This window comes from Mobula birostris, chromosome 3 (assembly GCF_030028105.1).
Source record: "Mobula birostris isolate sMobBir1 chromosome 3, sMobBir1.hap1, whole genome shotgun sequence".
NCBI classification, from domain to species: Eukaryota; Metazoa; Chordata; class Chondrichthyes; order Myliobatiformes; family Myliobatidae; genus Mobula; species Mobula birostris.
Window position 1 is genome coordinate 140878280 of NC_092372.1, and position 576716 is coordinate 141454995.

Here is a 576716-nt window from a genome sequence, read left to right on the forward strand (position 1 = left end):
TATTGTAGAATATCTAGGTGGACTTTTGCAAACTTGAGATGTGCAATGATGTTTTTTTGGAGAGCAGTGGTTTCCTCTATGGTGTCTCTCCATGAACACCATTCTTGTTCAGTGTTTTTCTCACGTTGGACACAGGAACAGAGACAAGTTCTGGAGATTCCTGCAGATCTTTAGCTATTATCCTTGTTTTTTTTTCATCTCCTTCAGCATTGCGCTTTGTGCTTTTGTTGTGATCTTTGCAGGATGTCAACTCCTATGCAGAGTAGCAACAGTACGGAGTTTTCTCCATTCGTAGACAATTTCTCTTACTGTGGACTGTTGTACGCTAAGGTCTTTAGAATTGCTTTTGTACCATTTTCCAGCTTCATGCATCTCTACAATTCTTCTTGTAAGGTCTTCTGAAAGTTGTCTTGATCAAGGCATTGTGCACATAAAGAGATCTTCCTTGAGAAGAACAGGCTCTGTCGGTAACCTGACTTTGTGTGTCTTTTTATAGGGCAGGGCACCTCTACAATCCACACCTCTAATCTCATCTCATTGACTGGTACACATGACTCCAAATAGCTTTTGTAGAAGGCATTACCCCAGAGGTTCACATACTTTTCCAACAAATACATGTAATATTAGATAATTTTTCTCAATAAATAAATGAACAAGTATAATGTTTTTGTGTTGCTTATTTAAATGGGTTCTCTTTATCTAGTTTTAGGACTTACATGAAGAAGTGATCACATTTTAGATCATATTTATGCAGAAATAGAGAAAATTCTACAGGGTTCACAAACTTCCTAGCACAACTGGACCTTAAATATGACCCTCAAGGTATTATACACCGCTATAAAGATACCCCTTAGCCTCTTTTGCTCTAGCTAAAAGCCTTAGCCTATTCAGTTTCCCCTTATAGCTCAAGCACTTTCATCCCATGGTACTATAGTATTGTTAATGTCCATGTAGAGCTGACGTCTACCACCCTGACATTGTCAATTGTCTTGGTTATCTCTTCAAAAACTAAATAAAATTCATGAGATACACTTTCCCATGCACAAAACCCAAATCTGTCCTTGCCTTTCTAAATGCAGGTAGATCCGATCTCTCAGAATCCCTTCCAGTAATTTCCCACCACTGGTATTATAGTCACCAGCCTGAAATCTGCTGGCTTTTCCTTGCAATCCTTCATTAACCATCCCTTGTCAACCAAAGTTTCCTAATCCAGCCAACTTTGTCTTTCACTCCAACAGGAACATGCTGGCCCTGAACTCTATCTTGTTATTAAAAGCCTCCCATTTTCTAATCATCCCTTTACATGCAAACATGTCAATCTATTTTTGCAAGCTCCTTTATTAATAGTGTAAACTACAAAAGTTTTGATCTATCAACCCTAGGTCAAAATTGGACTCTCGTTTGCCTGTCCCTGGCACAAAACGTCCAATTTATTTGATTACACCACATGCCTTAGGGATGCCTGAAATACAGGCAAATGATATTTTGGCTTCCTTGTGAGTCATTTTGAAGATGTGTTAGGTCCCTTGTATTTACTAATTGCAGACATATGCCTAATCTTTCTTATTTAAGTAATCCTGATTCCTACAGTGACCTAGTCAGCGGCCTTTAAATTGATTGCTCCATGGTCCAAGCAAACAGGTAACACTTTTCTTTATAACTCAGTACAGAAAACAATTATAGCAGCTGTATTCAGAAATCCAGCCACAATCCAGGAAACCCCCTTCACTTGACTGGAGGATAACGTTACAATCAAATTTACATGGGCTCAGCAGGGGCACTGTTGGAGTAGCTCAAGGTAAGAGTCCTTAATTGTAAAGGTAAAAGTATTTCCTGCCATTTTCCTCAGGGAAAATGGGGAGGTTGTTAGGTAAGTGAACTTCTCCTGGGTCCCCAAAATCCTCTGAATCATCTGTTCCAAATTTAGAAAAGTGAAGCAGTCACTTGCAATGGCTTTTGCAATTAATAAAAAACAAACATATTTTTGATTTTTTATTGGAAGTGTTTGTGGCCTTAAGCAAATAATTTCATGTTAAAGTTCAAAAGAAAGAACTTAATATGAATGATGCTTGTTACAAATAATAATAAAGTGTGGATTCTTTTTCATGAACTAAAAAGGTTTGCCCATATAGAGTCATCTAGTCATAGAACATTACAGCACAGAAACAGGCCTTTTGGCCCATCTAGTCCATGCTGAAATATTAATCTGCCTAATCCTATCAACCTGCACCTGGACAATAGCCCTCCATATACCAATTCAAATTTCTTTTAAATATTGAAATCAAACTGCATCTACTACCTTCGCACATTCTGCATTCTCATCACCCTCTGGGTGAAGAAGAGTTCTGCTGTTTAGCACAGTAAGAAAACACTGATCAGATGCAGTCTCATGAGGATGCATTGAGAGAGAAATTCAGATAAACCAGGAAAATATTGTTATTTAAAACCTGCTTAACTACTAAACTTTCGACAAAATCAGATGTCTTCTCTTAAATAATTATTTTAATTAAAATTTTATTAAGGTGCTGGAAGTATTCTTTATACTAAAACATTTAAAATGGATCATTTTGGGGCAGTTTAAGTGAAATGAAGGAAAATTAAATTTAGTTCAGGCATTATATCATAAAAGCTTTGGTACCAATAGCACTGGAGTGCAATTCACAGCTGGAAACATGTTATTGTATAACGTTTCCCGGAACAGCAATGCGCGTTTTCTTTTTCTTACTAAGCTGTTCTTCAAAATAGAAGATCAATTGCCTATATTCTGGTTCTGTAAGTTGTGAAAGAATTATAAGGCTTATGTCTTATTTTTCCCACAGATGGGATGGCACCTATACAGGAATCCTGTGTGCTCTTGGCTTTCAGAATCATCCCGAATGTCACTCTCCACTTCAGCTTTTTTGGGCTAGAGATGTCCAAGATGATGCTACATTTTTCATGGATATTTTGAGCACATCCTGGAAAATTTTCCTCTATCCTGCTGATAATTTCTTCCCATGACAGACCTCAAAACTGGCGCTGTTTATTTCAGCAACATATACCAATGCCAAGTATGTGGTCAGCTAATATTTTGGTACAAGGGTAAATTGCCTTTGCTTTGACACCTCAGATGAATGTATCAACTGGGTCTAATGCTAGAATCAAGCTGGGTAAGATTCTTAAAGAAGTTGGCCTCATTTCAATTCCATCTTTGATTTTATGCTGGTGTTAAGTTAAGTGGCCATTTTAGTTATAGGTGGAAAACTGGGTGGTGTGGTAAATAACTTCTGGTTATCTTTCAAATAAAAAGTAAATCAGGTTGCTTATATTATACCAGTTACCAGCCCAGCAGTGGCATTAGTTTGGATAACTTCAAAAGGCATCTTACATAGCCAGATAATCCTAGAATTAGGGAATTGTTATAACACAAAAGTGAATCACTTCATCCATCAAGGCTGTGCCAGATCCAAGTAGTTCAATCCTGTCAGCCCTGGTTCTCTGGTCTGTCTGCTCAACCTTGTAAATCATTGAACAATGATAAAGTCAGACTAAATATATTCTTTCTCTGTTGTAAATCTCTATGACATTCAGAGCACTTTTAGATTTAAACACATTTTTTTCTGAATGTTCTGTTACTAGAAGTCCAGTTACTAGGTACTAAGTTTTAAAAGCGATAACCAGAATACCTGTAGATGAGGGCAGGGTGGTAGACATTGCTTAACAATGCCTTTAACAAGCTCCTGCAAAATAGACTTGTCTAGAAGGTTAGATCACAATAGATTCAGGGAGATATTGTCAGTACATTTGGATCTGGCCCAAGTGCGAAGAGAGAGACACTGAAGCAGATCGATCATTCACAGACTTTAATGTGAACAGTTTTTGAGGGGAAAGAAAATAATGAAAGCTAGGCAAAACAAGGCTGTTAACTAAAACCCTCAAATGGAAAACTAGATGCCAACACTGTGAGTGAAAGGAATATCTAAATACAAACCACAAAACAAATACCGCTAGTCTTCAGCATCAGTTGACTCGACAGTCCACTTTCTCAGGCAAGGCCGAATGCAAGCAGACACTGTAATATTTCTGTACTTTGCTCAAGTCTCAAGTGCCACAACGAAAAGAAGGGAGTTAAGTACTCCCATAATATAATAATAATGAGCTGACACATACGTATTCATGAGCAGAATTGCCAAAACTGCCGTGGAGTCGAGTCCGTGGTTGTGACAGGGACCCCTTGCCTTGGCACTGCTCCTGAGGCGCCACCAACCTGTACCCACTGGAAGTCCAGGATGAGCGGCAATGAAGAGGGCAGCCTTGGAGAATCAACCCACAACAACCAAAATGGCAGGTTTCCATCAGATAGGGGAAGACCAGTGATGAAATCTACCAAGAGGTGGGACCAGGGCCGGTGGGGCACAGGTAGCGGATATACCAGATCTGCAGGACACTGGCTTGACATCTTGTTCTGAGCACAGGTGGGACAGATAGATATGAGGTCTTGAACATCCTGGGACATAGATAGCCAACAAAATTGTCTCTTAATAAACTCCTGAGTCTGTTGAAATCCCGGATGTCCAGCCAGATTGGAAGAGTGATCCAATTCCAAAACTCTGGAATGCACCGCATCAGGAACAAACAGGCGGTTGGGAGGTCCCCTATCTAGGTCTAGATCCAACTGTTGGGCAGCCTTCACCTCTACCTCTATTCCCCAGATCACAGGAGCAGCAATACATGAGCAAGGAAGAATGGGCTCTGGACTGGGATTGTCCTCAGATCCGTTGATCTGCCAAAGTGAGAGCATCTGCCTTGGTATTCATGCTGCCAGGACGATAGGTGCGGATGAAATTATACGTGTGAAGAAGAGAGCACAGTGGGTTTGATGGGCCTGAACACCTCCTTCTACAACTGGATCCTAGACTTCCTGACTGGGAGACCTCAGTCAGTCCGGATTGGAAGTAGCATCTCCAACACCTTCACACTGCGCACGGGTGCCCCCCAGGGCTGTGTGCTCAGTCCACTGCTGTTCACTCTGCTGACCCACGACTGTGCTGCAACACACAGCTCGAACCACATCAACAGGTTCGCCGATGACACGACCGTGGTGGGTCTCATCAGCAAGAACGATGCAGAGCCAACAATCTGTCTCTGAATGTGAACAAAACAAAAGCGATGGTTGTTAACTTCAGGAGAACATGGAACGAACACTCTCCACTGAACATCAACGACTCCTCCATAGAGATCGTTAAGAGCACCAAATTTCTTGGTGCTCACCTGGCGGAGAATCTCACCTGGTCTCTCAACACCAGCTCCATAGCAAAGAAAAGCCCAGCGGCATTTCTACTTTCTGCGAAGGCTGAGAAAAGTCTATCTCCCACCCCCCATCTTCACATTCTACAGAGGCTGTATTGAGAGCATTCTGAGCAGCTGCATCACTGCCCAGTTCAGAAATTGCACCATCTCGGATCGCAAGACCCTGCAGCAGATAGTGAGGTCAGCTGAGAAGATCATCAGGGTCTCTCTTCCTGCCGTTACAGACACTTACATCACACGCTGCATCCGTAAAGCAAACAGCATTATGAAGGACCCCACGCACCCCTCATACAAACTCTTCTCCCTCCTGCCATCTGGCAAAAGGCACCGAAGCATTCAGGCTCTCATGATTAGACTATGTTTCTTCCCCCAAGCCATCAGACTCCTCGGTACCCAGAGCCTGGACTGATACCAACCTACTGCCCTTTGCTGTGCATATTGCCTTGTTTATTATTTATTGTAATGTCTACACTGCTTTGTGCACTTTATGCAGTCCTGGGTAGGTCTGTAGTCTAGTGTCGTTTTGTGTTGTTTTACGTGGTTCAGTGTAGTTTTTGTATTGTTCATGTAGCACTATGGTCCGGAAAAACGTTATCTCGTTTTTACTGTGTACTGTACCAGCAGTTATGGTCGAAATGACAATAAAAAGTGACTTGACTTGACTTGACTGTTGCAGCAGAGGGGCAGTGGTGAAATGTCACTTTAAATCCAAAAATGCTTGTTTGGCGTCGTCTGTCCAGAGGTCCTCCTGGTAAGCACATTTATGGGAGCCGCGGTAGAGCCAAAATTCAGAATGAAGCAGCAAGAAAAATTTGCAAACCTCATGGAGCGCTGTACCTGCTTGACTGTAGATGGTTTGTGCAACTCTGTAACTGCCTGTACTTCACTCAGGTCCATTTGAACACCGGATGGGTTATGTATATAGCCCAAAAACTACACCAGTCTTTATGGAACTCACATTTCTCAAGCTTGGTGTACAGGTTATCTTCGAGGAACCATCTGAAAACCCGACGGACATGCTGGATGTGTTCCTTGTGAGAGTGGGGATAGTTAAGGATGTGGTCTAAATACGCAAAAAAAAAACTAGTTCAACATCTCCCTGACCACATCATTAACTCAGGCCTGGAAAACAGCGGCAGTGTTGGCAAGACCAAAAGGCATCACAAGGTACTACTAGTGGCCATCAGAGGTGTTGAAAGCTGTCTTCCACTCATCCCCTTCGCTTATGTGAACCAGATTGTAAGCATTGCGCAGATCAGTTTTGGAAAGTATGGTTGCTCCCTGGAGATGCTTGAATGCAGATGACAGCAGGGGAAGAGGGTTGTGATTCTTCACAGTGATGTTGCTCAGAGGCTGATAATTGATGCAGGGATGGAGCTTGCCATCTCTCTTACTCACAAAAAGAAGCCTGCTCCTGTTAACGAGGTTGACAGATGATTAAACCCCATGGCCAAAGCTTCTTTAATGTATTCATCCAAAGCCAGCATTTCAAGATGAGAGAAGGAACAGAGCTGGTCCCAGGGAGGACTAGTGCCAGGTAAAAGGTCTATGACGCAGTTGTATGACCAGTGCAGAGCCAGGGTGGTGGCCTTCCTTTTATTGAAGACCAAGAAGGTCCGTATAATCAGCCAGAATCCCAGACAGGTCCACATCTTTCGCTGACACAGGAGGGGATACATGGAACAGAGCTTAAGCTGGAGCCAGACAGGTAGACCTACATGCTGGTCCCCACTCTTGGGGTGCTTTAAGAGACCAATCGATCCATGGGTTATGTCGGGATAACAAGGGGAGAGAAAGCACCAGCGGTAGTTCAGGCAAATCAACCAGATAGAAGGAGAGTTCTTCACTATGATAGCCTTTGAGCACAAGTTGGAAGGGTTCGGTGGAAAGGTGGATCTGGCTGATGCCCAGAGGTCAACCGTCCAGGGCCTTGAAGTTAATTTTTTTCTCTCAATTACTGAGTCGGAGCTCCCCATCTTTGAGCTGGAGAGATGTCCATGAGATTCCTGGTTGCACAGAGTCGATAAATGCTTTAAGTTCATGGGTCCAAGATCCCCATGACAGGGAAGCTGCGAGCATTACAAAATTAGGGGAAGCTGACTGCAGGGAGAACCGACCCATTAGGGCTCCCCTTCCTGCTGATGGGTATCCTCTTCTACCAAATGCTTGGAAATGGCGCCCCGAAATGTCCTGGATCGCTGCAATAGAGGCCAGAACCTGTTCCCCTGTGCCACTCTCATTCCTCCTGAGAAAGGCACGTGTGTCCCACTCGTATAGGCTCCTCCGTGAACTGGATGCTGAATGATGAGGGAGGGATCGAGAAAGGATGGTGATGAGGGAGGGATTGAGAAAGGATTAAGGCACGTATGAAGTTTGAGACATTCTTTCCCTGTGCCACTCAGTTACCTGCTTGTCAACATGAATAGTCAGGTTAATCAGATCATCCAGTCTATCTTGCTCGTCAGGGACAGCGATCTCGTGCTGGATCCCAGCGTTCAGTACACCCTGGAATGCACTGATGAGAGATCTCTCATTCCAACCTGTCTCTACTGCAAGCTTGTAAAATTTGACTGCATAAGCCCTCACTGTCCCTTGGCCTTTGTGTAGGTCCAGGAGTTGGTGGGCAACCTCCTGACCCTGTAATGGAGGGTCAAAAATCCTCCTTAACTCTGCAACAAAATGCCGGAGTGACTGGGCTGTGGGGTATCCTTGCTCCCATGAGGCATTGGATAGGCTGAGTGGAGGTCAATCTAGAAGATTGACCATGTATCACAGTTTTCACGCTTCAGCACCAAATGACCAGGCTGGACTTGGAATGTCATCTCGCATTGGGGTAATGAAATATCTGCAGCCACCGGGATCACCAGAGTATCTGCCTGGTGGTGGAATACTCGTTTTTTGTTCTGACTCGGGAGTCTGTGATGGTCTGAAAGTGTGAGTCAGTTCTGGACCAGGCATGGGAGTGGCAGCAGTAGTGGCAGAGGTTGCCGGAGCAGCAGAAAAGGAGGGCCTGCGAGATATTGGGAGTGAGACTGAGGAGGCCAGGCTGCTGAATTGCATTGGCAAGAATGCAAATTGCTGTCAGCTGACACTGGCTGTCTGCAATGAGTTTGTAGGTGGCAGCCACCAGAGCAGAATTCGCAGACACCTGACTCGTTTTTCTGCGGTGAACAGCTGAACAGTGGCAGTGAGTGATGATACCGGTTCCTTTAGATGAGACTGGGCTTGCCGACACAAGATTGTCTGCCTCATTGCTTCAGTAACTTCATCCAGAACAGACTCAATTGCCTGTATCTTGTCCTCTACCTGACCAATGAATCACTGGGCCAAAGTTAGCTGCACTCTCTCTGCTGGGTCCATTTCTGAATGGTCAAGACTTATTCTCAGTATGTTTAGATATGGCCCAAGTTCAGAGAAAGAGACAGTGAAGTGAGTATTTTAAGGGAAAAGAAAAGCAAACAATAAACACTAGGTCAATTAGGGCCATGAAGTAAAATTCTCAAATGGAAAACTAGATGCTAACGCCGCAGCTGAAAGGAATATCGAAATATAAAACAAATACCGCCAGTCGACTCGATGATCCACTTTCTCAGGCAATGCAAATACAAGCAGGATGCGTAAAATTGCTGCGCTTTGCTAAAGTCTTGACGAGGGCTATAACGAAAAGAAGGGAGTTAAATACTGCCATAGTGAAATAGTAATTAGCTGACACATGCATATTCACCAGCGCAGTTGCCATATCTGCTGTGCAGCCAAGTCCATGGCTGTGACAGATATAGCTAATAGGATTCATAATTGGCTTGATGGTAAAAACTAAAGGGTGATGGCATTGGTTGTTTTTTTTTGCCTGGAGACCCATGACTAGAAATGCGCCACAGGGATTGGTATAGGGATATTTGTCGTTCATTTTTTTTTATAGAAACAGCTTGGCTGTGTTACAGCGAGCAGTAACAAACAGTGCCTATTGGTCAGCAGACAGCCAATCACAGGCTGACTTTCACTGAATGGTCATTGCTCCAATCAATTGCTTGAATGTAAACCAATTAGATTGTTATGCTTTGGGATGTACAGTTGAGTTTTGTAGTTGCATTGTTTGACTGAATAAAGGAGTATTTTGAGTTCTGGTTTTGTCATATATCCTGGCTTGAGACTATCAGTAGTTGTAGGTGAGCGAACACAACAAATTGGTAACAAGGTGCTGTATTGTATTGACATGACAATTTCACCATAAGGATTATGCGCAACTCGACAACAGCAGCACGCTCAATTTGAGGAGGCACACTGAAGTTAATTGAAATTTCAACCAGCAGGTCATGTGAGTCCAACAAAGTTAGTTGTCAAACACTGAAAAGAACTCATGTAGGTCAGTTGTTGTGTCCATTACTGATTTACAATTCGATGCCACTTCAGGGGTTTCAAATAAACCATGGTTTAAATGTTACAAAAATATATTTCCAGTTAGGTTTGCCTGTAAAGACGACCTCTGGAAGATATGCACTTTGCTCCAAAAATTGGGTACTGTTGCACATGAGCATTATTTCAACTTCATTCTGCCTAAGAACCCACGTGACCCTATTGTTTGATTAAACTGTCCGACAGCTAATAGGCATTTTTGGAGAGCAGTTATCTCTCCTCAATGTTCACTACCATTGCCTAAACGTCACTAAACAGGACATTAATGACTTCATCACATATACAGGTGTCGTCAATTGTGAATGTGAGAAATTCAAGCTGGATAACGTGACTGAATCACTGTTCAAATGTTTTATTTGCATTTTATTTATGTTTTATTGAAGTTTTATTTACGGACTTCAAGTGGCTGGTGATACAGACGTTCATGAACGGCATCTGACCATACTGGAACATGACCCTGATATCCCTTTACAAGCTATCACTCAAGAAAGTCAGCTTTTGATTAACCTGAAACATGACTCCAACCTGGTCAAACAGTACATGTCAATGCATTTTCCAATGGCCCAGACATCGTCATCACTCAGCAGATCTCCAAGCAGCCAATCAGAGATTGTTGGAACTGTGGTGCTTGGCATTACACAAGAAACTACCAATAAAAGAAACAAATTTGTGGCAAATGCCAATGCCGTGGTCACAAAAAAGGGCTTTTGTCATCCTTCACTGGCCTCTAGGCCAGTGAAGCAGAAAGACAAGAAGTTTCAAATGCCATCAACATCTACAAGGTATTTAATGCTCATGTTCAAAGTTGATTTGTTCCCCCCCCCCAGGGAAAGGTATATCAATGTGTTTATCAGCAATCAGTAGGTCAAGCTACAACTCGATATAGTGTCAGACATCACCATTGTCTCCAAACGCACATGGGTCCCCACCAGTCAAATCAACTCATCATTCTGCCTACAGTGCATCAAGTGGAACACTCCCTCTGATTGGCGAACTGCACTGCATGGTGAAGCTGAATGGTAATCAAGTCAACAGAGTGTGTTACTAAGCAGATCAGCCAGATCTGAATGTCCTTGGCATAGACTAGATAGACAAGCTTGATCTCTGGAGCATCTCTCTGTGTCCCAAATGTCTGGTAGCATACACAGCCTTACAGATCATGGAGCAAGAGCTAGATTGATTGCAACAGCTGGTGTGATCAAAGCTGTCAACTAGTACTCATTACCATTACTGACGGATCTCTTTGCAGAATTGAATTTTGGTTGCTACTTTGCAAAGTTGGACTTGGCTGAAACCTACCTCCAAGTAGAAGTGGCAGAAAATCAGGAGGAGCTTCTCACCATTACAGCACATGAAGAGTTGTTTTCCTTCCCCTGTCTGCCTTTCAGGGTAAAGGCAGCTCCTTCAATTTTTCAGCAGTCTATGGACACCGTGCTGAGTGGTATTGATGGTTTTACCGCTTACCTCCATGATATCATTGTGATGGACATGGATCAGACAGAGCTCTACCAACACCTGGACTACATTTTAAACAAACTATGAGACTTTAGATTGCAACATCAGGCAGAAAAATGCAGCCTCCTGATGTCTTCAATCAAGAATCTGTGATTCATCACAGATGAGCATGGTCATCACCCAGATCTTGAAAATATCACTGCTATTTTGAAGATGCCTACACCGTCAGATGTCAGTACTTCACAATCATTTTGGGGCATGATCAACCATTATTCAGCATTTCTCCTAGCAATGAACTGGCTGACAGAACCCCCGAATGCCCTGCTCAATAAGAGTAGATGTGGAAATGGTCCAAAAAATGTCATTTGATCAGGTGAAGAATGTGCTGTCATCTGATCTTTTCTTGACACATTTCAATCCAGAATTGTCAATCATCATCATAATGGATGCATCCAACTATGAGGTAGGAACTACCATATCCCATATCTTCCCTAATAGTTCCAAGAAAGCTGTTATGCATGCAGCCAGACTGACTGCAGCAGAAAGGAACTATGGACAAATCGAGAAGGAAGCCTTGGGAATCATCTTTGCAGTGAAGAAATTCCACAGATGTTTTAAGGCAGTTGCTATACTCTCCTTACTGATCACAAGCCACTATTGTCCATCTTCAGATCTAAGAAAGGTGGGCAATAATGTTATTAGTCTATGATTTTGAAATCAAGTACACATCAACCCAGGAAGCTGATCATACAGGTGCCCTCTCCAGACTTATGAATCAGCAGGTTACTGAAAATATAGATGCAGTCGTTGCAGCAATTTCAATGAATTCTGAGGTCCACCCGGTTATATCAGATACTTCTGAACTCTTTCTGGTCATGGTTGACAATATCAAAGCAGAAACAAATGCAGATTCTCTCCTTTAGCGTATTTCCAGATACCTCACTGATGGATGGCCAGTCAAGGTTGAGGAAGATGACGCACCCTTCCGCCAACATCTTACATCACTCTCAACTGTGGACTCCTGCCTAATGTTTGGAGACAGAATAGTGATTTCACAAATACTTCAACCAAAAGTACTGAAACAATTCCACTGCGATCACTTGGGCATCAAACCAGGTTAGAACATACTGCATATAGTCAATGGTAGGGCTCTGCAGAGTGTAGTACGTTAGCTAACTGGAGCTGGAGGTGGATAAGTTTCTGATCATTCAGGAGAATGAGGAGGTGATAGATAAGAGCTACAGGTAGATAGTCACATCTAAAGTGCAGAGTCAGGAGAAGGAAAGGGAATAGGCAGATAGTGCAGAGTACTCCTATGGCAATTCTCCTCAAGAACAAGTATACTGTTTTGGATACTGATGGTGGAGAACCTTCCAGGGTATAACTGCAACAACCAGGTCTCTGGCACTAAGTCTGGTTCTGTGACTTAGGAGGGAAGGAGTGAGAAGAGGAAGCAGTAGTGAGAGGGGATTCATTGGTTTGGGGAACAGACAGGAGTTCTGTGGGCAAGATTCCTGGGCGGTGTTGCCTCCCAGGTGCCAGGATCAGGGACATCTTGGATTAAGTCCATAGCATTCTAAAATGGGGGTTGGGGAGTAATCAGCCAAAGGTTTGTGGTCTATGTCCGTACCAATGACATAGACAGGAACAGCGACAAAGTCCTGCAAAGTGAGTTCAAGAAGGTAGATGCTAAGTTAAAGGACAAAACCTCCAGCGTGATGATGTCAGGATTGCTTCCTGCACCATGTGCTAGGAAGATAATACAATTCAGCACAAGGCTGAGGAGCTGCTGCTGGAATGAGCTCTTCAAGTTTTTGGATAATTGGGCTCACGTTAAGGGAAGTGGGTCCTTTACAAACAGGATGGTTTGCACCTGAACTGGAGGGAAACCAATATACTTGTTGGAAAGTTTGCTAGTGCAGCTCCAGGGGTTTTAAACTAGAGTTGCAGGGGGATGGGAAACAGAGTGCCATGGTAACTAGTGGAGTCGTTATGAGGAAAGTAGATATCAAGCCTACGTAAGAAGATAGGAACCAAAGGATTGAGCTTGATGGAAATACCGTTGAGTTGTGTCTATTTCAATACAAGTAGATCAGCACATGGAATTATGATATTGTAGTCGTCAGTGAGATTTATTGTTTTAGGCATAATTGTTTTAGGGGAACAGCATTAAATGGGGATGTGTGAAGTTCCTCATCAAGGAAAATATCGGGGAAGTACAGACAGGACAGAATGGGGGACCCATCTACTGAGGCCATATGGTGTCACTGATAACTATGTTAATGGGATTACATTTTAGAAGTAACAGGGGAGCCAGTGTAGGGAATGGAAGAAGAAGGGAGGAGAAGAGGGAATATAAATTACTGGAAGAGAGAGGAATTGCTGTTCATGCCATCAGGTTGAAGGTTACCCATAAGGAATATGAGGGTTGCTCTTCCAACCTGAGAGTGGTTTCATCGTGGCAGCAGGGGAGGCCATGGACCGACAAGTTGGAATGGGAATGGAGATTGGGAATGAAATGGTTGGCCACCAGGGGATCCTACTTGTTGAGGATGGAGTGAAGGCACTTACCAAAGTAGTGCCCCAGCCTACATTGAGACTTATCAATGTAGAGGAGGCCATATCATGAACTCCTGATCCAGTAGACAAATCCCAATGGATTTGCAGGTGAAGTGTTACTTTACCCAGAAGGATGGTTTGGAGCTCTCAGTGGAGATGAGGGAAGAGGTGAATGGGCAGATGTAGCTTTTCTTCCACTTGCAGGGATAAGTGCCAGGAGGGAGATTAGTCGAGAGGGATGAATGGACAGGGGAATCCCAGAGAAAGTGATACTGCTTGATGCAGAGGCCCATGGGGCGGTAGGTAAGAACAAGAGGAACTCTATCCATGTTAAGGTGGTGGAAGGATGGGGTGAGGGTGATAACTTCACCTGCAAATCTGTTGGTGTCATCTACTGTATCTGGTGCTCCCAATGTGACCACCTCTTCCATTCCACATACTGGCTCTCCTCTTTCCTTTTCTTCTTACCTGCCTATCATCTCCCCATGGTGCCCCGTCTCCTTCTCTATTTCCCATTGTCCACTGTCCTCCCCTATCAGATTCCATCATCTTCAACCCTTTTCCATCTATCGCCTCCCAGCTTCATCGCCCCCTCCCCAACCCACCTGGTTTCACCTATCATGTTCCAGCTTGTAGTCCATTCCCTCCCCCACCTTTTTCTGGATTCTTCTCTCTTCCTTTCCAGGCCTGATGAAGGGTTTTGGCCTGAAATATTGACTGTTTATTCCTATCTGTAGTTGCTGCTGACCTGCTGGACTCCTCCAGCATTTAATGCATGTTACTCTGGGACTTCCATCTTCTGTAGAATCTCTTGTGTTTGTGTGATTCTGGATCTGCTATTAAGGAACAAAACAGGCCAGGTGACAGGAGTATGAGAAAGGGAACAGTTTGGATCTACTGTTCATAATCACATTAGTTTCAAGATAATTATGGAGAAGAATAGGTCTCACCTTAGGTTGAGATTCTTAATCGTAGGAAGGCCACTTGTAAGGACATCAGAAAGGATCTGGCAGGTGTGGATTGGGTTAGATTGTGTTCTGGCAAAAGGGTGCTTGCTATGTGAGAGATATTCAAAAGTGAGATTTTGAGAGTACAGATTTTGTATGTTCCCATTTGAAATAAAGGCAAGGCTAACAGCTTTAGAGAGCTTTGGTTTTCAAGGGATATTGAGGCCCTGTCTAGGAACAATAAGAAGGTATATGGCAAGTACACAGCAAGGAACTAATGAGGCTCTTGAGAATAAGAAATACAAGAGAACATTTAAGAGGGACATCAGGAGGGCTAAAAAGACATGAGGTTTCTATGGCAGACAAGGTGAAAGAGAATAACAAGGGCTTCTACAGACATATTTGGAGCAAAAATATAGTATGGGACACAAAACTGGTCCATTGGAGATCAGTATGGTTATCTCTACATGGAGCCGAAAGAGATGGAAGATATTTTAAATGGATTTTTTGCATCTGAATTTACTCAGGTGATGGACACAGATTCTATAGAACTGAGGCAAAGCAGCAGTGAGGTCATGGACTTTATTCCGATTAGAGAAGAAGAGGAGTTTTCTATCTTGAAGAAAATTAGAGCTGTTAGCTCCATGGACTAACAGAGTGTCCCCCAGACCTTGTGGGAGGCTAGTGCAGAAACTTTAGGGGCTCTAGCAAAGGTATGTGAAACGTCCTTAAACACGGGTGAGATGCCTGAGCATTGGAAGATAGGTAATGTTGCTCCATTCTTCAAGAAAGACTCTAAAAATAAGAAGGGAAATTATAGGACAGTGAACATGATATCAGCAATGGGTAAATTATTGGAAGGTATTCTAAGCCTTCATACCAATACCATGGCTTTATGCATGGTAGGTCATTCTATCCAACCTCATATGGTTTTTAGAAGCTGTGGGTATTGGGAGGGGTTGTGAGGTGCATAAAGTCATGAGGGGCATAGATACAGCATATGTTCACAGTTTTCTATTCCAGAGAAGAAGAAGGAAAAGCTAGAGGCTTAGGGTTAGTTAAGAGGGGAAAGATTTAAAAGGGACCAAAGAGGTAACTTTGCCAAGCAGAGGGTGGCATGTACATGGAACAAGCTGCCAGAAAAATTGTTAAGGTAGCTGCAATAACAGCATTCAAAATACATTTTAATAGGTACATGAATAGGAAAGGTTTAGAGGGATCTGGGCCAAATGTGAGGAAATGTATCTAGTTTTGATGAGCACCATTGTCTGAGTGGACATTCAAAGCTCAAAGTAAATTTTATTATCAAAGTGCATGTATGTCACCATATTACACTATATCTCCATTATCTGAGATTTATTGTGGGCATACTCAATAACTCTATAATAACCATAACAGTATCAATGAAAGACTGCCCAACGAGAGTGTTCAACCAGATGCAGAAGACAACAAACTGTGTGAATCCAAAAGAACAAATGATAATAATATATAAACAGGCAATAAACATCAAGAACATGAGATGAAGAGTCTTTAAAGTGAGTCTATTTGTTGTGGAAACATTTCAAGGGATATTGAGTGAAGTTACCCACTTTGGTTCAAATGCCTGATGGTTGAAGGTTAGAAACTGTTCCTGAGCTTGGTGGTGTGAGTGTTGGGCCAAAGGGCCTCTTTCCATAATATATTACACTGTGACTCTGTAACTCTATGACTTTACTGATTTGATTCCAAACCTTTAAAATTTTGGAGTACCACCATATCCCACAAAAATTCTCACTGTGGAGCACGGGAATAGAGGAATAAAAATACAAAGTGAGTGCAATTATAAGATCTATTGGCTTTTATTTATGGCTTATAGTTACAAAGAACAACAGGAAGAGGCCCAAAAAAGAAAATATTCTGAAATGCAAAACTGTAAAACAAATTGACATCTGTCCAACAACTAAATATTACAATAATTATTCAAATCAGGTTTCTCACTTTATATCATTAACATAGTTTTTGAGCAATTATTGATCTGTTACTGGAAGTGTAGACAAACAATAAAACCACAAACTGAAGTCGTGTTCATGTGCGAATGCAAAGAAACCTATGCTGTGCAACAATCAATGATCTCAAGATATAAGCGAGCTTCAATCTCCAGAGCTTCCTTCAGCGAACTTATTATAGTTGTATGCTTTAAACTTAGAATTTTTTTCTTTAAAAATGAATTGTCTCCTTGGATTAAGTTATGATTCACTTTCATTTTTGTTTCTCGGCACTGTTGTTACACACATCCAAAGACCTTGCTCATTATACAGTTAATTGAGCTATGGGCCATTTTGCAAGACCTCTATTCATGGGTCTGCATTTTTCTGGAAGAAAATTAATGCGTAATGAGAAAGTACTATCTGCCACCAGATCAAACATTTTGTCAGCCTTCAATTCTATTCTTAATCTTCAAACATCCACTTTGAAATACAGACACAGCTTTTGTTTCACAAATCTGTAGAATTAATATTACAAAATTCACAACAATGAATTTAAAACCTGAAGCATACTTATTCTGCCCACACTCGAGATTTTCCCTGTTTTCTTAAACTAGGCAGATAGGTAAACTTCAGTCCAGGCATAGGTGTAGTTTGAAGGCAATTTTATTATTCACCAACGCATTACAGTATGCAAAGAGCTGATGTAAAATGACAGTACTTCTTGGAAAGGTATATTTAAATATTGATTGAAATTCCTTCAACTTCTGACACTGGTTTTAACTATCAGCGACTAAATGAAATGTACATATAATATAAAATGGCCTAGCTGATGATGAAAGCTAATTGCTTAACAATACAATAATAAGTAATCAACAACAGCTATGAACTTACAAGTAAGCAGTGAGATCTAGCAACTAAAGATAAAATAACAAACCACATCAGTTAGGACATAACACTCCCTGTCTGGTATCTGTAAAAGATGCCGCCAACTGAACTCATGGCTTTCACAAAAATAAAAATAAAAATAAAACATATTAGAGTCAATGGTCCTGCTCGATTAAATAACACAGTCAAATACTAAAGAATAATGAGACCATCTACTGGATTCAAAATACAAAGATAAAATTCTGTCCTTAGACAGGGATCACTGCCCAAACTTCAAAATAAGCTAATTAGATCAAATGAACATACAACAGAGAATCTGAAACAAATCTAGAATCTATATAAACTTAATATAATTCTCTTCATTTTTACAGATTTGTAACCAGTTCATGTCATTTTCCGACAGTCTATTTTCTGAATTATACTGCTTGCTTTCCTCCTAAGTAATGTCAGGATGTTTCTTGAGCTTGCATGTAAGTGAAGGAAAGCAACTGCTTGCTTGCTCACAGTTGTTAGGGAGGCGTTGTCAGGGGCTACGGAAGGGTGGCTGTTTGAGCTGTCTTAGTGGAACCTGTTATCCATCACCCTCAGGAAAGTAAGGTCATCCACTGAAGGAGCTGGCTTGTAGTCATCCTTTGTACAGACAAAGACAGATTCATCCATGCTTCACACATAAAAGTTGCTGGTGAACGCAGCAGGCCAGGCAGCATCTATAGGAAGAGGTACAGTCGACGTTTCAGGCTGAGACCCTTCGTCAGGACTAACTGAAAGAAGAGCTAGCAAGAAATTTGAAAGTGGGAGGGGGAGGGGGAGATCCAAAATGATAGGAGAAGACAGGAGGGGGAGGGATGGAGCCAAGAGCTGGACAGTTCATTGGCAAAAGGGATATGAGAGGATCATGGGACAGGAGGCCTAGGGAGAAAGAAAAGGGGGAGGGGGGAAGCCCAGAGGATGGGCAAGGGGTATAGTGAGAGGCACAGAGGGAGAAAAAGGAGAGAGAGAAAAAGAATGTGTGTATATAAATAAATAACGGATGGGGTATGGGGGGAGGTGGGGCATTAGCGGAAGTTTGAGAAGTCAATGTTCATGCCATCAGGTTTGAGGCTACCCAGACGGACTATAAGGTGTTGTTCCTCCAACCTGAGTGTGGCTTCATCTTGACAGTAAGGAGGCCGTAGACAGACATATCAGAATGGGAATGGGACGTGGAATTTAAATATGTGGCCACTGGGAGATCCTGCTTTCTCTGGCGGACAGAGCGTAGGTGTTCAGCGAAATGGTCTCCCAGTCTGTGTCGGGTCTCGCCAATGTATGGAAGGCCACATCGGGAGCACTGGACGCAGTATATCACCCCAGCCGACTCACAGGTGAAGTGTCACCTCACCTGGAAGGACTGTTTGGGGCCCTGAATGGTGGTGAGGGAGGAAGTGTAAGGGCATGTGTAGCACTTGTTCTGCTTACAAGGATAAGTGCCTGGACGGAGATCGGTGGGGAGGGATGGGGGGGGAGGGAATAAATGGACAAGGGAGTCGCGTAGGGAGCGATCCCTGCGGAAAGCAGAGGGGAGGAGGGAAAGATGTGCTTAGTGGTGGGATCCCGTTGGAGGTGGCGCAAGTTATGGAGAATAATATGTTGGACCCAGAGGCTGGTGGGGTGGTAGCTGAGGACAAGGGGAACCCTATTCCTAGTGGGGTGGCGGGAGGATGGAGTGGGAGCAGATGTGCATGAAATGGGACCCATGCTTAATGTGTTGCTTGTCAGACCACTTTATTGCAAGGTCAAGGTGGGAGAGACAGGAGGTTGGCAGGACTGGCCGAAGCTCTCCTTGATGTGCTTGCTGCTAAGGCAGGAGGTCATATAATGGGAGATTCTCTAGAATGCTAGTTCTGATGCTAAGGGTTTATGTGCACTCCCTTGGCAACATCTCCTACTATGTCCCACCCAAGTGCTAACCTCTGCACAAAGGGAGCATTTGGAGGCCCATGATGTTGCATGAGTATGATGTCCCTTCCCAGCAGCAGCAGGTTCTCAGCCTTTGGGTCGAGTGACGGCATCTTGCTGGCTAGGGACTTGAAGTGAGCGTGCTAAGTCGCTGCTTCTGGATTGGGAATCTCCTTCCCCTTGTCCAGAAATTTGTCATAGTCAATGAGCGTGGAGAGGGCTAAACAAGTCTGTCCGTCAACAGGTTTGACAATAATGCCTCTTGCTCATTGCAGAACCATCTGTGATGTACCTGCACCTGTTTTAAGTGTGTAAGAGGAGGTGCCATCGGTTATGTTAAAGAAGGTGAAAAGCGATGATCTGGCTAAAGACTTGTTGCTCTGATCATCCAAGACATGGAAAATGGAAAATGGAGACACCTCTTTCTCCCTTATTGGGGAGAGAGAGAATCTGTGGTATGTCGAATGCTGGATGAAACGCAAAGCCTTTGGGGTAACTGCAAGTCTGTGTCTTTGTTATTGCTTTGCTCACGCTGAGTGCTCGGTGGCAGTGCCAATGCTTGTTTTTTGCCAATGCAGGGAAGGGGAGATTGTTTCTCGCTGCCACTTACATGTGGGAGGGAGGGGAGCTGGGTGGGGGGGAAATTTGGGGATTTTATGTTTATCTGTCATTCATTCTTTGGGGCACTTCTCTGTTTTCGTGGATGTTTGTGAAGAAAAAGCATTTCAGGATGTATATTGCATACATTTCTCTGACATTAAATTCGACCTTTGAAACTTTGAACCTCGTCCTCTTCTCATGGTGGCCTCTTCAGTAAACATTGGTGAGGCAGATCTTTGAATATTATTTACTGGTGAAGCTTTCCCCACAGAGTTTAGTACCGGAAGTGGTGGCAACTAAAGAGGAAGAGGATTCACCTTCCTCCTCGCCATGTTGGAATGATATACTTGTGTTGCTCTTCACAAACCAGGAAGGTAGGCCAACATGAAGAGCTGCAATGTGTTTGTCACTGTCACATTCAGAGCACTGGGTGACAGCATTACAGTCCCTCGCCCAGTGGCCGGTTGAAGAACAGCTACAGAAACATATGGAGCGCTCTTTAGGGAAGGTCTTTTACTCCTCGAGCGATTTCTCCCTGAAGCCGCTACACTTCCAGACAGAGTGTGGTTTCTGATGTAGGGGGCATTGTTTGTCAACATCTTCTGACATTTTAGAATCAACCTTTTGGACCGCATTGTCCACCTCAGTTTTGCATGCCATGACGGGTCCTCTAACTGGTTTCACTCATTTAAGTGGTGCCGAGCTACAGGTGGTCACAATATAGGAAATTCAACATGCGCACCTTCCAAGAATGAGGGGATTGTGGGGAAAAAGGTGACGGCCCTCATATATTGGACAGAGACATTGAAAGTAAGATGAAAGAAAAACTCGTCTTTGTTGTTTAAGTGTTAACAGTGGTAGCAAAGGATGGCTTCCAATTATAAGATCCTGCCAGTATTGATGACAGCAAGGCTTATGAAAGCTGGAAACATGAAATTGGAATATGGACTTGTACAACAGAGCATGAAAAGAACAAGCTGGCCCTTGTAGTTGTACTGTCGCTTTTGGAAAGAGCGAAAGAGATCGCAAAGGGAATTTTGGTGGAAGGCTTGAACAAAGATGACAGTATGAATATAGTTACAAATACACTTGAATCTGTTTTTTTTGAAGGAAGAAAAGGATCAGATTTTTTTGAGCCATATTCAGACTTCACCAAAATTTACAGAGACAGTTCTACAAATGTGGCTGATTATACTGTTGTTTTTAAAAAGTGCAGTCACGTGTAAATACAAAATAGAACTTTCTGACACTGTATTAGCTTTTAAATTGTTGGATACTGCATATCTAAACATAAAGGACAGACAGCTATAGTTAACTGCATGTACAGTACTTACATTTGCATTGATGAAATCAGCACTGAGGAGGATTTTTAGAGAAAAGGCTGCAAAGACAATAGTCACAATTTGAGGCAGGACTCGGCATACTTCACTGAGCAGAAACGACAGTATAGCAAGCGTAGATCCCAGGGTGACCTGACAAGGGTATTGTTACCCGGCACAAATCCAGTAAGCAATTATGATAGGAGATCAAAATGTGCAGCACGTCAAAGCATTTGCCACTGGGCAAGAAGCTGCCTGCGCAGAACTGAACAGGTTAGGCTAACTGAAGAAAATACCAAATCGTAGTCATAGTCATACTTTATTGATCCCGGGGGAAATTGGTTTTCGTTACAGTTGCACCATAAATAATTAAATAGTAATAAAACTATAAATAATTGAATAGTAATATGTAAATTATGCCAGGAAATAAGTCCAGGACCTTATTACAACTACACCAACTACATCAGAAGATGTGTTGGAAGAACGTCATATCACATTGTTTGCGAAGGAATCACTTACTAATGCAAGATTTGTGCCAGGTGGTGGTTCCCTTGTCTGGTCACTCTGGGATATACATTTGAGGAGAACATACACAGAGATAGCGGCGGAATTGAATCCAAATCACTTGCACTGTAATAGTGTAACATAAACTGCATTGCTACTGTGCTGCTCACATTCCTGCATGTATGCTCCTTCACCAGAATCACTTTTGCTGATTAAGAGTATCAGAGAATTGGTATTCAAGATCTCATCATTCTTAACAAAAAAACAAAAATATATATATTAACTCATACTCTTCACTTACTTTCTGTGATTGGAAACTGTACAATCTAAAGAAATACAAAAATAATCAAATAGAGGAGTTAACTAATATTGCTTTGAATTTTAGCTCAATTTCTTCATTCAAGCCAAGGAATTTAGGTTTAGAAGAGAAATTTGAATCAAAACAAACAAAACGTAATTTGGTTCTGTGCTACTCTATCTCAATTGGAAATATACTCTTACTAAAGTCATTATGAAGGTATTTGGACAACAACTTACATAAGATACATTTTCAACAATGTAAGGACTTAAAATAACTCCCTCTCCATTCCACCCCAAGATCTAAAATGTAAAACATATAGGAGGTACATAGAGATAAATGTGTAACTTCTTTGGTCAAAAGCTATGTCTGCAGTTAATAACTCTAAATCAATTGTAGGTTGAGGCAAAAATATTTAATTGCTTCCTCTATGTTCATTTGGCTATTTCACATTAAGATAGTCGTTAAACACTGACTGAGATACAATGAAGAAATTGCTGCTGAAGTAGGCAAGCTATGTGGAGAAATAAATGAAGTAATTTCAAATGTAGACGCAGAAGCATGTGGAATTGTGGGTCACTGTTGTGGCCAAACTAGATCTATCTGTTATTGTCAAATCTGACCTTAAGTCCAATAACAGATAACTACAATTTGCCAGACTCCATTTGATTTCTACTACCAAATCCAAGCTAATTCCAGCTGTCAGGTATGAATAATATTTTCATTCTTTATTCTTGTTCATCTACAGTTCAATGTATGAGAAATGTGAGGATACTGAGACAAAATGACTGGTAATTTTCTGTAGCTGTCACCAGTAGATTTGTATCCTATGAAACTGACAGAAATAGAACATCTAACATTTTTGATCAGTAGTGCCTGCATTTATGTGGAAACTATTTCCTCCTTGTGGGCTTGCTTTGAGGTAACTTATAAAGATTTGTTGCCAGTACTCCTTATAGTTTATGACAATGTGAACTACTGGTGAATCAATAGGGTGAAGATTTAATAATCCACATCTAAGCATTACTGTTACAACTATATTGAACTGAAATCAAAAGGACACCATTTTAACCTTAGGCAGGAATGATATAAAGTAATCTATCAGCCCAACCACGAGGGGTGATTGATAAGTTCATGGCCTAAGGTAGAAGGAGTCAATTTTAGAAAACCTAGCACATTTATTTTTCAACATAGTCCCCTCCTACATTTACACACTTAGTCCAGTGGTTATGGAGCATACGGATCCCTTCTTTGTAGAAGTTGGCGTCTTGGACCTCCAGAATGTGGTCCACAGCAGGGGTGGTTGATAGGTTCGTGGTCTAAGGTAGAAGGAGATGAGTTATACAGCACTCGTCACATGCACATGTAGTTCATCTCTTTGAGTGATTATGCAGAAAGATTGAAGTTAATAACTCATCTCCTTCTACCTTAGGCCACAAACTTATTAATCACCCCTGCTGTGGCCCACTCCCTGGAGGTCCAAGATGCTGACTTCTACAAAGAAGGGATCCATATGCACCACGACCGCTGAACTAAGTCTGTAAATGAAGGAGGGGACTATGTAGAAAAATAAATGTGCTAGGTTTTCTAAAATTGACTCCTTCTACCTTAGGCCACAAACTTATCAATCACCCCTCGTAGTCCAAGAGCAGGAAGGTTAGTCAAATTCTAGCAGATATTCTGACCAAAACACCGCAGAAATCAGAAGGAAGTAAATGCAAAACCATTATGTTTGTACAGATGGACAGAAACACAAGAAGTGTAAGGAATTCTTTTTTAAAATGGTACTATTCAAGCACACACTACATAGAGGTTGAACGATATCATATAGATACAAAGTAGAAGCTTTTGCAGAAGCAACGACTTCTAATAGATGACTGGAACTTAATTAGTTCATGGTATACTCTTACATCCAAACAGTCCTGGGGGGAAATCTTACTCATGAAGGGGAATGCAAAATGAGAGATATCTCTGTGGGTGACAGAAGTGGACTACATTTTCTTCTGATTTCTACTATACGGCATTATTTCAAATTCACCCCAAATGAGTTTTAGTCCTGATTCATTTAACTGTGCTGTATTGAATATAAAATGATAAATGGTTTTGTCAATTTACTTGCCTCATGGTATTACATCAGGGGCAAAACGTGGTAACAGAAGTGATACTGTAGCACAAGTAACAGCAGTGAGCTCAGATGATCCTTCTGGGGAGAGTTAGCAGCCTACAGTTTCTATTAGAAATATTATTCTTCAGCCCCTGAGATTAGAAGCATCCACTCAAAGTCAGGCAGCATTGTTGACAACACTGTATCACTCCCCAGTGAGCTTGAAGAAATCTATGCACATTTTGAAAAGAAAGGCAAGGAAATTACACCATCCACCCAGACTGCCTGCAGTGTACCTGTACGGACAGTCACCATTATTGAGATCAAATCAGACTTCCGGAGAGTGAATGTGTGGAAAATGGTTCTGAAGCACTCCAAGAGTCTCATTATGGCACACATCATCACTGCACTCCTCAACAATCCTGACCCACTGTGATTTGGTATATCTGAAACAGATCCATGGTGGATGCCATCTCCCAGACTCTGCTCATGGAGCATCTGAATAACAAAGACACCTTTGTCAGACTCCTATTTATTAACTCCTGCACAGCCTTCAATATTATAATTCCAAACAAATTTCTCTTCAAGCTCCTAGATCTAGGACTCAGCACATCTCTTTGAAACTGGAGCTTTGACTTCCTAACCAACAGACAGCATAAGCAGGCATAAGTACCAACACCACCAAAATCACATTAATGTCCTGCAGGGTAATGTCCATAAGACCATAAGACATAAGAGAATAATTAGGCCATATTGCCCATCAAGTCTGCTCCATCATTCAATCATGGCTGATTCTTTACTCCCCTCCTTGGCTCCACTCCCCGGCCTTCCCCCTCGTAACCTTTGATGCTGTGTCCAATCAAGAACCTATCAAGCTCTGTCTTAAATACCCCAATGACCTGGCCTCCACAGCTGCCTGTGGTAACAAATTCCACAAATTCACCACCCTCTGGCTAAAGAAATTTCTCTGCATCTCTATCCTGAGGCTGTGCCCTCTTGTTCCAGACTCAGCCATCATGGGAAACATCTTTTCCAAATGTCATCAGCCCTCTACTATGCACTAACAGCTATGTGGCCAGACTTTGCTCTCACTCCTTTGACATGCTCACAGATGACAGCATGTAGAGGCATAGATTTCAAATAATGACGAGGCAGAGCACAGGAAGAAGAGAGCCTAGTAGCGTAATGACAGGACAACAACCTTTCTCTCAAACAAAAAGCTAATTACTGACCACAGGAGGAAGAAGTTTGAGGTTCGTGAACCAGTCCTCATTAGAGGAACAGAAATGGAGAGAGTCAGTGTTTTAAATTGGCATCAATATATTAGAGAAACTTTTGCAGGACCAGCATGTAAATGCCATCACAAAGAAAGCATGACACCACCTCTACCTTCTTCGAAGTTTGCATAGATTTGGGATGTCACTAAAACTTTGAACAACTTCTATAGATGCACAGTGGAGAGTATCCTAACAGGTTCTATTATGACCTGATATGGAAACACAAATGCTCAAGATTGGGGAAAAAAAAAAGCTACAGAAAGTGGTGGATTTAGCCCAGTCCATCTCAGGTAAAGTCCTTCCCACCACTGAGTACACTTACATGGAGCGCTGCCACAAGAAAGCAGCATCCATCATCAAAGGCCCTCAACATCTAGACCATGCTCTCTTCTCACTACTATCACTGGGCAGGAGATACAGAAGCCTCAGGTTCTGAATCCACCAAATTTAGGAAGAGTTATTACCCTACAGCTATCAGGTTCCTGAACTGGTGTGGATAACTTCATTCTCTACTACTCTGAACTGACTCTGTGACACACGGACTCATTTTTAAGGACCTTTATAACTCATGTTCTCAGTATTATTTTTAATTGTAGAATTTGTCTTCTTTTGCATATTGGTGTTCGTCAGTCTCTGTCTGGTCTTGTACAATATTTCATAAAATTCTATTGAAGCGTATTTCCTTTTTCCCTGTAAATGCATGAAAGAAAATGAATCTCAAGGCAGTACACGGTAATAGACACTTACAGTGATAATAAAATTTACTTTGAACTTTGAACTTTAAACTCAATGACAGCAAAACAAAAGAGCTAGTTATTTACTAACTTTGGGAAGCAGGAGGATCATATGCCCCTGTATGTATCAGTGGTACACATCAGCACCTGACTATGGATATTCAACATGTCTCTGTTGAACCCTACTAGTTTATACAGATGCACTTTTAAAAGCATCCTTTAAAATGCATCACAACTTGGTACGGTAACTGCCCTGCCCAAGACTGCAGGAAGTTAAGGTTCATGCATTGTAGATACACCTCTGGCCCACACGACAATCAGCCTCTCCTCTATGGGACTTGTCTACATTTCATACTGTCTTAGAAATACAGCCAGCCTAATCATAGAGTCCTCTCAGACTGGACATTCTCTCTTTTCCCCCTTCCATCGAGCAGAAGATACAAAAGCCTGAAAGTACACATCACCAAGCCCAAGGACCAATCTGTCTCACTCATATAAGACAATTAGACAGACCTCTTGTACATTAAAGATATATCTTTGACTTCAAAATCTACCTTGTCATGGCCCTTGCAACTTATTGCTTACCTGCACTGCACTTTCGCTGTACATGTTACTGTAACATATATCCCGCATTCTGTATTTGCATTTTCCTCATTCTGTCTCTATCTACTTACATAGATATGTGCTCGACTCACTGAGCTTTTCGAATAGATTGTTAATTGCGGAATCTACTTATGTTTTGAAATGGTCTGTATGGATGGCTTGCAAAACTAGGTTTTTCATTCTACCTTGATATATATATGACAGTATTAAACCAATTCCAACTCCAATTACATTCATTAGGGCAAATTCACCTTCTGTGCAGAGAAATTAGTAAAGCCCATTTTTATGGACAATTTATTTCCAGACTCTAAGATTTTTGTTACAATCCCATTTTGGACTCTGAGTTCATAGTGCCATAATTTTGGAGCAATTTTAGAAATTATAAAAATTTTCCAAGTTTTCTAAGTTCAAAAACTTCTAGAATCAATATGGGTCTTCCTATCAGCCAGGAAACTAGTTGTCAGAGGAATGTATACAATATACATTCTGAAATGTTTTCTTCATAATCATCCACAAAAACATGAATGACAGTTAAATATTAGAACCCCACAGCACCCCCAGCTCCCCCCTCCCATGCATAAGCAGCAGCAAAGCAATGATGCCCCCTCCCCCATCAGCAAAACAGGCATCAGCACCCAGCACCGAGCACCCAAGAGTGCAGCAAAGCAACAGCAAAGGCATAGACCAGCAATACCCAAAGACAACTTGTTCACCCAGTATTCAACATACCACAGGCTGTATGTCTCTGTCTGTCTGTCTGTCTCTCTCTCTCTCTCTCTCTCTCTCTCTCTCTCTCTATCAATGCTACTGAAGTCTTGGGTCTTGGGTCTTGGGCAAATTTTAATTGATGCAGGTTGTGGACTGGGCTCTGTAGTTCATGTTACAATGTGCTTCTGGTTTCTGATTTTTCGTTTTTTTTGTGCTGTTTTGTGTGAGTTTGTTCAGAGCGAACTAGCAATGCATCATGTAGTCAACAAACAACGGCACAGCACCAGACTGATTCCGAACAGAGCTGAAACTGAGCACTCCAAGACTACAGAACTGAGCTGAAACGGAACATTCCTAGACTGTTTTGTTGACTTTGATATTTGATGTTTTATATTCTGTATTTCTCGGCCTTTTTTTTGCAGTTTGCACAATTTGTTCTTTTTTTTGCATGTTGGGAGTGTAAATGTTTTTCTTTGAATGGTGTCCATGGTTTTCTTTGTTTCATGGCTGTCCGTGGGAAGAAATATCTTAGGGTTGTATACATAATTTGATAATAAATGTACTTTGAATCTTGAATATTTGAATCTTTGAACATATATACCTCGTTCTGAGTAAGTAAAGTTACAAGATTAGTCTTTGTGAGGTATGTGTATGAACAACTATTTTAGGAATTGTGTATATCATGCAGATATAGTTACATGACATAATGAAATTGATGCTATGCCTTTCACCATGTTCTTGACTGCCTTAGAATCCTTTTATTATATTTGAGTAATATGATAACAAGAGGGACGTACTGATGGTAAGCATATGTTCCAATTATTCACATGATTTGTTGCAGTGACTACTGCTGATTTTTTTTTTCATGGCTTTTCTTTAAATGGCCTTTTGCCTATTACAATTTCTTCACTGTAGTCAAAAGTTTAGGTCCAAGGTTTCTCCTAATTACATTAAGGTTGACCTGAGGTAGTTAGCCCAAATAACCACAATAATTTATTCATTACGTATTCCTCTATAGTTGGTAGAGAAATGCTCCACTCTGCAGTCTTCCAGGAAATGAATATTCACTGAGATAGCTTTTGACATATTGATGATGCTTAACTGGCTACTGTGGATTTATAATTCATTTTACATCTGCTCTAATTGATCTTTCCATTGACTTTGTTGTAAAATAGCATGCCAGTTTGTTTTTACTCATGTTATAGCATCACAGAGAAAAGATTTTACCCCAGTGTGAGAAGTTTGAAAGAATTCCAGAATCTCACATCAGCAAGGTGGTTCAACATCTTTTAATCTATTTTCTTCAACTTGAATTTATTATTATATTATGAAAAGATATGTTGGGATGACACTAAATTACTTAAAAGCACTTTACAGTGAGTATAGGCATCGTTAGTCTCATGAGACCATGGATTTGCGCCTTGGAAGGTTTCCAGGGCGCAGGCCTGGGCAAGGTTGTATGGAAAACCGGCAGTTGCCGATGCTGCAAGTCTCCCCTCGCCACGCCACCGATGTTGTCCAAGGGAAGGGCATTAGGACCCATACAGCTTGGCACCGATGTCGTCGCAGAGCAATGTGTGGTTAAGTGCCTTGCTCAAGGACACACACGCTGCCTCAGCCAAGGCTCGAACTAGCGACCTTCAATTCACTAGACGAATGCCTTAACCATTTGGCCACGCTCCAGTGAGAGTGAATAATAGTATATTATTAAGTGATTTACATGATAGAGGAGACGAGGTCCTCTGTTGGTTGGGGGTCGACCGTGGATTTTGCGTCCCATCTGTCTACGTTGTTGGTGCAGGGCCATAGGTTGATATGCAAGCCAGGGCAGTAGGATAGCAGAGTAAGCTGATCCCTATGTAGCAGGCTCCCCCTCCCCACGCAGCTGATGAATTCAAAGGAACAGCAGGGACGGATACTAGTTGGCATCAGTGGTGTGGCAAGAGTTCCCAGTTGGCAATGAGCTCAATATACAGCTGCCTCATGGGACTCCAGCTTCAGATTTTTCCTCAGGGTTTACTCTCAAAACCTTCCCCATAAGTGGATGTAGCTGCAAAGCAGCAGAAGTTTGAGATCACAGTTTTCCTTCTCCTAGATGAGTTGCCAACCACATCTGACAAGCCCCATTTGCCTGGAGTGACTGGTTTTAAAGGTGCCAGTAACCCACCTTTGCTGCTACTCCTGTCACAGTAGTTCCACCAGATTTAGCTGCTAAGCCACATGTGAAGGCTAGGAGCTGGGCTTGGTGATCAGAGACTATTTGAGAGGCACACCATTGGAAGCATTTAATAGGTACTGGGAGTGGGTTGTTATGGGGTGCAGTGTGTGGTAGTGGAATTTGCTTAAGGAGAACCTCAAGCACACAAAATAATGAAATGTTCAAATTATAATATATGTTAAAGCACCAGGTATACAGCAAGCTTCTCATAATGAGCAGTGCAGGAGGTATCCTACCAAATACATGAAATTAAAACTCTTAAGACACACAGCAATATGAATGGAGTAGTACATTGTCAGATACTGCATATTGGGGAAACAAAAGAACCAATAGGTTGAATAGTTAATATGTTGATGAGATGCACCAAAATGTGACCCATCACTATTTATTCTACATTGTGAACACCAGAGTTACATCAGTGTGTCCGTACCAACCAAACCCAAAATGCACAATGATATTATGACATGAAAACTAGGGGTTTACTTCAAAAACTATCTGTTGACATTCTCCAAAGTGTCTCCCAGACTTCTACAATTACCTAGTCTGGAAACAGGCAGAATTGATGAAATTTCTTGGGAAATAGAGAACAAAACACTAATTCCCAGAAACAAAAGATTTGGAATTAGATCAAAAGATGAAATTCAAATATTCCATAGCAGTAAGCCATCCTGCCTCAAACATATCCCGTCCAGGTTTAACTATATGGGACAAGTGCATCCAGTCAAATTAAAGAGAACTGGCAGAGAAACTATACAATTCTTTTGTATCTGTCTTCACAGAAGAAGACATAAAATCTATCCGTTATATTAGAGAATCAATAGCTATCAACAGAGGGCATTAAATTTTAGTTCAGAAATACTACTAGCAAAGTTGGTGAGCTTGAAGACTGATAAATTATAAGAGTCTAAAGATCTGTATCCCAGAGTTGTAAAAGGTGGAATTGGAACAGGAATCAGTTTGTTATTCATACTGAAATATGGTAAAATCTATTGTTTTCAAGTCATCCAACTGATCATTTCAGACATTAGTGCATCAAGGTGTAAAAAGATAAATGAAACAGTATTACAGTGAGAGAAACTGCAGTGCATATGGACAAAATGGGGGCAGCATGGTGGCATAGTGGTTAGCACAATGCTTTACAATACCAGCAACGCGGGTTCAAATCCCAACACTCCTTATAAGGAGTTTGTATGTTCTCCCTGTGACGATGTGGATTTCCTCCGTTTGCTCTGGTTTCCTCCCACAGTCCAAAGACGTACTAGTTGGTAGGTTAATTGGTCATTATAAATTGTCCTGTGATGAGGTGAGGGTTAAATCAGGGGTTGATCAAAGTACTGGAAGGGCCTACTCCACACTGTATCTCAATTAAATAGGAGCCTAATTCTGCTACTATGTCTTATGGTCTTATGGACTAAAATCAAAAATAGTTAAAATGCAGTACAGGTAGATAAATAATGTGCAAGGGACTTGATAAGGTAAACTGGAAGAACAAAAGTTCATCTTTTAGTGTACGAGAAGTCCATTATGGAGATAGTAGATACTCCTCATTGTGCTGCAGAAAGATAGTTAGGTATTAGTTCTTCCTCGAAAGGCATTGACAGTACTTTTTTTTCTCACCATGGTATATACCTCCTGATTAAAGTGACTCGAGTATCAGTACTTAGAGGTTTCTCACTCACAACATGTACTGCTTACCCCTCTTCGGCTTTGTGGGTCTGAAAAACAGAAATAACCTGAAGTAAGAAAATCAGTTCAGTTATCAGTAGGCTATAAGATAACCTAAGTAATCAGAAAATAGTCAGGTGATCACCCCACGTCATTGTGACACACACAAAAAGTGCTGGTGAACGCAGCAGGCCAGGCAGCATTTATAGGAAGAGGTACAGTCGACGTTTCGGGCCGAGACCCTTCATCAGGACTAACTGAAAGAAGAGCTAGTAAGAGATTTGAAAGTGGGGGAGATCCAAAGTGATAGGAGAAGACAGGAGGGGGAGAGATGGAGCCAAGAGCTGGAAAGTTGATTGGCAAAAGGGATACCAGGAGAGAAGGGAGAGGATCATGGGACGGGAAGCCTAGGGAGAAAGAAGGGGGGAGAGCCCAGAGGATGGACAATGAGTTATAGTGAGAGGGAGAAAAAAGAGAGGGAAAAGGGGGGGGGGGGGGATAAATAAATAAATAAAGGATGGGGTACGAAGGGGAGATGGGGCATTAACGGAAGTTAGAGAAGTCACTATTCATGCTATCAGGTTGGAGGCTACCCAGACAGAATATAAGGTTTTGTTCCTCCAACCTGAGTGTGGCTTCATCTTGACAGTAGAGGAGGCCGTGGATAGACATATCAGAATGGGAAGGGGACGTGGAATTAAAATGTGCGGCCACTGGGAGATCCTGCTTTCTCTGGTTATTCCTTGCCCATCCTCTGGGCTTCCCCCCCATCCCCCTTTCTTTCCCCCTAGGCCTCCCGTCCCATGATCCTCTCCCTTCTCCAGCCTGGTATCCCTTTTATCAATCAACTTTCCAGGTCTTAGCTCCATCCCTCTGCCTATCATTTCAGATCTCTGCCTCCCCCTCCCCCTCCCACTTTCAAATTTCTTACTATCTCTTCTTTCAGTCAGTCCTGATAAAGGGTCTTGGCCCGAAATGTCAACCGTACCTCTGCCTATAGATGCTGCCTGGCCTGCTGCGTTCACCAGCATTTTTTGGTTTGTGGTGCTTGAATTTCCACCATCTGCAGATTTCCTCGTGCCACGTCGTTGTGAACTTCCTTTACCTCTTTCTGGCCCTCGATAGTGAGAACTATGAAACGTTGATTCAGCAGTCATGCAAGCACTTGAAGCATAATGCTCAGAGAATGGTTCCAGAATTTAAATTCTGGCTGGAGGATGTATCAGAAATGGCCGTGAGGGTCAGATTGTACTGGAGACTGGATTCCAACCCTGGCTAGATGAAGAATCTCATGACTTGCCACACTTCAAGAAAGAACGTGTTAATAGGCTTATTCCTTTAAATATGATCATTAAAGCATTATGAGCAAAAAATGATCTTGTGTACTCTTTAAGCAGAACGATCTGGCTATTGGTGAAAGCATTCTGCTTAACTAGATAATGATAGCTTTTCCTGCTGCATATTTACAACACTTTCTGCTTTAATTCAGATTTTGTCTATCAGCAGATATTTTGATTTTCATTTTTTTAGAGATATAAATTGTCAATTTTAGAGTTAAAAGGAATAATTAAAATATAATAACATAAATAAAGATAAATGAAATATTTAAGAGCAGTGGTTTTGCTGCTCACACTTCTGTTGGGCCAAATGGAGAATTAGGATTCCCTGTAAGTATTAAAACAAGCTACTTCTAACCATCTGGCTTCAATCCACGGTCAGTTTTCACCCATCTTGTTGACTTGCAATTGGTTTGCGTGGTACCTCTCTGAATCAATCAGCTCATGGTTATTGTAGCATCACTTACACCAGGGGAAAAAAAAAATCATTAATTAAGAGAAACTAAGTGAGATGATAATCAGTGAAACAAGTTCGAGTTGATATTTCTAACATCTTTTGCAGCTTTGCCTCTGAGATGAATGTTTAGTTCCTGGAAGTAATCCAAGGAAATTCACAACTGTTCTTCGTAAAACTTAGTTTAAATTCAATAAGATGGTTTACCAATGTAGGGGAGTGTGGCTTTATTTTTTTCATTTCATCACGTCCTACAGACTAAATTAAGTGTGTCTGGTCATAACTATTGTTTCCAGTTCTGTGCATAGTCTTAAACTTTGTGTGGAAAGAGAGAGAACTACTGTTGTGGCCAATAACATTAAACAATGTGTAGCTATAATTTTCAGTATTATAATAATATAAAGATCAGTTAAAACTCTGGGACAAAGAAATCATCCCAAATCCCATGAACTACTTATTGAATTTTTTTAAATTATTATAATCCCTAAGGAAAATGACTGAAGTCTACAATAGCAAATCATTTCATTTGGCTTAAACACAAAGAGACATCTTCCTCTATAAATCACCTTGGATTTTTGCCAGGAATTAAAAATTGATCTCACTAGCTTGAGTCTAAATCATCCTCTCTGTGATCAAAAGTACCTCAAATCCAATGTTCCAAGCACTCTCTGCTCCACTATTGGATTTATGTCTGCTATCATTAAAATTCACAAGGAAGTGTTGATCTTTGATGCACAAAGTTTGATTTTATTCATGGAGCAAAATAAACATTTATCTAAGTAGACTATTAGCAGTATGTAGCATAAGTTGATACTTAAGCAATGGTGGATTTCATACCAGGGCTGTGAGTAAAATTGAATGAGGGATGCCCTTATATTAACTGTGCTGTTTGATTTCTGTAATCACAGTGAATCTGGCATGTTCATTTTGCCTAAAGAAAGATAACATTTCAGTTACACTTAAAGGAAAAATCCACAAATTTAAATTGAAGGTGCTCAAAATCAGGTCAAAAAATGCAAGTTTTTGGTGTCATGGTATCAACAATTGTAAAAAATATTCCAGGTCTGATTCAGATCGTAATTTTTGTTATTATCGGATGTGTCTGACTGCTTTGTCAATCACAGCACTGCTCGTGCACACACTACGACTCTCAATTTTCTACTATATATCTGTTGCTGTTTTATCTCCTGGTTTTGGTTTCTGTAAATAATTTCTCTAGAGAGACTGTACTGATCATACCCAACAACACACATTTATCTCATTTTATCCAAGAACATTTTTCTTTAACTTATGCAATAGGAGGGAAAGAAAAACAAGAATTGAAGTTAATGCTAAATATCTCCCTGTCAGTAGGAAATCAAATGATAAATGGAGGTCCTATTTCTGAATGTACTGTAATAAATTCCATATTCACCACCTTTACCACTCAAAATTCAACTTGTGTCATGAAACATAATAAAAAAAGTAATATTTTCATTTAGCTATACTTTTGCTGCATACCTTTATTTGACTGAAAAGGTTTTAGCTACCTGGTGTATATGAAATGGTTTTTCAGAAGACTCATGTTGCCATCATTACAATCCCCCATATTTTATTAACTTACCATGGAACAAGTTTAACTCAGCATCTAAGTGACCCCTTGTGATTCTTTAAATATTTAATTGAACTAATGAATAAATGATATTCATATTGGGCATGCATCCTTCACCCAACCTAGCAATAGATGAGAAATATTTCTATTTTAGTTATAGCTCAATTCAATAATTCTAAATTTTTAATATAAAACAATTATTCATAGGCATAGAAATTCAGTACTGAGGCAAATTATTCACCTGTACTTTACATTATTAACTGAACCCATTTGGAAGATGGTGCAGAATTATTAAAATCATCTGTATGCTTTCCATCTAAATAAATGTAAATGAATTAAGTAAATAATTTTGGTCTATAATGATGACTGTGCAAAAGGATACAAATTAATCACATTTAATTATCACATATAAACCTGACATTTAATGTAAATAAAGTAGACACTTAATATGTAATTGATGACTGACATAATGTATTTTATATTTAGAAAATGTGGTATCTTGCATCTTTAAAGGAAATTATACATAATCTAAAATCAGTATGTGTTAAATAGCTTAGATAAACACATTCCAATTTGGCTTATTGTGAAGTATCAATTACCCTCCTGAACCCTTTTCATCTCATGCCATGTGAGATAAAGTTCAAAGTTCAAAGTACATTTATTATCAAAACATGTATACATTACGCAATCTTGATATTTGTCTTCTTACAGGCTGCCACAAAACAAGGAAACCAATAAGAAGCTGCAAAAAAAAGAGCAATGAACACATAATGTGCAGACAGAGACAGAGAAAAAAAAAAGAAACAAATTGTGCAAGCAATAAAAGAATCAAATAGTATTTAGAACAAAAGTGAGTTTATAGACGTGAAGCCTGGAGCAGGCCACAGCCTCAGCCTCAGTTCAATGCTTAGCGGAATAAATGTTGCGGAAGTGAACAGAACCATCCCGACCCTTACCTCTGGTCCTGACACCCTGCCTTTTCAATCCATCTGGCCCGGGGTTCAAATCGTCTAAACCTCAAGTTATTCCTCGCTCTAGGACCTGGGCCTCGTCACTGTGAAGCACTTTGGGCCTGGACCCCATCACCACGTTTTAGCCTGTCCCTGACCTCTCCAAATCAGCTTGGCACATAGATTGATCATATCTCTCTCTCAGTTAAGGTGATCAGGCCTCAAATCTGCCTTTCCTCCATTCCAACTTTGCTCTGCTCCTCTCGCCTCTACTTTGTCTCGAATATGCCCCAACCTCACCCCGCCTTCGCCTTGCCTCGCACCTGCACCCGCACGTGACCCAGCCTCACCTTGGCTTGCCTCTGCATCATTTGCAATGAACATTTAGCTTAGTTTTTCACAGAAAAAGTTATTAATAAATTATTCAGTTGTATTCCTTGTTTTGGTAACCGCCAGTATGTTGTTGCCCACTTTCAGCAGCACCATCTTAGACCGGATATAGTGTATAATGTAGTGTATAAGAATAAATGAATTGGAATTGTTTAGGCTCCTGAGAGGATATGATGCTTAAAGATTCTAGAATAGGGAGGCAAACCCTTAAGACGAGGGGCCGGTCACATAGGCTGAGATGAGGAGCAAGTTGTTCGATCAGGGTGCTGTAATTCTTTGTACTTACTTACTCTGGAGGTTCACAAATGTATTATCATTTACTATATTGAGGATTTAGGTCATTACATGAGATGACTTGGCAGGATAGTAGATTTTCAGCTATCAACCATAATCTTACTGATTATAGGGTGGAGTACTCCTACCCTATTTCTTTAACTTTTATACACTTTTGCACCATGAAAGAAGGTGAACAATATGCATCATGCTTAAGGAATCTCAGTTTGTGACCTTGTTAGTTAATTGTTTAGTTTATTACTATCGACTTTCCCAAGCTAAGCATTCAAATTCTTCTTTTGTTGATCCAGGAATCCTCCAGAAAAGAAAAGAAACCACAATCGATGAATAAAATTTCAATTTAGACAGAAAGCTGTGATGGCCTTGTAATATAAAATTTTTTCTGGCAGAACATGTTTCTAGAAATAAGAATGGTAAAATAACAATAAAATAACTCATGATAAAGGAGAAAACAAATCAAAAGCATGTAGCAATTGCAAGGATTATAAATAAAAGCTTTATTACAGACACAATAGAATTTTCATTCCTTTCATAGAATTATGGAATTGTACAGCACAGAAACATGGATCCTTTAGTCCCAGCCCATTCATGGCTAACCTGGCTAATCCTATTTGCCTTCATTAGGTCTGTATCCCTCAATCTTTTCCTAAGTACCTGTCCGGCAAGCTTTGGGTTTGCACCCAAAGGCTCCTCTGTAAGAGCTTAGGAGGACTAATGGCGCCTAACGGAAACTCTTTTGCTTGCATCTTCGGACACAGCTCTATTTCCATCTCTATTTTACCCTTTCAAGGTTCTTTTGAAGACTGTAACCTGGAGTTGCACACTGACTACTGTTCTTTGTGGGAATGGGATCCGCTCTCGGGGTTTCATGAATGACCATTATTTGGCATGCCAAAGGCTCAGCCTAAGCTTTGCTCGCCTTCAAGGACTGAGATTTTGTGGCTCTGGAGACAGGGGATCGGAGGTCGGTGTCCAGGCAGGAGATCCGTGTGTTGTGGGAGATGGAAGATCTAAGGCAGTGTGCTGGGCACAGAGCTCAGAAAAAGTGACGCAACGGACTTTTAACATTGTAAACCTGCGAGTTGTTTGTTATGTCTCCCCTCTCACCGTGAAATGGAGTCACGTCTTTCTCCCTTATTAGGGAGAGAGAGGGCCTGTGGTATGTCAAATACTGGATGAACTAGAGATCTTTGGAGTACTGCAAGTCTGTGTCTTTGCTGTTGCCTTGCTCAGACTTGAGTGCTCACTAGCGGGTGCTGATGCTTTTTTTTGCCGGTAGGGGAGGGGGGATCGTTGCTTGCTGCCACTTACGCGTGGGAGGGAGGGGAGCTTGGGGGGGGGACATTAAGGTTCTAACATTTAGCTGTCATTCATTATTTGAGGGCACTTCTCTGTTTTCATGGATGGTTGCGAAGAAAAAGCATTTCAGGGTGTATATTGTATACATTTCTCTGACATTAAATGTACCTTTGAAATCTTTAAAATATAAAAGATCCTTAGATCCCTGCCACTTACTGTATGTCAGGGGTACCCAAAATGGTCTCCATGGACCCCTTACTAAATGGTATTGGTCAAAGGCCAAAAGGTTGGGAACCTCTGCTCTACACGTTCAACAGAATTCGACTTCTGAAGGTGCATCTCCTCACACTTGTCTGGATTAAATTTTATCTGCTTGCAGTCTGTCCAATTTTCTAACAAAATTATTGTTCCATGAATGAATTGCTTTACAAAACAGATCCACCATTTTGCACTAAGCAGAGGCATAGATGAGTGTATTTCCTCTGTTAATTGGAAACTACTCTGAATGCCATTCTTCCAGAAGAGGCCAATATACAGGTTAGGAATAACCTGAGCAAACAAAAAATTAACACTATCATCATTCCCTTCATCGAGTTGAGTTTAACCTTGAAGGAGAGTGTTTCTTGCACACTTTACTGCAGGATTAATCAGTTTTCTTTAGTAAATCAATAGAAGAAGACACAATAAATAGGCTGATCACCTTCTCTGTATTGATGATGAGGAGGGTGATAACTGGTGGTTTGTACAGACAAGAAAGCCAAAATTAAAAGCTAATAATCTACTTAATTTAGTTTCTCATGTTTAAAAAATCAAAGTGTCAGTTCACATTACTTTGATTTTCAAAATCACCCTCACAAAAGTAACATGGTCTTTTTATATAGGAATTAAGTGGAGTTAAATGGAATAGGGACAGGAGTCGGCTGCATGGAGACTCCTCTGCCAGTCAATAAAATCATTGGAATGTCTTATTTTGGCCTCCACTTTACTTTTCTGTCTGTTCCCATAACGTTGGAGTGCCTTGTAATCCACAAAAGTGTCATGGTCCTGACCATTAATTCCCCATTTTCTCCTAATTCAGGTTCCAGGTTCAGGTTCCAGCTATGCTCATGCCCTCATCTGCATCCTAACCCTATCTCCGTGTCAGCATCCTGCGTTTGGGTTTGCCCTGTTCCTTGTAACAGAACGATCTGGTCACCATGGATCCAGCAAACACAAACACCCTTCAACAAGCCCTCGCCAGTCAGGGTTCCCTTCTGGGACAGCACGACCAACTCCTCTGGGACGTCATGGAGAACCTCCGTTCCCTATCTGCTCACGTCACGTGGATTGGTAACCAAATGGACTATGTCTCCACTCATTTCACTCAACCCACTCCTGGAACATAGCCTAGCCAGCCCAGACAGCCTGTGGCGGCAACCCCCCCCCCACCTGTCACCAACACCCCCACCCAGAGAGCCTCACGTCTCTGAGCCGGAGCACTAGGCTGGAGTTTTGGGAAGTGCTGGGCCTTCCTCCTTCAGTTCTCCCTGGTGTTTGAACAGCAGTCGTCAACTTACTCCACAGATAAGTCAATGATTGCTTATATCGTGGGGTTACTGCGGGGAAGTGCATTAGCGTGGGTCACAGCAGTTTAGGACAACCAACCGGATATCTGCTCTTCTTTCATCACTTTTATTACAGAAATTAGAAAGATCTTTGACCACTCCATCTGTGGTAAAGAAGCTGCCAAGCATCGACTCACTCTCTGCCAGGGCTCCCGCAGTGTTGCCGAATATTCTGTGGAGTTCCGGACATTAGCAGCCGACTCGAGGTGGAACGATGAGTCACTGCAGGGGATTTCTCACAATGGACTCAGCGACCTGGTGAAGGATGAGCTGGCGGCAAGAGATGACACCGACAGCCTGGATTCCCTGACCTCCCTAGTCACCAGGTTGGAGAATCGCCTCCGAGAACGCCATAGAGAAAGAACTGGTCGTCCACCACCTTGGCCACTTCTCGGCACTCATTACCACCTCCCACCAGAACAAGCCTCTCTCCTCCTTCTGCACCCTGAGTAGCTCCCAGCCCGGCTGTTTCCACCGCCCCAGGAGAGGAACCCATGCAGCTGGGACGGAACCGACTTTCTCCCACAGGACGACTCCGGAGAATGAGAGCGGTTGAGTGTCGATATTGCAGCCAGAACGGTCACTTCTTTGCCACCTGCCCCCTTTGGCCACAAAGGGAGGTCTCACCAGTGGCGGGGGGGACCCTGGTGAGCCAGACAACCTTCCCTTCCGTCCCCTGACCCTAGATGCAGCTTCAAGCCACTTTGTGTTACAACCAACAGTCCGTGCCTCTGTTAGCACTAGTGGACTCCGACACAGAGGGAAACTTTTTGGATGAAAATTTAGCCTTCCAAGCCGGAATTCCTCATGAGCCATTGTGTACCGCCCGGACGCTCAGGCACTGGACGGTAGACTCCTGGCCCGAGTCACACACTGCACGGAACCTCTGCCTCTCCTTATGTCCGGAAACCATTGGGAACAGGTACGATTCAATCTAATTTCCTCCTCTCAAGCCCCTATAGTTCTTGGCCACCTCTGGTTAAGCTGTCATAACTCCCACATCGACTGGCCACCGGGCAGATAGTCAGCTGGAGTTTGTTCTGCCATTCCTCTTGTCTGTAATCAGCCCTTTCCAAAGTGGAGATCACCACAACCTTGTCCACCTCTGAGCCTTCTGACTTGTCCAAGGTTCCTGTAGAGTATCACGATCTGGGAGAAGTGTTTAGCAAGCAACTAAACATCACCCCCACATTGCCCTCACGATTGCGCAGTTGACCTTCTCCCCGGAGCCTCAATACCCACCAGTCGGCTGTACAACCTGTCCTGACCAGAAAGAGAACCAATGGAGACGTATGTGAATGACTCCCTCACGGCTGGCATTATCCGACCCGCGTCTTCCCCTGTAGGCACAGGGTTCTTCTTTGTGGGGAGAAAAGATGGCTCACTGCGCCCCTACATTGACTACCTTGACCTGAACAATATCACCATAAAGAATAGGTATCCCCTGTCCCTTATCACTCTGCTTTCGAGCCCCTTCACGGAGCCACAATTTTCTCTAAGTTGGACCTGCGGAGTGCCTATCACCTGGTCAGAATAAGGGAGGGAGATGAATGGAAAACAGCTTGTAACACCCTCCTCGGTCATTTCGAACATCTGGTCATGCCATTCAGTCTCACCAATGCCCCCGCTGCCTTCCAAGCCCTGGTAAGCGACGTCCTTAGAGACTTTATTAACCGTTTTGTTTTCGTTTATTTGGACAACATCCTAATCTTCTCCCATAATCTTCAGGAACACACCCACCATGTCCGTCAGATCCTTCAGAGGCTTTTGGAGAACAAGTTATTTGTTAAGGCAGAGAAGGGCAAGTTCCATGCCCGTTCTGTCAGTTTCCTGGGGTACATCATTGAGAGCGGGCAGGTGGGGGCGGATCCCGAAAAGATCCGGGCGGTGGAAGAATGGGCAAAACCCACGATGCTCAAACAACTCCAGCGATTTCTGGGGTTCGCAAACTTCTACCGTTGCTTCATCAGGGACTACAGCCGGATGGCAGCGCCCCTTACTCAGCTCACCTCTCCTGCGACCTCTCTCAACTGGAACCCCAAAGCGTTTCACCTCCACTCCCATCCTGGTCCAACCTGACCCCTCTCGCCAATTCATTGTGGAAGTCGATGCCTCCGACTCTGGGGTGGGAGCGGTCCTCTCTCAACACTCCATCCAAGACCAAAAGCTCCATCCCTGCGCCTTCTTCTCTCACCGTCTATCCTCCGCCAAACGGAACTACAACGTTGGGAACCGGGAATTGCTGGCTGTCAAACTCACCTTGGAGGAGTGGAGGCACTGGCTGGAGGGAGCAGAACATCCATTCATCGTCTGGACGGACCATAAGAACCTAGCATACATCCAAGCAGCTAAATGCCTTAACTCCCGCCAAGCCCGTTGTATGTTTTGGCCGTTTCAAATTCACCCTCACCTATCATCCTGGTTCCAAGAATGGGAAGCCAGATGCTCTCTCTCGTCAATACGTCTCCGAGGGCCCTTCCAACCCTGATACCATCCTTCCACCACCCTGTGTTGTGGCTGCCCTCACCTGGGAGATTGAATCCATAGTCAAAGAGGCCCAACGGACTCAACCTGACCCAGGCAATGGACCCCCCCCCCCCATTTGCCTCTTCGTGCCTGACTCTGTCCGGTCTCAGGTTCTCCACTGGGGGCATACTTCCTATTTCGCCTGCAATCCTGGAATCAATCGAACTCTGTCCCCTCTGAAGCGACATTTCTGGTGGCCCACTACGCATACTGACTCTTGCTCCTTTGTCTCTGCCTGTACTGTGTGTGCCCATGGAATAGCCTCCTATCGGCCACCTGCTGGGCTGCTTCATCCCCTACCTGTCCCTGGCCGCCACTGGTCACACATTGCTCTGGATTTCATCACTGGACTGCCTCCTTCACTTGGTAACGCTGCTGTACTCACTGTGGTGGACCGTTTCTCCAAAGCGTGCACTTCATAGCCCTTCCCAAACTCTCTACAGCCTGTGAAGCAGCTGAACCCCTTGTCCAACATGTCTTCTGCTTTCATGGAATTGCCTCTGACATTGTTTCTGACCAGGGACCCTAATTCATTTCTCAAGTCAGGAAATCCTTCTGTCAAGCCCTCAGAGCTTCAGTTTCCATGCACAGACTAACGGTCAAATGGAGCGAGCAAATCAGGATTTGGAAGAAGCACTGCGCTGCATATCCACCAACAACCCGTCATCCTGGAGCACCCACCTCACTTGGGTGCAGTATGCCCACAACTCCCCGGTCAGCACTGCCACCAGAATGTCTCCCTTCAAGTGCTCCCTCGGCTATCAACCCCCTCTGTTTCTTGCCCATGAAGACGACATCTCTGTGCCTTCAGTTCAGGCCCATCTCCGCCCGTGCCGCAAGGTCTGGAAGGATGCACGCTCGTCCATGTTCCGTTCCGCTGACCGCAACCAGAGGATCGCGATCGCCACCGAATTCCAGCGCCCAGCTATCAGCCTGGTCAGAAGATTTGGCTCTCTTCAAGAGACATCCCCTTAAGAATGAATCCAAGAAACTCGCACCTCGTTACATCGGACCATTTGAAATCGAGAGCCTCTTCAACCCCTTGGTGGTCAAACTCAAACTACCCAGATCGATGCACATTCATCCCACATTCCACGTCTCCCAACTCAAACCTGTGTCTGTCAGCCCTTTGTACCCTCCTGCTGAACCTCTTCCACTCGCCCGGGTTATTGACGACTACCCAGCTTATACCGTCCGGCGAATGCTGGATGTGCGCTGCCAAGGCAGGGGTCTCCAGTACCTGGTCAATTGGGAGGGATACGGTCCTGAGGAGTGCACCCAGATTCACCGCTCCTTCATCTTGGACCTTTCCCTCATCCGAGATTTCCATTGCGACAATCCGGACAAGCCTGGTGGTTTGCCTGGAGGCTCCCATTGGGGGGGGGGGGGGGGGGGGTACTGTCACAGTCCCGACCATTAATACCCCATTTTCTCCTAATTCCCTTTGATTGTGTCATTGTCCTGACCGTTAATTCCCCATTTTCTCCTACTTTCCTCTGATGGCGACACACTTGGTTCTCATCAAGTCCTGCAGCATAAAAACCCTGGCTTTTCACCCTCTCGTCGCCAGATCATTGTTTAGCCGGTGTGGTAATTAACGTTCCTGGCCGGTAAGGATTGTGTATTCTATTTTTACTTCATTACCGAGGATTACCTATGTAACTCTGTCTCTCCGTGTCAAGATAAGTATTCTAAGTTTTACTCCAGCCCCGGGGTTTACCTGTGTAACTCCGTCTCTCCGTGTCAAGAAAAGTATTGTCTACCACTTGCCTTTCTACGCTTCGTGTCAAGATAAGGGTTGCCTGCCACCTGCCTTTCTGTTTGCCATTCAACTCCAGCAATGCTTCGTGTCAGGTTCCAGCTATGCTCGTGCCCTCGTCTGCATCTTAACCCTATCTCCGTGCCAGCGTCCTTGCAACAAAAATTGTCTGTCTCAGGTATGAATATGCTCATGACTTTGTCTTCACAGCTCTCTCTAGTGGGAATTCCAAAGATTCCCTTGGCTCTGAGACAAGAAATTAATTTTCACCCATAATGGGCACACCTTTATTCTGAAATGGAACACCCTACTTCTATATTCTCCCACATAGAGAAACCTCTTCTCACATGCACTGCCACAGAATCTGAAACAAAAGCAGAAAATGATGGAAAATCTCAGTCAGTCGTGCTTTGTAGCTTTTGTGGAAAGGAAACAGTTAATATTTCAGGCCTGGGAATCTTCATCAGAACAGAGAAAGAGAAAAGTAACCCAGTCTAGGTAGCAAAGAAGATAGGGGAGGGTAATAAGTGGAACAAAGGGAATTTCTCAGATATGGTGAAATAATGCATCAGCAGAGCTCCCTGGTCTGTGGATTGTGTTGTTGTAAAGTCTATGTAATGTTGTATCGTCTGTTCTACTGGGACATGCCCAGCAGGTCAGGCTGTACAAATGAAAGCAAGTAAGAGGGAAAGGGATAAAAGGGATAAAAACGGCCAGTACTGATGCAAGCAGAAAGAAAAAGTGAGAAATCTAAAACTGGAGAATTCAATATTGAGTCCTGTAGGCTGAAATGTGCCCAGATGAAATATACGATGTTGCTCCTCATCTTAAATAGACAAACTCCTTATTCTGAAATGAAGCACTCTATGTCCTGATTCTCCCACTTGGGAATCCAACTGAGTTGAAGCATCAAACAACTGGAAGCTTAATGTTATTCCTGCAGATACTCCACATAGCAATCATCTAATCTGTCTTTGATTTCTCCAGTTTAGAGGAGGCCATGTTGTGAATACCAAATACTCAACGCTATATTGTAAGAAGTGCAAGTAAATCACTGCCTTACCTGGAAAGATGGCAGAAGGATTCTTCATTGCTGATTTTGTAACAATTTGGTTTTACCAGTCAGGGTTGTTAACCCTGAGCTGAACCCCCGAACCTGGAGGACTGGTAGACCACTTTTAGTTTCCTTTTTACCCTTCGACCTTTTTGCCATGGGTGACCCTGCCAAGAGCCAAAGCATAAATCCCTGACTCCAGCCAACATAGCTCTCTGGGTCACTGAGGCAGGCAAACCTCCAAACAATACGACAATGGTGTGGTCCCCTTGGAGGACCAGGGAGCCAAGAAGGAAGAATAATCCCTTCAGAATGCTGAAAGGGAAGGGGAGTATGTGTCTGGTGGCAAGATCTTGTTGGAGTAGGTTAAAATTGTGAAAGATACTTTGTTCACTATAGGCGCTGGGGGTGGGGGGAAGGTAATAACCAAGTGTACTCTGTTTTCACCCTATCCAAAGGGGAAAGGGTGAAAGGAGAGATGTGGGAAGTAAATGAGATGTGAAATATTATCTTCAGAATCTTATATGTCTTGATAAGGTTGCCTTATGTTCTTCAAAACCCTCATATTGAAATCTATTCAATATTTTGCCATAAGGCAAGTCTTTCATACCAGCATTAAACTGGTGGAACTTCTCTGCAAGTAATTCCCTTATTTAACAGGGAGAATAAAATTGTATGCAGTGCCACCACAACTTGAACTGTTGTGCCACATTTACAATGCACCTCCTTTTCAATGATGACCAACATTCTTTCGTCTCATTAAATACTTCCTGGAACAGCTTGATTCCTTCATCCATGATCTGGCTCCATTTACACAACTTCCTGCTTTTCTTGTTCTCTTCCCAATGTAGATAACTACATATCTGTACATTATTTTCCATCTGCCCTTCTTTTGCCCACTTATTTTTTCTACCTAGATAATTTTACAGATTCTTCGCCCCTCCAGACACTTTGCTTTCTTACCTATAGTTGTATGGCCATGTTAAATTAAAAAGAAAACCAGCATTTTTCTTCAAACTATGTGTGCTCCATTGAGGTTACTTTGTAAGCCCCCTAGAATGACCAGTGTGAAAATATCCCATAATCGTATCAGGTTAGATAACATTTCTGGTGTGCAAAATACTTATCAAGTTAGTCTTTGCAGCTATGGTCACAACTATAACTGGATGAAAGGCATTTGGTCACCTGCTGAATTTCTTACAAGGATGAAAAAAGTGCGTAAAATTATCTCAGCCAAATTATCACAGAGAATAAATGTACAAAAGCAATTCATTGAGAGAACTAAGCATCCCCCAAGGCACCCACAACAGAGATCACTAACTAATTGTCCATTGGGACCGAGGAGATGTCTATCTATTTCATGAGCTAAGTAGAATGAATTGGGTAACTTCAATTCTTCAGTTATCCCAGATGAACAGGACACTGGGCAGCCTGGAAGACAGTTCAAATTTCAAGATTTGTATGTGTATATCTTATAGTGACATGGCAGGCAAACTTGAATGCACTCCCATACTTTTCCCAACTCCAAGTACTTCTCTCAGAACATAAGGCCTGTGTTCCTATACTTTGCCTTTCAGTATGATCACTGCCGTTCTTTTATCTCAGTGCCACCCACTTTTCTGTATTAATATCATAATCCTTGTTTCCGTTATTATCCAGTAATCCCTTGATTTTAGTCCCGAACACACCAAGCGATTAATCCTCCCATTAATGCTGCTGCCTCACAGCTAGGGAGAGCCAGGTTTGATCTTAATGTCAGATGCTGTCTGTGTGGCATTTACATTTTCTCTCCATGTGGACTTCTTGTGTGTGCTTCAGTTTCCTCCCATATCTCAACGACATGCTCGGTGGTTAATTAGCTGCTCTATCTTGACCTTTGATGGAGGGTAAATGGTAAAAAGGGTCAAAGAGGAGTCGATGGGAATTGAAGAGAAAATAAATTTCAAGGACACAAGAATGTGGAGAGAGAGAATGGGATTAATGAAAATCAGAATCAGGTTTATTATCTGTCTCGTATGACATGAAATTTATTGTTTCACAGCTCAATGCAGTGTAAAGACATAACTTTACTATAGGTTACAAAATAAATATATCAGTGCAAACAAAAGCAACAGGGTAGTTTTTGTGTGTACGTGGGCCATTCAAAATCTGAAGCCAGGGGAAAAAACTATGTCTGAATCCTTGAGTTGGCTCTTCAAATACTGTATCTCCTCGCCAATGATAGTAACAAGAACACAGCATGTCCCAGATGGTAAGGATGAGTCCTTAATGTCTCTTGGATAGGCACATGAATTTGCAGAGGAGAGGGATGAAACCAATGTGTAGGGAAGAAGGATTGGATGAAATAAGATTTATTGCCATAATTAGTTCGGCAGGGCCAGAGGGCCCACTCTATGCTATATTGTTCTATGTTCTATGTTCCACATTTAAACTCAATAAATAATAAATCTATTCAGTTTAATCTTTCCGCACAGGATAGCATCACACTTGGGAATCAAGTTTAAAGTTCAACGTAAGTTTATTATCGAAGTATGTATGTGTCACCATATACCATCTTGAGATTCATTTTCCTACAGGCATTTACAGGAAAATAAAGGAATAATATAGAACTTATGAAAAACTATAAATAAGACTGACAAACAACCAATGGGCAAAAGAAGACAAATCTTGCAAATTAAAAAAGAGTAAATAAATTGTTGCGTCAAACAGGTGAACCCAAACGCAGAACACTGACACGGAGATAGAGTAATCTGAAGAGTGTTTATTAACAGGGAAAACAGGGGAGTGAGGACTAGGCTGAGGAAAGCAGAGGACAGAGAGCGAGACTTGACCGGGAGTTGAACCCAGATCGCGGCAGTAAGAGTGCAGTGTTTAAGCACTGAGCCAGCGGACAGTGTAGGCCGACGGTGGGACGAGGCAGAACAGGGATGCAGACAAGGATGTGGGCGTGGCTCGAGGAGAACGGCAGGCAGGAAGATGAATGGGAAGGCAAGCGGCATGCAATGCTCCTGTTAACACGGAGAGACAAAGTTAACACAGGCAAACAACAGCGTGGAAACAAAGCTTAGAATACGCAATTCTAAGTGGCCTAGAATGTGAACTGCCACATTGGCTGAAGCAATAATCTGGCAATGAGTGGATGGAAAGCCAGGGTATTTATGCTGCAGGTTAGATGGGATTCAGGTGCGCCACAATCAGGGGAGCAAGAGAAACACGGGGAAAAGGGAATTAGGAGAACATGAGGAATAAATGGGAGGGACGGCCAGGACTGTGACACTCCAAGGTTGAGTAGATTGATTGGGCTACGCCCATTGTTCCAATGATCAAGAAAGGGAAGACTGGAGCTGTTCTCATATGTGGGAAGTTCAAAGTGAGCATCAATCCTGTGCTGCATACTGTGCAGTATCTCCTGCCATGAATAGAAAACATTTTTGTATCTTCAGCAGGTGGGGAGAGGTTTTCAAAGATTGACTTGTTACAAGCCTATCTGCAAGTGGAGATTCAGGAATCAAGCAGGAAGTTCCTCATAATCAACACTCACAAGGCATTGTTCCAGTACAATTGTCTTGTCTTTTGCATTGCATCAGCTCCAACAATTTGGCAAAGAGCAATAGACCAAGTGCTCCAAGATATCCCAGGACATCATTGTGACTGGCAAAAATGTTGAAGAACACCTCCAGAACCTTGGTAAAGTGCTTACAAGGCTGAGTGAGTATGGTTTCTGTGCAAGGAGAGACAAATGTGAGTTTATCAAGAAAGACATCTCATACTGTGGATATTTTATTGATAACAATGGCTTACATAAATCACAGCAGAAGACGGAAGCAATCCTGCAAGCACTCAGGGTGTCACAACTCAGCTCATACTTGGGCCTAGTAACCTACACCACAGGTTTCTCCCAAATCTTCCTACAGTACTGTATCAATTGATTGCACTGTTGCAGACAGGAGCAAAGCGAGAATAATCTGAAATATGTGAAAGAACGTTTAAGGTAAAAAAGAGACTAATAACATCCAATGAACTGCTCAGCCATTATGACCCATCTCTTCCCATCAGAATGGAATGCAATGCATCCCCTTATGGCACTCATGCCGTTTTGTCCCACACTATGAAAGATGGATCTAAACATCCAACTGCATTTGCTTCAAGATCACCAACAACGCAGGACACAACTATGCACAGATCGACTGAGAGGCCTTTAGTCTAGTATGGGGAATAAAGAAGTTCCACCACTACCTTATGGACAGAAGTTTACTCTAGTGACAAAGTACCAGCCCCTTGTGTGCATTTTCAATCCCAGGAAGGGAATCACAGTGATGACTGCTACCCAGTTGCAACATTTGGCACTTTTCCTGGGAGCCCACTCTTATGACAGACAGTTCAAGGCTACCAAATAGTACAGCAATGCTGATGGCTTATCACATCTTCATCTGTTGACAACTGAAGAAAATTCTTCATTCTGTGGCTCAGCCGAGTTGTTCCACATAGCATTGGTGGACCAGCTGGTGGTAACAAATTCTAGAGTACAAAGGGAAACAAGGAATGACCTAACGTTGTCAAAAATCTATGATATCGCCATGCAAAGATGGCCAGCTCATGGTAGCCCTAAGTTCCAGAGTTTTCAGTGAGATTACACCAACTATTGGTGTGTTAAAGAACATTGATGTGTGGATCTCGTGTTGTGGTCCTCTCTAAGCTGCTTACCAGTGTGTTAGAGAATCTGCATGAGGGACACCTGGGTAGAGTCAAAATGAGGAGTCTCATCCGGAGCTTCGTGGAGTGGCTGGGAATTGATGGACAGTTTGAAGACTTTACCAAAAGCTGTTTAGGATGCCACAATGCTCAAAATGCACACCCACCGGTACCTTTACACCCATGGGAGTGGTGTTGTCACCATGGCAAAGAGTAGATAATGTCTTTGCTGGCCACTCATGAACTCCATGTTTCTAATTGCTGTGGATGCTCATTCGAAGTGGCCTGAGGTTATACCAATGAAGGCAACCACATCAGAAAAGACTGTTTCCACTGAGGACTATCTTCAGAAATGGCTTACCTGACCAAATTGTGAGTGACAACAGACCACAATACATGTCAGAGGAGTTCAATGTACTCATGAAGAAAAGTGACATCAAAGATTTCAAGTCAGCTCCTCACCACCAGCAATGAATGGGTTAGCTGAAATGTTTGTCCAAACCTTCAAAAAGTCCATTAAAGCTATTGACAAAGATAACATTTCTCTTCAGCACAAGATGGACAACTTCATTTTTGTGTATTGGAAATCTGTTTATGCAATGACAAATCAAACACTTGTATTGCTGTTCATGAGCAGGAATCTGAGATCTCGCATAGACCTCCTGAAACCAGATCTATGGAAGGAACTGCAGAATAAGTAGTTCAGTCAGTTGCCAGGTAAGTAAGCAAGGAGCTTTGCTCGTGAACAGGAAGTCCTAGCAGATGATTACTGAGAAGACAAGTAGTCACCTGATAGGATAGCTTCTAGAACTGATGTACACAGTCGACGTTGGATATCACACATGGAGATGTCATATGGATCAGATACTGGATGCTCAGCCAAAGAACATACCTGGGTCATCCAAGCCCAACAAAATGGACACATTGCGTCCATGGGACTTACCTGTCAGTGATGATCATGTCACTAACAGCAACATGACACCAGAGACCGAGAACCGACACCTGTCAAACCTGATGCCACTCCACAGATCCAGAAAGAAACAGAGCACCTTCCAAAGACAGGATCTTTAGTATAGTGAAGTTAGTTATGAACTGTTATTTTTTTAAAAATCAAGCAAACCTTGTTATTGTGAAAGCATGTTTATTTGAACAAGGCTTGCTAAAGGGAAACTGAATGTTTTGTTACGTATACAGTTTTATATCACATTAATCTAAAGGGGGTGGAAGTGTGCTATATGGATCTATTTCTTGTAGTGCAATGACTCCCCTTAGTACTAATTATCGACTGATAACTTACGCATACGCATTGATTTGTTGTTCTCTCTGCAACGTGCACATACAAGTTAACTTTACTTCTGAATGTGGGCCTTTATTTATTTGATATGTAATTGTACAGATACAACACATAGTAGTCTGAAAGGCCTGTTCCTCTGTTGTATGACTTTATGATTTATGATTAGTATACTAATGATCTGATTTCTTAATTGTGGTATGTTGACAAATATTGCCCAGGATTCCCAAGACACCACCCACTTCTGACGAGGTATCCCGAACAGTTGATTATTTCTCTTCCTGCTGATGCTCCGTGACCTGCAAAGTGTTCCCAATATTTTCTGTTATGTATCAGATTTCCAGCATCTGTTGTTTGTTTTATTTTCATAACGTCTCTTTTTTTTAAACTTTGTGCTATGAGACATTTTATACGAGAGATCAGAATCGACTCAGTTTAATGAACCATCTAAAAGTCATCATATCAGACAATGTAGCATTTCTTAGTACTGCACCAAGATATCAGTCTTGGTTTTCTGCTCACACTGGTTGTTTCCACTCAATTGGCTGTGTGCTCAGGGCACTCCCAGTATGATGTGCACTGCACATTGATGACACAGCCAGAATAGGCAGCTGAAGTTGATAGACCAAGTTACCTTATTCAGACACATCATAAAATGAGCAGCCTCTAAAGAAAAATATCTCTAAATTGGCTAAGAAAGGCATCTTGCTTTTTTCAGTACTCACAATTTGTTCAAAGCAATTTTAACTGAGTCAGACACTTCCTGCTGTTTTTCATCAAAGCTATGTGTGGAATTGAGTGAAAGGATGGATCTGGAAAATAGGGTGAGAATTCCTCCACCTGTCCTATTTGTATTATTGGGTTGAATCTGTCTTCTTTAGACATAGGCCAAGTTTTCCAAATAAAATTTATAAAGTAATGAATAAATTAGTAGTAATGTTATGCAAGCTTCAATAGCAGTCTGAAGTGTTGATAAAACCATTATTCACCTTTATTTACCAACTTCTTCTATTAATAATATTCTGCTATGCCTGACTGAAGAAGAATCTGCCTTTGCTCTCAGTATTAATCACTCCTGGAGCTGAACTAATTTCAAAAAGAGGATTAGTAATTTAATTGGAATTCAAAAAAAACCATAATATAAAATTAATTGAAAATAGTTACTTGGTCTGGCATGGTCTGCAAATCCTTAAACAAACTTTTTTAAATTTGACTTTATTCTCTAATCGATCCTTTAAGGCATTCAAATTTACCATTCAATTTTCAATCCCTGGTACAGAAAATCATGGAATATAATGGTTATTATACATTATAATAGTTCAGATAATTCTTAGAAAACTGTTTGAAACTAAGTATTAGCTCCCATAGATTACAGTAATTTGAGAAGTACCTGATAGCTATTGGGACAAACCAAATTTCTGATCGAAACTATTGATGGAAATTATACAGTATATTATGATTATTAGATATGAGCAAACATACAAGTTATTGACATTGATTAAAGCACCTTAGGGTATTCGGAGATATACTTTCAACAATTCTATAATTTAATATGAATATAAAGCCTGGGGAGCCAAAAGATAAATTTGCATATTTGTGTAAATTTAGTGACAAACTAATTATTTTGTGCAAAATAGTTATGGAGCTATTTTTTCCCCAAAAGTGGACTTTTAGTTTATCTAGCTGACTTTTTTGCTTAGCTGTAAGCTAATATTTGTTTTCTATTGGTACAACAACACACTTGATAATCTAACTAACTTGAAGATCTTGGCAAAAAACACATTCTTTTAATTCTGAATTCAATTTCCTTGAGAAGCTACTGAAGAAAGGAAACTAAATGTTCCATTGTAATGGCCTGTGCCTAATTTATTGGAAAATGAAAACTGCATTCAAAACAGCACAGGCTTTTCTCAAATGCATCATTCTTGCACAAGGCAGATGCCAGCAGTTACACTCCCGGTGAAAGAAAGCCATCTTTAACAAAAAGCTTTTGACGAAACTTTTGCTGTTTGTTCAATGGTTTTAGCTTGAGACAGAAACATTAAATTTATGTCAAATTATACCCTTTCAAACAAACGATAGCAAGGACTGGTAGCTGGACCATTGCACTGCAAGAGTGTAACCTCAATTATATAAGTAACAGGATACCATGAATTGTAATTTACTGACAGTATCTAATTAACAACCATATATTATTTCAGCTCTGACTGAAAGATTGCAGTATTTCAAGTTTTCCCACAAGAAATTTGTAACGTAATTTAGGTATCTGTAGCATTACCTGTGCAAGATTGTGGAATAAAATGTGGCAAAACAAATTATAGCATTCTCAACACTTTTGGAAAGAATGTAATGTTTTCCACCAGTGAAATTCTGTTACAAATTTCATTATCAATAAATTTCACAGCAATACCTAAAATACATTAATAGATAATTCCCTTTAGCTTGTTTAAACAAAAGCAAAATACGTATCAAAAACAAGTTCCTATTAGAAATAAATTTCAGGTACAATGTCTGATATTAAAATTTTAACAAGTATATTGTCAGACATTAAATATGTCTACTTAATCATGAAATCTGTCTAATGATGAGTGTAAAATGTGGTCCAGATGTCCAGTGGAATGTATTCAAATTATAAATCTGCTGTGGCAGATGGGGCCAACAATTGCAACTCTTCAGCAGAAACGCATGATCATTAAGTTAACCTTATTGTTCTATTTAAATATTCCAACTAATGAGTAAGACCATAAGCCACAGGAGCAGAATTAGACCATACGACCCATCAAGTCTGCTCTGCCATTCCACCGTGGATGACTTATTATTCGCCTCAACACTATTCTCCTGACTTCTCCCCATAACTTTTGACTCCCTGATAAATTAAGTACATATCAACCTCCACCTTAAACATACCCAATGATTTAGCATGCACAGACATAGATGGCAATAAATTCCACAGATTCACCACTCTCTGGCTAAAGAAATTTTTCCTTATCTCTGTTTGAAATAGGCATCTCTCAATTCTGAGGTTGTGTCCTCTTGCACTAGACTCCCCACAATGTGAAGCATCCTCTCCACATTCACTTTATAATGACCTTTTAATATTCGATAGCCTTCAATCAGATCCTCCCTCATACTTCTAAACTCCAGCAAGAACAGGCCTAGGGCTATCAAATGCTCCTCATATGTTATCTATTTCATTCCTGGGATCATTCTTCAGATCCTCCCCTGGACCTTCTGTCACAATGGGGGCATGGGGAAACGGACCCAAATGCAAGACACAAACACCGAAGTACTGAGAACAGGACTTGACCAGAGTAGGGACATGACAGGATACAGACAAGGACCAGGGACAAGAATGCAGACTTGGCCTAGGACATGGACAAGAAACAGGGAAACTGGACAAGGAACAATGAACTAGGAGCCTGGGCTTGGGCTCTGAGCCAAAGACTGGACAAGGACCCAGAACCTGGGTCTTGCCTCGGGCTCGGGCCACAGAACCAGGCAAGGACATGATGTAACTACAGGACTGGACGTGGCTGGGTCTTGGCAATAGGCTGGGGTCCTGAGGCTTGAGCTTGGAGACAGGCTGGGGTTTTGGAATGCGGAGGCTGATAACTTGGAGGCTGGAGCTCGGAGACAGACTGGGAACTGTACATCAACATAGAGCCGGGACTTATCCTTCGAAAAGCTGGGACTCATCTTTAACACAATACTAACATGAGACAGGACAGTACATAGACATAGACAAGCCGGGACTGAACTTCTTCTCCACACCAAGGTGGGACAGGACCATCCGTCGGGTAACGGCGGAACGTCCAGACTTACCCAACAGAGGCAAAGACAAGACAGGTCCTGCTGCAGGGCAACATCAGAATGGCCTAACTTACCCCACGGAGGTGAGGACAAGACAAGACAGATCCCCCCACAGGGCAACGGCAGAATAGCCTGACTTACCCCACAGAGGCAAGGACAAGACAAGACCGATCCCCCTGCAGGGCAATGGCAGAACAGCCTGACTTACTCCACGGAGGCAAGGACAAGAAGAGACAAACACCAAAGAAGGACAGACTGTTTCATTTCTGCATCAGGGTTGCTTCAAGTCGCAGTTCGGCCAGCAACCTCAGCTGGCTACAGAAACAGCCAGATCCCTACCTAGCTTGGAGTGGCTGGCAACCACTCATCTGGCCCAGGAAGCAGCCGAATCCATACCACAATGACAGCTCCAACTACCGACAGCAAGGCTCCATGAAGCGATGGTTCTCCAACGTGGCCCAAAGATGACAAGTGGCCACCCCAGCCTTCCACCAGCAGGTTGCTCCCACGAATCTTGAAAGACAAACCAGCAGCTCACATTCAACCCCCTGGCTACTTATATTCTAAGCCCCAAGATGGGAATCAGGTGCCTATGATTAACTCAACCAAAACAAGGGTCAGCTGGAAGACCCAGGTCCTGAGTCCATGTACCGGACTGTGAACCAGAATGCGGACTTCACGGAATGGACCATGACACCTTCTCCAATCCCAGCACATCTTTTCTTAGATAAGGGTCCCAAAACACCTCACAATACTCCTTGTGTAGTCTGACCAATGCCTTATAAAACCTCACTATTATGTCCTTACTTTTGTATTCTAGTCCTCTCAACATAAATGCTAACATTGCATTTGCCTTCATTACCACCACCTCAACCTGCAAGTTAACCTTCAGGGAATTCTGCACAAGGACTCCCAAATCCCTCTCCACGTCTGTTTATTTTTAAAATTTTCTTTCCATTTATAAAATAGACTATACCTTTATTCCTTCAGTCAAAGTATATGATCATGCATTTCCTGGCATTATATTCTATCTGTCAATTCTTTGCCCATTCCCCCAATCTTTCTGTCTGTCTGCTTCCTCAACACTACCAGGCCTGTCTCCACCTGTCTTCATATTGCCTACAAAATAAGCCACAAAGTCATTAATTTCTTCATCTGAATCATTGACATACAACGTGAAAGTAATCAATCCCAACTTGGACTCCTGTGGCACACCACTATTCACTGGCAGCCAAATAGAAAAGGCTTCCTTTGCTCCCAGAATTTGCCTCCTGCCAGTCAGCCAATCTTCTATTCATGCAAGTACCTTCCCTGAAATACCATGGGCTCTTATCCTGTTAAGCAGACTCACGTGTGACTCCGTATGAAAGGCCTTCTGAAAATCCGGATAAACAGTATCCACTGATTCTTCTTTGTCTATCTTGACTGTTATTTCCTCAAAGAGTTCCAACAGTTTTGTCAGGCAAGAGTTCCCCTTTAGAAAACCATGCTGACTTGGGATGTATTTTCCTGTGTCTTCCAAATTTCCTGTAAACACCAGCCATTGCTGTTCAGCCATCATCCCTGCTAATGTCTCCTTCCAATCAACTTAGTCCAACTTCTCTCTCAAGCCTCTGAAGTTCCCTTTGTCATAGTCATAGTCATACTTTATTAATCCCGGGGGAAATTGGTTTTCATTACAGTTGCTCCATAAATAATAAAAGTAATATAGTATGTAAATTACCCCAGTAAATTATGAAATAAGTCCAGGACCAGCCTATTGGCTGAGGATGTCTGACCTTCCAAGGGAGGAGTTGTAAAGTTTGATGGCCACAGGCAGGAATAACTTCCTATGACGCTCTGTGTTGCATCTCGGTGGATCTCTTTGCTCGACTGTAATACTAATATATTCAATTTTATCTTCCCCTTCTCAATCTGCAGGGTGAATTCTATCATATTATGATCACTCTCTCCTAAGGGTTCCTTTACCTTAAGCTTCCTAATTAAATCTGGGTTATTATATAACACCCAATCTGTAACTACCATTACTCTAGTGGGCTCCACCACAAGTTGCTCTCAGTAGCTATCATGTAGACATTCTAAAAATTCCCTCTCTTTGGATCCAGCACTAACCTAATTTTACCTATTTACCTGCATATTGAAACCCGCATGATTATGTCCCTTTTACATACCTTTGCTAACTTCTGTTGTAATTGGTGGCCCACATCCTCACTACTCTTTGGAGGCCTGTATACACTGCTGATAAAAAGTATTCACCCCTTTGGATTTTTAAAGATTTTATTATTTTACAACAATGAGTCACAGTGGATTTAATCTGGCATTTTTTTTTTTGACACTGATCATTGAAAAAGACTTTCCTGTCAAGGTGAAAACAGATCTCTGGAAAGTGATCTAAATTATTTACAAATATAAAGCATAAAATAATTGATTGCATAAATATTCACTCCCTCCAGGTCAATCGTTAGCAGATGCACCTTGAGTCTTGAGACTGTGAGGATAAGTATCTATAACCTTTGCATATCTGGACACTGTAATTTTTCCTCATTCTTCTTTACAAAACCGCTCAAGCTCTGTCAGTTTGCATGGGGATCATGAGTGAACAGCCCTTTTCATGTCCAGCCACAATTCTCAATTGAATTGAGGTCTGGACTCTGACTTGGCCACTCAAGAACATTAACTTTGTTGATTTTAAGTCATTCTGTGTAGCTTTGGTTTTATGCTTGGAATCATTGTCTTGCTGGAAAACAAATCTTCTCCCAAGTCACAGTTCTTTTGCAGACTGCATCAGGTTTTCCTTCAGGATTTCCCTGTGTTTTGCTGCATTCATTTTACCCTCTACCTGGTGGGTACAGGACCTGGTTAAGAACCTGGTGGCATGGTGTGAAGACAATAACCTATCCCTCAATGTCAGCAAGACAAAGGAATTGGTTGTTCACTTCAAAAGGAGTAGCGGATTGCACGACCTAATTTACATCGGTGGTGCACAAGTGGAACAGGTCAAAAGCTTTAAGTTCTTCAGGGTCAATATCACAAATGACCTGACTTGGTCCAACCAAGCAGAGTTCACTGCCAAGAAGGCCCACCAGCACCTTTAATTCCTGAGAAAACTAAAGAAATTTGGCCTGTCCCCTAAAACCCTCACTAATTTTTATAGGTGCACCGTAGAAAGCATTCTTCTAGGGTGCATCACAACCTGGTATGGAAGTTGTCCTGTCCAAGACCGAAAGAAGCTGCAGAAAATCGTGAACACGGCGCAGCACATCACCCAAACCAATCTACCGTCCTTGGACTCACTTTACACGGCACGCTGTCGGAGCAGTGCTGCCAGGATAATCAAGGACACGACCCACACAGCCAACACACTTTTCTTCCCTCTTCCCTCCAGGGGAAGGCTCAGGAGCTTGAAGACTCATACGGCCAGATTTGGGAACAGCTTCTTTCCAACTGTGATAAGACTGCTGAACAGATCCTGACCCAGATCTGGGCCGTACCCTCCAAATATCCGGATCTGCCTCTCGGTTTTTTTTGCATTACCTTACTTTCCATTTTTCTATTTTCTATTTATGATTTATAATTTAAATTTTTATATTTACTAATTATTACTATTGTTAATATTTTTAATATTTAATATTTGTAATCCAGGGAGCAGGAAACGCAGAATCAAATATCGCTGTGATGATTGTACGTTCTAGTATCAATTATTTGGCAACAATAAAGTATAAAGCATAAAGTACAGTACCTTCACAAGTCTTCCAGAGCCTGCTGCAGTGAAGCATCTCCACAGCATGATGCTGCCACCACTATGATTCACAGTAGGGTTGGTTGAGTTTTTGATCACGTGCAGTGTTTGGCTTACACCAAACATAGCATTTAGTCTGATGGCCAAAAGCTCAATTTTGGTTTCATCAGACCATAGAACCTTCTTCCAACTGACTTCAGAGAATCTCACATGCCTTCTGGCAAACTCTAGCTGAGATTTCATGAGTTTTTTTTTCAATGGTGGCTTTCTCTTTGCCACTCTCCCTTAAAGCTGCAACTGGTGAAGCACCCGGGCAAGAGTTGTTGTATGTGCAGACTCTGCCATCTCAGCCACTGAAGCTTGTAACTCTTCCAGAGTTGCCATAGGTCTCTTGGTGGCCACCCTCACCAGTCCCTTTCTTGTGCGGTCACCCAGTTTTTGAGGACGGCCTGCTCCAGGCAGATTTATAGCTGTGCCATTTTCTTTCAATTTCTTGAAGATTGAGTTAGCTGTACTCCAAAGGATATTCAGTGACTTCGAAATTTTCTCGTATTTATCTCCTGAGTGATGCTTTTCAACAACCTTTTTGAGTTGTTTGGAGTGTTCTTTTATCTTCATGGTGTAGTTTCTGGCAGGACACTGACTCACCAGCAGTTGGACCTTCCAGATACAGGTGTATTTTTACTACAATCAATTGAAACACCTTGACTGCACACATGTCTCCAAAAACAGATCTCCATTTAAATAATTATGTGACTTCTGAAACCAATTGTCTGCACCAGTGATGATTTGGTGTGTTATATTAAAGAGGGGTGAATACCTATGCAATCAATCATTTAGTGTTTTATATTTGTCATTAATTTAGATCACTATGTAGAGGTCTGTTTTCATTTTGACATGGAAGTCTTTTTCTGTTGATCAGTGTCAAAAAGGCCAAATTAAATCCACTGTGATTCAATGTTGTAAACAATGAAACATGAAAATTCTATGCGGTTGTATACTTTTTATAGGCACTGTATATCTCCCATCAGGGTCTTTTGTCACCCTTGGTGTTTTTTTAACTCTACTCACAAGGATTCTACATCTTCTGATCATATGCCACCTCTTTCCAAAGATTTAATTTCAGTTTTTACAAATAGAGCCACCCCACCCCCTCTTCTACCTGCAATACCATGTGTAGCCATAGATGATAAACTCCCAACTATGATCTTCTTTCAGTCATGATTCAAGAGTTCCCACAGCTTCATACCTGCCAATCTCTAACTACGTCTCAAGATCAGTTACTTTATTCCGTATACTGCATTCAAATACAGCAACTTCCTTACCGTATTCATCATCCTTTTAGATTTTCACCCCCTCTTACACTTTAGGATAGTACAGTAGCATAGTGGTTCGCACCAAGCTTTACAGTACCAGCGACCTGGGTTCAATCCGTGCCGTTATCTGTAAGGAGTACTGTACATTCTGCCTGTGACCACATGGGTTTCCTCCAGGTGCTCTGGTTTCCTCCCACACTCCATTGTAAATTGTCCCATCATTAGGCTAGGGTTAAATTTCTGTTTGGGAGCAACTCAATAGCAGAATTTGCACTGTATCTCAATCAATCAATTAAAAAATAAACAGCTGGACAGATAGATCCATAAACAAATAAATTGTCCCGCTAACTGCAATTTTGTCTGATCATCTGCCTGTCCTTTCTCACAGCCTCATGACACACTGCATCCAGTGGTACACCAACCGTCCCATCCTCAGCCCTGTCACTCTGGGTCCCATCCCCCTGCCACATTCGTTTCAACCCTCTCCAACAACTCTCGCAAACTTGCCCATGACGATATTGGCCCCCTCGAGTTCAGGTGTAACCTATAGGATTTTTACAGGTCATACCTTCCCCCCGAAGAAATCCCAATGATCCAGAAACCTGAAACTCTGCCCCCTGCACCAATTCCTCAGCCTCACTTTCATCTGCCAAACCATCCTATTATTACCCTTGCTGGCACATGGCACACGGCACAGGCAGTAAATCAGTGATAACTACACTAGAGGTCCTGCTTAACAGCTTTCTGCCTAGCTCCCTATTATCTCTCTTCATGACCTCCTCTCTTTTCCTACCTATCTCATTGGTACCAATATGTACCACGGCTTCAGGCTGTTTACCCTCCCCTTTAGGATGGCATGAACCTGATCTGAGACATCCTGGACCCTGGCACCTGGGAGGCAACATACAATCCGGGTGTCTCTTTCATGCTCACAGGATCTGCTTTCTGCTCCTTTAATTATGGAATCCCCTATTGCCACTGCACTCCCCCTTCCCCCCTCCCCCCCACTTCCCTTCTGTAGAGACCTGATTTGCTATGGCTTACCCCTGCTAGGTTATCCTCCCCAACAGATAGATAATAAGTATCCAAAGCGGTACAATTATTATTAAGGGCCACATCCACAGGGGTTCTCTGCACTGGCTGCTTATTCCCTTCCCCCTCCTGACAGTCACCCAGGTACCTGCCTCCTGCAACTTAGGGATGACCCAGCTCCCTGCAGCTCCTATCTATCACCTCCTCATTTTCCCATATGAGCTGAAGGTCATCCAGCTGTAGCTCCAGTTCCTTAACACAGTCTTGAGGGAGCTGCAGCCTGATGCACTTTGTGCAGATGTAGTCATCAGGGAGACTGGAGGTCTCCCAAATTTACAACATCTCATACAAGGAACATATCACTACCTCTGGACCCATTCTCAGTGGACGTGCTATGTACTAACTGAAAAATAAAGTTTATTAGAAACATTCTTACTTATTTAGATCCTCTGCCTGTGCTTGCCCAAGCCTGTTCTCACATAAGCCTGTTGAGCCAAAGCAAGACGACTCTAACACTGGCTCACTCACATAATGGCTGCTCTGCTTACACCTCCTTTCTCTTTATCGGGCCCACACTGATTGCAGCCTGCCAAAGGAAGCTGAAGACTCCTGAGCTCTTCTTGAACTTTGTGCTGCATCACCAACCAATGACCTCTCACACTGATTTCAGCCCACTGTGTAGTTTACGGTACAGGTTATGAATTTTTCAAAGTTGTAATTGCAGTATGGAGTTTCCAAAGTTCAAAGTTCGAAGTAAACTTACTATCAAAGTACATGTATGTCAGCACATATGTGCCACTCTGAGATTTGTTTTTTTGCGGGCATACTCAGTAAATCCAAGAAACATAACAGAATCAATTTCCTAGTGTCAGAAGGATCTTCTGTTATTTAGTTTGCAACAAAACAGCAAAAGGACCACTCTAACCAAGAGTTCATTAACGGATAAAAAAGACCTAAAGATTGATTTTATTATCTTTATTTGTCACATGCACATCAAAACATTGTAACTTACAGTAAAATGCATCATTGTATGGTACTGGAAGTAAAATGCCCACAACTTACTATCCTTAACCTGTATGACTTTTGAACGTGGGAGGGAACTGGGGAACCCAGAAAAAAATCCATATGGTCATGGGAAGAATGTACTAACTACTTACAGACAAGGGCAAGAAATGAACGGCAATCACTGAACACTGGCACTGTGAGGTGTTATGCTAATCGCTATACTACAGTGCTGCACATATAATGATAATAGTAATGATGTGGGAACAAACTGAAACTCAGGATTTATAAATTAGTAATTAATCAGTAGTTAAAGCCCCAAGGAAGGAGTTAATAAATGAACTAATTTATATAACTAACATCTTCGAAAAAATTTTAAATAAAGCACTAAGCAAACTTAAAATTACCAGCACAGAAAGGGAGATAATGTACTGAAGTTTCAAGCGGTCGATACTCCCTGGGTGGGAAGCATAATCAACTCACTTAGACTGAGTTGTGAACCTCAGAAATTGAGTTGATGGAGCTATTTCATATACAGCATTAAGAAAGGAGTTGATATTTTTTACAGAGATAACTTCTGATATGCGCGAGAAGACAGGAACTAAAAGTTAGGAGTATTCTGAATAGATTCTCTTAAAAGGCTCATCTGAAGAAAATAATGACCATCAAACACATGAGAAAGGTGATTAACAGAGCAGATAGTATGCCAGCCCTTACCATAGATTTGAAATTAGGAGTAAGAAATTCTAATTGTATAGAGCTGATATATTTTAGATGTTCTTATATTAGAGTAGATGGATCATTGAGTATGACATTGATGTGGTGGAATTCAGGGTTTTACTGTGCTATCATTGATTTACATTTCCAGCAGTTCATGGCACAAAATTAATGTGCTTTGAATGTAATAATAATACGAGTTCTCAGTCCCTTCTATGAGATGTGAAATTCAAGTCATACCTGGGCCATAATGCATCTAGAGATACTTGTTTTGAAATGCTCTTCATTCTTTCATCAATTGTTTTATTGTGTCCCATCAAGCTCAATTCAAATCAACTTTAAAATAATTAACCACAGATCAAAAGAGTTCATTCATCCCAAGGCATTAATGTCTTTCTGAATGACGAGATATTGTTAATGACATCTCTTTTGTTTGCTTTCTGAAAGAAATCCCTTCAGGGTGGTGGTGACTATTGGTAGTTTGGGTTGAGGTGTTCGATGTTGCAGTTTTCGGCAAGCTTGGCAATTACAGTAGATTACAGATGTTTCATCACCGGTCAAGGTGACATCCTCGGTGCACATTTGGTGGTGTTTCTCTCTAGGTGTGTTCGCACTTATATGGGCTCCTGTTCACTTACCTCGTTACTGACTGGCTATCCCTTCAGTGGACCTTTCAATTCTACTGGCTCATGTTTCTTTGGCTGTTAGGGGCTCATATAGGGCATCTACTTTGATATGTTTGTTTACGTATTTATCAGAAGAGAACCATGCTTCCAAAAATTCTCATCCCTGCTTCATGTTTGCCTGCGCCAGAAAATCGGTGGTGTCCCAGTTGGTGGTGTCCTTCTCGATGTCCTGTCTAATTGCCTCTAATAGATTGGCTGTCCTTTAGTTGCTTATAGAATCTCAACCCAGAATTGTTTGTATTTAAAAATAAATAACTTCTAAGGCAAATTTGGCTTAGAAATGCTTAAAACTCACTGCAGAGGCACAGCATGGCCATAGGGATTGTAAGGGATGTCCAGGATAAATTGCATCAGTATTTCAGTCCTAAGGTAGGATTTTGTGATGATCAATTGCTTTCAGGAATACAATACTTCTGCATTCCTGAAAAAGGAACAAAATATATATTAATAATCTGCTCACGCAGACGTTTTCATTGTATTTCTTCCTACAATTGCAAAGTGATAGAGGTAGAAAACAATTCAGCTCTGCTGCATGGAACAGCAGATATAGTATAAATATTTCAAGGTTATGGCTTTACGATGGAGCTATTTTACTTTCCTGAACAGTCAGGAAAATATGGGGTGGCTATAAAATCACAAAAGGGAAACAATAATCAACAATAGCTGTAAATTTACTACTTTAGTTATGGAAACTATTTATTTAATTTAACATTTTAATACAAAAACTGAATTACAGCAAGAAGTACTGCAATTCAGTTTTTTTTATAATATATTGCATTGTACTGCTGTCACAAAAACAAGTTTCATGACACATGCTGGTGATATTAAACATGATTCTGATGAAAATAGAAAATGCTAGGAACACTCACCAGGCGTCTATGGAAAAGGGAATAATGAATATCTCAGGTCCCAGACCATCATGAAACATTAACTGTTCCTGCTTCCACAGAAGCTGCCCGACATGCTGACTATTTTCAGCATTTTCTGTAGTTATTATTGTAATCAATGACTGGTGGTGAAATTAAGATGAACTGTGACTCTTTGCAATTGCATTATAGGGGACTGGATGAGTGCTTGAAAGAGGAAAATAAATAGAAGATTGTAAGGAGAAAGTGGGGAATGGGATTAGCTGGATTGCTCATTTATACATTAAATCATCACCCTCTGTGCTTCTATGATTTTAATAATTTAGACAATAGAGAATTGATAACCTGTTTTATACCTCCCCTGATTTTCATTTCCAATGAAGTGAGTGAAAGGACAATTGGGTGAAATATACCATGGGTTTCCATGTTGATATTTGCCAGTTTACACTATTGCCCATTATTTATTTATTCAGTGCAAAAAGGCCCTCCGATCGTAATGTAGGGCTGAGTTTGTCCCAGAATTCTGCACAGTTATACCAGTAGCTATGAGGATTGATCTGGTATGTAAGGATCATTTCTTGGGCCTGGGCTTTTGCACCCTGGGACTCATAACCAAGCAGCTGTTAAAGGACTGCTGTTTCTGAATCAGAAACAGAATCAGGTTTATTAGCATTGACCTACATCATGATATTTGTTGCTTTGCAGCAGCAGTATAGTGTGAGACATAGAAATGACTATAAATTACAACAATAAATAAATGGTGTAAAAGATGAATAATGAGGTGATGTTCATGAATTCATGGACTGTTTGGAAATGTGAAGGGTGAAGGGAAGAAATTGTTCTTAAAGCATTAGGTGTAGGTGATCTGCTCCTCTACCTCCTCTCTGATGATAGTCACATGAAGAGGACCTGTCCCAGATGGTAAAGGTCTTTATTAATAGATGTCTCCTTCATGAGGGACCGTGACGGCGGGGATGGTTGTGTTTGTGATGGATCTGGCTGAGTGTACAAAGCACTGCAGCCTCTTGTGTACCTGTGCATTAGAGGCCCCAGAACAGGCTGTGATGCATCCTGTCACTTCATTCAGATATGGTCCGAGTGCAGAAAGAGAGTGAGACACTGAAGAGGGTTGATATTTAACAGATTTTAATGTGAACAGAGTTCAGAAGGAAAGGAACACAATAAACGCTAGGCCAAACAGGGCTGTAAGCTAGAACTCTCAAATGGAAAACAAAGCCAACACAGCAGCTGAAAGGAATAACTGAATATAAAATGAATACTGTTAGTCTTCAGCGTCAGTTGACTCAACAGTCCAATTTCCCAGGCAAGACCGAGTGCAAGCAGGCAGTGTAACATTGCTATGCTTTGCTCAAGTCTCGACAACAGCTATGTCGAAAACAATGGAGATAAATACAGTCACTGTGAAATAATAATTAGCTGACATGTGCATATTCACAAGTGCAATTGCCGAATCTGCTGAGCTGCCGAATGTGTGGTTGTGACACAACCAATCAGAACGTTCCTCAAGCTTATAATGAAGCTCTACTTCATTATGATTTTGAAGGGGTTTGGTATATCACCAAAGAGATTTTCAAGAGTCTTTGGTGACATGCCAAACCTCCTCAAACTCCTAATGAAGTAGAACTGTTGGTGTGCCTTCGTCATGATTGCATCAATATGATGGGCCCAAGATAGATTGCCTGAGATGGCGGGGACACCAGAAACTTGAAGGTGCTCACCTTTTCCATGGCTGAACCCTGTTTAAGGACTGGTGTACCATATGTTCTCACCACTTCCCATTCCTGAAGTCCACATCAGTTCTTATGTCTTGATGACACAGCTTGACACCTCTCAGCTTATTTCTGTATGCCTCTCTTCACCATTTGAGATTCTGCCAACAACAATGGTATCATTAGCAAACTTAGGGATGGTATTTGAGATGTTCCTAGCCTTCTCATCTGTAGAAGTTGATAAACTTCATGGTATTGTGTGCATTTATTTTCCTTAGCACACAATTGGAATACCTATTGAAGAAATGTGGCTTTTGCCAACTACCAGCGGGATCAGTGGAGAAGTACAGTATACTCAAGGATAGTCAACATGGCTTTGTGAAGGGAAGGTCATGCCTCACGAGCCTAATTGAGTTTTTTGAAGAAGTAACAAAAGAAATTGATGAGGGTAGGGCGGTAGATGTGGTCTACATGGATTTTAGCAAGGCATTTGACAGGTCCCTCACGAGAGACTCATCCAGAAAGTCATGAGGCATGGAATCAGTGGAACCTTGGCTGTTGGATAAAAAATTGGCTTACAGGAAGAAAGCAGAGGGTAGTAGTGGAAGGGAAGTATTCTGCCTGGAGGTCAGTGACTAGAGGAGTGTCGCTAGGATCTGTCCTAGGAACCCTGCTCTTTGTGATTTTTATAAATGACCTGGATGAAGAGGCGGAAGGATGGGTGAGTAAGTTTGCAGATGTCACGAAGATTGGAGGAGTTGTGGATGGAGCTGTAGGTTGTCGAAGGTTACAAGAGGATATAGACAGGATGCAGAGTTGGGCAGAAAAGTGGCAGATGGAGTTCAATCCAGATAAGTATGAGGTGATGCATTTTAGAAGGACAAACCAGAAGGCTGAGTACAGGATTAATGGTCGGTTACTTAAGAGTGTGGATGAACAGAGGGACCTTCGTGTTCAAATCCATATATCCCTCAAGGTCGCTGCACAGGTAAATAGGATAGTTAAGAAGGCCTAGGCTTCATTAATAGGGGTATTGAGTTCAAGAGTAGAGAGGTCATGTTGCAACCCTACAAATCTCTAGTGAGACCACACTTAGAGTATTGTGTTCAGTTCTGATCACCTCATTATAGGAAGGATGTGGAAGCTATAGAGGGGGTGCAGAGGAGATTTACCAGGATGTTGCCTGGATTGGAAAACAAGTCTTATGAGGCAAGGTTAGCAGAGCTGGGACTTTTCCCTTTGGAGTGTAGAAGGATGAGAGGGGAATTGATAGAGATCTACAAGATTATGAGAGGCATAGGTAGGGTGGCTAGGCAGTACCTGTTTCCCAGGGCATGAATAGGGAACACCAGAGGGCACATAAGGGAAGTTTAAGGGAGACATCAGGGGTAAGTTTTTTACACAGAGGGTTGTGGGTGCCTGGATTGACTTGCCAGGGATGGTGGTGGAGGCTAAAACATTAGGGGTATTTAAAAGCCTCTTAGACAGGCACATGGATAAAAGAAAAATAGAGGGTTACAGGGTAGTGTGGGTTTAGTACGTTTTTTTTAAAGGAATACGTATATGGGTCGGCACAACATCGAGGGCTGAAGGGCCTGTACTGTGCTGTAGTACTCCAGTGTCTAGTGTCTAGTGTCTAATGTCTAGTGATAGTAGTTTATTTCATCAGCAATGTGCACTTTTCACACAATCTAACAATTCATAGAGTATATTTTGAAGCCCTGTTCTGAAATTCAGTTCAGTGGCTTCAAATCGTGTTATCCATACGGCCCAGACTTTCCTATCATGCCCTCCACTGTTCCCAGATCACTAGAAGTTCTGTCAGTACTTCTGAGTCCTGAAATTAAACCCCAGTTGGTCCTGATCTCAGATTATCTTTAATGTTCTGACTCTAAGACTGTCAAATTCCCTGGTCCTCCCAGGTCAAAACATCTTTCTGATCTGAAAAAACCTATTCTAATGTTTCTCTCCAGTTTTCCCAAAACCTTATATTTACTCTCACTGCTTCTAAACCACGATATCCTCACATAATTCAAAACCACTAGACAATACTAAGGTGTTATCCTAGCTGGAACTGCATCTAATACACTCACTTTCCAGCTCACCAATAATGAACAGATATCTTGAGTAATAAACTGCAGGTTAATATCTTGTGTTTTTAAAATGGCTAATGCATCTACAGCTATAACTAAGTTAGAGCAATATGTCAAATATATTGCTGCATAATCCAGAATATATTTAAGAATATCTAATACTCCTAACGAGGTAATTTTAAAAACCATGTTAAACATTTCAGATTGCAGAAGGCTTTCTTAAAGATAATTGATGACCATTTACGATTAACCACTCTTAAGAAATGTTTCTTCAAATAAAAATAGAATAGCAACTGTACCCAGTGATTAGTGGGGTCATATAAATGAAAGGGCTTCCAAAATTCAGCCAGTGTGTTGAATAAAATGAATTCACCTTAGTCAACCCTAGTTGGAAACATTCTTAGTTGCCTTGGATTAAGCAAAGTCAATTTAGCCAGAACTCCTACTCATTCTGAAAATATCTATCTGTGAATTTCAAACTAAGTCAAGAAAAGGTTTTGAAGTGGTGCCCCCTCAGAAAAATATTAGCTTCAAACAGTGGCATGAAGATTTCTGAGCTGAATGGAGGTTATTGTGTAATTTAATGATTAATCATACCAGCAGAGTGTGCCATTATAAGTGATAATTAATTTTGTGTATTTTATAGAGTCATGCAGTTATATAACATGGAAACAAGCCCTTCTGTCTATCATGCTCATACTGGCCAATGCACTTATTTATAATAGTCTGGATATGTACATTTTATATGCCTTCCACCTTCGCAGCCTGAGACGCATCCTGGACATCATGTGGACTGACCGAGTCACCAACAATGAGGTCCTGGCCTGCGTCCAGATACCCAGCCTCTTCACCCTGCTCCAACAACGCCGTCTCTGCTGGCTGGGCCACGTACACTGCATGTCAGACGGGAGGACCCTGAAAGACCTGCTGTACAGGGAACTGGCCTCCTGCAAGAGAGCACAAGGGTGGCCCCATCTTCGTTTCAAAGGTGTTTGTAAGAGAGACATGAAGTCACTGAAAATGAACGTCGAGAGGTGGGAGGACATCGCAAGCGATCGCTCTCACTGGAGGCTGGAACTACGCAGAGGTCTAAAAAGAGGAGAAGAGAAGCTGAGGCTTGCTGCTGAAGAAAAGCGCACTCGTCGGAAAAACAGCACCAAGACAACACTGGAGGACAGTGCCTTCAAGTGCAATCACTGCAGCTGAGACTGTCACTCCTGTGTGGGACTCTAAAGCCACAACAGATGCTGCTCTAACACAGACTGAAGCAAGACTTTCCAGGCGCCACCACATTGCTTTCTATATCTAGGCAATTCAAGCGCTTAGCCAAATGTTTTTTAATTGTTATGGAATTACTATTTGTGTTATATAACCATCCACTACTTATTACATTTTATTGAAGAGATTATTGTGTCTTTATCAAGAAAAATTGCTGTATTTTTGGTCATGTGTTTGTTGTAGTTCACCAAAAGTCCAATTAGACTCTGTAGACAACTTGCTTTAGGGCATTGGTGAGATGGGTTGTTCAGGACTAAGTGGAGTAAAATAAAATTTTCTCTGAGTTCTTGAGTGTGCAGAAATATTTTGTGTTGGATAATGGAATGGCAATGCAGTAAAAGAACAACACTACTTATATGCTGGAAACAGATGAATCCATAATTTACATGTACAAATAAGATATTTTGAAATAGTTGATGCTTAAAAGAAGATAATGAAAGTCAATAACCATGAAGAAAGTAAGTATCAAAACCAAGGGGGCATTTGTTTAAAGTGAGGAGTTTAAAAAAGGATCTGAGAGGTTAGTCTTTTTACACAGATAGTGGTTGATATCTTTGGAATGAACTGCAGGATTTCTGAAGAAGGGTCTTGGCCCATAATGTCCACTTTTACTCCTGAATCTGATGAAGGTTCTCAGCCCGAAATATCAATTGTTTACTCTTTTCCATAGATGCTGCCAGGCCTGCTGAGTTCCTCCAGCATTTTGTGTGTGTTGCTTGGACTTCCCACATCTGCAGATTTTCTCTCGTATGTGATTGGACTCCTACACTGAGAAGTTTCTTCCAGGGATGCATACCCTGAAGACATTTAAAATTTTTCTTTTGATGGGTGTTTAATGAAACCCTCTCTCTCTGCTCCCCCCCTGTGATATCTGCTGCCCTCCGACTCTTCAACCATATGCTCTCCCAGACCCGTTACTTTAGCCACATGGCTTCCAGGTCCATTTTCAAGCTTCTCGATTCAGACACTCTGTGGATGCCAGGTACTCACATTCAATTGACTGCTTCTCCTACCACATTCTCTGCACCATACCTTCCGCCATGAAGAGGTACCTGGGTTTCCTATCCTAGTCACTTCCACAACTCTTGGATTCTCTCACCGTTGTGTTCAATGGACCTGTCCGATACTTAATCCTCCGCAGGATCTATGCTTTCAATCACCAGTTCTTCAACTTTCTCACATCTTACAAGGATCAGAAGATCGCCCGTGTATGCACCACAGAGCCTGTCATCTCCAATGTCATAGGCACGGATGTCTCCAGAACCACAATCCCTAATGCTAACCTCAACAGTCCGAATGATCCCTAGCAGATTCAGAATCTGGACTGCACCACCAACAATGCAGGTTGCAATGATCTCGGACAGCTTCAAAGTGCCTATGGTGCAACATCCAACTCCAACTCCAGCCTTGATCGACAGCACCAGCAGGCCGGGACTTTACGCACTGCTGCCGGAACCCCCGTCTCCCCTTCACCCGCCACCACTCTGTGGTCCCATGTCTCTCAGGTCTCACCACCAGCCTATGACATTGGAAACTCCTCTCACCCCACTTTCCCTGAAAATCCCAAGAACCCCCCCCCCCAGATACCACCGACCCCTCCCCCCCTTTGATTCTAGCTGTTATCCATGCTGAGTCTTCACTATCCCTTCTGACCTTCCTCCCTCTGAGGCAGAATGTTCTGTTCTCAGTAAGGGTTTCCCCTTTGTACCCTACACCCACACATCCGTGAGTTCCGTGTTCTCCATGATGCTGAGCTCCTCTTCCGCTGCCTCCGTCTCTGTACCTACTTCTTTGGCAAGGACTCTCCATTCCACACCGATGACACCTTCTTGAGTCTTCAACCCTCCTCATCTTCCTGGATGCCCAGCTCTGAGTCCTGATGAAGAATCTTGGCATGAAACATTGACTGTACTCTTTTCCATAGATGCTGCCTGACCTTGTTGATTTCCTCCAGCATCTTGTGTTTTGTTGCTTGGCAGTTCCTGATGTTCCTCTGTTACAGTAATCTCATTCTGAGGGCTAAAATTTTATTTTCTAGGGACTGCACATTCACCAACAGCTTAATCAGGAGTGGGGTCTTAAGGCCTCTGAGTTTTGATTGTACCTGCAGCCAACTGAGCCTTCCACACTTCTGTTTTTTTTAAAGGGGAACTGCACTTCTGACCCGAGTCTGCTGTCCAAGGTCTGCTGTTTGATTTTGATTATTGATAGATTCTTTAAACATCTTAAAACAATTTTGCTTAATGAAGTACCCATGGCTGTGACTGTGTTTTCAGCTGTAGTAGTCCTAATTGAGATCCCTAAGGTTGTTATAGCCGGGAGGTGTCAATGGACACATGCTGCAACTACCTACAGTGTCTATAAAAAGTAATCAACCCCCTTGGAAGTTTTCATGTTTTATTGTTTGACAACATTGAATCACGATGGATTTAATTTGGCTTTTTCGACACTGATCGATAGAAAAAGGCTCTTTCGTGTCAAAGTGAAAACAAATCACGACAATGTGATCTAAATGAATTACAAATATAAAACATAAAATAATTGATTGCATAATTACTCACCTCCTTCATGTCAGTATTTAGTAGATGCACCTTTGGCAATGAATACAGCCTTGAGCCTGTCTGGATAAGTCTCTATCTGCTTTGCACATCTGGACGCGACAATTTTTCTCCAGTCTTCTTCACAGAACTGTCAGATTGTATGGGGATCATGAGTGATCATCTCTTTTCAAGTCCAGCCACAAATTCTTAACTGGATTGAGGTCTGGAATCTGACTTGGCCACACCAGTACATTAACTTTGTTATTTATATGCCATTCCTGTGTAGTTCTGGCTTTATGCTTGGGGTCACTGTCTTGCTGAAAAACAAATCTTCTCCCAAGTCGCAGTTCCTTGCAGACTGCATCAAGTTTTCCTCCGGGATTTTCCTGTATTTTGCTGCATTCATTTTACTCTCTACCTTCACAATTCTTCCAGGGCCTGATGCAATGAAACGTCCCCACAGCATGATGCAGCAACCACCATGCTTCACAGTAGGGATGGTGTGTTTTTGATGATGTGTGGTGTTTGATTTATGCCAAACAGTGTTTAGTCTGATGGTCAAAAAGCTCAATTTTTGTTTCATCAGACTATAGAACTTTCTTTCAGCTGACTTCAGAGTCTCCCACATGCCCTTTGGCAAACTCTAGCCAAAATTTCATGTGATTTTTTTTTCAACAGTGGTTCTCTTTGCCACTCTCCCATAAAGCTGCGACTGGTGAAATGTCTTGGACCACAGTTGCTGTATGCACAGTCTCTCCCATCGCAGCCACTGATCTTGTAACTCCTCCAGTGTTGTCATTGGTCTCTTGGTGGCCTCGCTCTCTAGTCTCCTTTTTGCACGGTCACTCAGTTTTTAAGGACGGCCTGCTCTAGGCAGTTTTACAGCTGTGCCATATTCTTTCCATTTCTGGATCATTGACTTAACTGTATCCAAGGGATATTCAGTGACTTAGAAATGTTCTTGTATCCTTCTCCTGACTTGTACTTTTCTATAACCTTTTCATGGAGTTGCTTGGAGTGTTCTTTTGTCTTCATGGTGTAGTTTTTGCCAGGATACTGACTCACTGACAGATGGACCTTCCAGACATAGGTGTAGTTTTACTATTATCATTTGAAACACCTTGACTGCACACGGGTCTCAGAAACAGATTTCCTTTTAACTAGTTATGTGACTTGTAAAACCAATTGGCTGCACAAGTGACGATTTGGTGTGTCATATTAAAGGGTGATGAATACTTATGCCATACATTTTGTGTTTTATATTTGTAATTAATTTAGATCACTTTTCAGTGATCCGTTTTCAATTTGACGCAAAGGAGCCTTTTTCTGTTGATCAGTGTCAAAGAAAACCAAATTAAATCCACTATGATTGTAAAACAATAAAGCATGAAAAGTACCAAGGGGGTGAATACCTTTTATAGGCACTGTATTAAATGCTCCCAATGGTGTGTGCCTCAGATAGCCTCTGACAACCAAGTCCCAACTCTCGATCTTCGTGTGTGCCAAGCTACCAAGCCTGGCATAACCTTTTCCACTGACAGGAGAAGCTGCATATGCAGGTTAATGGAGCATTAAAACCAGTCGCTTTAGGCAGATGGGGTTTGTCAACCGTGGTTGGCAGCTGATCAAGGAGAAGGAAAATTCTGATCACAGACCTCCGCTGCCTTGCGGCTATACCCACTCTTGGGGAAGGCTTCAGTAGTAAATCCTGAGGGAAAAATTCGGAGCTGAAGTCCCTCAGGCAGTCTTATGTTGAGCTCAATTCTGACTGGCAATTCCTGCAATGCTGCTGGTCCCAAATTGTATTGGTTTCTGCTGTTCCTTTGGGTTCATCAGATGCATGGAGATGGGGAGCTTGCTACATGGGTGTAAGGGGTTTCTTCTTTTGGGTTACTGCATAGGCTAATTAAAATGGCTTCTTTGTTGTATTAACTGCTGAGAAAGTTCTCTCACTAGCAGCTTGTTTGGGTTATATTATTGATAAGAGAGAGAACGAACCAATTGGGATAGATGTTACTCTTTCTTGTGTGTCTGTAAGCTATTGTGATGCATGGGTTTTTGGGCAGAAGGTGCGATGGGGAGAGAGAGAGTGGGCGTGATGCTGTGAACTGGCCGACTGGATGGACCCTGAGCCAGAGTCCGAGGTCCAGGGCCTTCGGTGAGGGGAGGAGACAAAGACAGACTCATGTGGAGAGTCCAGTCGACCACCGAGGTTAGTCCCAGGCGGCGGGTAGAGGTGGTCAGACGGATCGAATAGTGAAAAGAGGACCATTACTAGAACTCCAACTGTTGTGCGTGAAGAGGTTGAACTTTGGTAAGTTTGGTGCCTTTTACTTTCCTTTTATATTTTATCTATTAATTACATAGTTCCAGAAATATCTATAAGTTGTAATCATTTAATCATATATGGTGTATTGTCTGTTATTTTGTGGGGTGGAGTACAATCACACAGCATCCACACAAACTTATTTACCCAGTTTGGTGGGGCCGAGGGCTGCTTCCCCTAGACGACAGCAAGTTGAGCGAGCCTGAGGCTTACCGAGGCGGGGAGGAGGGGTGCTACATGGGCAACAGCCTGCTCTCTATATTGTACTGCCCTGGCTTGCATATCTAGACAGCAAGGATGCAACATTGATGGTCGACCCCGACCAGCAGAGGCCTTACAATCCTAAACGGGAATATATGATGATTCCCAAAAGAGCTGCATGCAGAATTGCCATTTATCAGCACCATTTTGCAAGAGGACTGCAAAATGATTCTAAATTATTACCCTTCCCACTCTTCAATTAACTTCATGTGCAGACATGTCAGTTTCCTATACAATGCAATCTCTTGGCCGACAGTTCATAGTATCAGTTAGTGGACAATAGTAGTATTATCAGTACACAGTTTTCTATCTCCAGTTCATCCTTTTCAAGTCAATAGAACTCAATTTCACAGAAAGGATATATGGTGCTGTTACAATATAGCATGTATCATAATACCATTAAAGATGAATTCTAGGCAATTATACAATAAATAAACATTCAATGAGAAGAAGTTTCTAATCCATTTTGGACTTAAAAGTAACACAAGAAAACTATTTTACTTCACTCAATTACTCTCAACTGAATTATTTAAACAGATTCATCTGTGCCAGTTTTTTTTCAGTTGATGCAGCTGTGGTGAGAAAAATGGTGTCAATCCAGGAAATTCGTGATCACACCTAACAATCTGGAATATCTAATAAAAATTCATCAACTGAATAATTGCACCAGCATGAAAAACTAAAGTTGTAAGGGGGGAGAATCAAGGTAGAGGAATATTTCTCATTTAACGAAAGGCATTTGATACAATATGAAGGCTTTGAAAAGAGAGAATTTTCTGCTGAGCAGGATTCAGAGTAGAAGGAACTACAAATGTAGGTTGAGCAAAATCTGAAGGAAATTTCTTCCCAGATAGTAGCTAGATGGGTTCTTCATGACAGCAGATTGTTGGGACAGAGACCAAAAGCAGGAAAGTACAAGGTACTTGATGGCGGGGGCGGGGGTGGTGGAGGCAAAGCAGTTGGATTGTTCTGCAATGTAAGCTTTGTTTCAATTATTGTGGAGATTAACACATTACTTATAGCCCTGTGAGACAGAATGCACCCACAGTCCTCTAACCCAGCAAGAATTTAACACCTTTAAGAGAAATAAGATCGGGTGAGAAAATGATGTTGTTATTGACTGCATAGCCAGGACTGTAATTGAGCACAATTTAAGGTAATGTTTAATTAAGCTAAGCATAGTTACCCACTTCTAAGTTAATGACATGTAAGATTCTCTGTAGCAGTTGAAATAAAAAGGGATGAAAGCAGATATGTTTGAAAGCAACTATACAATAATTAAGCATATTAAACGGTCAATTTACATATTGAAATGCTACAATAGTAATGCTGGACCTTTGTTTATTGCTTCTTGTAGATGAGTATTGTTTAATGAATCATACTGTTCATCAACTATTTATTGTGAATGACAAGAGACCACAAGAGGAATGCAAGATGCCTTCCTTTTCCCTGAGGTCATGCTGGGGTTTTACAAAGGTCAGATGAAATGACTGCTTGTCGGTCATGGCGCCTTGCTCAGACTGATCAGATGGCTGCTGCTTTGCTCAATGCAAGGATTCGCTAATAAAGCGTGAAATTAGCCGGCAAACTACTGAGAGGTTAAGGATACCTACAAAGAAGGATAAAGGAAGTGGTACTGACAGAAATAAAAGGTATCTGTTGGTAGTCTTGGAAACACACTGTTGCATCAGCCATTAATGCTAGCTCCTGCTGACAGGATTATGCTGTAAAAAAAAGTCAAGAATTTCTTCCAAATGCTAGCTCATTAGTAGCTTCCAACTTCATTTACCCACAATCACTATTAGTTATATTCAGTTTTATTATTGTAGAGATAATGCTGAAACCGAGCTTGCTCTTACTCGCGTTTGCACTAAGGTTAAACTGAGGAGAAACAGAACTCTGCTCATAGCCCGAGAGAAGAAGACCACTGCTGATTAGTTAACAATTTTAATAGGGATGCTCCAGTTTTCCAATGTTAAAAATGAATGTCGAATTCTCTTTAACTTCATGAAGCTTACATTTATGAGGTCGTCCTTGTTCTAGAACATACCTGCATATAACTGAGCTTGGTACTGGTTATCAAGCAAATGCTGAACTCCATTAATGAGGAAGTGGCAGAAAATAATCTTCTGATTTTCTGCAAGTGAAATTTGACAAATAGAAAATGTAGAAACCGTAATCAGTAGGATAGATAATACTTAAGAAAGAAATCAGGAGGGCTAAAAGAAGACATGAAGTTGCTTTGGCAGTCAAGGTGAAAGATAATCCAAAGAGCTTCTACAGGTATATTAAGAGCAAAAGGATAGTAAGGGATAAAATTTGACCTCTTGAATATCAGAGTGGTCGGCTATGTATGGAACCAAAAGAAATGGAGGAGATCTTAAATGAGTTTTTTTGCATCCGTATTTACTAAGGGAACTGGCATGGTGTCAATGGAAATAAGGCAAACAAGTAGTGAGGTCATGGAACCTATACAGATTGAGGAAGAGGTGGTGCTTGCTATCTTGAGGGAAGTCCGAGTAGATAAATCCCCAGGACCTGACAGGGTATTCCCTTGGATCTTGAAGGAGACTAATGTTGAAATTGCAGGGGCCCTGGCAGATATTTTAGTCCTTCCAGGTGAGGCAACACTTCACTTCCAAATCTGTTGGGGTCATCTATTGCATCCAGTGCTCCCGGTGCGGCCTCTCTACATTGGTGAAACCCAACGCAGATTGGGGGACCGCTTCGTCGAGCACCTCCGCTCCGTCCGCCACAACAGACAGGATCTCCTGGTAGCCACCCACTTCAACTCTGTTTCCCATTCCCATTCAGATATGTCCATATATAGCCTCCTGTACTGCCATGATGAGGTTAAACCCAGGTTGGAGGAGCAACACCTCATATACCATCTAGGTAGTCTCCAACCCCTTGGTATGAACATAGAATTCTCCAACTTCCGGTAATTCCCTCCCCCCCCCCTTCCTCTATCCCTATTTCACATCACCTCCCTCATAGTTCTGCCTCCTTCTACTACTGCACATTGTTCTCCTGCCAATCACCTCCCTGCTTCCCCTCCCCCACCCCTTTGTCTTTCAAATTACTGTTTTTTTCAACTACCAGCATTCTTCAAACCCTCCCCAAAGTTCTTCCTTCAGTCCTGATGAAGGGTTTCGGCCCGAAACGTCGACTAATCTTTTCAACTGATGCTGACTGACCTGCTGAGTTCCTCCAGAGCATTGTGAGTGTTCCGTATTTAAAATGTTGGTATCTATAGGTGAGATGCCGGAGGAATGGAGGATAGCTCATGTTGTTCCGTTATTTAAAAAAGGCTCTAAAAGTAATCCTGGAAATTATAGACGACTGGAGAGTCAGTGACAGCCCGGAGAGACGGCAACCAGGGCAGAACGGGCTGGCAACCCAATCTGCATTCTCTGAAAGGAGGACCCCCACAAAAGCTACAAAGAATCTAAGGAAAAGATACCCCCAGGGGTGCCCGAGAGGGGGGGAGGATGAGCACCCCAGTCGGATGGACACAAAAACATCAGACCCAGGCAATGAACAAACGACGAAGAGGAAGCAGTGTGCATGTGGCAAAATCTGCAAGAACGATCGCGGCTTGAAAATCCACCAAACGAGGATGAAGCGTTTGGCGGGAGCAGAGCAGCATAACGCGCAGGTGTCCAACCTGGTGAGACGAAGGAGGGGCCAGGCCCGGAGTCATCCCATGGTGCCCGGAAACTCCAAGTGTTGCAAACTAGTCCCTCAAACATGAAGTCTAACAGGAGGCCGATCAAATGGCCTGCAGCTAACATGACTTCACTGTGGAAGCAGTTTGATGAAGATGTTCCCGTTCTTTAGTTAAAGCATTCAGTATTTTGGGCATCGAGGGAGAGAGGAAGAGGAGAGCCATCCGCAGTACCACCGATGCGGCAGAGAGAGGGCCTCAAGATTGCCGTGGCTCAAAAGAGGGCAGCCATGGAGTCATAAGTAGCTAGCCATCTGGACACAGGCTGGGGACTGATCAGCCCCGGCTGGGTCACCTGGAGGTGGTTGTATGATGTTGAAAGACCCGAAACACCCGATGATTCCAGGAACATCACTGAAGATGTGTCCAGAAGCATCAATAGATGTATGTACGCAGCACGGCTGGGAAGTTTGACATTGGTAGTAGGTAAATTATTGGAAGGAGTACTAAGAGATAGGATCCACAAGTATTTGGATAGACAGGGACTTATTAGGGAAAGTCAACATGGCTTTGTGCATGGTAGGTCATGGTTAACCAATCTATTAGAGTTTTTCGAGGAGGTTACCAGGAAAGTGGATGAAGGGAAGGTGGTGGATGTTGTCTACATGGACTTCAGTAAGGCCTTTGACAAGGTCCCGCATGGGATGTTAGTTAGGAAGATTCAGTCACTAGGTATACATGGAGAGGTAGTAAATTGGATTAGACATTGGCTCAATGGAAGAAGCCAGAGAGTGGTAGTGGAAGATTGCTTCTCTGAGAGGAGGCCTGTGACTAGTGGTGTGCCACAGGGATCAGTGTTGGGTCCATTGTTATTTGTCATCTATATCAATGATCTGGATGATAGTGTGGTAAATTGGATCAGCAAATTTGCTGATGATACAAAGATTGGAGGTGTAGTGGACAGTGAGGAAGGTTTTCAAAGCTTGCAGAGGGATTTGGACCAGCTGGAAAAATGGGCTGAAAAATGGCAGATAGAGTTTAATACAGACAAGTATGAGGTATTGCACTTTGGAAGGACAAACCAAGGTAGAACATACAAGGTAAATGGTAGAACACTGAGGAGTGCAGTGGAACAGAGGGATCTGGGAATACAGATACAAAATTGCCTAAAAGTGGGATCACAGGTAGATAGGGTCGTAAAAAGAGCTTTTGGTACATTGGCCTTTATAGATCAAAGTATTGAGTATAAGAGTTGGAATGTTATGGTGAGGTTGTATAAGGCATTGGTGAGGCCGAATTTGGAGTATTTGGTACAGTTTTGGTCACCAAATTACAGGAAGGATATTAATAAGGTTGAAAGAGTGCAGAGAAGGTTTACAAAGATGTTGCTGGGACTTGAGAAATTGTGTTACAGAGAAAGGTTGAATAGGTTAGTACTTTATTCCCTGGAGTGTAGAAGAATGAGGGGGGATTTGATAGAGCTATATAAAATTATGATGGGTACAGATAGAGTAAATGCAAGCAGTTTTTTTTCCACTGAGGCAAGGGAAGGAGAATAAAACAGAGGACATGGGTTAAGGATGAAGGGGGAAAAGTTTAAAGGGAACATGGGTGGGGGCTCCTTCACACAGAGAGTGATGGGAGTGTGGAATGAACTGCCAGATGAAGTACTAAATGCGGGCTCACTTTTAACATTTAAGAAAAACTTGGACAGGTACCTGGATTGGAGGTGTATGGAGGGATATGGTCCAGGTACAGGTCAGTGGGACTAGGCAGAAAAATGGTTCTGCACAGCCAAGAAGGGTCAAAAGGCCTGTTTCTGTGCTGTAATGTTCGATGGTTCTTTGGTTCTAAAGCAGAAGCAGTATGCCATTTTCAAAATACATTTAATATGGTAACACATGAAACATTATTTTATGAGATATGAGCCCAGAGGCCTGGGAATAATATGGTAGCTTGGATAGGTGATTGATAAGCAGCAGAAAGCACAGCATCGGAATAAATGGGTAATTTACAGCCAGACAAGCTATTTTCTTTTTCTTATTTATTCATTAGATATCGGAATCCCTGACAAGAAAAACATACAATTCCTATCCATGGAGAAGATAGTGTTGAGCTGCTTTTTTTGAATCTCTGCCTTCCTTGAGCTAAGTATGCACAGAGGGCTATTAGGTAGAAGGCTTCAGGATTTTGACTCAGAGATGAAGGAACAATGACATATATTTACGTCAAACTGTATATGATGCTAATTTTTTTACATAACAGAGAAGATAAATTAAAGAAGTACCTTTGATGATGTGGCATACATAGACTTCTAAAGGTTGTTTGATGAGATGCTACATAACAGGCTTATCGCCAGGATTGGACAGGGAATGAAATGAGCTGTTGCAGTATGGATAGAATAAAAACAGGAGACACAGTATTAATGAAAAGTTGGTGGAAGTGTACAGTAAATTTTCCCAATATTACATTCCCCAAGGTTCCCTCGGGGCTATTGCATTTCTTAATATATATTAATGACTTGAACTTGGGTGTGCAGGGCATAATTTACAAATTTATAGATGGCACAAAACTTCGAGGCATGGTGAACTATTAGGATGATGATAACAGACTTTTAAGACATAAAGATAGATTGGTGAAATGGTGGATAGTTAGTGGATGAAATTTAATGCTGAGATAAGGAATGTTATATTTCTAATGACAGCACAATTTTAAAGTGGTGTAAGAACTAAAATCTGTGAGTATGTGTGCAAAGCTCATTGAAAGTGACAGGGCAGGTTGACAAATGATTTTTAAAAAATGAAAAAAATGAAGCCTTGAAAAAAAAGTATGGAGTGCAAGAACTAGGAAATCATGATGAACCTTTATAACACACTGGCCAAGCCACAGCTAGACTATGGTGCCCTGTAGAATGTGACACACTTTTAGAAACTAATTCCAGGAAGGTAGGTACTTCGACTGCGGCATTCAAGAGTGTGGATACACATGTGCAAGGAAAGATATCAGAATCAGAATCAGGTTTATTATTACTGGCTGTGTTGTGAAATTTGTTAACTTAGCAGCAGCAGCAAAAAAAACAGAAATAATATATATTAAAAAAGTGAGGTAGTGTTCAAGGGTTCAATGCCTATTTAGGAATCGAATGGCAGAAGGGAATATGTAGGGCTGTTGGGAAGGGGTGAGGGAGAAGAATTGTCAGATCACTCTAACACAGGTTTAGGACAGACTTGAGACTTAGTGGACTTAATGGCCTCTTTCAACACTGTGATTTTATAACAGAATCTGGAGTTCGGGGTCCCTTTATGGGAGTGAGCCCAGAGTCTGAGGCCTGCAGTTTTTGCTCTTCATTAATCCGATGGCTGGAGTCTCAGATCTGAGAGTCCACTAAGGAAGAAGGCCCAATGTCTGTAAGATTGCGAGTCCATTGGAGGATGAACGTCAGAGGTGGCCTGTTCTGGGGTTGTAAGACTGTGTGTGTGTGTGGGAAGGAAGAACAGCATTTGTTTTGGTGCTGTTGCTTGAGTTATTCTGTGAAGCCCAGTGTTCAACGCCTGGGGTTTGTGGGGGCAAGGGAGGAAAGGGGCTGGCTTTTGCTGTTGTAGTTTTGTTGCCTGTTGTGTTCTACATTGTTCTGTTGAACATTTTGGACATGCTATGCTGGCGCTGGAATATGGGCGACACTTGTGGGCTTCCCCCGGCACTTTCTTAAGTATTGAGTGTTAATGCAAACGATGCATTTCACTGCATGTTTTGAAGTATATTTGATAAGGAAATGGACCTGAATCTGAACCTGGCTAGAAGTTCTTACGCATTTGAACAGTTGCATAATGAAAGAAATTCATGAGGAAACGAACCAGGATTTTGAAGGTCAGATACTGGCATCAAAGTGAGGAAGACATTATTTTACTGGTGCTGTCAGGACATCATCAGTTCAGAAACATAAACTATTTCAAAGATATGCCTCATGTAATATTTGGATCCAGTCATCCTGACGCAATAAACTGTCATATAAACCTTGGCGGTGTTCACGCTTCAATACATGAACTGTAGCTGTAGCTATTCTGTGATTATTCACTCCATGCCTCTCCAATACCATCTGTTTGAGGGAAGCAAGTGAGGACATTTTGTACCTTTATAAAAGCTGCAAAAGAAAATTCAGAAGTCCGTAAAATGTATGTCTGCCTCTCCCATACTCCCATCACCTGTACATTTTGGGAACATATCTATATAGTATACTATATATCTATATAGTATTGTTGTAATTATTTAGGTTAGAACATTGCAGAATACTTTTTCCTATCATGTTAGGTAGTTTTTAGTCATATACAGTAACTCTTAATAACAATGAGTGCTGGCTTTTACTTAAGGCAGTGAATCTCAGTGGAACACCGTGAAGCTGCCATTCAAAGTGGAGAGAAGGAGGAGGTTCAGAGAAGAATTATAATCATCCTTACCAATTATTGCTGCAACAGCTTCAGCATTGTATACTTTAAGTAAGAGTCCTCGGTCAGCATTAATTTCCTATCAAGGATTTCTAGGTACTTTCACGCTGGCAACAGCTTCAAAGGTGCACTAGTAGAGGCACATAGGAATGAGATAGATCAGCTGGTTAAGTGATGTCGCAACAACAATCTTGCACTTGTAAGGGGTTTCTTCTTTTATGTTACTGCGTAGGCTAATCAAAATGTCCTCTTTGTTATGTTATAATTAAAATGGCTTCTCTGTAATGTTAACTGCTGAGACAGTGGTTCTTTTCCTAGCAGCTTGTTTGGGTTATATTATTGATAAGGGGAAGAATGAACCAATGGGTGTCCATGTTATTCTTCTTGTGGGTAATATTCTGTCTCATACGGCTGGGAACCGTGTGGTTTGGTGGGGTTTTCAGGAGGAGACCTGGAGAAGAAGGATGTGCTGGAAGTGCTCTGGTCAACCACCGTGGATGGTCCCGAGTGGCGAGTCGAGGGGGTCGGAGGGGATCGCAGGGTGAAGAGAAGACCCCGTTATTTGAGCTCCAACTTGTGTGCATGAAGAAGTTGAACTTTGATAAGTCTGGCGCCTTTTTCTTTCTCTTTTATATTGTATCTCTATTAATCTCATAGTCTCAGTAAGATTTATAAAGTGTAATCTATAAAGTGTACATTGTGTGCTGTCTGATAATTGATGTGTGAGGTTGTACCAGGTGGCATTACACAGCAATGACACAACTGTGAGACACGGTTTAGCGGGTGGACAGGGTTTCCCCTAGATAAACACGAGCCGATAGAGCTGAGTGCTACACACTCAATGTCAGTAAAACCCAGGAACTCATTGTGGACTTCAGGGAGGAGAAGTTGAGAAATCAGCACTGGAAAAGGTGAGCAGTTTTTTGGATGTCAACACCTTTGAAGATTTATCCTGGGCCTAACATATTGATGCAATTACAAAGAAGACATAACAGTGCCTATATTTCATTAGGAGTTTGAGGAGATTTGATATGTCATCAAAGACTTGCAAATTTCTGCAGATATACTGTGGAGAGCATTCTAACTTGTTCTTTCACTGTCTGGTATGGAGGGGGCCATCGCTCAGGATTGGGACATGCGACAGAAAGATGTAAACTCAGACGACTCCATCTTTGGCACTAGCCTCCCCAGCACTAAGAAAACCTTCGAAGGGCAATGCCTCAAGAGCAGCATCCATCATTAAAGACCTCCATCACTCAGGACATCCCCTCTGCTCATTGTTACCATCAAGGAGGAGGTACAAGAGCTTGAAGACACACAATCAACATTTCAGGAACAGCTTCTTCTCCTCCACTATCAGATTTCTGAACAGACAATGAATCCACGTACACTACCTCAATATTTTTTTCTCTCTGTTTTTGCTCTCTTTATGCACTATTTATTTAAATATATATATATATATATATTTCTTGAGGTAATTTATAATTTTTTATTATGTTTTGCAAATTAATGCTGCTGCAAAACAACAAATTTCATGACATATGCCAGTAATATTGATACTGATTCTGATTATAGCTGTCATTCAGTCCATAGATCCATACTGTCAGTGACTGATCCTAAAGCAGAAAATATTCATGGTATCAGACAAACAATGCATTTCACTGTACACTTTGATATACACATGATAAATAAACTTGAATCCTGAACCTCAGTAAGAGAAGAAACTGGCTTGATAGCCAATCACAGGTATTTATCATGAAGTGTGTGTGTGGGGCTTGCCTCTTCCAAGTCAACCTGTGGTTTCAGAGACAGAAGATCACTTGTCATAAACATGTTAAGAAAACAGAGAAGGAATTCATAACTGACTGCATAAACAATGGGGTAGAATTGCAATACAATGCCTCCAATTCAATATCAGTCCTCATCACAATTTGTTTCTTTCTTTCATTTCAGTTTGATTTTTTGAACTTCGCTTCCAATAACAACTTTCTAATTGGCTAAAATCAGAGCTGAAGTAAGGAGGATTTTTAAAAGGTTTTTAATAGCCTGTAACACATTGGCTTAAAGACTGATGAAAGAAGATTTAGCAATTCATCTTAAATAAGCAATCCAATAACAACTTAAGATCTTTACTCATTGATTAACATTTTCATAACTCTCCCTGATATTTCCCTTTTTAGTGAGCACCTGGTTAAATCTCTTGTTTCTGTGATTGATTGAGGCTATCACTTGACATTCAACATGCTTGCTAAAGGTAAGTAATTGTTGCACGTAATGATTATTGCTTTGGATCTGGTAATGAAAGCCCGCTTCACCAAAATAGGTATATGCACAGTCATAAATATTTTATTGATATGGATATTCAAAAGGTTAAATTTTAAAATCTCTAGATGACAATACATTGTTCAAAACCTGTTCAGCTTTATAATACACAAAGCAATCCAAATAAGTGATGCCTGGTCTTAAGCTGTGAATGATAATACAGTACGTGTATATTCCTCTTAAAATGCTCCCAGTGAGCATTTTGTGAAATGATTGATTATTTATTCCATGCCATCTTTACAAATATAGATATAGGATGTGAGAGACTGGCTGAGCTTTTTCTCTCTATATGTGGAGTTACATCTAATTTGCAATGGATTTGCATATTACCTTCAATTTTTATTTTCAGACTGGTTCATGAATATGATCACAAATGGCTGCTAAATAAAATTTAACGATCTTTGCAACACACACAAATGCTAGAGGAACGCAGCAGGCCAGGTGGCATCTATGGAGAAGAGTCAACAGTCAAAGTTATGGGCTGCAACCCTTCATCAGGACTTAGCAGGTCGGGACAGGAAGAGGAATTTCTTTAGCCAGAGAATGTGGAATTCTTTCTCACAGGCAGCTGTGAAGGCCAAATCTTTATGTATATTTAAGGCAGAGGTTGATAGATTCGTCACTGGTCAGAGCATGAAGGTGTATGGGGAGAAGGCAGGAGACTGGGGCTGAAAGGAAAATTGGATCAGCCAGGATGAAATGGGTCAAATGGCCTAACTCTGCTCCTAAATCTTATGGTCTTATAGTTTTATGGACCTCACAATTTTTAATAGGCTAATAATAGCTTATAATTAAATGGAGCCCAGATGAAGGGTCTCAACTCAAAACGTTAACTGTCCATTTCCCTCCACAGATGCCGTCTTTCTGCTGAGTTCCTTCAGCAATTTTTTTTTGTTTTACATTTGAATGCTATCTAATATATCTGAACCCACCAAGGCACTTTCAGAAGCAAAAAAAAAGATTATCAAGCATATTCAAATATCAGCACCTATTACAGGAGATGAGTTAGTGTTAGAGAATGTTAAGAAGAAGGCGAAAGAAAAACACAAAGAAATTCAAGGAGGAATTTGCAGCGTAGGTCTTTGCTGCTGAAAATATGGCGCCAGTAGAGGAGTCATTAAAAATTGGAGTACTCTAGAATCAATTCAATAGATGCAGAGATTTTATGGGATTGTAAGGCTGGGGAGATTATAAAGAATGTAAACTATTAGCATTGCTTAATTAGGAATCAATATATGTGAACAAGCAGAATTTATTTATTGATTGAGATACAGCATGGAGGAGGCCCTTCTGGCCTTTCAAGCCTTTCCGCCCAGCAACATCCGATTTAGCATTAGCCTAATCAATTTACAATGACCAGTTAACTAACTAACCGGTACATTTTTGGACTGTGAGAGGAAATTGAAGCACCCAGAGAACACCCACGGAGACACGGGGAGAACATACAAACTCCTTACAGGCAGCGGTGGGAATGGCAAATGGTGGACAGGATTAGGGGAAAAATAGGATACGGACATCATAATTTTCAGTTATCATGTTTATAGAAAGTCATGTAGGATTGCCAAGATTAAAGATACCAAAAAGTAGGCATGAATGAGGATTTTTAGCATTTTCAACTTATTCCTAGACAGTTCCTGAGGGCTGAGGTTCACCTATTTACAGTCAGTGTTGTGAATTTTGATGAGACCAATGAGGCTCACATGGGACCTGCAGATTCTAGGGAGAAAGTGCTTGAGCAGGCAGGTGGTGGCGGTGCAGCAGTTAGCTCTGCTGCCTCACAGATCCCTCCAACAGCCCAGGTTCAATCCTGACCTATATGGAGTTCGCATGTCCTCCCTATGATTGCATGGATTTCTGTGGGATGCTCTAGATTCCTCTTATGTCCCAAAGGTTTGGCTACTGTGAATTACCTCTAACATAGGAAAGATGATGCATAAATGAGATCGAATATTGAAAGGGCTCCAAGGAAATAAGAAGGAAGGAAATGTAACTGTTGTTCTAGAAGCTGGAGTAGCCCTGGTGGCTGAATACCCTTCAGCTCTGTTATAATAATTAATTAAATATAGGAGGTAGTGTTCTCTTTCTATCTGTTATTCTGGATTTCCGAGTACTCCCAACCTAATGTTCTCAGTGTTATCTGGAATGTTCTTTGGAACTTGTAGTGGTCATGGGTCAGGGATTCCAGAGGTTCCCATGGGTCAATGATATTGTTACAGATTTTCAAGGAGGTTCTGACAACACTTTTGAACCATTCATTCTGAGAATTTCTTGACAGAACTTGGACTAAGTGCATGTTTCAAAACTCTGGTAGTCAGAATCTCTATGCTGAGATGTTGTCCTGGAAGAAGGTACTAGGTTTAGTTCATTGATCTTGCCAAGAGATTGGGAAGGTGTTGTAGATACACCATTAGAGGTATCTCTCTGATTCCTTGAGATGCCCTACTATAGGTAGTCCCTCTCTCAGGAGCATTTAGGAGGGCAGGGATTACTGCTGTCATAGTTTTGTGCAAGGTTTGAGGCTTTGATACTCACCATTTCCTTAGATTGCCCAGGACTCTGACGGTGCATGGGAGGTTATTATGAACTTCGTTATCAATATCTGCCTTTATCTTGGGTTGGCTCCTGAGATGTGGGTGGAGCTCCATGTTTTTCAGAGTTTCACCTGGATTTACAATGTCAGAGATTAGGGGGCTTTGTATTGCAGCAGTGAAGTGTAAGCCTCTCTCAATTGATGATGCTGAGGGGATCAGTTGGTGCTATTTTATAAACCTTTTAGGAATTAACGGTGTGATACAAATTATGTCTATTATGGTGATAGATGAAGGAAATCTGCAGTAGGTGCAGTTCTGCAGTGAAAACCCAAAAAAGCTGAGTAGAAATAAATGCGTACTCATTTGGGCATCTACCCAATTGCCCAGCAATCATTTAAATAGAAAGAAAATCATACATGCTCCATGAAAGATGAATCCAGTACTTTATCTGATAGTCTTCATTTTAATATGTCCAGGTGATTTGGGTGAATCACAGTAATGAGATTTGTGCAGAAGAGTATCCTTCTACACTCCTGAAATTGCGAGCCAGTGAGATGAATGGATTGAGGTTTATATAAATTATACTTTGCAGCATTATAACTACATACTGTATTTAATGGTACCAATTGAGATGAATTTCTCTCAATAATTGTGCCCTTGTATCTTTTTCAGTTCTGTTAAGTTACTGGATCTTGATTACTTCGCTAAGGAATTGAGTGCAGGTTTGAGCTTTCTAAATTAAGTGATATCAGACCAGTCTAAATGGCTATAGTCTGATCACATTTTCTTGATTATGTATAAATGGTGACATTTGTCAATAATGAATTTAATTATATGAGCCTATACACGATAGTGTCTTTGATAAATTAACAGGTAAACAGAAAACATGATGATGACATTCAGACACTTGCCAAAAGGCCAGATGATCACCTTAAAAGCATAGAAACATTGAAATCTGCAGCATATTACAGGCCCTTCAGTCCACAATGAGTGGTAATTGATTAGTCTGTCAGAAAATAATGAGAAAGCTACATCACCCACTAATCCAAAGCTAAGATACATTAATTTTCTTCATGTGTAAATACCTTTCTCCCCTATCATTCCTTCACTTGTGCGCATTTCCCGAGTAGCTTGTTTCATAGGATACATTAATCGATTTCCCCCAGGCAAGATCATTCACTTTGACTTACTCCTCCAGGAATGCATTTTTAGTTTTCATCTTTAATTTGGTCTCTTGAAGGTTAGATAATACCATATTAAGCCGCAGCTACTTGACTCAGCTAAATATCTGCTCCTTCACAACACAGCTAAATATTAAATGCACCTACATTTGTCCTCAGTATGTTGAAGACTCTAAACTAAAGCAAGTTTCATTTATTAGAAAGGATAATAATTATATAGATTCTTTCTACATCACACAACTTGCCTCATCAAAAGTTCATCCCTGAGGCAGCCTCTCCTTGTAACATACATGTAACCAGTGGATTCTTAATACCCAAAGTCCACTGAAGAACATAGAATCATATGCACAAACTACGAGATGTTCAAACAAAGTATATGGTATATTCAAGGTCTCTTCAGAGACTGTCTTTAGAACCGTCCATTGAATATTTTGCAGCAAAAAAATGCAACTGGTCATGTGATAAAATCTTTAAAGGTATGAGAGCCTTAAAGCAACAGTTACTGTTCACAATCAGGCCACACTCTTACAAAATAATAGATAACCTTCATCTGTAGCTCCAACCAAGAATGGATTCTGAACTATTAAGGAAATAGAAATTAAATATCTTTTTTATTTTGGTATCACAATAGTAAATGCATGAACTTCTCCTAGCAAAATTCTGTGTAATAACAAAATGTATTATTTCTTTAAAGCAAGGGGATTGAAACTGCTAAATCTGTCTCTAATTATTATGTCTGCGAAGGTGGCATTTATACCAACGAAATTCTACAGTGAACTTGAGTCATAAATTTCTATCTTTCAGACTTTTTCTCCTTATAGTATTTTCTCTTTTGCTTCATTTTTCTGGATTAATACTTACAGAGGAATTCCATCAATATACACTCCCAGGGAGAAGTCTGCTTGTCTATCAAAACATGCAATAATAAAAGCTTCACAATGGAAGTGAAAAACTGTAATCTATGATGGTTTAATTTCAATTGCTTCGTAAATGTGTTCTCATTTAAAAACAAAGACAGCCCAAGAGAAGCTGAGCTATATAGAAAAGAAATGGCTAGTTCCCAGTCTAGATTGATTAAATTCAATGTTCAAAGCTCAAAGTAAATATATGGCACCATATATTACCCTGAGATTTATTTTCTTGCAGGCATTCACAGTAGAACAAAGAAATACAAAAGAATAACTGAAAAACCAAGACTAACAAGCAAGCATCCAATGTGCAAAAGTCAAACTGCGCAGATAGAAAATAAAACAAATAATAATAAATAAATAGTATTGAGAACATCAGTTGTATTGTCCTTGAAAGTGAGTCCATAGGTTGTGTTCAGTGATCATTCAGTGTCGTGGTAAGTGAAGTTATCCACATAGCAGGGAGAAGAGAACATGACAAGGATGGTGGGGTTCTTGATGATGGATGCAGTATTGTTGTGGTCAATGGAGGTGACGAGGGTTTTTTTCTGCGCTGGACTGGGCTGTATCCAACACATTTCTATAGGCTTAACGATTCTTGGGCAGTAGTGTTTCCAAATGAAGCCATGATACAGTCAGTTAGGATATTCTCCACTGTGCATCTATAGAAGTTTTTCAAAGCTTTAGATGACATGCCGAATCTGCATAAATTTCAAAGAAAGTAGAGGCACTGTCATGTCTTCTTTGTAATGCACTTATGTGCTGGTCCCAGGACAAGTCTTCTGAAATGATAACATCTAGGAATTTAAAGTTATTAACTCTCCCCCTTTAATTAGCACTGGTTCATCGACCCCAGTTTTCTTCTTCCTGTGGTCAATAATCAGCTCCTTGCTTCTGCTGATGTTGAGTGAGAGATTGTTCTTATGGCATGACTCATCAAGATTTTTAATCTTCTTCTTGTATGCTGATTCATCACTGCCTTTGATTTGGCCAACAACAATGACATCGTCAGCAAACAAATATGATGTTGGATTTGTACTTAACCTCACAGTCATAAGTATAAAATGAATAGAGAAGGGGGCTAAGCACGACAGCCTTTTGGTGCACTGGTTCTGATGGTGATTATGGAGGAGATGCTGTTGCCAATCCGTACTGACTGAGATCTGCAAGTGAGGAAATCGAGGATCCAGTTGCACAAGGAGGTATCAAGGCCCATGTCTTGGAGCTTATTGATTAGTCTTGAGGGATTGATTGTGTTGAATGCTGAGCTGTAGTCAAAGAGCATCATGATGTATGCATCTTCACTGTCCACATGTTCCAGCACTGAGTGGAGAGCCAAAGAAGTGGCATCTGCTGTTGACCTGTTGTGATGGTAGACAATTTGGAGCAGGCAAGAGTTGATATGCTTCATGACAACCTCTGAAAGCACTTCATCACAGTGGATGCAAGTGCTGCAGGATGATAGTCATTGAGGTAGGCTGCCATGTTCTTCTTGGGCATCAATATGATTGAAGTCTGCCTGAAGCAGGTGGGTACCTGAGACTGCTGAAGTGAAAGGTTAAAGATGTCAGTAAAAACTCCAGCCAATTGACTAGTTCAGGTATTCAGTACCTGGCCAAGTACACTGTCTGGGCCAGATGCTTTCCCGTGCGTTCACCCTCCTGAAGGATGTTCTCATGTTGGCCTCAGAAACAGAAAACTCAGACTGGGAATTATATCTTAGTCCAATAATTGTCAGTCCAAATTAATTGAGCTTGCTCTCCTTAGTATTGCCAGTCAAAATCCTGGCTTTGGATGAGCTGCTTTAAAAGTGACTATCTGGTGTAGATAATCTTCAAAATCCTTGCTATTGAAGCTGCCTAGAAACTCAAACTCACTTGAAGAATTGAGAGAATGGCTCTCCCAAGGAGAATTGTCAATCTTGGATTCTTTGTGAGCAAATCACCGTCCTGAATTGCAATAGCCTCTCTAATTGTGATTCTGCCTCCCAATCACCTTGACCCACTGCAGATCACCTACCGCTGAAACAGGTCCTCGGGAGATGCCATCTCCCTGGCCCTACACTCATCACTGGAGCATCTGGACAGGAAGGACATCTACATTTGACTATTGTTTATTGACCACAGCTCCACCTTCAATGACAGAATTCCAAGCAAATTGATCTCCACATTCCTAGATCTGGGATTCAACAACTCCCCTTGCCACTGGATCCTTAACTTCCTGACCAACAGATGGCAATTAGCAAGGATAGGCAGCAATATCTCTGCCATAATTATCCTTACAGTGGTGCTCCTCCACAAGGCTGCATCCTCACTACACCCCTCCCACACTAATTTACTCTCTAAACACTCACATTGCATGGCCAGATTCTGCTCTGTCTCCATCTACTAGTTTGCAGATGATACCACCGTAGTGGGCCAAATCACAAATAACTATGTGACAGAATATTGGAAGGAAATAGAGGCCTAGTGTCATAGTGTCATGACAACAACCTTTCGCTCAGTGTCAGCAAGACAAAAGAGCAGGTCATCGACTTCAGGAAGTGGGGCGTGCACAAATCTCTCTTAACATAAATGGTGCTAAGATCACAAGGTATACTATTTTCAACCTTGAGATTTGTCTCCTTACAGGCAACCACAAAACAACGAAAACATTGGGGAAAAAAATCGTCAAAACACCCAATGTGGAGAGAAAAAGAACAAATGGTGAAAATAATAAAAGTAAGCAAATAACATTCAGAACTGAAGTTCACGAAAATGAGTCCACAGCCACAAAGTCAGTCATCGCTGCAGCCAGTTCAGGAGCCCATTTGTTGTAGGCCACATCCTCAATGCAGCACAGACGCAAGTAAAACTCGTGAGGCAGTGAGCTGAACCAGCCCATCCTTTGCCAACAGCGCCAACTCCCTGACCTTTTCAATCTGGCCTGGTGCTTAAATCACCAAAACCTCGGGTGGTTCCTTGCTCTCGGGCCTAGATTCTGATTTGGCTCAGCAGTTAAATTTATCAAACCTTGGGTCCTTTCTCACTCTTGAGCCCAGGCCCCGCTGCCTCGATTCTGCATCACCTCCGCTGCCTCAATTCTTCATCACCTCCACTGCCCTCAGGTCGGTTCTGCACATTGAATCGCCTCCAAGTCTGCTCTAACAGTGGCTAAATATTGGCTCATTCCACAGTCGCATGCTCGAGCCCTGCCGTCTTGATTGGACCTGTACATGCCACACCGCAAACACCTGCACCTTCGAGACTTCAGTTCACACCGCAAAAATGCCAGGCAGTTCCACAGCTCAACTCCAAAAGGGAAGTTACAGGCTGTTGATTGCAGTGATAGTATCTGACAAAAAGCATGTTTCCTTTGAACCTCACTATTTTTTACTAATGCACCAAAGAAAACATCCAAACCAGATATATCACAGCTAGTGATGTCAAGTGCTCTGCCATCCAGAAACTGCTGAGCATTGGGGACATAGCTGAGCACATCACAGAAACCAGCTTCACTACATGCACTCTGTCTCCACGAGCTACTTTACTGATCCAGCTAGAAGAGGACCCACACTGCCTGGACACTCTCTCTTCCCTCCCCACCCTCCCCGCATTGGAGGGAAGATACAAAATCCTGAAAGTACGTGCCACCAGGCTCATGGACAGCATCTATCCTACTGTTGTAAGACTATTGAACAGTCCCGTTATACAATAAGATTGATTATTAACCTCACAATCTAACTCATAGAGACAAATGATTCTGCAGATGCTGAAAATACAGAGTAACACATACAGTATACTGGAGGAACTCAGCAGGCCAGGCAGCATTTGTGGATAAGAATAATCAGTCAATGTTTTGGATAGAGTCCCTTCATTCTGATGTGAGGTCTCAGCCTGAAACATCGACTATTTATTTCTTTCCATAGGTGCTGCCAGACCTGTTGAGTTCTTCCAGAATTTTGTGCGTGTCAATCTACCTCATTATAGCCTTGCATTATATTGACTGCCCAAACTGCATTTTCTGTGTAAGTGAAACACTTTATCCTGCATTCTGTTATTGTATTCCTTTGTACTGCCTCAATACGCTGTTGTAATTAAACGATCCCTGTGGATGGCATGGAGAATATTGTTTCTCATTGTACGTCAGTTGATGTGACAATAATGAATGGATTTACCAATTGCAAAAGTCTATTATATACTTCCTGCTTTAGTAAGGATGACCTCCATGAATTTTGCTTCCCATTGCAGCCTCAGAACAATATTTTGCTAGACCTGAATCCAGCCAAGGTAAAATTGGGAGAACCACCATTCAAAACTTGCTTCGCCACCAATTATAATTTCTATTAAGTCACACTCTAACTTAAAAATTCAAGTAATTTTTATGTTACTACAGGGACTATGAATTAATTTTAAACCACAATTTATCCAAAGACAAGTAGAAGCTTTTAGAGGTTATTTCTGAACAATTTTCCATTTTTAACTTAGATTTCTGAGTTTGGAGTCACTGAGTAAATGTTGTTGTATTGTTACTTACCGCCAAGAATAAGATATCAGGATAGTGGAGTTTCTCATGATGATTCTCCCACTTGTTGTGAAGAAAATCAATTGAAACCTACCATAAATTTCAAGCCTCACATGCAACCACAGACAGTTCTGTGCATTGTTTGATTGGTCGAAACACCAGTGCTTCCCAAAGTTCAGATATCAGATAGAGTCAGTGACAACATTACATTGTATATTTCTTAATGATGTTTGGATAAATTTTCCTATAGACACAATTCCAATGGTGCCTGGGAAAAGGAAGAGAGAAAACGCTTTTTTATTTGCACTCCAAGCACACAGTAAGTTGTCACTTAAAGTATCAGCAACTTAAGTCAATCAGCTCTTCAACATATTATAAAGTAATAACTTGTTTGTTTCAGTAAACAATTTTTTCTCATTCTTTGTGGACAATGAGTGTCAATATGAGGAACTTGAGGAATTTTACAGAAACCAAAGAAGATCATATTTAAGACACTGTGTCCTGATGAAGGAATTGCAAACTCTAGTACAAACGTATTTATTTTGCTTTGTCACCACTGGTACTGGATCATGCTAATTAATATTTCCTGAATGTTAATGCAGTGACACCACTATGGAAACATCAGTTACTCAATGACTTTTAGGCAAATCGAGCTACCCTCTGAAGCAACAACCAAGATGCTGGATGAACTCATCTGAATCATTGTGTATTTGTAGGATCTGAGAATATCTGCTCAAACAGTAAACTCATAGTTGCTTCAGTCTTCTCTTGTATTTTTCTTTACTTTCTATGGACTCATATGTTAGGGTGTATTCTGGATTAGGGTGTTTAGCAAACAGTAATTTCACCAGCAACCAGTCTACAGATTTGAATGTGGATGCAGATTGGATGTAAAACACAGCTCAGAACGATTAGACCTCAGAGTCTGCATATGCATGAATGTGGCCTAGAATCAGTGGAGATAAACATTCATTTTGGGTGTCTAGAGTATGGGTGCAAAGAAGGAGGTGTGTGAAAACTATACGTAATTCAAAGGAAGCATTGTAGATACATTGCAACTTTAGAATTATCCTGCTGTTACCTTTGATCTTTAGCATAGAAAAATGTCATGCAATATTGGGTCAGGAGGCATTTCCTTACAAGAGTGTCTCAAATAGCTGCGCTTTGTGCTGAATAAACTTCTATATCCATCAGCTTCAGTGTCATTCTGGTGACTTTGTTCATGATACAACATAATTGTTTTGGACCTCATCTTTTCACTGATACGATTTGAACAAAATAAACAGCTTGTAGAGTAAACAGAAACAGAAAGGATTGGAACTGCTCAGCAGGTTGGGCAGCATCTATGAAATGAGAAACATATTAACGTTTCAGATAGATGACTCCTCTTCAGAACTAGAGCTCATAGAATAGTTATGTATAAGAAAGTCCTTTCGGCCCAGCTCATCCAGATTGACCAGATGTTTGTCCACGCTAATCCCATTTACATGCATTAGGGCCATATCCAACTTGGGTTCAACAGACCGCTTGCTTAATGTTAATGGTCCTTGGCATTAAAAAGGTCAGGATCCTCTGCACTATATGAGGAGTGATTGATAAATTTGTGGCCAAAGGCAGAAGGAGTCAATTTTAGAAAACTTAGCACATTTATTTTTCAACATAGTCCCCTCCTACACACTTAGTCCGGAGGTCATGGAGCATATGGATTCCTTGTTTGTAGAAGTTGGCGTCTTGGACCTCCAGAAAATAGGCCACAGCAAGGGTGATTGATAAGTTTGTGGCCTACGGTAGAAGGAGATGAGTTATACAGCTCTCGCTACATGCACATGCAGTTCAACCCTTGAGTGATTATGCAGAAAGTTTGAAGTTAATAACACATCTCCTTTTACCTTAGGCCATGAACTTATCAACCACCCTTACTGTGGACTACTTTCTGGAGGTCCAAGATGCCTACTTCTACAAAGAAGGGATCTGTATGCTCCACAACCTCTAGACTAAATGTGTAAATGTAGGAGGGGACTATGTTGAAAAATAAATGTGCTAGGTTTTCTAAAATTGATTCCTTCTACCTTGGGCCACAAACTTATCAATAACCCCTCATATCTTTCACACCCAAGTACCTATCCAACCATCTTCTAAATATTTTAAACAAAATCAAAAACATGGTTTAAATTACAGATAAAGGACAATGTCACATGCACCTGGATATTGAAATTTTAGAGAAATATGTCACTTTTAAAACTCCACACATATTCCAAAAATTTACAATTGCTAAGTATATTTATGAATTTTTGGGTTGAAAACCAATAAGTTTTAAGTTATTCTAGAAAACAAGATAGCAACTTAGAATTATTCATAATATATTTATACCAGTTATCTTTCATGTACAAAATGCATGGGAGAACCATCAATGAAATATTTATATTGCAGCGGTGTGCTACACACAGCGCTAGAATAACCACACAGAGTCGGTGAGTTAGAGTTGCGATGAAAGAGGTTTATTCAAACTTCGCAGCCTGCTTTAAAGCCTTCCCGTTCCCACCCTCCCTGGGCGGGATTGCTGTGGGGAATGCATATTCCCAGACCCTTTCCGCACGCGGGATTTTCCCCCTGCTGGTGAAGATGGCCTGGTGCCCTTTTTGGGGCTGGCCCTCTGCCTGCACGCGCTGTTGTGAGCCGGTTGTGGGTGCCAGAAAGTGGGTCGCCACATAAACCCCCCCCAGAACCGGCGATACCTCCCCCAATGTCCACAGTCTGGATCGGCCTCTGTTTGGGAGGTCTGCCCCTGCGCCGCGGTGCCTGAGCCTGGACCGGCTGCGCCAAGTCCACATGGGCCGGTTTGAGTCGGTCCACCGTGAAAACCTACTCTCTCCCCCCAATGTCCAGCACGAACGTGGACCCGTTGTTCCTGATCACCTTAAACAGCCCCTCGTAGGGCCGCTGTAGCAGTGCCCGGTGTCCGCCCCGTCGTACAAAAAGAAACTTACAGTTCTGCAGGTCTTTGGGTACGCAGGTCGGACTCTGTCCGTGCTGTGAAGTGGGTATGGGAGCCAGGTTACCGAGCCTCTTCCGTGGTCTGTCCAGGACTGCTGTGGGTTCTTCCTCTTGCCCCCTTGGGGCTGGTATGAACTCTCCTGGGATGACCAGGGGTGCGCCGTACACCAACTCGGCCGACGAGGTGTGCAGATCCTCTTTGGGCGCCGTGCAGATTCCGAGCAGGACCCAGGGAAGCTCGTCCACCCAGTTAGGCTCCTCCAGGCGGGCCATGAGAGCCGATTTCAGGTGACGGTGGAAGCACTCCACTAGTCCGTTCGACTGTGGGTGGTAGGCAGTTGTGTGGTGTAGCTGAGATCCTAAAAGGTTGGCCATACCTGACCACAGACTGGAGGTGAACTGGGCGCCCCTGTCGGAGGTAATGTGGGCTGGTACCCCGAAGCGGGCTACCCAGGTTGCGATCAGCGCTCGGGCGCAGGATTCGGAGGTGGTGTCGGTGAGCGGGACTGCCTCTGGCCATCTGGTGAACCAGTCTATCATAGTTAGGAGGTACCACGCTCCTCATGACACTGGCAGGGGCCCCACGATATCCACATGGATGTGGTCGAACCTCCGCTGGGTGGGCTCGAACCACTGCGGCGGAGCCTTGTATGCCGCTGCACCTTGGCCGTTTGGCACCGCATGCACGTTTTGGCCCATTCATTGACCTATTTACACAGTCCATGCCACACGAGCCTGTTGGCGATCAGCCGGACGGTTGTCCTGATCGAAGGGTGCGCTAAGTTGTGAATGGACTCGAAAACCCGCCGGCGCCAGGCTGCTGGGACGACGGGGCGGGGTTGGCCGGTAGCTACGTCACATAGTAGGGTCCTCTCACCTGGGCCTACGCGGAAGTCTTGGAGCTGCAAACCGGAGACTGCAGTCCTATAACTGGGGATCTCAGCGTCTGCCTGCTGTGCCTCTGCCAGCGCTGCATAGTCCATCCCCTGGGACAGGGCCTGTATGGTCGGTCTGGAAAGTGCGTCCGCCGCGACGTTGTCCTTTCCAGAGACATGCCGGATGTCGGTCGTGTACTCAGAGATGTAGGACAGATGTCGCTGCTGGCGGGACGACCAGGGGTCAGACACCTTCATGAACACAAAGGTAAGCGGTTTGTGGTCTGTGAACGCGGTGAAGGGCCTACCTTCTAAGAAGTACCTGAAATGCCGGATTGCCAGGTATAGTGCCAATAGCTCCCGGTCGAAAGCACTGTATTTGAGTTCGGGTGGTCGTAGGTGTTTGCTGAAGAACACCAGGGGTTGCCAACGACCCTTGATGAGTTGTTCCAGCACTCCACCAACTGCTGTGTTGGATGCGTCCACCGTGAGGGCAGTAGGAACGTCCGTTCTGGGGTGCACTAGCATCATGGCGTTTGCCAAGGCTTCTTTCGTTTTAACGAAAGCGGTTGCGGCCTCTTCGTCCCAGGTAATGTCCTTGCCCTTACCCGACATTAGAGTGAACAGGGGTCGCATGGTTCGGGCTGCTGAGGGGAGGAAATGGTGGTAGAAATTCACCATGCCCACGAATTCCTGCAGGCCTTTGATTGTGTTGGGTCAGGGGAAGTTGCGGACCGCGTCTACCTTGGCGGGCAGCAGGGTTGCCCCGTCTTTAGTAATCCTGTGGCCCAGGAAGTCGATGGTGTTGAGTCCGAACTGGCATTTGGCTGGGTTGATTGTAAGGCCGAATTCGCTCAGGCGGGAGTAGAGCTGGCGGAGGTGGGACAGATGCTCCTGCCGACTACTGCTGGCTATGAGGATGTCGTCCAAATAGATGAATGCAAAGTCCAGGTCCCGTCCCACCGCGTCCATTAGCTGCTGGAAAGTCTGTGCGGCATCCTTTAGACCAAACAGCATTCGGAGGAATTCGAAAAGTCCGAACGGGGTGATAAGTGCTGTTTAGGGGATGTCGTCCGGATGTACTGGGATTTGATGGTATCCCCGGACGAGGTCTACCTTGGAAAAGATCCTTGCGCCGTGTAGGTTTGCTGCGAAGTCTTGAATGTGTGGCACAGGGTAGCGGTCTGGCATTGTAGCCTCGTTCAGTCTGCGGTAGTCACTGCATGGTCTCCAGCCCCCTGTTGCCTTGGGCACCATGTGAAGGGGGGAGGCCCATGGGCTGTCGGACCATCGTAAGATCCCCAATTCCTCCATCTTCTTGAACTCCTCCTTCGCCAGTCGGAGCTTGTCCGGGGGAAGCCTTCGAGCACGGGCGTGGAGGGGTGGTCCCTGGGTCGGGATCTGGTGCTGTACTCCGTGTCTGGGCATGGCTGCCGTGAACTGCGGTGTCAGTACTGATGGGAAATCCGCCAGGACCCTGGTGAATTCGTCGTCAGACGGTGTGATGGAGTCCAGGTGTGGGGCTGGCAACTGGGCTTCACCCAGGGAGAACGTTTGAAAAGTCTTGGCGTGGACTAATCGCTTCCCTTGCAGGTCGACCAGCAGACTGTGGGCTCGCAGAAAATCCGCCCCCAGGAGTGGTTGGGCCACGGCGGCCAGTGTGAAGTCCCATGTGAACCGGCTGGAGCTGAACTGTAGCCGCACCGTGCGGGTGCCGTAGGTTCGTATTGTGCTGCCATTTGCGGCCCTCAGGGTGGGTCCCGGTTCTCTGTTGCGGGTGTCGTAACTCGTTGAAGGTAAGGCGCTGATCTCCGCTCCAGTGTCGACCAAAATGCGGCGTCCCGACTGCTTGTCCCAGACGTACAGCGGCGGCTGGCCCTGGCGTTTCCCGGGAATTTGCAGGGTGGTCTGCAGCGGCGGGTCTCTGTGCCCCACCGCTGGTGGTAGAAACACCATTGTTCGTTGGGCTCCTCACTCCCGTCACCGGGTTTTGTAGGCTCTGCTGCCGGGCCTGGTCTGGTCTGTCGTTGGGCACGCGGCTTGGTGATCTGTGCGACGGATGCCCCTCTCTCTTTCCTGGCATTCCAGAACACATCTGCTCGGGCCGCCACCTCCCGGGGGTTGCTGAAATCTGCGTCGGACAGCAGCAGGCATATGTCCTCGGGCAGTTGTCTAGGAACACCTGTTCAAACATGAGGCAGGGTTTGTGTCCTTCAGCCAGGGCCAGCATCTCGTTCATTAATACTGACGGCGGCCTGTCTCCCAAACTATCCAGGTGCATTAAGCGGCGTGCTCGTTCGCGCCGTGGGAGTCCAAAAGTCCTTATGAGCAGGGCTTTGAATGCTGTGTATTTGTTGTTCTCCGGGGGCGACTGTATAAACTCCTCAACTTGTGCAGCAGTCTCTTGGTCGAGTGAGCTCAGCACGTAGTAGTAGCGAGTGGACTCCGAGTTTATCTGCCGAATGTGGAATTGTGCTTCTGCTTGTTCGAACCATAATTGGGGTCACAGCATCCAGAAGCTTGGCAGTTTTAACGAAACTACGTGAACAGATGCAGCGTCGGTCATCTCTGGTCCAAATATCGTTCGGGCCGTCGGGGTCACCAATTGTAGCGGTGTGCTACACACAGCGCTAGAATAACCACAGGGAGTCGGTGAGTTAGAGTTGCGATGAAAGAGATTTATTCAGACTTCGCGGCCTGCTTTAAAGGCTTCCCGTTCCCGCCCTCCCTGGGCGGGATTGCTGTGGGGAATGCATATTCCCAGACCCTTTCCGCACGCGGGATTTTCCCCCTGCTGGTGAAGGTGGCCTGGCGCCCTTTTTGGGGCCGGCCCTCTGCCTGCACGCGCTGTTGTGAGCCGGTTCGTGGGTGCCAGAAAGTGGGTCGCCACAATATATTGTTTTTGGCATTCTTTTGTCCATTCATTACTTCAAGTTGCTGTATCTAATAAGTGAAAATGAAAGGAGTTCTTGAACATAACTGAAGCTAGCTATTCATTCGCAGAACTAAACTTGGTCAGATAGTTCTTGATTGACTGTTCAGGAGAAGATATACTGCAAATCTACAATGTCACTTTCGCAATTGGGTGGTTTTGTGTTCCGGCTGCCATAGGCTAAAACTGAATGAGAGAAACAGACTGATAATACGTTGTTAATCTGCCTGCTGGAGAGGACAGACAAGAAATGTTTATCCATGATGAATGACAATCCTTGGAATGTTTGATCTTGAAAGGCCAAAATGAACTGGTTTCTGATTGTTCTAAAGGCAGCTGTTCACAACATTGCTAATCACCCCATGCTATTAGTGTAGGATGATTTATGTGATACTGTTGGTAATATGAATGTCCTATTTTCATGTTGTGATTCATGTATTGTTCTAGGTAACTTTCCAATATTCAATTGGATTTTAAACAGAGTTCAACGTGATAAAACTTTTCTGTTCTGAAGTCAAAGTGCATAGGAATCCTACTGTTGAATACTTACATTTCCGGCCGAAAGTAAGTGACCAAGATACCCTGTGGCAGTATACACATGGCCGACTGCATTAGGTAAACTGCCAGTCATATTTGATTACATTTAGAAAGTGCACAAAATGCATATTGTAGCATCATTTAAACATTTAAACTTGAATGTCATTCTCATGATACAGCTAATAAGCAATCAGTTACATTGTTTGCATGCATGTATATATTTGGCATCATGAGCTGTCAGCACCAATGTCCTGTGCTCCTTGCACCAGGCAGATGGAGCGGAACACTTGAATGAAATTGAATTTCTAGACTGGTTTATTTACTGGTTTAAAGATCCTTCTCTGGAATATAAAACAGGAAAATGCTGGTCAAGCAGAACTTGTTGAGAAAGAAACAGAATTAATGCTTTGGAAAGGCAATTATTCATCTGGATAAAGTTAAAACGGTAGGTGAATGGGGTAGGAAGAGGGAGGGGCAAACAGCGGGTTGGAAGGCAAACAAAAGTAACTAACCAAAGGGCAAAAAGGGATTTTTCTCTACATCTGTGTTTTGTTTCTTTTAATTGTCAGTCAATTGCATATGGGATAGGTACCATGGCTACCACAACAGACCATGTAAGAAGAACAAAACAATAACAAGTTGGTCTGAGGATGAAAGAAAGGCACAAAAAGGACAAAAAAAGGGAAACTTTGGTCTTCTTTGGCTGCTAAAATTGCTCCAGTCTGAGTATATGATCTCTCTGCTAGTGACTAAATTCAGCAGCTGTAGATTTGAGATTTTGATAGGGGCATATTTGGTCTTATTTTATCTGGTAATTACTTTTAAAGACAACTTGATAAAATATCTGTGGCAAACTAAGACATTTCTCAAATAAAACTTTTGTATCAGTGCATGGTACTTGTTCCATTGTCTCCTTTGCCCACCCAAATGCAGACCATAACTATGTTGAAAAATCAGATTCTATCTCATCTAGCACTCAATCTGACCAGCCAGTAGATTTCCAACCACAGTCGAATCAGGGGTTCAAGACAAAAGGTTGTATATTGAAAGCTCTACCTACTTGTTATAAATACATTATGCTTTAAACAGCTATTTGAATGTAATACCTACGTTGTTCATATTCCAAGAAAAAGCTGAATAATTTCAGTTTAGATTTTTGATATATTAAATCTATTTTGATTACTTTCACCACCTGAAAAATAAAATTGCTTGGTGGACTTTATGCTCAGTAATTCTCCTTGGAATTAAAGCTTTGAGACAAATCCTAGTGAACTATAAATGGCCTGATCTCTTACCAGTTAACAATGTAAGAAGTTGTTCATTGCTGGCTCTAATCTGCTAGCTGCAAGATAGTGCCGGCTAGCTTGATTCATCAAAGACAATGGGCGATAAAGCAATGGCAAGATGAACTCAAAGGTCAAGCTTCTTGCATAATTGAGAATCTCAAATACAAATTGTTACTGACACTTGAAATACATTTTTGAGCAGTTAAACTTAATTTAGTGCAAAATATGCAAAGTGTTGCATGATTGTTAAATGCCTTATTTGTCCAGTTGAAAATGCTTAGAAGCTAAAAGAGCTCTCAAAATATTCATTGGAATATGATATATTGTAGGATTTCGGTCCAAATAAGCCATTTTTATCCACTTTACCCTTCTCTCTTCTTTCCCCATTCTAACTCCAACTCCAAAACCTGATGGCATGAAAATCAATTTCTTGAACTTCTAGTAATACCGCCCCCCCACCCACCTTCACCATTCCCCATCCCCTTTTCCCTCTCTCACTTTGTCTCCTTGCCTGCTCATCGCCTCCCTCTGGTTATTCTCCCTCCTTTTCTTTCTTCCATGGCCTTCTGTCCTCTCTTATTAAATTCCTCCTTCTCCAGCCCCATATCTCCTTCACCAATCAACTTCCCAGCTCTTTACTTCACCCCTCCCTCCCCAGCTTCACCTATTACTTTGTGTTTCCCCTCCCCTCCCCTCCCCCACCATTTAAATCGACTCCTCATCTTTTTTTCTCCAGTCCTGCTGAAGGGTCTCAGCTGAGACATCACCTGTACTCTTTTCCTTAGATGCTGCCTGGCCTGCTGAGTTCCTCCAGCACTTTTTGTGTGTTGTTTGGATTTCCAGCATCTGCAGATTTTCTCTTGTTTGGTCCTGTATTCTGGTACTATCACCCAATCACACTATACAATTCAATCCAGTCACACTGTTATCCAGAATACAGTTAATGAAGGACAGATACAGATATTGGAAAGGTTTTAGGGGTTAGAGAACAGAGTCTTGAGATACGCAGTTTCTGACTTACTCTTGTAACTCTTTGTGTGACTAGGCCAGTGAACTTTCTAGTCAACAATGATCCCGTGGAGTTTGAAGGTAGGGAACTGGTAATGGTTTTGAAGGCCAAAAGGAAGTGGTTGGATTCTATCTTGTTGGAAGTAGACTTTACTGGCATAGTATGACACACATCACATGCCATTTAATGGGTGCTGCCTGAATGCTGTGCATTTCTTGCTGAATACTTCCATCAAGCCATTAAGTATAAAAGTTGTCAAATCATATCACAGCTCAATAAAACTTCGTTTCAGTCTCGTTTGGAGTTCTGTGTGCAGTTCTAGTCACCATGCTATATATATATATATATATATGATGCAGAGGCTTTGGAGGTAGTGCAGAAGAGGTTCACTAGGGTGTTACCTACATTGAAGTATATTAAATATGAGAAGAAGCTGAACAAACTTAAATTGTTTATTCTGGAGCATTGGTTCCAAGTTGGTGAGCTGACAGAAGCGTACAAAATTATGAGAGGCAAAGATAAGGTAGATAGTCATTTTCCCAGGAGGGAGATGTCAAATACTAGAGAGTAGATTTAACATGAGAGAAGAAATGTTAAGGTGATTCTTAAGGCAAGTCTCTTTTTTACACAGAGTGATACATGTCTGGAACCTGCAGTTTGAAAAGGTAGTAGCAGCAGATCTGTGAGCAATATTTAAGAGGTTTTCAGACAGTCATATGAACAGGCAGAGAATCAAAGAGACATCAGCATGAACAGGCAGACAGGATTGGGATAGTGGTGGGTCAAGTGGCTTATTCCTGTCCTATATTCTTCTCTATTATAACATATAAAATCATATATCAATATTTTATTTTAAATCTAATCTAATTATAAAAGGGAATAATCAACCTAAGTACATTCTAACAACCCGGAGATAAACCTTTGAACAGTCCATTACCATGAAATGATAATATTAAGTGGTTAATCTAATCATACTTTGACAACTGTAGGAGTTTTTTTTCCATTGGTAATTCAAATCAAATCAAATGACCTTATTAATTTGGTCATTTAAAGCTGCTCTGGAGGAAGGAAATATTATAGAATTTCATTAATGGCTTCAAATAGAGGTGCCTAGAGCGCACAGCAAAGGTCGGTTACAGAAACTGATAATTAAATATAATCAGGGTTGATGGCTTTTATTAATCATTCATAATGTATTTTCCTAATGTTATCTTAACTGCTGTATCCAGATTGATACTTTCTTCATATCAGTAATTGTTTCAACCAGACAGCTATTTATACAAGATTTCAAGAATGGTATCACTCACTAATCCCATTGTTGTAATAGACTTGGTCTATTTTTGATTGATTATGAATAGGGCAATTGATTTCCTATTGTCAGACACTGAAAATTCCCACACTTGCTGTGTAGCTCATTCCCTGTGACGTACTCTAATGTTGTATAAGTGTCCCATTGCAATCTGAATGTTTTTTTTGTGCAAATCTAAGTTAAAACTAAATACTTTAACAAATCATTAACCGATGAGACGGATTAGGGTTTTTTTTGTTTGAACTGCATCTTTGTTTTAAGTTAGAACAAAATGCTTTTGGAAGAAAGGTAAAACTTAACTTTCATCATTGCAATGGATATGCATACTTAAATGTTATCCATATTTCTCTTCTTTCGGACAGGTGCCTTGCATGGAATGTAGTTGTGTGATTAAAAAAAGCAAGTTTAAAAGATTGCTATTATGCCTTAAGGGGAAAATAGCCAGTACAAAATACTTTCACAACAGAATCATTTGGAATTGTGATTGCTTAAATCTGTTTCCTAAGCTCAGAGCGTAATGAATAATGCTGTAGGAACTGCAGAAAAAGGTTATATTTGTGTTTGGTTTGCAGGACTGTAGCAAATCTATGGGATCATTAACTGAACAGAAATATTCTATACTTCAAATAGGCAACCAATGAAAGTGAGAAGAAATTTTCACCAGAACAAATGTTATCATGGTAATGTATTTGAGTTTTAGTTGCAGTTGTCTCTAATCTTATTCCCATTATGGGGCACTGTTGAGGCAGCAGCACATTCAAAATCAAACAAAATTCATTACCCAGAAATGGGCATTGTCTTATCATACATCACAAAACCCATGACGGTCAAAGCAAGTTTTCTCAAGTCCCAATGGGAGAAGAGTGATGCCTTACTCAATGGTATAGGAAGTGACAAGGACCACTGAAGATGGTATCAATTTTTCTAAGGCCCCGATTACAAATAAGTAACAAGTCCACCATGTCTTCCTTTTTGAAAACATGAATGGCTTATATCTGCAGGGAAGTTGCCAGATTTAGGTCACATTCTTAAGGTTGTCTAGCTGCCTGAGTATAGCACAACCCACCACAAGATATTTATTATAGTTCAAGACTTTCATTTTCTTTTGTAACGTCAAGCATTTCCATTCAACTTATTAGCTTCTACAACTCTAGTTAACCACGGACACAACAATATTACCAGAAACTCCTCATTTCTCAGTGGACTACATCTCCATTACTATAATTTATCATCATATATTAACTACCAAATTTACAAGCCAATCTGCCTTTGCAACTGAAGTAACCGCCCCTTCAATTTAGAGATCTAATTGAGGGCAGAGCGTAACATTCCTGAACTTGATCAACAGAGCAGGTTGTCTAAGGAATGTTAGATGGAGTTTAATTTAGATAAATGTGAGATGTTACACAAAAAGGAGAAAATCTGCAGATACTGGAGATCTGGCCTTGATGAAGGGTCTCAGCCTGAAACATCGACTGTTTACTCTTTTCCATGGAGGCTGCCTGGCCTGCTGAGTTTCTCCAGCATTCCGTGTGAAATGTGAGAAGTTGCATTTTAGTAAGATAAACCAGAACATGACTTGCACAGTAAGTGGTAGGACCTGAGAGTGCTGCAGAACAGAAAGACGTGAAGAGAAGGAATATAGTGATGTTTCAATTCAAAAAGTTCTATTCAAAATATTCAAAGGAACATCGAAACAAGCTTGATGCATTTTGGAAACAAGTCCTATGGAGTGATGAAGTTAAAATGGAACTTTCTGGCCGCAATGAGCAAAGGTATGTTTGGAGAAAAGAGGGTTCAGAATTTCATGAAAAGAACCCCTCTCCAACTGTTAAGCACGGGGGTGGATCGATCATGCTTTGGGCTTGTGTTGCAGCCAGTGGCACGGGGAACATTTACTGATAGAGGGAAGAATGAATTCAATAAAATACCAGCAAATTCTGGAAGCAAACATCACACCATCTGTAAAAAAGCCGAAGATGAAAAGAGAATGGCTTCGACAACAGGATAATGAACCTAAGCACACCTCAAAATCCACAATGGATTACCTCAAGTGGTGCAAGCTGAAGGTTTTGCCATGGCCCTCACGGTCCCCTGACCTAAACACCATCTAGAGTCTGTGGATAGACCGCAAAAGAGCAGTGCATGCCAGATGACCCAAGAATCTCACAGAACTAGCAGCCTTTTGCAAGGAAGAATGGGCGAAAATCCCCCAAACAAGAATTGAAAGACTCTTAGCTGGCTACAAAAAGTGTTTGCAGGCTGCGATACTTGCCAAAGGGGGTGTTACTAAGTACCACCATGCAGGGTGCCCAAACTTTTGCTTTGGGCCCTTTTCCTTTTCCGTTATTTTGAAACTGTAAAAGATGGAAATAAAAAAAGTTTTCTTGCTTAAAATATTAAAGAAATGCGTCATCTTTAACTTTATGCCTTTTGGAAATCAGTTCATATTTCACTCGCTTAGCTATTCACAGTAACAGAAATTTTGACCGGGGTGCCCAAACTTTTGCATACCACTGTAGGTTTAAAGTGGGAGGGGAAAGTTTTTAAAGGCAACTTTTTCCACATACAGAACAAGGTAGTGTTTATATGGAACAAACTATGAGAAGAAATGAAATGGTAGAAGAAAGTACAATAAGTACATGATAGGAAAGGTTTGGAAGGCCAAGTGCTGGCAAGCTCAGTGAGGTACTGTTGACATGGATGAGCTGGGTCAAAGGCCTGTTTTCTGTGTAGTATAGCTCTAGAGTTCTATGTCTATTCAGTATGACAGTGGGAAATGTCGTATGGTCATTTTTTTGATAGAGTTTGATAGAAATTCCTTTGTTATAAAATTACCAATTAACATTGCTTCATTACACATGATTACATCTATGTTGGGGTCAGAAAGGTATTGTTCTCTGAAGTAGTGTCTCATATACATCTTCAAGATTATTGGATTATCTTTGCTGCAAATACCCTGAATTTTCACCTCTTCAATGGCTTTTCCACTGATACCCATTTCAAACATACCTTTCCTGGAGGGTGGTGTGGGGACAGAGTTTGCTAAAAGACTGCTGTTCATGCCAGGGCTTTTTCAGCCTTGTTAATCCTATCCTCACCCAAATGATTCTATAGCCTGATCACCTGGGCCAATTACTTTACTCACTAAAACATGATGGTTGTTATTAGTGTTAAACATCATTGCAAGCCCCCTCTGACCTCTCATCATTATCTTACCCCCTACACCTCCACTTTATGCATTCTGACTACCTTTACGAAATGTGAAATACCATGGAGTATTCAGTACTCAGTCTTGGTCATTTTGTTACCACATCCCAGTAACGGCTACAGTTCAAACTCAAAATACATGCCATCTGATTACAAAAGCTTTGTGCATTCAAAAAGCCCTTGATTTTGACTTTTAACCATTTTCTGTACATGGTTCTGAACACTTCATTGTTTCCCTGTTTCAAACCTTTGGATCTGGCTTTACCCTGCTTCATTCAGCGTAACAGTTGCTTCACACAGGGCAGAACATGGAATTGCTGTATCTTGAGATGAACCACAGTATTGCAAATAGGTACGGAAAAGAGGAAGATTGCAATAATCTCAAAATCTAAGACTTACTATCACAACTGTGAATGGTGCAACTTGTGTATGTTGGATATAAAACACAGAAGTAGATCAGCGAAAATATTGAGTTTTTGCTCATTGATGAATCTCAACCTGGTCAATAAAACAATCACTTAGATTTAATGTGGCTAACAAATTTCACAAATGCATTTAGAGCCACTTCTTTATCAGAAATTAGTGCTCTAATGTTGGGGATGAAGCAGTATTTCTTAAACTTGGGAATCATCAAATGCCATCAGTAATAGTTGTCTGTTTATATGACTTATAGACTGATCAGCCATAATTCAAAGAAAAACTATAATTATTTCAATGACAACCAACCAGTATCCCATCATATGTGTACTTGGTTGAGAAAATATAAAAGGAATAATCCCTGCTGGTGATGTACCAGACCCAATTGGATGCACTTTCAAATATCTGAAAGAACATTACTCCTTATTTAATTTTTCATGGTTGATAGCTGTGCTCTGCCAGGCTATTACGGTGCAATTTGTTTTGTGTATGTGATTTGCTTTTTCCTTGTTTTATATCCTACTACACTGGTTTCAATCTTGCATTTCTTCCTAAATTTTTTGTACCAAAAACAGAAAAAATGCTGCAAAGATTCTGCAAAACTTGCGGCATTTGTGGACGGGGAAAGGATGTTCAAGTGCATGTGAATAACATTTTATCAAATCTGAGAAAAGTTATGGGTTGCAAAGAAAAGAGGAAAAACAGAGGGGAACACCTATGATAGGGTGCAGACCTGAGCAGTCCAAATGAATGACAGAAGGCTTGGTGGTGCTGGCGAAGAAGTGGTGGTAGAAATGAATTTCGTGTAAGTATAAATAGGAGTTTGAATTAAATTTATTATCAATGTACGTATATGTCACCATATATAACCGAGTTTCATTTTCTCCTGAGTATACTCTATCTCTATAAAATATTAACCATAACAGAATCAATCAAAGACTGCCCGACTTGGATAGTCAAGCAGGTTGCAGAAGACAACAAACTGTGCAAATACAGAAAGAAAGAAATAGTATTAATAAATAAATAAAGACTAAATATCGAGGATAAAATGAAGAGTCCTTAGAAGTGAGTCCATTGGTTGTGGAAACATTTCAATGATGAGGTAAGCGAATTTGAATGAAGTTATCCTCTTTGGTTCAAGTCCTGATGGTTGAGGGGTAATAACTGTTCCTGAACTTGTGATGTGAATGCTAAGGCTCCTGTGCCTTCTTCCTGAAGGCAGCAGCAAGAAGAGAGCATGCCTTGGGTGGTGGGAGTCCCCGATGATAGATGCTCCTTTCCTGCTACAGTATTTCATGTAGATGTGATCAATGGTGGGGGTTACTTTACCTGTGATGGACTGGGCTGTATCCACTACTTTTTGTAGGATTTTCCGTTCAAAGGCATTGGTGTTTCCATACCAGGCTATGATGTAGTGGAGAATATGCTCTCCACTACACATCTATAGAAGTTTGTCAAAGTTTTAGATGTCATGCTGATTCTCTGTAAACATCTAAGGAGGTAGAGGTGCTACCATGCTTTCTTCATAATTGCACTTAGGTGCTGAGCCCAGGACTGGTCGTACAAACTAACAACAGAGGAATTTAAAGTTGATGACCCTCTCCACCACTGATCCTCTGATGAGGACTGGCTCATCGACCATTGGTTTCCTTTTCCTTAAGTCAATAATCAGCTTCTTGGTCTTGCTGATATTGAGTAAGTGGTTGTTGTTATGGTACCATTCAGCCAGATTTTCAATCTCCATCCTCTATGGTGATTCATCACCACTTTTGATTTGGCCTATGACAGTGGTGTCATCGGCAAATTTGAATATGGCGTTGCAGCTGTATGAAGTGAGTACAGCAGGGTTCTAAGCACATGCATTCTGGTCCACCTGTGCTGATGGAAATTGTGGAGGAGATGTTGTTGCCAATCCAAATTGACTGGGGTCTGCAAGTGAAGAAATCAAGGATCCAATCGCACAAGCAGGTGTTGAGGCTAAGGTCTTGGAGCTTATTGATTAGTTTTGAGGGTGTGATGGTAGTGAATGTTGAACTGTAGTCTTCCTGACGTATGCACCTTTGCTGTCCAAATCTTCCAGGATTGAGAGAGGTGCCAATGATGCAGCATCTGCTGTGGACCTATTACTCCAGTAGGCAAATTGAAGTCGATCAAAGTCACTCCTCACACAGGAGTTGATATGTTTCATCACCAACCTCTCAAAGCACTTCATCAATCTGGATGTAAGTGCTATGGGCCAATAGTCATTAAGGCAGGTCACCATGCACTTCTTATGCATTAGCATAATTGAAGCCTGCTTGAAGCAGTTGGGAACCTCAGACTGCCAAAGCAAGAGGTTAAAGATCTTCGTGAACACTCCAGCCAGTTGATCAGCATGTTTTTAAGCACTTGGCCAGGTAGCCTATCTGGCCGAATGTTTTTCGTGGGTTCACCCTCCTGAAGGCTGCTCACACGTTGGCGTCAGAGACTGAAATCATAGAAAGATCAGTGGCTGTGGGAGTTCATGATGGTTCCTCCATGCTCCAAGCGAGCAAAGAAGGCATTGAGCTCATCTGGAGGCGAAGCCCTGCTGTTGCCTATGTTGCTTGACTTAACTTTGTAAGAAGTGATAATATTCAAGTCCTACCTCAACTGTTAAGCATCCTTCATTAATTGTAGTTTAGCTCAGAATTGCCACTTTGCCTGTGAGATGGCTTTCTGGAGATTGTACCTGGACCTCTTGTAGCTTTCTTGGTCACCAGCCTCTGATCTGCCTCTAAGTGCACTCTGAAAAACCAATAAAGGAAGAATAAAATAACATTCCAAATGAGAAAGAGAAGATTAAAATAACTTAGTATCTGAAATTCAATATTCAGTCCTGAAAGCTAATATGTGTAAAGTAGGAGATGAGTTATGGTTATTCAAACTTGTGTTGAGCTTCATTGGAACATTGTATGAGGAAAAAGATGGCATTTAATAATTTCCTAAAAATTTAGAAAACGCTGCTGCTGCAAATTGCTTTTGATTGCATCTTTCCTTACATGCACTTATGCAAAGAACAATAAACTCATCTCTGACTTCTGACTTTGAATCTTCCACTTTCTACAAGTTTCAGTCCATCTAGAACTCTGATGTCTATATCCAATCCTGTACCATTTTCTTTTTACTGAACACCCATGGTAGCTGATCAGCATTAACAATCCGTCTGTATATGCCATAAAATAGAAATTCTTTGTGTTCAAATTTTTAATAGATTTTAGACCACAAGACCATAAGATATTGGAGCAAAGTTAGGCCATTCAGCCCTTCAAGTCTGCTCTGCTACTTCATCATGGCAGATCCATTTCTCTCTCAACCCCATTCTCCTGCCTTCTCCCCATAAGCTTTCCTGCCCTGCCTTATCAAAAATCTATCCGATACCATTTTAAATACAGTTAATGACCTGGCCTCTACAGCTGCCCGTGGCAGCAAATTCCACAGATTCACCACCCTCTGTCTAAAGAAATTCCTCCTCATCTCCATTCTAAATAGATGTCCCTCTATTCTGTGGTTGTGCATTCTAGTCCTAGGCTCTGTCACTATAGGAAACATCCTCTCCATGTCCACTCTACCTCAGCCTTGTAACTTCTGACAGGTTTCAATGAGATCCCTTTCATTCTTCTGAATTCCAGCGAGTACAGGCCCAGAGCCATCAAACACTCCACGTATGATAAGCCTTTCAATCCAACAATCATTTTTGTGAACCTCCTTTGAACCTCCTCCAATATTAGCACATCTTTTCTCAGAAAAGAGGCCCAAAACTGCTAACAAATACTTCAAGTGATATTTATATAGTCTTAGCATTACAACCTTGCCTTTATATTCTAGTCCCCTTGAAATGAATGCTAACATTGCACTTGTCTTCCTCACCATCGGCTCTACCTGCAAGTTAACCTTCAGGGAATCCTGCATGAGGATTCCCATATCCTCAGATTTTTGAATTTTCTCCCCATTTAGAAAATAGTCTATGCTTTTATTCCTTCTTCCAAAGTGCAGGGCCGCACACTTTCTGACACTGTATTCCATCTGCCACTTCTCCTAATCTGTCAAAATCCTTCTGCAGCCTTCCTACTTCCTCAACACTAGCTGCCCCTCCACCTATCTTTGTATTGTCTGCAAACTTTACAGATCTTCTGCTTCTGTCATCGTCGTGGCTATCCCTCGAGGTCGAGGATGATGGTCCTCGTTCTGTTGATCTACTTATGGGCTTTCAAGTGGCTTATGAATCCAATCTTGGCTTTGAAAGTTCTAGCTTCTGTAACCAACAACTCTCTGTAGTTTTCCAACTCTAACTTTTTGGGCATCTTATCTCTGCCCTGAGCCTTCAACTTTGCAGACTTAAGGTCAGATTCTCCTTTCTAACCCATGTCCCCATTCACCACTCTTTTAATATTCACTTTAAAACTTGCCTGATTTAAAAATTTTAATTATAGTTAATATCTCATTTCTAATGAGATGTTGTTCATACTTGCAATCTATATTGGGGTTTTTCAAACAAAATAAAGGCATTCATTGAAAAAATATATTCTCCCCCCAATGGCCTGAAAATTTAATGACCAGTTATATCAGAAGTCTGTGTGTGTGTGTGTGTGTGTGTGTGTGTGTGTGTGTGAGAGTGTGAGAGTGTGAGAGTGTGAGTGAGAGAGAGAGAGAGAGAGAGAGAGAGAGAGAGAGAGAGAGAGAGAGAGAGAGAGAGAGAGAGAGAGAGAGACTTAAAGGAAGCATGCAGATAAAAATTTAGAGGTGTTAAGCATAGCTGTGAGTGGATTTAGAAGCTACTGGACTGACTGTAGGAAGTCATGACGTATTCCTACGTGAATTTTACTTATAACAATTAAATGACTGAGGTTTAGTGATGGAAAATGTTAAAGGTATACTAGAAAAGGGATCACCAAATGCTTTTATCGGGAGATAGGAATTTTCAGAAACTTCGGGGGAGAAAATGGAAATGAAGTTTGAGACAATTTGTGAGGATAAGGTTGCAAACTATTATAGGGATGCTACTTGCACACAGGACTGATAAATATAATATGGTGATAATCTTGAATTGTAGGTTTAAAGTGGTGTGCTTTGGGAGTGAGTAAATCAAGTGAAGATTGAGAGAGACAGGAATGCTGCAGAAATGCGGCAGAATTGTTGAAGTGGGTTACAGTGAATGGGGGTAGGGAAGACAGGATAGAAGGAGAAAGCACAGCAGCTGATAGCTTTGTTTTTTAAAGAGAAACGATACTGTGATATTTTCACGTTTAACGGAAAGATGACATTCAAAACAAGGTTCCAAACTTGTGGTGTACTATTATTTTGAACAACGTGCCTTAAAATAAGTCCCACTTTTAAAACTCAGTTTGGAGGTCTTGCTCATGGTAACTTTGGTCACTGAGGGGCAAGGTTGTAAAACACTTTCATTTGGAATGCATTAGCTACTGGCGACTGAGAACGGAGCAATTGTTGCTCTCAGCCGGCTGGCTACTATTGCTGTCAGCGGATGCTATGAGAACGTCCGATATTCGTCCAATGTATCGCTGTTATGGTCCAAGCTGCGGCGCTATGCTCTTCATCAGAAAACAATTTTCTGCATTAAAAAAAAGTAATATAATGTTTAAAAGGGATTGATATTATATCTGATGATCATCTACTACAAAAAAATCCTAACCAAGACAACCAGTTTAAACAGTAACAGCTAAATCCCGAAACTAAAAGGAATCGGAAAACAAATATTTTCAAAGACTTTTGTGCAGCAAATCTTAAATGAAATGTTTGTAAAGAAGGACGACGAAAAAAAAGTGCCTGCATCGACGACCCGAACTCCATGCGCGCGCCCAACCCGCCAGGCTCGCGTCTCTACTCCGCGAACGCGCCCACTCCAACGCGAGCCCAATCGAGCGCGCGCACTGCTCCCTTCTAGCTCACCAGCGCAGAGCCCCGAGGCAAGGTGGCGCGCGTCCCTCCTCTGCCCTTTAACTCCTCCCCCGCCCCCTCTCTCTCCAGCTGCTCTGATCGCCCGCGTTTGAGGGATTTTGTAACTACTGCAACACAAGCAGAGCGGAGCGCTGGAGCTGGCTTGTGGTGCTGCCACCCGTAGACTCTGCATTAAGCAGGGGCAATAAGCTTGGCGCCTTTTCACCTACCTTGCAAAAATCACTTTGAGTGCCAGTTGTCGCGAAGTAAATCAAAAAAAACAATCAATTAATGACAATGGTAATAAAAATATTCCAGGCATGCTGCATTTGCTGGACTTTGCTGCTGTCCATTCACAATGTTTGCTGTCAATTGGGTAAGTGGTTTTTGAGAGATTTTAAAGTATAAAAACAGTACTTAACTACCATAGTAGTACTATTAAAACTGGCTGCAATTTGTTCTCCATTGGATTTTTCAAGTGACTATAAAACATTTGTCTTTTATATTTTATAAGTTTATTAGATTACGATTATCGTATGTTTTTGCTAACTAGGAAATCGTATTTCGTAAAGTCTCGGCAATGTCTTTGAGCTTGGAATATTAACAAGCAGCCAAGTCGCGTTGTATCCAATGCAAACGAATCAATTTTCGAATTTGTTGTTGTTTTAACTGAAACACTTACATGCGTTGTTTTCATTTGCCTAAATGTTTTATGTCTGATTGATTAACCACTTACTGATCTTGATAACAAGTTTTAATATTAGCTGCATATACACCAAGCGTAACATACTAAGCTGAAGTCATTGCATGTGAATGTAACCTTTTAGAGAATTGTTCGAAAACATACAGATTATCTTTTAAATCTTTATTTTCTTTACGTAGTATACCTCCTATAAGCATTTTTTTTTCTTCTTCTGTGATTTATTCTGTGCTTTTTGTGGTCTTACCGAGTTAGATTTTTTAAAAATAATACCACTCAAAAGTACCATAATGCTCACTTTGTTGCCAAGTACTGTTATCTTTAGAATTTAAAGTATATTTCGCATGCCAATTGCGTGATATCCTATCAATATTTTTTTTGTGTTGAATTGTTAATATTGACTTAATGCATATTTTATTTATTCCCACGGACTAAGAAGAATTGATAGTGCATGAAAAGTGATGTGTTTTATTGACTGCAATATTTTACTTGACATGTTGCACAGTTTTTATTTGTGTTTAAGTATTTACAACAGTGATGTACAGAGTAGAGATTTATTGCTGCAAGAATTTGCTACATTTTCTATATGAACAATTTTCTTCCCAGATGTTGAATCATTATTAAAATCTTTAGAGCAATTGATAAATGTTAACTTCTGGTGTGTAAATTCAACAAGCCTTGATTGAGCCAATGGCATCTCTTGAGTTTTGAGAATGAAGGTTTTATTGGGCATTTATCATCACCCTACCTAATTGATGTGTGAGACTCCAGAACTAAATACAAAATTCATAATGACTTTGCTGGACTGTTTTTCAATTATAATTACTTTGAAACCTGACTTGTATTTATAGCATTGCTTTCCCTTGATGACAGGGTCAAAGAACACTAAAAATGGGTAATCAAAAAAAAACTGCTTTAAATATCAAATGAAAGGAAGCAATGCTTATTGTGTAATACCTGTAAAATGAAAGCAGTAATGAAAACTAAAACACATTTGCTGTGTTTCATTTATGTTGATGACACAGCACATACAACTGTAGTTTCAGATATCAACACATTGGGCTGTCTTTGTTTGCCTAAAGGCATTGTTTATGCCAACCTCCTTTGAGCACAGAAAAGTGTTTCCTGTGGTCCCCTGCCACTATAGCTAAGTGGGGGTGGATGGGGGTGTGTTCACCAGGCCTGCATCTACACTGTTACCCTCAAGTATTTTGTGCTTTTTAAAAAAAATTAATTGATTTGCATCATGACTAGCATTACAATTTTTTAAATTGCTTTTAATCTGTGGTGAAGGGTTTCAAAATATGTGATAAGGTAGCCAGATAGCAAAATAGGTATAAATCTGCAACGTATACTCGGGTTTACCAACCCTCTGCAGTGTATCAATAAATGCTTTTGTGCTATAGAAAAATTAAAGTTATAATTTTCAGTAGTACAAAATAAATCAATAACTTCCAAAAACTATTTTATTGTTGAATCATTAAAGAATGCCAAAGTCTATGTGCTGTTAGCTAATAGGAGACACAAGGTTTTTGACTGACAGTATTTTTCAATTTGATTATCAGCAAAATGTTTTATATTAAACGATTAACTAAATCAAAGTTAGTTTTCAGCTATTTAATTGTGGTAAATTTTGTTTATTTACATGGGTCATTTAGTGGATCCAATTAAGTAAATTGCACTGAATATTAATGGAAATATTTATTTGCTTGCATTAATTTGGCATGTTTTTATGTTCTGTGCTTTTGCAATTAACTTCACAAAACTCATTTTTCTATTTTGTATGGTAGTTTCCATGTGTTACCACAACTGTTTCCGCCCCCCCCATTCTGTTCCTTACCTCTTACCTATGAGATTGGTGTCAATACATCAGTGCATAATGATTTTAAAAAAGATTCACATGAATCGCCATGATGCATCTTTTCCCCCCTTCATAAAGCAATGTAACTGTTACATGGTTACATAAATCTGGGGTATGTTTAAAAAAAAGTTATGCAAATACAAAATGATACTGATGTCATTCAGTAATATTAGATGGAAAGGGCAAGCCTTTTGAAACAGAGGTGGTGTTAGAATTGTTATCACTGAATGTAGTGCCGGATATAATCTTTTCAAATGCCATTTCTGTGTACCTATGAAATTGAACTTTTTTCCATCTTATCAATAAGAGCAATGTATAATATTATTGTTAATTAACTCATTAATCTGACTAGAACTGAATTATTCTGTGTTCAAACAGCATTTTTTTAAAAGCAGGATGTAGGTATAAACCGTTTAAATATTAATTTATTTGTGTGGGGAGAGAGGTGGGTAGTCAGTTCTAGCCAAATTAAAGTAATCATCTGGTTATTGCTCAAATGGTCAAAGCTTTATTTAAAGAAAAAACTCTTCTTGGAAGATATTGGTTGCTCTTCAGGGCAAATGGAAGTTCTCCTTCATGGTGAAAAGCTGCCACTTATAGGCTTCACAGCAATTTGCCAGTTTCTGTGTCAGAAGATTTCCTGCAAGGAGGAGAAATATTGATGTCTCAGTCCGAAGTGAATGAGAATTGCAGCACTTGAGCCACGGGGAAACTTTATTTAAGAAGCCATTTATCAGTAATGTGGAAATGTTGTATGGAATAACATATAACAAAATAGCAAGAACGTTATCGGTCATTGTTAACTTTCCTATGTAGAATTACTGTTGTGTCAAGTAAAAGCAAGTACTGGTGCTAATCAAATAGCAAATAACTTGTTATTACTCTCGCTGCAAGAAGTGTTTTTTAAAAGTAAGGTTTAGATTATGAGAGCTTGTATATTAATTATTCTCAGTGGAGTATATATTAATTTTAATGAACAAGAGGATATTGGATTTTCTTCAGTCTTGGGTAATGTTGGTAAGGTTCTCTTTATTGCCCAATTCTAGCAAGCTCAATATATTTTTTGCTAACCTTTGTCAGAATTTAATTTTCCCTTAGCTCCCTAATTCTGTTAAACCCAGTCCTAATCACTGTTTTACTTGACTCAGTTGTAGCCATTTTTTTTCTTCCCCAAAATAGCATCTTTGTTTTTCTCATCAACCTGTGCTTTCCTTTACATCACAGTTCCTACTTGCCTTTCCAGGCTGCCTCATGGCCATTTGCATTGCATGCTGTGGATAAAAGGTGAATGAAAGGGTGAATGAAGCTAAGTTTTTTATGCAGAGAGTGGTGAGTGCGTGGAATGGGCTGCCGGTGACGGTGGTGGAGGTGGATACAATAGGGTCTTTTAAGAGACTCCTGGACAGGTATATGGAGCAGGGCTCTGGGTACCCTCGGTAATATCTAAGGTAAGGACACATTCAGTACAGCTTTGTGGGCCAAAGGGCCTGTATTGGGCTGTAGGTTTTCTATGTTCTATGTTTCTATGTTGGAGTATGCTTGAAGACAGTTTGGTTTGGAATAAACTTTGTCAAGATGATATGAGAGTATACCATCTATAAAAACAATATTTGAAAGAATGCATAAAATTGTGTAGGAATTATGGTCACACATTAAAAATGATTGAGCTGTGTTGATTCTGTAGAACTGTCCCACTTCAGCGAAAGCTTTTCTCAAAGAAGGGTAGAAAACTGGAAAATGCAGCTTTCAATTGTAGCTATCAGCCAGTAACTAAATGGATGAACGCTGAGTGTTTGAAGCCTTCTAAGTCAAAAAGTCAATGAAGAAATGTGGTTTTCTAAAAAGGAGAAACATTAATCTTGATGGAGCTTTAATGATTAGCAATATTGGAAGAGGATCTGTCTTGGTTTACAGAAGTCCCTGACTGAGCATGCAAAGAGAAATTTATCATTTTATTAATTTTGTAGTTTGCATCGGCATATTGAATTTCACAAGCTCTCTCAAAAGGCCGCAAATCTAAACACACCCTCTATATTATTTATATTATTCATAATACATTCATTGTTACATGAAAATTCATGTATTATTACAGTTCAATGTAAGATGCAAAGGCACATCAAACTGAATTTTTATATTTTTTACTGCGTATTTGTGCTTGTAAATTGATGAAAAATGTTCTCAATAGTTTAAATTGCAGAATAGAAGATCACTAATCTGATGATATGTGGTTGGAAAATAAATCAACTTCATAAAGTAACTTGTCAATCAATATTTATGAATTTTAACAAAGTCAAAAGGAATTGCAAGAGTTTCTTAGAATCATACAGCACTAAAAATAGTGTTCTTGGCCCACTGAATCTGTGCTAACCATCACACATCCATATACACTATTATGATACCCCTTATTGGTTTTTCACCTGGAACCTACCAGCCTTCTCCTTCCCACCCTCCCCCCCTCCTTCTTTATAGGGCCTCTGCCCCTTCCCTCTACAGTCCTGATGAAGAGTTCCAGCCCAAAACGTCGACCGATCTTTTCCACGGATGCTACCTGACCTGCTGAGTTCCTCCAGCGTGTTGTGAGTGTTGCTTTGACCCCAGCATCTGCAGATTAAATTGTGTTTACACTATTATGTTAACTCTACCCTGATCCTTGTATTTGTCCCACATGCCCCAAATTCTACTACTTATCTACAAACTAGGGGCAATTTACAGTGGCTAGTTGTCAACCCACATGGCTTGATAATGTGGATGGAAAGCACATGCAAACTCTACACTGACAGCATTGAAGATTGGGGTTGAACTTGGTTTGCAGGAGCTATAAGCCAACAACTTTTGCCACTTGAAAAATACATACAAATAACATGTATTAAAAAGTTATTGAACTACAGTCTAAATTTATCCCTATTCTTAATCTCAAACAACTTGGTCTGGATCTCTTTTGGTTAAGAACTCCATAATTAGCAATTAATCGACAAAAAGAATGTTATCATTCATTTTTAACTTTTCCATGTAGAATTGCTCATTTCAAGTAACAGGATGTACTGGTGCAAATTAAATTCATTCTCACAGCATTGTCAAAACTTTGCATTTGTAGGCTGTTGGTAGTATATATGGGAGCTGGTAGACCATGATTAAAGCTTTAGAGATCTCCAATGGCTAATTGGAACATGTCACTATGCTGTTTTATATATCAGTGAGATAGCTGTAAAATCATTTATGGGACTACAGACACAGGACAGATAAAAGACGAGATGAGCAAGACAAATAATAAGAATTAAACCAGACGAGTTTGTCTAATCATGTGGGCTTGCTATGCAAAGTTTGTTTTCTGTAGCTGTTACACAGATTATACTTGTGAAATTCCTCCAGTAGATTTATGTGTGCAAACAGTAATAAGAGGATGTTATCATAAGAATTGAATATTCCCCCCCCCCCAGCAACTAAAAATCAAAACTAGAAATTTAAAACCTAGAACATAAATTGGTGCAGCATTGAAACAGGCTGCTTGGCCCACAATGTTGTGCCAAATGAATTAAACTAATAACACCTAATTCCTTCTGCCTATTTGTGTTCCATAAACCTCCATTCTCTGCATATTAATGTCTCTATCCAAGAGTCTTTTAAAATCTCTCTATTGTTTCTGACTCCACCCACACTCCTGGAAGTGAATTACAGACACCCACCATGCTCTGTGCAGGGAAAGAAGCAACCTGCAATGCACATCTCTTTTGAGCTTTCTTTGTACAGCTCCATTTATGCCGGAGTACACCAATACCAGACCATTTTCTTGATGCAGAATCTGACATTTTATAACCCAGACCAAGACTACCATTTCTGTACCCGTCAAAAAAAAGCTACATATCCTAATCTCACCCTCTTGCACTTTGTCTGTAAGTGTGCATATCTTATCTCTTCAGCTATATATCAGGGTGTTGTTAATGCTTTGAAGACTTCTGTTTCTACCATCCTTTTTGGACTATGAGTTCTTATGGGGGGATGGGGGAGGAATGTAACATCCCCACTGACCTGTGAGAATAATCCTGGACCAATGGCTACTTAAAGTAGAAAACTCTAACATTTGATTTGGGATGGCTCTGAGAACCTCAACTTCAAGTTCATTTATTGGGAGCACAAAGAAGCCTTGTGAAGTGCTGATAAACAATGTCACAAAGTATACAGAACATAGAACATAAACACAAGGAAATCTGCAGATGCTGAAATTTCAAGCAACACATGTAAAAGTTGCTGGTGAACGCAGCAGGCCAGGCAGCATCTCTAGTACGTTTCGGGCCGAGACCCTTCGTCAGGACTAACTGAAAGAAGAGCTAGTAAGCACATAGAACATCATCAGATTAGGCTCTTTGGCTCACTATGTCTACAGTGACCATGCTGCCAGTCTAAACTAAGCCTTTCTACTTGCATCTGATCAATATAGTTCTATTCCATGCCTGTTCATGTGTCTGTCTAAATGCCCCTTAGTCGTTGCTATTGTATGAGGTTTCTACCACCCCTTTCTGGCAGCAGGTTCCAGGAATTTACCAGTTTGTGCTTATTTTTTAAAAAAACAGAAAAAATGTGCCTCACATATCTTGTTGAAACTCCCCCCCCTTCACTTTGCTATGCCCTCTAGCCGTTTTCGCATTTCCATCCTGGGAAATGTAGTGTCGACTATCCACCTTATCAATGCCTCCTCATTGTTTGATATACTTAAGTCAGATTTCTCCCCAGCCTCTGACCCTCCAGAGAAAACAATCCGAGTTTACTAACCTCCTCTTGCAGCTACGTACTCAAAATGCTGGAGGAGCTCAGCAGGTCAGGAAGCAGCATGTATGGACATGAATAAACAGCCGAGGCCCTTCCTTTCCAATCCTGAAGAAGGGTCTTCGCCTGAATTGTTGACTGTTTATGCATTTCCATAGATGCTGCCTGACCTGCTGATTTCCTCCAGCATTTTACGTGTGTTACTTTGGACTTCCAGCATCTGCAGAATTTCTTGTGTTTATGATTTGCTCCTCTTGTAGCTGGTGCACTCCAGTCCAGGCAATATCCTATTGAAACTCTTCTGCGCCCTCTCTAATGCCTCCATGTCCTTTCTGTTGTGAGGTGCCTAGAACTGCACACAATATTCTAAATGTGGCCCAATCAAAATTTTTATAGAGTTGCAGTGTATTTTCCCAACTTTGACACTCGCTGTCCTGATCAAAGGCATGCTTGCTGTCACCCACCCTATTTACCCCTCTGTCAATTTGTCTTGCCACTTCAAGGACCTATGGATTTTGCATCCCAAAATCCCTCTATGAATCAAGATTTCAAAAGTTTCTACTATTTATTGTCTCTCATGCCACCCAAACATCCCACCTGCTCAGTTTGACAAGCAACTCTAGCCCTGGGAAAGCCTATGTCTTTTTAATCATCATGTAATCCTCTGTTCCTCCATATTTACCAATGTTTTGCTATTTATGTTATATTCACTTACTGTAATACACCTTGGCAAATACATATCCTTGCTCTTTTCTAGATGTAAATTCTATTTGCGAATATTTACAGCCCTACTAAGTAGCCCATCTATATCTTTTTCTGGTCTCAAGCTTTTATGCTTGCTGTCAATCAATATTATCATATGCTAAGTTCTTTATCATTTACTCCCTACATTTACATCTAAAGAAACTTCATTCTGTGGAATCTTGCTGATAATAGCATTCCAAAAATAGAACAAACATAACTCTCTGCATCCTGCAACTGAACCAATTGGATCAAATTGTTCTCTCTTTGAATCCATGGGGTTTTGCTCTTTTGAACTAGTTTGTCATGTGGGACTTTGTTAAGAAAATTTGCTAAGATCCATGCATTAGAATATACTGCTCCCATCAATCTACTTTTTTAAAAAAAATGTAACCAAGTTTGTCTAGCGTGAGCTTTTTTAAAATAAACTCATGCTGACTTCCCTGAACAACGTGTGTAATTGGCATGTGACATAAGCAATTAAAACAGAAACAGGCATGCATGCCTGTTTTGCAATTCAATAAGATTATGACCCATACATTGCCCAAGTCCCACTTACCTGTGCATCTTAACCACCTTAATTCCTTGAATATCTGAAAATATACAAAGCATCACACAGGGAAACTCAACACTGTTTTGTGAACTTTTGCCATTGGGAAAAGCCTGACCTTGATGGGACTTGGATGATACACAACACTCGTACCACTGTTGAGTTTACTTGCTGATGCTTCTCCACCAGCTCATCTTGTATCAAAGGCCTCTGCCAACAAATATAACAAGAATAGCATGTGTTTGGAGAAAAAAAACCATCACCACCACCTTGAGGTTCCATATCTACATTTGGAAGTATATTGCTATTCTTTCAATGTCGTTATGTCTAAGTCCTGGAAATTTTGTCAGTGGCACTGAGGAATACTTTCACCAGAAGAATTGCAACAGTTCAAGGCTATGCCTCCCCACCAGATATGCTCAGTGGCCACTCTATTAATTACTTCCTGTATCTAATAAAGAGGCCACTGTATGTACGTTGGTGGTCTTCTGTTGCTGTAGCCCATCTACTTCAGGTACGACATGTCATGCAGTCAGAGAGGCTGTTCTGCCCACCACTGTTGTAACACATGATTATTTGAGTTACTGACACCTTCCTGTCAGCTTGAACCAGACTGGCCATTCTCCTTTGACCTCTCTCATTAACAAGGTGTTTTTTTTTTTGTCACTTGCCAGATGATTTTTGGGGGGTTTTTTTGCACCATTCTCTATAAACTTTAGGGGTTGTTGTGCATGAAAATCCCATGAGATCAGCAGTTTCTGAGATGTTCAAACCACTTTGTCTGGCACAAACAATCATTCCACAGTCAAAGTCACTTGGTTCTCATTTTGATCTTTGGTCTGAATAACAACTGATCTTCTTGCCCATGACTGCATGCCTTTATACCTTGAATTGCTGCCACATGATTGGGTGATCAGGGATTTACTTTAATGAGCAGGTGTACCTAATAAAGTGGCCAATGAGTGTATGCTTAATCGGGAAGGCGCGTGGGTAATAAATGGTGCAGTGATTATATGCATCCTGAGAAACTAATGTTCAAAATTCTAAAAAAAAGTGGTAGAGCAATACCTAGCTGTACATCTATTTGCTTGACATTACTACTGTAAAACTTGCTCACTGTTAATTTTCATGAACAGGAAGATCAGGATTATTACTTCAGTGGTTGGTAAGTTGATGGAGAAGATCCTGAGAGGTAGGATTTATGAACATTTGGAGAGGCATAATATGATTAGGAATAGTCAGCATGGCTTTATCAAAGGCAAGTCGTGCCTTACGAGCCTGATTAAATTTTTTGAGGATGTGACTAAACACATCGATGAATGTAGAGCAGTAGATGTAGTGTGTATGGCTTTCAGCAAGGCATTTGATAAGGTACCCCATGGAAAGCTTATTGAGAAAGTAAGGAGACATGGGGCAGAAGGCAAAGAGTGGTTGTAGACGGGTCATATTCTGCATGGAGATTGGTGACCAGTGCTGTGCCTCAGGGATCCATTTTGGGACCTCTGCTCTTCATGATTTTTATAAATGCCCTGGATGAGGAAGTGGAGGGATGGGTTAGTAAACTTGCTGATGAGACAAAGGTTGGGGGTGTTGTGGATAGTGTGGAAGGCTGTCAGAGGTTACAGTGGGACATCGATAGGATGCAAAACTGGGCTGAGAAGTGGCAGATGGAGATCAACCCAGATAAGTGTGAGGTGGTTCATTTTGGTAGGTGAAATATGATGGCAGAATATAGTATTAATGGTAAGACTCTTGGCAGTGTGGAGGATCAGAGAGATCTTGGGGTTCGTATCCATAGGACACTCAAAGCTGCTGCGCAGGATGACTGGTTAAGAAGGCATACGGTGCATTCGCCTGCATCAATCATGGGATTGAGTTCAAGAGCTGAGAGGTAATGTTACAGCTGTATAGAATCCTGGTCAGACCCCGCTTGGAGTACTGTGCTCAGTTCTGGTTACCTCACTACAGGAAGAATGTGAAAACTATAGAAAGGGTGCAGAGGAGATTTACAAGGATGTTGCCTGGATTGGGGAGCATGCCTTATGAGAATAGGTTGAGTGAACTTGGCCTTTTCTCCTTGGATCGACATAGGATGAGAGGTGACCTGATAGAGGTGTATAAGATGATGAGAGGCATTGATCGTGTGGATAGTCAGAGGCTTTTTCCCAGGGCTGCAATGGCTAACACGAGAGGGCATAGTTTTAAGGTGCTTGGAAGTAGGTACAGGGGGGATATCAAGCATAGGTTTTTTATGCAGAGAGTGGTGAGTGCGTGGAATGGGCTGCCGGTGACTGTGGTGGAGGCGGATTATAATAAGGTCTTTTAAGAGGCTCCTGGACAGGTACATGGAGCATAGAAAAATAGAGGGCTATGTGCAACCCTTGGTAATTTCTAAAAGTAAGTACATGTTCAGCACAGCATTGTGGGCTGAAGGGCCTGTATTGTGCTGTAGGTTTTCTATGTTTCTATAGTCTTTCAGATGAATGAACATGTCTTTTTATAGCATTATGATGTACCAAAGCACTCCAGAGCCATTTTCACTCCTCCTTTGGCAATGTCAACTAATCCTCAAATCGTGTGTGATTCTTATAAATCTGTAAAGTACTGTAGAGATAAATTTGCACAGTGATTCATTGCTCAAGCAGAGTGCTGATTCCACACTACACTTTTTTATAGTAAATTCACATGTTTAATCATTGTTCATGCTGATTAGGCATACAAGTTAAATTTGTATTTAGGAGAGCTTTTCAATATTTAATGTGAATTGTGTAGCTACTCTGAAACATATTCAAAGAAAATACCAACTAAGGCTCTTTCATGGATTTAAGGATTTTGAAAACAGAATCTTTAAATGCCTTAATACTCTGGGGTTGGTAAGGGGGAAATAACCGCTTTGCTTTAAAATATGGCACAACTCATAGAACACACTCAGTAATATAATGCACTCATAATGTGTTGTGACTTTTGGACGAGAACAGTGTCATTGATGGATTCATTTAGATGAAATGACATGTCCCAAGTACTGCGATCTTTTATATTGCATGTCTGATTGCAGACTAGTTCTATATGTCTCTGAGGAGTGTAAAATGCCAGAAGCAGAAGAAATGTACTTATTTTAGACTGTTAATTTGAGACAAGGGAGAAAATACTAGAGACTCGGAGCAGTGATACCAGGAATCCCTGGATAAGGCCTAAGCATTGTAGGACTGTAAACACAATTTTTACAGTCCCACAATCCTAGGGTAAGCTTGTAAGTGTCAGTGTGGGAAATTGACTATATCGATCATCATTAAACAGGGCATGAATTCATCTAGGGTTTTTGGCATGTTCTTCATGTTCTTAATTTGTTAAGATAACGTCCTGTCTGATTAACTTGTATATTTTGAAGAAGTATCATAGAGGTTCGTTCAGTGTTGCAGTGTTATGAATTTGAGAAATGTTTTTGATGATGTCCCACATGGTAGAATAATTAGAAAATCTATGGTATTCAAGAAAAATTGGCAAATTGGATCAAAAATTGGCTCAGTGCAGGAAACAAAGGTTAGTGGTTGACAGATGTTTTTGTGACCAAAAGGCTGTTTTCAGCAGCATTCAACTAGGTCCATGATTTTAATAATAATTAGGCCATTTGTGATTTAGACAAATGCAGTGTACATAATTTTGCAGATAAAACAAAAAATATTACTGCAGTCCATGGTTAAGAAGGAAGCTGAGATTGCAGGGTGTCATCAGTGAACCAGGTAGTTGCCAAAAAAGTGCACATGGAATTTGGTGGAGAGAAGCCTAAGGTGATGCATTTTATCTTTTCTTTTAAAAAAGCAACCAAATAAGCAATAAAGAGACATCAAAGAATCCTAAAGCGTATGACCTCCTGCCGACAGAACAGAAAATGATGAGAAAACAGAACACAAAATTATAGGAAGAAAATAGTAAATGTGCGGGTGGCATGAAGGTGGAGCAGTTGTGGATAAAGTAGAAGATTATTGTAGTTTACAATGGGATATAGACAGAATGCAGAATCGTGCAGAGAATGAGCAGATGGAGTTCAATCCAAAGAAGTGTGAACTTGTACTCATTAGAAGATCAAACCTGAAGGCAAAGAACAAGATTAATGGCAGGATACTCAGTGTGGAGGGACAGAGAGATCTTGGGAACCAAGTCCGTAGATCCTTCAGAGTTGCCATTCAAATTATTAGGGTGTTTAAGAATGTGTATGGTGTGCAGGCTTCCATTGTTTGGGTGATTGAGTTCAAGAGCTACAAGGTAATGTTTCAGCTCTATAAAAGTCTAATTAGACTACACCTAATATTGTTCAGTTCAGATTGCTTCATCATATGAATGATGTGGAAGTTTTAGAGGTTTATCAGAATGCTGCCTGGATTAGAAAAATGTCCTCTTAACAAAGTTTGAGCAAGCTAAGGCTTTTCTCTTTCAAATGATGGAGGATGAGAGGCATAGATAAAGTGGACAGCCAGCATCTTTTTCCCAGAGCAGCAAAGGCTGATGCCAAAGGATATCTGTTTAAGGTGAGTAGAGAGAAGTTTAGGAGAGACTAGACAACGGGGTGACCCGTTGGGGCACCCTTTGAGAGAAGGGTAGTGCAGTCTGTTGTGACCAGAATGAACATTACATTTTGCTGAATGCTATTGGTATTGCTTTGCTTTGGAAATTGAAGAAGAAAACCTCAGTTTATTAAAGAAGAATGACGCGTAGCAAGGCAAATAGAGCTCCTCCTCATTTAACGAAGGACACTTTTGATGGCATCATTTCTGGTTAATCTGCCACGCTTGTGCCTCTTGTTGTCATTCTGGAGACATGCAGTCCTTTCATCCACTGTCTCTTCATCTCTTCTGCTGTTTATTCTTTGTCTCTGATCCTGGAGACGTGCATTTCTCAGCTCCTTTGTCTCTTCCTCTCTCCTCCTTCTGTGCCTGTTTTTGTCATTCTGGAGATGTGCAGCCCTTTCATCCCCCATTTTTTCATCTCTTCTGCTGTTTGTTCTTTGTCTCTGATCTTGGAGACATGCATTTCTCTGCTCCTTTGTCTCTTCCTCCTGTGCCTGTTTTTGTCATTCTGGAGACGTGCAGCCATTTCATCCCCCATCTCTTTATCTCTTCTGTTTGTTCTTTGTCTCTGATCCTGGAGACATGCATTTCTCAGCTCCATTGTCTCTTCATCTCTCCTGCTTCTATGCCAGCTGTTGTCATTTTGGAGACATGCATGCCTCTCCTCCTCTGCCTCTTCTTCTCTCATCTTTTTTGTTCTGACTCTTTGATCCTGGAGTTCTGCTGCCCTGGCCTCATCCGATTCTTGTTCTCTCCCTCTCCTTGCCACTTCCCGACATCGCTTGGCATCATCTCTTGACCATATTGTCCCCCTTCTCTTTCCACGCGGCATAATTAGGTTGACCTTTTTTTTTACCCTAATGCTGGATAGAAGATGTGAAGCAGTAACACCAAAGCATCCAGGATGCTGATTATTCTTGATGCGGTTGGCGCTCTCCTAAATGGACATGATATAGTCACCGCTGTCCTTTGACTGCAGTAAAGGGTTTGATGGGTGTCTTGAAGTACACCATTATAATAAGATTTAATTATCTCTTATTGATGGGTCTCAGTTTGATCTGTCCCAATTCTGCATATGCTGATGGTGATTAGCTGAGAGTGACCGCTCGAAATAGAGCTGGCCTTGCCCTTTTGCTCCGGTTGGTGTCACTGCTGTGAGCATCGTGAGTCGATTCTAAGACTGGCCATGCGCATGCGTCATGGTGTTGCATCGCGGTTTCCATCATGGCTGACATCGGCTCTCGGGTGAAAGCGGGGCTGTGGATTTTGGCGAGTGAGCAATTTTATACGAATATATAACCCTGAACTTTGCCTGCGTTCTGTAAGTTCACGCATTTTAAGTCGATTTAGCCCAAAAATAGTGCCGCTGTAACGCAGTTTGCACTAATTGGAGGTCACAAACAGACAAACCGAGCATGAGAGTTTTAGTAGTATATAGATGTCAGATGTACAGTAGGTGTTTTACACAGAGAGTGGTGGGTGAAGAGTTTGGTATAGCAAATACATTTAAGAGACTCATAGGCACGTGAATGTCACAAAAATGTAGGATTATAAACTGTGTAGGATAGAAGGGTTAGATCGATTTTAGAGTTTGTATATATTGGCACAACATCATAGGTCTAAGGACCATACTGTTGTGCTGTTCTATGATTAATTATGGATGCTTATATTTGAGTCAAAAGATGGCATGTGAGAAGGAAGCTTGTTCATAGAATCATAGACATACAGTATGGAAATGTGTCCTTTGGCCCCTGCCTGTGACCAGACAGGCTGCAAGGCACACATTCTAATACTTTCCTAACTCATTTTAGTCTACAACCACCACCAAACCATTATCTCACCAAGATTTTGCCAGTGATCTACATACTTGGGGCAAGTTAAGATGGCCAATTATCCTACAAACCTGCCAAATTTTTTGGGATGCGCGAAGAAACTGGAATACCCAGAGGAAATCCATGCCATGACTGAGAGCATGCAAACTTCACACAGTCAGCAACAGGGATCAGGTTGTTGAAGCTGTGAGGCTGCAACTCTGTTAGCTGTGCCAGTGTGTATAGTTTCTAAACTATTGTAAAACCTTGGTTCGGCCACAGCTATAGTGCCAGATAAATTTTTACTTGTTTGTAATTTTATATACAGATTGTAAGATTGAAATTATTTATAGAGTATATATTTGATTTCAACTAAATGGGAATGATTTTACATGAATTCAGTACATATTCACTTTTACCTGAAGTTTGAAATGGGCAAAACTGAAGATTCAGAACTGATTGAGATTCAAGTACACTTATTATCAAAGAATGTATAAATTATACAACCTTGAGATTTGCTTGCTCAGTTTTCTTGCTTTGTGGCTACAAAGCAAGAAACCTGAAAGAACCTAATTTTAAAAAAAGAATAAAAATAAATGACCAACAGTCGATGCGCAAGGGATAAGAAAAAAAATATAAATCATGCAAACAATTGAAGCAAACAACAACATTCTAAACCAAATTGAGCCCTCAGATCCGAACTCCAGAGCAGCCCGGAGTAGGCCCAAAGCCTCGCTTATCAGTTCATCATATTAGCAGGCAGGAAGCACAGCACCTAGGGCAGTCCTTATAGCCTCAGAGCCATGGAGAGAGAAGTGACCAAGGCAGAGACCGAGCAAAATCGGCTCTCGTCCTGGATCCCATCACACTGTCTGTTCAGTTTATCTGGGCCTGCACTTAAATTAACCAAACAATGGACAGTGTGAAAGTCTCCGGCGCTCTGGAGAGACGAGTGAACATTGTGGAGAGTGAGCAAAATTGGCTCTCTCCTCTGATCTGGGCCAGCGTTAAAATTGTCTAAATAGTGAATCGTTTCTCACACTAGGACCTGGGCACTGCTGTAGTGAAAAGATCTGGGCCTAGACCACGCTACTCAGCGACTCCTCCGGGCCCAGATTTCACTGCCCAGCCTGAAGTTACTCTCAAGCTCTTCAAATCAGCTCGGTGCCTCGAGCAATCCAATCTCACACTTAGGCTGGTTATACAGTCACTGAATCTCCTCTGCCCGGGCCCCGACTTCTCCTCTTAGAGCCCAGGATGATCCACCCTCACACCTGGGGGAGCTAGTCATACGGGCAATGATTCTGCAACACCATCTTGTCTCCTGCCGCGAGCTCACCTCGCCCCTTCACTGTTTGCAGCAATAACCTAACACACAATATCTCAAAAAAGGCATTTTAATAATGTTTTTAGTTGGAGTTCTTATCTTTTTAACTACCAGGGAGCTGTCACGTGTGTTCAGTAGTGCCATCTTAACTAGAAGTATACTTCAGGTGTATATTTTACTACACAACAACTTTAACCTGCACAGCCATGTAAAGATGGGAAAAGAATGATATAATTAGTAGTGGGAGACAATTAATTTAGGGTAACGTTTGGGGAACTTCAATCCCAACCAGTTACATAATTGACTGTAAATGTGAACCAATTCGAACCAGACAGTTTTTAAACATTCCCTGCAGAGATTATTACAGTCAAAGCATAAGGCATTTTCCCTTGTTTACCATCTGTCACTATAGTTCATGACAAGGCAAGACACTCACCTGAATTGAGTCTCATGATAATCAAGATTATTGATTCCGTTAGGTCCTTGAAGTATTTTTCAGCTTAGTAGGCAAACCTTTACTATGGCAGTTCTACTTCACACAGCCAGTGCACATTCCTAGCTCCAAAAGAATATGGGTTGCAGTAAAAACTCGTATTTACTTGGTATCTTTAAGATGGAAAATTGTGCCAAAGTATTTTGATGTGTTATAAAAAAAAACACAGGCATCTCCCTAATTTTCCTGGTCTCTGCTATATTCTTCTGAAATGATCCGACCCACCAGCATCACTGGCATTCTCTGTCTCTGTATGGCTGATTGACGTCTAGATATCTTCCAAACATACCCATTCCTTCAGTACCTGGTATCGTAGTCTCACATTTAGTGGGATAAGAGTGGATCTGCCTTGGGTAAACTGGAACCATAAGTTCACAAGCAAAACTTTAACAGAACAATCTTCTATCTTTAAGGAAAAAAAATAGAAACAGAAGATTCCATGGGTTTCCTTGAGGCCCACTATTATGGGGGACAAAGGAAGAGCAACAAATCCAATGATTACAGTATGTAGAAAACACAGAAACATAGAAAACCTACAGCACAGTACAGGCCCCTCGGCCCACAAAGTTGTGCTGAACATGTCCCCACCTTAGAAATTACTAGACTTCCCCATAGCCCTCTATTTTTCTAAGCTCCATGTCCAAAAGTCTCTTAAAAGACCCTATTGTATCCGCCTCCACCACCGTTACCGGCAACCCATTCCACGCACTCACTACTCTCTGAGTAAAAAAACTTACCCCTGACATCACCTCTGTACCTACTCCCCAGCACCTTAAACCTGTGTCCTCTTGTGGCAACCATTTCAGCCCTGGGGCAAAAGCCTCTGACTGTCCACACGATCAATGCCTCTCATCATCTTATGCACCTCTGTCAGGTCACCTCTCATCCTCCGTCGCTCAAAGGAGAAAAGGCCAAGTTCACTCAACTTGTTTTCATAAGGCATGCTCCCCAACCCAGGCAACATCGTCGTAAATCTCCTCTGCACCCTTTCTATGGCTTCCACATCCTTGCTGTAGTGAGGTGACCAGAACTGAGCACAGTCTTCCAAATGGAGTCTGACCAGGGTCCAAAATAGCTGCAACATTACCTCTCGGCTCCTGAATTCAATTCCATGATTAATGAAGGCCAATACACCATATGCCTTCTTAACCACAGAATCAACCTGCGCAGCATCTTTGTGTGTCCTATGGACTCGGACCCCAAGATCCCTCTGATCCTCCACACTGCCAAGAGTCTTACCATTAATACTATATTCTGCCTGATTACTGCAGGACAAACGAGATGGAGAGGACAAGTATCATGTTTGAAAGACCAGTAAAAAAGGCTGTTTTTTGCTGAGGTGGCTTTTTGGAGCAGCTTGTGGTTGAGCCCTCTAGAGGAGCAGCGGTTCAAGATTAAGGTCAAGGAACCCTTGGGAAACAGAGATCATAATATCATAGAATTCATCCTGCAATTTGAGAGGGAGAAAAAAATGTTAGATATATTGATATTACAGTGAAGTAAAGGGAATTTCAAAGTCATGAGAGAGGAGCTGGCCTAAGTTAATTGGAAGGGCACACAAGCAGGAATCATGGCAGAATAGCAGTGGCTGAAGTTTCTGGGAGCAACGTCAAAGGCACAGGATAGATACATCCCAAGGAAGAAGTATTTTAAAGGCAGGATGACGCAACTGTGATTGACAAGAGCTGATGGACTACACCCCAGGGTTTTAAAAGAGGTAGCTGAAGAAACAGTGGAGGCTTTAGCAATGATCTTTCAAGAATCAATAAATTCTGGCATGGTTCCAGTGGACAGGAAAATTTCAAATGTCACCCTAGTCTTCAAGAAAGGAGGGAGGCAGAAGAAAGGAAATTTTAGTCCAGTTGGGTGACCTCAGTGGCTGGGAGGATGCTGAAGTCGATTGTTCAGGTTGTGGTTTTGGGGTACTTGGAGGCACCTGATAAAATAGGCCAAAGTCAGCAAGGTTTCCTCAGGGGAAAATCTTGCTAGACAAATCTATTCAAATTCTTTGAAGAAACAACAAGCAAGATAGGCAAAGGAGAATTGATGGATTCTTTGTACTTGGATTTTCAGAAGGCATTTGACAAGGTGCCATGCATGAGGTTGTTTAACAAGATAAGAACCTAGGGCATTACAGGAAAGATACTAGCATGGATAGAGCATTGGCTGATTGGTAGGAGGCAAAGTGTGGGAATAAAGGGATCCTTTTCAGATTGACTGCCAGTAGTAATGGTGTTCTACAGTGGTTAATGTTGTTGTTGGGACTGTTTTTTACGTTATATGTCAACAATTTCAATGATGCAATTGATGACTTTATGGCCAGGTTTACAGACACTACAATTATAGTTGGAGGAACAGGTAGTGTTCAGGAAGTGAGGAGGCTGCAGAAGGACTTTGATTTGGAGACTGAGCAAAGAGGTGGCAGATGGAATACAGCATCAGGAAGTGTATGGTCATGCACTTTGGCAGAAGGAATAAAAGCATAGATTATTTTTTAAAGGGTGAGAAAATAAAAAAAAATTGAGGTGCAATGGGATTTGGGAGACCTTGTACAGGATTTGCTAAAGGTTAATTTGCAAGTTGAATTAATTGGTGGTGAGGAAGGTGAATGCAATGTTAGCATTAATTTCAAGAGGGCTAGAATATGAAAGTAAGGATGCAATGCTGAGGCTTTATAAGGCTTTGGCATCTCGGCGTGTTGTCAGCAGTTTTGAGCCCCTTGTTTAAGAAAAGATGTACTGACATTGGAGAAGATTCAGAAGAGGTTCACAAGAATCATTCTAAGAATCAAGAATCATTCTAAGAATGAAAGGGTTATCATATGAGCAAAGCTTGAAGTCTCTAGACTTGTACTCGCTGCATCTTAGAGGAATGGAATAGGGGTAGGGGTGAAGAGGGGGGGGATTTCATTTAAAGGCCTAGATAGAGAAGATGAGAAGAGGATGTTTCCTTTGGTAGGAGAATCCAGAACCACAGAACACAGCTTTAAAATAGTGGTATGTCCATTTAGAACAGAGTTGAGGAAGAATTTGTTTAACCAGAGGGTGGTGTGTCTGTGTAATTCATTGCCACAGGCAGCGGTATTCCTCTTCATAGATACAGCCTGACTGCTAAGTTCCTCTGGCATTTTCTGTGTGTTAAAGTACCTAAGCCTCTAGCTTCAGATGGTATGTATACTGGCATTCTGAGGGAAATATGGGAGTAAGGACACTGATTGTAACTTTCCAATGCTCTTTGGATATAAAGCATGTGCCAGAAGAAGACCAAAGCTCTTCCAGTAATAAAAGAAAAGCTACCTCAAATTCTCACACAATTGTCATTGCCAAATGGCAATAAGACTGGGATTCAAGCCCCTTTTTGGTGTTCCATTCATTCCTCCTAAAGTTGGATTTCTCCTGCATGCATCTGATTTCCCCTCTTTGCCGCTTCTCACTTCTTTGTTATAATACCTTCCCCAAAGACTGCACAAGATGTACAGTTTCTTTCCTGGTGTTAGAATACCTTGGATAGGTCTGACCCCACTTCATAGTGTAGTGCCCCAGTTGCCCCATTCAGCCTCATTTGAGAGTTATGATGCACACCTGATCATGTGATATTAACTTCCCCTGTGTGTGTGTGTGTGTATATACATTTGTAGAATAAACAGGACATACCTGTTACATCTTAGATGTTAATTATGTCATTAGTGAACGTATTTATAAATCTTAATGGAATTTTGTCTTCTTCCCCCTGTAGTCCCCCTGGCAAGCCTCAGGGTCGCTCAGCTCGCTGTTGTCTAGGGAAACAGCCCTCGGCCCCGCCAAACTGGGTAATTAGTTTGTGTGGATGCTGCGTGATGTACCCCACCCCGCCCAAATAACAGACAATACACCAGTTACGATTAAATGAATTACAGTTTACAGATATTACTGGAACTATATAATTAATAGAGATAAAATATAAAAGGAAGATAAAAGACACCACACTTATCAAAGTTCAATCTCTTCGTGCACAGACAGTTGGAGCTAGGGACCCCCCTCCTTCACCCTGCGATCCCCTCGGACCATCTCGACCTGCCGCCTGGGACCAACAACGGTGGTCGACCAGACGCTCCACACAAGTCCGTCTCCATCTCCTCTCCTGGCCGAACACCCTGGACCTTGGACTCCTGCTCCGGGTCCGAACCCGTTAGCTGACTTACAGCACCTTGTCCATCCTCCCTCTCTCTCTGTCACGCCTTCTGCCCAAAAACCCGGGCATCACAATAACTTACAGACACACAGAAAGAATAACATCTATCCCAATTCGTATGTTCATCCTCTTATCAATAACATAATCCAAACAAACTGCTAACGGGAGGACTTTTTCAGTAGTTAGCATAACAAAGAAGCCACTTCAATTATAACATAACAGAGAAGCCATTTTAATTAGACTACGCAGCAACATAAAAGAAGAAACCACTTACACTCTCCCCCCACCAAATAAAGTCCTATCCTCATGACTTCTAAGTAACTCGCCAACCAATCCTGTAGACACAAAAACCCATCCAGATACACACAGTGACATTGCTCCCCAAACATTGGACCTTCCGCCTGTCCACGGGCACTACATAGGCCAACCTATCTGGGAGCTTCCTAATCCTCCAAGACCTCCGTACCCCCTCAACTAAACCCTAAAAGCTCGGACACTACTGGGGATACCTCGGGTCTGCTGGCCAATTCCTCTCTCACTCATGCCTCCACTACAACTGGGAGCCCCCTGTCCCGTGTCCGGGGCTCCGCTTCTTTCCCTTCCTGGTCCTGCTGTAACCCAGACTGCCCACAGCTAGCCCTCCCCACTACACCTGACTCAGTGGGAGAAGGGCCAAAGGTCTCTTCCTCAATCACGGGGAAGTTAGCGAAAGACAGCATGTACCACTTGTCCAGCCCATCATCCTTCGAATCCGTATTCTTCCTCATTCCCTCGATCGGTAGCTGCTGTTTGAGTTTCTCCACACTGAAACATTTAGCCGGGGTTACCCCTTCAGCCTCCTGCAGTGGAGACATCAGCTTCTTCGGGGACTCCTTCAACTCTCGCCACAGCCTCAGCAGTTCTGACTCACGGTTCTTGGCCATCTCAATCTGAGACACAGTTACCCCACCAGCTTCTTCCACCCAGACCTGAAAAGCAGCAGTTAAGGTATGTTCAGCCTCCAGTTTTTTCTTCCTGATGACTTCTTCCAGGTCAATTTTCAGTTTTTCCACTTCATTTAAACTGTCGATAGTCATCTTCAGGTTCCTTTCAAGCATCGGCCTCCCTTTGCCGAGATCTGTCCTCCATTGCTTCACCTCCTCAGCAGTGTAGTCAATCTCCCCTCTCTGGGCTCTCGGTTTTCTGTTGGCCTTAGTCAGAACACTTCCTTGATCTTCCCCAACTTCTAAATCTTCCAATCTTTTTCTGGGTGGATGTCTTGAGTTTCTGCTGATCCCTTCGAAGGTGGGTCATTGCTTCGTCTTGCTGGATTATTTCATCAGTACCTGACCGCAGTGTCGGCTCGGAATTCCGTTGGCTCCTTCTCCACGTTGACGAGCGTGAATTCCAAGTCTGCAGTGGTCGTCCCGCAAGAGCGGTACTCAGTCTCCGGCCTGCATTTCTGAGCGTTCAGTTCAGCGGTGCAAATTCCCTCTCTCCCCTGTGTCTCATTACAACTGATGACCTGGGTTTCCATCCCCAGGTCCACCACTGTCTGTTCCAACACCAGGAAGTTCAACTGGTATGTCGGGTCAATTTTCTCACATTGCACCAAACTCCGCCGGCCAAAAACTCCTCCACACTTTACACTTCGCTTCTGTTGCCCGGGCTCAGCCACTTGCCTCGCCTCATAGTCCCCCCAGGCGAATCCCAGCTCTGAGCGGTCATCCACATATGCCAAAACTCCACACACCATCACTTCTCCCGTGGTCTTCCTCATGCCCCGCAGGAAGGTTGCAGGGGCTCCGGATATGCCCTTTGGCATCTTTTTGGATCGGAAGAATCCTAGGGAACTAATAACGGCTGTCTTCTCCTCATCAGCCGCATGCCTCGGGATCTGGCAACATCCACTCCTCAGATCCAGCATATTAAATCACGTCGCATAATCTGCACACACGCTGCCTACGTCTTCCACGGCGTCAGGGTCCAGTCACCGCAATCTCTTTCTCACTGAGGTGGCTTCAGCGTTCAACTCCCCTCCCTCGTGATAGTTCAGAGCATCTACTAAGAGGGTCTCACCCTCCGCTACATCCCCCAGGCCGTACCACAGCTATGTCTCGTTTAAATTCAGTACTGGCTCAAGGCTGCTACACACGTCATCAGAAGCAACTCGACATGCTGGGTGCCCAGACAATGCCCCCATGAACTCCAGGGTCACTAACCAATCATCGTCTTCTGGATAATTACTGGCACTGGTACCCCAAATCTCCGGTGCCCTTGCGGTTGTCAAGGGCAAATGCTTCAGACACCGGTTGTAAAACGAACTGTACAACAACTTGACCTGCGCCCCAGGATCGAGGATGACTTTAGCATCGCTTCCCTCTATCCGTAATGACACCCTGGGGCCCCTCTAAGCCTTCAGAAATAGGGTATTTTCCTTTCAGAAGTTGCTTGGTACATTGCCGGGAACGTGCTCCCCCAGAGACCCCAAGCCGTTCCCCCACTGGGCCTCCACTAAGTTTCCCGACACCTCTCTGATCAGCTGAACAACTGATCCCCTGAAATGATCCCCCTGGCACTGCAAGCAATTTAGCTGCCCTCCTGGCCAGAGAAGACACACTGAAAACTCCCCCCCCCCCCCCACCCCTTTCAAATAACTGGCAGCTGTCACTACGGTGTAAGTGAACCTGACAGCTCTAACAGCAGCCCGCCTACTCAAACTTTCAGCCAATCCCTGTCGCTCTTCCTCAGCCGAGCACTGCCACTCATCTAACAACTGAGAGATCCGCTCCACCCACATCTCGCACGCCTCCACCCCTCTTAGGGTGGACACTATCCCAAACGCCAGGCGAAGCCTGCCAGAGCTGGAACGTTTATTCGCAGACACTACCTCCAAATCAGACCACTCTTTTCCCTCTCTCCCAACAGTATGGACAGCCCCGAGTCCCACCACCAACTCGTCAATGCTACATCACCCAACACGCATGCAGCAATAACCAGCAAATAACCCACAGAGACACACATTACTGATTTAAACAGGGCAACCACACATACCACTGGATCCAATCCTGGACAAAAACCTCCAAATGTAGCCCCCCGGGTAGCCTCAGGGTCGCTCAGCTAGCTGTCGTCTAAGGAAACAGCCCTCGGCCCCGCCAAATTGGGTAATTAGTTTGTGTGGATGCTGTGTGATGTACCCCACCCCGCCCAAATAACAGACAATACACCAGATACGATTAAATGGATTACAGTTTATAGATATTACTGGAACTATATAATTAATAGAGATAAAATATAAAAGGAAGATAAAAGGCACCACACTTATCAAAGTTCAATCTTTTCGTGCACAAACAGTTGGAGCTCGGGACCCCCCTCCTTCACCATGCGATCCTCTCGGTCCACCTCAACCTGCTGCCTGGGCTCAACAACGGTGGTCGACCAGACGCTCCACAGGAGTCCGTCTCCATCTCCTCTCCTGGCTGAACACCCTAGACCTCGGACTCCTGATCCGGGTCCGACCCCGTTAGCCGACTCACAGCACCTCGTTCGTTTTCTCTCTCTCTCTCTCTCTCTCTCTCTCTCTCTCTCTCTCTCTCTCTCTCTCTCTCTCTCTCTCTCTCTCTCTCTCTCTCTCTCTCTCTCTCTCTCTCTCTCTCTCTCTCTCTCTCTCTCCCTCCCCTTCTGCCTAAAAATCCATGCAGAAAGAATAACATCTATCCCAATTGGTTTGTTTATTCTCTTATCAATAACATAATCCAAACAAACTGCTAGCGAGAGGACTTTCTCAGCAGTTAACATAACAAAGAAACCACTTCAATAATAACATAACAAAGAAGCCATTTTAATTAGACTACGCAGTAACATAAAAGAAGAAACCCCTTACACCCCTTTCTTTCCAGTCTTGAAGCATCACAGCCAGAAACGTCAAGTGTTTATTCCTCTCCATAGATATTTCTGGATGATTAAGAAATCAAGAAAAAGTATTTCAGGGTCCTACATTATCACTGTACATATTGTACCTTTAATCTTTCATTAAATTAACAATGCACAACTCCCTCTGTACTTGAGTATTCATGTAATATGATCAAATCTTATGTGTTGCAAATCCTCAAATGATTCACTTAAAGACATTTCTTTTCATCCCTAATCCCTAATAATTACCTGGCAAATATTAAGATGCTGAAACAATGACTGACAAGTGTTCTAGTAAAGTTTCAAAAATATCAGTACATTTCTTTTCCCAAGACCGTGCTTCTCAAAACGGTGCTATGGTAGCACAGTGGTTCACATGACACTATTACAGCTTGTGGCTTTCTGGAGTTCAGGGTTCAATTCTGGCACCATCTTATAAGGAATTTTGTAAGTTCTCCTCATGAACTATGTTGGTTTCCTCTGGGTGCTCCCGTTTCCTCCCACAGTCCAGAGAAGTACCTATTAGTAGGTTAATTGGTCACCGTAAATTGTCCTATGATTAGGCTAGTGCTCAATAGGTGGTTTGCTGGGCAGTTTGGCTTGTTGGGTCAAGAAGAGTCTGTTCTGCACTGTATCTGTAAATAAAAATAAAAAGTATATGTATTTTGTTCTTGTCTCAAAGTTCAAATTTATTATCAAAGTATATGCATGTCGCCATATACAACCCTGAGGTTCTTTTTCCTGCGGGCATACTCAACAAATCTATAGAATAGTAACTTTGAACAGGATTAATGAAAGAGCAGAAGCACAGAAGACAACAAACTGTTCTTGAACCTGGTGGTGTGAATCCTGAGGCACTGTACTTTCTACCTGATGGCAGCAGTGAAAAATGCGCATAGCCTGGGTAGTAAGGATCTTTGATGGATGCTGCTTTTCTATGGCAACCTTTCATGTAGATGTGCTCAATGGTTGCCAGGGTTTTTACAGTGATGTACTGGGCTGAATCCACCACCTTTGTAGGATTTTTCGCTCAAAGGCATTGGTGTTTCCATAGCAGGCTATAATACGGTCAGTCAGCACACTTTTCACTACACATCTATAGATGTTAAGAAGGTTTCTGATGTCATGCCGAATCTCTGCAGGCTCCTGAGGTAGCAGAGGCACTAGAGGAGAATAGTCAAATCTCATTTTGGTGTTCCAATCACAAACAAAAGAAAATCTGTAGATACTGGAAATCCAAGCAACACATGCAAAATGCTGGAGGAACTCAGGACAGGCAGAATCTATGGAAAACAGTTGACAATATTATTTTTAATTGTACAATATATAGACTAATCGAATATCAACACCCACACCCACAAGGCTATAAATGTGACGTGAATGTTGGCCAAATGTAGCAATAAAATTATTATCATAACTTTAAAAGAACATTAACCAAAACTCAATATAACTATTTTCATCTTGAGTATTCAGCATCTATAACAAAGAATGAATACAACCAACAAGTAGAGGAGTAAAACATTGATTTATCAAATTACTTGTGCAACAAAAGTATTAATTAGATGATTAACACTCTTCCGATCTTGAATGAATAATCCTTGGCTACCATTCTCCCAGCTCCTGTCTCTGTTCTGTTGACTCCAATGAGGAGACATTCTGTAGAGGTGTCTCTGAGATGACTTTCTTCTGTAATGTGTCTTCCTCTACCATAGTGCAGAGGGCCTTTGACCATGTCTCATCTATTTCCAACACCTCTTCACTCATCCTCTCTCCTCCTGGACAGAGCAAGACCAGTTCCCCTGGCCCTCACTTCCACCTCTTCAGGGTCTGCAGCTAATGCATCATTCTTCATGTTGGAAAAATCAAGTGTTGATCAGGCGACTACTTTTAAGAGTTCTGCATTGAACTTGTAGGAGTGTTAGTAAACTACTTGCTTGGCACTTCAATTTTCCATCTTATTCCTACCCTGAGCCTTCCAGACTCTATTCAGTTCTTTTTCTTCAAGTATTTTGCTTTTTCTTTAGATCTGTATCTGGAGTGGCCATTTCAACCTGTTGGTTTTGCTGAGTTTTCTTTCTTTTAGTATAGTCTTGCATGCTGTAGACCAAGAAATATAACGGGCCTCTAACTTTTGCTCTATATTTGAGTTGTTTTACTCACCTATTTCCCACCTTCTCTCTATTAAAGTAAAAATATTTTTTCCAGCTCTGACAAAGGGTTGAAGACCTGAGGCATTAAATGTTTCCCTTTTCCACAGATGCTGTCTGATGTGCTGAGTATTTCTCACATTTTCTATTTTTAATATGTAAAACAAGAATTATTCTCTTTGCAGGGAGTTGTTATCAAAGTGACAACTTTGCATTGGAAAAATTCTATTATAAAATCTATTTTGATGTATTTATACAGGTGGAGCTCTAACTTATCCATATTACAGGCTCAGATGTTTACAGAGCATGCTACTTCATCGATACCTCAATACATCTTTTTGTGGTAGATTTTAATGAGGAAGGCAAAAGAACAAACATGACATACTGAGCCAGTTGTTCTCTGACCACTGAGCCCATGTACTTAAATCTTGGAAACTCAGAATCAGGTTTATTATCACCGGCATGTGATGTGAAATTTGTTAACTTGGCAGCAGCATTTCAATGCAATAGATAATATAGAAGAGAAATAAATAAATAAATTACAGTATATGTATGTTGAATAGATTAAAAACATGCAAAAAACAGAAATACTGTATATCTTAAAAAAGTGAAGTAGTGTCCAAAGGTTCAATGTCCATTAGGAATCGGATGGCAGAGGGAAAGAAGCTGTTCCTGAATCGCTGAGTGCATGCCTTCAGGCTTCTGTATCTCCTGCCTGATGGTAACAGTGAGAAAAGGGCATGCCCTGGGTGCTGGAGGTCCTTAATAATGGACACTGCCTCTCTGAGACACCGTTCCCTGAAGATGTCCTGGGTACTTTGTAGGCTAGTACCCAAGATGGAGCTGACTAGATTTATAACCCTCTGCAGCTTCTTTCTGTCCTGTGCAGTAGGCCTCTCACCCCCATACCAGACAGTGATGCAGCTTGTCTGAATGCTGTCCACGGTACATCTATAGAAGTTTTTGAGTGTATTTGTTGACATGCCAAACCTCTTCGAACTACTAATGAAGTATAGCAGCTGTCTTGCCTTCTTTATAACTACATTGATATGTTGGGACCAGGTTAGATTCTCAGAGATCTTGACAACCAGGAACTTAAAACTGCTCAATCTCGCCACTTCTGATCCCTTTGAGGATTGGTATGTGTTCCTTCATCTTACATTCCTGAAGTCCACAATCAGCTCTTTCATCTTACTGACATTGAATGCCAGGTTGTTGCTGTGGTACCACTCCACTAGTTGGCATATCTAATTCCTGTACACCCTCTTGTCACCACCTGAGATTCTACCAACAATGGTTGCATCGTCAGCAAATTTATAGATGGTATTTGAGCTATGGCTAGCCACACAGTCATGTGTATATGGAGAGTAGAACAGTGAACTAAGCACACACCACTGAGATAAAATATTGGTCACAGTGAAAGTTAAAATGAAAGGTATATTGCTATTCATGATTCAAAGATTTAAAGGGAAATTTTCAATTAGGCTATTTTTAAGGAATTGTTGTAGGTAAGCAAAACAGCCAACAAGCACAGAGAACGTACACATGGAATCCCATTCTTCAAGAATGCAAAGCCACTTAAGGTTGCACTCATGTCCTTGGAGAATGCAATTGACTCGTTTTGAATGATCTTCATAACAGTCTTGTATATTTGGAATTGGAAACCACCATAGAAATGTTCCCAACAATGAGATAACCATTAGGAGTTTGACCTGAAATGTTGACTCCGTTTCCTTCTACACAGATGCTATCTGACCAGCTAAGGATATCGAACTCTTGGTTTCACTTTAAGTCTTTTTATTGCTTGAACTATTGCTGTTTTGATTAGGAACAAATTAGTTATTTGCTTCAGCTTTCTATTTTACCCTCCTTAGAAAAATAAGATAAACATTTAAAAGAATCACAAGAAAAAATTCACAGAACTAATTTTTTTATTTGCTTTTCAAAAATCTAATCCTTGGAGTTTGAGACTGTAGTTGCCCAATAAGTCGGCTTGAAGATTTTGATAAATACCTTTTAAGTTATTCACACTTGTTAAAATAGTTTCAATACCTTAACAGATGTTTACTCCTTGTAATGCAATTGATTAAAATGTTAATGAGGAGCCTGCTGTGTGTGATTATCTTTGGAAAGAACATTGATCAACCAAATTTCTTCTATTGCTTCAACCCTGAATAGTTGTACTCAAGATAATTGTTAGAGGCCCAGGATTAATGACAAATAGCAGGATAATGAAGTTCTCTGAAATTTTTCTTGTGATTCTTCTAAATGTTTATTCTACTAAGGAGGGAGCAATAGGGAAATAAAGCGATACAACTAATTTGTTCCTAATCAAAACAGCAATAGTCCAAACAATGCACTTTGACATCTTGGCTGAGTGATGCCACTGGTAGCATCAGAATGTGTCTGCAAAAAATGTCAGCTGTTAATAGAAGAGCTTTCATCTGTTTCCATTTTGGGAGCATTGCAAAGCTTCTGAAACCTTCACACTCTGGGCATTCTTTAAACTTTTCTATTGAGCCACAAAATGATAGGTGGAAATTGCAGATCACCAGATTACTGAACTATAGTTAAAAACTGTCTAATCTGTTTTTAATGATTAATCGATGAAACGTAAGCATAAATTTTTGTATTCAGCTCCAAAACTTCTGCCATTCAATTATATCGCAACTGCTCTGCATCACATCTCCATTTATTGAAATTATTTTGTCCCTTTTTAAAAATCATTTACAGGAAATGAGAATGCACCAATTCTAGCTTTTATTGACCATTCTTAATGGCCCTTGGAGGTGGCACCTTCAGCAACTGTACTATGTATTCTCTCAGATATTTCAAGTAAATTTTGTCACCAATTCTAATGACAGCGTCCACAGTTGTCTTGTGTGACAGAACTCCAGGTTTTCCCTATTTTAGGTGTGGAAAAATTACTTCTTGATTTCACTCCTGAAAGTACAATTTGAGTTTGAGTTCCACTGTTCTGCATTGCCCATCAAAGAAAATAATAACTTTGTGTCTATTGTAGAAATCTTTGCACTTCAAATGCATACCTACCTAGAATAACAGGCCAGGTGGCTCTATAGTAGAGGCAGGTTCTCAGCTGAAATATCCAGGAATTATCAAAATTGTAATATATGTTTGGAGAAATGCAAACATCGTTGTCATTTATAAGAACAAGGGTGACAAGGCCATCTGTGGCAATAGTAGGGGCATATCACTCCTTTCTGTTGCTGGAAAGGTTCTGGCTAAGGTGATGCTTCAGAGACTCATTAGCAACTTCACCGAGTCAGTGCTGCCTGAATCGCAGTGTGGATTTAGGAAGAGCAGGAGCACAATCGACATGATCTTTACAGCCCAGCGGCTTCAGGAAAAGTGCCGGGAGCAACATCAGGACCTGTTTATGGCCTTTGTCAACCTCTCCAAAGCATTTGACATGGCAAAGAGAACTCTTATGGGATGTCCTCCTTAGGTTTGGCTGTCCCAATAAATTTGTTAACATCCTCTGCCAGTTCCACGATGGGATGACTGCTTGGGTGACCATAGGAGGACAAGAGTCTGAGCCCTTCCTTGTACGCACAGGGGTGTGGCAGGGGTGTGTACTAGCGCCAGTACTCTTTAACATCTTCCTCTTGTGTGTTACCAAGCTTCTCCACAACGAGATTGAAGACAGCAGCGGTGTGGCAGTGGACGTCAGATTAGATGGCAACCTCTCTGACATCAGGAGGCTCCACGCAACCACCATAGAGAGCGGGTCCTGGAGCTGCAGTATGCAGATAATTGTGCTCTTGCGGCCCATACCCCGGAGGATCTTCAGACTGTCCTTGCTGTGGCGGTGACAGCGTACAGCAGGATGGGGCTGACTGTTAATACCACCAAGACAGAAGTGGTTTGCCAATGGAGTACCAGTATCCCATGCACTCTACCTGCCTTCACTGTTGGTGATGAAAAGCTGTCAGTAGTACCATCTTTCAAATATCTGGGGAGCATTCTCTCTGAGGGTAGCAGCATTGACAACAACATCCAGAGCCACATTAAACAGGCATTAGCTGCCTTTAGGAGACTTTGGCGTAGAGTCTTCCCGAACAGGAGCCTCGTCCCTCCATAAAGGTCACCGTATACCAAGCAGTCTGTGTCACCACTTTCCTTTATAGCTGTGAAGCTTGGGTAACCTACAGCCGTCACATCAAGTCCTTGGAGAGCTTCCACATAAGCTGCCTCCAGCGCATCCTGAGAATTGCCTGGCGTGAGCGGGTGCCTCCCACTGAAATACTTGTAAAGACCAACTGCAGAAGTATTGAGGCCATTACCACCCAGCGTCAGCTGCAGTGGCTGGGGCACGTGATAAGGATGCCCCCATGTCAGCTACCCCACAGAGTATTATACGTCCAGCTACATCATGGTCGATGCTCAGCTGGAAGGCCGAAGAAGCTCTATAAGGATCAGATGAAGAATACTTTAAGGAAGTGTAAGATCAGACCCGAGGACCTGGAGGAGGTTGCTGCTGACTGTACCACTTGGCGACAGCTGTGTAGGGACGTGGTTCGTATTCTGGAGATGGAAAGAACAACCAGAAGACAGCAGAAGAGAGCCAGGAGAAATGCAGCCATGGTTGCCACCATGACCACCACCACTACTACATATACATGTCCCACCTGCAATAGAGCTTGTGGGTCCAGGATAGGACTGTATAGTCATCAAAGATCTCACCGTTAAAGGAGGGTATGTTGTCATCGGATTTCAATGGACAACTGAAGAAGAAGAAGAGTTTTGCATCATTCCCTGAGAGAACCAAGGTCTTTGCAAATGTGCAGAGAGAGAGAGAAATTGAGGTATATGTGATTTTTAAAAAATTAATGTGTTTACTAGCCAGTACCCCACCACCATGCCCCCAGAGATTTTTGACATCTACAAGACAGTAACATGCACTATGATTTAATGAATAGGGTACAATGTATCCAGATGGATTCAAAATCTTTCGATGTCACTTCAAATGAACAGTTCTGACTATCAGAAAGAATACTTCCACTAAGTAAGTGAAGAAATAGAATTGGATATGCCATTCTAGCCTGACATATCCTCATAGTGCTTCATATTAATATACAGTAACTGGTTTCAACAACAGAAACATGGCAGAATTTCGAAATTTGTATTTTTGTACCTTGTGAATATGAAATTTTGATGAAAATTTCCACCAGAAACCCATTGGAGGTATCACCTCTGTAATTTTTAAAATTTACTTGACCATCTTGATTGTATTCCATGTTTAATAGCTTGTAACATTAAAATTGTATTGAAAAGCTAATGCAAACAACTTAAGGCTGATTTATACTTGTGCGTCAAATGGATGCCATAACCTATGCAAGTGGGCTACGCCGTTGTGAGCATTTATACTTGTGCATTGGTGTGTCTGCGTCGCTCTGAAATTCGGGCATGTACACGCATGCGCACACACCTGCCTGTGCGAGGCTTCATGGTCATGGTAGTCTTTCTCGGGGTAAACAAGTTTAAAGTGAGCATCTTTTTTTGTAAAAGCAAAATGTGTCCTCCATAATTTCAAAGGTCTGTAAAGCTTTATGGAAAGCATTGCAGCGAGAGTTCCTTCCTTGCCCTTCAGTCCCCCAATGGGAAGCTACTGCAGCGTAGGAGGAAACGCGATGCTACCAAGCAGACCAAACACAGTTATTGCAATCTGCGTTGCTGCGTCGCGTAGTTACATTTTGGGAGAGGTGTGCATCAGGCTACAGTGTAGGGATCCGCGTAGGCACTGCGTAGGGTTCGTGGCTACGCCGTATCTGTGGCGTCGATTTGACGCACAAGTATAAATCAGCCTTAATGAGCGATGTAGAGAATTTTCAGATCATTGGCTCCTTTGCAGGGAAAGTGGGACCTGGACAAATGGGATGGATTGTACCTGACCTGGAGAGGGCTGAACATCCTTGCAGGAACATTTGTTAGTACTACTAGGGTGGTGGTGGGGGGGCGGGTAAGAAGTTAAATTAGAATTGCAAGTGAATGGAAACCAGGGAAGTTGGTGGAATGGTTGTGGAGAAAGTTGTTGTTATGCATACATACAAAGACAGGAATCAAAAGATTGAGGATGGTGGGAATAATGTTCTTAGTTGCATCTATTATAATGCAAAAGGTATTGTATGTAAGGTGGATGAACTTGGAGCATGGATCAGCATGTGGAATTATGACCTTGTAGCCATTAGTGAAACTTTGTTGCAGGGTGGGCAGGACTAAGAGGTCAATATTTGGGTGGGGAGTAGGTTCTGTTGTTTAAGATTTGATAGAGCAGGAGAGGTGGCATTACTAGTCAGGGAAAATATGACAGTGTTCAGAGAGGACAGATTGGAGTGTTTGCCTTCTTACCCTATATGGGTGGAATTAAGGAATAAGGAGTGTGTGACCGCATTATTAGGATTATATTGTAGACCACACAAAAATCAGCACAACTTAGAGGAGCAAATTTGTAGAAAGAAAGCAGATAGTTGCAAGAAAAAATAAGTGTAATGCTCTGGTTAAGATTTGTACTACTATGCTGAAGGTATTTCATTTTATCAGTTCTGTAAAAGCAGTGTGTTCTGCTTTTAGGATGTTTTGGTTTCAGCTGAAAGATAAGGGGCTATGATGTTCAACTTGAGAATGTTGTGTTGGCCAATCAGGATGGTAGAATTGGGAGAAAGTTTGAGGAGTGGGGCGGAGAGAGATATGTGATGAACAGTGTGGTTTGCGGGTTTCTTTTTTTTGGTGGGAGTTGTGGAGAGAACAGGAGGGAAGATGATTGAGAATGCTGTGGGAAGGATTGTCCCTGTTGCACAAAGTGCTTTGTGCAGATGAATGGCTCAGAAGAAAGGGCCAATGTTCCCGGGAGGGTGTCCATTGACTCGAGATGGATTTCAAATGAAGTTCAGAATGAGACGTGTGCTTTTATGCAGACTGTGGGTCCAGCACATGAGTAAAAAGGACAACAAGGTGAGCTCCAACTTTCTGTGGATATTTGGACTTGATTAACTGTAACAGACCCTTTTATTATTATTTTTACTTTGTCCTACCAACTGTTCAATAAAGCTGAAATTTGTAAATATACTTCCTTTAAAATTTTATGCAGTGTATGATCTGTTACTTCGTGCCGACCAACAATTGTGTATGAGCAGTATTTACACAGCATTAGCTCAAATCGAGGTTTCTTTCATCAGAACATCACAATGTTTCTGTTTGGCTGAACCTCCAGATCATACCGACCCTAGACGTATATTGTTTATGAAAGGTGGCCTTCTCACCGTCGAGTCCATGGCTGGTAGCAGAGCCGGCTAACGAGCCAAGTATGCATTCCGGCCTGGTGGGGGGATTGCATAAGATTGTAATAGTCGGTGAATTTATCTTTCCACATATTGATTGGGACTTCCATACTGTAAAAGGGCTGGATGGGTAAGAGTTTGTCAAATGTGTTCAGGAAAGTTTCCTTAATCGGTACATAGAAATCCCAACTAGAGAGAGTGTGATATTGGATCTCCTATTAGAGAAGGAAATGGTGGGTGACAGAAGTGTGTGTAGGGAAACACACACTTATTATTTTTTGTGATCACGTAAACCATTAGTTTCAAAATAATTTTGGAAGAGAATTGGAGAAAGTCCAATGTTGATGGCATCAGAAAGGACCTGGCAAGTGTGGAATGGGAAAGGTTGTTTTCTGGCATAGAGGTGCTTGGTAAATTGAAGGCCTTCAAAAGTGAAATTTTGAGAAGTCAGAGTTTCTAACAGATTTAGAGAATCTTGGTTTCCAAGAGAAATTGAGTCCTTGGTTAAGAAGAGGGAGATGCCTAGCTGGAAAAGACAGCAGTGCAATGAGGTGCTTGAGGAGTATAAGAAATGCAAAGAAAGCAGCAAGGCTAAAAGGAAGCATGAGGTTGCTTTGGCAGACATGGTTAAGGAGAATCCCAAAGCCTTCTGCAGAAAAGTGAAGAGCAAAATGATAGCAAGTGACAAAATTGGTTCTCCTGAAGATCAGAGTAGTTATCTATACATGGAGCCAAAGGAAATGGAGATTTTTTTTCGCATCCTTATTTTCCATCAGGACATGAACACAGTCTATAGAAGTGAGGCAAAGCAACAGTGAGGTCATGAACTGTGTATGGGTTACAGAGGAGCCAGTGCTTACTCTCTTGTGGCAAATTAGTGTGAATAAATATCCAGAGCCTGATAAGATGTCCACTCAAACTTTGCAGGAGGCTAGTGCAAAAATTACAGGTGCCCAGGCTGACATATTTGAAACATTCTTATCCACAGGTGAGGTGCCGGGGGATTGGAGGATAGCTAATGTTGTTCCATTGTTTAAGAAAGACTTTAAGAACAAGCCAGGAAATTGTAGACAGGTGAGCCTGAAGTTTGTGCTGGGTAATTTATTGGAAAGTTTCCAAATATTGGATAGACGGGTACAATTAGGAATAGTCAATGTGGCTTTGTGACTGGTATGTCCTCTGTAACCAATCTCATAGTTTTTCATGCCAGGAAAGTTGATGAAGGAAAGACAGTGGATGTTGTCTACATGGACTTTAGCAAGGCCTTTGATAAGGTCCCGCATGGGATATTGGTCAAAAAAGTTCAGTTGCTTGGCTGTCAGGATGAGGTAGTAAATTGAATTTGCAGCAGAAGCTAGAGAATGGTAGCCTCTCTGGCTGGAGGCCTTATAACTGGTGGAATCTACACTGGCTCTGCTATTGTTTGTCATCCATATGGATGATAACGTTGTAAATTGGATCAGCAAATTTGCATATGACACCAAGATGGGGGCACAGTGGGCAGTGAGGAAGGCTATTAAAGCTTGCGGCGGGATCTGTACCACCTAGAAAAAAAAATGGGCTGAAAATTGGCAGATGGAATCTCATGCAGACAAGTTTGAAGTGTTGCAGTTTGGGAGGTTCACAGCTCCAGTCTGCTGACCCCACATGCTTCAAATACACCACCTGCATCCCTGTACCAAAGAACTCCATTCCTTCAGAACTAAATGACTACCACCCAATGGCAGTGATGCCAATCACCATGAAGTGCTTTGTATGACTGGTAATGACACATATCAAAAATTCCATTCCTGTCACACTGGACACTCACTAATATGCTTACAGACAGAACACTCTATGACAGATACCACCTGTATTTCACCCTGGAGTACCTAGAGGAAACAAGGACACTTGTGTCAGAATGTTGTTTCTGAATCTTTGGCATTCAACACTATTGTCCCACAGACCTTGATGAACAAGCATGGTGTAGTGCCTAACAGCCACATGAGTGCATGCGACTCACACTAGTTGGAAACTGTTCGACAACATTCTCCTACCATAGTTAAGCGGCATTGTGTCCCAAATAAATGAAAGGAATCCCAGCTATTTTCTTGATTTGTTTTTGTTAAGTGTTGTCCTAAATAAGAGGCTGCTCCTATCAGCTGATTGCCCAATTAGCCAGAATCCACTGTATTAAATTTCATTGGTGTAACCCTCTGGTTTGGCTAGCTTGTGTTAGTCTAGGGGAAGACAGCCCCCGGCCCTGCCAAGCTTGAGAAACTTCATCTTCGGCCAACAAAAGACCACAAATACCTCTCTCAGACACACAAGAAAGAAACAACGCGCCTCTCATTGGATGGTCACATTCCAAAGCCCCCGTTAACCCTAGTCAGAACCCAAACACTGCTGCTACAGAGAAATCATTACATTAGCAGTGAAATATTACAGTGAATTACATTGGTTTTGATATGAATAGATAACTTCTACGATAAGAAAAATATGGAGCCCATCTGCTGTTTTTCTATGAGGGAGTGTTTTGCATAAATTATTAAAGGACCCTTTGCTTGTATAAACATCAAATTAACTCTAATCACTTTCTTTTATTGGCATGCAGCATACCATATCTTTTGTTCTATCTCTTCAGATCTCTTCCGTGCTTCAGCTCTCAAATATTCTGCTTCACAACTCCACCTTTACATCATCTTCCACTAGTTATCAATCTTCTCTTCAATCCGTTTTTCTGCAATTGCCCCATTCTCTCCTCCCATTCTTCCTCCGCATAACTTCCTGTCCACTGCCTTCAGTGTTCGTTGCTTTCCTGTTCTAATGATTTTGTATACATTAGGAAATGAGTAAAAATTCAAGACGAAAAGAGAGTGCTCACAGTAGTTCAGTTGTTTTTGGAAAAACATGAAGGCTATTAAAGGCTAGAGGGCTGGAAAACATGCTCACCTTCAGTTATGCTGAACCTAATGGTGAGGGAAACAGCAAAATGTTGGAAGCTAGTTTGTGAATTAGTAAGGCGAAGTTTGAAATTCTGTTCAGACCTATATAAAGTATCAGGATTGTGTTGTGACTGAGATCGAAGCCACTGAAGCTGGTGACATAGAAGTCTTTTCAACACAATAAGCAGGCATCATTTTGAAAACTCTCAGCAGAGGCTCACAAACCCGAAAAGACATCTCACTGTGGCAGTGCGGCGTTAGCACAATGCTATTGCATCTCAGAGTTTGGAGGGCAGAGTTCAATCCTGGCATCCTCTGTAATGAGTTTGTAATTCTCTCCATGGAAGGCATGTGTTTTCCCCGGGTCCTCTTGTTTCTTCCCACAGTCCAAAGATGTACTGGGTAGGTTAACTGGTCATTGAAAAATAGTCCCATGATTAGGTTAGGGTTAAATCAGGTTTGTTGGGGATTGCTGTAGTGGTGCTGCTCAAAGGGCCAGAAGGGCCTACTTCACATTCTACTACTAAATAAATAAATAAACAAACAAATAAATAATGCTGTTAAGATCAAAAGTAACAGCAGGTGATTCAATACAATTTGAATAGTTACAATGACATCATTTGCTTAATACTTTGGGTTGACAATGTTTCTTTTGAATTACCTCTGAATGTTCAAATAAAAGGAAAGGTACGTCGCATCCGGAATTTCTCCGGTTAGCGGACAATTTCCCTCCACGCCTCTCTGACGTAGTGGGGAATCGCGTACGAGGCAAGTTACAGCAGTGGTTTGCCATTGCCTTCTGCCAAGTGAGTTTCCAAAGAGATCACCAGCTCGTAACCCAGCACGGATAGAAAGCATGCAGGGGAGCCGGCTGGCTGGATTCGAACCCAGGACCTTTCATCCCGACGTCCGACGCTGATGCCACTACACCACCAGCCGGGTCGAATGTTCAAATACCTTGGTTAGTTGCAAGCTTCCTTGAGTTTACGTACAATGGTGCATAATATTCCCCCAAATTATTCTCTCAGAAAAAAATTTACTTGCAAGAATGTCATTAATCAACAAGAATTTGCAAATAAATAACACATTCGATTAACAGTGAATGTTGTTTAATTGCATTTCAACTAATATGTGCTGCTAAAACGATTTTGTAGAATCTGTAGGAAACTCAGATGGTGCAGATTTTCTTGAAGAAAATAAGAAAACTTTGTTGGGAATAGCTCACTGACTCTAATCCGTACAGTAGTTGTAATTTGCAAGTAATTCTGCAATTTCTGACAAAGAAGGTCTAATGCTTGAGTTGTTCTCATAATGCCTGGGATCAGTCTTGTAAGCATCTTCTGGTCCCTCTTGTATGCCAACACATCCTTCCTTAGGTAAGGTGCCCCCAAATGCTGACCAATGCTTTAAAAAAAGACAACAGCATTATACCCTTGTATTTTATACACTATTCCTCTTGAAATGAATGCCAATATTGCATTTGTCTTCCTTACTAACAACTCAACCTGAAAGTTAAGCTTTAGGGAATCCTTCACTTGGACTCCCAAGGTCCTTTGCACACTGATTTCTGAATTTGCTTCCCATTTAGAAAACAGTCTACACCTTTACTTCTAACAATGTGCCAAGCCATACACTTCCCTACATTATATTCTATCTGTCACACTTTTCCCCATTCTTCTAGCCTGTCCAAGTTCTTTTGCACTCTCCCTGCTTCCTCAGCACTATCTGCCCCTCCAGCTCTTGTTGTATTGTCTGACAACTTGGCCACAAAGCCATTAATTCTGTCATCTAGATCATTGATATATAATGTGAAATGAAGTGGTCCCAACACAGACCCCTGTAGAACACCAATAGTCATTGACAGAAAAGGCCCCCTTTTTCCCACTCTGTACCTTCTACCAGTTAGGCAATCTTCTGTCAATGCTGGTATCTTGCCTCTAATACTATGGTCTCTTGTTAAGCAGCTTCATGTATGGCATCTTGTCAATGGCCTTCTGAAAATCCAATTAAACAAAATCCACTGAGTCTTCTTTGTCTATCCTACCTGTTATTTCCTCAAAGAATTCCAACAGATTTGTCAGGTAACATTTCCCCTGAAGGAAACCATGCTGATGTCAGCCGATTTTATCATATGCCATCAAGTATCCTAAACTCTCATTTTTAATGGACTCTTAACATCTTGCCAACCACAGAAGTCAGGCTAAATGATATATAATCTCCTGTCCTTTGCCTCCCACCCTTCTTGAACTGTAGAGTGACAATTGCAATTTTCTAGTCCTCAGGAACCATTTCAGAATCTTGTGATTCTTGAAAGATCACTACTAATGCCTCTACAATCTCTTCATCTAATATATGTCTTTTAGAAACCTGGGGAATAGTCCATCTGCTCCAGGTGACTTATCTACCTTCAGACTTTTCATCTTCCCAAGCATCTTCTTTGTACTAGTTACTTGACTCAGTTCTGCCTGGCACAGTAGTGTAGTGGTTAGCACAATGCTTTACATTACCAGCGATTGTTTCAATTCCCACTGCCGACCGCAAGGAGTTTATGTTCTTCTTGTGACCACGTGGGTTTCCTCCAGCTGCTCTGGGTCTGCTCTCCATCCAAAGATTTACTGGTCAGTAGGTGAATTGGTCATTGTAAACTGCCTAGTGATTTGGCTAGGGTTAAACTAGGGGTTGCTGGGTGGTGTGGCTCAAAGGGCCAGAAGGGCCTATTCCCCACTGTATCTCCATAAATAATAATTTAGAATAAAATAAAATACTGCTGGTGTCTTCCATAGTGCTTAAATGATACAGAGACTTTTTTTAATGACTATATTCAAGTTCCTGTAATTCTATTGAACTTTTGGGTGAAACGGAGAACAAATTAAATGTTAGCAATTAGTTCTTAAAAACGCAAACATGAGGAAATCTGCAGACGCTGGAAATTCAAGCAACACACACAAAAAAGTACTGGTGAATGCAGCAGGCCAGGCAGCATCTATAGGAAGGGGTACAGTCGACGTTTTGGGCTGAGACCCTTCGTCAGGACTAACTGAAAGAAGAGATGGTAAGATATTTGAAAGTGGGAGGGGGAAGGCAGAGATTGGAAGTGATAGGAGAAGACAGGAGGAGGTGGGTTGGAGCTAAGATCTGGAAAGTTGATTGGCAAAAGGGATACCAGGCTGGAGAAGGGAGAGGATCATGGGAAGGGAGGCCAAGGGAGAAAGAAAGGGGAGGGGTGCGGAAGCCCAGAAGGAGTTGTAGTGAGAGGGACAGAGGGAGAAAAAGAAAGGGGGAAAAAAGGGGGGGGGGGGGATTAAATAAATAAATAAATAAATAAATAAGAGTTGGGGCATTAATGGAAGTTAGAGAAGTCAATGTTCATGTCATCAGGTTGGTGGCTCCCCAGATGGAATATAAGGGGTTGTACTTCCATCCTGAGTGTGGCTTCATCTTGACAGTAGAGGAGGCCGTGGATAGGCATCAGAATGGGAAGGGGATGTGGAATTAAAATGTGTGGCCACTGGAAGATCCTGCTTTCTCTGGTGGACAGAGCGTAGCTGGTATCCCTTTTGCCAATCAACTTTCCAGATCTTGGCTCCATCCCTCCCCCTCCTGTCTTCTCCTATCATTTTGGATCTCCCCCTTCTCCTCCCACTTTCAAATCTCTTACTGTTTCTTCTTTCAGTTAGTCCTGACGAAGGGTCTCAGCCTGAAAAGTCGACTGTACCTCTTCCTGTAGATGCTGCCTGGCCTGCTGCGTTCACCAGCATTTTTTGTGTGTGTTGCTTGAGCAAGTAGTTTTGATAGCTTTAAAATTTTGAAATTGTTCCCATTTCTTGTCTTTGTATATAGTTGTACTTTTTTCTAACAGTTACTTAGGACATCTTCTTAGTTACTGGGACATCTTCATCTTGACATTTCTCTGATGGTCCACTCTGATCTTTTCTTGGTTCAATATGAAGTCTGTCTACATGTGACATGTTGACTGACCCTACAGTGACAGCTACTGTGGCGGGTACCAAGTAATTAAGCTGTACCAACTTTTGTTTCTCCCAGTGACTTTGCGTGTCTGTTCTAAGACTTCAGCTTCGTATGAGATACCAGAGTCTTGGTCTATAAATCTCAGTTTGTCCTGTTTTAAGACCGGAACTTCCAGGTTGTCTTTGCACTTGTGATGATTTCTGTTCAAGCCAGTCTGTTGAATCCGCAACTGCATTCTCTACAGCACTGTCTTTGTCACTGTTGATTAACTCTGTTGGGTCCTCAGCTACATTCGCTCAGCACTCTCCATGCTATGTGACGCTGTATCAGTAAGTGCTTTTCATTTTTGTGTCATTCTCTGTGGAGTTCTGATCATCTTCAGTTTGTGCCTAACGTAGTCTGGAATGATGCACTCTCACGTGTGCACCTCCACGTATCATGAATACCACAATTCCATCCTGACCAAGGACAACTCCAATTCTTTCCATTCAATACAGGCTGCTCCTTTGTAATATAATTTGTTCACTGTTTCATATTTCTCATCTGTAGGATGGAGCTGTGCTTTCAGTGCTCTTTGAATTCTCTCTTCCTTGATGCATGCAGTGCTGAAATATGTTCCCCAACCCATTCACTCCTTGTAGTGCCCTCTAGAGAAGATGACCTGTTAAACAGTACAGAAGGAAAGTTTGGATTCCAGCTGAACAGAAGTTGATAGGGCTATTGCTACATATATTTTGCATGGTATTCTTCACCACTAGGGCCCAGTCCTGGGCTGTGATGCCATCTTTTTTTTTTTACCTTCAGCATTTACCCAATTTCCCTCAGGATCAATAAAGTATATCTATCTATCTATTAAGCCAGTAAGCGTTTGATTGTGTTGCTCCAGAAGGAGTGTTTGCCGCAGTTGTCTTTGCTTCAATATTAAAGTCCTCTGCTATATCTCCGAATTCATCAGTATTAAATTCTCCACCATTATCACTGAATAATTTCCGAAATGTGCCATGCACACTTCCTCTCAGCTCCAGTCTTCTGCCTTCTCCCCAAATCCATTCGTGTCCTGACCAATCAAGAATCTATCAACCTCTGCCTTAAATGTACATAAAGACTTGGCTTCCACAGCTGCCTGTGGCAAAGAATTCAATACAGATTCACCACTCTCTGGCTTAAAAAAAAATTCCTCCTCATCTCAGTTCTAATAGGATGGCCCTCTATTCTGAGGCTGTCTCCTCTGGTCTTAAGCTCTCCACCACAGGAAACATCGTCTCCATATCCACTCTATCAAGGCCTCTCACCATTTGATAGGTTTCAATGAGGTCACACCTTATTCTTCTGAATTCTGGTAAATACAGGCCTAGATCCATCAAATGCTCTTCATATGACAAGCCATTCAGTCCTGGAATCATTTTAGTAGAATATACAATACTTCCATCTCCACATTTGAATGCTTTGTAACTGAGTGTATCTGTGTTCACCGGTTTATGCACTTCATTCTGGTTTAGTTCACTTACATAGCTTTCAAGCTATTTTTCTTTAGAAACTGTGTGCATGCATGATGTATCAATAACAGAATCTCTAGGATCTGCTGTCATCAAAATCTCTGGATTAGTAAGTGATTCCTTTGCAAACAATGTTTTATGGCACTCTTCTACATCTTCAGATTTGTTATTTTCTTCAGTTAGCTTAACTCAGGCAGTTCTGTGTGGACAGTTTTTTTGCCTAGTGCTAAGTACTTTGGCAAACTGCATATTTTCATCACCTGCCATACTTGTTTAGTGATTTGTGCCAGTTAATGGTAACTGCATCTGGTCACTATGGGACCTACGCCGTTTACTTTCTCATTTCTGCAAAGTGAAGTATGGCATTTCCTGTCTCCAACTAATTCCAAGTGTTGTCTTGGCAGCCTTTTTTTACAAAAATTCTCAAGTGCCATTTTCATAAATTCAAATGTAAGTTCTGTACATGCAGTTAACACTAGTTGCCTGTCCTTTATGTCTAGGCATGCAGTATCCAACAATTTAAAAGCGAATACTGCGTCACGGAGTTCCATTTTGTATTTCCTCATGCAACTGTACTTTTGTTCAAGGTCAGTAATATCAGCCTTATTTATAGAACCGTTTCCTGAATTTTTGTAAAGGTCTCAATATACCTCATAAATCTGATCACTTCCTTCGTTCAGAAAATCTGAATCTAGTGCATTCATTAGCATTTTCATTGATGAAAGTTTGGGGGGAACGGGTGTGAAATGCAGGTGCTTAAAATCCTGAAACAGAAGCAGAAACGTTTGGAATTACTGTTGGCTGACCTGCCACAGAACTCCCAGCCCCATTTGAGTGAGGATTGTTGAGCTGCAGGGTGGTTAGGAAAGGTAAGGAGGAAAGTTCCTTTCCTTAAAAGATAATTTAAAGATTTGAAAAGATATTTAAAACACTTTATTTTTCAATACTTGATTTATTTTTGTCAATGCTTGATTTAATTACAACCCCATCAGCTGGCAAATGGCTAACCAATTCTGGGGGTTTGCTGGCAGTCAAAGACCTCCAGGGAAGTTTTGGGGGCTGCACTATTTTCAGTGTCTGAGTAGAACCCAGTCACAGCTTGGGCTTTGTTTCTGGATCCCAGGATGTCTTTAGTTTCTCTGACACTGTGTCTAGGTGGCGCCATGATAAGGTGCTTCTGGCTCTTGCTGACACACTAGAGTGGGAGAGATGTAGGAAGAGGACAGCTGGCACAGATTTGAGGAAGGCTATCACCTTCATCAAAGAGGGAGCTAGGCCTTTCGTAACCAAACAACCAAAGCCCAACCTGCTGCTAATGGCCAGGTCCTGGGAGATGAGGGTCGATGCAGGAAGGAGGTTGCAGTTCCCGGATGTGGTGCACTCAACCCTATGCCCGGACATTGTACTGTGGTCAACCAAAGACAAAAAAATAATTCTGGTTGAGCTGCCTGTGCCATGGGAGGAGGGATGGGAAGAGGCTCACGAGAGAAAGGCCTTGAAGTACTAGCCCTTAGTGCAGGAGTGTAAAGACAAGGGATGGCAGGCATGATTTTTCCCTGTGGAGATCGGCTGCTGAGGTTTCCCAGCCAAATCAGCATGGCGGTTGTTGTCAGATCTAGGCCTGGACGAAAGGAGCAAAAAATAAGCAGCCCATAGGATAGGGGAAAGAGGCAGAATGAGCCTCTTGTTGGCTTTGGAGTAGGCGAGAGGAGGGAAGCTGGAATCCAGGAGCAGATGGGCAGTGATTTGGCCACCACTGCCGGCCCACCAACTGGAGAGTGTCATGGTTAAGGGTAGAAACACTTGGTGAAAATTGGGAACCACCTGATGACATCTGCTCCTGGCTGAAGGCTACAGTTACCTTATAAGGTAACTGGAGAATGCACCCTAACAGGTGTATGTAACAAGTTATTTCAAGATGGCATTCATAATGAGTTGTGACAATAAAATCTGAGCCATTACCCACAGATTGCAGATCGGTCTCCAGATATGCTAAAATATTTGTGACATTCAATACATTACTAGGATAGAATTTCAGCCATAGAAATCAAAAGGTCAAATTTGGAGAGGAATTTTGAAACTTACATATTCATTCTTAATATCTGGTTGCTACCTGCCAGACCATCATTGATTGCCCATCAATAATTACCCTTGAGAAGGTTAGGGTTCTAACTATTTGTCTTTGGATATAATCCATGTGCAGACCATGCATTCTTTCTTCACTTCCCAATTATACCCCATTCTAAAATACTTATGAGACTTAAGTGGCTTGGAATCAATATACCTCAGATTAGTAGTGTTGTAGATAGAGTAGATGTCAAAGGATACTGTGATATATTGATCAGTTGCAGATGGGGGCAGAGAAGTGAACTAAATGAAAATCTGATTGAGACAGTGCAAAGCATAGATGGACTGCTGGTATGCTTCTCCCAGTTGTAGTGACTGCGATCAGGGTCACTGGAGAGACGCATAACCTGGAGATATAGAAGCTTTTATTTATCATGACAGGCAGGCTTTCTTCCGGAGACCCTCTCAGTAGAGACACACAAGCTCAAAATTACATTGCATTTTTATACCCTTAAGATCAAAGGTAGGAGATTCCATACAATTTCACTAGTTACAATGACATTGTTTACTTCAATATTTTGGGTTGGAAAATGCTTCACAGTGATTAGACATCTTTGAGTGTTCAAACACCTTTGCTGGAGTTAAAGTAATTCATACAACTAGTCTAAAAGCTTCTGGGGACCAGGGTCCCAGACACCCTAAACTAGTGAAAGACCATCTTCCTGATGTGCTAAGTGATATCAGTCTCGTCTGTGAGTTTCCTTGGACTTGTTTGCAATGGTGCAAATAATTTAGCCGTTTAATAATTTTGCCTGGTTTGAGGCAGCCCCAATTAGCATAGCCCTATTGTTTTATGTTGCATCTCTTGGGCAGCCAGCCTGTGCTGCACAGATAGTATAGTTTTATGTGAGAAGGTGTGTTGCTTAAGCTTCAATTTACATTAAAAACTGAAGTGGTTCATGTTTGAATTTGAAGCCCAACATTGGTCGGGGTCGACATGGATGTTGTGTCCCAGCTGTCTACATGATGGGCAATCCAGTATGCAAGCCAGGGCAGTACAAAATGCAGAACAAGCTCCTTCGTACCCATGTAGCTGATGAATCCAAAGGAATGGAAGAGACCGATACAATTTGGCATTAGTGCAGGAGTTTGCCAGTCAGCATTGAACACTGTATAGGACTGCATTAGGAATTCCAGCTCCGGATTATTCCTCGGGGTTTACTTTGAAGCCATCCCTGCGAATGGGTATAGCAGCGAGGCAGCGGATGTTTGAGATCATAGATTTTTTTCTCCTAGCTGAGCTGTCAACCACAGCTGATGAACCGCTACTGCCTGAAGTAACTGTTTTTAAGGTGCCAGTATTCCATCTTTGCCCTTTCTCCTGTCACTAGAAACGGTTCTGTCAGGCTTAGTAGCTGAGCTACATACGAAGGCCGGGAGCTGTTGTCAGAGGCTTTTTGAAACGTACGCCATTGTGAGCATTTAATATTTAATATGTAGTGGGAGCTTTTCCCCATTACCACCCCGACTATGACAATGTTAAGGAACCTTACTTGAATTAATATCTACTATACTCACTAATCCAGAATAGTCCCTAATGTACCCTTGTCTTGACCTCAGATGGAAATCTACCTCAGGAAAACCACATTTAAAGGAAGACCTAATTAAGTAGGGCAGCAAAAATGCTGTTTATTTCGGATCCCTTCCCCATTTTGAACCTATCTTGTCCCTATGTGCATTTACATCTAAACTATCATCCCTAACTGGCTATCTAAAAGACAGAATCAGATTTAATATCACTGGCATATGTCATGAAATATATTAAGTGGCAGCAGAACATTACAATACATAATAAAAGCTGTAAATTACAGTAAGAAATATGTATATCTATACATAACATTATATTTAAAACATTAAATTTAAGTATGTAGTGCAAAAAGAAAAAAAAGTAGACATGACAGAATGGGTGGGATTAAAGGGGGGGGGAGTAGTGGTGTTAAATAGGGAAAATTTTACAGCTGTGGTCAGTCAGGACAGACTGGAGAACTCATCTAGTGAGGCTTTATGGGTGGAGCTGAGGAATAAGGGAAGTATTACCATGTTAATAAGGCTATTTCATAGATCACCCAACAGTCCATGAGATTTAGAGGAACAAATTAATAGAGAGGTCAAGAACAGTTGCAATAAACATAAGGTTATTATAATAACACACACAAAATGCTGGTGGAACACAGCAGGCCAGGCAGCATCTATAGGAAGAAGTACAGTCGACGTTTTGGGCCAAGACCATTCGTCAGGACTAACTGAAAGAAGAGATAATAAGAGATTTGAAAGTAAGATGGGGAGGGGGAAATCTGAAATGATAAGAGAAGATGGGAGGGGGAGGGATGAAGCTAAGAGCTAGAAAGTTGATTGGCAAAAGGGATACAGAGCTTGAGAAGGGGGGGGGGATCATGGGATGGGAGGCCTAGGGAGAAGGGAGCCCAGAGGAAGATTGAGAGCAGGCAAGGAGTAATTGTGAGAGGGACAGAGAGACAAAGAAAAAGAAGTGTGGGGGGGGGGGTATAAAAATATTCATTCCGATATGTCCATACATGGCCTCCTCTACTGCCATGATGAGGCAAAAATCAGGTTGGAGGAGCAACACCTCATATAACGTCTAGGTAGTCTCCAGCCCCTTAGTATGAACATAGAATTCTCCAACTTCCAGTAATTCCCTCCCCCTCCCTTCCCCTATCCCAAATTCACTCTGCCCCTCCCCCAGCTGCCTATCACCTCCCTCATGGTTCAGCCTCCTTCTACTACCCATTGTACTTTCCCCTATTCCTTCTTCGCCTTTCCTGCCTATCACCTCCCCCACCCCTTTATCTTTCCCCTTACTGGTTTTTCACCCGGAACCTACCAGCCTTCTCCTTCCCACCCTCCCCCCACCTTCTTTATAGGGCCTCTGCCCCTTCCCCCTTCAGTCCTGACGAAGGGTTCCGGCCCAAAACATTGACTGATTGTTTCCACGGATGCTGCCCGACCTGCTGAGTTCCTGCAGCGTGTTGTGAGTGTAGAAATAAAAATAAAGAAGGGATGAGGTGAGAAGGGGAGGAGGGGCATTAACGGAAGTTAGAGAAATCAATGTTCATGCCATCAGGTTGGAGGCTACCCAGACGGCATATAAGGTGTTGTTCCTCCAACCTGAGTGTGGCTTCATCTTGACAGTAGAGGAGGCCATGGATTGACATATCAGAATGGGAATGGACATGGAATTAATATGTGTGCACACTGGGAGATCCTGCTTTCTCTGGCATAGCAGGTATAGGCAAATAGGAAAAATTGAGATACTTGAGGAGCATAAGAAATGCAAGAGAACACTTAAGAAATTCAGGGGGCTAGAAAAAGGCATGAGTTTGCCCTGGCAGACAAGGTGAAGGAGAATCCTAAGGGATTCTACTGACATGGTAAGAGCAAAAGGGGCAAAATTGGTCCTCTGGAAGATTAGAATAGTAATCTATGCATGGAGCCAAAAGAGATGGGGAGATCTTAAATGGATTTTTTGCATTTGTCTTTACTCGGGAGATGGACACTGAGTCTATGGAAGTGTGGCAAGGCAGCATCAACTTAATGGACCCCATAGAGATTAGAGAAGAGGAGGTGATTACCGTCTTGAGGTAAATTAGGATGGATAAATCTCCAGGGCCTGCAAGGTGTTCCTTTGGACTTTGTGGCAGCCAAGTGCAGAAATTGCAGGAGTCCTAGCAGAGATATTTAAATCATCCTTAGCAACAGATGAGGTAGCATAGGATTGGAAGAATGCTAATGTTGTTCCACTGTTTAAGAAAGGCTCTAAAAATAATTATAGGCAGCTGAGCTTGATATAAATACTGGGAAAGATATTGAAAGGTACTCTTAGGGGCCAGATATGAGTATTTGGATAGACATGGACTGACTAGGGATAGTCAGCATGACGTTGTATGTGGTAGGCAGTGTCTAACCAATCACATATAGTTTTTTGAGGATATTACCAAGGTGGTTGATGAAGACAAAGCAATGGATGTTGTCTACCTGGACTTTTGCAAGATGTTTTGACAAGGTCCCACATGGGAGGTTGGTCAAGAAGGTTCAGTTGCTTGACATTCAAGATGAGGTAGTGAATTGGATTAGACATTGGCTTTGTGGTAGAAGCCAGAGAGTGGTAGTAGATGGTTGCCCCGCTGACTGGATAGGTACATGGATGGCAGGGTATGGAGGACCTGTGACGAGTGGAGTGCCATAAGGGTCAGTGCTAGGTCTGTTGTTGTCTGTCATCTATATCAATGATCTGAATGGTAATGTGGTTAATTGGATCAGCAATTTGTGGATGACATCAAAGGTGTGGGTGTAGTAGACTGCGAGTAAGACTATCAGAGCTCACAGCAGGATCTTAACCAACAGGAAAAATGGGCTGAAAAATGGCAGATAGAATTTAATGCAGACAAATGTGAGGTGTTGAACTTCAGTAGGACCAACCAGGACATATTGAATGATAGGGCAATGAGGAGTGTGGTAGAACAAAAGGATCTGGGAATAAAGGTCCATAATTCATTGAAAGTAGCGGCATAGGTAGATGGGGTCATAAAGAAAGCTCTTGGAACATTGTCCTTTATAAATCAAAGTATTGAGTACAGGAAATAAGATGTTATGTAGAATTTGTAGAAGATGGTGAGGCCTAATTTGGAGGACTATGTGCAGTTTTGGTCAATTATCAACAGGAAAGGTATAAATAAGGTTGACGGAGTACACTGAAAATTTAAAAGGGTATTGCCAGGGCTGGAGGACTTGAGTTATAAGGAAAGATTGAATAGGAAATGACTTTATTTCCTGGAGCGTAGAAGATAGAGAGAAAATTTGATAGAAGTATACAAAATTACGAGTGGTATAGATTGTTTAAGTGCAGGCAGGCTTTTTCCACTGAGGTTGCGTGAAACTACAACTAGATTAAGGATGAAACGTGAAAAGTTTAAGTTTAACAGGAGGACTTTTTCACTCAGAGGGTCTTGTGTATGGAACGAATTGCCAGGGCAAGAGGTGTATGCGAGCTTGATTTCAACATTTAAGAGAATTTTGGATAGGTACATGGATGGCAGGGTATGGAGGACTATGGTCTGGGTCCAGGTTGGTTTGGCATGGACTAGATGGGCCAAAGGGCCTGCATCTCTTTTGTGCTGTACGTTTTTACAACCATGACTCTAGTGTAGGTAGCATTCATGGTTTCAGTGTCCATTCAGAAGACTGATGGCAAAGGGGAAGAAGCTATTCCTGAATTGTTGTGTGCCTTCAGACTCCTGTACCTCCTTCCTGATGATAACAATGAGCATGTCCTGGGTGATGGTGGTCCTTAATGATGGAAGCCACCTTATTGAGGCACTACTCCTTGAAAATGCCCTGGATGCTGGGGAGGCTAGTGTCCATCATGGGGCTGACTTGAGTTTACAATTTTCTGCAGCTTATTTCAATCCTGTGCTGTGGCTCCTCCATACCAGATGGTGATGTAGCCAGTTAGAATGCTCTCCACGGTACAACTGCAGAAATTTTCAAGTGTCTTTGTTAATATATGAAACCTTCAATCTCCAAATGAAACTACTGACATCCAGCTGCAGGGGGGTTTGGGATAGTCCTTATCTGAATGAGTGCAAGGACCTCACCCCAGTGGCACCCAGTCCCCGATTGTCCTTTCGACCACTGGCCCAACCAGTGAAAGGGCCCAGCTCGTTGTGTTCACTCCCATTCAGGCTGAGGTGGCTGCCTTCAGATGCTGTGTGCCATTTCTTCTCTTTCTCAGTCTGACTTGCCATTGAGGTTATGGAGCTTGATGTCTCTGCCATAACTCAGATACCTTCTTCACAAACAAGAGAAAATCTGCAGATGCTGGAAATCTGAGCAACACGCGCAAAATGCTGGAGGAACTCAGCAGGCCTAGCAGCACCTAGGAAAAGGGTACAGTTGCTGTTTCAGGCGGAAATCCTTTAGCAGGACTTTGACAGGAAGGATTTCAGCTCGAAAGATCAACTGTACTCTTTTCCTAGCTGTTGCCTGGCCTGCTGAGTTCCTCCAGCATTTTGTGTGTGTTGCTCAAATACATTTGTACATTCCTATCTATTTTCTCCATTATCTTTCTACTCTTACCTATTTAAGCAATCTTGTATTTCCCAGAACCTGCCTTCATTATGAAGGTACCATTAATTACCATTATACTTTAACACCTAATTCATGGTTTGCTGACACATTTCTGTGCTTCTGCATTTGCATTCCCATTCCTTTTCATCTGCAGGTTTTCTTCCATCAGGAGTGTTCATCACTTAAATTCTCTGTAACAACATTATTACTGGATAGGCTTGATCCCTTAGTCTGCTTGTGAGGGGGACAAGAATGTAAGTCATGCTGTTTAACCTAAGTGACATGTTTCCTTTGACAGGTCTGTATCCAGACACAGATGTCATTTGCTCGGAGCACCACCTGTAGTCCTATCCACCTGGGAGGAAGCCCTGTCTTTTCAGGCAGCTCCCTGACCAGGACTTGCTCACCCAGCTATAGGAGGCCTATCCGCTCTCCCTCAGGCTCTCTCTGATCAGCAATATGTTTTACAGTTTTGCTCTGTCCCTCAGTGTGGTAACCTGGTTATAATGGTCCTTCACATTTCCATGTAATCTTACCAAATTGGCTGCAGGTGCATTTTGCTCTGTACTTTCTATTTCTGTCATTTCATGTTCTTCTATGGCTCTCTTTGCCCAGTGAGCTGCACACACTTTCTCTTTTTGCATCTTTCTCTCCACTTTATGGTGTATCTTTAATTGCTATGAACTCCACAAGCAGTTCTTGACCATGTTTTGCCCCTACCTTCTGACATGATTTAAGATCATTGTCCCATCTCCATTCCTGGTTGGGCTGCTACTCTCTGTGGGCATGTTAGCTGCTCAGTGGGTCACACATGTTCACTGTCCTTGTCCAGGTTATTTCTCCTTTTCTTGAGTCTATGACAGCACCTGCCTTACTCAGTGTGTCTATCCCCAGGACAGTTCCCTCAATGTTTGGGCACAGCCAGAAATCGGCAGGAAGCTGCATTCCCTCAATCTCAAGTACCCGAGGCTCACTGCTGTCTGTCCTCATTGTTTCACCCCTGCACTGGTAATGCAATTCACCCTAAGTCGTGGGGAAGGGTAGATCAATTATCAACACTGATGACCCTGTGTCAAGTAACATATCACGTTGCCAGCCCCCCCCCCCCCATAAACATTTTGTGTACATCAGTGGATGATCACCTCTAGCAGTGAAGGCTACCATCAGCCATTTGTCTGACCTGAGTGCTGTCCTCACCAGCTCTATAAACTGGTCTATAGTCAAATCGGACAGAGAAGGCACTGCTGTGACTTCTGCCTGTTTTGGTCATTGAATCTTACACCTTCCTTCCTTTTTTGGGCACTGCCTCAACAATGGCCTAATAGACCACAACAGTAACAAATCATCTCCCTTCTACATGTATTTTGGCAGTTCCTTGCTAGGTGCTCTGGTTGCTTATACACAAAGCAAGTCTTCTCTGACATCACAGTAGTTGCATCCACTAAAGCCACTTCATGATTTCTCCTGCTGCTCTGATCTATTTTCCTGGCCTATGATACAATTGTAGGTCGATACCATTGCTATCTCCAAATCTAAAACTTCCTGTGGGCTAAGCTCAGGCCATCAGCATTTTCTTTCTTCTTTCTTTTTAAATCTTTTTATTGAATAAGTATACAAAGGGTGAACCATAAAGGCACTAATACACTGTTAGAAATTACAGGAGATATTAATACAGAAGAAAAAATTGATACAAACAGTGCAATTTAAACATAAAATAATATGGTAAAATAATAGTATACTAATTTATATATATATATCAATAGAGAAAAGGAAAAAAAAACCCAAAAAAAGACCCCCAAAAAAAACCCACCGTGCAACTAAACTAAAAGCAAAGCAAAGCAATGGGCTAACTTGGAAACAGGTAGAGTTAAAGAACTTAAAATCACGTCCTCAAACCCGACCTCCGTAAAAAAAGTTTTAAAAAAAAGGCAAGAAGGGAATATAAATATGGAACAAAAGAGAAAAAAAAATTACATTAAATGAAAATATTGAATAAAAGATCTCCAGGTCTGTTCAAATTTAAGTGAGGAATTATAAAGATTACTTCTAATTTTCTCCAAATTAAGCATAATATCATCTGGGAAAACCAAAAAAAGGTAGTTGGAGCATTAGGCTCTTTCCAATGTTGTAAGATACATCTTTTTGCCATTAAAGTAAGAAATGCAATCATTCTACGGGCTGAAGGGGAAAGATTACTGGAAATTTTTATTTCCTGAGAAAACTAAAGAAATTTGGCCTGTCCCCAAGGACACACTGGCAGCACTGCTCCGACAGCATGCGGTGTGAAGTGAGTCCAAGAACGGATGATTGGTCTGTGTGATGTGCTGCACTGTGTTCACGATCTTCTGCAGCTTCTTTCAGTCTTGGACAGGACAACTTCCATACCAGGTTGTGATACACCCTAGAAGAATGCTTTCTACGGTGCATCTATAAAAATTAGTGAGGGTTTTAGGGGACAGGCCAAATTTCTTTAGTTTTCTCAGGAAGTAAAGGCGCAGGTGGGCCTTCTTAGCAGTGAACTCTGCTTGGTTGGACCAAGTCAGGTCATTTGTGATATTGACCCTGAGGAACTTAAAGCTTTTGACCTGTTCCACTTGTGCACCACCGATGTAAATTGGGTCGTGCGGTCTGCTACTCCTTCTGAAGTCAACAACCAATTCCTTTGTCTTGCTGATGTCGAGGAATAGGTTATCGTCTTTGCACCATGCCACCAGGTTCTTAATTTCCTCTCTGTACTCAAACTCATCATTACCCGAGATACGGGCTACGATTGTTGTGTCATCAGCAAACTTGTATATTGAGTTTGATGGAATCTTGGCTATACAATCATGGGTGTACAGTGAGTACAGCAGAGGGCTGAGTACACAGCCTTGTGGGGCACCGGTGCGCAGAGTGATTGTAGAGGAGAGCTTGTCCCCTATTTTTACAGCCTGGGCCCTGTCTGTGAAGAAGCTGAAGATCCAGCTGCAGATCTGAGTGCTAAAGCCCAGGTTCCGGAGCTTAGGAATTATGAACCTACATCTTATCGGAACGCTGTGTTTTAGTTGATAACGACACTTGGAGGAGAAGGGACACATCTAGACGGAGTGCACTTGTTGCGCCAGCAAAAAGGACATGAGTCAAAAAGAAAACAAGGGGAGAACAGGGCTAAATTAACACAACAAGGATGGCGATAATTGGAACCATTACAGGATTTGATAGTGGCATTGGAGTCTGGGTAACTTACATTGAAAGAGCGGAGTTATATTGTGTTGCTGATGGTGTGAATGATGAAAAGAAAACCAGCGTCTTATTCAATGTTATGGGAGCAAAAACACACGGGTTGCTATGGAGCTTGTTAACCCCTGAAAAGCCAACTGACAAAACATCCAAGCATATTGTAGACCCTCTCCAACAGCATTTAAACCCCAAACCACTGGTCATTGCTGAAAGATTTAAATTTCACGAACAGAATCAGAGCAAAAATGAAAGCATTTCTGAATAATCTGCTGAATTACTCAAATTATCAGAACATTGTCAATTTGGAGCTGGTCTATTGGACACATTGAGGGACAGGTTAGTGTGTGTCATGCACTGTGATATCACACAGAAGAAGCTCCTGGGTGAAAAAAACCTTACATTAGAGAAGGTGCTGAACATTGCAATATCAACAGAAACAGCAGCACGGGGTGCTTCAGAGATACAAAAATCTCTGGAATATGCTACAAATAAAATGTCACTGAACAGAAATGAAGGAAAGAAATGTTACCGTTGTGGGAACATCTCACATGACCCTGATGACTGTTGGTTTAAAGGCAAAGAATGCAGAAACTGTGGGCCACATTGGCAGAGTATGCAAAGCTATTAAAAGGCAGAAAAAGGACAAAATACAGAGAAACAAAAAATCCCTAGGAAAATACAACAATGTACACAAAATGAAAGAAAGCAGTTCTGATGAAAACTACTCAGACAAAAGTGAATTGTCTTGTCTGCAACTTCACAGCGTGAAAGAGACAGATGATCGCAGAGTAATATGGATCACTCCACAAGTGGCAGGCGTGAGACTGAAAATGGAGGTGGACACGGGGCTCAGCTTTAACTGTGATCTCTGTATATGACTACAACGACTATTTTCTCACATACCTCTGAAACAACCTGAACTACTGCTCAAAACTTATACAGGCAAAAATTAAAAAGCCAAAGGCAAAATTAAAGTGACAGTGACCTACGGAAACAAAACACAGCAGCTGAACGTTTATGTACTGAAAAATAGAGGACCACCATTGCTGGGACGTGAATGGCTCAGGAAAATCCAGTTGGATTGGCACACAATCAAGGCACTAGATGTGTCAGCAAAGGAGGGCAGCAAAGCTACATCTGAGAGACTCACAAATACTTGCTGACTCTCTGATGAAGCATTCATGAAAGGAACAGGAACACTTCAGGGCATGAAGGCAAGGATTAAGATTGATGAAAATGCATGTCCAAAATTTCACAAAGCCAGACCAGTGCCATATGCGATCTGTCCTACAGTAGAGGCAGAGCTGAAAAATCTGGAGCAGACTGGGGTCCTGTCAAAGGTGGATTGGAGTGAGTGGGCCACACCTACTGTTCCAGTGATGAAGAAAACCTCCAACACAAAACCAGGAAAACCAAGTAAGGTGCGCATATGTGGAGGCTTTAAAGTGACTGTTAACCCAGGTCTCCGCATAGTACAGTATCCTCTACCTCGTATTGAGGACATCTTTGCTTCCCTGTTGCTTCCCTGTCAGGAGGGGAACATTTCGCAAAAATCCATTTGACCCAGGCATACCTCCAAATGGAAATCGATGAAGCGTTCAAGAAATATCTGACAATAAATACACACAAAGGACTTCACCAGTACAACAGGTTGGTGTTTGGGATAGCATCAGCTCCTGCAATCTGGCAAAGGGCAATGGACCAGGTCCTGTAGGGGATTCCAGGGTCTCAGTGTTACCTGGATGATGTCATTGTCACTGGCAAAGATGACGATGAACATCTTTCTAACCTAAAATAAGTGCTCACCAGGTTACAAGAATACAGGCTCAGAGCTAATCGACAGAAATGTGAGTTTTTCAAAAAGGAAATCTCGTACTGTGGGCATGTGATCAACAAGGATGGCTTACACATGTCTCAAGATAAGACAGAAGTGGTGCTTAAGGCACCACCACCTGAAAATGTGTCTCAGCTGAGAGCATATCTTGGATTAGTGAACTATTACCACGTTCCTGCATAACCTATCCACAGTCCTACACCCACTAGATGCACTATTACAGACAGGGACACAATGGAAGTGGACTAAGAGCTGTGAGAAAGCGTTTCAAGAAACTAAAAGATTCATAACTTCAGAAAGGGTGCTTGCATACTTTGACGACTCCTTACCAGTCCGACTGGCTTGTGATGCCTCGCCCCATGGGATAGGAGCTGTGCACAAATTTCCAGATGGCTCAGAAAGACCAATAGCCTTTGCCTCAAGAACGCTTACTTCAGCTGAACACAACTATGCCCAGATTGACAGAGAAGCCCTGAGCCTCGTGTGGGGAGTCAAGAAATTCAGTCATTACCTATATGGCCAAAAGTTTACCCTGTTGACTGACCATCAGCCTGTCGTGTCAATCTTCAACCCAAGAAAAGGCATTCCAGTAATGACAGCGCAAAGGCTGCAGCGATGGTCTCTTTTCTTAGGAGGTCACACATATGACATTGAACACAAAGGGACCAAGCAACATGGCAACGCAGATGGTTTGGCATGGTTACAACAGCTGACTTCAGAGATAACTACACAAATTAATTCAGCAGAGGTCTTTCACACAACAATACTTGAACAATTACTGGTGACAAACAGCCTCATTGAAAGGGAAACACACAAGACCCTGTGTTGTCAAAAGTGTAAAACATCACGGTTAATGGATGGCCAGCTCGTGGTAACACTGTTTTCAGTTGTGACGACAAACCAAGTTATCAGAAGATTGATACTGATGAGAGAGATAAGGGAGACAATGGAGAAGCGTTCAAAATGTTAATGAGAGAGGAGAGAGATAACGGAAAAAAAACACAGTTAAGGGTATTGACAGACCGGTTGCTTTGAACCTGAACTGTTTGAAGTTTGATGGACAGGCGATACCCCGGCAGGAGGATAAAAAGAACAGGTTCGCTAAGGCACGGGGGACACCACAAAATCACAAGATAACGAGACCCTGGAAGAGCGGTGTGCCCCCAAAAGTTGGTGGGAGCTGGAGGTCTGGTTCGAGGGAACCGATCATAGACTGACAGGGTGAAAAGGGACGATCGGAGGGAACCTGGTGTGTGTGTCCGCCCTTGCCTGGGTGCCGGGTTCACTGCGGAAGAACGGTCGTATCCGGAATGGAGGGGTCACAGTCGGTGACCACAGAAAACATAAAAACCACCTGGCCCGAAACCACCTGTGAACATCAAAGGTCTGCTGAATCAAATTTGCATTCCCCCCCTCTCTCTCCCCCCCTCTCTCTCCCCCCCCTCTCTCTCCCCCCCTCTCTCTCCCCCCCTCTCTCTCCCCCCCTCTCTCCCCCCCTCTCTCCCCCCCTCTCTCCCCCCCTCTCTCCCCCCCTCTCTCCCCCCCTCTCTCCCCCCCCTCTCTCTCCCCCCCCTCTCTCTCCCCCCCTCTCTCTCCCCCCTCTCTCTCCCCCCCCCTCTCCCCCCCCCTCTCCCCCCCCCTCTCTCCCCCCTCTCTCCCCCCTCTCTCCCCCCTCTCTCCCCCCTCTCTCCCCCCTCTCTCCCCCCTCTCTCCCCCCTCTCTCCCCCCCTCCCTCTCCCCCCTCCCTCTCCCCCCTCTCCCCCCTCTCCCCCCTCTCTCCCCTCTCTCCCCTCTCCCCCCTCCCCCCCCTCTCTCCCCCCCCTCTCTCCCCCCCCTCTCTCCCCCCCCCTCTCTCCCCCCCCTCTCTCCCCCCCCTCTCTCCCCCCCCTCTCTCCCGCTCTCCCCCCCCCCTCTCCCCCCCTCGGCACAACAGCGATTACTGCGAACTGTACTAAGCTGAACTGAACTCTGCGTCACTTGAGACTGATCATTTTACCCCCTAGACTGCGATAGAGCTTGATTGATTCCTATTACCCTAGTTCTGTGCACACGTGTTTTATCATTGCTAACCTGTTGCATTTATATCCGTACGATTAGAGTACTGTGTTACTTATTTCTTTAATAAAGCTTTATTAGCTTCCAGTAATCCAGACTCCAACTAGTGGTCCATTTCTGCTGGTTTGGCAACCCAGCTACGGGGTATGTAACACAGTTTTCTCAGCGAGGAAGGAGCAGTTGTCAGTGTGTCGGGGAACACTAATGTGTGGCTCATGAGTTGTGACTCCTCCCAAGCTACGCACCAAAGTGCTGGAGGAACTATACGAGGGGCACCTGGGTACCGTGAAGATGAAAAGTCTTGGACCTGCCTAAGTGTGGTGGCCAGGAATCGATAGACAGATTGAGGACTTGACCAAGAACTGCTCTGGATGTCAAAAGATTCAGAACACAACACTGCAAGCCCCCCTCCATCCATGGGAGTGGCCCTTATCACCATGGCAGCGAGTGCACATTGACTTTGCTGGACCATTCATGGACTCTATCTTTTTAATCGCCGTCGATGCACATTCCAAATGGCCAGAGGTCATCAAAATGAAGACAACCACATCGGAAAAGACAATTACAGTTCTGAGGACCATGTTCACCAGGGATGGCATACCAGAGCAAATCTGCACAGAAAATGAACGACAATTTGTCTCTGAAGAATTCCGAAGTTTTGTGAAGAACAATGGAATCAAGCACTTTATAACTGCCCCTTACTGTCCATTCACAATGGTTTGGCAGAAAGATTTGTGCAGACATTCAAGAAAGCCATCAAGGCAATGGACAGCGAAAATCGACCACTGCAACACAAGATAGACAACTTCCTCCTTGCCTATCATAATACAGTACATGAAACCACTAATCAGACTCCAGCGATGATGCTTCTGAACAGGAACCTGAGGTCCCGCATGGATCTTCTCAAACCTGATGTACAGCGTGATGTGTAGAACAGACAGTTCAAACACTTGAATGCTAAGCCAACATGGAGTTTCAGTGTGAGACAATCAGTTCTTGCACGTGATTACCGGACTGAAAAGTGGCAGCCAGGTACAATTTCCGCCATAGACGGGCCGCTGATTCTCTCCCACCTGTATAGAGTACAGGTGGGAGAGAATGTATGGGGACATCATGTGGACCAAATCTTGGATGGTCAGGTGAAAAACACAAAAATACCTTGCCCGGACTCCCCGGACATAGAAGCAAACACTCCTGATGTGACCACATCAGCCTCATCTACAGATAAGCCTGTTATCAGTGCTGAGGACCCACCTGATGTACCTGTGGAGACTCATTCCCCAAAGAAAACGTTTCAGGACAGACGTTACCCAGATAGGTAGAGAAGAACCGCCCCCCCCCCCCCCCCCAAAGAGACTTGAGTTATAAATGGGTCTTAGACCAAAAGTAAAACAAAAGGTTTGTTATAATTTGATATTAGTAAGTTACTGTGTTGGCGCGTGGCCAAGTGGTTAAGGCGTTCATCTAGTGATCTGAAGGTCGCTAGTTCGAGCCTTGGTTGAGGCAGCATGTTGTATCCTTGAGCAAGGAACTTAACTACACATTGCTCTGCAACAAGACTGGTGTCAAGCTGTATTGGCACTAGTGCCCTTCCCTTGGACAACATCGGTGGTGTGGAGAGGGGAGACTTGCAGCCGGTCTTCCATACAACCTTGCCCAGGCCTGCACCCTGGAAACCTTACAAGGTGCAAATCCATGGTCTCTTGAGACTAACAAATGCCTAGAAGTACAAATGGGAGGCGTTTGTATGTTAAGGGTAAATATATTTGTTTAGCATAGTGCCCCAGTAAAAAAAAAGTTGATACACTATTAAAATAAAAGGGGAGGAGTGTACCGTATAGCCTACAGTATAATAAGGGACCACTTTATGTTTTAGTAACGGGCCACTTCATGTGCTATTAGGTACGTATTGATCTGCACGTGTAGGTCGAGTTTGGATTCTGCTAGTAAGGAACCATGAAACTTGTCTCCCGTCTCCAGCGTTTTTATTAATCGCATTGTTGTGTAACCAGGCCACATACACAACAGATACTTATGTGAGAATGCTGTTCTTGAACTACAGTTCAGCATTCAACACCATACTTCCCTTTAGGCTCAACAAGAAGCTCAGAGACCTCGGCCTTCACCCTGCCTTGTGTAGCTGGATCCTGGGCTTTCTGTGAGATGGGCCGCAGGTGGTAAGAGTGAACTTGCTCACCTCTACCCCTCTGAACCTCAACACAGGAGTCCCTCAGGACTGTTTCATAAGCTGCCTCCTTTATTCTCTGTATACCCATGATTGTATCACCACTCACAGCTCCAACCTGCTAATTAAATTTGCTGACAATACTGCATTGATTGGCCTAAACTCAAATAATATTGAGGCTGCCTACAGAGAAGAAGTCATCACCCTGACATAGTGGTGTCAAGAAAAACATCTTCTCCCTCAATGTCACAAAAACAAAGGAGCTGGTTGTGGATTACAGGAGGAATGGAGACAGGCTAACATACTGACATCAATGGATCTGAGGTTGAGAGGGTGAACAGCTTTAAGTTCCTCGGCATACACATCACCAAGGTTCTCGCATGGTCTGTACATACCGGCTGTTTGGTATGAAAAAAGCACAACAGCGCTTCTTTCACCTTGATGGTTGAAGAATTGGTATGAACCCCCAAATCCTAAGAACTTTCTACAGGGGCACAACTGAGAGCATCCTGACTGGCTGCATCACTGCCTGGTATGGGAACTGTTCTTCTCTCGATCGTAGGACTCTGCAGAGAGTGGTGCGGACAGCCCAGCGCATCTGTAGATGTGACTACCTACTATACAGGACATTTACAAAGACAGGTGTGTAAAAAGGGTCCGAAGAATCATTGGGGACCTGAGTCACCCCAACCACAAACTGTTGCAATTGCTACCATCCGGGAAACAGTACCGCAGCATAAAATCCAGGACCAACAGGCTCCAGGGACAGTTTCTTCCACTAGGCCATCAGACTGATTAATTCATGCTGATACATTTGTATTTCTGTGTTAAATTGACTGTCCTGTTGTACATACTGTTTATTATAAATTGCACTTTGCACGTTTAGATGGCGATGTGACGTAACTCCTCGTGTATATGAGGGATGTAACTCAATTCAATTCAATTTCACCAACACATGCATGTCCTTTGGGTGCATCTGATGAATTTCAATAAGTGATTCAAGCTTGCGCCAGAATTCTGTATTCTCACAAGCAACTTTAAGTGAGGGCAGCTCTGACAACATGCTCTGCTTGTCCCTGAGGGTGATGGGTCTGTGGCTGGCAGTAATCAGGGTTGAGGGCTGGCTGGGGTCATCAAGATTTTCAGATTGCCATTGTCTGCCTTCAATAGATACCATTCCAACAAATATACCTGAGTATAACCTCTTCCTCAAATATTTTCACACGAATTCTCATATTAAACAAAATATAAGGGATGGATAAAAATTAAACAGTACATACTTAAAACCACAGAGCATATACTCTGCAATCTTCCACTCTGTGTAGCTGAACTCTTGATGCCTATTATATGTGTTCCCTTTCATATAAATGTCTGTTACTCCAAAGTTTCAAACTTATTCTAATGCTAACCCTAACCATCTGTTTTTGGGTATAATCTATCTTCAGATCATGCATTCATTCTTCACTTCCCAATTAGACCCTACTATAAAATACTTACGAGATTTAAATGGCTAGGAATCAATGTACTTCAGATTGGCAGTGTTGTGGATAGTGTGGATGCTAATGGATAAAGCAGATATAGATAAGTTGCAGATATGGGCAGAGAAGTGGCAGATGGAGTTTAAAATGTGAGGTGTTGCACCTTGGGAGACTTGATGCAAAAGGGACAGTACACTGTTCATGACAAGGAAGTTAAAGTTCAAAGTGCATTTATTATCCACGTATGTATACAATAGACAACCTTGAGATTCATTCTTCTTGCAGACAGCCTCAAAACAAAGCACCATAGAACCCATTTAAAGAAAACCCCCACACAAGACCATCAGACATATGGGGAAAAAAAAGAACAAATTGCACAAACAGCAAAAAGCAAACAAAAACACACAAAGCATTAAGCATCAAGCCACAGCCTCGAGCTGCCAAGATGAGTAAAACCAGTCCAGGAGCCGATGGCCATGACCAAAGCTCCTAGCCAGTCAGTTCAGCGCTGTCAATAGCTGCAGATCCATTTCCATGCAGTGTTGATGCACAGTGAGATCTTGAGGTTTAAATCCATTGCTCCCTGAAAGTTGCTGCACTGTTTGATAGGGTGGTAAACGTGGTATTTGGCATGTTTGCCCTTATAAGTCAAGGTGCTAAATTCAAGAGTCAGTAAGTTATGTTGCAGTTTTTATAAAACTTTGGTTAGGCCATTTTTTGGTGGATGGAGAGTGAGGTGTCTCCCAATGGAGGTTGTTTGTAGGGGATTAATAGCCCGTTCTTTAGTTAGGGCCTTCAGCATTTTGGGCATCGAGGGAGAGAGGAAGAGGAGAGCCATCCGCAGTACCACCGATGCGGCAGAGAGGGCCTCAAGATGGCTGTGGCTCAAAAGAGGAGAGCCATGGAGTCATAAGTAGCTAGCCATCTGAACACAAGCTGGGGTCTGATCAGCCCCGGCTGGGTCACCTGGAGGAGGTTGTATGATGTTGAAAGACCTGAAACACCCGATGATTCCAGGAACATCACTGAAGATGTGTTCAGAAGCATCAATAGATGTATGTACACAGGAGTATTGCATTCATTCTGACCACCCCATTATAGGAAGGATGTGGAGGCTTTGGAGAAGAATGCAGGTGAGATTTACTCAATGCTGTCTGGATTGGAGGTCATCTGCTGTAAAGGGAGGTCATGGTTGTTAAAGATAGATGGCCGGCATTTTTCTTTCTGTAACTGGAGTCACGAGAGATACTGAAGCTGGATATATAGAAGTCTTTATTCACCATGACAAGCAGGCATTCTTCTGGAGACCTTTTTGGTAGAGTGTCTCAAACTCAAAGATATATCACATTTTTATACTCTTAAGATCAAAGTAACAGTAGATGATTCAATACAATTTCAATAGTTATAATGACTTTGTTTACTTCAGTATTTTGGGTTTACAAAGCTTCCTTTGATTTGACAGACACGTCTGAATGTTTAAACAGCGATGCTGGGGCACAGTAAATCATGCAAGTAGTCTAGGAGTTTCTGAGGACTGGGATTCCAGATATCCAAAACTATTGACAGATCAGCTGCTTGATGTGCTAAGTGACAATATCAGTCTGGTTTGCAAACGTCCTTAGACCTGTTTACATTTGTGCAAATGTATTAGCCATGTAGTCTGGTTTGATGCAGGCCCAATTAACATAGCCCCATTGTCTTGCATTACATCTTTCGAGCAGTTAGTCCCAGATTGTGGGGCAGCCTGTGCTCCATAGACAGTATTGTCTATTTTCATAGGTGTGCTTTTAACTTCAAGTTACTGCTTGCATTTTATAATTTACATTAAGAGTTGAAGAATGTTTTAAAAATTAATAAATGCTTTATTCACATGACTCCTGAATACTTCCTAATACCAGGGTAGAATTATCTAATACTAGAGAAAATGCAGTTAAGTTTAAAGGGGATGTGCAACATAGAAGAGTGGTGGGTTCCTGGGGTGGTGGTTGAGGCAAATACAACAGAGACGTTCAAGAAACTCAAGAGGCATGTGAATGTGCAGAGAATGGTGGTATATGGACATGGTGTAGGCGGAAAAAGTTGCTCTGTTGGGCACTTAAATACTAGTTATTTCGGCACAACATTATGGGCCGAAAGGGCCTGTTTCTATGCTGTATTGTTCAGTGCTTATGTATTTAAAAACAATAATTCTGAATCAAATCCAAACAACACCAGCGAAAATGCACATTTATGAGAACAAAAGGTCTAGGAAGAAAAGTTTGAAGACTCCTTTCCGTTGTTGTTCTTTCTATCCAGTTATGTGCAGTGTAGTTTTGTGACTGACCAATCCTATATGACTTACTTTGGTAGCTTTCTCTTCTCAATGCACAATTGTAATTTAAAAAATAAATCCAAGTAATCATTTGCTTTGGAAAGATCTTTCATTCTTTGAGCAGAAAAGGAATGTGCTTCACTATTAATATTGCATATCCTGCACAATAGATCCTTGGTTGTTTGTAGATCTTGAAACTGTACACCTATAGTTCAACAATGCTCATACAAAATTACTCAGGATATATGTGGTATTAAAGATCATCTTGTATTTTCATTGTGTTGATTATGATATGGGTCTGTTATTTCTTGTTTCACGCGTATAGCTTTTTGATGCTCTATTTCAAAAATAACCCTAGTCATTTAATTAATTCTATTACAGCTAGTCTTCAGATATATGCCCTTTGTGATCTTTCCTTTTGGGGTTTAATGGCTGTATGCCAAAGTAATACAAGAACTTTTTGCAAAATTCAATTTTAACCTAATTTAAACCAATAATGGAACTTTGACACTAATGTTTGAAGTCTAAACTTGATAAGAATAATATGCAACAGTCGTGGGCACACGTAAAAAATCTGTTAAGTGAACACAAGGAATTCTGCAGATGCTGGAAATTCAAGCAACAGCTCTTCCTGGAGATACTGCCTGGCCTGCTGCGTTCACCAATAACTTTGATGTGTGTTGTCTGTTAAGTGAAGATGCTTTCAAAAATAATGAAATAAGAAGTTTCTAAATATTTAAAACATAAAGAGCAGTAAACAGCAAAAAAAACTAAATCAAATTAATTGGTGTGACCACCCTTTTACCTTTAAAACTGCATCAGTTTTCTTAGGTAAACTGTCATACAAGTTTTATGATAGAATTGGCTGCAGTGCTGTTCCAAGCATCTTAGAGAACTTCCCACAGTTCTTCTGCTGACCTTGGCTCACTCATTTGCTTCTGTCTCTCCAGGTTAGCCCAGACAGCCTTGATGATGTTGAGATCAGGGCTCTGTGGAGGATCTTTGTGGCAGAACTCCTTGTTCTTTGTTTCGCTGAACGTAGTTCTTTTTGACCTTGGCTGTGTGTTTGGGGTCATTGTTCTGCTGCAGAATGAAATTGGGACTGATCAGAGGCCTCCGTGATGGTAGTGGGTGAGGAATGAGAATCTGCTTATATTGAGGATTCCATTAATTCTGACCAGATAACAAACCCCATTTGCAGAAGTAACTCTTAAACCTACAGGGAACCTCCACCATGTTTCACTGCTGGCTGCAGACACTCATCCATGTAGCATTCTCCACCTCCTTTACAGACAAACTGCGTCCTGTTTGAGCCAAAGATTTTAAATTTTGACTCAGCACTTGCTGCCACTGTTCAAAAACTCTTTGTGTTTTTGTGCATAGGTGAGTCGCTTGGCTTTGTTTCCACTTCCAAGGGATGGCTATTTGGCAGAAACTCATTTATGACAAGGCTTCACTGGACTCTAGAGGGGTGTACTTGGGTTCTAGTGGTTTCTGTGAGTTCACTGCTGGGTTTCTTCTGCTTTAGAAGGAACATCAGTTTGATGCATCTCTTGTCTGCTGCACTGTTTCTATGGCCAACTACTCCATTTCTGGTCCTCAAGCTTACCTGTTTCTTTGTGCTTGTTCAGATCAGCTTTGACAGCACATTCTTGTCTGTTGCAAATTTCTGCTTGGGAGAGACCTTACTGATGCAGGATGACCACCTTGTGTCTTGTTGCTTTGCTCGCTCTTGCCAAGGTGAAAGAATTGATTATTTGAAGGTTAAACTGTCACCTCTGACACATCCTCACCTTTTTAGTTTGATTCTCCTTTGGCCAGGTTGATTCAATCCACATCATTTCTGTTACATTTAATCACTTATAGTTCATTCAATTCTATGTCATTGATCATTGGCACCTGTTTGTTATCTTTGTTTAATCATGCACTGGCTATATATCTGCACAGTAATCAAGTTTTTATTTGAAAAATGGTTTATTACTTAATATGCTACTTTCTTTAATGAAATACAAAAAAATTCTCTTAACATTTAATTTTTTTGGAAGATGAATGTTTGGAAAGCTGAAATTTGCCCTTGTCTTCTGACACACTAATGCAGAAGACAAATAATAAACATCTAATACAGAATTAGTATTAAAAAAGTCTAGGGTGCCTAAAACTTTGGCACAGTACAGTATATAGTTTGGTTTCATCATATTTTCAAAGGTGACAAGTTTGAATAAAATTCTCTCAAATTATTATGTCATTGAATTGTGAATGTGTCCAGAAACTTGTACAAGATAACTTGTAATGATATTGGCTCAAAGGTATTATGTGAATAATAGATGAACTCAGGATCTGACAACAGGGTTTTAATATTTAATGTGATATGAAAATAACTAATGGAAAAGTAGGCAACAACGGATGTTGCAATTTCACCAATACTTTGAAGTTTAAACTAATAACAGTTATATTTACTCACAAAATGAATATCTATCTAAAAATCGTACTTAACTATGCAAGGGGTTTTTGATATAAATTGGATTTTAAAAAAAACAACCTTTTCCAAATAGTGTGGTGAATTAATAGAATTGCTATAAGTACAAAGATTTCAAGAATCATCAGGAAGAAATGTGAAATTGTGATTCTAGTTAAAATATTTAATAGAGGAATTATTCAATGTACAAATATTTAGAAATGTAAGCACTTCTGTAGACAGCAAGGGAATATTTTCTGTCCGAGAAATATAACTACAAGCATAATTCTGCACAAGTGCATCTCAACAATTTAACTGGAATTGTTAAAGCCTTTTGACCTTTAAAAGGAATTTTATTACCTCCATTGTGCAGAATGCAGTGTTTTGAATATGAAGTAACTATGAAATGCCTATTTTTACAGAACTACTTGTGCAACTAAAAGATTATTTGACAGCTTTGTATTCCAACCACAGCTAGTTGTGAGTGGTGGCAGGCAATTAAAGAGCTAAATGGAAGATGAGGCTCCAACCAAGAATATCCCCATTATTAACAATGAATGTGCCCTGTTTCTTAGTGCTAAAGAAAAGACTGAAGCATTCAGAGATATTTTCAATGAAGTGCCAGAAAGGTGAACTTTCTTAGCTGCTGCTTAAGCTATCTGCCATCATAGAAGCCGGCTTCCACAAATTTTGTTTCTTCTCAGAAGGTCGAGATATAGCTGGCTATGGAGCCAGGTGTGGTTTTTTTGTCCTGAAAACGTGAGCTTCAAAATTAGCTGTGGCTGTAGCTCATCCTGTTCCAGTTCACTTACAACAATGGCATCTACCTATCAGTGTAGACTATCGCCTAAATCCACCTCATTCACAATTAGAAGAACGAATCTAAATCTGATTAAATCACAATCCAATGTGAACTCCCAGTCATTGTCAAAGTGATGCAAGTTCTTATTAACACTGCCAAGGTGAAACAGAAGTCATTAAGTATCATAGGGCAAATACTCCAAAGGCACAAAGGGAGAGATTTGTGGTTGTCGGAGGTCAATCATTATAGCCACAGGGGAGGACATTGTTCCTCTAGGCCGTGTCCTCAGCCTAACTGTCTCTGGTTGCTTCATCAATGTCTTAACTTCTGTTATACAGTCATAATTGTTGATGAATCCTAATGATTCCATTACATTCAATCCCATTTGCAGCTCCTCCAAACAAAGCAACTTGTGTCTACAAGTGACAAACTGAAACAGTATTTAGCCATGGACTCCTAAATGATGGGCAATGGCCACCACCAACAAGAGAGAATCTAATGACTTATCGTAAAGATGTAGAATCATTGTAATCACTGAGGCTTCCCACCCATACCCTGAGACCACCCTTGATCAAAAACTCAGTTTGACTGGTTAGGTAAATTCCATAGCTTCATGAGCAGATTAGAGGTTAGATATCCTGCAGCAAGCAGCTCGTCTCTCGATACCAAGCCTTTACACTACACACCTGCTTTAGTTCTCCCTTGAAACAGCAGTTCAGCCAATGGAAATTCACTATAATGGAATTCACAAATCGATACCAGAAAATCAGATACAGAATAAAAATTTGCTCTCAAAGTCTTTGTGAGAGGGAGTTAAGGTATAAAAGAGTTAACATAGAGTTGTGGACTTTTCCTCCAGGCACCTCCCTCCTTATCTCCAGAAGGAACCTTCTCAAAAAAGCAACATACATCATCAAGGAGCCTCACGATTTGGGTTATGCCATCTTTTCAGCTACCATTGCACACCAGGTAGAATCCTGTACTCCCACACCACCAGGTTTAAGAGCCACAACTTCCCTTCAACTATCCTTTTCTTGAACTAACTGGCAACATCCAAACCAGTTTAGTAACACTATGACCAGTGATCAGTTTGCACTAAAATGGGCTTATTAAATAGTGTTCTTTCTTGTAAAAGTTGTGTACAATTTGTTTTTCTTGTGAATGCTGCTTACATGTTGTCAGGTGCTTATGATACTGCATTCAGTTGTTTGATGCATACGTGAACTTGGCTTTGATCTGAACATTGACTTTTGTTTTGAAATAGCATTTCTTGATGCATGTGGCATATAATGTGCTTTGTATTACAGAAAATCCCAATACAGATGCTTTTCTGGGAATACAGCCTTTCTATAACATTGGAAGTGTGGGGTGCCTATATTCTTGAGTGTAACATCTATTTAAAAAAAATAAAATTTATTGGAGATTACTATAATAACAACTGATTATACTGGGAAATCTAACACTCATTAGAGAATTGATATCTTAAGGTGCAGTTGATTGAAACACAGTGGCTTGGAGCATAGTGAATGAAGAGCCACTGATGAATTTTCTTTCTTTTTAGGGCCCTCTTTAGAAATTCATCCATTGAATATATTGTCCATGTTAGTAACATGCATTCTGAACTTAGATTCACTTAGCTGTGAAGGCTTGTATTCAAAAATAAGAATAACGCTAAATGATGATGACTTAATTTGCAGGCTATACTTAATGATTAATAAGTTTTGCTTTGGAATTGCTGGGAATGGATAACAGTGAAAAATTTGAAACTCTCAAGCAAGCTGCAATAACATCCGGACTGCTTTAATGGCTCGTGATAGCATTTGGACAACTTTCAGAGGGACTCTAATGTAAAACTCAAGTCATTTATACAGTATTCATTCTTCACATTAGTCAATATGTAAATATGGATGTTTGGAAATACTCATAGGATAGTGCATGTGTTATCATGCTAGGTAGAGATCCAATTCCCAACTGGTTTTATGTGAAGAACGATGCAAACTGTAGCTAATGGGGTTTTCCTCTATTTCTATCAAGACTATAAGACATAAGAGCAGAATTAGGCATTTGACTCATTGAGTCTGCTCTGCTATTACCATGGCTGGCCCCTTTTTCTCCCACCTCAACCCCAATCCCCAACCTTCTCCCTGTAACTTTTAATGCTGTGCCCAATCAAGAACCTATAAATCTCTGCCTTAAATATGCCTAATGACCTGACCTCCACAGCTGCCTGTGTTAACAAATTCCACAAATTCACCACCCTCTGGCTAAAGAAATTTTTCCACATCTGTTTTAAATGCATCCCTCAACATGCATGCCTCTTGTCCTAGAATCTCCAACCATGGGAAACATCCTTTCCACATCTACTTTGTCTAGGCCTTTCAACATTCGAAAGGTTTCAATGACAGTCCCCCTTCATCCTTCTAAATTCTAGCGAGCACAGACCCAGAGTCATCAAATGTTCCTCGTATGATGGTCCTTTCATTTCTGGAATCATCCTTGTGAACCACCTCTGGACCCTCTCCAATTCCAGCACGTCTTTTCTTACATGAGGAGCCCAAAACTGTTCACAGTCCTCAAGGTGAGGCCTCATCAGTGCCTTAAAGCCTCAGCATCACATCCCTACTATTGTATTCAAGCCCTCTTGAAATGAATGCTAACATTGTAATTGTTGTTACTTACTCATCCTTCATTCTCTTACAGGTGACCCCTTCCTAATTACTAATCTAATTCTTTTAGGTTCAGGTACTTGTGCAAAGTAAATTTGAATACATCCTGTAAGGTGGGGTTTTCTTCAGAGCACCAGAATTGATGGTTGTTTCTAGTGAGATCTTAAGTAGAAAAGCAAGATACTATTTGAAAATATATATATATAATATTAGGCTGCTATGGTTAAATGTAAAACTGTATGAGAGAGCAATAAATCATTCTCTTCCATCAGGGTTATTTATTAGGTTTGTTCTTATGATCGTACAAATAGAGTTAAGGTGTTTTTTTTACTGCTTGTCGCTTCTCAAACTAGCTACCGCATGCACTTCCAACTCTGAATTTATGTGCTACCAGTAATCAGTCATTGCCTTACAGTTGCTTATCATCACACAAATACTGATGTGGTTATTCAGCATGTTGGATTTTCATCAGCGATGGCGCTTTATCACCACAAATCTTTTAAAAAAACTAAATGTCATGATTTTCTTAATTTTCTACAACCAACCCGCTGAATGTTCATAATAACCTTCAGTTTGCCGTGATAGATTGTTTCTTGTTTCATGATTAGCATACTGTTAAACAGCATATGTTCACTCTGATGATGCTAATGAATCCTTTTTTAAATACATGATCGAGATCTTCATTTTTTGCTCTATGCACTTTTTAAAAAGTTTTCATTAATTTCTGCTCAATTAATATGTACCTTTCCATTTGTGACATCACTTAAGATAATTTGGATTTCACAACTTTTTGGATTTTGGAATTTCGAATATTACAACTTGCACTACAAACCCCATTTCCAGAAAAGTTGGGATATTCTCCAAAATGCAATAAAAACAAAAATCTGTGATATGTTAATTCATGTGAACCTTTATTTAACTGACAAAAGTACTAAGAAAAGATTTTCAATAGTTTTACTGACCAACTTAATTGTATTTTGTAAATATACACAAATTTAGAATTTGATGGCTGCAACACACAACAAAAGTTGGGACAGAGTTAAAATAAGATTGAAAAGTGCACAGAATATTCAAGTAACACTGGTTTGGAAGGCTCCACATTAAGCAGGCTAATTGGTAGCAGGTGAGGTATCATGACTGGGTATAAAAGAAGCATCCAACAAAGGCTCGGGAGTACTTCGGAAAACCATTGTCACTCAACACAGTCCGTCGCTGCATCTAGAAATGCAACTTGAAACTGTATTACGCAAGGAGGAAACCATCCATCAACTCTATGCAGAAATGCCGTCAAGTTCTCTGGGCCCGAGCTTATCTCAGATGGACCGAAAGACTGTGGAACCGTGTGCTGTGGTCAGATGGGTCCACGTTTCAGCTAGTTTTCGGAAAAAAAACGGGCGTCGAGTTCTTTGTGCCAAAGGTGAAAATGACCATCTAGAATTTTATCAGCAAAAGGTGCAAAAGCCAGCATCTGTGATGGTATGGGGGTGCATCAGTGTCCACGGCATGGGTGAGTTGTATGTATGTGAAGGTACCATTAACTCTGAGGCGTATATTAGGATTTTAGAGAGACATATGTTGCCATCAAGGCGACGTCTCTTCCTGGAACATCCATGCTTATTTCAGCAGGATAATGCCAGACCGCATTCTGCATGGGTTACAACAACGTGGCTTTGTAGACACAGAGTGTATGTGCTTGACTGGCCTGCTGCCAGTCCAGATCTATCTCCTATTGAAAATGTATGGCGCATCATGAAGAGGAGAATCAGACAACGGAGACCACGGACTGTTGAGCAGCTGAAGTCTTATATCAAGCAAGAATGGACAAAATTTCCAATTGCAAATCTATTACAATTAGTATCCTCAGTTCTAAAACGATTAAAAAGTGTTATTAAAAGGAAAGGTGATGTAACACAATGGTAAACATGCCTCTGTCCCAACTTTTGTTGAGTGTGTTGCAGCCATCAAATTCTAAATTTGTGTATGTTTACAAAATATAATTAAGTTGGTCAGTAAAACTATTGAAAATCTTTTCTTTGTACTTTTGTCAGTTAAATAAAAGTTCACATGAATTAATATATCACAGATTTTTGTTTTTATTGCATTTTGGAAAATATTCCAACTTTTCTGGAAATGGGGTTTGTACATTTGTCTTTTATCTTTCCCATATAGTTTCAACCTTTTCTCAATGTGTTAACAATGAAGAAAGGCATGTATAATGGTTCATTTCAAAACATTAAAAGTTCCACTGAACAATATGCAATTTATCAGAAAGTATTGTCAAAATTTATCTGCAGTGTGTGCCAGGCTGAGGAAGAATTAACACCGAACTGTTAATTCATTTCCATAGAAGCTGCCTGACCTGCTGAGTTCCTCCAGCATTTTGTATGTGTTGCTTTGGATTTCTAGTATCTGCAGATTTTCTCATGTGTATGATCACCCATTCTTTTGATCAGATTTCAATAGTCTAGTTAATATGCGCAGGGGGAAAAACCTAGACTTTATAGTTTTTTTTTCATCAGTTCAGAATGTTCTAAAATGCTTTACAGTAGAATAAGAATGCTTTGAAGTATGGTTCAGAATCAGGTTTATTGTCTTATACATTAAAATTGTTGTTTTGCAGCAGCAGTACAGTGCAAAGACAAGATTACTATAAATTACAAAATAACTAGTGAAAGAAATAGGAATAATGATGTTGTGTTCATGGAAGTAGTTACTTGTAAAATGGAAAATGCAATCATCAGTTTATACACATTATAATCCTGCAAACAGCAGTGGTTCATAATGACCAGGTACCACCATCATACCAAAAGAAAACAGTTTAAGGGATAAGTATTTGCCAGGATCATGAATTATCTTTTTTCTAAAATAGCATGATAGAATATTTCACCTAAAAGATTTAACAACTTATCCTGATGCAGACACGATCTGAAATCTAGACAGTTTTTTTCCCCTATATAAATGCTGCTTGACGTACAGATTTCATCCAGCACAGTTTTTTTTTTGCTCTGGATTCCAGCACCCTCTATCTTTTGTCTCAACTTTCACCCAGGGGATGGCAAATCTGACAATGAAAAGAATGAAGCACTACCAGTCTAGCTTTCTTGACATTGAAATGATCACTGACTTTCATGAGAATGCAATTGCCTTATTTCTGTAACTAAAACAGCAATGTGAGAAACTTTCATTGGATCAGGCTGTATCTGTGGAAAGAGGAAAAAGTTAATCTTTCAGGTCTCAGATCTTCATCAAAACTGGAAAGTTAAAAAGTAACACATGAAAGTTGCTGGTGAATGCAGCAGGCCCGGCAGCATCTCTAGGAAGAGGTACAGTTGACGTTTTGGGCCGAGACCATAAACGTCGACTGTACCTCTTCCTAGAGATGCTGCCTGGCCTGCTGCTTTCACCAGCAAATTTTATGTGTGTTGCTTGAAATTCCAGCATCTGCAGATTTGCTCGTGTTTGTGAAGTTAAAAAGTAAAATTGTTTTCACTAGTAAAGGAGTATGATGAGGGATAAGTCAAACAAACGCAATATGTAATAAGCTGAGACTAAATAGATTAATGGGGACAATTAGAAGCACAGTACACTTTGCATCATTCTGGGGTACCTCTGTCTTAATTATTTGGTTTTCTGAGAACCCCAATTGGGTGGATTTGTATTCTTGCCTCTTCTGAAGGGCAGCCTAACCGGAAGATCTTGCTGCTAACATCCCTGCAAACTTATTTGATCCTCACTTTGATCAACAGTAACTTCATAAGCTGGCTTATTGTGTTAGCCCTATTCCATCAGCCAGCTCAATCAATGTGAGATTGAGACAAATGAGTCTGCAAATGCTGGAATCTGGAGCAAAAATAGGCTGCTGGAGGAACTTGGACAGCTCTGTGAGTAAGTATGGGGAAATGCTGGAGGGAAATTGTGAATGCTTTGGGTCAAGGTTCTTGCTCTCGCTATCTCCCATTTAAGATCTGTCTCTCTCTGTCAGTCTGTCTCGTTTACTCTGAGGTTTTCCTTTGGTGACCTGTAAGAGCCATTCAATAACATTTGATACTTCAGTGAACCTCCCATAATTTAACAATTTTTTTGGTTTATTTTGTATTTAAGCCAGGATTGATATTTTTGAAGCCAAATTCTTATGAATTTGGAAAGTTAAAGTCGGTATAAATTAAAACATCATACAGGGATATTTAAGCTTAAACATTGTTGCAGAAATGCACTGTTTAATTTACAAACTCAGTAGGTCAAAAATCTATAGTCAGAAATAGTTTTTGAATGCCTATACCTTGTGCTTTTAGCTAACCATATCATCAATGAGGTTAGATAAAACAATTAATTATTTGGACAGTTACAACAAACAGCCACTGACTCCCTTTCCATTGTCTGACAGCTCCTGAATGCTACCCTGGTGGTCACCAGCTTCTTCAGAACCCATACAGAAGTGTGGACTTTGATTCACTTCGGCTGCAGCAGTCAGCAATACAAGAGCTGATATGCGATCACTCTTTAACACCAGGATGGTATCGCTTTCAGATATTTGATAAGCCTGCAGAAATGCCAACAAAATGTGTAGAGGTATACAGTGTTCTTGAATCACTAAACTATTTGACACCCATGAGCAAAAGAGATGAGTATTTTCATATAGCAAGCTGAACTGTTTAGAAACTATATTGTTTAATTAAACCATCTTGTTTCCTGAAAACCATGAAATGTGTCCACTCTAGTGATGTCAATTTTAGGAAGATTTAATGAGATCTAATGGAATACAGATGATCATTGCTAAATATTGACTTTTAGTGACTCAGATGCTCAAGTTTTAACTATTTCTGTTCTGAGTGAATTGATTCTATCTATTAGACCATTTCAGTACCATGAGCTAGGGCCAAAAAAAGCTCCCTGATGACCAACTGTAATCTGTTTACCTGTGAAATTAGCAGAGTTTAGCACAAAGGCAATGGAAGCATGGGCTGCTCTTGGAACTGTGCCCAATCTGAACTGCAGCTTCATCTCTTGATGTTTTTAAAAATGCATTTTCAAAAGAAGTTTTTTGTAATGACAGTGGCCCACATTTCATTCAGCTATGCTGTGAAAATTGAAGGTTACTAGCATTACAAGTAAAACAAAATATATTTATTAAGTACCTTCTATGACCAAAGCCACTACCTTTGCTTAGTAAGCCATTTTACAAGAACATTACATTCAAGAATGAACATTATGACTTTTGCTTTGCAATCCTGGTCAATCTTATAAGACTTGTCGTGGAATGAGAAAATTATAAATTTTGGGAATCATTTTGAAAGCTGTCCATTGGCCCATTAAATGTATACTTCTATGCACGAATGATGAATTTTCACAACTATTTCCCTAGATCTTGCTTTAGTAAGTACAGTTTTATAAATGACTGATAATTTGACCACAGTGGACAGACTGTATTCCAGTATGGACTGAAGGAATGTATAGACGATGAGGACATTTTCTTTTCAGGAAGAGAAATAACTGTGGTCATAATTGATCATGAGTGAAACCCTGACCTAAGAATGAAACACTTATTATTAGCTGAACTGAAGTTATTCCTCATTGTATTGAATGCAAAGTGGTTATACAAACTGTGGTAGGAAAAAAAATGTTGTTTAATTTAATCTTATAAATTCTCCCTTTAGATGAATCATTGTGGTACTCAAGCCCCTGTCTGGTTGTCTCTAAGAGAGACGGATTCTTTGCCACAGCTTGGAGAGATTAAACATTTGACTGCCTGTGCAACTTGGCGGTTTTTCTTCAGTACAACAAAGGACTGTTGCCTCTTCCGAATTCCGGTCAGTGTCCGAAACTGTAGTGACTTTTTCCTGTACCTACTCCAGCCTACGCAAGGATGCATGGGATATTGTGCAGAAGGTAGGCGTGTGCTCCCTCTCCCTCTCCCTCTCCCTCTCCCTCTCCCTCTCCCTCTCCCTCTCCCTCTCCCTCTCCCTCTCCCTCTCCCTCTCCCTCTCCCTCTCCCTCTCCCTCTCCCTCTCCCTCTCCCACGAAGGCAGGGGTGGCCAACTTTTTACATTCCATGCATTATTTTTTTCATGCACAAGTTCAGATGCAATTTTTTTTCACGCACAAGTTTGATATTAACATATTTTTACAAGAATTGAATGGGGGTACAAGAGTTGTATGGCACAACTGAACTCGTGCATGAAAAAATTGGTGCATGGAATGTAAAAGGTTGACCACCCCTGCACTAGGGTAAAAAAAATAGTATTAATATTTGGAGTATTTTTTGAGTTAACAGAATATTACCACAAACTTTCTGTCATTAATTTTGCAAATAATTCTGTATATTAAGTCAAAGTTTGAATATCTTTTAACACTGAATTGATGTTGCCATACTTAAATTCTGATGTGTTACTGACTACCATACAGCAGTAAGGTTATGCATGGTAGGTGTTTTATTTTTCTTCGTAATTTTTATTAACATCTGATAGTTCCTTTCATCAATCTGGGATGGAGAATTTGGGGGCATAAAATCCATTCAGATGGGATACTGCTTCAGCAGTAAAGGGGGACATGGTCCTTTGGAAGAGGAATTATAGCTCTTCTTGTCTAATAGCTAGAAGTTATCTTCTGTATATGTGTTACAGGTGTCCCCCGCTTTTCGAACGTTTGCTTTACAAAACCTCACTGTTACGAAAGACCTATATTAGTACCCTGTTTTCGCTTTCAGAACGTGTTTTCACTGTTATGAAAAAAATTCAGCACGCGATAAAAAATTCAGTGCGTGAAAAAATCAGCGCGTGATAAAAAGCAGCGCGAGCCCCGAGCAGCCGCTGTCCCCGGATTCGGAACGGCATTCTCGCCAGCATTGCTTTAACACGAGCCTGTGAGCAGTCGTTTGCAAGATGAGTTCCATGGTGTCGGAAAAGCCTGAAAGAGCTCGTAAGGGTGTTACACAGCGTAAAACTAGACATAATTAAGCGTTTCGATTGTGGTGAACGAAGCAAGGACAAAATGAGTTTGGCTTGTGGAAGCTGACGAAGATGATGTTGAAGAGGTTTTGGTATCCCACAATCAAGAACTGATAGATGAAGAGCTGATGCAATTGGAAGAGGAAAGGATAACAATTGAAATCAAATGACTAATGATAAAGTACGACTTTAATTTTGAAAGGGTACGTTGGTTTAGGGGATATTTGCAAGATTCTTTGAGTCCTTACAAAGAACTGTATGTTAGAAAAATGCGCAAGGCTCAGCAGTCAAACAAGCCTTCCACATCAGCCACAACAGACGATGAACCTCGACCTTCGACATTGAGGTGGGCAGTCATAGGAGAAGATGAGCTGCCTGCCCTGATCGACGATGAGATGACACCCCCGTGTCCCACCACCCCAACACCTGGGCCCCGGACAGATACTGTACCGATTTGCGGAGAATGCAGCAGTAGCCGGGAGGCACACAGCACATCTTTAAGAAAAAAGCCGAAATAAACATGCTAATTAATTAGGTGCCGCCCCACACATAATTGTTGGCCCAGATCAGAGGCGATGCAATTGGCACTGATCTGGGCCAACAATTACGTGTCGGGCAGCATGTAATTAACTAGCATGTTTATTTCGGCTTTTTTCTTAAAGATGTGCTGGGTGTGTCCCAGCTGCCGCTGGACCCCTGCGTGCTTTGCGACAATGTATCGGTTGGTGGCCCGGAGGGTGGGGGCCACTGCCCCACCCAGCCTGCGACGACTTAACCTAACACACCATCATCAGTGTGCTCTGTGCTGTCCCGATTCCGATAAGTGATACTACACTGTACATACGTTATTTCTACTTTATATCGGCTGTGTATTTTTACGTGTTATTTGGTATGATTTGGCAGCTTCATAGTTTATAGATTACTGGAGAATGCTTGCACCATGTTTTTGCCAACAGCGCTTGTGTGAGATTTTGTGCCGACAGCTCTTGCATAAGATTTTCGCTACGGAGATCTGTGCCAGCAATGATTGTGGAAAAGTATTTCTACTTTATATAGGCTGTGTATTTATCATATCATTCCTGCTTTTACTATATGTTACTGTTATTTTAGGTTTTATGTGTTATTTGGCATGATTTGGTAGGTTATTTTTGGGTCTGCGAACACTCACAAAATTTTCCCATGTAAATAAATGGTAATTGCTTCTTCACTTTACAACATTTCGGCTTACGAACCATTTCATAGGAACGCTCTACCTTCGGATGGCGGGGGAAACCCGTAAATATATTTGGTAACTGACAATAGCCTGTCCATTTTGAACTTGCAAGAATTTATGTAACAATCATGCATATTAACCAAATTAGCATGAAATTGAAATTGGTAGCATGTAAAAAAAGTTAGCTTTCACTGAATTCTTTCACACTAAGTTTTCATTTCCATTAATTTCAAAAATGTGTTCAGTGAAAAATATGTTGGTAATTCACTTTGCAATTGTTTGGAGTTATTGATGAAGTCCAATTTTGTTGTATTTAAATCAATCAGCTATAGAGATAATAAAAAAAATCATTTATTTCTTTATTGGTTAAAAAATCCCCAAGAAAGAAAGAAAACTCAATCTAAATTGTGTTGGAATCAAGAACAAGTCTCCATGGATGCCATTCATTATGTAGCAGCTAGAACAATCTCATAAAGCACCACTGACTACCAAGTATCATAGGTGACCCTTGGTATGACAAGGCTTATTTCCAGGTAGTGAGTTGTGAATCCAGATATTTGAGATTACTTTTTCTGGTAAAGGAAATTAATTGACTTTTTAAAAATTATATTAATCTCAGAAATTACACTTTAATTTGAAATTGCTTCCATTTCCTTCCTTTCAATATCCTGCAGGATTTTTTTTTAAGATAATCTGTTGGGAGCCTTTTTGCTTCATAGTAAACAAAACCCAAACATCCAACAAACACCTCCATATTTAGTAATATCTTTAATCCCAGTGGCAGCACCTTGGCTGACCTGCCCTTGGAACAGTATTGTGTTGAGCAATAAAACCTTTACGTGTAGCAGCAGCTATAGGTTCCTCAGACCAACATCTCAAGTTCAGGTTTAATTATCATGCAACCACACATGAATTCAGCCAAATGTAACACATTCTTCCAAAGTGAAGGTGCAAAAAACATTACCAACAATACATAACACACTGAATATAGCACATAGCACAGATGGCTATGATTTCAGAAAAAAAAACATAGCCTGATAAAAAAAATATATAGCCCAAGTCCATGAGTGGCATGACTGTTGACCGATGTTAACTTGTCCTGGTCCAGCTTGTTCTTCCATCGAGTGAGCACTGGAGGGAAACTCCACCGGGAGGGGCCAGTCCCCAACCCAGAACAGATTCCAGCATGCCCACGGAGTCCTCTTCCACATGGCCTCAGCGCCTCCTCTCCTGGCGACTGCAGCAGGTGACCCTGAGGTGAGGGCCTGGTCCTTGCCTCAACTAAGGCAATGCAGCACCCCCACCTTCGGTCTCACCAGTGAACCAGACATGCAGTATTCTATGTTGCCAATATCCAGCAGGATCTTATGATCACAATAAAAACCTTCAAGACAATCACTCACACACCTTTATTTGGCCCACACATCATCCAATGATACACAAGTCCTTGCGACGTCATTGGTAATTTAAACCTTTCAGCACCTAAAGGAGACTTAAGAGATTCTCCTAGATGCTGGAAATCTTGAGCAACACACAAGGCTGGAGGAAGTCAGAGGGCTAGGCAACATCTATGAAGACTGATAAATAATTGATGTTGCTGGCGAAACCCTTCACCAGTACCCAAAGGAGACTGACAGTACACAAATGTGAAATGCCATGAAGAGGAGAGACAAAAAGAAATATTGGATAGATCAGCCTATGGAACCTTCTCATCAGAACTTCAGGGCATGACATATTTCCAGCTTTTCTGTGAAATATCTTGAAGTCTAGGGTATAAATTGTTTATCTGGATAGTGATCAACTTTATGCAAAACATTTGTGCCAATTATTGTTTTAGTGTAGCAGTGACAAATATCTTATTTGAAAAATGTTGATAATATACTGTGCTCCATGGCTACTCTGACTATGTAAAGCAAAGTGAATGTGCATGAACATGGGAATGCTGAAACAAACAGTATTAGTCTGTGCAAACACAAACAAAGGTTATTTTTACTTCAGCAAACATTCAGACAAGATATTGCACTTAGGATGAATAGAATACATTTAGCTAAGATGAAGTGAATTGAATGAGAAAAATAAGTCCTATTTTTATATTTTAACAGCTCTAAGCATTGAACTAATCTGGGACAAGGAGCTGGCATGAATGCAAAATTCACATCTGCTGCAAATTTGAGTTTGAGTATTTTAATTTCCTTCCCTTATTTAAATATGTAAACATTTTGTTGTTGACTTAAAACAAAATTGTGCAGGCACTTCCACCAAGGTATATTGTCAGTCTGGATATTTCTCTCAGCATTTCCAGTGCACGCTTTACCATAGTAGAAAAATTCCCATTTGGTCATTCTCTAGTTGCACTAAATTCAGTTAGGACTGAGGCCCAAGATTAAACGTGTACCATGCTGTCATTCTCTTTAATGCTGGGCTTGGGTAAACAATCACAGGCTTAGTCAGGCCTGGCTATATGGGGGAGATGGAGATTACCTTTGGATCAGGTGCTTGACAGCAATGGCAGAGCTCTGATACTGTTGCATGTGGAAGGAAGAGCCAGAGACATTACCTTTGGCCAACAGGGAATTAATCCAAGATTGTGCTCTGCTGGGGCGTGCCTGTCAGGAGGGAAGGAATCCAAGCTTTTTTTGTGGGCAAGAGTGGTGGAAAAGCTCATCCCCATTATTTTTGAATTAATTTTTGTTAAGACTTGATAAGTGACTCTCTCCTCTGAAGGACATTAGTGAAACTGTGTTTTAGGGCAATCTGTTAGATTGATGTTCACTTTTGAGATGATCACTTGTTATTTCAGATTTGGTTACTTTTGAAATTTAAATTTGTAGGGTGCCGCTGTGGCAGTTGATTAGAATTACTAATTATCTGGAGCCCTGAACTCACAATGCGACTACAAAGCTACCATTCCTGAAATATAGGAATTGAAAGGCAAGTGAACAGTATTCCAAGAAACAAATTATGAATCTCAACAGATATAAAGAAATCCAGCACTAACTGCTGCATTATCTGGGAAAATAATTCACCAGATTCAACTTCATGTCTAATCTCTGCAGGAGGAAAATTGGATTTACTATTTACTTGGATAAGATTAATCAAACTGGCATTAGCGACTGTAAACATCGATTTGTCATTCTTAGACCTGAAAGACAAGTAGGTAGCTACAAATTCCCTCATCAAGTTATGCTGAACACAATGAAAGAAGTGTCATTAGGTTGAAGAGCCAGAAGAGCTTTGTCATTCTGACAACTGAGTATAAGATGAGGAGCAAAAACAGTAAGAATTAATAAGGATAATGACTTAATTAATTTAGTGGAAGTGATCTCACTGATGTTCATTTAATTCTGTCCTAGTCCTGTCTGATACAGAAGATAAACACAAATGTGGTCCAGAGGGGATGGAAATTGGAAATGCTTGCAGAGGTAAAGGTCCATTTTATTCATATTATTGCATTCTGTTTTTTTTTCATTCATAATTTCATCCTGGTTTCTGTCAGAGTTTATTCTAGTTATGTAAATTACTCAAGAGACAGTGCGTGAATATTAACATCTGTCATCCATCATTTACTGCACCTAGGCTCACACGTCCACACTGAGCAGTTAATCCCAACTACTGGCACTTGGCTTCTGTGCTCAGGTGATTTAAGTGCTTGACCGGACACTACTTAAATACAACACACACAAAATGCTTCAGAAGCTCAACAAGTCAGGCAGCATCTATGAAGGGGAATAAATGATGAATGGAGAATGGGAGAAGAGAAGGGGGTCAAGGGAGAAATAACCAGAAGAGATGTTCATGCCATGAAGTTGGAGGCTACCCAGATGGAATATGAGGTGTTGCTCCTCCAACCTGAGCATGGCTTTGTTGTGGCAGTATAGGAAAGCATGGGCCAACGTATGGGAACGGGAAGTTGAATTAAAATGGATGGTCACCAGGAAATCCTACTTCTTGTGGCAAATGGGGTGAGGGTGCTCAATGAACCCACAATCTATGTTGAGTCTCACCAGTGCAGAGGAAGCCAAACTGGGAGCACTAGATGAAGTGTCACCTTACCTAGAAGGAGTGTTTGGGACCCTGAATGATGATGAGGGAGGAGGTGTAGGGGAAGTTCTAGCACTTGTCCCACTCCTTACATGCTGTCCTTGACTTTGCTTCCACCACTGTGTCTGGCAATGCATTCCAGATAACCTCACCATTTTCTGAAAAGTAGGAAAAAGGTCCCCCTCAAATCCCTTCGAAATCTCTTGCCCCTTGTCCTATGTTGATGTCAGCCAGATTTGTTCACCTCTGAGAGAGTGGACTGCTGAAAACATTTATCCTTATCTATATCCCTGATACTTGGTAATGCCCTAGTTAAGAATTTTACTGCTCTGCAGTGGGTATTTCATTTTAGCAATTCTGTAAGAGCTGTCTGTTCTGCTTCCAGCCTGTTTGGATTTGAGCTGAGATAGATGCTTCGTTGTTCAACTTAGGAATGTGGTGTCAGCCAGTTAGGATGGTGGAATTGGGAGAAGGTTCTAGAGAATGCTGGGTGGAGAGGTTTTGTGAGGGATGCTGGTGTGGATCAAGGTCTTTTTCGGAAGGAACTTGAAGAAGACAGGAGGGAAGATAGCTGAGGAAGCTGTTCCTGTTGCACAAGGTGCTTTGTGCAGATGAACGGCTTTGAGGAGGAAGGACCAATACTCCTGTGGGAGAGCCATTTGTTTGAGATGGATTTCAAGCGACATTCGGAGGTGGCGTGTGCTTTCACAGAGAGCAGGGGCCCAGTGCATGAGTTACAGACAAGCTGAAGATGAGCTCCAACTTGTGTGCACATTTGACTGTTTAATTATAATGGATACTTTTAGTTTTTTTCGTTCTTTTCTTTAATAACTCTTTGCTTAAGTTAACATTCATAATTGTCCTTTCTTTTTAATTGTATGCAGTATATGATCTGTTATTTCTTGCTGACGGGCGATCGCAGGGGGGCAGTAATTCATACAGCATTCACACAAACCAGTGTTTGGGTGGGCGAGACGTCCCAACCCCATGGACTTGGCGGGACCAAGGTGTATACACCCTAAACGTAGGAAGTCTGGGAAAGGTGGGTTTCTTGTCGCGGAGTCCAGAGGGGCTAGTGAGCCACATTTGCAGAGACGCCCGGTAAAGAGAGGTTTCAGTACCTTAATCATGTCTCACCTTAACTTTTCCACTCCAGGGAAAGCAGATCTAGCCCCTGCTGTTTCTCCTGATGACTGAAACTCTCCAGCCCAGGCGACATTCTTCTGAATCTCCTCTGCACCTTGTGCAGTAGTATCATATCTTCCTTACACTGGTGACCAGAAATGCACACAGTATTCCATTGGTATATTCTCACCAATATTTCATGAAACTGGAGGTTAATCTCCCAGACTAATGAAAGCCTGTATCTGATAAGTCACGTACCACTGCTGCCACACTTAAGGATCTTGGGACTTACATACTAATGTCCCTCAGCTCCTCAATACTCCTTGCATGACCTAGCCTTGTTAGTTGTCCCAAATCTCATTGCCATGAAAACTCCACCTGCCATTACTTAGCCCATTTTACAAAGATATTGTCATCACCCTGTAACCTAAGACTGCCCTCCACATCATCAACAACTCCATCAATATTTCTGTCATCTGTGAACTTACTGATTATGCATCCTACATCCATTTCCAAGTCATTTCTGAATACTACAAACAGTGAGGTCTCAACACTGATTCCTGTGGAGCACGACAGCCGAGGCATTCAACACATAAACAGTCCTCTGTTTTAATTCTTCGTCTCTTTTAACCAATCCAGTTTTACATCCCATTTGCACTGATTCGTATGAGCTTTAACCTTTTGGTCCAGGGTCCTTTGTGGTATCTGGTTGAAGGCTGTATTGAAATCTTGGTAAACGACATCTACTCCATTGGAACTTTTCAGATTTTTGAGGCTTTTGCCAAATGCGAAGATGTTGTTAAAGTTACTAATATTACATGCAATATTTTATTAGAGCCTGAACATTTAACTTGTGATCTTACATAGTAAAACTATGTTTTTGTTAATATATATTTTGCACTAGACCCAGCACTCCTAGAATCTTTTAGGCTGTTTTTGTTAATTTCCCTAAGCAAATGAAGATTTAATAGATTATAATTTTGGACTGCTAGTGGTAGCAGTTAAACAAATCAAACTGGCAGGGATGGCCTCGAATACGAGTTCATGGTGTGTACTAGGAGCATTTTCTTGGATCAATAGTCTATGGAACTAAGCAGGGCACAAACCATGTTAGCTTTGTCAGTGTATAGTGAGACTGGTTGATAGTTGTTTTGCTGTATTTGGGATCAACCTAATGAATACAGACCGGGGTAAATGTTAGATTGTGTAAATCCACATGGCTTAGTAATTCATTTTTGATAGAAACTACATCTATAGTACTGTGAAAAATAGCTTACTTTTCGAAGTACTTAATGACAGTTGGTGCACAGTGAATTATTCCGGATCTTTGCCTGTGAACTTTATAACACGGATGTATTTTGTATTTACCAGCTCCACATCCACCAGCTCCAGCTGCTGTTGAAGTTGTGGCTGAGCTCGATAATGATAGTGTTTACCTGAAGTGTTCCTTCGAGAGTCCAGCTGTGAATAGTTCTCTTGGATTTATTATTACATGGTTCCGTCTGTCATCCGATGGAACCAAACAGGAGCTGCGAAAGGAAACAACAGTCCAGACGTTTTCTTTCATTGAATTAGATGGGATACGTCTCAGACTTGGAGACCGGGTATGTTGTCCTATAATATATTTGTACATAAAATCGATCACATTTCAAAACCAATGATGGAAGTTTATGAAATTGAAACACTTTTTTAAAAAAAAGCAAAAACAGTTAAAGGAAAATCATATCTGCAGAAGTTGTTCATGTTGGAATTGCTGGTTCTCAGGAAGGTACGTCACTTTGTAGGACGTGTGAGTGCTCATTCTTCTATAGATATAATTTGGTGCTTGTCCTGCTGCATGCTACTTTAAATGTTGGTAACTTATCATTGAGGGGTACCATCCTATACTTGGCTTTTCAAACTTGTACACAGTGGGGGCCAGCTCACTTTCTTCACGTCTACTGTGGTTCACCACCTTCCCTTTGGCACGTTTACCCTAACACATCAGTCTTCAGTGTTATACTGTGTCTTTTGTTCTGATTTTTGTCTTGCTGCTTCCCCAGTTTTGCCCCTTCATGCAATTGGAACCTATGTTGAAATTCACAACCGAAGTTTGATGCCGGGTCTTGGCATTTCTTAAATCAGTTTGCAATCTCTAGTTGCAGTTACATGGCAAAATTCAGCCTCAATGTATTTACCGAAGGTTTAATGTTTTTTGTTACATGGCTTTATTTAGAAAAGAAATACAAGATCAGATCTCATGTTCAAAATTTGTTTGAAGCTTGACGTGCTGATAGTGATGCTCTAAACAATCTGAATGCTTTGTTAGATGGGAGATGTGTCTGGAATGAGGAAAGGAGGAACAACAATCTTGAAGTGTAAAGAATAATAAAATATAAATCTTTCTGATAATTAAGAAGTTTTCTCTTTCAAGGGTTACAAACTGATGACACAGTTGAATACCTCAATTTCCCTTAATCAATGCTTGCAGATTTGACCCTTTGAAAGCTGACAGTTTGCAAGTGTGGATTGCACAAAATGTGAACTCTTGCATTTCACTTGGCTGTTTTCAATCAGAGAATTTTTTTTATTCCCTTTACATCTTTGGTAGTAAGTGTGAGCATCTAACCCTATTGACATTGAAAAGTAGAATCATTGTTGTACTTGTACACAAATATTTAAAAGCAAAATATGTGGTTTAAACACTGGAGGAGTAAACACATAATGGAGAACTACTGTGTACAATCTCTCATTCAAATAATCTAGTGATTACTAAAATAGTTTGCAGGCATATAACTAAAAAGATGTAAAATGCACGCATTCAGATAAAGCAGAGAATACGAGAGATTGCAAGCCTGAGATACAAATGCAAAGAAAATGTATAGTAAAAATAAGTAGGCAATTACCATTAGCTTTCAATACAGTTTGCAACGTTTTACAAAAAAAAACTCGTTAAAATGCAGAAAGGAAGAAATTGAAAAGAGAAGTCAACATAACACATCAAAATATATGGTGTGCAATGGTATCTCCCATTCCAAATCCTCAATGTACAAATTTGCATACTTTTGCTTGAATACCCGCAAGCAAAATTACATTTCACTTGGCTAACAAAATGCCTTTTTGGAGATGGTCTTTAAGCTCTTAAAATATCAAATGGTTCATGTACAGACCTTTAATGCAGCAACATGTTCCAAGGTGTTCCACTGGTGCATAATCAAACAAAATTGAAGATAGAGCATATGAAGAAAAAATTAATGTAGGCGAATCTGTAGACTGAGGAGGAAGTGGAAGTAGAGCTTCCTTTTAAATAAAGAAACTAAAGTCTATGTGTAGATAAATAGAACCTGCTAAATGTTCTTTGTTAATTAACATTAAATACATGAAGAAATATCTTTAAATGAAAGGAAAGAAAAATAATTAGTTGCCCTATGCTAGTAAATAGCTCTAATAGATAATCATGCTTCTCTTAAAAAAATATGTAAATAAATTTCAGCAGAAGCCCAGCCAGTGCATTTGGCTGCAAGTTTGAAATCATTTCTATCATGAGTGGAAGCTACATCAATATACAGTACTATTCATAAGTGTTGTGCACATATGTATAGCTATGGTGTCTAAGACGGTTTCACAATACTACACTGAACTGCTGCAAAAAAAAAACAAATTTCATGACACATGTGAGTGATGATAAACCTGATTCTGATATGGGTCTCTTTTGTGGGCGGAAAGTGGGTGGGGGGGGCAGGGAGAGGGGGATCATGGTTGGGAAAAGGGAGAGGGAATGGGACACACCAGGGAGACATTCTGTAATGATCAATAAACTAATTGTTTGGAATCAAATGAACTTGCCTGGTGTCTCCAGGCTGGGTGTGTCTGCACCTGCGCCACCACCTCCCCCTCCAACCCAGGGCACTCCTTCGCTGCCACCTGTTTCACACCCCTCCCATGGCACTCCACTCTTACCATTCCCAACATCCTTTGCTTCTGCCAGATTTTATAAACTTGCTCTCCGATTTGTGTTTACAAATAACAGTATTGTACTGAAAGTCTTGGGCACGTTTTGTACAGTACTGTGTGTACTGAATTCTGTTGAATGGCTCAGAGCTTCACAGATTGTTGACCAAAGTGATCTCGTTTGTATTTTGAATGTTACTTTTACCTGAGCTATGTTTTTTTATATACCTGTTATATATTTCTGAATTCACAGATATACTGTAGAAGCTCAAGTTTCTATTTGGATCGTCAAGATGATCAAGGACCTTCTGCTGAGAGCAAAGAGTTTTTTGCTGGTATTAAGGTATGAAGTAATTAATAACTAGTCACACCACGTCTTTATTCTCTTAGCTTATCCAATGCAGTTCTGCATAAAAATGTTATCAGTTCTTCAGGCTACTACAAAATAGAAAGATGTGACAGGTTAATAAAATCTCTGAATAGCTTTTATGAAACCTGCAGAGTTATGAAGTAAATATAAAACTCAGTTTTTTCATAAATGTGATGTAGGAACAGAATGACCAATACACAGCTGGCAAAAACAAGCTGAGTCAGTGATAGACGATTCATGTGCAACGGCTTTATATTCAGCTATTGGATATTTCCTTGAACGTTTGCAGGATCTGCAGGGACCTCTTTTATTTCTTGTTAATTCTGGCCTGCACTTACACCCTTTTTAGGATCTTGAGTAATCATTTGTAGAGGTTCATAGTTTAAAAAAAAAAAATTCTCCTTGTGGAAACCTGCAGCAGGCTTTCTACTTTTAATACATCATGGCATCAGGATTGATTTTCTTAAAAAAGCAATATTTCCTTTCCTTTAGCTAGGTTTGCTTGAACAGATTGATCCAAATTGTATATTTTAAAATTGTTATAACAGCAGAAAGATTTAAAAGTATTTCAAGTAAGAAGCATCTCATCTTTCCATATTTCCTTGGACTATTGTTGATTCTACTTGTTTTTGATGGTTGTATATTGGTCAAAGTGAGTTAATATTAGTACGGAGATTATGTCAGTATGCACTTAATGTTAATTGTACAATGGCAGGGAAAGTTGTAAGTTTCAAGAACATATTTTTAAATTTTCTTTCATATTTAGAAAATGGTTACAGTTTTAATTAGTTCGACATGACATTCGGTGCTGAAGAGCCTATTCCTGTGGAGCACTGTTCTATGTCCTTTGTTTTGCAAAATCAGCTGTGGAAAAAATGCAAGGAGCTGCACATTCTATTTGAAGTAAATGCAGTTCTTAGTTACTGCATTTTATTGAGGAAAATACTGATTCCTGTAGATTTTATGTAACATGTACTTCTGGCAGGATTTTTTTGTTTGCAGCATATGTTGCCTCATATGCTTACCATGTTTAACTATAATTTGTGTTTATTGTAGACTGAGTGATCTTGATGCATGTATGTTTGCAACATTTCATTTTATCTCTTAACTGTGAGGATGACAATTTAAAAAAGGAGCAAAGTTTATTTCTGTATGTAATGCTTTTAAGTACTATACTTCATCACAGATTTATAAGCATTTATTCATTTGTTCCACTGAGGCTAGGGGAGAAAAAAAAAACAGAGGACATGGGTTAAGGGTGAAGGGGGAGAAGTTTAAAGGGAACATTGGGGGGGGGGCTTCTTCACACAAAGAGTGGTGGGAGTGTGGAATGAGCTGCCAGATGAAGTGGTAAATGCGGGCTTACTTTTAACATTTAAGAACAACTTGGACAGGTACATGGATGAGAGATGTATGGAGGGATATGGTCCAGGTCAGTGGGACTAGGCAGAAAAATGGTTCGTCAAAGTCAAGAAGGGCCAAAAGGTCTGTTTCTGTGCTGTAATGTTCTATGGTTCTATGGTGCTCTGGAAGTGAAACAACACTACATTCACAAGTCTTACAAAAATGCACATTGCAATCATACAGTATGTATAAAAAGTATTTAACCTCCCCCCCCACCCCCACTTCCCCTTGGATGTTTCATGTTTTATTATTTTAGAACATTGAATCATGGTGGACTTAATTTAGCTTTTTGACACGGATAATCAGAAATGACTCTTTCATGTCACAGTGAAAAAAGCTTTCTACAAAGTGATCTAAATTAACTACAAACGTAAAACACAAAATAATTGATTGCATAATTATTCACCCCCTTTAATATGACACACTAAATTATCATTGGTGCAGTCAATTGGTTTCAGAAGTCACTTAATTAGTTAAATAGAGGTTACCATGTTCAGTCAAGGTGTTTCAATTGATTGCAATAAAAATACACCTGTAGCTGGAAGATCCAACTGCTGGTGAGTCCATATCCTGGCAAAAACTACACGATGAAGTCAAAAGAACACTCCAAATGACTCTGCGGAAACGTTATTGGAAAGCACAAGTCAGGAGATGGATGCAAAACAATATCCAAGTGACTGAATATCCCTTGGAGTACAGTTGAGTCAGTCGTCAGTAAATGGGGGAACAAATGGCATAGCTGTAGATCTGCCTAGAGTAGGCTGTCTTCAAAATCCTAGTGACCATGCAAGAAGGGGACGAGTGAGGGAGGCCACCAAGAGATCTATGACAACTCTGGAGGAGTTACAAGTTTCAGTGGCTGAGATGAGAGAGACTGCACATATAACTGTTGTTTGGGTGCTTCATCAGCCACAACTTTATAGGAGAGTGGCAAAAAGAAAGCCACTCACATAAAATCTTAGCTGGAGTTTGTCAGAAGCTACATGGGAGACTTTGAAGTCAACTGGAAGAAGGTTCTATGGTCTGATGAAACCAAAATTGAGCTTTTTGGCCGTCAGACTAAGTGCACATCATTAAAAACACACCATTACTTCCATCAAGCATAGTGGTGGCTATATCACACTGTAGGGATGCTTCACTGAAGCAGGCCTGGAAGGCTTGCAAAGGAAGAGGATAAAATGAATGCAGAAAAATATAGGGAAATCCTGGAGGAAAACCTGATGCAGGCTGCAAAAGAACCACAACTGGGGAGAATATTTGTTTTCCAGCAAGCCAATGACCCATAGCATAAAGCCAAATCTACACAGGCATGGCTTTAAAAACAACAAAGTTACTGTCTGAGAGTGGCCTAGTCAGAGTACAGACCTTAATCCAATTGGGAATTTGTGGCTGAACTTGAAAAGGGCTGTTCACTCCTGATCCCCATGAAATCTGACAGAGCTTGAGCAATTTTGTAAAGGAGAATGGGGAAAAATTGCAATGTCCAGATATGCAAAGCTGATAGAGACCTATCCACACAGACTCAAGGATGTATTTGCTGCCGAAGGTGCATCTACTGAATACTGACTTGAAGAGGATGTATACTTATACAATCAATTATTTTGTGTTTATATTTGTAATTAATTTAGATCACTTTGTAGAGATCTGTTTTCACTTTGACACAAGAGTCTTTTTCTGTTGATCTGTATCAAAAAAGCCAAATTAAATCCACCGTGATTCAATGTTGTAAAACAATAAAATAGAAAAACTTTCAAGGGGGGTGTATACTTTTATAGGCACTGTAAGTCTTGAAGATCAGTCTTGTTTGAGAGAAGTGCACCCACCAGTTTTCATTGAGCTCATTTAAAAAAAAAAAAAATTGGACCAACTCTTGTTTTGGAAAATGCCTTCAGTCTCCAGATATCTTGGTGGTATTGATGTTGTAGAATGTCAGTAATTTCATAGTTGCTCCTTGTAAATGGCAATCTCATGACTTTAGTATATCTGTATGTGGTTTGGTTTATACCCGTTTTTAATGCATGGATGTGTTCTTAAATACATATCTTTTACTTTCTTTTCCAAATAATGCCCCAACTTTTTTGGCATGATCATTAATGAAGTAGTATTCTTTGGTAGTATGAAGGACTGAACCTAAAAGATTTGAATCACAGTGAGCGGTATATTTGTAGCCCTTGGGATGTATAGATTAAACCTTAATTTCAAGCAGACACCAGCTTCAAAGAATTGCTTACAAAAACATTGCTTTTCAGTGATTTAGTTACTGTGTGCTTGATGTGGTTTGGTTTGCCAGATTCACCCCGAGTCTTTAACTATAGCAGAGGATGGCAAGCAACATAGGCTGGTGTTTGAGAGCACTATCCCGATCCCTTGCACAGAGTTCAGTCAGGCTGAAGATGAGTGCAAACTCACCATTTTGTTTAACACAGTTAATCAAGGTAAGCAAGTTTAATTGCTTCATGTTTCCCATTTCAATATTTTTATAATGTCATGGTTGGACCTTTATATTTCATACATTGACTTGTGTCTTCCAAACTGGGTTAAAATCATCTCTGATGGATTTGTGACCAAATTGGTATTTAATAATTCAGAGATGTTGTCTGAAGGGAGCTTGTGGCGAACAAAAGTATACATGTTAGGGTTAATGATTCCACTGCCAAACTAGTTTTGCACTTTAAAAATTCTTTCACAAATCTTTGGCAGCAACAGTCAGGAAGGTGATTGGATCAGTGGTGTTTAAAGTCATTTTCTGCTTTGGTCAACTTGACTTATTTGTTTTAGAGTGCTGGTGGCATTTTGGCTTATTTGTGTAAGACATGCTTTATTTTGTTAATTCACTTATGCTGTTGGGTATTTTATTTTCTCAAAATGCAATGTGTTCCTTTAATTACATTATACAATTGTGTTTTCTTTTGCTGTGTTTAAAATTATAATTCTTTTGATTAAGTTAGGCTTGTTATAATAGCCAATAGGATTTGTCTTGTTAATGAGTAAGATGCCCAGGAATATTCTAGATGGATTGGGGTGTTGGTGGGGTGGGAGGTGGTTGGGAGAGGGCTAGCCTGTTTCTAGAGGGGGTGCCAGAGTTTTGGGGAAGGAGGAGAAAGAAAATAGAAATGGACGACAATTGTAGCAGAAGAACATGAACACATTTGGAAGGACAGAAACTGCTTTCAGAAAATCATCTTGCAGATAATGGTCTCAAAGAGAATGTACAGATAACTTTTAATTAGATACTTATCACACGATGTAGAGAGAGTTCGAGATGCCTTGTACTTGGAGATTTATTGGATATTTATTTATGTTTTGCTTGGCCTGTGTTCTCAGACAGAATTGTTCAGTACCATGAGTAAACAAAGTGAAGCAAACCGGATTGGTTACACAACAATGAGCTCCAATGATTATGTGTACACTATAGACTAATTAATATATGTGCAAAGGGCCCTTTTATTGTGTTTGTTATAGGTCAAAATATTTTGTCAATACAACTTTAATCTAAGCTTCTACTGGTATGAGCTAAATTATTGCTTCCTGGCAAACAGTACATTTGCATGAGTTTGTCAGTGTTCAGAAAAGTGATTGCCTTATTTTCTCTTAAAGGAACAGTCAAACTTTTATTTGTTTACTGAATCATATTTACTCTAGATATGTTTAATTATTGGAAATGGCTTTCTCATGATTGTTCCCCGTGCATTGTAGAGTTATGTTGCTGTTCATTTGGATTCACAGTAATAGCTAACTCATCACAAACCTACAGTGAGGGGATCACATTTGGTAATTTGTGGCTGTTCAAGCGGTACTCAAGGAATGGGGATACTAAACAGACTCTGTGCAATGTCTTGCAACTTCAGTTTGTTAATGGAGCTGAAGGAGGAAGAAGTATAGGAAAATTATAGTGCAGAAACTCACTCATGCTTGAAGAAGGGGATATAGGATATTTCAACTTTGGGTAATTTCTCACCCCCCCCCCCCCTTTCCATTCCTCATTCTGGATATGTTCTCACCACGTATCTTCTCCTCACTAGCCTATCACTTTTCCACTGGTTCCCTTCCTCCTTCCCTTTCTTCCATGATCCACTGCCCTCTCCTATTAGATTCCTTCATCTTCATCCGTTTAACATTTCCACCTATCCTCTCACTTCAACCCCACTCCCCCACCCGGCTACATTCCTCCTCACCTATTCACACCTAAAACCTGCCAGGTTGTAATCCTTCCTCTCCCCCTCCCCACCTTATTCTGCCTTCTGTTCACCCCCAAATTTGGTCAATTAATTTGTCTACTTTAAAAAAAAATTACATAATTTCATAAAAGTGATATTAATGACCCACAGTGGATGTTATCTCAGTCAATTGTTTCGTAGGTCAGCATCTTGTGTTTTCTTTGGAGTTTCAAATGCCTGTTGCTCAATGATGGAATATGGTAATGTGGGGTTAGTTGTATTATTTGTTTCTACAAAGTGCTACTCCAAAGGCTATGGCTATGAGCTATGTTATTGTAGATCAATCTTAAAAAGCACTTGAAAATTGTGGTGATTGGCTTCCTTACGCCCTCATCTTCAAGGCCTTGGACACATACTATAGGACATCATTGACAGAGTAATGTGATCCAATTGGCTGCTTGATATCAAAGCCCAGGCACTCAGAGGCAGAGTGTGATCAGAAGAGTAGTTTGTGCATCTCTCCTAATGTAACTCCCGTTTGGATGAGGTTGTGCTTCAGCCAAGAATAGAATAGGATATGATGTGACAATGTGGAAATCCTTTCCGTTGTGCCAGACCAGCCAGCAGAAGATCACCAAAATTGCAATGGCAGTATCTGAAATTTCCAAAATGCTGCATAACTGAAGGTATGGCTGTAGTGTGAGTTGAGTTGAGCACAGAGTGGTTCACTATTGGTTACATGTCCACCAAGCTGGAGCAAATTTCCTTTATGCTTTGTAGTTTTGCAAGGCTCACCAGGAGAGACCTGTATTTGCAGAGAAGTTGGTAGTACACAGCAATTAATTTCACGTAGCCTTGGCCCTTTGAAAGTGATATAGTGCAGATTTGACCTGAAAAACCCAAAAGCCTTGCCATTGTTTCTGTGTGCAGGTATACATTGAATCACCCAGGTTACAACTCTCTAATCTTCTAAACTACACCAGGCCCAGCCATCACTTCTGTTGGCATTTTGGCTTAACATTGGCTCTGCAATCTAGTCTTTCAAGTTAATCAGTAATAAACTGCCAAGGCACTGCATCGGAACCATAATGTGTCAGTATACAGTGGATTCCAGTTAATTGGGACACACTGAGACCAGTCCATCTTGGCCCAGTTAAGCGGCTGCCCCAATTAGTTGAAGTTTCATGGAAATAGTTATAAAGGTTTAATAAATACAACATATCGTTTCACTGAGTAACAAAGTATGTACCTAAATGAAGTGCAGAATAAATTAAAGCACTGTGAAAACTACTACAGTACTATAAAATAGTGTATTTGTTCCCAATTTTTATTGTGGAGGAATTCACCCAGGAGCCTATACACTGCTGTGTTCTTTTCAATGACTGTGAATGATCAAAATCAGCACACCTAGTCCAAATAATGGATTCCCTTCATACAATGCTATGAATAAATGCATCATCCAAGTCTTCATTTTTATTATAATATGAGATGATTGTCACTAGCTTCATGTGTTCTTATCTTGTTGAAGTAGTAAAATTGTTTCATTTTCACTCTTGGCTGCTTCTGGTATCTCCAAACCTGAATGTTTAGAACGGCAGTGAGCAAAGCAGTTTTAAATTGTCTCACAGCTTACTTCTCGCCAACTATCAGTGACAAAAACCAATGTTTTTTGAACACAAGTGCACGCAACTGTTGATATTTAGAAAGTTTACTCAAAGCACAGAGTAGTGTTTAACAGCCACACAAGTATACGCAACTGACGCTAGCAAGAAACCATTCGGAAATGGTCTTCTGGCTCAATTAAGTGGCATAGTGTTCCATATATGAAAGGGATCCTGGCTGATTTCTCAATTAGTTTTTGCTCTTTTAAGAGTTGTCCCAAATAAGCAGTTGTCCTGATTAACCAATTAACTGGAAGTCACTGTATCTGCAATTTGATTTTCAGTCGTAATGAGTTATATGTGACGGTCACTAATATTTCATCATTATTCCATTCTATCTAGATTCAACAAATGCAGAATATTCTGGCACAAATCTTGCCCTTTCCTCATGTCATGTGGACCTACACCAAGTGCCTTGCAATCGAGGCATATGCTCCCGATCGTCTGTTTACTATACAGCAGTAACTGACTTTGCAAAGGATGGTGACAGAGTAACTGAAGTTCTCTCATTGCCTATTGCCACTGAAAACATCCTCTGGAATAACTACACCCCAGAACCAGTTCAGGTTGTACAACCTCTTTACCAACTGTATTTTCAGCTTGCATGGGACATGAGAGTAAATTGCACAAGGAGAAGGGTGTGAAGTTCGTGGGGAAAAACCTTACAGCAGTCCACGCTCAATAACTAAATAAATGCAGATTATTTTAATTTTGAGATTATGATAACAATTGAATTTATGTCCCCTGTGTTATTTCTATTACAGTAAAATTGGTTGTAAATGATAAAAGGGAGACTTCTGAGGTACCTAATACAAATTAAATAATAATTTAATTCACTAAAAACTAAATGAAAATAGTTCCCCCCACAAAACAAAAATCCACTGATATTAATGGAAAATAAAATATAGAAAACAATTTGCAAACATTTTGGCTGAATAAATATGGGGAGGAGCTGTCCTTTTTACAAAATTCTTATGCTTACATCCTGTATTTATTTGTCAATTATTGATGACAAAATAAGATCATGGATAGTGCACATGTGGGAATGTTAACGTTAGTAATGATCTGAAAATTCTGACAGAGGACTGGAAGATGAACCAAACAATACAGGCTTCCTTTTTTTAAAAAAAACTATTCCTTGTTTTCTATCCAAAAAATGGAGTGAAAGTTTTGATTTTTTTTTAAAAATAGAAGATCTTTTATCGTAGATTTACAGAGAAAGATGAAACCCATTTCCAGTAAGAAACATAATGGACCGCCAAGCATTCTTTAGCTGAGCTGAACTTGATGTAAAAGTTAATTTCAAAATTGGAGATGGATTTGTTATAAAGAAAATACTGAATGCATTGAAATTTCTGGTTTTATATTTACACTTGATTTAATCTTAACAACTGATTTAATACCAGCATCTAATGTACTGATAACCAAGAAGAATGTGGTGACCTGCGTTAATTACTGTTTACTGGTGGCGTTTAGATGAAGCGGAGTGAAGTGCTTGGAGAGGTTGGTTATGGCGAGAATCAACTCCTGCCTGCCTCAGTTTGACTACTGCATCAAAAAGGTAAACAACAGATAGGATTTCGCTGGCTCTACACTCTGGACAATGTCAGGCTGCGAACCACTACAGCTAGGAGTTCAGTCTGCCCATCCCAACATATAATTAAGCTACAAGACCTGGATATCCGTACCCCTGTCTGAAAGTGGATACTTGACTTCCCAATTGACAGACCTCAATCAATGATGATTGCTGACACATATACATGTATATACATTACAACAGGAAAGATGGCTTCAGAGAATAGCAACTTTTAGTGTGCAGCTCCCAAGGGAATCATCAAATATTTCTTTTCAGAACTATTGTTGAAATCTGTAGCCGCAGACACTGCAGTAAGCAGCATTGTTTCGAGCCGTTTAAAAGTAGATATGGATCTTTAAAATAGGCACATTTGGAACTGCAGACCACATAGGGAATGAATGTCATAACCAGACGATTACTTATTGTGGTACACAGATGTGGCAGTTCTATCTCATTTCTGCTCCCCTGACCGGAAGCATCTGGTGGTCAAGTGTTGTCTATTTCATCTGCCGAAGGAGTTCTCTGCTGTCATCTTGGAAGTAGTGTATACTCCACTTCTGGCTAATGTCAAGCTGGTTCAGGGGAGCTGAGCACCATGGTCAATAGTCACAAGACTGAACACCTCAATGCTCTTCTGATCATTTTGGGGGATTTCAACCAGGTCAGCTTGAAGTCTGACAAACTATCACCAATATATCAGCTGTGGTACCAGAGGAGCTAACAAACTAGATCATCATTATACAACAATCATGAACACTTACCATGTCTTCCCATTCCTGTGCTTTGGCTTTACTTCTCTTCCAGGCATATCGGCAGAGACTGAAAATTACAGCACCAGTGGTGAGGACTATGAAGATTTGGTGAAGGGAGCTGGAATGCTTATAGAATTGGTGAATTTGATCAGATTCAGGGATCCATCTTTGGAACTGAATGAATATACCACAGATGTCACTGACTTCATCAACACCTGCATGGATGTGTGTGCGTCTTCGAGAACGTACTGAACGTATCCGAAACAGACATGGTGGATGAATTAGGAGATTCGCAATCTGCTGAGGGCTGGATCTGTGGTGTTAAAAGCCAACGATCCAGAATCCCACAAGAAGTCCAAGTAACTATGGAAGGCGATTGTGGGGGTGAAAAGACAGTTCCATATGAAGGTAGAGCTTCACATCAGCTGTGGCAATGCTTACATGCCATTAAGCGAAACCTAACAGCATTATTGGCAGTGATGTTTCACTCCTCAGTGAGCTCAACATGGAAAGAGAGAATAAAACTAAACTTGTGTGAGTCTGTACAGTATGTTACGTACCCCGTAACTGGGTTGCCAAACCAGCAGAAATGGATCACTCAGTTGGAGTCTGGATTACTAGAGCTAAGAAAGTTTTATTAAAGGAACAAGCAACACAGTACTCTAATCAAAAGGATAATGAATACAACAGTTCAGCAATGATAAACACACATGTACACAGAAACTAGGATAATAGGATCAATCAAGCTTTATCGTCGTCTAGGGGTAAATGACCAGTTTCAAAGTGACGCAAAGTTCAGTTCAATTGAGTTCAGTTCAGTTCACAGTAATCACTGCCGTGGCGATGGACGGGGGGGGGGGGGGCGGGCGGAGGAGAGAGAGAGCAAAAGTGAATGAATATTCAAACGGCTTCCACACAGACCTTCGATATTCTTCGCAGTCAGCTTTCGGGCGAGCCCTTTGTAATGTCTTCTGAGGTCACCGACTGTGACCCCTCCGTTCCTCTACAGTGAACCTGGCACCCAGGCAAGGCGGACACACACCAGGTTCCTGCCGATGGTTCCTTTCCACCTTGTGCGTCTATGGCTTGGTCCTGCGAGCAGCTCTCCAAAAACTCCCACCGACTTGTGGGAGATGCACCGCTTCCAGGGTCTCGTTACCTCGGGGTGTCGTGTGTGTGTGTTGCCTTAGCGAACCTGTCCCTTTTTATCCCCCTGCTGGGGTATCACCTGTCCATCACTTCAAACAGTTCAGGGTTCAAAGAGGAGCCGGTCTTGACAATTCCCAGACCGCTGTCTCCTTCCATTAAGCTCTCCCGTCTCTTCGTTAACATTTCCAAATGCTGCTCCATTGTCTTTACTTATCTCTCTGTCCTGAAGACAGGTGGCAGATCAACTGTTGATCCCACTGGTGATAGCACAGGACAGTCAATATCTTAGTCTGTGTGTACTTTCGTCACACCCCTCACCTTTAAGGATTTTTACCGGGGTAAAAATTACAAACATGAATACATTATTTGATACACACAAATATACATCTTTATCAGCTATTTGGCTAATACAGAGAATTTTAAGTTGTCAACACCTGACAGACAGTCAGCAATCACATTTTCTGCTCCTGTTATATGTGTTATTAATAATCCCTTAAACCAGGCTCCAACGTAGCAAACTTCATAGTGGCCAAAAACACTGATGAATTGCGATCAATGTAACCCCTCACTGGGTTTCGTCCTGGACCACAATAACAAGGGTCGTCCCATTCCGACTTAGTTTTCTCTTGCAAGGGCTTAGTAGGAGGGGGAGGGGTAGTAACCGCAGAATTATTGCAAAACTTCCTACAGTACCCCACCATCTCCAAGAGCCTTCTGAGGGCCCTTTTGTCTGTCGGGGTTGGGATGTCAGGGATAGCCCGCACTTCAGCTTGCATCGCTGCCAGCTGCCCCTGTGTTACCACAATTCCCAGATAAGTGACCTTCATGTGGCCGAACTCATTTTTTTCAAGGTTCACTATCAAGCTGGCTTCAGACAGCCGTATTACATCGCCAATACACACCTCTGTGTTTGTCAGCCCTTTCGTCACTGAATTACTCATTCTATAGAGATGTTGCTCACTAGGCTGACCTAGCGTAACAAACACCACCCAACGTCCCAGTTCTTTGCGTCGCCTCGGGACAATCAAACACACATGTGCGAGCCGTTTAATTACTTCTCCTAAAGAGTCACTTTGTTCGGGGATTAAGGGAGAGACCTTATCAGCAGAGCTGGCCAAAACAATAGCCTTCTCCCATCTGGTCGATACCATACTCATCTTTTCAAAATGTTTTTTTTTCTTATCGAGGGACCCTAGCTTCATTGATTTCCGCGCTAACAGCGACTAGGTTTGTTAGCATATCAAAAGCCTGTGACCGTCTCAGTTCGCGTCTGCCATAATTAATAACATCCTTCCTCCTGTGCAGCTGGTAAACCTCTTTCATGATTCCACCAACTGTTTCCTCCAGCACCTCAAAATGTCCACTGAGGGGTACCTTGTGGGCCAGGTTAAAAATCTCATCCCCATAACTCTCTTTTGCACCACCCCCCATTCCTCATCTGCGGGTACGGTACTTGGTCTCCCTTTCTTCCTTAGCACTTCCTCCTCCACACAATAGCCTACTGGCTCCCTTCTTAATTCTGCGTCAGAGAGAGCTGTCTCCGCCAAAACCATCAGCCCCTCGTCTCGCTCCTGCGCCTGCACAAATTCCTTCCTGGCTAATGCTAAGTCTGTCTCAGCTCCCTCACTACCTTTTGTTTCACTACACTCCTTCTTTTCACTTTCTACCTCCTCCTGGTACGTCTCAGCTAAATTTACTTCGGCAGTCCCGGGATGAACCTGTGAGTCCATGGGTGGGGCCTCAATGCTGGCAGGCTGACCTGTCAATCTCACGGCTGGGAACACGATTCCCCCGGCGAGGTCATTACCGAGCAAGACTTCCACGCCTTTCATCGGTAATTCAGGCCTCACTCCGATCGTGACTAGTCCAGAGATCAAGTTGCTTTGTAGGTGTATCTGGTGCAAAGGGACTGCCTCTGTCCCTCCCCCAATACCTTTTACCTTGACCTCCCCAGTCTGGGTCTCTGAGCTAAACTCTAATACATTCTTCAGTATCAGTGACTGACACGCTCCCGTGTCTCTCCAGATCCGCACTGGAACTGGTTCTAACCCCTCCTTCACCGACACCAATCCGGCCGAGATAAACCTCTCGCGCCCTTCCTGAACTTTGGTAGACCTTTCCTCTCCTAGCGGTTCGTTTACCAGCTCGATACAGCCAGTCAAAATCACCGTTTTTCCTTTCCCCGTCTCCTTTGGGGCAAAGCACCTGGACGCAATGTGTCCGACTTTCCCAGAATTATAACAGACGACCCCAGGAGACTTCCTATCAGACTGCTCCTGGTCTACCTTATCCTTCTCACTAGTCCCCGGCTTACTTACTGACTTTTCTGGCGGACTCTCCCCGCCGTCCTGACTACCCTTCTGTTAGCCTTTACTCGGGGCAAACTTCACTTTATGCGTCAACGCGTACTCATCTGCTAACTTAGCAGTTGCGGCTAACGTGGCTGCCTCTTTCTCATCTAGGTAGGGTCTCATACCCTCAGGGACGCAACCTTTAAACTGCTCAATCAGGATCAGCTGTAGCAGTCTGTCATAATCCCCCTCTACCCGCTTCAAGGCGCACCAACGCTCACAATATGTCTGCATCTCACGGGCAAACTCTAAATACGTGCGGTCCCACTGCTTCCTCGCATTCCGGAACCTCTGCCGGTATGCCTCCGGGACCAACTCATAAATCCTGAGGATGGCCTCTTTCACCACCTCATACCTCTGGGCATCTTCCGCAGACAAAGCTGAGTAAGCTTGTTGGGCTTTCCCTTTTAGTACACTCTGAAGCAAAACAGCCCACTTATCCCTCGGCCAGTCCTGACTTGTAGCAACTTTTTCGAAATGGAGAAAGTACCGATCCACTTCGGTATCGTCAAATGGGGGAACCAGCCTAACCTCCTGGGTCGCCCGGAACCCTCCACCTTGGTTCGGCACGGGCTCCTGCTCTGCCCTTATCTTTAACTTCTCCAGCTCAAATTCCCTTTCCCCCTGTTTCTCCTCTCGCTCCAACTGCCTTTCTTCTCGCTCCAACTGTTTCTCTCTCTCTTGCCGTTGTAACTGTCTCTCTCTCTCCTGCCTTTCTAACTCTCTCTCCTGCCCTTCTAACTGCTTCTCTTTCTCCTGCCTTTCTAACTGCTTCTCTTCGTGTTCTAACTGCCGTACCCGGAACTCGTGCTCGAGTCTCAGTTTTTCAAGCTGCACCTGTACCGCGTCTCCAGCAGGTTTTTCAATAGACACCACCTCCAGCTCCCCTTGGGGAAACACACCTTTAGATACATAGTGCTCTACGATAGCTCTGTGCATCTCCTCTCTCCTCATTGTCAACTTCCCCTTAACAAGATACAACCATTTGGCCACAGCTGCCAATTCCGCTTTCCTGGCATCCTCTAATGCCTCCAAAGTCGACGCCTTTAGAAATTCCTCAATCTCCATTTCTGCTGTTTGTCTTTTCTTTCTTTCGGGAATTTTAACCCAATCAATTTACTCCGTCCCAAATTTAGTGTTCAAAATCGCGGACGAGAACCCCACTTATGTTACGTACCCCGTAACTGGGTTGCCAAACCAGCAGAAATGGATCACTCAGTTGGAGTCTGGGTTACTGGAACTAAGAAAGTTTTATTAAAGAAATAAGCAACACAGTACTCTAATCAAAAGGATAATGAATACAACAGCTCAGCAATGATAAACACACATGTACACAGAAACTAGGATAATAGGATCAATCAAGCTTTATCGTCGTCTAGGGGTAAATGACCAGTTTCAAAGTGACGCAAAGTTCAGTTCAATTGAGTTCAGTTCAGTTCACGGTAATCACTGCCATGGGAGAGAGAGAGAGAAAGCGAATGAATATTCAAAAACGGCTTCCACACAGACCTTCGATATTCCTCGCAGTCAGCTTTCGAGCGAGCCCTTTGTAATGTCTTCTGAGGTCACCGACTGTGACCCCTCCGTTCCTGTACAGTGAACCTGGCACCCAGGCAAGGGCGGACACACACCAGGTTCCCGCCGATCGTTCCTTTCCACCCTGTGCGTCTATGGCTTGGTCCCGCGACCAGCCCTCCAAAAACTCCCACCGACTTGTGGGAGACGCACCGCTTCCAGGGTCTCGTTACCTCGGGGTGTCGTGTGTGTGTTGCCTTAGCGAACCTGTCCTTTTTTATCCCCCTGCTGGGGTATCGCCTGTCCATCACTTCAAACAGTTCAGGGTTCAAAGAGGAGCCAGTCTTGACAATTCCCAGACCGCTGTCTCCTTCCGTTAAGCTCTCCCGTCTCTTCATTAACATTTCCAAATGCTGCTCCATTGTCTTTACTTATCTCTCTCTCCTGAAGACAGGTGGCAGATCAACTGTTGATCCCACTGGTGATAGCACAGGACAGTCAATATCTTAGTCTATGTGTACTTTCGTCACAAGTATCTGGTGACCTTGTGATCCCTGTCTCAGAGGCTGATGTCAGAACATCCTTTAAAAATGTGAGGTCTTGCAAGACGTCAGGCCCTGATGGTGTACCTGGCAGGATACTGAAATCTAAACTGAACTACTGGGTGGAGTGTTAAAGAACTTCTTCAGCCCCTCTCCGTTGCCTTCAAAATGGCATCAATTATAATGGTGCCCAAGAAGAGCAGGTTGAACTGCCTCAATGACTTTCACCCAGTCACACCTACTATACATCTATTGTGATGAAGTGCTTTGATTCATCATGGCTAGCATTAACTCATGCCTGAGCAAGGGCCTACTGCAATGAGTGTGCAGTAGGTCTAAGGTGGATGCATTTTCGTTGACTCTCCACTGGGCTTTGGACCACCTGGATAACAGTAAAGCCTGCATCATACTGCTGTAAATCCATTACAGCTTGGCATTCAACTCAGTACTATTCAATAAGCTTCAAAACCTGGGTCTCTGTACCTCCCTCTGAAACCAGATCCTTGACGTCCCCACCAAGAGATCACGGTCAATATCAATTTGATGGTACAACTGTTATTGGACAAATCATAGGTGGTACTGTCTCAGCTTACCTGAGAGAGATGGGTCACCAGGTCGAGTGTCCCACAACAACAAACTCTCATTCATCAGCAGCAAAATTTAAGAACCTATTGTTGACTTCGGAAAGGGTAAGGGGAGCAAGTGTGCACCAGTCTACAATGAAGGTACCAGTGATGGAGAGAGTAAGCAGCTTTAAATTCCTGGGTGTAAAATATAGGATGACCTACCCTGCATCTGCCACATAAGTGCAATCAGAAGGAAAGTGGCTCGTGTCTTCACCTTCTCAGGAAGTTAAGGAATTTGGTTTGTCGTGGAGCACTCAATCAATGTGGAAGGATAATAGAAAATGAAAATATGAAAGTTGAATTGCACACATATTTACTGTGTAAATCTGAGCATTGATATCACATCTGTAATGACAGTATCTCTTGTTCATCATTCAGTTGTTTAGAATCCAGTTGGAGCCACAATCCAAATGAATCATAATGATGCCTTGGAATATGTCCTAGTTGTTCAAGTTTAATTGTCATTCAACCATACATGAATATAACCCGACGACACAGCATTCTGCCAGAGCCAAGGTGCAAATAACATTACCCACAGCGCACTGCACATATGGGTACAATTTCAGAAAAAAAAAGAGTCACAAAAAGATAAAATAATAATAGTCACCCCTGTGTGGTATGACAAAATTGATCATAAGTTGACCTATTCTTCCATTGAGTGAATACCAGAGGGCAGGACCGTCTTGGTGTCTCCTCTCTTCAGCAGCTGCCACGTGGTTCTGCAGCCTTAGCCTCGGCCTAGGCCTAATCCTCGCTGAAGCTGTCAGTCTCACCAATGAACCAATGTCCAACAACATCTTGCGATCACAATAAAAGTATCCAATTCAATCACTCACTCCTTTTTTCTGGACTGCACACTTTCTCAGCACATTAGTACGTAACAAGTCCAGGTGACAGCACAACAATGGTATGCAATAAATCCAGATCTATTACTATCAACCAACTTGCTGATGAGATGGTAGCCAACAGTGACTTGCAATTGTAAAAAGAAGATATACAAGATGAACAGAAGCATCTTTGATTGGTCCACAACTGTCTATTGCGTCCAAGTGCGCCACTATCTTACTGGAAATAAGATGTTTTAGGAACTTTGAGTTGAAATAGCTGTGTGAATTAATGTGTAACAGCCATCCTTTAAAAGGGAGTAGCTTGTGAATGACCACTGGGATTTTCGATGCTGGACACAAGTAATCTGAGACATTTTAAAACAAATGACATCAATTCAGATGATTATTGAAAGAAATTAAATCACCATGAATTAAAACTGTTTTGGGAAAATATCTGTAATAAATGTAAAATAATAAAAATGTAGGCAATCTTGCCTTTTAAGTGATAATTGCTAGTTATGCAGTGTTTTTTGCTTTTGGCTTCGTGTTAGATAAGCAACTCTGACCTGAAAATAAAGTCCTACTGAGTTTCAGTGAGCCTTCTCTCATGTTCAATGTGTCTTTCAATTCTCTTTCTGCACAATGCTGATGTTTCTGACCTTCCATCAATGTCCTGCTCTTGCCATCCCGTCCAGTGATCGTTCTGGATCATTGTAGGCTTGGTTCTTTACATGTGACCCATTGGCTTTATACAGTGGGTAGCTGTATTGATTTCAGTGTTTACAGACCTCCAAAAGTACAGATAAACATTTTGGTTACATTTTAAAATTTAGAGATATAGGTACAGCATGATAACAAACCCTTCTGGTCCAAGAAGCCTGCAGCACCCAGTTACAGCAGTGTGGCCAATTAACCTACTAACTCCTACATGTTTAGAATGTGGGGGGAACACCTGAGGAAACCCACACAGTCAAAGGGAGAACATACAAACTCCTTACGGACAGCAGCAGAACTTAACCTGGGCCATTGAAGTTGTAATAGTGTTACACTAACCATTATGCTACCTTGCCAATCATTTCATTTTTTTTGTTTCATTTTCATTAAAATATAAATATGTGATACTTCAATCTATTTTAACTGAAGATATTAAAAAATTTATTTGTCTATTTATGAGCAATGAAATGCATTTTTGACCCCTGTCAGTCAGGGAGTGCTGTCCCAGGTGTCCTAGGTTCAGAGCCATAGTTTTGATGCCTGTGGCCTGGTCACCATTTTCAGCCAATTCCATTTTGGAGAAGATCTACAGATCGGAACACTTTGGGCCAAAGGAAGCAGTACATAATTCAGCCCATTAACTTAAAGGCTTGATGGCCATGGTGCTTGGATGTTTAAGATATGGATCTTGTATGATATTTTAATTTCAGCAAATTTAGTATGACACTTTCAATTCAGTTAATCCTGTATAAAGTTATTCTTGGGCTTATTGTTGCTTAATGTGTGGACATGGATGTTGTGGGTCCACCGACAGATCTCGACACTGAATATTTAAAAGTTAGGTTTGTTGCAGAGTCTATACTGGAGACACTTAAAGCAGGATTTTGTTTGAAGATGACCTCTTTCTGTCCTTGACCACAACTGTGGCAATGTGAGAGCGAAACATATTGCTGTTACAAAGAAGTCATAAGACACCAGTAGATAGAGCATTTTGAACTCCAAGGAATAATTGTATGGCTGCTAAGAGAAATATTAGTGGTGCTGTCTCTGGAAGATGGGCAGTGGATGTTTGGTAGCTATGTTTGTTGGGGATGGGAGTGGGGTTCTGTGATGGTGGTGTGTGTCTTCTGGGGTCTGCAAAATGGGGGAGTATAAGTGAAAAGCCTTGCCTCATGTATTACAAGTTGAGTCACACACAAGGCTTTTAGGGCTGTCATGCAGCAACACTTTAATGTGGTCAAACAATTTCTCATCCAACATATTTTTCTTTACCTTTTTATAGACCTGTTGACAGGATAGAAGGTAGTCTTTTGTCATATGCATTGAATGCATGATGTATTAGCATTGAACAGCTTCCGAAACTCTGTTTCATTGTCTTCAGTGGAACCTACTTTCAAATACTTCATGTGTTTAGGGCATGCAATAGGGGACTTCTGACTTTCATCTGATTTTACATTGAGAGGAATTTCAACAGCCTGTTCATTTTTAACACGCATTACAAGCAAACAATGAAATGGGTTAGAATTTTTTCCCATATTGATGTCCTAAATGTATGTTGTAATATTCCAGGTGCTTTGAACTCCACTTTTATGCAATCAAACTTGAGTTCAATGCAAACAGGAGAAAATCTGCAGATGCTGGAAATTCAAGCAACACACACACAAAATGCTGGTGGAACGCAACAGGCCAGGCAACATCTATAGGAAGAAGTACAGTTGACTGTACTTCTTCCTATAGATGCTGCCTGGCCTGCTGTGTTCCACCAGCATTTTGTGTGTGTTGAGTTCAATGCACGTGTTATTATGTCACACAATTACAATATCCCAAAAAGGTAAATTCCTGCCTTGAATTATTGTGTAAACTCTAATTTAATAAAGCACTTGAGTTATACATTTCAAACAATAAACTGCACAACGAGAGTACAAATAGCATACAGTAAGGAAGCTAATATGATTACATACTACTGTAAATTTTAAAACTAGGGCTTCAGTTAGTATCTATATATCCAAATAACATGTTTATCATGTGGTAGTTTTATTTACTGTTTCAGTCAGTATTTTCCCCAAAATAAGATTAAAATGTACTTCATATTATGTTTGATTAAAAATATTGGCAACTTTGAGGGGTTTTTTGCCTTTTAAATTATTTTCATATGATTGGGCATAAAACTGTCCTTGTAGTACAGTGATTAGGCAGCATCAAATAAAGTAATTTCTTAAAGTGGGTATTGGATAAATCCCTTTTTATATTTAGGAGTGACTATTTTAATAATGCAGTCAATGTTGGCACTACCTCATTATTACTCTTTTGCACGATTACTTTCTTTTGTAGTTTGAGTAATTTTTTGGCTTTCAACTGTATTGCTGCTGCAAAACACATTTTATGTCATATATGATAGTGGTAATAAATCTGATTCTGCAGTGTCTTTACTCAGAATCTCTGACCTAGTCCAACATTTATGAATAAGCCAATTTTGGTACAGAATATAAATATCAAAAGCTAAAAGGAACCATTCGAGTTTTCTATCAATTTCTTTTTTGTTGAAATATAAAATCTTCAGAAATGCATATACCTGTTCTAATGGCTTAAAATAGCTTAATTTAAAAAATTCTTTTGAAGATGAACAATCAAGCACAAGAAGCAGCTTGCAGAGAAAGTTAATCCATTCTGGAGAGTGGCTGGTTGTGTAGTCTGAGTAATGTCAAATTTGATGCAAAACTAATATTAAAGATTCAGGAAACATGATTGAGTTGGATGTAACTTTTGCTTGAAATTCCTCTGTCTTATGTATTGGGTTGGTTGCTTTTGCAAAATGGAGAATTGCAGATATTTCTATATATCAAATAATGCACAGTTATTTTCAATGATGTTTTTCTCTTCAAATATAGATAATGGTGCAAGATATTCCTACTGCTTATTGTTACTCATTTACTGATCCACACCTGATCACATTCGATGGCAGGTAACTTCATTCACTTTCATTAGTTTATTTGATTGTGAAGTTTATTTTTCAATTTGTTTTCCCTCATCTGCCAGTACCTGAAGGCATGTGTTTGTGTTTGGCCTTATTAGAGAATGCATGGAGATTGCTGCAGTTTTATGTTGGTGCTGCTCATTAGGAAAGTGTAGTATGGAGCATGATTTTATGTAAGGGATAATATCACCCAAAATTTAAGTGGAATTGCTTCAGATGGGTGATTAGGTTTAAAAAGTAAATATTATGTAACAGGTATCATCTAGTTTGTCCCCTCCTGCTTTTGACGGAGATTGGAGGTGGGACAGGTGACATTAAAACACTATTTTAAAGAGTTCAATGGGGCTATAGTTTGCCAGATAAACTGTAATCCTGTTTATAATCATGGTCACGGAAGTTGAAGGATAAACTTTGCTGCATCTTTTACAATGATATGTGTAAAACATGAAGGAACATGATTACTACAGGCCCTGGAAACTTGTTCCCATTTTGCAAGTGTTCATACTGCCCCCATGTACCATAACTCATTAATTGTTCTGTTATAAATAGAATACCCTGAACAGAACATGCTCCACTTAATTGGAAAATTGTCTGCCACTCTTCATATCCATATGGGACGCCCATTTTCTTACATGATTTTCCTGCCCCAGATGCCCAGCCTCCAAAGTTTCTCTTGTGCTCCTCCAGCACTTCAGGATAATGTTAGGTCATAGGTTCTTTTGCCCTTTTCTCATCTTACATGCTGTCTTTCACAAAATTAGGCTTTAAGCTTGTTTTCTCCCTAGTAAAACAGCTGAAAACCTAAGTGTGAAATACAAAGTTGTACCCCAGGACATAGTAAAGCAAGACCTTCCCTGTTATTGCAAAGATGAGTTTCAATACTTTAGCCATCAAATCTTAGTTGTATTTAATGTTTAATTTACTTCTGCAAGTGTGGAGTTTACTCCAATTTATACTGACTTTTGTCTTCCTCTTTACAATTCTTCATTCTATATCTGAAAATTGTTCTGAATGGTGATGTAAATAATGTGAGACAGTTAGTATATAGCTTTTGAAAGTATTTGCCTCTACAATTAAAATATATTTAAGAAACTGCTGCTTTTGGAGGTGCTATTTTTGGAACCCATCTAATCTATTATTCCCACATGAGAGATCACATGGCATTATTTCAGAAGGTGTAGGAGAATCACTTAATGTAAAAATCTCTTTTCTTCTACATTTGTTTTTTTAAAATGTAAGGTATTATCAAGTACTCTGAATTAATTATTTAGCAAATATTATTATATTTTTTGGAAAATGAAATCTGAGTTAACAATGTCTACTATTAACCATCATATTTCATTATAGCATTGTATTATATTTTTTTACAGTTGACTAGATACTGCAGAAACGATATTACAACAATTTGTCAGTAATATTTCTCATTCACAAATTATGTAGTGGAATTGTAGTGTCTGTTACTCTGGTTGTCATTTCTGGTAACTGAAATCTGTTTTGTTTACTCCCTAGGCGTTATGATAATTATAAAACTGGAACTTTTGTTCTATATATGAGTACTGCTCGAGACTTTGAAGTTCATGTTCGTCAATGGGATTGCGGGAGTATTCATTATCCAGCCTCTTGTAACTGTGGATTTGTGGCAAAAGAAGGGGGAGACATCATCGCTCTCGATATGTGTGATGGACAAATACGTGAAACGAGGCCACATTTATCTGTAAAAAGTCAAAACATGAAGGGCAACAACATTAAGATAACTGAATCTTATCAAGGAAAGAAAGTGACAGTAAGTATCATGGTTTTCAGTTTTGTTTTATATTTGTATCATTTTCTGTTCAACTATTCAGTAACAATTTTATATTTTGTGGAGGTATTAAATCATGTAATACATAAGTTGATTTGCATAATTTCAAAGAATTAATTCTCTTAATTCAACTGGTAATTTAAGCTTCTGTAACTGTAAAGTATTGTACAAGTACCAATCTTATTAACGTGAATTTGGTTATGCTAATCGACACTAAAGGAGGTGTAAATTACTACATCAGAACAAAGGTATCTCATACCTTTCAATGACCTGATAACAGATCTATTTTGCAATAAATGCATTTTAGTAAGTAAATTCTCAGTAAATACATTCAACACAGAAACAGGCCCTTCAACCTATCATGCATGTGCTGACCTTCATGCACAGTCTGCTGTTGTACCCTGAATCAAAGATGGCGATGAATCAGCATTTGGAGGGAGATTGAAAATCTGGCTGAGTGGTGCCACAACAACAAACTCCTACTCAATGTCAGCAAGACCAAGGAGCTGTTTATTGACTCTAAGAGAAGGAAACCAGAGATCCATGAGCCAGTTCACAGGAGGAGAGGGTTGGCAATATTAAATTCCTCAGTGTTATTATGTTGGAAGACCTGTCCTGGGACCAGCACATAAGTGCAATTAGGAAGAAAACACAGCAGCACCTCCACTTCCTTAGGAGCTTGCAGAGACTCGGCACGACATCTAAAACTTCAACAAACTTCTATAGATGCAGACATCCCACCTCTCCCACATATTAATAGTTGCTTCCTGATGCCCGCAAGTTATATTCAATGTCCCATAGATCAATTTTTTTTTTTTTTTTTGAGAGAGAGAGAGAGAGAGAGAGAGAGAGAGAGAGAGAGAGAGAGAGAGAGAGAGAGAAGAAAAGAAAAAAAAAAACAACAACACGTCACCCCAGACTACACTAAAGTGTACCCCTGCCTAATAGGGGTCAAAAATAATGACAGTGTTGCTCGCTACACTGTTTGCAACAGTCACTTTTCTATTGCCCATGGTGGGTTAAGACTGTAAAAGACATGTTGAGGTGGGTTTAACAGGTGCCATTCATTCATTAGCATAGCTAATGTTATTTAAACTAGCTGGCTAGCTGCTAAGGAGCTACTCTATTGCCGACATCCCACCTCTCCTGGAAGTTCAGGGGGTCTCCTGCAAACTGAAGGTGCTACCTCCCTGAAATGAGTTTTTGTAGGGTGTCTGTAGATGTGCAGTGGTGAGTATATTAGCTGGCTGTATCATAGCCTGATATGGAAACGCCAATGCCTTCGAAAGGAAAATCTAACAAAAAGTAATGTATATGGCCTAGTCCATCATGGGTTAAGCCCTCCCCAGATTGAACACACTTACACGAAACATTGTCACAGGAAATCAGCAATCCGATTACAAAAGGAAATAGAAAAGGCTTGTCAGAAGGGCAGTGTTATGATAATTGTAGGGGATTTTAACATGCGAGTGGTTTGGGAAAATCAGGTCGGCACTGGATCTCAAGAGAGAGAATTTGTAGAATGTCAGCGAGATGGCTTTTTACGACAACTTGTTGTTGAGCCCACTAGGGGATTGGCTGTACTGGTATTGTGTAATGAACCAGAGATGATTAGAGAGATTGAGGTGAAGGAACCCTAAGGAGGCAGGGATCATAACATGATTGAGTTCACTGTGAAATTTGAAAATGGGAAGCCGAAATCTGATGAGTCAGTATTTCAGTGGAATAAAGGAAATTACAGTGGCATGAGAGAGGAACTGGCTAAAGTTGACTGGAAAGGGACACTAGTGGGAAGGACAGTAGAGCAGCAGTGGCTGGAGTTTATGCAAGAAGTGAGGAAGGTGCAAGACAGATATATTCCAAAAAAGCAGAAATTTTCTGATGGAAAAAGGATGCAGCCATGGCTGACGAGAAGTCAACGCCAAAGTTAAAGCAAAGGAGAGGGCATACAAGGAAGCAAAAACTAGTGGGAAGACAGAGGATTGGGAAGTTTTTAAAAGCTTGCAAAAGGAAACTAAGAAGGTTATTAAGAGGGAAAAGATGAACTATGAAAGGAAGCTAGCAAATAATATCAAAGAGGATGCTAAAAGCTTTTTCAAGTATTTAAAGAGTAAAAGGTAATAGTAGATATAGGACCAATAGAAAATGATGCTGGAGAAATTTTAATGGGAGATAAGGAGATGGCGGAGGAACTGAATGAGTATTTTGCATCTGTTTTCACTGAGGAAGACATCAGCAGTATACCGGACACTCAAGGGTGTCAGGGAAGAGAAGTGTGCACAGTCACAATTAAGACAGAGAAAGTACTCAGGAAGCTGAATAGTCTAAGGGTCAATAAATCTCCTGGACCAGATGGAATGCACCTTCGTGTTCTGAAGGAAATAGCTGTGGAGATTGCGGAGGCATTAGCAATGATCTTTCAAAAGTCAATAGATTCTAGCATGGTTCCGGAGGACTGGAAGATTGCAAATGTCACTCCGCTATTTAAGAAGGGGGTAAGGAAGCAAAAAAGAAATTATAGATCTGTTAGCTTGACATCAGTGGTTGGGAAGTTGTTGGAGTTGATTGTCAAGGATGAGATTACGGAGTACCTGGTGGCATATGTCAAGATGGGCAGAACTCAGCATGGTCTCCTTAAAAGAAAATCCTGCCTGACAAACCTATTGCAATTTTTTGAGGAAATTACAAGTAGGCTTGGCAAGGGAGATGCAGTGGATGTTGTGTATTTGGGTTTTCAGAAGGCCTTTGACAAGGTGCCGCACATGAGGCTGCTAAACAAGATAAGAGCCCATGGAATTATGGGAAAGTTACATACGTGGATAGAGCATTGGCTGATTGGCAGGAAACAGCATGGAAATAAAGGGATCCCATTCTGGTTGGCTGCCAGTTACCAGTGGTGTTCCACAGGGATCCGTGTTGGGGCCACTTCGTTTTACTTCGTACATCAATGATTTGGATTATGGAGTAGATGGCTTTGTGGCTAAGTTTGCTGATGATAGAAAGATAGGTGGAGGGGCCAGTAGTGCTGAGGAAACAGAGAGTCTGCAGAGAGACTTGGATAGATTGAGAGAATGGGCAAAGAAGTGGCAAATGAAATACAATGTTGGAAAGTGTATGGTTATGCACTTTGGTAGAAGATATAAATGGGCAGACTATTATTTAAATGGGGAGAGAATTCAAAGTTCTGAGATGCAACAGGACTTGGGAGTCCTTGTGCAGGATACCCTTAAGGTTAACCTCCAGGTTGAGTTGGTGGTGAAGAGAGCGAATGCAATGTTGGCATTCATTTCTAGAGGAATAGAGTATAGGAGCAGGGATGTGATGTTGAGGCTCTATAAGGCACTGGTAAGACTTCACTTGGAGTACTGTGGGCAGTTTTGGGCTCCTTATTTAAGAAAGGATGTGCTGACTTTGGAGAGGGTGCAGAGAAGATTCACTAGAATGATTCTGGGAATGAGAGGGTTAACATATGAGGAATGTTTGTCTACTCTTGGACTGTACTCCTTGGAGTTTAGAAGAATGAGGGGGGACCTCAGAGAAACATTTCGAATGTTGAAAGGCATGGACAGAGTGGATGTGGCAAAGTTGTTTCCCATGGTGGGGGAGTCTAGTATGAGAGGGCATGACTAAAGGATTGAAGGGCCCCCATTCAGAACAGAGATGGGAAGAAATTTTTTTATCCAGAGGGTGGTGAATCTGTGGAATTTGTTGCCACGGGCAGCAGTGGATGCCAAGTCATTGGGTGTATTTAAGGCAGAGATTGATAGGTATCTGAGTAGCCAGGACATCAAAGGTATGGTGAGAAGGCGAGGGAGTGGGACTAAATGGGAGATTAGATCACCTCTTGATCAATTGGCGGAGCAGACTCAATGGGCCGAATGGCGGACTTCTGCTCCTTTGTCTTATGGTCTTATAGTCTTATTATTTTTATTATTATACCTTTTTGTATTTGGACAGTTTGTTGTCTTCAGTACTGTGGTTGAACACCCAAGTTGGGTAATCTTCCACTGATTCCGTTATGGTTATTATTCTATAGATTTATTGAGTATGCCCATGAGAAAATGAATGTAAGGGTTGTATATGGTGACAATGTATTTACTTTGATATTAAAATTACTTTGAATTTTAATAATCCCATTTGCTCCATATTTTAAATCTATGCCTTCTTGTGTGAGACACAATTGGTGAAGGGAATATCTCTTCCCTGTCTATGACTCCCACAATTCTCTATTCCACGATCAGGTGTACCACTGCCTCCTGTGCTCCAAGGAAAATGTTCTACCCTATTCCATCTCTCCTTATAACTGAAATATTGTAGCCCAGGCAACATGGCGGTGAATATTTTTGTATAAATACAATGTATGGTACTTTGCTTTTACTTACACACTTACTCTGCTATAAATACTCAGTTTGACAATGTATAATAATCTTTGAAGGCTACAGTTCTGATCCAGTTTTAGAATTGTGTCGTACTTTCCATTTATTTTCACAATATCTAATCATATATCTCTGCACAAAATTCCACTGAAAGGAAACTAACTCGGCAGGGACAGTAGAACCACCTTGAATCTTTACTGATGTTGTTTTGTCAAAGTCATGGTAAATTGAATGGATACCAATATTTTCTAGTTGGTCGCACATTCATTTCAAAAAGTACTGGTTTAAGTTTATTTCTAGCAAGCAGATCCTCATATATTTTCAGTGGCAGTGGGGAAAACAATCACTTACTTTTTCTGCTGTCTTTGGAATTGCAAAATATAAATTTTTGTTCAAGGTTACAGCTAGTCGTGAAATACTCATTTTTAAATTAAGTTTAAATAAATAAAAACTGCATGATAAAGTTAGTTTTGTAAATGGAAATAATGGATTAAAATTGTATTTTGATTATAGAATAGTGATTTTAAATAAAGTTCTAGCAAATGTAAAGACTGTAATGTTTGGGAGGATAGAAGATGTCCTGAAACATATCTAAGTAATCTGAGTGAGCTGCATCAGACAATTTTTCTCTACTATCAATTTCCAGTAAATGCATTAGAACTAACAGGTGAATTTCCTACATTGGATGTTGTGATCTGAAGACTAAAGTAGATTGATCCTCTCTAGGGTGGGGCATTCTTATGTTTTCTTACTGACTATTTGGATTAGAGTATAAAGAGATGCTGTCAGCATATTTAGACCTCTTATTGAGGCCCTTAGAGAATTCCTTAAGAGGATATCTTAACATCTAGGTTACTGCTGGTTGAAGAAGCAGCAGAAAGCATCCACAGCTCAATTGTTGCAAACTGCACAGACTTAAAGGAAAGATTTTGAGTTCAACCACCACCCCCCCACTCCCCAAGTTGTATCTTTTGGCAAGCTACGATTAAACTTTCTTTAGGTAACATGAAGGGGCTCTTTGCCTATTGGGAAAATTTATAAATACCATCTGTGTGATATATCTGTTCTACTCAGCAAGCAGCCACCTGTTTTCTTTGGAAGGTATTTGTGCTCAATAAGTTTAATCAAAGTTATAATATTTTACATAGAGGAAAGAGGTGTAACATGATGCAATGTGGAAAGCCAGTTTTTTTTTGGCAAGCCAGGTTTCAGTCATAAAGCTTGCTAATAACTGTGGCATCCTCAATATATCAAAAGAAAATGAAGTGATTGTAACTGAACTTTGTGATGGGTTTGTTCCTGGAAGATGCCAACAACTTCTGTCACTTCAGCCTATTTGCTGTGTGTTCATCAATTAGGCAATTCCACATTGCTTTTTTTTTGAGAGCAAAGCTCATTTTGCTCATTTGGCCTTTGTAAGATTTTTTAAAAATCATACATTTTCAGATCTGCAGGTTGATGAAGATATTAATTGAATCCTTATGACGATGTATGCCTCAGATTTGTCCCACCTTTTTATGCAACCTTTAAGGACTTCCAATGGATCAAAGGAATGGCAAAACATGAATCACCAAATTCATGAGTGGTGCAAAGAAAAGGCCACTTCAGCCTTCCTGCAGCAGCTGAAGATGAGATTGCCAACATTACGTAGAAACATAGAAACATAGAAAATAGGTGCAGGAGTAGGCTATTTGGCCCTTGGAGCCTGCACCTCCACTCAGTACGATCAAGGCTGATCATCCAACTCAGAACCCTGTACCTGCCTTCTCTCCATACCCCCTGATCCCTTTAGCCACAGGGGCCATATCTAATTCCCTCTTAAATATAGCCAATGAACTGGCCTCAACTGTTTCCTGTGGCAGAGAATTCCACAGATTCACCACTCTCTGTGTGAAGAAGTTTTTCCTCATCTCGGTCCTAAAAGGCTTCCCCTTTATCCTCAAACTGTGAGCCCTCGTTCTGGACTTCCCCAACATCGGGAACAATCTTCCTGCATCTAGCCTGTCCAATCCCTTTAGAATTTTATACGTTTCAATCAGATCCCCCCTCAATCTTCTAAATTCCAGAGAGTATAAGCCTAGTCGATCCAGTCTTTCATCATATGAAAGTCCTGCCATCCCAGGAATCAATCTGGTGAACCTTCTTTGTACTCCCTGTATGGCAAGAATGTCTTTCCTCAGATTAGGGGACCAAAACTGCACACAGTACTCCAGGTGTGGTCTCACCAAGGCCTTGTACAACTGCAGTAGTACCTCCCTGCTCCTGTACTCGAATCCTCTTGCTATGAATCCCAGCATACCATTCGCCTTTTTCACCACCTGCTGTACCTGCGTGCCCACTTTCAATGACTGGTGTACAATGACACCCAGGTCTCATTGCACCTCCCCTTTTCTTAATCGGCCACCATTCAGATAATAATCTGTTTTCCTGTTCTTGCCACCAAAGTGGATAACTTCACATTTATCCACATGCAATTGCATCTGCCATGAATTTGCCCACTCACCTAACCTATCCAAGTCACCCTGCATCCTCTTAGCATCCTCCTCACAGCTAACACTGCCACCCAGCTTCATTTCATCCGCTAACTTGGAGATGCTGCATTTAATTCCCTCGTCTAAGTCATTAATATATATGTTGTAAACAACTGGGGTACCGCACTATAAACTTGATTAAAAAGGTATTACTTGTACCAGTGCTAAATGTCAATTCTGAATTCCCACACATCCACTGGTCAGTTGGAGTGGTTAGTAGATGACAGGAAACTGATCATAAGCTAGAAGTGCCAGTACGTTGTGTATCTCCATTGGAACTTCTTTTTCACCAAATATAAACTCAGATCAAATCTTATTTGATTTGTTATTCTTTGGGACAGGGCTAAGTTAAGGGAAGTTCCCTGTTGAAAGTAGTCCCTGCCCTGATGTTCCTCATACTGAATGCGCTGGACTCAAGATAAATGAGGTAGAAACCACTTGAGAATTTGGCATAGGTCAACTCGTATACCTCCATTCAAAATGGTTCGTCCATTGTCATCAATGAAGACCTTGACACAATTAGTACCTTTTACGAAGTTGAGTTGCTAGCTTGACACTCAACCTGGCACAGATGGGAAGTGTGCCCAGGAGCGGCTCGACTGGATTCGAACTTGGGAACCTTCGCTCCTGGAGTCCGGTGCTGATATCACTGCGCCATCAGCCAGCTATGATGGTGTCGAGACTAGTATATGATTTGGATTTAAGTGAGGGAGAGTTGCGCAGCATCAGCCTCACTCTCTCTTCCCAATTCCCATTTGGATCCAGTGGCAAGACAAGAGTGGAGTCGGCTGGAGATGGGACTAGGCACAGTGGATGACCAGGACATCTTAGGTGTCTTGTCGTGCTCTACGCGTTCCACAACGCTTGCAGAGACCGCCTTCTTGACTGTTGGAACTTCCATTGGTCTCGTCCGCTCAATCAGCCGGAGTTTGTCTTCATATGCTGGGACAGACAACTCCCTATCTCACCGAGGGTTTGAGACCTGTTGACTACCCTCACCTGATTTAGCAGGCTTGTCGAAGCCGTTGCTCAGGGTGTGGCTGTTGTCGCATGCAAACAGCTACGGGGAGCCACAGGTGAGAGCTGAGTTCCAGGTGGGGACCAAAGGTGGACTAACCGTCTTGAAAAGGACGCGACATGTTCCCCCACCAGAGGTGCTACCCCTCCCTGACACCCCCTACACCCCAAAATAGGGACTTACTCATTACCATTGGTTAAATTAAATGTTTAATTGGGCGGTGACTAGAGCATAGTGATTAGTGCGGGAGTTCAATTCCGGTGTCTTGTGTAAGAAAGTCTCCCATGTATGTATGGGTTTCCTTGGGGTGCTCCAGTTTCTTCTCATAGTCCAAAGACGCACCAGTTACTGGGCGGCACGGTTCAGTAGGCCAGATGGGCCTGTTCCTCGCGGTATCTCTAAATAAATAAATAAATAAGTAGGTACTCCATGTGGCAATGTGGCCAAAGAAAACCTAAATGCCTGATATCACTTTTCCACCCCCACAAATAGAAACCAGTATGCAGCATTTTGCAAGCATTCACAGTTAAGGATTAATTTAGATGTCCCGGTTTCAATCCAGATACCACAATTGGTTATAAATATTACCAAATTTATGACCAATTGTTAACAAATTTCATGACACATGCTGGTGACAATAAATCTGATTCTGATCCTAAGTAGTGGCCATTAACCTCAGTTTCATCGTACGTTTGTGGGAGAGCAATAGTAATGATCGGTGGTTCTCTCTCGGGGTCCGATGAAGACTAAACATTGTGCCGTCATCTGTGGATACACATGTGGCTTTGGAGGCCAAAGCACACATGCGGTTGCAGGTTGGACATGGAATGACGATTGAACAAGTGCATACACAGCTTTGTGGCATCAGTCTCGTGCTGCTGCAAGGCGCTGATTTCGGTCATCCTCAAAGTCAGATGCAGCTTTTCTGGTCAGGGCGCGCCACGCAGCCCTGTCAGCTGCGGACTCCTCAAGTTGTCGAGGCTGGAGGTCTGCCCGTTTGATGTGCAATTTCTGATTGTCTTTGAACCTTTTTTTGGGGTGGCTCTGACATGCTCAAACTCACCGTAGAGCAGTTGCCTGGGGATTCTTGTTTCACCCATGGGGATTACGTGGCCAGTCCAGCATAGCTGGACCTGGAGGATCTTTGCCTCAATGCTTGTGCTTTTGGCTCTGTCACTGAGTTCCTGGTTGGTGATTCGGTCCTGCCATCGAATCCTCATGATCGACTGCAGACAGCGCACGTGAAACTGCTCCAGTTGTTTGATGTGCCAGTGGTACAGGGTCCAGGTTTCGCGGCCGTACAGGAGAGAGCTGAGGACCACAGCCTTGTACACCTTGAGCTTGGTTGAAAGCTGATTGTCCTTGTGCTCCAGAACTTTGACACGGAGTTTCCCGAGTGCCTGGCTGGCTTTCTGGTTCCTTGCTATGTTCTCTTTGTCAAGGGATCCATCACTGGAGATGGTGCTTCCTAGATACTTGAAACTCTCCACATTCTTCAGGACAGTGCCGTCGATGGTGATGCATGGCTGAGGAGGGTAACTGTTTGGTGTAGGTTATAGGAGAACTTCTGTCTTACCGAGGCTGATTGTCAGGCTGAACAGCTTTGAGGCTGCGGAGAACTTGTCGACAATCATCTGCCGGTAGTTCTCCTGGTGGGCCATGAGGGCACAGTCATCAACAAACAGGGCTTCAGTGATGAGCCTCCTCAACGTTTTGGTCTTTGCAGCAAGGCGTCTCAGGTCAAACATCGATCCGTCTAGGCGATATCCTATGTGAATACCCAAGTCTAGGTCCTTAACAGCATGCTTCAGCATCTGGGTGAAGAAGAGGTTGAAGAGCACTGGTGCTAGAACGCACCCTTGCTTCATGCCATTTGAGATGTTGAAAGTCTCAGATGGGGAACCACCTGAGAATACTTCTCCTGTCACGCCATCGTGGAGCAGGCAGATGAGTGTAGTGAATTTCTGCGGGCAGCCAAGCTTTCTAAGGATGATCCACAGCGTGTTTCTGTTGACCATGTCAAACACCTTTGTCAGATCAATGCAGACAGAGTATAATGTCATGTTCTGTTCCAGGCACTTCTCCTGTATCTGACTCACTGAGAAGATCATGTCGACAGTGCTGCGTTCGGGGCGAAAGCCGCATTGTGACTCAGGAAGGTTCTCTTCTGACAGTGTTGGAATCAGTCTGTTGAGGTTGATGCAGGCGAGGATTTTTCCGGCAATGGAAAGTAGTGAGATGCCTCTGTAGTTCCCGCAGTCAGTCCGTGAACCTTTATTTTTGTAGAGGGCGATTATCGTTGCGTCTCTGAGGCCAGAGGTCATCTCTTCTTCTTCCCAAATGCTAGTCAGGGTGCTGTGGAAAGTCCCAAGTAATTCCTTGCTGAGTGCCTTGTACAGTTCAGCAGGGATTCCATCCTTGCTGGGTGCCTTGCAACTGCTCATCTGCGTGATAGCCTTCTTGACCTCATCTGTCGAGGGAGGATCATTTAGTTCCTTGTGAATAGGGTGTTGGGGGATTTGGTTTAGAGCAGCCTGGTCAACTGATGGAGGGTGGTTCAGAAGCTGGCTGAAATGCTCTTTCCATCTGTCTCTCTGTCCTTTAGCAGTGTGATTCCACCAGCGGACAACAGTGGAGATGAGCCAGATCTTGAGGGGCTGAAGATCATCTTTCTTTCTTTATCTAACTTTTTATTGATTTAAAAGGAGCATAAATACAAACAAGAGGAGAATTATCTCAAATATATATATATATCAATAACAATACAAACAGAAAGTGAAATAGACATTATCAAAATCATACATAGTGTGAAGCTAGTATGCAGTATATAATAAAAAAGAAGACAACTAATTCTCCTCTTATCAATTCATGGAGGAAAAAAAAACTATAAATTTTTAAATGAAGGCAAAAAACACTACACTATATGACAGAAGGGGGGAAAAGGACGGGGCAGTCCATTCTGAGGGTACAACCAAAAAAAAGAAAGACTTTCTGGTCAAATCTAAAACTTCAAAAAAAAATTGGAAGAGTAATAAACCAAATCAAATGCAAATATTGAATAAAAGGTCACCAGATTTGCTCAGGTTTAAAGGATGGATCAAATGTCTGACTACTTATTTTCTCTAAACTTAAACAGGACATAATGGAGGAAAGCCAATAAAAGACAGTAGGTGGATTAGAATCCTTCCACTTCAGTAAAATGGCTCTCCTAGCCAATAAAGTTGAAAAGGCTATCATACGTTGAACAGAAACAGGAATATTTCCTGGTTCCGATGGTATAATCCCAAATCCCTAAGTAAGTTAGGTTGTAGGTCCAGATCCAAGACTTTTGATAACATTTTAAAAACGTCTCTCCAAAGATTGTCTAGCTTTATGCAACACCAAAACATACGAGTTAAAGTGGCCGCCTCAGTATTACATCTGTCACAAATAGGATTGATGTTGGAAAAAATACGCGCTAGTTTATCCTTTGACATATGGGCTCGACGCACTACCTTGAGCTGTATCAAGGAATGGTGGGCACAAGTAGATGAGTTATTAACCAAATGAAAAATTTTACTCCATTGATTATCTGAAAGTGACTCTTGAAATTCCAATTCCCAAGCAAGTTTAATTTTATCATTGGATATCATTCGTAAATTCAATAACTGTCAACCCTTTTTGAAGTGGTTTAAGCTGAAAGACAGCATCTGGTGCATAAGCAGAAGGGTAATTTGGCAGCAAACCATGTAAAAAAATTCCTAATTTGTAAACATCTAAAAAAAAGTGTACATTAGAAAAATCATATTTCTCCACTAACTGAGAAAAAGACATTAAACAACCGAAGATCATCTTGATGGAGTTGAAGAGCAGCTTCGAGTTGTTGATGTCGGCGAAGCGTTGCACCTCTACATCTTTCCTATCCCAGCACAGGTCGTGCATCTTGCGAATTTCCTGTTGGGCATGGGCCTGAAGGGATTTGAACTGCTCTTGTTTGGGAATGGAGCTTGGGTCGCTTTGCCACTCCGTGAATGCTTTGTTCTTCCTGGCCAGGAGATCTTTGATGGCACTGTCATTCTCGTCAAACCAATATTGGTTGTTCCGGTCCTTGGGGCCGAGGACTGATTTTGCTGTCTCTGTTACCATCTCTCTAAACTGATTCCACTTCTGGGTTGGCCCACCGGTTAGTGGACTGTTGGCAGACAGCTTCTCATCGAGGGTGGTCTGGAACTTGCGAAGACGCAGCGGTTTTTGGAGTCTGGCGGTGTTAAAAGTTGTTCTGATGAACTTAGAGCGCTTGGGATGGTGGGGAGCAATACGTACCTTCAATGTGGTGCAGACAAGACTATGGTCAGTCCAGCACTCCGCTGCTCGCATGGCTCTGGTGATGAGGACATTCTGGATGTCTCAGCAACGTACTATAACGTAGTCGGTCATGTGCCAATGTTTGGATTTTGGCTGCATCCATGTTGTCTTGTACTTGTTCGCCAGCCTGAACACTGTGTTTGCGATGAGGAGGTCGTATTCTGCACATTTGCTAAGGAGCAAGAGGCCATTGCTGTTCATATTGCCAATACCATGTTTGCCTAGGACCCCTTCCCAGCAGCTGTGATTGCAGCCTACTCAAGCATTGAAGTCACTGAGCAGGATTAGTTTATCGTTGGCAGGGACTGAGCACAGAACAGAGCTAAGGTCAGCGTAGAACTGTTCAATGGTCTCGTATTTGCTGGTCATGGTGGGGGCAGAAGCTCTGATGACTGTAGCGTGACTTTTATGGCTGAGGGGCAGATGTAGCCACATAAGCCTTTCGTTGATTCCCAGAGGCAGGTCGGAGAGTTGTTTCAGGAAGCTGGACTTGACTGCAAATCCAACTCCATGAATCCCCTCTTCATCTTGCGCTTTTCCTTTCCAAAACAAAGTGTAGCCGCTGGTGGTTTCAGTCAGGGATCCTTCCTCCGCAAGCTTAGTTTCACTTAGGGCTGCAATGTCGATGTTGTAGCGTGAAAGTTCTTTGGCAACAATGGCTGTTCCTCTTTGGGGTCTTGCTGAGTTCTCTCAGTCCATAAGTGTGCGGACATTCCATGATCCTAACAGAAGTTTCTTTCTTCTCCTTTGAGTGTAACCGCATTGGCTGATGAACTGCCAGCCGTGGCAAGCTGGCCAGTTATCTGTCTGTAGGTCAGGCAATGTTTAGGCCACCTTTTCTAGGCCCCTCCCTATCAAAGGGTGAGCAGTGCTGTCCTGAAAAGGGCTGCTCAGTCGCCATTGGTGCTGCCGGACTCTTCTGCTGCCCTGAGCACAGAGAAGAACGACCACTTTTCCAAAGGCTGCCTACATGCGGGTTTGTGACTACAACTCCCAGTAGTCACCTCCACCTGTTGCTTCGCCACTCACCCATCGCCGTAGGACATGTAGAAGACCGGTAGGAATTGAAAGTTGGGAGATGAATGTTGCACAATGTAACCAGTGCATGAAAGATATTAAAGTGGAAAAGCCTTGCACAGAGACAATCCCACTCTCTTGGCCTCAGAAGCCAGGATACAGTGGCACGGAGAATCGTTACATCTGGCAACATCCTTGGCTGCATTGGATGGCCGCGTCTTCTTAAGTGTTCTGCCATGCACTACGCACTCCACAATGCGCTGCTGCAACGCCTTCTCAGTCGTTGAACCCCCAGGGTTTCCTCCGCCTGATCCACCAAAGCAGTCTTCGCATGCTGGGATGAGAAAATTCCTATCTCTCCAAGGGTTTCGGACCCGTTGGCTACCCTTACCTGGTTTAGCCAGCCTGTCAAAGCCGTTGCCCAGGGTGTGGCTGCTGTAGCATGCAAACAGCTACGAGGAGCCACAAGTGAGAGTTGGGCATTGGTGGGGAGCAATAGATGACGAGCCACTCCAAGGAATGTGACAAGCCCGCCATCTAGAGGTACCACCCCTCCCATGCACCCCAGTGCACCTTCATGTAAAATAGGCCTATAATTTAACGTTGAATGAAATTCTGGAATGAGACGCCTGTATCAACTGTGTTCCAATGTTTCATCAGTGCATGTTTTTAAATTTAATCAATAACGCACAAGAATCATTGTTTGATGACAGAAAAATCCTAATGGAAATCTATGATCTGTGCTGATCAGTTCCGCACAATCTTCTAATATTATCATTGTTTTAGTAATTGGGATGAGAATATATCAGTTCTGTTTACTATATTGTGGAAAAACATATTTTAGATTAAAATATAATTGGAATTTGATAGAGATAAATAACCATATCAGGTTAATTAACAAACATTGACTTTTTCTACAATTCTGTTTGTTCATGCAGATCACATTTTCCACTGGAACATTCATCCGGGCTGACGTAAGTGAATGGGGAATGAGTTTAACTCTCAGAGCACCAAGCATTGACTTCCAAAGTACCAAAGGTCTTTGTGGCACTTTTGATGGTGATATGAATAATGATTTTCAAAATTCAGATGAACCTTTTGTTCAAGAAGAGATTGAAAACCTGGATGTTTTTATTGAAAGTTGGAGGTATGCTTTACAAAATTTTTTGCTCTAAATGAGAGATAAGTCTTCATTGACATAATGGATTGATAATTTGGTAGAACATATTGCTCAGTTACAAGGAAACCTAAATTTTAAATTCCATTAACTTTAATGGAATTATTTTACAATCAACTGACCAGATTCCCCTCACTGGAATGATGATTTCACTTACAGAACCTAATTGTTGCCCAAATCTATATTTTTGAAAAGGAATGTTGTAAATTTATGATTGTTTCTTACTGCCTTATGATTGTTTCATATCAATTGTATAATTTTTTAAACCTAATATAGTTAGATGCAAGTTTTGTTTTTTATGCTACAATATTATTCTTATCTATTCATAATTAATATCTTTGAGGATGGAATTGATTTAAATACTTTAAGCACATTTTGAAATTTAATTATATTTTATTCAAAGCTTGTCTGTGTCAGATCTGTAAAACTGAACCATTTTTTTCTGGTTGTACTTTTACAGAATTATGCCTGGAAAGAGTCTATTCGACAAAACCCCAGCTTTGCCTATAAGTATCAAAAGAAGCCATTATTGTAGTTGTAGCACTGATTCAGTTTTGCTGCCTCAGTTTTCTAATAAACTTGATTCTGTTCCTGAATCAGGAACTCCATCAGGCTGTACAGGCAATGAAAATGTGAGACTTTCCAGTTTAATACCAGTGCTGGACGTTACAGCAGAGTACATCAATACTGCAAAGTTGATTAGAGGAATTAGCAGACGTGATGCACAAAACAAGATTACTACTCCCACTTTAAGAGATGTCCATTATGCCAGATTAAGTAAACTTAATCAAACATTGCATTTTGCAAGGGTTTCCTACATTGAAAAAAAGAATACCATGCTACGAAAACGAGGAATATCAAGGGGACACAGGCAGAGGAACAAACAACGGGGTAACTATAACTATCAGGAAAAATACTATGATCATAGCAGATGGAAGCGCCAGGATTACTATGAAGACTTGCCCACTTCCCCTCTTCAAAGTCTTACTCAAACAGACTTGGAAGGATTCAGTTACTTTTTTCCTGAGGACCACACTTCTGATTTTCAGGAGGAGATCTTACCTTCTTGGCCCACACCTTCTGGGCTGACAGAATTAAAAGCATTTAATTTATGCCAACAGGTGGTTGCTAATTCCAGTATTGCCCAAGCCTGTGGAGAGGTGCTTGGCCAACGATTAATGGATGTTATAGACATTTGTTTCTTGGACCTTCAGCTTAAAGATGACTTCAACTGGGCAAATAGAGGCTTAAGTTTATTAGAAAATGAATGTGAAAGGAAACTCTTGGAAGCTGGGATCTATCATGGAACTGACAATGGGGATTTGTCCAAAGTTCCTCAGGACATTTTGTCAGCACTGAGGTGTCCCAATTTTTGCAGTGGCAATGGTGAATGTACTGAGTGGGGTTGTGCTTGTTTTTCAGGCTTCAGCACTTATGATTGCAGTGTTTTAGTTGGTAAGTACTGTGCCGCAAATAACAAAACTTTCAAATTTGGAGTACATTCTTAGTGCATATACATGGATTATTGCACCGTTTTCAGCACAAATTTTGAAATGTAGGAATTATTAGTAATCAAGTAGTGAGGCTATCTGGACTTGCAGGTTGGTAAATTAGTTTATTATTGTCACGTATGCAGAAGTACAGTGAAAAACCTATTTTGCATGTTGTCCATACAGATTATTTCATTACAACAGTGCAATGAGGTAGTACAAAGGGAACTACCAGAATGCAGACACGAGAAAATATGCAGATGCTGGAATTTCGAGCAACACACATAAAAATTGCTGGTGAACGCAGCAGGCCAGGCAGCATCTATAGGAAGAGGTACAGTCAACGTTTCGGGCCGAGACCCTTCATCAGGGCAAAGTTCTCGGCCCGAATCGTCGACTGTACCTCTTTCTACAGATGCTGCCTGGCCTGCTACGTTCACCAGCAATTTTTATGTGTTTATGTGCAGAATGCAGAATAAGTTGTTACAGTTACGGTGCAGGTGGTCAATAAGGTGCAGAGCCTTAAAGAGGCAGGTTGGGATGTCAAGAGTTCATCTTGACAAACTAGGGACCATTCAATAGTTGCACAGCAGCTGTCCTAGAGCCTGGAGGTACCTACTTTTAGGTTTTTCTGTTTTCCTTCTGATAGGAAAGGGACAAGAGAGATATTTGGGGTGGGTGAGTTCTTTGATTATGTTGGTTGTTTTACTGAGGCAAACTGAGTCCATGCAGGAGAGGCTGGGGTTCATGATATGCAGAGCTGTGTCCACAACTCTCTACTGTTTCTTGCAGTCACGAGCAGAGCAGTTGCCTTACCAAGTCATGATTCATACAGATAGGATATTTTTTATGGTGCATCAATAAAAATTGGTCAGGGCCTAAAGGAACATACCTAATTTCTTTAGCCTGCAAAGCAAGTTGAGGTACTGGTAAGCTTCCTTACTTGCAGCGTCAGCATGACTGGACCAGGAACCAGTTTTATCTCGCACTTTGTTCTTTGGGAAATGGGTGAGAAGGTATTCAAATGAAAGGAACCACGTGCCCAGGGCAAGTTCAATAATGTCCTGCTCATGTACGGCTCATAGGTCCCCACATGGCCTTTCCATTTCATGAATGATGGAATTGAATAATTTTGTATGTATGGATTTAATAGAACTTTTCCAGTTTATGTACAACTAAATATGAGGTTTTGCAAGATCAACATTCTACAGATGTATAATTTAATTTATGTTTTATAATATCAATATCAAAGATCAGCTTCCTGAAATCACAGCGTTGGAAAATTCCGGATTGTGTGATGTTCGACGGTATGATTGTACCACTGTGAGGGTTCTCGGCAAGGGTTTTACACAGTCTGCAAGTCTAACGTGTGAAATCATCAAGTTGCATGTAAGTTTTACAGACATTTGTAAAATATGTGGGGGATTTACAAAATATGAAACAATATTTGGGGTGCAATTAGGATGCTCCTTAGTGTAAAGTTGAAACTGAATACAAAGCTTTCAGTTCAATGTAATTTTTTAACAGTTCAAAATTAACAATTCCTTGTTTTATTTAAGTTGAAATGGTTGATTGGTTCAGCAGGTGAGGAGAAGAGTTAAGAGGGAAGCTAGGGTTAGGAATGGAAGAGATAGAGGGAAATATTACCAGAAGTTAGAGAAATCGATGTTCATGCATCAGGATAGAGTCTATCCATATGAAATAGGCCTCCAACCTGCTGGCACAAACATTGATTTCTCTACCTATGTACCTTTACCTTCCCCCTTGCCTGGCTTTATCTATCACTTTCCAGCTTGTACTAGTTCTCCTCTCCCCACCCCCCATCACCTTATTCTGGCTTCTTCCCTCTTCCTTTCTAGTCCTGATGAAAGGTCTCAGCCCAAAACATCCACTGTTTATTCCCTTCTAAAGATGCTGCCTGACCTGCTGAATTCCTCCAGCATTTTACACACTACCACCCTCCTTTGAGTAAAGATGTTTCTGCTGAATTCCTTGCTGGAATTTGTGATTATTTATCCTACAGAACTCCCTGGACTTCACAGTACAGAATAATATCAATGAAAGGCAGAGTCTCATTGTTTTTGTAAACTCTAACTAACAATTTAATAACCTACTCAGCACCCAGACCTCACCTTTTATCTAGGATTTACCTCAGATATAAGATGTATGTGTATCCCTGCTTGGCCTTGACGCTCAGAGCTGAGAACTTGTGTAAGTAATATTTCTGCAATCATCAGTGACAAAGATAAATATGCTTGTCAGAAATTGACCACCTAGTGTGTCTTGGTGATCTGCTCCCTTACCAAATTACAAAAAGACAAATGCTTTGCCCTGAGCAATTCAGTTAATTATGGATGTGTTCACTGCAACAGGAAAAAGAAGGCCCCACAGAATGATAGTTCCTCAAATCACACTATTTGAGCTTACTCATGTTTGTAAATGTTCACATATGAAGAATGTAACAGGAACAGTTAACATCACTACTAGATGTATAGATACCTACCTTTTGTGTGCTTATAAAACTACAAGAAATGCATGCAAAAATCATTTTGAGTATTAGTGAGATCTATTAACTATCTCCCAATCTTCAGCAAAGTTGTCTTCTCCTTATAAAATTCTTGGAATCCCTTCATGTTAAATGGACATCAAAAGAAAACTGACATATTGAAAGATGACTAGTTTACACCATTACAATTAGCTTTATGTTAGCTAAATGAAGGTAAATAAATCTTTCATTATGCATTCATTTTCAAGGATACTGAATTGACTTGAATAACAATTGTTTCAATTCAGTGACCTAAGTCAAATTAATTACAGCAATTTGCTAGAGAAGCATGTTAAACTTTGACATCTACCTCAGTAGCAGACAAACTTAAAATTCCTACAATGAAAGCATGTGAATTAGATAATAAATCTTCTAAATGGCAGAAAGGAATATCCCGCATATTTACATTTACATTGGATTCCTCCTTGTTTTATTGTGTTTTCCAGCCTTGTTAGCCTTCACTAAACATGTGGTGTAATTTAGTCTGAGTCTCACCAGTTAGATCATATTGTCAGTTCGAGTGTAGGCAATTACATAACCTGGAGTAGCATGAGTTAGCATGTGTTAACCTACTCAAAGAAAAAGCAAGATAGAATGCACATAAACAATGTTTGTGATGATGTTGAGCTCTACATAAATAAGAACCACAATGAACCAAGTTGAATTTTCCATTATTTCTTTTTAGGAAAATTAATGTTATCTATTTTGATTTTCTTTATCAATCTGAGTACAGTATGTCAATGAAGAGTGGATTCCAGCTATGTCACAGCTGACAAAAGCTGTTTTCATGAGTAGTCAAACTGTGGACTGCATGATTCCAACTGAGATTGATCAACCATTTGAAAATGTTGTCCTTATCCATGCCAAACCAATTGCAAGATGGCAAGTAAAGGTATGGTATGTAAAATATGTAACCTGTATTAAAAAGTGTGATGGAACTGGATTGTGATCATGTAGAAGTAGTTTGCAGCAATCACACTTTCATATGGATTGGTCTCTTGGATTATCATTGTCACATGTCCTAAAGAAAATGGAATGCAGAATATAGTGTTGCTTTAGAAAAAGTGTAGTGCATTTGGTCAAATAAAGTGCAAGGGCAATGATGAGGTAGACCGGAAGATCAAGAGTTCATCTTTTCGCACAACGGGTCAATGACAGTGGGATAGAAACTGTCTCTGAATCTACTAGTATGTGTCTTCAAGCTTTTGTATCTTCTTCCCGATGGGAGCGGTGAGAAGAGAGAGTGACTGAGATGGGGTCTCTTCAATTATATTAGCTGCTTTTGTGAAACAGCAGCAAGTATAGAACAGGGAGGCTGGTTTGCATGATGGACTGAGCTGCATTCACAATACTCCGCAGCTCTTGTGGTCTTACTGCCATATCGAGCTGTGATTCACCTGTTTAGAATGATACATTGGTACATTTTGAGCCTGCTGCATTTCCTTAGCATTTTAAAAATACATTTTTACATCGGTTGCACTTTTTGAATTAATTAGTACTTCTCCCATGTCATTTATAACATTTGTAAATATTGCATATTCCATCACTTTAGTTTCACTATCGTTCATTTTTATCCAAGAAAATTTGAATCATCTGTCTTCATGATAACAAAACAGCTAGCGATGTGAACATCAAATAAAACATTTTTGTCAAGTTTTTCATTTATTTACTGTTACAGTTGCAATTGGTGCAATTGTAATATATTTATGATCTTGCTATTTTTTTGCTACCTAAACAGTTTTCTTCCGACTTAATATACTGCCAGTACCACAAAACCCTGGGTTATCAGAATTAAGATTAAGATTTATTCCTCTACAAAATACCTGTTATTAAATTTGATTCTACTGCATTGATTATTCATGTAGTGGTTGTCTATTGTATCTGGCGATGACAAGAAATCTGTGCAGGACAGTTTTTAAAGTGGAAAAGCCATTGTACTGCATCTGGTCCATTCTCTCATCCTCGGAAGTCTGGGTCCCATGGTATGAATAAGCATCACGACTGGTGTCTTCCTTGGTTGCAGTAGATGGCCATGACTTCTGTGCCTTGTCGTGCACTTCGCTCTCTGCAGAGTATTGCAGAGCCACCTTCCTGGCCATTGGATCTCACTGTAGATCTCATCTGCTTAGTCTGCCAGATCTGACTTTGCACACTAGGACAGGCATGTCCCTATCTCACTGGGGTATGAGGCCACCAGTTACCCTCACCTGGTTTAGCCCACCCGTTGAAGCAGTGTACCCGGATGTGGCCACTGTTGCATGCAAATAGCCACTTGGAGCCACAGGTGAGTGCTGCGTGTGTCTGGTGGGGAGCAAAGTTGAGTGAGCTGCCTAGAAATGGACACGACAAACCCCTTCAAGAGAAGTGTACCCCTATCTGGTCACTCCATACACCCCATTTCTTATCAACACACACAGAATGCTGAAGGAACTCAGCAGACCAGGCAGCATCTATGGAAAAGAGTGAACAGTTGACATTTCAAGACTTTTCATTGGGGCTGGGAGAAAAAAATGAGGGCAGAGCAAAAAAGGTGGGGGGGGGAATTCAAAGTGGTAGGAGATAAATGAAACTGGGAGAGGGGAAGGAGTGAAGTTGATTGGTGATAGAGATAAAGTGCTGGAAAAGGAGAAATCCTTGTAAGAGAAGGTAGAAGACCATGGAAGAAAGAGGAAGGGGGAGGAGCACCAGAGGGAAATGGTGAGCAGGTAAGGAGATGAGGTGAAAGAGGGAAACAGGAATGGGGGAATGGTGAAGGAGTGCTCCTCCAATCTGAGTGTGGCCTCATCACAACAGTAAGGGAGAACATGGACTGATAAACCTGCAGTTGCTGGAAATTCAAGCAAAACACACAAAATGCTGGAGCAACTCAGCAGACTAGGCAGCACCTATGCAAAGAAATACAGCTGAGGTTTTGGGCCCAGACCCTTCAGCAGGACTGACATGTCATTGGAGGAGCAATACCTTATATTCCGTCTGGGTAGCTATCAACCTGATAGCAGGAACATTGATTTCTCAAACTTCCGGTAACTCCTCCCTCCCCCCACCTTCACCATTCTCTCTTTCCCATTCCACCAATCATCTTCCTAGCTCTTTACTTCACTCTTCCTCCCCTTCTGTTTTCACCTAACTCCTACCACCTTGTACTTCTTCCTCCTCTCCCCCCCACCCCCCGTACCTTCTTGCTCTGACTTCTCATCTTTTTCTCCTGTCCTGATGGAGGTCTCAGCACGAAACATTGATTGTTTAGTCTTTTCCATTCATACTGACAGCGGTCTACATCCTCCCGCCAGGCGGACGTGGAGTATGCTCTGAACATCAGTGAACTTGAGACCAGGTATCCAGAAGCTTTGCTCATTACAGCCGGGGACTTTAACCAGGCCAACCTCAGAAAGGCGCTGTCAAAGTTATACCAACATGTCTCCTGCCCCACTGGAGGCCCAAATATACTTGACCACTGCCACACGGCAGTCAAGAATGCCTACCTTTCCGTCCCATGACCTCACTTCGGAAAATCGGACCATCAGGCCATACTCCTCCTCCCGGCTTACAAACAGAAACTTAAGCGGGAGGTCACGGTGTCAAAAGTAGTGTCGCGTTGGACGGAGGAAATGGATGAGGTCCTCCATGACTGCATTGAATTGGTGGACTAGTTAGTATTCAAGGACTCGGCAGCTAACCTCGATGAGTATGCCTCAGCTGTCACGGACTTTAATTGGAAATGCACGGAGGACTGTGTGTCTCGCAAGACGATCCGGGTATTCCCTAACAGGAAACCTTGGATGAATTATGAGGCCACGTCCCTTTTGAAGGCTAGAGCTGCGGCTTTTAGGTCCGGGGATAGCAGTCGTTAGACGGAATCCAGGCGTGAACTCTGGAAAGCCATTAAGGGCGCAATGCCGAGCCAAGTTGGAAGTTCAGGCTAACCAGAGGGATGCCAGTAGACTATGGCAGGGTCTAAATGAGATCACTGGGCGCAAAGAAAAGGCTGGGAATATCAATAACTGTGGCGCTTCTCTTCCTAATGAACTTAACGTATTCTACGCAAGATTCGAACAGAAGAGGAGCGTCCCACTCCCTCCGGATGAACCGGACCTGGTGGCATCGAGATTCATCGTCACTGAGAAGGACGTTAGAAGGGCCTTCCTGAAGATAAATCCAAGGAAGGCGACGGGCCCAGATGGCATCCCAGGACGGGTTCTCTGGGCCTGTGCAAGTGAGCTAGCTGGAGTGTTTGCTGACATCTTTAACTGCTCCTTGCTTCAGTCTAAGATCCCCTCGTGTTTTAAGAAGGCAACGATAATCCCAGTGCCAAAGAAGAGCAAGGTGGCATGCCTGAATGACTATCGACCTGTGGCTCTGACATCAATTGCTATGAAGTGCTTCGAGCGATTGGTTATGGCACACATCAACCACAGCCTACCAGTCAACCTCGACGCTTTGCAATTCGCCTACCGGAGAAACAGGTCAACGGCAGATGCCATCTCTCTGGCCCTACATTCCTCCTTAGAACACCTGGAGAGTAAAGACGCATATGTAAGGCTCCTTTTCATTGACTACAGCTCTGCCTTTAATACCATCATTCCAAATAAACTGATTCTTAAGCTCCAGAACCTGGGCCTTAGCACTCAGATCAGCCTCCGGATCTTCAACGTCCTCACAGATAGGACCCAGGCTGTAAAAATAGGGGACAAGCTCTCCTCTACAATCACTCTGAGCACCGGTGCCCCAGAAGGCTGTGTACTCAGCCCCCTCCTATACCCACTGTACACCCATGATTGTGTAGCCAAGTTTCCATCAAACTCAATATATAAGTTTGCTGATGACACAACAATTGTCGGCCGTATCTCAGGTAATGATGAGTTTGAGTACAGAGAGGAAATTAAGAACCTGGTGGCATAGTGCGAAGACAATAACCTATCCCTCAACATCAGCAAGACGAGGGAATTGGTTGTTGACTTCAGAAGGAGTAGCGGACCGCATGACCCAATTTTCATCAGTGGTGCGCAAGTGGAACAAGTTAGAAGCTTTAAGTTCCTTGGGGTCAATATCACAAATGACCTGACTTGGTCCAACCAAGCAGAGTCCACTGCCAAGAAGGCCCACCAGTGCCTTTACTTCCTGAGAAAACTAAAGAAATTTGGCCTGTCCCCTAAGACCCTCACTAATTTTTATAGGTGCACCGTAGAAAGCATTCTTCTAGGGTGCATCACAACCTGGTATGGAAGTTGTCCTGTCCAAGACTGGAAGAAGCTGCAGAAGATCGTGAACATGGCGCAGCACATCACACAAACCAATCTTTCGTCCTTGGACTCACTTTACACCGCACGCTGTCGGAGCAGTACTGCCAGGAAAATCAAGGACACGACACACCCAGCCAACACACATTTCGTCCTTCTTCCCTCCGGGAGAAGGCTCAGGAGCTTGAAGACTCATACAGTCAGATTTGGGAACAGCTTCTTTCCAGCTGTGATAAGACTGCTGAACGGATCCTGACCCGGATCTGGGCCGTACCCTCCAACTATCCGGACCTGCCTCTCGATTTTTTTTTTTGCACTACCTTACTTTCCACTTTTCTATTTTCTATTTATGATTTATAATTTAAATTTTTAATATTTACTATCGATTTGTAATCCAGGGAGTGAGAAGCGCAGAATCAAATATCGCTGTGATGATTGTACGTTCTACTATCAATTGTTTGGCGACAATAAAGTATAAAGTATGATGTCTGACCTGCTGAGTTCCTCCAGCATTTTGTGTGTTGCTTGGATTTCCAGCATCTCCAGATTTTCTTGTGTTTGTGCTCCCATTTCTTATAGTAAATATTCACAACTAAATATTAACAATATCAAATGCATTAAAAGATAAACATGACTATTTTGCTTGCTGAAGAAATATTGGATAAAACTGCATGACTGAGAAAATCATTGAAAAAGGATTATAAATTTAATTTTATATTTTGCTTGGGTCGTGCCTTCTATACAGATCAGGTAAATGGGTTATTTTGAAACAGTTGAGTTATCAAAAACAAAGCAGTCCAATGCATTGTTATCCTATAACTTGCATTCAAAAGATTAGGCTATCTTGCTTCTATTTACTGTTGTAAAATTCAATTCCCATTTACAAAGACTCTGTGCACGTTGAGAAATGCTGCCAGTGCTGTTGAATAGGCCTCCCCAAACAGATAGTCTGGTCAAGGTACCGAATGTATTGGAAGTACTTTTTCATATTTATATGAGAGTTACACATGTATTATGGGATTATTTTGTAAAATACAGTTGTTCTTGCATTTAAAATCGCATGTTAGACTTGCTATAAATAGACTTGACAAATTATAATACAAACAACATGGAATCTGCTGCGGTTCTTTTTAAAGGGGTCATCCACTTCAGATCAGTTAATAACTGCATAATTTTTCAAGATGTGGATGACATTTTACTGCTGCCAATCTGTTTTCCTCCATCTTAAAAAATAGTTGATTACTGTCAATGGATGGTTTAGTAACTTCATGTTTTTGTGCTTTACAACTACATGTCCTTCAGTCCAACTCATTCATGCTGACTTGGGTGCCTACTTGAGCTAGATCCATTTGCCTGTTTTTGCATATTTCGCTCTATAAACCTTTCCTATCTACAAATCTGTCCAAATAGGTTTTAAATTTTGTAATTGTACCCATCTTAAATACTTTCTTTGGCAGCTTGTTCCATATACCCAACACTTCCTGTGTGCCAAATTTTCTCTCAGATCTTGATTTAAGTCATTCCCCTCTCATCTTAAGCCCATGTCCTTTAGTTTTAGACTCCCCTGCCCTGGGGAAAAAGGCCACAGTTTATCCATGCCTCTCGTGATTTTGTATACCTCTATATGACCACCCCTCAGCCTCTTTTGTTCCAGAAGAAGAACAGTTCTAGTTTATCCAGTCTTGCTTTATAACTCATGCCCTCCAATCCCAGTGACATCCTTGTAAATTCTTTTCTACATCATTCCTAGCTTAGATGAAGTTTGTGGCTGATGGCTGAGTGGCAACAAATAAGGCCAGAAAGCAAAAGGAACAGGAAAGATATTCATCACAATTCAGTTTCACTGTGGAACAATTCACGACGACTAAAGCTGTCATTCACCTAGGTTTGCCATCGTAATCATGATAGTGGTCTTAAACAGATGTATAATAAATCCTTAACATCTCTTGTAACTGACTGCTTTCTGAGTAAAATGCAAATTAGCCCAACTTGATTGTAATGATGCATAATACATCATAAGGAGCTGTACGAAATTTCCTGACACTGCTCCTGGTTCTCGATGTAGTGGGAATTGAAAAGAGTCATGATTATTCACACCTCTGCAGGATGTAAGCCTTGATGGCCTGACTAGAGAGAGCAGTTTGGGCCAAGGTAGTCCAGGCCAGCTGGCTTTCTGGTACTGGCAAACTAACTGGCTGGAGAACAAGCAAACAATTAAACTGAAAGAGGAATAGTTTCCTTTTCAGTGGAGCCCGGGAAATTCTCTGAAAGTGTAACTTATTGCTCCTGTGGGATTGCATGAGATCAAGAACCTAGAAGAAACTTAGTGTTTGGAAACCACTTACAAAGTAAATTAGACAGAAGCCTGTTTCAGTGGTGGGCTTGTGAAATGTTTGCTGGAATATTATATAAGGTAGACTTTGAGCATTATGAAGGTACTCTTGAAGCACACACAAGATTGCACTCACTGTACACGAGTCCTTCCAAGTCTGTCAGAGTCAGATGTTCCCTGTGCATTTATATCCTTTACATTGATGAGACTTAAGGTTGATTAGGGACCACTTCTTGAGCACCTTCGTTCCATCCAGTACAAAATACAGATTTCCTAGTGGCTACCTGTTTCAATTTGACTTCCCATTCCCATTCCAACAAGTTGGTCCATGGCCTCTTCTGCTGTCACAATGAGGCCAATCTGAGGTTGGAGGAGTAGCACCTCATATTTCATCTGGATAGCTTCCAACCTAATGGCATAACCATCAATTTTTCTAATGTATGGTAACTTCTCCCCCTCCCCTTCTCTCTTTTTCCGTTTCCCCATTCTGGTTCTCCTCTTGACTCTTCTCCTCATCTGCCCATCACTTCCCTCTGGTGTCCCTCCTTCCCTTTCTCCCATGGGCCACTGTTCTCGCCTATTGGATTCCATCACGCCTTTAGCTTTTCCACCTATCACTTCCCAACTCTTGTGTCCCCCCTCCCCCTATCACCTACCTTCTCCCCTCACCTATTACCTACCAGTTTGTACTCCTTCCCCTCCCCCAACCACATTATTCTGGTTTCTTTCCCCTTCCTTTCCAGCCTTGATGTAGGGTCTCAGCTGGAAAATTCAACTGGTTATTGCTCTGCAGAGGCACTGCATGGCTAGCTGAGTTCCTCAAGCATTTTTTGTGTGATGCCTGCATTGTGATAAGGTACTGTTTGAAATGGTGTAGTCATGAAAAGGTAGATTCTAGGTCAGAAAATTACACCAAATTCTAATAAAACAACAAAGAGGAAGTACAAAATTAATGAGAAAGGAACAATTAGAGTACAAAGAAAAGCTAGAAATATAAATACAAATCATAAGAGATATTTTCAAAGAAAACAAAGTTTTGACAAAGTGAGCATTAATCTCAGGAAATGATTCTGGATTATTAATAATGGAAAACAAGGAGATAGCAGGTGAGTTAAACAGGTATTTGTGTCACTAGTTAATAGAGGTTGTAAGTAAAATTCCAATCAATTACGAGGGAAGTGGAGCTGAGCAAGTCATTGGAAGAATGGCTGACAAGCTCTTTTTGTCTTTATGGATTTTATCCTGCGAATGAGAGAAAGTTGCTATTATATTTGATGAAATAGTTTTAATTTTCCAAAACGCCCTGTTTTCATAGAAAATTCCAATGTGTGCCAGCTCCCATTGATAGGTCAGAGGTGATAACTTGCCCTGGGCTCAGCACATAGGTGCAATCACCGCAGAAGTACATATACCTCTGCTTTCTTAGGAGATTTGACATGACATCAAGCAGCATCTTCAGTTTCTTAAGCTTGTCATTGAACAGTCTCTAACAAACTTCTACAGATGTACTGTTGACTCTATGCAGACTGCTTGCATCATGGTCTGAAGTGGTAATTCCAATGCACAGGAATGCGTGAAACTGCAGAGAGTAGAGGAGGTATCCTCATTCATCAAGAGCACTGCCCTTTCTTCATTTGACTAAAGCAGGTGCTGCTTAAAGAAGGTTCTATCTGACATCAAGATTCCTCACCATCTTGATTCTTTCCTCACTACTACCATTAGGGAGGAAGCACAGAATCTTGAAGACTCATAGTACCAGGTTCTTGATCTGAGCTGTACAGCCTTTATCGTACCTCAGCAATGGAACACAATGATCCATCCTTGAACCACCGTGCACTTGACTCGGACTGTTTCATTACTTTTGAACCAATGTCTTGTTTTTGCACACTTTAGTTTACTCTCTTTACTTGTATAATTTATGATGTGTGTGGTGTTTGTACCTACATTCCTGTGACGTTGCTATCGAGCAAGTTTTTCATTTTATCCATACCTCGCCGTCCTTTTGCATATGACAATAAACTCTACTTGAAATCGCAAATGTAACTTTGTAGTTTAAGAATGCAGCGCAGATTTATCGAACATTTATAAGACATTTAGCTTAATATATTATGGAGTAAGTGTTTATTAACTTATTTCATCAGTATGTTAGAAGAATTCAAGGTAAATGATAGGGTCTTTTAAGAGACTCCTGGATGGATACATGGAGCTTAGAAAGATAGAGGGTTATGAGTAAGCCTAGGTTGTTCTAAGGTAAGGACATGTTTGGCACAGTTTTGTGGGCTGAAGGGCTGTATTGTGCTGTAGGTTTTCTATGTTTCTATGTAATCAGACACAGTAAACCTGCATCATTGAAATAGAAATTACATTTGATTATGTAAATTCTTTGAAGTTGTTGGTGTGCTGAGGATCAAGGAGTGACTCTAGGTGTACCATATGTTTAATATTTCCACAGACATTTAATGTAAGAACATTGTTTGGTATACGTGTATATGTTTGAAAAACAATAAACTTGATTTGATAAGGCGCTGTGACAAAAGTTATTGAGTGAAATGAATGCTCATGGTATTGGGAACAATCTTTGGATGTGGATAGAAGACTATTTGGTTAACAAAAGGCGGAAGCTGGCCTTTCACTGGTTAGTAAGATGTACCAAGTTGTGTGTGGAGTCTCATTTTTTTTTTCCTCTTACAGATTTCAAATGATGGGTACACATACAGCAATTCACAGTTTTTAACATTATTTGATGGAGTTTGTCAAACTTGTCAGTCAAACATGGATGGACTCTGTGGTTTAAAGGTAAGATGAGATTTTGAGTTACTGAATGACCCAAAATGTGATTCTGAAACAGTGGCAAGAGTTTAGATAAATTACCTTTGGTCAATAAATATTTTATACTTTTAATGATAGAGAAGGTTGCCACTTGCCCCTTTGGGTCTATATTGGATTCCAGGGAAGCAATCCCATTGGTCTCATTCACTGACTTTATTTCTTTGTGCCCCTCCAAATAATTCTCTCTCACATGCACATTGCCTCCAATTGTGTTTAATTTTTGCCACTAATCCACAAAAAGAGGCAAGTTAAAGTAGCTATTTCAAACAGAACGTCTTTGGGACTTGGGAGGAATCTTAAGTGATGGTGGAAGAAAGAGGAAAATGAGAAAACAAACTCATTTTAAGTTGTAGCGATATGGGAAAAGAATGGATTGCACACAGGCAGTCTCTGGTAATGTGAGCTCAAGGTAGCCAAGAAGATTCCAATGTTTATATAGGTGTCTAGTTAGTACATTATTAAGGGCAATTATCAAGAGAGGAAACAAATAAAGGCATGCTACGTTTATAATAAACAGGCCAGAGCTGTTGCAGAAGCCAGAAAATAGGAGCACCCCCAAGCTCAATGTAAGCAAAATACACCAGGTCTCAAATTACATACCCATCTATTCCATAACGGACTTCCTTCCCAGCTGCGGCTGACACTGTAGGTTCCACAATGGCTCCATCAGCTAGTTCAGAATAGAGAACTCATTCCTGAAGAGCTGGAACTCCAATGCTACAACCAGGATAGAAATCTGCTGAAAAGAGAAAAATAAAAGTGCTGCAAGAGAGATCAGCGTAGTTCTGGGAATTGGCAATCTGCTTGTTAAATTCTGAAAAATCTGCAACAAAATGCTGAGCTGTTTAAATCCTACTCTTCAGAACATTTTATTTTGCATAAGATACTTGCACGAACACTTTAATAGTCATCTCTTTCCTGTGGTGTAAAGATCCGAGCAAAATAATGATCCAGCAGAGAATAATTAAATGGATGCTAGCATGCATTCTCTTTGGAAGCATTGTACAGAAAAACAGGCCACAGTTTAAGCAAATATCTCCATAGCTCTTTTGTAATTATCTTTCAAATTCAACAATATTGGATGAAATGTTAAGTACAATCATAAAAATTTGATTGCAGTACAAGATAATGTCCTTATCTCTGAAATTCACCACATTGACAACAAAGTTAAAACCAAAATCATAAATAAGTAATAGGCCAATTGCTAATTATAAGACCATAAGATATAGGAACAGAAGTAGGCCATTCAGCCCATCGAGTCTGCTCTGCCATTCAATCATGGGCTGATCCAATTCTTCCAGACATCCCCACAACACTGCCTTCACCCCATACCCTTTGATGCCTTGGCTAATCAAGAACCTCTCTATCTCTGCCTTAAATAGCCCCCATGACTTGGCCTCCACAGCCACTAGTGACAACGAATTCCACAGATTTACCACCCTGTAACTAAAGTAATTTCTCCGCATCTCAGTTTAAATGGACGTCCTTCAATCCTGAAGTCGTGCCCTCTTGTCCTAGAATCCCCTACTATCGGAAATAACTTTTCCATATCTAATCTGTTCAGGCCTTTTAAAATTCAGAATGTTTCTATGAGATCCTCCCCCCTCATTCTCTTGAGCTCTAAGGAATACAGCCCAAGAGCTGCCAGACATTCCTCATATGGTAACCCTTTCATTCCTGGAATCATTCTTGTGAATCTTCTCTGAACCCGCTCCAACGTTAGTTTACCCTTTCTAAAATTAGGAGCTCAAAACTGCACACAATACTCCAAGTGTAGTTTCATGAGTGCCTTATAGACCCTCAATATCACATCCCTGCTCTTATATTCTGTACCTCTAGAAATGAATGCCAACATTGCATTCGCCTTTTTCACAACCAACTCAACCTGGAGTTTAAGCTTTAGGGTATCTTGCACAAGGACTCCCAAGTCCCTTTGCATCTCTGCATTTTGAATTCTCTCCCCATCTAAATAATAATCTGCCCATTTATTTCTTCCATCAAAGTACGTGACCATACACTTTCCAACATTGTATTTCATTTGCCGCTTCTTTGCCCATTCCGCTAAATGATCTAAGTCTCTCTGCAGGCTCTCTGTTTCCTCAACACTACCTGCTCCTCCATCTATCTTTGATCATAGGCAAATTTAGCCACAAATCTATAGTTTCCTTTCTGCTGCCTCCCATGCATTTTAAATAGCGGAGCAACATTTGCAATTTTCCAGTCATCTGGTACAATGCCACAATCTATCGATTCTTGAAAGATCATAGTTACTGCCTCTGTTAATAATCATTAATGCCTTTGATCATCGTTAATCATGACATTGCCTTTCTGACACGCCTTTTCTATCTCCTGCTGTAATTTGTAATCCACGTCCTGGCTGCTGTTTGGAGGCCTATATGCAACTAACATTAGGGACCTTTTACCTTTACCATTTCTTAACTCAACCCGTAGAGACTCAACACCTTCCAATCCTATGTCATCTCTTTCTAATGATTTAATATTATTTCTTATACACAAAGCCACACCATCCCCTCTGTCTACTAACCTCTCTTTCCGATACTCCTTAAGAAGGGAGGGAGACAAAAGATTGGTCTCTTTCCCAGTTAATCTAAATCATTTCTAACCTTGGACAACTTTCTTCACTGTCTACTTTATCATTAACTAGTGTTGGGCACGTGGCCAAGTGGTTAAGGCGTTCATCTAGTCAGCAGTTTGAGCCCTAGCTGAGGCAAAGTGTTGTGTTCTTGAGCAAGGCACTTAACCACACATTGCTGTATGTCTGTGTGAGGAGAGGTGCGCCACACAGTCTTTCGTTCCGCGCATTGTAAGGCATAAAAATGCCCGACGCTGGCCTCTTGGGCCTGAGTCAATGATGCTCCCCCTCCCTGCCACCTGCTAACTTACTAACCACACCACTTATACTCATCCAACTCATTAATGTACTGTATATGACATACAGCATGTGTCCCTGCACCGATCCCTGCAGCATTATAGCTTTCCAATATGAAAATCAACCTTCCAGTTCAGCTTCTGTCTCCTATCAACAAGCTAATTTTGTATCCAATTGGCAAGCTTATCCTGGATCATGTGTTCTAACCTGTTGGACCAGTCACCATGCAATAACTTGTCAACAGCTTTTGTGTCTATGTAGACATCCTGCATCAATCCTTTTGTTCAGCTTTTCAAAAAAAAACTCAATCAACTTCATGAGGCAAGATTTTCCATGCACTTAGCTGGGCTAATTAATTGTAATCAGTCCTTGCCTTTCCAACTATGAATGAAACCTGTCCTTCAGGATCCTCTTACAACCACTGATATAAGGTTTGAGGGTACAAGGGACATTGCCATGCAGATATGTGGCTTGTCACTGCTGCCTTTCTCAAATAAAGGCACAACGTTAGGTATCCTTCAGTCTTCCGGTACCTAATTCAAAAAATCTCTCATATCATCCTGGGGATTTTATCCACCTTTATGCATTTCAAGATCTCGAGCACCACCTTCTTCCATAAGGATTATCAAAGAGGAAGGGTAACAATTACTGATTTAATATACAGGTTGTTATTCTTAATAAAAGATTGGTAATTAAATTTAATTGGTGCTGTAGCAAAATTAAGAACAGCTCATAAAAATCTTCTGCCATTTCAATTGTTTTTACTCCATGGTGTTTATTAAACTAAAGTCTGAGTAGCATTGCTGGCCCAGCAGCCTACAAATTGCTAACTACTATTTTTATCAGGGTATAATGAAATAAGTTTATCAACTAGAGTGCATGGAAAATAGATTTATACGAAACTCATCAAATCTATTTTGGTCCAAGGCCATTAATGGACTCTAATGGATCATGATGTCTAGCACATCCTAAAGTACGATATATTAAGGACATTTCCTCATTAGGAGACAAAAGTAATTTTCATGTTGGCAATGTGAATTTGCTTTTCTATATTTACTAACACTTTTTACTTTTGTAAGCTGAAATCTTGAAGATTAAATGTAGTATTGTAATTAAACCTTGGGTACACTGGTTTGAATTATCTTCCCAAATAGAATTCATTAACAATTCCAGTGAATTGAGAAATTTGTTCAGAATATGTGTGTTTCATATAGTTTAGAAAAATTAAAAGTGTGGGTCAGGGAGAATGTTGCTTTTGGTTAAATTTGGTTAAATATCGCCTTTCATTGCACAAGATAACTCTGATATTGAATTCCAGAACTTGCACCCTACCCCCAATGTGCAAATATTCTGCTGATTTGAAAATCTTGGAACTAGCAAAGGACAGACAAGGGATTGCAGCATAATGTCCCACTCCAGCTGACTAAGTTAACTTTAGGAACTAGTATACTTACATGAGACAAAGCACTTCAGTAAATTTAGCATGAATTTATCATTTGGTCCCATTTTCTTAATGTTCTGTGACTGAAGATTGTTGATTCATTTATAAATTTCTCATGATAAGCTTGATTTATATATTTTGCCTAATACTCTGGGACTTTACTGTCTAAATATCTCATAAAGAGGGAATCGGTAATGACTTAACAGACTTCGGATCCCTGCATTAGCAGAAGTGAGCTAGTCGTCCAAATGTGATTAGAGTGAGTTGCCCATATACAAAAATTAATAGACCAATGACAGAAGAAATCTTTCAGTTTGAATGCATGACTTCCTAGAAGCCTGTATAGAAGTAGCATGCCAGCATTGTTAGCATCTATATGTGTGGGGATAATGGCGGAAAATGTGATGTTTTTATATAACCATATAACAATTACAACACAGAAACAGGCCATCTCGGCCCTTCTAGTCCGTGCCGAACGCTTAATCTCACCTAGTCCCACCGACCTGCACTCAGCCCATAACCCTCCATTCCTTTCCTCTCCATATACCTATCCAACTTTCCTTTGAATAACAATATCGAACCTGCCTCTACCACTCTAAGTGGAAGCTCATTCCACACAGCCACCACTCTCTGAGTAAAGCAGTTCCTCCTTGTGTTACCCCTAAACTTTTGCCCCCTAACTCTCAACTCATGTCCTCTTGTTTGAATCTTCCCTACTTTCAATGGAAAAAGCCTATCCACGTCAACTCTATTTATCCCCCTCATAGTTTTAAATACCTCTATCAAGTCCCCCCTCAACCTTCTACACTCCAAAGAATAAAGGCCTAACTTGTTCAACTTTTCTCTGTAACTCAGGTGCTGAAACCCAGTTAACATTCTAGTAAATCTTCTCTGTACTCTCTCTATTTTGTTGACATCTTTCCTATAATTCGTTGACCAGAACTGTACACAATACTCCAAATTTGGCCTTACCAATGCCTTGTACAATTTTAACATTACATCCCTACTCCTATACTCAATGCTCTGATTTATAAAGGCCAGCATACCAAAAGCTTTCTTCACCACCCTATCCACATGGGATTCCACCTTCAGGGAACTATGCACCATTATTCCTAGATCACTCTGTTCTACTGCATTCTTCAATGCCCTACCGTTTACCATGTATGTCCTATTTTGATTAGTCCTACCAAAATGTAGCACCTCACACTTATCAGCATTAAACTCCATTTGTCACCTTTCAGCCCATTCTTCTAACTGGCCTAAATCTCTCTGCAAGCTTTGAAAACCTGCTTCATTATCCACAATACCACCTATCTTAGTATCATCTGCATACTTACTAATCCAATTTACCACCCCATCATCCAGATCATTAATGTAGATGACAAACAACATTGGACCCAGTACAGATCCCTGAGGCACACCACCAGTCACCGGCCTCTAACTTGACAAACAGTTATCCACCACTACTCTCTGGCATCTCCCATCCAGCCACTGTTGAATCCATTTTACTACTTCAATATTAACACTTAACAATTGAACCTTCCTAACTAGCTTTCCATGTGGAACCTTGTCAAAGGCCTTACTGAAGTCCATATAGACAACATCCACCGCTTTGCCCTCGTCAACTTTCCCAGTAACCTCTTCAAAAAATTCAATAAGATTTGTCAAACATGACCTTCCACCCACAAATCCATGTTGACTGTTCCTAATCAGACCTTGTCTATCCAGATAAGTATATATACCATCTCTAAGAATACTTTCCATTAATTTACCCACCACTGACGTCAAACTTACAGGCCAATAATTGCTAGGTTTACTCTTAGAACCCTTTTTAAACAATGGAACAACATGAGCAATAAGCCAGTCCTCCGGCACCATCCCATTTCTAATGACATTTGAGTTATTTCTGTCAGAGCCCCTGCTATTTCTACACTAGTTTCCCTCAAGGTCCTTAGGAATGTCCTATCAGGACCCGGAGTCTTATCCACTTTTATATTCCTTAAAAGCGCCAGTACTTCCTCTTCTTTAATCATCATAGTTTCCATAACTTCCCTACTTGTTTCCCTTTCCTTACACAATTCAATATCCTTGTCCTTAGTGAATACTGAAGAAAAGAAATTGTTCAAAATCTCCCCCATCTGTTTTGGCTCCACACATAGCTGTCCACTCTGATTCTCTAAGGGACCAATTTTATCCCTCACTATCCTTTTAACTGTATATAACTGTAGAAACCCTTTGGATTTATTTTCACCTTACTTGCCAAAGAAACCTCATATCTTCTTTTAGCTTTTTCTAACTTCTTTCTTAAGATTCTTTTTACATTCTTTGTATTCCTCGAGCACCTCATTTACTCCATGCTGCCTATATTTATTGTAGATCCCTCTCTTTTTCTGAGCCAAGTTTCCAATATCCCTTGAAAACCATGGCTCTCTCAAACTTTTAACCTTTCCTTTCAACCTAAGAGGAATATGAAGATTCGGTACCCTCAAAATTTCACCTTTAAATGACCTCCATTTCTCTAATACACCCTTCCCATAAAACAAATTGTCCCAATCTATTCCTTCTAAATCCTTTCCATCTCCTCAAAGTTAGCCTTTCTCCAATCAAAAATCTCAACCCTGGGTCCAGACCTATCCTTCTCCATAATTATATTGAAACTAATAGCATTATCTTCTTTTTCTTCCTTCTCCCCTACATCTGTTCCTACACGCTTGTTCCCCCCCCCCCGTATCTAGTTTAAATCTACTGAAGTGATCCCCAACACAAACCTCCGTCACCTGACCTATCTCATTCCCTAACAGGAGATCCAACACTGCCCCTTTTCTCGTTGGTACCTCTATGTATTCCTGCAAAAAACTATCTTGCACACATTTTACAAACTCCAAACCTTCCAGCCCTTTTACAGTATGGGCTTCCCAGTCTATGTGTGGAAAATTAAAATCTCCCACAATCACAACCTTGTGCTTACTACAAATATCTGCTATCTCCTGACATATTTGCTCCTTCAATTCTCACTTCCCATTAGGTGGTCTATAATACACCCATATAAGTGTTACTACACCTTTCCCATTCCTCAATTCCACCCAAATAGCCTCCCTAGATGAGCCCTCTAATCTATCCTCCCAGAAAACCACTGTAATATTTTCTCTGACAAGCAATGCAACACCTCCCCCTCTTGTCTCTCTGATTCTATCACACCTGAAACAACAAAATCCAGGAATATTTAGTTGCCAATCACACCCCTCCTGCAACCATGTTTCACTAATAGCTACAACAACATATTTCCAGTTATCAATTCATGCTACAAACTCATCCACCTTTCTTACAATGCTCCTAGCATTAAAGTAAATGCATTTAAGAAATTTTCCACCTCTTACTCCTTGTTTATCACTAACGGTGCAAACAACTTTACTATCTTCTTTTTCTTCCTTCTCCCCTGCATCTGTTCCTACACGCTTGTTCCCCCCCCCCCCCCCCGTATCTAGTTTAAATCTACTGGAGCCTCTCTAGCAAACCTACCTGCAAGAATATTTGTCCCCCTCCAGTTCAGATGTAAACCATTCTGCCGGAACAGGTCCCAACTTCCTTGGAAAATTGCCCAATTATCTATAAATCTGACGCCCTCCCTCCTGCACCATGTCTTCAGCCATGTGTTGATCTGCTCTATCTCACCATTTCTAAACCTGCCCGCACGTGGCAGTGGTAGCAATCCTGAGATTGCTATCCCAGAGGTTGTCACATACCTCGTGACGGGTTAAAGAACCAGCTGAGATGGAAACCACTTTGGAGTCCGGTATTGCTATTAACTAAAATTATTTATTAATAACTGTGCAATACAGTAATATAAATGCAGATAAATCAAACAGGTTAGCAATGATTATATATAAGTAAGTGTGGAATATATATGAAAACCAATGTTCTTCAAGTCTAGGGGTAAATAGTCTTACAATGATGAGTAAAGTTCAGTTCAGTTTGTGGTATTGAGTTGAGTAGTGATGGAGAGAGAGGGAGAGATCTGAGTCTTCAGGTGAGCTCATGCTGTCGATCTTCTCGTTGTCCTCCGAAATCCTTTAAAAGTCACCGACTGTGACTTCAACAAAGGGGACCATTTTTCTGTGGTGGAGTTATCAACCCAGGCAAAGGTGGACACATGGACAACTCCCCACTGGTCACTCTCTTTTTTCACTGCAAGAACCACTGATTGATCCGCCTGATCGATCCTCCAAAAACATGTGCCTGAGGTCTATCATCTGACCTCCTATTTATCTCACAGTACTGAGTACCAACTGTCATTCAAATAACTCCTCCTTCCTTTGTCTGTGTAAGAAATGTACAAGCAGGCAAATGTCTTTGGAGAAAGTATAAACATATTCCAGAGAAACTATAACATTGATTGTCCATCAAATAACACCGCTCAGTCACCATAGTGACTTATGAGCTGCTCGGTTCTCTCTCTCTCCTCCCCCTCTCCTCCCCCTCTCCTCCCCCTCTCCTCCCCCTCTCCTCCCCCTCTCCTCCCCCTCTCCTCCCCCTCTCCACCCCCTCTCCTCCCCCTCTCCTCCCCCTCTCCTATCTGTCTATCTCTCTCCCCCCGCCCCCAACGCAGCAGGAATCCGCAGAAATCCAAAAGTTCCTCGTGCCTTAAAGTGACAGTCCAAAAGTTAGTCTTCATCTCTCTCTCTCTTTTCAAAACAAGATGTCGATGTCAAATACCCCGCTGTCTCTTTCAAAAGCACAGTTCATAGGGGTAATCGAGCACAGTTCATAGGGGTAATTCAGGACCCTGTCACAAGGTCCTGTTGTTTAACTTGGCACCTAACTCCCTAAACTCACCTTTCAGGACCTCCTCACTCTTCCTACCCATGTCCCTACATGGACCACGACATCCGGCTGCTCACCCTCCCTCTTGCGAATACTGATTTTATTCTATCATTATTCCTTCCTCTGAGTATATCAACCTACATTTGGATAAGTGTTCACTCCAAAAGGCAAAGTTTGGGTATGTTTCAAGAATTAAAAGAAAAGTGAATCTTGTATTATTTATTTGATGACCTGGTTTTTCCTGAACCTGGACTGCCACCTAAAATTGCCACCTGCAGTCCATCCTGTAAGGATTTCACCTGTATTAGGTACACAGGACTAATGATGCTGGCTCTGCCTTCAGGAATTGGGCAATACAATCTAAATAACCACTGTGCCCTAGGCCCTATGTCCAGAATACTCCCAAATGACTTTTAAAGCAGGTAAAATTCTAATTTTTGCTTTCTTTTGAAACTGTAACTCTGTTTATCAGTTTCCTCATGACTTTGACATTCAGAGTCATTAAAAAGTTATTATAAAATAAAATTGTAATATTCATTAACAATGTATTAAAAACCTATAAATCATTAAAACATAAGTAATGTTTGCGGTGGCCAGTACTATCATGTTTTCTGTTGTGTGCTGGGGCAGCAGTCTGAGGGTAACAGACACCAACAGAATCAACAAACTCATTCGTAAGGCCAGTGATGCTGTGGGGATGGAAATGGACTCTCTGACGGTTGTGTCCGAAAAGAGGATGCTGTCTAAGTTGCATGCCATCTTGGTCAATGTCTCCCATCCACTACATAATGTACTGGGTGGGCACAGGAGTACATTCAGCCAGAGACTCATTCCACCGAGATGCAACACAGTGCGTCATAGGAAGTCACTGCTGCCTGTGGCCATCAAACTTTACAACTCCTCCCTTGGAGGGTCAGACACCCTGAGCCAATAGCCTGGTCCTGGACTTATTTTGTAATTTACTGGCATAATTTACATATCACTATTTAACTATCTATGGTTCTATTACTATTTATTATTTATGGTGCAACTGTAACAAAAACCAGTTTCCCCCGGGATCAATAAGGTATGACTATGACTAATGTTGCACCTGGTTTACCAGGTCTAAGATCAGATGGGTGATTTCTCCTGCAAGACAGTATCACATAAATCTGGGACTTCCTTCTCTGAGAATGTCTGAAAGCTGGCACTTTTCCTGATATTAGACATGGCCATGGCAACTTGACTTGAGAGTAAGTCCTGTTTTAATAAAACAACAAACCTGAAATTTGATGACAGCTCTAAATCAAGCCCCATATTTGAGTCATGGAGGTAGAAACAATTCCTTTGGCCTCCATGTCCATTCAGGCCATCAACTCCTGTGTATACTAATCCCTTTCTTCAGCTTGGCCCATTGCCTTCTACACTGTAGTGTTTCAAGCGGTAATTTAAATCAGGGGTCCCTAACCTCTGGACCGCGGACCGATACATTGCCACGAAGAACGCAGCAGTGCAGCGGTCGCCGGAGCGCACCCAGCACATCTTTAAGAAAAAAAGCCGAAATAAACAAGCTAATTAATTAGGTGCGGCCCGGCACGTAAATGTCGGCCCAGATCAGAGGCGATTGCCGATTTCACTTGCTCTACGCGATGTTCACTCCTCTTTCCAGGGCGCTGTGGTGACACATTGTCTGAACTAGATTCTTACTTGGCTATTTGTATATTTTTTTGTTTTAGGAGAACACATGTAATATAGATGGGCTCTGCTATGGTGCAGGGGATCCTAATCCAAGTAGCCCTTGCCTTTTATGCCAACCAGACACATCCATATTTGAATGGACAATTATTGAAAGTAAGTTGATTCACTTTCCCTGATCTCAGTTTGCTGCTAGAACAATTTGAGTGTAGTCATTCTCTTTTATTGTAATGGAGTATCACAAAATATCAGGTTTAAAATCACTTACACATATGTTGTTCTTGCAATTCATTTTTTATTGGCTGAAGCCCAGTTGGTGCAAAATATAATTGTAAATGATGTGGTAGGAAATTTCACCTAATATTTTTGTTTATTTAAAAATATTGCAAAGATCTTTAAGGATATTGGGCCAGAGCATCCTTCAGAAACAGACAGACTAACTGTATTGGCATTATTCAGCCAAAGATTTCTACCAAAACTCAATGTGTGAGTCATTACCCATTCAAATTCTACATATCACATATTTTTTAATAGGGTCTAAATTGTTGCCACTGATTCAATATTGGGGTACCCTACACTGCTGGAGGTAATTCAGAAGACATGTAGCACCGATAATTGATGGTTGTGTTGTTATTCTCCGCTCTTGGCAATTTACTTGCAAATGTCTCATTGCCACGTAAGGAGACATTGTCAGTGTGCCATTGGATGTGATGTAGTTTTCGAATGCTTGGCCTTTATGTGTTTTTCAATATGCTGATTGGACATCATTTTGAAAACTCAATCCCTGACCGCAATGCAAAAAAAATTCACCACACAGCCAATCAGTGACAAGGTTTCTTAACATCATCACAATTGAGCTTCCAAAATGATGTCCAATCGGCATATTGAAAATCATATAAAGGCCAAGCATTCTGATAGCATACTACGATCAACGGCGCACTGACAATGTCTCCTCACGTAGAGACAAAATGTTTACAAATAAATTGCCAAGATCAGAGAACAATTCAACCTAACTACCCTATACTGTGTCCATCAGATTAGAGCATGTCAATAGCTAGTGGATACTGTGACCAGGCATCAAAATGGGTTGTTCTTCCACGTGAAAGGACAGACTGTTAAGTATGGCTAAGCCATACCAACAGTAATTATTATATTCCTTGTAGCTGTTGTAAATGATATTTGTTTGTTTTTTATTGCAGATAACCACCCTCCAAAATTACATGCTTCACAAGATAAACTGCACACTTTTGTTGGTGAAAATTTTGTGTATCAGTTCTTGGCTACTGACCCAGAAGGTTCTGTTGTTGTTTTCAACATGGATTCTGGTCCCCAGGATGCTAGTCTCTCTCCTGCAGGACTGCTTGTATGGAGAGTTTCTTTGCAGAATGTACAGGTCTTCACTTTGTCTCTGACAGATGACTGTAATGCTGAAACCAAATTGACAGTGGAGGTAAGAAGTAACAAGTGCATGAAGATGTTCCCCTTAAGGTTCTGTGTACTAATACGATTTCCTGTATAGTAGGAATTGTCAATTTTCTATCAAATGGTCTAACCTTTCATGGGATGGCCAAATTTTCCTGCTCATGGAAATTATCAATGTGGAGAAATTGAATATTTATGAAATCTTAACACACTGTTTGTTCCAAGATTGAGATAACAGATACTTGCTGATGTAAAGGTTGTTTTTAAAATAGTAGAACTAAGTGCTGATAATGGGATGAGTATATCAGTAGTTAAAATAAAGGCATCCGTTAGTCTTGCGAGACCATGGATCTGTGCCTGGAAAGTCTTCACTCTCCAGGGTGCAGGCCTGGGCAAGGTTGTATGGAAGACCAGCAGTTGCCCATGCTGTAAGTCTCCCCTCTCCATGCCACCGATGTTGTCCAAGGGAAGGGCATTAGGACCCATACAGCTTGGCACCAGTGTCGTCGCAGAGCACTGTGTGGTTAAGTGCCTTGCTCAAGGACACAACACGCTGCCTCGGCTGGGGCTCGAACTCACGATCTTCAGATCACTAGTCGAATGCCTTAACCACTTGGCCACGTGCCCATACGGTATGGGTAGGTGATAAAACAATAAACTGAGGGCCTTTGAGTATGTTGTATATCTCTTATGATTCTTTTGAAGGGAAGTATGAAATATAAGACACAGGAGCAGTCTTGGGCCTTTTGACCCATTGAGTCTATTCTGTCATTGCTGATTTATTTTCCTTCTCAACCCCATTCTCCTGCCTTCTCTCATTAACCTTTTACAATCAACATCCTGTTTTAAATATATCCAATGTTTTGGCCTCCACAGTCATCTGTGGCAATGAACTTCACAGATTACCACCCTCTGGCTAAAGAAATTCCTCCTCATCTCTGTTCTAAAGGGACATCCTTCTCTTCTGAGATTATGCTCTCTGGTTCTGGACTCTCACTATTGGAAACATCCTCTCCATGTCCACTTTGCCTAGAGCATTCAAACATTGTATCAAATTGAGCAGTTCTGGCCAGCAGTTCCAAAGGAAAGTACTGGTGTTCAGTTACGCCATATATGTCAGTCCTTGATTTCTGCAGACTGTTGAAAACTCCATTGATTTGAATGGAAATTCTAAGATTGATTGCATAGATTGGAAATGGTAAATAGGATAAATTCAAGTTCAGGTCATTGTCATTCAATGTATACTGCCAAACAAAGCAACGTTCCTCCAGACCAAGGTGCATAATGCAGTGTGTGTGTGTGTGTTTTATATATATATATATATATATATATAAAACACACACAAAACACATTAAGTAATATTGCCACAAATAAATTAATGAATAATGTGCATTTACAACACAAGTTTAAAAAGTAAATGGTATAACGCTACTGGTGCTTTATATGTGATGTGACCTGGGTGGTGGCAGGGAGTTCAGTAGTCTTACAATGTGGGGAAGAAGCTGTTACCCATCCTAACAGTTCTTGTCCTTGTGTTACTGTGTCTATTTCCTGATGGTAGGGAGTCAAAGAGATTGTTGGATAGTTGGGAGGAGTCACCGACAATGTGTACACAGTGCTCCTGATAAATGCCTCTGAAGAATGGAAGACCCCTCAGCAGTCCTTGCAATCCTTTGTAGGGACTTGCAGTCAGATGCCTTGCAATTCCCATACTAAATGGTGATGCAGTTAGTCAGGACACACTCGATGGTGCTCCTGTAAAAATTGGTTAGAATAGGGTCGGGGAAGCCTCATCCGTCACAATCTCCTTAGGAACCGGGGACACTGCTGTGCTTCCTTGACCAAAGAGGAAGTGTTGAGGGACCAGGTGAGACTACCTTTTATGTGCACTCCCAGAAACTTGGTGTTCCTAACTCTCCACGAAGGAGCAGTTTATGTGCAGTGAGGAGTGGTCAGCCTGTACCTTCCTAATGTCCTCAATCATCTCTTTGGGGTTGAGACTTAAGTTATTACGCTCACACCATTCTACCTCCTCTCTGTATGTTGTCTTGTCATCGTTGTTGATGAGGTCAGTAATTGTTGTGTTATCAGTGAATCTGATGATTTGGTTTGAACTGGATATAGCAGTGCAGTTAAGAATCAGCAGTGTGAAGAGCAGGGGGCTGTGCATGCAGACCTAGATGTACCGGTGCTCAATTTGATGGAACCAGAGATGTTTTTGCCAACACAGACTGTGGCCTCACACACAAAATGCTGGAGGAACTCAACCGGTCAGGCAGCATCGATGGAAATGAATGAACAGTTGATGTTTTTGTGTTGACTGTATATTCATTTCCATAGATGCTGCCTGACCAGCTGAGTTCCTCCAGCATTTTGTGAGTTTTGCTTTGGATTTCCAGCATCTGCAGATTTTTCTCCTGTAACACATTGTGGCTTTTCTGTCAAGAAGTCCAAGATACAATTACAGCGAGAGGTGTTGAGACCCAGTGAAGATGTTTCAGCAGCTTGCATTTGGTCCTGGTAAGTGCAGATGGCTGACGATTTTCGGAGGCAACCAGGCAGGATAGGCAGCTGATTCTAGTCCAATTCACACCACTGGTATTGTGTAAGGCAACCAGCAGTTCATGTTTATTTTGCAAATTTAGATGTGTTTATAAGTTTTAATATCATATCCTGCAGTATCACTTATCCATCAAATAATTAATATAATTTTAAGCCAGTAATAAATCATCAAAATTTTGGATATATTCTTTGAGTAAAATAATCATAATATGGTTTGTAACCTGTATTTTAGTAGGACTTCAAGTACATGGTTTAAGTTTGGATCATGTTTGTGTTAATGTCTATACATAGAATGTAGCTTTTGGATGTAGATTAAAATTTGAACAGCAAAGTAATCATAAACAGAGTGGTTAAATGCTATGAGTTACTCAGTGTTTTAAGCTGGGTGTTGTATATGATTGGAATTCTCTACCATGGCTCCCAATGTTCAAACAGTGAATATACTAATGAATGAGAAAACTGACTTTGTATGATCTTATTGGGTGGCAGAACGATGTGGAGGGGCCTGATAGCCTATTTTGCCTATTTATTTTCTTTTCAACTCTTATTCCTAAAAAGGTTTGAGTCCAACAAGTTGTTACAGGACTCTGAAGTTGTTGTTCTTTCCCTAATGATGGAAACCACAACTACTTGCCAATAAGTTTCTGTTTGAAATACAGGAAGGAAATGGGATTAATCTTCCTGAGTACATACCTAGTTTAAATTTGATTTTAACTTAGTTTCAAAACAATTTTTTTGTTAGCTTTTTTTTTTTCATTTAGTGTCTGTGAATTCTTTCCCATAAGTTGGCTACCTATTAAGAGTGTTATTAGAAGCTGTTTCTGCCCACCACAAAGTCCAAACATTCAGAAGACTAATTTCTGCACCAAAAAGTGACATTTTTCTTTTCCACATGCATCTGGGTAGTTATTTTGTTTAATAATGTGTTATTAATAAAGCGAACAAAATAACAGACCATTAATGGAAACTTTAATTTGCACTATTATTATTTTTTTTCCAATATGAGGTTTTAAAATTAAACTGTTCTTTAAATAGTAATAATGTCACTATAACAATAAAAGTCTTTGTGAGCTGCCAAGCAGTTGAATTATGTGCCTCAATCATCATATCAATGTTTTTCCTTGCCTTTTGTACCTCCTTACCTCTCCTTTGCTTTTTGTTACGCCATTCATAATGCAACTGCAAAACAAAATTTTTACAGTGTAAACCTATGTCTTCATTCATAAGTTAAATTATAATCTTGTCAAATTATAATGCAATCTAAAAAGTAGGACAGAATTGCCTATTTCACCACAGTTTAATCACTTCATCTAACCATATTACTTGGGAAATTTGAGATGTATGTAATGCCACGTATAAACTTTATCATTCTGTTATAATGTGTAATATTCTGTTTTCTGAATAGGTCACAATAAAGTCATGCAACTGCTTGAATGGAGGGTCCTGCGTTACAAATATCAATTTTCCTCCAGGGAGCGGAGAGTACCTGTGTATATGTTCGACAGGTTTTGAAGGAAGCTTCTGTGAAGTAAATATTAATGACTGCAAATCCAATCCGTGTGAGTTTGGAGAGTGTGTGGACGAAGTCAGTAGTTACTCATGTAAATGTCAAGAAGGCTTTCAAGGTAGATAGTTTCTATGCACTGCAATAATCACAGAAGGTTTATTTTTCAATGTTTGATTTCCTCGGTTTCCAGCTATCCACAAGTTGCTTTAACTTCCGATGTTCAATAAAGTTTTGTGGAATAGGGTACAGTGGATGGATATCTCTGACTGTATGAAGAATAATAAAGCCTGCTGGCTTTTCATTGCTCCAAAGCCAATTTTAGTTAATAGATGAACCAAGCACTGATAGATTTTTTTTAATGGTATTTATGCTTGGGGGGAAAGAAATAATGAAAATAGAGAGAAAGAAGTGGCAAGCACAGAGGGCCAGTCCTGACACATGTACAGTACTATGCAAAAAACTTAGACACATTAATTTATAGAGCTTGGGTGTCCAAGAATTTTTCACAGTACTTTAGTACTTTTATATATCGCACTGAACTGCTGCACAAAAAAATAAACTCGATTCTGATATGGGTCTCTATGGTGGAATGAGAGTGGAAAGAGGGCAGGGAGAGGGTATTCATAGTTGAGAAAAGGGGAAAGGAGACGAGAGAGAGTGGGAAGCACCAGAGAGACATTCTGCAATGATCAATTGTTTAGAATCAAATAAGCATGCCTGGTATTTCGGGGCTAGCTGTTTGTACCCACCAAACCCCCTCCCCCACCCACCCCTGCCCTGGCACTCCCTCTTTCCACCTGTCCACCACCCCTTCCCCAGCACTCCACCCTTATCATTCTCAATATCGTTTGCTCCCACCAGATTTACAAACTTGCTCTCCACTCTATGTTGACAATACAACACTGTACTGAAGTCTTGGATACCCTAGCTATATACATTTATTTTTATTTATTGAGGTACAGCATGAAAAAGATACTTCCAGCCCTTTGCGCCATGCTGCCCAGCAATCCCCTATATAATCCGAGCCTAATCATGGGACAATTTACGATGATCAATTAACCTACCAACTGGTGTGGAGAATGTGCAAACTCTGTACAGGAAGCCGAGGGAACTAATCCCGGGTCACCGATACTGTAAATCGTGCTAACCACTACGCTACCATGCTGCCCACTGTACCTAAGGCATTTGCATAGTACTGTAGAAAGAAAGAACAAGTTATTTTTTTCTTCACCCCTCCGTTTTTTCTTTCATTTGTGCCTAGACTGTTCAGCAAGTCCAAAACGGCTCAGACGATTTTATTTTGCCCAAATTTCAGAGCATTAGCAAAACATTACTTAACTTCCATTTAGTTTCAACCTACTACTGACATTTATTTGTGTGGAACATTGCCTCCTCCAAATTCTCTGCCACTTTCTTTCCCCCTTTCTCAGTTCTGATGATTTTCAACCCAAAATGTTAATTGTTCCTCTTTCCACAAATGCCGCCTAACCTGAATATTCTTACATTTCTTGATTTTAGTTTCTCTTTTTAAATCTTTTTATTGAATAAGTATACAAAGGGTAAACCATAAAGGCACTAATACACTGTTAGAAATTACAGGAGATATTAATACAGAAGAAAAAATTGATACAAACAGTGCAATTTAAACATAAAATAATACGGTAAGATAATAGTATACTAATTTTTTATATATATATCAATAGAGAAAAGGAAAAAAAACCCAACAAAAGACCCCAAAAAAAAACCACCGTGCAACTAAACTAAAAGCAAAGCAAAGCAATGGGCAAGAACTTAAAATCACGTCCTCAAACCCGACCTCCATTAAAAACAGTTTAAAAAAAAAAGGCAAGAAGGGAATATAAATATGGAACAAAAGAGAAAAAAAATTACATTAAATGAAAATATTGAATAAAAGATCTCCAGGTCTGATCAAATTTAAGTGAGGAATCATAAAGATTACTTCTAATTTTCTCCAAATTTAAGCATAATATCGTTTGGGAAAACCAAAAAAGGTAGTTGGAGCATTAAGCTCTTTCCAATGTTGTAAGATACATCTTTTCGCCATTAAAGTAAGAAATGCAATCATTCTACGGGCTGAAGGGGAAAGATTACTGGAAATTTTAGGTAATCCAAAGATAGCAGTAATAGGATGAGGAGAGATATCTATATTCAATACCTTTGAGATAATATTAAAAATGTCTCTCTAAAAAGTTTCCAGAGTAGGACAAGACCAAAACATATGAGTTAAAGAGGCTATCTGCCCCGGACATCTATCACAAAAAGGATTAATATGAGAATAAAAACGAGCTAATTTATCTTTGGACATATGTGCTCTATGAACAACTTTAAATTGAATTAGGGAATGTTTAGCACAGATAGAGAAAGTATTGACTAATTGTAAAATCTGCCCCCAGTCATCCACGGAAATAATAGAACCCAATTCTTGTTCCCAATCTGACCTAATCTTATCAAATGGAGCTTTCCTAAGTTTCATAATAATATTATAAATAATAGCTGTTGCACCTTTCTGACATGGATTAAGGTTAATTATAATATCTAAAATATATGTAGGAGGGAGCATTGGAAAGGGAGAAAGTATAGTACTTAGGAAATTTCTAACTTGGACATATCTAAAAAAATGTATTCTTGATAAATTATATTTATTAGATAATTGTTCAAAACACATAAGGGAACCATCCAAAAATAAATCCAAAAACCGTGAAATACTCTTAGTCTTCCAAATTTGAAACGCACGATCCGTGATAGAGGGAGGAAAAAATATGTTACCTAAAATAGGGATCGCTAGCCCAAACTGGTTGAGATCAAAACATTTTCTGAATTGAAACCAAATCGGGTTAGAGACCAGTTTGAGGTGTTTCAAATCAAAAGGAAGAGAGGAACCTAAAATAGAGCCAAGTGCATAGCCCTGAGCAGATTGTAATTCCAATACTACCCATTTAGGAATGGATTGTGTATCTTGGTCAAGTAACCAAAATTTCATATGTCGAACATTAATTGCCCAATAATAGAATCTAAAGTTAAGTAATGCTAGACCTCCATCTCTCTTGGCTTTCTGTAAATGTATTTTACCCAATCTCGGGTTTTTATTTTGCCAAATATATGAAGAAATTTTAGAGTCAACTTTATCAAAAAAAAGATTTTGGAACAAAAATCGGTAATGCCTGAAATATATATAGAAACATAGAAACATAGAAAATAGGTGCAGGAGTAGGCCATTCGGCCCTTCGAGCCTGCACCGCCATTCATTATGATCATGGCTGATCATCCAACTCAGAACCCCGCCCCAGCCTTCCCTCCATACCCCCTGACCCCCGTAGCCACAAGGGCCATATCTAACTCCCTCTTAAATATAGCCAATGAACTGGCCTCAACTGTTTCCTGTGGCAGAGAATTCCACAGATTCACCACTCTCTGTGTGAAGAAGTTTTTCCTAATCTCGGTCCTAAAAGGCTTCCCCTCTATCCTCAAACTGTGGCCCCTTGTTCTGGACTTCTCCAACATCGGGAATAATCTTCCTGCATATAGCCTGTCCAATCCCTTTAGGATCTTATACGTTTCAATCAGATCCCCCCTCAATCTTCTAAATTCCAACGAGTACAAGCCCAGTTCATCCAGTCTTTCTTCATATGAAAGTCCTGCCATCCCAGGAATCAATCTGGTGAACCTTCTTTGTACTCCCTCTATGGCAAGGATGTCTTTCCTCAGATTAGGGGACCAAAACTGCACACAATACTCCAGGTGTGGTCTCACCAAGGCCTTGTACAACTGCAGTAGTACCTCCCTGCTCCTGTACTCGAATCCTCTCGCTATAAATGCCAGCATACCATTCGCCTTTTTCACCGCCTGCTGTACCAGCATGCCCACTTTCAATGACTGGTGTATAATGAAACCCAGGTCTTGTTGCACCTCCCCTTTTCCTAATCGGCCACCATTCAGATAATAATCTGTTTTCCTATTTTTGCCACCAAAGTGGATAACTTCACATTTACCCACATTAAATTGCATCTGCCATGAACTTGCCCACTCACCCAACCTATCCAAGTCACCCTGCATCCTCTTAGCATCCTCCTCACAGCTAACACTGCCACCCAGCTTCGTGTCATCCGCAAACTTGGAGATGCTGCATTTAATTCCCTCATCCAAGTCATTAATATACATTGTAAACAACTGGGGTCCCAGCACTGAGCCTTGCGGTACCCCACTAGTCACCGCCTGCCATTCTGAAAAGGTCCCGTTTATTCCCACTCTTCGCTTCCTGTCTGCTAACCAATTCTCCACCCACACCAATACCTTACCCCCAATACTGTGTGCTTTAAGTTTGCACACTAATCTCCTGTGTGGGACCTTGTCAAAAGCCTTTTGAAAATCCAAATATACCACATCCACTGGTTCTCCCCTATCCACTCTACTAGTTACATCCTCAAAAAATTCTATGAGATTCGTCAGACATGATTTTCCTTTCACAAATCCATGCTGACTTTGTCCGATCATTTCCCGCTTTCCAAATGTGCTGTTATCACATCCTTGATAACTGACTCCAGCAGTTTCCCCACCACCGACATTAGGCTAACCGGTCTATAATTCCCCGGTTTCTCTCTCCCTCCTTTTTTAAAAAGTGGAGTTACATTAGCCACGCTCCAATCCTCAGGAACTAGTCCAGAATCTAACGAGTTTTGAAAAATTATCACTAATGCATCCACTATTTCTTGGGCTACTTCCTTAAGCACTCTAGGATGCAGACCCTCTGGCCCTGGGGATTTATCTGCCTTCAATCCCTTCAATTTACCTAACACCACTTCCCTACTAACATGTATTTCGCTCAGTTCCTCCATCTCACTGGACCCTCTGTCCCCTACTATTTCTGGAAGATTATTTATGTCCTCCTTGGTGAAGACAGACCAAAGTAATTATTCAATTGGTCTGCCATGTCCTTGCTCCCCATAATCAATTCACCCGTTTCTGTCTGCAGGGGACCTACATTTGTCTTTACCAGTCTTTTCCTTTTTACATATCTATAAAAGCTTTTACAGTCCGTTTTAATGTTCCCTGCCAGTTTTCTCTCATAATCTTTTTTCCCCTTCCTAATTAAGCCCTTTGTCCTCCTCTGCTGAACTCTGAATTTCTCCCAGTCCTCAGGTGAGCCACTTTCTCTGGCTAATTTGTATGCTTCTTCCTTGGAATTGATACTATCCCTAATTTCTCTTGTCAGCCACGGGTGCACTACCTTCCTTGATTTATTCTTTTGCCAAACTGGGATGAACAATTGTTATAGTTCATCCATGCAACCTTTAAATGCTTGCCATTGCATATCCACCGTCAATCCTTTAAGTGTCATTTACCAGTCTATCTTAGCTAATTCACGTCTCATACCTTCAAAGTTACCCCTCTTTAAGTTCAGAACCTTTGTTTCTGAATTAACTATGTCACTCTCCATCTTAATGAAGAATTCCACCATATTATGGTCACTCTTACCCAAAGGGCCTCTCATGACAAGATTGCTAATTAACCCTTCCTCATTGCTCAAAACCCAGTCCAGAATAGCCTGCTCTCTAGTTGGTTCCTCGACATGTTGGTTCAAAAAACCATCCCGCATACATTCCAAGAAATCCTCTTCCTCAGCACCTTTACCAATTTGGTTCACCCAATCTACATGTAGATTGAAGTCACCCATTATAACTGCTGTTCTTTTATTGCGCACATTTCTAATTTCCTGTTTAATACCATCTCCGACCTCACTACTACTGTTAGGTGGCCTGTACACAACTCCCACCAGCATCTTCTGCCCCTTAGTGTTACGCAGCTCTACCCATATTGATTCCACATCTTCCCGGCTTATGTCCTTCCTTTCTATTGCGTTAATCTCTTCTTTAACCTGCAACGCCACCACCTCCCCTTCCTTCATGTCTATCCCTCCTGAATATTGAATATCCCTGAATGTTGAGCTCCCATCCCTGGTCACCCTGGAGCCATGTCTCTGTGATCCCAACTATATCATAATCATTAATAACAATCTGCACTTTCAATTCATCCACCTTATTACGAATGCTCCTTGCATTGACACACAAAGCTTTCAGGCGCTCTTTTACAACTCTCTTAGCCCTTATACAATTATGCTGAAAAGTGGCCCTTTTTAATGCTTGCCCTGGATTTGTCAGCCTGCCACCTTTACTTTTCTCCTTAGTACTTGTTGCTTCTACCCTCACTTTACACCCCTCTGTCTCTCTGCATTGGTTCCCATCCCCCCGTTGTGAACTAACCTCCTCACGCCTAGCCTCTTTAATTTGATTCCCACCCCCCATCCATTCTAGTTTAAAGTCACCTCAGTAGCCCCCGCTAATCTCCCTGCCAGGAGAATAAACATCTTAACTGCATTAATACGACCAATCAAAGTTAAATATAATGGAAACCATTTAGATGAAAGTTGAGTAATATGATCAATTAAGGGTAAAAAATTAATCTTAAATAAATCTTTGTATTTACAAGTAATTTTAATCCCAAGATATGAGAAATAATTATTAATCAATTTAAACGGAAAGTTATGATACAAGGGAAGTTGTTTATTAATCGGAAAAAGTTCACTCTTACTAAGATTTAATTTATAACCTGAAAAAAGACTAAATTGTGCTAATAAATCCAAAGCAGCAGGGATAGATTTTTGAGGATTAGAAATATATAAAAGTAAGTCATCAGCATAGAGTGATATTTTATGGGAATTTAAGCCCCGAGTTATCCCAATAATATTTGGAGATTCTCGAATGGCAATTGCAAGAGGTTCTAATGCAATATCAAATAATAAAGGACTAAGAGGACAACCTTGTCGAGTACCTCAAAAAAGAGGGAAAAAAGGTGAGCTTAAAGAGTTAGTACGGACCGAGGCCATAGGAGAATGATATAACAGTTTAATCCAGGATATAAATTTTGAGCTAAAATTAAACATTTCAAGCACCTTAAATAAGTAAGGCCATTTTACTCTATCAAAAGCTTTTTCAGCATCTAAAGAGATAACACACTCAGGAACATTTTGTGAGGGGGTATAAACAATATTTAACAGTGTGCGAATGTTATAGAAAGAGTAACGACCTTTAATAAAACCCGTTTGGTCTTCCAAAATAATAAAAGGGAGTACTTTTTCTAATCTGTTTGCTAATAATTTAGAAAAAATTTTAGAATCAACATTTAATAAAGATATTGGTCTATAAGATGCACATTGAGCAGGATCTTTATCCTTCTTTAATATTAGAGAGATTGACGCTCTATAAAAAGATTCAAGAAGTTTACCAAGTTTTAATGAAGCCTCCAAAACCCAACAGAACCAAGGGATTAATGAAGGTGCGAAACATTTATAAAATTCTACGGTAAACCCATCAGGGCCAGGAGCTTTCCCCAAATTCATAGAGGAAATAACATTCTTAATCTCATCAGTAGTAATGGGAGTATCAAGCATAGAAGACATATCCTGTGAAATCTCAGGGAAATCTAGGTTATCTAAAAAGTCATTCGTATATTTAGAGTCTCGTAAAGACTCAGATTGATATAAGGAAGAATAAAAATCAAAGAAGGTTTGATTGATCTCCGCATGATCAAATATCAGTCGATCATTTTGATTATAAATCTGATTAAATTGAGATTTAGTATAATTAGACTTCAGTTGGTTAGCCAACAGTTTACCAACTTTGTCACTGTGTACATAAAATTCACTTCTTGTTTTCTTTAATTGGTTTACAATCGAGGACGAAAGTAATAAACTGTGTTCCATTTGAAGTTCAGTTCTTTATTTATACAACTCCTCAGAGGGAGCTGTAACATATTTCTTATCAATTTCCTTAATCTTGTCCACAATTACCAACTCCTCCTGCTTCAACTTCTTCCTGAAAGCAGCAGAATATGAGATAATCTGACCACGAATATAAGCTTTAAAAGTATCCCAAAAAATGTTCACAGAAATATCCTCTGTGTAGTTGATTGTAAAAAAGAGATCAATCTGTTCGTTCATAAAGTTAACAAAATCCGAGTCCTGAAGCAGCAACGAATTAAAACGCCATTGTCTATTATTTTGTGTATTGACCTGAATTTTAATAGAAAGCTTAAGTGGAGCATGATCCGAAATGGTTATAGAATCATAATCTCATTTAATCACTGAAGAGATAAGTCGAGTCAATAAAAAAATAATCAATTCTTGAATAGGAATGGTGAAGATGTGAAAAAAAAGAAAAATCTTTTTCCTGAGGATTCAAAAAACGCCAAATGTCCGTCGACCCAGAATCAGAGAGGAATGAATTAATCAAAGTTGCAGATTTATTAGGTAAGGTCCGTAGAGGAGCGGAACAGTCCAAAACTGGAGATAAACAGGTATTAAGATCTCCGCCCCAGATCAATGAAAACTCATTCAAATTCGGGAACCGATTAAATAATGATTTATAAAATTCCGGACAGTCCATACTGGGAGCATAAACGTTAACCAAAATTACCTTTTTATTGAATAGTAGACCACTAACCAGTAGAAATCTACCATTCGGATCAGAGATAATATCATGTTGTACAAAAGTAACTGAGAAGTCTATAAAAATAGAGACGCCTCGAATTTTAGCGTTAGAATTCGAATGAAACTGTTTTTCCTTCCAGAATTTAAATAAACGTAGTCTGTCCCCCCTCCGCACATGGGTCTCTTGTAAAAATAGAACATGTGCTTTAAGTCTCCGGAATACTTTAAAAACTTTTTTCCTTTTAATAGGATGATTAAGACCATTAGTATTCCAGGAGACAAAATTAATAATAGACTCCATAAACCCTAAAGTCAACCCGCAAAAAAGAGGATTGACAGTAGGTTCGACCCACGAACCGGGAAAGGGAACAGAACAAACCAGAGATAACGGGTAGGAGAATGCAACCAATGCTTCAGTAATGTAAATAGCCCAAGAAGAAAAAAACTAAAACGTGAAGCCCCTCCCACCACCCCCCAGCCCATGACCCCAAGGCTAAATCTAAAGCAGACCCGCCAGAAAGAAGCAAGCACTAAAACTACCCCCATGACTTCCGATAGACGCTCACTAAAAAAAGTGTAAATATAAAAAAGATCAGCTAATTATAAAACAGTAAAAGAATTTTAAAAAAGTAGATCAGTTAAGACAAACATGATATAAAACAGAGAAAAAGCCAGAAAATATAAAGAAAACCGTAACAGACTGCAGACCCTATGATAACCAAAAAAAAAGAAACGACATTATTAATATAAACTAGTTAGGAAAACCTACAGAAAAAAGTACATTTAAAGACTACAAAATTTAAGGCCTCAAAGGAAATACACGAAATGATGCTGAGGGAATAACCACCCAGAATCCCCAAGGAAAAAGAAAGGAATGACGCAGTTAGAAAGAAAGTTTGGCAACCATATTAATTAATCAAAAAAAAACTTTTCTGCCCATATAAAGCAACCAAAAATTAAACCCGACAGATTCACAACCTCCGATCAAACGGAGATAATTAAAAATTACGATTAAGATGTTGAAGGTGAAAATTGATCCAGATAACTCTGGGCATCCGATGGAGATTCAAAAAAACAAAGGGCTCCGTCAGGCATACGAATCCTTAAACGCGCAGGGTAAAGCAGCGCTGGTTTTAAATCCATCTTGTAGAGTTCCGACATCACAGATCTATAACGAACCCGTTGATCCCGAATCTGTTTGCTGAAGTCCTCCACAAATTGGAACTGAAGATCCAAAAAATCAATATAACCTTTAGATCAAACAAATCGAAGCAGTTTCTCCTTGTCTTGAAAGTAATGAAAACGTAAAATGACATGTCGAGGTTTATCTGACTTAGACGAATATGATGGAACTCTGTGAGCCCGATCCAATAACGGTGGTTGGTCAGGAAATACGGTAGGAAATGCATCTTTTAAAAGTTGAGAAAAAAACTTTATAGGGTTGTCAGATTCAACAGCTTCACGAACACCAATAATTCGAATATTCTGCTGTCGCATTCTGGATTCTAAGTCAGAGTTTTAGTTTCTCTAACAAAAAACTTGATACACATTTTTGGCAACTGTTGTGATGTTCATGAATCAACTGGGGCAACTATTAATCCTTTGCACTATCTACAAAAGGGTACATTTTTATACCTCACTATTTTCAATTCTGCAATGAGAATACATCGTTGTGAAAGGTGCATGAACCTCTATTTGGGTGTGCAACACCGCCAAATGTTATTTCACCCAGAATTTCCCTTTATTGAAATATTGCCATCCAAGAAGGGAAACTTTTGATCAGAAGTAGAGTATCACTGAACATCCCCACATATGTCTAACCCATAACTGCTCAAAATGAACTTAAAATCAGATTTTGAATTAAAATAAATAACTCTGCCATTTATGGTATAATGGGCTGCTAATAATCCCTGTTAGCCAAAAATAGGTGATGCTTACTACTAAGTTCCTGGAAGATTCTTCATTGAGAAATGAATGACTTTTGAAGAACCTTTTGGGGGGAGAGGCGGTGGAAGATGATGAGAGTCAACAATATAATCTTGTGATAAGTGTCATTATGGATAGATAAGTATTTCATCTGTTGTATTTTGAGGGCTATGATTCTATAGGTACAATTGTGAAAATGAGGTATGTAATTTTTTTTTATTTCACTGCCTCTTCCCTCCTCTGCCACTAGGTCCCAACTGTCAAGAGGATGTCGATGAGTGTGTAGAAAATCTCTGCTTTCCCACGGTGCCCTGCTATAATACATTTGGCTCCTATAGGTGTGGTTCATGTCCGTCAGAAATGGATGGTGATGGAAGTCTGTGCACACTGAAACGTATGTAATTTTTTTGATTGTATGTGCAAGTCAACATATCTTCATAAACAGGCTTTTATCAGTGGGTCAATTATTGTTCTTATCCTTTGTTCTACCTGAAAGAATTACTGACGATCATTCCACAACTATTGCAGTAACTGAGATCTTCAATGAGGACCACACTTTTGAGGATGATGTTGCTGCAAAAGAAGAGGAGTTGCAGGAGGTGGATGTTGTAGATTATGTTACTGACATCAATGAGATCACAGACACAGGAATACTAACCAATGAGGGACAGCAAAGTTCCATCATCACCAGCTCTGGCCCTGGCAAGTAATAATCCAACTAATATTATTAATAATGCAGTTAATACCAATTAGGAAGCTGAAATTAAGTAAGGTAAAGCAAGATGTTGTAAAAGCTGATGTGAATAGTTTGGTATTATACAAGTTTATATGGTATTTGGTATTATATAAGTTTCCAAGTCTTGGCACGTGGCCAAGTGGTTAAGGCGTTGGTCTAGTGATCTGAAGGTTGCTAGTTCGAGCCTCAGCTGTGGCAACATGTTTGTGTCCTTAAGCAAGGCACTTAACCACACGTTGCTCTAGTGTCTGTGCGAGTGGCGCCCCACACAGACTTCCAATCTGCGCCTTGTAAGGCATGAAAATGCCCGACGCAGGCCTCTCATGGTCTGAGTCAACGTTCCCTCCCTCCCTATAAGAAAAATTGGCTGTCCTGTCTGATATAAATGCAGAATGCTAGTTTTCCAAAAAAACAGAGCTCACAGAGACAGGTAAGGTAATCAATAATACACTCCTACCTCTAGAAGATTTGCACCTTCTTCTGCCACTTCTTCCCATTCAGCCACAATATCATTGCATCCTCTCTCCAGCAGGGTACCACCTGTCATGTGCTACCTTTTCTGGATGGATGAGTGCCTCACTGTGTATATACAATGCCTCTTGTTTGGAGACCATTGAAGTATAAACAAACATGTCAGAATGAGGAAATGTTTCATTCAAAGGAAATTGACAAGTTATGGTGATAGTGTGTTTATTATAATATATTTGGCTCTTATTTTAACTTACTCCATCAAGTAATTACGCAAAGATGTTGTCTTTTTGACTGAGGGATCTTGGCTCTGACACCAATAGCAATCACTTCTTAAATAAATCACGTGGTCGGTCCCTGATAGCAACCCCCCCCCCCCCACCCACCCCTTCTGTTCTTCTGTCCTACGATACAGGTCATTTCTCCTCCTCTGTGTTTCCCTTTAGTTGGATACCCAGATCGAGAATGGTTGCTGGTAGTCCCACATCACACTCTGGCACTGGCATGGAAGCTGCCAATAGTGCAGTGATGTTGGTCTGTCATTACTTCTGACAATTGAAGCTGACTTGTCATTTATTGTTTCTCTGAACCAATTTTTGAAGGACCCAGATCAAGTGCAAGAAATAGAGCCCCATGTGTTTTCAAATATAGAGGTCTGTTGACACATTTGTCATTCCCATTTAGACTCTTAGCATCTTTTCACTTCGAGTTGCTGCTTTTTCCTGCCAAACACCATGCTAGAAGTCAGGTGGCAGCCATTTTGAGTATATAGAATTATACAACAATCCGTCAATCTTATTGGTAGTCAGAGAATCATTCCTTTAGCAAAAACTTGACATCTATTTTTAGTTAATAGCTTAGGATTTGGAGTTGCCAAAACATACACTATTTGAGCATTTATATATTCTAAGCACTGCTTGTATTTTTGCTCTAAGCTCAAATCCTCCCCCACCTGCTAAAATATTCTATATGCCCTTCAAAATTGTCAGTGTGAGACCACAAATTTTCTGTAAGCTGTCAGAAGGATGTTAGAGTGCTATTTGTTGGCCAAAAAATGGCCCATTTAGCACTATTAAGCACATGGTGCACACAGCCTATTGGTTTTCCCCACGATTATCACTCCACACAAATCAACTGCACAATTTCAACACCCTCGGTCTGGAGAGGAGCAAACATATAATTTCAAACTGGTGTTTCCCATTCCAGACGTATTTCTCTCATTTTGTCATTCATGAATGCGGCTTATCTTGGGCATAATACTTACAGTACATTGCAAAACACATTTTATAAGAACATAATTTAAGAAACAGGAGCAGGAGTAGGCCATCTCACTATTTATCTGGCTCCATAAGATCATGACTGATCTCGCCGTGAATTCAGCTCCACCTACCTGCCTTTTCCCCAATTTCCTTAATTCTCCAATTATGAAAAGAAATTCAGTTGTGTCTTAGACATTATTTAATGAGGCATTGTTTTACTACTTCCCTGGCAAGGGAATTCCACAGATTTACTACTATCAGAGAAAAGCATTTACACCTCATTGCTGCCTTAAATCTATTCCCCCATATCTTAGAACATAGAATAGTACAGCACAGTACAGGCCCTTCGGCCCGCAATGTTGTGCTGACCCTCAAACCCTGCCTCCCATATAACCGCCCACCTTAAATTCCTTCATATCCCTGTCTAGTAGTCTCTTAACCTTCACTAGTGTATCTGACTGACTCAGGCAGTGCATTCCACGCACCAACCACTCTCTGAGTAAAAACCTTCCTCTAATATCCCCCTTGAACTTCCCACCCCTTACCTTAAAGCCATGCTCTCTGTATTGAGCAGTGGTGCCCTGGGGAAGAGACACTGGCTATCCACTCTATCTATTTCCCTTATTATCTTGTGTACCTCTATCGTGTCTCCTGTCGTCCTCCTCCTCTCCAAAGAGTAAAGTTCTAGCTCCCTTAATCTCTGATCATAATCCATACTCTCTAAACCAGGCAGCATCCTGGTAAATCTCCTCTGTACCATTTCAATGCTTCCACATCCTTCCTATAGTGAGGCGACCAGAACTGGACATAGTACTCCAAGTGTGGCCTAACCAGAGTTTTATAGAGCTGCGTCGTTACATTGCGACTCTTAAACTCTATCCCTGGACTTATGAAAGCTAACACCCCATAAGCTTTCTTAACTACCCTATCCATCTGTGAGGCAACTTTCAGGGATCTGTGGACATGTACCTCCAGAACCCTCTGCTCCTCCACACTACCAAATATCCCGCCATTTACTTTGTACTTTGCCTTGGAGTTTGTCCTTCCAAAGTGTACCACCTCACACTTCTCCGGGTTGAACTCCATCTGCCACTTCTCAGTCCACTTCTGCATCCTATCAATGTCTCTCTGCAATCTTTGACAATCCTCTACACTACCTACAACACCACCAACCTTTGTGTCATCTGCAAACTTGCCAACTCGCACCTCCACCCCAACATCTAGGTCATTAATAAAAATCACAAAAAGTAGAGGTCCCAGAACAGATCCTTGTGTGACACCACTAGTCACAATCCTCCAATCTGAATGTACTCCCTCCACCACCACCCTCTGCCTTCTGCAGGCAAGCCAATTCTGAATCCACCTGGCCAAACTTCCCTCGATCCCATGCCTTCTGACTTTCTGAATAAGCCTACTGTGTGGAACCTTGTCAAATGCCTTACTAAAATCCATATAGATCACATCCACTGCACTACCCTCATCTATATGCCTGGTCACCTCCTCAAAGAACTCTATCAGGCTTGTTGGACACAATCTGCCCTTCACAAAGCCATGCTGACTGTCCCTGATCAGACCATGATTCTCTAAATGCCCATAGATCCTATCTCAAAAAATCTTTTCCAACAGCTTTCCCACCACAGACGTAAGGCTCACTGGTCTATAATTACCCGGACTATCCCTACTACCTTTTTTGAACAAGGGGACAACATTCGCCTCCCTCCAATCCTCCGGTACCATTCCCGTGGACGCCGAGGATATAAAGATCCTAGCCAGAGGCTCAGCAATCTCTTCCCTCTCCTCGTGGAGCAGCCTGGGGAATATTCCGTCAGGCCCCGGGGACTTATCCGTCCTATTGTATTTTAACAACTCCAACACCTCCTCTCCCTTAATATCAACATGCTCCAGAACATCAACCTTACTCATATTGTCCTCACCATCATCAAGTTCCCTCTCATTGGTGAATACCGAAGAGAAGTATTCATTGAGGACCTCGCTCACTTCCACAGCCTCCAGGCACATCTTCTCACCTTTATCTCTAATCGGTCCTACCTTCACTCCTGTCATCCTTTTTTTCTTCACATAATTGAAGAATGCCTTGGGGTTTTCCTTTACCCTACTCACCAAGGCCTTCTCATGCCCCCTTCTTGCTCTTCTCAGCCCCTTCTTAAGCTCCTTTCTTGCTTCCCTATATTCCTCAATAGACCTATCTGATCCTTGCTTCCTAAACCTCATGTATGCTGCCTTCTTCCACCTGACTAGATTTTCCACCTCACTTGTCACCCATGGTTCCTTCACCCTACCATTCTTTATCTTCCTCACCGGAATAAATTTATCCCTAACATCCTGCAAGAGATCTCTCAACAGCGACCACATGTCCATAGTACATTTCCCTGCAAGAACATCATCCCAATTCACACCTACAAGTTCTAGCCTTATAGCCTCATAATTTGCTCTTCCCCAATTAAAATTTTTCCTGTCCTCTCTGATTCTATCCTTTTCCATGATAATGCTAAAGGCCAGGGAGTCCCCTAGATGCTCACCCACTGAGAGATCTGTGACCTGACCTGGTTCATTACCTAGTACTAAATCTAGTATGGCATTCCCCCTAGTCTCCCTGTCCACATTGACAGGAATCCATCTTGGACACACTTAACAAACTCTGCCCCATCTAAACCCTTGGAACTAAACAGGTGCCAATCAATATTAGGGAAGTTAAAGTCACCCATAATAACAACCCTGTTATTTTTGCACCTTTCCAAAATCTGCCTCCCAATCTGCTCCTCTGTATCTCTGCTGCTACCAGGGGGCCTATAGAATACCCCCAATACTCTGTTCCTGTTCTTGACTTCCACCCATACTGACTCAAAATATCTTGAGACTCAATCACTTAGTTCTAGTCTCATGTACCAGTGCAAACAACATTTCTGCTTCTATATTGTCTATCCCTCTCATAATTTTATGTTTTTACTTGATCTCCTCATACTCTTCTGCTTTTCAGTCAGTGTAGTCCCAGGGTGACTTAATCTCTCCCCTGATGAAGGGTCTCGGCCTGAAACGTTGACTGTGCTTCTTCCTATGGATGCTGCCTGGCCTGTTGCGTTCCACCAGCATTTTGTGTGTGTTGCTTGAATTTCCAGCATCTGCAGATTTCCTCGTGTTTGCGTTCTCTATTTCCCTTGTCAGTACGAACTGGCAACAGCATTTCTTCTGCAATCACTATCAGCAGAGGTGCACCACAAGGCTGTATGTTTAGCCCCCAGCTCTCCTTGCCTTATTCCCGTAACTGTGTAGCTAAATACAGCTCTTATGGCATATTTTTGTGTGGGCACATGGCCAAGTGGTTAGGGCATTGGACTAGCTACCTGAAGGTCGTGAGTTCGAGCCCCAGCCGAGGGAACGTGTTGTGTCCTTGAGCAAGGCACTTAATCACACATTGCTCTACGACGACACTGGTGCCAAGCTGTATGGGGCCTAATGCCCTTCCCTTGGACAACATTGGTGTCGTGGAGAGGGAAGACTTGCAGCATGGGCAACTGCTGGTCTTCCATACAACCTTGCCCAGGCCTGCGCTCTGAAGGGTGAAGACTTTCCAGGCGCAGATCCATGGTCTCGCAAGACTAATGGATGCCCCAACCAATGGCATATTTAAGTTTGCTGACAGTTCCACTGTGTTGGTTGAATCAAAAGTGGTGATGAATTGGCAGATAAATGTTTGAAAATCTAGTCAAACAGTGCCACAACAACAACCTTTCACTCAACGTCAGCAAAACCAAAGAGCTGATTATTGACTACATGAAGGAGAAGCTGAAGGTTCATGAGCCAGTTCTCATTAGGGAATCAGAGATGGAGAGGGTCAGTGACTTCATTATTATATCAAAGAATCTGATGTACATAAGTGCCACCACAAAGAAGGCTTGGCAACACTTACACATTTTTGTTTTAGAAGTTTGCACAGACTCAGCATGTCATCTAAAACTTTGACAAACTTCTATAGATGCAATACACACAAAATGCTGGAGGAACTCAGCAAGCCAGGCAGCATCTGTGGGGGAGAAATGTACTATCAATGTTTTGGGCCGAAACCCTTCAACAGGACTGGAGAAAAAAAGCTGAGGAGTAGATTTGAAAAGTGGGGGGAGGGCAGAAAGAAACACCAGGTGATAGGTGAAAACTGGAGGGGGAGGGATGAAGCAAAGAGCTAGGAAGTTGATTCGTGAAAGAGACAGAAGGCCATGGAAGAAAGAAGAAAGGAGGAGCACCAGAGGAAGGCAATGGATGGACAAGGAGATAACATGAGAGAAGAACAAGGGGATGGGAAATGGTGAAGGAGGGGATGGAGGCATTACTAGAAGTTTGAGAAATCGATGTTCATGCCGGCAGGTTGGAGGCTACCCAAACAGCATATATGGTGTTGTTCCTCCAACCTAAGTGTGGCCTTATCCCAATATTGGAGGAGACCATGGATAGACATAGCAGAATGAGAATGGGAAGAGGAATTAAAATGAGTGGCCACTGGGAGATCCCACTTGTTCTGGCAGACAGAACATAGATGCTCGGCAAAGCAGTCTCCCAATCTATATTGGGTCTCACTGATATACAAGATGTATCATCGGGAGCGCCGAACACAGTATATGACCCCCAACTGACTCAGGGGTGAAGTGTTGCCTCACCTGGAAGGACTGTTTGGGGCCCTACGATTGTGAGGGAGGGGGTGTAGGGGAAGGTGAAGTACTTGTTCTGCTAGCAAGGATATGTGCCAGGAGGGTGATCAGTGGGGAGAGACAAATGGACAGGGAGTCGCTTAGGGACTGATCCCTACGGAAAGCCCAAAGTGGAGGGGAGGGAAAGATCTGTTTGGTGGTGGGATCCAGTTGGAAATGGTGGAAGTTTCAGAGAATTATGTGCTTGGGGTGGTAGGTGAGGACAAGGGGAACTCTATCCCTGGGAGGATAGGGTAAGAGCAAACGTTTGTGAAATGGAAGCGATGCGGTTGAGGGCAGCTTTGGTGGTGGAGGTAAGGGAAGCTCCTTTCTCCAAAACTTCTGCCAACTGGATCCCACCACTAAACACATCTTTCCCTCCCCCCCCACTTTATGCTTTCTGCAGGGATCACTTCCTATGCGACTCCCTTGTTCATTTGTCCCTTTCCACTGATCTCCCTACTGGCATGTATTCTTGCAAGCAGAACAAGTACTTCACCTGCCCCCACACCACCTCCCTCACTACCATTCAGGGCCCTAAACAGTCCTTCCAGATGAGGTAACACTTCACTTGTGAGTCCGTTGTGGCCATATACTGTGTTTGGTGCTCCCGGTGTGGCCTCTTATATCGGTGAGACCCGACACAGATTGGGAGACCGCTTTACCAAGTATCTATGATCCGTCCGCCAGAAAAAGTGGGATCTCCCAGTGGCCACCCATTTTAATTCCAATTCCCATTCCCATTCCAATATGTCTATTCATGTCTTCCTCCACTGTCAAAATAAGGTAACACTTAGGCTGGAGGAACAACGCCTTGTATTCTGTTTGGGGAGCCTCCAACTTGATGGCATGAACAGCAATTGCTCGAGCTTCCAGAAATGCCTCCACACCCCCCCTTCACCATTTCCCATCCCATTGTCTCTCTCATGTTATCTCCTTCTCTGCCCACCCCCTCCCTCTGGTGCTCCTCCCACACCCCCCCCCCACCACCTCTTCTTTCTTCCATGGGCCTTCTGTCTTTATCACCAATCAACTTGCTAGCTCTTTGCTTCATCCCTCCCCCTCCAAGTTTCATCTATCACCTGCCGCTTCACTCTCCCCTCCCCGCCACCTTTGAAATCTACTCCTCAGCTTTGTTTCTCCAGCCCTGCTGGAGGGTTTCGGCCCAGAACATCCACTTTACTTTTTCCCGTAGATGCTGCCTGGCCTGTTGAGTTCCTCCAGCATTTTGTGTGTGTTGCTCGAATTTCCGGTATCTGCAGATTTTCTCCTGTTTATGATTCTATAAATGCATGATGGAGGGTATCCTCACTGATGGCATCATGCCTGTTATTTTGAACGCCAATACCCAAATACCCATGAATAGAAGTCTTACTGCCCAGTCCAGTACAGGCAAAACCCTCCTACTTTTGAGGACATGTACAAGGAGCACAGCCTCAATAAAGCAGCATCCATCATCAAGAACCCCTACCATTTAGACCATTGTTTCTACACAAAAGTGCTATCTGGCGGGAGATACAGGACCCCTAGGATCCCTACCACCAGGTTCAGGGACAGTTATTACTCTACGACATTAGGCTGCTGATTCAGTGTGGATAACGTCACTCACCTCAAATCTGAACTGATTCCACAAGTGATGGACTCACCTTCAAGGACTTTACAACTCATTATTCTCAATTTTATTTACTAGTCTTTCTATTTTTTTGTACACTTTGTCTTCTTTTGCACATTGGTTGTTTGTCAGTCTATATATAGTATTTTATTAATTCTACCATATTTATTTATTTTCCTGTAAATGCCTGCAAGAAAATGATCTCAAGGTAGTAAATGATGACATGCATGTACTTTGATAATAAATTTACTTTGAACCTTTATCTCTGGAATCAGCCTGGTGAACTTCCTCTGCAGCACCTTCAAAACCAGTGTATTTTTCCCCAAGTGAGGAGAACGGAACTACATACAGTACTCCATGTGTGACCTCACGAGTACCCTGTACATTTGCAGCAAAACTCCCTGATCTTAATAAATAAATAATCCCTCTAGGCAAATTCCATTTGCCTTCTTGATAACCTGTTGCATCTGCAAATCAACATTTTGCAATTCATGTATACAAACTCCCAGTCCCTCTACACAACAGCATGCTGCAAACTTTTACCATTTAAATAATAATCTGATCTTCTATTTTTCCTTTCAAAGTGTGTCACTTTGAATTTACCAGTATTGTACTCCATTTGATAGACCTTTGCCCACTCATTTTACCTACCTATATCTCTCTGCATACTCTCCATGTCCTCTGCACAATTTGCTTTGACACTCAATTTAGTGTCATCAGTAAACTCAGATGTGCTACACTTATTCTGCTCTGGAAAATCATTTAATATATGTCGTGAACAGTTGTGAGCCCAGCATTGACCCCTATGACACTCCATTCACAACTGACTGCCAACCAGAGAACACCATTTTATCCTAATCCTGCCTTCTACTGGTTAACTAATTTTCTATTCCTGCTATTACCCCCAATTCCATGAATCCTTATCTTAAAGAAATGTTTTTTTTTCTGTGGCACCTCATCTAATGCCTTCTGGAAGTCAAAGGATACAGCATCCACCTATTCTCCTTTATCTGCTGCATTCATTATAGCCTTAAAGAACTTACTTGAATCTGTGCTGTGTCTGTATGATGGAACCAGTTCTTTTCAAATGCCTCACTATTACAAAGGTTCAAAAGTTCATTTATTATTAAAGTATACAACTCTGAAATTCCTCTTTTCCAGATAGCCATGAAACCAATAAAGAAAAGAAAAAGGCTGTGTGATTATCAACCCCAAAATCCCTCCTGCCCGCACAAAAACGGAACAGGCACATCAACCCCCCAAATCTCCCTCCACCCAACACAAAAAAAACTAAGAAAGTTTGGGCAAAAACACACAATGCAAAAAGCATAAGACTGGCGGGGGGGGGGGGCAGGGGTTAGTTCACAGTGCAAGTCTACATCCAAAATGCAGAAAACCTGGGCAACATTCTCCCTCTCCATAACAGAGCAATCCCACCAACAATTAAAAAGATAGACTCCCACTCCATAGCAAAGCAATCTCACCAGCGATAAAAGGCAGGCAACCAGCCAGTGTTTCAGTCTCCCTCATCGCTTTAATCAGCAAACAACAGAGGCTTTAATTGGCAAAATGGAATAGCATGCTGACTCACAGCCTCCTCACCACGAGGTTCCTGCATGCTGCCTATACCTTCTGGAATCCCCTCAGAGACTGCAGAATGTAAAACATCCAAACAATCTCCAAACCGAAAATCACAGGCTTCAACAGTTCCGGAATTGCATTTTTTATGAAAAACAATTGTAAAAGACTTAAAAGAAGTGAAGTATAACATTTCATTATCTATCCAGAGGATGACAACTGAAGAACGTTGTATGCAGGCGCCATCTTGTCTGGAAGATTCCTTAATATTTCTTCATAATGTTAGCTTCAAATGTTTTCCTGAATGTAGACGTTAAGATAACTGGCCTATGGTTACCTGCATTTTATTTCTACATCCTTTTTTAAACTGTAACTTGACAGTCACTCTCTTTCAATCTACTGGGACCTGCCCAGAATCCAAAAAAATGGTAAATTAGTATAAAAGCGTCTACTGTAATTTCCACCATTTTTTTTTTTCAGTACCCTGGGATACATCCCGTCAGGATAAGGTGACTTGTCTGCCTTTAGGCCCACTATTTTGCTCATCACTATTTGTTTAGTGACAATGATTGTATGAAGATCTTCACCTTCCACCCACATCCATAGCACCTCTCTTTGGCATGTCCTCCACTGAAACCAACGTAAAATAGTTGTTCAAGGCCTCTGCCATTTCTGCATCACCCAATATTAATTCCCCTTCCTTATCTTCTAAGGTACTGGCATTCACATTAACCACCCCATTCAGCTTTATATAATTATAAAAACATATATTATCTTGTTTTATATTTTGTGCTAGTTTACTTTCAGTATCTAACTTCCCTTTCCTTATTGCTTGTTTAGTGGTTCTTTATTGCTTTTTTAAGTTTTCCCTACCTTCCAGCTCCCCACTACTTGTGGTAACTTCATATGTATGAACTTTCAATTTGATACCTCTTTATTGCTGCGTACAATTGCCCTAATCAGATTTCTACCTACGTCCACTAACTTCATATTACTACTTGGTATTCTTCCTATTTAAACACAACTAGTAACAATGTAGTAACACGTTTCTCTCCATATCAACACATACCTATTCCTCAAAAAGTATAGATGCATTCTTTCCAGATAATGAATTTGGCATGAAATGAGCCTAATACATTGGAATTTGCTAATAAAAGGAGATAAACTTTATAGGGACTCAATTTCACTAGGCAGAATTCACCCAGACTGTTGAGGACTAAGTTCGATGTGTGTGTTATGTTGTACGTTATTGTGTGTGTGTGTGTGTGTGTGTGTGTGTGTGTGTGTGTGTGTGTGTGTGTGTGTGTTCAGTCAAAGCTACGTGCACTATTCATTTGTTAGATTTTGAATATTTATCCCCGAGGCTTTTTAGTTGCTGATTGTAACTTTTTACTTTCTGTTTTCAGTTCATATTCCTACTTTCCGCGAAGGATGTGCCAGTAAGCCTTGCTTTGCTGGGGTACAATGCTATGACAATATACCACCAGAGGTTGGATACACATGTGGCCCATGCCCACCAGGATTTCATGGCAATGGCCATTGGTGCACCAGAACTGATTTTTCAGGTAACATTTTACACTAATGAAGTAATTACTGGAAGTAATGACAGACTCCATTAGCTGTGACCCCTATTAATAACAATCCCTTCTAATAGTTTTATTAGGCTGGCTATGATAACAAATTAACACATGTACAAAGATGAATAATGTATTTTCATTTATAGCATTTCAGAAGTGACCAAAATGTTATTTTTAAAGGAAGCATTAAACAACTGTCCAGAAGATTCCAGGTTCATTTAAATTTCAGCAACATAATAAAATACTGTAATGAGATGAGTTATAGCCATGCTTAGTGGGTCAGGGTCACTGTGCCTTTGAGGTGGGGAGTAAAGGTGCAATTATTGCTCAGCTGCTCCAGCTGCCATATTCAGCATATCATCATGGGGCCTAGTTGTTCCATTTCAGGGACATTGAAATCCCCAAAAGAATCCAAAGCCCTCAGAAGATTTTTGGCATCCAATCAATGCTGATAGAGTTCCTCTTGACCTTACCAACCACCCCATAAGTCTTTGCATCTAACATATCATCCTCCCCAACTTCTGCCATCTCCAAAGGGATCTTACCTCCGAATGCATCTTTACCTCTCCCCCCTCCACTTTCCGCTCTTTCCATAATCCCCATTGCCTCCCTCCTTAATCTCCCTTCCACCACATCCCTGCAAGTGCTGCATCTGCTCATTCACCTCCTCCCTCACCTCCATTCAGATGAAGCAACACTTCACCTGCAAATCTGTTGGGGTTATCTATTGTGTCCGGTGATGCTGATACAGCTTCCTCCATTGGTGAGACCCATCGTAAGCTGGGGCACTGCTTTGTCGAGTGCCTCCACTCTATCCTCCAAAAGTGGAACTTCCCAGTGGCTAAACATTTCAGCTTCCATTCTGACATGTTGCTCCATGGCCTTCTCTTGTACTGTGAGGAGGCCACCCTCTGGGTGGAAGAGCAACACCTTGTACTCCGTCTAGGTAACCTTCAACCTGATGGCGTTAATATCAATTGCTCCTCCTGGAAAAAAGGTTTTTCCATCCACCTCCACTCTTCTTCCATTCACTCTGGCCTGTTATCTCTTCTCACCTGCCTATCACCTCCTCCTGGATCTCCCTCTTCTTCCCTTTCTCCTATGATCCACTCTAGGCTCCTATCAGATCCCTTCTTTTTCAGCCCCTGACCTTTCCCACCCACCTGGCTTCACCTATCACCTTCTGGCTATCCTCTTTCCCCTTGCTCCACCATTTTATTCTGGCATCTTCGCCCTTCCTTGCCAGTCTTGAAAAAGGGCTTCAGCCCAAAACATGAGCTGCTTATTCATTTCCATAGATGCTGTCTGATCTGCTGAGATTTTTTTCAGCATTTTGTGTGAATTGCTTTGGATTTGCAGCATCTGCTGACTTCGTTGCGTTTATATTTTCCTCAATCCATTAATTGTTGTGTGGATCAACAGTACAACCTGGAAGAGCGGAAATGATTTAACTGGGATGGCAACTAAGCTGCATAACCACACTACAGTAAACAAGGTTAATTTTTTGCGCAAATTATATTTAACTATTCTCTCACTGCATGTTTTTTTTTCTGGGGACATTGCTTGTTATGGGAAAAGTTGTAATGTATTTATTTCTATATTGTCTTTCAGCAGGCACCTGTCTTTCCTGAGTAAATTGATTCTGGGGTTCAGCAGACTGTTCTGAATTATTTGCTTCATTCCTCTTCTGTGCCATTGACCTACACGGTATTATCTACAACTACTTTGCAAACCAAAATACACAAGCATCTGAAGCCAATATTCATCTTCTTTTTATACTACACTAGGGATAATTTACAGCAGGCATATAATCTAGAACCACATTTCTCGGATAGTGAAGGAAGCACATGCAGTAATCGGGCGAAATCCATACCCAGGACCTGAGGACATAATTAAAACCAGGTTGATGGAGTTATGCAGCAAGAGCACTAGTGCTGCACCACCATAATGCTCAATAGTTAATGCACTTCTGCATTGAAAAAATGTAATAGCTATTAGAGATATCATGAACATGGAAAAGATTAAATGCTATACCATTGTGATCAAAACTATTTTCTTTCAAATATAGAAATGTCACAGAGGGGAACAAAAATCCATATTGATTTATGCTGTTAGGATTAAATCACAATTTTAGATTATCCTTTCCTAAGTAAATAGTTTCATTCTCTGATGGGAATGTAACTGCATGACCTGGCTTGGGCACAGTCTACAGTTAAAATCATTTGTCAGAGGAAAAAAAAACATTTTTATTTGATATAAAGAACTACAAGCTCAGAAACATCAGACCATTAAACAGTATTTTCATAACCCATCAAAGACTTTGTGATGAAATTGGTCTTTGGCAATAATGCAAAATAGCCCATAGTATTCATTTGCATTTGGTTTAAGCTAGCATCCAAATTTTAACAACCTAGTTAGTTATCTCTGAACACAGTAAAACAGATATAAAAGGGAATGCCCGTCAAATTACTTGTATTTTATTCAGCACACAGACACTAAGTACATTTTAGAAGCTTTTTTGTATCAAAATAATTTTAATGAGCAATTCACTGTACACCAATTAAATACAGTTTAATTTTATAACTCATTTCTAATGATATTTCAATATGATAACTCTAAGGTACAGTACTAACTTGAACAAGCCTATTGAAATGCATATTTTTGATGAATTTATATGTAGCCCCCTTGGTAAGCCTCAGGGTCGCTCAACTAACTGTCGTCTAGGGGAAACAGCCCTCGGCCCGCCAAACTGGCTAATTAAATTTGTGTGGATTCTGTGTGATGTACCCCACCCCGCCAAATAACAGACAATACACCAGATATGATTAAATGATTTACAATTTATAGATCTTACTGGAACTACGTAATTAATAGATAAAATATAAAAGGCACCAAACTTATCAAAGTTCAACCTCTTTGTGCACAACAATTGGAGCTCTAGTAACGATCCTCTTTTCACCATTTGATTCCCTCTGACCACCTCGACCCGCCGCCTGGGACCAACCATGGTGGTCGACCAGACGTTCCACACGAGTCTGTCTTCGTCTCCTCTCCTCGCCAAAGACCCTGGACCTTGGACTCCGACTCAGGATCCGACCCATCGGCCAGCTCACAGCATCACGTCCACTCTCTCTCTCCCCATCGCGCCTTCTGCCCCAAAACCCATGCATCACAATAGCTTACAGACACAAAAAAAAAAGAATAACATCTATCCTAATTGGTTAGCAACTGAATACAACTCCCTCTATAACCCAAAGAAGCTGCCAGTGAGAGAACTTTCTCAGCAGTTATCATAACAAAGAAGCCATTTTGATTAGCCTACGCAGTAACATAAAAGAAGAAACCCCTTACATATAATATAGCTGTAAAATATAAAATTGAACAAGGTTTTCACTCTTAGATATATGAAGGAATATGTTTTAAGGGAAAAGGTAAAAAGACCAAATACATTCTATTAAAATACCTGACTTGAAAATTAGTCATTATCTTTAAAAGTTTTTAATATATTTTGTATTCATACCTTTTCCTAAAAGAAGCCTACTTGGCACATGTTCGTAAAATGTCTATGTCATTTTTTACAAAGTGATCTTATTCCCCACTAATTTTGCCTGTTACGTATTCTCCTCATATTGTAATCACGTCTCCCCCCCCATCCCATTCTATCACTCTCTTACACAATTGGAATAATTTGATTGACCAATTACCTATATGCATTTCAAATGTGGAAGCAAGCCAGAGAACCCAGAGGAAACACATGCAGTCACACAGATAGTACGCAAAGTCCATATAGACAACAGACTGCAAGGTAAGATTTAGCACAATGCATTTTATGCACACTTTGATAGGGAGAACAATGGCACACACATGTGAGCCACCATATTCCATGTTGACTTTGTAATTTCAGTCTCTGAGGCTGATGTCTGGGTAACTTTCAACAGGGTGAATTCATGAAAAAGCATTTGATCCAGACAGCATCCCTCTGACCAAGTACCATAGATCTTTGCAGACCATCTGACTGGAGTGTTTATGGATGTACTCACCTCTCATTTCTGAGTTCTGAGGATCCTACTGCTTCAAAGAGGCATTTATTGTACTGGTGCCCAAGAAGAGCATTGTGCCTTACTTCAGTTACTACCATCCAGTGACATTTGTATCATCTGTAATGAAGTGCTTTGATTAAGTCCTCCTCAGAGATTACCTGGATCTGATTCAGTTTGCCTGCCCGGCACAATAAGTCACCAGATGATGTTATTTCTCTTGTTCTGCACTCTGCTTGGGATCATCTGAACAAAAGGAACACGTGTGTCTGGCTCCCAAACGGACATGGATAACTTCATCCTTCACAACTGTGAACTGATTCTACAATCTCCAGTGTTCTCACTGCAAATCTTCCAGGGATGAAATTGTCAGAAGTTTCTCTGGGAAGCTGCTTTGAGGAAAGGGGGCATCTCTCTGAACTTCCTGGGTAGCAGCTTGGCGTTCCATTGAATTGCACTGCACCATGTGATGTTTGGACTTCCATTGCAGAACATCGTCACCCTATCCATCCATGTAATACTGAGTTGTGGGTTTTAGCAATTTTTGCAAATGACTATGGCTGCCCTGAAAATCACAACCTTATTCATCAGATTCAAATAAATGTACTGTATAAAAAAGACAAGTATCTCCTCTCTGGAAAGTATGGGCTTCAGGTTTTGTGAAACTGTGGGCCATACTCGAAATAAGTTCCTCGAACTGGCTTTTGCGTACACACTGTACATGTGATGAGTTACTTATGAAGTCCTCATTTAGTTTTGTATCAGCAGAACCAGCATGTTACCTTAACCACAAGATGGATGGAACTTGTGATGTCCTTTCTGTTGACGACTGTCCACTTATTCCTCAGCTATGCTACGCAAATGATCCTATTTGCATCTTTGGGTATCAATCCTACTTTGCTTTCTACCTCTGCATTGTAACAGGTGGGTGCAGTAGTTCAGCAAAGTGTTTCTTGCTTCTACAACTTGGGCTAAGATACATTTAGGAGATTGTGGATCAGGATCAGTCAGGAATAAAGAAGGAAAAAGGAGTAGAAGCAGAGCTCAAGATAAAACTATCCTGTGTTCTGCCAATGGATGTGACGCCCTCTCATTTCTATCCCTTTTGTTATCTCTCGCCTGAGCATACCTTGGTGTGACCTGCAATGAGCAGAATTTGACTGAGAGAGATAGAAAGACAGTATTGAGCATACACAAGATGTGGGGCAAATAATGACTTCTATTGAGTTTGCTTGTCTATTGGGAGTTGTATTTGTACTTGTGTATTTGATGGCCCACGTGTCTCAATTGATCCTGAATTGTATCTGGAATGTGATGGTTCTTGTGTGGATTGGTAAGCAGTGTAGGGTAGAGTTAGGTGTTGTTGCGATGGTTTAACATTGTAAAGCTGTAGTTAGTTTTATGTGCTCATGAGAAGGGTCCTAATTTCAATCACGTATGTCTGATTATTATTTTTGTTGAACTTCAGTCACGTTCTGGGAGCATTGCCCCAGTTTTGACATTCTCACTTTACGCGTGTGGCAATTCCAGCTTTTGTTGCTTCTTTTCCATTGCCCCCACCTCCTAACAGGAGGATCAAAAGTCCCTCCGCCATTATAGCATTTGAATTCAGGTGAACCCTGCTTTCCATTCTGTGAATCATCCTGTACATTTGCATGAGATGATTCTCAGGGAAGCCTGATACCAAGTGAGGATTTTGGGTCATATATCTGATTTCCACAACAACTCCCAAGTAAATAAATTACTCACAGATGTTTATTTTCACCCATCAGATCCTCAGGTGGCTGAGACCCAGAAAGTGCTCAGATGGTTAAAAAGGATGTTAAATATATTATTTTACTTGAATTTGTAGTTCTCAAATGTGATTTTGTTCCACTTAAATTTTTAAAGTTCTTTCAAAAACTATGGGCTAAATTTTCTTCTGTATTGAAGGACTATTCAAGCAGGCATTTGGGTTATATTTCTCATAGTACAACACAGCAGCTGCTTTATCAGTAGTGATCCTTTACCCATTTCAAAATCAGTGTGAAATATCTGAGCACGAAAAAAAGCAAAATGCTGGAGAAAGATGCAGTTTGTTGATGTTGCTGTCAAGGTTGTAATGAGGAATTTAGTACAGCAGTTTACCTGCAAATAATGGACATTTCATATTAAGCATTGTATTCCTGAAACCTGGAACGCTATAATGGAGACTATACAGTGTTACATACTGATAGGAGGAAGGTAACTATCCTTAGGATAAAGAAATGTTACATGCACTTTGCAAATTACTTCAAATTCTATGCTTGCAAATTTAATAACAAGCAATTTGGGAGACCAGATGAATTGTATTCAGATGGAAAGTACTCACCTTCCAGTCTCAAGTTCTAATTCTGTCCAGATCAATGTGATTCGCATCTCTCCTAACTGTGAGTTTGTTAGTAGTAGTGCACCTGGTATTAAAGACTCCAGTCTATTAAGGCTGAACTTAGCAAAGTGATGGGAATTGATTTTGAGCCAGATACAATGACTAGAGTTAGGAGTTCAGCATGGAAAACTTAAACCTAAATCAGGGAGCAGTCACAATGTATTTACTTAGAAGCACAATGAAAATAGCACCAGAGGAAGCAGTACAGTTACACACATGAGGATAAATACACAAATACGTAAAAATAAAAATAAATAGATAAATAAATACATGGATATACGTGGCTGAACTGAATACAAGAACTGATTTAGATACAGGTTGTTAGGGAAATGTTCAACTTTTTCAGAATTTGAAGTTCAAATTTATTACCAAAGTATGTATACTATATACAACCTTGAGATTCAGCTTCTTTCAGGCAGCCACAAAACAAAGAAACGCAATACAATCCACGAATAACCACACACAACAAAGACTGATGAACTTCCAATAGGCTAAAGAAGACAAATCATGCAAATAGTAAAATAAATAATATACAGATCCTGAGTGCAGATTCCCAATAGTAAGTCCACATCTGTGAAGTCAGTTCAGCACTGAGGCGAGTGAAGCAGGCCCAGGAGCCCGATGGCTGCAAGGCAGCAATTGATTCTGACCCTGGCAGAGTGGAATCCAAGAGTCCTGCACCCCTCACCCAATGGTAGTAGTGAGAAGAGAGGGGGAAGAACCAAATGCTGGCAGATGGTTAGGGCTCAGGTTGGGGATCTTGACTAGCACAGAGAAGAATGCCAGTTTGTTTTCTGCTCTGCTTTAATCTGGCTTTTGCGGCTTTAATCAGTGTGGAGTAATGAGGCTGAGCATGGGTTAATTTTCTGCTCTCGGGCCTTGACGCAACATCCTCCCACAGTGACGGCCAACCCGCTGAGAGCCGTACCAGCAATCTCAGGAGACAAGTTTACCATATCCTTCAACAGGTCCACAAATTGCTGCTTTGTTTAGATGGTTCAAAAGTATAGTTCTTTAAAGGGAAAATACAGGCTGCAGATTGCAGTGATCACAGTTCAGAAGTATATCCAGTGGAGTACGGTGGATTCTGGTTAATTGGGGCACATTAGGGCCAGGACATTTTGGCTCAATTAAGCAGTTGCCCTAGTTAGCTGAAGTTTCAGGGACATAATTAAAAAGGTATAAAAAAAGACAAACCGAACAACAAATTATGTTTTAAAATGAAATACAGAACAAATAAGGACACTACCAATACTATTACAGTACTGTGAACCTGTGTATTATTTCCTAATCAACGGAGGAAATTGAAATTCAGTTATCTTTATTGTCATTGCATAGTACAATTTGTCATGCACCAATACAGCAAAAATGAATTTGCAGCTCTCATACTCAATTCATCTGCATTGCGTTCTTTTGATTGAAAATGAACAAAGTCAATGCAGATAATGGACTGCTTTCATACATTGCTGTCGATGATTATGTCGTCCAAATCATAATTTTTATTATAACATTCAAGCTGATCGTTGATCCTTTCATATTCTTCGTAGTTTCTAAATTGCCGAAGCAGTGATTTTGATTCAGCATATGGATGCTTGAAGCCACAGTGAGTAAAACAGTTCTAAATTGCCTCACTTTTTATTACTCACCAACTATCAATGACAAAAATCACTGTTTTAGAACACAAACACGCACAAGTGTTTCCATTTAAGGACATTCCACTCAAAGCATGGTGTTGTGTCTAAACTCTAAGCAGGCAGACACAACTGACGCTAGTTAGAAACTGTTCAACAACAGTCTCCTGCCCAATTAAGCAGCATAGTGTTCCAAAGAAACCAAGGTAATCCTGGCTACTTTCTCAATTAGATTTTATTCTTTAAGAGTTGTCCCAAATAAGTGGTTGCCCCAGTTATCCAATGATCTAATTAACCAGCACCCACTGTATCTGGTAGTTTTGTACCCACAAAATGCTGCTGTAGGCTGCCAGTATCATTTTGCAAAAAATGAACTATTCAAAACCTTTTCTTTTTTCAAAACTTAAACATTTAAAGAAAAGTCCTCTATCATCAAAGACTGTTATGATGCTATAACAACATAGTAACATAGAAAATAGGTGTAGGAGTAGGCCATTTGGCCCTTCGACCCTGCACCGCCATTCAGTATGATCACGGCTGATCATCCAACTCAGAACCCCGCCCCAGCCTTCCCTCCATACCCCCTGACCCCCGTAGCCACAAGGGCCATATCTAACTCCCTCTTAAATATAGCCAATGAACTGGCCTCAACTGTTTCCTGTGGCAGAGAATTCCACAGATTCACCAATCTCTGTGAAGTTTTTCCTAATCTCGGTCCTAAAAGGCTTCCCCTTTATCCTCAAACTGTCACTCCTCGTTCTGGACTTCCCCAACATCGGGAACAATTTTCTTGCATCTAGCCTGTCCAATCCCTTTAGGATTTTATACGTTTCAATAAGATCCCCCCTCAATCTTCTAAATTCCAACGAGTATAAGCCTAGTCGATCCAGTCTTTCATCATACGAAAGTCCTGCCATCCCAGGAATCAATCTGGTGAACCTTCTTTGTACTCCCTCTATGGCAAGAATATCTTTCCTCAGATTAGGGGACCAAAACTGCACACAATACTCCAGGTGTGGTCTCACCAAGGCCTTGTACAACTGCAGTAGTACCTCCCTGCTCCTGTACTCGAATCCTCTTGCTATAAATGCCAGCATACCATTCGCCTTTTTCACCGCCTGCTGTACCTGCATGCCCACTTTCAATGACTGGTGTACAATGACACCCAGGTCTCGTTGCACCTCCCCTTTTCCTAATCGGCCACCATTCAGATAATAATCTGTTTTCCTATTTTTGCCACCAAAGTGGATAACTTCACATTTATCCACATTGAATTGCATCTGCCATGAATTTGCCCACTCACCCAACCTATCCAAGTCACTCTGCATCCTCTTAGCATCCTCCTCACAGCTAACACTGCCACCCAGCTTCATGTCATCTGCAAACTTGGAGATGCTGCATTTAATTCCCTCATCCAAGTCATTAATATATATTGTAAACAACTGGGGTCCCAGCACTGAGCCTTGCGGTACCCCACTAGTCACTGCCTGCCATTCTGAAAAGGTCCCGTTTATTCCCACTCTTTGCTTCCTGTCTGCTAACCAATTCTCCATCCACATCAATACCTTACCCCCAATACCATGTGCTTTAAGTTTGCACACTAATCTCAAGTATTTGCCTAACTTCCTTTTTGGAACATTATACTACACCTGCCAATGCAACCATCCCTAGTGCTTACTTTCAAACCCTAGTCAATACTGTAAAAGTAAGAAGCTTTCATATTTTTCTCTTGTCACTCACCTTCATTCTGGCCTTTCTGTCAATAGTTTGTTTTCTACCCTCTGCAGACCCTTCATGATTTTATATATCTCTGTTAGATCTCCTCTCAATTTCATCTATTGCAAGACATTTTCTTCAGTTAATCAAAATAACTGAAATCCCCAGGCACTGGCATTGTTCTACTAAATCTCTTCTGCAGCTTTTCTAGCTCTTTTACATCTGTCCTAAATTCTAGTACCCAGAAATAGACACAATAATCCAGTGTGGTCAAACCAATATTTTATGGCTTCTCAGTCATCCTTGCTTTTATACTCTGTGCTTATATTTATAGAGCCCTGGGAGTATAGAAAAGGGGCAAAATCAAAATGGGTGATGAATACAGAACAGAAGGTATGGTAATTGAATGCCCACAGTATACAGAATAAGATGTATGATCCTGTAGTGCTGTTCTAGATTGACAGGTATGATGCTGTGGGCATCACTGAGATGTAGCAAGGAAAATCATAGTTGGAACTTAATGTCCAAGGATACACAGCTTTTATCGGAAGGACAGGCATGTAGGCAGAGGGGGTGGAGTGGCTCTGCTGTTTAATAAAAAATAAAATCAAATCCATAGAAAAAAGTGACATAGGGTCGGAAGATGTAGAGCCCACTGCTCTTCTCTCTGTATACACATGATTGCGTGGCTAGGCTTAGCTCACATACCATCTATAAATTTGCTGACGATACAACCGTTGTTGGTAGAATCTCAGGTGGTGACGAGTGAGGACTGAGATGTACCAACTAGTGGAGTGGTGCCACAGCAACAACCTGGCACTCAACGTCAGTAAGACGAAAGAGCTGATTGTGGACTTCAGGAAGGGTAAGATGAAGGAACACATACCAATCCTCATAGAGGGATCAGAATTGGAGGGAGTGAGCAGTTTCAAGTTCCTGGGTGTCAAGATCTCTGAGGATCTAACCTGGTCCCAGCATATCAATGTAGTTATAAAGGAGGCAAAACAGCAGCTTTATTTTATTAGGAGTCTGAAGAGATTTGGCATGCCAACAAATACACTCAAAAACTTCTGTAGTTGTACTGTGGAGAGCATTGTGACAGGCTGCATCACTGTCTGGTATGGAGGGGCTACTGCACAGGACCGAAAGAAGCTGCAGAAGGTTGTAAGTTTAGTCAGCTCCATCTTGGGTACTAGCCTACAAAGTACCCAGGACATCTTCAGGGAGCAGTGTTTCAGAAAGGCAGCGTCCATTAATAAGGACCTTCAGCACCCAGGGCATGCCCTTTTGTCATTATTACCATCAGGTAGGTGCCACAGAAGTTTGAAGGTACACTCGGCGATTCAGGAACAGCTTCTTCCCCTCTGCCATCCGATTCTCTGAATCTTTGGATACTACCTCACTTTTTTAAAAAATGTACAGTATTTCTGTTTTTGCACTTTTTAAAATCTATTCAATATACATAATTGATTTACTTGTTTATTATTATTTTTAATTTAATTTTTTTCTCTTTGCTAGATTTTGTATTGCATTGAACTACTGCTGCTAAGTTAACAAATTTCATGTCACATGCCAGTGATAATAAACCTGATTCTGATTATTATGAGTAGAGTTAAGAAACTGCAAAGATAAAATGACTGTAATGGAGTTATATACTGTCCCCAAAGGAAAATAGAGTAGTCATGTAATAAGGGCAATGTTATAATAGTCATTTGAAGAATGCCTATGAGATAGCTTTTTAGAGTATCTTGTGGTTGAGCCCACTAGGGGAAAGGCAATTCAGGATTAGGTGTGGTGTAATGACCCAGATTTGATTAGGGAGCTTAAGGTAAAGAAACCCTTAGGAGACAGGGATCATATTTTGATATGATCCCCTGCAGTTTGAGAGGGAAAAGATAAAGTCAGATGTATCTATATCACAGTGTAGTAAAGAGAATTACAGAGGCATCAGAGAGGAACTGGCCAAAGTTGTTTGGAAGGGGATACCAGCAGGGACGATGGCAGAACAGCAATGGTTAGGTTTCAAAGGCAATTCAGAAAACACAGCATAGATACATTAAGAAGAATTATGTTAAAGGGAAGATGAGGCAACCATAGCTGTCAAGGGAAGTCAAAGACAGTGTTTTTTAAAAAAAGAGGGCATACAATATAGCAACAATTAGTGGGAAGTCAGAGGAATGGGAAGTTTTTAAAAAAACAGCAGAAGGGGTTTGAAAAAAATAAATGGAGAAGAAGATGATATTTGAATGTAAACTAGCCAAAATAAAAAATATAGAGAGGACACCCAAAAGATTTTTTCAGATATAAAGAGTAAAAGAGAGAGGAGAGTGGACATTAGACTGCTGAAAGATGACACTGGAGAAGTAGTAATGGGGGACAAAGGAATGGCAGTTGAACATAGTACTTTGCATCAGTCTTCACTGCGGAAGACACTAGTAGTTTGCTATAAATTAAGAGTTTCGGGGGAAAACACGAGTATAGTTGCTATTACAAAGGAGAAAGTAAAAGGTCTGAAGTTAGTTAAGTCACGGGGACCAAATGGACTACACACCAAGGTTCTGAGGGTGGTGGCTAAAGAGATCTTGAAGGCATTAGTAATGATCTTTCAAGAATCATTAGATCCTGGAATGGTTCTAGAGAACTGGAAAATTGCAAGTGTCACCCCATTCATTAAGAAGGGAGGGAGGCAGAAGAAAGGAAATTTATAGGTCATTTGGCCTGATTTCAGTCATTGGGAAGACATTGGAGTCATTTATCAAGGATGAGGTTTTGGGGTACTTGGAGCTGCATGATAAAGTAGAACAAAGTTAGCATGGTTTCCTTGAGGGGGAATCTTGCATGTTGAATCTGTTGGAATCCTTAAAGGAAATAACAGGTAGGATTGACAAAGGAGAGTCAGTGGATGTTGTTTACTTAGATTTTCAGAAGGCCTTTGACAAGGTGCTGCACGTGAGGCTACTTAACAAAATAAGAGCCCGTTGTATTATAGGAAAGATACTAGCATGGATGGAAATTTGGCTAATTGGCAGGAGGCAAAGGGTGGAAATAAAGGGAGCTTATTCTGGTTGCCTGCCAGTGTCAAGTAGTATTCTGCACAAGTCAGTCTTGGGACTGCTCTTTTTCATATTGTATGTGAATGATTTGAGTGATGCAATTGATGGCTTTTTGGCCAAGTTTGTGAATAATACAAAGATTGGTGGAGGGGCAGGTCGTGTTGAGGAAGTGAGGAGTCTGCAGAAGGACTTGAACAGATTGGGAGAATGAGCAAAGAAACGGCAGATGGAATATAGTGCAGGAAAGTGTACGGTCATGCACTGTGGTAGAAGGAATAAAGGCATAGGCTATTTTCTAAACAGGAAGAAAATTTAAAAATCGAAGGTGCAAAGGGACTTGAAGTCCTTGTGCAGGATTCCCGAAAAGTTAATTTGCAGATTGAGTCAGTGGTAAGGAAGGCAAATGCAATGTTGGCATTTATTTCAAGAGAACTAGAATATAAGACCAAGGAGGTGATGTTGAGGATTTATAAGACTTGGAGTATTTGAGCAGTTTTAGGCCCCTTATCTAAGAAAAAATGTCCAGAGGAGGTTCACAAGAATGATTCTGGGAATGAAAGGGTTATCATATGAGAAATGTTTGATGCTCTAGGCCTGTACTCACTGGAGTATAGAAGAATGAGGTAGGATCTCATTGAAATCTATTGAATATTGAAAAGCCTAGAGTGGATGTGGACAAGATGTTTCCCATAGTGAGGGAGTCTAGGACCAGAGGGCACAACCTCAGAACTGAGGGACATCTATTTAGAACAGAGATGGGGAATTTCTTTAGCCAGAGGATGGTGAATCCATGGAATTCATTGCTCAATGACTTGGCCTCCACAGCTGTCCATGGCAGAGGTTGATAGGGTCTTGGTTATTCAGAGCATAAAAGGTTACAGGGAGAAGGTAGAAGAATGGGTTTTTAGAAGGTTAACAAACCAGCCATGATGAAATGACAGAATGGACTTAATGGGCAGAGTAGCCTAATTCTGCTCCTGTGTCTTGTGGTCTCTAATATATACTACTTTTGCCTCTTAAAACAGATGATGCACATGTCACCACAGGACTCGTTGTTAATTTCAGAATATTTCCCTTAGTTTATATTTCCGTTCCGAATTGCAACACCTCATATTTTCATTGCTTTCTGTCTGCCCATTCTACCAGCCTGTCAATGTTTTCTTGAAGACTTCTCCTGTTTTTAATTCACTGTACTTCCGAGGTTTGTGTCATCTGTAGGTCTGAAAATTGTACCCTGTGCCTGGGTATTCAGTTATTAATAACAAACAGTAAACCTCTGATCTGATCCCCTCAGCATTTTGTTACTGGACTGGGAGCTATCTAGACTATTGGATGTTATTCCATTAGTACTCCAAAACATTTCTTCAACTTTCTTTTAGCTGTTATATCATATATTTTCTATTGGCTCTGCTGAGTTTAAAAGGGGCCTGGTAGAAAGAGCATGGTAGATTTAAATGGAGCATGGGAAAGGAGGCAAGGGCGAGTTTAAGAAAACCATGAGGCTGCCGGTGATTCAGATACCAAAACCTTGGGATTTCTGAACACTTGGATGCATATTTTTGTAAGTTTGCTGTGTAAAGAAAACAAATGGTCTTGGTAACTTCACTGTGTACTTCCTTTATTTGTGAAACAGCCCATCTTTTCATCACTATGAAAATTTTCTATCTACCTCGCTGAGGCTGATTTTCATTATTGCCGAAAATTAGATGTGCAATGCTAGGCTGATGTAAGCTTAACATCAATGAATAAAGCTTGAGTATTGTAAGTCCTTTTCACTGATACTTGAAAATTGAATTGATGTCTTAAAGGAGCCTGATCAAAATACTGTTGTAGACATTTATCTAAAGCAATGAAATGTTCTAGTTTTCAATTTTAAGGGTCATGCAATCTCAGCACCACATTTTTCACATAAAACCAAAAGTTTGTTCCAATGACTGATACTACATTGATGGGGTTATTTTAAATCAGTTACACATTTTAATTTCAATTGTACAGTCACGAGTTTATTTGCAAGGTAACTGAAGCACTCAATATTTTTCTTTGATTGGTTGCATTTCTACTTAGATCAATACAGATTGAAAATTCACAGTCCATTATTTCAAATGGTTGCATCAGAGATTTCATTGTGGGGTTCAGTTAATTTCAGAAGCAATAGAGTCTGATCATTTTGTAAATGTTTCATGGTATTCGTTAGCAAATGGATACGATATATTCCATGAGCTATTCAATGAAATAAAAGAATTATAGCAGGAAGATGTAGAGCAATATGATGCATATAGCTATGGAAAATAGATGTTTTTGACAGAGAAATCAGTTTGCAGACCGTTTTCAGGGATGAAATTTTTACACATCTTGGGGGCGTCTGTACCGATGTAAAGGCTTATATGCACACGCCACCGTGGAATTAACAGTATAGCTTTAATCAGAATGGAGATGAGAATCAAAGATGCTATAATAAAAAACATTAGCAGTTGCAATCCAATCATTAATTTTGTTCAACCTTCATTTCTATACATCATCAAGTTTGTTCTGCAATAATGGCCATCTTTGACCTGTCTCATGCTGCCAAAGCATTTTGTTGTTTTTAACACACTTAATAATTGCATTCCATAGCTTAATAATCTGTGTAGTTGGAGTTAAATAAATAATAGCCTCAATTTTCCCTCCTGATCTTGTTGAAGATGAAACCTTTCCCAGTTACTTTCAAGGCTATCCACAACAATTCACTTGTTCATACACTGCTTGGTGTGAGTCGTGTTAGAATATTAGAGACCAAAATATTGTGGCCATTGATCTGTGGCTGTTCTGAGATGTACATAAAGTAGGCCTTCCTGAGATTCAAAACAGAGGAGTGGCCTGCAGATTCAAGGAAAATGGAGCTTTTCTTTGTTAAAACTTGGACTGCCAGACTTGCATACTCCAAGTTTTGAAATAATTATTGCAGGTATATGTAGAGAGATTCAATTTGGCTAGCTATAGAAAACAAACATCTCTAAGTTGCCAAGAAATTAGCTTGCAGAAGATTCTCATGAACAGCACAACTGTGTAACCTGGAGACAGCCTGTACCAAAATTTGTGCTCAGCTACACACAATGCCATGAAACTGAGATTATATCCTGAATGGAGAATTCAATCAAAGATGCTAAAGTAAGGAGATTGTCATTTTGTCGTGCATCAAGCAATATAATAGGAGCTTTATTTAACACTTATCTTCTATTCATCCTTAAATGAGTCAATGCTAAACTGGAGATGTTATCCTGATATTTCCTACCTTCAGTCAATAGCAAGGAATTAGCAGGGCTTTCCAACTTCATGGGAAAAGACGCATCAGAAATGTGGTGCTGGAGTTCTGTAGCCCATAAAAAGTATACCCTTGCTATCACAAACTAATGAGCTTGGGATTTAAAGCCACCCAATAATGCAATTTTAGCCCATGCTCAAGTTTCTTGGAAGCTTTACATGCTTTTTAAAATTTTAAGTAATAGCCATATTTACTGAAAAAGTCTGAAAAAAATTATTAACAAAATTATGTTTTGTAGGTTCTCAAAGGCCCAGAGTTATCATAACAACTGCAGGAGTCACTCCCACAACCGCTATACCCAGTGTAACAGCAACTACTTTCAAGGAGGCATATTTTCATCATTGGACAACTGCATATCATGGGTCAACAGACCATCCCATGATCTCATCTGTTGAATTTACACTTGGAAAACCTTCAGCTGAACAAAATTGGTCTCCTATGTTCTTAGAAAATAATGATGGGTACAGAGAGAGCAGCACAGCAGAAGTGACAAATAGTAATGCAGAACCCTATAGCATGAAAGGAGAAATGAGTATTTCAAAAACAATTGATCTAACATTGACTAAGAGAAGGCCCTTAATAAAGTCACATCCTCCCTTTGTGACTACAACTTCAGAAAGCCTTTTCACAGAGGATGAGCTGATGTCCGAGCCACAGGTTGTTACATGTGCAGATTCACCATGTTTTTCAGGGGTTCCTTGTGAACCAACTCTCTATGGAAGCTTCAGATGTGGACGGTGCCCTTTTGGCTATTTTGGTGATGGAGTCACTTGCAAAGGTATGGTGTCATATCATTCTTGTTATAATTACATCTGTTCGTGCCCATAAATTTTCAATTTCTTAAATATCTGGGGGAAAATTAAGGTGCACATTGCCCTTAACCAACCGAAAGGAAGTAAGTTAATAATAGTCTGCAAAAAACAATTTTTTTAACAATACACTGGATTCTAGATAATTGGGCCATTGGTTAATCAGTGCAGCTGCTTATTTGGGACAACTCTTAAAGAACAAAAACAAATCAAGAAAATTGCCAGGATTCTCTTAGTTTATTTGGGACACCGTAACACTTAACTGCGACAGGAAGCTCTATGAAAAGGCTCTAACTAGCATCAGTCATGCGCACTTGTGTGACCATGAGATGCTGCACTGTGCTTAGAGCAAACAGTTTTTAAATAGTGCCAGTCACACATGTTTGTGTTCAAAAAGCAGTGATCTTTGTCACTGATATTTGGTGAGAAAGAAGCAGTAAGATAATAAGACAGTAAGACAAAACATTTTGCTCACTGCAATTTCCCAACATTGAGGCTTGGAGATGCCAGAAATAGCCAGGAGTGAAAATGAAACAATTTCACTACATTAACAAGTTAGGAGCTATGAAGAATTTGGAAGCATCGACAATCATCTTCAATGTTGCCTTTGGTCCCTCAGCTCTGACCCATGGCTCTAGGTAGCTATTTGCATGCAACAGCGGCCACACCCTGGTACAACACTTTGACAGGCACACTAAGCCAGGTGAGGGGTAGCTGGTAGGTCTCATACCCCAGTAAGATAGGGACATGCCTCTCCTAGCATGTGAAGTCAACTCCGGCTGACTGGGCAGATGATGTCTATATGGTGATTCACCAGACAAGAAAGCAGTTCTGCAACGCTCAATGGAGCACAAAGAGATTGACGAGGCACAAAAGAAATCTTAGTCATCTACTGCAACTAGGGATGACCCCAGTTCTGACATTTACTTGTACCACTGAACCTGGTCTTAGGTCAAGAGAGTGGAACTACTCCTGTGCCATGGCTGCTTCACTTTAAGAACTCTCCTGCACAGATTTCCTGCCATTGTCAGATACAGTGGACAACCACCAGTAGCATTGGTCATGTCTGTATTTCATTTAAATACATAATTTGTTACTATTGCCATGAGACTTCGGCTAATTGAGGTAGCCACTTAATTGGACAAAATGTACTGATCTCAATGTGTCGCAATTAACAGGAATCTGTTGTATTGGCAAACATCCTTTTTTGACACATTTAATTATAATTTCAATTTCTTGCAGTGAAACTTAAATCTTTCTATGGGGGACTGAGGGAAGAAGATTTTGGAGAAAGAATTTGAGAGAGTGATCTCCCTCCTTAGAAATAAGGAGCTTGCAGTGGCAAAGAACGATATGCAGATTAATCACTTGGGAATCTCCTTGCTCCTCATGTAGATTTCCCTTCAACGTACTGTGTGGTGTTCTTCTACATTTATCTGAGAGATTTGGTGACCTTTCATCTTTAAGCAATTACTGACCATTTGATGCATTCATGTACACTCTAAAATGTACCTAGTTCCATTGATTCAGTAGAGCTGAATTTCAAGAGCATATTTGCATGAGTTTCTGATTCGTGTAGCTAGCAGGTCAGAAACTGAAAGGTAAAGAATCTGATGGGAGTTATATACCAGCCTTCCAACAGTAGTCAGTATGTGGGGTACAAATTACAATGAGAGATAGAAATGGCATGAAAAAAGAGCAATGCAGTGGAGTTTCAATACACAGACAGATACTCTCACCTCTCTTTTACTCTTCATATACTGTATCTGAAAAAGTCTTTGGTATCCTCTTTTATATTATGGGCTTGCTTGCCTCTTTTTCTCTCATTGCTTTTTCAGTTGCCATCTGGTGGTTTTCAAAAGCTTTCCAATAGTCTAGCTTCTGACAAATTTAGTGAGAGACATGTATTACTACAAATTACAAAAACTAAATTGTGCAGAAGGAAAAAAGAGAATTCAAGGTAGTGTTATGGGTGCACGGACTGTTCAGAAATCTGATGACAAAAGGAAATGTTAGTCTTAGGTGTCTTGTATATCCTCCCAGAAGTCAAGAATAGTTTTTAGTCTCTCAGATTCTAAGTCTTTAACAATGATGATGATGTAATTCAAATTGAATGACCGTAATAAGTTTTGTTTTCATAGCAATGTGCAGATATCCATGTGGTAGGAATATGGAATGTTCTGCACCAAATACTTGCCGCTGTAAGCTTGGATACACTGGATACAACTGTCAGACAGGCAAGTGTGAACTCAATGTATAGATAACATAATGACCGATCTTAACTACTTTTGCTACTTTTTAATATGGATTGCATTTCTTTTTTTTTAGCAAAAAATAGATTTGGATGTACAAAGCTGAATCATACATTAAAATAATCATGAGGAAGAATTTTACCCTATAGATGTTATTATATCTCTTAATAAAATGATGACTTGCGGATAAGTATATATTTCAAATATTTGACAGTTGACTTTTTAAGTAAAATATTTCAATCCAAACTGCAGAGGCTGAAAAACTGAAATAAAGACATAAAATGCAGGAAACACTCAGCAAGTCAACCAGCATCCATAGAGAAATAAACAATTTGTTTTATGTTGAGGGCTTTTTGTCAGAACTCTGATGCAAGATCATTGAAAATTTTAATCTGTTTTTAAAATCTAGAACTGGAGAAATGTTATCAGTAGCTGTTAGAACAGTTAGATCAGCATAAAGGATTCTTCTCTTTCTACAAATTCAAGATTGTTTATTTTCATTCTTCAGTACATGAGCAAAAAGAAGAATGAAATAATTGTTACTCCGGAACCAATGCAGCATTTAAAAAAATAAACATAAAAACTTAATAAATATAAATATAAAAGCAAACCTATAAAACATAATGTACAAATAACTGTTGAGTTACCTGTAAATGTTGCCGAATCTGCTGCTTTCAGAATTTTAGTTTTAATCAATGTGTAGCTTAACTGTGATGTTTTCAGTTAGAGCCAGTGAGATAAAAGAATGAAAACTAAAATATACAAGCTATCCTTTGTGGACAATTTTCCTGGTTTATTAAGTATTTTATAACAGTATTTCTTTAACGAGAATAAGATACTGAAGGTACCAGAGTTATAAAATCTATTTGATAATGGATCCTACAGCAAACATTATTCTGCCCCAGCACTAAGCAACCCAAGAGTATCAGTGGGTCACCAGCATTCTTGTCAGGTAGTCAATTACCTCAGTTCAAAGCTGCATATCCTGCAGAAAGTAACTTATCTCTCTTATTCTCCAATCTCTTCCACCATCTACAAAGCACAAATCAGGGGCATAATGCCTGCATTACAGGACTTTGCATACTTAAGGAGTTTAACATATACCAGGAGAAAGTAGCTTCTTCATTAGCACCCCATTCACCACCCTAACCATTTATTCCCTCCACCATTACTGTGACTGAAGTACACAACATCTATGTAGCATGTGGCAGTTATATCAAAGCTATTCTAACAGCATCTCTGAAAAAAATAAAAGCAGATGCAACCTGTGCCATGGGAATGCACCTGCAATTTCCCAAACAGTCTCTACACCATCTTGCCTTTGAAATATTATCAGTGTTCTTTCATCACTAGTGGGTTTAAATTCTGGAAAACCCTGTTCTCCTAAACACTCTCAAACTCTATTAGAAATTATCAATACATAGTAACTATGAATGAATAAATGAAGTAATGATCAAATCTATTCCTCCCCATCTCTTCCTATTGAAATATGTGTGTGGCAATGTAATTAGCATAGTGAAACATCCAAAGATATCGTCAAAAGATACTATACCTACTCACAATAGATTCCCAGAGGAGTTTGATGTTTTCAAATGACATGCAGATCTGTGGAGTTGCTGACAGTGTTGAAGGATAGTCTTAAACTGTGATATGAATCCAATGTGTGGGTATTCTGGGATGAGCCCAGGACATGCACCATGAATGGCATGGTGCTGAGGAATACTGAGGAACAGAGAGACCTTGGTGCACATGCCCAAAGATCCTTGAAGGTGGCAACACAGTAAGTAATGTGGTTGAAGAGATGTATGGGATGAGGACTTCGTTAGTCAGGGAACTGAATACAAAAGCAGCGACAATATGCTACAACTTTATAAGTGTGTTGGTCATACCTCAGCTAGAGTACTATAGTTCTAGTTGGCACACTATAGGAAAGATGTGATTGTGATGGTGCAGAAGAGTTTCACTAGAGTGTTGCCTGGGATGGAAAATTTATGAGAAGAGTTTAGAAAGGCTAGATCTGTTTTCCACAGAAAGGAGGTGATTAAAAGGGTACATGAGTGAGGCATACAAAATCATGAAGAATATAGATAGAGTAGACTGCAGAAATTTTCCCTCTAATTGGACATGAGTAAACCAAGAGACAACTGTTTAGATTAAGGAATAAAAGAATAAGAAGAGATCTGATGGAGGCCTTTTTCTCCCAGAGTGGTGAGTACTTGGAACATATGCTGGAGGGAGTGATGGAAGCAGAGTCACTGACAGCATTTAAAAGGTGTCTAGACAAGTTCTTAAATCACCTCTTCATAGAAGACTATGGCCTTAGGGCTGGAAGACAAGATTAAAGGATAAGTACTCACTAGTTTGTATGGACATGTGGATGTCCTGAGAAAACATATTAAGGAACTGGAGCTGCAGCTCAATGACCTTCGACTCGTAGGGGAGAATGAGGAGGTGATAGACAAGATCTACAAGGAGATGGTCACCCCAAAGTTGCAGGAGACAGGTAACTGAGTAACTGTCAGGAGTAGGAAGGGAAATGCACAGCCAGTGCACAGTACACCACTGGGTGACTACAGGACTAAAGGTGTTATATTTTAATGTGCACAGTATTCAGAATAAGGTTGATGAACTTGTAGCACAGTTACAGATTTGCAAGTATGACATTGAAGGCATCACTGAATCATGGCAGAAAGAAGATTATAGCTAGGAGCTTTAAGTTCTAGGATACACATTGTATCAAAAAGGTAAGCAGGAAACCAGAGGGGGTAGCATGGCTCTATTGGTAAAAACTGAAATTAAATAATTAGAAAGAGGTGTCATAGGGTCAGAAGTTGTTTTGAATCATTCTGGATCGAGTTAAGGAACTGCAAGGGTAAAGAGACCCAGATGGGAATTATATACAGACTCCCAAATAATAGCTGGATGTGGTCTACAAGTTACAATGGAAGGTAGAAAATGTATGCCAAAAGGACAATGTTACAACAGTCATGAGGGATTTCAATATGCAGGTAGACTGGTGAAAATCAGGTTGGTGTGGGATTCCAAGAGGGGGAATTTCTAGAATACCTATGAGATGGCTTTTTAGAGTAGCTCGTGGTTGAGCCCACTAGGGGATCAGCTATTTTGGATTCGGTGTTGTCCAATGAAGCAGAATTGATTAGAGAGCTTAAAGTAAAAGAATCCTTGGGCGAAAGTGATCATATTATGTTTGAATTCACTCTGAAATTTGAGAAAGAGAAGCTAAAGTCAGATGTATCAGTATTACAGTGGAGTAAAGGAAATTAGAGAGGCATGAGAGAGGAATGGCCAGAATTGATTGAAAAGAACACTGGCATGGATGATGGCAGAGCAGCAATGGCTGGAATTTCTGGGAACAATTCGGAAAGCACAGGGTATATACATCCCAATGAGGAAGAAGTATTCTGAAGGCAAGATGACACAACCGTGGCCAACATGGGGAGTCAAAGCCAAAATAAAAGCCAAAGAGAGGTCATAGAATAGAACAAAAGTTAGTGGGAAGTTAGAGGATTGGGAAGCTTTCAAATACCAATAGAAGGCAAGCAAAATAGTAATTACGAAGGTAAAGACAGAATATGAAAGTAAGCTAGCCAATAATATTAAAGAGGATATCGAAAATTTCTTCTGATATGTAAAGTGTAAATGAGAGATGAGAGTGGATATCAGTCCACTGGAAAATGGTACTGGAGAGGTAGTAATGGGGGACAAGGAAAAGATAGAAGAACAGAATAAGTATTTTGCATGATTTTACTCTGGAAGACACTAGCAGTATGGTGGAAGTTCAAGGTGTCAGAGGTCATTAAGTGTGTGAAGTTACCATTACGAGGGAGAAGCCTCTTGGGAAACTGAAGGTAGTTAAGTCACCTGGAAAAGATGGTGTACACCCCTGGGTTCTGAAATAGGTGGCTGAGGAGATTGTGGAGGCATTAGTAATGATCTTCGAAGAATCACTAGATTCTAGAATGATTCTGGAAGAATAGAAAATTGCAAATGACACTCCAGTCTTCAAGAAGGGGGAGAGGCAGAAGAAAGGAAGTTATGGGACAGTTACTATGACTTCAGAGGTTGGGAAGATGTTGGGGTTGATTGTTAAGGATGTAGTTTTGGGGTACTTGGAGGTCAAAATATGCCATAGTCAGCAAGGTTTCCTCAAGGGAAATCCTTGTCTGACAAACCTGTTGGAATTCTTTGAAGAAATAGCAAGCAGGATAGACAAAGGAGATTCAGTTGATGTTGTGTACTTGGATTTTCAGAAGACCTTTGAGTGTGCCACACATGAGGCTGTTTAACATGCTATGGGGCTGTGGTATTACAGGAAAGATTCTAGCATGGATAAAGCAGTGGCTGATTGGCAGGAAGCAAAGTGGGAATAAAGGGAGCCTTTTCTGTCTGGCTGCCAGTGACTAGTGGTGTTCCACAGGTGTCTGTGTTGGGACCGATTCTTATTATGTTATATGCCAATGATTTGGATGATGGAATTGATGACTTTGTTGCGAAGTTTGCAGGTGATATGAAGGTAGGTGGAGGGGCTGATAATTTTGAGGAAATAGGCTACTTGAACAGATTGAGAGAATGGGCTAAGAAGAGGCAGATAGAGGCAGTTCCGGGAAGTGCATGTGCATGCTCTTTGGTAGAAGAAATGAAAGGGTTGACTATTTTCTAAATGGAGAGAAAATACAAAAAATCAAAGGGACTTCGAAATCTTTGTGCAAGATTCCCCTGTTGTTTGCAGGTTGAATCTGTAGTGAGGAAGGCAAGTGTGATGTTAGCATTCATTTCAAGAGGACTAGAATACAGAAGCAAGGATGTCATTTTGAAACTTTATAGAGCACTGGTGAGACCTCCCTTGGAGTATTGTGAGCAGTTTGGGCCCCTTATCTTAGAAAGGATGTGCTAAAACTGGAGAGGGTTCGAAGGAGGTTCATGAAGATGTTTCCAGGTTTGAGCAGCTTGTCATATGAAGAGCATTTGATAGCTCTGGGCCTGTATTCACTGGAATTCAGAAGAATGAAGAGTGACCTAATTGAAACCTATCGAATGCTGAAAGGCCTTGATACAGTGAATGTAGAGAGGATGTTTCCTATAGTGGGAGAGTCTAAGACCAGAGGATACAGAGGATTCAGAATCAAGGGATGTCCTTTTAGAATGGAGATGAGGAGAAATTTCCTTAGCCAGAGAGTAGTGAGTCTGTGGAATTTGTTGCCCCGGGTGGCTGTGGAGGTCATGTCTTTATGTTTAGGGCAAAAGTTGATAGATTCTTGAATGGTCAGGGCACGAAGGGATACAGGGTAGGCTGGAGACTGGGACTGAGAGGAAAAATAGATCAGCCACGATGAAATGGCAGAGCAGACTTGATGGGCCAAATTGCCTAATTCTGCTGCTATATCTTCCAGTCTTATGGTCTATACAGCCTGTTTCAATGCTCTCTGAGGCCAAGGTTGTGTCTGATCTGTGCACAGGTACAAAAGAACTCTTGAGTTCTTTCAGTACTAATTTTACATATTGGTAGTTAGAAACCACAAAGGAGGAACCAGTAAAAGAAAAATCTACATTTAAAAGTCAGCTTTCAAATCCTCTTTGGAGAATTTACAAGCACTTTACCATAATGTATGTTTGTAGTGAAGACATCTATGCTAGACTATTGCTTATTGACTATAGCCCTGCCTTCAGTAGTATAATTCCAAACAAACTCATCTCAAAATTCCTAAACTTGGGACTCAAATTTCCATTTTTAACTGGAACCTTGACTTCATGACCAAGAGACGACAATTGTTAAAGACAGGCAGTCCTTAACGATTCTGCCACAATTAATTCTCAAATTGGTGCCCCACAAAGCTGCCTCCTTAACCCCTTAGTCTACTCTCTATGCAGTCATGACTGCCTGCACACACCTTGCTCCAAGTCCGCAGATGATACAAGGATAATGGGCTACATTTCAAATAATTATGAGTCAGAACACAAGAAGGAGATAGAGAGCCTAGTGACATAGTGTCATTAAAAACAACCTTCCCCTCAATGTCAGCAAAACAAAAAAGTTGGTCATTAACCTCAGAAAGAGGGGGGTGCTTATGTTTACATCAATGATGCTGAGGTCTGAAGGGTAAAGAGTTTCAAGTTCCTAGCCTATCCTGGTTCAAACACTTCAGAGTCACAGCCAGAAAAGCACCCCTGCACTTCTACTTCCCAGGAAGCTAAAGAAATTTACTATCTCCTCTTTGACCCTCATGAATTTTTATCATTTCAGCATAAAAAGCATCCTGTCTAGATGCATCACAGCTTGGCATGGTAACTGGTCTGCCCATGACTGCAGGAAATTGCAAGGAGTTGTGGATGCAGCTCAGCACAATATGAAAATCTCCCTCCATGGTCTTTGCCTGCACATCTCGCTGGCTTGGATAAATCAACCAGCATAATCAAATATCCCATCAACCCTGGGCATTCTCTCAACTTCCCCTCCTCCCGTTGGACAGAAGATACAAAAGCCTGAAAGCATATACCATTTGGCTCAGGAACAGCTTCTACCCCACTCTTGTAAGACAATTGAACCCTTTCCTAGGACAGTAAAATGGATTCTTAATCTCACAGTCTACCTCGTTTTGACCTTGATGTTGCTGTCAAGGTCTTATCTGTCCAGTAACATTTTATTCTGCAGTCTGGTATTGTTTTACCTTGTACTACCTCAATGTACTTCCGTTATGATCTGTATGGATAGTACTCCAGACACGTTTTTCGCTGTACCAATTCATCATGTGTGCATAGCAACAGTTCATTTCCATCCAACAAGCTCCCACAAATTCTTTATACTTTTTACTTTATTGTCGCCAAACAATTGATACTAGAGTGTACAATCATCACAGCTATATTTGATTCTGCTCTTTGTGCTCCCTGGAGCACAAATTGATAGTAAATATTAAAAATTTAAATAATAAATCATAAATAGAAAATGGGAAAGTAAAGTAGTGCAAAAAAACCGAGAGGCAGGTCCAGATATTTGGAGGGTATGGCCCAGATCTGGGTCAGGATCCGTTCAGCAGTCTTATCACAGTTGGAAAGAAGCTGTTTCCAAATCTGGCCTTACGAGTCTTCATGCTCCTGAGCCTTCTCCCGGAGGGAAGAGGGACAAAAAATGTGTTGGCTGGGTGGGTCGTGTCCTTGATTATCGTGGCAGCACTGCTCCAACAGCGTGCCGTGTAAAGTGAGTCCAAGGATGGAAGATTACCAGTGTGATAACAATCATATAAACTGTGATTTTCGAAATGTTGAGAGCTAAATATTGGTCAAGATAAAGGGATAAGTGCCCTAATCCTCTTCAAAATAGTGCTATGGGGTCTTTAGATTTCATCTGTGAAAGTAGCCAAAGTCTTATTTAATTTCTCATTTGAAAAGCAGGATAAGTATTGGTCAAGCTTCCTAGTTTCTGTCCACTTTAGAATAATCAATAGCTGGTTTTCACAAGCGTAAGCTACAAAAGAATTTAAAGTTGAGTTAGTATTACAATGGAAGTACAAAACGTGTGCTCATATTTTGTGGTGTTTATTCCTTCAAGGGCAATTGGTGTGAGATTGTGGAAAATGAAGCCAATTAAGTCTGCCAAAATCTTAACTCGTTTGAGAGCAAATAACAGAGGATTACTTGCATGTAATTGCTCAGCATCTACTTAGACTGTAGTACTATTAAATTGGTTATTTTATTCTCATACATTACTTTGCTGATGGTACAACCAATATACAGTTTCTACAATTTTATTTTTCCAAAGCTATATGTCGGCCTGATTGTAAAAACCACGGAAAATGCCTGAAACCCAACGTTTGTTATTGCATGCCTGGATATGGAGGACCAACTTGTGATGAAGGTAATTTAAGCTTCTCACTGCAAACCTGGGAGAAGCATACAGTATTGTGGTAATCACAGCTCACCTTTAGAATTTTGCATTGTAACATTCATGTGCGATGTCTGTAATCTTAAATCAAAGTTGGGTTTTCAGTAATTTTTAGCTTATTCCATTCCATGTCATTTTGGTACTTTTAAGCAAGGTATCCTTTCACTGAAGAATGGAATATACCTGGCTAGTAAACATTGCATTTCTATTATGTTCTCCCAATGTCTCTTCTTTAGTTAGAACTTGAGAGAAATGTGACCACCTCAATTTACAGTTGGCAGGTGCAGTTACTGGAGAGAAGGATGTAATTTGAGAGGGCGCACAGTTTGTTGCAGATGGTAAGGATGATGCCTTCAGTGTTTTTAGCTGGAGGAAATTGTAATTCCAGCGAAGAATTAATATCAGACTAGCAGCCTAACAGGCTGGACCTTTCAGGGAAAGTGCTATCATCAAAGGGCAGAATGTGAACGAAGACAAAATAAGAAGCTTGACTTTGGCAGATTAAGTGAAAGTTAATCTGAATATTTCCATAGCTTCAGAGTTTCTTGGGTTTATAGATGATTTTTTTCCAGAATCAATGGAAAAAGCCATGTGTTCTTAATTATACTAAAATTGTTCAGCTGGTCTCCCTTTTGTGAAATGTTGTCTTATTTTTCTGTTCTAGTTTTGATGAATGAAGGAAATACATAATTATTCACATATTTTCCTGGTGGCAAAAAAGAGCTGTTAGTTTATTCCTAATTTATTCAAATATGATAGAATTTCTGATTTCGGGGATTATGGGGTCTTATGTGAAAGGTTACTTTTGTTCGAACAATCTCTTGATTGTACCCTTTACAGTTGTGTTCGACAATACTGTACAGTGAATAATTTATAGATTATTAACATAAAAGCAATATAATAAAATAATTGAAAACACCATAAATAAAATACTGCAACCTAGCAATAAGAAAGTAAATCAAGTAATTCTTTGTGTTGCCTGAAACAGTATATTCATTACCAGTGTAACACTAAATTACACTAAGATTCATGGATTGATTTCCTGTCCATACAGAGTGGGTCTCATTTAAGAAGCTGTTGATTAGTGGTATAAGGATGATGTAAATCAGCCAGTTCCTGATTGTTACCTAGGATATCCATTAATAAAATGTGTTTGATGCTTAATGAGAATAAAATATAAAGTTTGATGTGTTGTCCTCCATGAAGAAAATAACCAGCCAAAATGAATTGAATATTTAGACAAGAAACTGCAGATGCTGGGATCTAGAAAAAAAAGCAAACTGCTGGAAGAACTCACTGGGTAAAGCAAAATCTGTGGAGGCAAAGGGGTAATTTATGCTTCAAATCGAAATCCTGCATCAAACCCTGTATCAGTGCCTTATTGAAGAAGCCTTTAGTTAACATAGAGAAGAAATATTTGCATCTAAGAAGCTGTACAACAGTGAGTGATAGGGATGTTATTGCTTCTGTCCATGATTCATCTTGAAACCTAAACTTGCATCTGTTATATATTTGGAGGAAGTCATATTATGCTGTACCTGGGAACTTCACAATGAAAGAAAATTGTAAGCAACCCCCACCTGTCATATGTTTAAATTGCATTAAGAATTTGATGCGATTGAAGAAAGATAAACAGTATCTTAAGGTTGATTCAGAACATAGTTCACATACTATGAAATGTTTTTTTTGATTGTAGCTTATTGTGAACCAGCATGCCAACATGGAGGAATATGTATGGTTAGAAATCGTTGCACCTGTCCATATGGCTTTGTTGGACCACGATGTGAAACAAGTAAGAGGCTTTTACTGCAATTTCAATATGTTCTGATTTTTTTTGCTATTGTAATCTATAGCATTTGTAGATAAAATAGTAAAAATATTATTTAGTTAAAAGTAAGTGTAAAAGTTTATTGATGATAATAACATGGTTCATCGTTTCAAATAAATTTTCTCCATATGCAGAGAGGTCCAGATTCTGAAGCTGAGTTGAAAAATGAAATGATCAATTCTTTTTCAACAAATAAAAAATGATAGGACTGGAGAAGAGGGACGAAAATAGTCATTTTGATCTACAGAATAAAATATGAGGAGAAAAACTTAGTACACCAGTAAACAGGTCACTGAAATCAACCACAAAGTGACAGCTCTTGTAAATGCTACGTTTCTGTGATGCTGCTGTATGCAAATTTTTCATTGCACTTGTGATGCACATACTCACGCATATGAAATTAAACTCAACTTTGGGTTGTAAATAAAGTAATTTGAATCCTGTGTACTGTATTGAATAGAAAATACATTACTAGATATAAAACTCAGTTGAAATAAGGATGTTCTGTATCCATTTTGGAGTGTGCTGTTCATTTCTAGTGAATGCATTACATAGAAATATATCACATGAACATAGCATTCACACCAACAACACCAGATACTGGTCTTAACACTCCACTTGAGTGGGAAGGACACCACGATGCAGGTAAGTGGGTTCCCTTTCAAACAGCTGGCTTCAGATTCTTTATGCTACAAAGAGAAATTACAGGAAAAAACAGGTGGGTACCTCAGACTGCTGAAACAAAAGGTTAAATCTATCAGTGAACACTCCAGCCTGGTGATTAGCACAGGTCTTCAGTACTTGGCCAGGTACCCTGTCTGGGTCAGATGCATATGAAAGTAAGCTCAACTTTGAGTTGTAAATGAAGAAATTAGAATCCTGCATAGTGTACTGAATAGAAAATACATTACTAGGTATGATACTAAGCTGAAATAGGACTGTCCCAACACCCTGGCGCTATTTAAAAAAGTGAAGCAGGAAGAACAGTTTGAAATATCTCTGAGAGCAACAACTGTAGGGCATGAGATGAGTTGTTCAGAGTAGGGTGAATAAATCTAATAAAAATGTTTTGACAGAGTGGTGATTGTTTAGAAAAGATGGTAATGGCTAATTAGGGAATTAAACTGGTAGTAGGTGAGGTAGTTTTATTCTTCTTTTGAACTCTGATTGTCTAAACAGCATGGATATTTCAGTCCTGCAAATTCCAATGTTGCTCTTTCATTTCACAATTATTGATTTGGATCGGCCAGCCAGGGCGTTTTACATAACTATCTCCACATTTTGGGAAGGAGTTCAGCCAAAGCCAACCATTGTACGAGGGATTAGAGAATAGAAAAATTACAAGCACAATTTAAGATCCGAGAAAATAATTTTCCTGGTCTTTTCCACTGATCTCGAAACATCATTCTGGAAACAAGCTGTATGCACAAAATCAAATATACTCCTGAGCAAATTTGTTGTCTTGTCAAAGTCATGCTTATTTCACTCATTCAAATGCCTTTGAGGAGACTCTTAAAAGGGTAAGATGTATTAAAATCCATTTAGAATTATTTAAATAGGAAATCTGTCATGACAACAATCTTTACCTCAGTGTCAACTAAACAAAAGAGCGAATCATTGCACAATCTCCTGTTTGCATCAGTGGAGCTGAGGTCAAGAGAGATAAGAATATCAAATTCCGAGGAGTGAACATCACCAAAAACTTATCCTGGTCCAACCAAATTGACGCCATGGCCAGGAAAGCTCACAAATTCCTCTACTTCCTCAGGAGGCTAAAGAAATTTCATGTCTCCTTTGACCCTCACCAATTTTTATCAATGCATGGTATCTGGATGCACCATAGTTTGGTATGGCAACTGCTTAGCTCATGACCACCAGAAGCTGCAGCATGTTGTGGATGCAGCTCAGTAGGTTACCTAAACCAGCTTCCCCTCCATAGACTGTATCTACACTTCCCACCACCTCGATAAAGTAGCCAGCATAATCAACAATCCCACCTACCCCAGCCATTATTTCTACTACCCCTTCTCTTCAGGCAGAAGATACAAAAGCCTGAAAGCACTACCACTGGGCTCATGAACAGCTTCTATCCCACTATTGAAGGTTCCCTCATGCAGAAAGATGGACTCTTGATTTCACAGTCTACCTTGTTGTGACCGTGCACCTCACTGTCTACTGGCACTGCACTTTATTTGTTACTGTAACCCTTTTCTTTGCTCTCTGCTATTGTTTTACCTTGTACTACCTCAATGAGCTAGCGATCCTCAGAATCAGCAAACCACCCAGGTAGCCAGCAGTTACCCTTTAAGAAAACATGGCTGACGCACTGGGTTGCAGGTAAAACTGAAACGCAGGGTTGTGAGATTCCCACGCCCTACCATCTCTCTGGCTAACGTACAGTCTATGGTAAAGAAAATTGAATACTTCAGAGCAAGATTGCAGTACCAATGAAATATAGGTACTGCGGTGTACTTTGTTTCACAGAGACATGGCTCACCCCCAAAATTCCAGTCGCAATGCTTCAGGCCAAGGGCTTCACCTTGGACTGGACAGCAGCATTAGGTAAAGGCAGTGATGTTTGCTTCATTGTGCTGCACAGACATGCTGGTTCTGCCTCAGTCTCACTTCCCTAACCTGGAATATCTTGTGGTCAAATGTCATCCATTCTATCTGCTGAGGAAATTTGGCACCGTCATTCTGGTTGCAGTGTTTATTCCAACCCTGGTCAATGTCACTGGAGGAGCTGAGCACCGTGATCAGCAGTCATGAAACAACATACCCAGGTACATTCCCGATCATTGTGGGGACTTCAACCCAGCCAGCTTGAAGAAATCTCTGACAAACTATGACCAGCATATCACCTGTGGAACCAAAGGAGCCAAAACACTTGACCACTATCAAGAATGCTTAGCATACCATCTCTGGCCCTCACTTTGGCAAATCTAATCCTGGTGTATAGGTAAAAACTGAGGACTGCAGCATCAGTGGTCAGGACCGCAAAGGTATGGTCAAGGGAGACAGTGGAGCACCTACAGGACTGTTTTGAATCGATGGACTGGACCATATTCTGGGATGTGTCTTTGGATCAGGTGTCTCCGACTTCATAAAGGCCTGCGTGTGCTTTTGGGAACATTCTGGGCGTACCTAAACCAGAACCTGTGGCTGAATCAGGAAATTCGCAGTTTGCTGAGGGATTCATGACTGGTGCTTCTGAACTTTACAACGAATCCAGGTATGACCTAGGGAAGCTTATCTTAAGAGTTAAAAAAGCAATTCTGAGTGAAGATAGAGACAAAATCAAATGCACATCGACAATGGCGGGGTTTGCAGGCCATTACTTTTTACGACGCGAATCCTAACATCATAAAATGCTGTGATACTTCACTTACCAAACAACTGAATACCTTTCATGCACACCCCAAAAGGGATAATAAAAATTAAAGCTGCTCAAATCCCTACAGCATCTTGTAACCTTGCGGTATCTGTCCTAAAGGTTGATATCAGAACATCTTTCAGGAGAGTGAACCTTCACAAGGAGCCAGGCTGCAATGGTATATCTATTAGGGCACTGAAAACCTGGAATGTTCAAGGGCATCTTCAATCTTTCACAGCTGCAGTCTGAGTTTTGGTCAGTCGTCAAGGGGGTGTCAACCATACCAGTGGCTGAGAACAGCACGTGAGCAGCCTTAGTGACAGCCTGGTAGCACTCACATCTACTATGATGAAGTGCTCTGAGAGGTTGATGATGGTTAGAATGAACTTTTGTCTGAACAAGAACCTGGACACGCTGCAGGTTGCCTTCCACCACGATAGATCTGCAGTGGATACATTCTCACTGGCTCTTCATTCAGCTTTAGGCCACATGAATAACAGCAATACCCACGTCAGGCTGTTGTTTATTTTTTAATGGACTACTGTTCAACACTATTATCCCCTCAGTACTAATGAAGAAGTTTCAAAAGCTGGGCCTTTGTTTCTCCCTCTGCAACTGAATCCTTGACTTCCTCATCGGAAGACCAAAGTCGGTGTGGATTGGAAATAACATCTCCTCAGAAGCAGTCAGCACAGGTGCACGGCAAGGATGTGTAGTTAGCCCACTGCTCCACTCTCTCTACATCAGGGGTTCCCAACTCTTTTTATGCCATGGACTCCTACCAATAACCAAGAGGTCCGTGGACCCCAGATTGGGAACCCCTGCTCTACACCCATGACTGTGTGGCTAAATACAGATTAACTGCCATCTGTGTTTAGGAGAGTTAATGGCGCCCAACAGCGACTCCTTTGCTTGCATTTTTGGAAACAGCTTTAATTCCATCTTTAATATCTCTATTTTTCTCTTTCAGGGTTCTTTTGAAGAGCCTGACCTGGAGTTGCATGGTGATGTGATTCTTTGTGGGAATGGGTCCCGCTCTCAGGGTTCCATAACTGGCCATTGTTTGGCATGCCAAAGGCTCGGCCTAAGAGTCTGGCTCGGATTCGGAAGCCTGGGATCTCGGGGCTCTGGAGATGGGCAGATCGAGGGTTGGTGTCACGATAGGAGACCCGTATGTCATCGGGGGAGTCAGGATATCTGCTGTGTGCCTGGAGACCCAAGATCTTTGTGATCTTCAGGCACAGTTCTCAAAAAAAACGACATTATGGACTTTTAACATCATAAACCAGCAAGTTGTTTGTTATGTCTCCCGGCTTGCTGGGAAAATAGAGACACCTCTTTCTCCCTTATTAGGAGATGTGGTATATTAGTTACTGGGTGAAATGCGAAGTCTTTGGGATAACAGCAAGTCTGTGTCTCTGCTGTTGCTTTGCTCATACTTGAGTGCTCGGTGGCGGTGCCAATGCTTTTTTTTGCTGGTGGGGGAGGGGGGATTTTTGCTCACTGCTGCTTATGCACGGGAGGAGGGAGCTGGGGAGGACTTTTAGGGTTCTAACATTTAATTGTCGTTCATTCTTTGGAGGCACTCCTCTGTTTTTTGTGGATGTTTGTGAAGCAAAAGCATTTCAGGATGTATATTCTATGCATTTCTCTGACATTAAATTGTACCTTTGAACCTTTGAAATTTGCCAATGATACAACTGTTGTTGGCAGAATCTGAGGTGACAAGGAGGCATACAGGAATGTGACAGTTCAGCTGATTTGAGTGGTTTCACAACGACAACCCTGCATTCAATATCCGTAAGACCAAGGAATTGATCCTGGACTTCAGTAAGGGGAAATCAGGAGTACCCATCAGTCCATATCAAGTCATCAAGGGATTAGCAGAGGACAGGATGAGCAGTTTCATGTTCCTGGGTGTCAATATCTCTAAAGATCTATCCAGGACCCAATCTATTCATGGAATTACGCAGGCGGCACTCCAGGGGCTGTATTTGTTTGGAGTTTGAGGAGATTTGGTAAGTCACCAAAGGCTCAAGTAAGTTTCTACAGATGTACCGTGCAGAGTATACTAACTGGTTGTATTACCATCTGCCTTCTAACTGGTTGCATTGCCAAGGCACAGGATCAGGGGAAAAAAAAGCTGCAGAGTTTTAAACTCAGCCAGCTCCGTCATAGGCAGTAGCCTCCACACCGTCAAGGACATCTTCAAAACGTGCTGCCTCAAAAGGATGGCATCCATCATTAAGGACCCTCACTACCCAGGAAATGCCTTCTTTGCATTACTACCATCTGGAAGGAAGTTCTGGAGCCTGAAGGTATACTCAACGCTTTAGAAACAGCTGCTTCCCCTCCACCATCAGAGGTCCATGAAGAAGAGAAGATGGCGGCACGACGCAGTGCGCAGCGGCCACTCCAGAATGAATATCTGTTATTCGTTAAGTAGGATGCCGTGCACAATCCTGATTTGATGGAGACGGATGTGAGAAGCACGGAGGAACACCTGGTGAAACTTCTGAAATGCCTGTTTTGCTGCCGCTGCTACTGTGCAATCCAGAATCTCCAGAGGATAAGGCCCCGAATCCTCGGCTTTGCCTGTTGCTTGGCGGCCGGGGCCAGGGTCGAAGCGCTCAGCAGAGATGGTGCTCGGTGTCGGAGGGCTGGTTGGAGGCTCGAAGTTTTCGGGCGGACTCAGAGTCGGCTGTGGTGCTTCCAGGGTGCTCGGTGTCGGAGGGCTGGTTGGAGGCTCGAAGTTTTCGGGCGGACTCAGAGTCGGCTGTGGTGCTTCCAGGGTGCTGCATCGGCAAGTTTGCGGCGCTGGAGGTTCATGGCAGGGAGACTTTTTCTTCCTTCTACCATCTGCATGGGGCTATCGGGACTTTAAGACTTTTTTTTTTACTGTGCCCATGGTCTGCTCTTCATCAAATTACGGTATTGCTTTGCACTGTTATAACTATATGTAATAATTATGTGGTTTTTGTCAGTTTTAGTCTTGGTCTGTCTTGTATTTCTGTGATATCATACCAGAGGAACATTGTTTCATTTCTTAATGCATGCATTACTAAATGACAATAAACGAGGATAGAGTGTCCTCATAATCTGAAATACCTCAGTATTTTTCAAACAAGAGAAAATCTGCAGATGCTGGAAATCCAAGCAACACACACAAAATGCTGGAGGAACTCAGCAGCCTGGCCTGCTAAAGGATATCTGCCCTAAAACGTTCACTGTACTGGTTCCATAGATGCTGCCTGACTTGTTGAGTTCCTCCAGCATTTTTTCTGTGTTACTCACTATTTTGCTCTACTTTTTTTGTATTTCTCATTGTGAATTATTGCTTTTTTATGTATTGCTCTGTATTGCTGCCACAAAACAACAAATTTTATGACATATGTCAGTGATCAAATTAAAAAAAAAACCTGATTCTGATCATGAATTGATGGGTATGCGTGGTGTGCTTTCACTTTACCTCAGTACACATGATAAAGGGGTTGACTACACTCACTTGCCCATCCATTGAGTTGCTCCCACAACCAATGGTCTCACTTCAAGGACCTTTTATTTTGTTATCTCATGTTCTTGTTATTTATTGCTATTGATTTATATTTGCATTTCCACAATTTGTTCTCTTCTGCACTCTAGTTGATCTTTTATTGATCCTGTTATAGTTACTATTATATAGATTTGCTGAGTATGCCCACAGGGTTATATATGGTGACATATATGTACTTTGATGATAAAACTTACTTTGTACTTTGAAATGCTGTATGACAGTAAATGATTCCTCATAATATTTTAAAACCATTTCCATTTAATTAAAATCAGGTTACTCACAGCTCCAGGTATTCAAAAAGCATATTTTTGTTATGTATCTACTTTCAGCTATATTTAATCAAACAATACTTGATGTCTGTCTTTAAATTCAAGAAATATATTTTGATGGAAGGAGGGAAAAGGCTTATTTGCATTTCAAAAGGCGCTCTGTTTAGACTAATGCATATAAGATCTGGTACTTATGACAACACAACAAAATTTGATTAGAATCTTGAAGCATAACACCAGCAAAATAGTGAAAATTTGAGCAGCTTATGCCAAAAGTTGATAATGTTTCAGATCAATGACATTGCTTTAAAACTGGAAAAGTGTTAGAATTTAGAGATGGAAAAGAGTAAGCAGTCAACAATTCAGGCTGAGACCCTTCATGATGAAGGGTGTTGGCCTGAAACATTGACTATTTACTGCTTTCCATTGATGCTGCCTGGCCTGCTGAGTTCCTCCAGCATTTTGTGTGTGTGTTGCTTTGGATTTCCAGCATCTTCAGATTTTCTCATGTTTGAGAAATTAGATGAATGGGTTAAAGAGAACTAAAAGGTCAGTTGAGAGTTTGAATGATTCACATGGAGAAGCCATATTGAAGCTGGTTAACACCAGAATATGTGTTTGAGAGACGTGAAAATAGGAAGAGACAAATGAAATCTAAAATTACCGAAAGTGAATGGTTGCAATTTAAAACAAGGTATATATTGGAAGTGTGAGATATAAGACTGCAGCATATAATTTTCAGATTTTTATAATTTAATTGTTTTATCTGGAATATTAAACCATGTTCCATCTGAAGATGTGCAGTTCTTTTGCTTCTTGAGCTTAAGTCTGAGCTTGTTGGAATTTGTGTAGTAGGCTAAAGGCAGTGGGCAGAGAGGAAGGAGAATGTAGAAATAAAATGCCATGAAACTAAAAGTTTGGATTGACCAATGTGAACTTTAACAAAGGTTTTCATCCAAGGGATTATCTAATATAGGTGTACTTTTCCCTATGTGAAAGAGCACACATTATGAGCAATCTATTAGAAGTGAATTCCAGCTTCATCCTAGAAAGTGTTGCTTTCTCAAAAGGAGATTGCAAATGTGCAGTTCCAACCATTCCTTCTATAATCATAGCATGAAAATAACTAATAGTGTGCATCTAAAGTACTTTCCACCATAGTTTTGTCTTTTAAAGAGGGATTTTTATGCTGATTTAATATTCATTTTGGACCAAGAAAAAATGGTTAAGAAGAGTTTTAATTATTGGAACTCATGCACAGTATGAATGGTTATTAAAATATGCAGCATTTAGAGAAAATTTGTTTTTCATGAGATGTAACTTACTGATGGATTATTTGTGTCTGCAGTTGTTTGCAACAGACATTGTGAAAATGGAGGTGAATGCATCTCTCCAGATGTCTGCCAGTGCAGATCAGGCTGGAATGGTCCCACATGTAATACGGGTAAGATATAGTGTTATTAATTCCATTAATGTTTCCCAATTTGCATCTCATTTTGTTTCCAGTTATATTTCCCAAACGTTCCAGTGCTTTTCAGCTGATGATATGCATGGATCCAGCTGTACTCTATTTGCACAACCGTCTACTTAAGACAGAAACCAATGGAACTAACGATAGAATTACAAACTTGATTCTGATAAATGGATCCATATTACAGTTTGAGTGCTGTAAGCTTGAAACTTCATTTAAACCAGACCTTTCATTAATTGTTGGGATATATTCAGCACAATCACCTACAAAGTGCTGAATGATTTTCTGCTGAAGTTTCATGAATTTTCAACTATATAAATTAGAAATTTAATCAGTTTAGTCTTATATTAATATGAACAAAAATATAGAGTAAAAGAAAGGCAAGAATGGATATTGGTCAGCTGGAAAATGATGCTGGAGAAGTAATGGGCACAAAGGAATAGTGGATGAACTGAATAATTATTTTACTTCAGTCTTCGCTATACAACAACAACATGCCAGAAATAATTCAACAGAGCTGGGTTGTGTGTGTGTGGTTTTTGGGGGGGGGGGGGGCGGGGGGGCAGGGCAGTGGTGGTACAGGGGAGGGAGTGCAACAGTGAGGAGTGTAGTCATAATTACTAAGGAGTAGGTGTTTGGGAAGCTGAAATGTCTGAAGGTAGATAAGGTCTGGATTAGGTGGACTGCAGCCAGGGTTCTGAAATAAGTATCTGAAGAGATTGTGGAGGCAATAGTAATGATTTTTCAAGAATTAGTAAATTTTGAAATAGTTCCTGAGAAATACAATATCACAAATTCCGCTCTACTCTTTGAGGGTGTACTGTGGAGACAAAAGCCAGGAAATTATAGATCAGTCAGCCTGATTTCAGTGGCTGGCATGATGTTAGGAGTCTATTATTGAGGCACGTGATAAAGTAGGCTGAATTCAGCATAGTTTCCCTGAGGGGAAATCTTGCCTGACAAATCAGTTGGAGTTCTTTAAGGAACTAACAGGTAGGATAGACAAAGGAAAGTTAGTGGACTTTATTTATTTGGATCTTCAGAAGTGGACCAAGTTTTGACAAAGTACTACATATGATCTTGCAAGGTAAATGTCCAGAGTATTACAGGGAAGTACTAGCATGAATAGAAGATTGGCTGACTGTAAGAAAGCAAAGGGCTGGAGTAAAGGGGGCCTTTCTGGTTGGCTGCTGATGACTAATGGTGTTACGTAAGGGTTGATTTTAGGTCCGCTACTTTTCACATTATATGTCAATGATCTGGCTGACTGAATTGATAGCTTTCTAGCCAGGTTTGTGGATGAAACAAAACTAGTTGGAGGGGCAGGTAGTGTTAAGGGAGCAAGGAGTCTGCGGAGCAACTTGGATCAAGTAGGAGAATGGGTAAAGAAGTGGAAGATGGGATAGTATGGGGAAATGTATAGTTATGCAAGTGGTAGAAAGAATAAAGGAGTAGACTATTTTCTAAATGGGCAGTGTATTTAGAAATTGGAGGTGCAGAGAGACTTGGAAGTCATAGTGCAGGAATCCCTTTAGTTTAGCTTGCAGGTTGAGTTGGTAGTAAAGAAACAAATACAATGTTAGGATTCATTTTGAGAGGACTAAGATATAAAAAGATGTAATGCTGAGGCCTTACATCACTGCATTTGGAGTATTTTGATCAGTTTTGGGCCTCATATTTAAGAAAGAATGTGCTGCCATTGCAGAGTTTGCGAGGAGGTCCATGAGAATGATATCGGGAATAAAATGGTTGACGTATGAGGAGGGCTTGATTATTCTGGGCTTGTATTCACTGGAGTTCAAAAAAAAAAGAGGGGTAATCTCATTGTACCCGAGCAAATATTGAAAGGCCTGGATAGAAGAGGATGGGAGAGTGAAAACCAAAGGGCACAGCCTCAGAATAGAAGGATATCCCTTTAGAACAGAGATTAGGAGTTATTTCTTTAGCTAGGATGTGTGAATCTGGGGAATTTATCGCCACAGATGGCTGTGAAGTCCAAGTTCTTGGGTACGTTTAAAGCAAATATTGAAAGGTTCTTAATTAATAAGCTCATCGAAGGTTACGGGGAGAAGGAAGGAGAATTGAGTTGAGGGAGGTCATAATTCAGCCACGATGGAATGATTGGCGGAGCTGATTCCATGAGCTGCAAAATAATCAGCCATGATCAAATGGGGGAGAAGACTCAATAAGCCAAGTAGCCAAATTCTGCTCCAATGTGCTGTGGTCTCATGCTTTACTATTAAAGGCTATGTATAGCTATGGAGACAGCTTTTGCTCAAATTATTCCCAATAATGGAAAATCCTTCAGATCTTTCAGCTCTCTAAGTACCTTCTCCTTTAGTAGAAGTGAATATACTCACTTCTGCCCCACCATCATCTCTGTGAATTTCTGGAATGTTTTTCTTGGGCAGTGAAGACTGATGCAAAATACCTATTTGCCTGCCATTTCTTTGTTCCCCATTACTCTCCAGTGTTATTTTTCACCGGTCTGATGTCCACTACTGTCTCTCTTTTACTCTTTGTATAGTCACAGAAAACAGGATGTATGAATAAAAAAAAGGAGGTCTAGTGCATTACTTTATTGAAAGTATCATGAAATCCATACAATCATCATTGGTGTGAAATCAGAAGTCCAGTATTCTTACTAATCATATCCTTTAACTTCAAGCACCATGAAAAATTAATGTGTATATTTTGATACTGCCATCACCATTTTATCTTATCGTGATTTTATCTTTCCCCTGCCTGCCTCTCTCTTTGAATTTCAAAAGCTGTTTGCAGTCCCGTTTGCCTCAATGGTGGAACATGTATCAAACCCAACCACTGCATGTGTCCACATGGATTTTTTGGATCACAGTGCCAAAATGGTAATGTTTTAAAAACTCATTACTCATTCTGTATATTGATATTAAAGCATGATTTATAAAGCTACCGTAACCCTCTCACCAGGCTTGTATACAAACTTGTCTCGTTAGCTACTCCGCTAAAAGCCATGGGACACAGCGGTGCAAAGGCCACCTTTCATAAACAATATCTGTATAGCGTCGGTGTGATTTGGGGTTCAACTAAACAGGGACGTCGTGATGTTCTGATTAAGGAAACCTCAGTCTGAGTGAATGCTGTGTAAATATACCCACACACAATTATCAGTCAGCATGAAGTAACAGATCGTACACTGCATACAATTATAAAGAATGTATATTTACCAATTTCAGCTTTTCCAAGCAGTTATTAAAAGAAAGAAAAGAATGGAAAAAAAGGACCCATTTCATTTAGACCAGTCTAAATGTACACATGACCATTGGAGCACATCTCGCGGTGCCAAGCTCACAAGCTGTGCAAAAGCACCTGTCACAGTCTGAGCTTCCACTGAAGTCAATCTCGAATAATCTCTCTCTCCCGCCCTCCCCCTCTCCCCTTCCCCCCTCCTCCCCCCCTCACTCTCCCCACCCCCTCTCATATTGACCATCCTTCTTGGAGCCATTCATCTGCACTAAGCACTTCTTGAAACGGGACTCTCCTCCCACAGCATTCTGCAGCATCTTCCCTTTTATGCTGCTCTGCAGCTCCCACAAGAAAGAACCTAAACTACTGATCATCACAAACCTCTCTCCACCCCACTCTCTCCAGACCCCACCAACCCGATAGCCTGACACAACATTCCTAAGTTGAACTGCAGCGCTTCTTATCTTTAGCCGAAATCAGAACATTCTACCAGCTGAACACACCGCTTTTGCAGAAATCTAATGAAATGAAATACCTGCAGCATAGCAATTGAAATCATAACACGGCATTATACTACTCTAATCTATAATATATAACTTAACTATTTTGTTAAAATGAGGATGTCATGAACAGAGCAAACACAAAAAGAGAAATAATGTATGAGATCATGAAAAGGCAACGTAACTTCATTGGACATGTGATTAGGAAAGAGGAGTTAGAATGCACGGTAATTATGGGAAAGATTGAAGGGAAGAAAGCAAGAGGAAGACAAAGACAAATGATGATGGAAACAGCAGCCAGTGAACTGGAAATCAATACCAATGAATTGATCCACTGGACCCGAAACAGGAGTGCGTGGGCCATGGCAGTCAGAGCTCAAACTGGGCTCGGCCCCTGATGATGGTGATGATGATGATGTTTATTTTGTTAAGTGTGAAAGGGAGATGAGATGAGTGCATGTGCATCTAAACTAGACAGAAATGTCAGTAACTTAATTAACAGACCAAGAATTATTAAGTGCAAACAAAAAAAAAGATTCTGCCCAAAAGTAAAACAAGTATTTGCATCAATGATTAGACTTCCAAAGCTGAGTTCAAAGCAATATTGGCACATTTTGTCATTAGCTATGTTTTCATATAAAAGGGCTGCTGTAACATAATGCTTATGTAAATCTGCTAATGGCATCATATTTTTGGGCTAATGATCCAAACGTTTCAAATCCCACCATGGCAGCTGGGATATTTAAATTTGACTAATTGCGCGAAACTGGAATAAAAAAGTAGAATCAATAACCATGACCACAAAACTGCATGAAAATGGCTCTATTTCCCAACATCTTTTAAGGAAAGTAAATATGTTGGTCATTCATGGCCAAAGCACAACTTCATGTAATTGACTATTAGATGCCTTTGTCATGTTAAACTTCTGCCTCCATACTACATTTTGGTTTAAAGCAGCAGGATGTGTGCTTGAAATGGGCATATCATAATGGGTTTTGGAAAAATAAGTTTATTACCAATTCAATTAACCCCTCAGATTTGACCATCTGGTGCAGAGTGGCGGAGTCTTCATGCTAAAGACAGCCTGAACCATGTTTGTTAATTTATCTACAGAATGTAGCAAAGCCAGCATTTATTGTTCATCCTTCATGATATTTGGGGGGATTGTTTCAAGTGCCGTAAAACCAGGGGGACAAAAGTAATATACTGTTTTAAATGTAGGAACATTTGAAAGGATATATTGTAGATCATGAAAAGGCAACGTAACTTCATTGGACATGTGATTGGGAAAGAGGAGTTAGAATGCACAATAATTATGGGAAAGATTGAAGGGAAGAAAGCAAGAGGAAGACAAAGACAAATGATGGAGACAGCAGCCAGAGAACTGGAAATGAATACCAATGAATTGATCTACTTGACCCGAAACAGCAGTGTGTGGGCCATGGCAGTCAAAGCTCAAAATGGGCGTGGCACCCGATGATGATGATACTGTGTGTATATATATATATATATATATATATATATATATATATTTAAATATTGCAGTTTCTGTTTTGCTATTCTGTTTTTGCTGAAGTTTCTTTTGCAGTGTTCTTGCATATAGTCTTGGCAATGTTGAAGAATGGCGATATACTTCCTAGTCAGAATGGTGTGGGGTTTACAGAAGAACTGGCAGGAGGTGGTATTCTAGTGCAGCAGCTAGTCCGTAAGACCACAAGACATGGGAGCAGAACTGGGTGGTCCAGCCCATCGAGTATGGTCCACCATTCCATCACGGCAGATTTATTACCCCTCTCAACCCCCTTTTGCTGCCTTCTCGCTGTAACCTTTAATGTCCTTACTAATCAAGAACCTAACTACTTCCACCTTAAATATACCCAATGACTTGACCTCCACAGCAGTTTGTGGCAATGAATTCACCACCCTCTGGCTAAAAAGAATCCTCCTCCTCTCTGTCTTCAAGGGAAGCTGAAGTCAAATATATCGGTATTACAGCAGTGGAGTAAAGTAAATTACAGAGACATGAGAGAGAAATTGTCAGAATTGATTGGAAAAGAATACTGGCAGTGATGAAGGCAGAGCAGCAATGTCTGGAATTTCTGGAAACAATTCGGAAGGCACAGGATATATATATAATATATCCCAAAGGGGAGGAAGTATTCTGAAGGAAAGATGACACAATGTTGGCTAACAAGAGAGTCAAAGCCAACATAAAAGCCAATGCGAGGGCATTTAATAGAGCAAAAATTAGTGTGGTGGTAAAGGATTTGGGAAGCTTTTAAAAACCAACAAAAGGCAACTGAAAAAGTCATTAAGAAGGAAAAGATGGAATATGAAAGTAAGCTAGCCAATAATACTGAAGAAGATACTGAAAGTTTCTTCAGATACATAAAGTATAAAAGAGAGGCAAGAGTGGATAGCGGGCCCCTGGAAAGCGTTGCTGGAGAGGTAGTAATGTGAAATGACAAAATGGCAGATGAACCGAATAAGAACTTTGCATCAGTCTTCACTGTGGAAAACACTAGCAGTATAGTGGAAGCTCCAGATGTCGGGAATCATGAAGTGTGTGAAATTACCATAACTAGTGAGAAGGTTGTTGGGAAACTGAAAGGTCTGAAAGTAGCTAAGTCACCTGGATCTGATGGAGTCACCACAGTGTTTTGAAAGAGGTGGCTGAAGAGATTGTGGAGGCATTAGTAACAGTCTTTCTAGAATCACAAGTTTCTGGAATGGTTCTGGAAGACTGGAAAGTTGCAAGTGTCACTCCACTCTTCAAGAAGAGAGAAAGATAAAAGGAAGGAAACTATAGCCCAGTTAGTCAGACCTCAGTGTTTGGGACGATGTTTCCCATGATGGGAGAGGCTAAGACCAGCGGGCACAGCCTCAGAATAGAAGGATGTCCTTTTAGAATGGAGGTAAGGAGAAGTTTCATCAGCCAGAGAGTAGTGAATCTGTGCAATTCATTGCTCCAGGCAGCTGTGGAGGCCAATTCTTTATGTACACTTCAGACAGCGATTGATCAATTCTTGATTGGTCAGGGCATGAATGGATTTTGGAGGGGAAGGCAGCACATTGGGGCTGAAAGGAATACTGGATCAGCCATGATGAAATGGCAGAGCAGGCTCAATGGGCCAAATGGCCAAATTCTATTCCTATAGCTTATATCTATCCTTCTATTTTTAGGCTGTGCCCTCTGGTCTATACTCCCCCAATATAGGAAACATCCACTTTATCTAGGCCTTTCAAAATGTGGTAGGTTTCAATTCTTCTAAATTACAGTGAGTACAGACCCAAAGCCATTAAACACTCCTCATACGTTAACCCTTTCATTCCCAAATGATTCTAGTGAACCCCCTGTGCACACCAGCATGTGTGTTCTTAGATAAATAAAGGGCTATGGGTAACCCTAGGTAATTTCTATACTAAGTACATGTTCAGCACAGCATTGTGGACCGAAATGCCTGTATTGTGCTGTAAGTTTTCTGTGTTTCTATAATGGGCCCAAAACAGATCACAATACTTCAAGTGAAATCTCAGCATTACATTTTTGCTTTATAATTCTAGTCCTCTTAAAATGAATGCCAACATTGCATTTGCCTTCCTTACCACCAACTTGAGGTGCAAGTTAACCTTTCAGGAATCCTGCACGAGAACTCCCAAGTCCCTTTGCACCTTTGATTTCTGAATTTGCTCCCCATTTATAAAATAGTCTATGTCTGGATGGTGTTAGATGGTACAGATCACTGATTTTGGTGACATTACTAAGAAACATTTACACAGTATGATGGTGATAGAGCAAATATTTAGTGGGTAGATCAGTTGCATAGCATTGGATTTGAACATATCCGTATGAATAGAAAGAATATCATTGCAATCTTGATTTTTGCCTGGAAACTAGCAGAAGGCATTAGTGTGTTAGGAGTTGAATCACTTGCCAAAGAATACCCATCTTCTGATCTGCTGTTGTAGCTACTTTAATTAGTTTGTTTATTTATTACAACACGGGAAGTCATTCAGCAGAAAATCACATCAGTGCCGGTCTCTAGTCCTTATTTATCTATACTGTTAGGTTTTGTAACTTCAAAACATTAAACTTATTGGAAGAAAAACAAGAGAGTCAGGAATGTAAGTCTAACTCTGTCCTTTAGGTGAGGCACACACATATCACATGGTAATGTCCTGATGTATGCAATTCATGTATTTTTACATATAACCTGTAGTGAATTATTTGAGTGTACATGAATGCTTAATCAAACAGTATTTACAATATTACTAAAATATTATTGAAGTATTAAATACACAACATTCCTCCCTGCTTAGCTTTAAATTCCATTGTCCAATTCCATTTTACTTAATTTGCTGTTTACTTCTGGTGTAAACCATATTATTTGTTAGTTTTCAAATTGTAAATCCAAGTCTATACATCCTGTGTCATGTTCATTATCAGATTTTTCATACGCAGATTAGTGCTGTTTTTGAAGATGCAACTTGACTTTTATCTTTTTCTCTTCACTGTGCCTAGCATACTCTTTATATGTGCCCTTCTTTGTTGTATTTTCCATGTTTCACCTTTAAATCTGCATTGGTCTGGTGTTTGTGAGCCCCTGCCATAATGGTAACACAATTTGTTTGGTCAGGCTAGTTTCTGTTTAGATGCTGCAATTTTGTTCACGTTTTCTTTCATTCCTGACTGCAACTCAATTGCATCTCTGTCTGCTGTTTCCATTGAAACAGCTATTTTAACTGTTCTTTTAAATACAAGTTGTACTCCAGTTAGCAACTGTTTTTGAATGCATTCTTGTAAAATTCAACAAACTAAGTGATTTCTCAGTGCATCATTTAACCCACTACTGAACTAACAATGCTGAGGCAATTTCTTCAATTCAGCCACATATGCTGAAATAGACTCCCCGTCCTTTTGATTTGCTTCAGAAAACTAAAGCATTCTGCAATCAAAAATGGCTTTGGTTCTAAATGTTCCTACAGTACTTTCACAATACCAGCAAAGCTCATTTTTGCTGGTTTGGTTGCAGCAGTTCAACTTTGAAGCAAATTGTATGCCTTTAAACCCAATACACTCAGCAAAATCGGTACTCATTTCTCATTGGCTATTTTATTTGCTTCAAAATACTGTTGAAATGGCTCAGTATACATGAGCCAGTTATCCATTGAGCCATCAAATATGTCTATCCTTCCGATGTAGCCAGCCACTTCTACTCTTTCTTTAAAATGATTATTATCACCTGGTACTCACACTTTATGACCCCGTGAATTCTTCCATTTACTGCCTTTTATTTTTAAAAGAACTTGCGTGGTGGGCTGCATATTTTTACTCTCTGTTTCTCACAGTGCTTTTGCTTTTTTTTTGTTTGAACATTTCGCTGTGGCGTGTCTGCAGTCGTCTTGGGTGCATTTTAAAAATATTTCATCACCACTGGTATGATTTGTAACTTCAAATCATTAAACTTATTGGAAGAAAAACAAGAGAGCTGGAAATGTGGATCCATCTCTGTTTTTTTACTTTAAGTGAGGGGTGCATGTATCACGTGGTAACATCATGACGTATGCAATTCGGGTAATTTTACACATAACCCAGAGTGAATTATTTAAGCAAACAAGAATGCTTAATCAAATAATATTTACAATATTACTCAAATATTACTGAAATACTAAATACACAACATATACCACTGCAACTTCTTTTCTTTCCTGTGTCTATCAAGTCCTCTTTTGGTTGTTTTGTCACTTAACCATACTATGGAGTAATTTACAGAAACCAGTGATCCTACCAATGCATTTTTGGGATGTGAGAGGAAACAGCAACCCACATAGTCATACGAAGAAAGTGCAAACTTAACACACTCAGAACCCAAGATCATGATCAAACCTTGTTCCATGGAGTTGTGAGATGGCCAGTTCAGTTAAGTTTCAAGTCATAAGTGGGAAATGAATGATGGTGGTGCAAGTCAGCATCAATGGTTATTAGAATCTCTGATTGAAGACATTTCCCGCTGGTACTTGTGTTGTTTGATTATTACTTTTTTTTAACGTGTCGCACCAGATTGTCAGTCATTCTTGTCTGGTACCTGGTGTCAGGATTAGTCTCCTTTCAGATTAACCAGGTCACAATATGAATGTTCCTGACTCGGCCCTTTTTTTTTAATGAGGCCGAGTGGTTAGCACGATACTCAACCCGGCATGGATGGAAAGTGTGTTCGGGGGGTGGCCCGACTTGGATTCGAACTTGGGAGCCTTCGCTCTGGAGTCCGGCGCTGATGCCATTGTGCCACCAGCCAGCGATTATTACTTACCACTTATCAGAATGTTTTGCTGATGGATACTGATGGCATCATTATCTAAAGAGTTATGAATGGAATTCAGCCCAGTATTAATCAGCAAACAGCCTCCTCTGGGTGACTAAACATCAGTAATGAAGCAGTTGTTATCTGCCGTGAAGAACTCTTGAGATGTTTTTATGCTTACATAATTGTCCCTAACTATGTTCCTTAGTACTAAAAACAATTCCTGCCAGTGAAGACTTTTTGCTAATTTGCTTTAAGTTTATTTCACTTTTACTGGGGACCCTCAGTGCTTCACTCAATCAAATCCTGCCGTGATTTCAAGACATACCTGGTTCATCTGTGAAACTTAATTCTTAGGGCTAAGGCTATAATTAAGTTCAGAGCCAAATAGCCCTGCCAGAACCCAAACTGGATGTGAGTATTTGGTGAGTAAGAAACAATTGTTATCATACTTGTCAGCTATTTGCACTATTTTGCTGATGATTAAGAATATTAAGGGAGGTTGGCTCACAAATAGAGGAAGTTTGGAGACAGTGTGAAAGGGAGGTTAGGCAGGTGATAGAGAAGGGATGCACTCAGTCAGATGGTTTGAGACATATCTATTTTAATGCGAGGAGTATTATGAATAAAGCGGATGAGCTTAGATCGTGGATCTTGGAGCTATGATTTTGTGGCCATTACAGAGACTTGGATGGTGCAGGGGCAGGAATGGCTACTTCAAGTGCCAGGCTTTAGATGTTTCAGAAAGGATAGGGAGGGAGGCAAAAGAGGTGGGGGCGTGGCACTGCTGATCAGAGATAGTGTCACGGCTGCAGAAAAGGAATAAGTCATTGAGGGGTTGTCTACGGAGTCTCTGTGGGTGGAAGTTAGAAACAGGAAGGGGTCAATAACTCTACTGGATATTTTTGATAGATCACCCAATAGTAACAGGGACACTGCGGAGTAGATATGGAGACAGATTCTGGAAAGGAGTAATAATAACAGGGTTGTTGTGGGAGATTTTAGTTTCCCAAATATTGATTGGCATCTCCCTAGAGTGAGGGGTTTAGATGGGGTGGAGATCATTAGGTGTGTTCAGGAAGGTTTCTTAACACAATATGTAGATAAGCCTACAAGAGGAGAGGCTGTACTTGATCTGGTATTGGGAAATGAACCTGGTCAGGTGTCAGGCCTCTCAGCGGGAGAGCATTTTGGAGATAGTGATCACAAATCTATCTCCTTCACCATAGCATTGGAGAGGGATAGAAACAGACAAGTTAGGGAAGCGTCTAATTGGAGTAAGGGGAACTATGGGGCTTTCAGGCAGGAATTTGGAAACATAAATTGGACACAGATGTTCTCAGGGAAACGTACAGAAGAAATGTGGCAAATGTTCAGGGGATATTTGCATGGGGTTCTGAGTAGGTATGTTCCAATGAGACATGGAAAGAATGGTAGGCTACAAGATCAGTGATGCACAAAGGCTATTGTAAATCTAGTCAAGAAGAAAAGAAGAGCTTACAAAAGGTTCAAAAAAACTAGGAAATGATATGAATCTAGAAGATTATAAGGCTAGCAGGAAGGAGCTTAAGAATGAAATTAGGAGAGCCAGAAGGGGCCATGAGATGGCCTTGGCGGACAGGATTATGGAAAACCCCAAGGCATTCTACCAGTATGTGAAGAGCAAGAGGATAAGATATGAGAGAATAGGACCAATCAAGTATGACAATGGAAATGTGTGTATGGAATTGGAGGAAATAGTGGAGGCACTTAATGAATACTTTGCTTCAGTATTCACACAGAAAAGGATCTTGGCAATTGTAGGGATGACTTGCAGTGGACTGAAAAGCTTGAGAATGTAGATATTAAGAAAGAGGATGTGCTGGAGCTTTTGGAAAACATCAAGTTGGGTAAGTCACCAGGACCGAATGGGATGTACCCCAGGCTACTGTGGGAAGCGAGGGATGAGATTGCTGAGCCTCTGGCAATGATCTTTGCATCATAGTGAGGAATGGAGAGGTTCCGGAGGATTGGAGGGTAGCGGATGTTGTTCTCTTTTTCAAGAAAGGGAGTAGGGATAGCTCAGGAAATTATAGGCCAGTGAGTCTTACTTTAGTGGTTGGTAAGTTGATGGAGAAATCCTAAGAGGCAGGATTTATGAACATTTGGAGAGATATAATATGATTAGGAATAGTCAACATGGCTCTGTCAAAGGTAGGTCATGCCTTATGAGCCTGATTGAATATCTTGAGGATGTGACTAAACACATTGATGAAAATAGAGCTGTAGACGTAATGTATATGGATTTTAGCAAGGCATTTGATAAGGTACCCCATGCAAGGCTTATTGAGAAAGTAAGGGGTCATGGGATACAAGGGGACATTGCTTTGTGGATCCAGAACTGGCTTGCCCACAAAAGGTAAAGTGTGGTTGTGGATGGGTCATATTCTGCATGGAGGCTGGTGACCAGTGGTGTGCCTTAGGGATCTGTTCTTGGACCCCTACTCTGTGATTTTTATAAGTGACCTGGATGAGGAAGTGGAGGGATGAGTTAGTAAATTTGCTGATGACAAAAGTTGGAGGTGTTGTGGATAGTGTGGAGGGCTGTCAGAGGTTATAACGGGACATTAATAGGATGCAAAACTGGGCTGAGAAGTGGCAGATGGAGTTCAACCCAGATAAGTGTGAGGTGGTTTATTTTGGTAGGTCAAATATGATGACAGAATATAGCATTAATGTTAAGACTCTTGGCAGTGTGGAGGATCAGAGGGATCTTGGGGTCTGAATCCATTGGACATTCAAAGGTGCTACACAGGTTGACTCTGTGATTAAGAAGGCATACGGTGCATTGGCCTTCATCAATCATGGGATTGAGTTTAAGAGCCGAGGGGTAATGGTGCAGCTATATAGGACCCTGGTCAGACCCCACTTGGAGTACTGTGCTCAATTCTAGTTGCCTCACTTTTGAAAGAACGTGGAAACCATAGAAAGGGTGCAGAGGAGATTTACAAGGATGTTGCCTGGATTGGGGAGCATGCCTTATGAGAATAGGTTGAGTGAACTTGTCCTTTTCTCCTTGGAGTGACGGAAGATGAGAGGTGACTTGATAGAGGTGTACAAGATAATGAGAGGCATTGATTGTGTGGATAGTCAGAGGTTCTTTCCCCAAGGCTGAAATGGCTAGCATGAGAGGGCACATTTTTAAGGTGCTTGGAAGTAGGTACAGAGGAGATGTCAGGGGTAAGTTTTTTACACAGAGAGTGGTGAGTGTGTGGAATGCGCTGTTAGTGGCGGAAATGATAGGGTCTTTTACGAGACTCCTGGATGGGTACATGGAGCTTAGAAAAATAGAGGACTATGGGTAAAGCCTAGGTAGTTCTAAGGTAAGGACATGTTCTGCACAGCTTTGTGGGTTGAAGGGCCTGTATTGTGCTGTACGTTTCTATATTTCTATGTAACAATTAACCAGATGCATCTTGGCTTAGTGTGGCAACTGTTCTGCCCATGACTGCAAGAAACTGCAGAGAATAGTGAACCCAGCCTCCCCTCCAAGGACTCTGTCAATGCTTCTCAATACCTTCATCAATCGTCCATCATAATCAAAGATTCCACCACCACAGACATTCTCCATTCTTCCTCCCATTGAGCAGAAGATGAAAAAGCTTGAAAGCATCTGGCATCGGGATCAAAGACTGTTTCCATTCCGCTGTTATAAGATTATTGAACAAATCCTTGTGGTATGATCAGATGGATACTTAACCTCACAACCTACCATGTTGTGACCTTGCATCTTCCTGTCTCACTGAGAAGTATTTTCTCTGTAGCTGTTACACTTTATTCTGCACTGTTATTTCTTTCTTTTGTACTACCTCAATGCACAGTTTCAATCAGCTTATCTGTATGGATGGCGTGCAAGACGAGGTTTTCAATGTACCTCAGTATACGTAACAATAATAAACTATTTTAACTGTAGAAGAAGCAACAGTTAGAGCAAAAAAAAAAGAAACTATTTGGAAAAATCCATTAGGCTTGAAAGATTTCTTTCCAGAATAGTAAAGGGAGGTCACTGAGGAATTCCCAATTCCTTGAGCTCAGCAGCTTACAAGGATGAATGCTGCAAGCTTGTACAAAAGCCACCACCCCTGATTTTTCTTTCAGGTTACATAATGTCCTTATTTTGAAATATATTGATTTTTTTTATTGTTGCAGCGTTAGAAAAATAACAAAAATTCTTTATCTGAAGTAGTTGTACCATGATTAAATGATGATGATTCACCAGCTGCTCAAGGACATTTAGAGATAGACAGTAAATGCTGGCTTTGACAGTGACATACTGAACTTCAAACTGAATTGAAAACTATAGCTATCTTTTTGACATGACACCTTGAACGGAAATTGGCACATATTAATCTCTACAACAGAAAAAAAAATCTAGGTAGTCCAATTTACCTTCCTAAATTATCATTAGAATCTTGTAGCTAATTTTTTTAAGTCCATATAATTTGTGAATAACCTCAGCTAAAACCTAGACCCACACATACAAAATGCTGGAACTCAGGGGCCAGGCAGCATATACGAAGGGGAGTAAAGAGTCAACATTTCAGACAGAGACCCTTCATCAGGACTGGAAAGGAAGGGGTGAAGCCAGAATAAGAAGGAGAGGGGGAGGAGCACTCTCTGGGAAGGTGATAGGTGAGAACAGGTGGATGGGGGAGGAGGAGGATGCAAGAAGCTGGGAGGTGATAGGCAGAAGAGGTGAAGGGCTGAAGAAGGAGAAATGTGATAGGAGAGGACAGTGAACCACAAAATAGAGTGAAGGAGGTAGGAAACCTTGGGGAGGTCATAGGCAGGTCATGGGGGTGGGGAGGAAAAGAGAAAGGGTGAGACAGTAACCAGAATGGGGAATAGAAAAAGAAAGAACGGGGGAGAGGAAAACAGGGGAGTGATTACCAGAAGCTAGAGATATTGATTTTCATACCATCAGGTTGTAGGCTACCCATACAAAATACATGTACATACAGCTCTGTTTGGCTACCCATACAGCAACCTGAGTTGGGCCTCATTTTGGCAGTAGAGGAAACCATGGACAGACATGCTGGTATGTGAATGTGAAGCTGATTTGAAATGAGTAGCTACCGGGAGATCCTAGCTTTTGCGGTGGACAGAGCGAAGGAGCTTGATGAAGTAGTTCCCAGTCTGTGTCAGGTCTCGCCAGTATAGAGGAGGCTGCACTGGGAGCACCAGTTACAATAGATGACCCTGATACATTCATAGGTGAAGTGTTGCCTTACCTGGAAGGACTGCTTGGGATCCTGAATGGTAGTGAGGAAGGAGATGTAGCTCTTACAGCAGTCACAGGGATAAGTGCCAGGATGGAGATAAGTGGGGAGTGACTAGTAGATAAGAGAGTCACATAGAGAGCAATCCCTATGGAAAGTAGTGAGGGTAAGATGTGCCTAGTGGTAGGTGTTGTGTTTTAATATTGTAAATATATTCTTTGATATAAGCATTCTTTGTTATTTACATAATAAATTGTGGGTTATCTGTAAAATAAGTGAATGGCATACACCATAATGCCATTATGTCATACGTGCACACCTTGCTTAAAGTAAAAACAAATTTAAGACGTGCATTCCTGGCTCTGTGTTTCCTTTCAATTAGTTTTATGCTATAGCGTTACAGAACATAAGAGTAGGATTCTGTTGGATATGATGCAATGTGCTGGATATGGAAGCTGTTTAGATTAGATTCAACTTTATTGTCATTGTGCTGAGTACAGATACAAAGCCAATGAAATGCAGTTAGCAGCTGACCAGAAATGAAAAAAAATAGTGTTATTTACAAAATAACTACCAATGAAAAGTAAGTGCTACAGCACACAAATATAAAAGTACTGAGACAGTACAATATGGGTGCAATACTGCTTAGCGCTGTGATGTGAGGTTCAGCAGGGTCACAGCCTCAGGGAAGAAGCTCTTCCTGTGCCTGCTGGTGCGGGAGCGGAGACTTCTGTAGCGCCTACCGGATGGGAGGAGAGTAAAAGGTCCATGGTTAGGGTGAGATGCATCCTTGATAATGCTTTTCGCCCTGCTCAGGCAGCGTTTATGGTAAATGTTCTCAATGGTGGGCAATTGGGTGCTGATAATCCACTGGGCATTTTTCAGCATACGCTGGAGTGCTTTGCGGTCCGATATGGGACAATTGCCATACCACACTGAGATGCAGTTGGTGAGTATGCTCTCAATGGTACAGCGGTAAAAGTCCGTCAGTATCCTGGGACAGAGGTGAGCTTTCTTCATGCTCTGCAGGAAATAAAGGTGCTGTTGAGCCTTTTTGACCAGGATGGAGGAGTTCAGGGACCAGGTGAGATCCTCGGAAATGTGGACACTAAGGAATTTGAAGCTTGATACACGCTCCACTACAACTTTGTTGATGTAGATGGGGTCGTGAGTGTGGCTCCTAGCATGCCTGAGGTCCACAATGATCTCCTTGGTCATCTGGGTGTTAAGGGCCAGATTGTTGTCGGCATACCACGTGGCCAAGTACTGGACCTCGTCCCTGTAGGCCGTCTCGTCATCCCCTCTAATCAGGCCAACCACTGTGGTGTCGTCTGCGAACTTGATTATGGAGTTAGAATCACGTACAGGAATGCAGTCATAGGTGAAAAGGGAGTACAGAAGAGGGCTCAGCACACAGCCTTGAGGCACGCCAGTGTTCAGGGTGACAGTGAAGGAGGAGAGGTTGTCTATTTCAACTGATTGGGGTCTGTTAGTCAGAAAGTCCAAGGTCCAATTGCAGAGGGATAAGCTAATACCAAGCTGGCGAAGTTTGGCAATCAGCTTGGAGGGGATCACAGTATTGAATGCCAAACTAAAGTCAATGAACAGCATTCTGACGTAAGAGTTGGGGCTGTCCAGGTGGGTCAGGGCAGAGTGAAGTGCCGTGGAGATGGCATCCTCTGTAGACCTGTTGGTGCAATAGGCAAATCGATGGGGGTCCAGGATAGGGGGCAGACAGGATTTCAGATGTGATAGAACCAGTCTCTCAAAGCACTTTGCAATGATGGGGGTGAATGCAACTGGGCGGAAGACATTCAGGCCCGTGGCAGTGGAATGCTTCGGCACTGGCACGATAGTGGCGATCTTGAAGCTTGTGGAGACAACTGCCTGGGTCAGGGACAGATTGAAAATGTCCATGAAGACCCTGGCCAACTGCCCTGCACAGACTCTGAGAAAATGGCCAGGTATTCCATCTGAACCAGCTGCCTTCCATACATTCACCCTGCTCAGGGTGGCGCAAAAATCGGAGGTGGAAAGTGAGAGAGGCAGTTCACCAGGTGGGAGATCCGCTTTGAGGGTGACCTCCTTGTTCTCTCGGTCAAAGTGAGCGTAGAAGTAATTGAGCTCATCAGGGAGGGAAACAGAGCTGGAAGGGGGCACAGTACTAGGTGGTTGGAAGTCTGTAATAATCTCTATACCATGCCACATGTGCCAGGGGTCCAAGGAGTTGAAATGCTCCTCGATCCTCTTGGGGTATTAAATAAGGACAAGGGGAATCCAGGAGTTTAAGTTAAGGACAGCTATATGGGAAATGGAGGAGATATAGACAGCATTGTTGGTGGTGGAATGGAAGTCCTGTTTTTTTGGAGAAAAAAGTTGACCTGTTGTTTGGAAAAAAGGTAAAAAGATGTTCAAGAATAGAAACCCTTATCCTGAGAGCAGATGCAGTGGAGACTGAGGAATTGGGAGATGCATTTATACAAGTGACAAGATAGAAGAAGTACAGTCAAGATAACTGTGAGAGTGAGTTTGTAAAAATAGATAGTCTGTCTCCAGAGATGGAGACAGAAAGATTGAGAAAGGGAAGAGAGGGGTAAGATTCTGAAGAGATTTTTTTCATCTAAAACACAAACTGTTTGCATAACAGAGAAAATGAACAAAACTCCTTCCTATGTTATAGTCCCCACAATTCAGGTTGTGTAAGCTGGTGACATCCCAAGAACTTTCTTAACTAATGCTTCAATATTTCTATACATCTTGGTTGAACTGAACTGAGTGCTCTAAGATAATATCATTAAAGGATATATATTGGTAAGGTTAAAAACCAAAGCATTCTTGTGAGCATTTATTACTCAGGATATGAGCATGAGTGGTCACCTCAGCATTTATCGTTTATCTTCCAATGTCTACAAGGGTAATAGTGAGCCAAATTCTTGCACCACTGTGGTTAACCAGTAAAGTTGCCTGAACAATGTCATTAAGATCGTTCCAGGATTTTAACCCATCTTAGAAGAAAGAATGATAAACTTTAATCCAGTGTTTTGAATGAATAATTATTTAAAAATATATACAATATAAAACCTCCCTTTGTTTTATTTATATGGACTGAAATAATGAAGTCAGAATTTACAGTACAAAGGCCGTCTTTATAAATGCTGTACATTTATTAAACAGATGCTTAAAACTGCAATTGATTACATATGTTTATATTTAAATACCCAACATTTAACAATGTTTAAACTTTTTTTTTTCTTGCTTTAGCAATTTGCACACCTCCTTGCAAGAATGGTGGTCATTGTATGAGAAATAATGTCTGCTCGTGTCCAGGTGGCTACACAGGAAAAAGATGTCAAAAAAGTGAGAGCTATTTTAAAGTATTAATTTTTTTTCTAATTGTTTAATCTAATCTTTGGCCTCATTCATTTACTCAAGAGCACAATAGCTTAGGGGGCTTTACAAATACTTTCAAGTTGGATCCAAAACAGAGTCCATATGCAAATTCAAGAATGGAAACATCTGGCATGAGCATAAGCGGTAAAGTTATTCAAAAATTAATAGCTCAAATTTCTTGCAATCATTTCAAACGATTCTGAATTAATTTTAGCTATTGGGCATCATCTTTGCACATTTTTTTTGCTTTATTAGAACTTATTTTGCCCAGGTATTTTCATTTTATTTTTCAGTGTTAATTTGCCGACCCTTGCCAAAATGCAACATTCACTTGCATAAGCTGTACTAGAGCAGGGATCCCCAACCTTTTTTGGCCCGCGGACCGGTTTAATATTGACAATATTCTTGCGGATCGGCCGTCCGGGGTTGGGGGGATGTTCAAGTGGGGTTAAACTCACCTCAACATGTCTTTTACAGTTAGGGTTGCCAACTTTCTCACTCCCAAATAAGGGTCAAAAGCAGCAGTCAAATCCCGGGACACTTTACCCCAGGAAAGACTACCATGACCATGAAGCTTTGCGCAGGCACCTGTGTGCACATGTGATGTGCGCATGCGCGTACGTGCCGAATTTTTCCCCACAAATCAGCTTTGCCTTCATCTTCCTGACTATACTATACATACATTATTTCTACTTTATATAGGCTGTGTGTTTATCATATCATTCCTGCTTTTACTATATGTTAGTGTTATTTATTTTCGGTTTTATGTGTTATTTGGTATGATTTGTTAGGTTATTTTTCTGGATCTGGGAACGCTCAAAATTTTTCCCATATAAGTTAATGGTAATTGCTTCTTCGCTTCACGCCATTTCGGCACAAAAGAATTCATAGGAATGCTCTACCTTAGCGGGGGAAATACGGGACAAACCAATTTAGCCCAATATACAGGATGCCCCGGCAAATACGGGACAGTTGGCAACCCTATGTTCAAGTTCAACAGTGCATGACAGGGAATGAGGAACTGACTCATATCGTTTCCTCATGGCCCGATAGCACATGGTTAGGGATATCAAAGTCCTTGATGACTATAAATATTACTTTCCTGACTGTTCTGCCTTTAGGAGGGAGGAGAAGAACCTAGCGCTTAACACTTGCAAATAATCTGAATGAAACTGCCTGCTATCACATCAACCAGTGATTGTAATGAATTTTTGAAGTAGTACTTGCTTGTATTATTCACAGTTCCAGATATATGTTCTTATTTGTGTGTAATGAGGCAGTCCAATACAGGTCTATATTATAAATAGTGTCTAACCATATTTACTCCAGTAGTAATGTACTACTGAGACCGTAATAGTAATTGTCTGATTTCTCAAATGCAAGAGTTTGGTTTAACCACAATGATTAGTATAATTGCAAACATTTTATGTATGTGGCATTTCTGTGCAACTCCCATGGGTGGGTAAAAATGCATGACCTTAAGCTTAATAAGATAAAATTTTAAAAATGGGTATGTCATGGCCAGCAGGGATACAAAATTTTGGAAAATGAGGCAAACTAGAGACTTTGAAATTGTTAATTTGTTGTTGTGAGCTTTAATCACATGAGTGTTCGTTCAGTTTTTTTGATCTTGGCTATTAAGCTACTGACTGAAAACTTGTGTATGTATTTCTGATGATAACTTAATGTTGTATTATTTTTCATCACAAAGTGTGTATTACATTACTGGAAATTAGAGTGCATAGCATACATACTTTATCTATAAATATTAGAAAAAAACATTCTTTACACAGTGTAATGAAATAGCATCCATGGAAAACTACTGGGAAATTGGAATTTTGTTTTTGCACATCACTACCAGATACTTGGTGTAGTGATACACTGCAGAACTGCATGCTCTGATCTCCACAGTTTAAAGACTCCATGCCTCACTCTGGCATGGGCAATCATAGATTTTGTATATGATTACTGTAGAGAGTTCATTAAGGCCAAAACTCACCTTCACAAGATTCCTGATGGTAAAGATATGGGCCGCTGCTGTCAAAGCAAAGCATGCCAGCCGCAGCAATTAGATTTTTTTAAAAATCCATAGTATTTATTTTATGTTTAAATGTATATAATTGTCAAGTACACACAAGCTCTGTATTTTAAATGATCCCACTGATACCATGCGACAATAAATTTTTAGTTCCGTCAGTTGCACTTGACCTATTATTCCCTCCCTTTGGTTAGTAATGAAACAAAGTTCTTCCAGCTAATGCATTCTTTTCACATAGGTATCTGTGAGCCAATGTGTATGAATGGAGGAAAGTGTGTACGTCCCAACATCTGCTCCTGCGTGTCAGGCTGGAGGGGAAAAAGATGTAATATGTGTAAGTCAGAGATTCAATTATGTTCCCTGTGCCTATTCATGGAACATGACTGTCATCCCTGGCAGTGTGTTCCAGGTACCTATCACTCTCTATCTCTTCTGTTGCTTCTTGTAGAAACCTGAGCTATTGTATATTTCATCCAGTCCCAGGGGCTTATCAATCCTAATCTTTATCAGAAGCTCAGCCCCATCCTAATTCTTAATGTCAACATGCACTGGAGCTTGTTCTATGCTGACCTGACATTCTCAAGTTCCCTCTAGTCAGCCTCCTGTTCTCCCTGAAAGTGTAGAACACCTTAGTGTTTTCCTTAATCCTCGTCACCAGGCCTTCTCATGCCCCTTCAAGCTCTTTTGTCCCTTTTTAAGCTTCACCCTGGCTACCTTGTAACTCAAGTGTTCACCTGATTTTTTGCATACTAAACCCCAAGTATGCTTCCTCCTTTCTCTTGTCTAAATATTCCACCTCTCTTGTCAGCCCTAATTGTCAAATACATACAAACTATGTATTTTAAAGGATTCCACTGATGCCATGCTACAGTAAATTTCAGTTCTGCCAGTTTCACTTTCACCTACCATCCTTTCCCTGTATCAGTGGGACAAACCTATCCAAGATCCCACGCATTGGTCCCTAAATAATCTCTATATTTCGGCTGAGAACATTTATTCTAAATTTACACTCCCAAGTTCCCGCCGAATTCCATCACAATTAGCCCTCTCCCTTTTAAATACTTCTTGTATATAGTCAGCTCCTTTCCTCGTCCATGACAATGTTAATGTTGAGGTCACTATCCCCAAAATGCTCACCCACCAAGAGGACTGTTACCTGACCGGCTTGATTGCCTAGTACCGGATCTGGTATGGCTTCTCTCAATGGTCTGTCCGCATACTGTGTCAAAAATTCTTCCTGGACACACATAATAAATTTTGTCCCATCTAAACCTTTTGCACTAAGGAGGTGTTGATCAATATTAAGGAAGTTAGCTCACACTAAATGTTCCTAATTGTACTTATCAAAATTAAGCAACCTAGAAATTCATCTAAACTGGTACCACTGAAGGCTAAAATACAGTCTTTGTGATGGAATACACCTGAGCCAGAATGAAACCAACATCCATGCTAAGAACTTTGCTACCACAATCAGGGAAGATTTAAATTAAAGTGGCAGGGGAAGGAGAAGTACAAGCAACAAGAGGAGAATTATTAGCTCCACTTGGCAGAGCAACTGGGATTACCTTAACTGGGATTATTTTAAGGATCAGAGGGAGGAAAATTTGAGGGCCGTGTCCAGAAGATTTTTGTTGCACCATGTAGATACCCCCATGAGGGAGGTAGCATTCCTGGATCCTGGGGAATGTAGCTGTTTGACGAACAGAATGACATTGGGGGATCATTTTGGAGATGATGCCCATAACTCTGTACATTTTAACTTGGTTGTGGAAAATAGGAATAAAGTTTTTAAATTGAAGGGATGGAAGTAGACAAAAAAAGGAAAAAAAATTGATCAGGGACCATTCATTATAATTTTCATTAGTAGTACAATGAAAGGCTATCAACTTAAAATATTAACTTTGTTTCACTCACCATATATTCTCTCAAAACTGATGACCGTATAGCATCTCCAGCACTGCTGACTGGGAATGAATTTCAAAATTTGTTTTAAATTACAAGTACTATTTCACTTGTTATTCATATCCTTGCGTTTACAAAGTACTGTACATTGGAATTCAAAAATGCTAGAATCCATTTCAATCTTCTGGCAATTTAGCTGTTTGTATACAGAAGTGCAAAAATGGAGGAGAATGCATTGAGCCTGGTACCTGCCATTGTCTGCCTGGATGGGAAGGATTACAGTGTCAAATACGTAAGTACACTTTCAATAGTTATCTTTCTTCTTTGTAATATAATGAGCATGCTTGCGAGGGAAAGGTACGCGTATCTGGAGCTACGACACTGAGGAGCCTTCTCCTGATTTTCTGCCATTTTCATCACCTACCACAAACAAATGATAAGTAACAAAGACTCCCACAATGTCTAAGGAACACATTGTGTGGCCTCATCATGACAGTAGAGCACAGCATATCAGAATGGGAATGGGAAGTGGAATTAAAGTGGGTCTTTAATTCCACTGGGGATCTTGTTTCTTCTTCAGGTTGGAGGATCAACACTTTGTATTCTGTCTGGGTGGCCTTCAACCTGATGGCATGAACATCAATTTCTCAAGCTTCTAGTAATGACCCCCTCCCCCCACTCTCCTTCATCATTCTCCATCCCCTTTTCCCTCTCATACCTTATCTCCTTGCCTGCCCATCACCACTCTCTGGTGCTCCTCCCCCCCCTTTCTTTCTTCCATGGCCTTCTGTTTTCTCCTATTGGACTCTCCCTTCTCCAGCCCTGTATCTTTCACCAATCAACTTCCCAGATCTTTACTTCATCACTCCCCCTCCCAATTTCAACCATCACCTTGTGTACTCTCTCTCCCCTCCCCCAGCTTTAAAATCTACTCCTCATCTTTTTTTCTCCAAGCCTGCCAAAGGGTCTCGGCCCAAAACATCGACTGTACTTTTTTTCCATAGTTGCTGCCTGGCCTGATGAGTTCCTCTAGCATTTTGTGTGTGTTGCTTGGATTCCAGCATCTGCAGATTTTCTGTTGTTTGTAAAGCGAAGTAAGTTTAGTCCAGATCTAACTCAGTCATCCATTCTATAACTTGTGCAGCCAAAATCCCGAGGAAAAATTACACTAACAAGTCAATAGGATCATTAAGAAAATTATGCTGTGTTATCAAAAGTTTAAAGTAAATTTATCATCAAATTATGTATATGTTACCATATACTACTGTGAGATTAGTTTACTTGCTGACGTTCAATGGAATCAATGAAAACTGCACAGAAAGACCGACAAACAACCAATGTAGAAAAGAAAGCAAACTTTGCAAGTACCAAATAATAAATAAATAATACTCAGAACATGAGTTGTAGAGTTCTTGAAAGTGAGCCTGTAGGTTTTGGAATCTGTTCAGAGCTGAGGTTATTCACGCTGCTTCAGGAGTCTGATGGTGAAGGTAATAACTATTTTTGAACCTGCTGGTGTGGGACCTGAGGCAGCAAGAAGAGAGTATGTTCTGAGTGGTGTGAGTCCTTGATGATGAAGCATAAAATATAGATGGTTAAAGGATTTTAGCTGTTTATAATTTTTTTGAACAAAACCACTGATTTCCTGATCAAGAGCATCCAAAGAACGAGAGAATTAACTACTTATGCCAATTTTGCAAGGGGTCCTACAGCCTTTCATCACAGAGCATATGATATTTTTGGGAACCTAGAAACATTTCTTACAACTTTCTGGACACTGTTATACAATTACAGCTTTTTTTTTTTACATTATAGTGACCAAAGAGTTGCAAGAAAGGGCCTGCACGATTGATTAAATAAAATTAAAATCTTCTTGTTAATAACTTTAATGGAGGAAGAGGACATGGAATAAATTTTTCACATTTTGGATTTTGTTTGTTGACAGGAAGATTTCACCTACACCTCCCTCAGATAGTCCTGCCACAAGATGGTTTAGGTGTAGTTCCAGAGGCCAGTTCATCTTCATAATAGCCCATAATTCACCCTTGAGGTAGAAATTGTTGAAAATTGTAGTGTTTATATTTTGCACTATATAAATATTGATTTCTTTTATTTTTTCACAGCTGTATGCCAACAAAAATGCTTGTATGGAGGCAAATGTATTCTTCCAAATGTGTGTTCTTGTCGTCCAGGATATACTGGAATCACTTGTGGTAAGAAGGTGAGCTCAAATTTTTATTATTGATATTTTTACAAAGAAGCAAAGTACTTAACAATTGCTTATTTGGTACTTTACTAGCTGGTACTTCAGCCAAAGTACTCCAGCTGACATTGGGTTAACTAGTACCTGTCCAGAACAGCATGTTCTGAATAAATAAGCTTTTGCTGTATTCTATTTTTGTACCTTGCCCTGTCTGGGCTGCTTCTACACCCACAACTTCTCATTTGTTGATAGCAGAAGAAAGCTTCCGTGAACTTAGTGTTATTTTATCTCAAGCTTAAATATTTGTTTCTTATCTTCCATTCACCTCCCTTCAATTCAAAGATGAACCACTTCCATGATCATAAATGGTATTGGTATTTCCAGAGGCTATAACCCATCTGCTATACTTGATCAGAATGAGGGTTAATATCTCCAGCATATTATCCTGAAACTTGTTGCTATATGGCAGCAGTAAATTGCAATACATAAACTGTAAATGACAGTAAATACTGTGTGTGTGTGTGTGTATATATTATAATGTTAAATTAGTAATGAAAATAGTAGTGTGGTAGTGTTCATGGGTTCAATGTCCATTCATTAATTTAATAGCAGAGAGGAAGAAGCTATTCCTGAATCATTGTATGTCTGCCTTCAGGCTCCTGTACCTCCTCCCAGATGGTAGCAAAGTGAAGAGGGCATGGCTTGGGTGATGGGAGTCCTTAATGATGGATGCCCCTTTTTTGAGGCATTGCTTCTTGAAGAAGCCCTGGATGTGGGGGGCGGGGGGGGGGCGGTGACTGGTGCCCATGATGGACTAACTGCACAACCTTCTGCAGCATTGACCCCAGCCCCCACCATACCAAATGGTGTTTCAGCCAGTTAGAATGCTCTCCACAGTACATCTGTAGAAATTTGTGATTATCTTTGCCTTTTGTCACTGCTGGCTAGCCTTCCATTCACTATCTATACCTCACTAATGATAATTGTTAAGTTTTCCTGTGGTTACAGACAGAGACTGCCCTCAACACAGATTAAAACTTCCATGCTACATTGCTGTCTTTTCACAGCCTCAACACCCCAATTCCATCAGGCACCCTACAGCCCTGCATGTACCTCATGTTCATGCAACTCCGGTCTCTTGTCTAACCCTGCTCCATTTGTCCCATATTAATAGCCCAGTCTTCAGCTGTTTAGCCTTGACCTCAGAAATTCCCTTAGTGCACACCCATCTCCACCGACAAAATTCTTAAAACTACCTACATCCTGTATATCCTGCAACAAGGTATTTTAAGTACTCATCCATATTTTTTATGAGATCCAAAGACAAAATTTGCACTCCATCAAAAACATTTGGCTTGAGTCCTTAAGAAATCTAGAACTAAATATTTCCTTTTTATTTCTTTGCTTTCTTTATATCTGATTATCCTGTGGTACATCTCAAAATGTTACTTAAACACAAGCATCGTTCACTCTTCGGCTTTCTACTTCAATTAATTTAGTTAAGATCAGCCAATTTAGTATACATCTAGTATTTAAAAAGGGACAGTCTTTTTGTATTGCTTTGTCATTATAAATGTTTTACTATCATGTTAAATGTTCAGTTTGGATTACATAATTAATACCCAGTGCATAAGTTAAAACAGGCTTGCACTTCACACCTGGACAAATAAATCTGTCATGATTGTTTCTGAGCAAAATCTGATCATTTAAGTAACAATTAACTGTTCCTTCTTTTTCCAGATACCATTGAAACTGGGTTAACCTTGGCCCCAGTATCTAATTTCTTCCAGCAATAAATGGACATTATGCTGAATTTGATTGAGGACTGGAACTGAACATTGCTCAATTATTAAGATTGCAGAATTAAATCAAACCATGCAGGTACTTCGAGCTCGGTGTTAAACTGTAGTGCTATTCAGAGGTTTGAGTAATTTGGTGTTTATAGCTAAATAATGAGGTATTGTAAAGCAAATGTATTGGCTTGTGTATCACTTCCTCTTGTAGCTTTACTACCTCAGTGCAATGCTCAAGGGTTCATTGCAGGACACTAGGAAGATCACCTGTTTTTGTGAAACATTTACATAATCTCCACCTACTGTGGAACATTTTAACCTGATTCGTTTACTAAATTTTCGCAGAAAATCAAATTGTTTCGAAGAGTTCTTTTAATTGCATTGCACCCCAGTTGAATTATTTGCAGTTACAACTGTGAGATCTGCAACCACTCTAAAGCTAAATTTAATCCCACAATAACATCACCCAGTGCTTTTCCCATAGGTTTGCACAGAAATTGGCAACAATTTGGAGTGGCTTGTGGTAAATAATTTAGAATAATTTCAGCTCGTCTTCCTTATTTACAACAGGTTAGCAGATCTCAATTTCAGTGTTCAGAGGGAGAAATTCATCCAACGAGATACTTTCCAAGTAAGCTTTTAATCAAGGAAAATGATCCCTTACATGACAGACTAGAAAGCTAACAATATGTTTAGGAGACAAGAGGTTCTGCAAATGTTGGAATCTGGAACAACAAAATGGTGGAGAAACTCAGTGGGTCAGACAGCATCTATAGAGAGAAATGAACAGTCAACATTTCAGACTAGGACCCTTTATCAAGAATAGTTCCTTCAAAATTTTGTACATGTTGCTTGTATTTAAGCTCAAAATTTACCATGCTAACATTAACATTTGAACATTTAAAATTTCTCACCAGGCTTTAAGCAGTATTTTAAGAGACATTACCCCATTTGTATTAAATACCACATTACCATATGGACCAAGAAACAGTGTATGCTAGAGGTTCATTCACTAATATCCCAACAATTTGTATTATAGATTAAATCAAACATACTTAAATGTGTAATAAGTATTTATTGTGGGGGGGGGGATTTTATCTTGGTCAAACTGAACTACTGCAAACTTTTTTGAAACAAGAAGTTACTAAAACTAGTTAGATACACCAATTATTTCACTACCATGGATGTTTTTACCCCAGATGTGGTGGCTCAAAACTATAGTTCAGTATTGTCTTAACTTCATCTACAAATCTCTGCCACTTATGTAACATAATATTTAAGCAATCACATTAAGTGGGCTTCTAGGAAATGCAATGTACTACTTGTGCATATTCTACCAGAACTGGAATTATTACTACAATTTACCTACACTCATACAGTACACTTTTGTATGAACATCCCATACATTCAGAATAAGGTTTGGAATCTTGCCTAACTGGTTATGTTTTCTTTTACCTAAACTACAATGTTTTATACTAAATTAAGGAATTGATAAAAGTCATCATTTTATCATTGAATTATAAGATTAGCTTTGGTTTTAAGAATTTGATGTTCAAATTCATGGAATTCATGCACAATGTGTTGCTATGTTCCCTTTATTCCAGTTGCATGTTACTGACTTTTATGCTGTACAATATTCATCTTAAGATATTTTTAAATAAAGGTGCTCATAAAACTTGCATTATGTTTGAAATCCAGTAATCTAAATCAATTAATCCAAATTATTTACTGTTTTAAAATATTTCTTTAGGTGTGACCCATCAAAAAATTGTTGCATAATGTGTATATACCAAATGTATTCTTAATGCCTAATTTGTTGTTTTGTTTAATTAACACTGTACATATATATTACATATGAACATTAAGATTTTCATGTAAAAGTATTGAATTTATTTTTAATTACCGAGTTGTAAATTCTGTACATTCCAAATAAACACACGAAATCCAAGACATATTTAAATAATCAAGGAATGAATATTGTGTCTCTGTAGTTAATGAAAGGTTCTTCAACATCAGTGCAGAAAATGTATCATGCCCTGTACAACAATTATCCCAAAGAATAAAGATCACAATAGAAGCACTATGGGGAAATGGGGACCAAGGAATGAGAATACTGACAATGGGAATAATGCATAGGGCATGGAAGATTTAAAAAAATAGCACCACAGCCAAAGGAGGTGGATTTGTGGTGTATGTAGCCACCTTCTCAATGATCATGAGCCAAGCAGTGGAAAGACCAAATGATACCAAGGTCAAGGTTGGCTTAGCTTCCGGTAAGGAATACTGTGATCTCCGAAGTGCAGAAAACAAAAAGAGAGGTAGGAAGATTAGACAAGTTTTATATTCTGTTTGTAGGAACCAAACAGGAATATGACCTACCTACTTGTACTGAGAAAAATATCACATTCATCCTAGGCTAGCTAGCATCAGTCCTTGTTAAGCATAAAAAAAATTTTTAAAAATTAGGATATTATAGTATTTGGTGATATTTCAGAACAAAGTATTTTCTACCATGTAAAAATTCAAGCAGAAAATAAGATAGTCAATGAACACATACCTTCAAAATTGAGAATTTCTAATCAGATCATTTATTGTCAACTTAAAATGTAAAAGCCTCAAAATTTTCATTGAGAACAAATCTGGAATTTTGAAACCAAGCATAGCAAATATAGCTCTAATTATTGTTTATTATTGCAACAAAGGTACTAGCATAAATGTAGACTTGTTCATATTAAAGATAGCTATTGCATTAAAAACCAAATTCAACAAATAAACGTGCAAAGCAGGGAAAAATAAAAACTTCATTCAATCTTTTATCCTCAGAAAAGGCAAGAGTTTTATGGAAGTTTTCCCACTTTTTTTGATAGTATTTACTTGTAAACTTAATACACTGCTTAATGAAAAGTAAATCAATAAGGAAAAATGTATCCTGTCCAGAAAATTCTACTTTGGCCAAATTTTTGTCTAGACTGTAGAATCAATGACATTGACATACATTAGGAGCAATTCCTTTCCCTCCATGCAAGCAAGGAGCATCACATATTGTTGTAAACAAATCAAATCAATGTTCATATCTGGTATTAGTTTCTTTTTAAATCTTCTATTGTTGGGACAAGCAGACCAATCTTATGACTGTCCTAAAATTGTATTAAATTTGAATAATAAAATTTAAATGAACTTCATATTTACCATACTCAAAGTTATGTCAGTAGAGATTTCCGGGATTAGAAGAAATAGGTAAACATTGAGAATAATTGTTTAAAAATTGATTCTTGTGCATTGGTTTTAGGCACAAGAACAACCATATTTTTTTTGGGGGGGGGAGAGAATTTCAAGCCCAAAGCATTTAAACTAGAAAGATAGAAAGAAACATAGAAAACCTACAGCACAAGCTGTGCCAAACATGTCCCTACCTTAAAAATTACTAAGCTTACCCACAGCCCTCTATTTTTCGAAGCTCCATGTACCTATCCAAAAGACTCTTAAAAGACCGTATCATGTCTGCCTCCACCGCCGTTGCCAGCAGCCCATTCCATGCTCTCACCACACTCTGTGTAAAAGAAACTTACCCCTGATATCTCCTCTGTACCTACTCCCAAGCACCTTAAAACTATGCCTTCTTGTGCTAACCATTTCAGCCCTGGGAAAAAGCCTCTGACTATCCACACGATCAATGCCTCTCATTATCTTGTACACATCTATCAGGTCACCTCTCATCCTCCATCACTCCAAGGAGAAAAGTCCGATTTCACTCAACCTATTCTCATAAGGCATGCTCCCCAATCCAGGCAACATCCTTGTAAATCTCCTCTGCACCCTTTCCATGGTTTCCATATCCTTTCTGTAGTGAGGTGACCAGAATTAAGCATAGTACTCCAAGTGGGGTCTGACCAGGGTCCTATAATACTGCAACATTACCTCTCGACTCCTAACTTCAATTCCACAATTGATGAAGGCCAATGCACTGCATGCCTTCTTAACCACAGAGCCAACCTGCTTAGCAGCTTTCAGTGTCCTATGCACTCAGACCCCAAGGTCCCTCTGATCCTCCACACTGCGAAGAGTCTTACCATTAATGCTGTAGTTCTGTCATCAGCTAATATGTTAACTGAAGGAAATGGGGGCTGAACATTGTAGATTTGATCAATTGGATGATTGAGGAGCTGAAGAGATTGCATTGCTCATTCATATCTTAAACTCTTGTGATCTGCAGCTCATCTGGCTATTTACTGAAGCTTGCAATACTTTTGTTCTATTTATGATGTAATGGTTCAAAGTAATATCAAGATGGGTTCTCATACATTGCACTTGCACAAAGAAAAAGCTATTATCAAAACATTGTAATTATGAAGATAGCAACTTTGCTGATAACAGATAAAGTTTTGCTTCATTCTCCAATTACATGGATAGAAATTTTGTGTACAGTTATAACTAACTTAGCAGTCTCTCTTATATCACCAGTTACACATTTATTGAATTGAGTTTCCACTAAAGATTGCACGCAAACTTCCAAGATTAAATTTCATTCCTGGCTACTTTAAAGAACTAAATCAGATTTTGGAAAACTAATATCCTGTTTGACCTTAACCTGAACTCCAAAAGCCCATTTCCCAGTCATCACTTCTGATTATTTACATCTATTTCAATAACACCACTTACAGCACCATTTCCTCTGATCCAGTCTGCTTCTTCATGCTCTGTTTCTTCACTAAAAGATTCAAGAATGTTCGAAGTCCAAGGTACACTTATTATCAAAGTGCGTATAGAAACATAGAAAATAGGTGCAGGAGTAGGCCATTCAGCCCTTCGAGCCTGCACTGCCATTTATTATGATCATGGCTGATCATCCAACTCAGAACCCGCCCCAGCCTTCCCTCCATACCCCCTGATCCCCGTAGCCACAAGGGCCATATCTAACTCCCTCTTAAATATAGCCAATGAACTGGCCTCAACTGTTTCCTGTGGCAGAGAATTCCACAGATTCACCACTCTCTGTGTGAAGAAGTTTTTCCTAATCTCGGTCCTAAAAGGCTTCCCCTTTATCCTCAAACTGTGACCCCTCGTTCTGGACTTCCCCAACATCGGGAACAATCTTCCTGCATCTAGCCTGTCCAATCCCTTTAGGATTTTATACGTTTCAATCAGATCCCCCCTCAATCTTCTAAATTCCAACAAGTACAAGCCCAGTTCATCCAGTCTTTCTTCATATGAAAGTTCCGCCATCCCAGGAATCAAGCTGGTGAACCTTCTTTGTACTCCCTCTATGGCAACGATGTCTTTCCTCAGATTAGGGGACCAAAACTGCACACAATACTCCAGGTGTGGTCTCACCAAGGCCTTGTACAACTGCAGTAGTACCTCCCTGCTCCTGTACTCGAATCCTCTCGCTATAAATGCCAGCATACCATGCGCCTTTTTCAGCGCCTGCTGTACCTGCATGCCCACTTTCAATGACTGGTGTATAATGACACCCAGGTCTCATTGCACCTCCCCTTTTCCTAATCGGCCACCATTCAGATAATAATCTGTTTTCCTATTTTTGCCACCAAAGTGGATAACTTCACATTTATCCACATTAAATTGCATCTGCCATGAATTTGCCCACTCACCCAACCTATCCAAGTCACTCTGCATCCTCTTAGCATCCTCCTCACAGCTAACACTGCCACCCAGCTTCGTGTCATCCACAAACTTGGAGATGCTGCATTTAATTCCCTCATCCAAGTCATTAATATATATTGTAAACAACTGGGGTCCCAGCACTGAGCCTTGCGGTACTACACTAGTCACTGCCTGCCATTCTGAAAAGGTCCCGTTTATTCCCACTCTTTGCTTCCTGTCTGCTAACCAATTCTCCGTCCACATCAATACCTTACCCCCAATACCGTGTGCTTTAAGTTTGCACACTAATCTCCTGTGTGGGACCTTGTCAAAACCCTTTAGAAAATCCAAATATACCACATCCACTGGTTCTCCCCTATCCACTCTACTAGTTACATCCTCAAAAAATTCTGTGAGATTCATCAGACATGATTTTCCTTTCAGAAATCCATGCTGACTTTGCCCGATGATTTCACCACTTTCCAAATGTGCTGTTATCACATCTTTGATAACTGACTCCAGCAGTTTCCCCACCACTGACGTTAGGCTAACCGGTCTATAATTCCCCAGTTTCTCTCTCCCTCCTTTTTTAAAAAGTGGGGTTACATTAGCCACCCTCCAATCCTCAGGAACTAGTCCAGAATTTAACGAGTTTTGAAAAATTATCACTAATGCATCCACTATTTCTTGGGCTACTTCCTTAAGCACTCTAGGATGCAGACCATCTGGCCCTGGAGATTTATCTGCCTTCAATCCCTTCAATTTACCAAACACCACTTCCCTACTAACATGTATTTCGCTCAGTTCCTCCATCTCACTGGACCGTCTGTCCCCTACTATTTCTGGAAGATTATTTATGTCCTCCTTAGTGAAGACAGAACCAAAGTAATTATTCAATTGGTCTGCCATGTCCTTGCTCCCCATAATCAATTCACCTGTTTCTGTCTGTAGAGGACCTACATTTGTCTTTACCGGTCTTTTCCTTTTTACATATCTATAAAAGCTTTTACAGTCAGTTTTTATGTTCCCTGCCAGTTTTCTCTCATAATCTTTTTTCCCCTTCTTAATTAAGCCCTTTGTCCTCCTCTGCTGAACTCTGAATTTCTCCCAGTCCTCAGGTGAGCCACTTTCTCTGGCTAATTTGTATGCTTCTTCTTTGGAATTGATACTATCCCTAATTTCTCGTCAGCCACGGGTGCACTACCTTCCTTGATTTATACTTTTGCCAAACTGGGATGAACAATTGTTGTAGTCCATCCATGCAACCTTTAAATGCTTGCCATTGCATATCCACCGTCAATCCTTTAAGTGTCATTTGCCAGTCTATCTTAGCTAATTCACGTCTCATACCTTCAAAGTTACCCCTCTTTAAGTTCAGAACCTTTGTTTCTGAATTAACTATGTCACTCTCCATCTTAATGAAGAATTCCACCATATTATGGTCACTCTTACCCAAGGGGCCTCTCAAGACAAGATTGCTAATTAACCCTTCCTCATTGCTCAAAACCCAGTCCAGAATAGCCTGCTTTCTAGTTGGTTCCTCGACATGTTGGTTCAAAAAACCATCCTGCATACATTCCAAGAAATCCTCTTCCTCAGCACCTTTACCAATTTGCTTCACCCAATCTACATGTAGATTGAAGTCACCCATTATAACTGCTGTTCCTTTATTGCACACATTTCTAATTTCCTGTTTAATACCATCTCCGACCTCACTACTACTGTTAGGTGGCCTGTACACAACTCCCACCAGCGTCTTCTGCCCCTTAGTGTTACGCAGCTCTACCCATATCGATTCCACATCTTCCCGGCTTATGTCCTCCCTTTCTATTGCGTTAATCTCTTCTTTAACCAGCAACGCCACCCCACCTCCCCTTCCTTCATGTCTATCCCTCCTGAATATTGAATATCCCTGAACGTTGAGCTCCCATCCTTGGTCACCCTGGAGCCATGTCTCTGTGATCCCAACTATATCATAATCATTAATAACAATCTGCACTTTCAATTCATCCACCTTATTATGAATGCTCCTTGCATTGACACACAAAGCCTTCAGGCATTCTTTTACAACTCTCTTAGCCCTTATACAATTATGTTGATAAGTGGCCCTTTTTAATGCTTGCCCTGGATTTGTCGGCCTGCCACTTTTACTTTTCTCCTTAGTACTTTTTGTTTCTACCCTCACTTTACACCCCGTTGTCTCTCTGCAGTGGTTCCCATCCCCCTGTTGTGAACTAACCTCCTCACGCCTAGCCTCTTTAATTTGATTCCCACCCCCCAACCATTCTAGTTTAAAGTCACCTCAGTAGCCCTCGCTAATCTCCCTGCCAGGATATTGGTCCCCCTAGGATTCAAGTGTAACCCGTCCTTTTTGTACAGGTCACGCCTGCACCAAAAGAGGTCCCAATGATCCAAAAACTTGAATCCCTGCCCCCTGCTCCAATCCCTCAGCCACGCATTTATCCTCCACCTCATCGCATTCCTACTCTCACTGTCGCGTGGCATAGGCAGTAATCCCGAGATTACTACCTTTGCGGTCCTTTTTCTCAACTCCCTTCCTAGCTCCCTATATTCTCCTTTCAGGACCTCATCCCTTTTCCTACCTATGTCATTGGTACCTATATGTACCACGACCTCTGGCTCCTCACTCTCCCACTTCAGGATATCTTGGACACGATCAGAAATATCCCGGACCCTGGCACCAGGGAGGCAAACTACCATCCGAGTCTCTGGACTGCGTCCACAGAATCGCCTATCTGACCCCCTTACTATCGAGTCCCCTATCACAACTGCCTTCCTCTTCCTTGCCGTACCCTTCTGAGCTACAGCCAGACTCTGTGCCAGAGGCACAGCCACTGGCGCTTCCCCCGGGTTAGCTGTCCCCCCCAACAGTACTCAAACAGGAGTACCTATTGTTAAGGGGCACAGCCACCGGGGTACTCCCTATTACCTGACTCTTCCCCTTCCCCCTCCTAACTGTGACCCACTTGTCTGCCTCCCGTGGCCCCGGCGTGACCACCTGCCTGCAACTCCTCTCTATCAACTCCTCACTCTCCCTGACCAGACGAAGGTCATCGAGCTGCAGCTCCAGTTCCGTAACGCTGTCCCTTAGGAGCTGCATCTCGATGCACTTGGCGCAGATGTAGACGTTCGGGAGGCTTGGAGACTCCAGGGCCTCCCACATCCGACACCGAGAACAGCAAACTGCCCTCACACTCATACTGCCCCTCTCCTCAAATAACAACAGAAAATGAATGCCAAACCTTCCTCGCCTCGCCCGTTTCCGCCTAAGCCCGTTGAGCCGAAGCCCTTAAGTCTTCACTCTGCTCCCGGCTCACTCCGCCGCCTGCAAACTACACTGCCTGCTCTATGAGACTCTGTTCCTTTTAAATCTGCCGCGCTGCACTGCCCGACGTCACACGCCTGTGCAGTCCCGCCTCTCAGAACGCCGTTGGAGAAAAAAAAAATAACAAAAATTTCAAAAATGTCTTTCTCGGCACTCCCACTCAGACTCTCAGACTCCTATTGTATACCATATACAATTTTGAGATTCATCTTCTTGCAGGCAGCCACAAAACAAAGAAACAGAATAGAATCCGTAAAAATCCCGACACCACAAAGAGAGTCAAACATCCAATATGTAAGAAAAAAGAATGAGTTGTACAAGCATTAAGAGAGTAAAAAAAACACAAAGAAATCTGTAGGTGCTGAAAATTCAAGCAACACACACAAAAAATGCTGGTGAATGCAGCAGGCCAGGCAGCATCTATAGGAAGAGGTACAGTCAACATTTCGGGCCGAGACCCTTCGTCAGGCCTGAAACATCGATTGTACCTCTTCCTATAGATGCTGCCTGGCCTGCTGCGTTCACCAGCAGAGAGTAAACAAATATCATTCAGAACATGAATCGCAGAGTCACCAGAAGTGAGTCCACATCCACAGTCCCAGTTCAGCGCTGCAGCTGGTCCAGGAACTTTCCAGCTTCTAGCTTCATCCCTCCCCCTCCCGTCTTTTCTGATCATTTCAGATCTCCCCCACCCCCTCCTACTTTCAAATCTCTTACCATCTCTTCTTTCAGTTAGTCCTGACGAAGGATCTCAGCCCGAAACATCGACTGTACTTCCTCCTATAGATGCTGCCTGGCCTGTTGTGTTCCACCAGCATTTTGTGTGTTGCTTGAATTTCCAGCATCTGCAGATTTCCTCATGTTTGCATTAATTATGACATGCCCCACTTTCCACAGAACACTAGTTTAAACACTGGCTTAAAGACACAAATGAACCACTTAATCTATCCTTATACAGCTTTCATACAGCATTCCATCCTGGAATGAAGCCCCCAATAATGTAACCCACTCACCGATCCTCATAACAGACTAGGCTTGTAATCTATCTCTGGCTAACAGCCATGTGACTCAGTATTGCATGGGTAACAATGAGAAGGCCACCTTCGACAAGCAACACATATCTAGGGTCAGTAAGATTCAGATTCACCCAAAATGCAAAGTTGGAATGTTTGCAGATATTACAACATTAACAAAGTTAATAGACAAGGAAAAGAGAAAGGGACATTACAGTTAAACCAGTCTAAATGTGCATATAAACGTTGGAGCTCATTTCTGTAGTAATTGGGTATATCACTTTACTCACAGTGCTGAACCTATGTCACCAGTTTGAACTTCCCTTGAGGAACGTTACAAACAACTTGGCTAACTTAGAAGTATTGGCACTTCCTTCTTGGAACCATTTGTCTGCACAAAGCACTTCTTGCAGTAGGGTCTCCCTTCTGGGAGCGATTTTCCAAGGGTCTTCCCTTGTGCTCTGCTCTACATCTCCTTCTCTTCCAACACCTCCTAACAAAAGATTCAAGCCCAGACCACTCTCCCTCGGAAATGTGACCCTACCCAGATCTCCAGAAAGTTCCACGGCATTGTTACAGCATGTTACCAAGACAAACCTGATTGACTGAGACAACATGCCTAAGCTGAGTGAACTGCTCCTTACCTTACCAGAAACCAAAACACTAGTCTATGAAGTTTAACTAACAGAAGACACTGCGTTTTACAGAAAACCTGCTAAAATAGAATACCTAACAGCATAGCAGTGGAAATACAATAAAACATGTTCTTAAACAAGGCATTACACAGGGATAGATGTCAGGCCACCAAACACTATGGATGAAGATCAGTGAAGACAAGGTCTTGTTGCCTCTCAAGTCAGCGAGACCCCCAGGTCATTGGATCTCAGAATTGGAGGTCCATGCAGGCAGGAGGCACAAGGGCCAATGACTCCTTAGTACATGAGTCTGTGAGGCCTTGAGTTCAGTGTCCTGTTATTGGCAAATCTAGAGCTGAGGCCTGGAATTCGGAGTCCTATCATTGGTGAGTTCTGGAATCAATACCACATATCGAAGCTCGAAGGTTGATCCAAAGTCTGGAAATCAAGTCTCCCAATGACCCAAGCCTGGGTCCATGAGTCTGCGAGTCTACTGGGGATGTTGGAGACCCAATATCTGCAAGTATGTGAGTGCACTGGAGGCTGGAGTATAGGAAGTGGCCTGTATTGGGGTTCGAGGACTCTGTGTGAGTGGGCGGATGGGTGGGAGGGTGTAAAGAGTATTGTTTTGCCGTTGTTGTTTCTCTGTTGTTATTGTTGCTTGTGTTGTCCTGCTGAATATTGTGGGTATGCTAGGTTGCCGCCAGAATGTATGGCCACACTTGCAGGCTGTCTCCAGCACATTTTTAGGTTATACGCACAAAACGCTGGAGGGACACAGCAGCTCAGGCAGCATTTATTTCGATCTACCTTAATTTCCAGGATTTGCCTTATGAGAGTAGTTTGAGCCTATACTCAATGACATTGAGAAGAATAAAAATGGATCTTAGTGAAACACATGAGGTTTCAGAGGGCAGGCAAAAGTTCTCCCTTCTTGGGGAATTTTGAATTAGGCAGAAGAGTTTCAAAATAAAGGGTCTTACCATTTAAGACACAAGACGATCCAGGTATTCCCTAACCGGAAACCTTGGATGAATTATGAGGTCAAATCCCTTTTAATGGCTAGAGCTGCGGCTTTTAAGTCAGGGGATACCAGTCTCTACATGGAATCCAGGCATGAACTCCAGGAAGCCATTAAGGACTCCAGGAGGTAACATCGAGCCAAGTTGAAAGCCCAGGCTAACCAGAGGGATGCCAGTAGACTATGGCAGGGTCGAAATGAGATCACAGGGTGCAAAGAAAAGGCTGGGAATATCAATAACTGTGGTGCTTCTCTTCCTGATGAATTTAATGTATTCTACGCAAGATTTGAACAGAAGAGGAGCGTCCCGCTCCCTCCGGATGAACCGGACCTGGTGGCATCAAGATTCATCATCACCAAGGAGGACATTAGAAGGACCTTCCTGAAGATAATCCAAGGAAGGCAACGGGCCCAGATGGTGTCCCAGGACGTGTTCTCCGGGCCTGTGCAAGTGAGCTAGCTAGAGTGCTTGCTGACATCTTCAACTGCTCCTTGCTTCAATCTAAGATCCCCTCGTGTTTTAAGAAGGCAACGATGATCCCAGTGCCGAAGAAGAGCAAGGTGGCATGCCTGAATGACTAGCGACCTGTAGCTCTGACATCAATTGCTATGAAGTGCTTCGAGAGGTTGATTATGGCACACATCAACCACAGCCTACCGGTCAACCTCGACGCTTGGCAATTCGCCTACCGGAGCAACAGGTTAATGGCAGATGCCATCTCTCTGGCCCTACATTCCTCCTTAGAACTCCTGGAGAATAAAGACGCATACGTAAGGCTCCTTTTCATTGACTACAGCTCTGCCTTTAATACCATCATTCCAAATAAACTGATTCCTAAGCTCCGGAACCTGGGCCTTAGCACTCAGATCTGCAGCTGGATTTTCAACTTCCTCACAGACAGGACCCAGGCTGCAAAAATAGGGGACAAGCTCTCCTCTACAATCACTCTGAGCATCGGTGCCCCACAAGGCTGTGTACTCAGCCCCCTGCTGTACTCACTGTACACCCATGATTGTGTAGCCAAGTTTCCATCGAACTCAATATATAAGTTTGCTGATGACACAACAATCGTAGGCCGTATCTCGGGTAATGATGAGTTTGAGTACAGAGAGGAAATTAAGAACTTGGTGGCATGGTGCAAAGATGATAACCTATCTCTCAACGTCAGCAAGACGAAGGAATTGGTTGTTGACTTCAGAAGGAGTAGCGGACTGCACGACCCAATTTACAACGGTGGTGCGCAAGTGGAACAGGTCAAAAGCTTTAAGTTCCTCAGGGTCAATATCACAAATGACCTGACTTGGTCCAATCAAGCAGAATTCACTGCCAAGAAGGCCCACCAGCACCTTTACTTCCTGAGAACACTAAAGAAATTTGGCCTGCCCCTAAAACCTTCACTAATTTTTATAGGTGCACCGTAGAAAGCATTCTTCTGGGGTGTATCACAACCTGGTATGGAAGTTGTCCTGTCCAAGACCGAAAGAAGCTGCAGAAGATCGTGAACACAGCGCAGCACATCACACAAACCTATCTTCCGTCCTTGGACTCACTTTACGCCGCACACAGTTGGAGCAGTGCTGCCAGGATAATCAAGGACACAACCCATCCAGCCAACACACTTTTCGTCCCTCTTCCCTCCGGGAGAAGGCTCAGGAACTTGAAGACTCACACGGCCAGATTTGGGAACAGATTCTTTCCAAATGTGATAAGACTGCTGAACGGATCCTGACCCAGATCTGTGCCATACCCTCCAAATATCTGGACCTGCCTCTCGGTTTTTTTGCACTACCTTACTTTCCATTTTTCTATTTTCTATTTATGATTTATAATTTAATTTTTTAATTTTACTAATTTTTTACCATTTTTAATATTTAATATTTGTAATCCAGGGAGTGGGAAGCGCAGAGTCAAATATCACTGTGATGATTGTACGTTCTAATATCAATTGTTTGGCGACAGTAAAGTATAAAGATTGTGAGGAATTCCTTTTCCCAGAATATCATGAATCTTTGAAATTCCCTCATTAAGGAGTTTTAGAGGGTGCTTTGCTTCAAAGGCAATAACATGGAAACGGACTGGTAGTATAAGTTCAAGGCATCACATACCCAAGAACACCCTCAAGAAAAACAGGAAATTGCTCAGCCAATTCACCTCGCAAGCCTGTCCTGTCATTCAGTATAACCATGGCTGATCTCCCCTGGGATCAACTTCTCTTCCCATCTTCTTTGCAATTATATCCACAACTCTCTGGACAGAGAATTCTAGAGCTTCACCACCTTCTGCGAAAAGGAATTCCAATGCACCTCAGTTTTAAATGCCATCCTCATTTAAGCAACCACGCTTCTTTATTCGAGACTCTCCCAATGATGGAGGCAGCTCACCACCTACTCTAATACCCTCGGGATCTTACATGTTTTAATAAGGTCTCCATTCTCCGGAACTCTGAAGATTACATGACTAGCATTTTTTCAAAAAAATCTGTTCATGGCAAGGCAACTCATTCATCCTAGGAATTAGCGGAGTGAATCTCTTTTGGACTGCCTCTAATGTAGCTAATTTTGAGCTGAGACCCTTCTCTAGGTTAGCAGTTAGGAATCAAAGCAAATAGTGGATTTCACTCTAAGTTTTGATCTACTTTAATTCCCAGCCTCACCTCTATAATAAGCAAATGCTTTGAGAGGCTGACCAAGGACTACATCTGCAGCATGCGGCCACCCACACTGGACCCCATACGATTCACCTACTGACACAACCGACTGACAAATGACACAATAGCCACAGCTCTATACACTGTTCCTACACACCTGGAGAAGAGGGATGCTTATGTGAGAATGCTGCTCTTGGACTACAGTTCAGTATTCAACACCATAATTCCCTCCAGGCTTGACAAGCAGCTCAGAGACCTCAGCCTTCACCCTGCCTTGTGCAGCTGGATCCTGGACTTCCTGTCGGATCGCCGGCAGGTGGCAAGAGTGGGCTCCCTCAGCTCAGCCTCTCTGACCCTCAACACAGGAGTCTCCCCAGGGCTGTGTCCTAAGCCCTCTCCTTTACTCTCTGTACACCTATGACTGTGTCGCCACCTACTGCTCCAATCTGCTAATTAAATTTGGGTAAAGGTGATGAACTTAGAGCATGGATCAATACATGGGACTATGATGCTGTGGCTAATACAGAGACTTGGTTGAGAGAGAGACAGGAATAGGTGCTTAATGTCCCAGGGTTTCACTGGTTTTAGAAAAGACAGATGCAGGTAAAAAAGGTGGGAGAGTTGCACTACTAATCAGAAACAATATCACAGCTGCACTCAGAATGGATATAATGGAGGGCCCATCACTGAGTCTATATGGGTAAAACTCATATCACTCTGATGGGGTCGTACTACGTCCCCCGATGGCCAGCAGAACATTGAGCAACAGATATGCAGGCATATTAAGGAAAGGTGTAAAAACAATAGGGTTGTTATCATGGGGAACTTCAATTTCCCTAATATAAACTGGGACATTCTGAGTGCAAGAAGTTTAGATGGGCAGAATTTGTTAGGTACATCCATGAGGGTTTCTTAAATCAATATGTAGATAGTCCAAGAGGAAGGGCTGTATTGGATCTGGTGTGGTTAATGAGGCTAGCCAGGTGAGCAGTTAGGGAACAGTGAGCACAACTCTTAAAGTTTTAAGATAGCAAAAGATAAGGATGAGTATGGACCTTGCAGGAGAGTATTAAATTGGAGCAGTCTAAATTACAACAGTTTTGGGTAGGAAGCAGGGAGTGTTAATTGGGAACAGCTCGCTTTGGGCAAGTGCACATCTGATGTGTGGAATGTGTTTAAGGACCAACTACACAGAGTACAGAACAGGTACATATGTTCCAGCCAGAAGGAAGGACAAGGATGGCAAGGCAAGAGAACCGTGGATGCCAAGAGAGGTTATGAATTTAGTCAAGAAGATAAAAGGAAAGTATGTAAAGTTTAGGAAGCTAGAATCAAACAGAAACCTTGAGTATTATAAAGACACCAGAAAGTAACCCAAGGAAGGAATTTGGAAAGACGGAAGGGGCCATGAAAAGTGCTTGGCAAGTAGGATTAAAAAGAATCCCGAGGCATTGAATACATACATCAAGAGCAAGAGGATAACAAGGGTCTCGGCCCGAAACGTCAACTGTACCTCTTCCTATCGACGCTGCCTGGCCTGCTGCATTTGGACTCAGAACTGCTTTGCCCAGAGAAGACAGTGGTCAAAGGGACTTATTCTAGCTGGTAGTCTGTGATTAGTGATGATCGGCAGGGACCTCTGCTATTTGTGATGTATATAAATGACCTGGATAAGAGTAGGTGAGTGGGTTAGTAAGTTTGCAGATGATACAAACATTTGTCGTGCTAATGATAGCAGAGAAGACTGGCAAAGAATATAGAAGTTACAGATATGGGTGGAGAAATGGCAAATGGTTTTTACCTGGCTAATGTGAAGTCTTGCATCTAAGTAGATTAAATGTAAAGAGATATTATAATGTTAAGCCCAAGACCCTTAACAGTGCTGGTGAGCTTGGGGTCCAAATTTAAAGCACCTTGAAAGTGGCTACACAGATTGATAGGGTGGTAAGAAGGCTTATGGAATGCTTGCCTTTATTAGTTGAGCCATTAAGTTAAAAAAAAATCAGGAAGTTCTGTTTCAGCTTTATAAAACTCTAGTTAGGCTGCATCTGCAGATTTGCATACAGTTCCGGTCACCTCATTATTGGAAGGATCTCGAGCTTTTGGAGAAGATGCAGAAGAGGATGACCAGGAGTTTGCCTCGATCAGAGGGTACTTGCTATAATGAGAGGTTGGTGAAACTTGAGTTATTTTCACAAGTGGCAGAGGCTGAGAGGAGATCTGATAGAGGTTTATAAGATTATGAGAGGTATTGATAGAGTAGACAGACCATCTTTTTCCAAGTGTTGAAATGTCTAATACCAGAGAGCAGCAATTTAAGTTGAGAGGGAGTAATTTCAAAGGAGACGTGAGGAGATACTTAATTATTTATTTTACACAGTGAGAGATGGGTGCCTGGAATGTACAGCCTGGGGTGGTGGTGAAGTAGAAACATTAGAGACTTCTAAGAAACATTTCGATAGGTACGTGAATTTGAGGAAAATGAAAGGATATAGACATGGTGTAAGCAAAAGAGATTAGTTTTGTTACCCATTTGATTACTAATTTAATTGGTTCGATACAAAATTGTGGGACGAAGGCCCTGTTCTTGCGCTGTACTGTTCTATGTTCTATCTTCCCAATAACAATTGTTAAGCAAACAGGAACATAGTTTCCTACCTCTAGCCTCCCCACAACCAACGTTCCTGCTTCTTCAATAAGGGCATCACGTTTGTGGTTTTCAAACATACCAGCACTCTCCCAGAAACAAGCTGTGAAAATTTTCATCCAATGGCTCAATGTTTCTGCACCACGTCTTTTGAAATGCTTCTGTCCAGGCCATTGGATGCTGGTGTCATGGCCACTCATAATCCCAATATTTCTTCTCAATAACAATCCCTATCCTGAGGGAAAAGCTCTTTAGTCATAATATCCCATCTTATTTTGAGATGTTTGCACTGTCCTCCACCAAGAAAATTGATGAAAATCTCTGATTTAAATTATCTGGCATTTCCTTGTTATTAATTACACAGTTTCATTCTCTATTTTTTGTCACCTGCTTATTTAGTAGTATAGCTAATTTTTACCCTCTATCAGTTTTTTTGTTTCAGCAGTAATTGCTCAAGGCCTACAATCGAGACCTCGATATGCATTGCTGAATACCTTCTCTGTGCAGAGTGACAGCTTGATTGCCTAACCAAATCTGGCCTAAATGAACACAGCCTCATAAGATCTAGCTCAACCTGCCCATTACCTTTTGATTCTCTCTCCACAGTTGCTGGTTGACCACTAACTATCTCCAATCTGTCCAGTGTTTGTTCTGAATTCACAACAGAAAAGTAGTTAAATACCCTAAAATGCTGATCTCAACTTACCCAAATAGAAGGCTCCACCAACTCATCCATCTGGACAATTGCAGATTCCTGGTGCCAAAAATCTACCAGATGGGAAAGGGGTTGGGGGGGTGGGGGAGGAGATGATCAACAACTGCTTTCAGAATTTAAAATTCATTTAAAATTTGTACATTGTAACCTTATCAATATTGCAAAACATTTAACCTTATTTAGCAAGACCACAAGCAATGAAAAAGTTTCATTCTACCTCTTTGAATAAAACCCCAAACATAGGTGGTGCATTACCTTCCTGACATCTTGATCCCATCCAACCAGAGAAACAAAGGCACTTCACAAGATTGTTGTTGGAGATACACTCAGCATCATTCAGACAGCCACCTTTACATGTAGCTACGTGTAAACAGGAATAATTTGAAATGTCACCAAATAGTATTAATACTTCAAAGTAAACAAGTTAGTAATCCAAATCCAATATCATTTCATCTTTTCCTTGCCCAATATGGTACATAAACTCAGTTTCCTGGAATAATTTTCTCATCTAAAAAGACATGCTTCTATTATTGTTCTAGGTGGGCACGTGGTCAAGTGGTTAAGGCATTGGACTAGCGACCTGAAGCTTGTGAGTTTGAGCCCCAGCTGAGGCAACGTGTTGTGTCCTTGAGCAAGGCACTTAATCACACATTGCTCTGCAACGACACTGGTGCCAAGCTGTATGGGTCCTAATGCCCTTCCCTTGGGCAACATTGGTGTCGTGGAGAGGGGAGACTTGCATCATGGGCAACTGCTGGTCTTCCATACAACCTTGCCTAAGCCTGTGCCCTGGAGAGTGAAGACTTTCCAGGCGCAGATCCATGGTCTTGCAAGACTAACGGATGACTTTTTTAAAATTATTATTGTTCAAAGTAGCCAGCAACCTATTGCAAAGAAACACCCATGAATCACAAGTCACTGGACAAGTTGTACAGCTCTGTCATTAACGTAGCTAAAACAGGATCTCATGCTTGTACTCTCTAATGCACTTACACATTATAATCCAATAAATATGCCAGAATAATGTCTAGCAATTATCTGCTTAACATATTTTAATGATGTGATAACTGTAAATGGTCGATTTTGCCCTGAAAGTAAATAAGCATGTATGTGGAATCTAATTTTCTCTTTATGTTTTTCCCTTCTTATTTGTTACCTTCAACCACTCTATTTTGAATTAAAATGAACAAATTAGTTCTTCTTGGTCCTTGCTATTAATTTCACAATTTTAATTCTATTGCAGAGCACTAGGGAGTGAATAATTTGTGTTATCAGTTCACATTTCGAAGAATATAAAGGACAATTTTAAAAAAAGTCTACCAAAATCTGCAATTATGGATTAGTTTATTAGAGCTCAGTAACAGACTGATCCCCATACAATGATGTTACTCTGCTCGACTCTATCTATTCTCAGAGTTAAAGGGTTGTGAAATATTTCTCCTGCCTATTTATTTATCTATTTTTTTTAATTGCTTAATGCTGTTCATTCCTTCACAATTTAAAACTATAATTCAAAATTACATCTTAGTTGCCTGACTGCCTGAAATCCATATGCATTAAATGTGTGACCATAAAACTCTACACAGATTAATGCAACATTGTACAGTATAACAAAAATCCAAATATATTCTTTGATATTTCTGAAAACCACGTTAGAGAAAGTAAATTATCCTTAAATATTATAAATGATGTTATTCAAGTTATAAGAGAAATATCTCAAATGTTAAGATTCATTTAAAAAAAAAACAGACTTAATTCTTTCTTAAATAGCTTCATTCAAAGCACTATTATCAAAAGCAAGGACTCATGGAATGCTAAGAGATGCAAAAATCATTTCTCAAGCATTCATACAGAATATTATCTGTTGGTCAACTGAATTTGGTGAAACTCTGAACGGTTGGTAAGGAACACAAGTTAATCAACAATTCACTATTAGAAATTGAAATGCATTCCATTTCTAATCATAAGCATGAATTCTGTTTTAAAGAAGTATAGCTATTTTGATGTATGCACCCAGGTGGTATCCTGCAGTATAGAACCAACTTAAAATCAATCTAAAATTGTAGAATTTCATTGAAACTCTTTAAATAGAAAAGCTATTCAACTGTGCAACTAAAATTCACCAATGAAGCAATTTGTCAACTTCAATGAACAGTCGCAGAAACATTTATTGGGACTGTTGTTGCATGAACAAAGTCACCAGAGAGAAGTACTGGTAGATTTGAATTTGTCTTTTTATTCGATAAAATGTGACACAGCAAGTTTCAGATGATGCCCCTTTCAGAGGAAAAAGGTCTGCCTGACCCAACACTACATGACATTTTATATGCTAAATATATAAAAAAAACTTCAGGGCAATTCCATATTCACAATGTTTCTTTCGGACTACACACCACCCTCAGACATCCTTCTTCCCTCTCCGCACCCATACTGCAGACACCCAGCACAAATAACTAATTTAAATCAGCATTATCTGGTCTTTCAATTAACCATGGTGTCTTCTAATTAAAATGGTTCATGGTTCTTAGGAACCCATTGTTCAGAGTTGCAGTTTAGATTTAATGCACAGTTCATACTTGAATCTGAAGACTGGTGGCTGAAGTTATTTGCTATATGTGCCAACACCAAAAAGAAATGCTCTAACAGGGATTATATAATAGGTGTGTTTAGGCACAGTTTTGCAAATTGTTAAAGAAATACATTTCAAACTGGTCTTCGGTACATATGGAGGTTAAACACACACAACTGATCGTGGTGTATTGAGTTTAAGTTCAGATAACCACATATTACAATATTTAATATTTGCACCATGTATTATTGAAAATAAATCACAGCGTTCGCATAACCAAGTTACACTATTATGCCGTTACACTTTGGAGCCTAGTAAGGGATTCATTAATAGCTCCCACTACCTATAAATGCTTCCAATGACATGCACCTCAAATAAACTTTGACAACCAGGTCCGGCCCCTGGACTTCACGTGTGGCTTAGCTACGAAGCCCGCTGGAATCCTTTCTACCGACAGGAGAAGGGGAAAATGCGGTCATTGGTGCCTTAAAACCATTAACTTTAGGCAGATGGAGCTCACCAGCCATGGTTGACAGCTCATCTAGGAGAAGGAAGACTCTGGACTCAAACCTATGCTGCCATGTGGCTATACCCACTCATGGCAAAAAAACTTCGGGAGTAAACCCCCAAGGAAAAATTTGGATTTGGAGTCCCAAAGACAGTCCCACGTTGAGTTCAATGCTGATGGGCAACTCCTGCGACGCTGCTGGTGCCGAACTGTATCATTCTCTGCCGTTCCTTTGTATTCATCAGTTGCGTGAAGAGGGGAACCAGCACACGTGCAACAGCTTGCTCTCCAGATCGGACTGCCCCTGCTTCCATATCACTCAGACAGCTGGGATGCAACATCCATGGTCAACACCAACCAATGGAGGGCCTCAGTCTATTAGTAGACTAAGGTGATGTCTGTGAGGTATGATTTGTGTCATACAACCATACAAGAGTAAGAGGCCGCTCAGCCCCTTGAGCCTGCTCTGTCATTCAGTAAGACTGCGGCTAACCGATCATAATTTCAGTTCTGCATCTCCAACTCCCCCACTCACCCAGTAACCATTCATCCCCTTGGTGCCTGCTTTTGTGGAAGAGAGTTCCAATGACACCTGATCTTCGGAGAGAGGTAAAAAGATGCACCTCACTTACATCTTAAATTAGCAACTATACTCTCCGTGCATAACTAGTACGCAATTAATAATCACATGGTGAATTTGCTGTCATTACTGCATTTTACCACAGATATAGAATTTATTTACAAAGTTGTTAAAGGATACTTACAAAAGTGTTATGTGTCCACAGTTTTTGTTTTCAAGGGAGTCCATAGTTTCGTTTACTGTGGGTGTCACGTGTCCCCAGTTTCGTTTTACTGGGAATCCACAGATTCATTTCTGTGAGTGTTACTTTATGACGTATGCCGATGGTATAAAAGAAATGTGGGCATAAGTGCTGAGAAAGGAGTCGAAGGAAAGAGAGAGAGAGTGAAGACTGCACTTCGAGCTATCTGGGAACAGTCCACGATGGAGAAGGATGAAGCCTAATGCTTACCCATACCCAAGGGATTGGGTTAATCAGTGGCACACTGTGCATTGTGGAGATGTGTCTGTCCTTCATATGATCCATGGGTGTGGATTTCGTGACAGTCACTTTGTGAAATCGCTTTTCATGAACTTCGGAACAGCATTCCTCGGCTGGGATCTTCGGTAACCATTTCTTCGTTCGCTAGCTGTGGAATCTTTGGAATTCATCGTGATCGCCTGATCGCTGCATTATGAATCCACGTCTCTCCTCTCACCTATTTCGTGAATTACTGGGACTCTCTGAACTGCCACTTTATGACTGTGCTTGAGCAAGATTTGTTAAGAATGGGTTCTAAATTTGACTGTGAGGGAGCTATAGAGGCATAACACTGTTAAATTCTGTTTAAGAAAGTAGTTTACTTAATTTTCTATATTTTTGAGTAGATGTAAATAAATATAGTGGTTTTAATATTAGAACCCGACTCAATTTGTCAGCTCTTGCTGCTGGTACATTACGAAATCATAACAAAATTGGGGGCACGTCCGCGAAATGAACAAAATTGGAGATTATTGATTGATTATCAATCTCATTGGCTACTACACTTTTGATTGACTGTGTGGGGAAACCAGCAGCAATGGATATTGGGGCATTTCTGGCATCGCCAGACCCTAAGGCATTATGGGGTGCGAGAAAGGATGTCTTGTTGGCTATTGCTAAGAAGCTGGGACTTACTGCAGTAAAACGGGATATGAAAAAGGTACAGATTCAGAGGATAATAGCTGAGCACTATATTTCTTTGAGGAAGTTTGAAGAGGGGGTGTTAGAAAGGTTTCCTGAAAGTAAACCCAGTGATCTTGAGCTCCATTACAAGTTGGAAAAACTAAAGATGGAGGCTGAGGATAGGCGAAGACAGCAAAAGCTCGAGGCTGAGTTAAAAGGAAAACAGCTTGAGATTGAGTTACAACAAAAACAGCTTGAGGCTGAGGAAGCAGAAAATCAGAGGTGGTTTGCAGTTGAAGCAGAAAAACAGAGGGAGGAAGCAGAAAACAAAGGGAGGAAGCAGAAAACAGAGGGAGGAAGCAGAAAACAGAGGGAGGAAGCAGAAAACAGAGGGAGGAAGCTGGAGTCAATTATAAAAGATGAAATTACGACACATCTGGATAGCAGTAACAGGATTGGTCCGAGTAGGCATGGATTTATGAAGGGGAAATTGTGCTTGACTAATTTTCTGGAATTTTTTGAGGATGTAACTATGAAAATGGACAAGGAAGAGCCAGTGGATGTAGTGTACCTGGACTTTCAGAAAGCCTTTGATAAAGTCCCACATAGGAGATTAGTGGGCAAAATTAGGGCACATGGTATTGTGGGAAGAATACTAACATGGATTGAAAATAGACTGGCTGACAGAAAAAAAAGAGTAGCAATTAACAGGTCCCTTTCGGAATGGCAGGCGGTGACCAGTGGGGTACTGCAGGGTTCAGTGCTGAGACCGCAGCTGTTTACAATATATATTAATGATTTAGTTGAGGGAATTAAAAGTAACATTAGCAAATTTGCCGATGACACAAAGCTGGGTGGCAGTGTGAAATGTGGGGAGGATGTTATGAGAATGCAGGGTGACTTGGACAGGCTGGGTAAGTGGGCAGATACATGGCAGATGCACTTTAATGTGGATAAATGTGAGGTTATCCACTTTGGTGGTAAAAACAGGAAGGCAGATTATTATCTAAATGGAGTCAAGTTAGGAAAAGGGGGAAGTACAATGAGATCTAGGTGTTCTTGTAGATCAGTCACTGAAAGCAAGCATGCAAGAACAGCAGGCAGTGAAGAAAGCTAATGGCATGCTGACCTTCATAATAAAGGGAATTGAGTATAAGAGCAAAGAGGTGCTTCTGCAGCTGTACAGGGCCCTGATGAGACCACATCTGGTGTACTGTGTGCAGTTTTGGTCTCCAAATTTGACGAAGGACATTCTTGCTATTGAGGGAGTGCAGCGTAGGTTCATAAGGTTAATTCCTGGGATGGCGGAACTGTCATATGTCGAAAGATTGGAGTGACTGGGCTTGTATACTCTGGAATTTAGAAGGCTGAGAGGGGACCTTATTGAAACATATGAGATTATTAAGGATTTGGACACGCTGGAGGCAGGAAGCATGTTCCCGCTGATGGGTGAGTCCAGAACCAGAGGCCACAGTTTAAGAATAAGGAGTAGGCCATTTAGAACGGAGTTGAGGGAAAACTTTTTCACCCAGAGAGTGGTGGATATATGGAATGCTCTGCCCCAGAAGGCTGTGGAGGCCAAGTCTCTGGATGCTTTCAAGAAAGAGATGGATAGAGCTCTTAAAGATAGCAGAATCAAAGGTTATGGGGATAAGGCAGGAACTGGATACCAATTGTAGATGATCAGCCATGATCACAGTGAATGGCGGTGCTGGTTCGAAGGGCCGAATGGCCTAATCCTATAAAAACAGGGGAGGTTTGAGTTAGAGAAGATAGAGAAGTTGCAGCAAAGGGGTCTAGCGTATGATTCTGGTGATAAGTTTGTTGCCAGTCAGGAAGTTAAATTGGTCCCTCCGTTTAATGAAACTGAGGTTGATAAACATTTTCAATATTTTGAGAAAGTGGTTCAGAGCCTAAAACTGGCCGGGAGGAAGCTGGCCTTCCTTGTTACAGCGTGTAATTAAGGGTAAGACTCAACAGGCTTATTCTGCCCTATCAATTGAAGATGCAGCTAATTATAAGGCCGAGAAATAGGCTGTGCTTAAAGCCTATGAACTGGTTCCAGAAACCTATAGGCAAAGGTTTTGGAATTTGCAGAAATCTGTGAACCAGACTCATGTGGAATTTGCTTATGAAAAATCTGTGTGTTTTGAAAGATGGTGCACATCTAAAAATGTGGATGGTAATTTTGAGAAACTGAAAGTGTTAATTTTAATTAAAGAACTAAAGGGGTGCGTCCATAATGATGTAAAGGCAAAGATAATGTAATTGCCGATTGTCTTTCCAGATGGTAAACCTGCAATGTAATTTTAATAATAGTGGAATTTAATATTTGTATATGCTCCCGAAATACGTTGTATTAGTTTGTACTGTGCTGTATGATAACCGTGTATGTATTGTTCCATATATTGTAGATTGTAGTTAAAATTTTGCTCTTACAGACCAAAGAGAGAGAGAGTGAAGACTGTACTTCGAGCTATCCGGGAACAGCCCACGATCGAGAAGGGTAAAGTCTAATGCTTATCCATACCCAAAGGATCAGGTTAATCAGCGGCACACTGTGCATTGTGGAGATGTGTCTGTCCTTCGTATGATCCACGGGTGTGGATTTCGTGACAGTCACTTTGTGAAGTTGCTCTTCGTGAACTTCGGAATAGTACTCCTTGTCTGAAATCTTCAGTAACCGTTTCTTCGTTCACTCGTCGTGGAATCTTTGGAATTCGTTGTGATTGCCTCGTCACTGCATTGTGAAGCCACAAGTCTCTCCTCTCACCTATTTTGTGAATTACTGGGACCCTCTGAACTGCCAATTTAAGACTGTGCTTGAGTAAGATTTGTTAAGAACAGGTTCTAAGTTTGACTGTAAGGGAGCTATAGATGCATCACACTGTTAACTTCTGTTTAAGAAAGTAGTTTATTTAGTTTTCTATATTTTTGAGTAGATGTAAATAAATATAATAAAGTAATAATAATAAAGGCATCCGTTAGTCTTGCGAGACCATGGATCTGCGCCTGGAAAGTCTTCATTCTCCAGGGCGCAGGCCTGGGCAAGGTTGTATGGAAGACCGGTAGTTGTCCATGCCGCAAGTCTCCCCTCTCCATGCCACCGCTGTTGTCCAAGGGAAGGGCAAGGGCCGATACAGCTTGGCACCGGTGTCGTCGCAGAGCACTGTGTGATTAAGTGCCTTGCTCAAGGACACAACACGTTGCCTTGGCTGGGGCTTGAACTCACAACCTTCAGATTGCTAGTCGAATGCTTTAACCACTTGGCTATGTGCCCACATAAATAAATATAGTAGCTTTAATATTAGAACCCGACTCAATTTGTTATCTCTTGCTGCTGGTACGTTATGAAATTGTAACAAAAGCAAACTATATTCGGTTACAGTTATATAAAAGCGGTATCAATTTTCATTCCCAATCATTCAGCTAGTGAAATGTTTGAGAGGTTATTGTACCAGGTCTAGTCCCTCTTACCCTGTGATGAGAAGTCCTTAAACTGTGGCCTTTCCCCATAAAACCTTTGTAGTGTCTACACCAAACCCCAATGCTCTCCAAAACACATAGTCCTGTACATCAGAGACATACAGCATAGATACAGGCCCTTCGGCTCAACTCAAGCATGCCAGCCAAGATGCCCATCCAAGCTATATCCCGAACGATTTAATATAACTGGAATATATATCAAGATTCTCTTGGTTAATTTCAGTTCAGTCTGAAATACAATCAGTCCTGAGCTTCTGTAAGAGAAAACCTTCCAAAACTATCGTACCAGGTCCCTTATGTAGGTGGATCACAAACTTTCTCTCTGACAGTATGTGAGACAAGGCAAGCACATCTCCATCTCCTACTCACGCAGCACTGGTGTGCCACAGGCAGTGTTCTCGGTCCTCTCTTATTTTCTCTATACACCAGTGACTATACGTTCAGTGATCCTTCAATTAAACTGATAAAGTTTGCAGGTGACACCACTGTCATTAGACTAAACGCCAAGGTGATGAACCTAAGTACCTCCAGGAAGTACACAAGCTAGCGTCCTGGTGCAATCACAACAACTTGGAGCTGAATGTCCTCAATATCATGGAGGTACGTATTGACTTCAGACAAATGTGTCTTTTTTCCACCCACTCATCATCAACAACTCTACAGTTAGAACCATTTCAACTTTTAAGTTCTTGGACATCATTATTTTGCAGAACTATATCTCCTTCATTAGCAAAAAGGCTTAGCAGAAGATGTTAAAATTCCATCTTCCCCTGAACATACCAGTCCAATTCTGCACTGCCACAATAGAGAGCATCCTCCTATCAGCCATTACTGTCTCATTTGATGCAACATCCTCTCACAATATACAAAAACTACAATGAACTGTCAGGTCAGCTGAAAAGGTCATTGACTGCAGTCTACAATCATTGCACGACTTGTATTTGTCCAGGATAAAACAAAAGTGGGCAGGAAAAATCATAGTCATAGTCATACTTTATTGATCCCGGGGAAAATTGGTTTTCTTTATAGTTGCACCATAAATAATAAATAGTAATAGAATCATAATAGTTAAATAGTAATACGTAAATTATGCTGGTAAATTATAAAATAAATCCAGGACCAGCCTATTGGCTCAGGGTGTCTGACCCTCCAAGGGAGGAGTAGTAAAGTTTGATGGCCACAGGCAGGAATGACTTCCTATGACGCTCTGTGCTGCATCTCAGTGGAATGAGTCTCTGGCTGAACGTACTCCTGTGCCCAACCAGTACATTCTGTAGTGGATGGGAGACATTGACCAAGATGGCATGCAACTTAGACAGCATCCTCTTTTCAGACACCACCGTGAAAAAGTCCAGTTCCATCCCCACAACATCACTGGCCTTACAAATGAGTTTATTGATTCTGTTAGTGTCTGCTACCCTCAGCCTGCTGTCCCAGCGCACAACAGCAAACATGATAGCACTGGCTATCATGTCCCAGGGGAAACATCCCAGCCTATCGAGCTTCTCCTCACAACTCAAGGCCTTCAGTCCTAGTATCACATGTTGTAACTTAATGACATCCTTTCTATAGCTGGATGACTAGAACTGTATACTATACTCCAAATGCAATCTTACCAAAGATTTGTACAGTTGCAGCATGACATCTGATGACCTGAACTATGAAGGCAAGCATACCAAACAATTTTTTCATTACCCTGACTACTTGAGTCACTTCTTTCATGGACCTACGTACCTTACCTCTAAGTCTCTCTATCCTGCAACACCAACACAGGGCTCTACCATTTACTGGTTTAACTTACAAAAGTACAGCACCTCACACTTGTCCAAGTTAACCTCCATCTGCCATTCCTCAGCCCACTTCCACAGTTCATTAACTTTGGTGTCATCCACAAACTTACTAACCATGCTAAAGACATTATCATTCAAACTGTTAATATAGATGACAAACAACAGTAAACCCAGCACTGATCCTTGTGGTCACAGGCCTCCAATCAGAAAAACAACTCTCTACTACCACCCTGTCATCCACCAGGACAATTTTGTATCCAATTAACCTGTTCATCTTGGATCCAATGTAATCTAATCTTCCAGACCAGCCTACCTTGCAGGACCTTGTCAAAGACCATGGTAAAGCCCATGTAGATTATGTTCACTGACCTGCTTGCATTCATCTTTTTGTTATCTCTTCTAAAAACTTAATCAAATTTCTGAGGCATGATTTCTCTTGCACAAAGCTACACCAACTATTCCTAATTAGTCTTTGCCTTTCCAAATGCTGGTAGATACTATCTTTCAGAATTCACACCTCTCCTCCCCCAGTAACAATCCCAGCACTGATATTAGTCTCACCAACCTGTAGATCACTGGTTTGTCCTCACAGTCCTTCTTAAGTAGAGGCATAACATTGGCTGACATCCAGTCCTCTGGTATCTCGTCCATGGCTAAAGATGAAGCAGGGTTCCTACAAGTTCTTCCTCAGCTTCTTACAATGTGCTAGGATACATTTAGTTAAGCCCCAGGTATTTATCCACCTTAATGAGCCTTAAGACTACCATCACCTCTTCTGTTGTAATCAGCATCATTATTCATTTTCCTTAATTCCTTAACTTCCAATCCTCTCCTATATGACAATTCATCACCACCTTGGATTAGGCCAAAACAGTAGTGTTATCACCAAACTTAAATACGGCATTGGACCTGTGTTTAGCCACACAATCATAGTAATGCAGAGGCACCCCATACTGGAACACAGAGCACCTTGCACCTGATGACCAACTTCTGTCTCATGATTTAGAAGTAATAATAACAACTTTATTTATATAGCACCTTTCATACATTGCCTATATTGGTTCCTATGATTTCATAGACGGGGTTGGTAGTGGGGATAACCTCCCACTACCTATAAAGTGCTCCAAATGGAGTGCGTCTCTAACAACCTCTGACTACCAAGTACAACTCTTGGTCTTCACGTGTGGCTGAGCTACTAGGCCCAGCGGAACTGTTTCTACTGACAAGAGAAGGGGCAAAGGCAGACCATTGTCACCTCAAAACCAATTGCTTTGGGCAAATGAGGCTTGTCAGTCTTGGATGGCAGCTTGCCAAGGAGAAGGAAAATACTGGTTCTAAACCTCCGCTGCCTTGCAGCCATACTAACCCATGGAAAAGGTTTCAGGAGTAAACCCTGACAAAGGAATCTGGAGCCAGTTTCCCTCCAGCAGTTTGATGTTGTTTACAACTTCACTCTGGCAACCTCTGCGATGGCACTGGTGCCAAGCTGTATTGGCACTTGCCCTTCCCTTGAACTACATCAGTGACGTGGAGAGGGGTGTGACAGGGTCCTGAATTGTGCTATGAACTGTGCTTTTGAAGGGAGAGAGATAGAGAGAGATAGAGAGATAGAGAGATAGAGAGATAGAGAGATAGAGAGATAGAGAGATAGAGAGATAGAGAGATAGAGAGATAGAGAGATAGAGAGATAGAGAGATAGAGAGATAGAGAGATAGAGAGATAGAGAGATAGAGAGATAGAGAGATAGAGATAGAGATAGAGATAGAGATATAGAGAGAGAGAGAGAGAGAGAGAGAGAGAGAGAGAGAGAGAGAGAGAGAGAGAGAGAGAGAGAGAGAGAGAGAGAGAGAGAGAGAGAGGGGGGGGGGGGGAGAGAGATCAACACCAGACACCTTGTTTTTAAGAGAGAGAGAGGTGAAAACTGTAGTGAGATGGTGTTATGGTTTCTCTGCAGCATGTTTACACTTTGCAAGGACACTGGCTGCTTGATGGACAGTTGGTGTTCAGCACGGTGAGATAAATAGAAGGTCAGCTGTTAGACCTATAGTCACATGGTTTTGGACACTGAATGAGCTTTGTTATGCCCACAGAAAAGGTGGGTTTTGGAGGATCGATCAGGCGGTTCGATCAGTGACTCTCGCAGTGTGAAAAGGGTGTGACCGGTGGGGAGTTATGCATGTGACCAACCCTCACCTGGATTGATAATTCCACCACAGAAGAACGGTCCCCTTTGTTGTGGTCACAGTCAGTGACTTCTAAGGGATTTCGGAGGACAACGGGAAAATTGACGGCAACAGTTCACCTGAAGACTTAACTCTCCATCACTACTCAACTCAACACCAAGAACTGAACGAACTTTACTCATCATCGTAAGACTATTTATTTACCCCTAGACTTGAAGAAGCTTGGTTTTCATATATTTCCACACACACACACAGGCAACAGCAGGTTCTTCAAATCTTCCCATGCAGGCTTGTGCCCTGTAGAGGACACAGTCCACCAGAGTTGCAAACTCATGATCCCTTGGGATTGATGGCTGCCTACCTACTAAATTTCATACATTAAAATGTAGACTCAAAGTGCTTTGCATAGATTGTAAAGATAAATCAATATAGTCATAAAAATATGAGACAAAATTAAAAACCTTAAATAAAAACAAATATTATATAGAATAAAATGTAATTGAATATACCAAGTTATATAAATGTAATCAACATCAACAGGCATTAAGTAATCCTATAACTAGGCCAAATTAAAAAGCTAGGTTTTTAGAAGTGTTTTGAAATGCTCCACAGTACTAGCCTGGAGTCCTGAAGAAGGGTCTCAGCCCAAAACGTCAGCTGTTTACTCTTTCCTATAGATGCTACCTGGCCTGCTGAGCTACTCCAGCATTTGTGTGAATCACTAGCAAATCTTAGTCGGTAGAGTATTCCACATTTTTGATACATAAGAGCAAAAGGCCACATCACCAGTTCTTATATGCTTGGCTCTAGGAACAGTAAGTAAACCAGTATTCACAGAAAAAAAGATGATTAGGGATGTAAGGGGCCAGATACTCCAACTACATGGAGGAGCTAGGTAAATTTGCATTTCACAAATAACGCCTCAGCTTTAGGCTGAAGACAACAGACAACAGCGAATGAATAGAGCTCTCCTCAAAACTTAACTGATTTAAAGGGGGCGAGGTGTATTGACTCTGAGAAGGTCAAGTTCATTTCACTGAAATTACAACTCAAGACATGATCAGTGTCATTGGCTTGGCCTTAGCTTATTTAAAACTTAAAACAGTTGTAGCAAATAAGTTGAATTCAGCCTCCAGTATCTCTGGTTCCCAAGCTGCTGGTTTTTAAGCCATGGTCAAATAGAAAAATGTGCATATGCCAACTGCAGCACCAAATCAAGTAACCAAGCTATTTTGTTGCAAAACAACAACATGAATACCAAGTGCGCAGTGAAAACAAAATGCTTCGCACAACTTTCCTTCTTCAACCAGCAGGTGGCAGCTGATCAATTTGTAGCCAAAGGTTTCACCCAAATGAAGTCAATATTCTGCAAAAGTGAAACATAAAACATGCAGTATATTGACCTGATTTGAAATCACTCAATTTTAAAGAACATAAGTTCCCAGATGCTCCTTTTAGTGAAGGATCGCCAACCCAGAATGTTAACTGTCCTTTTTCACAGGCAATGTCTAGCCTGGTACTTGCACAACATTCTGATTTTATTTTAAACCTCAGCCTACTTATGAGCAAGGAACAGAGAGTATCCCTGTAGGAATACATACACCAATGATTGTGCATATCCACAATGAGTTGCAAAGAGGCGTAACTTTGAAAACTCACAGAAATCCTGATAATAAACGCTATCAAGTTCAAATTTTGTTCCTTGCAATAGTTGTACCTTTGTAGCAATATCCTCCTCCAATTGCAGGTGGGCAGCAGCACTTCGCACAGACAGAGACACACTCTCCCGTTCTTGCACTTTGGGTAACAACTTACTGCAACCATATTATAATCTGGTGTGAGTGTAACTTTCCTTCATGTACGGGAATAGAATCAGAGACAGCTTTCAAAATTCAGTCAGTTATCAGTAAATTTGGCAGTTGGTGCACAAGTATAAAAATAATTTCATTTATTTCTAGTCAGTTCAATTATTCAGTATTTCATCTCAGTTGTTCTGGTGTATAGGCCATAAGATCATTAGATATAGGAGCAGAATTAGGCTGTTTGGCCCATCAGATCTTCTCTTCTGTTTCGTCATGGTTGATCCAATTTTCCTCTCAGCCCCATTCTCCTGCCTTTTCCCCGTATCCCTTCATTAGTTGACCAATTAAGATTAGACCGTAAGACCATAAGACACAGGAGCAGAATTAAGCCATTTGGCCCTTTGGGTCTGCTCCACCATTCAATCATGGCTGACCATTTTTCTCCCCCTCCTCAGCCCCACTCCCCAGCCTTCTCTTCATAGCCTTTGATTCCATGTCAACCTATCAAGCTCTGCCTTAAGTACACCTAATGACCTGCCATCCACAGTCACCTGTGGTAATAAATTCCACAAATTTACCACCCTCTGGCTAAAGCAATTTCTCTGCATCTCTGTGATAAATGGATGCTCTTCTATCCTGAGGCAGTGCCCTCTTGTTCTAGATTCCCTCACAATGGGAAATAGCCTTTCCACATCTACTCCGTCTAGGCCTTTCAACATGCCAGCACATGCCAATGCCAGCACATCTTTTCTGAGATGAGGATCCCAAAGCTGTTCATAATAATGAAGGTGAGACCTCGCCAGTGCCTTATAAAGTTTCAGCATCACATCCCTGCTGTTATATTCTAGACCTCTTGAAATGAATGCTAACATTGTATTTGCCTTCCATATCACTGACTCTACCTGCAAGATTCTATCAACCTCTGCCATAGGTAGCTGTGGGGGCCAAGTCTTCTTGTAATGTTAAGGCAAAGAATTCCACAGATTCACCACTCTCTGGCTAAAGAAATTCCTTCTCATCTCCATTCTAAAAGAACATGTAGAAGAACATTCTGCGGCTGTGTCGTCTGGTCTTAGACTCTCCCACCATAGGAAACATCTTCTCAACACATCCACTCAATCAATGCTTTCACTATTCGATAGGTTTCAATGAGGTTACTCCTCATTCTTCTGAACTTTAGTGAATACAGGCCCAGAGCCATCAAATGCTCTTCATATGACAAGTCATTCAATCCTAGAATCATTTTCAAGAACCTCTTTTGAACTCCCTTCAGTTTCAGCCCATCCTTTCTAAGAGGCCCAGAATTGCTCACAATACTCCAAATGAGTTCTTACCAGTGCTTTATAAAGTTTCAACATTACATCCTTACTTTTATATTCTAGTCCTCTTGAAATGAATGCTAACATTGCATTTTTCAGACTAATAGTCCTATAGTTTCATTTCTTTTGCCTCTGTCCCTTTTTGAAGAATTTTACAATTTTACAGTCTTCTGGAACCTTTCCAGAACCTAGTGATTCTTGAAAGATCATTAATTAATACCTCCATGATTTCTTCAGCCACCTACTTCAGAAGCCTGGGGAGTACACCATCTGGTCCAGGTGACTTATCTACCTTCAGACCTCTCAGTTTCCCAAGAATCTTCTCTCTAGCAATGTTAAATTCACACACTTCATGACCCCTGACACCAGAAACTTCCACCACACTGCTAATGTCTTCCACAGTGAAGACTGATACAACATACTTATTCAGTTCATCTGCCATTTTGTTTTCCCACATTACTACATTTCCAGCAGTCCAATATCCACTCCTGCCTTTCTTTTACACTTAATGTATCTGAAGAAACTTTAAATATTCTCTTTAATATTATTGGCTAGCTTACTTTTGTATTCCATCTTTACCTTCTTAATGATTTTTTTAATTGCCTTCTGTTGTTTTTTTAAAAGCTTCTGAATCCTGTAACTCCCACTAATTTTTGCTCTATTATATGCCCTCTCTTTGACTTTTATGTTGGCTTTCACTTTCTCTTGTTAGTCATGGTTGTGTCATCTTACCTTTGGAATACTTCTTTCTCCTTGGGATGTATATATCCTATGACTTCCTAATTGCTTCCAGAAATTCCAGCCTTTGCTGCTCCGCCATCATTCCTGCCAGTGTTCTTTTCAATCAATTCTGGTCAATTCCTCTCTCATGCCTCTGTAATTCCCCTTACTCCACTGTAATACTGATACATCTGACTTTAGCTTCTCCTTCTCAAATTTCAGGGTGAATTTGATCATATTATGATCACCTTCCCTAAGGGTTCTTCTACCTTAAGCTCTCTAATCAATTCTGGTTCATTGCACAACACCCAATCAAGAATAGCAGATCCCCTGGTGGCTTCAACCAGGAATTGCTGTAAAAAGCCATCTTGTAGGCACTCTAGAAATCACCTCTCCAGGAATCCAGCACCATTCTGACTTTCCCATTCTACCAGCATATTTAAGTCCCGAATGACTATTGTCCTTTCGGCATGCATTTCTTTCTCCCCTTGTAATTTGTAGGCCACATCCTTACTACTGTCTGGAGGTCTGTTTACAACTCCTATCATGGTCTTTTTACCCTTGCAGTTCCTCTACCCATAAAGATTCGACACCTTCTGACCATATGTCACCTCTTTCTAAAGATTTGATTTCATTTTTTACCAATAGATCAATGCTGCCCAGTCTGCCATCCTGCCCGGCCTTTTGATACAATGTGTATCTTTGGACATTAAGTTCCCAGCTTAATCTTCTTTCAGCGATCATTCAATTATGCCTACAACATTAAGCTTGTCAATCTGCAACTGTGCTGCAAGTTCATCTACTTTTTTCCATATACTGCGTGCATTCAAATATAACACCTCCAGTCCTGTGTTCACCCTGTCAACAGCCTCTCTTCTCTATATATTGTCTCTGTTTGTAAACCAGCTACCTCACCTTCAGCACTATTATCCATCTTTCCTATGATATTTCTTGTATCGAAATATACGCAGCTCAGGACACTAGTCACACCATGCTCAGCCTTTTGACTCCTCATATTGTCTGAGATCTTACCAACATCTGCCTCCACAACCTCTGCAGTAAATATTCTGGCTCTCTGGCTCCCATCCCCTGCAACTCTAGTTTAAACCCCACTATGCAGCATCTTCCCATTAGGATATTAATCCTCCTTCAGTTCAGATGCAAGCCATCCCTTTTGTACATGTTTCACCTTACCTGGAAGGGAGCCTAATGATCCAAAACTCTTTTGCTCCCCCCCACCCCCCACACCAACTCCTTAGCCATGTATTAAATCGTATAATCTCCCTAGCTCTGGCCTCATTAGCATGTAGCATGGGTAGCAATCCTGAGATCAGAACCCTGGAGGTTCTGTCCTGTAACTTAGCACCTTACTCCCTGAACTCCCATGCAGAACCAAGTCACTCATCTTATATATGTCGTTGGTACCTACATGGACCACAACTTCTGGCTGTTCACCTCCCCACCTAATAATGCTGAAGAGTCGATTTGAGATATCTTGGACTCTGGAATTTGAGAGGCAACATACCATCTGGGAATCTTGTTCTTACCCTCCTGTTCGTTCCTCTAACTAATGAATCCTCTATCACCACAGTATGCCTTTACTCCCCCCTTCCCTTCTAAGTCACAGAGGCAGACTCAGTACCAGAGACCTGACCACCGTGAATTTCCTCCGTTAGGTCATCCCCCCCGCCCCAACAGAATCCAAAGTGATATACCTCTTGTTGAGGGGGATGGCCACAGGGGTTCACTGCACTGGCTGTTTAACCCCTTTCCCCTTCCTGACTGTCACCCAGTTTCCTGAGTCCTGCACCTTGGGTGTAGTTACATCTCTATAGGTAGGTCCCATCTATCAGCCCCTCAAATGACCCGGAGTTCATCCAGTTCCAGCTCCAACTCCTTGAAGCGGATTGTTAGAAGCCACAGCTGGATGCACTTCTTGCAGTTGTCAGGGACACTGGAGGTCCCACATCCCACAAGAGGAGCACTCAACTATCCTGCCTGGCATCTTGACCATCCTAGCTGAGCAGATATAAAGAACAGAAGGGAAAAAAAGTAACCTGCAGCTTTTCCTTTCTTCTGATTCCTCTGATTGTAGTCTCTCTTTGAAGCACTAAAGCCTCAAAATGACTGTCTACTGCGACAACAGCCACTGCGACAACAGCCACTGCGACAATGAAGCCGTGCTTACCTCTGCCTTCCTTTAATTTGCTGCTCTTAGTCAATCGCAAACACCAATTGGCCACTGGTCAAAATTCTTTTTCACTGTACTGAACCGCTGCTGCCTTTGGTGCTCGGGCAGAGGACCTGCCTGAAGTCCCCTTTTCTCAAAACTTCCAAAATCTGGATTGCCACTGCTGCCCTTTGTACTTGCACCTGGAGTCCCCTCTCTCAAGCTTCCAATGTACGGATCACAATATTGTTAATTTTCATTATATTAATGCTTGCTTTGAGAATGTTATTCATTCAATATGAATATGCCACTTTGTTGTGAATTTACTCAGTTTTATGAGTTCTCACTTGACTTGAGCCTCCATTTAGCCAACTGTTTATCTTTCTTCATTCACACAATGGAACACCCTGACTGACCACCAGATCTCATGCAGTCATGTAAAGGCAAAAGCAAACAGTTTGTGACAATTATACAAATCTACCTCACAATGATCCAGAACCCCAAAGCTTTCTTGCAAACTAAAATTATTTGAGCGATCTAACATACCTATCACAATATTGTTAATATTTAAGAACACTTTACAGATTTATAATTATACGAGTTTCTACTTGTCCTGACAATCCTGTTTTACAAAGGAAATACCTGGCGAGAGTTTTGAATTGAAACAAACTATGAAATTGATCTGGAAAGAACTCATGCATTTGGGGGCTACTGCACAGGACAAAAAGAAGTCACAGAAAGTTGTAAAATTAGTCAGTTCCATCTTGGGTACTAGCCTCCGTAATACCCAAGGCTCCTTCAAGGAGCAGTGCTTTAAAAAGGTGACATCCATTATTAAGGACCCCCATCAACCAGGATATGTCCTCTTCTCATTGTTACCACCAGGAAGGAGGTACAGAAGCCTGAAGGCACACACTCAGTGATTCAGAAACAGCTTCTTCTCCTCTGTTATGTGACTCCTAAATGGACATTGGACACATGAACACTACCTCACTTTTTTATATATATTATTTCAGTTTTTGTACTATTTTTAATGTATTGAATATGATATATTATCATTTGTTGGATTGAACTGCTGATGCTAAGTTAGCAAATTTCATGACACATGCTGGTGATAACAAACCTGATTCTGATTCTGACTCTTAAAGTACATCATCACATCACCTGCAAGTCTGTTTACCAGACAGGCAGAGATCGCCTTCATATCCTTTGGAGCAGAAACAGGTTTGTTCCTGATGTACTGACCCATATCTTGGCAGGGAGGATTGCACTTTGCTTTGGAGTTGAAAACAAAAGCAATGATTACTCCACATGATGCTTTTGACCGAGCTTCGCAAAGCAGTGGCAGCACAAAGACCAGCAGCAGTGAGAAGAGACCAGTCAAGCACAGGCAGATGGCACTGAACTCCTGTTTGTTTTATGCTCTTGTACTTGACGATTTTAATCTTGTTGGACACTTTAACCAGCATGGAGTAATGGAGCCAATTACAGGTTTGTGTTCCAGCATTAGGAATCGATGCAGCATGCGCCCCCAGCAATAGCCATAGCTACACTCCCTGCACTCATCCACAAGGCTTAGAGGGATATGGGACGGAGGTAGGAAATAGGGATTATGGGTGGGCACCGCTGTCAGTGTGAACTCATTGGGCCGAAGGGCTTGTATCCGTGCTGTATTGTGTTATGATTTTATAATTAACCACAAACAATCTGGTTATTAACTGTTACCTAAATTGCAATAACTGCATGTCATTAGAACATGTAACAATTACAATTATTAATAATTATTTCATTCTCCTTTACACTGTGTACAGGAAATGATATTCATCAATCTTGAATCTTGAATCTTGAAGTGATTGGGTATCAAGGATTTATAAATGCAAAGTTGTTCTTGTTTTATAATAATCCTGCGATAGTACTCACAGCAAAACTGGCCATAAACGGCATTGATAATAAAATAATCAACAGTACAGTAAGGAAACAGACCCTTCAGCCCCCATGCTGGCACCAAACACAGTGCCCAATAAAACTAATTCCTTCTGCCTATACATAACAGTCTCTTAAACAGCATTACAGTATCTGCTTCCACCACTACCTCTGGCAGTCTGTTCCAGGTATCTACCATTCTCTGTCTAAGGAAACTTAACAACACATCTTCTTTAAACTTCCCCTCTCATGTTAAATCCATGTCCTCCAGTACCTGACATTTCTCCCCTGGGAAAAAGATTCTGACTTTCTATCCTCTCTATGCCTCTTGTAATTGTATTCACTTCTAGTAGGTCTCCCCTCAGCCTTTGTTGCTCTGGAAAAAAAACCTAAATTTGGGTTATTTTATTGAGTTAAAGACCAGGAGCCATATTGTTTGTAAAATATGGTTCAACTGTTAAATTCCATCATGTATATATACAAACGTGAGGTGTTGGAAGGAAAATTGAATTCAAGTATGATGTACTTAAGGGAAGTGCTCCTAAACTGAGAATCAGAGAGCAAAGAGTAACTGCTAATTCTGTTTGTTAAAGTAGATCTTGTAAAGCCTTAGCTCCCATTTAGCTGCTGACATATCTCTCATAATGTCCACAATGTTCCACTAGTTCTCAGCAACCATTGGCTTCAGGGTAGTTGCATATCCTATTTTACAAAATACTTTGTTACAATAATTGATTTATTCCTGAATAATGGTGATATCATTAATATACACAATCGGTAACTTGTAATTGGCCAGTATTTTAGGTTTTGAAGCAAATGAGGGAAACGTGGGATTTATATACATGTAGATATATATAATGGTCAGGTCAGTTTCTGTTTAGTATGGCCCCATGACGTTCTTTCTGACAATTCAATGTGTCCAATTAATCATGGAAATCAATGCCATGCTCCTTCAGAAGCTTTTTTTTAAATGGGATCTCAATGAGAGACTGCACCAAGGTACATGCAAGAATGAATATTTAGTGTTACCTTGCCAAGAGGTCAGGGCTAGTCCACTTTGGAATATTGCTATATAATTTCTCTTGCCATGAAACTGGATTGTTTAATAGTTTTGAATGCACTAATTGAAAAGTAATAAAAACATTTCTTTCCTTGTAACTTTAACTTTGCTCCCACAATATGCTTTAAATGATGAGAATTAATAGACAAATTATTATGAGATTCTGCAGAACTGCAGGATGTTGATCCCAGTTTTATAACACAGATCAGCACAGTACAGACAGCCCCTTTGGCCCATGATGTTGTACTGACCTTTTAACCTCATCTAAAGTTAACCTAACCCTTCCCTCCCACATAGCCTACCACTTTTCTTTTATCAATGCACCTATCTAAGAGACTCTTAAATCTCCTTAATGTATCTGCCTCTTCCCCTACCTTGGCAGTGCATTTCGAGCACCTATTACTCTCTGTGTAACTTACCTCTGATATCCCCCTCAACTTTTCTCCAATCACCTTAAAATTATGTCCCCTTCTATCAGCTATTTCCATCCTGTGAAATAACCTCTCACCATTCTCTCTATCTATGCCTCTTATAATCTTATACACTTCTAAGAAGTCAAATCTCATCCTCCTTTGTTCCAAAGAGAAAAGCCCTACCTTGCTGAACCTCTTCTCATAAACTATGCTCTGTAATCCAGGCAGTATCTTGGTAAATTTCCTCTACACCCTCTCTAAAGGTTCCAGATGCTTCCTATAACAAGGTGACCAAATCTAAAAACTACACTCCAAGTGTAGTCTAACCAGAGTTTTACAGGGTTGTAGCATTACCTGATGATTCTTGAACTTAATCCACTAACTAAATAAGGCCAAGACACCATATACCTTCTTAAGCACCCTATCAACTTTGAGGGATGTAGACCCCAAGATTTTCTCTGTTCCTCCACACTGCTAAGAACCCTGCCATTATCCACATACTCAGCCTTCAAATTCAACCCTTCAGATTGTATCACACCACACTTTTCCACATTGAACTCCATCTGAGACTGCCCAGCTGAGTTCTGCATCCTGTTAATATTCTGTTGTAACCTACGACAACTTTAAGCACTATCCACAATACCACCAATCTTCATGTCAAAATTCAAAGTTCGAAGTAAATTTATTATCAAAGTACATATGTCACTGTATACAATCCTGAGATTCATATTCATACTCAGTACATCCATAAAATAATAGCTATAATAGAATAACCTTGAGAGAATCAATTAAATCATTCATGTCATCTGCAGTCTAACTAACCTCATTCCACGTCCTCATCCAAGTCTAATATAAAAATCATAAAGAGCAGGGGTCCCAGACATAACAATATGGAACACCACTGGTCACCAACCTCCAGGCAGAATAAGCACCATCTATTTCCACCCTCTGCCTTCTGTGGGCAAGCCAGTTCTGAAGCCAAGTTTCCCTAGATCCATCCCTCCTGATTTATTTGAATGAGCCTACCATGGGGAACTTTGTCAAACACCTTACTAAAATCCATGTACACCACATCCACTGCTCTACCTCTAATTTGTTTTGTCATTTCCTCAGGTTCAAGAAAGATGACCTGTCCCTCACAAAGCCATGCTATCTATCCCTAATCAGAATATGCTTCTCCAATTGCTTGTAAATCCTTTTTCCTTCAATAAGTTTGCCCACCACTGATGTAAGCCTCACTGGTCTATAATTCTCAGGATTAATCTTATTACCTGTCTGGAACAAAGGAATAACATTCGCCACTACCAGTCTTCTGGTACTCGTTCTGTGGCTAGTGCGGAAGCAAATATCATTGCCAAAGGTGCTGCTGTCTCTTGGTTCACATCGTGTAGTAACCTGGAATATATTGTGTCTGGCCTCAGGAACTTATTTATCCTAATGTTTTTCAAAAGCTCTGCAACATCCTCTGAATGTTGACATGTTCCAGCAATACAGCCTGCTTTATGCTGTCCTCACATTTATGAAGGTCACTCTCACAGGTGAGCACTGAAGCCAAGTATTCTTTAAAGACTTACCTCCTCTGACACCAGGCACATGTTTCACCTCTTATCCCTGATCCTACCCTCACTCCAGTCATCTTCCTGTTCCTCACATAGGTGTAAAACACCTTGGGGTTTCCTACCATTCTTTCCCTGCCTCAATGAGACAAACTTATCCAGAGAGTTATACAAGTGCTCCCTAAACAAACTCCACACTTCCATTGTGCATTTCCCTGAATATATCTATTCCCAATTTATGCTCCCAATTTATTGTCTAATAGCATCGTCATTCTCCCTCCCCAGTTAAATACATTCCAATACCATCTGTCCCAACCCCTGTCCAAGGCTAAGGCAAATGTCAGCAATTTGTTGTCATTTTTCTCCAAAATGCTCACCCACTAAGAGATCTGTCACCTGACAATGTTTATAGCATAGTATCATATCAAGTATGGCCTCTCCTTTAGGCAGTACATCTACATATTGTGTTAAGAATCCTTTCTGGACACACCTCACAAATTCTACCCCCATCTAAACCTTTTTGCACTAAGGAGGTGCCTATCAATGTTAGGGAAGTTGAAGACACGCATGCAAACACCCTGTTTTTTAGGACCTTTCCAAAATCTGCTTCCTGATCTTCTCTCAGGTGCTATGGGATGGGTGGGGATGAGGGGAGACTAGAGAATATTCCCAATAGAGTGTTTGCTCTTTTCCTGTTCCTGACTTTCATTCTCACTGACTCAATAGATAATCTCTCCACGATTTCCTCCCTTCCTGCAGCTGTGATTCTGACCATGATTAGCAATGCCACACCCCAGCTCTTTCACCTCCCTCCCTTCTCCTTTTGAACATCTAAATGCCCAGAATATCCAGCAGCCATTCCTGCCCTTGTGACAGCCAGAAACATAAGTTCCTCTTACTGATCCATTCTTTAAGTTCATCACCCTTATTCCTGCCATGTCTCAAGTTAAAATAGACACATTTCAACACATCCAGCTGACTGCAATTATACACTATCCACAGCCTATCACTCCTCACAGTCTCTTTAAAGGTCGCATCTACCTTTACTCATACTGCTGCATCCTCTGACCTATCACTCTGGTTCCCAACCACCCCTGCTAACCTAGTTTGAACCCTCCCCAACAACCCTAGCAAACCTACTGGTTCCCCTAGAGTTCCGGTGTAACCACATTTGTGTAAATCATACATTCCCCAGAAGAGAACCCAATGATCCAAAAATCTGAAACCCTGCCTCCTGCACCACTTTTTCAGCCTCAAATTCAACTGTCAAGCCATCCCATTCTTACCTTCACTGGCACATGATACAAGTAGCAACGTAGACATTATTATCCTTGATGTCCTGCTTTAGAGCTTCCTACCCCATCATCATCATTATATGCTGCGAGGTATGACATGAGCAATCAAAGTCTTGACCATGGTTGTTCTTAGCAAAATTTTCTACAGAAGAGGCTTGTCATTGCCTTTTTTTGGGCAGTGTCTTTATCAGTCGGATGACCCCAGCCATTATCAATACTCTTCAGAGATTGTCTGCCTGCCAAAGGTTGCAAAACCAGGATCCGTAAAGTGCACCAGTAGCTCATATGGCCATCCACCACCTGCCTCCATGGCTTCATATGACCCTGATCAGGGGGTCTAAGCAGATGCTACACCTTGCCCAAGGGTGACCAAGTGGAGAGAAGAAGCGCCTTACACTTCTTTTGGTAGAGATATATATCTCCACCCCTCCAGCCTAGCTCCCTATATCCTCTCTTCAGGACCTCATCTCTTTTCCTTCCTATGTTAAATGAACCACAACTTCTGGCTGCTCATCCTCCCCCTTTAGAATCTCATGGACCTGAACTGAGACATCCCTGACCCTGGCACCTGGATGGTAACATACAATCTGGGTGTTTCTTTCGCTGCAGTTTCCCCTGATATATTGCACCCCACACCCATCAAACAGTATTCAAAGCAGTATATTCATTATTGAGGGGAATGACCAAAGGGGTACCCTGTGCTTCTTGTCTATTTACTTTCTCTCAGATACTTCACAGGGTGAAATACTGGTTTCCTAATTATTAAACAAATCTGCAAAAAGAACAAATTCGTCTTTAATTTGCTGAGTAACTCTGCCTTCTTAAGAAGTAAATAGATTTGAGAGAGAAATAGATAGTCTATTTTGCAGTGTTCTCTTCATCTAAGTTGTCATGAAGTGCACATACACACCCAGTACTTTACATGTTCCAAATATTAGTCTAATATCTTTCTAAGGGGAAAATGATAGGAGAATACATCTTTCTATGGTCATCGATATCACTTTGCCAAAATATTCTATAGGTAAAGCCATATTCCTTTACGTTGTGTGATTTTGAGGCTTCATAGTCAAATACTTAACACTGAAAATTTTCTCTACCAGTACCTCCCTAGTAGTAAGTACTCAGTGCTAAGAAAATGAACATTTCAGAGGCTCCTTGAATAGGGTAGAAGAGCTTCCCTTACTCTCTTGCTCAAAGTTTATTCTTCATCCAATTACATCAAGATATTATTTTTAGATTAAATCTCATTTTTTTTTTAAAGTAGTTTTGAATTACTTGCTTGGAGCATTGCCATACGTGAATTCAAACGTTTTAGAGATTGTGGATTTGTAACAGCTTGACCTTGTGAAAAGCATTGCTATATATAAGTTTTTTTCACTTTTACTTGGAAACTAATTAAAAGATAATATGTTGTAATTTATGCTCCTCAAATGTTATTGCATGAATAGACATCAAAAAGGAGTTCAGCGTTCTGTAAGGGCATGCCCAGTGCTTAAAAGAAATGTAGATTTGTTGGAAATCAGGAATATTAAACACAGCAGCAGGAAAATTGAAAACAATTATGAATAATTATATAAGCTTTCAAGTCCTTCAAGGTAACAAACTACACACAAACTTTTTCATTTTCCTCAATTATTTGTGCTATTAAAATTGATTGATTCAGTAATCTGCCTGCCACCCACAAGACATTTGAACGATCCCACAAACTCTGCCCATTACAGTAGTGATATCAGATAAGGAAAGTTCTACTGCCATAAACACTGACTCAAGCCCATTTAGAGATCTAAAGATTCATGGAAAGGCAAACCATGCATGCCTGGTCGAGAGAGAGAGAGAGAGAGGGGGGAGAGGGGGGAGGGGGGAGAGGAGAGGGGGGAGAGAGGGGGGAGAGAGGGGGAGAGAGAGGGGGAGAGAGAGGGGGAGAGAGAGGGGGAGAGAGAGGGGGAGAGAGAGGGGGAGAGAGAGGGGGAGAGAGAGGGGGAGAGAGAGGGGGAGAGAGAGGAGAGGAGGGAGGCGAGGGGGAGGCGAGTGTGATAAACCATGTATATATGTTGTAACTGGGTTAACTGTCTGGACACGCCCCTCTGCTGACTGCCCCTGCGGCTCCTCCCACAGAATTCTGTATAAAGGTGTTTCGCCTTGCCCCTCCCTCTCAGTCCGGGGGCAGACACTCACTGTGGAGGTCGTATTGTACAGCGAATAAAAGCCTTTCAAAATTTTACCAAACCTCAGTCTTTTGGAGTTATTGAAGCTGCTTCAATTTTATTCGCTGTACATTTTAAAGCATGGAACGTGCGCTGAGACCAGACAAATTAGACCTCAATCCGCAAACACCTGAAGCTGGAAACGCTTTCGAACTCTGGCTGGCCTGCTTCGAAGCGTACCAAGAGGAGATTAAAGCGACCGATCCCGTAGCGAAGCGTAGAGTTCTACTCTCCAGGGTCAGTCCAACGGTTTATTCGCTGAGCAGAGACCAGCCAAACTACGACAGCGCAATGAGTGCCCTCAAACGACAATACCTGCGGCCGATAAACGCTGTCTATGCGCGGCACCGATTAGCAACTGGGCACCAGCGGCCTGGGGAATCGAGTGCCCAGTTTGTCCGGACACTACAGACGCTCGTATGGGCCTGCAATTGCCAGGAGCTGACAACGGTGCAGCACGCAGAGCTCCTAGTGAGGGACACCTTCGTCATGGGGACCAGGTCAGTGTGTGTGCACCAGCGGCTGTAGGAAAAAGCCGATCTTACCTTAAGTTCAGCGAACGAGCTGGCCAATATGCTGGAGGCCGCTCTGCGTAACTCCGAGGCTCTCCAGGCACGCGATCCCCCGATGGCCTTGTGGGTGCCGCAGACCCTGCAACCCGCCGGCGAATCGACCTCGGCTGCTGCCAGTCGCAAGACCCTGCAACCTGCCGGCGAATCGACCTTGGCTGCTGCCAGTCATGAGTCAGCGAGGTGCTATTTCTGCAGACTGGAGAAGCACCCCCGGAAACGCTGCATGGCCTGACAAGCTACCTGCTCCGGCTGCGGAGAGAAGGGCCACATCACGAAGGTCTGTAAGTCAAAACCGCGAGCGGGATCGAGCAGCGCCGCGTGCGAAACTTGGGGGTCGCCATCTTGCCTGCCGCCATCTTCCCTGCACGCCGCCAGCACGTGTGAGACATGGGGGCGGCCATCGTGGTCAGCGCCACCTCCCACCGCCTACGACCAACAGGTGCTCACGGGGCACCCCACCGCGCCAGACTAAGACAGCGACTCCACCCTGTTTTCCGTGACCCTCGACCAAAGCGCTCCCCACCAGCTCGCAAGGTCAATGATGGACATCCTGGTGGAGGGGCGCAGGACAAGCTGCCTGTTTGACTTGGGCAGCACGGAGATTTTTATCCACCCGGACACGGTGCAGCATTGTGGACTCATGACACAGCCGGTAAGTCAGAAGGTCACCGTGGCTTCCGGGTCGCATACAACAGACATCTGGGGGGGTTGTGTAACGACACTAGTGGTGCAGAGCACAGAATATCGAGACTTTACGTTACTGGTTATGCCTCAACTATGTGCCCCTGTGCTATTGGGGCTTGACTTCCAGAGCCACCTGAAAAGCATGACAATGAAGTATGATGGGCCCCTCCCGCCAATTACTGTCATAAATCCCCTGTTTTGTAGGGATACGTCACATACCCCGCTACTGACCACACACACACACCAACCCGCACATCCCACCCAACATCATGCCAACTGCCGCACTACCAACGCCACTTGCGGCCTCTCCACCCTCAAGATCCCTCCCCCACCGCTGTTCGCCAACCTGACCGCTGACTGTAAACCCGTGGCAACTAAAAGCAGGAGGTACAGCGCGAGGGACAGAGCTTTCATTAAGTCGGAGGTGCAGCGGCTGCTCAGGGAGGGGGTCATTGAGGCAAACACAAGTCCTTGGAGGGCGCAGGTGGTCGTTGTTCGGAACGGGGAGAAGAATAGGATGATCGTGGACTATAGCCAGACCATCAATAGGTTCATGCAGCTCGACGCGTACCCTCTACCCTGCATCGCGGATACGGTCAATCAGATAGCACAGTACAAGGTGTACCCAACCATAGACCTAAAATCCGCTTACCATCAGCTCCCCATCCGCCGGGAGGACCGCCCTTACACTGCCTTCGAGGCGGACGGCAGGCTTTATCAATTCCTGCGCGTCCCCTGTGGTGTCATGAATGGTGTATCTGTCTTCCAGAGGGCGATGGACCGAATGGTCAACCAGTGCCATCTGAAGGCCACGTTCCCATATCTGGATAACATCACCATCTGCGGTCACGACCGGCAGGATCACGACAACAACCTCCAACATTTTCTCCAAGCGGCCAAAGCTTTCAATCTCACCTATAACAAGGACAAGTGTGTATTTGGGACCACCCGACTTGCTATCCTTGGGTGTGTCGTGGAGAATGGAGTCATTGGCCCTGACCCTGACCGTATGCGCCCCCTGTTGGAACTCCCTCTTCCCAATACCCTCAGAGCCCTCAAAAGGTGCCTGGGCTTCTTTTCATATTACGCCCAATGGGTCTCTAACTATGCAGACAAGGCCCGCCCCCTGGTCAAGTCCACCACATTCCTCCTCTCAGCCGAGGCCCGCGCGGCCTTCAGCCACGTAAAAGGGGACATTGCCAAAGCAGCAATGCATGTGGTGGATCCATCCTCTTCCAAGTAGAGAGTGACACCTCTGACTTCGCGCTGGCTGCTACCCTCAAACAGGCGGGAAGACCAGCGGTGTTCTTCTCCCATACTCTTCAAGGCCCTGAAATTCGGCACTCTGCAGTGGAGAAAGAGGCCCAGGCCATAGTGGAAGCTATGGAGGCACTAGCTCGCCGGCAAAAGGTTCACCCTGCTAACTGACCAGCGTTCAGTCACATTCATGTTTAATAACCAACAGCGGGGCGAAATCAAAACTGATAAAATTCTGAGGTGAAGTATTGAACTCTTCACCTACAACTATGACATCGTGTACAGGCCTGGGAAGCTCAATGAGCCCTCCGATGCCCTATCCTGGGGAACGTGCGCCAGCGCGCAGATTGACCGGCTATATGCCGTACATGTAGAGCTTTGGCAACCAGGGGTCACCTGACTTTTCCACTTCGTGAAAGCCTGGAACCTGCCTTACTCCCTTGAGGAGATCAGGATGATGACCAGGGACTGCCAAGTCTGCGCAGAGTGCAAACCGCACTTCTACCGACCTGAAAAGGCACCACTCATCAAGACCACCCGCCCCTTTGAGCGACTGAGTGTTGACTTTAAGAGCCCCTTCCCTCCACCGACCGCAATGTGTACTTTCTTAATGTTATCGACGAGTACTTGCGGTTCCCCTTCGCCATCCCCTGCCCCGACACCACTACGACGTCAGTTATAAAAGCCCTGCACAAGCTTTTCACTCTGTTCGGATACCCATGCTATATCCACAGTGACAGAGGGTCCTCGTTTATGAGTGACGAGCTGCACCAATACCTACTAGCTAGGGGGATTGCAACTAGTAGGACCACGAGCTATAACCCCCGGGGGAATGGACAGGTGGAGAAGGAGAATGGCACGGTGCGGAAAGCCACACTCTTAGCCCTCAGGTCAAAGGGACTGCCAGTCTCTCGCTGGCAGGAGGTCCTTCCCGAAGCACTCCACTCCATCCGCTCCCTGTTATGCACGGCCACCAATGCCAGCCCTCATGAGCGGCTCTTTTCATTTCCCAGAAATTCGACCACTGGAACCACCCTACCATCTTGGCTGACGTCCCCGGGGCCAGTGCTGCTCTAGAAACATGTGAGGAGCAATAAATACTCCCCGATGGTCGAGAAGGTTCACTTACTTCATGCGAACCCTCAGGATGCCTACGTGGTTTTACCTGATGGGCGGGAGGACACGGTCTCCATCCGCGACCTGGCACCCGCAGGAGCTCCGGGCCCCTACCCTGAACACTCCGTGGTGACTATTGACCCCGTACCCACCGATGTATGTACCCACGAGACACCGCGCACTCCCAGCCGTACACAGACACCACATGACACTCCCATACCGGGCGCGACGCACACGCACGAGGGATTTACAACGCCTAACGTGCTGACACCTCAAGTCAGGCCGGAGCCAGCACAACCGCCATCGCCGGTGCAATCACTGCCGGTGCTACGTAGATCACAGCGACGGACTCGACCGCCTGATAGACTTGACCTGTAAATATACTTGTTTTAAATATTGCCAGTCACTTCACCCCGCGGGACTCTTTTTTAAAAAAAGGAGGGGTGAATGTGGTAAACCATGTATATATGTTGTAACTCGGTTGCCTGTCTGGACACACCCCTCTGCTGACTGCCCCTGTGGCTCCTCCCACAGAATCCTGTATAAAGGTGTTCGTCTTGCCCCTCCCTCTCAGTCCGGGGGCAGACACTCACTGTGGAGGTCATATTGTACAGCGAATAAAAGCCTTTCAGTATTTTACCAAACCTCAGTCTTTTGGAGTTATTGAAGGTGCTGAGGGGGAGAGGGGGGGAGAGAGAGAGGGGGGGAGAGAGGGGAGAGGAGAGGGGGGGAGGAGAGGGGGGGAGGAGAGGGGGGGAGGAGAGGGGGGGAGGAGAGGGGGGGAGGAGAGGGGGGGAAGAGAGGGGGGGAAGAGAGGGGGGGAAGAGAGGGGGGGAAGAGAGGGGGGAGGGGGGGGAAGAGAGGGGGGAGAGGGGGGGAGAGGGGGGGAGAGAGGGGGGGAGAGGGGGGGAGAGGGGGGAGAGGGGGGGAGAGGGGGGGAGAGGGGGGGAGAGGGGGGGAGAGGGGGGGAGAGGGGGGGAGAGAGGGGGAGAGAGGGGGGGAGAGAGGGGGGGAGAGAGGGGGGGAGAGAGGGGGGGAGAGAGGGGGGGAGAGAGGGGGGGAGAGAGGGGGGTAGAGGGGGGGAGAGAGGGGGGGAGAGAGGGGGGGAGAGAGGGGGGGAGAGAGGGGGGGGAGAGAGAGGGGGGAGAGAGAGGGGGGAGAGAGGGGGGGGAGAGAGAGGGGGGAGAGAGAGGGGGGAGAGAGAGGGGGGAGAGAGAGGGGGGAGAGAGAGAGGGGAGAGAGAATGAGAATAAAAGAAGCAGTTTCAGGTAAGACTGGCCTTTTTCAGTTGCGCAGCCGTGGTAAGTGTTGATGTCAGAAGGAGAATATAAAAAGGGCAGATTTTGGTCAATTCTGTCTTTTTTCAGCAGCTCAGGGGTAGTGAGTGTCAGTGTTGGAGCCCTACCAAAGGTTGGAAGAGTCAGAGTATAAAAGGAGCAGATTCGGGTAAGGCCAATCTTTTTTGGCTGCGCAGGTTTAGTAAGTGCTGTGTCAGAGCAAATAAAAACTAAACTCAGCAGCAAATAAAAGGAAGGTGGAGCAACAGTTGTTGCAGTGTGCAGGCTTTGGCTTCAGTGTGAACAGACGAAGATGCAGATAAGAAAAGGTAAGTTTTTTTGAGTGTAGAGTAGTCAGGATGGAATGCTCCTCCTGTGAAATGTGGGAATTCTGGATAACTGACAGTTTCCCTGATGACTACATCTGCGCGGGAAGTGCACCCAACTTCAGTTCCTGACAAAGCAGGTCAGGGAGTTGGAGCTGGAGATGGAGGTACTCAGGATCAGTCGAGAGGCTGAAGATATTATAGATGAAACTTTTGAAGAGATGAGATAGAAACCATAGAACCATAGAAACTACAGCACAGAAACAGGTATTTTGGCCCTTCTTGGCTGTGCCGAACCATATTCTGCCTGGTCCCACTGACCTGCACACGGACCATATCTCTCCATACACCTCCCATTCATATATCTGTCCAATTTATTCTTAAATGTTAAAAAAAGAACCCGCATTTACCACCTCGTCTGGCAGCTCATTCCATACTCCCACCACTCTCTGTGTGAAGAAGCCTCCTCTAATGTTCCCTTTAAACTTTTCTCTCCTCACCCTTAACCCATGTCCTCTGGTTTTTTTCTCCCCTTGCCTCAGCGGAAAAAGCCTGCTTGCATTCACTCTATCTATACCCATCATAATTTTATATACCTCTATCAAATCTCCCCTCATTCTTCTACGCTCCAGGGAATAAAGTCCTAGCCTATTCAACCTTTCTCTGTAACTGAATTTCTCAAGTCCCGGCAACAACCTTGTAAACCTTCTCTGCACTCTTTCAACCTTATTTATATCCTTCCTGTAATTTGGTGACCAAAACTGAACACAATACTCCAGATTCGGCCTCACCAATGCCTTATACAACCTCATCATAACATTCCAGCTCTTATACTCAATACTTCGATTAATAAAGACCAATGTACCAAAAGCTCTCTTTATGACCCTATCTACCTGTGACGCCACTTTTAGGGAATCTTGTATCTGTATTCCCAGATCCCTCTGTTCCACTGCACTCCTCAGTGCCTTACCATTAACCCTGTATGTTCTACGTTGGTTTGTCCTTCCAACGTGCAATACCTCACGCTTGTCTGCATTAAACTCCATCTGCCATTTTTCAGCCCATTTTTCCAGATGGTCCAAGTCCCTCTGCAGGCTCTGAAAACCTTCCTCGCTGTCTACTACACCTCCAATCTTTGTATCATCAGCAAATTTGCTGATCCAATTTGCCACATTATCATCCAGATCATTGATATAGATGACAAATAACAATGGACCCAGCACTGATCCCTGTGGCACACCACTAGTCACGGGCCTCCACTCGGAGAAGCAATTCTCTACTACCACTCTTTGGCTTCTTCCATTGAGCCAATGTCTGATCCAATTTACCACCTTTCCATGTATATCTAGCGACTGAATTTTCCTAACTGACCTCCCATGCAGGACCTTGTCAAAAGCCTTACTGAAGTCCATGTAGACAATATCCACTGCCTTCCCTTCATCCACTTTCCTGGTAACCTCCTCGAAAAACTCCAATAGATTGGTCAAACATGACCTGCCACGCACAAAGCCATGTTGACTCTCCCTAATAAGTCCCTGTCTATCCAAATGCCTGTAGATTCTGTCTCTTAGTACTCCCTCCAATAACTTACCTACTACCGACGTTAAACTTACCGGCCTATAATTTCCTGGATTACTTTTCGATCCTTTTTCAAACAACGGAACAACATGAGCCACTCTCCAATCCTCCGGCACCTCACCTGTAGAAAGCGACATTTTAAATACTTCTGCCAGGGCCCCTGCAATTTCAACACCAGTCTCCTTCAAGGTCCTAGAGAACACCCTGTCAGGTCCCAGGGATTTATCCACATTAATCTTCCTCAAGACAGCAAGGACCTCCTCCTTTTCGATCTGTACAGTTTCCATGATCTCACTACTTGTTTCTCCTAATTCCATAGACTTCATGCCAGTTTCCTTAGTAAATACAGACGCAAAAAACCTATTTAAGATCTCCCCCATTTCCTTTGGTTCCGCACATAGGCGACCACTCTGATCTTCAAGAGGACCAATTTTATCCCTTACAATCCTTTTGCTCTTAATATACCTGTAAAAGCTCTTTGGATTATCCTTCACTTTGACTGCCAAGGCAACCTCATGTCTTCTTTTAGCCCTTCTGATTTCTTTCTTAAGTATTTTCTTGCACTTCTTATACTCCTCAAGCACCTTATTTACTCCCTGCTTCCTATACATGTCATACAACTCCCTCTTCTTCTTTATCAGAGTTGCAATATCCCTTGAGAACCAAGGTTCCTTATTCCTATTCACTTTGCCTTTAATCCTGACAGGAACATACAAATTCTGCACTCTCAAAATTTCTCCTTTGAAGGCTTCCCACCTACCGATCACATCCTTGCCAGAGAACAACCTGTCCCAATCCACGCTTTTTAGATCCTTTCTCATTTCTTCAAATTTGGCCTTCTTCTAGTTAAGAACCTCAACCCTAGGACCAGATCTATCCTTGTCCATGATCAAATTGAAACTAATGGTGTTATGATCACTGGAACCAACGTGCTCCCCTACACAGACTTCCGTCACTTGTCCTAACTCGTTTCCTAACAGGAGATCTAATATTGCATCCCCTCTAGTTGGTCCCTCTATATATTGATTTAGAAAACTTTCTTGAACACATTTTACAAACCCTAAACCATCTAGACCCCTAACAGTATGAGAGTCCCAATCAATATATGGAAAATTAAAATCCCCTACCACCACAACTTTATGTTTCCTGCAGTTGCTTGCTATTTGCCGGAGATTTGCTCTTCCAATTCTCATTGACTATTGGGTGGTCTGTAATACAATCCCACTAATGTGGCCATACCTTTCCTGTTTCTTAGCTCCACCCATAAGGACTCAGTAGACAAGCCCTCTAATCTGTCCTGCCTGAGCAGTGCTGTAATATTTTCCCTTATATATTATAGATGAGACTTCTGTGGCTCAGCAGGGAAGGGTAAAGTCAGGCAGTGCAGTAGTTATAGGCCTCTCGATAGTTAGGGGGACAGAAAGGAGATTCTGTGACTGCAAAAGAAACACCAGAATGGTGTGTTGCCACCCTGATGCTCGGGTACAGGATGTAGCGGAGTGGCTGTAGGATATTCAAGGGTGAGGGTGAACAGCAAGAGGACGTAGTGCATATTGGAACCGATGACACAGGCAGAAAAGGAGAAGCCGTCCTACGCAGTGAGTATATAGAGTTAGGAAAGAGGCTGAAGAGAGGGACCTCCAAGGTAGTAATCTCTGGATTACTCCCAATGCCATGGGCTGACAACATGAATGAATGAGTGGCTGTGGAGATGGTGCAAGGGACAGGGTTTCAAATTCTTGGATCATTGGAACCTTTTCATGGGAAATGGCGACCTGTAAGAGAGGGATGGGTTGCACCTGAACTGGAGGGGAACCAACATCCTAGCCAGGAGTTTTGCTGATGCTATTCAGGAGAGTTAAAATGTTTTTCAGCGGGTTGGAAACCAGAGCTCCAGGTCAGCAAGGAAGGATTGATGGGTCAGATAGTTTGGAGTGTATATATTTTAAGAGTGTTGTGGGTAAAGGTGATGAATTTAGAGCATGGATCAGTATATGGAACTACGATGTTGTGGCCTACTGAAACTTGGTAGAGAGAGGGGCAAGAATGGGTAATTAATGTACAAGGTTTTCGAAGTTTTAGAAAAGATAGAGAGGAGGTACAATAAGTTGAACTGCCAATCAGGGACAATATCACAACATCACAGCTGCACTCAGGGCAGACATGATGGAGGGTTCAAAAACTGAGTCCATTTGGGTAATACGCAGGAATAGGATGGGTGCAATCACACTGATGGAATCATACTACAGACCCCCAATAATGACCAGGACATTGAGGAGCAGATATGTAATCAGATTAAGAAAATGTGTAAAAGTAACAGGGTTGTTGTCATGGGGGATTTCAGTTTCTCTAATATAAACTGCAACCTTCTTAGTGCAAGGGGTTTGGATGGGGCAGAATTTGTTAAGTGTATCCAGAGGAGTTTCTTAATTCAATAGGTGGATGGTCCAATGAAAGGAGGGTCTGTACTCGACCTGGTGCTGGGTAATGAGCCTGGCCAGGTGACTGATCTTTCAGTGGGCGAGCAGTTACGGAACAGTGACCACAATACCTTAACTTTCAGGATAGCTATAGATGAGGATAGGTATGGTTCTTGAGGGAGAGTTTTTAATTAGAGTAGGGAAAATCATGAGAGGAATTGGGCAGGCACTAACAAGAGTTAATTGGGGACACCTTTTTTTCTGGCAAGTTCGCATCAGACATGTGGAGAGTGTTTGAAGATCGATTGTATAGAGTACAGGAAAGGTGTGTTCCTGATGGAAGGGCAGGGATGGAAAGATAAGAGGACCTTGGATATCCAGAGGGGTGATGAATTTACTCAAGAAGCAAAAGGAAAAATATGTAAAGTTTCAGAAGTTAGGATAAAATGGAACACCTGAGGAGTATAAAGAAGCCAGAAAATAACTAAAGAATGGAATTAGAAAGTCAGGAGGGGCCATGAAGAGTCCTAGGCAAGTAGGATCAAGGTGAATAGCAAGCATTCTATGCATACATAAAGAGGAGGAGGATAACTAGGGAGCGGGTAGGACCACTCAAGACTAAGTGGGGTGGGGGTACATTTGCTTAGATGCAGAGAACATGATTGAGGTACTTAATGAGTACTTTGGTTCAGTATTTACCAAGGAAAAGGACATGGAGGACCAGGAGATTAGTGCTAAGTGTAGTAATATTTTAGGGCATTTAGGGGTCAAGGAGGAGGAAGTGTAGGGCATGCTAATAAGCATTAAGGTGGATAAGTCCCCAGGACCTGATGGGATTTACCACAGGTATTGAAGGAGGCAAGAGTGAAGATTGCTGGGGCCTTGACCTATATATTCATCACTGCTCTAGGCACAGGCAAGGTCCCAGAGGACTGGTGAGTGGCCAATATTGTATTTCTACTTAAGAAGGGAACAAGGGAAAATCCAGGGAACTATAGACTGGTGAGCCTCACGTCAGTTGAAGGGAACTTGCTGGAGAAAATTATTAGGGATAGGATATATGAGCACTTGGAAACCTATGGCCTTGTTAAGGAGAGCCAGCATGGCTTTGTGTGTGGCAGGTTGTGCCTTACCAACTTGATTGAGTTTTTTGACAGTAACAAGAGATGTAGGTAGGGCAGTGGATGTTGCCTACAAGGATTTTAGTAAGGCATTTGACAAAGTCCCTCATGGGAGGCTTATCCGGAAGATTAAGAGTCCACGGTGAATTGGTTGTTTGAATCCAGAACTGGCTTGTGCATAGAAGACAGAGGGTAGTGGTTGAAGGGACTTATTTGAACTGGAGGTCTGTAATTAGTGGAGTTCCACAGGGATCTGTGGTTGGAAATCTGCTGTTTGTGATAGATATAAATGACCTGGAAGAAATGTAGATGACTGGGTTAGTAAATTTGCGGATGATACCAAGATGGGTGGCATGGATAGTGTACAGGACTGGCAAAGAATACAACATGATATAGATCAGTTGCAGATGTGGGCCGAGAAATGGCAGATGGAGTTTAACACAGATAAATGTGAGGCGTTGCACCTCAGTAGGGCAAATGCAAGAGAGACAAGAGGGGAAGGGATGGAGCAAAGAGCTGGAGAGTTGATTGGCAAAAGGGATACGAGGCTGGAGAAGGGAGAGGATCATGGGACAGAGTATCTCCTAGTGGCCTCACATTTTAATTCCACGTCCCATTCCCATTCTGATATGTCTATCCACGGCCTCCTCTAATGTCAAGATAAAGCCATACTCAGGTTGGAGGAACAACACCTTATATTCCATTTGGGTAGCCTCCAACCTGATGGCATGAACACTGACTTCAACTTTCGTTAATGCCCCACCTGCCCTTCATACCCCATCTGTTATTTATTTATTTGTTGTTATTATTAAAAATTTTTCTTTTTTTTCCTCTCTTTTTTCTTCCTCTGTCCCTCTCACTATTCTCCTTGCCCATCCTCTGGGCTTCCCTCCCCCTTTCTTTCTCCCTAGGCCTCCCGTCCCATGGTCCTCTCACTTCTCCAGCCTTGTATCCCTTTTGCCTATCAACTTTGCAGTTCTTGGCTCCATCCCTCCCCCTCCTGTCTTCTCGTATCATTTCGGATCTCCCCCTCCCCCTCCCACTTTCAAATCTCTTACTAGCTCTTCCTTCAGTTAGTCCTTGAAGGGTCTCGGCCCGAAACGTCAACTGTACCTCTTCCTATAGATGCTGCCTGGCCTGCTGCATTCACCAGCACTTTTTGTGTGTGTTGGATGATGGAATTGATGGCTTTCTGGACGTTTGTGGACAATACGAACATAGACAAAGGAAGAGACTTCAGGAGGGCTTAAACAGATTGTTTCATGGGCAAAGATATGGCAGATGGAGTAGTGTCAGTAAGTATATGACCATGCACTTTGAAAGAATGAATGAAAGCATAGATTATTTTCTACATGGGAGAAAATTCAAATATCTGATGTGCAAAGTGATTTGAGAGTCCTCTTGCAGCATTCCCTAAAGGTTAATTTGTAAGTTGAATTGATGGTGAGGAATGTGATTGCGATGTTAGCATTCATTTCATGAGGACTAGAATATAAAAGCAAGGATGTAATACTGAAGCTGCATAAGGCATTGGTGAGGCCTCACTTGGAGTATTGTAAGCAGTTTTGGAAAGGACATGCTGATGATTCAGAAGATGTTTACGAGAATGATTCCGGGAATGAGAGGGCTATCATATCAGTAGTGATTGAGGGCACTGAGCCTGTACTTGTTGGAATTTAGAAGAATGAGGAGGGGGGACCTCACTGAAACCTATCGAAAGTTGAAAGGCCTAGATAGAGTGGATATGAAGAGCATGTTTCCTTTGGTGGGGGAGTTTAGGACCAGAGGGCATAGTCTCAGAATAGCAGGAATTCTACTTAGAGTGGAAATGTAGAGAAAGCTCTTTAGCCAGGAGGTGGTGATTTGCCACAGGCAGCTGTGGAAGCCAGGTCACTGGGTTCACTTAAAGCAGAGGTTGATAGGTTCTGATTAGTCAGGGCATGAAAGGTTATGGGGAGAAGGCAGGACATTGGGGCTAAGAGGGAAATGGATCAGCTATGATGAAATGGCGGAGCAAACTCACTGGCCTAATTCTGCTCCTATGTCTTATGGTCTTATAATGATACCTCTAGTAATGAAGTGCTTTCTGATGTATTACTTTGAAGAAACCATGCAATGACTACTTATGCATCAAAATGATGCAGAGAAAAATAATTCTTTGGCAAGTGGTTGAGTAACCTGCAGCCAGTTCTAAAACAGGTTGGGCCCTTTTATTAAAAATAACGGAGTGCTGAGACACTTGAAAGAGCCTTCCAAAGTGAAAGTTTCTGTTCAAAGATTTGCCTTAGGGAAGAAGTAGGTGTTATGCATAGAATAATGTCACTTTAACGCATCCTTGACAACAGGTGCAATATCTATTAGTGTGCTGAAATGCTGAATGTAGTTATATATCTGCTGCCACTTCACCCCATGATGATCTCTTGTGTGATCTTCTCTGAATAATGTGAAAATTGCACCAGTTTGCAAAAACTCAGGCTTTTGTAATCTACTCTCTGGGTTTGGCACCAGCCATTAGTTGCGCAGAAATGCTTTGTTTGCAAAAAATCCTGCTATTGCAGGACCGTAAGAAGATGCAGAGCATTGAGAACTCAGTCCAAGGGCACTACCTCCCCACCTTCAACACTGTCTAGAGGGGACACTGCCTCTAAAAGGCAAAATCTATCGTCAAATATCTCCGCCATCTCAACTTTAACTTTGAGCTTTCTATCCTTAGCATCTATTCCATCTTCCACTCGTGTTTTGTTTTTAGCCCTTTAAGGAGACATAGAAAAACAGCACATGATAATTAGTAAGTGTAGAGTTTACTGATAAACAACATGGTAAAGGTGACTTCAATTAATCATTTCAAATGTAGCTGTCCAGATTTGTCACCTCTGTTCCTTATCCACTTTCTTTGGCTGGATGTAGAAGTTGAATGGTCTGACCTTCTGCAATTGGGTGGCCTCTGGCAGGAAGTAAAGCTTGAAGGCTTTATTTAAATATTTTTAACTGTTGCTGATATTCAACGAATTATATTCTTGGAGTCTTAAGCATGGAAACAGGCTGTACAGCACATCAAGTCCCCACTTACTATCAAGCACCCATTTAAACTATTCCATTTTCTTTTCTCCACATTCATAACAACATCTCATCCCATATTCTGCTGCTCACCTTCATTAGTCATTGGTTTAACATTGTCAGAGCTTCTGAGATACAGTGAAAAAGCTTGTTTTGCACACCATCCATGCAGATAATTTTAAAACACCATCGATTGAGGTAGTACAAAGGGAAAAGCAATAACATGAAGACCATAAGACATAGGAGCAGAACTAGGCCATTCAGCCCATCCAATTCACGCTGCCATTTCATCATGGCCACTCCATTTTCCATCTTTATTCTCCTGCCTTCTTTCAACACTGACTAATCAACCACCACTATAAATACACCCAGTCACCTCTCCTCCACAGCCATCTGTTGCAACAAATTCCACAGATTCACCACTCTCCGGCTAAAGAAATCCCTCCTCATCTCCATTCTAAATGGACATTCCTCTGTGCAATTTGTTCTTTATTTCCGCAGAAGACCTTTGAATAGCCAGCGGAGAGTGTACAGGAAGTAAAGTAAGGGACAGAGGATGCAACTTTGCAGGATCTCATTTTTGAGAGGAATCAGCGCAGAGGTGCTGCTGGCTGTCCATCCTGTTTGAGTAACGTTGGTCAGGAAGTCAGGGATCCAGATGTACAGGTAGATGCTGGGTCCTAGGTCTAAGAGTTTGGAGTTGAGTTTATTTGGCATTATGGTATTAAAGGCAGAGCTACAGTCTGGATATCATAAATGCTTCAGAACTAACTGTGCCACAGTGCGTCTGAGAATTAATTAACAAAGATAAAGAAACAGAAAGCAAAAGAATTAATGGCTCATTAAAATACTAATAAATATCTAAAATATTAATTTAATGCAAAATAACTAAACATAATAAAATTAATTTTACTTTATTTTTTTCTGTTCAATTTTGTGATTAATATCTCCATCTAATGGATGACATTTCTGATGTTAAGTCAAGTCTGCCTATTTTAGGCTTTGAGATGGGTCCCACTGCAGGGAATATTCTAAAAACAGTCAGGAGAGCACCAGACATACAGTGGATCAACATCTGCCTGTGGTTTACTTACCCAGAACTAAAGGAAAGCTGAAAATTTCCTTCAGAACCATTGACTCAAACCACTATAATTTAATGTAAGCTTGTTCTCTTACTTTTCTTTTGTAAACAATCCTTATCCCCATTCTCTTTCTCGAAAATCAATTTTGTTGAATATTTAAGTAATATTAGTTTAGCCTGTCATTTTAGTTAGATTCCCACTGCATATTCCAGTGAGACCTCATTTAGTTTCGTAAAAACGAAGTTATTGAAAATATATATATACACACACACACGCGCACACACACAAGTTTTTGACCTTAGGAACCTAAAGCCCATTAAACATTTCAAACTGTTTGCTTTTCATTAATATAAACATAATATTTTTCTAGCTAAATCCTATTCATATCCTAAACAAATAATCATTTTTTATAAGTTTGAATCCATGGGAATGGTAAACATTTTTTAAAAATCGAACTTTATAACATTTGAAAATACCTCAATGGAAAATATCAAAATTAATCAACCTTTAAAGGATGATAAATCTTTCCCCTGAATATTTTTGAGTCTTTATCAAATATACCATGCTTTTATCAATATGCATGCTGATTATGTGTAATTAATCATAAGTTTAATAATCATATCAGTGTAAGTTACTTGATTCCCTAAGGTTCTTCTAGCCGTGGGGTGGTACTAGGGGTAAGATCCCGCTACCTATTAAATGCTCTCAATGGCAAGCATCTCAAATAGCTTCTGACAACCAAATCCAGCTGCTAGCTTCAGGTGTGGCTTAGCTACTAAGCCCAGTGGAACTGTTTCTACTGACAGAAGAAGGGGCAAAGGCAGATTATTGGTATGTCAAAACCAGCCACTTTGGGCAGATGGGGCTCCTCAGCCGTGGTTGGCAGCTCATCTAAGAGAAGGAAAACTCTGATCTTAAACCTCCACTGCCTTGTGGCTCTATCCACTCATGGGGAAGGCTTCAGGAAGAAACCCTGATGTAAAATCCGGATCTGGATTCCCTAAGACTGTCCTGCATTGCGTTTAATTCTGACTGGCAACTTCTGTGCTGGTGCGAAACTATATCAGTGTCTGCTGCTCCTTTGGGTTCATCACCTGTATGGAGAGGTGGAGCCTGCTGCAGGGGCAACAGCTTTCTCTACATATCGTACTGCACTGACTGCATACTGGTTTACATATCACAGAGACATTTGAGATGCAACATCCATCAATGGAGGGCCTCAATGTGTAACTAGATTTTCAATATTAATTAAAAGAAAACTATGGTTACTGCACAACAGACCACTTATTCTACTTGGTAGTAATCCATCTTTATCATTCCACTGAAGCACATTTTTAATTATCCTATTCATATTTTGGCCTAAGGAATGTCAAGAAAATACATTATTCTGAAAGTTGATGTTCCTCAGGGGTCATCATTCAGTAGGTTTGAGTTTCTAACTGGAAACAATTTGCTAAGTAATTAAACCAATAAAACCTCCCAATTATGCTTATTGTTCCAATACTATTAAGGAGCATATGAAAAATTTGCTTATTAACCTTCTATCATTGTATCTAAGTATATCTTGAATATATTTGTCTCCTGTACCTTCCATTGCAGGGTATCATTCACTATTTCTCTACAGCTTAAGGATTATGTTTTCCTAGAAGGAGAAGTGATGTAAAAAATCACTTTGTTGTTTAGCTACATTATTAAACCAAAGTTGGAGTTTCAGAAACCGCTAACCAACTGTAGATTGTTCATATCACATGGAGTAGAAAAAGATGGTGTGCAAAATATTTCGCTAATCATCATAAACCTGATCAAAATTATTTCTTATTAGCATGTGAATAAAATCTAATTTATGTAGAAACACACAGGAAAAAGAACTGTTTTATCAACCTATGGATGATATTACAAATATAAGACTGTGACATAAATTCTACAACTAAAGCTGTTTTAATTTCTTTCAATATCTCAGATGATTTAGAAGTAAATACATTGAACTCACAGTATACAATGCAACATCAATGTTAGTCTGGTATTCAATATAGTTCTGGCATCTCTAAACTAATGGCCTTTACAATTTGACTCCACTTCTAAAACTCTAATCAATACAATTTATAACACAATTACCAGATCTCCTTTCAATATCTTTCACATGTTCAAGCAATTCAAATTAACACACACCTCATCTGTCCTTAAGTGTCCATTAATCTCTATTTCACAGGGCTGCAGTGAATTGACTTGAAGATTCTCAGACTGAAGTCTTGCAAGGACCTTAGTGAAATATACCACTCACCCCTCCTCAGATCATCAACTTATCTAATGGTGGACTATTGCTAATGCATGAGATTAAGCCACTGAAATTATATCCAGAGTGTTTTGAAGTTTGATTTGGAGAAATGAGTTTGAATTCTACCAAGGCAGCTAGACATTTTAAATTCAAGCAATCAAACATATCTGATAATGAAAGCTGGTATCAGTAAAAATGGCCAGGAAGATACTGTGTTGTTGTAAACAGTTTGCTAATGTATTTCTTGCATCAATACCTCTTCTGACCACTGATTGTAGAATCACAGCAATAGGAATCACTCTTAACTTCCAGCAAGCCACTCAGATAGATGAGAAATGATGGCTTGGTTAGAGAAGCCTCTGTCCTATAAATTATCAACGAAAAACTTCCCTTTTCCTAATGCAGAGAGGCAAAGTCTTCTTTCACTACATTCCTGCCTCCAGCAATTGGCAAGAAAAGCTACCTGTTTGAATCTTGAATTATCTTCCTAACCTCAACAATCCACAAATAAATTTCCTGATTGCAGGTTGTTATCTGTATTATTTTTAACATGTTTGGAGGCAAAGGATGTCAAATAGATGCCCATTACCGTTTCCACCACTTATTTCTGCTGTAATCTATCAGTTAGTAATCAGCTATAAATCCACCATAATGCAATAACAATTTGAGGATTTACTTTATATCAGTTTCTTTGAGTGCCCTATCTCCAAAATGATCTAAGTTGCAATTAGTTCATCATTAAGTTTCCTCTAAAAAGGGTAGTCTCACAGGTTGTCAATGTCAGAAATCAGGAAGTCATGAAAAAAAATAAGAATGGACATATTTTTATTTTATTTATTATTTAGAATTACAGTATGGTAAAGGGCCCTTCCAGCCCACTGAGCCCAATCACACCCATGTGACCAATTGACCTACTAACCCGTACGCCTTTGGAATGTGGGAGGAAAGCAGAGCACCCAGAGAAAACCCACACAGTCATGGGGAGAACGTACAAACTTCTCACAGCCAGTGGCGGGAATTGAACCCGGCTTGCTGGTGTTGTAAAGTGTTGTGTTAACTGCTGTTCTACCGTGTCGCACGTGTTTTTGTATCATCAGACTAGATCATCCCCAGTCCAACTCACTTAGGGATATTTGGAATTTAAATACGTTTTGATTACAAATAAGTGGAGTTTCTGGGTACCCAATATAATTTTTAAATGGTACATGTAATCATATTGTAACAACCTACCTAGAGACACAGTGGACATAAAGTGTACTGTGTGGCAACACTAAGGAAAAGCATTTAGCAGCATTGGTCACTGTATGTAACCTTCCTTAATCTCATTGAAAGTTCTGATTTCATATCCAGAAGGGATTGTGAAACACCTTCTTCAAAGCTGCATACAGAAATTGATCTCTGTCATGCTCCATAGTGGCTTGCAAACTTTGCTTGTCAAAGGCTCCTAAAGAGAATCAATTTCTGCACAGATGAGCGTCCATCCATCTTTCTCAGTCATTCGTGCTGCAGTATTGCACCTTAGCTTCAACAAATTTCCTGTGAGAGTGGAGCTATTCTTTCAAAAAAAAGTGATAAATTGTTCAGTCTACACTCCAAAGGGTATTTGAAGATCAAAAACTTGACACGATCTGCCAGGCAGCTGAATCTGTCCTCTCCTAAGTTTCCGAGAACTGGACCAAGTACAGTAAGCATCTTATGACACTGCAAAAAATACCATCTTTGCTACTTCCACAAATTCACTGGAAGAATAAACACCAAGATCCTCTGCCAAACTAACATTCCAAGCATCAAGACTCCAGTCAGCAATGTTAAGCCTGCTTGTCATTCACATGACCAACACCAGAATATGAAATAAATGGTGTCCAAGCTTGTTGTGGGAGGAGATTACCAGGCTGACAGAGAAAAAAGATTTGAGGGTGTGTTCAAACTTCTGTCAAGAAGTCCAAACATCCCCCCCCAGCCCCCGTTGTGTCCATGTACAACTACGTATCGATTAAATAAATGCACGCATGTGGGAGATGGCTTTAACTGGTGTATTCACATTGCAGCAAAAGAGAGAGAGAAAACAAAATGTACAATGTGCATGCATAGACAGCAGATCAATACATAGTGCTGGGGGGGGCGGTTATTGCTCTAAAAGAAATAGATCTATACACTACATTTCCTCCCCCTTTAGATTAATGCAACATCAAATTATATGTGCACAAAACATTCAACTTCTCTTTCATAAACCTATATTCTAAATAAACATAATTTCACAACAACGGTCCATATCTAACTTTACAGTTCTAAAGCTTCAGTCTTTTGGGTAGCACTCTGCTTCTTTCAGGATAGTGCCTCTGGACCTGTAGAGTGGCATTAGGTTTGACAGTTGTCTTGTCAGTGATAAAGTTCTTGGTTTCCGGTGTCACATTGCTGTCAGTGACATGATCATCACTGAGAGGTAAGTCCAGTGACTGCAATGTGTCCATCTTGTTGGAAGCAATCGACTCAGGTGTGTTCTTTCGGATAAGCATCCAGTAGCTAGTCCACGTGATGTCTCCATGTCTGATCTCCAACATCCACTGTGTACGTCAGTGGTTCAGTTCTTGTAGCTATCCTACCTGGTGTCCACTTGTCTTCACAGTAATTACATGCTAGGACTTTCTGGTCAATCTCAAAGCTCCTTGCTGCTTCACGGCAACTTGTTGAACTATTTATTCTGCACTTCCCTCCATAGGTCTGGTTTCAGTAGGTCTATGCAAGATCTCAGATTCCTGTTCATGAACAGCATTGCAGGTGTTTGATTTGTTGTCACATGAACAGAGTTCCGATACACTAAAAAGAAGCTGTCCACCTTGTGCTGTAGAGAAATGTCCTCCTTGTCCACAGCTTTAATAGGCTTCTTGAAGGTTTGGATAATCCTTTCGGTTCATCCGTTCATTGCTGAGTGGTGAGGAGCTGACTTGAAATGTGTGATGACATTTTTCTTCATGAATAGTTGGAATTCTTCTGACGTGTATTGTGATCTGTTGGTACTCACAATTTGTTCTGGGAAGCCATTTCTGATGAAGATAGTCCTCAGAGCAGAGACAGCCTTTGCTGAGGTGGTTGACTTCATTGGTATAACCTCTACCACTTTGAATGAGCATCCACAGCAATCAGAAACATGGAGTCCATGAATGGCCCAGCAAAATCAACAGCTTTTGGCCGTCTTCAATCTGTTTTATCTATTCCCTTCTCAAACACCTTCTCATTAGCATTAAGCAGCTGTGCCAATCTCTGATTAGTGCTACTATTTGGGCTACTATTACCTGTTGATGTCACACTGAGAGCTCTGATTGATTGCCAGTCTAGTTGGATTTTTCTCAATCATTCACGCCCGAAAAGTGCTGGCCCTCCACATTTCAATACATAAAGCTCTAGCTTATTGTGTTTGGCCTCCATACATCACAATTACTTTCAGTTTGCCTTTGGGAGACAGTTTTTCACCTGTGTAAGTCTTTTGCATCACTGAGGAATTATCCAATGGTTTCTTAGAAAACGGTCTGTTGTAATCAGCCTCTGGAATTATGGACAAAGCCGTATCCAGCTCCATTTTCAGTTTTACGCCAGACACATATATTGTGATCTGATGATTTTGTGATCTGCTTCAGTTACACTATGCACTTCTAGGCATGACGGCTCACTTTTGTCAGACACTGTGTTGTCTGATTCTGTTTTACAATTGGTAATTTTATGCATTTGTTTAGTTTTGTGTTTGAGACTTTTCAATTGTTTATGCTTTTTGTCTGCCTTGTACATTCTCTCTACGTGACCTTGTCAGTGACACTTTCTGAAAACTTTTTCTTTGAACCAACAAACATTGTATCATGGGAGGATTTGTCAAATTGATTATATTTTTGGTTTTTTACACTATTCAGGGACATTTTGTGCATTTCACATTCCAACCTTCTTTTCTGTAGTTCTGCTGCATCCTTTTCTGCAATTTCTAACAATATTGCAATGGTCAATGCCTGTTCTAAGGTTAGGTCTCTTTCAGACAGTAGCCTCCTTTGAGTGCTTTGATTATGCATATCATTTACAAGCCTGTCCATTAATACATCAGAAAGTCCATCTCCAAAGTCACAATACTGGGAAAGTTTATGCTGTACTACAATGTCTTCAGAAATGCTTTCATCCTTTGTTCCTTTTGTGAAATCTAAATATCTCAGCTATTGCCAGTGGTTTAGGGCTGAAATGATTTTGTAAAATTGTAACAATTTCATTGAATGTCATGCTTGCTGGATTTTCAGTGGTTAAAATTGCATAAGAGACTGTATGTTCTTGGGCCCATTAAGCAAAGAAGTATAGGGGCCTTCTTTTGCTCCGTCACGTTGTTTGCATTATAATACAGTTCAACCCTCTCGACATACAATTCGCAACCTTTATTAACGTTATCAAATCTGTCAACTTCCCCAACTGAAGCCATCGTCATGTTACTTTCACTTTAAATTCAGCGTGTCTTTCACTGTTACTCACAGGTCCTTTGGCTTTCTCATGCTGTTTCATCCCATAATTGTTGATGCTTTTTGTGATATTTTCTGACATTCAGGTTTGTACTCATCACAAATTTGTCGTGTTTGTGCACAACTACATGTTGATTAAATAAATGCACGCAATCGGGAGGTGGCTTTAACTGATGTATTCACATTGTAACGACAAAGAGAGAAAACAATGCTCAATGCGCGTGTGCAGGCAACAGATCAATACATAGTTGGGGCGTGGTCATTGCTCTAAAAGAAATAGATCCACCTCCTGATCTTGGGAAACTCTGGTCTCTGACTTCTCAAGAGAATGTACAATGGTGCTTGAGAACCCAGAGGCCATATATCAGGAATATCTAGAATCTTTGCATAAAAAGTGGAAGTTTAGCCATCTCAAATCAATCTATTGGCATCAGCCACCCTTGTACATAATTTTAGATTTTTTTTTAGATTATGAGAACACTCAGTCCTCTTTTATTGTCAATTAGAAATGCATACATGCATTAAGAAATGATACAATGTTTCTCCAGAGTGATATCACAGAAAACAGGACAAACCAAAGACTAACACTGACAGAACCACATAATTATAACATATAGTTACAGCAGTGCAAAGCAATACCATAATTTGATGAAGAACAAACGATGGGCATGGTAAAAAAAAAGTCTCAAAGTCCCCAGGTCGATCAACCCCCGAGTCCCCGATAGCAGGCAGCAAAAGGGAGAAACTCCCTGCCATAAACCTCCAGGCACCGTCAACTTGCCGATGCCTTGGAAGCAGCCGACCACAGCCGACACTGTCTGTCCGTCCGAAAACTTTGAGCCTCCGACCAGCCCCTCTGATACAGCCTCCCAAGTGCTTTCGACCTAGCCCCGGCCGCTAAAGCAAGCAAAGCCGAGGATTCGGGGCCTTCTGCTCCGGAGATTCCAGTTACCACACAGTAGCAGTGGCAGCGAAGCGGGCATTTCAGAAGTTTTCCAGATGTTCCTCTGTACTCTCAGGTCCGTCTCCATCAAATCAGCATTGTGCACGGTCCCCTACTTGACAGATTACAGATATCATTCACCGGAGAGGCCACGCACGCTTCTCCATTTGTGGAGAAGCCTACAATTCCCACATCAGTTTTATCACCACCACATAAAACCAGTGTGGAAGCAGTTCATTATCAATGAAGAAGAGGAAGAAGATTTTTATACAAGTGGCTAAATGCACTGAAACTATTTAAAATTTTTTTAAAAACTTTAAAATATTGTATTTATTTACGGAATTTATTTACATCCACGAACCTTTCATGAAACATCATAAATGTCAACTTTTTGATATTTTCAGATTGCAAATATTCAGATGGAGATTTATTGGACTCCTTTGGTTGTTGACAAAGATATGTATTTGATGTAAACTGATAGAAGTTGCTAAAGATTTTATTTATTTTAAATGGGTTTTGACTGACACACACACACACACACCAGTTTTCAAGGACAATGAGGGTAATAAATGTCAGTCTCACTGAGTAACCCTGCCTTGCATTAATTTTTTAAAAAATCGGCCTTGCATTCCAAATCTTCCATGGCTATTCTCTCCCATAACTTGTAAACTTTGTCCTATTACCCTCAAGAGTTCTTTTTTGAGACCTTATGCATCCTCAATTTTCATTGCTTCATCAATAGTCATATATCATCCAACCAAACAATTATTTCTGCAATTCCTTTGCCACTTTACTCTCCTTGTTTAAGAAACTTCTTAATGACAATCACTTTAGCTAAACTTTTGTTCACATACCCTTCCATACCCAACATCTTGCATGATAATTTTGTGATGCAATTTGAGATAAACTGTTCAAAGCCCTGTAATAATATTTTTTTTAAATTGGCTCAAATATGATACCATATGGGCATGAGTGAATAAAGTCAAATTGAATTATCCCACATTTTTCAAGATCAGGACCAGTAAATAGGATATAGTAGGCAGTCTGCAGAACATTCTCCCATGAAATATCTCAAATGATCAAAGGTTTTTACGTCCCTGGGGCTACACTGATATTTTCACACTTGGAATGTAACAGTCCTTAAATGTGTGATACTATTGCACACGGGGGTATGTTCATTCATCATTGTCAAAATGGTGCATCTGTGGAAATCTCAGATTAGTTCCTTAAAAGTCTCATTTTACTGCCCTAAGCAAAATGCACAAATAATTATTAAAGTCAGTAACTTATGTCATTAGCTCATTACTTTTGTGTCTCATTAAGAAGCATGGCTTCTGCTGTGACTTCTTTATTAACAACTTAGTGCAGAGTTATGAGATAAACTTAAGAAGAGTTCAATGATTTTAAATGTTAGTTTGTAGAAAAATTCATTTCATTTTCTGTAGAAATCATGAAACAAAAATCTAAGAGCATCTAAAATTTAAAATTTTGGTGGACTTTTTTTGAGATGCGGTGTTTTATTGACAGGACTGACATTTCATTTTGCCCTTGAAAACAGTTTTTAAATACTGCAGTCTTTCTGGTGAAGGTACTCCCACAATTTTTTGGATATTGTCTGAAGATTTATGAACAATGAATAACAGCAGCAATAAAGGAACAATTATATATGTCTATGTCAGAATAGTGTATAACTGGGAGGTGATGCTCCCATGGGCATGTTGCCAGAATGGTGGTGGGCTGAATGCAGAAAATGCTGAAAATACTCAGCAGGTCACGACACATCTATGAGGAGAGAAACAGCGTTAAATGTTTTAGTTTGAAAGCCCTTTGTTAAAATGAAGAAGGAAACAAAAGAAGCTTTTTTCTATTATAAGGAGGCTGAGAGAGTGGGATTCCCAGATAGATTCCATTGGGCGTAACTAGGCTGTACCTAAACCATAGATAATAGGATCGGGTTGGATTGGGATGAAAAATTAAAATGGCAAGCAGGGTCACCCCTGCATTCTTTACAATCCAGGATACTTAACAAAGTTCAAAATAACTTTATCATCAAAGTGCATATATGTCACCATATACAAACCTTAGATTCATCTTCTTGCAAACATTCATAGTAAATACTAGAAGCATAATAGAATCAATGAAAGACCACATCCAATAGGGCAGACAAACAATCAATGTGCAAAAGACAACAAACTGTGCAGATACAGAAAGATAAAAGAAATAATATTAATAAAAATAAATAAGTAAGCAATAAATATCAAGAACATGAGATGAAGAGTCCTTGGAAGTGAGTCCATAGGCTATGGAACTGTTCAATGATGGGGAAAGTGAAGTTGAGTGAAGTTATCCCCTCTGGTTCAAGAGCCTGATGGTTGCAGGGTACTAACTGTTCTTGAACTTAGTGGTGTGGGTCCTGAGGCTCCTGTACCTTCTTCCTGGTGGCAGCAGCAAGAAGAGAGCATGGCCTGAATGGTGGGAGACCTTGATGATGGATGGTGCTTGCCTGTGACAGTGCACAATGTAGATGTGCTCAATGGTGGGGAAGGTTTTACTTGTGAGGGACTGGGCTATATCCACTATTTGTTGTAGGATTTTTCTTCTCAAGGGCTTATCAGGTCATAATACAACCAGTCAATATACTCTCCACCACCCATCTATAGAAGTTTGTCAAAGTGTTAGATTTGGAATGTCATCTTCGCAAACTTCTAAGAAAGTAGGTGGCATCACCATGCTTTCTTCATGATGGATTTTAAAGTTAACTTTGCATGGAAAGAGAAATCAGTGGGAATCAGCTGGGAAAATGGTAACTTGATTCTTTGGATGATGGGATTTCTTGGAAGACTAACAAAAAGAGAGATTGAAAAAATCAAGTACATGGAGGTAGGAACTGTCTGAGGTTGGAGATGATAGCAGACAAATTTCATTCAAGATTGAAAGAAGTTTCAGCAGGGCACTTACTAAAAATAAAGGAAGCAGGATGAGGTCACGCAGCATAAGGAAATCTCTTTCAGAACTGTGGGGTGTAATCTAACTTGTCCAGGTGACATATGTTCTTTCAGACCTTTCAGCATCTCAAGCACCTTCTCCTTAGTAATAATGACGACACTCATTTCAGTCCCCTAACACTCTCAAATTTCTTGCATACTGCAGGTGTCTTCCACAGTGAGGACTGATGTGAAATACTTAGTGTTCTGCCATTTCTTTGTCCCCCATTACCACTCTCCTGTGTCATTTTCCAGCAGTCCAATATCCACTCTCACCTCACTTACACTCTTTATATACGTGAAAAACATTTGCTAGCTTCCCTTCATATTTTAATCATTTCCCTCTTTACTACTTTTTAGTTGCCTTCTGTTGGTTTTTAAAAGCTTCCCAACCCCTTAGTTTCCCATTAATTTTTGTTATATTGTATGCCTTCGCTTTTGCTTTTACACTGTTCTTGACTCCCCTTGTCAGCCACAGTTGCCTCTTCCCCTGTTAAAATACTTCTTCTTTGGGACGTATCTATCCTGCAATTTCCAAATTGCTTCAAGAAACTACTCTCATGCTCTGCTGTCATCCATGCCAGTGTCCCCTTCCAATCACCTTTGGCCAGCCTCTTGCTCATGCCTCTGTAATTCCCCTTAATACACAGTAACATTGACACATCTGATTTTAGCTTCTCCCTCTCAGATTTCAAGCTAAATTCGACCATATTATAAGACCATAAGCCATTGGAGCAGAATTAAGCCATTTGGCCCATCGAGTCTACTTCGCCATTTCATCATGGCTGATCCAATTTTCCTCTCAGCTCCAATCTCCTACTTGCTCCCCAACCAATCAAGACTCTATCAGATTTCCTTAAGGGGGAATCTTGCCTGACAAATCTGTTGTTAAGAAAATCAGTGGATGTTGTCTGCTTGGAGTTTCAGAAGGCTTTTGACAAGTTGACCCACGTGAAGCTGCTAAAGAAATTAATAGCCGAAGGTATTACCTCAATGATACCAGCATGGATACAAGATTAGCTAGCTCAGTGTTTGGACTGCTTCTTTTTCATCGTCGTGGCTATCCCTCAGGGTTGGGGATAATGGTCTTCGTTCTGAAGAAGTGGCCCACAGAGTGAAGACGCCTGTGCGTGTATTTGTTTAATGTGTACTTGATGTTGCACTGCAAGAAGCACACGATACTTCAAAAATCAACCAACTGATTCCAATGGCATAATCCCCCAGAGAAAGCAGGATCTCCCAGTGGCCACACATTTTAGTTCCACGTCCCATTCCCATTCTGATGTGTCTAGCCACGGCCTCCTCTATTGTCAAGATGAAGCCACACTTAGGTTGGAGGAACAACACCTTATATTCCGTCTGGGCAGCCTCCAACCTGATGGCATGAATATTGACTTCTCTAACTTCCGCTAGGCCCCACCTCCCCCTCGTATCCCATCGGTTATTTATTTATTTATTTATTATTATATTTTTTTTCCCTCTCTCCTTTTTCTCCCTTTGTCCCTCTCACTATATTCCTTGCCCATCCCCTGGGCTTCCCCCCTCCCCCTTTCTTTCTCCCTAGGCCTCCCATCCCATGGCCCTCTCATATTCTTTTTGCCAATCACCTGTCCAACTCTTGGCTCCATCCCTCCCCCTCCTGTCTTCTCCTATAATTTCGGATCTCCCCTTCCCCCTCAAATCTCTTACCATCTCTTCTTTCAGTTAGTCCTGACGAAGGGTCTCAGCCCGAAACGTCGACTGTACCTCTTCCTATAGATGCTGCCTGGCCTACTGCGTTCACTAGCAATTTTTATGTGTGTTGCTTGAAATTCCAGCATCTGCAGATTTCCTCGTGTTTGCGCTGATAATTCTTCCTTCAATTTGTAGGAGTTTTGCATTGTTAGAGATGTTAACATCTGAAGCAGATGTTTTATTCATTCAAGCACATGAGAGAAAATTATAAGGATTTCATAAGGTGTCTGATCTTCTGCCTTCCAAACTCCTGAACCAATTCCACATTATACCCCTCTATTTAAATTCTTATTATGAATCTAACTAGTTGCTTTACACAAGTTTATAGAGATTTTCAGAGCTAATTTTTGCTGCATAATGCTCTAGGAAGTATGAATCTAATGTCTGGAACACTGATTCTAATTCTAGCGTGTAATTCTAATTTTGTTCGAAAATTTCTGATCTCTGTGAAATTCTTGATATGCCCTCTTATGAAAAACAATCATGTACCGGGAGCAATAAATCAGTAAACCATTCAGCACTGCCAACCCAGGCATCCACGTGGAGGAATGCTGAACTGGATTATGACACTAGAAGTCAGCGTTCACATTTCAGTATTGGAGCTCATCCAAAGGGACCTGGACATGATTGTTCTTCTGTTAATTTCAATGAAAGAACATTTCTCTAAGTCATGAATCATCTCACTAGTGTTGGCACATACAGTATATCATATGAAATTCTACTCTGGAAATTCTAACTCCTCAATATCCCGTTCTCCATGTTCTGTAAGCAGTTGTTCATTTCTCTCAAGTTTACTGCTATGATCATGAATCCAGTCCTTACTGGACATCCACCTAACTTTTTTTTAATGATAATGTATAAAGGGTAAGTTATTGTACCTGAAATATTCTAAATATCAGCACATACCTGCATTAGATCTGAAAAACAGAATTTTAATCTCTTAGAATGAGCAATTCACTTACACTTTATTTAAAAGGTCAGAGATTTTCAATACATCTTGCTAGATAAGAAAGCTGGCAACTTTCATTTACCTTTCAGTCTTCATTTATTTTAAATACTGGGTGAATAAAAGTTCACTCATATTCAAGGATTTTGGTAATGCTGCATAATGTTCAGCACTTCCAGAATTGCCTAATGTTCTTCCAAAGAGCTCCTGAAGTTAAAATCAAGAAATATTAAGGTTCTTCACCACTGACCTAACACTTACTTTTACAAATGAGGTTTACATTAACTCAATTAGTGGAACATGTCCAGATGCAGAGCACAAAGAAGCTCAGGAAGGGCCATTTCAACACACAAGTCAAGTGGAAATGACTTACACGGAATTCCCTCATGTAAAGAAGCCAAGAACATTCATTTGTACTGGAAAATCCTTGCCCCATCATGGTTCCATTCTACTGTTAACATTTGATAATACAGGTTTCCCCCGCCATCCGAAGGTAGAGCGTTCCTATGAAACGGTTCATAAGCCGGAATGTCGTAAAGCGAAGAAGTAATTACCATTCATTTATATGGGAAAATTTTGTGAGCGTTCGCAGGCCCAAAAATAACCTACCAAACCATGCCAAATAACACATAAAATCTAAAATAACAGTAACATATAGTAAAAGCAGGAATGACATGATAAATACACAGCCTATATAGAGTAGAAATACTTTTCCACAATCATTGCCTGCACTGTTCTCCGTAGCGAAAATCTCACGCATGCGCTCTTGGCAAAAGCACGGCACAAGCACTCTCAGCAGAAAATCTCACGCAAGCGCTGTTGGCAAAAACACTCTCTCCAGTAACCTTTAAGCTAGGAAGCTAGCTAGCCAAATCATACCAAATAACACGTAAAAATACACAGACTATATAAAGTAGACTATATAAAGTACACAGACTATATAAAGTAGTGTAGTATCACTTACGGGAATCAGGAAGACAGCGCCAAGCACACTGATGATGGTGCGTTAGGCGAGTCATCGGAGGGTGGGTGGTGTGGTGGCCCCCAACCTCTGGGCAGCGAACCGATACCGATCCGCGAAGCATGCAGGGCACAGCGGTAGCCGGGAGGCACACAGCACATCTTTAAGAAAAAAGCTGAAATAAACATGCTAATTAATTAGGTGCCGCCCGGGGATTGGGGTGGTGGGACACTGGGGTGTCATCTCATCATCATCTGTTTCCATTAGGCCAGGCAGCTCATCTTCTCCTATGACTGCCCGCCTCGATATCAAAGGTCGAGGTTCGTCGTCTGCTGTGGCTGATGTGGAAGGCTTGAAAAACAACAGTATGCTTGACTGCTTAGCCTCATGCATTTTTCTATCATACAGTTCTTTGTAAACCATCTTGCAAATATGCCCTAAACCGACGTACCCTTTCAAAATTGAAGTCGTACTTTATCATTGCAGCGAAAATTTCACGCGGTTGATTCACGTTCAGTTCCTGGACAACTTCACTTTCGGTCCGTTCGTTACTACATTCGGTTTCAATTATTATCCTTTCCTCTTCCAATTGCATCAGCTCTTCATCTATCAATACTTGGTCATGGGATGCCAAAACCTCTTCAACATCATCTTCATCAGCTTCCACAAGCCAAACTCACTTTGTCCTTACTTCATTCACCATGATCTAAACGCTTAATTATGTCAAGTTTTACGCTAAGTGTAACACCTTTACAAGCTCTTTTAGGCTTTTCCGATACCTTAGAACTCATCTTGCAAACGGCTGCTCACAGGCACGTGTTTAAGCAATGCCGGCGAGAATGTAGTTCCGAATCCAGGGGAGAGCGGCTGCTCGGAGCGCGTGCTGCCTTTTTTTCCTGCGCTGCTTTTTCTTGCGCGCTGCCTTTTTTCGTAACAGTGAAAACACCTGTTAGCGAAAACAGGGAACTAATGTAGGTCTTTCATAACAGCGAGGTTCCGTAAAGCGAACGTTCGAAAAGCGGGGGACACCTGTAATGTATTGGATAGACTATATTCCATTCATAGGACTAATACATAACTACATAACAATAAATTAGAAAACTTTCTTAGATTTACCGATTTACTTGTTTTTAATACTTATTAATCTGATGTCTAAAATGGATATTATTTGAAATGTCATTCATCTCTTTTAAAGTTAGCATCATGTTTGACCAATGCAGCAAATTGAAACATATAACAGATTGTAAAACAGTCAAAGTTCAAAGTAAATTTATTATAAAAGTACATATATGTCACCATATACAAATGTTATCTGAATAGTGTTTTTAATATGCCACCTTGGCTCAACAGAGGAGCACTTTTAGTAATAGACTAACACAACAGCACGGCTCCGAATAGTGCAGTTTGAGGTCATTCTTAACCCCGGCCATTAGGCTCTATAATGAGTCAGCCTACAGCGGAGGAAGTGACGACCACAACCCCCCCCCACCACTCCCACATCCTGTTAGACTGTTTGTGGTAACTTATTTTTTATTCTTTCTACTTCTCTTCTAATATTTATATTTGTGCACTTGTAATGCTTCCTGAGGAGACTGAGGTCCTTTAATATCTGCCGGACGATGCTGAGGATGTTCTACGAGTCTGTGGAGGCCAGTGCGATCATGTTTGCTGTTGTGTGCTGGGGCAGCAGGCTGAGGGTAGCAGACACCAACAGAATCAACAAACTCATCCGTAAGGTCAGTGATGTTGTGGGGATGGAACTGGACTCTCTGATGTTGGTGTCTGAAAAGAGGATGCTGTCCAAGTTGCATGCCATCTTGGACAATGTCTCCCATCCACTACATAATGTACTGGTTGGGCACAGGAGTACATTCAGCCAGAGACTCATTCCACCGAGATGCAACACAGAGCATCATAGGAAGTCATTCCTGCCTGTGGCCGTCAAACTTTACAACTCTTCCCTTGGAGGGTCAGACACCCTGAGCCAGTAGACTGGTCCTGGACTTATTTCCTGGCATAATTTACATATTACTATTTAACTGTTTATGGTTTTATTACTATTTAATTATTTATGGTGCAACTGTAACGAAAACCAATTTCCCCCAGGATCAATAAAGTATGACTATGACTATGTGACACTGTAGTTTCCTTTGGGGTCAGTGAAGTATCCATCGATTTATCTAAAGGTATCATTTATTTAGAAGATAGGTAAAATATGGGTCTTCAGTGTCAAAAACATGATCAATAACTAAAACATAGAGATATGTTTTTATGTATTATTTTCAAACAATTGATTAAAACATATTGAGGTTATCACTTGGAGATATGATGTTGTGGCCATTACAGAGACTTGGATGGCTCAGGGACAGGAATGGTTACTTCAAGTGTCAGGTTTTAGATGTTTCAGAAAGGACAGGGAGGGAAGCAAAAGAGGTGGGGGCGTGGCACTGTTGATCAGAGATAGTGTCACGGCTGCAGAAAAGTGGACACCATGGAGGGATTGTCTGCGGAGTCTACGTGGGTGGAGGTTAGGAACAGGAATAACTTTACTGTATGTTTCTTTACACGCCACCCAATAGTAACAGGGATGTCGAGGAGCAGGTAGGAAAACAGATCCTGGAAAGGTGTGATAATAACAGAGTGATCATGATGGGAGATTTTAATTTCCCAAATACCAATTGGCATCTCCCTAGAGCAAAGGGTTTAGATGGGATGGAGTTTGTTAGGTGAGTTCAAGAAGGTTTCCTGACACAATATATAGATAAGTCTACAAGAGGAGAGGCTGTACTTGATCTGGGTCTTCATCTGGGAAATGAGCCTGGTCAGGTGTCAGATCATTCAGTGGGAGAGCATTTTAGAGACAGTAATCATAATTCTATCTCCCTTACAATAGCATTGGAGAGAGATAGGAACAGACAGGTTGAAAAGAGTTTAATTGGAGTAAGGGGAATTATGAGGCTATCAGGCAGGAAATTGGAGGCTTAAATTGGAAACAGATGTTCTCAGGGAAAAGTATGGAAGAAACGTGGCAAATATTCAGGTGATATTTGTGTGGAGTTCTGAATAGGTACATTCCAATGAAACAGGGAAGTTATGGTAGAGTACAGGAACCGTGGTGTACAAAGGCTGTAATAAATCTAGTCAAGAAGAAAAGAAAAGCAAAGCTTACAAAAGGTTCAGAGAGCTAGGTAATGTTAGAGATCTAGAAGGTTATAAGGCTAATAAGAAAGAGCTTAAGAGGGAAATTAGGAGAGCCAGAGGGGCCATGAGAAGGCCTTGGCAGGCAGGATTAAGGAAAACCCCAAGGCATTCTACAAGTATGTGAAGAGCAAGAGGATAAGACCTCCCGGGAGGGGGGAGAAGATGGCGGTGCGACGATAGCGTGCGCAGCCACTTCGGTGAATGATATCTGTTATCTGTCAAGTAGGGAACCGTGCACAATCCTGATCTGACGGAGATAGACGTGAGAGCACGGAGGAATACCTGGAAAATTTCTGAAATGCCTGCTTCGCTGCCACTCCTGCTGTGTGGTAACCAGAATCTCTGGAGCTGAAGGCCTCGAAATCCTCGGCTTTGCGTGTTTTAGTGGCCAGGGAGAGGTTGAAGGCACTCGGCAGATGATGGCGCTTGGGAGGCTGTATCGGAAGTCTGGTCGGTATCTCGGAGTTTTCGGACAGATGGACTCAGTGTCGGCTGTGGTCAGGTGCTTTCATGGTATCGGCAAGTTGAGGTTTATGGCAGGGAGTTTCTCCCTTTTGCCGCCTGCTATTGGGAACTCAGGAGTCGATCGACTCGGGACTTTGAGACTTTTTTTTACCATGCCTATGATCTGTTCTTCATCAAATTATGGCATTGTTTTGCACTGCTGTAACTATATGTTATAATTATGTGATTCTGTCAGTGTTAGTCTTTGGTCTGTCCTGTTTTCTGTGATATCAGTCCGGAGAAACATTGTATCATTTCTTAATGCATGTATGCATTTCTAAATGACAATAAAAGAGGACTGAGTGTTCTTATAATCTAATCTAAGACGTGAAAGAATAGGACCTATCAAGTGTGACAGTGAGAAAGTGTGCATGGAACCGCAGGAAATAGCGGCAGTACTTAAGGAATACTTTACTTCAGTGTTCATTATGGAAAAGAATCTTGGTGATTGTAGTGATGTCTTGCAGCAGACTGAAAAGCTTGAGCATGCAGATATTAAGAAAGAGGATGTTCTGGAGCTTTTGGAAAGCATCAGTTTGGATAAGTCGCCAGGACAGGATGAGATGCACCCAGGGCTACTGTGGGAGGCAAGGGAATTGATTGCTGAGACTCTGGTGATGATCTTTGCATCATCAATGGGGATGAGAGACGTTCTGGAGGATTGGAGGGTTGCGGATGTTGTTCCTTTACTCAAGAAAGGGAGTAGAGATAGCCCAGGAAATTATAGACCAGTGAGTCTTACCTCAGTGGTTGGTAATTTGATGGAGAAGATCCTGAGAGGCAGGATTTATGAACATTTGGAGAGGTATAATATAATTAGGAATAGTCAGCATGGCTTTGTCAAGGGCAGGTCATGCCTTACGAGTCTGATTGAATTTTTTGAGGATATGACTGAACACATTAATGAAAGAAGACCAATAGATGTAGTGTATGGATTTCAGCAAGGCATTTGATAAGGTATCCCATGCCAGGCTTATTGAAAAAGTAAGGAGGCATGGGGTCCAAGGGGAAATTGCTTTATGGATCCAGAACTGGCTTGCCCACAGAAGGCAAAGAATAGTTGTAGACAGGTCATATTCCGCATGAAGGTCGGTCACCAGTGGAATTCCTCAGGGATCTGTTCTGGGATCCTTACTCTTCGTGATTTTTATAAATGACCTGGATGAGGAAATGGAGGGATGCGTTAGTAAGTTTGCTGATGACACAAATGTTGGAGGTGTTGTGGATAGTGTGGAGGGCTGTCAGAGGTTACAGTGGGTCATTGGTAGGATGCAAAACTGGGCTGAGAAGTGGCAGATGGAGTTCAACCCAGATAAGTGTGATGGTTCATTTTGGTAGGTCAAATATGATGGCAGAATATAGTATTAACGTTAAGATTCTTGGCAGTGTGGAGGATCAGAGGGATCTTAGGGTCTGAGTCCATAGGACACTCAAAGCAACTGCGCAGGTTGACTCTGTGGTTAAAAAGGCGTACGGTGTATTGGCCTTCATCAATCATGGAATTGAATTTAGGAGCCAAGAGGTAATATTGCAGCTATATAGGACGCTGGTCAAAGCACACTTGGAGTACTGTGCTCAGTTCTGGTTGCCTCACTACAGGAAGGATGTCGTATCTATAGAAAGGGTGCAGAGGAGATTTACAAGGATGCTACCTGGATTGGGGAGCATGCCTTATGAGAATAGGTTGAGTGAACTCGGCCTTTTCTCCTTGGAGCGACGGAGGATGAGAGGTGACCTGATAAAGATGTATAAGATGATGAGAGGCATTGACCGTGTGGATAGTCAGATGCTTTTTCCCAGGACTGAAATGGTTGCCACAAGAGGACACAGGTTTAAGGTGCTGGGGAATAGGTACAGAGGAGATATCAGGGGTAAGTTTTTTACTCAGAGAGTGGTGAGTGCGTGGAATGGGCTGCCAGCAATGGTGGTAGAGGCAGATACAATAGGGTCTTTTAAGAATGTTTTAGATAGGTACATGTAGCTTAGAAAAATAGAGGGCTAAAGGTAAGCCTTGTAATTTCTAAGGTAGGAACATGTTCGGCACAACTCTGTGGGCCAAAGGGCCTGTATTGTGCTGTCGGTTTTCTATGTTTCTTTGTGTCACTTAACCCTGGAAGTTCTGGACAGCAAAGATGCATACATCAGGATGCTCTTCATTGACCACAGCTCTGCATTCAACATTATCATCCCCTCAAAACTAAGGAATTAGATCCATAACCTAGGCCTCAGTACCTCCTTGTGCATCTGGATCCTGGAATTAGTCACTTGAAGATCCCAGCTAGTTCAGAGTGGCAACAATATCTCCTCCACAATTTCCATCAACATAGGTGCACCAAAAGACAACAACATCTCCTTCACAATCACCATCAGAACTGGTGCACTAAAAGGCTGTGTGCCTAGCCTCCTCTCTACGCACTTTAGGCTTACGACTGTGAAGCTAAGTGAAGTTCTAAAGTCATATTTAAGTTTGCTGATGACACCACTGTCACTAGCTGAATCAAAGGGGGTGAAAAATCACAATATAGAAGGAAGAGTGAAAATATGGCTGAACAGGTGCCACAACAACAACCTCGCACTCATTGTCATAACCAGAGGTCTATCAGCCAGTCCTCGTCAGGGGTTTAGGGGTGGTGAGGGTCAGTAACTTTAATTTCCTCGGCATTACCATTTCAGTGGACCTGTCCTCAGTACGGCATGTACGTGCCATTACAAAGAAGTTTTTCCTTTCTCTTCCTTTACTTTTTCTTTCAGTGCTCTACTTCCTTCGAAGTTTGCAAAGATTCAGTATATTATCTAAAATTTTGACAAACTTTTATAGATGATGTTACGAAACTGGCAACAATGAATATCAATCGCGACAGGTTATATAAAAACAACCAAACATTTATTAAACACGGATAAACAATAAAACACAAACAGAAAAAAAAACCTTAACCGGAAGTTAACCGCTATGCAGCCGTTCAACAAATTGTCACTTGGCACCGGTTCTTAAAGCGTTAAATGTGAAAACAGTTCTTAAAGCGGTAAAGTCAGATATAGTTCCTAAGATGGTAAATTTGAAAGTCCAACAGATTTATACATTCAATTGGGAGCGACTTCTCTGGAGAAGGATTTCTTCATAGACTTGACACTCCTGCTGGTTCTGTCCAAAGGATTCACGATGCAGGGAATAAACAGTTTAAAACAACTAACCTTAAATTCTAGAGAACATCTTGCATGAACTCCTTATTCTTTTGGCAAGAGTTATCTTCGATGTAGGTCACTACTCCTTCAACGAAGACTCAATAAGGTCGATCCTTTGTTAAACTGCCGAATGATACCAACTCCTCTCAATCCTTCAGGTCCTATACTTCGATAAAGTCTTCACTCTCCCGTACTACTGCTGGAATAAGGTACATCAGCACATCTAGCAAAAATTTTCAGTCCAGCACTATTGTACCTTGCAACAGAACGTAACAACTGTTTTAAAAATGAAACTGTGTCATGAAAACAAATACGCAACAGAAACAGAAACACAGTACGTCCTAGCTGAAAATCTAAAAACTAAATACTAAACTGTGTCATCTGAGGTCTTCCCTGATATACCCGTGGTGCACATGTCATCATGTGACCTCACATTGACTGGAAAATTACATCAGGTGACCTCCAAATGACCATTACATCGTTCTCACAAAAAAAATCACAGATCCCCTTGAGGTATGTAACACCTCCCTCCAAAAAATTTGGTCTCTTAAAGAACAAAATTTTAACAATTAACAATTAACAATTTATACAAAAAAATAAAGGTATAAAACTTACAACGTACACAATATATACAGTCTTATCTTTCAGCATTTTACAAACTAATGTACAGTAGGAGTGTTGCAAATATTAAAATACCACTCCATAAAAAACATATTTTCATTGTACATTTAACATCTAGATAGACAATCAGCGATCACATTATCTTTACCCTTAATATGAGTGATCAAAATATTGTACTCCTGTAACATTAAACTGTATTATTAAATTGGAGTTTAATTTCCTTAACCCTTTTCCTTAACAGTCACAGTGGCATGACCAAATTCACTTTTAGCTAAGTTAATAGTTAAGTTAGCTTTTGAAAGTCTCTCAAATAGTTTCTCCACCACAATAATATGTGCTTTTCACGTAGTATTTCCTGTAACTAAATCATCAATTTAGACATCTGCATCTTTTAATCCCTGAATCACTCTATTAATCATTCTCTGAAAAGTACCTGGTGCATTCTTCATCCCAAATGGAAGAACATTATATTCATATATCCCAGATGGGGTTACAAATGCTGAAATCTCTCTACCTCTATCCATCAACGGAACACACCAATAACCTTTTAACAAATCAATTTTTGTAAGGAATTTGGCTTGTCGAACTTTATCCACACAATCTTCTACCCTATGGATTGGATATGCATCAATTTTTGTCACAGCATTTACCTTCCCGTAATCTGTTCAAAACCTAATACTATTGTCTGGCTTGGGCACCATAACATACGGTGAACTCCAATTCAAATTAGAATGTCTTCTTGTTCAGCAAGTTAACATTTTTCCCTGTTGATTCGATATGGATGTTGTTTTATGGGTTTTGCATCTCCAAAATCTACATCATGTGTAGCTATGGTGGTTCTTCTAGGGACATCTGGAAATAAATCTCTATATTTAAAAATTAACTGTTTCATCTGCTCTCTCTTCTCTGGCTGTAAATGTGCTAATTTTTCATTAATATTTTCTAGAATTTTTGAATTTGGTAACCTGGCTGAAATAATGTTGGGTTTAAAATGAGTTTCAGATGAATCCTCCATTAAGTTTTTATCAAGATCAGGCTCATTATCGATCACAACAGTCATAGTAGTAGCTTCTCTCTCATAATACGGTTTTTAACATATTTATATGACACAGCTGTGTGGTCTTTCTCTGATCTGGGGTTTTTATCATGTAATCCACATCATTTACCTTAGATTTAATCTCATAAGGACCATGAAATTTGGCTTGTAACGGGTTTGTTTGCACTGGGAAAAGAACCAACACCTTATCCCCAGGTTTAAATGACCTCATCCTAGCTTCCATATCATACCAAGTCTTCATCTTCTCTTGAGCTAATTTTAAATTTTCCTTGGCCAAGCTACAAGCTTTATACAATCTTTCTCTAAATTTTAAACATAATCTAGCAAATTAGTGTGTACTTCTTTATTAATCCACTGTTCCTTCAACAAGGCCAAAGGTCCTCGAAATCTATGCCCAAGCATGAGTTCAAAAGGACTAAAACCTAATGATTCCTGTACTGCCTCCCTTACTGAAAAAAGTAGTAAGTGTATACCTTTATCCCAGTCCTTTTCATTTTCCACACAGTATGTCCTAATCATAGTTTTTAGTGTAGAATGAAATCTCTCCAAGGCTCCTTGTGATTCTGGATGATAGGCTGATGAAATAATCTGTTTTGCTCCCAGTTTATAAACTATCTGTCGAAACAACCCAGAGGTAAAATTACTATCTTGATCCGATTGTATTTCCTTAGGCAACCCAAAATAAGTAAAGAATTTTATAAGGGCCTTTGTAACAGTTTTGGCTGTTATATTCCTAAGAGGTACTACCTCTGGAAACCTAGACGCTGTGCACATAATAGTTAATAAATATTGATGTCCAGTTTTAGTCTTTGGCAAAGGACCTACACAGTCTACAATGATTTTTGAGAACGGCTCACCAAATACTGGAATTGGTTGCAGTGGGGTCACTGGAGTAACTTGATTATGTTTACCCACAATTTGAAACGTATGACACGTTCTACAAAATGTCGCCACATCTTTTCTTAAACTAGGCCAATAAAAATGTTTAGAAACTTTGTTCACAGTTTTCTTTATACTTAAATGACCACCCAAAGGAATACTATGAGCCATAGTTAAAATCTCATTTCGATAAATTTTAGGAACTACTACTTGATGATTAACTTCCCATTCCTCACCAGCAGGAATTGTAGACAATCTCCACTTTCTCATTAATACCCCCTTTTCAAAATAATATCCTACTGGCACTTTTTCAATTTCACTATCTGGAAGATCTTGTTCTTTTAATTTAACTATCTCAGGATCTCTACCTTGCTCTGCTATCATCTCCTTCCAAGATAAAGACAAATCTTTCTGGTCAGACTTACCACCAAAATCCTGATCAAATAATGTAGGTAAGAAAGTTTCTGATACATCCTCAAAATTCGAATCTTGATTTGAACTGTCATGGGTAACAACCTCATCCTTTACATCAGTCTTCTGAGCCATAGCTCTTGTTACAACACAGGAAGAATCTGTGTTAGAATCCCTCTGTGGTTCCTCAGAATTTGAATTTATTGTCAAATGCACTTCAGGAAAAACTTTTCCACCTGCTAAATCATTCCCTAACAAAAGAGAAACATCATTCACAGGTAAACTGGATTGTAGTCCTACTTTAACAACCCTTGTAACTAATTCGGACCTTAAATTTACTCTATGTAAATGTACAGGCATAAGGGCACTCCCAACTCCTCTTATATAATTTACCTCACCAATGTCAGACTCATCACTAAACTTTAGCACACTGTCTAATATTAGTGATTGAGAAGCTCCAGTATCTCTAAGTATTCTTATTGATACTGAATTGGATCCTTCTTTCAAGGATACAAATCCTTCTGTTATAAAATTTTCATATCCCCTCTTAACTTGGTCAGACTCTGACACATCTTCCTTAATATTTTCTGAACCCTGTGGCTTTACAGGTTTTTCAATATGCTGCACACAAGCATTTGGGACTACTTCTTTCTCTTTCTTTTTCAATCGAAAGCAATTAGCTACTACATGTCCAGGTTTCTTACAATAATTACAAATAATACCAAAATGTCTTTCCTTCACATGCCTCCCTTCATCTTTACTTTTCTCACTAACTTCAGGTTTAATTTCTGGTTTACCTTGACTCTCTGTGCTATTTTTCCTTTTAAAAGTTCTACCTGGAGAAAATTTATTCTTGTGAATTAAAACATACTCATCAGCTAATTTAGCAATCTCCTGCAATGTAGCAGTGTCCTTTTCATTCAAATATGTTCTCACTTCAACAGGGATGCTTCTTTTAAATTCCTCCTGCAAAATCAACTCTTTTAATTTATTATACTCCCCATTCATATTTGTAGAGGAAACCCATCTCTCAAAACACACAGATTTCTCATAGGCAAATTCCACATAAGTTTTTTTCCACCGATTTCTTCAAATTTCTGAATCTTTCTCTATATGCTTCTGGAACCAACTCATATGCCTTTAATATAGACTGCTTCACAGTATCGTAATCCAGTGCTTGCTCAGCATTTAAAGCTGTATAAACTTGTTGTGCCTTGCCTTTAATTACACTTTGTAACATCACTGGCCATTGCTCTTTCGGCCACTTTAAACTCAGAGCAACAATTTCAAAATGCTGGAAATATTTGTCCACTTCAGCTTCATTAAATGGACGAGCCAAAATAACCTCACGACTAGCAATAAACTGTTTCATAGAACCAGAAGACTGATTCCCAGACTTTAATTTCTCCATGTCTAGCTCAAATTTCCTCTAGTTTTCAGCTTTTCTTTCTTCAAATTCCCTTTTTTATGGGCCTCTCTTTCTTCAAATTCCCTTATTTTATTAGCCTCTCTAGCCTCGAATTCCTTCTGTTTATTTACAGCTTCTAACCGACTTCTTTCCAAATCAGCTTCTAATTGCTTTAACTTTATTTGTTCAAGATGTAACTGCATTTCCAGATTACTCATTGGAAACCTATCTAACACCTCATCATCAAACATTTTCAAAGCAATATAATGCTCAGTGATTTTTCTTTGTATGAAAGCCTTGGTGGAATTCTTCATAATTCCTTTAATATCCAACCTCCTAGCAATCTCCAATACCCCAAGTTTTCTCACATTCCACTAAAGACCCCGAGTCAGGCGTGTCCATAAACACGTCGATATTCATTGCTGCCGAATACCACTCACACACCAATCAAACTAAAAAAATTCGGGTATTTCCCTTTTCCAAATCAAAATGGAAATTACCAGCACTTACACTCAAAATCAGAACATCTCCCATGAGCGCCCACAGATTATGTTATTAACCACAGATAAACAATAAAACACAAACAGAAAAAAAAACCTTAACCGGAAGTTAACTGCTATGCAGCCGTTCAACAAATCATCACTTGGCACCGGTTCTTAAAGCGTTAAATGTGAAAACAGTTCTTAAAGCAATAAAGTCAGATATAGTTCCTAAAATGGTAAATTCGGAAGGCCAACAGATTTATACATTCAATTGGGAGCAACTTCTCTGGAGAAGGATTTCTTCATAGACGTGACACTCCTGCTGGTTCTGTCCAAAGGATTCACGATGCAGGGAATAAACAGTTTAAAACAACTAACCTTAAATTCTAGAGAACATCTTGCATGAACTCCTTACTCTTTTGGCAAGAGTTATCTTCGATGTAGGTCACTACTCCTTCAACGAAGACTCAATAAGGTCGATCCTTTGTTAAACTGCCAAATGATACCGACTCCTCTCAATCCTTCAGGTCCTGTACTTCAACAAAGTCTTCACTCTCCCGTACTACTGCTGGAATAAGGTACATCAGCACATCTAGCAAAAATTTTCAGTCCAGCACTATTGTACCTTGCAACAGAACGTAACAACTGTTTTAAAAATGAAACTGTGTCATGAAAACAAATACGCAACAGAAACAGAAACACAGTACATCTTAGCTGAAAATCTAAAAACTAAATACTAAACTGTGTCATCTGAGGTCTTCCCTTATATACCCGTGGTGCACATGTCATCATGTGACCTCACATTGATTGGAAAATTACATCAGGTGACCTCCAAATGACCATTACATCATTCTCATGTAAAAAAAAATCACAGATCCCCTTGAGGTATGTAACAATGAATGGTGGAGAGGATACTAACTGGGTGTACCGCACTGTGGTATAGAAACAACAGTGTGCTTGAATGGAAAATCCTACAAAAAGTAGTGGATATAGTCCAGTCCATCAGAGGTAGAGCTCTCTCCGTCATTGAGCATATCTACAAGGAGCGTTATCACAGGAAAGCAGCATCCACTATGGAACCCCACCATCCAAACCACGCTCTATTCTTGCTGCTGCCATCAGGAAGAAGGCATAGGAACTTCACAACCTGCACCACTAGTTTCAGGAACAGTTCTTACCCCTCAACTATCAAGCCCTTGAATCAAAGTGGATAACTTTACTCAACCCAACAATAAACTAATTCCACAACCTATGGACTCACTTTGACTCTACAAACCAAGTTCTCAAGTTTATTAATTTATTTATTCATCCATTTATTTATTTATTTATTTATTTATTTATTTTCTGCATTTTAACAATTTGTTGTCTTTTGCACGTTTGTTGCTTGTCCTTTGTATGCAGCTTTTTCATTAATTCTATTGCATTACTTTGTACTTATTGTGTATACCCACTAGAAAATGAATCTCAGCAGAGTATATGGTCATGTATTTGTACTTTGATAATCAATTTACTTTGAACTTTGTCATGCCCTGACATGATCCAGGTATATTGCTGCTTAGTTATTCCTGCTCTCGGTTCATCTGGTATCAGTCAGATTTGGACATTGTCCTAACTAACTTTGACTCTCAGTGGTTGCAAGCCTTTGGTCCCTCTTTGATAAAAGCATACCTATCTTCTTTTGGTTCCTGTAAGATTCTCTTGCAATGTACCTTTGCTGTACTTAAGCTGGAATATTAACTTTGTTTTTCCTTACCACATATGCTGTCAAGCATGCTGAATAATTCATACATTTTCTTATTTCAGTTGACACTCAATATTACATAAGCCACAAACATTACAGAATCAATCAGTTCACCTCTGCAATCTATTTATTCAGTTCTTGTTTGCACAATGGCTGCAGTGAGGGTTGGAATCCAAATCTGATAGAATTCATCAAGCATCCGTGAACAGGGAACAGATTTGCTGATATTGGAGAACACTCCAATAAAGTAATAATTTTCTGAAATCTAAACTATGACTAAACATCTCATCTTTCTTCCCTCTTACTTTGAAACTCTAGTACATCACAATGAATAAGTATATAATTTAATTAAAAATAAATAACTAAGTTAAGGGATTAATACGAGGGACGATTGATAAGTTCGTGGCCTAAGGTAGAAGGAGTCAATTTTAGAAAACCTAGCACATTTATTTTTCAACATAGTCACCTCCTTTATTTACACACTTAGTCCAGTGGTCGTGGAGCATACAGATCCCTTCTATGTAGAAGTCAGTGTCTTGGACCTCCAGAAAGTGGTCCACAGCAGGGGTGATTGATAAGTTTGTGGCCTAAGGTAGAAGGAGATTGGTTATTAACTTCAAACTTTCTGCATAATCATTCAAAGAGTTGAACTGCATGTGCATGTAATGACAGCTGTATAACTCATCTCCTTCTACCTTAGGCCATGAACATATCAATCACCCCTGCTGTGGACCAATTTCTGGAGGTCCAAGATGCCAACTTCTACAAAGAAGGGAATCGTATGCTCCACGATCGCTGGACTAAGTGTATACATGTAGGAGGGGAAAAATAAATGTGCTAGGTTTTCTAAAATTGACTCCTTCTACCTTAGGCCACAAACTTATCAATCACCCCTTGTATTCTTTACAAATCTACAATCTCCAACAGCTACCTTAACTATAATGTTTCATCCTTGCTTGCAAAAAGGATTCCTTTCCATTCTCACATTTCTCTGTCTCCATGGCATTTGACTCAGGAGAATATTAAAACAATCTATTGGTACTTCTTCCAACTAGCATATTGTACAGGTCAACCTTCACTAATCCGACTTCCTGTACTCCGGTTCCTTCGATAATCCGACACTGATTATGCTTAATGTGATCCTTCTGTAATTTGGTATTTTCACTAATCCGGCACCATTGGGACCTGCGGAGTGCCGGATTAGTGAAGGTCGATCTGTACTTACAGTATGTCCATGCAGAGTTGGTGACAGCTTTGCCGAACATCTATTCAGTCTACAAGAATGAACATTAACATGTTTTCTCGACAGATACTGACTGTTAAGTAGTTCCAGTGTTTTCTTAGAAATTACAGGGATGTATTGCTCTTCAATATGAATAGTTCAGGATGACAGGAAAATTGAAAATGTCACTCCACTCTTTAAGAAGGGAGGGAGGCAAAAAACAGGAAATTATAGGCCAGATAGCCTGACTTAGATGGTTGGTAAGATGTTGGAATCCATTATTAAGGATGAGATTTCAGGGTATTTGAAGGCACATGATAAAATAGGTTGAAGTCAGTATGGTTTCCTTAAGGGAAAACTTTGCCTGATAAATCTGTTGGTTCTTTGAAAAAATAACAAACAGGACAGACAAAGAAGAATCAGTGGATCTTGTGTACTTGGATTTTCAGAGTGGCTTTGACAAGGTGCCACACATGAGACTACTTAACAGGTTAAGGGTCCATGGTATTATAGGAAAGATACTAGCGCAGATAGGGCATTAGCTGACTGGCAGGAGGCAAAGAGTGGGAATAAATGGAGCTTTTTCTGGTTGGCTGCTGATGACTAGTGGTGTTCCACTGGGGTCTGTGTTGGGGCCACTTCTTTTTATGTTACATATCAATGATTTGGATGACAGAATTGACAGCTTTGTGGCCAAGCTTGCAGATGGTACGAAGATACATGAAGAGGCAGGTAGTGTTGAGGAATCAGAGAGGCTACAGAAGAATTAGACAGATTAGAAGAATGGTCAAAAAAGTGACAGATAGAATACAGTATCAGGACGTGCATGGTCATGCACTTTGGTAGAAGAAATGAAAGCATGTACTATATTCTAATGGAGAGAAAATTCAAAAATCAGACATGAAAAGGACTTGGGAGTACTTGTGCAGGCTTCCCAAAACATTAATCTCAGGTTTGAGCAGTTTTGGGCTCCTTTTCTAAGAAAGGATACGGTGGTATTAGAGAGGGTCAGGAGGAGGTTTACGAGAATGATCCCAGGAATGAGGAATATTTAATGGGATCTGGGCCTGTACTCTCTGGAGCTTTGAAAAAAATGAAGACATCTCATTGAAACCTATCAAATATTGAAAGACCTAGATGGAGTGGACACAGAGAAGATGATCCTACAGTGGGGAAGCCTAGGATCAGGGAGCACAGCCTTAGAATACAAGGATGTCCCTTTAGAACAAATTTGAGGAGGAACCTCTTTAGCCAGAGGAGGTGAATCAGTGGAATTCATTGCAATAGACAGCTGTAGAAACCAAGTTATTTGGTACATTTAAAGCAGAGGTCGATAGGTTCTTGATTAGTAAATGTAACCCTCTCACCATGGCTTGTAACAAATTAAGCTCATTAGCTATCTCTGACTAACAGCCACGTGACTCAGCAATGCATGGGTAATGATGAGATAGCCATCTCCAATAAGCAATACACATCTAAGGTCAGTATGATTCTGGTTCAACCAAACAAGTAAGTTGGAATGTTCTGTTGAGGGAATGAAAGTTATGGTGAATGCTGTGTAAACACTGCCCCATACAAAAGTTATCATTTGCCAGGAAATAACTGAAGATACACTGGCACAAACTTAAAGTGGAAGTATATTTACAAATACTTCAACTTTAACAAACCATTAATAGAAAAAGGGTACGTTACAGTCTAAATGTGCACATAAACATTGGAGCTCATTGATGGGTAGCCGGGTGCTTTGCTTTAATTACTCACAGCGCTGAACCCATGTTCTGCATGAAAGACACCAGCCACAATTCCAACTTTCCTCGAAGCCCATTATGAATTAACTGGCTAACTCAGGCAAGTCCACACTAGACTGGATAATTTTGAAAACGCCGGTTTCACGTAAAAACAATAGGCGTCCACACCAGGTGTTTTTGAAAATACCTCCGTCCACATTAAAACGGGTGTTTGGGCAAATCTCCTCCTACGGGGCATGCACAGGAAAACAAGCGAAGAGGAAACTGTATACTATTTCCGGTTCCACGATAGCGTTATGCTTTTCTATTGGTCAAAAACTGAAGTACCTACAACAACAGCGAAAGAAAGTTTTCAACAATGTCTTTGAGGAATACTAAGAAAACCTCCGCTGTTAAAAGCAGACCAGACTTCTTCGTTTGGACAGACGGTGAAGTCAAACTGCTTCTGCAAGTTACAAATGACTACAAAGTCAGCAAAGCAGTGGAGAATGTGGACTGGGGGTCGTGCCAAACCAAATACAATGACATTCTCGACCGCTATAAAGAACGCTATTTGCGTTCAAGAAAACAATGAAATGCCGCGCTGCCGGCACCATCTGTTCCGGCACGTCATGACAGCATTTCTAAAAAGCTCCGGTTACCCCGTACACACTACACCGCCCAACCGGTGTAGTGTGTACGGGGATTTACACACTCTGGAGAGCGTTTTAGAAAAGCTCCATTTTTGGGGGAGGAGAACGCTGTTCCAGTGTGGAAGGAGGGTCAAAATGAAGAGGAAGAGTTTTGGTTATGGATTTAACCGGTCTAGTGTGGATGTAGCCTCAGAAGTATTAGCACTTCCTCTGTGGAACCATTTGTCTGCACAAAGAATTTCCTACAATGGTGTCTGTCCTTCAGACGGGGTTCCACGAGCAATTTCCATTGAGCTCTTCTCCACAACTCAGGTTTTCCCAACTCCTGCAAACGGACCCAAAACCAACCCACGTTCTCCTAGAAACCTGTTACTATCAAACTCTCTCAAATGTTCCACAGCTAGAATGTTATCAAGTCAAACCCGATTGGCTGACATAGTATTCCCAAGTGGATAAAATGACTCCTTATATTAACAGAAACAAAAATACTCAAATGTAAATTTTGATTAACAGCACACACTGTATTTTACACTGTGAAGCTGCAGAAAATAAGATACCCAACATCCTAACAATAGTAACAATATAAAAATATGTTCTTAACCAAGGTATTACATAAGGATGTCAAAGGTTACAGGGACAAGGCAGGAAAATCAAATGAAAGGAATAATAAAAGGGAGTCCTGAGGAAGGGTCTTGGCCCAATACATCAACTGTTCATTCATTTCCATGGATGTTGGCTGACCTGCTGAGTTCCTCCAGTATTCTTGTGTATATTGCTCTGGATTTCCAGTATCTGCAGAATTTTTCATGTTTGGAATAATAAATCAACCTTGATGGAATGCCCTAATTCTAGCTCTTCCTTTTAATAGTTTGATATGCGAAATACACATGAATCATAATTCTGGATTAATATTAAAAAAATGATATTTAAATGTTCAGTTATCAAAAGCAAGAAAATATTTTATATTTCATAAGACCATGAGACATAGGACCAGAATTACATAGTCATTTTTTGAAAATACAGTGTTCCCTACTTAATTGCTGTATCTAAAACTAATAATAATAAACAACCTTGTCAAATTATTGAAAGTACAAGCAGATGTTTCCAATAAGTGCAAGATTGATTTGTTATGCCTGTGGGACAAGTTGGGCCCCAGGAGTTTCAGAGAGGTTGTGAATTCAGCCACATGGTCTTAAACCTCATTCCTCATTGTATGACACGATTGACACATTGCTGAGCTCACACTTTCCAAAGATTGTTTTTTGAGATTTCAATTTAAAATCCATGTCATTGACTCTAATTGCACAATCTTTAACAGAGTAATGTGCAGGAAAGTCACACCACAGGGGAAAATGAAGGCAGATTTAACTGCCAACTGATCTTTGTCATCTTTACAAATAATCCCTAAACCTTTCAGGAATAATTCGAAGAATCAGCTCCAATCCATTTGCTTTCTCTATTTTCAGGCAGATTTCAGATGTGATTGGATCAATCAAATGGGAAACATTATTTATTGAGTACAACAAAGTTAAGCTTGTAGTTGTCTTCTGAGGGATTGAATAATATTGCAACTACGAACCAGGTATAAATAATCAAAGGAACAACTAAGAAATGGGGATATTTTTCATGAAAATTGTGGAATAAAATTGCAATAAAATTATCTTGATGTAAACAGATGGTACCATCTATATAAGAACTTTGAGGGGTTAGAATCAAACATTATCTTCTCATTATCATTAGACAAAATAATACAACATTAGACAAAATAAAATACTTCATAAAACTCAAACATAAGCTATGCAATTTGTCAAAATATTGCAGAAATTGTCATTTGTTTATGCCACATCTTCTTTTCACCTTCTACTAACCATCATCTATTTTGATCTTCCTGTTTCCTGCCTACCATTTGGAAAGTGATTACGTGCATGAAAACACTTTCCAAATGGTAGGCAGAAAACAAGCAGACGGTGTACATTAATGTTCAGAGGTGAATTTCACAGTGGCATGTGTATACTTGCTTTGATAATAAATGAACCCCTGAACCTTTGAAACATTGGACTTGCAGATTATTGCTCTCCAATACTCTACAGGTATTTCTTAAGTACAATAAGAATTTATGCCTTTATCAGTTTTTCAAGCAGACGCCTATCTCCAGATGAATCCACTCCAGGTCTTCCAGGTCTGTCCTTAATCAAAAACTCAAGATATTCTGTAAATACTGGAAATCCAGAGAAATGCACACGAAATGCTGGAAGAACTCAGCAGGTCAGGCAGCATCTATGGAGAGGAATTAGCAGTGGACGTTTCAGGCCAAGACCCTTCATCAGGAACGGAAAGGAAGGAGGAAGAAGCCAGAATAAGAAGGTGCGAGGAAGGGAATGAGTACAACCTGGCAGGTGATAGATGAAACAACATGAGGGGGAAGATGAGTGGGTAGGGGAGGAGGGGTTGAAGTGTGAAGCTGGAGGTGATAGGTGGAAGAGGTAAAGGGCTAAAGAAGAAGGACTCTGATAGGAGAGGACAGTGGATCATGAGGGAAAGAGGAGGAGGAGGAGGCACACCAGGGGGACGTGATGAGCAGATGAAGAGAGGAGAAGGGGTAAGCAGGAACCCAGAATGTGGAATAGAAAAAGAGAAAAGGGACAGGGATAGAAATTACCGAAAGTTAGAGAAATTGATGTTCATGCCATCTGGTTGGAGGCTACACGGATAGAATATGCAGTATTCCTGAAAGTAGGAGAATTGCTACACTTGCCCCTACATCTCCAAAGTCACCACTATTCAAGTCCCCAAATGGTTCTTTCAGGTGAAGTGACACTTCAACTGTGAGTCTGTTGAGGTTATCTACTGTATACAGTGTTCCCAGCACAAACTCCTCTACACTGGTGAGAACTGACGTAGATTGGGGGACTACTTTGTCGAGCGCCTTTTCTCCGTCTGCCACAAAAGGCTAGATTTCCTAGTGGCCATCCATTTTAATTCTACTTCCCATTTCCATTCTGACTTGCCTGTCCATGGCCTTCTCTATGGTTACAATGAGGCCACACTCAGGTTGGAGAAGCTTCCTATTCTGCCTGGGTAACCTCCAATCGAATGGCATAAACATCAATTTCTCTAACTTCCGATAATTTCTCACCCTACTCCCTTCACATTGTTTTCTAAACTTCCCCTGTTCTGGCTCCCTTCTTACCCCTTCTATTATCTTCACCTTCCTTTGGTGACCCTCTTCCTTACCTTGCTCCCATGTGTCTTGGTCATCTCCTTCTACTTCAGTCCTTTATCTCTTCCACCTACCCCTTCCCAGCTTCTTACTTCACCCCCCTCCCCTTTCACCCTTACCACATGGAGACGTAGTATTGTGTTTGTTTTTCTTTAAAGGGGTAAGATGTGTTATTATGTGTGTATGTAATAAAGAACTTCAGAACCAGAAATAGCATTGGTGAACAACACACACAAGCTCTTGGCAAGTTATAGGTCCCAAGTAAAATGAGGTTGCGTGGACGCCATTTGTAAATCTATAAACAAAGCAGTTTTAGCGCTTTTACCCATGCGAAGTTTGTTTTTTATCAAGAACAAACACACTGAGGTCAAAAGGATTGAGAGCTTCACTTTCCTGGGAGTAAACACGACCAAAAGTCTTTTCTGGTCCAACCACATTGATGTCATGGTCAAGAAGATTCACCATTTGCTTCTACTTCCATGGGAGGCTAAAGAAATTTGGTATGTCCCTTCGACCTTCACCAATTTTTTATCAATGTACTGTAGAAATCAACCTATCCAGATATATCATGGTTTGTTATGGCAACTGATCTTCCCTTGATCGCAGAGAGATGTGGGCTTGTCTCACCACATCAGAAAAACCAGCACGCCTGCCATGAAGTCTGCCTACAGTTCTTGCTGCCTTGGTAAAGCAGCCAGCGTAATAAAATACCCCACTCAATTCAGACAATCTTTTTTCTCCCCCTTCTCATCAGGCAGAAGATACAAAAGCCTAAAGACACATGCCAATATGCTCAGGCACAACTTCTATCCCACTGTTATAAAATGATTGAATAGTTCCCCGGTATATTAAGATGGACTGTTGACTTCACAGTCATCCTCATTATGAACTTTCACTTTATTGTCTACCCAAGCTACACTTTCTCCGTAACTGCAGGGCTTCATTCTGCATTCTGTTACTGCTTTATCTTGTTCTAACTCAATGCACTGTTGTAATTAATTGATCTCTATGAAGGTATGGATGACAAGTTTTTCACTGTATCTCAGTATACTGTATGTGACAATAATAACTCTCTGGATAAAAATGATCAATTTCTCCCCTATATTAATTACATTAAATGTCTGTCTTTTGCCCTTTGACCTTTATGGAAGGACCGGTTTCCTTTACCTAGGCCACTGGAATTTATAGATACACTAAGTGTCCCTTCAGCCTCATCTGTTCCAAAGAAAGCAAACCATTAGCTAAAATTATCTATTCCTTGAAACATCCTGATAAATCTTTGTAACTTCTGTAGTGCTATCACATTCTTCCTGTAATGTGGTGACCAGAACAGCATGTCGTACTGAAGCCATAGTCCAACTAAAGTAATATGCAGTTATAGAATAACCTTACTACTCTTATATTCTTTACCAAGATTAATAAAACAAATGCATGCTGGATGTTCTGCTACCTTAAGGTCTTGTGTATATATGCGTATATATCTGACTGAATTTGATTTTTACTTTGCAGTGTTTACTACTCCATCTTTCGGAAATGTTTATATGCCACTGTCATATTGGCATTGTTTAAAAATTTTTTATGTGTAAACTTATGGAGAAAACCCTGTTCTGATTATATTTATAGCTACATTTTATTTTTAATTATTTTATTTATTTTATTTAGCAAGACAGCACTGAACAAGCCCTTCTGGCCCAATGAGTGGCACCACCCAGCAAGCCTAGCCTAATTATGGGATCATTTACAATGACCAATTAACCTACTAACTCACACATCTTTGGACTATGGGAGGTAACCGGAGCACCCAGAGGAAACCCACGCATTCAAGGGAAGAACATGCAAACTTCTTACAGTCGGTGCCCGAACTGAACACCAAAATCCGATGCCCTAAGCTGTAACAGCGTCGAGCTAACAATTATCTTATCATATCTTATGTAGTATATCAGCATTATCCCAAATATTAGTATGTTAACATTTACCAATAAGGAAAGAAATATTGTTGAAGGCAATGGCAGGCTCTTAATAATTTCCTTGCTGGACAGGTTTTGTTTTTGGCTTTTGTGCCCAGAAAATTGCATTTCTGTTTGACGGGAACAGAATTGCTTACACTAAGATTTATTACCTTTCAGTAACAGCACTGGATAATTTAACAACTGAGTTCCCAGAGCATTTATTGAAACAATATTCTACATCAGTAATTGGAAAAAGATCTATATTTTGCAAAAAGAAACACAGACTAATTCATTTTATACCAAAACACATACCAGTAGATAGTGGATGCTAAAACAATATTCAAGTAGTGAAAAAAAGCAATCAAACTGAATCCTGTAATCTGTTTCCTGAGAAACAAAATGAGGTAACTAGATAGCTAATTGATGTAATATTGAAATGAGACATCTGTGATCACATTGACACATTACTGCTATGCATGGCAATTTTAATATGGATTTTGAGAAGTAGAGGTTGTCATGCATAGCAACCCTGGCTTGCTGTTGAAGAACTTCAGATTATACTGAACAGAAATAGAGATGTCCTCTACAATTCAGAAGGTCAACCTAGTATCAGGCAGAGGATCTTAACTAAATGTTGTTCTATATAGTGTTCAATTCTGGGGAGTCTAGGACAGAGTAAATTACACACACTATACAGTTGAGGCATTTCCTGACACAATAGTTTGTCATGATCTTTCCTCTGTTTTAGTATGGTCTATCGAGATGCAATTAAGCTCCGGCTGATGGTTCGACATTCGGTTCGCCAGGTGATATTGCTGGACTTTCCTTCACTCATCTGAGCGCTATTTCCAATTCTCATTGTCACTCACTAGGAGCCTGATTCCCATGCTCCCTTTCACTCAGCAGGTCCCCAGTTCCTGTGCTGTCTTACAACTCCACTGGATTTTTTTTTATCATGCTGTGTAACATCTAAAACTATGAATCAAAAGAGTAGAGGTATTAATGGAAATATGAGGGGTGATTGATAAGTTTGTGGCCTAGGGTAGAAGGAGACAATTTTAGAAAACTTAGCACATTTATTTTTCAATATAGTCCCTTCCTACATTTACACGCTTAGTCCAGCGGTCGTGGAGCATACGGATCTTGGACCTCCAGAAAGCGTCCACAGCAGGGGTGATTGATAAGTTTGTGGCCTAAGGTAGAAAGAGATGAGTTATACAGCTTTCATTACATTCACATGTAGTTTAACACTTTGAGTGATAATGCAGAAAGTTTAAAGTTAATAACTCATCGGGGTGATTGATAAGTTTGTGGCCTAAGGTAGAAAGAAATGAGTTATTAACCAAACTTTCTGCATCATCACTCAAAGAGTTGAGCTGCATGTGCATGTAACAAGAGCTGTATAACTCATCTCCTTCTACCTTAGGACACAAACTTATCAATCACCCCTGCTGTGGGCACTTTCTGGTGGTCCAAGATCCGTATGCTCCATGACCGCTGGACTAAGTGTGTAAGTGTAGGAGGGGACTATGTTGAAAAATAAATGTGCTAGGTTTTCTAGAATTGACTCCTTCTACCTTAGACCACGAACTTATCAATCACCCCTCGTATCATCTAATGGTCCTGCACTACCAAAGTCCAGACTGTGCTAGGTTATCGGAGTTTTCATGTACAAGGGATACTGTAAAGGCTGTGGAGTTTAACAAATATGTAATCCAAAATAATTATACCTCTGTTGTGACTACTTTCCTTCTCATAACTTTCAGTTGAAAGAAATGTTGCTTGAATCCGTCTTTATTATAAAGTTTTTCAAATATTTGTGAGATAAGGACTTAGTAAGAATTGATTTCTCAGTTCTAATAATATTCCAGCAATGATATGAGATTTATAGAGCAATGAAAAAGACTTCCATTAAATCAGATATTTACAAGACTCTTCTATAACTTCCAAGGTGCACATTTTTCAATCATATGACATGGAGCATTTCTAAAAAACACTTTTTTTTGCCAACATATTCTTTTTATTTCAATTCCAAGCCGTTGAGCATTTTTAGATGTGAACCATTAATATTGATACGATAACTCTCCGTGACCAATTTAACAAAGGGTTCCTTTCTTAGAGTTGACTTCTCAATCTCTGAGGTTAACTTTCTTTTAGCTTGCATCAGAGACTGATGAATTTTTTATTATAAGAACATAATTTCTGAACTTAGAATATATTATAAAATTCAATTATTACAAATAATATAAAATTATAATGAATTATAGATTTTAATGAACAAGGAAATCTGAAACAGATCATGCTCTGGGACTGTATTTCAACTAAAGTATTCTCTTTGACATTTTTGAAACCTCCTTTTAATAAGAACATGAACAAAAGCTGGAATAGGTCATTGTGCCTGTTCCACCATTAAATAGCTTGGCCAATCTTTTACCTCAGAGCCAGTCAACAGCAGCAACCTATATCCCAGATTTAAATATCCATCAATCTCTGTCTTGAATATACTCAACAACTAGTAGAAGAAATGCAAGGGAACACTTAAGAGGGAAATCAGGAGGGTTAAAAGAAGACTTGAGGTTGCTCTGCCAGACAAGGCGAAGGGGAATCTCAATGGCTTCTACAGATATATTAAGAGCAAAAGGATAGCAAGGGACAAAATTGGTCCACTTAAGGATCATCATGGCATCGAGCCAAAAGAGATGGAGAGATCTTGAATGGATTTTCTTTTCATCTGTATTTACTCAGGAGATGGATTCAGAGTTGATAGAACTGCGGCAAAATAGTAGTGAGGTCAAGGACCATATATGTATTATCGAAGAGGAGTTACATGTTGTCTTGAGGCAAATTAGTGTGGATAAGACCCCAGGGCCTGACAAGGTGCCTCTTCAGATCTTTTGAGAGCCCAATGCAGAAATTTCAGGGACCCTGGTAGAGGTATTTAGAATGTCCTTAACCACAGGCAGAGTGCCAGAGGTCTTGAGGATAGATAATGTTTTTCTTTTGTTCAAAGAAGGCACTAAGAATAAGACTGGAAATTATAGGCCCATAAGCCTGACATCAGTAGTGGGTAAATCATTGGGAGATATTCTGAGGAACAGGTTAGCTAAGTACTTGGATAGACAGGTCTGTTTCAGGATAGTCAACATAGCTTTGTGCATGGAAGGTCATGTTTAACCAATCTTATAGTGTTTCCAGAAAAGTTGATGAAGGACAGGCAGTGAACATTATCAATATAAACTTTAGCAAGGCATTTGACAAAACCCTGCATGGAAGGTTTGTTAAGAGGGTTCAGTCACTTGGCATTCAGGATGAGATAGTAAATTGCATTCACCATTGGCTTCAAAGGAGAAGCCAGAGAGTGGTGGTAAATAGTTGCCTCTCTGAGTGGATGCCTGTGACTCGTGGTGTGCTGCAGGGATTGGTGCTGGATCTTTTATTGTTTGTCATCTATATCAATGACCAGAATGACCAAACTGCATTGGCAAACCTATGGAGGCCCCAAAATTGGGGTTGTTGTCAATAGCAAGGAAGATAATCAAAGCTTGCAGTGGGATCTGGTCCCGCTGGAAATATGGGCTAAAAAATTAAAGAAGGAATTTAAAGAAGGCAAGTGTGAGGTATTGCAATTTGGAGGGGACAAATCAGGGTAGGACTTACACAGTGATGTGTAGAGCACTGAGGAGTGCAGTAGAACAGAGGGATCTTAGAATACAGATCTGAGATTCTTTGAAAGTGATGTCACAGGCAAAGAGCTTAATCAATTTATTAACTGGTCAACACAATGCTGGAGGAAACTCCAGGTGTCTAACGGCTGTTTCCATTTCTCTTTCACTCTCTTTCTCTTTCAATCACTCTCTCTCTCTTTTCTCAACACATTTTCTCTCTCCCTCTCTCCAAGTATTCCCCTTTGGCCTGGTCACTAATCTTACTCAAAACAAGAGTAGCCTCCACAGAAGTTAGCCCCTTTTTATACCCTTAAAACACCTTACCCTATACTTTCCCATGAAACAGTACCAGATGGTATCTGCACCTACACATTGCCCCTTTCCCAGATGATTATCATAACTGCCTATCTTCAAGCTGCAGACTGCTACTCTTTTACTTCTCTAAATATTTGCTGTGGACAGGAATCCAATTACTTTCTCAAAATTTTCCCACATTCCAAGCAATTAAACATTTTGTCTAACAACCATCACATTGTGCAGCATATACCAAGGAGGAATCAAATATGACTTCTGGCAAATGTAATTCATTATTACAATATTATCCATCCTTGAGTAAAGAGATCAAACTTGTGCTCAATGCTCCTGTAACTGTCTCATCATTGCCCCTATAATTAAAGCAAAATATCTCTATCCTTGTAGTCAATTTGTTTCCTAATTGCCTAATGTACCTACACGATCCATGTACAAAAATGCAAACAGGTTTCCCTTAAACAAATATCTTTCAAACTCATATAATTTAAAAGTGCATCTCCCTTTATATTTTCTCTCGTCGTCGTCAGGTCGCATTTGAAATTTCCATTTGGCGGACGATTTCCCTCCATGCTGCTCTGGCATATTGGGAAATCATGTTCGTGGCAGATTACAGGAGTGGTTTGCCTTTGCCTTCTGCCGGGTGAGTTTAAAGAGATCACCACCTCTTGCAGTGGATGATCAGGACATCTAAGTGCCTTGTCATGCTCTTAGCGCTCCACAATGCCTGCTGGCCTGCCTTCTTGACCATTGGACCATTAATTGGTCTCTTCCGGTCAATCCGCCATGGCCAGACATCACACGCTGGGACAAGCAGATCCTCTACCTCACCGAGGGTCGAAGACCCATCGGCTAGCCTCACCTGGTTTGGCCCGTCTGCCGAGACAGTTTACTGGGGTGTGGCCGTCGCACGTGTTACAGCTACTTGGAACCACAGGTGAGAGCTGAGCGCCAGGTGGGGACCAAAGGTGGAAGAGCTGCCCTGAAAAGGGCACGGCAGGCCCCCCCACCAGAGGGGCTACCCCTCCCTGGACACCCCATACACCCCCTATTTTCTCTACCCAAGTGAATACACTCACATTTTGTCATGTCCTTGCTAATTTATATCTGTCTGAAGCCTCTTTCCACCCTTCTCACTGCTGATACTGCTACCCAGGTTGTGTCATCAGCAAACATGGACATATTTCACTGGATCCTCTCATCCAAATCACTGAAGTGGATTGCGAAAGTTGGAGTCTGAGCACTGATTATTGACCTCATCCCACCAGCCAATTTCATCCAACCCAGAAGTGAGCTATTTATTCCTTCTCTCTTCTTGTTGCTGATTAAGCAGTCCCCAATTCTGATTAGTACATCTGCTGAGTAATTTTGTCTCTCATTTAGATTTCCAGCAGCTGCAAGCTTTTTATTTTGCATCTCAACTTACTCTTATTACCATGCTTTCTAATTAAACCACAGATTTTTACAGATTTGCCCAAAAGTGATTTTGCTTTAACTAATCTGAGGTGACTTTGTCTAATACTGTATTATCATCACTTTGTAAGTGTTAGCTGCCTCAATCTTGACAATAGATACCAAGATTTTCTCTTACCATTGACATCAGTCTAATGGCTTCATAATAAATGAGGCTACATTTGTTGCCTTCCAGTGCATGGGGAACAGTCCTAGAACATAGAACAGTACATGCAAGAACAGATCCATCAGCCCACAATGTTGTACCTAACTAGGATCTATGGAATTTCGGAAGATGGTAGTCTGTGCATCCAGTATTTCTATAATTATCCCCTTCAACACTCCAAGATGCAGGTCATCTCTCCACAAAATTTATTGCCTTTTAGTCCCATTAACTGCTCCTTTTTTTTTACTATCTCTATTCAAAATGTTAGACTGAGAAAGTGATTCAATTTAAATTCATGACTTAAATGCACATATATACATATAAATACACTATGGAGGCCACGGGTTTATTTTAACTATGCTTTAATTCTAAAGAATGCTAAAAATACTTCAGTGGGTATATTGATATTTTGTTGCTATGGTTATTTTTGTGATTTTTATTTTACTGCAAATATTGAAGATTGTTTAAATGAAATAACAAATTCTAGATTATGATAGCATTCCACTTTCAAACATTTGAATTTTAATTTGATGGATTTTTGAATATTTATAATGTCAGTAAGTTAATTGCATTAAGTCTGCAAGCACATGCTGCACCACAAATATATTAGGGGTCCAGTTCAAGTGAGGGTATTTAGTAGCTTCTGGTACAAAATGGACTGATAAAATATGCTACAAAGTGAAAACATCCTGTCAAAGAAAGGAAATACTTGTAAATGAAACAACTGAGGAGGTGTCAGATATGGAGAAATTCAAATTTAATGTGTTGTAAATCCATTTCTACAAAAAAGAAATTGGATTATTGCAACGTGGATGTGTTATGAGCAATTTGTGAAAAGGATCATTAAACTATGATTAAGTTTTAAAGTTGTACTGTGATGGATATTCATTTCCTGGGACCATGGGCCTTTTGGTTTTTTGCAAAACTCACTTTCTAAACAGATCAGTTTCCACTTGTCAAGATTAAACATTTGTAAGTGAATTTCCAACTATAGTTGTTTAGCTTCTGGTCGTAAATGTGGGCGCCAGTCTTCAGTTCTTAAAATGTAAATGGAAAGCAGTAATCAGCTTGAAGCTGAAAACACAGCTTTGCAAACAAGCTCTGTATAGACTTGCTGGCTCATACTGCATGGTTAACTGTTCAAAAGGTACAGTATAAGGCAATGGGTTATTTAATTTGGCTTGTTTCAAAGTAGTTGCTTAGTTCACAGAAGCTTGCAGACCAAATGGATAATATAATTTAGCATATCAAATAAACAATCTATTAATGCTGACATTTTTATGTATCTAAGGAGATTAGCTTTGCAGCATTAATTGGAGGTAGCTGGGGTATGTGGCTCCAAAAAGACCTTTATATCATTTTTGTAAAAAGGGTACTGAGGAAATATCATATACATGTGAAGTCATCCAGGTGGCAAAGGAACAGTATAAAGGTACAGGTCAATTCAGGCTTATTAGGAATTGGGAAAGGAACATCAAGAAGCATGACAGAAACATAGGGTGAACTAGAATCCATTCCTCTGACTTCAATTTTTGAATCAGATGATCTGTTCATCTGCATCATTGCTATGTATTTTTTTTATCTATCAGAATAGTACATGTGTTTCGGAAATCCTTTGCGTCTTAGAAATGGTTTCTGTTTTAGAAATGGTTTGTAATTTAGAAATGTTTAAGGTAGAACTGTAAGTTTTAAGTGAGTTTTAAGAATATTGTTTGGATTTAAACATGTATCATTGAAAATTAATACTGTGTCTTAAACTACTTGTTAGCTGGAAGTATCTTCTCCTTGGTAGGAAGGAGGGACCCACCATGAAAATAAACAGGGTAGCAATCTAGTTTTGAAGATTGGGTAGTTAGAGAATAATCCCCATTAGTGAGAGTACTTATGGCTATTTATATCCAACAGGGCATAAGGTCTTTCTTTGAGTTTAGATCTTTGTGGTCAGCCAATACTATCACTGTACGGAAACATTTCAACATGTATGATAACTGAAGACATACAGGTGTATGGAGAAACAATGGCCTACGCAATCACTCATGTCTTTGTGCCAAAATGTAAATTAGACTAGGGTTAATAAATAATAATTAAAGTGCCAAACATCAAGCAGAAAGAAGAGCTGTAAATTATGAATCAAACTTAAGACATTTAGACATAGGAGCAGAAATAGACCATTTGGTCTATTGACTCTGTTCCAGAATTCAATCATGGCTGATTTATTGTCCCTCTCAAACCCATTCTCCTGCCTTCTCCCCATAACCTTTGACACCCTTACTAATTAAGAACCTATTAATCCCTACCTTAAATATAGCCAATGATATGGCCTCCACAGCTGTCTGTGGTAATGAATTCTATAGATTCACCACCCTCTCATTAAAGAAATTCCTCCTCATCTCTGCTCTAAAGGGGCATCTTTCTATTCTGAGACTGTGTCTTCTGGTTCTTGATTGTCACACCATAGAAAATATCCTCTCAGCTCCACGTTATCTAGCTCCTTCATGTTCAATAGGTTTCAATGAGATTCCCCTTCATTCTTCTAAGGTCTAGCAAGTACTGGTCCAGAGCCATCAAACACTCCTCATACATTAACCCTTTCATTCTTGTGAACATTCTCATGAACCTCCTCTAGACCCTGTCCAATGCCAAAAAAAATTTTTTTTAGATAAGGAGCCCAAAACTGCTCACTGTATTCCGAGTGCAGTCTGACCAATGCCTTATAAAGCCTCAGCATTACATCCTTCCTTTTATATTGTAGTTGTTTTGAAATGAATGCTAACATTGCTTTTTCTCTTCCTTACTACCAACTCAACCTTTAGGGAATTAACCTTTAGGGAATTCTGCATGAGGACTCCAAAGGCCCTTTGCACCTCTGATTTTTGAATGTGTTCCCCATTTATAAAATTGCCTTTATCCCTTCTATTCCATTTAATAAAACTCATAATAAAATAAATACTAAATAAAATCTAATTGTTACTGCATGTATTAATATTCCCACATAAATCTTTCTTGATACTAATCCTGCTTCAATATCTTAACTGGCAGAGTTTTTATTGTTTTACCAGTGGGGCAATGGTGGCAGAATTAAACCCGCCTCTGTCAAATTTGTATATTTTTTTACAATTTTTCAATTTTGGTTGAAAAAGAATGATACAGAGAAGGCTATATGTGAAACAAATTGAAGGGATTTCACAAGAAAATCTGAAGATGCCTTGCAGTGGTGCTGTAGCTGAGTAGAGAAATGCAGTGTTAAGGAAAAGTAAACTTAAATATGCGCCTATCACTTACCACCAGGTCAAAATACATCAGAGTCATCATGAGGGATCCAAGGCATTACTTGACTCCCAGCTGTTGTTCTAAATGAAGTTCTCAGCCTGTTTTTTTCTGGAAGGTCAAGTACTCTTTTGCTTTTACTCCAGATAAGTGTCTGTATCTGACTTTGAATTTGTTAAAGCCTAGTCTATCCCCATCCGTTGTCTAAATACTGAATCACACAAAAAAAACCTTGAAAGCTGTTGATTTCTTTTTTTAAAAATCAGTTTGCATTTGCCTCCAAGTTATAATTAATTGACAGAATGTATAAACAGAGAATACAATGTATGGAGTAAAATCCATGTAATGCATAAGCTGTGAATATACTAATATTTCTGTCACTCTTCTAATGGCAATAGTATATTAAATTCAACCTACTTTATTTTAGATGGCTTAAAACTTAACTTACATGTGACATAAGAATATATCCTAGAGCTCACTATCTACATTGTCATGGCTCCTCTGCATTATTGTTTACCTGCACTGCACTTTCTCTATAGTTGCAAATGTAATGCCCAGGTTCACATCTTTACTGTTATGCTGCAGGTATTTCATCTGGCAGCTCTGTAAGAGCTGTCTGTTCTGCTTTCAGCCGGTTATGCTATTGTTGAAGGTAAGCGAGGTTTTCTTGGTGAGGGACAATAAGGTTGGTCTTGGGCTTTTGTTTGAGAGGAGGTGGACAGAGAAAACACTGGGGAGAACTGGTCGTAGCACACGATCCGGTGGGAGACCCGTTTGTTCGAGGTGGATTGCGAGCGACGTTCGAAAGGTGGTGTGGGCGTTCACACTGACCGAGGGCCCAGCGCATGAGTGACAGACAAGTTCAAGATGAGCTCCAACTTGTGCACATTTGACTGCTTAATTAGAATGGGCCCTTTTCTTTTTGTTATTCTTTACTAACCCTTTAGTTAAGTTAGGATTCATCAATATAATTCCTTTAATCATATGCAATGCACTGTCTGTTATCTTGTGGCACTAAATTGTAACAGGGTAGCAAATTACACAGGATCCACACAAACTGGGGTTTGGGGTAGGACGAGCCGTCTCAACCTCACGAGTTTGGTGGGACTTGAGAGTGTCTTCCTTAGAGTTACGCAGCCAAGGAAACCAGGGTGTTTCACAACTATTAACACTTACTTTCTATTCTATTATTACTTCTCTCTTGTATGACTTTGGTACACTACTGTTTTGAAATTATCTGTATCATGCAAAAAAAGAATTGTTAATTCTACCTTGGTACATATGCAACCTGCAACTAGTGGACTTCTGGATTGGCTGCAGTGATTCCTGGCTTTCTGAACTTCAGTTCTAAAGGCTGTTTTCTTGCTTCTATTGTTTACACAATTCTCTAATTCTCTCATTCTCTCTCTCTCTCTCTCTCTCTCTCCCCCCCCCTCCCCCCACCCCCACACACTGAGTGTTTGACAGTTTTCTTTTGTTTTTAATGGGTTCTATTGTGGTTCAATGTTTTGTAGCTGCCTTTAAGGAGATGAATCCCAAGGTTGTATAAAGTATTCATTGATAATAAATGAACTTAGAACTTTGAAAATAATAAGCCAATAAGGAATAGAAGCAGTAGTAAGCAATTCAGTCCTTTTTGTTTGCTCTGCAATTCAATGATGTAAATGCTGATATTTTTATCTGTGCCATTTTCCAGCATCAATTCCTTATATCTTGATTCTTTTAACATCTAAGATCTTTTCAGTTGCTCTTAAATATAATAAGCACCTGAGCCTCCATTGCTTACTTAGAAAGAGAATTTTATAATTCACCTATGACCAAATGAAAAAACATTCTTTGCATTTCTGTCTTGTGTGAGGACCATGAGTCTGAGGCCATAATGCCTAGATGCATGCAACCCAGCCAAAGGAAAAATCAAATCAACATTTACAATGATAGAGAGTCACAGAAAATGCAGCCCAGTAGAGGCCCTTTGACCCATCTTGTCTGTTTAAAATGCCTAGTCCCATCGACCTGCAGCTGGACCATAGCCTCCATACCACTGTCATCCATGTGCCTACGCAAACCTCTCTTAGATGTTGAAATCAAGCTTGCATGTACCGCTTATGCTGGCAGCTTGTTTCACACTCTCACAACCCTCTGAGTAAAGAAGATTCCCTTCATGAACTGCTTAAGCTTTTCTCCTTTCTCCCTTAACCATCACCTCTAGTTGTAGTTCCACTCAACCTCAGTGGAAAACACCTATTGCATTTACAATATCTATACCTCTCATAATTTTGTATACCTCTATTAAATCTCCCCTCAATCTTCTACATTCCAAGGAATAAATTTCTAACCTATTCAATCTTTCCTTAAAACTCAGGTCCTCTATTCCCAGCAAAATCCTTATAAATTTTCTATGTACACTTTCAACTTTATTTACATCTTTCCTACAGGAAGGTGACCAAACCTACACATAATACTCCAATTCATGCCTCAACAATACCTAATACAACTTCAGTATAACATCCCATCTCCTGTACTTAATACTTCGGTTTATGAAGACCAATGCGCCAAAAGCTTTCTTTATGACTCTATCCATCTGTGATGCCACTATCAATGAATCATGGACTTGTATTCCTAGATCCATTTGTTCCACCACACTCCGCAGTGCCCTACCATTCACTGTGTACGACCTATCCTGATTGGTTCTACCGAACTGCAACACCTCGCACTTGACTGCATTAAATTCCATTTGCCATCTATGAGCCAATTTTTCCAGCTGGTCTAGATCTCACTGCAAGCACTGATAGTCAAGATGGTGCCTGCAAACAATGCTCCTTTGGTCACATCTCCTGGATAGATCATGAAACCACATATTTCACTTCTTTTATGTCTTTTACGTTTGTTTGGATGTGATTTTGGAGCAGTTGGAGCCTGTGATTTACTGTATGGAGATTGTTTGGGTGTTCTATCGCTCTGCAGTCTCTGAGGGAATTCAGGAGGCAGAGGTGATATGTGGAAATCTCATTGGGCGGGTTGTGAGCCAATTCGATTCCACTTCACCGATTAAAGTTTCCATTGTTCACCAATTAAAATGATGAAAGAGATTGAAACATCGAGGCGAATGTGGAAGCTTGGAGGTCATTTGGATGCTGCATTGCTCTGCAGTCTCTGAGAGACAGAAACAGCAGGCTGAGAGATGTGGCGCAAACCGTTGTTCAACTCCATTTCGCTGATTAAAGCTTCCATCGTTCGCTGATTAAAGTGACAAGGGAGATTGAAGAATCAAAGTGAGTGTCTTTATGATAGCTCTGCTGCGGTGCTAGAGAAAGGTCTGCTGCTGGGTCCAGCGAATGTTGTCCAGGTTTTTTGCATTTTGGATGTGGACTTGGACTATAGATTTGTTTTTCCAGTCTTATAGTTTGTTTTTATTTTCTGTGTTTTTCATACGATCTTTCCTGATCTTTTTTTGTATGGGGAGGGGGATTTGGGGTTCAACGTGCCTGTTCCATTTTGTTTGTTTTTGTGCAGAGGAGGGATATGAAGATCGATGGGCCTGCTTCGTTTTGTTCATTTTTCGTGGAGGAGGAGGGATTTGGGGGTCAATGTGCCTGTTCCATTTTTGTTAGCTTTATTTGTGTGGGAGGAGAGATTTGGGGGTTGATGCCCTAATTTTATTTTTGTTCATGTTTTTTGTGCAGGGAAGTGGGATTTTGAGGGTTGATGATCGTGCTACTTTTCCTTTCTTTTGTGGTTTTCATGGCTACCTGCGAGGAAGAGTTTCAAGTTGTATACTTTGATCATAAATGAACCTTTGAACCTTTTGAACCTTTGATAGTTTTCCTTGCTGTCCACTACACCCTAATCTTGGGGTCATACACAAATTTGCAGAACTATTTAACCACATTGTCATCCAGATCATTTATACAGATTGCAACAAAGGACCCAGCACTGATCCCTGTGGCACTCCACTAGTTGCAGGCTTCCAGTCAGGGACACAACCATCTACTACCACTCTCTGGGTTCTCTCACAAAGCCAATATCTCATCCAATTTACCATCTCATCTTAAATGCCAAGTGATTGAACATTCTTGACTGACCTCCCATGCAGGACCTTGTCAAATGCCTTGGTAACGTCCATGTAGACAACATCCACTGCCTTGTAACTTTCCTTGTATCTTCCTTGGAAAACTCTGTAAGATTGGTTAGACATAACCTACCATGCACAAAACCTCCTCTAATCGGTTCTGTCTTTCCAAATATTCATCTGTATCTCATTTCTTAGAGTACCTTCCAATACTTTTCCCAATACTGATGTCAAGCTCACCAGCCAATAATTTCCCGGTTTAAATTTGGAGCCTTTTTTAAACAACAGAACAACATTAGCTATCCTCCAATCCTCCAGTACCTCACTTGTTGCTAGGGTTGATTTAAGTATATCTGCTAGGGTCTCTGCAATTTCTGCACTTGCCTCCCATAGGGTTTGAGGGAACACCTTGTCAGGCCCTGGGATTTATCTACCCCAGTTTGCCTCAAGGCAGCAAAACACCTCCTCCTCTGTAATCTGTATAGTTTTCATAACCCTGCTGCTGCTTTGTCTCATTTCTATAGACTCTGTCTGTCTCCTGAGTAAATAGAGATGCAAAAAAAATCAGTTTAAGATTTCCCCCATCTGTTTTGGCTCCACACTTAGATTACCATTCTGATCTTCCAGAGGACCGATTTTGTCCCTTGCAATTCTTTCATTCTTAATATATCTGTAGAGTCCCTTAGCATTCTCCTTCACTTTGTCTGCTAGGGCAACCTCACGCCCTCCTTTTTCCGTCTGAATTTTTTTCTTAAGGGTTCTCTTGCATTTCTTATATTCCGTAAGCACTTTATCTGTGGAGATATCTTGAAAAACAAGGTTCCTTAAACCTGTTATTTTCACCTTTTATTCTAATAGGCACAGGCAATCTTTATACTCTCAAAATATCATTTTTGAAAGCTTCCCACTTACCAAGTACATCTTTGCCAGAAACAGCTTGTCCTAATCCACACTCGCTAGATGCTTTCTTATACCATCAAAATTGGCCTTGCTTCAATTTGGAATATCAACCCACAAACCAGACCTACCTTTTTCCATAATTACTTTAAAACTAATGCCAATATGATTACTAGATGCAAAGTGTTCCCCTACATCAACTTCTGTAACTTGCCCAGTCTCATTCCCTAGTAGGAGATCAAGTATCATTCACTCCTTCATTGGGATATCTGTGTATGATTAAGGAAACTTTCCTGACACTTTACAAATTCTGTCCCATCCAGTCCATTTACAGAATGGGAGTCCCATTCAACATGTGGAAAGTCAAAATCACCTACTATCACAACCTTATGTTTGCAGATTTCTCAACAGATTTGTTCATCTGAATCTTGCAGACTGTTGGGTGGTCTATAATACAGCCCCATTACTGTGTCATATCTATCTTATTTACCTCAACACCCAGCTCTCCAAAGGAATTTCTCTCTCCACGATTCCCTGGTCCATTTGTTTCCTCCCCACCCCCAATCTCTCCTGGAACCCCGGATGAGAAATCCAGCTTTAATCCCTCCTGCTCTGTCACATCTAAAACAACAGAACTCCGGAATATTGAGCTGTAGTCCCGCCCCTCCTGCAACCAAGTCTCACTAAAGGCTAATGTCAAACCCTAAATGAATTTTATATTTCTCAGTGAGATCAACCGTCATTCTTCTAAAGGAGACCAGTCAATATTTCACTTTCTACATATTGACTGGGACACCCATACTGCAATAAACCAATAGTTCCAAGAATTAATCTGGTCAATTTTTGTTACTCTCACTCTATCATAAGATTATGTTCCCATAGATAGGGAGATCAGCCACAACGTTTTGGATTCTCAACAGAACCCCACTTCAATGAGGCAAGATATTTCTTCCCTTGTATTCAAACTGCCTTGTAATAAATTAATTTTGCTAAACATCATAATGTATTACCTTATTTAGGTAAAATGTTATAAAAATGGAAAACGTAAAATGATAAGAAAGTGCTTGTAAAACTAGTGCAAAAATCATTTAAAATGTACACAATACATGTATGTCACCCAATACATTACAAATATTATTAGAGAAAACACAGTTTTTATGTTTCATGCTTGGACACTCCATGAGAACTGATGAAAAAGAATGAGTTCTTTTCAAGTGCTGAGTCATAGAGTGTGGGGTGGGTATGTGCTGTCGGAACATAAGAAGCTAGGTTTGGTGATTTCTATCAAAACAGTGAATGAATTTAACTGATTATTCTAGCCACCCTGATCCCCATCCTTTTGTCATATTCATGTCTTTCACAGAAACCGATTTCTCTTTAAATTTCCTTTGACTCTGAGCAGATTGGTGAAGTTTTGGTGGAAGCCATTTCACAACATTTCTCTCAAAGCCCACAATCAAACACCAGTCCACTATTTACAAAATAACAGAAAGTTGACTGCATAGAAGGTGACCATTTGGACCAACAAATTCATCCTGGCTCCATGTAGACCTACTCCACTTTACCAGAAAATCCCTTCTTATCAAGTACTCACACACCATGAATGAATATGCCCCAATGCTCTCCTATCCACTACACCTTATCTCTTCCTGAATTCATTGACTCAATTTCCTTGTAATCTTACCTAATTGTAATTTCAGAAGACCTGGCCTGGACCCAGCATGTAAGTACATATAATCATGAAGAAAACATGACAGCACCTTTACATCCTTGGGAGTTTGTGAAGATTTGGCATGACATGTATAACTTTGACGATCTTCTGTATATGTGTGGTGGAGAGTATATTGACTGGCTGCATCACACCCTGGTATGGAAACACCAATACTCTTGAATGGAAAATCCTACAGCCCTAGGCTATCATGGGTAGAGCCCGTCCCACTATTGAGCACATTTACATGGAGGACTGTCACAGGAAAGCAGCATCCATCATCTAGGACCCCCAACACACAATGCCATGCTCTCTTATCACTGCTGCCATCAGGAAGAAGGTACAAGAGCCTCAGACCACTGGGTTCAGGAACAGTTATTACCCTTCTTAAACCAAAGGGGATAACTTCACTCACCCCATCACTAAAATATTCCCACAACCAAAGGTCGCACTTTCAAGGGCTCTTCATCTCATGTTCTCAATATATATTGCTTATTTATGTATCATTTCTTTCTTTTTGTATTTACACAGTTTGTTTGCTTTGTGCACACTGGTTGAAAGCCCAAGCTGTTGTGGCCTCTCATTGATTCCACTATAGTGATTACTCTATTATGGATTTATTGAGTACTCCACAAGAAAATTAATCTCAAAGTTGTGTATGGTGACAGTTATGAACTTCGACAATAAATCTACTTTGGACTCAATGTTATCAAGACTGATAACATTGTCCTGGCAAAACTATAGTTTCGGCACAATCCTATTTTGGCATCTCACCTTAGAAAGATTGAGAAACCTAAGTTCAATGACTTCATATTTGTGATTGTAATCAGCGTACGACATTATGAAAAAAGCAAATAAGCAAATGCCACCTTTTCCAATGAAATTCCTCCCTTTCATTAACCATACTCCATAGCATTTTCATGTCTCTACCCAAACTTAGTTAAAATTCCCAAATCGCCAATTTGGAACTGAAAAGCTTTCAAAGAGCAAAACAGATTACCTCCACATTCTTTTTGTTATACTCTGCCTAACTGAAGTACTTCAAAACTAATCATTTAATCTTAAATATATCAAGTTAATCTTCAAAGCCAATTCCAGCTGGATATTCATCCAACTTCCTTCAAAAGGAGCTCAGGAGAATAACACTAATTAACTTAAAAGAAGATCATTCCAGGTGATCAACTGAATATAGAAAAAAGTTAATGACCGGTAATATCAAAGTCACATTAACGTCTCTGTAACACTGTAGCATGCCAATGTTAGTAATAGAAGATCAATGGAATCTGGTCTCCTCTTGCCTGCCTTTTTCCAAATGTAACTCAGCAGATGAGTTGTACAACCTTAGCCATAAATGAGATACTCTAAAATAAAGTTCTCTAAAAATAGTACAAGGGCAGTCTGAGCATTTTGGGAATTGTGTGATTACACTCCAGTGCGCTTTAGAGCTGCTTGGTGAACAGCCCCTTAAATGCCATAGTGCTTCAAATGATGTCATAATGTATATCTCAATGGGCTGTGCTGCTTCAGTTTTCTGGGACTGGACCTGGGAGCTCCAATTTATGCCAAGAAGACTTCAGACACACTTTCATTATCAAATGAGAACTTTACATGAGCTTCAGACGCTGAGAAAAACAGATGTAATAGTATGGGTCCTGACAAAAAGTGCTATTTTCACCAAGGTCATGATTTTACCTGGAAATGATCACCAAGATGGGTTACTCAGACAGAACAATTTTGTATCACAGAGTATTGAAAGACTATGCTGTGTGATCTGATTGTAGCAACTATGACTCAAGTGTTTTGACTTCAAATAATCTGGAGTGAGGTTTAAATGGCTGTCTGAGTACTTCTGAAAGCAGTAAGGTAATGCATTGGCAATATACTTACCGATCAGGAGATGGTTTTAGAACCCAAGTTTCTGCTAAAGTTAAGCTAAGATAGGACATGTGTGCTTGTTAGACCAAGCTAGTCCATGAACTGCGTATGTGTCCCTCAAGGATATAGACAGCCAGCTTCCACAGGCATTAGCACTGGCAGTATGCTGAAAGGAAATTGGAGTTTGGAGGAATCACAAATGGATTCAATTAGGGATGAATAAGGGGGGGGGAAGGGTGGAATTAATTGCAAAAGAACAGGGCCAATTGAGAAAGCACAATTCAGAAATGCATATCAGTAAAAGACTACGTGGTAGGCATTGAGGAGGAGGAGGGACAGTAAAGGTAATGGAAGTAGCTGAGGATAATAAAAGAAAAATATATGGGTGGGGCATCTCACTGAAACCAATTGAATATTGAAAGACTTCAACAGAGTGGATGTGGAAAGCATGTTCCCTATTGTGGGGGAGTCTAAGACCAGAGGATACAGCCTCAGAATAGAGAGATATTCATTTAGAACAGAGATGAACTGGAGTATCTTTAGCCAGAATGATAAATCTGTGGAATTTGTTGCCACAGGCAGCTGTGGAGGCCAAGTCATTGGGTATATTTAAGTCAGAGGTTGATTGATTCTTGATTTTACAGGGCATGAAGGGATATGGGGAGAACGCAAGAGACTGGAGATGAGAGGGAAATGGATCAGCCATGATGAAATGGTGGAGTGGATTCGATGGGCCATATGGCCTAATTCTGCTCCTATATCTTATAGTCTTGTGATCTTAAAAAGCTAGTGAGAACATGAATGTGACCACCTTAAAAATAATTTCTTTGTGAGAGCAGAGGGGCAGTTTCTGGAAATGAGGCTAAAATATAGCATTGTAAACTGGAGTGGAGGCAAAGATACCTTGTTTTTAATATTTGACATTAATCTGAATTGCATCAGATGAGGACATAATTACATTTCTTCACATGCCTTCTTCTACAAACCAGATGGCAAATCTGCTGTAATTATTGAACAAAAAAAAACTAATCAATTCTATTGTACAAATTATTTTTCTCATTGGGTAGTATTCATACTAGATGACCTTGTAGGCAATTTTTGGAGAGTAATAACATTGACTTCATTATTTAGAGCAAGCTATATACCCCTCATTCTTCATGGGACATGACATTTGCTGACCACAAACTCAAATAGTCTTGAAGTGGGCCTTCCTTAAGTATTAAGACAGTAAGGGCTAGAAATTGTTTAATTACATTTTAGTAGTATTAAAACTATGTTTTTAGTTACCCTAATGATTTTATGTGATATTCATTTTAAGATTCTGTTGCTGCTAACCCCTACCAAATTTCACTGATTTATTTACTGCTCTGTTAGGAAAATCACCCAGACTCCATCATTAAGAAAACAATAATTCACTTAAAGATTAATATATTCAAAACTGTGAAGTCTTTGTAGCTTTCTCATTAGATCTGTTGCAAATTCTGTTAGCCGTAATCATCTATTAGCAGAACTTAATACATTAATAGTAGCAAAGCAGTTAGGACAATGCTATTACATCTCGGGGTGTTCTGGAGTTTGGAGTCAATTCCAGCACTATTCTGTAAGCAGTCTCTGTACATTCTCCCCATGGAATGCTTGGGTTTTCCCAAGATTCTCCGGTTTCCTCCCACAGTCTGAGGACATACCAGGTAGGTTAAATGGTCACAAACACAAGAAAATCTGCAGCTGCTGAAAATCCAGAGCAACTCATGCAAACTGCTTGAGGAACTCAGAAGATCAGGCAGCATCTGTAGAAAAAGAGTAAACAGTCTGAGACCCTTCATTGGGTTAATTGGTCATTGCAAATTGCCCTGTGATTGGGTTAGGGTTGCTGGGTAGTGTGGTTCAAAGGACTGGAAGGACCTACTCGCGCTGTATCGCTAAATAAATTAATTAATTAAAAGAAACATACACATAGTTAGTTACTGGAGAAGGTTGCTGTTAAATGAATGAACGAACAAATGATGGAACTGATTTGTAAGTGTCCACCCAAGGTGTTGAATGGATCAGGATAGCGCTGAGAGGAAAGCAGATGAAATCTTGTTATTGAAATAGTGGAGTTGGGTGACCTTTCAAAATGCAGCAAAACTCTGAGAAGTAACCGATATCGGGAACAGCAGCAGACAGGCATCACTTCTGAGGCTGTGATTTTGTGACTATATCCTCAACCTTTAATGGCAATGTGATAGGATCTTTTAAGAGACTCCTGGACAGGTATATGGAGCTCAGAAAAATAGAGGGCTATGGGTAACCCTAGGTAACTTCTCAGGTAAGGACATGTTCAGCACAGCTTTGAGGGCCGAAGGGCCTGTATTGTGCTGTAGGTTTTCTATGTTCTATGTTCTAAATTACACAATGAAATTTATATTTGAGGCGATGTGAGGCAACAGATCTTAGGGACACAACATAACAACAATTTCAGTGTTGGATCTTTAAATAACATGCTTTCAGGAAAGACAGTAAAATATGTTGCTATGCCAGTATGCAAGACCAGCGTAGCTGAAAGTATCACAGCAGCTGAATTTGTGTTGGACACTGCTGATGTCATTTGGGGGCATTTGTGGAAAGGAAGGGGGTAGAAACCAGAAGAAGGTGGTGATGGGGAAGGAAAGGAGAACAAGTACATGAATGGACAGATTCTTGAAACAGTCACCCACCACCCATTTCTTGGGGTTGAAATTAGCAAGGATCTTAACTGGGCATGCCACATCAATCAGATTACAGCCACAGCAAATAAAATGCTGGGTATCCTGAGAAGAAACCTCCACTCCTGTAGTAAATCCGTCAAGGACATGGTATACAAGACACTCGTCCGTCCAATGCTTGAGTATTGCGTGGCCATATGGGATCCCCATCAAGCTAACAATAAGAAGTCCATTGAAAAAATGCAATGTTGCGCTGCTTGCTTTGTGTTAAACGATTACGGCAGGAAATCCAGTGTCACCAACACACTCTCTAACCTTCAATGGGAACCACTTGAAAACCGACGTATTAAACTACGGTTAATTTTCATTTTCAAAGAAGTTCACAACATCACTCCATCAAACATCCAATTTCGTCACAGGGTCAGTTAAACTCGACAGCAAACTGGACCTCACATATTGGAAACTCCTTCATTCAATAAGATTTACTGCCAATACTCCCTCTACCCAAGATCAACAAGAGAGTGGAATCTTCTGCCGCCTGACCGGCGCAGTATTTCTGACATTAACATATTTAAAGATAGACTCAATCAAATCAGTTTAAGGGATCTAGTCAAAAAAGCTTACTTTACAATTTAATTCCCACACCGTTCACACCGCCCGCGCGTTATAACAGCCATCGGGGAGTGCTTGCGCAGTACCAAGCAGAAGCAGAAGCTACAAAATGATAGGTAAAGCCAGGTGGGGAGCAGGTAGCTGGGTGGGAAGGGGGGAATAAAGTGAGAAGCCTTCCTTTCCTTTTATTTCCAATCCTGATGAGGAGTCTCAGCCCAAAACAACAACTATTTATTCCTTTTCATAAATGCTACCTAACCTGCTGAGCTCCACTAGCATTTTGTACGTTACTCAACAAATACATAAGTACATGCAAAACTGCACCACAAGAATGGTCAACTGTACAGCACGTTTTCCAATTGTGCTAATGATTTCTTAGCCTGGGTTTCATTCATGTTGCTGTCAACAAGCTGGGATTTTACAACAATCCAATAGTTTCATGGTTCCTCTTACTGTGGAGGGGTTTAGACAAAAGCCAAAGTATAGATCTCCTAAAGCAAGTGGATTGATATAAAAATTGATTGTTCAAAGGTTCAAAGGTCCAATTTAATGTCAGAGAAATGTATACAATATACATCCTGAACTGCTTTTGCTTCGCAAACATCCACGAAAACAGAAAAGTGCCCCAAAGAATGAAGAACAGTTAAACGTAAGAACCCCAAAGTCCCCCCAAGCTCCCACCTCCAGCGCATAAGTGACAGCAAGCAACAAAACAAAGCAATGCTTGCTTTTATTTCATTCTGACTGGAATACAAGGAATAGATTTTGCAAATCTACACAATTCCACTTGGACCCTATTTAGAGTCAGCCATTTTGTTTCTCAGCAAACATACCTCAAAAAATATATTCATTTGAAAAATAGGTGTAGTGCAGTTCACAAGAACAGTGCTCGGAGTGAAACTGTGAAATCATAAAGCAAATCTGCAAAACTTAAGAGACAGGATAGTCACACAGCAGTTAGTACAACCTTGTATTTCAGTAACTTCCCTTCAAGCCTGATCTCAGCTGAGTTGACATATTTAAACTCAGTGGAGTTTGCATGTTCTCCTAAAAACCAAGTTCTTCCCAGGTTCTCTGGTTTCCTACTATATTCTCATGCCGTGCCGGTTAATTAATTGGCTCTTGCAAAGGATCTCTAGAACAGGCAAAAAAAAAGTTAGAAAGTGTGATAGATACGCAAGGGAGAATATTTTGCAGTGCTACTGGGAAATGAAGGGAATAGGCCTAGTACTTGAACTGATGGGAAGAGACCTGATGGGCTAAATGGCCTCCCTTTCTGATGCAATAAGTTGTTTTCCTCCTATTTAGGCAAACCCTCGGAATAGAGAAATTGCTTCCACTTTTTTTCTCTGATTGTAGCTGAAGCTAGTGAGGAAACAAACATTTATAGATAAGAAAGGTGGCTACTAGAATAGATGGGTAGGTCATTTGCGAAGTGCTCTGTTTCTTAGGGCCTCTTTCTGGAATCTGGTGGCAGGCATGCAAATAACAAGATCTGCCCAAGATTTACGAGGATGTTTCTGAGACTCAAGGCACTCAGTTATGGAGAAGAGCTGTGCAGGTTGTGACTTGTTTTTACAATGATGTGCAAGAGAATGAAGGATGATCTATCAGAGTTTATCAAAATCATGAAGGGTATAGATAGAGTCAATACCTATATAGTTCTTTGCTTAGGCTTGGGGAAATCGAGAACGAGAGGACATCATTTTAAGGAGGGAGGGGACAGTTTTAATAAGAACCTGAGGGGCAACTATTTCTATTCAGAGGGTGGTGGAATGAGTTGCCAAAGGAAGTGATTGATTAACAACATTTTAAAAAGCTACTTAGACAGGTACATGGATAGAAAAGGAATATGGACCAAATGGGACTCACTTAGATGGGAATTTTGGTCAGTGTTGACCAGTTAGGCCAAAGAGCCCATTTCCACACTGTATGACTAAAAATGCGTGGATGTTGCTTTCCATGGGATAAATCAGAACCGGAATAAAGGGGCGCCCACTTAAAACTAAAATCAGGATAATTTCTCCGAAGGCCTATGTCAATGGTGCTCTTTGCCAGAAAAATGCAGGGCAAGCCTTGAGTCTGTTTAAGGCCAAGGTAGATATATTTCTAAAAAGGGATTTGAAGGTTGAGAAAAGAGATGAAAAGTGTATTTCAGGACTGTTGGTTCATGCATAATCCTATTGATGGACAGAGCACGTTTGGATTTTGTGGTCTTACAGAAAACAGAATTATCTACACCTGGTATCTCAAGGCACTGGAACATTGTAAAAAATCTTTCAAGTTCACTAGGATAAGCATACCAAGGTCAGTCCACACCCAGGCCAAGATTCCAGATATTAATAACCTAGTTACACTTAGCTGTCTACAGTGAGCTACCTACATCATTCACAGCCTGATTCTAGCTGGCCTCAATCATAGCAGTACCCAAGAAGAAAGTGGTAACCTTTCTCTGTGACTACCGTCCAGTAGCACTTATATCCACCGTGATGAAATGTTTCAAGAATCTGGTCATGAAGCCTGAGAAGTGGCCTGGATTCACTCCAATTTGCCACCACAATAGGTCAACAGCAGATGTTCTTCACTCAGCTCTAGAACACTGGGACAACCTCAGGATGCTTTTCATTGATGAAAACATTCAACACTATCATCTCCTTGCAGCTCTTCAAAAAGATCTAAGATCTCGGCTTTGGTACATCCCTTTGCAACTGGATCCTCAATTTCCTCACTGGTAGACCCCAGAAAATATGGATTGGCAACAATATCTCCTCCACATTCACCATCAGCCCTCATGCACCACAGTCCTCTGCTTCACTCACTTTATACCTATGACTGTGCAGCTAAGTACAGATTCAATGCTGTACTTAAGGTTACGACTGACACCACCATTGTTGGCACATGAATCAGTGCATAGGAGGGAGATTGAAATTCTGATTGAATGGTGCCACAACCATCACTCAATCACCATCAGCAAGGCTAAAGAGCTGATTATTGAATAAAAGATAAAGATCCAAGGGTCCATGAGCCAGTCCCCATTGAGGGAATGGAGATACAGAGGATTAGTAGCCTTAAATTTCTTATGTTAACAGTGGATTTGTCCTGGGACCAGCAGATAATTAGCCTCACAAAGAGGCACAACACCATCTCTGTTTTCTTAGAAGTTTGCATAAATTCAGCATGTCACCAGAAACTCTGACAAACTTCTATAGATGCACAGTGGAAAGTGTCCTAATTGGTTGCATCATGGCCTGGTTTGCAAACACCAATGTCCAGGAACAGAAAAGGACACAGAAAGTGGTGGATTCAGCCAGTCCAACACTGAATATATTTACATGGAGCACTGCCACAAGAAGGCAGCATCCATCATCCAAGGCCCTCAGCATCCAGGCCATGCCCTCTTTTCACGACTACTTTCGGGGCAAGAGGTACAGAAGCCCTGGGTCCCACAACACAATGCTGAGGAACAGTATTACTCCGTAACCATCAGGCTCCTGAACCACTAATCTCAACTGTTTCTATAACCTCCAGACTCACTCTTAAGGATTCTTCAAAACTTGCGTCCTCAGTATTATCTTTATTTGCAGTTTGTCTTCTTTTGCACACTGTTTGTCAGTCCTTGTCCTTTTATGTATAGACTTTCATAGCATTCTATTGTATTTATTTTTTCCTGTAAATGCCTGCAAGAAGAACCTCAAGGTGGAATATGGAACCAGATATATACTTAGTTAATAAATTTACTTCCAACACACCAAGAAACAGACACACAAATCAGACTGCTGCCACTTGTCAATAAGTAGTACGAGACCTGAAATGACAGGAGTTCCATGGACAGCCTGAGTAGGAACAATCTAAGCTATGCTCCACTGTCATAGACACTGTCTTGAGTATCTGTACAATAGCAGGAATAAACTCCATTGCATAAACTAGATTGAGATAGAGAACTAATACAACAGCACCATCCACTGGCTGTGCAGAACACATCTGATCACAAAAGTCTGCTGTTATCCTGAATAGCTTGGAATAGAGAGAAAATTTTTTAAAAATCAGTGAAATTCAAAGGTGCATTTAACTCAATTCCTAGGTATTCCAATGGAGGTACAACCAATATCCAGTGAGGTAGATGAACAAGAGTTTCTTACAGTCATATAGTGGAAAGACTGAAGTAAATGTTCTGCAGCAAACGGTATTATTATCCAAATGCTAATTTAATTTTTTATTTCTTCCTGACAACCAATGAGGGACAGAAATAGAGTGGCTTACAACTCCTAAATTATATCAGACCACATTCAGCTTCTAAAAGTGGACCTTGCAACCCCCACTCCACCTCATCAATCAATGCCATCATCAATTCAGCTACCATCACTTTTAAATTATACTTTTGGAACAGCAAAACCTAGAACAAGCAACAGATTCTTGACCACCTCAACTTTCTACTCTCAATGACAACTCATCTAAAACCATTATTGAAAGATCTCAACTTATTGTCCCACTTAACCATCATCCCTGATTTAAACAAACCCTGATACTTTTTCGTCAAAATCTCCACAAAAATCTATAATCACTCACTTCATCTTCTCCCAATGATAGCACATCACATACCATCTCTGGGTGAAAGATTGTTCCTGAACTGTATTTAGGATTTGTGTTTATCTTGCAATAATTACATTGAATTTTGATATCACCAAATTGGCCCCAAAATTTAATAACTATTTTAAAGTATAGGCAAACAACAGGAATTCTGCAGATGCTGGAAATTCAAGCGGAACAAGTGCTACACATGCCCTTACACTTCCTCCCTTACCACCATTCAGGGCCCCAAACAGTCCTTCCAGGTGAGGCGACATTTCACCTGTGAGTCGGCTGGGGTGATATACTGCGTCCGGTGCTCCCGATGTGGCTTTTTATATATTGGCGAGACCCGACGCAGACTGGGAGACCGCTTTGCTGAACATCTACGCTCTGTCCGCCAGAGAAAGCAGGATCTCCCAGTGGCCACACATTTTAATTCCACATCCCATTCCCATTCTGACATGTCTATCCACAGTCTCCACTATTGTAAAGATGAAACCACACTCAGGTTGGAGGAACAACACCTTATATTCCGTCTGGGTAGCCTCCAACCTGATGGCATGAACATCGACTTCTCTAACTTCCGCTAATGTCCCACCTCCCCCTCGTACCCCATCTGTTACTTATTCTTATACACACATTCTTTCTCTCACTCTCCTTTTTCTCCCTCTGTCCCTCTGAATATACCCCTTGCCCATCCTCTGGGTTCCCCCGCCCCTTGTCTTTCTTCCCAGACCTCCTGTCCCATGATCCTCTCATATCCCTTTTGCCAATCACCTGTCCAGCTCTTGGCTCCATCCCTCCTCCTCCTGTCTTCTCCTATCATTTTGGATCTCCCCCTCCCCCTCCAACTTTCAAATCTCTTACTAACTCTTCCTTCAGTTAGTCCTGACGAAGGGTCTCAGCCTGAAACGTCGACTGTACCTCTTCCTAGAGATGCTGCGTGGCCTGCTGCGTTCACCAGCAACTTTGATTTCAAGTGTAGGTACATTGGTCTAATTCACAAGTAGGGCACATACAGTTTCACATGCAACTTTTCCTTGTGACACTTAATACCTTTATACACCAACTTTAAAAAATCTATTCTGGTTGTGATCTAGTGTCTGAACAACGCTGGAAAGATCTCAGGGTTACTGCATTCATATGTAAGGGGGTTTCGACTTTTATGTTACTGCGGAGGCTAATTAAAATGGCGTCTTTGTTATGTTAATCTGGGGAATGCGGATTTGTTGTGTTAAACGCTGAGAAAGTTTGCGCTAGCAGTTTGTTTTTGCTTTAGAGTGTGACAAGAGAGTGCTATTAACCAATTAGGATAGTTGTTATGGTTTTGGTGTATTTGAAGAAACTGTATGCGCGGGGTTTTGGGGCAGAAGGCGGGAGAGCGAAGCAGAGGATGGACCAGGTGCTGTGAGTCCGCTAACGGGGTCGGACCCCGAGCGGGACGTTCGGCGAGGAGACGGAGACGGACTCGTCTGGAGCGTCTGGTCGACCACCGTTGTTGGTCCTAGGCGGCCGGTCGAGGTGGTCCGAGGGGGTCGCAGGGTGAAGAAGAAGATAAGTGTGGCACCTTTTATTTTCCTTTTATATTTTATTCTCTTTTAATTATATAGTTCCAGTAATATCTATAAACTGTAAATCATTTAATTGCATCTGGTGTATTGTCTGTTATTTGGGCAGAGTGGGGTACCTCACACAGCATCCACACAAACGAATTACCCAGTTTGCCGGGGCCCAGGCTGTTTCCCTAGATGACAGCAAGCCGAGCGACCCTGAGGGTGGCCGGGGGGGGGGGGCTACATTGTGGGGGCTCGTCCGGGATTGAGTCTGCTGGTATGCTGTGTGGGTACCCTGTTTAAATCCATTGGGAAATCCATGGGGGAAGTGAAGGTGTGTGGAGTTTTGACGTATGTGGATGACCGCCTAGACCTTGGATTCGCCTGGGGGGACTATGAGGTGAGGCGAGTGGCTGAGCCCGGGCGACCGAAGCGAAGTGTCAAATGTGGAGGAGTTTTTGGCCGGAGGAGTTTGGTGCAATGTGAGGAAAATGACCTGACATACCAGTTGAACTTCCTGGTGTTGGGACAGACGTTGGTGGACCGGGGGATGGAAACCCAGGTCGTCAATCTGAATGAGACACAGGGAAGAGAGGGGATTTGCACCGCACTGCGGTCATGTACTGATGAATTAATCCAGTGAGAAGAAACAATGGCCCACCTTCGAATGGATCAGCAGAAACTCAAGACGTCGATTCAGAACAGATTGGAAGACTTGCAAGTTGGGGAAGATCAAGGAAGTGTTCTGACTAAGGTCAACAGAAAACCGAGAGCCCTGGGAGGGGAGTTTGACTACACTCCCGAGGAGGTTAAGAAATGGAGGACAGATCTCGGAAAAGGGAGACGGACGCTTGAAAGGAACCTGAAGGTGACTATCGCGAGTTTAAATGAAGTGGAAAAACTGAAAGTCGACCTGGAAGACGTCCTCAGGAAGAAACAACCGGAGGCTGAACATCCTTTAACTGCTGCTTTTCAGGTCAGTGTGGAAGAAGCTGGTGGGATAATTGCGTCCCAGATTGAGATGACCAAGAACCCTGAGTCAGAACTGCGGAGGCTGTGGCGAGAGTTGAAGGAGTCCCCGAAGAAGCTGACGTCTCAACTTCAGGAGGCTGAAGGGGTAGCCCCGGCTAAATGTTTCAGTTTGGAGGAACTTAAACAGCAGCTACTGATTGAGGGAATGAGGAAGGATACGGATTCGAAGGATGATGTGCTGCACATGTGGAACATGCTGCCTTTCGCTAACTTCCCCGTGATTGAGGAAGAGACCTTTGGCCCTTCTCCCACTGAGTCAGGTGTAGTGGGGAAGGCTAGCTGTGGGCAGTCTGAGTTACGGCAGGATCAGGAAGGAGGAGAGGCGGGGCCCCAGACATGGGACAGGGGGCTCCGAGCTGTAGTGGTGGCCTGAGTGAGAGAGGAGTGGGCAAGCAGACCCGAGGTATCCCTAGTAGTGTCTGAGCCTTTTGGGTTTAGGTGAGGGGGTACAGAGGTCTCGGAGGGTTAAGAAGCTCCCAGATAGGTTGGCCTATGTAGCGCCCATGGGACGGGAGTAAGGTCCACTGTTTGGGGAGCACTGTCACTGTGTGTATCTGTGTATGTGTGTGTTGTGTGTCTGCAGGACTGGTTGGCGAGTTATTTAGCAGTCATGAGGACATGACTTTATTTGGTGGGGGGAGAGTGTAAGGGGGTTTCGACTTTTATGTTACTGCGGAGGCTAATTAAAATGGCGTCTTTGTTATGTTAATCTGGGGAATGCGGCTTTGTTGTGTTAAACGCTGAGAAAGTTTGTGCTAGCAGTTTGTTTTTGCTTTAGAGTGTGATAAGAAGTGCTATTAACCAATTGGGATAGTTGTTATGGTTTCGGTGTATTTGAAGATACTGTATGCGCGGGGTTTTGGGGCAGAAGGCGGGAGAGCGAGACAGAGGATGGACCAGGTGCGGTGAGTCCGCTAGCGGGGTCGGACCCCGAGCGGGGCGTTCGGTGAGGACAGGAGACGGAGACGGACTCGTGTGCAGTGTCTGGTCGACCACCGTTGTTAGTCCCAGGCGGCCGGTTGACGTGGTCCGAGGGGGTCGCAGGGTGAAGAAGAAGGTCCTTGAGCTCCAACGGTTTTTTTGTGCACAAAGAGATTGACTTTGATAAGTGTGGCACCTTTTATTTTCCTTTTATATTTTATTCTCTTTTAATTATATAGTTCCAGTAATATCTATAAACTGTAAATCATTTAATTGCATCTGGTGTATTGTCTGTTATTTGGGCGGGGTGGGGTACCTCACACAGCATCCACACAAACTAATTACCCAGTTTGCCGGGGCCGAGGCTGTTTCCCTAGATGACAGCGAGCCGAGCGACCCTGAGGGTGGCCAGGGGGGCTACACATAGTTTGTATTATTCAAGCAATTTTTTTAATTCAATAGATTAACTATGCCAAATGGTAACAAGTCAAATTGCATATGATTTATAATCACTGTTTATTTTCCAGAAAGTACTTGTACTTTAAAATAGTTTATCATGAATTATGCACTTACATATCACAAACAGCAGAGGTCCCTGTTCTAATCCCCGTGGAACACGAGCCCAGCTAGAATAAATCCTATTGACCATTACACTGTCTTCAATAGGCAAGCTAATTCTTAATCCAAATGGCCATACATTTCAATCTTCTGGGTAAATATACTATGGCGCTCTGGGGGCGTGGTCGACAGCTCACCCCAGCATTCCTAGCAGCCAGCTCCACGTATCGCTCTTGTTTAAAAATGCTTTTGCAGTATTCGTGTTCAATAGAATTATGGTGAGATATTCTTCATTTCTTTTAGCTCAGGTTATACAGTTGTTCACTTGTGTGTTTGTGTTCCACTCTGAATGTAACCGGGGTGTGTAATGATCACCTCCCCTATCTGTATGTGACTGAGTTACTTGTCACTGAGCTGTGTCACCCGGCCTATATTGTGCTTGTCGCTATAAAAATGGCAATTGGGATAAACGAGCTCTTCTCATCTGTCATCATGGACCGAACGCTTGCCAGATTGGAGTCAGGAGTGGGATCAGAAATTTAGCCTCCACCCCCACCCCCCACAGTCGTTCCAGCATTGCCCCACACCAGCGCCACACCACAGCCCTGCACAGCCATTGGGAAATACCAAATGGGTGGTGCGTAAGAGAAACACTAGCAGAGACCTCCAGCGGAATTCCTCCATTGTTGCCTCCCCAGATAGACCATTTGGGTGAAGAGCAAGGCTTATACATGAACTGCATGGTGGAGGGCATCAGATGTTGTGCATTAGTGGACACCAGCTCAACCATCACTATGATCTGGGTGTCCTCCCCAACACAGATCAGCCACCTCCGCCTGGGTGGACAATAACGGCAGTCTAGGTGGCTACGATCACCGGCAACTGTACGACAATGAAAGGGAAGAGTTGGCTGCACTTTGCACTTTGTAGGGAGGAAACATACAGCAGAGTACAAGACATGGCCTGCTGGACATCCAGAACTCCTGTATCGTTGGCCTGCCTGCTGTCCCACTGGGGGGGGGCTGTGGGGATGTGTCGGGGTCAACACTCGACCTCCACGCTGAAGCCGTACCTCTCCGACGGGGCAACTGTGGGAAACGAGCAGGCGGGTGCAGCAACACCCTCCACCGGTCCCACGGTGGCCCACCACAGTGCAGCACACCCTGCAGCTACCCAACGCAACACAGAGCAACACACCGAAGCCTGCAACAGAACGGCCTTCTCCAGCCCTGTCCACCCCAGTGCTGCTCACCACGTCCCTGTCATCAGCAACCGTATTAGTGCAGCATGATGACATTGGCAGCACCCTCCAGTGAGACCTTCCAGCGGGTGCTGAAGCTGTGGCAGCAGAGCAACAAGGGCTTGTATCAGGACCAGCGGCGGTGGCTGGAAGACCTCTTGGACCAGCACCTTGACAATTTTGCAGCCAGGAACAAGGAGTGCAGACATGTGGGTCTGGTCCAAAAGCACATTAGCACCAGGGTTGACCAGCCCATCTGCCTGTGGCCCCATCGCCTGGCCCTTGCCAAACACGAGGCAGTGGATCAAAGAGAAGGCAGCAGCTAGCATCATCAAGCTGTCTGACAGCCATTGGGCAACCCCAGCAGTGTTGGTCGGGAAATTCTGCATAGACTTTCGCTGCCTCAATGCCATGACCCAGAAGGACTGCTACCCACTGCCCCGAACTGAACACAGGTTCAACCTGGTTCAGCTCTCTCAGTCTCCGCAGCAGCTACTGGCAAGTCGAACTGGCCCCGGAGGTCTGGCCCAGGACTTCCTTCACCATTGGTCAAGGGCTCTGGCACTTTGGTGAATTACATTTGGCCTGTATAATGTCTCAACCACATTTTAGATTATTAGATTAGATTATGAGGACACACAGTCCTTTTTTATTATCATTTAATAATGCATACATTAAGAAATGATACAATGTTTCTCCAGAATGATATCACAGAAACACATGACAAACCGACTGAAAAACTGACAAAAACCAAATAATTATAACATATAGTTACAACAGTGCAAAGCAATACCGTAATTTGATAAAGAACAGACCACAGGCACGGTAAAAAGTCTCAAAGTCTCTCAAAAGTCCCATCATCTCACTCAGACGGTGAACCTCTAGCGCTGCAAACTTGCCGATGCAGCATCCGACCACAGTCCGACTCCGAGTCCGTCTGAAAACTCCGAGTTGCCGATCAGCTCTCCGACACCGAGCACCATCTCTGGCGAGTGCTTCGACCCTGGCCCTGGCAACAGGCAATAGGCAAAGCCGAGGATTTAGGACCTTCCCCTCTGGAGATTCTTGATCGTACAGCAGCAGTGGCAGCGAAGCAGGTATTTCAGAAGTTTCTCCAGGTGTTGCTCTGTGCTTCTCAAGGCTGTCTCCATCAAATCAGGATTGTGCACGGTTCCCTAGTGAACACATACGATATCATTCAGAACAGCCGCGCATGCTGCGTCGCGCCGCCATCTTCTCCTCCCATTTGAGAGACTGATGGAGAGAGTGCTATCTCACATTCCGTGGAGTCGCTGTGTCATGTGTTTGGGTGACCTCCTGGTGCACACGACTGTTTTTGATGATGCTCTGTGGAGCCTGGAAGAGGTTTTGGCCGCCATCCACCAGGCAAACATCAATCCCCCAAAATGCTGCCTGCTGCGTGGCCAGGTGACATTCCTGAGCACATGGTTAGTGTGAAAGGAGTGGCAATGGACCCCAAGAGGGAGGCGGTGGTAAAGGAATGGCCCACCCCTCGCAATGTCTCTAAGCTTCGCAGCTTCCTGGGGTTAGCATCACACTACCGCCAGTTTATTTAGGACTTTACCACCATCGCTAGTTCCCTGCACCTGCTCACCGAGATGCCCTTTGTCTGGACTGATACCTGTGCTGCCGCCTTTAACCAGCTCCGAGCTATGCTCACTCAGGCCACAGTGCTGGCATACTAACCCAGCATGCCCCTTCATTGTTGACAAAGACGTCCGCAATGGGGAGCTCGGCACAGGGCTGATACAGAATGGGGACCAAGGAGAACATGCTTTGGATTACTTTAGCAGGATCCAGAGCTGCCCTGAACAGAACTACTGTATCACCCGCCAGGTGCTCACAGCCATTGTCCAGGCCCTCCGCCACTTCCAGCCCAACCTCTTTGGCTGACGGTTCCTGCTTTGCACGGACCATGCATTGTTGACCTGGTTGTTGAGCTTTAACCCATGGGGAAGCTGGCGTGGTGGCTGGAGGCTCTCCAGCACTATGATTTTGAGGTAGAAGTGTGCCAGAAGGCACCACAGCAATGCTCACTCCCTCTCTCACTGTCCTGGTGAGGCCACCAAGTGTCGCTACAGTCGACACCTTGAGGAGCACAGCCAGGGGCAAGTGCCAGCGATGGCACTTCAGGTGGCAGCCAGAGGCGACCTCCCCACCATGGACCACCAGCGGCTATGCAGCGAGCAGCAGAGTGATCCTATGCTGGCACAGGTGAGGGGAATGGCTGAGCATAGGACAGCAGGTGGAGTGGGCAGAGGGAGCTATGCTGGAGATGTGCAATAGGTGGCTGTTCCAGCGGTGGCAGTTTTCTGATGGCGACAGACATTTCCTGCAGCTGGTATTCCTCCAGAGGCTTTGAGCCACAGCAGTGTGATAGGTGCATGGGCTGGTGGGGCCAACTATTTCTGGATTGACAAGTCATTGGGCAAGCTGCATGAATGCTTCTATTGGCATGGTGCAGGCAGTGCACTGCTGCGACGCTTGCACATCAGGCTGGGCCGCCAATAGTGGGAACCCCAATGAAATGTGGAGGGGTGGACATCCTTGGCCTAGTCCCCTGCACTGATGCCGGGAACCCCTACGTTCTTGTGGTCCTGGATTACTTCACAAAGTGGCCAGAGGTGTGCGTAGTGCCAGAGCAGAGCATTACCACCACTGCTGAGAGACTTGTGGAGGAGTTGTTTCTGCTGTTTCAGCACCCCCCCCCCCAAGGAACTCCACAGCCACCAGGTCACAACTTCGAGGCACAGGTGTTTAGCAAGGTCTGTGGGCTGCTGGGTATCACCAAAACACAGGCCACCCCTCTTCACCCGCAGCATAATGGGCTGGTGGAACGTTTTAATTACACCCTGGCTATCTAGCTATGCAATTCGCCATTCTCATTAGCAAGCATCAGCGCAATTGGTATCACCACCTACCCCAGCATTGTGAGCATACCAGACAGCAGTACAGGAGAGCACCAGGTGTGTGCCAGCTGTGCTCATGTTCCTCCAGGAGCCGAGCTCATTGGTGGATCTGGTGTTTGGCCTTCTTCCCGAGCCATAGATCCCTGGAGGGCTGGGTTAGAATATCTGCAGTACCTCAGGGGGAGCCTGCAGGCTGTTCACTATGTGGCTTGGCAGAACCAAAGGCGCAGCCAGTGGCCATCAAAAATGGGAACAGGACTTTACTGTGAGGGAGAGAGCATGGGTCTACTGCCCCACTAGGAAGGACGGACTATCCCCCAAGCTTAGGAGGGACCAGGAGAGGAGCTTGACCACACCTCCATTGTGGTATACTGGGTGCGACTGCCTGAGCCGCAGAAGGCAGTCATGCTGCATCACAACTGGCCAACACTCTATCAGCCCTTGGCTACCACCGACCCAGCAACGTTGAGGGAAGATGACATTCCAGGTGCCCTGCTTCTTGCCTCACCAAATAGTGCCTCCCCTGGGAGTGTTCCAGACAGCCTGCAGTGCCTCAGGCAGCATCAACCACCACTGGGACTATTGGACTTTGTTGTGGACTCGGGTTGCCAGGGACCGCTGATCCCTCAGGTGGAAACTGTATGGTGTTCCAGGCGCCCCAACTTGCCTAGCAGCCAGTGCTACTTATTATTCTTCTTTTAAAATGCTTTCGTTGTGTGCGGGTTCAGTAGAATTACAGTGAGATGTTCAAGTTCATTGATTTTAGCTCTGGTTATACAACTGCTCACTTGTATGCCACTGTGAACGTAGCCAGGGTGTGTAATAATCACCTCCTTGTCTGTACGTGACTAAGTTAACCCTCATCAAGTTGTTGCACCCTGGCTGTTATTGTGCTTGCCGCAATAAAAACGGCAGTTGAAATAAATGAGCTCTCTGTCAGTCATCACTGCTCCTATGCTCGCCCCACTACCACTCAAGATCTTATCAAGCAGTGTTAAAATCCATAGTTCTAGATCCACCAGAGCTTTTTCAAAATCACATTTATTATCACGGTCCTGTAATGACATGATATCAATTGTTTTGCAGCAGCTGTATACTGCAAAGGCAAAATTATTATGAATTGCAGATAAAAATAGAGCAAAACATTAGCAAGGCAGTAGTATTCACGGACCATTCAGAAATCTGAACTCGCTACCATTGAGGACATCTTGAAAAGCTGATGCCTTAAAAAGGCAGTACCTATCATCAAGGACCCCCACCATCTAAGTGTCTTCTCATTACTACCAGAGGTGGTACAGAAGCCTGGAGACACACGTAACATTTTAGGAATAGTTTCTTCCATTCCATCATCAGATTTCTGAATAATGAACCCCTGAGCAGTACCTACTTTTATTGCATTAAAGAAAAATATTTCTTACGATAATTTAAAGCGTACTCAGTGACCACTTTAAGTACACCTGCTTGTTAATGCAAATAGCTTATCAGCCAATCATGCAGCAGCAACTGAAAGCATAAAAGCATGGTTAAGGTTCAGTTATTGTTCAGACCAAACATCAGAATGGGGAAGAAATGTGATCCAAGTGATTTTGACTGTGGGATGATTGTTGGTGCCACATGGGGTCGTTTGAGTAACCTCAGAAACTGCCGATCTCCCGGAATTTTCACACAAGTCTCTAGAGTTTACAGAGAAAAGTGCAAAAATCCAAAAACATAATCCTGTTAGTGGGTGAAAATGCCTTGTTAATGAGAGAGGTCAGAGGAGAATAGCCAGACGGGTTCAAACTGACAAAGCAATAGTAACTCAAATAACCACAAGTTAAAATAGGTGTGCAGAAGCGCATCTCCGAATACACAACCTATTGAATCTTGTATGGGTTACAGCAACAGAGGAAGAGTTCCACCCCTGTACCTAATAAAGTGACCACTGTGCATATTACATATTGCATTGTACTGCTGCTGCAAAACAAATTTCAAAAGTCAGTGATAATAAACGTGATTGATTCTTCTGATCTGATAGCTGAGAGGAAAAAGCTGTTTCTAAAGTCCTGAGTGTGTGTCATCATTCGCCTTTAATGGTAATGAGAAGCAGGTATGGCCCAGATAGTGATGGTGTTTGGCGATGGATGCACTTCCTTCAATCACCTTTATCATCTCCTTGAAATACTCAATCAAGTTAGTAAGGCATGACAAGCCCCTATTGTATAAAAGATTGCCTCAACACAAGTCAAATTGATAATTACAGCAAAACAATCAACACACACTGACATAATCCTTTAAAACTCTGCAAACTTGCAGTAGATACAGTTTAAAACAGAAATCTGGTAGTTGCTCCCATATTAAGGAGATTCCCTGAAAAGCTTCAGCATCACTCCTGCTAGATCTCACCAGTGCTAAAAATCTGATGGCCAAATAGGGCAATGGAATCACTGACACTTTTGCAAGCCAAAGGCTACAATAGAGGGGAAAATATCCTGACATTATCTTATTTTGTACATCATTCTAGGGATACTACCCATCATTCAGAACTCCAACACCCAAATCTACATGAAAACTGACCTTTTCTGTGCACGTTGATCGATTTATTTAATATCAATGTTGATTCTGCCTTGCACCACATAACTTTGCTTTTCTTGCAAAAAAAAAAGCGAGAAGTGAAGCTAGGAAGCAATGCTTAAGCAACAGAGCACTAGATAACAAACAGAAGTAAAAAAATCTTCAGGATTACAATCTTCACTGGAATTACTTATGACAAAAACAACAAAATACTAAAAATGTACTCATCTAGGAAAGAATAGAAACACTGAATCTGTTGTACAAAGTAATAGAACAATGGAGAAAAACTAGCACTTTCAAGATACTACGTAGCAACGTCAAAATGTAAAACAGTCAATTAAGCATCCCTCGTGGTGGTGGGAGATTTGTAGAAGCTAAATAAGTGGAATGGATGGTTAAATACATTTAAACCATTAAAAGTACCAAATATTGAAAACTAGAATTAAAATGTACAGTCATTACTATGATATTGTATAACAGATGGTATGTTAACTAGCAACTGAACAAAATTTCAAGATAAATACTTTAAAATTTTAATATTAGCAGAAACTCAAATGTTAAAATAGCTTAAACAAATTAACAGTGTGTATCGAGAAACCTATTTTAATGTCTGTAAACTGTTTCACTTTACTATTATAAGCTTGAGTATTAGACGAAGGTGTACAATTAAAATTTAATTAATACACAAGTGTCATGTCTGAACATACATACATTACTGTTATGAGTGGTAAAATTCATTTTTGTGCTCTGGTTGGGAAGAAGAGGGGAGATGGAAAGCAAGTAGGGGAACTTTACAATGAAATACAGGCCTCAATATAGCTTGCAACTGTAATACTTCAAAACTGTTTTCATTGGAACAAATGCTTTAAATTGTTTTCATTGTGATAATACAACATTGAAATTTGTATATGCCTACATTAGAAGAGCAGATAAAAGCCCAAAGACTGTATAGAAATGCTAAGAATAGTAAAGTCCCATTAGGTTTAGTTAAAAACAAACATTAAATCTATATTAAAGACTGATATAATTAGGTGTAATAAAATCCAAAAGCCAATATTAAATGTACACACTACACACCTTAAAATTTAATAGCAATTCAGGCTGTGAATCAGTCTTTTAAAAACATTTTATTTGGAACAATGGATGCAAAATATAGTTTTCTAAATTCAGAGATCGTAAATGTGTCATGATTGCAAAATTCTGATTTTATATCAAAATAATGTCAAATAGAATGCTTTTCAGACAGCGACACTGGAAAAATTTAGTCTACCTGAATGTAACATTGAAAAGCACAATAAGAAAACTCTAAGGAATCAATGTGTCAGAGCAGAAAGTGCATCAGATGTGCAAGTCATTCAATTACAAACCCACTGAATATTAAACTACTGCAATTTAAGATTTCAATTAACAGTTAAACATTTTCCACATTACAAGTTGAAATTTATCTACTCCAGAAAGGTGGTAACAATAATGAAGTCCAATGGATTTCTTCAAAACAAAGATTACAAACAATCTTATTTTTGCAAAATTCACCAGAAAATTATCAAAAAAGATTGGAGTTACTCTTAACACTGCAATCAAGCAATATACCATGAGCATTATTTTCAGTTTTAGCAGAATAAAATTCAGTAATAAATTAGTGGTTACATGGCAGCAATTCAGTAGTTTGAGTTAAATAACCAAGATATACTGAAATCAGAATTGAGACTGAAATAAACATTTAATCCCTTGATGGTCAGTTTATCCACTTCTCAAAAATTATCTTTGCCTCAAAACATCATTTTTTATCCCCGAACTGCATCTCTAAAGCAAACCAAATTTATAATGTCATTAAGATGGTTGATTTTACGTCTCCGCATCAATAGTTTATTCGCTTATCTGAAGTACCACACGTAACTGCTAAACTTTTGTATTTATTATGATTTGACAGTAACTAAAGTGCATGGTTGCTGATAAATAATTGGAAATTGCTCACCGTTCATAAAACAGGAAGTGTTATTTGTATTCAAATACTTGATCAGATGCAAGCTAAGAGTATGCCTTCGCTACATCAAAAACTAAATCGCAAAAGGGCATGTTTCAAATAATACAGAAGTCATTTGGAGCTCTTTGAATTCTTTGTATTTTAAACAGAACTATGCATTGTGTAGTAAACAAAGTGAATGTTGAGGCTCAAATAAAATATCAGTTGGTGTATGATGCTGCCTAATAAAAACTTCTACAACTATTTGTTTAGTGTTAAATATTAGGTGAGGATTGGAATAAACAACACAATTTGAAATGACTAATTAGAAAATTTGTGATCCATACAAGGTGTTTAGTTAATTACTATAAGATAAATCACATTGTCAACAGCAAGTAGTATCCATCTCCACAATACATTTAAAAGATAATTTCAATTAGAATTAAAAGTAGAACACTCACACTGAAGTCATCATCTTTACTATTAAAGTTTTAGTGCATGGATGATAGAAATTAATTCAAAAATGATTCCAGAAAAGCAAAAGAGGTCTTAACATAACTGACCAAGTAGAGATAACCAGTTCCCTTTAACCTGCTTGCATGTACTGGGACAATGTGACCCCAGTTGTAGTTAACATTAGTCACTTTCAATTATAATTATCTTCATTTCACACAAATGTGAACATCTTGCAAACCCAATATTTGTATTAATATTCCAAGGCCTGTATTTGAGGCATAGTTCTTACTGTACAACATTGAGATTTTCTGATCTTTTGTAGTAAGTGGTGTTCTTCCCACAATCCACATATTGATACCTTTCAAGTGAAACTTGCTCTGTGTGTCCAAAATAGGATGTTGTAACAGTGGCTCTGGAAGAAATATTTTATCAATTAAATTTATTCCATGCTGCATCAATATCTTAGAACAAATAGTTACCATGTTTTTTTATTTGAAATTAGCTCCTGACAATCATGGAAAAACAAAGATGACAGCCATCAAAACAAGTAATAAAAGAACAAACAAATTAAAAAACGAATATTGGAGATAACCAGCAGATTAGGCATCACTTAAGGACAGAAAAACATTTTAGATTTTAGAACTGGAAATACAACAATGCAGGGTCATCCACCTGTAATATTGTGCTGTATCTTACAGGCAGGTAATGTATTTTGCATCTCAACATTTTTACTTTTATACTGTTATTGACCTCCACCATTCGCACTCTTATGACTGATAAGCATTCATCATCTGTCAATATCAGCAGCATTAATGGCACCTCAATAGTTTTGGTTTTTAACATATATTAGATGCATAATAGTTTATTCTCAAGTTTTATTTGAACACTCCCAGCAGCATCAATACAAATTAGTGTATTGCAAAGTAGTAAATAAGCAAAAGGACTTGAGCAGGACTGAAGCGAATGCTATTCCAGATCCCAGGAGGAAACAGCACAGTTTGATCCTGGCATGTTCTCACAGCTACACCTTTGACAAGAACAAGCAGAATGTGCTTCTTTGGAATAGTATGAAACTACATCTTGAAGCATATTTAATTACTTCATGAACTAATTACAAAGGCTAGCTTGACTACTTTTGTTAATGCAAAGTGTTAAACAGAAATAAATTAATCAGTTTAGCCTCCATCAAATCAAAAGCCAAATTGCTAAATCTGAAAATTCAGCATGTACAAGTTTGACAATTGAACTTAGTAGAGAGCAACTATAACATTATCAGAGATTCAGCCTTTAGGGAGATCCAAGAGCTCCTATGGCACTATCTGAACATTCAGCTGGCATTCTGCGTAATATTTACTAAGCAACCAAAAAAACAAATCAGTCATTATGCCCTTTTTACCTTACTGATACTCCAGGACTTAATGATCATAATTTACGTGTCACTTCTGCCACCTCACAACTATGGCAACATATTATTTCTTGAGAAGCACTTAAGGATTCTAAAAGGGTGGATTCTTAATTGAAAGCTCAATTCCAATCTTCACACAAAAATGTCCTTCTCTTCAAATATACCATGTGTATAACATCTGCTATTTCCCAGATAAAATGAATGTAGTTAAACCCAAAACAATTCCTTTGTTCCCACTTTTATACTCAAAATATAAAGTCATGCAAGCACGTCAGTGCACACTATTTATACTTACTGCATCAAAATCACAATATTATGTACTTTGATTGATGTCAGCGTGCAGTAGCCACTGTAAAACAATGATAAAACAACCATTTTCAGCTACAAGTTTCATAATACCACATTGTAAATTGCAACAAATAAAGTGTTCACTTTCTAACTGCACTCTTTAGTACTAACTCCATTTACTCACATTGCATCAGCTTTCAGCCAAGGCTAGAAAGCTTGTTGTGATCCATCAACATCCAAAAACAAATGAGTACTTTTGCTATAGCATGTGAAATTTAGTTAGATTGGAGAAATATTGTCATTGGATTTATTTTCCTTTACAGCCAGCAAACTGGAAATAAAGAGCATTCCTGACAATCTTTGAACCTATAGACTCTGTAAAACTAGTTCAACACAAACATTGAGAAGTTGGGGTTCAATACTTCACAAGTATTGAAGTATATTTCAGTTGGTGAACATAAACAGTCAAATGCAAATTAATGTTGGTGACTGATTAACTCACTCCAGTTTTACTAGGTGTACAACTTTGATTTGACATGTCACAAAACTATTATTTATGGAGAAATACCAGAGATTTTAGATATAATCATAAAACCAATTATCCTGCAAAATGGCGCCAGTGAAACTACTCTCACTGCAACCTGCAGCTTGTAATTTCCCTTTAACATATTTTTGAACCGTCTAAATTAACTAATGATTTCACGAGCTTCTGAATAACTCAGCAGACTTAACTAGCAGGAAGGCAGGTACAACATCTTCAAGCAGATACAGCTACATTGCCATCGTCAGAAGAGAGGGAGGAGGGAAGGGCTCCAAGCAAGATTAAAATTAAGGGTGTAAAACTTTCTCTATGCAGTATCTTGTTAGCAAATGTACAGCCAATGGAGAACCAGAATGAGGACCTCAGGTCAAGGTTGCTATACTGGAAGAAAATGAAGTATTGCTGTGTTCTATGTTTCATGGAGACAGAGCTCATTCCAGACACACTGGATATATCAATAAGACGCAAGGGCTTCTCCATACACCGGATGGGCTGGACCGCAGATTCGAAGAAGTCAAAAGTGGACAGGGAGGGTCTGTGTTTCATGATAAACACTTTGTGATGCTTGGACATAGCGATCTTATCACACTTACTTCCCCAACCTGGAACATCTAAAGATTAAGTGCCAACTGTTCTACTTACTAATGGAAATTCTACTATGTGATACTGACTGCAGATTATCAAAGGCCAATGTTAAACAAGCACTCAAAGTATTGAGAACAGCCATTAACACACAAGAAAAAGCCCACCCTGACACTTATTCAAATCATTGTTGAGGACTTTAATAAAGCTTGGTTGAAGAAACTTCTGTCCAATTATCATCAACATATCAACTGCAGCACAAGGGGTCCCAACACACTTGACCACTGTACTATGATTAGGAATACCTACTGTTCTGTCATTAGACCTCAATTCTGAAAATCTGTTCATCTGACTGTCCTACTTGTAAAAGGCAGAGGGTACAGAGAAAGGCTCCACAGACAAGGACAAAGAGGCGGTTGCAGGAAGCAGAGGTTCAGCTACAGGATTGCTTTCAGTCAGTGAACTGGGCCATGTTCAAGTGCTCAGAGGATCGGAATGAAGACCATCACCTAAATGAGCATGTCCTCACAAAATCATTGAAAGTATTCCCCAACCAGAAGCCCTGGGTGAACCATGAGATTCGCAAGGGCCAGATCAGAGTCATTAAAGTCTGACAACTAAGAAAGTTACAAGAGGTCCAAGTACAATTTCCAGAAAGCCATCTCATGGGCGAAATGGCAATTCTGGGCTAAACTTGAATCTGAAAGATGCTTGACAGCTGTGGCAGGGCCTGATCCCCTTCCTGACACTTATCCTTGTAAACAGAACAACTGCTACACCTGCCTCTACACCTTCTCCCTCACTACCATTCAGGGTATCAAACAGTCCTTCCAGGTGAGGTGACACTTCACCTGTGAGTCCATTGCGGTAATGTACTATGTCTGGTACTCCCGGTGGGGCCTCCTATTTATCAGTGAGAGCCAATGTAGATTGGGAGATGGCTTCGCCGAGCACCTATGCTCCATCCGCCAGAAGTGGGATCTCCCAGTGGCCACCCATTTTAATTCCACTTCCCATTCTGATAAGTCAATCCATGACCTCCTCTACTGTCGCAAAGAGGCCACACTCAGGTTGAAGGAACAACACCTGGATAGTCTCCAACCTGATGGCATGAACATCGATTTCTCGATCTTCTGGTAATGCTGTCCCACCCCCTCACCATTCTCTCACCTCATCTCCTTGCCTGCCCATCACCTCCTTCTGATGCTCCTCCTCCTTTCCTCCATGGCCTTCTGTCCTCTATCAGATTCTCCGTTCTCCAGCTCTGTACCTCCTTCACCAATCAACTTCCCAGCCCTTTACTTTATCCCTCCCCTCCCAGTTTCACCTATAGCCTTGTGTTTCTCTCCTCTCCGCCAGCTTTTAAACCTACTCTTTATTTTTCCCCTCCAGTCCTGTCGAAGGGCCTTGGCCAGTAATGCAGTAATGTTGACTGTACTCCTCTGACCCCCGCCCCCCCACTATTGATATTGCCTGGCCTGATTTCCTCCAGGATTTTGTGTGTCGCTTGGACTTCCAGCGTCTGCAGAGTTTCTCTTGTTTGTGACTGAATTATCTCCAAGTCCTTGGCCTCAATACCACCTTGTGCAAAAGGATCCTCGATTTCCTCATTCACAGACCTCAGTCAGTTCAGGTTGGCAACAACGTCTCCTCCACAATTTCCATCAGCACAGGTGCACCACAAGGCTGTGTACAAGTCCCTGCTTTACTCGCTTTATACTTATGACTGAGAGGCTAAGCACGGATCCAATGTCATATTTAAGTTTACTGACACCACTGTTGTTGGCCAAATCAAAGGTGGTGACGAATCAGTATATAGCAGGCAGACTGAAAATCTGGCTGAATGATTCTGCAACAACAAGCTGTCATTCAATTTCAGCAAGACAAGACAAGAGAACTGATATTGACTAGAGGAAGAGGAAAGCAGAGGTCCATGAGCCAGTCCTCATTGGGAGGTAGAGGTAGCAAATTTAAATTCCTCCGTGTTATCATTTTAGAGGTTCTGTGCTGGGACCAGCATGCAAGTGACATTATGAAAATAAAATCACTGCAGCACCTCTACTTTCTTAGAAGTTTTTGAAGATTTAGCATGTCATCTAAAACTCTGACAAACTTCTATACTGCAGATGTGTGGTGAAGAGCAAATTGCCTAGTTGTAACTCGGCCTGGTATGGAAACATCAGTGCCACTGAATGGAAAAGCCTACTAAAAGTAGTGGATACAGCCTCGTCCACTACAGGTAAAGCTCTCCCCACCATTGTGCACATCTATAAGGAGCACTGTCACAAAAAAAAGCAGCAGCCATCAGCAAGGAACCCAACCATCCAGGCCATGCTCTCTACTCACTGCTGCTGTCAGGAAAGAGGTACAGGAACCTCAGGACCTACACTACCAGGTTCAGGAAGAGTTATTATCCCTCAACCATCAGGCTCTTGGACCAGAGGGAATAACTTCCCTCACCCCAATACTGAACTGTTCCCATAATCTATGGACTCACTTTCAAGGACTATTCATCTCATGTTCTCATTAATTATTGCTTTTTTATTTCCTGTGAATGCACATAAGAAAATAAATCTCAGGGTTGTAAACGGTTGTATACCTGTATTTTGACAATCAATTTCCTTCAAGCTTTGAAATTAAGAACTTGAAAGTTATTCCTACCACCTTCCATAAACTTAGCATGTTGCAGACATATGGAATTTAAACAAAAGTAATCTTACTTACCGATGTGATTTTGCAAGGACTCCACTTTTATTAGTGTTTTAATTATACAGTGCTCATTAAGATTTCAGTTTGATCAGAATCTGAATTGTCAAATAATGTAAATATGTATGGATTTTACTAAATTTTAATGATCGTTACTTACTACATGTAGCTCATTTGATCTCCTATTACAGTATGAACAGAGTAGTCAATCTGTGAAAGACATACAACGCATGCTTACTAAAATACAACATGCAGTATAAAGCTTATATACTAAAAGAACAAATTCTACAATCTCGCCTTCATCATGAGATTACTTCAGATAACAAATTAAATATTGAAAACAGATCTCACTTCAGTAATGAAGTTAACCCACAAACATAAAGAAAATTACTTTACACTGTAAACTCCTAATATACATAGCCAAATGATAACAATTCTATCTGTCAACGCTCCTGCATACATCTTACATTCCAAACCAAAATATTTTAAGTAAACTGTCAAAGCTAAAAGGGCCTATTCATTACCAACAATTACCTGCTTCATATCCAGAGGTCCAATTTTGGTAATGTTGCTTATCCGCGTTTTCCCAATAACAGTTTTGGAAAACTGTACTTGAGCACTAATGTTTGCCACACTGACTGAGTAGAGGTTGTTATTAGTGATATTTAGAGTGCTCTGCAAAGAATTAAACAACATTCAGGAACAAAAGGCAATTTCCTTGCACAGTTATACAAATGCACTTCTAATGTGGTATATTTTTAAATATGTAAACAATGTGCTCAGTAGCAGAAAACTAACATTACGACTTCAGCTTTAATCTCTCATACACTATGAGATACCAAATGCACAGCTTTCATTCACTGTGTTCAGAAGGCAGAGGTGAAGGAGAAACTGAAAGAGGTAGACAATTAAAAATAACAAATAAATATTGGTACTAATCCAATCTGTAAACAACAACATTTCATCATACTCACTTAGGCTGATTTTGTAAAGAATGCCATATTTCCAACACAAAATATTTTTCTTTTTAAAAAAAATCACTCAATTTTTCCGCCAACTCCAGGCCACTGCACACTGCCACATTTTCACACCAGAGCTATCAGTTTTATCACCAAAAGTCATCATAAATGCAACTGTATCAAAGACAAACTAATGTCCTTTGTATCTATTGAACATGCCAATCTCCTTCAGTGTTACGCCATCATTCAACCTAGTGGAAATACTTTCACCTGCTTCCAATCTGATCTACCTAAACATAGCTGATCACCTATAATAGTTTTCCTTCCTATAACCACATCAACCTCTGCAGATGCCTTAACCTACAATGATGAAAACACACCTTAAGCTTGCCCAGCAGGCTGATAATTGGCCCATCTCCTGTCAACACTGAACACTCCAAGCTATCAGACTGCATTTCTAATTTGAAACAAAAGAAATTGCCTTCACTCTTGGTCAATAATATAGTTCAATGACATTGACTAATCTCTCTCACTGAGTGTAAACCAAATTATAATTTGCAACCGCAATGTAACATGTGATCTAGTAATAAGCTTGTAACGGCATTCACACCGTCATCAAAATGGGCCCTCTTCCCCAGCCGCTTGTATCATTAAACTTTATTCAGTAAATCAGCTCAAGCTCTACCTTAAAATCTAACATGTTTCTCATCTTTACCAGATCACAATCCCAAACTCAAATGCATTCCCCAAACCTGCTTCTTTCTTTCTCCAAGATGTTCTTTAAAACTTGTCTTAGACCAAATATTGTTAGTCCCCTGATCCAGTATCACTGGGGCTCATTGGCAAGTTTTGTGGGGTAATGTAATGATCCACTCTGGGATACAAATGAAAGTAATGCAAGAGATAAAAAGCGCTAAAGTAATCTCAAAAATTATGTTACCTAGAACTATAAAAACTGCATATCTATACACCAAACCAATTGCAAAACTTAGCACAATAACAAAAGACTGTAATAGAACACAACACAATGCTGGAGGAAAAAAGTAATGACAGTTAGCAAACTATTACAGTCTTGATTCTGAGGGAGTATACCTTATGGACTTCAGTCATTCTGTGTCAAAGCAAATTTTTAAAAAACAGGGTAGTTATGTTTTGTAACTCTAAAAAAAACAAAAACTAATTGAAAGGAAAACAAAGGAGTCGGGGATGTTTATCTAATTTCATTTTTACTTTAAGCGAGGCATGTACACGTCATGATAGTGTCATGATTATGCAATTAACATTTATACATATGGCATAATGATTTAAATTGTTTAAACAATATTTCCAATATTACTAAAATTTCTAAATACACAACAGTAGTAAGCACCTAGAATGAGCTGCCAAAGTGGACAAGTTGAACACTTAAAGGGCATTTGGATATGGACTTGGAGAAGAGCTTAGAGGACAATGGGCTGAACGCAAGCAACCGGGACTAGTATGGAGTTAGACTAGTATTTCCAGCTTCCAGCTTCTTTGTTTTTTTTCAATTAGTTTTTGTTTCGGAGTTACAAAACATAACAACTGCTCTGTGTTTGGCAAGGACCAGTTAGGCTGATGGGCCTGTCCTGTGCTGTATTACCCTGACTATATCAGAATCCTATCAACCCAAGTCTAAGAGCAACATTAAAAGAATAGAATTATTGCAATTAATAATTTCTTATAATAAATACAAAAAGGAAACAGTACATTGCAACTGGTGTGCATTAAAAAAAATCAACTGCAATACTTGTAACCAGTAAATAGATAGACTATACCCTATTAACCAGGCCACAATGAAGAGCTTAAGAGGGGAAAAATTCTACATCAGACATCTGCATAATAGAATTACTCAAAAGAAATAGACAAGTTCAAGTACAATCGATAACAAGAGGATTTTTCCTTGAAATTGTTTGAATGAGATGGTAATTATATCAATGGCATAACTTTATTAACTTTACAAAAAAAATACCTCCAGCTTTTAAGGATAAATTAAGGTGTTTAAATCAATTTAATGGGTCAAGGTTTACTGTAATACTGAGATAAGCTACTTACTGTGATGTTGAGATATACTACCCGATTGCCTTGGTCATAGCTGACGTAAATGGACTTTACACCGACATAACTCACATCAATAGATCGTGGAAACAGGAAAAAAACAGCTAGGCCAGAAAGCAGCAAGCAGAGTATCACTGATGAGGTTACATACAACTTCCTGAAACAAAAAACACAAGAATTTAATCACTAAGACATAGTATGTTCATCAATAATTGCATCACATCATGCAAAAGCTTAACAATACGAATACTTCGTTGAAGCAATGGCAGTATACATTCTCATCATCCTAACCAGCACTCGTTTGTTGATTGGGTTTCTCTCAGACCACATTCACTTATCTACTTAGTAAATTTCATTCCAATGGAAACAAATATCTAGAATTTGCAGTGACAACAACCTAACACCAAATCCCACATTTTGCTTAGATTCTTCGTCACCAGAGTTAATTCCATTGTCTTTCAAAACAGAATGTCAAAAACCCACAAAAAGTTAAAATTAAAATAATAAAAACCAATATATTTAGCATTCTATTTGTAAATGAAGTTAAGGTACTCAGTTATTGATTGGGTTTTTTTGATGGCCTCAATCCCTCCTAAAATTTTTTTTGCCAACAGTATTTACTGAACAGTCTTTTTATTTAAATATTAAAAAGCCTAGTACATCAAATCTTTCCTGATGCATCAATGGTGTCAAGGCACAAGTTAGTTAACTTTCAATCAGCACTTTAAAAACCTAGCAACTTTTCATCAAATAATTGTGAAGTATTAAGATAAATTAGCTGCAAAACTCAAAAGGTGAAGGGGGGGGAGGAAGAAAGTAGTAACAGGGGACAGAGAGGAACTAATTAAAAAAGATAAAGCAAAGCTCATTTTCCTAAACAACTCAAAGGTCAGCCTGAACTTACTGATGGGACCTTTTGCTAAACCAAATTACTAAAGCTCAGCATTTAACAGCTTTGATCACAATTCTACAAGTGTCCATTTCTCGGAACAAGAGGATACACATAGTGAATAGAGGATTGCAAGGGCATGAGAACTTTAAGGGACTCCTGCAATCTGCCATGGAATAGTCATTGTTCCACAATTGCTACTACATAATGGTAAAGATCCACTCCCTAAATCACACTGTACACGTCAATCTTCAATGTATACAAACTCCAAGAAAATGCAACGGCAGGGGTTGTGAGGTGGGGGGGGGGGAGGGGGAAGCACTAACCACTACATTATATATGGGTGTGATTTCATCTCTTCATTATCACCCCTCATCATTATTCCAATTAAGTTATTATTCAGTTGACTATGAAGACCCAGAAGGCATAAAAGCCTAGCATGCCTTTGGAAGAATTGCCATTTCAAAAATGCAATTCCATTTGTAGGGTAATTATTCAAACAAATGGCATAGGGAATCCAGATGCCACTAAACTTCAGCTAGTCAATACTAGAATACTCATTCTAATCAGTATTACAAAAAAAAACACAACTCAGCCATCCAGAGCAATGTCTTGCAACCTCAAAACAAATATGAAACCTCGCAGGAACTATTATAATGTGACACCCAGTCACACAAGATGGGAAATTTGGCCAAATCCAAAAGACAAGATCTCAAAGCACTGCTTGAAAAGTGAAGAATTAACTGCATTGCTAGGCAAAATGATTCATTCATTATGAAGGAGTAAGAAATAAGCATTACTGCAAAGAATTACAATTTACATAACAGGTGTAATTTAATTTTCATCCATTTTTGTGGCTATCCCATTTCTTCTCAATAGCCTTAATATGAATATTATCACAATATGTTATCACACATAATTAGAGTGCCTTCATTCTAATCCAAGCGCCAAGGCATTTCCAAGTAGACAGAAGAAAAGATTCAAGTGTATGCTCAGCGCCTCCATGAGGTACAATATTATATCCTTAATGACTCTTGGGATTTCCTGGCCTATGATCATTCAAAGTGGAGAAAGAGCATTCACAGTGATACTGAAAATCTGAAGTGCAATCAGGAGCCCTGAGAAGTGCAGAAGGACACCACTCACAAGCAAGCCCTATGCCCACTCCCATCAAGCACCTTCTGCTCATTTCCTGAAGATTCTTTGCTTCTCGCATTGGATTCAGAGCGGACCAATGCAGCTAAGAAAACCAGAGTGGAAGCAAGCCAGCCTCCAATGTGAAGGATTGCCCATTAAGAGCCTTTCGATGTCTTGTATAACATCAGTCTTTTTTTTTTTTTAAATCTTGCATTTTGTGCTCATTCCCTTCTCCTTCAATTACTCTTCAAAACATAGCTCACTAATCACGTTTGGAGTAACCTTACATGTTCCCATTACCCATTCAACTAGCAAAACAGCAAGCCTCTACACCGAAGAGCCACCAAAAAGGAAAGATCGCACAAAATTTAAGAAATGCAGTTGGTCTCGTAATATCTATTAAGGAAAGGGGTATTTCACATCACCTTCGGATTTGTGATGCCTTACAATTGATAATTTTATTTCATAATTATCATTTATAGGAGGATTCCAATTTTAGGATGACAAAGAACCTTTATTTTTATATAAACAAAGTCTCAACTCAAAAATATAAGTGTTTCTCAGTGGAAGTACCATGTTATTGTTTCTCAGCGGAAGTACCTTGTACTGCATGTCCAATAAGCTCATTACATTAATAATTGTTGTTCCAAATGTTGAGAGTGGTAGAATTACTACTACTGATAATACAGGTCTCAAAAATATTCAGTTGAATTTAGAATTATCAAGACATAACTCATGCAACTTTGTCACAGAAAATGCAAGGAAACACCTCCACATTTCATTTAATAACACATTGTAATTTCTGCACCAAACATTGCAGCGATTTCTTCAATTTCTAAATATTTGAAGGAAAATTACTCGTATGGGAAGCATCTGAACATCTTCAAGAAGTGCTGCCTCAAGGAGGCAGCATCTATCACTAAAGACCCTCACCATCTCAGATATGCCCTCTTCTCATTACTATCAGGGAGGAGGTAAAGGAGCATGAAGACTCTCACTGAATGATTCAGCAATGGCTTCTTCCCCTCCACCATTACATTTCTGAATGGTCCACGAATCCATGACCACTAACCCATTTTTCACATTTTTGCAGAATTTATTGTAATTTTATTTCCTTGCACTGCTGCCACAAAACAGGTACCATAAGACCTGATGATCAAATAATTCACAATTACAAACGGATTGATTCAACATGAAATTGGTTTCATGGCCACTCCATTCCCATCACAGAATGTGTTGCTTGATTACTATCCAGGAAGCTTAATGGGAAATTGATTAGTGTTTTCTTGACAGAAACATAAATATGAAGTACTTAAGAGTCAAAGCATAGTATTTTTCTTAAATGATGGAACTTCTAAGTTCACGATAGAACTACACAAATCTATTTTGGCATGTATTGATGCAACTGTTACCATTCCTTAAAATGTCAACACAACCTACGTTCGCCTGGGTCTTAGCCTTTGATCACTGTAAGGAATTAATGCCACAAGCTGGTTTTCTTGACCTAAAATGGAGAAATGAAAACATTTAATATTGGCTAGTAAACAGATCCACTTGATCTTCTCAAAACCAAAAGGATTGTTCCAAAGAAATGGTTTAAAAAGAAAAAAAAACACAAAATTTCCACAAAATTTGCTGATATTTTCACATGGGAGTACTGTCCAATGCTCCTTTTCACCTCAACTAAGAAATTTTAAGGTTTTTTTTGATAAAATAACACACAAACAATCCATGTCCTAAGTGTACAAGAACTTCCCATACAGTACATGTTCAGCAGTATGGATATTGTTTTGACTACTGAACATTATTCTATTAATACGTCACTTCAAAATGCTATCTAGGAGAATAATAGTTTCCAATGAGCACAGTGAGTGGACAGCAGCTGGTGACTGGAGCCCTGGTAAGCCAGATGCTGAATCATCAAATATCAGGCCTCTTAGGTTTTTACTGTACCACCCTTATACTGCTAACTGATACCCTCAGAGTACTCAGGAGACAGGATAATAAATAGTGTTAATATTATTCACAGTTCAAACAGTTTTATGTATTAAAAAAAGTTCTTGATTATAGAGGGAACCCAAAGCACCTCCCCAAAAAGCAAAATTCTTAACGCAGTACCAAGCACCTAATTTCTAATCAACTTGTTTTATCAGCTGCTACACAAGGGACCTGGATCTGTGTTTGTATGTGGCAGAGAAACTAGTTCCACTGTAATTATTGTGAAACCAAAATATGCTTGCAACATTGTGTGTCCGACAGAGTGATCAGCAGCACTGGGGTTCCACAGGGGACTGTCTTGTCTCCCTTTCTCTTCACCATTTACACCTCGGACTTCAACTACTATACAGAGTCTTGTCATCTTCAGAAGTTTTCTGATGACTCTGCCATAGTTGGATGCATCAGCAAGGGAGATGTGGCTGAGTACAGGGCTACGGTAGGAAACTTTGTCACATGATGTGAGCAGAATTATCTGCAGCTTAATGTGAAAAAGACTAAGGAGCTGGTGGTAGACCTGAGGAGGGCTAAGGCACCGGTGACCCCTGTTTCCATCCAGGGGGTCAGTGTGGACATGGTGGAGGATTACAAATACCTGGGGATATGAACTGACAATAAACTGGACTGGTCAAAGAACACTGAGGCTGTCTACAAGAAGGGTCAGAGCCGTCTCTATTTCCTGAGGAGACTGAGGTCCTTTAACATCTGTCGGACAATGCTGAGGATGTTCTACGAGTCTGTGGTGGCCAGTGCGATCATGTTTGCTGTTGTGTGCTGGGGCAGCAGGCTAAGGGTAGCAGACACCAACAGAATCAACAAACTCATTCGTAAGGCCAGTGATGTTGTGGGGATGGAACTGGACTCTCTGATGGTGGTGTCTGAAAAGAGGATGCTGTCCAAGTTGCATGCCATCCTGGACAATGTCTCCCATCCACTACATAATGTACTGGTTGGGCACAGGAGCACATTCAGCCAGAGACTCATTCCACCGAGATGCAACACTGAGCGTCATAGGAAACCATTCCTGCCTGTGGCCATCAAACTTTACAACTCCTCCCTTGGAGGGTCAGACACCCTGGGCCAATAGGCTGGTCCTGGACTTACCTCCTGGCATAATTTACATATTACTATTTAATTATTTACGGTTTTATTACTATTTAATTATTTATGATGTAACTGTAACGAAAACCAATTTCCCCCGGGATCAATAAAGTATGACTATAACTCAAATGCTTGAACCAAGATGATATGGAACAACCAATCAAACAAACACCTAATCAAAAGAAGATTAACAATGCAGAGTAAGGAAGCAGAAAGATCAAGTGAATTCCAGAAGTTAGGGCCTTGACAGCCCAGAAATAGATGCCAATACTGGAGCAATTCAATTGAGAATGCTCCAAAACAGGATTAATAACATGCCACACAATTGGCTGGTTAGCAACATTGAAGTAAATAGAATTTAAAAACTTAAAAATCAGCGGTAGCAGAAATAAGAAAATGGGGTTAAAAAATTGGTGATGAATGGTTATTTTATTCAGACTGCAGGGTGACCTACAGTGATGTTTCCCAAAACTTAATACTAGAATCATCTGTTAATTGCTCAGACATGTGAACGTACAGGGAAAATTCTCCAAATCTGCAGATGATGCACAAGACTTAGAAGCATGGCAAAACAAAGTGGCCAGTGAAATTGAAAGGTAATCATATTCTGGGTGCAAAAGCAGACAGGGAGGCAACAGTTTATTAGCGAGGTGAAAAATGATACACCTTACGAAAACAAACAAAATAGTGTACACTACAAAATGATTCTGTTCCAAAGATTGAGTAGGAACTGATAGGTCAACTGTCTTTATGTTCATTAACCTCTGGAAGTAGCAAGACATGTTGACAGTGTGATTAGCAAAACATTTGATGAGCTAGGATTCATAAACACACACAGACTACTGAAGCAAGGAGATAACATTGATCTTGTGAAAAATGCTAGTTAGGCCACAACCATAACATTGCATTCAATATAGTTTAATGTAAATACGAAGTGGCTGTGGTAAAGAAATGATTACTAGATTAGTTGTGAAAATTCTAATCTCTACAAGGCAAGGTGAGAATTTAGGAGGAACCAGACAGGCATCTTCACCCCCCCCCCCCCAACCCAACCCAGAGGGTAGTCCATATATGGAATGAGCTGCTAGAGGAAATGGTTGCAGCAGATAGATTAACAAAAGCCAAATGCATGTAGGCAATAAGACAAGCTGAGGTGGGCACCTTAAGTCAGCATGGACCAGATGGGCCAAAGGGCCTGTTTCTCTGATGTTAGATAAGAATCTACTATTTCATTGGTAACTTGCATATACTGATACATAGTAGCTATCCAGTAGAACTAATATACTTGTGGCACTCTATGTAGTTAAAGCAAGTCTCCAAATTAGCAATGAAAATATTCAGAAACAATCACCTCTTGGAATTCTTCCTGTTCCTTGACATGTTGGACAGGTAACACTGTCTCGACCAGTGAATTCCACATATGGAAACTGGGAAATATCCCCATTTCTAGAGTCCTCACTGTGATTGGATGAGATCTCCAATTTGCTGGATTCACCACTTTCAATGATAGGTTTGCGCAGGGATAGACGTGATAGGTTTTTCCCCATGCTTCAATCACCTGGAGGAAAGATTAAATATGGGAACTCTAACATGGGACACAGAACATCCACCTTCAAAAGAGAACGAACAGCTTAGATGGAAAAAGAAAAACAGTGCAAGTCTAAACACAAAAATCTAAGACTTGTTCCAAAACATTAATTTAACCTAAGTACAGACTAACAAAAGTGTAACCCAAAATGTTAACTTTCACACCTCAACTGAGTACTTTAGCATTGTTTCTATTTCACACTTGAAGAATCATCTCCTATATTTTGTACCTGTTCGAGGTAGACAGAATTGAGAAATGCCCAAATACCAGCAGACTAATTTGTTGCTGATTTCAGCCAAGGTTTTATACAGAAAATACAGAATCACAGAATAGTACATGCTCTTGAATTGTGAATTATTACCAGAGACAAATATTTAACATGTTCAAACTGTCCATGATAATATGTGCACCAAAACATTTCAAACAAAAATAATGAGAAAAGCAAAAATAGGAATAAAATGATCAAAGTCTAAAGTCAAGCATTTTAAATGTAGCTGCTAAAGAAAATCCAGAGTCTAAGACTGCAAAGAGATATCCGGCAAATTTTCAAGTAAATATATGAACTACCCAAATGTAGCCAGCAATATATTTTATCATTACATGGTGACTGAAGGTAATAATATTCTACCAGACTATGAATTACATTTAAAAATTCAGCTACTTCTAAGACAATAGCAACATTGTCTGCTAATCAGTGCATACCAAAGTTCAACTGCAAATTCCAATATATTCTTCAATATTGAACCAAAAAATGTGTCACATTCAGAAGCATCCTTTCTCTTCTATCACTGGAATCATTGTACAAATGATTCTAGTGATGGGAGAAGGGATGAATATGCAGGATATGGAAAACACACAGATTACCTTAGTTTAGTAGGGATTAGTTCAGTTGGGCATTTGATTAGTAAATTGATTAGTTTAGCACAGCACTGTGGGCTGTACTGTGCTATGTTTTATGTAAACCTCTGAGCTAGATTTAATGATTATTCTTTAGAAACTTGAAGTTTGTTAAATATCCAGGGGAGGAAAACATACAAAATTCAATGCAAAGTTTAAAAATTCAAGGGGGAGACTTCTGAGTTTCTAAACAAAAGCTCAATGCAGTCATACGCCTGAAACACAGCTTCAGCAAGTGACAACAGTACAAATTATTCAAAGTTGAAGAAAATTCAACTGGATTCTCTCTCCCTTGGTTTGGTCTCTTCCTGTGACACTTCTCATGCTCTTGATCTCAACAACTTTCAATTCCCTGGCCCTGATCACCTCATTTTCACTATGGATCTCTAGTCCCTATACATTTCTATCGCCCATCAAGAAAGATTAAAGCTCTCCACTTCCTTGTCATCAAAAGATCCACTTGAGTTCCCCTCCACCATCACCCTTCTCCATCTTGTAGAAGTGGTGATCAGCAATTTTTCCTTCAGCTCCAGACTCAAGAGGTAGCCATAGGCACGTGCATGGGCCCCAGCTTTGCCTGCCTTTTGTTGGCTACGGAGAACAGTCCATCTTCCAAGTCTTCCCTGTAGTGCTTCCTAACTCATTTTGTGCTACACTGTTGACTGCATTAATGCTACGTCTTCACACACCCATGCTGAGCTCATCAATTTTGCCTCCAACTTCCGCCCTTCCCTTAAATAGACTTGGTCCACAGCCAATGTCTTTCTCCCCTTTCTTGATCTGTCTCCACCTCTAAAGATAAACTCTCTACCAACAACTTTTGTAAAGTTACAGATTCCCATGGCTATATTGACTACACCTATTCCCACTGTCTACTGTAAAAATTATATTCCATTTCTCAGTTCCTTCATCTCCACAACTGTTCCCAGGTCGAGGCGTTCCTTTCTATGATATCAAATGTCCTCCTCTTTCAAAGAACAGGGTTTCCCTTCCTCCACCACTGATGCTGCCCTCACCAACATCTCCTCTATTTCCCGAACGTCTGCACTCACCCTATCTTCTCTCCACCTTAACAGGGATAGAGTTCCTCTTATCCTCACCTACCACCTCATGAGCCGCTGCATCATTCCACCAAACCCATCTTTACTTCCTCCCCTCCACCTCTCCACAGAGATTTCTCTCTGTGATTCTCTGGTTCATTCATCTGTCCCCAGTAATTTACCTCCTGGCACATATCCCTGCAAATGTGAGAAATGAAATAACATACCTGTCCATTCACCTCCTCCCTCACCTCCATTCAGGGCCCCAAAAAGTCCTTCCAGGTAAGACAACACTTCACCTGCAAATCTGTTTGGGTTGTCTATTGTGTCCAGTACTCCTGATGCACCTTCAATGCACATTGGTGAGACCCGATGTAAAGTGGGGAACTACTATGTCGAACACTTCCACTCCATCCACCAAAAGCAGTATTTCCCAGTGGCCAACCATTTTACTTCCTACCCCCATTCTGCAATTGTGCCACCATGAGGCCACCCTCACAGTGGAGGAGCAACACCTCAAATTCCGTCTGGGAAGCCTCCAAACTGGTGGTATGCACATCAATTTCTCCTTCCCATAACTGTTTTCCTATTCCCTCCCTTCTCTTCTATTCCCAACTCTGGCCTGTTACATCTTCTCCTCATCTGCCTATCACCTCCCCGGTGTCTCCTTTCTTTTCTCCCATGGTCCACTCTCTTTTCTATCAGATTCCCTCTTTTCCAGTCCTTTGTCTTTCCCACTCACCTAGCTTCACCTTCGAGCTCGTCCTCCTTCCCCTCTCCCCACCTTTTTATTCTGACACCTTCCCCATTCCCTTTCCCAGTTCTAAAATAGGGTCTCGGCCTAAAGTGTCAACTATTTATCCATTTTCATACATGGTGTCTGACCTGCTGAGTTCCTCCAGCACTTTGTGGGTTGCTTTGGATAGCAAAGTGTTTGTAGTTAATGTTAAATCAATACTAGAAACAAGATGAAATGACTAAAATTTCCTAATGATCACACAGCATGGAAGAGCAAATTAAATAAGCAAATGGAGTAGGTAAGCTTATTGGAGTAGGTACAAAAAAAATCAGAGATATTAACCAAAAAATTCAGAGTAAAGAGGAATAAATTCTTTAATTCAAACAACTGCAAAGCCATTTCTGATCAATTGCAGAATTAGGTAATTCGCACAGACTAACCATCTAGAATGAGACCAATTGGTTAGTTCATAACTACATAACAATGTAAGCTCTTTTTTAAAAAAAAAGTGAATAATGAATTATTCTGCTCGAAGGAAGCAACTTTAGTTACATGTCACGTGATTCTTGAATTCATTTAGAAACTGATTAACAGTTTTTAAATCCAACTAAATTCGACCGAACACTAGAACAATTTCATCCGTGGGTCGCCAAAGTTTCGCGACTAAATTTGAAAACTGCAAACTTTTATTACCTTGACGAACGGTTTACACACAGTTTTCGTTCAAGTACAATGAACAAAATTAACACACTGATAAGATTAACACACTACAAGTTGTTATTAATGCCTCTCTAGGAGATTCCACCTTTATACGAAGTGAAGAATTAGTAACCAGTATTGAAATCCCTGCAACGCGAGCGGATCGAAACCGTATACCTGTCTAATCAATGGCAGCCTGTGGTTCCCATAATTACTACATCAGGCAACTTAAGTCAGACAAAACCACAGAGGAAGAAAGTCTTCTATGGTCACCACGATCGCCCAAGTGAATCCCCCCCCCCTTTCTCGTTGCAAAACACGTGCTATCTGCTAGTTTCACCTTCCTATATTAGTGCGTGAAAATGTTAACTTGTATGTTTAACCTCTAAAATCTGAATTAACAGGAAATTATTTTCCGCCAGGATTTAGAAGATACAATCCGTACAAAGAAGAAAAGTCACGACCCTTAGATAGACTAGCTTCACAGTACACACGTCGAACGAAGTGTCAGCATCTGTGGCGTACTGACAGGAAGGCCATGGTAGAGATTCCACACGTTTACTCACGCTGCCTCAGGTGCGGAGGATAAGCCGCTACCGGCGGCGGCACCCACTAATCCAGACTCTAGGTTTTCACCTCTCAACCCGAGCCTCAGGCCGTACACCTTCACCGGGACAGCCGGTGGGGCCGGCCAAAACTGGGAGTCGCCGCCAGCGCGTCCGTCAAACAATGTAAACTTACCACCTCACTCCGGATTTACCGATAACCGAGACTGTGTTCTGACGCTTTTCTAGCGGAGTCACGTCTAACGTCGCGCTATATTCGTTATTTACAAAAAAAATAACAAGATGGGCTGACCGAACCCCGTGTTTACCATTTTTTTTGCACGCCGCGCAAGCGCACAGGCACCGACTCCGTGATGATACGCAGAACCATTGGATGACGTCACAGCGCTTCCCTGCGGTTGCGGCGGGTGCTTCTGCCGAAGGGCGGGGACGACTGCCAAAGCAGTCAGCGGGAGTGGTTACTGCGTTTAGTTTCAATTTTTGATTTCCGGAATGATTTCTTCTGCTGAGTTGCAAAAACAAGTATTTCTTACCCTTTTGTACCCAAGTAGATTGAAAGGCAATGTAGATTTCAAGTTGAGGATAGTTTGTCAAAGTTCAAAATGAGTATATGTCACCATATACAACCCTAAGATTCATTTTCCTGCGGGAATACTCAGCGGTTCTATAGAGTAGTAACTATAACAGGATCAATGAAAGATCAGCTAGAGTGCTGAAAACAACAAACTGAAAATGAAAATACAAATAAGTAGTAGTAAAAAACAAGAACATGAGAGTCCTTAAAGCGGGAACATCTTTAAGGACTTTGTGGGAACATCTCAATGGATGGGCAAGTGAGTGTAGTTATTCCCATTGTTTAAGAGTCTGATGGTTGTGGGGGTTAGTAACTATTCCTGAACCTGGTGAGTTGTGAAACTCTTGTACGTTCTACCCGATGGCAGCAGTGAGAAAAGAGCATGGCCTGGGTGGTGAGGATTTCTGATGACGGATGCTGCATGTAGTTGTGCTCAGTGGTTGAAGGGCTTGACTTGCGATGTACTGGGGCAAATCCGCTACCTTTTGTAGGATATTTTGTTCAAAGGCATTGATGTTTCCATACCAAGCTGTGATACAGCCTAATTAACAATAGGAATAATCAACTGTTTTGTTTAATTCATTCCTTAGGATGTAGCTATTTCTTTGAAGGATCACATTGTACCACAGTAGTGAGGATGCCCTATAGATACCTGTATTGTCAGTATCTGAAGTCTGCTGTCATTCAACCGAACACCCAAAGGAATTTGGTTAGGGATTGCTTAAAAGTGAGAAAATATTTGGGATGGTATTGGAGGCTGAGAGCACATAAAAGGAGCAAAAGGAATGGATTAGTCAACAAATTTTCCATGCATATACTACTTCAGCCACTACCTGCCCATTAGCCACCTTAGAATAGACAAAATTGAAGTTGAAGCAAGGCACATAATATGATCAAGATTCTGCTTAAGAACATAACAGGAGCAGCTAATTGAGCCTGACCACCACTCACTACTATCATGGCTAATCTGTCCCAAGTTTCACCCCTCACCTGCACCAGCTCTTCAGAGCTCTAAATTCCTCAATCTTCCATAAAGCATTTAAGACCATCATTCCCACAATCCTGATTGAGAAGTTGCAGAATCTGGGCTTCTGTACCTCCCTCTGCAATTGGATCCTCAACTTCCTAACCGGAAGACCACAATCTGTACAGATTGGTGATAACATCTCCTCCTCACTGATGATCAACACTGGTACACCTCAGGCATGTGTGCTTAGCCCACTGCTCTGCTCTCTATATACATGACTGTGTGGCTAGGCAGAGCTCAAACACCATCTAAAAACTTGCTGACGATACAACCATTGTTGGTAGAATCTCAGATGATGACGAGAGGGCATAGGGGAGTGAGATAGGCCAACTAGTGGAGTGGTGCCGCAGCAACAACCTGGCACTCAACGTCAGTAAGACGGAAGAGCTGATTATGGACTTCTGGAAGTGTAAGATGAAGGAACACATACCAATACTCGTAGAGGGGTCAGAAGTGGAGAGAGTGAGCAGTTTCAAGTTCCTGGGTGTCAAGGTGTACGAGGATCGAACCTGGTCCCAACATATCGATGCAGTTATAAAGAAGGCTATACTTTATCAGGAGTTTGAAGAGGTTTGGTATGTCAACAAATACACTCAAAAACTTCTGCAGATGTACCATGGAGAACATTCTGAAAGGCCGTTTCACTGTCTGGTATGGGGAGGCTACTGTACAGGACCAAAAGAAGCTGCAGAGGGTTGTAAATTTAGTCAGCTCCATCTTGGGTACTAGCCTACAAAGTACCCAGGACATTTTCAAGGAGTGGTGTCTCAGAAAGGCAGTGTCCATTATTAAGGACCTCCAGCACCCAGGGCATGCCCTTTTCTCACTGTTACCATCAGGTATGAGGTACAGAAGCCTGAAGGCACACACCCAGGGATTCAGGAACAGCTTCTTCCCCTCTGCCATCCGATTCTTAAATGGACATTGAACCTTTGGACACTACCTCACTTTTTTTTAATATATAGTTTTTCTGTTTTTTGGATGATTTTTAATCTATTCAATATACATATTTTATTTTTTTTCTTCTATATTATGTATTGCATTGAACTGCTGCTGCTAAGTTAACAAATTTCACGTCACATGCTGGTGATAATAAATCTGATTCTGATTCTCAACTCATTTTCTTTAAATAACTCCAGTGGGAAGAATCTGTTTTCAGAGATCAACAAGAGATTGAAATAACAGATCTGAGCTCAGTCCTGGCTGAAGCGATTCTGCGGTTTTGAGGAAACACAATGCTAGTGGCTATGTTAGGAAACGTTCCACTTACACTACACAATCCCACCCAATAACTAATTCACCATCGATGTTCTGCTTTCCATAGTATGTAATCATAAAGATCAAATTGATCTATTGTAAATGTTGGACATGCCAATAGATTCCATGTCTTAAATGATTTAATAAAAACTATTTAGATTTCTGGTCAACTCCATTTCCTCTTGTTCTCATTTTTCTATATTGTTCCAATTGAGTTCAATACAAGTTCAAGAAATAGTTTTTTACATTTGATTGCCCACTTTATCACCTTTTCGTTATAACACTAAATCACTAATTCTAATTAATGTTTTTGATCTGCTTATTTATACAACCTTAGATCCATTGTCTGTTTTGTGCCATTTCTATACCACATTATGATTTCTTAAACTCATTCTTCAGTCAGGAAGATGACTGAAGCAGCTAGGTGGGGAATACAGGTAATACAAAGGGATGGGGACTTAGTGCCGTGATGGGTTGAGTTGCTAACAAGGAGCATCACCCCTCCTCCAGGTGATTGACTAGAATTGATGTGGGGAGAACTACATTAACAATGTAAAGTTAAAAAGAAGATGGACCTCATACTTCCCAGCCACATTCCAGGGTGGATTAACCAATATTGAAATGGGCTTCAACCCTTCATTTAAGATCTTGCTCAGCATGGAAGGCTGATGGAATTTCTCACAGGTGATATCAAAACAAGTATAGAACATAGAACATACAGACGTAGAAAACCTACAGCACAATACAGGCCTTTCGGCCCACAAAGCCATGCCAAACATGTCCCTACCTTAGAACTACCTAGGCTTTACCCATAGCTCTCTGTTTTACTAAGCTCCATGTAAAAGACCCTTTCGTTTTGCTTCCGCTGCCACTACCGCCACCGGCAGCCCAGGACCAATATCCTGGCAGGGAGATTAGCGAGGGCTACTGAGGTGACTTTAAACTAGAATGGTTGGGGGATGGGAATCAAATTAAAGAGGCTAGGTGAGAGGAGGTTAGTTCACAACAGGGGGATGGGAACCACTGCAGAGAGACAGAGGGGTGTAAAATGAGGGTAGAAGCAAAAAGTAGTAAGGTGAAAAGTAAAAGTAGTAGGCCGACAAATCCAGGGCAAGCATCAAAAAGGGCCACTTTTCAACATAATTGTGTAAGGGCTAAGAGAGTTGTAAAAGCGCGCCTGAAGGCTTTGTGTGTCAATGCAAGGAGCATTCGTAACAAGGTGGATGAATTAAAAGTGCAGATTTTTATTAATGAATATGATATAGTTGAGATCACAGAGACATGGCTCCAGGGTGACCAAGAATGGGAGCTCAACGTTCAGGGATATTCAATATTCAGGAGAGATAGACATGAAAGAAAAGGAGGGGGGGTGGTGTTGCTGGTTAGAGAGGAGATTAATGCAATAGAAAGGAAGGACATAAGCCAGGAGGATGTGGAATCGATATGGGTAGAGCTGCATAACACTAAGGGGCAGAAAACGCTGGTGGGAGTTGTGTACAGGCCACCTAACAGTAGTAGTGAGGTTGGGGATGGTATTAAACAGGAAATTAGAAATGTGTGCAATAAAGAAACAGCAGTTATAATGGGTGACTTCAATCTACATGTAGATTGGGTGAACCAAATTGGTAAGGGTGCTGAGGAAGAGGATTTCTTGGAATGTATGCGGGATGATTTTTTGAACCAACATGTCAAGGAACCAACAAGAGAGAAGGCTATTCTAGACTGGGTATTGAGCAATGAGGAAGGGTTAATTAGCAATCTTGTCGTGAGAGGCCCCTTGGGTAAGAGTGACCATAATATGGTGGAATTCTTCATTAAGATGGAGAGTGACATAGTTAATTCAGAAACAAAGGTTCTGAACTTAAAGAAGGGTAACTTTGAAGGTATGAGACGTGAATTATCTAAGATAGACTGGCAAATGACAAAGGATTGACGGTGGATATGCAATAGCAAGCAGTTAAAGATCGCATGGATGAACTACAACAATTGTTCATCCCAGTTTGGCAAAAGAATAAATCAAGGAAGGTAGTGCACCCGTGGCTGACAAGGGAAATTAGGGATAGTATCAATTCCAAAGAAGAAGCATACAATTTAGCCAGAAAAAGTGGCTCACCTGAGGACTGGGAGAAATTCAGAGTTCAGCAGAGGAGGACAAAGGGCTTAATTAGGAAGGGGAAAAAAGATTATGAGAGAAAACTGGCAGGGAACATAAAAACTGACTGTAAAAGCTTTTATAGATATGTGAAAAGAAAAAGATTGGTTAAGACAAATGTAGGTCCCCTACAGACAGAAACAGTTGAATTGATTATGGGGAGCAAGGACATGGCAGACCAATTGAATAATTACTTTGCTTCTGTCTTCACTAAGGAGGACATAAATAATCTTCCGGAAATAGTAGGGGACAGAGGGTCCAGTGAGATGGAGGAACTGAAGGAAATACATGTTAGTAGGGAAGTGGTGTTAGGTAAATTGAAGGGATTAAAGGCAGATAAATCCCCAGGGCCAGATGGTCTGCATCCCAGAGTGCTTAAGGAAGTAGCCCAAGAAATAGTGGATGCATTAGTGATAATTTTTCAAAACTCTTTAGATTCTGGACTAGTTCCTGAGGATTGGAGGGTGGCTAATGTAACCCCACTTTTTAAAAAAGGAGGGAGAGAGAAACCAGGGAATTATAGACCGATTAGCCTAACATTGATGGTGGGGAAACTGCTAGAGTCAGTTATCAAAGATGTGATAACAGCACATTTGGAAAGCGGTGAAATCATCGGACAAAGTCAGATGGGATTTGTGAAAGGAAAACCATGTCTGACGAATCTCATAGAATTTTTTGAGGATGTAACTAGTAGGGTGGATAGGGGAGAACCAGTGGATGTGGTATATTTGGATTTTCAGAAGGCTTTTGACAAGATCCCACGCAGGAGATTAGTGTGCAAACTCAAAGCACACGGTATTGGGGGTAAGGTATTAACGTGGATAGAGAATTGGTTGGCAGACAGGAAGCAAAGAGTGGGAATAAACAGGACCTTTTCAGAATGGCAGGCAGTGACTAGTGGGGTACCGCAATGCTCAGTGCTGGGACCCCAGTTGTTTACAATATATATTAATGACTTGGATGAGGGAATTAAATACAGCATCTCCAAGTTTGCAGATGACACGAAGCTGGGCGGCAGTGTTAGCTGTGAGGAGGATGCTAAGAGGATGCAGGGTGACTTGGATAGGTTAGGTGAGTGGGCAAATTCATGGCAGATGCAATTTAATGTGGGTAAATGTGAAGTTATCCACTTTGGTGGTAAAAACAGGAAAACAGATTATTATCTGAATGGTGGCCGATTAGGAAAAGGGGAGGTGCAACGAGACTTGGGTGTCATTATACACCAGTCATTGAAAGTGGGCATGCAGGTACAGCAGGCGGTGAAAAAGGCGAATGGTATGCTGGCATTTATAGCAAGAGGATTCGAGTACAGGAGCAGGGAGGTACTACTGCAGTTGTACAAGGCCTTGGTGAGACCACACCTGGAGTATTGTGTGCAGTTTTGGTCCCCTAATCTGAGAAAAGACATCCTTGCCATAGAGGGAGTACAAAGAAGGTTCACCAGATTGATTCCTGGGATGGCAGGACTTTCATATGATGAAAGATTGGATGAACTAGGCTTATACTAGTTGGAATTTAGAAGATTGAGGGGGGATCTGATTGAAACGTATAAAATCCTAAAGGGATTGGACAGGCTAGATGCAGGAAGATTGTTCCCGATGTTGGGGAAGTCCAGAGCGAGGGGTCACAGTTTGAGGATAAAGGGGAAGCCTTTTAGGACCGAGATTAGGGAAAACTTCTTCACACAGAGAGTGGTGAATCTGTGGAATTCTCTACCACAGGAAACAGTTGAGGCTAGTTCTTTGGCTATATTTAAGAGGGAGTTAGATATGGCCCTTGTGACTAAAGGGATCAGGGGGTATGGAGGGAAGGCTGGTGCAGGGTTCTGAGTTGGATGATCAGCCATGATCATACTGAATGGCGGTGCAGGCTCGAAGGGCCGAATGGCCTACTCCTGCACCTATTTTCTATGTTTCTATGTTTCCACGTACTCACCATTCTCTGCGTAAAAAACTTACCCCTGTCATCTCCTCCGTACCTACTCCCAAGCACCTTAAAACTATACCCTCTCATGTTAGCCACTTCAGCCCTGGGGAAAAGCCTCTGACTATCCACACGATCAATGCCTCCCATTATCTTGTACACCTCTATCAGGTCACCTCTCATCCTCTGTCACTCCAAGGAGAAAAGGCCGAGTTCACTCAACCTATTCTCATAAGGCATGCTCCCCAATCCAGGCAACATCCTTGTATTGCACATTGATGTTAATTACTGCACTTAATAAAATATATTGCATGCTCTCAAGTAATAGCTTCATTTCAAAAAGAAAGTGCTTCATTAATTCTGGATTTTCATGGCAATTCAATAAGTTTTAAATTTTTAGGACCAAATCAAAATATAAAAGATAGATATTCCAAAACACATCTCGTTCCTTAAAACATCGAAAATCTAATAACATTGTCTTCTGCTCAGCCTTTCTATAGAATTGAAGTTTCAGAATCCCTTATTGATGACTCACTGCTAATATATAGATGCTTATTTATACTCTTACCTCCTCTGCCTTCAGACTACCTGCTGTCTAGCTACAATACAGCTCATAAAATTGTTCTAAATTCCATTATTTAGGTAGTCTAAGGGATATAAAACTGCAATGACTTTCACTAATACAGCTGCCAAATAAGTATGTAAGCACTCCCAAAGGATGTTTGAAATTGAATAGATTGATTTGACCTATTGATTGGTTTCTATCATTTTGAATGACCTGTTAAGTAGGACCCAATGTTGAAACAATCACAGTAAGAAACCCACACAATATCGTCTGAGTATTCTATGCAGCCTGCAGAAATAGATAACAGGAGCCACTTTCAAAAGTTTGGAAGTCAAATTGGATACGCAAGACCTTTTTTCCATGGGCTACACAGTTTCTTCCGACACCCAGATACAAGATAGGAAACTCGTATTTGTACAATTAGAAGGGCAGCACTATCGTTCCCCATTATTAGCAATGACAAACAAAGGGCATGTTTTACTGACACCTGAAGTAATATTAGACTGGTTGCATTTGCAAATAATGGTCTAATACTTCTAGCAGGCTCTGGGTGCAACATTTCTGTCACAACCACGGATTCGGCAGCGCAGCAGATTCGGCAATTGCGCTTGTGAATATGCACATGACAGCCAATTATTATTTCATTGTGATAGTATTTAACTCCATTCATTCCATCATAATATTTGTTGAGACTTGAACCCAGGACATAGCTACGCTTCATTATCTGCATTCCGCCTTGCCTGAGAAACTGGACTGTTGAGCCAACTGAATCTGAAAACTAGCGGTATTCATTTAATTCTTAGTTGCACTTTTCAGCCGCAGTGTAGGCTTCGTTTTCCATTTGAGAGTTTTAGTTCATGGCCCTGTTTGGCCTAGCGTTTATTGTTTTCTTTCCCTTTAACACTGTTCGCATTGAAGTCTGTGATCTATCAACCTGCTTCAGTGTCTCTCATTCCGCACTTGGGCCATGTCCGAACCACGGCGACAATTTCAGAGTGACATGAGAAATGTGAACATTAATCAAAATGAAGGCATTTAAAATTCTTGGGTTTGCACTTAATCCTTTGTGGGTGACAAATGATGTTATTCTGATTGGAATAACCAAATTTAACTCCATAAGTTTGCTATGAGTGTAAATACAAAATCCAATGGATAATCCATCATTAAATAATTCCAGCAATAAATCCCTAAGGAAGATGGCAGAGTTTGTCATCAAAACGTCCGTTATAATCAATACCTGTACCTGGCTGGAAGCCCAAGAAGAGTTTATTTGTAATAAATAGCTATTTACGACTGAACAATATTTTTTTCAGTTCCTAATTTAAGTGTGACTAGTTTTTCCCCTTAGTATCTTTTCTCTTAGGCTTACCCAGCAGTCGTATTATTAATGCACGTCAGAAAAAACTTATTAACATCCTGACTTTTTGTGCAAGGAAGAACATTTGACTTTGTTGGCTATCTGATAAGGCCCCTGAACTTTGTGGTTGGCGTAAATTAATCATGGAATATATTCCTTTGGACTTTTTAACATGCATGGTACACTCAAAAATGAATAGTTTTCATAAAACATGGCAACTTTTCTACAATATGTATATGTAAACCTTTCTGCTATACTAATAAGGGCTTTCGTACAAGATGTGGTGGTGATGTCTATACTTTGATGGAAGTGTCTTGATAGCTGATATGTGTGAGGGGAAGAAATGTAATTGTACCTGGAAGTGGAAGGTTTTGTTATGCTGAGCAAAAAAAAAAAAAAAATTAAAGTATGACTATTTTATATGCCAATAAGGCAGATTCCATTTCATCCAGTGCAATCCTTGTCCTAGATCATGATCATAATGAATAGGCACAGAATTAGGCCATCCGCCCCAATGAGTCTGCTCTGCCATTCAGCCATGGTTGATTTATTTTCCCTCTCAACCTCGTTTTCATGCCTTCTCCCCATAACTTTTGGTGCTCTTTTTCATTAAATACCTATCAACCTTCACTTGAAATATACCCTAATGCCTTGGCCTCCACAACCATCTGTGGCAATGAATTCCACAGAATCACTACCTCCAAGTTAAAGAAATCCCTCCTAATCTCTGTTTTGAAAGGATGTCCTTCCATTCTGAGGCTATGCCTTGTGGTTCACTATTGAAGCATCCTTTGCATGTTCATTCCATCTAGATCTTTCAATATTTGATAGGTTTCAATGAGATTCCCCCTCATTCTTCTAATCTGAAGTGAGTACAGGCCCAAAGCCATCAAATGCTTCTCAGAAATTAACCCTTTCAGTCCCAGGATCATTCTCATAAATCTCTTCTGGGCCTTTTCCAATGCCGGTGCATTCTTGATCGTAGAACAGTACAGCACAGGAACAGGCCCTTTGGCCCACAATGTTGTGCTGAACCAAATAAATTAATAATCAAATAGCTAACTAAACAAATCCCTTAGACCGACATAATATCCAGATCCTTCCATTTCCCTCATATTCATGTGCCTATCAAACAACTCTTAAGTGTCCCTAATGTATCCGCCTCTACCACCACCCCAGGCAGTGTATTTCAGGCACCCACCACTCTCTGTGTGAAAAAACTTGCCTCTCACATCTCCTTTGAAATTATCCCCCCGACAGCATCCTGATAAACCTCTTCTTCACTGTCTCCAAAACCAAGACATCCTTCCTATAATGGGACGCCCAGAACTGCATGCTATACTCCAGGTTTTACTGCAGAACCTGGTCCCCTGTACCTCTCTCTGCAATTGGATCCTCAACTTCCTAACCAGAAGACCACAGTCTGTGTGGATTGGTGATAACATATCCTCCTCGCTGACGATCAACACTGGCAGACCTCAAGGGTGTGTACTTAGCCCACTGCTCTACTCTTTATATACCCATGAGTGTGTAGCTAGGCAAAGCTCAAATACCATCTATGCATTTGCTGAAGATACAGCCATTGTTGGTAAAATCTCAGGCAGTGACGAGAGGGCGTATAGTAGTGAGATATGCCAACTAGTGAAGTGGTGCCACAGCAACAACCTGGCACTCAACGTCAGTCAGACGAAAGAGCTGATTGCGGACTTCAGGAAGGGTAAGATGAAGGAACACATACTAATCCTCATAGAGGGATCAGAATGGAGAGAGTTCCTGGTGTCAAGATCACCAAGTTCCTGGTGTCAAGATCACTGAGGATCTAACCTGGTCCCAACATATCGAAGTAGTTATAAAGAAGGCAAGACAGCTGCTATACTTTATTATGAGTTTGAAGTGATGTCAACAAATACACTCAAAAACTTCTATAGTTGTACTGTGGAGAGCATTCTGACAGGTTGCATCACTGTCTGGTATGGAGGGGTTACTGCACAGGACCGAAAGAAGCTGCAGAAGGTTGTAAATCTTGTCAGCTCCATCTTGGGTACTAACCTACAAAGTACCCAGGACACCTTTGGGGAACGGTGTCTCAGAAAGGCAGCGTCCATTATTAAGGACCTCCAGCACCCAGGGCATACAGTTTTCTCACTGTTACCATCAGGTATAAGGTACAGAAACTTGAAGGCACACACTCAGTGATTCAGGAACAGCTTCTTCCCCTCTGCCATCCGATTCCTAAATGGACATTGAATCTCTGGATGCTATTTCACTTATTAAAAATTTACATTATCTCTGTTTTTGCACCTTTTTAAAATCTATTCAATATACATAATTGATTTACTTGTTTATTTATTATCATTATTTTTATTTTATTTATTATTATTATTTTTTTCTCTCTCTGCTAGATTATATATGGCATTGAACTGCTGCTGCTAAGTTAACAAATTTCACATCACATGCCAGCGGTAATAAACGTGATTGATTCTGATTCTGAGGTGTGGCCTAACTAGGGGTCTATAAAGTTTCCTGGCTTTTGAAATCAATGCCTCGACTAGTAAACACAAACATGCCATATGCCTTCTTAACCACCCTATCAACGTCTGTAGCCATTTTCAGAGAGCTATGAACTTGGACTCCAAGATCCCTCTGCTCATCCACACTGTTAATGGTTTTGCCCCTAACAGTGGACTCTCTCTTTACATTTGACCTACCAAGATGTAACACTTCACATTTGACTGGGTTAAACTCAATCTGCATTTCTCCGCCCATATCTGTAACTGATTATATCACACAGTGTTCTTTGCCATCTACACTATCCACAACACCTCCAATCTTCGCATCACCTGCATATTTGCTAATGCATTTGTTGGCGGGGGGCAGGGCAGCTGCATGGCCTCGGTCGCAACAAGGACTAGGCCTCATGCCTCAGTGTTGCCTATATACAGCTGAAAGGAGAGGGGATTTGGAGCCGGTGGGCTCCACCTGAGGCAGTGTGGCATGGCATCCAAGCTGGAGTTGGTGCTGCCCCCCAATGTTCGCTCATCAGAAGTCAAGCGGTATTGTGTTCGACTGCAGATTTCTGCAATATTCATGGATACAGGGTCCTGGACTACATACTTTTTGTGGACTGTATTTTACTGCCATCCTATACGTCCCTATCTATCTTATGTGCTTTGTGCTGCGTGTGATTTTTGGTACTAAGTTTTGCACCTTGGCCCTGGAGGAACACTTTCGTTCAGCTGTATTCACGCGTATTCTTGTATGGTTGAATGACTACTTTCAAAAGTTTGGAAGTAAAATGGGACATGCAAAACCTGTTTTCCATGGGCTATCTGCAGGTATATTTTCATCCAGTTTATTTACTGTATACACATCACAAACAGCAAAGTTCCCAGTACAGATCTCTGAGAAACATCACTGATCACAGACCCCCAGCTAGGAGAAGTCCCTTTGACCACTATCCTCTGTCCTCTGTGGGCAAGGCAGTTCCGAATCCAGGCAGCCAATTCACCATTGATTCCATGCATCTTAATCCTCTGGATGAGCGTCCCATGAGGGACCTTGTCGCACACCTTACTAAAATCGATGTACATAATACTCACAATCACTCTTGTAACCTCATCAAAGAACTCAGTCAAGTTCAAAAAGACTCAACAAGATATGACTTGCCCTGTACAAAGCCATGATAACTCTGCATAATTAGGCCATAGTCTTCCAAATGCTCATAAATCCCATCCCTAAGAATTTTCTCCAGTAACTTCTCTGCCACTGCTGTGAGACTCACCAGTCTGCAGTCTCCTGAATTTCCCCTGGTTCCCTTCTTGAATAATGGAGCAACATTAGCTATTCACCAGTCCTCTGGGACCCTGCCTGTTGCTAGGGAGGACACAAAGATACAAACTTCTGACCTTTACCATAGCCTTAGTCAGGAATAGGAACAGACTGTATTTTTGTTCATTTATTTAGAGATGCCGCATGGAACGGGCTCTTCCGGCCAGCTGAGACATGCCACCCAGCAACCCACTGATTTAACTACTAACCTAATCACAGGACAATTTTCAATGATCAATTAACCTACTAACTGGCAACACACATCAAAGTTGCTGGTGAACACAGCAGGCCAGGCAGCATCTCTAGGAAGAGGTACAGTCGACTTTTTGGGCCGAGACCCTTCGTCAGGACTAACTGAAGGAAGAGTTAGTAAGAGATTTGAAAGTTGGAGGGGGAGGGGGAGATCCAAAATGATAGGAGAAGACAGGAGGGGGAGAGATGGAGCCAAGAGCTGGACAGGTGATTGGCAAAAGGGATATGAGAGAATCATGGTTCAGGAGGCCCAGGGAGAAGGAAAGGGGGGAAGGGGGGAAAAACCCAGAGGATGGGCAAGGGGTATAGTCAGAGAGACAGAGGGAGAAAAAGGAGAGAGAGAGAAAGAATGTGTGTATATAAATAAATAACAGATAGGGTACGAGGGGGAGTTGGGGCATTAGCAGAAGTTAGAGAAGTCAATGTTCATGCCATCAGGTTGGAGGCTACCCAGACGGAATATAAGGCGTTGTTCCTCCATCCTGAGTGTGGCTTCATCTTTACAGTAGAGGAGGCCGTGGATAGACATATCAGAATGGGAATGGGATGTGGAATTAAAATGTGTGGCCACTGGGAGATCCTGCTTTCTCTGGCGGACAGAGCGTCCTCATGTTTATGTTTTTAAAGAACTTACTAACTGGCACGTCTTTGGATTGTGGGAGGAACTGGAGCATCCAGAGGAAGCCCATGTGCACACAAGAAGAACATACAAATTTTCTTACAAAGGACACCAAAATTGAACTCCAAGCTGTTATAGCGTTGTCCTAACCACTGCACTACTGTGGAATTGTGGGACAGTGAGTTATTATGCTATTTGGCAGGAACCTGGAATTATTTATTGGGAACAGATGCACTCTGGGAAATGTACACAGAAATGTGGAGGTTGTTTATGGAGCATTTGCATGGAATTCTGGATAGATTTGTCCCAATGAGAAGGGACAATGATGATAGGGTGAAAGAACCATGGTTGACAAGAGATATGGAGGGGCCAGGAAGGAGCTTAAGAAGGGACCTAAGAAAACTAGAAAGGGACATGAGAAGGCCTTGGTGAGTAGGATTAAGGAAAACCCAATGTCTGTGAAGAACACAAGGATGACTATAGTGAAGGTATAACCAATCAGGGGTAAAAGAGGAAACATGCCTGGAGTTGGATTGGTGGAGTTCCTAATGAATATTTTGCTTCAGTTTTCACCAGTGAGAGGGACCGTCATGTGTGTGAAGATGGTGTCAAACAGGCTGACATGCTGAAACATTTTAGGATTAAGAAAGAGGATATGCTGGAACTTTTGAAAAGCATTAGGATAGATAAATCCCCAAGTCCAGCAAAGATTATACCCCAGGTTACTGCAGGAAATGAGGGAAGAGGTTGCTGCTCCTATGATGATGATCTCTGCTTTCTCACTGTCCACAGGAGTAGTACCAGAAAATTTGAGGGTGGCAAATGTTATTCCTTTGACACCTGAGTTCCTTCATCATTTTATTTAATGTTCAACTGGAGGGTATTCCATTACGTTCCTAATTTATGCTTGTGTGTACATGATGGAAATTCTTTGGGTGTCAGAGATGAGAGATTTGGGGAGCAATGATGTGGGTGCAGGTTGATGGGTCTGGGCAGAATAGTCATAGTCATAGTCATACTTTATTGATCCCGGGGGAAATTGGTTTTTGTTACAGTTGCATCGTAAATAATTAAGTAGTAATAAAACCATAAATAATTAAATAATAATGTGTATATTATGCCAGGAAATAAGTCTAGGACCAGCCTATTGGCTCAGGGTGTCTGACCCTCCAAGGGAGGAGTTGTAAAGTTTGATGGCCACAGGCAAGAATGACTTCCTATGACGCTCTGTGTTGCATCTTGGTGGAATGAGTCTCTGGCTGAATGTACTCCTGTGCCCAACCAGTACATTATGTAGTGGATGGGAGACATTGTCCAAGGTGGCATGCAACTTGGACAGCATTCTCTTTTCAGACACCACCGTCAGAGAGTAATAACTTGGCATGGATGAAATGGGCCAAATTATTCAACCAAGTCTGGCCAGTCTGCTCCGACCTCTCTCATTAATGAGGCATTTTCACCCACAGAACTGCCACTGACTGGATGCTTTCTTTTGAGCTTTTTTTTTGCACCATTTTCTGTAAACGCTAGGGACTGTTTTGTGTGCAATTCCCAGGAGATAAGCAGTTTCTGAGATACTCTAACCACCCTGTCTGGCATCAACAATCATTCCACGGTACAGGTCACTAAGATCACATTTCTTCTCTATTCTGATGTTTTGTCTGAACAGCAACTGAAGTTCTTCTTCTTATTCTTCTGCTTCTTGTAAAGCTTAATGGCGATTGGCAGACCAACATAAGGTGCATTACCTCCACCTACTGAGGTGGAGTGTGAAGCAAAGAGACAGGAAGTCTAACTACTTTAGAACCCCACCCCCCAAAAAAAACAAAAATCTCAGGTTATATCAAAAAGTCTAATGCTTTTTCAGAAAGTCAAATACACAATTATATACATTACAATGGCAGTGATATCCCAACAAACTATCCATGTTAAACTGCGTCTGTTCTAAAGATCTCACTTTAGCAATTAAATGTTTCCTTTGCGCCTCATAGGATCTGCATTTAAACAATATATGCTGCACCATTTCTTGACAAATGCATTTCCTACAAATGTCTGTATCATGCATATTAATTCTCAACGAGGAATTATTTAACCAAGTATGTCCAACACATAAACATGTAAGTATAACTTTGTCCCTTTTTTTATACCCACCTCCTAGTTGAGTTCCTCCCATCCTCTGAATTTTATATACAGTAAATGCCATACTTTCTTTTCATAATCACAACTTTGTTGCTGCAGTGATGCTGAAGATCCCCAACCATATTGCAGCCACCACCCTGCGACCAGACATTAGTGTCTGAGTCTACTAAGCAAGTGGTGCTGCTGGAGCTGACAGTCCCATGGGAAGATAGCTTGGAAGAGGCCTCTGAAAGGAAGCTCTCCAAGTACGCAGGACTGGTCAGCAACTGTCAGCAGGCTGGATGGAGAGCGAGGTGTGTCCCAGTGGAGGTTGGTTGTAACGGATTCGTAGCCCATTCTTTAGTTAGAGCCTTCGGCATTTTGGGCATCGAGGGAGAGAGGAAGAGGAGAGCCATCCGCAGTACCACTGATGCGGCAGAGAGGGCCTCAAGATGGCTGTGGCTCAAAAGAGGGGAGCCGTGGAGTCATAAGTAGCTAGCCATCTGGACACAAGCTGGGGTCTGATCAGCCCTGGCTGGGTCACCTAGAGGAGGTTGTATGATGTTGAAAGACCCGAAACACCCGATGATTCCAGGAACATCACTGAAGATGTGTCCAGAAGCATCAATAGATGTATGTACACAGTAATAGACTTTTGAATTATGGCTTTCACCTCCCCTTTATACAAAGGCACCATCATATTTACATCCTTAATTTTAAGTGATTGCTTAGTTAAAATGTCAGTCACCTTGTTTCCTTCAACCCCAAAATGGACAGGGACCCATAGGAAATAGGTACACAAGCCTAGACCCTGTAACCTCAACAGAGATTGTCCAACCTCAAGAAGAATGTCTGACCCACAATTTGAAATACTTGTTTTAATAGATGTCAAAACCAAGAATGAATCAAAGCACAGAAGTACACAAGAAAGGTGTACTTCATTGACCAATTCCAAGGCTAAAATGATAGCAGACATCTCAGACATGAATACTGATACTTTTCTTAATAGTCACCTGAAACTTCGGCACACAAACAAAGACACCTGAACGATCTGTCACCAGGATCTTTTGAACCATCTGTATAGACACACTATGTAAGAAACCTTAACATATGCCTTGTGCATATTGCTGAACTACCTGTGCCACTGGTAAACAATCACTCCTCATCTTGATCTTTCCTTGAAGGCTTAAATCAACCACGAGCCAAGGGAAAAACTATGGTGGAGTAACATATTCATTAGAAAGTGGTATTCCTGTCCTAAGTTGTATCTTCCCACCATATAAAAAATCTTGAATCCAATTGAACATTCTACCACCTATTTCCATCTTTTCAAATTTAAGCAGTAACCCTTTTGTCCGTAACATATAAGTTTTTTTCCTACATCAAACAAAACTGCTACCACTGATTCTTTATTAACTTGGTCGTTACAAATATTAGATTTCAGACTGAACAGGTCCAGATCAGATTTCAATCTTAACACCAAGTCCATGGGCATTCTCCCTTTATGAAATTCAGATTGGTATACAGCTTATTTTCCACAAAATCATAAAAGCTTTTCTATAGACATTCATTCCATTATTTTAGGTTGATAGATTCTTGATTGGTCAGGACATGAAGGGATAAAGGGAGAAGGCAGAATCTGGGGCTGAGTGGAAAAATGGATCAGCCATGATGAAGTGGCAGAGCAGACTCAATGAGCTAAATGGCCAAACTCAATGGCCCCTATATCTTAAGTTCTTATGGTCTTAAACACCTGAACCTCTTGACCATGTCTTCATGATTTTATGCATTGAGTTGCTGCCACATGATTAGCAGATTAGATATTTTCATTAATGAACTGGTGTACAGTTGTACCCAATAAAGTGGCCACTGAGTGTAAGTGAGTCATTTGCTGCAGAACCCTTTGCTTCTGACTTGTTTTTATAGTCATAGCTTGGAATTCCTGGAGTAACGTCCTGGGGTTAGGACAAATGACACCCCAACCACAATAACCATCTTCCTTTGTGCAGGGTATCACTTCAAGTACTGGTGTATTTTTTTGCTTTGCTGCCCATTGACCTTGAGATTGTTTATTGTGCCTTGATGCGAAACCCAGTCAAATGTTGCTTTAGTGTCAAGTTTGCTCTCATCTCATCTCTTTGGTCTAATTTTGGGCCAAGGGGAGTGATGTTAATCCTGGCATTGGTGAGCAGGTTATTGCTGAGGAAGCAGTAACTGTTTGATAACATTATCAACAGCCATTCCAATTACTGATCCATTTACTACTTTCAAATCCTTATTGTTAAATATTAATCTTAATATCAATATATGGGTCAAAATGATTAATAATATGTGGATGGACTTCACTAATTACATAAACCTTGTTGGCTTCACTTCAATAATGCAAAAACAAAATAAGTATCAATTACTCAGCTGCAACAAAAGTAATTTTATTCTGCATAGAGTCTGAAATGATAGCCTACATATACTATGGGTTTCCTTCTCTGTGGCACCTTATCTATAATTATTGATGTTCTCTTGTGTCTTTGAAATTTATTGCATTTTTGAACAGCATTTCATATTAGTTTTGTATTTGTCATGGTGACTGTAAATGTCATTCCTTTGTGTCTTCAATCCTGTTATAATGACAAACAGATGTTATTCATCTCTAAGTTGATTGAAATATGATCTCGGCTCAGATTGAATGATCGCTGAATGCCAAATCAGTTCAAACATAAACGATACATCTTGTATCTTAACAACTTTTAGTGTCATTAAGATGGCGCCAATAAGTGGTGACTCTTTGTGTACAGCTCTGATGGGAATCATGAAATATTAGAGCTGAAATCTGCAGTCACTGCCATGGGTACTTCAGTGAACAGCATTGTTTAAAGATGTTTAAAAAATCTATTAATTCTCAAAATCAGCAGGTTCTGGACTGCAGATTCAGGTCGTGAGTGCAGATCCCCTATAAGGAATCAAAATCAGAATCAGGTTTATTATCACCAGCACGTGATGTGAAATTTGTTATCTTAGCACCAGCAGTTCAATGCAATACATAATATAGAAGGAAAAAAACAAAATAAAATAATAATAATAATAATAAATAAGTAAATCAATTACAGTATATGTATATTGAAAGGATTAAAAATTGTGCAAAAAAACAGAAATACTATATGTTTAAAAAGTGAGGTAGTGTCCAAGGGTTCAATGTCCATTTAGGAATCGGATGGCAGAGGGAAAGAAGCTGTTCCTGAATCGCTAAGTGTGTGCCTTCAGGCTTCTGTACTTCCTATCTGATGGTAACAGTGAGAAAAGGGTATGCCCTGGGTGCTGTAGGTCCTTAATAGTGGACGCTGCCTTTCTGAGACACCGCTCATTGAAGATGACCTAGTACTTTGTAGGCTAGTAACCAAGATGGGGCCAACTGAATAACCCTCTGCAGCTTCTTTCAGTCCTGTGCAGTAACCCCTCCAAACCAGACAGTGATGCAGCCTGTCAGAATGCTCTAAAACGGTACACCTATAGAAGTTTTTGAGTTTATTTGTTGACATACCAAATCTGTTCAAACTCCTAATAAAGTATAGCTGCTGTCTTGCCTTCTTTACAATTGCATCAATATGTTGGGACTAGATTAAATCCTCAGAGATCTTGACACCCAGGAACTTAAAACTGCTCACTCTGTCCATTTCTGATCCCTCTATGAGGATTGGTATGTGTTCCTTCATCTTACCCTTCTGGAAGTCCACAATCAATTCTTTTGTCTTACTGACATTGAGTGCCAGGTTATTGCTGAGGCACCACTCCACTAGTTGGCATATCTCACTCCTGTACACCCTCTTGTCACCACCTGAGATTCTACCAACAATAGTTGTATTGTCAGCAAATGCATAGATGATATTTGAGTTATGCCTAGCCATACAGTCATGTGTATAGAGAGAGTAGAGCAATGGGCTAAGGACACATCCCTGAGGTGCACCAGTGTTGATCGTCAGCGAGGAGGATATGTTATTACCAATCTGCACAGATTGTGGTCTTCCGGTTAGGAAGTCGAGGATTCAATTGCAGAGGGAGGTACAGAGGCCCAGGTTCTGCAACTTCTCAATCAGGATTGTGGGAATGTTGGTATTAAATGCTGAGCTATAGTCGATGAGCAGCATTCTGACATAGGTGTTTGTGTTGACCAGGTGGTCTAAAGCCGTGTGGAGAGCCATTGAGATTGCACCTGCCGTTGACCTATTGTGGTGATAGGCAAATTGCAATTGTTCCAGGTCCTTGCTGAGGCAGGAGTTCAGTCTAGTCATGATCAATGTCTCAAACCATTTCCTCACTGTCGACGTGAGTGCTAACCAGTGATAGTCATTAAGGCAGTTCACATTATTCTCCTTAAGCACTGGTATAATTTTTGCCTTTTTGAAGCAAGTTGGAACTTCCGTCCGTAGCAGCGAGAGGCTGAAAATGTCCTTCAATACTCCCGCTAGATGGTTGGCACTGGTATTCAGAGCCTTAACAGGTAACCCATCGGGGCCTTCTGTCTTACGAGCGTTCACTCTCTTTAAACACAGCCTAACATTGGCCTCTGAGACAGAGATCACAGGGTCATCAGGAGAGGCAGGGATCTTCACAGCTATAGTTGTGTTCTCCCTTTCAAAGCGGGCATAGAAGGCGTTGAGTTCATCTGGTAGTGAAGCATCGCTGCTATTGATGCTATTGGGTTTCGCTCTGTAAGAAGTAATATCTTGCAAACCCTGCTAGAGTTGTCGTGCAATGTCACCTCCAACCTCATTCAAAATTGTCTCTTCACCCTTGAAATAGCCCCTTGCAAATCATACCTAGTTTTCTGGTCCAGGCATAGGTCACCAGACTTGAATGAAACAGAAGAGGGAATGGCATGCTGGTTTACAGGTACAATGGAAACACTAAGGGCTTAGGCTCCTACTCCCGACTATCCGATTGGCGAATGTACAGTCTCTGGGAAATAAAACTGAAGACCTCAGAGCAAGATTGCAGTTCTAGAAGGACATCAGGGACTGCTGTTTACATTGCTTTACGGAAACTTGGCTGTTATGCACCATTTCAGATGCAGCGTCACGGCCCGATGGCCTCACCATTCTTCACAAAGACAGGAGAGCTCAGTCTTTTAAAGGTAGAATTGGTGGAGAATGCTTCATGATTAACTCATCATGGTGTACAGACGTGTCCATTCTGTCTCAGTCCTGTTCACCCAACCTGGAAGATCTCACAGACAAATATCATCCTTCTTGTCTGCCAAGGAAGTTTTCTGCCATCATCATAGTAGTGGTGTACATTCCAGTTCAGGCCAATGTCAGGCAGGCACTGGAGGAGCTGACCATTGTAATTAGCATGCATGAAACTGCACACACTGATGCCTTCCCTATCATTGCAGGGGATTTCAACCAGGCCAGCTTGAAGAAGTTTGAGAACTACAACCAACATATCACCTGTGGAACCAGAGGAGCCAAAGCACTTGACTACTGTTATACCACTGTGATGGGCTAATTTATTACAATAAAATAGACAGCAACAGCACAAATAAGCTACACAAAATACTACGTAGTAAGTCACAAAGATTTCCACAAAGGCTTCAGGGCTCATGATTCTTAGCCAGCACTTGATTGTCACTGTTGGTGGGGGAACTCTGAATTATAACTCACTCATGCAATCACCCCTGGGTCTCAGGCACCATTCGCGATTTCTGGTCCCTGGCGGAAGTCCAACAAAACTAAGGAAGGCATCTCTATATACTTATGAGCTTCACAAAGTAGAGAGACCCAGAAAGAGACAAACTCTTTGACCATTTGTTCACATGCCATTAACTCAGCCTGTTTTCTTTCATTCAAACAATCCATGTGTTCATTAACACGGTGTTCAGCATACCCCTATAAATCAATTAGACTTTGTAATGGTCATTCCTCAACCATTAGTCCACCAATGTTTTGGACATAACATTCCTCGAGACTCAGAAAAGAACATTAATATTATGTATAAACAATAAGCCCGAATCCAAAAAAGAATTCATCAAGCCAACTTGACAGACATGAAGACAGAATTCATCAACCTCGCTCTCAAAGTGACCAACAAACATTCTCATGTTAATGGTACCTGAGACTAAGAAAGAATCCAACTGCAGACATTAGCAGACCTGCAGTGTTTACCTTGTACAACAGACACTCTGCAAACATTACTCACTAACAGATATATAGACTCCACATGCTAAGGGTTCAGAAAGAGTTAATTTGCCATTTAAATTGCCAATGTTTTACTAAATTTGATATGACATAACCACCATCAAGAAAGATTACCATACCATCCAATATTCACACTTTGGAAAATCCAATCTCCTGGCTGTACTTCTATTCCCTGCACATAGGCAGAGATTAAAGACTACAGTGAGGACCAAGAATGTAGGGTTAAGAGAGGCAGGGGAGTGCTTGCAGGACTGCATTGAGTTAGTGGACTGGATAATATTCAGGGACTGATCTTCAAATCTGAATGAATACACCACAGTTGTCACCGAGTTCAACAAGACCTGTGTGGATGAGTGTGTGCCTTCAAGAACATACTGAACATACACAAAAATAAAATCTGTGGATAAACCAGGAGATTTGTAGTATACTGAGGGCTCAATCTGTAGCATTCAAGAATGGTAATCCAGAACTGTACGAGAAGTCCAGACATGACCAATGGAAGACTACAGTCGATGATACTGATTCTGACTTTGATTCTGTAATCTATAGCCAAGCACATACTGAGCTGGGTATGAAGTGCCAATACTGAACTCCTCTCTGTGATGGACTACATTTTTTGGTGCAGCATTAGGGTATTAGGTTTACTTTTAATAATTTGAATTTGATTGTTGGGACCGTTTCTTTTTATGCTGTATGTCAATGATTTAGACGAGGGAATAGGTAGCTTTGTTGCCAAGTTTGCAGATGATATGAAGATTGGCGGAGAGGCAGGTACTGTTGAGGAAACAGGAAGGCTGCAGAGGACTTAGACATATTATGAAAATGGGCAAGAAAGTGGCAAATGAAATACAGTGTTGGAAAATGTATGGTCATGCACTTTAGTAGAAGAAATAAATGTGCAAACTATTTCCTAAATGGGGAGGAAATCCAAAAATCTGAGTTGCAAATGGACTTGGGAGTCCTGGTGCAGAACACCCTAAAGATTAACTTACAGGTAGTGTTGGTGTGAGGAAGACAAATGCAATGTTAGTATTCATTTCAAGAAGTCTAAAATCTAAGAGCAGGGATGTGATGCTAAGGCTTTATAAGGCATTGGTGAGTCCTCACCTTGACTATTGTGAACAGTTTTGGGCTCCTTTTCCAAGAAAAGGTGTGCTGGCATTGGAGCAGTTGCAGAAGAGGTTCACAAGGATGATTTCAGAAATGAAAGGGTTATCATATGAGGAACATTTGATTGTTCTAGGCCTGTCCTCTCTGGAATTTAGATGGACTCCCATGGTGTGGGAGTCTAGGATAAAAGGACATAGTCTCAGGATAGAGGGGTGTCCATTTTCAACAAGGTGCGAAGAAATTTCTTTAGTTAGAGGGTCGTGAATTTGTGGAATTTGTTACCACAGGCAGCTGTGGAGGCCAGGTCATTGGGTGTAGATTGATAGGTTCTTGATTGGCCATGGCATCAAAGGTCACGGGGAGAAGGCCGGGGAGTGGAGCTGAGGATGGAAATAAAAAAGGATCAGCCATGATTGAATGGCGGACCAGACTTGATGGGCTAAATGACCTAATTCTGCTCCTGTGTCTTGTAGTCTTCTGGTCTCTATAGTGTTATGATCTAAATTACAACAACAATAGGGCTCACTTAATGAGTAAATTTGAGTCTTCTGTTTAACACAGAGATTGAATAAATAAAGAATAACAATCACCTTGTAGCCACTCTATATCCACACTGCTGAAAATGTTTACCTATAACAACCATGGCAAATTAAAACTTTTCTCTTATGTACCTCTCAGGTTCAGTAATGGTAATCCCTTCTTTAACATGAAAATGTTCCTCTCTAAATGAATAAATTGTAGATAAATGGAAAGAAGATGATACTGTGGGTCAGATAGGTAGATCCTCTGTGTACATGTTGCTCTGCTGTGACAGCATCCCTTCATGTAATAATACATTACAAATATTTCATCAATATTCTTCACAATGTGCATTAGATTGGCTGACTGGCAGGAGGCAAACGGTGGGAATAAAGGGTGTTTTCTGATTGACTGCTGGTGTCTACCTGTGTTCCACAGGGTCAGTATTGAGACCACTTCTTTTCATATCAATGATTCTGCTTCTATAACTTATTGTCTTTGCATGCTGTAGTTTAGAACAACAGAGAACCAAGTACAGGACAGCACTGTATGGCCCCTTGGCCACAATGTTTTGCCAATGGATATAAACCTACTCCACAATCAATCTAACCTTTCCCTCCTAAACAGTCCACAACCTTCAATTTTTATTACAATAACTTAACAAATCTCTTTTTTTTGCAGAACTGTCATCTTTCAAGGAGTCTTTGGGTGTATTTAAAGCAAAGGTTGATAGGTTCTTGATTAGTAAGGGCATCAATAGTTGCAGGAAGAAGGCAGGAGAATGGTGTTGAGATGGATAATAAATAAACCATGGTGGAATGGCAGAGCAGACTGAATGGGATGAATGCTCTAATTCTACTCCTCGGTTTAATGGTCTTTTGGTCTCATTTTCAAGTTAAGATTACACTTTAATAGCATTTTCTTAGTTTTCTAAAATAATCTGTGTAACTTGGCTGTTCGGTTTGGTTTGTGTTGCTTTTCACAGCAGTAAAACTCAACCATTGAAAACATTTGATGCCTTGCCTGTTGAACATCACAGAACCAATTATAATACTAGTTTATCCAGAGTGCATCTTATGAATTTGATATATACAGTACAGTACAGATCTCTGCAATCCAAGCTGTATCTGTGGGAATGTACTGTACAGTACCCACAGGGGGAGCTCTTACAAAAATAACACTGATGTGTTTTCGAACTCAGTTCATTAAATTTTAAGGACAAAAACTTGGATGTCAGATTTGTTTTTAGCAGACTTATTTTATTAAATATGAAAAACATTTTTGAAAAATTAATCTAGCAATTGCCATTGTCTATGGAGTCACAGAATGACACTTCATAGAAATAGGCTCCTTGACTCACAAAGTTTTAACCCACCATCTGCCTATCATTTATCAATTTTGGCAAATTGTTTTGCACAACTAACACTGCTTAATAAATAATGAGCTATTGATTATTTACAAAAAGATATCCAGATCCATACATATTGTTTACTTGGATTTTATGATTTGATGTGCCTAGACTACTAACTTAAATTGATTGACTTTACTAAAAAAATGGGACACTTCAATTTTGCAGATATTCAGTTGAAACACTGATCTAAATACTGTATGCTCTGCACATAAATCTGTTTACTTCGGATTTCAGTGTAACCATATTTAAGACGATCTCAGAGTTTTAAGGATGATCGATATTAATAAGTTGATGAAAGCCATCAAAAGGATGTAATGGTATTTAAGTATGCTCAGTCAATCAAGCAGCATCGACCAGACGCGTGGGGGGTGGGCGGGGGGTGCGGAGGAGGAAGCTGGAAGAAATATATGGGGCGAATATAGAGTGAACAGGCTGTAAGAGGTAGTGGCAGAAGCAGTGACAGCAGTGGTGTTTAGAAGGCTTTTAGATAGACACATGAATATGCAGGAAATAGTGGGAAATGGATCAAATGCAAGCAGTAGAGATTTTGTTTAATTTGGCATTGTGTGTTGTGTCGTCATTATGGCCTGAAGTGCCTGTACCATTGCTGCACTGTCTTATGTTTTATATTCTATAGCAGTACTTTCCGTAGATGGGCAAGAAAGACAGAAGATATTTATTGCACCCACGTGGCTTTAAGTGTCTCACATGCAAGTGCTCATATTTATACTTACCACAGATGCTTCCTTTCGTTAAAAATGCAGTTCTTTCTTGATTGTACGTTGCTGCCTGTGCATAAATCCGTGACATGCTGAGAACTGTCACGATGCTTTATAATTTATCCAACTACGTTCTTTGGAATAAGTGCCAAGAACTCCATTGAGATGTACGTGTATTGCGCTACTTCGGTCTGACCAACACAATCACAGAGATACAACAGAAATAGTTTAAATCTTGGTGACTCACTGCCTGTTTCATCATGAATTGCCCACAATAGATGAATCACAATAGAATACTTAATCACTATGGTATGGCATTGTAGAAAAACAAGAGTTCACTCACGACTTAGATTCATTCCAAAAATAATGTTCAACTTTGAAAAGGAACAGGAACAATTGTTTTACTAAAGTGAATTTATATTTCATTGTGTACTTAATATATTAATAATATTAGAGTAATATTGTAAATATATTATTTGATTAAGCATGCTTTGTTTTTTATATAATTTGTTATGGGTTATATATAAGACATATGTCATGTGGTCACCAAGTCTCATTCTGTTCATCAGGGGTCCCCAACCTTTTTCGCACTGCGGACCGGTTTCAAATTGGCAATATTCTTGTGGACCGGCCGACCGGGGTGGGGGGGGGGGAAATGGTTGCCAACGGACAAGAGTAGCAGTCAAATACATTGTGTTTACCCAGAGAAAGACTACAATGACCATGAAGCCTTGTGCGGGCTAATACACTCAATTTCATTTCTAAAAGGGGTAATCTAACGAATTTAATATTAAACACACGGCGCATATTTTCCTCGCATGAATATAATGATAAGTCAGTTATCGGGGAGGACAGGGGAGCTTGAACTAAGTGTTGAACAAACTTCCAGTAGAAGTGGCAGAAGCAGGTTCAGTATTATCATTTAAAGTTAAATTAGATAGTATATGGACAGGAAAGGAATGGAGCGTTATGGGCTGAGTGCAGGTTGGTGGGACGAGGTGAGAGTAGCGTTTGGCACGGACTGGAAGAGCGGAGATGGCCTGTTTCCATGCTGTAATTATTATATGGTTATATAAGTCAATAACATCATAACATTTTAAGTAACATTTGGATATTAAATACACAGCGCATATTTTCCCCGTATGAACATATAAGATCATTGCAACGCACCAATATCGCTGAATAAGTGGGAGCCCTGGGCTTGTTTTCCTGCAACAAGACGGTCCTATCGAGGGGTGATGGGAGACAGCAATACTCGAAGGGGGTTCCTTATGTCCAGTCTATTCCACAACTTAGTTTTTGTTACGTTCATCGCAGAGATATGTTGGAAATGGAAGCAACGTTTTCAGTGCTTTCGTGGCTGTCTCAGGATATTTAGGCTTGACTTTGATCCAGAATGCCGGCAGAGATGTTATGTCAAATATGCTTTTCAGCCCGCCATCATTTGCAAGCTCAAGGAGTTGATCTCCTTCCCGTGCTGACATGGATAACGCGCGGGTAATGATCTCGCGTGCATTCAAGTTCAACAGTGAGCATGACAGGGAATGAGGGAAGGTGCAGCTGACTCATATCGCCAAATCACATCGTTTCCTCGCGGCCCGGTAGCGCATGCTCTGCGGCTCGGTACCGGTCCACGGCCCAGTGGTTGGGGACCACTGCTGTACATGCACACCTCACTTTAAGTAAAAGCTAAGTTAAATACATTATTCCCTGCTCCATGTTTTTATTTCTATTAGTTTTATGTTTAGGAGTTACAAAATGTAACAGTGGCGATGAGAAGGTTTTAAACAAACCTGAGAAAATACCTGCCTGTTGAAGCACAGTGAGATGTCAAGAAAAAAAAAGCAGCACTGTGAGAAATGTTTGAGTAAAAAAAAATTGAGCAGCATGTGCTTCTTTGGGAAGGGACAGACATAGTCAAGCTTTTAAAAAGGCAGAAAATGGATAATTTCATGGGTTCATAAACAATGAGTACTGCGTGATAATCATCATAAATTTTAAAGAAGAGCAGAAATGGCAGGCTGCGTCAGAAAGATAGACATAATTGATTGCACAGGAGATAAATGGTTATTATATACTGAGCAAATTGAGCAGTATTTTGAAGTGAAACAAATAACCAATGAAAAGTGAGGTCCACTTTTGCTGACTGCAAGAGGTTGAAGAGCATATCATTTGTTTGAACATTTAACTGCTTCAACCAAACCAGCCGAAATGAACGTTGCTGTATCAGGAAAGTAATACAAGAATACTTAGAACCAAAACTATTGTTGATTGCTGAGTGCTTTAGATTTCATAAGCAGAATCAAAAGGAAGGGGAGTCCATTTCAGTGTAGGTGACTGAAGCATTGAGATTGTGTGAGCATTGTCAGTTAAGTAATGGGCTTAAAAATACACTGAGGTTATTTAGTTTGTGGAATCTTACAAGAAAGTATTCAAAAATGACTCATAACTGATGCACAGCTCACATTTAAAAGAGCACTGGAAATCGCTGTGTCAATGAAAACAGCAGAGACACAACCGAGTTGCAGTCAAGAATGAAAATAAGCAGGAATAAAATTGCATCACTAAACAGAAACCAGTCTGCTCAAAACATTGTGTTAACATTGTAGCAGGGGCTCTCAAGCATCAGATCATTGTAGGTTTAAAGGTGAAACCAGAAAATGCAACAAAATATGACACTTACAAAGACCATATCAGGCAGAGAAAAATAAATGAACTACACAGTGAAAAGATAAAGATAAAAAAGTCGTTGTAGTTTCAAAAAGAGCACTAATCCGCATGCTGCTAAAGAAAAATCTGATAATGATGAGAGTGACTCAGGGGCACGGAACTCAGCAGCCTTAAGACTTACAATGAGAAAACTACTATAGCCAAAAAATATAACTCGAACCAGAAGTGAATGGCAGATGAATTAAAATGAAATTGGATGCCAGCTCCGCTATTTCAATTAGTCCACACAATGAGTTTCAAAGTTAAAAACATGGAGCGAAGACTAACATGTCTAACTTTACTTTTACTTTAAGCAAGATGCGCATGCATATCTTGTGATGGAGTAATGATGTATGCCATCAAATGTTGTATGCATTTCAAAGATACTGAGCTGAGCCCTGCAGATATCTAACTAAGAACTTATACTGGAGAAAAGATAACTCCTGTGGGAATGACATTCATAGCAGTAAAATACATCAACTGCATTGGGCTTGTATGTGGGAAAAACAGGAGGCCAGCATTGTGGGACCATGAGTAACTGAGACAATCAGAACTTGTTTGGAGATCCATCCACCACTTGCATGCCACATCCACTGCAATATAGTCAACTGAAAGTGAATTGAGACAGGAACTAGATGATGCCACAACAATGTTTAGAGATGGCACTGGAAAACTCAAATATATCAAGGGTAAAATTGTGATAAACAAAAATTCTATCCCCATATTTTACCTAGCTCATCCATTTCCTTTTACCATCTGTGATACAACTGCCAGTGAGTTAGATAGCATGGAGACTGAAGGAATTCTTTTCCAAGTCTGAGTGGAGCCCATGGGCAATGCCAGTGGTCCCAGCAGTAAAGAAGAATGGGTCTGTCAGGTTCTTATCAATTTTAAGGTCACTATCAACCCAGAGTCAACTCCTACATCCACTGTGGAGGAAGCCCCAAAACCTGAGATTGTTTCACAGCCACATGTCCCATGTGCCAAGCAGAGTGAACACCTTGTCAGGACATATGTTATCCCACAAGAGTAAGAAAGCCTGAATAGGACATTTTAAAATTTACTGTGCTGTGGATGTCTATATAGTAGTTGTATTATGGAGTGTATGATGTATATAGTTGACATGCATTCCACATTGAGTTGGAGTTTATAACTAAGCAGGGAGGTGCGTTGTGTATTTAATATATCAGTAATATTTGAGTAATATTGTAGATAGGTTGTATGATTAGACATTCTTTGTTGTTTACATAATTTGTTAATATTTGTAAAAAGTATGTGAATGGTATACATTATTACACCATCACAAGATATGCCTGCGCACCTTGCTTAAAGTAAAAATGAGGTTAGACAAGTTAGTCGTTGCTCCATGTTTTTATCTTATTTTCTTCTATGTTTTGGAGTTACAAAACATAATATATTTGGTGAAACATTTTAACTTGGTGAACTGTTAGGTCAAGTATTTTATGAACATTTTGAATAGAATGATTTGAAAAGCCTTTTATAAGTTTTCCATTTTTTATCTAAAACACAATCACACATTTTTAAAAATTGTCATCAAATGAAAATGATTTTTGAAACTTTATTTGACTAGATTTATATACTGAATTGTTTCCAGTTTATATGTTGGCTTGTTTTTCCTTTGTAGTGCAAATTTTCAGAACATGAATGTGCGTAGTTTTTTATTACTTTGCGGTCCTGTACTAGCTCCATAAAATAAATAATGTGTGAGAAATATTGTTTACATCCCAATACAGATAGAGAGGAAAATATTTAAAAATATCCTTTCAAAGTGGTTATCATTTTGAAATATTGTGATCATAATAATTTCTGCAAATCTTACAAAATATTGATTTAAAAAAATCTTATGCTAATGGAAAGAGGGAATTTTATCTAAGTACCTTTTCATGTAACCTTTTTCATGTACTTAGCACTGCAGTTTGCACACTGCAAACGAACCCCAGCTGACCTATTTTGACTCAAATCCCAGTAGGACATAAATGTTTAATCAGCCCTTCTCAAGTAAGCTTGAGCAATAGCTCAACAGAACCTCTGAGTGTGTTTATTTCACTTGCAGTCTAGTAATTCTAAATTAAGGCTGTTTAACAGCAGTTTACATGTCCAGTGATAAATACTGGTTGATATTACTATTAATAGAACAGGCATTTCCATGCATGTAGTTAATGGCCCTGGATTATATGTTATTCTACACATTTAAATTTTCATCCTTTTCTAGGAGTAGCAATCCATTGGCAGATGTTTTATGCTAATACTCCAATTGTTTCTTATGACACTCCTTGTGTTTTCATTTTATTGGGTGGAACTGATCCAAATTTAAACTTGTGGATTATTCATTGTTTTAGCTTTGCTGGCCTGATCAGATGCCTGTTGTGTAGAAAGCACAGCTGCATTGCAGATACAGTGAGGAATAGGAGTCTCTATGCAAATAAGCAAGCCCTGGTGGTTCCAATTATTGTGGATTGATACAAGACAGTACCAGAACTGATGTGGGAGAAACTGCATGCTGATAAAACTGCATCCTGCTTTACCTCTATCACTCACTGTGCAAATGGTAAGCATCATATTTCTGTGATTTTAAAAAGAGCTACCATTGAATGCAGCAGGGCACAGTGTCACTGTAATGCACGATTAGAACATGAAGCACTTAGGTGGGTGGAACACTTCTCAGCATGTTTCTAACCAATTTAACTCAAATTCAGGAATATATTAAATAAATGGAGACTCTAAGTTTATTTTAGCAGTGACTAATGCTACATTAATTAACTATAATGAAGCTGTTAAGGGATGGTTTAGTGCAGCAGAAAGAGTTTCATGCATGATGCATGAAATGTGAAAATCATAATGAGCATCGCTTGCCTGCTGGTGGCAGCCTATTAAGGTGATATCAGTAAGGTATCATCTCTGTGCTCGGTAGCAGTTCTTTCAATGGTATTCCTCCTTAGAGCATGAAGATATGCATATTAAAAATTCCATTATAGGGTTAATTTTGACAGCTATTACTTGGTGTTATCAACTCAAATAGTGTTGTTAACCTTACCATTTACTATACTGAAGACGAAAGTAGTAACATTTTAATAGGGATCTACTGTTGGCTTGCACTTTCCTAATCGTGAAGGTTCAAAGGATAAAAATTGTAAGTCGGGATTGAATTCAGACACTTCTTTTCAAATGTGAATTTGGGTTGCAGATCAGCTGTAAATCTGTAATAACTTCTACGCTGTTTCATAATAATTTCCAAAATACTTGACTGATAATGTGGTATTTTCATTTTATTTACTTTGGAATTATGCTGCATCGGAGAAAGTTTTCTTCTGCTGTCGTTGTTGGAAATCACTTGACTAGAATGTGTGTGTTTTATCATTTCCAATGTGTTAGTTTTATCATTTAAAAACACAGAATATTGTTACTGTAACTAATGAATATGAACCAATATCAATCAAATGATCTTGCCAAACAGTTGGTTAAAATTCATCCCTCAGTATTTTTTCAATTGTACAATATAACAGGGTTTCTTTACAAAGGAGAATTGTGTTAAACCAGAATTATGTTTAATAATAATCTAAATATTTCTATTAAATTAATACATTTTACTTATTAAGCTTCTGGGAAGATGGTGCATGTTCAGATGCAGCAGTCTTTCAGGGGCCAACCAAAGATACTTCCATCTTTTTTTAAACGTCTTTTTTACGATCACAAGACAATGCTGGGCATTAAGAGCTTCAAGTACTGCCGGTCTACCCCATCAGTTAGCTGCTTGTTGTTAGAGGAGCTGGAGAAGCAGGACTTGGTGCAAAGCACGTAACTGCTCACAACAGAAAGGCAACGGAGTCACTATGCAGTCTAACAACCAATCATTGTCTTGGATATTTCTCTTGCGATCACAAGACCCTGTTGGGCATTGGTAATGTAAAACGCTGTAAGTCCACTTCCCTTGTTTATTGGTGAGACAGACAGCAGGTGAGCTGTGTGGTCTCAGTTGTAGCGAGAACTAGGTTTCAAGCCGTGGGCTTGCCTGTTGCAACAGTCCCGCAGAGAAGACACGAAGACACTGGAGGTGGTGTAGCGCTGCATCCATGTTGGGCTGGGGGCTGGTCCCTCCTTTCAGTGCTGCCCTCTAGTGTCTGACCAGTGCAGTGACAAACTGGATCACGTGCATGCATGTGTACATTCTTCTGCAGGCTGCTGTGAGCTACTTGTGCTTGCCGATAACACCCATGCAGCATCGATTTACAGGACACGGCCTACATTTTTTTTGTGTGAATGTATGTTTACTTGCCTTCTTATATGTGCTATGTATGCCTTGTGCTGTATATGACTGTTGGTATTGTGTTTTACATCTTGGTCCTGGAGGAACACTGTTTCATTTGGCTATATTCAAGACTATTCATGTATGATTGAATGATAATTAAAATTGAACTTGAACTTAAACTGTGAATATGTAAAAGATCATTCATAATTGCTACAATATATATTTCTGGTATCCAGATGAAAAACTGAAGGTATCTAAATTTATTTTTCATGTTCAGTTAATTAGAATGGAATTCAAAGTTATATAATGGAGGATATGGGGTAACAGTGTTGCACCAGAACAAAATCAATAATGACATAGATACCGAATTTTCTACATTTTTAATTTATTATTTTTTCCCAAAATTTTCAATTTCTTCAGATTAACACAGAATAGCATTATGCTTCCCATTTCGCAGTGTTTGATCACTTGATAGAAACAAAAAATCATGGGAAAGCTCTGCCGATTAAACAGTATTAGTGGAGTGAAAAGCAGTTCTAATGTTTTAGATCAATGACGTTTCACCAGAACTAGGAAATCTTGAAAATAAAACGTGTTTTAAGTTGTGGAAAGGAGGAGAGCTGGACAGAATGAAATACAGTCCACTGAATGCGAAGCTGTTGGTGACTAGGAGAGATTGAATGACAAGTGTATTGGTGGTGCCAGCTGGTATATGACAATAAAGGTTTGTAAATCACAGCTTATTTGTCTGTGAGAGATGTAAGCAGAAGGAGATGAAAAAAGAGAAGAGAGAAATGAAAAAATAAGATGAAGGATGGTAATGGCAGAGGGGAGCTGTTGGGCCTCTATTCAAGGATGAATCAGAATTAGGTTTAGTATCACCAGCATATGTCGTGAAATTTGTTAACTTTGTGGCAGCAGTACAATGCAGTACATGACAAATATAGAAAAAAATCTGAATTACAGTAATTATGTACATGTATATTAAATGGTGAAGTTAAAAGTGGGCAAAAACAGAAATAAACAAGTTTTGAGGTAGTGTTCATAGGTTCAATGTACATTTCAGAAATCAGATGGCAGAGGGGAAGAAGGTGTTCCTGAATCACTGTGTGTGTGAACCTCCTTCCTTGGTAACAATGAGAAAAGGGCATGTCCTGGGTGGAGGGGTCCTTAATGATGGAAGTTGCCTTCCTGAGGCACCACTTCTTGAAATGTCTTGGACACTACAGAGGCTATTACCCATGATGGAGCTGACTAACTTTTCAACTTTCTGCAAAGGGCTTTCAGGCTATTTCGTTGTGGGATGGAAGTGTAGAGGTATTGTATTTCTATGGTGAAAATGAGCCAGACAGAAGCAGGAAAGTGGAAAGTGCCGAAGTGTTAGCATCAGAGGAGTCATGCCTCAAAAGGGAGAAGAATGCAGGACTGAAGGTGCTGTATTTAAATGTGCATAGTATTCAGAATATGGTGGACAAACTCATGGTGCAATCAGAGATTGGCCAGTATGATGTTGTGAGCATCATTGAGTCGTGGTTGAAAGAAGGCCGGAATTGAGAGCTAAACGTCAAAGGATATACTTTGTATCAAAAGGACAGGCAGGAAGACATAGGCAGGAAGAATTACAGTACACAATTGTAATGGGGGACTTTAATATGCGAGGGGATTGGAAAAATCAGGTTGGTGTCAGACTGCAAGAGAGGGAATTTGTTGAATGCCTACGAGATGGCTTTTTAGAGCAGCTTGTGCTTCAGCCTACTTGCTGAAATGCTTTCTTAGATTGGATGTTGTGTAATAACCCAGAACTTGTTAGGGAGCTTAACGTATACGAACCCTTAGGAGGCAGTGATCATAATATGATTGAACTCATACTTCAGTTTGAGAGGGAGAAGCATAACTCACATATATCTGTATCTCAATGGAATAAAGGGTATTTCAGAGGCTAAGAGAGGAGCTTGCCCAGGTGGATCGGAGAAGGATATACTGACGAGGATGATGGCAGAGAAGAGCTGGCCGAAGTTTCTACATATAGTTCACATGGCACAGGATAGGTATGTCCCACAGAGGAAGAAGTTCTCAAATGGCAGGGATAGGCAACCATGGCTGACAAAGGAAGTTAAAGACTGCATAGAAGCTGAGGAAAGGGTCTATAAGGTAGGAAAAGGGAGTGGGAAGTAGGATGATTGGGAAGCTTTTAAAATACAACAAAAGGCAACTAAAAAGCTATAAGAAGGGAAAAGGTGAAATATTAGGGCAGACTAGCCAACAATATAAAGCAGGATACCAAAAGTTTTCTCAGTTATATAAAGAGTAAAGAGGAAGTGAGAGTTGGTATTAGACTGCTGGGAAATTATGTTGGTGAGGTGGTAATGAGGGACAAAGAAATGGCAGATGAACTTAATGGGTACTTTGCATCTGTCTTCACTGTGGAAGACACTAGCAGTGTGCCAGAGGTCCATGAGTGTCAGAAAGCAGGAATGAATGCCATTCCATTACAAAGGAAAAAGTGCCAGGCAAACTCGAAGGGCTTAAGGTGGATAAACCACCTGGGCCAAATGGACTACATCACAGAGTCCCGAGAGAGGTTGTTGAAGAGATAACGGATGCATTAGTCATGATCCTTCAAGAATCACTTAATTCTGGCATGGTCCCAGAAGACTGGAAGATTGCAAGTGTCACTCCACTATTTAAGAAGGGAGAAAGGCAAAAGAAATGAAATTATATGCCAGTTAGCCTAACCTAAGTGGTTGGGAAAGTGTTGGAGTCTATTATTAAGGATACTTGGATACTTGTTTCAGGGTATTTAGAGACTGATGATAGAATAAGTCAAAGTCAGCAAGCGTTCTGTGAAGGGAAATCTTCCCTGACAAATCTGTTAGAGTTCTTTGAGGAAGTAACAAACAGGGTGATTGGAGAGGCAGTGGATGTCATTTACTTGGATTTACAGAAGACGTTTGATAAGGTGCCATAAGTAAGGCTGCTTAACAAGATAAAATCCTATACCATTACAGGAAAGATACTGGCATTGATATCAGAATGCCTGACAGGCAGGAGGCAGCAAGTGGGAATAAAAGGGGCCTTTTCTGGTTGGTTGCTGGTGACTAGTGGTGTTTCTCAGGAGACAGTATTGGGACCACTATTTTTCACATTGTTTGTCAGTGATTTAAATAATAGAGTTGATGTCTTTCTGGCAAAATTTGCAGATGATACGGAGATAAATGAAGGTATGTAGTACTGAGGAAGCAATGCAATTGCAGCAGGACTATGACAAATTGAAAGAATGGGTAAAACATTGGCAGATGGAATTCAGTGCTGGGGAATGTGTGGTAATGCATATTAGTAAAAGGAACAATAGTGCAGACTATTATCTAAATGGGGAGAAGGTTCAAACATCAGAGGTGCAGAGGAACTGAGTCCTTGTGCAAGACTCCCAGAAGGTTAATTTACAGGTTGAGTCTGTGGTAAAGAAGTCAAATACAATGATGGCATTTATTTCAAGGAGAATAGAGTATAAAAGCAAAGAGATAATGCTGAGCCTTTATAAGACACTAGTCAAACTACATTTGGAGTACTGTCAACTGTTTTGGGCCCCATATCTCAGAAAGGATGTGTTGTCATTGCAGAGAGTCCGGACGAGGATCACGAGGATGATTCCAGGAATGAATGGGGTAAACCATATGAGGAGCATTTGGCAGCTTTGGGCCTGTACTCACTGGAATTTAGAAGAATGTGTGGGGATCTCATTGAAACCTGCTGAATGCTGAAAGGACAAGATAGGGTGGATGTGGAGAGGATGTTTCCTGTGCTGGGGGTATCCAGAACTAGAGTGCACAGCCTCAGAACTGAGGGACAACCCTTTAGAGCAAAGGGAAGGAGGATTGTTTTTAGCCAGAGAGTACTAAATTTGTGGAAAGCTCTACCACAGACTGCGGTGGAGGCCAAGTCATTGGGTATATTTAAGACGGAGGTTGATTGTTTCCTGATTGGTCAGGTCATCAAAGCACATGGGAGGAAGGCAGGTGTATGGGGTTGAGTGGGATCCAGGTCAGCCAGGGTGGAATGGCAGAGCAGACTGAATGGCCTAATTTTGCTTCTATGGTTTATGATCTTATGGTCTTGGTTTTATCGTCATGGATTTATCAAGAAAGACACTGGAAATATTACGTACTTGATATTTCAATAATATTTGAATAATAGAACATAGAACATAGAATAGTACAGCACAGTACAGGCTCTTCGGCCCACAATGTTGTGCCGACCCTCAAACCCTGCCTCCCATATAAGCCTCCACCTTAAATTTCTCCATATACCTGTCTAGTAGCCTCTTAAACCTCACTAGTGTATCTGCCTCCACCACTGTCTCAGGCAGTGCATTCCACGCTCCAACCACTCTCTGAGTAAAAAACCTTCCTCTAATATCCCCCTTGAACTTCACACCCCTTACTTTAAAGCCATGTCCTCTTGTATTGAGCAGTGGTGCCCTGGGGAAGAGGCGCTGGCTATCCACTCTAACTATTCCTATTATTATCTTTTACACCTCTATCATGTCTCCTCTCATCCTCCTTCTCTCCAAACAGTAAAGCCCTAGCTCCCTTAATCTCTGATCATAATGCATACTCTCTAAACCAGGCAGCATCCTGGTAAATCTCCTCTGTACCCTTTCCAATGCTTCCACATCCTTCCTATAGTGAGGCGAATCTTGAATACATGTTGGTTGATTAAGCATTCTTATTCTTTTCAAATAATTCATTATGGGTTATATGAATAAATACATGAATTGTATTTGTAATCACATTACCATGTGATCGTGCATGCTTCCAGTCAGTGACGTTAGAATAACTGCTCTGGAGGAATTAATATGAAGTGTCTAGGAGACAAAGTCATCGTGTTCAGCTTGTATTCTATTGTGATGGGACAAAGTTCAGGCCTTTGTTGATAACTGATTACTTGGTTTCAGGGAAGGAAAAATGAGAAAGGGTGGTGAAATCATGGAAAGGTGTAGGACTTGTGGAGGGAGACTAGATCAGAAAAAGTGAAGGCTGAGAAAGGTTCAGAGAAGTATGACAATTTATGAATTGTTGAAGTTCATGCTTAAAATACTGCAAGCTGAATAAAGTAGTAAATTAGGTTGTATTTTGGTTCCTAATTGATACCCAAGAGTCCTGTGGGGTATATATTGGATGAGCCTTCCAATCAACTCAGCTGTGATGTACTCTAGAGGCAAATAACCTATCAACGTTCTCTCTCGGTGATGAATACTCATCATTTAAGTAATCACTCTGGAGATTTCCAGAACCTGAATATTAGTTTTTTGCTCAGTGATATTTCAAGTTCGATTTCAAATTTATTGTCATCGTCGAGATACATATGTAGGGTATAAATTCATGAAAATTACCTTTATGCAGCTACAGCACAGTAAATTACAATGATGCAAAACATAATTTAACATAAACTTAAATTAACATAAATTAAACATAATTTACTGTGCACGTGCACAAAACTAAACAATAAACATAACGATGCTAACGTGAGGTTGAGAGAGAGAAGAAAAGAAATGCAGTCCTCGCTTGTGATAAGCATTTTCCTCCACAGTGTTAGGGTTTTGATGACATTGGGGAAAAAGCTGCTCTTGATCCTATAAGTGCGGTTATTCAGGCTCCTGTACCTTCAGCTTGCTGGCAGCATCAAGAAAATGTCATGGCCTGGATGGTGGGGATCTCTGATGAGGAATCCTGCTTCCCAGAGTAAATTCACCCAGCACAGAACTAAACCCCTTCCATTTCCTTGAAAAATAGCTGTTTTGGATAAATGATCCCTTCCATCACATTTAGCACTTAAGCTAGAAAAGTAATATCCTTATAATATGCTGAATGAAACTTCATAATTTTGTTGACTGTATCTGAAGATAAGTACTTTCCCTTGTTGCCTTATAAACACTCCATATAAGATAATTTCTAAAACAAAGCATTAGTTGCCACTCTTGTAATGTTCAAGTTTTTTTAGATATTTGAACTTACAATGTGTTCTACTAAGGAAATATCTAAGTTTGGTAACTTGAACTGGAGGGGGAGCACAATCTTCACAATCTTTACTGGTGCTGCTCCGGGAGGTTTAAACTAGAGTTGCAGGGGGACGGGAACCAGAGTGCCAGGCAGATAGTGGATTGATTGTGGAGAAAGTAGATGTTAAGCCTACATACAAAGACAAGAACAGAAAGGTTGAGCATGTTAGAAATAATGTTCTGAGTTGTTGACTTATAGTAGGTAGAGTGGATGAGCTAGGAGCTTGGATCAGCACATGGAATTATGACATTGAAGCCATTAGTAAGGCTTGGTTACCGGGTGGTAGGAGTGGCAGCTCAATGTTCCGAGGTTCCGTTCTTTTAGATACGATAGAGGAAGAGCTACTAATGGGGGAGCAGAGGCATTACCGGCCAGGGAAAGTGTCACAGTAGCGCTCAGACAGGACAAACTGGAATGCTCGTCTAATGGATAGAACTGAAAGGGATAACCATGTTAATGGGTTGATATTATAGACCATCCAAAAGTCAATGGAATTTAGAGGAGCAAATTTTATAGAGAGGTAGCAGAAAATGCAAGAAAAATAAGCTTGCATTAATAGGTGATTTTAACTTTCCACGTATTGACAGGGATTCCCTGCTAGGGCACTGAAGCAGGGACCCAATCACAGACCAAGTTCTGTGCGCACTGTGATATTTACTGAGTAGCAAATCCAGAGAGGCAACAAAGTCAGCGTCAAAGTTCAGGCAGAGATCAAAAATTGCAGAGAAATCCAAAAACCAGGATCGAGAAACAGGCAGAGTCAATATTCGGACGGACAGAGTTCAGATACAAAGGCTCAGGAAAACTCATTGGCACAATCTGGCAACAAGCAGGTGAAAACACAGAAAACAAATGGAGTACTTAATCAGTATAAGAAATGAAAGAGAACACTTAAGAGGGAAATCAGAATGACTAAGAGAAGGGATGAGGTTGCTCTGGAAGACAAGGTGATGAGAATCCCAAGGGCGTCTATAGATATATTAAGAGCAAAAGGATAGCAAGGAACAAAATTGGTCCACCTGACGATCAGCGTGGTCATCTTTGCATGTTGTTCCATTGTTCAAGATTGGCTCGAAGTATAAGCCCGGAAATTACAGGCTGATGAGCCTGACCTCAGTGGTGGGTAAATTATTGGAAGGTATTCTGAGGGACCGTACTTATAAGTATTTGGGTAGACAAGGACTGATTAGGGATAGTTATTGTGAATTTGTGCTTAGTATGTTGTGTCTAACCAATTTTATGGAGTGTTTTGATGAGATAACCGGGAAAATTGATGAAGGAAAGGCAAGGAATGCTGTCTACATGGACTTTAACAAGGCCTATGACAAAGTCCCGCACAGGAGGCTAGTCAAGAATGTTCATTCAGTTAGCATTCAGGGTAAGGTAGTAAGCTGGATTAGACATTGGCTTTGTCTGAGAAGCTAGAGAGTGGTAGTAGTTGGTTGCCTGTTTTACTAGACACCTGTGAATAGTGAAATGCTGCAGGAATCAGTGCTGGGTCCATTGTTGTTTGTCATCTATATCAATGATCTGGATGATAATGTGGTTAACTGGATCAGCCAATTTGCAGATGACACCAAGATTAGGGACACAGTGGAATACCATCAAAGCATGCACTGGGATCTGGACCAGCTGCAAAAATGGTTCAATTGTTTAATTTAATGTTAGAGAATGTATACAGTATACAACCTGAAAGGCTTACTCTTCACAGACATCCACAAAACAGAGGAAAATACCCCAAAGAATGAATGGGCAGAAAAACATTAGAATCCCAAAGCTCCCTCTCCCTTCCATGCAGAAGCAGCAGCAAAGCATCAATCCTGCCCCATTTGTTCCAGCAGAAAGCATCAGCACCCCCATCACCCACCAAGCAATAGCAAGCTCCCAGGGACCAGGATCTATAGTTCATCAAAACCTATTGCTCATCCCAATAGGCCCTCTCTCTCTTTAATGAGGGAAAGAGCAAGATATCCTCCTGCAACAATGAGAGAGTAGGACAAAAGCTTGCTGTTGTGATGTTACAGTCTGAAGCATTGTTTATTTTGAGCTTCCCTGACTCGAGAATCAGTAGCAAACTCTCTCTCACCATCGAGAGAGAGAGGGAGAGAAAGAGAGATAATTCCAGTGCAGAGGCTTCTGACAGCCGCACCCATTGTCTCAGTGCTTCAATCTCTCACAACGCTTAAGTCGGCAAGGAATTGGGTTGTCCACAGGTCTGCACAACGGCGCATCCTGAAGATGCATGTCTTCCAAGCTGCTCCTGAAGATACCAAAATGTAGGCTGCTCAGCGAGTTCTGAAGAGCAAGAACCCACCTTCCGAGAAAAACGCATTTGTGTGCAGCTGTAGATCATGGATTCCAGCAGGACCCCAGCCATCTTGAAAGGGGAAAAACAGACATGAGAACAGGAAAGGAGATTTAAGCTGTTTCGTGGATGAACTCGAAGAAGTCACTAGGTCCACAAAATCCTCTGGCACCATCTTTCGTAAAAAAGCTGGAAAATAGTAGATGGAATTTAATGCAGTCAAGTGTAAGGTGTTGCACTTTGGGAGGCCACACTAGGGTAGGATTTACACAGTGAACAGTAGGGCACTGAGGAGTGTGCTATAACAGAGGGATCTGGGAATATAAATCCTTAATTCTTTGAAAGTACTATCACAGATAGATAGGGTTGTGAAGAGATCTTTTGGCACAATAGCCTTCATAAACAGAGATAACAGGAGTTGGGATGTTAAGTGGAAATTTTATAAGGTGTTGGTGAGGCCTAACTTGGAGTATTGTGTGTAGTTCTGGTCACCTACCTACAGGAAGGATATCAAGAAGATTGATAAAATACAGAGAAAATTTACAAAGATGTCACTGAAACTTGAGAACGTGAGTAATAGGGAAAGTTTGAATAGGTTTAGACTTTGTTCCCTGAAACATGGGGAAATGAGGAAGATTTGATTGAGGTATGCAAAGTTATAAGGGGTATAGATAGGGTAAGTGCAAGCAGGCTTCTTCCACTGAGATTGAGTGAGACTAGAACTAGAGGTCATAGGTTAAGTGTGAATGGTGAAATAATTAAGAACCTGAGGGTGATCTTCTTCACTCAGAGTCATGCGCGTACCAAACAAGCAGCCAGTGGAAGTGGTGGATGTGGGTTTGACTTCAATATTTAAGAGGAATTTGGATAATTTTATGAATGAGAGGGATATGGAGGGCTATGGTCCATATCCTCCATATGTTGATGGGACTAGGCAGGATAACAGTTCAGCTTGGACTGGACGAGCCAAAGGTCTTATTTCTGCATTGTAGTGCTTATGACTATGTTTTTTTGCAAAGTGCATTTAAAAGTTTTAAAATAATTTTTGTGGCATTGTAACAGCATTGTGGGTCACCAAAATGCTATTTGTGGAAATTATATCAAGACTGACATCTTCAGTTGTAAATGAAATAGACATACTGTTTTTTTATATAGGTAAACTAAAGTGTTACTTTCAGTACATTGAAAGTTCTTGCAGCTGTAGAATTTAGTTTTGCAGATGTGATCTCTGCAGCCAGCCGTTAAAGCAGCATACTATACAGGCAGCTTGCTTCCATCGACAGTGGAATATACATCGAAATAAATGGATGTTGTCATGGTGGAAGGTGCTCTCAAGGGATCAGAGGTTCCCGATATTGCTTGATGTGTTGAATATTTTCAGCATTTTATGTTGTTGTTTCTGTTGTATTTTACTACAAGGTGTAATGTAATTAGATGAGGGAGATACATTAGAAATATGAAAGTAAGAGTAACAAAAATATTAACCTATATGTTAACAAGATAAGTATGTTTAACAATATAAAATACATATAGATTATAAACTATATAAACTGTAGTTTCAAATTCAACTTTGAAACTGTGAAATGACTGCGAGTATTGAGAAGTGGCTGCATGGAGCCCATGTCTGGGAATTAAGAACATGCTGTGTTAAAATTCCACTGTGTGAGACCTACCCTAGTTTTTCAGGCACCTTTAAGCCCACTTGTTCAGCTGGTCCGGATCCTGCTGCAAGCTCTGAGAGTTTTCCTCGCTGTCCACTGCACCCCCAATCTTGGTGTCATTCACAAATTTGATGATCCAGTTAACCACAGTATCACCCACATCATTGATAAAGATGAGAAACAACAACTGGCCCAGCACCGATACCAGTGGCACTCCACTAGTCACAGGCCTCCAGTCTGAGAAGCAACCATCTACCGTCACTCTCTGGCTTCTCCCACAAAGCTAATGCCTAATCCAATTTACTATCTCATCTTGAACGCCAAGCGACTGAAAATTCTTGACCAACCTGCCTTGCTAAAGTCCATGTTGACAACATCCAGTGCCTTGCTTTTTGTTAAAATGTCAACAGTAAAGATGGGAAAAGTGTAAAGTGGGAAGAGTAATGTTTATAATTGAGGATGACTTCACTTCACTGATGTTATAATTGCTAAGTGATCCCATCATGAACCACTTTCATTTCAGCATTATGTGAATGAAAATCCATTAAAGTCAGAATGAAACATGATAGCTACTAAGTCATTTTGTGGCACTTTAGAAATTCAGCGGGGTATATCATAGAGGAATTCACCTCTGTATGCTTGACATGATGTCATTTTCACATTGAATGATATTATTTCTAATATATTGATTCTTTAGGCTTTCTAGTGACATAGACATAAAGTGATCATCAATACACACAGTCCTGGATCAAACATATTTTGATACTGTACACTGGATTGGAATCCATGCCAGGTACGTTTGATAATTAGCATAACTCCTTTGGATCCCCTATTCATGATTTACCATTCTCCTCTTTAATCCTTTGAAAGTTGCACCTCTTTGGTTCCTGACATCTAGTTCTCCATCCTCCAAGTCTGTTAGCTCTGCAGCACTATAACATGTGAGTTATACTTGTACATAACATTAGTTTCTTGTCAATAATTGTTGCTTTACTACTTTCACCTCATTAAGGATGGGGAGTGGGGAAATGACTAATTGCTTATAGGATTGAACAACTGTCTGAATTGCATTCTATTTGTTGCAAGAAAAAGTTATTGTGTTGAGCTGCCACCCAATCAAGTTAACACACACAAAATGCTGGAGGAACTCAGAAGATCAGTTGAGATTTTGGGCTGAGACCCTTCTTCAGGACTAGAAAGGGAGGGGGGAAGGGGTCAGAATAAAATGGTGGGTGGGGGGAGGGGAAGGAGGAAAGCTAGAAAGTGATAGATGAAGCCAGGGGGTTAGGAAAGGTAAAGGGCTAGAGAGGAAGGAATCTTGTACAGTAGGAGAGGCGAGTGGACCATCGGAAAAAAGGGAGGAGGAGGGGACCCATGGGGAAGTAATAGGCAGGTGAGAAGAAGTAAAAGGGCAATGTACGGAACAGAGGAAGGGAGCAGGGGAAATTTTGTTTTCTGGAAGGAGAAATTGATATTCATGCCATCAGGTTGGAGGCTACCCAGTTGGAATACAAGGTGTTGCTCCTCCACTCTGAGGGGTGGCCCCATCATGGCACAAGAGGAGTCCATGGACTGTCATGTTGGAACAGCAATGGGAATCAGAATTAAAATGTTTGGCCAGGAGTAAGTTCCACTTATTTGACGGATGGAGCGGAGGTAAAGAACAAAGCAGTTTCCCAATTTACGACAGGTCTGACCACTGTCGGGAAAACCGCATCGGGAGCACCAGACAGAATAGACCCCAGCAGATTTGCAGGCGAAGTGTTGCTTCACCTGGAAGGACTGCTTGCGACCTTGAATGAGGTGAGGGAAGAAGTGAATGGGCAGGTGTGGCACTTTGGCTGCTTGCAGGGATAAGTGCTGGGAGGGATGAAAGGACAATGGATTCTCGCAGAAAGCAGAATTTTGGGGAGGGGGAGAGTAAAGATTTATTTGGAGGTAGGAACGTAAGATCCCTTTGGAGAGGGTGGAAGTTGTGGAGAATGATGTGTTGGATGTAAAGGCTCATAATGTGGTGGGTAATGATAAGAGGAACTCATAACACTGTTAAGGCAGCGGAAGATGGGGTGAGCGCAGATGTATGGGAAATGGAGGAGATGTGAGTGGGGATACCATCATTGGTGGAGGAAGGGAAACACCATTCTTTGAAGAAGGAGGACAACTTTGACGTCCTAGAAAGGAAAGTCACATCCTGGGAATAGCTGATGCAGAGACAAAGGAACTGAGACAAGGCAATAGCATTTTTACAGGAGACAGGGTGGGAACAGGTATAGTCAAGGTAACTGTGGGAATTGGTAGGTTTATAAAAGATGTCAGTCGATAGTTTGTCTCCAGAGATGGAGAAAGAGAGATCAAGAAATGGGAGGGAGGCGTCAGAAATGGACCAAGTGAATTTAAGGACAGGATGGAGGTTGGAGGCAAAGTTGTTGAAATTGTTGAGCTCAGCATGGGTGCATGAAGCAGCACTAATGTTATTGCCAATGTAGTGGAGGAAGAGATAGGGACCATTACCAGGGAAGGTTGGAACATGGACTGTTCTATGTAACCAATGAAAAGGCAGGCACAGCTGGGGTCCATGCGAGTTCCCATGACTACCCCTCGAGTCTGGAGAAAGTGAGAGGAGCCCAAGGAAAAGTTGTTGAGGGTGAGAACTAGTTCTGCCATATGGGGGAGGCTAGTAATGGAGGGAAACTCAGTGGATCTTTTGTTGACAAAGAAGCGGAAAGCTTCAAACTTCCTTGATAGGGGATAGAAAGGCATAGAGAATGGACATCCATGGTGAAAATGAGAAGGCCAGGGCCAGGGCCAGGGAATTGAAAGTTAGTGAAGAGATTAGGGCATGAGAAGTGTCATGAATGTAGCTGGGAAGCAATTGAATGAAGGCGGATAGAATGGAGTCGAGACATGAGGACACTGGTTCATTGGGGCAGGAGCAGGCAGTGACAATTGACCCACCCGGCAGTCAGGTTTATGGATCTTGTGTAGGAGGTAGAAGCAAGCAGTATGAGGTAAGTGAACTATGAGCTTGGTAGCAGTGGATTGGAGTTATCCAGTTGATAAGGTCAGTATGGTGGCAGAGACAGTCTTCTGATGGTCTGGACTGGGGTCCTCTTCAAGGGGTAGGTATGGGGAAGTGTCTGAGAGTTGCTGCGTGGCCTCAGCAAGGTGGAGGTCACACTACAACGTCACTTCCTTAGTCTGTGGGTTTAATGTTAAGGTTGGTACAGTACTGGTGCAGAGAGAGTGGAGGCCTGTGTGTTCAAAGTGGGCAAGGTCAAATTGCAAAATTTTGAAAGATCAAGTTTAATATGGCATTAGGATGGGTTACACCTAGTAATGAGTCACAAAACTGGAATTGCATAATTCATACTGCGCCCATATTCCCCTCTTTGATGTGAAGCAAGCATAAAAGAGCATCAGCTTTATAATATAGCAGCATCACGCACTTTGGCTGCTATGGAGACCACTGAATCTGCAGGGTAGAGGGAATCACTCAAACAAATAGGAAGGCAAGGTACATTCAGGACTCACCATAAGATTGAGGTATTTCATGATTTGAGAGGATTTGCCAAGATGATCAGTCTACTGCTGTTTATACCTGCAGAGAAAAGACCTTTGCAGAATTTTTCATGTGGGAGTTCATTTTTTTAAACAAAGTGAAACTCATCACAAAATACTGAAATGTAGCAAGCCATTGAAACAAAGCTAAAGCAGGAATTCATTGTTCACATTTATATTCAGTACAGGCTTGTGTCTGCTTCTGTGGGCCATGGAAAAAATTGATGAGGTCTGCTGTTCTTTACTGAGATGCTTAGGTGACCTTTGTAGTGTAACAGTGAGCAGAATAACTGAGATGTTACAAAGATCAGCTTCAGCACCTGAACAGTCCTGAAGCTTGGAGAGTCACTACGGCCATGGTTTCCATTGACTAGCAATCAAAGCCCGTACAAAACAATATCTCTGGCATGTTCCCGATCTCACTGAGGACAATGAATGCAGTTTAAATATTGGTCCTTCAATTAGGACTGTTTGAGGAGAAACGGTTCAGTAAAATTTGGTTATTCTACAAGTAAGAACTGTTGGCCTAGAAATTAGTTTGTGTAACAAACTTGGAACTAATTGTGAGTTGAAAATTTAGATATATTCACCTCTGATTTCAGTGCATTTCTACTTTTTGCAGTCCAAATGAACTGCAGATTAACAACAGTTCTCAATAGATTTGCCAGCTAACTCAACATTATAAGCATAGAAGCTGCAAAGCCCATCTATTTAGAAGCAAGCTGTGGGAAGAAATGTTATAATAACTAACAAAGGATGACTGCTTACATTTCTTGCCATTTCCCAACATCTTAGAGTTTAAAAGGGAGATACTGCAGCACTCCTCCATGAATCATTTATTCCCCTAACAATTCAAACAAGCCAATACTTTGCTTGTTTTCCATCAAATTATACCCTTCTTCCCCTGAACGCACACACAATCTCCACTGAGTGACTTTCCTAATAATTACTCATGACCATCATTCTTGCAGAACTACTCCTGTCCTCAATTGCAAAATTCGAGACTCTAACAAAAAATCTGTGTTCCTGCTATTCTCTCTTCTCCTCTCCTCTTAGGTTGCAGATGAAATATTTTGAACTATATAAGTATGCAAAATAATTTGAGCATGAAAGCCTCGGGAACAATTCAACAAACACAGAAACCATTATTGAGACTTTGTTTTGGCAAGCACTTAGCGCATCTAGTTGGGTATGCCATACTTTCTTGGCAAATGATATGGCAGCAGAAACTAATGACATTGAGGATCAAATTAGAAGTAGAAAATGATTTAAGAGAGTTGTCCATTTGCTACTTGGTAGAAGCTATGTAGTGGCAAGATGCAAAGGCTGGACAAACATTTATCAAAGGCAAAGTGGTTTTAATTGAAAGGTGTAGGATGTTTGGTCATAGGCCTACCATTCTCTTATTTAATAGCTTAAAGTTCAAAATTGCCAGTTCCTGTTTCTATATCTATCTCTTCTTCTTAGGCAGTCCCTTGGGATTGAGAATGAATTGCTTCCATTTCAGTTTTATCTGTTCTGAATTGGCTAATGAGATTAATGAGAAAACTGCAACTTCATCTATAGATGGGGCAGAAGCTGGCTGACAGGGTTGGTGGCTGGGTGGTTTGTGATGTGATATGTTCCTTCTGCACGCTCCTCATATATAGCCTTGAAATTCCTAAAACCATCTCAAAAACTCCTTCCCTTTGAATGTCCATGAGCCAAAGCTTCCCAGGAGTCAGCAGGGATATCACTCTTCTTCAATGAAGCTTTCAGCACATTTTAGTATTACCATCACTATAAAAACAGTGATTTTTTAAAAGTAGGGTATTACTTCCCAATTTATCAGAAGATCTACACGCAGTGGCCACTTTATTAGGTACTTTTGTACATCTTCTTTGATGCAAGTATCTAATCAGCCAATCGTGTGTCACTAACTCAATACATAAAAGCATACAGACTTGGTCAAGAAGTTCAGTTATTCTTCAGATAAAACATCAGAATTAGGCAGAAATCGAAGTGGCTATGGCCGTGGAATAATTGTTGGTACCAGATAGGGTGGTTTGAATATCTCAGAATCTGTTGATCTGGGATTTTCATGCACAAAATCCTTAGAATTTACAGCAGGTGGTGCAAAAAAACATCCAGTAAGCAGCATTTCTATGGGTGAAAACACCTTGTTAATGAAAGAGGTCAGAGGAGAATGGAAAGACGTTCAAGCTGACAGGAAGATGACGATAAGTCACATAACCATGCATTATAATGGTGTTGTGCAGGAGGGCATCTCTGAATGCACAATAGGTTGATCCTTGAAGTGGATGGCCTGCAGCAGCAAATGACTATGAACATACACTGAGTGGCCACTTTATTAAGTACTAAAAATATAGAATTTTAAAGTTTATTGGTCATTACTGTAATTCAGTAGTCTAGCACTCACACCAAAGGAATGATTAAGAACCAAAACTATCTCATCAACTCTAGAATAATTTGAATTATTTTAATAATATGAAAGAAAATATATAAATTTAAGTTGCACCATTCTTTAAATTACTTTAAATGGCTAACACGAGAGGGCATAGTTTTAAGATGCTTGGAAGTAGGTCCAGAGGAGATGTCAGGGGTAAGTTGTTTACGCAGAGACTGGTGAGTGCGTGGAATGGGCTGCCAGCAGCGGTGGTGGAGGCGGAAACCATAGGGTCTTTTGGATGGATACATGGAGCTCACAAAAAATAGCGGGTTAAGGGTAAGCCTAGGTAGTTCTAAGGTAAGGGCATGTTCAGCACAGCTTTGTGGGCTGAAGGGCCTGTATTGTGCTGTAGGTATTCCATGTTTCTATGGATCGTACCAAACTACACAGTTCAACATGTTAGTTTTGCCCCTTTCTTTTGTTCACTAGCAGTTCTCTAATTTTTTTTTCTGAATGGTTGAGCCCACCTCTGTGTATGTTACATTTCAACCCATGTGCCAAAAGAGCAAGTTGATCTATTTCATCAAATGAGTTTTGATAGAGCCAAGAGAGCTACTGCTTGAACACCATAAACAGAGGCTGGAAAATCTCCAAAAGCAGAGTGTTCTAAAATAACACACACACAAAATGTTGGGGGAACTTGGCAGGGAAGGCAGCATTTATGGAAAGTCTAAAATAACCGATCCAAAATTTGATATAAGTGGTCTGAAAGTATCCTCAGATGAATCAATTAAAATTCAACAACATTGATTCTTTTATTGTTAACCACAGTTTCCTTTTTGTAGTGATTTGCCAAAAGCAAGATCAGAGTTGATAATACCCAATGACTAGCTGCAAAGATGCGATCATTTCAGATGGCTAATATATTGGATTGATTACCACCAAGTGACAAAATATAACATTTTAAGATGTCTATGACGTTGCTACCTTAAAACATATTTGGAAGTAAAAAGCGAATAATGATCTCTAGCATACTCACAAAAAGGGAGTAGGGAAGATTAACTCCAATGGGTCCTTCACATGACAAAATGTGTAGAGCATGGCTTCAACGTAATCCTACTTCTTTAGTGGGACAATTCCAAGACATGATGATTGCATCCCCTGAGCAAAGGCACATGTTAAATTATATCACCATTCAAATGAAAATATAATATAGCCTTAAAGATGTTTGCATCTTCTGTGCTGAAATAGGCATCAATGACTGCTGGATTGAATGCTAACTAATGCACTCTATCACCTCTAGTTCCAAAACATCAACACCACAAAAAGTGCTCCCACATGAAGATGAATGTTAAAAGGTTCCCCTAAGGTATCACTTCTCAGACAGCACTGTTATGTTTTATAACTCTAAAACATAAAAGTAATTAAAAGAAAAACACTGGGAGCCCCGGAGATGCATGTGCTCGGTTTTGTTTTACTTTTAGCAAGGCACGCACTTGTGACGTGGAAGCACAAAGAGTATTTCATTCACGTAATTTTACATATAACCTGTAATGATTCATTTAATTAATCAAAGAATGCTTAATCAAACAATATATTTACAATATTATTCAAATATTACTGAAATATTAAATACAGGACAAGCACCTCACAGAGAGCCTATCAACTCCTACACCACAGGAATAGCAGAGAGCAAACAATGTATAGGCTGCGTAGAAGTGTGCCATAATTGTCAGGTATGAAGACACTAATGACTTCCATGCCAAGAAGAACTTGAAGAATAATTTGAGAATGACAAGAGATTGTGGAATTAATCAACTGTAAAAGGAAGGCTCTGCTGGGTGATAAGCTAAAACATTTATTCAAGGATAGGAAATAAATCTATGAACAACTGAAGGTAGAAACTCAGGACTTACAGACCAGATGGTGGATAGAGAGAGTGCAGGAGGCATGATAGCTATGACATGCATGGATTCTTCACTGCTGTGAAAAACATCTATGGCTCCAACACTCAAGGTCTCTCATCACTGAGAATCAGGAATGGGAGTGAGCTCATTTGGTATAGAGAGCTGTCAAAGTCCACTGGATGGTAGATTTTGAAAACTTCCTCAATTGTGATGAACACTTTTCATTCTATCTCACAGTAGCCTGTCCAGGCCAGCCATGCCACTACCTCTGACCAACAAGTTGTCATTCAGATCATTTCCCATTAAGAAAGTAACAAGGGCATGAGTGAAGACCCCATCCCCAATGAAATCTTAATGATGAAGAACTTGGGTCACAAGTTCACAGGCTCATTCCTTATATCTCTTTCCTTTCTTGCAGATAGTCAATATGGTAATTGGAGAAGAATCTTGCAGTTGTCCACCGCAGTATAGTCGTTGCTACAGTGTTGTCAGTAGCCTTCTCCCAGTGGCTGAAGGACTGTTCCTTCAATTATGGTATGGATTCTGCCCATTTGAAGGTACAGTGGGCATGATCTTCACTGTGCAGTAATTCCATGCGCAGGGAATAGGTCTAGCTACAACAAATTTGGCTTCTTAAACCACACCAAAGCTTTTTACTTCAATCCTTGGAAGGGAGTATTAAACATCCTTTTCAAATTTAGCTGCACACAGAAATTCATCTTTGTTTTACATATGCTGGTTGGTAGCTTGTAAGCCATAATCATCATCATCATCATTATGTGTCCTGTCAGTGTGAGGTAGGTGATCATGGTCTCATGACCATGATTGTTCTTGGCAAGTTTTCTTCAGAAGTGGTTTACCATTGTCTTCTTCTGGGCAGTGTCTTTACAAAATGGGTGACCCCAGCTATTATCAATACTCTTCAGAGGCTGTCTGCCTGGCATCAGTGGTGACATAACCAGGACTTGTGATATGCACCACCTGTTCATACGACCATCCACCACCTACTCCCATAACTTCAGGTGGCTCTGATCAGGGAGCAAAGCAGGTACCACACCTTGTCCAAGGGTGAGCTGTAGGCTAGTAGAGCGAAGGAGTGCCTTACACCATTGGTAGGGACATATCTCCACCCCACCACCAAATCTATAACAGAGCCAAACTTAGCAAAGACTTGTGTCAAACAAAGCTCTGTCCCAGCTGTGGCACATTACTCTATATTTCTTGTTGTGTTGTTGTATCTCAACCCCAACACATTTCAGAACAAATAGGAAGTTGTTTAATCCACAGCAATTGCACTCCAGAAGCAAAGCCACACGAACCTCAGCAGTCAAGTTACTGAGTGAGGAGAATCATGCATTCACAAACACCCGAAGGTGAAGCACCAACTCATATGTTAAAACATACTTCAACTTTCAAATCCCTTACTCACTCTTCCTTCAGTTAGTCCTGACGAAGGGTCTCGGCCTGAAACGTCAACTGCACCTCTTCCTAGAGATGCTGCCTGGCCTGCTGCATTCACCAGCAACTTTTATGTGTGTTGCTTGAATTTCCAGCATCTGCAGAATTCCTGTTGTTTGCACTCCTAGCCTTCTCTGTTTTTGTTTTAGATTTTCAGTATTTATCATTTTTTTTTCTTATTTTCACTCCTTTCTAAGCTCTGCCATGGGAAGAGGTTACCAGCTGGACATAAGAAAAGACTCAAGAATGGCTCAAAGCCTCCTTGAAGAAGTGCAACATATTTTCTGACTCTTGGATATCTCTGGCGAATAACCACTCAAATTGAGAAGGAACCTATAGGACAATATGGAGAATCCAGAGGCAACACTTCAGGAATACACAAAGATCCCAAAGAAGCAATGGAAGGACTGGACAACTTCACAAAATAGTCACCCACCTGCTCAGTCAAACAGCTCTGCTCCACCTGTGGAAGATCTACAAATCCCACATTGGCCCTTATCCTTATCATAAACCTATGTCCTCTAATTTTAGACACTTCTGCTCTAGGGAGAAGATTCCTGCTACTTAAATTATTCATGTCCCTCTTAATGTCATATACCTCAGTCAAGAACCCTCTCATCCCCGAAATTTAAAAAAAACTGATCCTGTGCTGTGGTCCCTCCATGTCATATGATGATACAACCAGTTAGAGTGCTTTCTATCGTACATCTGTAGAGATTTGCAAGAGTTTTTGGGGAAGTACCAAATCTCAAACTCCGAATGAAATATAGCCACTAACATACCCTCTTCCTGATTACATCAATATGTCGAACCTAGGAAATATCTTCAGAGATGTTGACTCCCAGGATCATTAAATTCCTCACTATTTATATTGCTGATGGCAGGTGTGCATTCCCTTGACATCACCTTCATGAAATCTACAAATAATTTTTTTGGTCTTACTGACATTGGTCTTACTTACTGTTACAAGGTTTTGGTTGCAGCACCGCTAATCCAGCCGATCTATCTCACTCCTGTATGCCTCCTCTTCACCATCTGAAACTGGGCCGACAACAGTGAGCCATCAGTGAATTTATAGATAGTGTTTCCACTGTGCCTAGCCACACAGTCATGGGTGTAGAGAGGGTAGAGCAACAGGCTAAGCGTGCATCCTTGAGGTGCACTAGCAAGGAGGAGAGGTGTTATTACCAATCCTAGCTGACTGTGGACTCCTGATGAGGAAGTCAAAGATCCAATTGCAGATAGAGGTACGGGGGCCCATATTTACAGGCTTATTGATTAATACTGAGTGGATGATAGTTTTGAACCCTGAGCTGTAATCAATAAACAGTAGCTTGATGTAGGAATTGCTGTTTTCCAAGTGGATTTTTTTTTCAAATTAGAGACCTCTGACTAATGGATTGCTCATGGACCAGTGTTAGGTCTCTGTTTGTTTGTCATGTATATTAATGATTTTGTTGAGAATGTAGGTGGCATGATTAATGGTGAAGAGGTCACATGGCTGTGACATTGAAATCAAGAGTTAGGACTTCATGTTACAGATGTACAAAATATGATTAGACCACTCTTGGGGTATTTGTATATTCATTGTTGCCCACATGTTATGCCTCTTTTTGATGGAATCTCTCATTTGAAGTGGAATGAATTCCTGCTCTATGTTATGGACTAACTGTTTGAATATCTGCCATTGTTAAGCTGCTGATATCCCTTAGTTTATTTTCTCATTCCACATTAGATAACCTCACCTTATAAACGCCATTACTTAAAATTGAGACAGTCATTTCTGGTCCTGTGGTGCTTATGCTCCAATGCATCTGAAATCTTATCATATTATGATTATTACTTCCTTGGGGATATTCACAAAATCTCTTATTAATTCTTCTGCATTACTCACCCCCAAATCTACAGTAACGTGCTCCTGGTAGGTTCCTAACACACTGTTATAAGAAGCAGTCCCCAGTGCATTTTATGAATATTTCTTCCCCAATACCCTTGCTAGGTTTTTCTAATCAAAATGCAGATTACAATCTACCATGATAATTATAATCCTCTTCAAACATGCCCTGAGTATTTCCCACTTTAAGCTCCACCCTATGGAGAAGTCACATTTATGGGGGATTGTAGACTAATCCCAACTGTCTCTTTTTCCTCCTGCTATTCATGAATTCAACTCAGTCTGATTCTACATTACTTTCCACTGCCTCAACACCATTCTGATGCCTTACTTGACTAACAACACTATCCTGACTTGTTTCCTTTTAATCTGAACATTGTATCACCTGGAAAGTTTAGCACCCTATCCTGGTGACCCTGCAATCATGTCTCTTTAGTACTCATTAGATCATCCTCGAATCTTGATACCTGTGCGTGAAATAATGACCTGAACATTTTGAATTCTACATTTTTACTAACTCTGGATTTGCTTTGTGCTGCATACTTTTCATGCTTCTTGCCCAAGCTTTAAATTGCTTACCAATTTCCTGTGCTGCTACTCTCTCATTTAGAAACATAGACCATAGAAATCCTGCAGCACAATACAGGCCCTTCGGTCCATGATACCCTGCTGAACATGTACTTATTTTAGAAATTACCTAGGGTTACTCATAGCCCTCTATTTTACTAAAATCAATGTACGTATCCAGGAGTCTCTTAAAAGACCGTATCGTATCCATCTCCACTAACATCGCCAGCAGCCCATTACACAAACTCACCACCCTCTGCATAAAAAACCTACCCCTGACGTCCCCTCTGTACCTACTTCCAAGCACCTTAAAACCGTGCCCTCTCACGTTAGCCATTTCAGCCCTGGGAAGAAAGCCTCTGACTATGCACACAATCAATGTCTCTCATCATCTTGTACACCTCTATCAGGTCACCTCTCATCCTCCATCGCTCCAAGGAGAAAAGGCCAAGTTCATTCAACCTATTCTCATAGCGCATGCTCCCCAATCCAGGCAACATCCTTGTAAATCTCCTCTGCACCCTTTCTATGGTTTCCGCAACCTTCCAGTAGTGAGGTGACCAGGATTGAGCACAGTACTCCAAGTGAGGTCTGATCAGGGTCTTATAAAACTGTAACATTACCTATGGCTCTTAAACTCAATCCCACGATTGATAAAGGCCAATGCACCGTATGCCTTCTTAACTACACAGTCAACCTGCGCAGCAGCTTTGAGTGTCCTATGGACTTGGACCCCAAGATCCCTCTGATCCTCCACACTGCCAAGAGTCTTACCATTAATACTATTTTCTGCCATCATATTTGACCTACCAAAATGAATCACCTCAAACTTATCTGGGTTGAACAGCATCTGCCACTTCTTAGCCCAGTTTTGCTCCTATCGATGTCCCGCTGTAACCTTTGACAGCGCTCCACGCTATCCACAACACCGCCAACCTTTATGTCATCAGCAAATTTACTAAACATCCCTCCACTTCCTCATCCAGGTCATTTATAAAAATCACGAAGAGAAGGGGTCCCACAATAGATCCCTGAGGCACAACACTGGTCACCGACCTCCATGCAGAATATGACCCATCTACAACCACTCTTTGCCGTCTGTGGGCAAACCAATTCTGGATCCACAAAGCAAAGTCCCCTCGGATCTCATGCCTCCTTACTTTCTCAATAATCCTTGCATGGGGTACCTTATCAAATGCCTTGCTGTAATCTATATACACTACATCTACTGCTCTACCTTCATCAATGCATTTAGTCACATTCTCAAAAAATTCAATTAGGCTCATAAGGCACAACCTGCCTTGAACAAAGCCATGCTGACTATTCCTAATCATATTATGCCTCTCCAAATGTTCATAAATCCTGCCTCTCAGGATCTTCTCCATCAACTTACCAACCACTGAAGTAACACTCACTGGTCTTTAATTTCCTGGGCTATCTCTACTCTATGTTGAACAAGGGAACAACATCTGCAACCCTCCAATCTTCTGGAACCTCTGATCCCCACTGATGATGCAAAGATCATTGCCAGAGGATCAGCAATCTTCTCCCTTGCCTCCCACAGTAGCCTGGGGTAAATCTCATCTGGTCCCAGTGACTTTTCCAACTTGATGCTTTCCAAAAGCTCCAGCACATCCTCTTTCTTGGTGTCTAAATGCTCAAGCTTTTCAGTCCACTGTAAGTCATCCCTGTAATCACAAAGTGAATACTGAAGCAAAGTATTCATTAAGTACTTCCGCTATCTCCTCTGGTTCCATACACACTTTTCCACTGTCACACTTGATTGGTCCTATTCTCTCACATCTTATCCCCTTGCTCTTCACATACTTGTAGAATGCCTTGGGGTTTTCCTTAATCCTGCTTGCCAAGGCCTTCTTATGGCCCCTTCTGGCTCTCCTAATTTCATTCTTAAGCTCCTTTCTGCTAGCCTTATATTCTTCTAGATCTCTATCATTACCTAGTTTTTTGATCCTTTTGTAGCTTCTTCTTGACTAGATTTACAATAGCCTTTGTACACCATGGTTCCTGTAACCTACCGTCCTTTCCCTGTCTCATTGGAATGTACCTATGCAGAATGCCACGCAAATACCCCTGAACATTTACCGCATTTCTGCCAGACATTTCCCTAAGAACATCTGTTCCCAATTTGTGCTTCCAGTTCCTGCCTAATAGCTTCATATTTCATATTTCCTCTTACTCCAGTTAAACACTTTCCGAACTTGTCTGTTCCTATCCCTCTCCAATGCTATGGTAAAGGAGATTGAATTATGATCACTATCTCCAAAATGCTCTCCCACTGAGAGACAGCTGACCAGGTTCATTTCTCAATACCGGATCAAGTACAGCCTCTCCTCTTGTAGGCTTATCTACATATTGTGTCAGGAAACCTTCCTGAACACACTTAACAAACTCCACCCCATCTAAACCCCTTGCTCTAGGAAGATGCCAATCAATATTTAGGGAAATTAAAATCTCCCACCACGACAACCCTGTTATTATTACACCTTTCCAAGAGCTGTCTCCCTATCTGCTCCTCGATGACCCTGTTACTATTGGGAGGTCTATAAAAAACACCTTGTAGAATTATCGACCACTTCCAGTTCCTAACTTCCACCCACAGAGACTCAGTAGACAATCCCTCTATGACTTCCTCCTTTTCTGCAGTTGTGACAGTATCACTGATCAACAGTGCCATGCCCCCACCTCTTCTGCCTGCCTCCCTGTCCTATCTGAAACACCTAAAGCCTGGCACTCTAAGTAACCTTTCCTGCTCTTGAGCCATCCAAGTCTCTGTAATAGCCACAACATCATAGCTCCAAGTACTGATCCACACTCTAAGCTCATCTGCTTAGATTTATTCAATATTACATTTTGGAACCCTTCCCCTTCTATATCAGAATCAGAGTCAGGTTTAATATCATTGGCATATGTCATGAAATTTGTTGGATTGAAGCAGCAGTACATTGCAATACATAATTAAAAAAACTACAAGTTACTATATATATATAATGAACATTGCAAAAGGAGAGCAAAAAATAGTGAGGTCATGTTCATGGGTTCATTGTCTATTCAGAATCAAATGGCAGAACAGAAGAAACTGTTGCTAAAATGTTGAGTGTGTCTTCAGGCAATGAGAAAAGGGCACGTCAGAGGTGATAGGAGTATTTAATGATGGATGCCACCTTTCTGAGGCTTCACCTTTTGAAGATGTCCTTGATGCTGTGGAGGTTCGTGCCCATGATGTAGCTGGCTGAGTTTACAACTTTCTGCAACTTTTTCTGATCCTGGGCAGTGGCTTCTCCATGCCAGATGAGGTTGCAACCAATTAGAAAGTTCTCCATGGTTCATCTGTAGAAACTTGTGAGAGACCTTGCTGACAGAAAAAGTCACTTCAAACTCTTAATGAAATATAACCACTGTCATGCCTTCTTTACAATTGCATCAATATGTCAGGCTCAAGATAATTGTTCAGATATGTTGACACCTAGGAACTTAACACTGCTCCCCCTTTCAACTGCTGACCCCTCAGCGAGAGCTGGTCTGTGTTCCCTCAACTTTCCCTTCCTGAAGTCTACAATCAATTCCTTGGTCTTACTGACAATGAATGCAAGGTTGTTGTTGTGACATTACTCAACTAGCTAATCTATCTCTTTCCTGTGCACCTCCTCATCACCATCTGAAATAATTCCAACAATAGCTGTGTCATTGGGAACTTCATAGATGGTGTTTGAGCTGTGCCTAGTCACACAGTCTCGAGTGTGGAGAGAGTAGAGCAGTGGGCTAAGCTTGCAGTGTTAATTGTCACTGAGAACCATAAGAACATAAAACATAGGAAAAGAATTAGGCTATTTAGCCCATTGATTCTGCTCCATCATTCCATCATGGCTGATTTATTACTCCTTTCAACCCCATTTTTTGTCTTCTCCCTGTACCTTTGATGCCCTGATTAATCATGAACTTAACAACATTTGTTTTAAATACAGTCAATGACTTGGTCTCCACAACCATCCGTGCCAATGAACTCCACAGATTCAGCAACTTCTGGTCAAAGAAATTCCACCTCAACTCTGTTCTGAGTAGTCGTCTCTCCATTTTGAGGCTGTGCCCTCTGGTTCCAGTCTTCTCCAGTACAGGAGACATCCTCTCCCCATCCAGTTTACCTCGGCCTTTCAATATTCGATAAGTTTCAATGTCATCCTCCTCGTCCTTTTCATCTCCAGCAAGTACGGTCCCAGAGACATTAAGTGCTCCCCATACTTCAAAACTTTCATTCCTGGATCATTGTCGTGAACCTCCTCTGGACCTTTTTCAATGCCAGTACATCCTTTCTTAGATAAGGGACCCAAATCTGCTCACAATACTCCATGTGAGGGCTCACCAGTGCCCTGTAAAAACCCAGTGTTACATCCTTGTTGTTATATTTGAGTTCTCTTGAAATGAATGTTAACATTGCATTTGCCTTCCTTACCATTGACTTGGCCTGCAAGTTAACCTTTAGGGAATTCCACCCAAGGATACCCAAGTCCTTTTGCACCTCAGATCTTTGAGTTTTCTCTCCATTTAGAAAATAGTCTAAACCTTTATTCCTTCGGTCAAAGTGATTGACCACACATTTCCCTACACTATACTCAATCTGACACTTCCTGTCTCATTCTTCCAATTTGCGTAAGTACTTCTGCAGACTTATTGCTTCCTCAGTACTACCTACCCCTCCACCTATCTTTGTAACATCTGCAAACCTGGCCACGACAACTGGCTCCTTCCTCTCAGACATCATATTCTTCTCCAACCCAGAATTGATGTCATTAACCCTAGCATGAGGCAGGAAGCTCAGTTTTCAGGACTCACTGACTCTAGCTATGCTTTCTTCCGTGACCACTGTAGTCTTTTCACGCCCCTCCACCCCCCCCCACTTGAATAGCTTCATTGTCATAGTGTTATGGACAATTTGCATATCCTCCTTGCAAGCTATCAAGAACTTCTTACCTGTTGGACTGGAATAAGAATTGAGACGCCTCTAGAAATATCTTTTGGATTCCACCTCTTATGCAGTCATGCTATCCTGCCTTTGATCATTTGTCAATTTAGAGATGGTTAACCTAAGAGGTGTGACTGCCTCCTGGAATGCAGTGTTCAAGCAAGTCTTTCACTCCTCAGTCAAAGATTTTGGAGACTGGACTCTAGCACATTGACTTTAGTCTGCAGTTCCTTAAGCAACAGGTTACTGGTTTTTAAATTCAGTCGACTAGTTTCTACACATTGCTATTTCAACATCTCACCTTTTTAGCTTTCTGTTCTAATTAATTAGTTGCATTTATTAGGTTAATTTGTATTAGATTTCTTTATTTTAAATATGCCAAAAATGTTCACACTGATATGCCCTGATTAAAACACTTGGTCATTTAGAATAGAAAGGGAGAAAATAAAAGTACCCATTAATTTCTTACCTGTTCTTCTGTGATCGCACACAATGGCACTTACAATCAGGAGAAACTGTGACTCATGTTTCTATTTTAGATTGAAATTCTGAGCAGTTTGTTGTGTCAAGGTTTTTTGATCTGTTTCTCTGGTTGTTAAAGCTAGGAAGGTTTAGATCCACATTCTTGATGTGCCAGAATATTGTGTGTTCTTTGTATTGGTTGGCAAGCTCTGAGTTGGGTCATAAAGTGGTACAACACAGGAGCAGGTCCATTGACCCACTAGGTTCATGCAGGCCATCCAGTACCCACCTACAAAATTTCCATTCACAGCATGTAGAGCAAAGTGTTCTATCCCTGATAATTCAAATACCTATCCAGATACCTTTTGAATGTTGGAGGAGTACCTGCCTTAACATCCTCTCCCTCAGGTACTATTATTCAGAGTGTAGCCAGGATCCAAGCAAGGAAAAATATGATCTATATGCCTTTATTCCCTGCCAATTTATGTGTCTGCCTACATGGCTCTTTAAAGATGCGACCATACCTGCTACTACCACTTCAGCTGCAGCACGTTCCATCCTTGCTGCTTCTAAAATAACTGGCGTCACATCTCATTTTAACCTATCCCCCTCACACTGTAAACGGAAGCCCTGTAATATTTGACATTTCCAACATGGGTAAAAGACGCTATTTAACCCATCTTTGCCTCTCATAATTTTATATACTTCCATCTGACCACTCTGCAGTTTCTGATACTCCCAATAAGGTCCCAGCAGCTTTTATGCACCTGCAATATAACTTGCCAACTTTCATATTCACTTGTCTGACAAAAGAAATAAAACATGCCATTCAGCTTACTTAACCCCGATCTTTCGGGGAGCTATGCACTTGCACTTCACAATGCTTCTGTACATCAATGCTCCTAAGGGCTCTGCTATTTATGTTTTTCTTGCATTTGACCTCCCAAGATGCATCACTTCATGCATGTCTGGAGTCAACTCCATGTACCATTTCTCCATCAAATTTTCAGCTGACTTATGGCCCGCTGTTTCCTTTGTCAACTTTCCTCACTATCCACTACTCCACCAATTTTCATGTCATCTGCAAACCACACATTACATCACATATGCTATTGTAAACAACAGAGGTCCTTGTGTTGATTTTTGCAGAACACACTGTTCACAGAACTTCAGTGAAACAGCCTGCCACTGCTACTCTTTGTCATCTATGACAAAACCAATTTTGTATCCCGTTTACACTGTGGATCCCATGTGACTTAATCTTCTGGACCAGCTTCACATGAGGTACTTCATCAAATATGTTACTGTCGGTAACATCCATTGCAATAACCTCATCAATCACCTTTGTTATGTCCTTCAAAAGAAACTCAACAATTTGATCCAGGACCTCCCCACACAAAAACATGCTGACTTCAATAATCCAAACAACAGGAATTCTGCAGATGCTGGAAATTCAAGCAACACACGTAAAAGTTGCTGGTGAATGCAGAGGCCAGGCAGCATCTCTAGGAAGAGGTGCAGTCGACGTTTCAGGCCGAGGCCCTTCGTCAGGACTAACTGAAGGAAGAGTGAGTAAGGGATTTGAAAGTTGGAGGGGGAGGGGGAGATCCAAAATGATAGGAGAAGACAGGAGGGGGAGGGATAGAGCCAAGAGCTGGACAGGTGATTAGCAAAAGGGATACGAGAGGATCATGGGACAGGAGGTCCGGGAAGAAAGACGGGGGGGGGGGGGACCCGGAGGATGGGCAAGGGGTATATTCAGAGGGACAGAGGGAGAAAAAGGAGAGTGAGAGAAAGAATGTGTGTATAAAAATAAGTAACAGATGGGGTATGAGGGGGAGGTGGGGCATTAGCGGAAGTTAGAGAAGGCTTAGTGGTGGGATCCCGTTGGAGGTGGTGGAAGTTACAGAGAATAATATGTTGGACCTGGAGGCTGGTGGGGTGGTAGGTGAGGACCAGGGCAACCCTGTTCCTAATGGGGTGGCGGGAGGATGGAGTGAGAGCAGATGTACGTGAAATGGGGGAGATGCGTTTAAGAGCAGAGTTGATAGTGGAGGGAGGGAAGCCCCTTTCTTTAAAAAAGGAAGACATCTCCCTTGTCCTAGAATGAAAAGCCTCATCCTGAGAGCAGATGCGGCGGAGACGGAGGAATTGCGAGAAGGGGATGGCGTTTTTGCAACAGACAGGGTGAGAAGAGGAATAGTCCAGGTAGCTGTGAAAGTCAGTAGGTTTATAGTAGACATCAGTGGATAAGCTGTCTCCAGAGACAGAGACAGAAAGATCTAGAAAGGGGAGGGAGGTGTCGGAAATGGACCAGGTAAACTTGAGGGCAGGGTGAAAGTTGGAGGCAAAGTTAATAAAGTCAACGAGCTCTGCAAGCGTGCAGGAAGCAGCGCCAATGCAGTCGTGGATGTAGCGAAGGAAAAGTGGGGGACAGATACCAGAATATTTTTTTTTCCAAAAATACTTTATTCAGAAATATTACAAAATAAAAATAATTACATACAGAAAAAGAAAACCATTTGTTGACGGAACATAGGTTGTTCCACAAAGCCAACAAAAAGGCAGGCATAGCTAGGACCCATACGGGTGCCCATAGCTACACCTTTAGTTTGGAGGAAGTGGGAGGAGCCAAAGGAGAAATTATTAAGAGTAAGGACTAATTCCACTAGATGGAGCAGAGTGCTCTGCTCTATCAATTGCCTCTAAATTGTGAATGATAAAATCAAGTTTTGGATTTAAATAGGGACTTGATGGTGGGTGTGGTCTCAGTTAGGCTCTGGGCCTGTCTCTATACTCGATGACTTGCTCTGAGTGTTGTCAGTATGCTTTGATCAGAGAGATTTTGGCCCTGTACTTTCCTACTAAATAAATTTTCAAGTTCATAATTCTACATCAAATATGTTTTCTTTTTCAAGCAGCACTAAATGTAACACAAGTTCTTGATCCAAATGTCAATATTATAGACTTTTAAAATAGTTTTAAAATGAATCTTCATTGTGCTGACCAGACACAAAATACAGTTATCTTGTAGTCAGATCTTCACCGCACCAGTTTTCTTTAATCTGGTTCTTCCTTCTGCTATGTGTGTAAAATATAAGGATGTGCTTTTGTATTTTATTTTTGATCTTAGATCAGCATATGTTCATTCTGCATCTGCATATGTTCATTCCATTCCTAAAGATATGCTCTTTTTGATATTTGTGAACTTTCTTTTAATATCCCAAATGGAACATCAAAAGCTCAATTCCAAAGCTAATAGGGTCTTGGCCTGAAACGTCGACTGTACCTCTTCCTAGAGATGCTGCCTGGCCTGCTGCGTTCACCAGCAACTTTGATGTGTGTTGCTAATAGTGACTACTTACACATTACCCTTGTGGTAATGGTTAAAACTAAATTTCCATCATCATATGTTCTTGTACACTCACAGAGCTGCCTGAGACTTTAGTTCATAGGGAATATAACATTTGAAATAGATTTTTGGATTTTAAATTGACAAGAACTTTTCTGATCTAACATTTTTTTCACAAAATCAAATATTTATGGTGGAACAGTAAAATAGTTGATGTATTTTTGGATTAAGCTGGGAGTTCCTTTCTCTCACTGGGCTCATATTATTTATTAATATTACATCAAACATCGCTTCCGGCTTCTAGGTTGAATCCATTATTCAGCAATATTGGAGATGACACAGAATATAAACATAAAATAAGTTACTTAAGTCTAAGAATTTGCTCACACCAAATTAGAAGTAAACACAAACATTTGAAGAAATTGTGATTGTGGTTTAGGTGGCAATAAAACTCAGCCCATGCAGTTCACAGACATTGCTGGTGGTGATGCTGGCAGTACCAAAGGTAATTGTGTGCTGACCCATGGGAAATATTCAGTGCTGTTAAATTGATCTGTCTATTTCTGGAGCTGGGGTTGGGTTGGTGTTGATGAGAGAGGTTAATGACACATAGGTCCCCTGAGGAAGAAGTCTTTGCGTCTGAAGTTGACCAGCTGTATCTTTGAGTGGTCCTGAACTCCCATGACCAACAGCAGTCATTGAGGCATAGGTCAACTGATCTATGTAGTGCTTTTATCAACTCAGAGCTGCAGCTACAAATTGTTATATGAATAAACTGTACAGGTAATAACTTTCAGCATGTGTCGAACCGCAGTGGATGGGTGAGCTGCTCAATAACCTTTCTCCTCTGTTTTTACAAAAGCTTCAGAATTTGAGATAGTTACTGGGTGTATCTTGAGGATAGTCTGCATTATAGCAGGAGATAGTGTGGGTTATCTTAAAAAATAGGAAGATAGATAAATCTCCCAGGCCTGATCATAACTATCCAAAATTATTGTGGGAAGTTAGAAAAGAAATTGTGGTAGCCCCAGCTGAGATAAATGCATTATTACAGGTGCAGTGCTGGAAGACCGTAGGGTGTCTAATCTTGTGTCTTTACTTATAAAGGGCTGTAAAGAAAAACTTTGGATTATAGACGTGTAAGCTTAACATCTGTGGTCTAGAAGCAGAGTATGATTGTGGAGGGTTGTTTCTTGGACTGGAGGCCTCTGACTATTGTTGTGCCTCAGGGGTCCGTGTTAGGTGCATTGTTATTTGTTATCTAAGTCAATAATTCAGGTGAGAATGTACAGGGCAAGATTAGTAAACTTGCAGATGATGCTAAAATAAGGTGGTGTCATAAACAGTGAAGATGGTTTTCAGGGATTACAGAGGGATCTTGATCAGCTGGGTAAGTGGGCTGAGGAATTGCAAATGGAGTTTAATTCAGATAAGTGTGAGGTGTGCATTTTGGGAAATGAGTGGTAGGGTCCTAGAGAGTGTTGTGAAGCAGAGGGACCTAGAATACAAGTACATGGTACTTTCCCTGAAAATTGCATTAAATGTAAGCAGGCTGGTAACAAAGGCTTTTGGCATGCTGGCCTTCATCAGTTAGGGCAATGAGTCTCAAAGTTGGGATGTTATGTTGTACACAACGTTGGTAAAGCTGCATTTGAAATCTTGTGTTAATTTTGGGCATTGCTATCGGAAAGATGTCATTAAGCTGTAAAGAGCATGGAAGAGATTTACAAGGACATTACTGGGACTCGGGTACTGAATCATTGAGAGAAGTTGAACAAGTGAGAACTTCATTCTTTGGAGCACAGTGGAATATGGGGTGATTTTATAAAGGTGTACAAAATCACAAGGGGCATAGATAGGGTGATTGCATACCATTTTTGCCAAGGTTGGGGAATCAAGAATTAGAAGAAACTATGCAGAACAGTATGTGTCAGTATGTGTCCTTCAGCCCACAATGTTCTGTCAACTTATATAGACCACTCTGTGATCAATCTAACCCTAACCTTCTGACACAGCCTATAATACTCCATGTTTCTTACATCTATGTGCCTCTGTAAGAACCTCTTTAGTGTCCCTATTGTATCAGACGCTACCACCACTCCCAGCAGTGCATTTTAGACTCTCACCGCTCACTGTGTAAAACAAACTACTTCTGACATCACACCCTAAATTTTCCTCCAATCCCCTAAAATGGATGTCCTCAGGTATTGGCCATTGCTGCCCTGAGAAAAAGTCTCTGGTTCTCCATTCTATCTATGCCTCGTATACACTCTCATCCCCTTTCGTTCCATAGAGAAATGTCCGAGGTCACTTCCGCTTTCCTCAAAAGACATGCCTTCTAATCCAGACAGCATCCTAGTAAATCTCCTCTGCATCCTCTCTAAACCGTCCACATCCTTCCTATAATGAGGCAACCAGAACTGAACACAATACTCTAGTGCAGTGTTACCAGGGTTTTATGGAGCTGCAATATTACCTTATAGCTCTTGAACTCAATCCCTTGACTAGTGAGGGCCAACACACCATACCATCTCTATCTAGTTTGTCGCAGTTTTAAAGGATCTATGGACTTGGACCCTAAGATCTTTATTGCTCCATACTGTTAAGAATCCTGCTATTAACCTTATTTTCTGCTTTCAGGTTTGATGTTCACTAATTTGTGTGGTGTCCTCCTTGTTAAATATGAATTATGAATCATTCTTTTGATAAGTAATTGCACTGCAGGAAATCAAATGGGAAGATCACATCAGAGTTAGGATGAATCATGATAAAGTTACCCAGTCCAATTTCCTGAAGAGTATGACTTGCATCTTATGCATATTTGACATTGTGGTGCTCAGATGAGCAGTCTTGTTGCACTCTTGTTTCCCGATCTGGAACATGATCAAGTGCCAACCATTCTAATTACCAAAGAATTCTCCACACGATCCTGACTGCAGATTACATACCATCAAATGCAGATGTTAAGCAAGCACTTGATGCATTGAGTGCCAAGATCAGCAAACAAGGAACAGCCTACCCTGCAGCCTTTCACCTTCTTGCCGAGGTCTTCAATCAGACTAGATTGAAGAAATCTCTGCCCATTTACCAAAAGCACATAACCTGCAGCACCAGCAGATGCAACACATTCAATCACTAGTACACTATCATCAAGAATACTTGCTGTTCCATCCCTAAACCGCATTTCAAGAAATCTGATCATCTGGCTGTCTTCTTTTTACCTGCATACAGGCAGAGGCACCAGAGGTAAGGACAACAAAGAGGTGGTCACTGGAGGCAGAGGAGAGGCTACAGAATTACTTCAAGTCAGCAGACGGAACCATTTTCAAGGATTCATTGGAGGACCTGAATGAATACGCCATGGTTGTCATGGATTTTATGAAGACACTTGTGGATGAGTGCCCAAAAATAGCATTCAGAGTTTTCCCCAACCAGAAACCTGGATGAACGAAAAGATTTGCAATCTGTTGATGGTTATATCAGTGGCTTTCAGGTCTGGTGGCCAAGGAAAGTACACAAGATCCAGGTATGACCTTCAGAAAGCCACTCCCCATGCGAAGTGGCAACTCCCTATGCGAAGAGGCAAGTCCTGATAACGTTTCGGCCAGGAACTATGATTGTTTATTCATTTCCATTGATGCTGTCTGAGCTGCTGAATTTCTTCAGCACTTTGTGAGTGTAATGCAGGAAAGAAACTTGGATCACAGAAGGATGCTCAACATCTGTGACTGTACTTCAATGCTCGCACCTCCTACAAAGCAAAACTAAGCATAACATAGTATCCGAAAATAAAATTTTGTTCCCAGATGAGCTCGATGTTTTTTCATGCTTGCTTTGACTGATAGAAAATGGAGGCACCTTCACAAGCTCCCGCAGCTCACGGTGACCCTGTTATTTCAGTCTCTGAGGCTGACATGACATCATCCTTCAGGAGGGTGAACCCACGGAAAGCATTTGGCCCTGATAGGGTACCTGGCTGAGTACAGAAGACCTATGCTTAACAATTGTCTCGACATCTTTAACCTTTCACTTTGGCAGTCAAAGGTACCTATCTGCTTTAAGCAGGCTTCAATCATACTGATGTCCAAGAAGAACATTATAACCTACCTGAATAACTATCATCCACTAGCATTCACACCTGTGAAGGTGAAGTGCCTTGAAAGTTGGTCATGAAATATATGTACTTCTGCCAGATTTGGGTTCACTCCAATTTGCCTACTGTCACAACAGCTCACCAGCAGACGCCATTTCATTGGCTCTTTACTCAGCCCAGGAACACTGGGACAGTGAAGGTGACTCTTCATTAACTACAGCTCAACATTCAACACTATCGTTCCCTCAAAAAAAAAAAATCAGTAAGCTCCAAGACCTAGGATTTAATACCTCTTTGTGCAACTGAATCCTTGATTTCCTTACTTGCAGACCCCAGTCAGTTTGGACTGGCAACAGCATCTCCTCCATAATTACCATCAGCACAGGTTCATCACAAGGTTGTGCATTTAACCCCCTGCTCTACTTGATTTACACTTATGACTATGAGGCTAAATACAGCTCCAATGCCATATTTATGTTTGCTGATGACACCACTGTTGTTGGCTAAGTCAAAGATGGTGATGAATTGACATATAGGTGGGAGACTGAAAATCTGGTTGAATACTGCCATGTCAACAACCTCTTACTCATTGTCAGCAAGACCAAGGAGCTGATTATTGATTACAGGGGGAGGAAACCGGAGGTCCATGAGCCAGTCCTTATTAAGGGATCAGAGGTGGAGAGTTAAGTAACCTTAAATTCCTCCACATTATTATTTCAGAAGACCTGTCCTGGGTTCAGCACGTAAGTTACATTACAAAGAAGGCACAGTAGTGCTTCTGCTTTCTTAGAAGC

The 576716-nt window shown here is 41.1% G+C and overlaps 2 protein-coding genes across 3 annotated transcripts; one reads left to right on the forward strand and one right to left on the reverse strand.

Moving 5' to 3' along the window:
• Positions 1–114450: 114450 nt before the first annotated feature.
• Positions 114451–355537, forward strand: vwde (von Willebrand factor D and EGF domains). The gene is made up of 32 exons (XM_072251981.1): positions 114451–114535; positions 188464–188648; positions 189734–189965; positions 195590–195658; positions 198774–199006; positions 201586–201675; positions 205397–205541; positions 209267–209490; positions 221865–221938; positions 223460–223733; positions 237976–238184; positions 238675–239669; positions 240957–241093; positions 242983–243141; positions 252510–252614; positions 263515–263629; positions 264673–264923; positions 268863–269082; positions 279644–279787; positions 279922–280095; positions 291153–291311; positions 307707–308246; positions 310419–310514; positions 318304–318399; positions 320123–320218; positions 328798–328893; positions 331692–331787; positions 347467–347562; positions 349872–349967; positions 351732–351827; positions 353659–353756; positions 355479–355537. Exons 1-32 carry the CDS (start codon positions 114451–114453, stop codon positions 355497–355499), a joined length of 5706 nt encoding a protein of 1901 aa, XP_072108082.1. The 3' UTR covers positions 355500–355537.
• A 132588-nt stretch (positions 355538–488125) lies between these two features.
• On the reverse strand, positions 488126–508996 carry tmem106ba (transmembrane protein 106Ba). 2 transcript variants are annotated; one of them, XM_072253391.1, is made up of 8 exons: positions 508953–508996; positions 504467–504673; positions 501460–501523; positions 497991–498150; positions 495493–495633; positions 495119–495168; positions 491137–491190; positions 488126–489848 (listed from the first exon to the last, which is right to left on the reverse strand). In XM_072253391.1, the coding sequence occupies exons 2-8, from the start codon at positions 504660–504662 to the stop codon at positions 489722–489724; spliced, it is 792 nt and encodes a 263-aa protein (XP_072109492.1). In that variant the 5' UTR covers positions 504663–504673; positions 508953–508996; the 3' UTR covers positions 488126–489721. The 2 variants fall into 2 exon arrangements, with proteins under 2 accessions (XP_072109492.1, XP_072109491.1); XM_072253390.1 differs by lacking the exon at positions 508953–508996 and adding an exon at positions 508820–508906.
• Positions 508997–576716: the final 67720 nt, after the last annotated feature.

Bases quoted from the DNA above. Each gene is read 5' to 3' on its own strand.
- vwde (XM_072251981.1), top strand. From the start codon at position 114,451: ATGACAATGGTAATAAAAATATTCCAGGCATGCTGCATTTGCTGGACT. The intron at 189,966-195,589 runs GTAGGCGTGTGC...ATTCTGTCCTAG, and splicing joins CATGGGATATTGTGCAGAAG to TCCTGTCTGATACAGAAGAT. The intron at 351,828-353,658 runs GTAAGTACACTT...ATTTTTTCACAG, and splicing joins AGGATTACAGTGTCAAATAC to CTGTATGCCAACAAAAATGC.
- tmem106ba (XM_072253391.1), bottom strand. From the start codon at position 504,662: ATGGGGAAAAACCTATCACGTCTATCCCTGCGCAAACCTATCATTGAA. The intron at 491,191-495,118 runs GTAAGTAACGAT...ATTGTTTTACAG, and splicing joins GATCAAATGAGCTACATGTA to TGGCTACTGCACGCTGACAT. The intron at 489,849-491,136 runs GTAAGTATAAAT...TATTTCTTCCAG, and splicing joins AATATTGTGATTTTGATGCA to AGCCACTGTTACAACATCCT.